Source organism: Mobula hypostoma, chromosome 4 (genome assembly GCF_963921235.1).
Source record: "Mobula hypostoma chromosome 4, sMobHyp1.1, whole genome shotgun sequence".
NCBI lineage: Eukaryota > Metazoa > Chordata > Chondrichthyes > Myliobatiformes > Myliobatidae > Mobula > Mobula hypostoma.
Genome location: NC_086100.1, coordinates 63,738,964 through 64,289,379, shown reverse-complemented (window position 1 = coordinate 64,289,379; position 550,416 = coordinate 63,738,964). Strand labels below are relative to the sequence as shown.

The following is a 550,416-nucleotide window of genomic DNA, read 5'->3' as shown; positions in this document are numbered from 1 at the left end:
ATTCTTTCACACATAGACAGTTCATTCTACTTATTCTGAGGTGGAAGAATTTTGCAAAATATTTGACTTTTAACTACCAGAAATGCTAATAGAGAACTTTCAGTCTGCACAGTTGTTGATGGAATCCATAGCCCTACCATTTTTGTAAGAAAATATGATAGATGATGGTTAGGATATTCCTTTCAGAGTTTTGTGTGTTTCTATAAGATCTCATCTCATTTTTCTGAACTCCAGCAAATATAGTCCCACATGACCCAGTCCCTCCTCATAGGCTAACCCCCTTTTCACCCAGATTCAACCTAATAAACATTTTCTCCACTGCCTCCAAAGCCAGTATATGTTTTCTCAAGCAAGGAGACTAGAATTGCACCAGGTACTCCAGGTTTAGCTTCACCAGTACCCTGTGCAGTTGCAGAATAACCTCCCTGTTCTTAAATTCAATTCTTGGAGCAATCCGTATGCCTTTTTGACAATCTGTTGCACCTGCAAATCAACTTTTTGCAATTTGTGCACAAGCACTCCCAAGTTTCTCGGAACAACAGCATGCTGCAATCTTTCACTATTTAAATAATAATTTGATCTCCTATTTTTCTTCCAAAGTGGATGACTTTGCATTTACCATCATAGTACTCTGTCTGTCAGACCCTTGCCCAATCATTTAACCTATCCATATCTGTCTAAATACTCTCCTGAATCCTCTGCACTATTTGCTTTACCACCTGTGACGGGGTCCTGGATTACCCCTATGAACTGTGCTTTTGAAAAGAGAGAGAGAGAGAGAGTTATTTAACACCGACATGTTGTTTTGAAATGAGAGAGAGAAAGAAAGAGCGAGACGACTAACTGTTGGACTATCACTTTAAGGCAGCGGCCCCCAACCACCGGGCCGCGGACCAGTACCGGGCCACAAAGCATGTGCTACCGGGCCGTGAGGAAACGATATGAGTCAGCTGCACCTTTCCTCATTCCCTGTCACACGCACTGTTGAGCTTGAACGCACGCAAGGTAATTACCCGCGCGTCATCCATGTCAGCGCGAGAAGAAGATCAACTCCTTGAGCTTGCAAATGACGACGGGCTGAAAAGTATTCTGGATCAAAGCCAAGGCTAAATATCCTGAGATAGCCATGAAAGCACTGAAAACGTTGTTTCCATTTCCAACATTTTTCTGTGAAGCGGAGTTTTCTGCAATGAATGTAACGAGAGCTAAATTGCGGAATGGACTGGACATAAGGAACGCCCTTCGAGTATCGCTGTCTCCCATCACTGCTCGATAGGACCGTCTTGTTGCAGGGAAACAAGCTCAGGGCTTCCACTGATTCAGCGATATTGGTGTGTTGCAATGATTTTATATGTTCATACAAGGAAAATATGCACTGTGTATTTAATATCCAAACGTTACTTAAAATGTTGTGATGTTATTGACTTATAAGTGACTTATATAACCATATAACAATTACAGCACGGAAACAGGCCATCTCGCCCCTTCTAGTCCGTGCCAAACGCTACTCTCACCTAGTCCCACTGACCTGCACTCAGCCCACAACCCTCCATTCCTTTCCTGTCCATATACCTATCCAATTTTTCTTTAAATGATAATTTCGAATCTGCTTTTGCCACTTCTACTGGAAGTTCGTTCAACACTTACTTCAAGCTCCCCTGTCCTCCCCTGATAATTGACTTATCACTACATTCATGCGAGGAAAATTTGCGCTGTTGTTTAATATTAAATTCGTTAGATAAACCCTTTTAGAAATGAAATTGAGTGTATTAGCCACTTATCACCTATATTCCGGTCGTGACTAACGCCCACCCCCCCCCCACCCCCGGTATAGAATCGCCAAAAACGATTTGCAGGAAAAAAAAATCGGCAGGTACACGCATGTGCACTGGTGCCCGCGCAAGGCTTCATGGTCATTGTAGTCTTTCTCTGGGTAAACACAACATATTTGACTGCTACTCTTGTCCGTTGGCAACCCTACCCCACCCCCTCCGGTCCGCCAGTCCACAATAATATTGTCAATATTAAACCAGTCCGCAGTGCAAAAAAGGTTGGGGACACCTGCTTTAAGGCACGAGAAAGAACTGGCTAACTTTTGGATTTCGGCTGAGTTGCAGATGGCACCGGCAGCTCGTAAGTTGCTATGGTGACCGAAGGGGTGTTATTTGATGGACAACTGATGTTATGATTTTTCGGCAGCGTGTTGATACTTCCCAAGGACATGTGCCTGCTTGTGCATTTCTTACACAGAGAGAGAAGGAGGAGTTATTTGAATGACAGCTGGTATCCAGTACGGTGAGATAAATAGGAGTCAGATGATATAGACCTCAGGCACATGTTTGTGGACACTGAATGAGCTTTGTTGTGCCCACAGAAAAAAATGGGTTTTTGGAGGATCAATCAGGCAGATCGATCAATTGCTCTTACAGTGTGAAAAGGCAGTGACCAGTGGGGAGTTGTCCATGTGTCCACCCTTGCCTGGGTGATAGCTCCACCACAGAAAACTGGTCCCCTTTGTTGTGGTCACAGTCAGTGACTTTTAAAGGATTTCGGAGGACAATGAGAAGATTGACGGCGTCAGCTCACCCGAAGACTCAAATCTTTCCCCCATCTCTCTCTCTCTCTCTCTCCATCACTACCCAACTCAATACCACAAACTGAACTGAACTTTACTCATCATCGTAAGACTGTATCTTTTTACCCCTAGACTTAAAGAAGCTTGATTTTCATATATATTTCCATCTGATTTACTTAATTATATATAATAATTGTTAACTCGTTTGATTTATCTACATTTATATTACTGTATTGTGTAGTTACTAATAAATACTATTAGTTAATAGCAATACCAGACTCCAAAGTGTTTTCTATTTCTGCTGGTTCTTTATTCCCGTCACAGGGTATGTGACACACCCAATTTAGTGTCATCAGCAAACGTAGATAGGCTACACTTGGTTTCCTCTTCAAAATTATTAATTTATATAATGAACAGTTATGGGCCCAGCACCAAACGCTGTAACAATCCACTCATAACTGACAGCTGACTAGAGAATCAACAATTTATCCCAACTTTCTGCCTTCTATTGGTTAACTAAGCCTCTATCTATGCTAATACTTTACCCCCAAATCCATGCATCCTTACTTCATTGCTAAATCGTTTATGGAGCACCTTATTGGACTCCTTCTGGTAATCCAAGAATTCAACATCCTCCTGTTCCCCTCTATCCACTGTGCTCATTATATCCTCAAAGAACTCCAGCAAGTTAGTCCACTTCTATCCGGATAACTCACTATTTCTTAAATAATGGCAGCTTCAAGCATTTTCCTGACTACTGACATTAAGTTAGCTGGCCAACCTGCCGAATTCCTTTTCAAACAGTGGCTTGATATTCACTGTCTTCCAATCTTCTGGGACCTACCATGGTAAATTATCATAAATACATCTGCTATAACTTCTGCCACTTCTTTCACACCATGGGTTGGATACCACCAGGACCAAGTATCTTGTCTATCTTAAGGCTCACTGGTTTGCTCATCACTAACTCTTTTGTGACAGTGATTGTATCAAGGTCCTCACCTCCCATAATATCTCTCTTTGGCATGTTAGACATGTCCTCCACAGTGAAGACCAACACAAAATAGCCATTTAAGGCCTCGACTATTTCCATATAACCCAATATTAATTCTCCCTTCCTATCTTCCAAAGGACCTACATTAGCCACTCTTTTATAATTATATTTACGATGACTTATACTATTGTTTTTATATTTTGTGTTGTTTTAATTTCATAATTGATTTTCTGTTTTCTTATTGTTTGCTTAATGGTTCTTTGTTGCTTTTTAAAGGTTTCACGATTTTCCAGTTTCCCTCTACTCTTGGCAACTTTCTCTGCATGAACTTTTAGTTTGATGCCTCCTCTTATTGCCTTAATTATCCAAAACTGTCTCTCCCCACCCTTAAGGTCCTTGCTTTTATCTCAGGTGCCATGAAAAATCTCTTTGAAAATCTTTAAAACTCTTATACTGTTAAGCAACAAGACACTCATTTTGCCCCAATTAGTGCATTATTTACCTAAGACTTGTGAAAGAGCAAGTACAGAGTACATATGTCTCTGTACACTTTAACATTCAAAACATATTAGATAACTTATATCTTTTCTCTCTAAATTATTAGTAAACACTGGCCCATCTCAACTAGATCATTGTGTTCTGTTATGAATGATAGATTATTGGCAAGATATGACAGCATTAGAGATGGCTCAGAAAAGTTTTACCCCAATATTACTTTGGTGAGGAGAAGACTGAGGGGAGAGTTGACTGAAGCATACAAAATTATGAAGAGTCTGTACAGAAGAAACAATGAGCAATTGTTCCCTTTGGAAGAAGAAGTCATCAATATAAATAAATGGACATAAAATGAAGGAGATGCAAGGAAAATCTTTTCTGTGCAGCGTGCAGTTGGAATCTGGAATGCACTTTCTGCAGATGTGCTGGAGGTAACTTCCATGTAACCTTCAAAAGGGAATTGGCCAAACACCCGACACAGAAAAAAAGACTGCAAAGAAAGAGCCAGTGGGTGGGACTATAGAATTGCTCTGGTAGCATACTCATACAGATGTGATGACCCAAATAGTCTACTATTATGCTCTAAAAAAATCAGTGATTAGTTGGTATAAGCTGGTTAAGACATTAAAGTGTAAACATTCTATAGTGCCACAAAAATAATGCTGTAACTACCCTGTGTGAATGTGTACCTGGCCACTGAATCACAGAAAGTGCCATCATTCAAATTCCTTCAACATTCCTTGAAGGGACTCAAGCAAAATAAAAAATCTATCACTCAATATCAGTATTATGAGCTGGAAACTGATCCTTTGATTTGAAATTTGAAGGCTTATAAGTGCTCATCTGTATTCCTGCTGTGCAAATTGAATAGACCAACACCCTAGATAATCTGTTGTCAAAAACAGCTTTCACTGACAATAGTAGTTGTTTAAACTTTGTAAGTGAAAATGGCAAATCAGTGTAATTAAAAATTCAAATCAATGAAATGAAATGGTATCCAGTGTAAATGTAACTGACAGAAAGACTTTTTTAGAGCTTAAGGTTGAATTGAATTGAACTGACTTTATTACTTAGATCATTCACATACATCAGGAGTAAAATCTTTATATTACATCTCCATCTAAATGCGCAATGTGCAATTTATAGTAAATTGTATTGCCTACAGGACAGTCAATACAACATAGAAATACAATTGTATCAGCGTGAATTAATCAGTCTGACAGCCTGGTGGAAGAAGCTGTCCTGGAACCTGTTGGTCCTGGCTTTTATGCTGCAGTACCATTTTCCAGATGGTAGTAGCTGGAACAGTTTGTGGTTGGGGTGACTCAGGTCCCCAATGATCCTTCAGGCTTTTTTACACACCTGTCCTTGTAAATATCCTGAATAGTGGGAAATTCACATCTACGAATGTGCTGGGCTGTCCACACCACTCTCTGCAGAGTCCTGCGATTGAGGGAAGTACAGTTCCCATACCAGGCAGTGATACAGTCAGTCAGGATGCTCTCAATTGTGCCCCTGTAGAAAGTTCTTAGGATTTAGGGGCCCATACCAAACTCCTTCATCTGTCTGTGGTGAAAGAGGCACTGATGTGCTTTTTTCACCACACAGTCTGTATGTACAGACCACGTGAGATCCAAGGAACTTAAAGCTGTTCACCCTCTCAACCCCAGATCCATTGATATTAATAGGGGTGAGCCTGTCTCCATTCCTCCTGTAGTCCATAACCAGCTCCTTTGTTTTTGCAACATTGAGGGAGAGGTTGTTTTCTTGACATCACTATGTTAAGGTGATGACTTCTTCTCTGTAGGCTGCCTCATTATTATTTGAGATTAGGCCAATGTAGTATCGTCAGCAAATTTAATTAGCAGATTGGAGCTGTGGGTAGCAACACAGTCATGGGTATACAGAGAGTAAAGGAGCGGGCTTAGGACACAACCCTGAGGGGCACCTGTGTTGAGGGTCAGAGGGGCAGAAGTGAGGGATACCACTCTTACCACCTGCCGGCAATCTGACAGAAAGTCCAGGATCCAGCTGCAGAAGGCCGAGGTCTCTGACCTTCTTGTTGAGCCTGGTGTCCAAGAACAGCATCTGTATATTGAAATGGATACTATGTGTAGAATTACAAGGTAATGCATTTTTGTTCAAGTATCATGAAAATGTATGTCAAAAATTCAATACAAGCAAAATATACTTGAACACTGTGGTATTTGATATTTGATTCTAAAATACTGTATTCTCAACATGATAATATTCAGAAAAGTCCAGGAAATATTTTCAAATGTAAAAACTTAATAAGCAAAATATGAGGGGATACACCAAGAAGAAAGAACTTACTTCATCCAAGGATTTTTTTTAATATATAAAGCAAAACAGTGATTGTCAAGAATTGCCCCATCACAACGTCAATAATGAACATTGTTTAAGACAGGAATTCTGCAGATGCTGGAAATTCAAGCAACACACATCAAAGTTGCTGGTGAACGCAGAAGGCCAGGCAACATCTGTAGGAAGACGTTACAGGCTGAGACCCTTCATCAGGACTAACTGAAGGAAGAGTGAGTAAGGGATTTGAATGTTGGAGGGGGAGGGGGAGATCCAAAATGATAGGAGAAGACAGGAGGGGGAGGGATGGAGCCAAGAGCTGGACAGGTGATAGGCAAAAGAGGATACGAGAGGATCATGGGACAGGAGGTCCGGGAAGAAAGACAAGGGGGAGGGACCCAGAGGATGGGCAAACGGTATATTCAGAGGGACAGAGGGAGAAAAAGGAGAGTGAGAGAAAGAATGTGTGCATAAAAATAAGTAACAGATGGGGTACGAGGGGGAGGTGGGGCCTTAGCGGAAGTTAGAGAAGTCGATGTTCATGCCATCAGGTTGGAGGCTACCCAGACGGAATATAAGGTGTTGTTCCTCCAACCTGAGTGTGGCTTCATCTTTACAGTAGAGGAGGCCGTGGATAGACATGTCAGAATGGGAATGGGATGTGGAATTAAAATGTGTGGCCACTGGGAGATCCTGCTTTCTCTGGCGGACAGAGCGTAGATGTTCAGCAAAGCGATCTCCCAGTCTGCGTCGGGTCTCGCCAATATATAAAAGGCCACATCGGGAGCACCGGACGCAGTATATCACCCCAGTCGACTCACAGGTGAAGTGTTGCCTCACCTGGAAGGACTGTTTGGGGCCCTGAATGGTGGTAAGGGAGGAAGTGTAAGGGCATGTGTAGCACTTGTTCCGCTTACACGGATAAGTGCCAGGAGGGAGATCAGTGGAGAGGGATGGGGGGGACGAATGGACAAGGGAGTTGCGTAGGGAGCGATCCCTGCGGAATGCTGAGGGGGGGGGAGGGAAAGATGTGCTTAGTGGTGGGATCCCGTTGGAGGTGGCGGAAGTTACGGAGAATAATATGTTGGACCCGGAGGCTGGTGGGGTGGTAGGTGAGGACCAGGGGAACCCTATTCCTAGTGGGGTGGCGGGAGGATGGAGTGAGAGCAGATGTACGTGAAATGGGGGAGATGCGTTTAAGAGCAGAGTTGATAGTGGAGGAAGGGAAGCCCCTTTCTTTAAAAAAGGAAGACATCTCCCTCATCCTAGAATGAAAAGCCTCATCCTGAGAGCAGATGCGGTGGAGACGGAGGAATTGCGAGAACATTGTTTAATTTTCCTTTGACATCAGTGCAGACATCTTATTTTATATTCCTTTTCTCAAATATTCAATATATAGGCAGTTTTAGTAAAAAGTTATTGTGCAGCTGAGATCATACTTGGAATGTACTGAATTAGGCTGAAAGGACAATTACCAGTGCAATTTACCTGTGCACTAATATGATCTTCCAAATATATTAATTAAAAGGAAGAAACTTGTAGTGCCAACAGCTTCTGTGACTAGCAAATTATAGAATAACAGAAATGCACAGCACAGAGATATATTCTTGTGGCCCCCCTTGTCCATGCCAATCATCATGCCTATCCTCACCCCATTTGCCCATATATGGTCTAGATCCTTCCATGCCTTGTCTATCCAAATCCCTTTCAGCTAAGTTATGGAATAACAATAGAGCTTAACTGAAAGTTCCTATCGTTTGGTTCACCTAAGTTCTAACCTTTTCAGTTGCGTGGCAGAGCTTCCAAACAGAGTTTGCAAACTGAATAAAATTGACCTCTTTTTTAAAAAAAATCACAAGTTCTTGTTTGAAGGAAACTTTTTCTTAAATGACAAAAATAATTTCTTACTTTATTCTCAGCCATTTAAAAAAGATGTTCTAATATTTTTAATATAATTTATCCACAATTTTGAGCAGAAGAATATTTCTATTAGCTGTACATTTGCATTAGTAAAACTATTTTCAGCAAAAGCCAAAATTCCAGTAAGGTCTTGTAAAATCCAAAGAACAAATTATTTCTTAGAAGTCAACAAAGACTTCATACAAATTTGCAATCACAACCAGCCTGTTTCTGAAACATATCATTACAGCTTTGCTTGTTCTGACTTGCCTTTGTCCCTTTTTGGAAGACAGGACAGACAACTTAATTATGAAAAGTTCTTGCTGCAATTAAATAGTAGATTCTAGATGACTTTAAAATAATAATTTGTCAATGTAAGTTCTGGACACAACACAAATCCTTTCTGACATTTGAGCTCTGGACGCATGCATCGATTGTTGAACCAGCTTTTCACAGTGAATAATAGTACTTACAAAATATTTACATTGAATTGTATGCTTTATTTTTATCACTAATTAAAGGAAATGGCAAAAATCAAGCTCACATTTTTTGTGCACAAAATGAATTGTGTATGTTCCTACCACAACTTCTATATCTTCCAAAGTAAGGACAGGATAGGTTTGAGTATGTCAAATATGTTCAGGAAAGTTTCCTTAATCAATATATAGAGGTCCCAACTAGAGGTCTTCTATGGGAGAATGAGACAGGGCAGGTGATAGAAGTGTGTATAGGGGAATAGTGATCAAAATTCCATTAGTTTCAAAATAATTGTGGAGAAGGGTAGGACTGTTCCTCAGGTTGAGATTCCAAGTTGGAGTAAGGTCAGTTTTGATGGCATTAGAAAGGACCTTGCAGGTGTGCATCAGGATAGGTTGTTTTCTTGTAAGTGGGGACCTTCAAAAGTGAAATATTGAGAGTACAGAGTTTGTATGCTCCTTTGAGAATAAGAGGCAAGACTTTTAGGAAATCATGGTTTTTAGGGGATATTGAGGCACTGCTTAGGAAGAAGAAGGAGGTGAATGGCAAGTATAGGCAGCAAGGAACAAATGACGCTCTTGAGGAGTCAGAAATGAAAGAAGATAGTTAAGAGGAAAATCAGAGCCCTAAAATAAGGCATGAGTTTGCTGGCAAGTAAGGTGAAGGAGAATCCTCAGGATTTCTATTGATATGTTAAGAGCAAAAGGATAGTAAGGGACAGAACTGGTCCTCTTGAAGATCAGCATGGTTAACTACGCATGGAGGCGAAAGAGATGGAGGAGATCTTAAATACATTTTTTGCATATGTAGTTATTCTGGGGATGGACACAGTGTCTATAGACCAAAGCAAAATGGTAAGGAGATCATGAACCATATTTGGTTTACAAAAGAGGAGGTGATTGCTGTCTTGAGGCAAATTAAGGTGGATAAACCCCCAGGGCCTGACAAGGTGTCCTTTGTACCTTATTGGAGGCTAGTACAGAAATTGCAGGGGTACTGGCAGGGGTATGTTGAAAATTCTTAGCCATAGATGAGATGCTGGAAGACTAGAGGATAACTAATCGTGTTCTGCTGTTCAAGAAAGGCTCTTAAAATAAGCCGGAAGATTGTAGACTGATGATCCTGACATAAGTAGTTGTAAATTATTGGAAGGTATTCTAAGGGACATGATATACATTTAAGTATAGTCAGCATGGCTTTGTGCACTGTAGGTTGTGTCTAAGCAATGTTACAAATACTTTAGAGGAGGTTACCAGGAAAGTTGATGAGAAAAGGCAGTGGATGTTCTCTACATGGATTTCAGCATGGATTTTGACAAGGTCCTGCTTCGGAGACTGGTCCAGAAGGTATAGTTGCTAGGCATTCAGGATGAAATAGGAAATTGCATTCAACATTGACAGCGGGGGAAACCAGAGGGTGGTATTAGATGGCTGCCTCTTTGACTGGAGGCATGAGACTAGTGGTGTGCCGTAGGGGATGATCCTAAGTCCATTGTTGTTTGTTGTCTATATTTATGATCTGGATGATAATGTAGTAAACTGGATCAGCAAATTTGTGGATGACACCAAGACTGGGGATACACAGGACAGCAATGAAGGTTATTAAAACTTGCAGCGAGATCTGGACCAGCTGGGAAAAATCAACTGAAAAATGGCAGATGGAATTTTATGCAGACCAGTGTGAGAACATTGTAGGGTAGGACTTACACACTGAATGGTAGAGCATTGAGGGATGCAATAGAACAAAGGGATCTGGAAATGTAAATCCAAAATTTCTTGAAAGTGGCATCACAGGTAGATATATTCATTAAGAGAACTTCTGGCATATTGGCCTTTATAAATCAGAGCATGGAGTACAGGAATTGGGATGTTAGGTTGAAGTATGCAAATCAGTGAGGCCTAATTTGGAGTATTGTGCACAGTTCTGGTGATCTGCCTACAGAAAAGATATCAATAAGATTGAAAGAGTACAGAGAAACTTTACAAGATGTTGCTATTTGAATAGGTTGAGGATGTATTCCCTGGAAAGTAGATATATAGATGAATGGAGGGGTGGGGAAGATTTGATAGAGGTATACAAAATTATGAATGGTATAGATAGGGTAAATGCAAGCAGACTTTTTCCTCTGAGGTTAGGTAAGACTAGAAGTAGAGTCTATGGGTTATGGGTTAAAGGTGAACGATTTACGGGGAACTTCTTCTCTTAGAGGGTGGTGCAAGTGTGGAATGAGTTGCCAGCAGAAGTGATTCGCGTGGGTTCGACTGCAATAATTAAGGGAAGTTTGGATAGGTACATGGATGGGAGGGGTATGGTAGCTGTGGTCAAGGAGAGGGTTGATGGGACCAGGCAGATTAATAGTACGGCATGGACTAGACGAGCCAAAGACCATGTTTTTATTCTTTAGTACTCAGACTCTAAAAACATTGTGAAGTTGGGTAACAAAAGGGAAAACAGTAGCATGGTGCTTTGCATGTCAGTTTACATGTTAAACCTGGACATCTGTTGTTTCTATTGGGACCTTGATGTAACTGTCACACCTTTGTTTTGCTGATCACAAGGACTTTTTAATTTACCAGTTAAAAAGTCATGAAAGGTTATTGGTCTGAAACATTAACTCTCTTTTTCTATTCACTGTGTCTGCTTGACTGGTTGAGTAATCCCAACATTTTATTTACATATCAGCACTTGAAGAAATTTTATCCTGGTAACCACTACACCACAGCCATGGAAGTGAGGGAAAATGCAGGGCAGTGGCTCTCAACAGCCTTCATTGTTTCTAGGTAGATGTCAACAACAATGTGACCTGGCTCCAATGTGCTCATAGTTGATTACTGCACATGGCTCATAATCATTTGTTTTTCGATAGGCTGAGGTGTGTGAAGGGGGCTCCAGTGAATTACCTATCACATTGCTGGCCTTTGAAAAGAAAGAGCAGGGGCTGTGTTCAGAATATCAATATGATAGAGAAGATCCTTTCAATATCATTGCATTCTCAAACTCGGCATGGTCTGCTTGGTAACTCTGTCTTGGGCAGAGGATATCCAGAAGTTTTGGGAAAGTAGCATAAATTATCCTTGAAGAGGACCACCATCTTGTCATGATTTGGAGGCTTGTGTGACTCTTTGACCTGCAGTACTATGTTAGCTGGAGTCAGGGCTTTATGTTTTGGCTCTTGGTAGGGTCACCCAAGCCAAGCAGGTCGAAGGATAAAGGTCAGTCTAAGAGTGGTCCATCAGTCCTTCAGGTTCAGGGATTGAGCTCAGGTAAAACAAAATTGTTACGGAAACAGTAATGAACAATCCTTCTACATATAAGTGCGACTCCTAGGATTTGCATGACTGACAGTACTGAAAACCGAGAGGAAGCTACTGACATGAAGAAGGAAGCCTCAAACACTACCAGAGACAGAGGACCATTTTTGTGCCCTAAAAAGCCAGCAGCACAATGGGCAGTAAGTAAGTAAGCATAAATTTTATTATATTGTTTTTTTCAAGGGTTTGCAATTCTAGTGAAGAAATTAATAATAAGAGCAGCTATTTAAAAACTTAGCTTCTTAAAAATGATAGTTACAAATGGCTTCCTTCCTGAATCTCTGAGTGTGTGCCTTTAGGCTTCTGTACCTCTTACCTGAAAAGGCCATGCCTTGGGTGCTGGAGGTCCTTAATAATGGACGCTGCCTTCCTGTGACACCACTCCTTGAATATGTCCTGGGTACTTTGCAGGGTAGTACCCAAGACAGAGCTGACTAAATTTACAACCCTCCATAGTTTCTTTCGGCCCTCTGCTGTAGCACCGCACCCCCGCCCCCCATACCAGACAGTGAATGCAGCCTGTCAGAATGTTCTGCACAGTACATCTATAGAAGTTTTTGAGTGTATTTGTTGACATGCCAAATCTCTTCAAACTCCTAATGAGGTGCTCATAGATCATTAAAGTATCTAATGGCAGACCGGAAGAACCTGTTCTTAAATCATTGAATGTGGGTCTTCAGGCTTCTGTAGACCCCCAATTCGCTAGTGTTGGAGGACCATACAAGTTTGGAAGTTAAGGCCCAAATGTCAAATCCATGACTGGTAAGACCTGGGGCAAAGTACAATATCAGGACCCAGTGTCTGGGAATCTGACAACCCAGGGCAAGGATTGGAGGCCTGGATGTAGCTGGAGGGTGGGGGTGTGTGTGTGTGTGTGTGTGTGTGTGTGTGTGTGTGTGTGTGTGTGTGTGAGAGAGAGAGTGTGTGAGAGGGAGGAGAGAGAGAGAGGAAAGAGATAGAGAGAAAGGGGAGAGAGAGGGGAGAGAGAGAGGAGAGGGAAAGGAGAGGTTGGAGAGAGAGACAGAGAGAGAGAGAGGAGAGGGAAAGGAGAGGGAGAGAAGAGAGAAGAGAGAGGAGAGAGGGAGAGAGAGAGAGAGAGGAGAGAGAGACAGAGAGAGAGGGGGAAGAGAGAGAGAGAGAGTTCAACGACAGCTTCTTCCCCTCTGCCATCAGATTTCTAAATGGACTCTGAACCCATGAACACTGCCTCATATCCTCCCCTCTCTTTTTGCACTATATACTTCATTAATTTATTAATTTAGTATAAGTTGTAATTTTTAAAAAATAATTATGTATTGCAAAATACTGTGGCTGCAAACCACCAAATTTTATGACACATGCTGCTGATATTAAACCTGATTCTGATTCCTTTACCCTGGAAATTAATTCATGGCTCTGCTAATTATGGTTGGCATTTCTAACTGATGGAAGCCAGGGTAGCATTACAGTTAGTGTGACACTATTACTGCTCAGGGCACTGGAGTTTGGAGTTCAATTCTGGTGTCATCTGTAAGGAGCCTGCACACCCACTCTGTGGAATGCATGGCTTTTAACCACACAAACCTTAAGTCAGTGCTCCCCAGATTCCATCAGAACGTAGACTTTGCAACGAGAAGGGAGAACGCATTGGACCTTGTTTACACAAACATTCCCGGTGCATACCAGGTGGAGCCTCGCCCCCACCTCAGTTACTCAGACCACATCTCTGTTATGCTAATCGTCAGTTCAGAAGCAGGTGAAAACCTGGCCAGCAAGAGCCATCTCTGCTCTTCAAGACTGCTTTGAGGACACTGACTGGCACATATCCAGGGAAGTTGCAACCGATGGCGACTCTACCAACTTAGAGGAGTACACGGCATCAGTGACTAGCTACATCAGCAAGTGCATTGATGATGTCACTGTGGCCAAGACCATCACTACACACGCTAACCAGAAGCCATGGATGACCGCGGAGGTGCGTGCGCTGCTGAGGACCTGTGACTCCGACTTCAGAGCAGGCGACAAGGCAGCCCTAACAACAGCGAGGGCCAAACTGTCCCGAGCCATCAGAGAGGCAAAGCGTGCACACGCCCAGCAAATCCACAGCCACTTCCAGGATAGCGGCGACACACAGCACATGTGGAAGGGCATCCAGGACATCACCAACTACAAGACAACACCACCTGCCTGTGCTGGTGATGCCTCCCTCCCAGATGCGTTGAACAACTTCTACGCTCGTTTTGAGGTGGAAAATGACAGGGTGGCGAGGAAGACCACCCCTCCTCCAAATGACCAAGTGCTGTGTCTTACTGTGGCTGATGTGAGGAGAACCCTGTGCAGGGTCAACCCACGGAAGGCTGCTGGACCAGACAATATTCCTGGCAGAGTGCTTAGAGGATGTTCAGACCAGCTAGCAGAGATTCTCACTGACATCTTCAACATCTCCCTGAGCAATGCCGTCTTTCCTACGTGCTTCAAGGCTGTGCTGAAGAAGTCTTCAGTGTCCTGCCTCAATGACTACCATCCCGTTGCAGTCACATCCATCACCATGAACTGTTTCGAGAGGCTCATCAAGACCCTGCTGCCCCCTCACAGGACCCCCTGCAGTTCGCGTACTGTCCCAACCGTTCAACAGACGATGCAATTGCCATCACAGTCCACCTGGCCCTAATCCACCTGGACAAAAAAGCCACGTACGTTCGAATGCTGTTCATAGACTTCAGTTCAGCATTCAACACAATCATTCCTCAGAAACTGATTGGAAAGCGGAGCCTACTGGGCCTGAACACCTCCCTCTGCACTTCCTGACTGGGAGACCTCAGTCAGGCTGGATTGGAAGCAGCATCTCCAACACCATCACACTAAGCACGGAGGCCCCCCAGGGCGGTGTGCTCAGTCCACCGCTGTTCACTCTGCTGACCCATGACTGCTGCAACACACAGCTCAAACCACATCATCAAGTTCATCGATGACACGACCGTGGAGGGTCTCATAAGCAAGAACGATGAGTCAGCATACAGAGAGGAGGTGCAGCGGCTAACGGACTGGTGCAGAGCCAACAACCTGTCTCTGAATGTGAACAAAACAAAAGAGATGGTTGTTGACTTCAGGAGGACACAGAGCGACCACTCTCCGCTGAAGATCAACGCTTCTCCGTAGAGATCGTTAAGAGCACCAAATTTCTTGGTGTTCACCTGCCGGAGAATCTCACCTGGTCCCTCAACACCAGCTCCATAGCAAAGAAAGCCCAGCAGTGTCTCTACTTTCTGCGAAGGCTGAGAAAAGTCCATCTCCCACCCTTTATCCTCACCACATTCTGCAGAGGTTGTGTTGAGTGAGAGCATCCTGAGCAGCTGCATCACTGCCTGGTTCGGAAATTGCACCATCTCAGATCGCAAGACCCTGCAGCAGATAGTGAGGTCAGCTGAGAAGATCATCGGGGTCTCTCTTCCCGCCATTACAGACATTTACACCACACGCTGCATCTGTAAAGCAAACAACATTACGAAGGACTCCATGCACCCCTCTTACAAACTCTTCTCCCTCCTGCCATCTGGCAAAAGGCACCAAAGCATTTGGGCTCTCATGACCAGACTATGTAATAGTTTCTTCCCCCAAGCCATCAGACTCTTCAATACCCAGAGCCTGGACTGACACCAACCTACTGCCCTCTACTGTGCCTATTGTCTTGTTTATTATCTATTGTAATGCCTGCCCTGTTATGTGCACTTTATGCAGTCCTGGGTAGGTCTGTAGTCTAGTATAGTTTTTGTGTTGTTTTACATAGTACAGTGTAGTTTTTGTATTGTTTCATGTAGCACCATGATCCTGAAAAACATTGCCTCATTTTTACTGTGTACTGTACCAGCAGTTATGGTCGAAATAACAATAAAATGTGACTTGACTTGACTTTTCCCCAGGTGCTCCTGTTTCCTCCCACAGTCCAAAGGCATTCCAGTCAGTGGGTTAATTGGTCATTGTAAATTGTCCCATGATTAGGTTGGGGTTAATCGGGATTGTCAGGGGTTGCTGGGGCAGCGTGGCTCATAGGGCCTGAAGGGCCTACTCCATTTTGTATGGCTAACTAAAGAAAGAAATAAAATGATATGAAGGATGAAACAGCGACCAGAGCAGAGACTTGCTGATTATATTTTTAAAACAGTAGCTCTGTTCTGATCCTTAAAATATACAAAATGTATACAATACAAAATGTATTGCAGAAAGTAGTCAAGCTTCCTCCACAGGATGTCTCAAGCCTCCAGCAACTATCACCTCTGAAGACAAGGACAGATTCAGATTTCACCACAAGCAATAAATGTCCTTGTTTTGTTTCCATGTACTTTTCTGTGTTGAAGTTTTGGATCATATTTTTCTGGCATTGCTAGTATTGAGCATTGTCTGTGGGTTCCTCCCTTGTTTGTTTCCATATCTGACTTAGGGGACCTACTCTTGGCTTCACTAAACCTTTTACATGGGTTTGTGGAAGTTTTTACAGTCCACTTTAATATTCCTTGCACTTTTATCTCATACTCCATTATTGCTGTTTTCATCATCTTTGCTGATATCCATACTATCCCAGCCGTCAGGTTTGCTACTTTGTTAGTCTTGCATCCTCTCTGGATCTAAAACTATCCTCACCTTCTTTCATGGGCCATGTGAGGGTTGCTCTTTCTGTTGTATTATTATGCCAATCATGCCAGGCAGGAATATATTACTGGTTTGTTCTTTAAATAATAGCCATTGCCTATCATTCATTTTATTGAAGTTCCCCAATCTATCAAAATCAACCCAATCTCTATACTTCCATTTTATTTTTGCTTAGATTTAGAACCCTAGTTTCACACTGAAGCGACTTTCCCTTCCATTTTAATGTCATGTTATTTTCATCCAGTTTTATTTGTTGAGCAAAGTTGCTGGTGAATGCAGCAGGCCAGGCAGCATCTCTAGGAAGAGGTATGCTGCCTGGCTTGCTGCGTTCACTAGCAACTTTGATGTGTGTTGCTTGAATTTCCAGCATCTGCAGAATTCCTCGTGTTTTGCTGAGCAAACTTTGCTTTCCACCCTGATACATTCATTACTAAGATCATGTATATATGTGGTGAACAACAGTTTCAGCATTAACTACTGGTGTGTTAATTTTTGTTGACCATTCTTATTTGCTATCAGCTCTCATTCTATCCAATTTGTTATTTCACCACATAAAATAAAGACCTTAGTTTTTCATCTAATTTCTAATGCAGAACTTTAATATCAGAATTAATATGTAGAGTTAATATCAATGACATTACCAGAGTCAAGACAACATTCCATCAAAACATTATGCATTATGTTATTTTTGTCACAAGACAAATTCAACTTAGCAGTTTTGATCTATCCTTATCATGAGTGCTCATTTAGTTTCTAATAATTTCTGATTATTTCCTTACCATTCAGTAGGCTAAGCAATTGATAGTTGCCAGACTGATTCTGTGATCCACTTTAACAGAGATGTTTCTTTCTTAGTTCCTTCATGATACTTTATAATACCACTCAGTGGTAAATTATTTCACCTGCTGCTTTTTCCACTAACCTCTTCTAGTGCTTTTGTGGCACATTGCTCTGTCTTGAACTGATATTATTTTAGTACTTTATCTTCTTAAGAATTGTTTCAGTGGGCTGTCTTTCAACATTCTCTTCCAGAATTCCATCCACTTTTTAAATAATGGAAGTATTCATTAATTAAAAAGAAATTCTTGCATTATATTCCATTATTCAATCTATCAAAACACTCCAATTAAATAATTCTGAAGTGTGCTGGCTGTTGTAAGTACTGTTCCCTCTAAGCTGTGTGAGTGCGTGGTCACGCAGTAACTGGAATGTTCTTGTGCAAATAGCTTTTGTTGCTACGCAGCTGGAATTTTCTTTAATATAATTTTGAAATCTATGTTAATATATTTGTGAAATACCTTGTAATCAATTATGTGTTAATAAATATAATCCATAAATGTTCTAAATAATAAACATACCTCAACCATTCCTTTGAAACATTTTAGAGCTTCAACATATGTACGTACATTCTCAGTGTTTCAAGTTACAACACTGTTACAAATTGTAACAACAAGCACAGAATGGAAATTGGTAGCTTATTGTTAATAAAACGCCAGCCCCCTAAATGCCGACATCATCTAGTCAAAAGATCTTACTTTTGCCATTGTCCCTGTCATTGTTTTGACTGCTTGACATTCTTTACTTGTATTGTGAGTTGTGGTTTGCATTTGTTTGATGTCTGAGAAAAAACATTCAAAGTTGCTCAGTTTTCAGGCCATGCAAAAATTTCCTTCTCAGAGCAATAGTTGATCCGCACACAGCTGTAAAGAAAAATTTAGATGGAACATTGATTGTAAGACAGGAAATAATGTCTAATTTTCACATAGCTTTCTGCTCATTTCCAGCTAATTTTTGTATTAATTATTTTGTCAATATAGTGAATACTTTCAGTATTTAAAACTGGCCAATATAACAGTATAACAAATATAACAGTAGAAAAGAGTCAAAGAAGGTATTTATTATTTATTGTTATATTCTTTAACTTTTTTTCTAAGTAATGGCTTGAATCTTTTATATCACATAATATGAAGGACCTCTATTCAAAATAATATTGGAAACATGGGAAGCTAACAAAATACAAAATAATTTGCAGATGCTGGGGTCAAAGCAACACTCCCAACACACAGGAGGAACTCAGCAGGTCGGGCAGCATCCGTTGAAAAACATGCCCGTCCTGACGAAGGGTTCCGGCCCGAAACGTCGACCGATCTTTTCCACCGATGCTGCCCGACCTGCTGAGTTCCTCCAGCGTGTTGTGAGTGTTGTGGGAAGTTAACAAGTTGCCTCCCAAGTACAAGACATATCTGTACTAAATGAAAAGTACCACAGTTGTTTTTCTGTTGTAGTTGCATCCAAGCATCACAAGGGGGTACCATTGAGCAATTTCATTTCAAAATGCTAAGCATTAATTTTCAGTACAAATTTAAATCTATCAAATCTTGCAGAGGTCATTTTCAAGAGGCTGCAGAGAATACAAACTAGCTTTTTGTCCAGGACCTTTTCAAATGACTTTGTTGAATGTTGCTTGTAAAGTTTTCTTTTAAATATAATTCTTTGTTTTAATTTAAAATTTGCCATATTTCTGTGTCTTGGCCCAAACATTATTTCTTCCTAATTAACTGTTCATTCATTGAACATGGACATCCTCCTTCTTTAGAATGTTGCCCATTTCTTATGGGCATCTAGAATTGTAGTATTAACCACAATGGCTATTCTCCTTTACCAGCAAATATTTTTGGTTGTTTAAATTCATTCCTCCTCAGGCTTTCTCGATTGCACCTTGGAAATGAACGGTTTTTGACTATGTTCTCTTTCAAACCTACTTTATTTCTCTTTGATAACATAGATTTACTTTTCCAACACAGATTCAGAAATCAGATGGTAAAGGATTACATGGATCTCAACCGACAACAACCTTGCATTGATGTTCTTTCCAAGTCTATTTCCAAATGAAAAAAATATATATTATTGTGAGTATTAATATATTTTCATTTACTTATTTTATTTTTTCACTGTATTGTCTTAGTGCTCATACCTATTATTATCCATTCATCTTTCCACCTTCCAATCAATTTTGCCCTCTTGGACACAAAGTATTCCACCGTAGGCCTTCAGTGGCATATCTTATGTTTTGAAGAGTCAAGTATCTGAAAAATATTTAATATCCTGAGACTAATGGAGCCTGTTCCTCTAAGGTTATTAGTCTTTAATTGTTGTTGCCTATACGTGTAGTGACCACATTATTATGTACATCCTGTACCTGATAAAGTGGCCACTGAGCATGTGTATATACATCTCTCTCTCTCTCTCTCTCTCTCTCTGTATATATATTGTTACGTACCCCGTAACTGGGTTGCCAAACCAGCAGAAATGGATCACTCAGTTGGAGTCTGGATTACTAGAACTAAGAAAGTTTTATTAAAGAAACAAGCAACACAGTACTCTAATCAAAAGGATAATAAATGCAACAGTTCAGCAATGATAAACACACATGTACACAGAATTAAGATAACAGGATCAATCAAGCTCTATCGTTGTCTAGGGGTAAATGACCAGTTTCAAAGTGATGCAAAGTTCAGTTCAATTTAGTTCAGTTCAGTTTGCAGTAATCGCTGCCTTGGGGGATGGACAGTGTGGGGGAAGGAGAGAGAGAGCAAAACGAATGAATATTCAAAAACGGCTTCCACACAGACCTTCGCAGTCAGCTTTCGGGCAAGTCCTTTGTGATGTCATCTGAGGTCACCGACCGTGACCCCATCCGTTTCCAGATACGATCGTTTCTCTGCGGTGAACCCGGCACCCAGGCAAGGGTGGACACACACCAGGTTCCTGCCGATCGTGCCTTTCCACCCTGTGCGTCTATGGCCTGGTCCCGCAACCGGCCTTCCAAAACTTCCCACCGACTTGTAAGAGACGCACCGCTTTCAGGGTCTCGTTACCTCGGGCATCGTGTGTGTGCTGCCTTAGCGAACCTGTCCCTTTTTATCCCACTGCTGGGGTATCGCCTGTCCATCACTTCAAACAGTTCAGGGTTCAAAGGGTGAGCCGATCTTGACAGCTCTCCTTCCGTTACTCTCTCCCATCCCCTCATTAACATCTCCAAATGCTGCTCCATTGTTTTCCTTATCTCTCTCTCTCCTGAAGACAGATGGCAGACCAACTGCTGATCCCACTGGTGCCAGCACAGGACAGCTAACATCTTAATCTATGTGTATTTTTGTCACTATATATATATATATATATACACACACAGATATATATATATATAGAAACATAGAAACATAGAAAATAGGTGCAGGAGTAGGCCATTCGGCCCTTCGAGCCTGCATCGCCATTTATTATGATCATGGCTGATCATCCAACTCAGAACCCCGCCCCAGCCTTCCCTCCATACCCCCTGACCCCCGTAGCCACAAGGGCCATATCTAACTCCCTCTTAAATATAGCCAATGAACTGGCCTCAACAGTTTCCTGTGGCAGAGAATTCCACAGATTCACCACTCTCTGTGTGAAGAAGTTTTTCCTAATCTCGGTCCTAAAAGGCTTCCCCTCTATCCTCAAACTGTGACCCCTCGTTCTGGACTTCCCCAACATCGGGAACAATCTTCCTGCATCTAGCCTGTCCAATCCCTTTAGGATCTTATACGTTTCAATCAGATCCCCCCTCAATCTTCTAAATTCCAACGAGTACAAGCCCAATTCATCCAGTCTTTCTTCATATGAAAGTCCTGCCATCCCAGGAATCAATCTGGTGAACCTTCTTTGTACTCCCTCTATGGCAAAGATGTCTTTCCTCAGATTAGGGGACCAAAACTGCACACAATACTCCAGGTGTGGTCTCACCAAGGCCTTGTACAACTGCAGTAGTACGTCCCTGCTCCTGTACTCGAATCCTCTTGCTATAAATGCCAGCATACCATTCGCCTTTTTCACCGCCTGCTGTACCTGCATGCCCACTTTCAATGACTGGTGTATAATGACACCCAGGTCTCGTTGCACCTCCCCTTTTCCTAATCGGCCACCATTCAGATAATAATCTGTTTTCCTATTTTTGCCACCAAAGTGGATAACTTCACATTTATCCACATTAAATTGCATCTGCCATGAATTTGCCCACTCACCCAACCTATCCAAGTCACCCTGCATCCTCTTAGCATCCTCCTCACTGCTAACACTGCCACCCAGCTTTGTGTCATCCGCAAACTTGGAGATGCTGCATTTAATTCCCTCATCCAAGTCATTAATATATATTGTAAACAACTGGGGTCCCAGCACTGAGCCTTGCGGTACCCCACTAGTCACTGCCTGCCATTCTGAAAAGGTCCCGTTTATTCCCAGTCTTTGCTTCCTGTCTGCTAACCAATTCTCCACCCACACCAATACCTTACCCCCAATACCGTGTGCTTTAAGTTTGCACACTAATCTCCTGTGTGGGACCTTGTCACTTCATTAAAATCACTTCATTAATTGACTGTCTCTCGTGCTTATTGATTTTTCAATACACAATTCCCATTGGACAAATATTGTCTAAATATTTTCATGTCACTACAAGCTTAACAATTTCAAATCAGTTCTGTACTACAGGTAAATTTACATGTATTGCAGCTGTTGGACTACTTTTCCGCATTGATACTAGTTTTCTATAATTATATATCCATACAGATGGTTTGTTAATAATTTCCTTGTTCCTAAGTTACCCTATTCAATAAGAGCAGCTCATGTTCAGAACTTGAATCTGCACGATTTCTGTAGACTATTTAGGAATTGTCCCAGGTTTTAATCATACCTTTATCACGCTACTTTCTATTGATTTTATTACTTTCTATTGATTGATGCACAAGTGAGATGAATATTGTAAACTGATAATCTAAAAGAAGCAATTTATTACAATATACATTTGCAAACACTTTTGCCTTTAATTATAACAATTTAGTGACAATTTCGAACATAAACCTCTGTATATATTTAAATCTCCTTACAGTGTCCCTTCTTGTTGAAGTTTTGCTCTAAAGTTGATGTGTTTAACTACTTGCTCTTGCTTCTTTACTTCTTGATATACACTCATCTGGATAACATGGAATATCTGCTTCATGAGTAACCAGAATAATTATACCAGCAACTGATTTACCTTGAGCTGAAAGAGAAACAAAAATCAGTAGGAACTACTCAATGATACTGTGATGCTTAAAGTAGTATCTAACTGGCCAACAAAACCTGTGCACTCATCCATATAATTACTTTTAATCAACAACTATTCTGCCTATCAATAATCTGCCATGTGCTTTGTTAGATTTAAGTCACTTGTAATCATTGTAAACGTCTTAGCAATTGGGTTCCAATCTGGTGAAAGGTGACATATTATAGTATGGTGGATTTTCCATCAAGTTGGTAAATTGGTTTAATATTGTCAGATATGTTAAGTACAGTGAAAAACTTGACTCATACAGATCAATTCATTACAATGGCACATTGAGGTAGCACAAGGTAGGACAATAACAGAGTGCACAATAAAGAGTAACAGTTACAGAGAAAGTCAGACATCCCACCTCTCCTAGAAGTTCCGGGAGTCTCCTGCATATTGATAGCAGCTCCCTGATACCCGCAAATTATATACAATATCCCAGAAATTGATTCTTTTGACAGAGAGAGTGAGAGCAGGAGCAAGAGCGGGAGCGAGAGCTATCATCCTGATTGGTCTCTCTTTGTGCTAAGTAGACCTATCAGTTTTCTCTGTGGGCGGGCTTTACAGGCGACCTCTGTCTCTCCATCAGTTCAGTTTCTTGTCCTGCACTGCCATGGCAGAGTGTTTCAAAAAAATATATAAAACGCACTTCACCCCAGACTACACTGAAATGTACCCCTGCCTAATAGGTATCAAAAATAATGACAGTGTTGCTCACTGCACTGTTTGCAATAGTGACTTTTCTATTGCCCAAGTGACTGTAAAAGACATGTTGAGGTGAGTTTAACAGGTGTCATTCTTTCATTAGCATAGCTAATGTTATTTAAACTAGCTGGCTAGCTGCTAAGGAGCCACTCTATTGCTGTCCTACGTGATGAGGCCAAACTCCCTGTAGATGTGCTTAAAGTTGTAATAGGATAAAAAAAAACTACTCCATGATAAAGATAGCGGAGTGAAGGGCTTTGGGGAGAAGGCAGGAATGGGGTACTGATTGTGGATGATCAGCCAAGATCACAGTGAATGGCGGTGCTGGCTCGAAGGGCTGAATGGCCTACTCCTGCACCTATTGTCTATTGTCTATTGATAATATCATATAATATCAGTACAGAAATAGCACAAAACTATGCCTGCTCATCAACCAAGACAGCAGCTATTGTGAACATGGCACTGGAACCTGAATGTTCAGAGGATCTGTACAAGTTCATCCGGACAGAAAAAAAGGCCATACAGTATTTTGGTTGATGAAAACAACGATATCATGTGTGAGAAGGAATGTGCCATTTTAGCCAGGTACTAGAATGAAACACAAGATAAGGTAACAGTTGGATTTGTAGACATGCCACTGTGCAATGATGCCAAAGCTGAAAACGTGTTGAACTGCATTGCATTATCCATGCATGACAAAGGCCTTGAATGGTCTAATTGTGTAGGATTTAGCAGTAACAACTACAATGTGATGATTGGCAAAAACAACTCTGTCTTACCAAGAGTGAAAGCACAGGCCCAACATATTTACAGGGTTGGCTGTCCAAGTCACCTGGTCAACATTTGTGCCAAAACTGCTGCTAAGGAGCTCTCAACGTCACCTGAAGAACTGCTCATTGACATCTACTACCACTTTGAGAAAAGTTCCAAATGAAGAAAAGACCTAAAACAATTTCAAGAGTTCTGCAGTGTTGCCCAGCAGAGAGTACAAAAGCATTGTCCTACACACTGGCTTTCTTTAGGAAAAGGTTTGGACCATCTGATCCACCAATGGCCAGCCTTTATTTCATATTTTGAGTCAAAGAGTGAGAATCAGAAGTCATCTCATATTCAGAAGAGGCTGAAAGACCTCCAAATGAAAATATGCACATGCTTTCTCCATGATGTCACACAATGTTTTGACAAATTCAATTTGATTTTTGAAAACAAGGCACCTATCCTCTTCAAGTTGGTTCGGAGTGTAGAAGAGCTCCTGTATGACATAGCAAGCAGATTTATTGAGCCAAAGGTATTGAGAAAACAGAACATTCAGGAGATAGATGTGAGCAACCCTGAACTTCACTGCCCAGATGAAAAGCTTTCTACTGGGTACCTGGTAAGGAGGCAGTTGCTAAGCGAGGAATCACAAGAGATCCCTCCTTAAAAGACAAAGCAGTTCTTCAAAGATGCCAGAGCATTCTATGTCAGGTGCTTTCAAAAAATCTTGGAGAAGTTCCCAATGAGAGACCAAATCTTGAAATATCTGTCAGTGGTCAATACAGGGAGCCAAGATGAGGTGAATCCACAGCAGATTTTGACTTTGGCAGAGAGATTTCCAAATGTGATCAAAGCAGATGCAAGAGAACAGCTCCGCTTGGAAGTCCTGGATTATGTCTTAATTAACCTTGAAGGTCTGGTGCCAAACTACAAAAGTTTGCCAGTTGAGGAGTTCTGGGGGATGCTGTCCAAAGTAAAATATGTGAGCAAAGGGCAGTTGAGATTCAAAGAGTTCTCTCTGCCAGTTGATGAAGCTGCTTTTGGTGCTGCCAAATTCTAATTGTGATGTAGAAAGGACATTCAGCATGGTGCGTCACAATAAGACAGAATTCAGAAGTCAGCTGTCTCACAAAACACTTGTGAATCTGACGTCTTGCAAAATTAACAAATTCATTGACACAGACTGCTCTGAGGTTGAGATTCCGTCAAAATGTTCAAATCTGCCAAGTAAGCCACATCACAGTACAGGGAAAGTTTCCAAAAGAAATAGAAAAGCAATTTAGGTATTAGCATTTAGGTATTAGCATTGAGACTGCCTACAAAATACTCAACAAGGATATGTGTGTGTGTGTGTGTGTGTGTGTGTGTGTGTGTGTGTGTGTGTGTAAATAGTTTCAATATGTGATCAAATAAATTGTTGTGTTCTTTCATAATCGAATGTCCTGTATACATGCACCCTTGGAGGTCGACGGGGGAGGGATATGGGGTCACAGGGGGGGTGGGGGGTGGCGGGGGTGCTACCTCCATGAAATGAGTTTTTGCAGGGTGGGATGTCTGCATAGTGCAGTGTAGTTACAGTATATAGTAAGGTCAAATGTCTGTCTTATTGTACTAGGAAAACTTTCTGTAGCCTTATAACAGAAGCAGTCCTTGAGCCCAGTATTACATGCTTTCAAGCTTTCGTATCTTCTGGCTGATGGAAGGGGTAGGAAGAGAGGATGTCCGGGGTGGGTGGGATCTTTGATTATACAGACTGCTTAATGAAGCGGACAGAGTTCATGGAGGGGAGGTTGGTTTCTCTAGTGTACTGAATTGTGTCCATAGCTTCTTGTGGTCCTGGGCAGAGCAATATCTGCAAGATGCAACTGGATAGGATGCTTTCTATGGTGCATTAATACATATTGATGAGGGTCAAAGGGGGCATACTAAATTTGTTTAGCCTCCTGAGGAATCAGAGGTGCTAGTGAGCTTTCTTGGACATGGCATCCATATAGTTGGAGCAGGACACGTTATTGGTGATGTTCATTTCTAGGAGTAGAAAAGTCTCAACTCTCTCACTCACCAGCAGCATCATTGATGTAAACAGCAGCAGGCACAGCGCCCCCTTCTTGACGTCAATAACCAGCTCTTTTGTTTCACTGGCATTGAGGGAAAGGTTGTTGCCGTGACACCATGTCACTAGGATCTATCTCCTTCCCGTACTCTGACTCAGTATTATTTGAGATGTGGCCCACTACGATGGTAATTGCAAACCATAGATGGAGTTACAGCAATGTGTGCGACACTATCATGCATACACGGAGTAGAATAGGGGGCCGAGGACAAAACCTTTGTGGGGTGCCAGTGTTGAGAATAATAGTGGTGGAAGTGTTGCTGCCTGTCTTTACAGATTGCAGTCTGTTGGTCAGAAATTCAAGGATCCAGTTGCAATGGGAGCTGTTCAGTCCCAGGTTTAGGAGTTTGGAGATGAGTTTGCATGGAATTATAGCTTTGAATGTGGAGCTCTGGTCAATAAACAACTGATGTAGGTGTCATTCTGCCTAAATGCTCCAGAAATGAGGGTAGGGCCAGGCAGATGGTGTCAACTGTAAACAGGCCCAGAAACAATTATTAACAGTCAACCATCACACTCTTGAACCAGAGGGCATAACTTCACTCAACTTCACTTGCTCCATTACTGAACTGATCCCACAACCTCTGGACCCACTTTCATTTCAGTTCTCAATAATGATTGTTTATTGATTTTTTTTATTATTATTATTATTATTATATTCACTTTCTTTTTGTATTTACACAGTTTGTTGTCTGTTTTTGCACATTGGTTGTTGTCTGTCCTGTTTTTCATTGAATCTGTTGTGTTTCTTGTATTTACTGTGATTGCCCACAAGAAAATGAATCTCAGCGTGGTATATAGTGATGTATACATATATATGTACTTCAATAATAAATTTGCTTTGAACTTTGACCTGTTTCAGCAGTAGGTGAATTGCAGTGGATAAAGAGCATCTGGAAGACCAGAGTTCATGCTTGCCATAACCAACCACTCGATGGGGGATGTTAGAGACACTGGGAATTAGTCATTAAGGCACGTTACCTTTGTATTTCTTAGTTATAAGGATGATGGTGGTCTTCTTAAAGTAGCTGGGAACCTGAAGCAAAGAGAGGTTAAAAGTTTTGCTCCTTTTGAGCCATTCAGTGTGAATGAGTTAAAAATAAAAATATAATGCCAAACTAGCTGAAGCACATTGATCGTGTAGTACTGAAAGACATGGTGGGATTAGGGGGACTTGAACGATGCAATGCTTATCAGCCCTGTTAAGCAATTTGCAATCACATTTCGGCACCACCTGAAATATGAGTGGGATGCAAGATGACAGCCCAATATTCACCAACACAAAAACAAATAGTTTATAGTTATTTATTGATATTGCCCAAAACAAATACTTAATTGTGAAATTTTGAGCTGGATTTCTCCATCAGTGCCAAATAAAAGGCACCAGTCAATTATGACAATTGTGCCTTTAGTCCTCCTAAGTGATTTCCTGTGGAAAATTAGCAGATTCTGTGACAATTAAAAAATCCCATTGGAAACCTTAACAAGTGAGCTTTTGCTCTCAGGCATCACTGAGAGAAAAATTTGTGTTTTCAATATCAGTCTCAAAATGACAAGTCATCTTCTACAGCACACCCATGGCAACAGTACAAGCAGTTATACACTTAACTAGACAGATTACAATATGAACAGTAAGGAACAGGAGGGCCATATATCAAATACGTAGCAAGCAAATGACCATTTTGCAAAATAAGTAAATCAAGTGCTCAAATATGATACAGACTGAGAATGCTGGAAACATTTAGCATTTTAGGCAGATGTAGGCCATTTCATTTACGTTACACTTTTGATCATGCCCACTTCAATCATTGCCATTGGAAAATAGGTCTGAGTACAACTCATTTCAGCATACAAACATAGAAACATAGAAAATGGGTGCAGGAGTAGGCCATTCGGCTCTTCGAGCCTGCAGGCTGATCATCCAACTCAGAACCCTGTACCTGCCTTCTCTCCGTACCCTCGATCCCTTTAGCCACAAGGGCCATATCTAACTTCCTCTTAAATACAGCCAATGAACTGGCCTCAACTGTTTCCTGTGGCAGAGAATTCCACAGATTCACCACTCTCTGTGTGAAGAAGTTTTTCCTCATCTTGGTCCTAAAAGGCTTCCCCTCTATCCTCAAACTGTGGCCCCTCGTTCTGGACTTCCCCAACATTGGGAACAATCTTCCTGCATCTAGCCTGTCCAATCCCTTTAGAATTTTATACGTTTCAATCAGATCCCCCCTCAATCTTCTGAATTCCAGCGAGTATAAGCATGTCTGACATTTGCCCAGCATTAGACACACATATCACATAGTCGGGCGGCAGCAGCCGCTTCCATCTCTGTTGCCCTTCGAGGTCTGATCTACAATTTGTGGTTTGTAGCTCACTGTAAAACAAGGAGCAAACCCAACAGTAAGCCAGTGAAGAGAAGGGTTTGAACGGGTTCCTCCGGAACTTCTGTCTTTTGCTGACGTTGATGGTGAAGGAGTCTCTTCCAGACTTAATTCCCTGTGCGGCATTTTTGTCCACGTGCATCATTGACAATGGCCACGGAACCTCTGTATTCTGCTGCTCTTGCTGAGTGTATTGCTCGGGGTGGCGTGAAACCATTTATGGTTTGGGGAATGGATTGCACCACAACAACACATGGAACCACACCTGAGAGCACAGAGATGGCCTCTTCTATCATCATTCACACTGCCTCCTTTAGTTGCCCCTCACCACGAAGGCAGCCTGTTATGATACTATATAAGATATGTCCTATGAACTAGTTTACTTCCTGTGCAACAAGTGTCCATTCAAAACACTAGAGCAGGGTGCACTCCAATATTTTGACAAGTGTCTTAAATAGCACAGAATTCACACCCACCATCCAGTTTGCTATCCCTGATGCCTGTCTGCTCACCTGCACTAATCTGTTTCTATGCTGATGTTCCAAAACCAACAGTCCTTTGTTTAAACTGAGCTTTAACCCGCATATGTTGCTGACAGCAACATTTAATAAAACATTCGATGTGCTGACCCTATTAACCTGATTCAAAGCATGATACCAGCACTACAAGCAGATCCTGAAGACCTGACCAAGAAAGACCCTGATCATCTTTAGACAACTATCAGCTCTCAAAGGTGCTTGAAACACATTGAAGGTGAGCTGCAGTGAGCACAGCAGTGCATCTTTAGATACAGTGCAGCACGGAAAATGGAAACGTGCGGGATGTCAGCTGTGGATATATCTGACCTCCCAGCCTGCCATGTATTCAGTACTGAGTGCAAGGCCATTCCATAAGTTGCAGAGTTGGAGGACGGATAAAGTTGGTACCTCCTTCTGCTTCAATCACAGCCATTGCAAACAAATTAATTTGAACACAGTTGTTGACTTCAACAGAGTCACTCAGCTTCACTCACTCCAACACTGAAATGTTCCCACAAGCTATGGGCTCATTTTCAAGGACTCTTCATTTCATGTTCTCTATCTCTATCTTTACTTCTTATTTATTTATTATTATATTGTTTTGTGATTAAATTATATTATTCTGATAATTTTCTACTTTTAATTGTCCTTTTATCTATTTCAAAATAGCTCAGAAAACGGGACTAAAAATAGTGAAGGTGATGTTGAGAGACATCCTAAGATGCACTGGGACATTTCATCAGTGATGTAACCTGGGGTCATTGGGTGTTTTGACATCAGACACACTTGCCCAGACGACCTAGCTAGGGTTAAAGTTATAGAGTGATTGAAAAGTACAGTGCAGAAGCAGGCCCTTCAGCCCATCTAGTCCATACCGAACAATTTAGACTGCCTACTCCCATTGACCTGCACCAGGACCATAGCCCTCCATGTCTCCAAAATCCATGTATCTACCCAAACTTCAAAATGTTGAAACCAATTTGCAATGCACCTCTTCCAGTGGCATCTCCTTCCATACTCTCACGACCCTCTGACTGAAGAAGTTTCCCTTCATGTTCCCCTTAAGCTTTTCACCTTTCACCTTAACCTTTGGCCTTTGGTTGTAGTCCCACCCAACTTCAGTGGAAAAAAGCCTGCTTGCATTTACTCTATCGATACCCCGCATAATTTCTATCAAATCCCCTCTAAATCTTTCACATTCCCAGGAATAAAGTCCTAACCTATTCAACCTTTCCTTATACTTCAGGTCCTCCAGACCTGACACTATCCTTGTGAATTATCTCTGTACTCTTTCAGACTTACTTATATCTTTCCTGTAGGACAGTGACCAAAACTGCACACAATACTCCAAATTAGGTCTTACCAGCACCTTATACAACTTCAACATAACAACCCATCTCCTGTACTCAATACTTGGATTTATGAAGGTCAATGTGCCAAAACCTTTCTTTATGACCCTATCTACCTGTGATGCCATTTTCAACAAAGTTTGGACCTGTATTCCCAGATCCCTTTACTCTTCCACTCTCATCAGTGCCCTACCAGCCACGACAAACCTTGGCCGGTCCTACTGAAGTGCAACACCTCGCAATTGTCTGCATTAATTTCCTTCTGCCATTTTTCAACCCATTTTTTCAGCAGGTCCAGGTTCCACTGCAAACCATAGTAGCCTTCCTCGCTGTTCACTACACCCCCAATCTTGGTGTCATCCACAAATTTGCTGATCCAATTAACCACATTATCGCCCAGATTGTTGATTTAGATGATAAACAACAATGGACCCAGCACCGATCCCTGCAGCACTTCACTAGTCAGAGAGACAACCACTACCACTCCCCGTCCTCTCCTACAAATCCAATGTCTGATCCAATTTGCGACCCCATCTTAAATGCTGAGCAACTGAATCTTCTTGACCAACCACCTATGCAGAAATTTGTCTTGCTAAAGTTCATATAGACAGCATCCACTGCCTTGCTTTCATCAACTTTCCTGGTAACTTAATTGAAAAACTCTATAAGATAGGTTAGACATAATCTGCCATGCACAAAGCCATGCTAACTATCCTTAATCAGTCCGGGTTTATCCAAATGCTTATATATCTGGTCCCTCACAATACCTTCTACTACCTATCCCACTACTGATGTGAGGCTCACTGACCTGTAATTTCCTGGTTTATTTTTTGAACCTTTCTTGAATAGCAGAACAACATTGGCTGTCTTCTAATCCTCTGATACCTCATCTGTCGCTATCTATCTCTGCTAGGGCCGCAGCAATTTCTGCACTTGCCTCTCGCAGTATCCAAGGGAAAACCCTGTCGGACCCTGGGGATTTATCTACTCTAATTTTCCTCAAGACAGCAAACACTTCCTTCTCTGTAATCTGTATAGGGTCCATGAAGTTGTTGCTTTGCCCTACTGTATAGAGACTGTGTCTGTCTCCTAAGTAAATACAAATGCAAAAAATGCATTGAAGATCTCTCCCTCCTCTTTGGCTCCACCCATGTATTACTGTTCTGATCTTCTGGAGGACCAATTTTGTCCCTTGAAATCCTTTTGCTCTTCTATAGAATCCTTTAGGATTCTCCTTCACCTTCTCAGATAGGGCAACCTCATGGCTTCTTTTAACCTTCCTGATTTCTTCTTAGGTGTTCTCTTGCATTTCTTACACTCCGTAAGCACCCCATTTGTTCCTACCTGCCAATACCTGCTATGCACCACTTTTTTTTCTAAACCAGGGCCTCAATATCTCTTAAGAATCTGGGTTATCTTTACCTTTTATTTATTTATTTGTTTATTTATCTGCCTATCTATCTATAAAGATATCTATTTATTTATTGAGATACAGCACAGGAAAGGCCCTTCTGGCCCTCCGAGCTGTGCTGCCCAGCAACCGGCAACTTAACCTTAGCCTAATCATGGAACAACTTACAATGACCAATCAACCTACCAATCTGTATGTTTTTGGACTGTGAGAGAACACTGGGGCACCCGGGAGACACCCATGCGGTCACTGGGAAAAAGTACAAATTCCTGACAGGCAGTGGAGGGAATTGAACCAAGGTCACCTCTACGGTAAACTTTTGTGCTAACCACTACGCTACCATAACAGGCACATACAAGCTTTGTGCTCTCAAAATTTCACTTTCAAAGGCCTTACACTTAGCAAGTACACTTTTGCCAGAAAACAGCCTGTCCCAATCCACACTTGCCAGATCCTTTCTGATACCATCAAAATTGGCCTTTCTTCAATTTAGAATCCCAACCCAGGGACCACACCTATTTTTTTGCATATTTACTTTGAAACTAATGGCATTGTGATCACTGGATACAAAGTGTTCCCCTATACAAAGTGTTCCCCTATACAAACTTCTGTTACCTGTCCTGTCTCACTTCCTAAAAGCAGATCAGGTATCACGCACTCTCTTGTTGGGACTTCTCGGTACTAATAAAGGAAACTTTCTTGAGCATATTTGATCAACTTGATTCCATCTAGTCCTTTTACAGTACGGGAGCCCCAGTCAATACGTGGAAAGTTAAAATCACCTACTAAAACAACCTGTGATCTCTCTGCAAATTTGTTCCTTTAGATCCCTTGGGTGGTCTGTAATGTAGTTCCATTAATGCGCTCAAACCTTTCTTATTTCTCAGTTCCACCCATACAGCCTCAATCAGCAAGTTCTCCAGTCTGTCCTGACTGAGCACTGCCGTGACATTTTCCCTGACTATTAATGCCATCCCTCTTCCTTTATTCCTTCCCGCTCTGTCGTGTCTCAAACTGCTGAATTCTGGAATATGGAACTGCTAGTCCTGACCCTTCTGCAACCAATGGCTGCAGTATCTTAACTCCAGGTGTTGATCCTGAACTCATCTGCCTTTCGTACAATACTACTTGCACTGAAATATGCGCATCTCAGGACATTAGTTGCACCATGTTCAACCTTTTAGTTCCTGACTTTGCCTGAGATCTTACCAACATCTGACTCCACAACCTCTCCACTAACTGTTCTGGTACTCTGGTTCCCTTCCCTTTGAAATGTTCCTTTAAACACCTCTGTGCAGCACTATCAAACTTTTCCACTAGGATATTAATCCCCCTCCAGTTCCGGTGCAAACTGTCCCTTCTGTACAGGTCCCACCTTCCCTGGAAGAGAGCCCAATGATACAAAAATCATATGCCCTCTCTCCTTAGCCGCATGTTAAACTGTATCATCTTCCTGTTTCTGTCCTCACTATCATGTGGCATGGGTAGTGATCCTGAGATCTCAACCCTGGAGGTCCTGCTCTTTAGCTTAGCACCTTACTCCCTGAACTCCCTTTGCAGAACCTTATCACTCGTCCTGCCTATGCCATTGGTACCTACATGGATCATGACCTCTGGCTGTTCACTCTTCCACTTACGAATGTTGAGGACTTGATCCAAGATGTCCCAGACTCTGGCACCTGGGAGGGAACATACCATCCAGGAATCTCATTCTGGTCCACAGAACCTGCTTTCTGTTCCCCAACCGAATGAATCCCCTGAGACCACAGCTTTCCTCTTCTCCCTCCTTCCGTTCTGAGTCATAGAGTCAGACTCAGTACCAGAGACCTGACCGCTGTGACTTTCCTCTGCTGGGTCTTCCCCCTGCCCCAACAATATCCAAAGTGATATACCTGTTGTTGAGGGGGATGGCCACAGGGGCACTCGGGACTGGCTCATTAACCCCTTTCCCCTACCCTACTGTCACCCAGTTTCCTGCGTCCTGCACCCTGGGTGTAATTTCCTCTCTATGTGTCCTATCTATCACCCCCTCAACCTACTAAATGATCCAGAGTTCATCCACTTTCAGCTCAAACTCCTTAACGCAGAGTGTTAGAAGCTGCAGCTGGATGCGCTTCTCGCAGGTGTAGTCATCAGGGACCTTTGAGCTCTCCCTGCCTTCCCACCGGAGTATTCCACTGTCTTGCCTGGCATCTCTACTGTTCCTAACTGAGCAACTATAAAGAAGGAAAAACAATAAACTGTGAGGGAGAAAAAAGTCTCTACCTACAGCTTCTTTGCTTTCCATCACTCAAGCCTCTCCTCACTGAAACCTCAAAGAAATGAAGCCTCAAAAACTAAACTCCAATGATGCCTGCTCCAACAATGGCCACTCTGCTTGCCCCTGCCTTACTTCAATTTGCCAATCTATCCCAAACGCTGATTGGGAACTGTTCAAAGCTCTAAATTGCCACAAGTCTTTGTCTTTTCTACTCGGTGGCTTGAGAGCAGCAGCATTGGTCCACGGGTCACACCTGTTGATCCATAGCCCCCTGGAGGCTCACTCCGCAGCGTCGGTAATGGTCCTGATGGTTCTTCCCTTTGCAAGCCCTGTAATGCCTAAGAGAGAGTAGGTTCTTCTACACAGTGAACAGCCAGCAAAAATATGAAAGGCCAGTAGGGCAGTCTGTGTGTGCGTCGTAGATTCCACATCCTGTGGCCTAGCTGGCTTGCTTAGCCTGCTACTTCTTGCAGAATGCTGCATCATTATTGCTATCAATGTGCTGGGAGCTGGCTGGTTGCAAAGACCTAGAACAACCATAGGACCGTTGTGTGCGGTAAATACGAGGCCAGACTTGGGTTTGTGTGGTCTGACTTAATGTGTTTCATAATCAGAGATACTTAAATAGTTCAAATAATCTTCAATAATTAAAATGCTAAAAAATAATATTAATAACTATAATTAAGAATTTTATAGTTCTAGAAATTAATTAGTACCTTTACAATAAAGTAACATAAAGCTGAGCCCTGTACTTATAATTCCTACTATTCAAAAGAAACAAATCCATTTACCTGCTAGCCATGGCTGATATAAAGTTAAAGGGCTAGGTAAGATGGCTTAGATTTGCTACGCTCAACATGTCAAATTCCTGCCACTTAACTAGGGCTGAAACTGGCAACAGTGTGGATGTTCAAACATGCTGGTACTTGACCTCCAGTTCATCTCTGATTCTGCATTTCCGGAAGCCAGGCTAATGTGATGAGGGCAAAGTTTGGAGCAGTCAGCTAAAGGTAGGTTTTTATATGGACCATTTACTGGACTTTTATGCTGCAATTTAAATTCACTAAGCCAGGTCCCAGAGGACTGGCAAGTGGCTAATGTTGTATCTCTACTTAAGAAGGGCAGAAGAGAAAATCCTGGGAACTATAGACCAGTCAGTCTCACGTCAGTTGTAGGGAAATTGCTGGAGAAAATTCTTAGGGATTGGATATAAGAGCATTTGGAAACACATGGCCTTAGGAAGAGCCTGCATGGCTTTGTGCGGGGCAGCTCATGTCTAACCAACTTGGTTGTGTTTTTTGACAAGATGACGGGAGAGATTGATGAGAGTAGGGCTGTGGATGTTGTCTACATGGATTTTAGTAATGCGTTTGACAAGGTCCATCATAGGAGGCCAATCCTGAAGTTTAAGATGCACGAGTTCCATTGCGAATTGGCTGTTTGGATTCAGAACTGGTTTGTGCATAGAAGACAGAGGGTAATGGTTGAGAGGACTCATTCAACCTGGACGTCTGTTATTAGTAGAGTCCTGCAGGGAGCTGTTATTAGTAGAGTTCCGCAGGGACCTGTTATTAGTAGAGTTCTGCAGGGATCTGTTATTAGTAGAGTTCTGCAGGGACCTGTTATTAGTAGAGTTCCGCAGGGACCTGTTATTAGTAGAGTTCTGCAGGGACCTGTTATTAGTAGAGTTCCGCAGGGACCTGTTATTAGTAGAGTTCCGCAGGGACCTGTTATTAGTAGAGTTCCGCAGGGACCTGTTATTAGTAGAATTCTGCAGGGACCTGTTATTAGTAGAGTTCCGCAGGGACCTGTTATTAGTAGAGTTCCGTAGGGAGCTGTTATTAGTAGAGTTCTGTAGGGAGCTGTTATTAGCAGAGTTCTGCAGGGACCTGTTATTAGTAGAGTTCCGTAGGGAGCTGTTATTAGTAGAGTTCCGTAGGGAGCTGTTATTAGTAGAGTTCTGTAGGGAGCTGTTATTAGCAGAGTTCTGCAGGGATCTGTTATTAGTAGAGTTCTTCAGGGAGCTGTTATTAGTAGAGTTCTGCAGGGATCTGTTATTAGTAGAATTCTGCAGGGACCTGTTATTAGTAGAATTCTGCAGGGACCTGTTATTAGTAGAGTTCCGCAGGGACCTGTTATTAGTAGAGTTCCGCAGGGACCTGTTATTAGTAGAATTCTGCAGGGATCTGTTATTAGTAGAGTTCCGTAGGGAGCTGTTATTAGTAGAGTTCTGTAGGGAGCTGTTATTAGCAGAGTTCTGCAGGGATCTGTTATTAGTAGAGTTCTTCAGGGAGCTGTTATTAGTAGAGTTCTGCAGGGATCTGTTATTAGTAGAGTTCCGCAGGAATCTGTTATTAGTAGAGTTCCGCAGGGACCTGTTATTAGTAGAGTTCCGCAGGGACCTGTTATTAGTAGAGTTCCGCAGGGAGCTGTTATTAGTAGAGTTCCGTAGGGAGCTGTTATTAGTGGTGTTCTGCAGGGATCTGTGCTGGATCCTGTGCTGTTTGTGAGGTATATAAATGACCTGGATGAAAATGTAAATGGATGGGTAAGTAAATTTGCAGATGATACCAAGATTGGTGGAGTTGTGGATCGTGTAGAAGACTGGCAAAGAATACATCATGTTATAGATCTGTTCCATAGAAGGACTGAGAAATGGCGGATGGAATTGAACCCAAATAAATGTGAGGTGTAGCACTTAACAGGGCAAACGCAAGGAGACACTACAGTGTTAAGGGCAAGATCCTTAACAGTGTTGCTGAACAGAGAGATTTTGGGATCCAAGGTTGTAACTTGATGTGGTTGGCTACACAGGTCAATATGGTGGTTAAGAAGGGTTATGGAATGCTTGCTTTTGTTAGTCGAGGCATTGAAATCAAAATTCAAGAGGTTATGTTGTAACTTTATAAAACTCTGGTTAGGTCACATCTGGAGCATTGCATACAGTTCTGATTGCCCCACTATAGGAAGGATGTTGAGGCTTTGAGGGTACAGAAGAGTCTTACCAGGACGCTGCCTAGATTAGAGGGCATGAGCAATCACAAGAGGCTGGACTCACTTGGGTTGTTTTCTCTGGAGCACCGGAGGCTGAGGGGAGGACTGACAGAGGTTTACAAGATTAGGAGAAGCATAGACAGAGTGGACAGAGAATACCTGTTGCCCAAGGCTGAACTCTCTCATGCTAGAGGGCACACATTGAAGGCAAGAAAAGGTAGATTCAAAGGGAATATGAAAGGTAAGTTTTTTGACTCAGAAAGTCGTGAATGCTTAGAATGCACTGCCTGGTATGGTGTGGAGGGAAACACATTTGAGGCATTTAGATAAGCACATGAATATGAGGGAGGTGGAGGGTATGGAAATTGTGTAGGTTTGGGTTTTCTTTTTAATTTTACTTTTTAGCTTGACACAACATTGTGAGCCAAAGGGCCTGTTCCAGTTCTGTGCTTTATGTTCTAATCAGCCACTTCAGCACCACGTTCTCTGCAGGGAATATGGGATCTGTGTGAACAGAAACATCACTGGCATGTTTCTTCAAGCAATCATATTAATAAATCCTTATTGAGGCATGCTGTCCTGCTGAGTATTTGTCCATCAGAATGTTTAATCCATGTTAAATCATGTAAAGAAAATTTAAAATGGAACGGGGAAAAAAACCCTAGATTAACTAATAAGAAAGGCAGGAAGAAAAAAAATGTTTTCTTTCAACAACTGTAACAGTAAAATTATACTCCGAAGGATTGAGACTTCACATTTATGATGGTAGATTTTTAATACCAGAAAGGATGTTTGGAACCATTTAAGTATCATCACAGTGCTAAAAGGATGTTACTTTTCAACAGGCATTTCCTCAAATAATTAGTAGAAGCACCAAAACCTTACACCATTCCTGTATCTAGATGGTGAATCTCTCTGCAATGTGTCAGTGGGGGAACAGGGCAATTCAGAATGGAATTTCAAAAGTTCAAAGTAAACTTGTTATCAAAGTGCATATATGTCACCATTTACAATGCTGAGATTCATTTTCTTGTGAGTACTCAATAAATCCATAGTATAATAACCATAACAGAATCAATGAGAGACCGCACCAACTCCGACATTCAACTGGTGTGTAAATGACAACAAACTGTGCAAATACAAAATGCAATAATAATAATAAAGAAGCAATAAATATTGAGAACATGGGATGAAATGTCCTTGAAAGTGTATCCATTAGTTGTGGGATCACTTCACTGATGGGGCAAGTGAAGTTGAGTGAAATAAACCCTTTTGGTTCAAGAGCCTGATGGTTGAGGAGTACTAACTGTCCTTGAACCTGGTGGTGTTAATCCTGAAGCTCCTTAGCTTCTTCCCAGTGACTGCAGTGAGAAGAGAGCATGTCCTGGCTGGTGGGATCCCAGATGATGAATGTTGCTTTCCTGCAACAATGCTCCACATACTGTAGATTTGCTCAGTGGTGGGGAGGGCTTCACTGGTGATGAACTACTTTTTGTAGAATTTTCCGTTCAAGGGCATTGGTGTTTCCATACCAGGCTGTGATACATCCAGTCAATATGCTCTCCACTAGACATCCATAGAAGTTTGCCAAAGTTTCATATGTGATGTCCAATCTTCGCAAACTCCTTAGGAAGTAGGGATGTTGCTGTGCTTTCTTTGTAACTTCTATTACACTTACACGCCAGGCTCAGGACAGATCCTCCAAAGTAATAACACTGAGGAATTTAAAGTTGCTGACCCTCTCCACCTCTGATCCTCCAATGAGGACTGGCTCATGGACCTCTGATTTCCTCCTCCTGATGCCAATAATCAGTTTCTTGGTCTTGCTGACATTGAGTAAGAGGTTGTTGTAATGACACCACTCAGCCAGATTTTTAATGTACTCCCTATCTGCAGATTCATTATCATCCATGACAGTAGCCTATCAGAAACCCAAAAGAGGAAATTCATAGATTTATACTGTTCAATATAACATTACAAGCCGGTAAGACATGGGAGAATAATTAGGCCTTTTGGCCTATCAAGTCTGCTCCATTGTTCAATCATGGCTGAATTATTATCCTTCTGAACCCTTTCTTCCCTTCTTTTACCTTCTCCCATATCCTTCGATGCCCTTATTAATCAAGAATCAACAACCTCCACTTTAACTATATTCAATGATTTGGCCTCCACAGCTATCTGTGGCAATGAATTGCACAGATTCACCAACCTCTGTCATGGTCCAGTCCATGAAGTCCACCTTCCGGTTCACAGTCCGGTCCATCAATTCGTATTCCAGGTTTTCCAGTTTTCCATTATCCTGTTGTGTGCCTTAATTGAAGCACATGATTCTCATTTTGGGCTGGCTACATAAATAGCTCCTGGGTTCAGCTTCATTTGCTGGACTGTTCCCTTCCCTTCACCTTCCTCTTCCTTCTGAAGCCTTGCCTGCAACCTGGCCTGTATCACTGTCAAGTTCTCCTGCTGGAGCAAGATTGGAGCCTTGCTGTGTCTAGATAAGGAACTGTCATTTGTTGTTTGGAACTGTCTCTGTGTCCATGCTTTTGCTAGGTAGGTCCGGCTGTTTGCCGTTACCTAGTGTTGGGAACCATCTCTGTGTCCATACCTTTGCTAGGTAGGTCTGGCTGTTTACTGCTACCTTGTGTTGGGACCCATCTTGTCGTGTTCAGCATTCTGTGTATGAGTCCCGGCCCTACGTCCTGTTCCCAAGGAGGGGTCCTGGCTCTGTGTTCCATATTCCTGTCTCCCAAGATTGCCAAGGCTCTGTGTTCTGCATCCCTGCCTCCCAAGATTACCAAGGCTCTGTGTTCCAGTCTCCCAAGTCTAAGTCTGAGCTTTGTGTCCTCATCCAGTTCTGGTCCCATGTCCAGTCACGCCACGTCCAGTCCTGTTGCCTTGCCACGTCTTGTCCTCACCCTGATCCGGAGTCCGAGCCTGAGTCAAGACCCAGGTTCCGGGTCTCTCTTCAGTCTCTGGCTCGGAGTCCTTGTCCAGGTTCCAAGTTCCTTGTTCCTCATTCAGGTCCCACTTTTCTAGTCTCATCCTAGCCCAGGCCCTGTATCCTAATCTCATCCAGGGCCTGTGTCTTGTCCAGCATCGTTTCTTCCCCACTTCCCTTGCTTTCTTTACACACCTAGTCCTGTTCCTAGTACTTCAGTGTCTGTGTCTTACATTTGGGTCACCACCAACACTGCCCTTATGACAACCTCTGGCTGTAATAACTCCCAGATGTCCACTGTATGGGATAACTGGCATTAGCGGTGAGGCAATGGGACATATTCCCTCTAATTAATTATTAAAAGCATTTGGAATATTTAAGTTTGCATGTACAGTACATTTCTAATTTGTGTGTATTTAATAGGTTTTTTTCTGGAGTGGTCCTGCAATTACCTTCAATCAGTGGCTTTGAAGGACCAAGGCTCTTGGATAAAGAACTTCGATTTCTTCATTTCTATGGTGACATGTGAGAATTAAAGTTTCCTGTCTTGTTGTCATGGTGAACTCAAACTAAATGTGAATGGGTAATTGTGAAAAGATTATGCAGTCATAATAGAACTAGAAATGCACATCACCATTGAGCACTGAAGTAGTGTATGCGACACAGTTAAACACTGACATTTTGAAACTGCTGTACAAGCTGATCATCTTTGTCAGAAAGCGTGGTACTTGCCAAAAGATTCTGCATGAAATGTGTATGGTTTCTGTGTGTATTTATTAGACTGGGAGTGCATTGAGGTGGGGGGGGGGGGAGGGACAGTGGGTGCATAGCCCAGACAATGACCAGTGAACAAAATAAGTGCCTAAGTTATCCACATGTAAACAGTATTTAAAATTTCAGAAAGTCAAATTTGATTGCTCTGCACACCTAATATCCCTGCAATAATGAACACATCTGTAAACACTAGTCTTTGTACATATCAGTGCAAATATATTTATAGAATTAGTATAAGTTTGTGCCATTTTTTTTTGCAAACTGACACCTCAGCTACCCAGATTTTATCATAGAATCGACAGCATAGAAAGGGGGTAAATTAAATAAGTAGTGCAAGAATAAAAATAAAAAAAACTAGTGAGATAGTGTTCATGGGTTCAATGTGCATTCAGAAATCAGATGGCAGAGGGGAAGAAGCTGTTCCTGAATCGTTGAGTGTGTGTCTTCAGGCGTCTGTACCTCCTTCCTGATGGTAGTAATGAGAGCAAGGCATGCCCTGGGTGAGGGGGGGGGGGTCTTTAATGATGGATTCCGCCTTTTTGAGACATCGTTCCTTGATGATATCCTAGATTCTCCTGAGGTTGGTACTCAACACGGAGCTGATGAAGTTTACAACTCTCTCCAGCTTATTTCGATCCTGTGCAGTAATTCCACCTCCCCCCCTCCCCCATACCAGACTGTGATGCAGCTAGTTAGAATGCTTTCCACGGTACAGCTGGAGAAATTTCCGAGAGTCTTTGGTGGCACACCATATCTTCTCAAAAAAGAGTGAATATATTAATTCACCCCTTTTCTTCCTGCCTCTGTTTTTTTTTTCTCTTTGTCTCGATTTCTTTGCTCTTCCACTCTCACTCAATGCGCTTGGTTTGCAACTGAATTCAGTTTCCTGACACTTGCTTCCCAATCCGGGGCGCCTTTAACGACTACTGGTTCTGATTGATTGAGGATGTAGATGTCGCCTGCCCGGTTCACACATCTCAGATGCTCTGTAGAGGGCGTCGCGAACAACAGCAAAAGCCCAGAGTCTCCAGGGTCAAGTGCAAAGTGAGAAAGGCGATCAGGAAATTCAGTTGTGGACTGTCTCTCGTCGATTGCCGGGTTGTTTGTGGCAGAGGAAGGGGCATTGGATATTGTCGCCAATTGTACCAGAAATTACTGATCCGATGTGAGTTTTAAGCGAAGTAGTTAGCGTGCCGATAACTTAATGCCTCTTTGTCCTATAATTACCAACTGCATGGAGTTAAAGCTCAGTGTCCTGGTTGAAGATGGTAAGTGTTTACACCAAGAGATATGTTGAAAGCTATGTATATCATTGGACCATAAGCGTCCGGACAATGAATTCGCTCATTAATTGCCAAACACTGGGTGAGAGGTTGCTTATTTGTTATTAATTTTAAGAAAGACTTTGCGTTATTGTGAATTGATATTTCCTTGACCTGGCCGGTTGTCATTTCGGAGTATGTAAGTACAGTATGTCACGGCTGCAGACATACAGGTCGCATCACAACATTCTGTGTGCGATGGATTATACTTGTTCTTTATTAGATGCTGGGGTACATTGTAATGGAAATAATTGCACATATCACATCGTAGAGTAGAATATCTTGACAGTAATAAAGAGACATTGTGAATTAACATTCATTGTTCGATTGTGTTCCAGAATAAAATTTAAATAGGGCACGTGCTTGAAAAAGGCAGCCTAAAATGGCGAGCAGAGGAAATGTAAATCGAAAATTAATTTTCCTACGGGCAAGAACTTTCTGATGAAAAATCGCATGGTATTATGAATACCAGTTTGAATATAAATGCAGGCAACATAAATAAACGACATATTGCATTGCAGGTTCCAGTGTAAATCTAAAGATTTTTGACATTTGTACACTTTAAAAAATAGTGACAAGGATGGTTCATATTTGAATATATTTGCTAAAAGCAAATAGGATGTGGACCAAGGTGAATCAGCCGCATGATTAAAGGGGCTTGAAGGGTTGTAGCTTCTTATATAGAAATGGTAAGTTATGAAGTACATGCGATTTTTGCTCTTGAAATGTAGTTATTTTAACCAATATAATGCAAAAAAATTTTTGTTAAAATACCTTAAGCGATAATTAACTTATACATACACACTTTCTTTTTATAGTATGGATTTATTAACAAATGTTTGAAGTCTTTGATCATAGAAACATTTGGAGAAGAAAGCTGGGAGAAATTAAGGTACTGTAATATTTGACACTGTTTCTTTAAAATGAGATATTTATTGTTTTCTTACACTAACCAAAATATAACCACAAACATTGTTGAACTACCATTTTAACATGGGAATGCTGTTCAAAATTAGCAATATTTGTGATTTCCCAGTTTCAGGGCAAATGAGTGTCTCAGACTTCCGTTGATTATTAAAGGCTTACTTGCAATCCATGACTTTATTGGTTAAAAGCAATGTAATCAATGAAATTGAGATCTGTTGAACAGATATCTGTTTATAGTTTGTGCGTATCTACTCAATTTGCTGACGCAGGGAATTCTTTGAGTTCAGATCATGTATAACACTAGAATCTATTAGAAGTACTGCTGTAGCCAATATTTTAACAGTGTAAGTGAAGCTTTGGGTAGTTTTGCTTACACCTTGTGGATACAACTACAGTTTTGTGTTAGCTTAAAACTAGACAAGCATTTCTTTCAAGTGGTCCTCAGACATCTTCAGAGTAAGACAATAGCATGTTTTCAGTTTAACGCAATTTGTATATTTGAATGGACATGATTAATGTAAAGATAAAATTCACTTGTCTATATATTTAGCCCATTACTTACAATTGTGAATATCACCTGCCCAAGATACCTGTTGTGTGATGGGTCCAGTGGGAAAATTTAAATATTTCAGCAGGTGGCACTATTCATGGGCTGTGCAATTGTGTGCAACAGGTGACGGACTGCAGTCTCTTGTCAACTTTTCAATCTACAGCTCTGATATCTTCATCTTTCTCAGGCAGCATTGATAGGAGTGCTAATAAGTAAGACATTTTAATATTGCAGCTTTATTTTCAAATTAACATTATTCTCTCTATAGAATAGCAGCTGGAGTGCCAGACAATTTTATGAATTTTAAAGTTTACTCTGATGACAATACAATGCGGATGGTAGAGGAAGCCTGCAAATTATTAGGTATGTTCTATGTTATTTTTACAGAACTACTACATTATATATTTAACTCTGCAATAAGTTTAAATGCATATTTAAAATAATATATCAGATCCAAATATTGCTCCTAAAAACTAGAAAATGTATATGTTGAGAGTACATAAGAAGGAGAATCCTTACTTCCTGAGATTTAAATTTAGGTGATATTTCTTTGAAAAAGCCAAAGATCCCAATAGACCTCATAAGCACCATGGAAACTTGATTTGTCACATAACTGGATTTTAACTTGTGCATTTTCATAGCATCATAGTGTTAAACAGCACAAAACATGCCCTTTGGCTCAACTCGTTCTTGCTATTCAAGGTGCCTGCCTGAGCCAGTCACATTTCATTGCATTCATCCCATATTCCTCTATACTTATCCATGAATCTGCAAATGCCTTTTAAATGTTGTAGCTGTACCTGCTGCAACCACTTCTACAGGCAGCTTGTTTCATATACCCACCGATATCTGTGTGTAAATCTTGCCCCTCAGGTTTCCTTTAAATCTTACACCTCTCACCTTAAATCTGTGCCCTCTAGTTTTTGGCTCCCTTACCTTGGGGGGGAAAAAAGCTGTGACCATCCAATTCCCTTCACTCCAGGGAAAACAGCCTCAGCTCTCTTTTCTTGTAACTTGAGTCCCCCAGTTCTAGCAACATACTTATGAGCATATTCTGCACTCTCTGTAGGTCAAACAAATACTTGTTACACCATAGTCTAGGAACAATCTCACCAATATCTTGGAAACATAGAAAACCTAAAGCACAATACAGGCCCTTCGGCCCACAAAGCTGTGCTGAACATGTCCCTACCTTAGAACTACCTACGCTTTATCCACAGGCCTCTATTTTTCTAAGCTCCATGTAGCCATCCAGGAGTCTCTTAAAAGACCCTATCATTTCCGCCTCCATCACCGCCACCGGCAGCCCATTCCACGCACTCACCACTCTGTGTTTATGTATTAAAGAACAACTTACCCCTGACATCTCCTCTGTACCTACTTCAAGCACCTTAAAACTATGCCCTCCTGTGCTAGCCATTTCAGCCCTGGGGAAAAGCCTCTGACTATCCACATGATCAGTGCCTTTCATCATCCTGTACACCTCTATCAGGTCACCTGTCATCCTCCGTTGCTCCAAGGAGAAAAGGCCGAGTTCACTCAGCCTGTCTTCATAAGGCATGCTCCCCAATCCAGGCAACATCCTTGTAAATCTCCTCTGCACCCTTTCTATGGTTTCCACATCCTTCCTGTAGTGAGGCGACCAGAATTGAGCACAGTACTCCAAGTGGGGTCTGACCATGGTACTATATAGCTGCAACATTACCTCTTGGCTCTTAAACTCAATCCCACGGTTGATGAAGGCCAATGCACTGTATGTTTTCCTAACCACAGAGTCAACCTGTGCAGCTGCTTTGAGTATCCTATGGACTCAGACCCCAAGACCCCTCTGATCCTCCACGCTGCCAAGAATATTACCATTAATACTATATTCTGCCATCATATTTGACCTACCAAAATGAACCACCTCACGTTTACCTGGGTTGAACTCCATCTGCTACTTCTCAGCCCAGTTTTGCATCCTACCAATGTCCCACTGTAATCTCTGACAGCCCTCCACACTATCCACAACACCCGCAACCTTTGTGTCATCAGCAAATTTACTAACCCATCCCTCCACTTCCTCATCCAGGAAATATCTTGTAGCATAACATCCCAACTTGTGTACTCAATGACCCATCCAATGAATGACATGCACCTTGTCTACCTATGTTGGCACTCTTGTTTCTCTGGATTTCTCTGTTCTATAGCACTCTCCAGGATGCTGTCCTACCCCACTTTAACCTCCCAAAGTGCATCACTTTGCAACTAACTGAGGTAAATATCATTTTCCATTCCTTTGCCCACTTTCCCAGTTAATCTAATCCTGCTGTAACCTTAGGCAACCTTCTTCACTGTCCTCACACCATCAATTTTGATGTCATTTGAAAATTTACTCATCATTCTACCTGCATTCTCGTCTAAATGTTAATATATATGACAGACACTAGGTCAGGATGGAAACTTCAGGTCAGGATATTGCAGAGCTGCCATGTTCATCGACGTTTTGGCTCTGACATAGGTTTTTTTGGTTTTCGGGGTCAGTGCAGGAAGCTAAGAGTCAGGTTAGGGACAAGAATGAGGGAGTGTAAGAGGTGGGTTGGATCTTTCATGATATTGCTGGACTTTTTCTGTCACCTTCTGTATACATGCCCTGATGGCGGGATGGCTACCTGTTGTAGAGACTTGCTGACCACTGCAGTGCAGTTTTCATACCATGCAATGGTGCAGCATGTTAGAATGCTCTCTACTGCGCATCTGCAGAAGGTCATGAGTATTGATGTGCATAATCTAGCTCTCTTCAGCCTCCTCAAAAAGAAGAGGTGTTTGCAAGCTTTACTAATTGTGTGGGATGTGTTCTGGGACCATAATGAATTGTGTGAGATGTGTACCGCCATGAGTTTGAAATTGCTCTCAGTTTTCACTGTTATAGCACCGGTGTAAAGAGGCGTACGAGTTCTGCTGAAGCCGATAGTCATCTCTTCTGTCTTACTGACGTTGAGGAAAAGGTTGTTTGCCTGACACCTGGCCTGGAGCTCTTCCACTTCCTCTCTATAGGTTGTCCCATTGTTTCTGGTGATGAGTCGTATTGTGTGTTCAATATTTCAGTAGTATTTGAGTAATATTGTAAATACATTGTTTAATTAAGCATTCTTGTTTATTTAAATAATTTATTATGGATTATATGTAAAAAAAAATACATGAATTGCATTTGTCATGACACTGCCACGTTATGTGAGTGCGCCTCACTTTAAGTAAAGAACAGAGGTAAACTCCCCTTCCTGGCTCTCTTGTTTTTCTTCTAATTGGTTTAATGATCTGGAGTTACACAACAAATCCCACCACTATCATGTCACTGGCAAACTTTACAATGTGATTACTCTGGTGTTTGGCTGTGTAGTTGTATGTGAGCGGTATGTACAGCAGTGGGTTCGGCACACAGCTTGTGAGGCACCCGTGTTGAGGATGGTGGGGAGGGAGGAGCAGTTGTGCACCCTGACTATCTGAGGTCTGTTCGTTAGCAAGTCCAACACCCAGTTGCTCAGTGGTATTTTTAGACTGAGGAGCAGCAGTTTGTTCACCAAGGTCTGTGCAACCATCGTGTTGAATGCTAAACTGAAATCCAGAAACTGCGTTCTGACATACTGCAAGTGTCCTTATTTTCTAAGTGTGTCAGGGTCAGGTGCTTGATAGATGCCATGGTGTGTCTGTTACCGAGCAGTTCTGTCGGTAAGCGTATTTGTGCCAGGAAAGGAGTTTCTGATATTTGCCATTACCAGCCATTCAAAACACTTCTGATGATTGGCATCAATGTCACTGGGTGGTTGTCACTTAGTTCTGACTGTGTAGAGTTCTTTGGTACAAGGGTGATGGTGGCTGATTTGAAGCATGTGGGGACAGTAGCCCGTTTGAAGAAGTCCATAAGACGTCAGTGAGCTACTGTGCACAATCCTGAGTACTTGGCCTCCTCCAAACAAAATCCATTTTGTTTACACAATTGGGTGGGGGGGGTGTGGTTGTGGATGTGCAAAGTATTTTAAAGACATGGATTGTTAGTTTTTTTTAGATGTTAAGAGAATCAGTGGACATAGGATTAGGGAAGGAAAATGCTGTCAAAGTAAGAAATCACCTTGATCTTATTGAATAGTGGAGCCACCTGAAAGCTTAAATTGGCCTATTTCTGCCTCCACTAATAGTCATCTGCAAGCTTTCACTCTCTAAATTCTCTCCCCTTGACTCAGGATTTTCTCATTTTTTATATATTCCCTTCCTTCTTTAAGTACCTTGGGATATTTATTTTCTGCATTAGGATTATGATAAACAGTAGAAATTGTTGCTGAAAGCCTTTTGATGTTTTATCTTGTTGTGAACTCCAGATATGAAGCCAGATGTGTTGCTGAACAAATTTGGGGAACACTTTTTTGTATTTTGCAAAAGATCTGGATATGATCGTATGCTCCGTACCCTGGGAAGTAATCTCATGGAGTTCATCGAGAATCTTGATTTTTTACACCGTTACCTGTCATTGTCATATCAGGCAAGTTTAATGAAGCTTTCTGAGGTTTTCTGGGATCAACATGAAGAAATTTGTATACTGAAGAAGGAGGTTTGCAACAAGATTAAACTTATTGCTGCAGAATAAACTTTTAGTTTTGGGACTGCATGATTAAATTAACTTGCAAGCACTATTAACCCCTTGGTAATTTGTTAGTATTCCAAATATGATGCCTATCCTATTTACAATCAATAATTGCTCTACATGAAAGGATGTCATATAAAAAGATTAAATATCGTGTTTCATTAATAGTCTTTTTGCTCTTTTCATCAGCAGTGTTAAGGGAGGAGGTTTGGTTACATCCTGTAAGGGTAAATAGGTTCCAAGATAACGATCTAGCCACTGGAAAACTAACCCTAAACCTAACTTTAAGTAGTCAGAAAATGTTGCACACTATTTTCCCTTTGCTGATGATTAATCAAACTGTGCAGACAAAAAAAAAATAATGTGACCACGCAGAATGCTGGAGGAACTCAGCAGGCCAGGCAGCATGTATGGAAACGAGTAAACAATCGACATTTTGGGCTGAGACCCTTCATCAGTTCTAGCCTACTGAGTTCCTCCAGCTTTGTTTGCTTTGGGTTGTCAGCGTCTGCAGATTTTTTTCATATTTGTGAAAAAATAATGTGATTTAGGGAGAAAGTTCTGCTAAAGAAAGGCCAGATGCTTCACATTTAAGTCTAAATATTGTAAAACCTTTTGGATGAAAGCGGTTAAACAATGTGTAGGAACCTGGATTCAATCCTGTTCTCAGATGGATGAATTATAGATTCTCCCTGTAACAACATGGCTTTCCACTGGCTGCTCCAACCATGTGCTGGTAAGTACTGAAATCTGGAGCAACAAACAATCTGCTGTTGGATTGTCAGGGGGTTGAGCAGCATCTGTGGTGGAAGGAGCAGGAGGAGAGGAATTGTTAACATTTCGGGTTGAAGGTCTGCATCAGGGCTAGATGTAGGGTTTCAGCCCAAGGCAGTAACGATTTATTTTCCTTTACAGATGCTGCTCAATCTACTGAGCTCATCCAGTAATGTTGTATATCTGAGCAACTTGTGAAGCATATGTAATCTCGTAATATTCCTTGTCAATTGTTAGATTTGACATTTAATTTATATGTAATGGGAGTGCACTTGATATTCTTAAATCAGAAATGTTTCTTTCGGTAACTAGGAGCAATGTATTAGATTTTAATCCTGACAGTCTTTTGGGATTAAGTATGACTTTATTACTGAGAGAAATGCTGGAATTAATCTAATTAATAAATGCAATCTGACAAATATTCAGTTTTAATACTTTGTTCATATTATTAGCAGATGAATGCACCATCCTTCAGGGTGGAAAAAAATGAAGACAATTCCATGCTATTGCACTATTACTCTGACAGGAGAGGACTATATCACATTGTCCCTGGTAAGAATGTCAGATATTACTTTTTATCACAGTGCACAACTTAATGAAGATTGTATCAGTTAATACGAAAATAAAGATGTAAAAATTTTTGTCCATGCCAATTCACATTAGCATTCTGTTGAGCGTGTACTATATGACATTATTATGCAGCATTACATTTCAAATGCAAAAGAAGTGTTGCACTACTTTAAAAAATATATAGGTTGTACTTATGCTGAAGCATGCAATCTTTTCTCAGCTCTTTAAAAATGGAAACCATGGGCACTAAGATTAGACTACCACATGATTTTTCACCACAACCCACTTCTGATCTAAAGGTTTCCTTTATGTCATGATGATTGGAACTAGCCATGTAAAGAGGTGGGGTTAGAATTTGTCTCTGCATTTAATGAAAGATTAGGTCATTTTTACTATTCAAGACTCTATAGTAAGTACAACTAGTTTATCATTCAGTATGATAAATAGTTGAAAATATTGTTCTACCACCCACGTTAACTTGGTGACTGCTTTACAAGAATAGCACCAACCTTCATGCACTTCTAGTGCGTGTGTCACAAAAAGCTGGTAGGCAGAACCAGAAAGTGGTCAAGAACGCAATTGGTATTTTCCCTTCATTGTGAAGGAGCAGGAGTTGAAAAATAGGGAGGTTTTACTGCAGTTGCACATGGTTTTGGTGAGGCCTCGCATGGAATCTCTGAATAGTTTTAGTTTTCTTACCAGAAAAGAGAAATTAATATCAGAGGCAGTATAATGGAGACTTGTTACCGCAAAACAACAAATTTCATGACATACATAGATCAGTGATAATAAACCTGATTCTGATTGTGATTCTAATTCCTGGGATGAGAGGGTTGTCTGACCAAGAGAGATTAATAGTTCATTCATGTATTCCTTGGACCTTAGAAGAATAAGCTGTGACCTTTTTCCAAGCACTTCTGATCTTAAGGGGCTTTACATGGTAGATGTCGGGATGTTTTCACTTATGGGAGGATCTCAAACAAGGGAACATAACTACAATATCGAGGGCCAATCACTTAAAGCTGATGTACTGAGAAATGTCTTGCAGAGGTTAGTGAATCTGTGGAATTCTCTACCTTGGCAGTGGTGAAACCTGGATCATTAGGAGCAGTTAAAAGTATTTATAATGGAGCTATTTGGTAGATCAAGGAATGGAGGGATATGGAGAACTGCTGCATGTATATTCTCAACTCTTAAAAGTCACAACTGGATTTATTTTCTTTGCAATAGGTGAGCAGAGGTCTGCTGGAACTTCAGTAAGTTTAGGAATGTAACAGATATGCTGAATAGACATTTATTATCTGTGTGCTCTGATCAGCTTTGCTGCAGCAAGGAGTGTTACACTAGCAAAGAAAACAATGTGCAGTTTCCAGCTCACACTACTGAACAGCACAAGTTGATATTAAGTCAGTAACTGCTGTTCCTGTAGGACTGCATTCCATTACAGTAGTTCTTTCTTAAAAAACCCTGTGAGAACATTTTGGGACAACATTTTCTTTGGTATCAATGCAGGCTTGACTGCTGTTCTTGCTTCTTCTGACAAATGCTACAGTGTTACTCCTTTACAGCTTGGAGCTTCAATGAAAAAATAACTTAGTTGAACTCTGGTTAATGCTCTTTATCAGCATAAGATCTACCGCCAGCTTCTTTGGTTTCCAATTTGCTGGAAAGTGTTAAAATCAAGATTGGGAAAATATCCTTTCAACTTATTTAGGTACTTGACCTCTGTCTGTTGCAAGTGCAGGTATGTTCCAATGTCTCCAGGTCATGTGTAAGGTTTCTGAAGAGCGTGGGAGAAAATTGTGATCTAATTTGCCAACTGGAAACCTATGGCATCAGATGGAATGCTTGCTTTTCTATCCATCCCAATTTTACTTTCCAGTGTCTACTTGGATTAAACTAGTCTTGGGAACAAAATCCAGGAAAGTAAATCCATTTTTTTGGAGGGAAGTTGGGTGGGGGGGGGGGTGGTGGGGGTTAGTGACTAGTGATATTGCATATTTGTAGAGTGAATCTTGTTGGATCCCATATTATAGGGGCATTAACATGCACAGTGAAGAGTAGACAGCTCATCAGTCCACCTCGTATACAGTAAGCACACGAGATGCTGGAAATCTTAAGCAACATGTGCAAAATGATGGAAGATATCTGCAAGTCAAACAGCATCTATGGAGGGGAATGAACCATCGAGGTTTCGGGCAGAGACCCTTCATCAGCCCTTCAACTAGTTAATTTCTGTATAAGAATGGCATTTCTTTGTTCAGCCTTCAGAACAGTTTGGTGATACGAGCCATGCTGTTCTTGCACACAAGTAAATGATGTGTGGTTAAGGAACAAGTGCAAGTGGTCAGAGTCCAGTTGACTGGCGAATACATCACCAACCCTCCTAAAAGCAAGCAGCTGAGGAAAAGGAACATGAGATTAAATAGGAGTGAGGAGGCAACCCAGAAGGTGAGAGAGTCATAAAGATATGCAGCATAGACATAGGCCCTTCAGCCTGCCAAAACTGTGCTGACCGGGAACCACCTATTTACACTGATGCTTTGTTAATCCCAGTTTTTATTTTCCCCACATTCTCAACAACTACTCCCAGATTATACATTTACCTACAGATTAAGAGCAATTTGCTGTGACCAATTAACCTAACAGCTCATATCTCCTGGGGATGTGTGAAGAAACCAGGGTAAGATGAGGAAATCAACATGGCCACAGGGAGGACATGCAAACACCACACGGGGTTGTTTACTCTGGAGCAGTGGAGGCTGAGGGGAAACCCGATAGAAGTTTATAAGATTGTGAAAGACATAGATGGAGTATCTTTTTCCCTGGCTTGAAAGGCCTAATATTAGAGGGCATGCTTTGAAGGTGAGTGGGGTTAAATTCAAAGGAGAAGTGTGGGATATGTTTATTACACACACCATAATGGGTGCCTGGATTGTGCTGCCAGAAGTGATAGTGGATGCAAATACAATAGGGCATTTAAGAGGCTTTTAGATGGGTACATGAATGTGCAATCAATGGAGGGATGTGGACATTGTGTAGGCAGAAGAGATTAGTTTAGTTAGGCATCTAATTACTAGTTTAATTAGCCTGGTACAACATTGTGTGCCAAAGAGCGTGTTCCTGTGCTGTACTATTTTATGTTGTATAACAACACCCACAAACACACATTCACCTGCCCGTCTTGTTTCATTCTCTCCTTTGTTCACTTCTCCCAAGACTCTTTCCCTCTCCGCTGGGCTCCATCCACTCATCATCCCTTCCCCATCTGGTTTCAGATATCATCTACCATCCTCTTATACTGTTCACCTTTCCTCTTCCCTTTCAGTCCTGAATTGTTAACTCATATCTTATGCCTCCATAGACACTACTTGACCCACTAAGCTTTCCCAGTGTTTTTTTGTTCTAGAATGACTGTTTATGCTCCAACCACAATGTCTCTTGTTCTCAAATAATACAAGCTGGCTTTCACTGGTTCTCGTTGCTCACTACATTGACCTTGCAGATGCATTCTGCGGACCAACGATGCATTTGAAGCTCTCTCAATGCAGGAATCATTAAAATGAGTGTAAAGTAGAAGATAACATATTATCTTCATAGCAACCAACCACTATACGTGAATTTCATGGTATAGATGTTCAATCTTTTGCACAACTCAAGATTTCTACATATTGCAAGCATTGGTAATTAGTTTCAACTTGCCACTGAACAGGCTGAAATCCTGGCTAATTTGTACTGGACTTTGACATTTTTCTATGTCAAGTGACATTACGTTAGGGTTCCCACTGGAAGGTTAAAATCCTAACATGATGTCAACTGCTTTTGTGGTTCTGCTGAATGCACTCAGATATAGATTCCTTGAGGAGTCCAATATGAAATTGCTTCATTTCCATCCCACAAAGACTGGGGTGTTTCCCACTTAAACTTGTGTACGGGAACAGCAAGACTTTTAATGTGAGTGGAGGAAAAAAGCTGACGGGCAAGGGCAAATGTTAGTTAGCTTTTAATCAATTAATTTAGTTAATTTTATATCTTTTGGTCTTATGATCTTAATTTTTAATATAATCTTGTTATAAATTTTGAATAGCTTTTGAATGTTTCTGAAAACCAAGGGCCATGAGGAGCACATATTTAAAACCTGTTACAGTCATAGACAGCATTGAAACAGGCTTTATGGCCCAATTGGTCCATGCTGTCCACAGCTTTCCCCCTGCTAGTACTATTTTCTGTGTTGAGCACATAACCATCCATGTACCTATTCAAATGTATCTTAAATGTTGCAACAGTACCCACCTCGACCACTTCTTCTGGCAGCTCACTCCGGGCACTCATTACCTTCGGTGTAAAGAAGTTGCCTCTCGAGTCTCTTTTAAATCTCTCCTGTCTTACCTTGCAGCTGTGCTGTCTTATTTCAGACTACCCAACACGGGGTAAAGACTATGGTCAGCCACCTTATGCATACCCCTCATGACCTTCTAAACTTCTGAGAGCTCACACCTCATTCTGTGTGAGTAACAGAGTAAGAAATAGTCACAGCACAGTAACCAGCCCCTCAGTCCATCTAGTTCTTTCCGACCTGATCACTTCTGCCTCATCCCTTCTACCCGCACCAACACCATGTCCATCCAAACCATGTATCTATCTCTTAAAGGAAGGGTTAATTTTACAATGATACCAAAGCGGGTGGGGGGGGGGGTAGTGGTGGAAGAGTGGAGATATCGAAGAGGTACCTAACATTGAAGAAGAATTCATTGGAAACTGAAGGTGTTTGGAAATGTAAACAGTCCTGGACAAAATTGACAGACAGTTAAGCCTTGAACTGTGGCTTAGCCAGCTGACTGAAGTTGATTTTGTACAGGTGATAGCCTACCACCTTACATTGTTTCCATTCAAAGCACAAGAAGCAGCATGTTGAGGCATATCATTTAGGATGAGAAAGGCATTTACCAGATAGTTCATAATGATGTACCTACAAGAATTATATAATTACCTTACCAAAAAGTGCTGTAGTTCCAGGTGGCTGCTCACCCTCACCTTCTGAAGGGTAATTAATGATGGGTAATAAATTTTGACTTTGCCAACAATGCCCAGATCTTTTTTAAAAAAAGTGATTTTTAAAATGCAATTGATTTAAAAAAAAAGATTTATTTGATGAGCATGTTACGTACCCTGTAGCGGGTTAAAGAACTAGTAGAAAAGGAATACACCTGGAGTCTGGTTTTGCTGTTTACTAACACTATTTTTATTAGTAACTATGCAATACAGTAATATAAAACTCTAAGTCGAATAGGTTCGCAGAGTTTATGCATATATAGGTGTGGAAATATAAAACCCAAACTTCTTCAAGCTCAGGTGGTAAGTGATACAGTCTTATGATGATAGGTAAACGAAGTCAGTTCAGTTCGTGATATTGAGTTGAGTAGAATTGAGGAGAGAGAGAGAGAGAGAGGTTTGTTGTCCACGTAAACCGATGCCGTTGATTTTTCCCATTGTCCTTCTGAATCCTTTAAAGTCACCGAATGTGACCACACCAAGGCTACCATCTTCCGTAGTAAAGCTATCAACCCAGGCAAAGGGTTAAACACACTGATGGCTTTCCACCAGTCACCCCTTTTCACACTGCGATAGCCACTGATTGATTCTCCCAATCGATCCTCAAAAACCTACCTTTCTGTGGGCACTCAAAGCTCATCCAGAATCTGTTTTTTCTGTGTGTCCGTGTGTCCTTGTATATTCAAAACAAGCTGCAGAGAAACCATAACATCAATCGTCCATCAAATCACTGTCTCTGTCTCTGTCTCTCTCATCCAAAAGTCAGTCTCATTCTCCCGGCATTTTAAAGTGACCGTCCACAGAAAATATGAACCCTAGGGGTACATAACACCTCCCCCCAAGAAAGCAAAATTTTGATCAGAGCAAATTTTTTTCAAACTGTACATTACACAATATAAAGCAATACATATGTGATTATCATGTAGCACATTACAGAAGTGTATACAAATACTAGTTTCTATTTCACTTTTAAACTTAACATTCAGACAATCAGTCTTCCATCATATTGTCTTTATCTTTCACATGCTTTGTTACAACATCAAATTCCTGCAAAACAAGATCCTGTTGTATTAAAAATGGCGTTTGATCACCCATTGTCCCTTTTCCACTTCGAAACAAACCACTTAACCATTATGTGATCAGCTTGCTTATCAGCTTGCATAAGGCCTTCACAGACTCCCTGAACTTTACTCTGCACAGGTGCCAACTCATCACTCATGTTTTCTAAACTAAGCCCATTCGCTGAACTTCCGAACAAGTCCTTTGTTCCGAACAAGTCATTAGTTTTATCTCGAGGATCTTTAGTTCCATATGTTTCCATATTGACACCTACAGATGGTCCCTCTTGGTCAAAACAACACTTTAAGTTTTGTCTCTCCACACCACAGACGTGGTTAACAACCCCACGTTGTTTATTCTGAAATTCCAAAACATATTGTAACAAATTAACATGTACTGTCTCAGCATCTGAGAGAGCTGTGTCTCTCAGCAAGGTCAAAGGTCTTGAAACCAATCCAGACTTTAAATTTACCTGATTCAAAAGTTCAGAAACAACACCCTTCTCAATATCTTCAATAACATTTATATCACTAATTTTCATCTCATCACCAACTAGCACAAGTGACCGAGAATCCTCAATTTCCACTGGTACCAAGGTTAACCCCTTATTCACTGAACCGTCCATCTGACACAAAAGGACTGCATTCCTTTTCAACCAAGTCAGACACCTCAGACCTCAACTGAGTTTCAACACAAGGTTCAATACCCTGTGAATCCACAGGTACTTCAACAACGTGAACACAGGCAATTGGGACAGCTGCCTCTTCTGGGCCTTCATCACTAGTCCCAGTTTCAAATTCCAGGTTACCCTGATCCTCCCAGCTACTCTCTGGGGAAAATCTCATCCGGAGTAAACTCAACCTTGTGGGTTAAAACAACCTCGCCTGCTAATCTAGCAGACTCCCGCAAGATAGCTGCATCCTTTTCATCTGGGTATGCCCTTAAATCATCTGGAACACACTTCTTAAAGTCTTCAATCACAACCAGCTCTTTCAAGCTGTTAAGAACCTCAGTTACCCCTTCTGAGGTACACCCACGATTGAAGTACATAAATTTCTCCCTCTCAAACTCTCTCTGTTTTTCTGTCTCCTCAGCCTTGAGCCGTTTTAGTTGCACCTCATGCTGTCTTTGCCTATCCTCAGCCTCCATCACTAATTTAAGTCTATCTATCTTTATTTGTTCCAGTCGTACCTGGATCTCCTCTTTACCTAGAGGAAACCCCTTTAACACCTCCTCACCAAATTTCTTCACAGAGATACAGTGTTCAACTATTTTCCTTTGAATTTCTGTTTTTGTCATACCCTTCTTTACCTCCATAAGTTTCAATACCTCAGCAATTTCTTGCAACTCATCCTTTCTAGCTTTCTTGAAAGCCACAGGGTCTGGTGATGCCAGAAATTTCTGAACATCCGTTTCTGCTGTTTTTCCACATAAATAAATCAAAAGGGATTTTCCCCAATCAAATCGATCAAGCCTCCAAACAATTTGTTCGTATACCGGATGCAGGTCTCAATTTTTTTAGGGACCCAGGATGGGTTAAAAGGACCAGCAGAAATGGAATACACCTGGAGTCTGGTTTTGCTGTTTACTAACACTTTTTATTAGTAACTACACAATACAGTAATATAAAACTAGATAAGTCGAATAGGTTAGCAGAGTTTATGCATATATAGAAAATATAAAACCCAAACTTCTTCAAGCTTAGCTGGTAAGTGATACAGTCTTACAACAATAAGTAAACAAAGTCAGTTCAGTGATGCTGAGTTGAGTAGAATTGAGGAGAGAGAGAGGTTTGTTGTCCACGTAAACCGATGCCGTCGATTCTTCCTGTTGTCCTCCTGAATCCTTTAAAGTCACCGAATGTGACCACACCAAGGCTACCATCTTCCGTAGTAAAGCTATCAACCCAGGCAAAGGGTTAAACACACTGATGGCTTTCCACCAGTCACCCCTTTTCACACTGCGATAGCCACTGATCGATTCTCCCAATCGATCCTCAAAAACCCACCTTTCTGTGGGCACTCAAAGCTCATCCAATGTCTGTTTTTTCTGTGTGTCCGTGTGTCCATGTATATTCAAAACAAGCTGCAGAGAAACCATAACATCGATTGTCCAACAAATAACTCCACCTCTGTCTCTCTGTCTCTCTCGAGCAGCTCAAACAGTGTCCAAAAATCAGTCTCATTCTCCCGGCATTTTGAACTGACAGTCCACAGAAAATATGAACCCTAGGGGTACATAACAAGCAAAACAAATTGGAACCAAGTGAGAATCTTATAGAATTTTAACTGGGCTACTCTTCTTGTCTCCTAGCAACTTTACTGAAATTGGAGAAGTAAATTCTCCATGATTGTCTAGAAATTTATTTAAACGATAAAACAAAACAGTCATGCGAGTTTCAAATAACACTTTTAGGTAGTTGTTCTCCACATCAAAATCAAATTCAGAAGTTATTGTGCAATAATTGAATAAAATTAGAAAATGTCTGTGATGCACTTTGATTTGTTAGAAGGTCATGATTTTATTAATGTCAAATTCAGTTGCACCTAATAATTATTTATTAATGGAAAATAGTTAAAAATAGATAAAAGCTTCAGTTTTTGACATACAGTAACAGCAGCAAGCATGATACAAATAAATGCAGGTAAAATCTCTTTTCTATGACAATGTTCCTTGACACCAATTTTAGAAGGGCAACAGAAAAGTAATTTTCATTTCATCCTTTTGTGATTGACATTGCAAATTTAGAAAATCTATTAGAACAGGGACACCGTACTGTATTCAACCAATATCAGTTTTCATTAAAGACAAACATAGAGCCTCTTGTGTTCTTCCAGAATGTCCATGTCCATCTGTATCCTCAAAAATCATGTGTCCCAATTTACTTTGGGTCTACACCTTTATTCAACATGGCCACAGCTGATTGCCCAATTTAGTACTGCTTCCACCTTCCTATGTCTCTTGATAACTTTGGCATTAAGAAACTTTTTCACCTCCTTAAATATGCATCTTGATAGTGTACCCTGCTATCTGTTCTCTGGTGTGAAAAAAAATTCTCCTGTTCTGGTGTAAACTGAATCCTGAGAATGTGACCTTTGATTCTGGACACTGCAGTTATTGGGAACATCTTCCCACTATCTTGTTTATAAGGCCAATTGTATGGTTTTCTATGAAATTCCCACATATTCTTCTGAAAAATGAATATAGGCCTCACTGATCCAACTCTCCTTGAATGTCAGCATTCGGATTATAGAGTTGAACATGTTAGAAACGGACACTTTGGCTCATCATGTCTATTCCAACCATTTTGCCTGCCTATATTCATCCCATTTTCCTGCATTAATCCTATTTTTCTCTATGACATGTTTATTCAAGTAATTGTCAGGATGCCTCTTAAATGTTGTTACTGTAATTGGCTCCATCACTCCCTGTATTTCCTCTTGCAACTCATACTAACTAATCTTTGTGTGAACAATTTATCCCTTAAATTCCCTTTAAACATCCCTTCAACTCACCTTAAACCTGTAATCTCTAGTCTTAGCTACCTCTACCAGGGAATTCAGGCACTGGATATCTATTCCATCTATTTCTCTCATAGTTTTATACATCTCTGTGTTTTGACCTCCTAGCTCCTTCACTCTAAGGCAAATAGACCAGCCTCTTGTACCTTTCCTTTTTCCAATCTATCACCATTCAGATAGTAATTTGCCTTTCTATTTTTAGAATCTGAGTGGATAATCCCACATTTCCACCGTACAGTTGTTCATCCACTTGTCCATATCACTTTGGAACCTCCTTGCGTCCTCCTCACAGCTCACGCTCCAGTTTTGCGTCATCTGTAAACTGGAATTCAGTTTGTATTATTTAGTTTCCTTACTAATCTATTTGTGTGTATTGGATGAAAAGTTAGAGCCCAGGCACTGAAGAAAGAATCAATGGTTTTGAAATTTCTTTATTCATAATAGTAATGTCCCACCTTTCTGATGGTAGAGAGTTGCATTGAAAAAGTGTGGCTCCCAACACTTGGAAACATGGGATATTTTTCTATTCACCTAGTTAGAGATGCCTTCAGAGACTTTTTAAATCCTCTGCACGTCTCTTCTCATTCTCCATCTTTCCCCTCTTATTGTGTTTTTTATCTCTCCTGTGTTGAATTCTAAACTTCTCCTAATCCTTAAACCAGTTGTTTTTTCTGGAAATTCTATAGTTGAGCCCTCTTTTCTGGGACTATTTTATGCCAGATAAGAATGAATCATTGCTGTAATTTACACATGCTGTCTTTAAATATTACCCACTGCCTACTCATGTTCAACTCATTTAGTGAAGTTTCAGAGCCTGTCATTACCAGGTTATGCCTTATATTCTATATTTTCATTTCTTCTGATACAAGAATCCAATATTTGATTTTAGTACTGCACTCCACTGTAGTGAAAAATTCTATTAACTTATAGTTGTTCCTGAAGGGCCACACCCAACAAGAGAGACCGTAAGAACATAAGACATACTAGCAGAATTAGGCCACAATACTCCAAGTGAGGCCTCACCAGTGCCTTACAAAGCCTCAGCATTGCATTCTTGCTTGTATATTCTAGTTCTCTCAAAATGAATGCTAATGTTGTATTTGCCTTCCTCACCACTAACTCAGCCTTCAAATTAGCCTTTAGGGAATTCTGCATGAAGATTCCAAAGTCCTTTTGCCTCATATTTTTGAATTTTCTCCCCATTTAGAAAATGGTCTATTTTCCTTATACTAAAGTGCATTTCCATACACTTACCAACACTGTGTTCCATCTGCCACCCCTTTTCCCATTCTCCTAACCTGTCTGACTCCTGCAGCCTATCTGCTTTCTCAACACTACATGCTACTCCACCTATCTTTGTATTGTCTGCAAACGTGGCCATAAAGCCATCAAGTATGTCATCCAAATCATTGGCATACAACGTAAAAAGGAGTCCCAACACCAAGCCCTGGGGAATAACACTAGTCACTGACAGCCAATCAGAAAAGACTCCTTTTATTCACACACTTTGTCCCCTGCCTTTCAGCCAATGCTCTATCCATGGTAGTATCTTTCCTGCAATACCATGGGCTTTTATCTTATTAAGCAGCCTCATGTGTAGCACATCGACAAAGGCCTTCTGAAAATCCAAGTACACAACATCCACTGATTCTCCTCAGTCATTTCTACTTGCTATTCCCTCAAATAATTCCAACAGATTTGTCAGGCAAGACTTTTCCTTAAGGAAATCATGCTGACTTTGACCTACTTTATCCTGTGCCTCCAAGTACCCAGAAACCACATCTTTAACAATTGACTCCCACATCTTCCTACCTACTGAGGCCAGATAAACTGACCTATAATTTCCTTTCTTCTGACTTGACCCCTTCTTGAAGTGTGAAGTGACATTTGCAATTTTTCAGTCCTCTGCAACCATGTCAGAGTCTAGTGATTTTTGAATGATCATTACTAATACCTCCACACTCTTTTCAGCTATCTCTTTCAGTTCATTTGGTCCAGATTTACCTTCAGACCTTTCAGTTTCCTAAGCACTTTCTCCCTAGTATTAGGAACTGCATTCACTTCTGCCCCCTGACACTCTTGAATATCCAACTTACCGCTAGTGTCTTCCACTGAAGAATGATGCAACATCTTATTCAGTTCATCCACCATTTTCTTGTCTACCATCACCACCTCTCCAGTGTTTTTTTTCCAGCAGACTAATATCTTCTCTTGCCTTTCTTTTATTCTTAATATATCTGAAAAAAACTTTTTGGTATCCTCTTTGACATTATTGACGAGCTTACCATCATATTTCATCTTTTCTTTCCTGACAGCTTTTTAGTTGCCTCCTGTTGATTTTTAAAAGTTCCCCAATCCTCTAACTTTCCAGTAATTTTTGCTCGGCTATATGCCTTCTCTTTTGTTTTTATGTTGCTTTGACTTTCCTTGTCAGGAACAGTTGTGTTACCCTGCCTTTAGAATTCTTCTTCCTCTTTGGGATGTATATATCCTGTGTCTTCCGAATTGCTGCTAGAAATTCCAGCCATCGCTGCTCAGCAGACGTTCCTGCTGGTGTCCCCTTCCAATCAACTTTGGCTAGCTCTTCTCTCATGAATCTCTCATGCCTCTTGCGCTTCACTCTACTGTAATACTGATACATCTAACTTTAGCTTCTCCCTCTCAAAATGCAAGATGAATTCTGTGATTTATTTCAGTGAAGAATGAGGCGAGAATGATTACATTTGGATTATTTTGGGTGAGACTTAGAGCAGGGCAAAGCACACCACAAATTTAAATACTAAGAGTCATACCTCGGGTGTGCCTGTAGAAAGAAAGTCAGATTTAACTTTAAGAATCTATTGAAAGGTCTTTAACCTGGAATATTAACTCTTACCTCTTTCTACAAGTGCAGCTGGTGTGCTGAATGATCCAACATTTTTTATAATTAACATGCAAGTTTACTGATAACACTCCAGCCAAGCTCAGTGGTAGTGTGAATTTTGAGGAGAATCCCAGAGATGAGAAAGGGAAGGAGGCAGGCTAAATAGATGGTAGAATATAATGTGGTAAAACTTGTTTTGATAGAACAAGACAGAAAAACAGAATTGTTTTTAATTGGTGAGAGATTGAACAATGAAGATATTCAGAAGAACTTGAGAGTCCTTTTCCATAAAACACTGAATGTGATCACGCAAGCAGGCAAATACTTAAGCGTAAGACTGATCTATGCAGATGCACCTGCATGCAAAAGTGGAAAGAAAAGTTTTTTCAAAACTCTGAGGTTATTGTCACATACCCAAATACACAAATGCAGAACTGCAATGAAAAGCTTACTTGTATATGGCATCATATAAGCGCATTCACATGCAAAACAGAATAATGCATAAACTATACACTATGTCTACAAAGAAACACAATTAGAACAAAAAATGCCAAGTCTATATTAGTGCAATCTGCTCCAAATGGTCATAGTTTTATTAAACTGTGGTGATGAGGGTTTGATGGTTGGTTCAAGAATTAATGGTTGAGGGGAAGCAGCTGTTTTTGAACTTGGTGCTGTGTGGCTTCAGGTTTCTGTAACTTCTGCCTGATGGCATAGGCTGGATGGTGAGGATTTTTGATGATAAATGTCGCTTTTGGATGCAGTGCCTCCTCTAGATATTACCAATGGAGGGGCATGGTTGTACTCAAAATATATTGGGCAGAGTTCCCACTCCCTACATTACATTTCATGCATTTGAATTGCCATACCAGATCATGATGCAACCAGTGAGGATACTTTCAACAGCACCTCTTCAATGACAAACCAAACCTCCTTATCCTCTTTAAGAAAGTAAAGATGCTGGTGAGGTTTCTTTATGATTGCATCAATGTGCTGGGCCGAGGACAGGTTACCCAATATGTTAATATCCAGACAATTAAACTTGTTGAATCTCACCACAACTGATCACCCCAATGTAAACTGGTGCATGACCGCACCCCTCCCCCCTGCTGAAGTCAACGATCAGCTTCTGAGTTTTGCTGACAATGAGTGAGCAATTATTTTTGTGGCACCACTCAACCACATGACCTACCACGTTCCGGTAAGCAGATTCATCACGTTATGTATTTAGTATTGCGAACCTGAGGTACTTTCACAGTCTCAAGTCTCATCTGCCAAGCAGAGTGAATCCCCCTTGTCAGGAAAGGAGTTATCTATTGAGACTAAGAAATCCTCCACAGCAATTAAATCTTTAGGCCTGAATGGGACAACTTAAACTTTACTATGCTGTGGATGTCTGTATAGTAGTAGTATTATATGGTATACTGTGTATATTTTTGAGATGTATTCTCTGTTGGGTTGGAGTTTATAGCTAAGCAGGGAGGAATGTTGTGTATTTAAAATTTAAGTAATATTTGAGTAATTTTGTATATATTTTGGTCAATTAAGCATCCTTGTTCAATTAAATAACTGATTACAAGTTATAGTTATAAATACGTGGATTGCATATGTCATCACGCTACCACATGATATGTGTGCACCTCCCTTAAAGTAAACACAAAGTTAGATTGGCACTTCATACTCCCATGTCTTCCTTTGAATTACTTTAATGTTCTGAGGTTACAAAACATTACAGTCACCACCTGTGAATCATCCAACAACATCAGTGTCATCAGTGAACTTGAAGACGGCTTCAGAGCCGTGCTTAGCAACACAGTTGTGTGGGTGTAGGGAGTGCTTTTGAAGTGTTCCTTCCAATTGGCAAGACTGCTTCACCATCCGTGATGATTCTACTCCGTTCCTGACAAGACAAAAATAGGGACGTGACTTTAAATGTACTGCCTGACAATTTCCTGCTGCTTATTTATTGCTGATATTTATGACAGCTGTTCTGGCTTATCTTAGAATAGTCTTTTGATCTGTGCAAAACTTCTTAGAAGACAGTTTAAATGTTTTGTACACTGTAAGTATTCTTGAACCTGGATAATGTAATGTTTGCTGGAAACCCTTGTATCACTTTTATTGTATTTTTCCTTTGTATCCCCAATTTCTTGTTTATTTATGTTTTAAAGTGATTTTTTAAATATAGAAACATAGAAAACCTACAGCAGAAGACAGGCCCTTTGGCCCACAAAGTTGTGCCGAACATGTCCCTACCTTAGAAATTACTAGGGTTACCCAAAGCCCTTTATTTTTCTAAGCTCCGTGTACCTATCCAAAAGTCTCTTAAAAGACCCTATCATATCCGACTCCACCACCGTTGCCGGCAGCCCATTCCACGCACTCACCATTCTCTGCGTAAAAAGCTTACCCGATATCTCCTCTGTACCTACGATGTATGTACCTATGATTCACAATTTATGTTGTGAAATTTTCAGTTTTTTCCAAGAGAACTTGTAGCCTCCATAACATTGCACAAAAATCTGCTTATCTTCGACAGGGATAATCAGAGCAGCAGCAATGGACTTCTTTAACAGTGAAGTCACAATGGAAATTGTGAGATATGTGGAAGAGGAAGAGCTAACGGGTAAAAAGGAGCATGTTGTTTTTTTGGTTACTCAGAAGCCAATATATTCAAAGAAACTTGGCAAATTGTCTACAATCCCACAGCACTTGGCTGAGACTCACAACCAGAGTGAAAAACAGTTAAATAAAATGGTAGGTTCGAAGTTCTATTGATATTGCAATAACAGCCAATTTAAACTTTGAGTCTGTGAAAGATCCATCTTATGTGTCCACCACATAAGAAAGACCAAAGGCATTAAGTTAAACTCTGCTGGAGACTTCACACTTTCCCCCATCAAACTCACTACACCCCAATCCTTTGCTTTAAGCACAGCCAACTCTTGAGATGAATGGTCAACTCCATAATCCTCTTTAATATAAAAAAGGACAATTTTGACACTTGTAACATTGGGAATGTACAGTCAGTGGCCAGTTTATTAGCTACAGGAGGTACCCAATAAAGTGTCCCCTGAACCTCTTGATCATGTCTGCATGCTTTTATGCATTGAGTGCCTGATTAGATATTTGCATTATCATGCAAGTGTAAAGGCATACCCACTAAAATGGCCATGAGTGTTGTGTTTAATTGTATAAATATTGCATGGTTGTTTTTACTATAGACTCAAGACAGGTAGTGCTTTCCTCTCCACTGTCAGTAAATATCATTTTACATATATTTTTGTGTTTATATTCTACCTTGCTACGGGAAACCTCTAGAGAGATAAATATGGCATGAATCCCATCTACAATATTTCAAATTAAAGATGAACATTTTTAGATTTATGTTCACCAGTGATATCATCCTTATAACCTCCTCCAGCCTTGATCTTACTATTCCTCTAATTTGGCTTGCATTTACTCCTCCATTGGTATTCATACTCTCTATCTCTAATTTTCTTTTACCTATTTTAAGACAACATCTACCTATTTAACGATGGATTTAATACATGTTTGTATAACCCAGGCTGCCATTTTCTTCCTTTTTCTTTTCTCTTATTATTCATTCACATATTGTCAATGTTGTCACAGGGCCAGCATTTTATGCTGGATCTATTCAAATACTTGGATTTCAATTCCTCAGAGCATGATTCAAATTTATTCTACGTTATCAGAAGTCTGGATCTTTGGATGCTTGCCTAATAATGAGGCCATTATGCTCCCATACTCTTGTGTTTTTATGATGTACATTGCAATTTTTGACAGAAAATATGCTCTAAGTTTACAAAGTTTCTTACAGAGGACAGAGAAATAAATCTATTTGTATCAGGCAATTTGATTAACTATTTTTTTTTGTACCATATATTTAAACAATCAAAATCTAAAAAATGTATGAAGTGATACTCAAGAAGTCCATGTGTTTCAGGAAATAGAAAGAACAATGAACAGAGGCGCAAACAAAACTTGTAACTCTAGAAGCCCTGCCAAGAAAAACCACTGGGGTACAATTCGTGGGATCATCAGATCAGGAGAAGGTAATACTTGTACTGTTGCCCCCGGTAGAAGACTACAAGTGGTGTTAAATCTAACCTGTATACAAACAATTACTTTTCATGTGTTGTAAAGCTTTGTTACAGAAATTGAGGGTATAATGCTGTAGTAATGTCTATCAGTTTCATTCATTTATGTTTTGAGTGATTTCTAATTAGCGTCAGCAATTTTTAATCATGTATTTGTAACTTCAAATGGTTTTACAGTAAATTATACGGTAGTCTCTTGAATATTGAAGTGTGGAATCAGATGTATTTTTTTCTTCGTAGGAAGACTGTTAAGAGATTTTGAACCAGTTTATCCTGACAAACTATGGATAGAGACAACAACATTTTGTAATTCTTTTCCTTTTCACATTGTCTTCAACCAGGAGGTGGGTTTTCATTCTATTTGTTCTTCTAATCGTTTCTGAGCATGCCTTTCCATGACTATTAAAACATATTTTCCTCTGAGTTGTCACATTTCTTTTCTGAAGACATTGTTGCCTAGAAATTAATTACATCATACAGTTGTTGGGCAGTAGGCCAAGAATGTTTCATTTGAAAGCCCAGTACTTGAAATTTCAGTTGTGCACAGGTCCAGAGCTATTGACAAAATCTTGCACCAAGGAAAATGCTCCTCACCATTGCTGAATATGGAAAGATCTAGCAGGAAGAATGGAGATCATGGTTGAGAGACGTCAGCGGTTGAGGTAGTCAGGATTCAAGATAGGCATTAGTCCATGATGTTAAGGTTGATGAGAAGGGTAAGGGTTGGGAGATAAATTGCTAGAGGAATTGGGGAAGATGTCAGTTGCCAGGGGTGGGAGGGGTTGCTGCTGGATGGGCCACCGTGTATGTGTTTTCACCCTGTGCATTTGGCATCAGGTGTCTGAAAGAGCTAAAATAAAACTGTGGACTTCATTCATTTCACATAAATTGCTACTTACTTTATCTGAACTACATTTAGTTATTTTTTAAAAATGGAATTGCATAATAAGCAATAACAAAGCATTACATGATCCAAGTTTAAAGATGACCTCTTTCCATGTGTAAATGCCATGCAATAATTCACCCGGAATTCTATAATTCTTATGCAAGTTCATGTAGGATCACTTCCTAGCAGCAGCAAAATTAGAAAACCAATTCAAACCTCTATTTAATCAATAAAGATACTCTTTATTGATTAAAGCTCAGCACTCATTGCTATCATCCTCTCAAAACTAATCAATAAGCTTCAAGACCTTGGCTTCCGTACCTCCTTGTGCAATTGGATCCTCAATTTCCTCACTTGCAGACTCCAATCAGTTTGGCTTGGCAACAACGTCCCCTCCACAACGTCCATCAGCACAGGCACAAGTCTATGTGCTTTATACTTGACTGTGAGGCTAAGCACGGCTCGACTGTGATATTTAAGTTTGCTAATGACACCACTGCCATTGGCTGAGTCAAAGGTGGCGACAAATCAGCATAAGGGATACAGGAGGGAGATTGAAAATCTGGCTGAGTAGTGCCACAACAACCTCTCACAATGTCAGCAAGACCAAGGAGCTGATTATTGAGTTCAGGAGGAGGAAACCAGATGTGCATGAGCCAGTCCTCATTGGGGATCAGAAGTGGAGAGGGTCAGCAACTTTAGATTCCTCGGTGTTATCATTTCAGAAGATTTGACCAGAGCCCAGCAAATAAATGCAATTACCAAGAAAGTACAGCAGTGCCTCTACTTCCTTAGAAGTTTGCCAAGATTTGGCAGGACATCTAAAACTCTGACAAACTTCTACAAATGTGTGCTGGGGAATATATTGGCTGGTTGCATCATGGCCTGGTATGGTAACACCAATGCCCTTGAATGGAGAATCCTACAAAAAGTAGTGGATATGATCCAGTCTATCACAGGTAAAGTCTTCTGTGATGGGGGCACACTCCTTACACACATGCATTTCACACACACTCAAACATTGCCTTGTTGTTCTGCTGTATGCATTTCAATGTCTTAGCTGATCTAGTCTCTTAATGGTTCCTAGAGCAAGCCGATGCACTCGGGTTGGCTTTGTGGTACCTTTCCCACCACACACAGTGGAATGTGCAATTTCACTGTAATGGGGATATATAAATGTGTATATTTTGTATATTTTAGTAATGGGGATATGTAAATGTGTATATTTTGTTTGAATACTATATTTAACATAGACACTTCTGTTTATTTTGTAATATAATTGTAGCTACATTGTGGGCGCATCATATTGTAATTCATTTCTTAAGTCAACTTTGTTGGTAATTAAAGGTGGTATGTTCTAGTGTTAAAACAAAAGGAAGCTGATTACCCTCATCAGGGGAGAGAGATGGCAGCTGCCAAGTGTTCAAACTGGACAAGAATAAGAATGGAGCTATTATTATGTTTTTTGGTAGATATCTTTTTGGTAAATATTAGCAGTTTTCACAATTTTCACTAATTTTTGTAACTTTGATTTTTGACGCATCTGATAAATATCCTTGCACTAAAGTGCTAAGCAACTCCCACCATTTTTCCTTTGGCCATAACCCATGTATCTAACATATGATGGCAGTGGTGGGATGGCCAGTCGCAAAAGGGTGCGTTAACTTGGGGGAGAGTGGAACTGCGGTCCCAAGTCAGGCAAACCCCTGAGGCTAAAAATGAAGCAGATGCCCAGGAGACAGCAGAGATCTCAAAGGAGGAAGAACTTCAGCCCAGGGCCAAGGTCAGGCCAGAAGCAAAAGGGCCTTCCAGTGGCACCAGCTCCACTGGAAGACCCTCCCTGGAAAATCTGTTCTGAGACTTCCTGTCTGCCCAGCAGAGGAGAGATGATATTATGAGAAAGGAACTTCAAAGCCTGTGGAAGGGTCCCCAGGTGCCTTCTTATCAAACAGGGTGATGATTTTGGGAACTTTTCCTCAGGTCGTGAGGGTGTGGCCCAGATATGGGAATGGCCAGAGGAGGAGTGGGTCTGCCAGCTAGTGCCACTATGGATGGGTAGAGCTTTCAAAGCCTACGCTGCAATGGATGAAGAGAGGTCCACGACTATCCTGACCTGAAGGAGGTGCTGCTGGCTAAATTTGATACCTCGGCAGAAACCTATCACCAATGCTTCTGTTCCAGTACTCTACCACCGGGGAGTCACCCACTGAGTTGTACCTTCACCTGGGGTGTCTCTACCGTCGATAGATTCAGCCAGAGCAGAAGTCCAAGGAGGAGATTAAAGAGACCATTATTCTGGAGCAACTGCTGTTGGTTCTTCCTCCAGCCAGCAGGACATGGTTTCGAGAGCATGAGCCAGCGGAAGGACTCACTGTGACTTGCCCTGCAGCACCTCAATGCCCACAAGAGGGCGCCATCTTAACCATCATTCTGAAGCACCAGAAACCCTAGCCCTCCAAAGACTCTCAGGATAACTCTGCAGAAGTGAGGAGTGGGAGAAAAGAGGGCAGAGAACCTTTGGTAGTTCCTCCTAAGATTTTCATTTGCTACCATTGTCAGCAGCCAGGTCATAAATCCTCTGTGTGTCCTCTCATGAAGCCCAAATTTTCAGCTATGTGCAATGTACCAAGAGAAGAAGAACATGATGATGGTGATAATGACTGTAATGATTGTGAGCATGTTAATGGGAAACAAGCAGAATGTGAGGAGAAAGAGCCTATGTTTATAATAGTCAAAGTTAATGGGAAACCGGTCAAAGCTCTTTTAGACTCTGGTAACTCACTGTAATTAAGTAAGAAAAGTTATTAACCCTGCCTTTGGTGTTGACTACAACCACCAATGGATAGAAGAGCACAGGTGGATGTTGCATACTTGGATTTCTGCAAGGCATTCAATAAGATGCCGCATAAAAGACTTATGCATAAGATAAAGATGCATAGAGTTGGGTGTAATGTGTTAGCATGGATAGAGGATAGGTTAACCAATAGAAGGAAGAGTTGGATTAAATATGTGTTTCTTTGTTTGGCAGTCAGTGGTGAGTGGAGTATCACAGGGGTCAGTGCTGGGCCCACAGTTCTTCACAATGTACATTAACGATTTGGAAGAGAGGACCAAGTGTAGTGTATCTAAGTTTGTTGAAGACACTAAATTGAATAGAAAAGTAAATTGTGCAGAGGATGGGGAGATTCTGCACAGACATATAGATAGATTAAGTCATAGTCATACTTTATTGATCCCGGGGGAAACTGGTTTTCGTTACAGTTGCACCATAAATAATAGTAATAGAACCATAAATAGTTAAATAGTAATATGTAAATTATGCCAGTAAATTATGAAATAAGTCCAGGACCAGCCTATTGGCTCAAGGTGTCTGACCCTCCAAGGGAGGAGTTGTAAAGTTTGATAGCCACAGGCAGGAATGACTTCCTATGACGCTCTGTGTTGCATCTCGGTGGAATGGGTCTCTGGCTGAATGTACTCCTGTGCCCACCCAGTACATTATGTAGTGGATGGGAGACATTGACCAAGATGGCATGCAACTTAGACAGCATCCTCTTTTCAGACACCACCGTGAGAGAGTCCAGTTCCATCCCCACAACATCACTGACCTTACGAATGAGTTTGTTGATTCTGTTGGTGTCTGCTACCCTCAGCCTGCTGCCCCAGCACACAACAGCAAACATGATAGCACTGGCCACCACAGACTCGTAGAACATCCTCAGCATCGTCCGGCAGATGTTAAAGGACCTCAGTCTCCTCAGGAAATAGAGACGGCTCAGACCCTTCTTGTAGACAGCCTCAATGTTCTTAGACCAGTCCAGTTTATTGTCAATTCGTATCACCAGGTATTTGTAATCCTCCACCATGTCCACACTGACTCCCTGGATGGAATCAGAGGTCACTGGTACCTTAGCTCTCCTCAAGTCTACCACCAGCTCCTTAGTCTTTTTCACATTAAGCTGCAGATAATTCTGCTCACACCATGTGACAAAGTTTCCTACCGTAGCCCTGTACTCAGCCTCATCTCCCTTGCTGATGCATCCAACTATGGCAGAGTCATCCGAAAACTTTTGAAGATAACAAGCAGTAGTTGAAGTCCGAGGTGTAAATGGTGAAGAGAAAGGGAGACAAGACAGTCCCCTGTGGAGCCCCAGGGCTGCTGATCACTCTGTTGGACACACAGTGGATGGGCAAAGGTCTGGCAGATGGAGTACAATATTGGTAAATGCAAGGTCATGCACTTTGGAAGGAAAAATAAAAGATACGATTATTATTTAAATAGTGAAAGATTGCAGCATGCTCTTGTGCAGAGGAACTTGGGAATGCATGAATCACAAAAGGTTGGTTTGCAGGTGCAGCAGGTTATCAAGTAGTAGTAGAGCTACTAGGACTTGATGTTTCAATCCCTATGATAAGTTGGCACTCTCGATGTTGGCAATAGGCTTGGAGTGGTGACAAGGAGGGAGGGTAGGTACGTCATTGGGGTCATCAGGTGAGCACCCTCCTTCTTTGACATTTCGTTGATAAGCCCACGATGTCTCCAGCGGGCTCAACGGTGCTACCTGGCGTCCCAGATACACCCCCCTCAGTTCCATACCCTCCTGTCTTCATCTTGCAGCCCAGTTGTTGTCTTTTCTTTTAATCCAAATCCAATTGCTGCTTTCTTCTGCTGCGTTTGACAAGGACTTGATTGCTTGTTGGAGGGAGTGACCTCTCACCCCCATCTTCTTCAGTAGACTGGATGTAGATGTAGCAATGAATCCCCTGCATCCCACTTCTACAGGGAAAATCTTGGTCTTCCAGCCATTCTGGGCAGCTTCAGTTGCCAGTACAGAGTACTTGGTCTTTTTCCTCCCATAAGCTTCTTTGACACCATCTTCCCATGGTACTGTCAATTCCACAACATATGCCAGCTTGGCTTACCTCTTTTGATGTTGTATGGTGCTCTGGAGGTTGGGCTGCTGGTAGAAATCATGTGATGTGGACATTTCTTGCCGATGTTTGTGGGAGTGCATTTGCGGTGATTCGCCTCTGTTCCAAGATTGATGCCAGCTGTCTGAGAACTTGGTTATGCCGCCAAGTGTACCGCCCCTGGGTGAGGCTCATGGTGCATCCTGTTAAAATGTCTCTTAGTGATCCAGGTGCTTGACGAAGAGAGCAAGCGGGGTCTTCTCCCCACCACTGGTTCAGGTTCTGGGGTGTGGGTAGGAGGTCATAAGTGGCTCTGATGACAAAACTTAGCCGAGATCCCTCCATCTCCCAGGTGTCATGCCAGCTAAGTTTCCTCTTTTCCAGGCTCTCCCAATTAGTCCATTGGCCCTGCTTGGCCATTGAGACGGCCCTGGCGTGTCGCTCTGCCTCTTCCTGTCTTCTCAACTCCTCCAGCACGCATCGTTTCTTCTGCACTGATGTTGCCTTGTGCCATTGAGGAGCCTTTGGGATGAGCCTGAGCCCGGCTCTCCCATGTCGGACTTGGCCAGCCACGTCCCTGAAGCGAAGAGCAGACTTAGCACTCTGAACGGCTTCAGATGGGGTCCACTTCCTTGCTGTTGCCACACCGTGGGGCGGGGAACCACTGTTCGAATAACAGTACCTTCAGATTCAGTGAGGGTCATGACCATCCTTGCTTTGGTGCATTTGAATATTTGAATTCTTCCACAGGACTTGCAATTGGTAATTCCAATTTGCCATTCCCGTACAGTCCAACAGGACTTAAGCATCATGGAAGTCCAAGCCACTGTTTCACATGTATGCTGATCACTCTTTCGAGCTTTTCCACCTTGTTGATGGCGATTTCATCCACAGTTAAAGGCCACATGAGTCTTGGGGGTACGCCGAACTGGAAGCACCACAGCTTGAGTTTTCCTGGCAGCCAGGTCTTGTTGATGTGAGCTATGTACATGATGGTATCCTTTTTCAGTTGTTTAAACTGCTCGGTATCCTTGAGCTTAGCATCATACCATCGGCCCAAGCTCTTCACTGGCATTTCTGAAACAGTTGGGACAGATGTTCCGTCAATATGAGATCTTTTATCTGTGACTTGACCTTTGACAATGGAGATGCTTCTGCACTTGCTGGGCTTGATCTTCAACCTCGCCCATGTGATGTTTTGATGAAGCTTTTCCAGAAGTCTCTTGGTGCAGGGGACAGTTGTCGTCAGTATCGTTATATTGTCCATATAGGCTCATATCAGTGGTAACTGTTGACCAAACTGTAGCCATTTTCCTCTCGCAACCCATTTTGAGGCTCTGATAATGAGCTCCATTGCCGTAGTGAAGGCCAATGGGGAGATGGTGCACCCCGCCATGATGCCTACTTCCAGTGGTTGCCACGCTGTGGTGAAGTCTGATATTGTGAGACAAACTTGCAGGTCCTGGAAGTAGTGTTTTACCAGATTTGTTATTGTTGCAGGTGCCTGAAAGAATTCAAAAGCAGTCCACAGTAGGGAATGTGGAACTGATCCATAGGCGTTGGCCAGGTCGAGGAACAAGACATGCAGATCCTTTCCTTCTTCCTTAGCCATCTGGGCTTGATGCCATATGACGCTGGTATGTTCAAGGCATCCCAAGAAGCCTGCTATGCCAGCCCTTTGGATTGACTTATCAATGAAATGGTTTTGTTTCAGATACTTTGTAAGTCTTTGCTCCAACACGCTGAAAAAGATCTTGCCCTCTATGTTCAGAAGGTTTATTTGTGAAACTGTTAAATGGTGGATGAATTATTTTCTTTTGGGATCAGAACTCACCCCGCTCTTCTCCTGGCTTTGGAGATAACTTGCTTTTCCCACGCCACCCTCCTGTTTCTTCATAGTCATAAGTCATACTTTATTGATCCCAGGGGAAACTGGTTTTTGTTACAGTTGCACCATAAATAATTAAATAGTAATAAAACCATAAATAGTTAAATAGTAATATGTAAATTATGCCAGGAAATAAGTCCAGGACCAGCCTATTGGCTCATGGTGTCTGACCCTCCAAGGGAGGAGTTGTAAAGTTTGATGGCTGCAGGCAGGAATGACTTCCTATGACGCTCTGTGTTGCATCTCGGTGGAGTGAGTCTCTGGCTGGATGTACTCCTGTGCCCAACCAATACATTTATGTAGTGGATGGGAGACATTGTCCAAGATGGCATGCAACTTGGACAGCATCCTCTTTTCAGACACCACCGTGAGAGAGTCCAGTTCCATCCCCACAACATCACTGGCCTTACGAATGAGTTTGTTGATTCTGTTGGTGTCTGTTACCCTCCGCTTTCTGCCCCAGCACACAACAGCAAACATGGTCGCATTGGCCACCACAGACCCGTAGAACATCCTTAGCATCGTCCAGCGGATGTTAAAGGACCTCAGTCTCCTCAGGAAATAGAGACGGCTCTGACCCTTCTTGTAGACAGCCTCAGTGTTCTTTGACCAGTCCAGTTTATTGTCAATTCGTATCCCCAGGTATTTGTAATCCTCCACCGTGTCCACACTGACTCCCTGGATAGAAACAGGGGTCACCGGTACCTTAGCTCTCCTCTGGTCTACCACCAGCTCCTTAGTCTTTTTCACATTAAGCTGCAGATAATTCTGCTCACACCATGTGACAAAGTTTCCTACCGTAGCCCTGTACTCAGCCTCATCTCCCGTGCTGATGCATCCAACTATGGCAGAGTCATCTGAAAACTTCTGAAGATGACAAGTCTCTGTGCAGTGGTTGAAGTCAGAGGTGTAAATGGTGAAGAGAAAGGGAGACAAGACAGTCCCCTGTGGAGCCCCAGTGCTGCTGATCACTCTGTCGGACACACAGTGTTGCAAGCACACGTACTGTGGTCTGCCAGTCAGGTAATCAAGAATCCATGACAGCAGGAAACCATCCACCTGCATCGCTGTCAGCTTCTCCCCCAGCAGAGCAGGGTGGATGGTGTTGAACGCACTGGAGAAGTCAAAAAACATGACCCTCAGAGTGCTCGCTGGCTTGTCCAGGTGGGCGTATACACCTGTCAGCAGGTAGACGATGGCATCCTCAACTCCTAGTCGGGGCTGGTAGGTGAACTGGAGGGGATCTAAGTGTGGCCTGACCATAGGCCGGAGCAGCTCCAGAACAAGTCTCTCCAGGGTCTTCATGATGTGGGAGGTCAATGCCACCGGTCCGTAGTCATTGAGGCCGCAGGGACGCGGTGTCTTCGGCACAGGGACGAGGCAGGACATCTTCCACAGCACAGGAACCCTCCGGAGCCTCAGGCTCGGGTTGAAGACATGGCAGAGAAATTTCAGAACATCTGGGTGTTCCTGTAGACACAATATGGAACGCCGTTAGGGCCTGGCGCTGATGCCGATCTTGCCTTCTTCACTGCCTCTTTCACCTCACTCAGCCTGGGAGGGCTGATGTTAAACTGATGTTGTGAGGGTGAGATTGGTGAAATATCAGCTGGGACAAGTATTGGTTCATCTTTTCGCTTATCAGTGTGGATGATTCTGAGATGTCTTTCAACCTCCTCTTTTGATACTTTCAAGGATCGGCTTTTCTCTTTTGTGAAAATGCCTTCCACATATTTAAAGGGATCTTTGTAGAAATCTGTTCTTCCCTGATTACTACAGAGAGTAAATTTAAGACAGGGAAGTTTTGCTCAACTGTACAGGGCACTCGCGAGGCCATGCCTGGAATACTGCATGCAATGCTCTCCTCCTTGCTTGAGGAAAGATATACTGGCCCTGGAGGTAGTGCAGAGGAGGTTTATGAGGTTGATTCCGGAGATGAGGGGGTTAGCTTATGAAGAGAGATTGACTCGGCTGGGACTATACTTGCTGAAATTCAGAAGAATGAGAGGGGGTCTTGTAGAAACATAAAAAATTTTAAAGCAATACATAAGGTAGAGGCAGGAAAATTGTTTCCACTGGTAGGTGAGACTAGAACTTGGGGACATAGATCAAGATTCGCAGGAATCAAATTAGGATGGTGATGAGTACAAACAGCTTTTCCCAGAAAACCATGAAACTTTGAAATTTGCTGTCCAGGAAAGAAGTAGAGACTACCTCATTAAACACACGTAAGACAAAATTGGATAGATTTTTGCACAGCAGGAAAATTGAGGGTTAAAGGGAAAAGGCAAGCAGGTGGAGCTGGGTTCACAGCCAGTTCAGCCACGATCTGATTGCATGGCAGAACAGGTCTGACGACCTAGAGGGCCGACTTCAGCTCCTGTATCTTACATGAGGAGAATAATTGCCACACAAATTGTGGTTAATATCTGAGATACTGTAACTGCCTGATAGTGGTGGAATCATATTCCAGGAAACTTCCAAAGCACAACTGGACACATGTTGAAAAAGGACTCATTTGTAGGGTTGAGGGAGAAATTTGGTTATGTTCAACAAATTCAACAGTTCTTTCAATGGGCCAGCACAGGTTTTCTACCAAGTATTTTCTTTACAAGATCAAATGTTTTATCATATTCCACTTCTGGCAAAGTGAGTTGAGAATTTTCATTTTCTGTTAACCAAAATGTATTAAATTTAACTGATTTATCAGTGCTATTAACTTGCATTATCAGTGCATACTTATTATGCAAATTGTATGTGGACTTTTGTAATATATTCTGGTTAATACTTTACTTGTCTTTTAAGCTTAGAGTAAAACAAGCAGGGACAAAAATACAGAAGATTGTCCCAGGTCTTGCAACAATGGACATCCAACTTGATGCATACTTCACCATCGTTCACCCAGAAGTAACATTCAAAATTTCAACTATACGGAAATTTATTAATAGCCCATTCCTGTTACGAACGAAACAGGCAATGATGCTGGAATCATGGAAGCATCGTCCAATGCTGGAACTAAGAGGTGTGTGAGAAAAACAAGGAGTAGAAGATATAAATCTAAAGTTAAATATAGGTTGCAATGTAAGTTTAATGAGAAAAAATATCACCGAATTTACAAGTCACAACTTTTCCCAATATAATTTATTTCTGCTTTCCTATACCTGATCACATGTCTGCACCTCACCTGCTTTCCTATTTTGACATCCTCATATAATCTCTTCCTGCGTGATGGCTTTTCCTGAATATTGTAATGGAAATTCATCACTATCAATAGGATGAAGTGGAATTTCATTATCCAGAGGGTGGTGAATATGTGGACTTCATTGCCATGGATGACTGTGGAGGCCATGTCATTGGGTATATTTAAAGTGTAGGTTGATAGGTTCTTGATAAGTAAGGGTATTAGAAGTTATGGGGAGAGGCAGGAGAATGGAGTTGAGGGGGATAATAACATAGCTGTTATGGAATGGTGGAGCAGACTCAATGGGCTGAATAGCCTAATTCTACTCCCACGTCTTATGGTCATGTGGGGTTTGGGTATCAACCACCTAACCACCTACCTCCTCTTGATTTTAGTTCCATTCAAGTCAGTGAAAGGGAAACTTTGGGGTGGATATTTTGGGTGGTTGATTAAAAAAAGTCCTTATTTGATAGTGACCAAAAATAGTTTCCTACTGCTATGTGTGGCTTCCCTACATTTTGAACCACACTTTGTGTCAAATCTTTGCATTACCTGTGTCCTAATCTCTGCAACCTTATGCCTCAGAGCACCTGTCTCTCTTTTTACCTTACACATCCATCTCCTACTTTTCCTCTCCAGCCTTGTCATATGCTTTCTTTGCCTGAATTTGTGAGAATTTTGAGACATCTCCACTTGTTGCTACTGTGATATAAATACAAGTTGTTAATATAAGCAAATCAAAAATCTTAAAACATTTTAAGTGGCAACCAAAGCAATAAATTCTACAAAGTTCATTGCCAATGCCCAGTTTCAGAATTCTAATTTGATAAGAAATTAGAAGGCTGGGGGATTGCTTTGTTGACAATCTTCACTCTATATATCATAAAGCCAGGATCTCCCAGACACCATCCATTTTAATTCCACTTCTTACTCCCACATTGACATGTCAATCTATAACCCCCTCCTCTGCTGCCATGTTGAGCCTAGATGTAGACTGGAGGAGCAACACCATATTCTGTCTTAGTGGTCTCCACCTAACGGTTTCACCTAATTGTTTTCTCTAACTTCTGGTAGCTACTCCCTTCTGTTCCCACCCCCACATTTCTTTTCACTTATACCTCTGGCCCCTTAATGCTTTTTTCCCCCCTTTCTCTCCCTCATCAGTTGCCCATCACCTGCACCTTCCTCCTTCTCGTTTCCCACCCCTTCTTTTTATTCTGTGACCAACTGTTCTCATTTACCAGATTCCTTCTTCTTCAACCCTTTGCCTCTTCCATCAACACTCATCCAGTTTTCTACATCATTCCCTCTCACCCATCCATCCCCAGCTTTATACTCCCTCCTCTACCTCACGTGGATTCACCTATCACCTGCCAGCTTGTGCTGCTCCCTATTCCCCACCTGCCCTTTTATTCTGGCTTCTGCCCCCCTTCTTTACATCCTGATGTAGGACCTCAGCTCGAACTGTTAACTGTTCATTTCCCTCCACAGATACTGCCGGCCCATTGAGTTAATCTCATGTAATTTTTCAATTTATGATGATAAGCATTCTAATAAGAACAGATATTTTACTGATACAGAGACATCAGATTGACTGCCCAGTGCCATTGTGACATAGTTAAGAACAGGGAGTTCACCAGGCTGATTTTGGAGATGAGAAAGGTTAACCTCCGTGGAAAGATTGATTGCCAATAGTTCTGCAATTTTTTGCCTGATTTTATTCTCAAATGCTACTATTCTGGCATTAACACGTTGTGTAAGCAAGCACTAAAAATACCATGCACAGAATGCTAACGTGTCACAATCCTGGATAGATCAAGGTACTGATGTATCTTGTTTTTCATTTGTTTCACGGTATTTGCAGCAAAGGGTGTGTGATGAAAATGTGACCACAGTCCACCACAAGCAGCATTTCATATTGGGAACCTCAAAAGACCAAATGTTAACCAGATTAAGAGCTAGAACATGGGACTAACTCACAGTCAAGTGAACGTGATTTGGACCATGTTAGTCACATAGTTATGCTTGTACGCCGTAACTTGATCTAATGTGTTCCAGGCTTTGATTATTTTGTTCTGAGCAGCCTTTGAGTCTGCAAATCAACATTTAGCATACTCCACCATTCCTTACAATGCATGAAATAGTTACATATGACTCTTGTCGTATTGAAAGGCTTCCACTTCCAACAAAACCGAATGGGAGCATATATTTTACAGTCATCTTAATTATTACATCTATACTTTTTCTCACAAAAGATGTCTTGTAATAGAACATAGAACATAGAATAGTACAGCACAGTAATGGGAGATGCTAACAGAAAATGTTGGAATGGATTTTGCTTTATTCCAACATTTAAGTCGGAGAACAACCTTGTGAGATTATTTACAACGATTGAATTGAAATGAATTTATTTCTTACATCCTTCATATACATGAGGAGTAAAAATCTTTACGTTACATCTCCATCTGAATATGCAATGTGCAAATTATAGTAATTTGTAATAGTATGTACAGTAAGATATACAACAGATAACTAATGTCACATTTCAGAATGAGACAACATCAGTAATGTGGAAATGCAGAGTTATTTCTTTACTTTGAGGTTTGTGATTCTTAAGCATTCATTACTCCACTTTCACATGGGCAAGCATTGAACTAGTCATTTTCCTTAAAGTCATTTTATGTTGCCATGTTTGTACAGTTCTGTTATTTTGTCTGTTTTCTCAAAACGCTTTTAGACTTTCATCATTTGTTCATTTCTGAGACATCTTTGACTTTTACAGGGTAATTATGATTTCAGCTCTGCTTTAATGCAGTGAGAGACCCATTTGGACTTCCTTCCCCAGGTCACAATCCCTGCATATCAAATGTGAGATTGTACAGTCTGATGCAACATATGTTACCTCACCAATGACACCAGTAATTAAAACTTCCCCACTTTCATTCATTCTGCTGCAGCCCAAGAAACTTGCTGGGCAACCAGAAACATTCCCAATTATACTTAAGCAGGTCTACTTTCGTCAACATTCACTTATCAAATGAGAAAGTATTATCTTACAGAGCTCATGTACTGTGTTAATGCAAAAAGTGTTAGCTGTTATTAAATAGGTATTCAAACTCAACCCTAATGATTCTAAGCTTTCAGCTTTTAGATTTATATATACCATCTAAGTATAGTACCTCTTTATTTTATGTCTTATATAGAAGTTAAACATCATTTAAATCTGAAATACATCTCCATCAGATTCTTGTTTGAAATTTGCAAAGCTTTTCCTCTCAATTTGACCATGGCCAATTCTAAAAGAATCTGTGTTTGGCATTGTACGTAGCCCACAGAATGTCGCTGGCGTCATCTTGATTTGAACTCAAGAAGTTCTAGAAGTTGCACCATTAAATAGAGAGATTTCTGGAGTTTTTTACACATACCACTTTAAAGCACATGTAGAGGAATATACTGGCAATTCTTAAGGAAGTCAGACTGGTTGCAATACATTTCAAAAGACAAATAAATCTTAGAGAAATGTACTTAAACCTGGTAAAGCCAAAGATTATTGTGACAGTTACTAAAGTTTAATTATCATGAGGTAATTGAATAAGTGCTTCTTACACCGGTTTTAATCTTTTTTTTTCAGGTCAAATGGTGTGGATGGAACATTGTCAATGCATGTTGTATCTATGCTCTCCTCTTCTGCGCAATTTACAGGAGCTCGAAGAAAGACATATGCACGTTGCGGATATTGCCTCCCATGATGTGACCAGGGACCTTATTCTCCTGAATCAGCAGAGACTTGCTGAGATGGAATTATCCAACCAACTTGAAAGAAAGAAAGAAGAACTGCGAATCCTCTCCAAGCACCTAGCGGAAGAAAAAATGAAAACGGAAGCATTGCTCTATGCAATGCTTCCGAAACATGTGGCTAACCAACTCAAAGAAGGCAAAAAAGTCGAGGCAGGTGAATAGATTTAAAGCAGTTAAAATGAATATTAAAGTAATCTATCGACTCTGGAGAACTCACACACTGTCAAAGTTCAAAAATGGTAATTAGAACATCAGGTAATGAGAATAAAACTCGCCCTTCCCCCCCCCCCCCACACCTTCTTATTCTGGCATCTTCACCCTTCCTTTTCAGTCCTGAGCAAGGGTCTTGGCCCAAAATGTCAATTGTTTATTCATTTCCGTAGTTACTGCCTAACCTACTGAGTTCATCCAGCATTTTGTGTGTGTTGCTTTAGACTTCCAGCATCTGCAGACTTTCTCTTGTTTATGATAATAAATGCAGTAGGCTCCAAATACAAGATTAAAAATGGACTCAGGTTTTATTAATAAAACTACTGCATATGAGCTACCTAACCTCTAATGATTATTGACTGGGACTAAAAATGGAAAGCATTATAAAGACAGTTGCCTCATTAAATATATTCTGTAAATTGAGTAACTACATGTTTGTCAACAGTATTCCTTGTCCATTCTGGTGTAGTTTAAAATGTAAATATGAGAAATTCTGCAGATGCTGGAAATCCAAAGCAACGCACACAAGATGCTGGAGGAACTCAGCAGGTCATTTAGCATCTATGGAAATAAATAGATAGTTGATGTTTTTGGGGTCTTGCCCTGAAAAGTCAACAATCTATTCATTTCCATAGATGCTGCCTGACGTGCTGAGTTCCTCCAGCATTTTGTGTGTGTTGCATTGTTTAAAATGGGCTGTATGTTCCCAATCATGCATTATAAGTTAAAATTATCCATTTCAAGTAGTGGGAACTCTTCAATCAAATTTTTTAAAAAGCTGTGAAATCAAAACAGAGAATTCTGGAAGTATTTGCCATGATTGGCATCATCAGGGGAGAATAATTGTGTGCAGTTTTGGTCCCCTAATCTGAGGAAAGACATCTTTGCCATAGAGGGAGTACAAAGAAGGTTCACCAGATTGGTTCCTGGGATGGCAGGTCTTTCATATGAAGAAAGACTGGATGAACTGGCCTTGTACTCGTTGGAATTTAGAAGATTGAGGGGGGATCTGATTGAAACGTATAAGATCCTAAAGGGATTGGACAGGCTAGATGCAGGAAGATTGTTCCCGATGTTGGGGAGGTCCAGAACGAGGGGTCACAGTTTGAGGATAGAGGGGAAGCCTTTTAGGACCGAGATTAGGAAAAAATTCTTCACACAGAGAGTGGTGAATCTGTGGAATTCTCTGCCACAGCAAACTGTTGAGGCCAGTTCATTGGTTATGTTTAAGAGGGAGTTAGATATGGCCCTTGTGGCTACAGGGGTCAGGGGGTATGGAGGGAAGGCTGGGTTCTGAGTTGGATGATCAGCCATGATCATAATAAATGGCGGTGCAGGCTCGAAGGGCCGAATGGCCTACTCCTGCACCTATTTTCTATGTTTCTATAATAGAATCAAAGATTCAACTCAATGACCTTCTGGATATTTCCAGCATTTTCTGATTCTACTAAAACAGGTTGACAACTTCCACAATTATTACGTTATTTATTCAACAATAGGGTTAAATAAATAAGTTATTTATATTGTATGAAATTTCAAATTTCATTAACATGTAAGTTGCTACAGAAGAAGTGTCATTAATTCACACTGACAAGATAGCTATAATTGAGAAGATCTATAAATTTGCAAGTACAGTGGATTCTGCTTAATTGGGATACATGAGGACCAGTATATTTTGACGCAACCAAGTGGCTGCCGAATTAGCTAAAGTTTTAGCTAAAAACTTATAAAGAAGACAAACTACCATTTAACTGAGTAACGAATTATGAATTTTAATGAAATACAGAACAAGTTAGAACACTAACAATAATATTACAGTTCTATAAAACTAGTTCTTAACAGCTATCTATGGAGGAATTCATCCATAGTGTTCACTGCTGTGTTCTTTTGATTGACCTGTTAACATATCAGTGCAGACACCTGGTGCAGATAATGGACTGCCTTCATATAATGCATTCAAAGTTTGACTCCTCCGTTTTCATTGTAATATTCAAGATGATTGTCAAAACCTTCAAATTCTTTGTAGGTGCTAACTTGTTGAAGTAGTGAAATCATTTCATTTTCATTGCCGGCCGTTTCTGACATCTCCAAGCCTGAATGTTTGAAACCACAGCGAGCAAAACAGTTCCAAAATGTTTTACTGCTTATTTGTTGCCAGCAGTGACAAAACTCACTATATTTGAACATAAACCCACACAACTGTTGCTACTTAGCTAGCGTCTGACACTATTTAACTGACACACGACAGATGTTATTTGGCGTTTGTCGTGTGCACTTATGTGGCACTACACACCACACTGTGCTCTAAGCACACGTGCATGTGACTAATGCGAGTTAGGAACTTCAGTAACTTGTGTGGCCACGAAACACCATGTTCTAAGCACATGTGCATGCAACTGATGCTACCTGGAAACTCGGCAACTAGTTAGAGACATCTGGCCCAATTAAGTGGCAGAGTGTCCCAAATAAATGAAGCATATACCAGCTATTTTTTTGATTAGATTTTGTTCTTTTAATATTTGTCCCAAATAAGCAGCTGCCTCAATTAACCTGAATGACCTGAAAAATTGATAAAAATTGGTGTAAGAAGCACTTATTCAATTACCTCATGAAATTAAACTTTAGTAACTGTCACAGTATTCTTTGGTTTTACCAAGTTGAAGTACATTTCTTTCAGATATACAGTATTTGTCCATTAAAATATATTGCAACTAAGTCTGTCTCTCAATTAACTGTTATAAAGACACATGAGAAAAATATTAAGCAAATGTCTTTTCTTAAGGAATAAATTAAGTAATCTAAGTAAAAAAAAATAGTTTAAGGAATAATTTCCAAGGGGGCTTAGTTGAAGCAGACAATGTCCCAGGGCAAGTTTCATCCATGGTGCATTTAGAGGGCAGTGTGGTCTCTTGACCTGTCCAATGCCATCAGCGAGAAACCGAACCGTCTGAACTTTAACCACCTTGATTAATGCAAATCAATGATAATCACCTTGATCAATGCAACTTAGTACCTGCTAAATAAAAAAAGTACAAGATGGCTGCACCTTAATTGATCTTATTATATGAGTACAATGGCCTCCATCCCCTACTTTATAAAGGTAAGAGTTGGATTGTAAATTGTGAGCAGGATATAAAGTGGCTTCAAGCTGATTTAGAAAGGTAGACTGCAAAAGTAAATATATGACATATGCTGTATGTGTTGGAAAAAATATGAAATGTTGTTGAAAAGGCCATTCCTAGCTAAAGTAGGTAGGGGAAAAATATCTTGATAATGCCTTTGCGGAGAAACAGTCAAACTTCAAGTTTCATGAATGAATAACATAAACATTATTTTCAGGAACTTGGTGAAATTATTACTGATGTTAAGTTTTTTTATTCTACTGTAGGTGAATTCAAAGAGTGCACTATACTGTTCAGTGACGTTGTGGCATTTACTAGTATTTGCGCTCAATGTGAACCAATTCAAATAGTGGTTATGCTCAACACCATGTACCTAAAGTTTGACAGATTAACCACAGTTCATGATGTTTACAAGGTATCACTATTCTTCATTCAACAATTGCAAAGGGAGGCAGTAATATATGTTATTTCTTTAACATTAGGGTTAATGCTGCGCTGTACAAAGTTAAAATTTCATTAACGTCTAAATTGCCACATAAGAAAAGATGTCACTAATTCGCAATGACAATAATGGTTTAGTCTCATTAACATATTGCAAGTGCCCTGATGAGTGCTTTTGCCGGTGCAAGTAGGGGGAGGAGGAGGGTCAATGATTTTGCTACTGCTTGTGCGTGGATACCGGGGCGGGGGGGGGGTAGTTTTGGGGTTCTGTCCTTTCTGTCAGTCATTCTTTGTGTTTTTTTCCATTTTCTGGATGTCTGTGAAGAGTAAGAATTTCAGGTTGTATACTGTATACATTCTCTGATATTAAATTGAAACATTGAATATAGTATTAATGAAATATCTTTATTCCAATTTGTAAAGGTAGAGACAGTAGGAGATGCTTACATGGTAGTCGGAGGAGTTCCTGTTCCAGTTTCTTCTCACGCTGAAAGGGTAGCAAATTTTAGCTTGGCAATGATCATAGCAGCTAAAGGTGTAACAAATCCTGTGACTGGAAAACCTATCCAGGTATCTTATTTTAAATATGAATTTTATTAAAAATAAAATGCTTATTGATCAATACACTTCTGCTAAATATTAGATTATACGATAGGGGATACTTTCAATTGATCTTATTAGTTATATGAATACAAATGCCTCTTTTTTTATAAAGATAAGAGTTGGAGTAACAACAGGCCCAGTCTTGGCTGGAGTTGTTGGGGAAAAGATGCCTCGCTATTGCCTTTTTGGAGACACCGTCAACACAGCTTCCAGAATGGAAAGCCATGGAGTGCCAAACAAAATTCACCTCAGTCCCAGTGCTTTCAAGTAAGATATGCAATTCAATATATTTGTAGCATAAATGTAATGATCTGTATAAGAAGTCCTACAGTGTTTTAAAAAAAAAACAAAAGGATAGCTAGCCTTAAAGCAAATTTCCATTGAAGCGATAAGGATCCTAACTTCAATGAAAAATTGAGATTTAATTTTATTTGGTTTCTGTTTCAGTGCACTCAAAGATAAAAGCTTTGAAATACATGAAAGAGGTGAGATTGATGTTAAAGGGAAAGGGAAGATGTGCACTTATTTCCTCATTAGAAATTTGATGGCATCAGAAAATGAAATCCTGGGAAGGCCGCAAAGGGAATCAGATTCTGGCCAAGACTCTGTCTTGTCCCTGTTTGAATCAAACACAGAAGGTGCCAGTTATAAAGGTATATATTAATTCATAAGTCAAAAACTATAAAATATAATATTAACATCCTAAATTAGGGAGGATTGAGGCTTCAGACTTTCAGTTCTCAAGCAAATTAAATATAATCCTGGAAATTTGTAGTTCTGACTGCAAAAATGTCTGTGTTTTCTGTTGATATACTTTGCAATTGACATCAAATGGGCTGTTAAATATATCTGGATGTTGCTGTCAGTACTGTCTCAGTCTTCACTAAGACATTAATTGCAGAATTTGTACAACAGCATAAATTTAGTCCTTTTTCACTCTTCATTGTAAAAAAACAACAATGTTATGTCTTGTTAAATAATGATATACAACTTCATAATTATGGTGATCAGACCCTTAAGCTTAGAAAAGGTATTTTCACACTTTTGAGCTGTTTCTAAGAACTCTTCCAGGAGAAGTACTTTTTAGTTGCCCAATTTCTAGGATATATGTTTGAATATAAAGTATTGCCTTTTTCAGAAGTGTTTTTCTTTTGGTTAGATGCTAAATGCAGCGAATCCCAGGATCGGCAATCCACAATTATAATGAAATACAACAGTACACCCGAGGATATCCCTGAACACTATTATCCAGCACCAAAACACTTCACAGGTACACTGCAGTTTTTTCAATAAACTATCAGCTTGATGGAAAGGCATGACATTTTGAGATTTCTTTGTCATTCACAGGAAGGACACATGACTCAGAAAGTTACGGGAGCTTCCACAGTGTCCATATCACTCAGCAGTCAGGTGATGTGAATCAGATTCGAAAAGATCACAATGAACAAGCAACAGGGAAACGCAATCAGAAGAAAGTGAAGTCAAACTTATGCATTTTACAATAAATGCTCCAAATAGGAACAAAATATTATGACTTTTTAGTTTTCACAAAGCTAGGTGTTGTGCGAAATAATCTAAATTTTCCAAATGTCAAACAAAAAATGGATCATGATACACAAATTCACAGCTAGAGTTTTAACATATTGTGTAATAATGTTAGTTAAATTGCAATTTTTAATGAACGGCACATTCTGACACCGTGTAAATTTTTAAAATGTAATACACAATATTTATGTTTCAAGAATCCAGAGACTGCCATGTATATACAGCCAGATGACAATGCAATTTTAATATTTTCAGAAACTTTAAACAATTTTAACTGAAGACATTATGTAAAATGAACATTCATATTTATGCATCATTAAATTGTTCCAAATTTTAAAGACCGTGTTTTCCCAATTCAACATGACTCCCAGATAGACTGTAATTTCCTCCTCGTTCTACAGCAAGGGTTGATGATCCTGAGCCTGAGGTGGTTTTTATCACTTCTTTGAAAGAGTAATCTAATTATTCTCTTACCACTACTCTTTCCACTGAACTCTCAGAGGTTTTGTTTGCTTTTTAAGTATACAATCTACCTTTGAAAATTTAGTCACATCTGCTTTACGACCCTGTTAGGCAGTGTGTTAAAGATCATTATTATCTCAGCTTAAAAAATAACATTTCCCTTGTTGACCCATTAATGCGTAGTGTGTTTGACTCACCAGTATTCTGAAAATACATTCATTATTTCAGTTTTGGAAGCAGAAAGTAAGCCTGGCTGAGCAAGTGCCACATGTCATAAAAATGTTGCATATGTTTTTCTAATGCCATTTTCCCAACATACATTTATTAGGACATAATTTTGAATGGTAAATAAAAGGCAAATATATAGTGTAATCACAGAAATGCTCTTCAACTGAATTGAATAATTATATTAGCAACACACATCAAAGTTGCTGGTGAACGCAGCAGGCCAGGCAGCATCTATAGGAAGAGGCGCAGTCGACGTTTCAGGCCGAGACCCTTCGTCCTGACTCGGCCTGAAACGTCGACTGCGCCTCTTCCTATAGATGCTGCCTGGCCTGCTGCGTTCACCAGCAACTTTGATGTGTGTTGATTGAATTTCCAGCATCTGCAGAATTCCTGTTGTTTGTGAATAATTATATTTTGGGCTTCTTATTCACACTTTACCACAGCTTTAGTAAATTTGAAATTTATAGCAGTGACATCACACATAAAGAATTTCCTTAGTACATTGTATACTGAAGATGTACATTTGAACCATGTTAAATCAGTCATGGAAATGCAAGTATCACAGACCCGATAACGATATCTTGACTTTTATGAAAACCATTAGTAAAATAACAGAACAATTTTTTGCAAACATGTTTGTAAAACAGTTCAAATGGAAAGTAAATCACTTAGAAGTCGACCTCCTGAATAGGAGGCAGCTGATCACAACTCTGATACCCTGAACACTGGGAAGAGCCTTGATTTTCAGAATGAGATACAACATCAACTGGCAAAAGGAATGTTACCGATTTCATTTTATACCTGTTGGAAAAAATACCAATACATCTGATTAGGACTCAGAATAGAATAGAATGCTTGTCTTTACTTTGCGATGATAATCTATTTGTGGTTGTCACTGAACAGATGTCAGCGTATATCTAACAGGATATGCAAGTCAAAGTTGGATCATAAAATTTAAATAACAAATTTGAAATCAGAAAATTCTAGGTTGGAAATATGAAATAAAAACAGAAAAAGTGGGGAACTTTGTTGAAGGGTCTTCAATCTAAAACTTTGCTTCTTTCCAGAGATACTGCCTGTTTGCTGAGTGTTTTTTTAATTAATGGCTGAACATAAGTACAGACTTACAGTAGGATTGTGTAAATCCAAGGCAATGGTTGTATTTTTGTATATTTCAAATGGTTGAATTTGCTCCGTATCTTTTCTAACCACTACTGTACACAGTTCATTTAACAATTATACTTTTGCATGTTTATCTATGTTATCATCTGATAAGTGGCAGGTGTTTAAAAGTGCAATAGCGAGAGTACAGAGTCAGAATTTCACTGCAAGGGTTAGAAGCAAAGATGTTAAGTTTAGGGAACCTTGGTTAACAAAGAATATTAATGGTTTAAAGTCTATAGGGGATTTACGAAAGAACTGACTGCAGTTCTATATCCTATATTCCTTCTTAAGAAATTAGGGGGGCAAAAAAGGACCATAAATTGACCCTGATAAATTGGATTAAGGAGAATCTGAAAACCTTTCATAAGTGTATTAGAAGCAAGATGTTAGCTGAGGAAGAAATGGGTCTCATCAGGAGTCAAAGGGTAGTGTATGAGTGGAGTCTGGGGATATAAGCAAGGTGCTAAATGAATTGCATTAGTATTCACCAGTGAGAAGGTTGTGGAGGATGTAGCAAGGGTAATGCTGATATTCTGCAACAGTCTATCTAAGGAAGAGGGAAGTATTAGAAATACTGGAGCACTTTAGGGCAGACAATTCTGCAATGCCTTATAGGATCTGTCCCAGGATGCTAAGGGAAGCAAGGGAGAGGAGTGCTGTTGACAGAGGTTTTTTCATCTTCTTTAGCCTGGGATGAGGTATCAGAAGACTGGAGAATAGTTAATACCATATTCAGCAAGGATATGTAAACCACAGGCTGGAGAGCTTTACATCAGTGGTAGGAATGTTGTTGGAGAAGATACTGAGAGACAGGATGTATGATCACTTGGAAAGACAGAAACTAAATAGAAGATGACAGCATGATTTTGTGCACGGGGATCTAACTGGAAGTCTTAATAGGTGACATACATCTAGGATGATTTTATTGTAGTATATATATAAATTATATAGATTGAATACAGGTGATTCGACAAAGTTGGCAGATGGTACAAAAAATGGTGGAATCGCAGATAACAAAGGTGTTTGTCCAAGGATATAGTGGGGCAGATCAGTGGGACAGAGTGGGAGCAGATGGAATGTAATCCGTACAGGTGTGACGCATTACTAGTTGGCAAGTCAAATCCTGGTAGGCACATAGAGAAAATGGCAGGAACCTTAAGAACACTGATGTGCAGAGGGATCTTGGGGTGAAATCCATTGCTCAATGAAACTAGTGACACAGGTAGATTAGGTAGTGAAAAAAAAAGCATTTTGTATGCTCGGTTTCATAGGTTGATTCAGCCAGGAGTTGGCACGTCATGTTGATTCTCATTTGGAGTACTGTGTACAGTTCTGCTTGCCGGACCACAGCAAGAAAGTGACATCCATGGAGAGAGTGCAGAAGCCTCACCTGGATGCTGCCTGGAATGAAGGGCCGCAGTTATAAGGAGAGACTGGATAAACAGGGTTTATCCAGTGGAGTGTAGGAGGCTAAATGGTGACCAGACGAGAGCTTTAACAAATTATGAAGGGCAGAGATAGAATAAATAGCCCTTTTCTCTAGGGTAGGAGAATCTAGAACTAGACAACACAGATTTAAGGTGAAAGGAGAGAAACTTAAAGGAGATCCGATGGGTCAAATTTCATGCAGGTGGTGGTGGTTACCTGAAATGAGCCACCTGAAGAGAAGTTACAGGCAGAAGCAATTAAAGCCTTTAAAGTACACTTGCACAGGAGAAGTCTTGGGGCAAAGAGGCATAATATGGGCAAATGGCAATAGTGTGCGTAGGTATCACCAAAAGGGCCTGTTTCCGTGCTGTATATTTCTGTGGTTGTATGTTTGTTGGCTTGCTGCAGAAATTTTGAATAAAAATTTGATTTAAAAGAGGAAACATTTGCAAAATGTGAATGAAATGTCACCTACTTTTGCTGCTCCACAGCTACTGACCGAGTTGGTGTGCGTCTGGAGCATTTTCTGCTAGATTTCCAGTTTCAACACACCCACTACAAGACACAACTAACTTCTGCTCTACACCATTATTTGAATGCAAATCTAATTGAAATATTTTATGAAATCATTACATTCTTCTGAACTTTATACACAAAAATTGGTCTAATATGAAGTTATTTTTGCAACATTGTTCACATTTTTGATCTAAGGAGCATAGTCTTTTACTGCTTACTTGCACTTATGTTCGTATTCTTGGAATGGTGCATCTTGAGGATGTTTCTCTTCGGAGCTTCCAGCCGCTGGCAGTTCAGCAAGAATCCCCTGGCCCTTCATGACTTTCATTATTGCACAAGAGTGAGTAGTTGCAGCCGATTCTGGTCCCTCTTGTTCACTCCTTTGATGACTTTGATTTTGATCTGGAGCTTTATGATATTTATTACCAATTGTGAAGGCACGTAAGGAAGATATGGAGTAGCGTCGCACCGTCATCCTGTTATCTGTAAACGAATATCAGTTATATCCAATGCGTTTCAGGTTGAGAAAACTTCATCAGAACTGGGGAAAGGGAAAAAAGAGTTTATAGTTGATAAAGAAGGTGGAGAGTAAGGAATTGAGCAGAGGAAATAGATCTGATAAGATGCGACCGAAAGGGGTAATCCAGTAGTTAGTGGAACATAATTTTTCTTTGCCAGATTATTTGATGCTGGGACTTGTCCAGCAGACCAGGCTACAGTAGTGCAGAGAGAAAAAAAAGAACCAAAATCACAGACTGACATAAGTGGCCATCTATTGCAGGGGTAAAAGGAAAGAGTTACTTGACTTGATAAATTGAACAGTACCAGCTGGAAATTTTTAACATGGAATCTACATATCTCCAAACTGAGGAATAGCGTAAGTATGAAAAGTTAAGGAGTAGCCGAACATTGAAAATGATAGCGATCACGAGTAAATGCAGAATACAATATTTCGCATTTCCCTTGTTTTGTGTACCTCGGGGTTCTTCTTCCAGTACGGGGACAGAGATATTCCTGCGCAGGTTAGCGTGCGTTAACGCCTCCTCGGATTTTAGCTGCTGGTGCAGAGCTGAAATTGTTGCTTCATCCAACGTTTCTGTTCGTTTACCGTTCTGACTTAACTTCACTCGGAGGGCCTTGTTTTCTGACTCCAGTTTTTTCAAGTCGGAGCGCATCTCTTTGATGACCTGCCTGAGGCGCTTGTTACTTTCCATGGTGCTGAAACCAGACAGTGCAGCAGGCGGCTACACATTGAAACTCGCGTCCCTACGGCTGTGTTCGTACACACAGAGCAATTTTCAGTATTCACTCCTCGCCCAACCTATCAATGAATCCAGCTTTACACGCCAGAAGGTCACTTTTATCAGCTGGTGATCAATTGGTTCGAGTAAAGAGACACAAAACCTTTTCAATAATTTATTTGCGAATTCAGATGGTTTCAGTTTTCAGTCTGACACTGGTTTGTAAGTTTAACCAAATGACAAGTGTAACGTGACACGCAGCATTGTTGGTCTTGTCTCGTTATTTACAAATTTGATGCATTTCCCTGATAACTTGGCTGCTCTGTAAAAACCTACCGTGTCAGAAAGCAGACACATAATACACATTAGGCTTCCATTTTTGTTTTCCACGTGGTAACTTCCATTTTAGTTCTCCATTACTCAAATACCTTTATAAATCTTGACAGGAAAATGGACCATTCCGTATGTCAAAGTGTTTCTTTTCTCCAACTCAAGACTCTCAATTATTCATACTTTCCAAGGATCCAGTGCAAACCCATGTATTTATATTATGCAACAATACCTTGCTATAAACTGAATTAGGACGTATTAAGTACCTACTCTTTAAGCTATTCACCGTGCTACTTCACGATCAATGCTACCTTCCATATATTCAGTAAGGCATGAGAATAGAAACGTGGTCGGTAAATTTGAGATGCCACATTCCGGCGTTTAATATTGCATGCCTCTGTTTGTTTGCAGTGCAGACGTCAGTGACTATGATCTGTGTTTCATGCCATGTACAGACATGGTGCTTAACTTTTCTTGCAGAATATATTGCCCGTGCACCAAAGTAGATGTCAAGTTCACTTTCGAATTTGGAAAGAAACTGAAGTAGTTGATAAAGGATCAAAGCAAATAAATGAATCATTCTGCTCATTATTTTCAAACTGATTTGGTTATATCAAACGAAAGAGACGAGGTATTACATTGCTTTCCTGTGGAATATGAGATCTTCCGATTTTTACAACCACAGAGAAAGAAATAGCTATTGCATGCTACCGGGATTATGTAGAAACTAAAGAGATTGAAGTAAACTCAAAAATATTATACCCCATTGGAACAACATGTTTGGTGGCATATCAGGGTATTTGCATTTAAAGCAAACATTCTGCTCTCCAATCCTCTAAAGTTTAGGTACCAATATAAACTAATGAGAATGATTTAGCCTTAAGCAACATGAAAAAGAACAAGCAACACACACAAAAAATGCTGGTGAATGCAGCAGGCCAGGCAGCATCTACAGGAAGAGGTACAGTCGATGTTTCTGGCCAGGGCTGGCCAGAAACATCGACTGTACCTCTTCCTGTAGATGCTGCCTGGCCTGCTGCGTTCACCAGCATTTTTTTGTGTGTGTTGCTTGAATTTCCAGCATTTGCAGATTTCCTCGTGTCTGCGATGAAAAAGAACAACTTTGATTTTACCAATTAAGCTATATTAGTTTTTCCACCTCTAAAATGAACACACCTGCTTAGTAATGTTGCCAAATATTACACTGAATTGAAACATGATTCCTTTTCTCTTTGCATAAATGCTGCCAGTCCTTTTTGATTTTGGTTCTGATTTCTAGCATCTACAGTTTTTGATTTCTATTGCTAGATATTAAACCTGAATTAAATGGATTACTTCAACATCATCATAGAACAATCGTATACATCTCTAATACTGCAATTACATTCAGCCTCTTCAGTCATCAGTCAATATAACAAGAACAATTTCAACATGATTTGGATTAACACAGTCTGGTACATCATTTAATACAATGCAGGGGAAAACAATTTCTTATGTTAATAAAATTTCAATCTTTAAAACAAAGGTGTTTTAACCATAATTATCTAGCAATTGTTTCATGTATGTAAGCATCCGTTCAATGGGAGTTAAAAAAAAATCAGTCAAAACAGGAGGTGTCACTGTTATGACCGTCATTAGTTTTTCACCTGTAATTGGCCTTAAATCAACTACCTTCTTTGGGAGAACGGGGTGTTAATCTGATTGGAGACTGGAAATGCAAGGGCGAAGAGTGAAGAAAGTTGCCTGTTGAGCAATTCTTCAGATGATACAAAAATTGGTGGAGTTGTGAATAGTGAGGAAGGTTGTCAAAAGATAAAACAGAACATGAGTCATTTAGAAATTTGGGCAGAAAATGGCAGGTGGAGATTAATCCAGATGAGTGGGAAGTATTGCATTTCATATTGACGTAACTTGCAACATTTAAGAGGAATGTAGATGGAAACATGAATAGAGAGGGGGCAGAAGAATGTTGTCCATGTGAGGGTAGATGGGATTAGATAGAGTGGAAGTCTTGTAGTACAAGAAATTCATACCTTCCTGCTGCTTCAGGCAAGCATGAAGTGTTCTCTGCAGTGCAACCTCTTTCCATAAGTAGATCAACGAAGTTATAATGTCAGATAGACATAAATAGAGGAGCACCAGCTGCTGGAAGAACAAGAAAGTAGAGAGCGTAGAAATTTTGAATGATAGAAACATAGAAACATAGAAAATAGGTGCAGGAGTAGGCCATTCGGCCCTTCGAGCCTGCACCGCCATTTATTATGATCATGGCTGATCATCCAACTCAGAACCCAGCCTTCCCTCCATACCCCGTGACCCCTGTAGCCACAAGGGCCATATCTAACTTCCTTTTAAACATAGCTAATGAACTGGCCTCAACAGTTTGCTGTGGCAGAGAATTCCACAGATTCACCACTCTCTGTGTGAAGAAGTTTTTCCTAACCTCGGTCCTAAAAGGCTTCCCCTCTATCCTCAAACTGTGACCCCTCGTTCTAGACCTCCCCAACATCGGGAACAATCTTCCCGCATCTAGCCTGTCCAATCCCTTTAGGATCTTATACGTTTCAATCAGATCCCCCCTCAATCTTCTAAATTCCAACGAGTACAAGCCCAGTTCATCCAGTCTTTCTTCATATGAAAGACCTGCCATCCCAGGAATCAATCTGGTGAACCTTCTTTGTACTCCCTCTATGGCAAGGATGTCTTTCCTCAGATTAGGGGACCAAAACTGCACACAATACTCCAGGTGTGGTCTCACCAAGGCCTTGTACAACTGCAGTAGTACCTCCCTGCTCCTGTACTCGAATCCTCTCGCTATAAATGCCAGCATACCGTTCGCCTTTTTCACCGCCTGCTGTACCTGCATGCCCACTTTCAATGACTGGTGTATAATGACACCCAGGTCTCGTTGCACCTCCCCTTTTCCTAATCGGCCACCATTCAGATAATAATCTGTTTTCCTATTTTTGCCACCAAAGTGGATAACTTCACATTTATCCACATTAAATTGCATCTGCCATGAGTTTGCCCACTCACCCAACCTATCCAATTTAATGAAATATAAAATAGCTGACAGCTTAGCAAGAAGAAAATATCAAGTTAGTTTTCATATATTTTATTTACTTTAGCTTGATGGAGCTCAATAAGGAAGAAAACATCCAATAGTTGAAAGGATGAGGTTAGCGGATATGTGGGGCTGTTAACAAATCGATGGAATGCTTCACTTAAATGGACTTTTTCTCCATAATATTTTAGCCTTAGAGTTCTGGAAGTTTACAGTTCTGACTAAACCTCAAAGTTATAATAAAAAGGATTGATTGTATATGATCAAACATATTCTCTTCTTTTCTCTTCTCAACTTGCAGGGCAAATTCACTTTATCTTCATCCCATTTTCACCAAGGTTTTAATGAAACAACAACTTAGAACATGTTAGAATAATGAGTAGCTTTCATACCCAGTAGGAACTAATCTGAGATTGCATCAACTCATTTCATTTAAGACCTTTTGTGCTGAAAAAGAATTCATAATTTCCATTCCATCAATATAGATGAAATGCATGCAGAGGTGAAAAAAATGCTCCAAATCATATTATTAGCCATTTCCTCACTAACACCTTATTTTATTTCCCCCTTAATCCTGCTGTAGCGATATAATTTATATTAATGACATTCATGATTGTATACTAAAGATTGTAGTAATTCTTGCAGAGAACTCACTTCATCTCAGTAGCAGAAGATTAATGATTCTTCATGCATTATTTCTCTTTGTCAAAGAAAATTGGGATACATTTCAGAAATACATCATGATAAGAAGTTTGAAATTCAGCATTCCTCATTTAGAGGACTGTGGCAGCAATTAAGAATGGTGCTTTAATTCCCATGATATAAAACTTGGTGATAAAAGAGATTAATCTTTTATTGCACTGACAGAATTCAGTACCAGAGTGGGCTGAGAGTCAAATGAACTCTTGATTGGAAATATTATGAGTGTGGGGCCAAGGTGTACCCTGCTTACATACTCATTAGGAAATAAGATCATGATTGTAAAACTAAGGCATAATACATAATATTTTGAAATCACATTGATGAACAAAATAGTTGCTATGTTTTAAAAGCATGCACATTTATTTCAGATGCATCAAGCATCACTGTAGATAACATGTTTTTTTAAGCCGTTAACTCTGAGTGGAGTCATCGGGACGCCGTCGTGGCGGCCTGTTTTTTAGCAGGCTTTCTTATTTTCCTAGGCTGAGTTGCTAGCTCGATGCTCAACCCAGCATGGATGGAAAGCCTGCAAGGGAGCTGGCTGGATTCGAACTCGGGAGCCTTCACTCTGAAGTCCGGTGCTGATGCCATTATGCCACCAGCCGGATAACATTTAGGAAAATCTAAATGAGGCAAAGAAAGTGCTCGTCGATACCTAGTTTCACTGAAGAAATATCATAAATGATTAGGAAGTTAGGTAGGGTCTGAGGAGAAAGAAACAGGGTTAATAGTTCAGATGAATGACTCTTTACCAGACTAAGAATAGTGAAAGTGGACATTTTTAAAAGTTACATAGATGTAGAGCTGTAGAGAGAACAAATATATGTCTATGATGGAATGAAGAGCAAAATTGTACAGGTAACCCAGTGCTTTTGGTATGTTCGAGATAACAGAGGAATAACCTGTCCTCACTCATACTTCAAAAAGGGTGTAGAAAGTATTTACCAAAATCAATCCAGAGATGATGGACTTCAGCTATGTGGATCCATTGGAATAGATAGGATTCTTTTCTGTGGGTTAGAGGAGATTGCAGGGAGTCATTTAAGCTCATGAAGAGTGCAGGCAAAGCAGATGGAGGGAAATTGCTCCCCATTGCAGAAGAATCAAGAACTAGGGAACTTGGAAGGAGAATGATGAAGAACAAAAGATAAAGCGTTAAAAAGATAAAATTTCTGAATGAGAGGTTAAGTTCTGGAATGAAGGCAAGGTCAGTAGTGGAGGCAGATTCATCTATAGCTTCAGGAATCTGATTGGCAGCAATTTACAGGCTATGAGGAGAGGGCAGGAGTACAGAATCAGATGGAATGTTATTGCAAATAGCTGGTGTGGAATTGATTAGTCAAATGGCCTCCTTTGTTGCTGTAACTATTCTGAATCAGGTTTAATATCACAGGCATATGTCCTCATTGGAGCATCAGAGATGGAGAAGGTCAGCAACTTTACCTTGGTGCTATCATTTTGGAGAATCTGTCCTGGGCCCAGCATGTAAATACAATTATGAAGAAAGCACAGCAGCACTTCTGCTTCCTCAGGAGTTTGCGAAGATCCAGTATGACATCTAAAACTTTGACAACTTCTAAAGTTGTGTGGTGGAGACTTACAACACGCTGGAGGAACTCAGCAGGTCGGGCAGCATCTGTGGAAAAGATCGGTCGATGTTTCGGGCCGGAATCCTTCATCAGGACTGAAGAGGGAAGGGGCAGAGGCCCTATAAAGAAGGCGAGGTGAGGGTAGGAAGGAGAAGGCTGGTAGGTTCCAGGTGAAAAACCAGTAAGGGGAAAGATAAAGGGGTGGGGGAGGGGAAGCAGGGAGGTGATGGGCAGGAAAGGTGAAGAAGGAATAGGGGAAAACACAATGGGTAGTGGAAGGAGGTGGAACCATGAGGGAGGAGATAGGCAGCTGGGGGAGGGGACAGAGTGACATAGGGGTGGAGGAAGGGAGGGGGAGGGAATTACCAGAAGTTGGAGAATTCTATGTTCATACCAAGGGGCTGGAGACTACCTGGACGGTATACGAGGTGTTGCTCCTCCAAACTGAGTTTAGCCTCATCATGGCAGTAGAGGAGGCAATGTATGGACATATCTGAATGGGAGTGGGAAGCAGAGTTGAAGTGGATGGCTACTGGGAGTATTGTATGTACATTACACCTGTCTAAATCAATTTGATAGAAATATTATTGAACTGCTGATCACTGGAAAGAAATTTACTCTCCAGTGATGAACTCCAGTGTTACTGCACAAGTGGGTACTTGCCAATGAAAATCTGTTAGGATATTCTGGTTTTTCATGATTATGAACAACCCCTGAGCTTGCAGGTATTTAGAAGGGGAATTCCATAATTTCATGCCGAATTATTGCCATGTTTCTGAAAAAATCTTCCAGAAATTGAATTACAATCCATTTTATGCACTCATTCTTAACAATGGTTTAAAAAAAACCCATCTGTTTAATGATCAAGTTTCCAAACCTGCATGTTTTCCTTTTACTTTGACTTACTGTAATTCACCTTTTACTGCATTGATAACTTAATATATTCAAAAAGAATGAATCATCTAATATAAAAATTACTTCTTCTGATCATTTATCCATTAAATCAAAACACTATTAAACAGAATGGAATATTCTTCACCACCATTTTCTTTTATATTCATCTGAGCTGCTTTAGTAGGAAGAGTGAACCAATTTACCTGGTTATGGCTCTCACACGGCCACACAAGGAACAGACATTACAGAATTCGAGGTACTGAGATTACTGTGTCTGAGAAACGCTTACGACAAATATTTACCTTGGGAAACTTATTCATCAGTAGGAAGATATAGGTACACAATTCAAAATGAGACCTGCTATTAGTTTCTTGGTAACAGCCTCTTACCAGTCAGTAAGAAAGGTATCCATGAAAGACCAAAAATACATCTTGAAATTAATTAACTGAGTATCCCAACAAGTCAATTTGAGACAAACAAGATTCGGGAAATTGCTAATCTTGCTCCTGGTCTGCTCTGGTTACCCTCAGTGGGCTTATTCCCCCACAAGGACAAAGGCTTGAAGTTAGTTGTGCTTCTTGAAGAAGAGTCTGACTCTGGAGCATAGTGCACAAAACCCCAGCAAGTGAACATTTCCTAATAGTTTTAAAAAGGACAAATGACTAAAGTTGCAAGTGTAACAATTACATTTCTCAAGAAGATCCAAGCATTTGTAATACAGATTATCAGTGTAAGTTCACCACAAGAATATTTGTAACACTTTCTCAGACCACTATATTGGTTTATCATGGAAGAATCAAAAGGTATGCTCACAACCAGCCTATAGTCACTCAGAATTAATCTATGTCTAGCATTTATTTGCCCAATATTAAGCAAATCTTTAAGAAGATTTTTTATTCCTTTAGCTCTCACTCCGAAGAAGTACAAATAAGAAAATCCATTCTGAAGCTACAATTAAGATAACCGAAGAAAATGTGCAAACAGCAATGTTATTTTACCACCTAGATATAAGTTCCAGAATTAATAAATTTAAATTTTAGTACCTTCTGATGCAGAAATAGGAATTATTTCTAATTGTCTGGTTGCATTTAGATTAACATGAAAAGTAGGAAAATGTCAATTTAAAGGCTGAGTTATTTACATGTATATTGTTCAAGTTAATATGGGTATCAGTGATATAATTGTTTCTGAGAAATAGAGAAGTATTTAGAGTATACAGCGTTCAGAAATTGAAAAGGCAATAGGTTCAAAAAGTACATTCCTTTCTGACGGAGAAAGTTCTGGCTTTTATTCCCATATTCCTAAGTATCAATTTGTATCAAAATCTTTCAAAAATTTCTTTTATATAACATCAAACTCCAACAGTTAAGTCTAGCTGATTGGGTAAGAATGGACTCTCCATTGCATTTCGATGTATTGCTTTATAGTTTGATTTCTATTTCGACAAGCACAGAGCGGGCTGGAGGAATTCGGCAGGTCAGGCAGCATCTATGGAAATAAATGAACAGTCAAGACCCTTCATCAAGACTGAAAAGGAAGATGCTAGAATAAAGGGGTGGGGGGAGAGGAAGGAGAATAGGCAGAAAGTGATCAGTGAAGCCAGGTGGGTATGAAAGGTAAAGGGCTGGAGATGAAGGAATCTTATAAGAGAGAAGAGTGGACCATAGGAGAAAAGGAAGGAGGAGGGGACCTGGGGGGAGATGAAAGGCGGGGGAGAAGAGATAAGAGGCCAGGATGTTTAGGATTCATTCCTATTTGCTCAGTTTCAGTCAGTAATTGTCACATTGTCTTATTTTTGTTTATGTTTAATCCGTCAAAACAGTCACAGACAATAAACATCGTCTGTTTCTGTTGTCCTTGAAAAATGGCGGTAATCCATGAGATTATGGTGGGCCTACCATGCTGTTTGAGGGAGTTTAGGAGTTTAGCAAAATATTGCTAAAGTAATGGAGATACATTTTCAAGTCAGATTGGTGTGTAACTTGGGAAAGGATATAAAGGGGATAAATTTCCTATTGCATTTGCCTTGCTCAAGCTAGGGAGCTGGTTTCTGAAGAAACCTTAGTGAATTAATCCATTAATACAAATGGCAAGAACTACAGCCATTGTGTGTCATTTGTAAAGGGAATGAAGGATTGAGTTAATCAAGTAAACCATTTTGTCTTAGATAGATTCAGGGCTTGTTAGTATTATTGGAACTCTAATCATCCAGACAATTGGAGAACATTCCATCAGAATGCTGTCTTGTGCCTGAAAGTTATCTTGAAAACTAGACTGTATGATGACCTTTGATCACATTGGTCTTGATAAAATAAATAGTCTTTTTTACATCTTTCTTTCCTAGTTCAGACCAAGTATCTCCAACCTGAAATGTGGACCATGTTTTCTTTTGGCAAGTGCTACCTGACCTGCTGGGTGTTTTCATCAATATTTCAGTTTTATTGCAATAGCTTTTTAATGCCAGATTTTCATAATGTATTGAATGTTGGTAAGTAAGGGAAGATGATGATGAAAAGCCAGCCAGCAGTGGGTAGATACTGATGCCACCCAGTGTTGTATATGAATGAAGTATTGGTATGTGTATTCTTCTGAAACATATGCAGAGCTTGAGAGATTAGGACAACAAAGAGGCAGTTGTAGGAGGGAGACGAGCAGTTACGGGATTGCCTTGCGTCAATGGACTGGGTAGTGTTCAAGCACTCATCTGTGGATCTGAATGAATTCACCATGGTTGTAACAAACCTCATTACAATGGATGTAGATGTCATTCAGAGTCTTCCATTATCAGGAGCCCTGGATGAACCATGAGATCCAAAATCTGCTGAGGACCAGATCAGAGGCATTGAAGTGTAGAGACCAAGAAAGTTAATAGAGGTCTAGGTATGATCTCTGGAAAGTTATCTTATGGACAAAGTGGAAATTCCGTACCAAATTTGAATTAACAAGGGATGCTCGGCTGTTGTGGCCCGGCTTGAATGCTATTGTAAACACAAAATAATCTGCAGATGCTGGGGTCAGTGTTGCTTTGCAGATGCGTGTTGTGAGTGTTGCTTTGACCAGCGTGTTTTGAATGCTATCATCTTCTATAAAGTTAATTCAAGCAACATGGAGACAGTAGGGCTTTACTCCCAGCTGAGCTCAATGCCTTCTATACTCGGGTTGGCCACCAGAATATCGAGGAACCATCACAAACTCCTAGGTTTCTAAGATTTCAGACTCTGAAGTCAAAGACTCTGAAGTTTCAGGAGGGTGGAACTAAGGAAAGCATCTGGAATGAAGGGGTACCAGGCCACATACTAAAGACCTGTGCTAATCAGCTGACTGGTGTGTACGCTGAGATCTTTAACCTCTTGTTTTGGCGGTGTGTGGTACTCACCTGCTTCAAGCAGGCCTTAAATATATCTCGGTGCCCAAGAAGAGCGTGGTAGCCTGCCTCAATGACTATCATCCTATTGCACTTACATCCACAGAGATGAATTGTTTTCAGAGGTTGAAGATAAAATATATCAACTCCTGTCTGAGAAGCAACTTGGATCTGCTCAAATTTGTCTACTGGAGCAACAGGTCTACAGTACATGACTTCCCATTGGTTCTTCACTCAACTCTGGAACATCTGGACAACAAAGATGCATACATCAGGATGCTCCTTATCGATTACAGCACAGCATTCAATATATCATTCCCTCAAAACTAATCAATGAGTTCCAAGATGTTGGCCTTAGTATTTCCTTGCACAATTGGATCTGTGATTTCCTCACTTGAAGTCCCCACTCAGTTTGAATTGGCAACAACATCTCTTCCAGGGTATCTATCAACAGAGATATACCACAAGGCTGTGTGCTTAGCCCCCTGCTCTGCTCTCTTTACACTTATGAACGTGTGGCTAAGCACAGCTCCAATGCCATATTCAATTTTGCTGGAGACACCACTGTCCTAGGCTGAATCAAAGATGGTGATGAATCAGTACATAGGAGGGAAACTGACAATCTGGCTAAGTGATGTCATAACAACAACCTCTCACTTAATGTCAGCAAGACCAAGGAACTGATTACAAACTTCAAAAGATGGAAAGCAGAGATCCACGAGCCAGTCCTCATCGGAAGATCAGAGGTGTGAGGGTTTACAACTTTAAATCTCTAGGTTTCACTATTGCAGAGGACCTATCCTGGGCCCAAAACCTAAGTGCAATTATGAATAAAGTACGGCAGCACCTCTACTTCCTTAGGAGTTTGTGGAGATTCGACATGACATCTAAAACTTTGATAAACATTTATATATGTGTAGTGGAGAGCTTAGTGACTGGCTGCATCAGAGCCAGGTATGGAAACACCAATACACTCGATTGGAAAATCCTGCAAAAAATAGTAGATTCAGCCCTGACTCTCACAGGAAAAGCCTTCCCAATCATTGAGTACATCTATATGAAACACCGTCGTAGGAAAGCAGCATCCATCATCAGGGGTCCCCAACACCCAGGACATGATCTCTTCTCGCTGCTGTTTTCAGGAAGAAGGTACCAGTGCCTCAGGACTCACACCACCATGTTCAGGAACTGTTACTACCCCTCAACCATTAGGCTCTTGAACCAAAGGGGATAACTTCACTCATCTTCACTTGCCTCATCATTGAAATGTTCCCACAACCAATGGACACACTTTCAAGGACTCTTCATTGTATTTTCATTTGCACTTTGTTTTCTTCTGCACTCTGGTCAAGCACTCTAGTTGGCCAGTCTTTCATTCTGTTAGAGCTACTATTCTATAGATTTGTTGTGTATGGCCACAAGAAAATGAATCTTCAAGTCATATATGGTGACAGATGACAGACTAATGACAACAATAAAGTACAAACTATAGACAAATCTCTAAATTGCAATTTCCTTTTCCCACATTCGTTGTTTTGATACTTCCTTTTAAAGACACTTCTCAACAAAAAAACAGCCAACTTAAAATTTGTTATAGATAATGTACAAAGGTGTAAAGTGATAAAAGGAGATTTTCACACACAAATAAACTTTGTGAATTCAGTCTGCAATGGAAAAGGTGAGAAGACAGCTGAAACGTCTCAACCCGAGCAAGGCTGCAGGACCAGATGGTGTCAGTACCAGGGTGCTCAAAGCCTGTGCCCCTCAGCTATGTGGAGTACTTCGCCATGTATTCAACATGAGCCTGAGGCTCCGGAGGGTTCCTGTACTGTGGAAGACATCCTGCTTCATCCCTGTGCCGAAGACGCCGCGTCCCAGCGGCCTCAATGACTACAGACCGGTGGCATTGACCTCCCACATCATGAAGACCCTGGAGAGACTTGTTCTGGAGCTGCTCCGGCCTATGTTCAGGCCACACTTAGATCCCCTCCAGTTCGCCTACCAGCCCCGACTAGAAGTTGAGGATGCCATCGTCTACCTGCTGAACCGTGTCTACGCTCACCTGGACAAGCCAGCAAGCACTCTGAGGGTCATGTTTTTTGACTTCTCCAGTGTGTTCAACACCATCTGCCCTGCTCTGCTGGGGGAGAAGCTGACAGCGATGCAGGTGGATGCTTTCCTGGTATCATGGATTCTTGATTACCTGACTGGCAGACCACAGCACGTGTGCTTGCAACACTGTGTGTCCAACAGAGTGATCAGCAGCACTGGGGCTCCACAGGGGACTGTCTTGTCTCCCTTTCTCTTCACCATTTACACCTCGGACTTCAACTACTGCACAGAGTCTTGTCATCTTCAGAAGTTTTCGGATGACTCTGCCATAGTTGGATGCATCAGCAGGGGAGATGAGGTTGAGTACAGGACTACAGTAGGAAACTTTGTCACATGGTGTGAGCAGAATTATCTGCAGCTTAATGTGAAAAAGACTAAGGAGCTGGTGGTAGACTTGAGGAGAGCTAAGGTACCAGTGACCTCTGTTTCCATCGAGGGGGTCAGCGTGGACATGGTGGAGGATTACAGATACCTGGGGATACGAATTGACAATAAACTGGACTGGTCTAAGAACATTGAGGCTGTCTACAAGAAGGGTCAGAGCCGTCTCCATTTTCCGAGGAGACTGAGGTCCTTTAACATCTGCCGGACGATGCTGAGGGTGTTCTACGAGTCTGTGGTGGCCAGTGCTATCATGCTTGCTGTTGTGTGCTGGGGCAGCAGGCTGAGGGTAGCAGACACCAACAGAATCAACAAACTCATTCGTAAGGCCAGTGATGTTGTGGGGATTGAACTGGACTCTCTCACGGTGGTGTCTGAAAAGAGGATGCTGTCTAAGTTGCATGCCATCTTGGTCAATGTCTCCCATCCACTACATAATGTACTGGGTGGGCACAGGAGTACATTCAGCCAGAGACTCATTCCTCCGAGATGCAGCCCAGAGCGTCATAGGAAGTCATTCCTGCCTGTGGCCATCAAACTTTGCAACTCCTCCCTTGGAGGGTCAGACACCCTGAGCCGATAGGCTGGTCCTGGACTTATTTCATAATTTACTGGCATAATTTACATATTACTTTTTAACTATTTATGATTCTATTACTATTTATTATTTATGGTGCAACTGTAACAAAAATCAATTTCCCCCGGGATCAATAAAGTATGACTATGACTATGACTATGACTAAAATATGCAATTTACCATTTGGGAATAAATTTATTGCTACATATAAATACTCTTCAAACCTACTGAAAATATGTAACAAGATATATCAAAAGCAAAGTCGAGTTTATTTTCATATGCACAAGTGTAATGAAAAATATACTTGCAACAGCATCGCAGGCAGATGAGGAGCATTTACATGAAAATCATAAGCTGAATATAAATTATACAAGAAAATACAATCGGAACAAAAAAAGTCCATCTTTGTGTTCAAAGTAGCTATAGTGTTACTAAACTATAGTGATTAGGGTTTTGCCCATTGGTTCAAGTGAAGTGCCTTCAGGCCTCTGTACATCCTGTTCGATGGTAACTGAGAAAAGATGGCATGTCCTGGATGGAGGGCATCTTCGATGATAGACATTGCCTTCTAGATTGCGCTTCTCCCATAGATACCGCCTGCTAGGTGAGGAATGTGCCTTCGATGTACTGGGCATTTAACTAAGCAAATCCTCTTCAGAAGAAAATATACTTGGAATTTTGGTGACATAATGAATGAAATATTCTTTAGGATTAAGCTTTGAAATCTGTTTAAGCTCATGAGCTTTAAATAGGTCATATTGTCTCTGTGATATGCAGCATGAACTACTTTTTGAGTGTATCAGAGAAGGGAATTATATAACCAACAAAAGAAGAAAGTAATATTTGAAATAAATAAAATAACTAATGATAAATCTGATAATTTTGTTACTGTGCTTTAAACCCAGAGAATATTTGAACATTCTATTTTTGATTATGTTGAAACAAGTTAAAATGGGACACCGAATGTACTGCGGGTCTAACTTATAATGATAGTGCAGGGATGTACTTAGAAACATAGACACATAGAAAATAGGTGCATTTGGCCCTTTGAGCCTGCACCGCCATTCAGTATGATCATGGCTGATCCTCCAACTCAGAACCCTGTACCTACCTTCTCTCCATACCCCCAGATCCCTTTAGCCACAAGGGCCGTATCTAACTCCCTCTTAAATATAGCCAATGAACTGGGCTCAACTGTTTCCTGTGGCAGAGAATTCCACAGATTCACCACTCTCTGTGTGAAGAAGTTTATCCTCATCTCGGTCCTAAAAGGCTTCCCCTTTATCCTTAATCTGTGGCCCCTCATTCTGGACTTACCCAACATCGGGAACAATCTTCCTGCATCTAGCCTGTCCAATCCCTTTAGAATTTTATACGTTTCAATAAGATCCCCCCTCAATCTTCTAAATTCCAACGAGTACAAGCCTAGTTCATCCAGTCTTTCATCATATGAAAGTCCTGCCGTCCCAGGAATCAATCTGGTGAACCTTCTTTGTACTCCCTCTATGGCAAGAATGTCTTTCCTCAGATTAGGGGACAAAACTGCACACAATACTCCAGGTGTGGTCTCATCAAGGCCTTGTACAACTGCAGTAGTACCTCCCTGCTCCTGTACTCGAATCCTCTTGCTATGAATGCCAGCATACCATTCGCCTTTTTCACCGCCTGCTGTACCTGCATGCCCACTTTCAATGACTGGTGTATAATGACACCCAGGTCTCGTTGCACCTCCCCTTTTCCTAATCAGCCACCATTCAGATAATAACCTGTTTTCCTGTTTTTGCCAGCAAAGTGGATATCCTCACATTTATCCACATTAACTTGCATCTGCCATGAATTTGCCCACTCACCTAATCTATCGAAGTCATCCTGCATCCTCTTAGCATCCTCCTCACAGCTAACACTGCTGCCCAGCTCCATGTCATCCGCAAACTTGAAGATGCTGCATTTAATTCCCTCATCTAAGTCATTAATATATATTGTAAACAACTGATTTCCCAGCACTGAACCTTGTGGTACCCCACTAGAAAAAGTCTCGTTTATTCCCACTCTTTGCTTCCTGTCTGCCAACCAATTCTCTATCCACATCAATACCATACCCCCAATACCGTGTGCTTTAAGTTTGCACGTTAATCTCCTGTGTGGGACCTTGTCAAAAGCGTTTTGAAAATCCAACTATACCACATTCACTGGTTCTCTCCTATCCACTCTACTAGTTACATCCTCAAAAAATTCTATGAGATTCATCAGACATGATTTTCCTTTCACAAATCCATGCTGACTTTGTCCGATGATTTCACCACTTTCCAAATGTGCTGTTATCACATCTTTGATAATTGACTCTAGCATTTTCCCATCTCCGATGTCAGGCTAACCGGTCTATAATTCCCTTGTTTCTCTCTCCCTCATTTTTTAAAAAGTGGGGTTACATTAGCCACCTTCCAATCCTCAGGAACTAGTCCAGAATCTAAAGAGTTTTGAAAAATTATCACTCATGCATCCACTATTTCTTGAGCTACTTCCTTAAGCACTCTGGGATGCAGGCCATCTGGCCCTGGGGATTTATCTGCCTTTAAACCCTTTAATTTACCTACCACTTCCCTACTAACATGTATTTCCCTCAGTTCCTCCATTTCACTAGACCCTCTGTCCCCTACTATTTCCGGAAGATTATTTATGTCTTCCTTAGTGAAGACAGAACCAAGTAGTTATTCAATTGGTCTGCCATGTCCTTGTTCCCCATGATCAATTCACCTGTTTTTGACTGTAAGAGACCTACATTTGTCTTACCCAATCTTTTTCTTTTCACATATCTATAAAAGCTTTTACAGTCAGTTTTTATGTTCCCTGTCAGCTTTCTCTCATAATCCTTTTTCCCTTTCCTAATTAAGCCCTTTGTCCTCCTCTGCTGAACTCTGAATTTCTCCCAGTCCTCAGGTGTGCCGCTTTTTCTGGCTAATTTGTAAGTTTCTTCTTTGGAATTGATACTATCCCTAATTTCCCTTGTCAGCCACGGTTGCACTACCTTCCTTGGTTTATTCTTTTGCTAGACTGGGATGAACAATTGTTGTAGTTCATCCATGTGATCTTTAAATGCTTGCCCTTGCATATCCACCGTCAACCCTATAAGTATCATTTGCCAATCTATCTTACCTAATTCACATCTCATACCTTCAAAGTTACCCTTCTTTAAGTTCAGAACTTTTGTTTCTGAACTAACTATGTCACTCTCCATCTTAATGAAGAATTCCACCATATTATGGTCACTCTTACCCAAGGGGCCTTTCACAACAAGATTGCTAATTAATCCTTCCTCATTGCTCAATACCCAGTCTAGTATGCCCTGCTCTCTAGTTGGTTCCTCCTACTTCACAAGTTATTTGGTCAGTCAATTACATAGATTTAAGAATATTGTGATAAAAGTTAACTCCACTTTTATATAGGAGTTGCATTCCTGGGCATTTGTCCATAAAACAATTTTCTATAGCATGAATCCCCTTTTCTAATTGAATCCCTTGTTATAAATGCAGATGCTTTCCTCTGAGATGTTCTTCTCTCACATTAAACTATTTTATTGGCGATGACAAAGTGACTCACACCATTAAGCTGAGGCGTATATTGGGCCTGGGAGATGAACAAGGCACATGAATTAGGAAAGGGTTTAGGGAGTGGGGATATGAAGGAAAGGGATAAATTCACACATCAGTATTCATGAAAGAAAGCAGATGTAGAAGGAGATGGAGAGACGGAGGATGAGAGGTGACCTGATAGAGGTGTACAAGATAATGAGAAGCATTGATCATGTGGATAGTCAGAGGGTGTTTCCCAGGGCTGAAATGGCTAGAATGAGAGGGCATAGTTTTAAGGTGCTTGGAAGTAGATACAGAGGAGATGTCAGGGGTAAGTTTTTTACGCAGAAAGTGGTGAGTGCTTGGAATGGGCTTCCGGCAACCGGTTGTGGAGGCGGATATGATAGGGTCTTTTAAGAGACTCCTGGACAGGTACATGGAGCTCAGAAAAATACAGGGCTATGGGTAACCCTAGGTAACTTCTCAGGTAAGGACATGTTTGGCACAGCTTTGTAGGTTTTCTATGTTTCTATGAGATCAGGGGATAATTGGTTAAATTGCTCGTGGCAAGTGAGGGACTACCTTACGGAGCATGTAAGAGCTGGCCATGGCTACCTTGGCTCCCCACGTGGGGGTGTAACACTGTATCAGAGAAAATGCCTTGCAGCACTGCAACACTCAGGAATATCTGTTTTTCAATATATGTTGTTTTCATTCGTTTCCATCTATGATGACTATTGAACTACTAAAATGCCATAAAATTAACCGATTGTCTGGAGAATGAAATCTGATATGTGACTCCAGACCCACAGCAGTGTGGTTTACTGTTAACAGATCCCTGATAATGGCTTAGTATGACACTTTGTTTAAGGTCACTCTGGGATGAACACAAATATTATTTTTACCCACAATACTTTCTTTCCATAGATAAATAAATGACATTTCAAGGATCGTATGGCAGATAAAGTATAAAGTATAAAGATATTAAATCTCTTAAATTTTCATTTTGAACAATCAGACTGAATGCAATATTTGTGAGAAATATAACTGAGAGCAATGAAGCAGTAAAGGATATATTTTGTCTCAGTACTGCTTATCATACGGCTACTACATAAATCTATTTCAGGAAACTGCCTCTTTAAAAGCTTTTGATTTTTTTGAATGACATTTCAAAAGCAGAACCTTATACTTCTCAAGTGGCTGTCAACCTCATCCTAGTTCATCCTCTTCATTTATTTAAGTCAGCCTTTATAGGCAAACATTATTGAAGCCGAATTAGTTGCTTTGCAGCAGTGCACGTGCCTGGTGTCTTCTGTCAATATCCATTATCAAAGATACCATTCCACCCAGATAATATGCACAGCTCGTCAATCTTAATAGCAGCAAAGAGATGAGCTTTTGTTTTCACTTGAACATTAAATTACAGTTTGTCTTTCATCCATTTCGGCAGTTTATTTTAAAATTAAAGCAGCTGCACTTCCTAAATTGGATTCATAAAAATAGAAAAAAAGATTGAGAGTCAAATGGGCTGCAAACATGTAGAATCTGAGGTCAGCTCTTATACATATTTCATGCTATTTCACCGAGAAATTAGTGAGTTACTGGAACTCATCAAATTGATCATAGTATGTGCTGGTGCTTATATCAGAATCACATAATCATTTTTTGCTATATTTATTTAAATAAATGGGTGCATATGCAAATGAGTACACACACCTGTATATTTAAAAGGAAAGAGCAAACCTGAATAGGTAATTATGATACTTATCATTATTACAACTGTATTGAAATAAGATAACATGATGATGGAACCTTGAACTTTCACTTTTTTTTATATAGCAGTGATATTCATCCATGGATTCATTGACTTTTTCTTCCAGGGTTTACTAGTTAGTTTTTTCATATATTTATCAGCAGAGTGTTTTGCTAATATCAGGATTTCTACATTTCACTGGGTGCCAGTTGGGAAGGGAAAGAGTTTAAACAGCCAGTGCAGAGTACCTTTGAGGGTATCTGCCTCAACAACAGGTATACTACTTTGGGGAGAGATGAGCTGGCAGGGGAAAGTCACAGTGGGCTGGTCTCTACCACTGAGTCTGGCTCTGTGACTCGGAAGGGAAGGGGGAAGAAGAGGTGAGCTGTGGTGATAGCTGTTAGGGGAACAGGAAAGTGGTTCTGTGGACGAGAATGAGATTCTCGGATAGTACGTTGCCTCCTGGGTGCTAGGGTCCAAGACATCTTGGATCGAGTCCTCAGTATTCATAAGTGGGAGGGTGAACAGCCAGAGGTTGTGGTCCATGTAGGTACCAGTGGCATGGGTAGGACGAGATTCTGCAAAGTGAGTTCAGCAAGTTAGATGTTAAGTTAAAGGGCAGCACCTCCAGGACTGTGATCTCAGGATTGCTACCCATGCTACGAGCTAGTGAGATCAGAAATAGGAAGATTATCCAGCTTAATACATGGCTAAGGAGTTGGAATAGGAGGGAGGATTTCAGATTTTTTGGATCATTGGTTTCTCTTGCAGGGAAGGTGGGACCTCTACAGAAGAGACAGTTTGCACCTGAACTAGAGGGGAACTAATATCCTGGCAGGGATGTTTACTCGTGCTGCACCTGGGTTTTAAACTAGAGATGCAGGGGATGGGAACCAGAATGCCAGAAAAGTTGTGGAGCTAGATGTTAAAGACCCCAGACAAAATCAGGAAATCAAAAGATGCAACTAATGTCCTGAGTTGCATATATTTCAATGCTAGAAGTATCATAGGAAAGACAAATCCACTTTGACCATGGATCAATACATGGAATTCTGATAATGTAGTCATTAGGGAGACTTGGTTGCAGGATGGGCAGGACTATCAGATCAATATTCTGGGGTTCCATTGTTTTAGACATGACAAAGCAGAAAGGATTAAAGGAGGAGAGATGGCTTTATTAGTCAGGGAAAATGTCACAGCAGTGCTCAGTCAGGAGAGACTGGAGAACTTGTGACGAGTTATGGGTGGAACCGTTAAATAAGAAAGGCATGAGCAGCCAAGTTAATGGGGCTATATTACAGACCACCAAAGGTCAGAACATTTGAGAGGAACAAATTTGTAGAGAGATCACAGACAGTTGCAAGAAATGTTGTTATAGTAGTGATATTAACTTTCCACGTATTGACTGGGACTCCTATACTGTAAAAGGACTAGATGGGATCCAGTTTGGTAAATGTGTTCGGGAAAGTTTCCTTAATCAGCACATAGAAGCCCGAATGAGAGAGTGTGCAATATTTGATCTGTTACTCGGAATGAGACAAAGCATGTGACAGCAGTTTGTGTAGGGGAATATTTTGCATCTAATAATCACAACGCCATTAAAAGTAAATATGGAAAAAATAGGTCTGGTACGTGGGTTGAGAATCTAAGTTGGAGAAAGGCCAATTTTGATGATATCTAAAAGGATCTGTCAAGTGTGGATTGGGACAGGCTGTTTCCAGGCAAAGGTGTATTTAGTAAGTGGGAGGCCTTCAAAAGTGACATTTTGAGTGTACAAAGCTTGTATGTGCCGGTCAGAATTAAAGGTAAAGATAATAGGTTCAGGGAACTTTGGTTTTCAGGAGATATTGAGGAGGTGTATAGCAGGCACTGACAGGTAGGCACAAATGAGGTACTTAGGGAGTATAAGAAATGCAAGAAGACACTTAGGGGAGAAATCAGGAGGGCTAAAAGAAGGCAGGAGGTTGCCCTAGCAGAGAAGGTGTAGGAGAACCTTAAGGTCTCCTACAGATATGTTCAGAGCAAAAGGATTGCAAGGGACAAAACTGGTCCTTCTGGATGATCAGAATGGTAATCCATGCGTGATGCCAAAAGATATGGGGGAGATCTTAAATGGATTATTTGCGTCTGTATTTATTCAGGAAATGGACACAGAGTCCATACAAGTTAGGCGAAGCAGCATCAAATTCATAGACCCTATTCAGATCATAGGGGAGGAAGTGTTTGCAATCCTGAATCAAGTTAGGGTGGATGAACCCCAGGCCTGACGAGATGTTCCCTCAGACACTGTAGGAGGTGTGCAGAAATTGCAGGGGCCTGATCAGAGATATTTAAATCATTCTTAGTGACAGGTGAGGTACCAGAGGATTGAAGGATAGCAAATGTTGTTCCACTGTTTAAGCAAGCCTCTAAAAAAAAAACAGGAAATTAGAGGCCAGAGGCTGAAGGTCTGTGACTAGTGGAGGGCCGCAGGGATCAGTGCTGGGTTCATTGTTGTTTGTCATTTATATCAATGATCTGGATGATAAGATGGTTAACTAGATCAGCAAATTTGCAGATAACACCAGAATTGTGGGTTGTAATGGACAGTAAGGAAGACTATCAGATCTGGACCAGCTTGAAAAATGGGCTACAAAATGGCAGATGGAATTCAATGCAGACTAACCAGGGTAGGTCTTTCACAGTGAAGGGTAGGGCATTGAGGAGTGCTATAGAACAAAGGGATCTGGAAATACAGGTCTATAATTCATTGAAAGTGGTGTCACAGCTAGATAGGGTTGTAAAGAAAGCTTTCGGCTCATTGGCCTTCATAAATCAAAGTACTGAGTACTGGAGATCAGATGCTATGTTGAAGTTGTATAAGAAGTTGATGAGGTCTATTTTGGAGTGCTGTGTGCAGTTTTGGTCACCTACCTACAGGAAAGATGTAAATAAGGTTGAAAGAGTAAATAAGGTTACAAAGATGTTGCCAGGTTTGGAGGACGTGAGTTATGAGGAAAGACTGAATAAGTTAGCACTTTATTCCTTGGAAAATAGAAGACTGAGGCGGAATTTGATAGAGGTTTACAAAATTATGAGGGGTATAGACAGGGTGGATGCAAGGCTTTTTCCACTGAAGCTAAGGACTATAACTAGAGGTCATGGATTAAAGGTGAAAGGTGAAAAGTTTAAGGAGAACTTGAGGGAAACTTCTTTACTCTGAGGGTCGTGAGAGTGTGGAAGGAGCTGTCAGTGTAAGTGGTGCATGCAAACTCAATTTCAATGTTAAAGACAAATTTGGACAGGTACAAGGATGACAGGGGTATGGAGGGCTATGGTCTCAGTGCAGCTTGATGGGAGTAGGCAGTTTAAATTGTTTGACACAGACTACATGGGCCAAAGGGCCTGTTTCTGGCTGTACTTTTCTATGATTCCATGCCTCTATTAGAATCCTATCTTAGCTCAATTGTACCCAGCTCTTATTTTGATAGTGTCTGTCAGCAGTCTCATTATATTGTTCCATAGCTCTCAACATCAGTGAATGCCATTGTTTTGTTCAGCTGAGCAATGTATTATAAAGTGAAGCTCTTGTAACAGTTAGAACTGGCAAGGAGCCTAACCTCTATTGTGCAGTAAGCGGATGCAAAAATTCTCAAGGTATATAATTAAAAATGTACACTGAATAATGAGTTAAAGCATACTTTATAGAAGTTCAAGGCATCTGTTAATTTCTAATCCTTCAATGATTAACCACAAATTTTATACTATTTTTCATTTGCAACTTCTGTAAAAATGAAATCAAATGTTATCAGAATAATCACAAGCGCAACAGGACTTCACACTAAATATAAATGTTTTAGGAGTAACATTAGCTCAAAGATCAGTAAAGACCCAGCTGTAGTTTTCTTATATTCTTCAATTCTGACCTTTTCTGAACAGGCAGGAAGGGGGTCTGTTGGAATCTTCTTTATGTACACAAAGGGTTGTGATGACAACCCTTGAACCAGTCTCCTACTTTTACCAATGGTTAGTCTGGGAAGACTTTTTTTGGTTTTCTACCAGATAAAACTAATGGGAAGAGCTGTCAGAAGAGGGGTATGTTGAAGCACTCCACCATTTTTCTCCTTCCCTTTCCCAGTTGAAAGACCTTCCTAAAATACCCTCACAGATACAAACCTGCTCCTTGACATTTCTATCTTAGTGACTCTCGCATCCTGCCACTTACCAGGGGACACCTGGCAATTACCAGGTACTTGGGGCAGAGGAGTTAAAGTTATGTAGATCTCATGCTGTCACCATGAGGAGGTGTTTGGTTTTATCTTCAGCTAACACCTCCATTACTTATCTAGGCTTTTGTCTCAATTTTTGGATGAATCACAAACCATCCCAATCATCAATATCTTATCATATATGCTTTACTTGGTAATTAGCCTATGGTAAGCCATGCAAAGTAAAATATTTCATGCAACACAGAGTGGACTGAACAGGCTCCTTCTGCAAAATGTTACCTTTGCCGGCAAAGCAAAAAATATTCTGGGTATTCACACAGCTTTGGTCAAAAGAGTTAATGGCTTGGATTTAGTTATATTTGATCATGAAGAATTCCAAAGAATATCAACAGTATTAAAAAAATCTTGAGAACCTTGAATGGTGTCGATGCTGGAGTTTGTCTTTGTTGTCTATGAAAAGGCGGAGTTTTCTGCATGAGGTTTATTCTGACAAAGCCAAGTTACATGTTTAAGCCATTAATAACCCAGCTGAGCCAACAAGATTGACCTTCTTGGTTGAAGAAGACAAGTTTTGAGGACAAATACATGCCATATTCTGTTTTACTGGCCTCTGGGACCATAAGACCATAAGATATAGGAGCAGAAGTAGGCTATTCAGCCCATGGAGTCTGCTCTGCCATTTAATTCTTCCAGTCATCCCCACTCCCCTGTTTTCACTGCATACCCTTTGATGCCCTGGCCTTAAATACACCCAATGAATTGGCCTCCACAGCCGCTTGTGGCAACAAATTCCACAGATTTACCACCCTCTGACTAAAGTAATTTCTCTGCATCTCATCTCTAAAAGGATGTCCTTCAATCCTGAACCCATGCCCTCTTGTCCTAGAATCCCCTACCATGGGAAATAACTTTGCCACATCTAATCAGTTCAGGCCTTTTAACATTTGAAATGTTTCTATGAGATCCCTCCCTCATTCTCCTGAACTCCAGGGAATACAGCCCAAGAGCTGCCAGATGTTCCTCATACGGTAACCCTTTCATTCCTGGAATTATTCTCGTGAATCTTCTCTGAACCCCCTCCAATGTCAGTATATCCTTTCTAAAATAAGGAGCCCAAAACTGCACACATTTATTCCAAGTGTGGTCTCACAAGTGCCTTTTAGAGCCTGAACAGCACATCCTTGTGATTATATTCTATACCTCTAGAAATGAATGCCAACATTGTATTTGCCTTCTTCACAACTGACCTCAACCTGGAGGTTAGCCTTTAGGATATCTTGCACAAGGACTCCCAAGTCCTTTTGCATCTATGCATTTTGAAATCTCTCTCCATCTAAATAATAGTCTGCCCATTTATTTCTTCCACCAAAGTGCATGACCGTATACTTTCCAACATTTGTATTTCATTTGCCACTTCTTTGCCCATTCCCCTAAACTATCATCTACTACATCTCCTTTATCTACCCTGCTTGCAATTTCTTTAAAGAATTGCAGTAGGTTTGTCAGGCAGGATTTTCCTTTCAGGAAACCTTGCTGGCTTTGGCCTATCTTGTCATGTGTCTCCAGGTACTTCGTAATCTCATCCCTAACAATCGATTCCAACAACTTCCCAGCCACTGATTTCAGGCTAACAGGTCTATTATTTCCTTTCTGCTGCCTCCCACCCTTCTTAAATAGTGGAGTAATTTTCCAGTCATCCAGTACAATGCCAGAATCCATCGATTCTTGAAATATCATTGTTAACGCCTCCGCAATCTCTCCATCTGCCTCCTTCAGAACCCAAGGGTCAATTCCATCAGGTCCATGAGATTTATCCACCCTCAGACCATTAAGCTTCCTGAGCACCTTCTCAATTGTAAATTTCACTGCACAGACTTCACTTCCCTGACATTCTTGAATGTCCGGTATACTGCAGACCTCTTCCACTGTGAAGACTGATGCAAAATACACATTCAACTCCTCTGCCATGTCTGCATCTCTCATTGCAATATCTCCAGGGTCATTTTGTATTGGTCCTATATCTACCCTTGATTCTCTTTTACCCTTTATATAGCTAAAAAGAAATTTAGTTTCTTCTTTGATATTAGTCACCAGCTTCCTCTCATAATTCATCTTTTCCTTCTGAATGTCCTTCTTAGTTTCCTTCTGCAAGTTTTAAAAATCTTCCCAATCCTCTATCTTCCCACTAGCTCTGGCTTCCTTGTATGCCCTCTCTGTTGCTTTTACTTTGGCTCTGACTTCACTAGTCAGCCATGGTAGTGTCCTTCTTCCTATTGAAAATTTCTTCTTATTTGGAATATATCTGTCTCGCACTTTCCCCATTTTTTGCAGAAACTCTGGCCATTGCTGCTCTGCTGTCTTTCCTGCAAATGTCCCTTTCCAGTCAACTTCAGTCAGTTCCCCTCTCATGCCATTGTAATTTCCTTTATTCCTCTGAAATACTGACACATTGGATTTTATTTTTTCCCTCTCAACTTTCAATGTGAACTTGATCATATTGTAATCACTGTTCCCTAAGGGTCCCTTAACCTTAAGCTCTCTTATCACCTCCGGATCATTGCACAATTGTTTCATATGGCTCTGGGACATTGTTTCACATGGCTGACCTTTCAGTAGCTTTGGAAAAAGCAAGAAAAGAACAAGATTGAAGATGCAAGGAAGTGTAGAGAGTAGGAGTCAAAGAACAAAATGGAAGACCTATGATCAATGCATCATGTGTCATCAGCAATCATTTTAATCATAGAGTCATAGAGAAGTAGAACACAGAAACAGACCCTTCAGCCATCTAGTTCAAGCTGAAAGTAGTTAAACTGCCTACTCCAATCGACCAGCACTGGGACCATAACACGAAGCACCCTGACCATCCACGTACCCATCCAAGCTTCCCTTAAACATCGAAATTGAGCTTGCATGCACCATATGCACTGGCAGTTCACTCCACACGCTCACAACCTTCTGAATGAATAGGTTTCCCCTCATGTTCCCTTTAAACTTTTCACCTTTCATCTTTAACCCATGACCCCTAGTTGTAGTCCCACCTAACCTTGGTGGAGTAGCTTGCTTGCATTTACCCCTTCTATTCCTCCTCATACTTTTGTATACCTCTATCAAATCTCCACTCAATCCTCTACGACGTTCCCTAGAATAAAGCCCTAATCTATTCAATCTTTCCTTGTAGCCCAGGTCCTCCTTTCCCAGCAACATTCTTGTAAATTTTCCCTGTACTCGTTCAACTTTATCTTCATCTTTCCTGTAGGTAGGTGACCAAAACCACACACAATATTCCAGATTAGGCCTGACCAGCATCTTATACAAGTTCAACATAACATCCACCTCCTATACTCAATACTTGATTTATGAAGGCAAAGGTGCTAAACACCTTTTTTACAGCCCTATCTACTTGAGACACCACTTGTAATAAATTACAGACCCGTACTCCCAGATCCTTTTGCTCTAGAGCACTCCGCAGTTCCCTACCATTAACTGTGTAAGACCTACTCTGGTTGATCCTAAAGAAGTACAACACCTCACACTTGTCTGCATGAAGTTCCTTCTGCCATTTTTCAGTCCATTTTCTCAGCTGCTGGTAATCCGTCTGTTAACATGATAGCCTTCCTTACTGCCTGCTACATCCCCAATATTGGTGTCAACTGCAAATTTGCTGATCTAGTTAACCAGATCATTGATAAAGATAACAAACAACAAGCACCAATCATTGCAGCACACCACTAGTCACAGGCCTCCGGTCAGAGAGGCAACCCTCTACTGCCGCTCTCTGGCTTCTCCCACAAAGCCGATGTCTAATCCAATTTACTACCTCATCTTAAATCATGAGCGACTGAACCTTCTTGATCAACTTCCCATGTGGGACCTTGTCAAATACCCTGCTAAATTCCATTTAGGCAATATCCACTGCCTTGCCTTCATTAACATTCCTAGTATCTTCCTCAAAAAACTCTAAAAGTTTGGTTAAACACGACCTACCTGTACAGAGTCATGCTGACTATCCTTAATCAGTCCATGTCTATCCAAGTACTTATATATCGGTCCCTTAGAATACTTTCCAATAACTTTCCCACCACTGATGTCAGACTCACTGGCCTATAGTTTCCTGATTTATGTTTTAAGCCTTTCTTAAAAAGTGGAACAACATTGACTATCCTCCAGTCCTCTGATATCTCTCCTGTCACAATGGATGACTTAAATATCTCTGATAGGGCCCAATTAACATAGTCATACTTTTCTTACTTCTCAGTCCCACCCATACCACCTCACTAGACGAGTTCGTCGGTTTGTCCTGGCGGAGGACTGCTGACGGGTAGCAGCACCCCTCCTCCTTTAATCCCTCATGTCTGAAACAACGGAACCCTGGAATATTGAGCTACCAGTCAGAATCACTAATGACCACAATATCATTCAGCCAGGTCTTGATCCATGCCCTGAGGTCACCTGCCATTCCTACCACACTTCTTGCATTGAAATATCTGTAGCTCAGAACTTTAGTTGCACCCTGCTCAAAGTTTTGTTGTTAGGGATAGTGAAGGTCTCCCTGCATTCCCACATCCTGCAAGAGGAGCATTCCACTATCTTGCCTGGCTTTCTACTGTCCTAACTGAGCAAATGTAAAGAAGGGGAGAAAAAAAAAACCTCGACCACAGCTTTTTGTTTTTGCCTTCTCTGACTGAAGCCTCTCTTCGCAGAAGTCTCGAAGAGCTAAAGCCTCAAAATCTCCACTCTGTCCACTCCAATTATGGCTGCTCTACTTGCCCTGCCTTGCTTTAATCTGTACCTGCTAATCAATCCCAAATGCTGATGGCCTGTTACTCAAAAGCTCCAAAACTCTGCTGCCAGTCACTGCCTTCAATAGTTGATTAGTGAACTTAAGTGAATTACGTCCTCTCCAGTTTCTGATCTCCAATTGGCCACTCGTCAAAGCTCCTGTCACCTGTAGGTCTGAACCATTGACATAAACTGTTGGAGAAATTATGTCCCTCTAAGGCAAAAGCTATAGATATTAAAGATGTTAAAGATTGTGTTCAACCAAAGAAAAGGTTAGAGGTTTCCAAAAAAGTGCAGTGAGCCCGAGAAATGGGAACATTTCAGAATTCAATAAAAGAAGCTGCAAGATATTGATAAGGAAAGAGAAAATAAAATGTAAGAATAAAACTTGTGAAACGATGGCACAGTGCCATAACTCATGGAATGATTGCTTCACACCACCAGATCCAGATTCAAACCTCAACTTGGATATCACGTTTATAGAGTTTGCACATTATCCTTGTGATCATATGGGTTTTTGCAATCCGCCGCAAAATGCCCCTTGCCTGAGTAATAGAATTGAAGGGCGGGGTGTTTATAAGAATGTAGGAAAAATGAAATATTTAAGATAAATGGAAATGTGTGTTTGAAGGTTGGTATGGATTCAATGGGCCGATTGAATAGTTTTCATGTCACATAACACATAGTCTATAAAAATAGACTGTAAAAGTTACTTTAAACATATGAAAAGGAAAAGATTAGTAGATGTTATTATGGGTTCATTTTTGTCTGAAGCTGGAGAACTAATCAAAAAGGAATTAAGAAAGGACAGAGAAAATTCACAAAATTTGGTGGCTGCCTTCACGGAAAAGGGAGGGGAGGGAGGGAACGTTGACTCAGATCATGAGAGGCCTGCGTCGGGCATTTTCATACCTTACAAGGCGCAGATTGGAAGTCTGTGTGGGGCGCCACTCCTCACACAGACACTAGACCAATGTGTGGTTAAGTGCCTTGCTCAAGGACACAAAAACGCTGCCACAGCTGAGGCTAGAACTAGCAATCTTCAGATCACTAGACAAAGGTCTTAACCACTTGGCCACGTTTTCCATGACTTTTTCATGGAAAAAAATATGGAAAACTTCAGAGAAGTAGAGGAACATAGTTGTCGCATGTGAATGAGGAGTTTCAAGAACTTTGCATCAGTAAAATGATAGTATTGGAGGAGGTATTGGACCAATAAGTGATAAATCCCCAGGACCTGATGACCTGCGGCCAAGAATTTTGAAGAATGGCTATGCAGTAGGCCAATATAATTCCTCAGTTCTATAGATTCCAGAATGATTCTCTTGGATTAGGAGGCAGCAACTACAAATGTGTTCTTTAAGAATGGAGGGAGAGGGTAAGTACTGTATTGCAGACTATCTAGTCCGAAATCAATACTAGGGAAATGCTGGAACCTATTATTAAGCAAATTAGAAAAATAATAATATTGGATCGAGCAGATCCAACACAGACAAAGCTGTTAGAATATCTTGAGTTTGTCTCTGACAGACTAGACGAGGGCAACCTCATGGGTACGGCATATTTAGAGTTTCATAAGGTATCACAAATGAGATTATCCAACAAAATTCAGAGCACAGTATTGAGTGTAATATACTGCCTTCAACTAAAGACTTGTTAACAGATGGAAAACAGAGAGAGGGAATAAACAAGCCCTGTCTGGATGAGAGATCATCACCAGCGGGGTGCCTCAGGGATTGGTTGTAGGACACCAGCTGTTGACAAATTAACTCAGTGACCTGGATAAGTGAATCAAATGCAATATACCCAAGTTTGTTGAAGATATAAAGATAGGGGACTATTTAAAAAGTGCAGAGGCTTCAGAGAGAAATAGACAGATTAAGTGAATGATAAACACAAGAGATTCTGCAGATGCTTGAAATCCAGAGCAACTCACACAAATTGCTGGAGGAATCAGCAGGTTATGCAGCATCTATGGAAATGAATAAGCCGTCAACATTTCAGGCTGAGACCCTTCATCAGGGCTGGAAAGGAAGAGGGAAGAAGCCAGAATAAGAAGATGTGGGAGGGGAAGGAAGACAAGCTAGCAAGTGATAGGTGAAGCTAGGTGGGTGGGGGGGCAGGTGAAGTAAGAAGCTGAGAGGAGATGGGTAGAAAAGTAATGGGCTGGTGAAGAAGGAATCTGATAGGTGAGAAGAGAAAACCGTGGGAAGAAGGGAAGTAGGAGGGGTACTGGGGGAGGTGACAGGTAGGTGAGGGGAAAAAGGAAGTATGAGAGGAACTAGAATGGGGAATTGAAGAAAGGGGAGAGGGAAAAATTGCAAGAAGTTATAGAAATAGATGTTCATGCCATCAGTCTGGTGGCTACCATGATAGAATATGAGGCGTTGCTCGTCCAACCTGACAGTGGCTTCATCATGACAGTAGGGGAGGACCAACATGTCAGAATGGGACTGGGGATTGGAACTGAAATAGTTGAGAACCGGGAAATCTTTTAGCAGATGGAATGAAGGTGCTTGACAAAGTCATGCCTCAATCAATGTCAGGTCTCATCAGTGTAGAGGAGACCACAACGGGAGCACCGGTGACTGTTGACAGCCACAACAGATTCACAGGTGAAGTGTTGCCTCACCTGGAAAGACTGTTTGGGGTCCTGAATGGAGGTCATGGAGAAAGGTGACCTGATTAAGTGAATGGATGTGACACCTGAAGAACAATATGGATAAATGTGAATAGTCCACTTTGGTAGAGAAAATAAAAGTATGGATTATTTTTAAATCAAGAGACATTTGAAAGATGATAATGTCCAAAGATACTTAATGTTTGCCACGAATCTCTTCAAGGTAAGGATACGGCTTCTACACGCATTTAAAAAGGGGAGTGGTATATTGGCCTTCATTGCAAGAAGAATTGAGTGCAGTAGTGGATAAATCTTGCTAAGTATGGGAAGTTGTTGAAACTGCTTTGAGAATATTGTACAAAGAACAGGTCTGTTTACCTAAGGAAAGATACATATTTCCTATATTAATATTTCCTAAGTCCCTTACTATCTCTTGATTAATAATAAGTTCCAAACGTTTTCCCTTGTATTGATTTTAGGCTAGCTAGTCTGCTACTCACCATTTTCTCTCTCTCTTTTTTTTGAATAATAAGCTTGAGATTGTGAGGAAGTACTAGATTGATTCCATAGATGGCAGGTCGGTTGTATGAGGAGAAGTGAAATAAATTGGCTCTGTGCTGTCTGGTGTTTAATGAGATATAACCTCATTAAAATTTATAAAGATTCTTGTGGGACTCTAAAGCGTATATGCAGATGATGTTTATCTTGGTTAGGGATTCTGAAACAGGCAGCCACAATGTCAAAGTTTGAAGTAAATTAATGATCAAAGAATGTATGTTTCCATAAACTACCTTGAGGTTTATTTTCTTGCAGTCATTCACAGTAAAACAAAGAACTACAAGTAGATTGGGTGAACCAAATTGGTAAAGGTGCTGAGGAAGAGGATTTCTTGGAATGTATGCGGGATGGTTTTTTGAACCAACATGTCGAGGAACCAACTAGAGAGCAGGCTATTCTAGACTGGGTTTTGAGCAATGAGGAAGGGTTAATTAGCAATCTTGTCGTGAGAGGCCCCTTGGGTAAGAATGGCCATAATATGGTGGAATTCTTCATTAAGATGGAGAGTGACATAGTTAATTCAGAAACAAAGGTTCTGAACTTAAAGAGGGGTAACTTTGAAGGTATGAGATGTGAATTAGCTAAGATAGACTGGCAAATGACACTTAAAGGATTGACGGTGGATATGCAATGGCAAGCATTTAAAGATTGCATGGATGAACTACAACAATTGTTCATCCCAATTTGGCAAAAGAATAAATCAAGGAAGGTAGTGCACCCGTGGCTGACAAGAGAAATTAGGGATAGTATCAATTCCAAAGAAGAAGCATACAAATTAGCCAGAAAAAGTGGCTCACCTGAGGACTGGGAGAAATTCAGAGTTCAGCAGAGGAGGACAAAGGGCTTAATTAGGAAGGGGAAAAAAGATTATGAGAGAAAACTGGCAGGGAACATAAAAACTGACTGTAGAAGCTTCTATAGATATGTAAAAAGGAAAAGACTGGTAAAGACAAATGTAGGTCCCCTACAGACAGAAACAGGTGAATTGATTATGGGGAGCAAGGACATGGCAGACCAATTGAATAATTACTTTGGTTCTGTCTTCACTAAGGAGGACATAAATAATCTTCCAGAAATAGTAGGGGACAGAGGGTCCAGTGACATGGAGGAACTGAGCAAAATACATGTTAGTAAGGAAGTGGTGTTAGGTAAATTGAAGGGATTGAAGGCAGATAAATCCCCAGGGCCAGATGGTCTGCATCCCAGAGTGCTTAAGGAAGTAGCCCAAGAAATAGTGGATGCATTAGTGATAATTTTTCAAAACTCTTTAGATTCTGGACTAGTTCCTGAGGGTTGGAGGGTGGCTAATGTAACCCCACTTTTTAAAAAAGGAGGGAGAGAGAAACCAGGGAATTATAGACCGGTTAGCCTAACGTCGGTGGTGGGGAAACTGCTGGAGTCAATCATCAAAGATGTGATAACAGCACATTTGGAAAGCGGTGAAATCATCGGACAAAGTCAGCATGGATTTGTGAAAGGAAAATCATGTCTGACGAATCTCATAGAATTTTTTGAGGATGTAACTAGTAGAGTGGATAGGGGAGAACCAGTGGATGTGGTATATTTGGATTTTCAAAAGGCTTTTGACAAGGTCCCACACAGGAGATTAGTGTGCAAACTTATAGCACACGGTATTGGGGGTAAGGTATTGATGTGGGTAGAGAATTGGTTAGCAGACAGGAAGCAAAGAGTGGGAATAAACGGGAACTTTTCAGAATGGCAGGCAGTGACTAGTGGGGTACCGCAAGGTTCAGTGCTGGGACCCCAGTTGTTTACAATATATATTAATGACTTGGATGAGGGAATTAAATGCAGCATCTCCAAGTTTGCGGATGACACGAAGCTGGGCGGCAGTGTTAGCTGTGAGGAGGATGCTAAGAGGATGCAGGGTGACTTGGATAGGTTGGGTGAGTGGGCAAATTCATGGCAGATGCAAATTAATGTGGATAAATGTGAAGTTATCCACTTTGGTGGCAAAAATAGGAAAACAGATTATTATCTGAATGGTGGCCGATTAGGAAAAGGGGAGGTGCAACGAGACCTGGGTGTTATTATACACTAGTCATTGAAAGTGGGTATGCAGGTACAGCAGGCGGTGAAAAAGGCGAATAGTATGCTGGCATTTATAGCGAGAGGATTCGAGTACAGGAGCAGGGAGGTACTACTGCAGTTGTACAAGGCCTTGGTGAGACCACACCTGGAGTATTGTGTGCAGTTTTGGTCCCCTAATCTGAGGAAAGACATCCTTGCCATAGAGGGAGTACAAAGAAGGTTCACCAGATTGATTCCTGGGATGGCAGGACTTTCATATGAAGAAAGACTGGATGAACTAGGCTTGTACTCGTTGGAATTTAGAAGATTGAGGGGGGATCTGATTGAAACGTATAAAATCCTAAAGGGGTTGGACAGGCTAGATGCAGGAAGATTGTTCCCAATGTTGGGGAAGTCCAGAACGAGGGGTCACAGTTTGAGGATAAAGGGGAAGCCTTTTAGGACTGAGATTAGGAAAAACTTCTTCACACAGAGAGTGGTGAATCTGTGGAATTCTCTGCCACAGGAAACAGTTGAGGCCAGCTCATTGGCCATATTTAAGAGGGAGTTAGATATGGGCCTTGTGGCTACAGGGGTCAGGGGGTATGGAGGGAAGGCTGGGGCGGGGTTCTGAGTTGGATGATCAGCCATGATCATAATAAATGGTCATGCAGGGTCGAAGGGCTGAATGGCCTACTCCTGCACCTATTTTCTATGTTTCTATGTTAATAGAATCAATGAAAAATGACATACAAACAAAAACTGAAAAGCAACCAATGACAAAAAGAAGAGAAACTGTGCAAATAAAATAACACTGAAAACATGAGTTGTAAAGAGTCCTCAAAAATGAGTCTGTAAGTTAATAAATGTTTCTGAACCTGGTGGACTAGGACCTAAGACTTTTGTATCTCCTACCTAGAACCATAGAACCATAGAACCATAGAACATTACAGCACAGAAACAGGTCTTTTGGCCCTTCTTGGCTGTGCTGAACTATTTTTCTGCCTAGTGCCACTGACCTGCACCTGGACCATATCCCTCCATACACCTCCCATCCATGCACCTGTCCAAGTTTTTCTTAGATGTTAAAAAGTCAGCCCGCATTTACCACTTCATCTGGCAGCTCATTCCACACTCCCACCACTCTCTGTGTGAAGAAGCACCCCCCCAATGTTCCCTTTAAACATTTCCCCCTTCACCCTTAACCCATGTCCTCTGGTTTTTTTCTCTCCTAGCCTCAGTGCAAAAGCCTGCTTGCATCCACTCTATCTATACCCACCATAATTTTATAAACCTGTATCAAATCTCCCCTCATTCTTCTATGCTCCAGGGAAATTTACTGGTTTATAATTTCCTGGATTACTTTTCGATCCTTTTTTAAACAACAGAACAACATGAGCTATCCTCCAATCCTCCGGCACCTCACCCGTAGATACCGACATTTTAAATATATCTGCCAGGGCCCTTGCAATTTCAACACTAGTCTCCTTCAAGGTTCGAGGGAATATCCTGTCAGGTCCTGGGGATTTATCTACTCGGATTTGCCTCAAGATAGCAAGCACCTTCTCTTCCTCAATCTGTGTAGGCTCCATGACCTCACTACTTGTTTGCCTTATTTCCATAGACTCCATGCCAGTTTCCATAAGACCATAAGACAAAGGAGCAGAAGTCGGCCATTCAGCCCATCGAATCTGCTCCGCCATTTTATCATGACCTGATCCATTCTCCCATTTAGTCCCACTCCCCCGCCTTCTCACTATAACCTTTGATGCCCTGGCTACTCAAATACCTATCAATCTCTGCTTTAAATACATCCAATGACTTGGCCTCCACTGCTGCCCGTGGCAACAAATTCCATAGATTCACCACCCTCTGACTAAAAAAATTTCTTCACGTTTCTGTTCTGAATGGGCACCCTTCAATCCTTAAGTCATGCCCTCTCATACTAGACTCCCCCATCATGGGAAACAACTTTGCCACATCCACTCTGTCCATGCCTTTCAACATTCGAAATGTTTCTATGAGGTGGCCCCTCATTCTTCTAAACTCCAACGAATACAGTCCAAGAGCGGACAAACGTTCCTCATATGTTAACCCTCTCATTCCCGGAATCATTCTAGTGAATCTTCTCTGTACCCTTTCCAACGTCAGCACATCCTTTCTTAAATAAGGAGACCAAAACTGCCTGCAGTACTCCAAGTGAGGTCTCACCAGCGCCTTATAGAGCCTCAACATCACATCCCTGCTCCTATGCTCTATTCCTCTAGAAATGAATGCCAACATTGCATTCGCCTTCTTCACCACCGACTCAACCTGGAGGTTAACCTTAAGGGTATCCTGTACGAGGACTCCCAAGTCCCGTTGCATCTCAGAACTTTGAATTCTTTCCCCATTTAAATAATAGTCTGCCCGTTTATTTCTTCCGCCAAAGTGCATAACCATACACTTTCCAACATTGTATTTCATTTGCCACTTCTTCGCCCATTCTTCCAATCTATCCAAGTCTTTCTGTTTCCTCGGCACTTCTGGCCCCTCCACCTATTTTCGTATCACCAGCAAACTTAGCCACAAAGCCATCTATTCCATAATCCAAATCGTTGATGTACAATGCAAAAAGAAGCAGCCCCAACACGGACCCCTGTGGAACACCACTGGTAACCGGCAGCCAACCAGAATAGGATCCCTTTATTCCCACTCTCTGTTTCCTGCCAATCAGCCAACGCTCTATCCACGTATGTAACTTTCCCGTAATTCCATGGGCTCTTATCTTGTTAAGCAGCCTCATGTGTGGCACCTTGTCAAAGGCCTTCTGAAAATCCAAATATACAACATCCACTGCATCTCCGTTGTCTAGCCTACTGGTAATTTCCTCAAAAAATTGTAATAGGTTTGTCAGGCAGGATTTTCCTTTAAGGAATCCATGCTGAGTTCTGCCTATCTTGTCATATGCCTCCAGGTACTCTGTAACCTCATCCTTGACAATCGACTCCAACAACTTCCCAACCACCGATGTCAAGCTAACAGGTCTATAATTTCCTTTTTGCTTCCTTGCCCCCTTCTTATATAGCCGAGTGACATTTGCACTCTTCCAGTCCTCCGGAACCATGCCAGAATCTATCGACTTTTGAAAGATCATCGCTAATGCCTCTGCAATCTCCACAGCTACTTCCTTCAGAACACGCGGGTGCATTCCATCTGGTCCGGGAGATTTATCTACCTTTAGACTATTCAGCTTCCTGAGTACTTTCTCTGTCGTAATTGTGACTGCGCACACTTCTCTTCCCTGCCATCCTTGAGTGTCCGGTATACTGCTGATGTCTTCCTCAGTGAAGACCGATGCAAAATACTCGTTCAGTTCCTCTGCCATCTCCTTATCTCCCATTACAATTTCTCCAGCATCATTTTCTATTGGTCCTATATCTACTCTCACCTGTCTTTTACTCTTTATATACTTGAAAAATCTTTTAGTGTCCTCTTTGATATTATTTGCTAGCTTCCTTTCATAGTTAATCTTTTCCCTCTTAATGACCTTCTTGGTTTCCTTTTGTAAGGTTTTAAAAACTTCCCAATCCTCTGTCTTCCCACTAATTTTTGCTTCCTTGTATACCCTCTCCTTTGCTTTAACTTTGGCTTTGACTTCTCTTGTCAACCACGGTTGCATCCTTTTTCCACTCGAAAATTTCTTCTTTTTTTGGAATATACCTGTCTTGCACCTTCCTCACTTCTCGCATAAACTCCAGCCACTGCTGCTCTGCTGTCTTTCCCGCCAGTGTCCCTTTCCAGTCAACTTTGGCCAGTTCCTCTCTCATGCCACTGTAATTTCCTTTACTCCACTGAAATACCGACACATCAGATTTCGGCTTCTCTTTTTCAAATTTCACAGTGAACTCAATCATGTTATGATCACTGTCTCCTAAGGGTTCCTTCACCTCAATCTCTCTAATCACCTCCGGTTCATTACACAATACCCAATCCCGTACAGCTGATCCCCTAGTGGGCTCAACAACAAGCTGTTCTAAAAAGCCATCTCGCAGACATTCTACAAATTCTCTCTTTTGAGATCCAGTGCCGACCTAATTTTCCCAATCCACTCGCATGTTAAAATCCCCCACAATTATCATAACACTGCTCTTCTGATAACCCTTTTCTATTTCCAGTTGTAATTTGTAGTCCACATCCCTGCAGCTGTTTGGAGCCCTATAAATAACTGCCATCAGGGTCCTTTTACCCCTGCTATTTCTTAGCTTAACCCATAAAGATTCTGCACCTTCTGATCCTATATCACCTCTTTCTAATGATTTAATATCATTTCTTACCAATAGAGCCACGCCTCCCCCTCTGCCTACCTTCCTATCCTTCCGATACACCGTGTGTCCTTGGACATTCAGCTCCCAGAGACATGCATCCTTTATCGAGGTCTCAGTGATGGCCACAATATCATACCTGCCAATCTGTAGCTGTACGACAAGATCATCCACCTTATTCCTTATGCTGCGTGCATTTAAGTATAACACCTTAAGACCAGAATTTGATACTTTTCGCTTTGATTTCACTGCAACTTTATTGCACTGCAATTCATTCCAATGGCTACAAATTTGCCCCATCACCTGCCTGTCTTTCCTGACATCTTTACTGCTCACTATCTTAGATTCCTTGGTAAATACAGACTCAAGAAACCCATTTAAGGTCTCCCCCATTTCTTTTGGTTCCATACATAGCCGATCAGTCTGATCTTTTGACAAGGTCCCACACAGGAGATTAGTGTGCAAACTTAAAGCACACGGTATTGGGGGTAAGGTTTTGGTGTGGGTGGAGAATTGGTTAGCAGACAGGAAGCAAAGAGTGGGAATAAACGGGACCTTTTCAGAATGGCAGGCGGTGACTAGTGGGGTACCGCAAGGCTCAGTGCTGGGACCCCAGTTGTTTACAATATATATTAATGACTTGGATGAGGGAATTAAATGCAGCATCTCCAAGTTTGCGGATGACACGAAGCTGGGTGGCAGTGTTAGCAGTGAGGAGGATGCTAAGAGGATGCAGGGTGACTTGGATAGGTTGGGTGAGTGGGCAAACTCATGGCAGATGCAATTTAATGTGGATAAATGTGAAGTTATCCACTTTGGTGGCAAAAATAGGAAAACAGATTATTATCTGAATGGTGGCCGATTAGGAAAAGGGGAGGTGCAACGAGACCTGGGTGTCATTATACACCAGTCATTGAAAGTGGGCATGCAGGTACAGCAGGCGGTGAAAAAGGCGAACGGTATGCTGGCATTTATAGCGAGAGGATTCGAGTACAGGAGCAGGGAGGTACCACTGCAGTTGTACAAGGCCTTGGTGAGACCACACCTGGAGTATTGTATGCAGTTTTGGTCCCCTAATCTGAGGAAAGACATCTTTGCCATAGAGGGAGTACAAAGAAGGTTCACCAGATTGATTCCTGGGATGGCAGGTCTTTCATATGAAGAAAGACTGGATGAACTGGGCTTGTACTCGTTGGAATTTAGAAGATTGAGGGGGGATCTGATTGAAACGTATAAGATCCTAAAGGGATTGGACAGGCTAGATGCGGGAAGATTGTTCCCGATGTTGGGGAGGTCCAGAACGAGGGGTCACAGTTTGAGGATAGAGGGGAAGCCTTTTAGGACCGAGATTAGGAAAAACTTCTTCACACAGAGAGTGGTGAATCTGTGGAATTCTCTGCCACAGCAAACTGTTGAGGCTGGTTCATTGGCTGTGTTTAAGAGGAAGTTAGATATGGCCCTTGTGGCTACAGGGGTCAGGGGGTATGGAGGGAAGGCTGGGTTCTGAGTTGGATGATCAGCCATGATCATAATAAATGGCGGTGCAGGCTCGAAGGGCCGAATGGCCTACTCCTGCACCTATTTTCTATGTTTCTATGTTTCAATGTTTCTATCTTCAAGAGGACCAATTTTATTCCTTACTATCCTTTTGCTCTTAATATACCTGCAGAAGCTTTTTGGATTATCCTTCACCTTGGCTACCAAAGCAACCTCATGTCTTCTTTTAGCCCTCCTGATCTCCTTCTTAAGTATTTTTTTGCACTTTTTATACTCCTCAAGCACTTTATTTTCTCCCTGTTTCCTATACATGTCATACATCCTTCTCTTCTTCTATATCAGAGTTCCAATATCCCTTGAGAACCAAGGTTCCTTATTCTTATTCACTTTGCCTTTAATCCTGACAGGAACATACAAACTCTGCACTCTCAAAATTTCTCCATTGAAGGCCTCCCAGTTACCAATCACATCCTTGCCAGAGAACAACCTGTCCCAATCCACACTTTTTAGATCCTTTCTCATTTCTTCAAATGTGGCCTTTTTTCCAGTTTAGAACCTCAACCCAAGGACCAGATCTATTTTTATCCATGATCAAATTGAAACTAGTGGTGTTATGATCACAGGAACCATAGTGTTCCCCTACACACACTTCCGTCACCTGTCCTAACTCGTTTCCTAATAGGAGATTTAATATTGCATGCTATTTAGTTGGTACCTCTATATATTAATTTAGAAAACTTTCCTGAACACATTTTACAAACTCTAACCCGTCTAGACCTTTAACAGTATGGGAGTCCCAATCAATATGTGGAAAATTAAAATCTCCTACTATCACAACTTTATGTTTCCTGCAGTTGTCTGCTATCACTCTGCAGATTTGCTCCTCCAATTCTCGCTGGCTATTGGGTGGTCTATAATACAATTCCATTAATGTGGCCATACCTTTCCTGTTTCTCAGCTCCACCCATAAGGACTCGGTAGACAAGCCCTCTAATCTGGCCTGCCTGAGCACTGCTGTAACATTCTCCCTGACTAGCAATGCCACCCCCCACCCTTCATTCCTTTGCTTCTATCACGTCTGAAACATCAGAACCCTGGAACATTAAACTGCCAGTCCTGCATCTCCTGTAGCCAAATTTCACTAATGGCTATAATGTCGTAATTCCATGTGTCAATCTGATGGTAATAGTGAAAAGAGTGCATGGCCTGGATGGAGGGCTCTTTGATGGTGGATGCTACTTTCTTCTCTTAGTGCTCCATGTAAGTATACTCATTATCCAAACAAGGGCTTGGCAATCCTGGGCAAGGATGAGAAGAGATTTCTTCACCCAGCCAGAACTGTATCTTTGGAATTCTCTGCTCAAGAGGTTTAGTTGTTGAGTACATTTAAAACAGGAGATTGACAGAATACTAGAAATCAGGGACATGGGTTTAATGCAGTAAAATTGGTATTGACATAATAGATCTGCCATGATCTTATTGGATGATGGGGCAGGCATGAGGGGCCAAATGCCTAATTTCCTTTATATCCTCTTGTTCTTAAGAAAAGGGACCAATCACTAAATCCCGTGGAACTATCCTGCAAAAGGCCACCCAATTGCTAAAATGACCCATCAACACTATCCTTTGCTTATAGACACTGAGTCAGTATTGGAATTAACTTGTCTCTTCATGTTGATTCCCAGGAGATTTGTATATTTTCTGATCAGATTCCCAATCTAGAACCTTTTTTAATTCAGATAATATTGAATATACTGCCTTCAATTGTTTTGAAAAGGTAGCAAAGATGGTGCATCACTAAGATGGTTGCTCAACAGATTCATGATGAGTATCCTTAATTAATCTGAGCCTTTCTAAACAGTGACATGTTCTTATCTCTGATCTCTATTATTCAGTAATTAGCCCACCAGTAATAAGGTGACCTGTCTCGATACATTTGGTTTATTTCTTTTTAAATGACAATACTCCAACAGCACTTTTCTGTCCTCCAGAATTTTACGTCTGTAGCCAGGATTAGGGAAAGTTGTCCAGAGCCTGATAATTCACAGTGTATGACATGTCATATGTCACTGAAAGTCATTTGATTGGACGTTAAACTGTGTATTGTACAGTAGTGAATTTATTACAAGCACAATGGGCCAAATGGTCTCCTCTTTCTTCTGACATGCAATACATCTTTTGTCCATGTATGTTTGCAGTAATGGACACAATTCTATTTTTATTACTATATACTACAGAACGCAAATCGCTCATGCACTCACCCCTGAGACTGTTGGACTCAGACTCCTTAAAATGAGAGATTAACTGCAATCAATGTCAGATTTGCATTGATCTCTGATTTTCACACAAATGAAGAATTTTGTGGATTGGGGTATTTCCACCATATATTATATTCCACGGTTTATTATAAAGTCTTGTAAAGACTTTGTCAAGAACTTTTTCACCTAGCTTCAGCAAGAAGTGGTTGCTGAACTGAAGTCAGTTGCAATGCAGCTGTAAATCTTAGAAAGGTGTTGTAAGGGCACACTTCTGATCATATTTCTGTCAATCTCATTCAAATCAGCATTCGTTGTTAATGTTAGGATATTGTGAGAGAGAACATCTGTTTTGGACCACGTGAGATAAAATGCATGTAAGAAAAACTCAACTTGTTACCGATTGCTCCTCCTGATGTGGTCCGTCTCCTGGATTTGGCTCATTTAGGAGTTAGATTGAGGTGCATATGAACTTTTAAATAATCCTTTGTTCCCATTCAGTCAAATTAAATTATGAACTCCTATATTATACTTATGGTCATATATATAAAATGTACATACAATCCATTGGGAATGAAATTTTATTTTAACCTCAGACAAGTATCAACATAAATCAGAGACTAATTTGCCTTGTTTGTAGTTGATAAATAGATGTTGAAGTACAAATTGCACAAACTGACTGCGTACAATTCTAAGTCAACTTACATGGAAAGAGATGAATCAGAAATCCAAAGATTGGTTTAATATATTAGATATATGTATATATGACTAATATTTTTACCAAATCACTTATTGCTAATAGATGAATATTGTTCAATATAGTTCTAATACACAAGAGATTGTGCAGATGCTGGAAATCTTGAACAACACAAACAAAATGCTCGAGGAACCCAGCAAATCAAGCTGCATCTATGGAGAGGAATAAACCGTCGATATTTCTGGCCAAGATCCTTCATCAGGGCTGAGGAAGAAGGGTCACAGCCAGAAACATCAGCTGTTTATTACCCTCTATAGATGCTGCCTGACTTGCTGAGTTGCTCCAGCACTTTGCGTTGCTCAGTGTAACTCTACCCTTATTACTTGCCTTATTAAACAGCTAAACTGTGACCCCTACAAATCAGGCTATCAAGTAGTACAAGGCTTTATAGAGAAAACAAATTTTGATTATTTGGTCAAAGTCAAGGAGTCAAAAGTTGAGTTTATCATAATAAAAGCAATCAAAACTTATACAAAATTATATGAGAAAGAATACAGTTAGATATAAAGACAAGGTTCATTGTAGTGGAAAGTAATCAAAGTGGTCACTATGTGCAGTTGTGTGTACCAGAGGTTTCTAGCAGAACCTTTAAGTTTGAGCAAAACTGTGGTGGAATTGCCACATACAGCACAGTGAAAAAGTCTCTGGCACATATAGTATAGAGCTCGGGTATCTAAAACTTCTGCACAGTACTGTAGCAATTTTATGTATTGAACTGAACTGCTGCTGCTGCATAAAAATACATTTCATGATGCATGTGAGTGATGATAAACCAGATTCTATTGTGGACAAGTGGGAAGGGGCTGGGGAGGGTGGGAATCATGGTAGGGAAAAGGAGAGAGAAAGGGGAGGGAGCAGGAAGCACCAGAGGGATCTTCTGTAATGATCAAATGACCCTGCCTGCTGTCTCTGGCTTGTGTGTGCCTACACCTGCACCACTCCCTACGCCTGGCACTCTTTCACTACCACCTGCCCACAACCCTCCCACGGAGCTCCAACCCTACCATTCCCAACATCCTTTGTTCTCACCAGTTTGGCTCTTCACTCCATGTTTGCAAATTTTCAGTATTGTGCAAACATCTTAGGCTCTATAGCTATATATGCATGTGCCTAAGCCTTTTGCAGAGTACTGTAGTACATTGAAAGGTGATGGTCCAAGGTATTAAGTTGCAGCGCATCAATGAAAAGAAATTTTTCTCTGTCATTTAAAGTGTTGTAAACCAGAGGTTTGCAGTGTTGATTGTTCAAGATTCTACCATAAGAGCTGCAGAGATGTTCTTTTCACTTTGTGAAACAAATACAATGACAGTGCGATAAGAAAGCCGTTCAAGGAAGAAACAACTACAGAGACTAATTTGAAGTAGAAAGGAAATATTACAGAGCACATCAACCTAAAGAGTCAGAAATGCCAATTAATATGTGATGTCCTGGAAAGACAAACAATCCTTAATTTTAAAAAAATTAATGTAGATTATGAGGGAGATTATCATTCTCTGAATTAAATTACATTATTACCTTGATAATGGCCAGCTCAGATGCTGACTCTGAAGATTTGTTTCGATAGTGTAAGATAGGCAGTTCTCTGGAGCAATACGTATAACAATGGCCCTAACATTACTGGGATCCATTGTGAAGGCAAGAAGAAAAACACAATGTGAGCTTAAGAAGTGAGGCCATTTAATCAGATCAAACAACAGTGCTCTAGTGAAGGAGTCCGTGCTTGCAAGGAGGCAGCTATTCACTAAGCTCCCAAATGGCCTAGCCTGCTTCAGTTAGAGCTAGATGCTGTTGTGTATTTAATATTTCAATAATATTTGAATAATCTTGTGAATATGTATCATATATATATATATGATTGCATACATCACCGTGCTATTACATAATATGTGCACACCTCATTTAAAGTAGACAGGAAGCTAACAGATGTCTTGTGAGAAGATTGTGTCCCCCTGTGGAGCTGATATCCAGAATGTTATTTAAGGATTGGTTATGTTGATTTCACCCCCATTCACCTGTTGATTTTTTCAAAGCTGTGATGTCATCATCCTGACATTCATTCTTTGGATGATTTTAGTGAACACAACTTATTTATCACGACCTCTTTTGCTGGCTACTGTTTATGGAGCTGATTTTGACGACTAAATGACTCCTGCATCTTTTGACCACAAAATTATAATTTTATAGGCTGTTGGATCTGTATATGACTTGCTCCTTTTTAAGACCACTGGTTTAGCTGCTGCAGCCCACATTCAATGAGATAGAGTTCTGTCTTCATTGTATTGAGGTTCTCCCACTGACATCTGACACCAATTGTATGGCCGCAGAGCAGCTTAATGCTTGCTTCATTTTGCAGGCACATTGCAATTTGATTTAGAGACATGTCTGAATGCAATATGAAGTTCTCCATAATTTTTAGATTTAGACTAACAAAATAATACTCCTATAATCTATTGGATGTTTTGGAAGGGTTCATAAAAGGATATACTGTAAAATATGTGATCACATAATATATTAAAAATGTATGTCATGCATAATAAATTGTGTATTTCTAATATTTGTCATACTAAGAATAAATGTGATTTGTTGAGCAGCGCAGCACCACATATATTTAATTTTTAAAACAAGTTAGAACTGTGATTAACTGTTTTAATTTCCTTCCACAATAATAGAAGATCACACACATATACTTTGGTGATAGAAAAGCAGTTGTTTCTGAAACCAGTATCACTAAAGGGCAAGAAATAAGATTGATGTTTGTAATCATCTTTATGCAGCACACATACATGAGTTATAATGCACACTATTCCAGCAATAATTATGAACATTGTTTCCCAGAATTTTCAAAAACAATATTAGAATAAAAGTTAATTTGAATATTTAAGGCCTTGGGCTTGATTCTTTGGTATTGCTTAGTTACACATAATACATACAATCTTACTACACTATATTGAATGTGGCATGGAGCATTTCAGAGGTTGAACAGTAGCCAGTTGGAGCTTGGAGGAGGAAAGTAACAATGTCTTCACACAGGTCGAGGAGAGAGGCTCATAACAGTTTTTTTGGAGCTTGACTAGTGGTCAATTGGAATTTGGGATTAATTAACAAGGTTAAATAAAAATAACGCAGGGGCAAGCAGAGCAGCCAATGTTGGAGTGGGCAGTATTAGAGGGGAGACATTCGGCTTTGGCTCAACAGGCTTGGGTAACAGTATCTGGTAAGCTTTTTTGTGCTCATTCTTCATCTGTATGTGCATAGATAGGGCAATAAGGATAGCTCCAGGGGCTGTCTTTTGTTCTTTTGTGAGATGTGGGAATTTTGGGAGACCTCTAGTGTCACAGAGAACCACATCTGCAGCAGGTACTCCAAGGTGCAGCTCCTCAGAGAATGTGTTGAAGAACTGGAACTGAAACTCAATGACCTTTGGTTCATAAAAGAAACTGAGGAAGTGATAGATTGGAGCTAAGTAGCCAGCCCTAGGTTGCAGGAGGCAGGTGAATGGGTGTCTGTCAGGAGAGGGAAGGAAAATAGGCAGGAGGTACAAAGTACCCCTGTGGCCGTTCCCCTCAATAGCAAGTATGCCATTTTGGACCCTGTGAGAGGGAATGGCCTACCAGGGGGGAGCTACAGTGACTGGGTCTCTGGCACTGTGTCTGGTGCTGTTGTATAGAAGGGAAAGGGACAGAGGAACAATGCAGTGGTAATAGGAGATTCTATAGCTATAGGAGTAGATAGGACACGCTAGAGATACCCAGACCGTATGATGCTTTTCAGGGGCCTGGGACAGGGATATTTCAGATCGTGTCCATGACATTCTAAAGGGGAGGGTGAGCAGCCAGGAGACACCTTGATGTGTATTGGTACCAATGATAGTTAGGAAAAGAGAAGATGTCTTAATAAGAGAATTTAGAGAACTAGGTAGAAAGCTGAAAAGTAGGACTTCCAGGGTAATAACCTTTGAATTCCTGCCTGTGCCTTGTGCCAGTGAGGGCAAGAGTGAGATGGATTGGAAGATAAATGTGTGGCTGAGGAACTGGGTATCAGATTTATGGATCTTTGGGTTCTCTTCTGGGGGTGGTACAACCTGTACAGAAGGGATGGGTTTTACCTGAACTTGAGGGGGACAAATGTTCTCATGTGCAGGTTTGCTAGAAATGTTGAAAAGCTTTAAACTAACTTGGTAGGGGGATGGGAAGTGGAGTGGAGTGATAGCATTAAGGATAGAGATGCTGGTATACAAACAGAGATAGCGTATAGTGAGACTATCAGGAGGACAGGCAGATGATAGGGCAAAATTACAGTCAATGCGATAGACTGCAGTGTAAAAGGGGTGTCAAATTTGGAAAGAGTGACAAATACAGCTCTGAAGGTGTTATTCTGAATGCATGCAGTATAGATGATCTTGTAGTGCAGTTAGAGATAGGCAGGCATAACATTGGGGGTATCATAAAGTCGTGGCTGAAGGACAATTGTAGTTGGGAGCTTAATCTTCAAGGATACAAAATTTATTGAAAGGTCAGGCAGATGGGCAGAGGAGGAGGAATGGCTCTGCTGGTAAAAAATGAAGACAAATCTTTAGAAAGAGGTGAAATAGGATCAGAAGAGTCCTTGTGAGTAGTGTTGAGAAACTGTAAGTATAAGAAGACCCTGATGGGAGATATTTACAGGCCTGCGAACAGTAGCCAGGATGTGATCTATAAATTACAGCAGGAGATAGAAAAACCATGTCAAAAAGACAATGTTAGTCATGGAGTTTTTAATATGCAGATAGATTGGGAAAATCAAGTTGATGCTGTATCCCAAGAGAGAGAATTTGTGGAATGCCTCCAAATTGATTTTTGGAGCAGTTTGTGGCTGAGCTCACTGTTGGAACAACAATCTGGATTGGGTGTTGTGTAATGAACACCACTCGTCATCGGCAGCCAACCAGACAAGGATCCTTTTACTCCCACTTGCTGCCTTCTCCCAATCAGCCAATGCTCTAAACATCTTAGTAACTTTCCTGTAATACCATGGGCTCTTAACTTGGTAAGCAGCCTCATGTGTGGCACCTTGCAAAGGCCTTCTGAAAGTCCAAATATACAACATCCATTGTATCCCCTTTATCTATACTACTTGTAATCTCCTCAAAGAATTCCAACAGGTTCACCAGGAAGGATTTTCCCAGAAAGAAACCATGCTGAATTTGTCCTGTCTTGTCCTGTGTCACCAAGTACTCCATCACCTCGTCCTTAACAATTGATTCTAACATCTTCCCAACCACTGAGGTGAGGCTAACTGGTCTATAATTTCCTTTCTGCTGCCTTCCTCCTGTCTTAAAGAGTAGAGCAAAATTTGCAATTTTCCAGTCCTCTGGCACCATGCCTGAGTCCAATCACTTTTGAAAGGTCATTTCTAATGATGCCACAGTCTCTAACGCTACCTGTTTCAGAGCCCTAGGATGCAGTCATCTGGTCCGAGTGACTTATGTACCTTCTGGGTCTTTCAGCTTTTTGAGCACCTTCTCCCTTGTAATAGTAACTGCCCCCACTTCTCTTCCTTCACACACTACAACATCTGGCACACTACTAGTATCTTACACGGTGAAGACTGTTGCAAAATAATCATTTAGTTCATCATCCATCTCCTTATCCCCTGTTATTATTTCTCCTGTCTCATTTTCTAGCAGTCCTATATCCACTCTCATCGCTCTTTTATTTTTTACATACTTGAAAAAGCTTTTACTATCCACTTTGATATTATTTGCTAGCTTGCTTTCATATTTCATCTTTTCCCTTCTAATGATTCTTTTAGTTCCTCTCTGTAGGTTTTTAAAAACTTCTCAATCCTCTATCTTCCCTCTAATTTTTGCCTTGTTGGATGCCCTCTCTTTTGTTTTTACATTAACTTTGACTTCCCTCATCAGCCATGGTTGTACTATCTGCCATTTGAGTACTTCTCCAGTTTTGGAATACATGTGTCCTGCACCTACCTCATTTTTCCCAGAAACACACGCCATTGCTGCTCTGCTGACATCCCGGCCAGCAGCTCCTTCCAATTTACTTTGGTCAACTCCTCTCTCACACCACTGTAATTTTCCTTACTCCACTGAAATATTACTATGTTAGACTTGACTTCCTCCTTATCAAATTTCAAGTTGAACTCAATCATATTGTGATTGCTTGTTTCTAAGGGTTCTTATGAAGAGCATTTGATGGCCTGTATTCACTGGAGTTCCAAAGAATGAGGGGTGACCTCATTGAAACCTGTTGAATGGTGAAAGGCCTGGATAGAGTGGATATGAAGGGGATGTTCATGGATATAGCATTTGCTGATTGGTAGGAGGCAAAGAGTGGGAATAAAGGGATCCTTTTCGGACTGGCTGCTGGTGACTGGAGCTGCTCCACAGGGGTCTGCTTTGAGACAGCTTCTTCATACGTTGTATGTCAATGATTTGGATGATGGAATTGATGGCTTTGTGGCCAAGTTTGTGAATGATACAGATAAGTGGAGGGGCAGGTAGTGTTGGGGAAGCAGAGAGGCTGTGGAAGGATTTAGACAGATTAGGAGAATGGGCAAAGTGGTGGCAGATGGAGTACAGTATTGGGAAGTGTATAGTCGTGTATTTCAGTAGAAGGAATAAAAATGTAGACTATTTTCTGAACAGGGAGAAAATTCAAAAATCCAATGTGCAAAGGAATTTGGGAGTCATCGTGCAGGATTCACAAAAGGTTAACTTGCAGGTTGAATTGATGGTGAGGAAGGTGAATGTAATGTTAGCTTTCCTTTCAAGAGGACTAGAATGTAAAAGCGAGGATGCAATGATGAGGCTGGATAAGGCACTCGTGAAGCCTCACTTGGAGAATTGTGAGCAGTTTTTGACCCCTTGTTTCGGAAGGGATGTGTGCAGAGTCTCGTCATCTTCTGAAGTTTTCTGATGACTCTGCCATGGTTGGATGCATCAGCAAGGGAGATGAGGCTGAGTACAGGGCTACGGTAGGAAACTTTGTCACATGGTGTGAGCAGAATTATCTGCAGCTTAATGTGAAAAAGACTAAGGAGCTGGTGGTAGACCTGAGGAAAGCTAAGGTACCGGTGACCCCTGTTTCCATCCAGGGGGTCAGTCTGGACATGGTGGAGGATTACAAATACCTGGGGATACGAATTGACAATAAACTGGACTGGTCAAAGAACACTGAGGCTGTCTACAAGAAGGGTCAGAGCCGTCTCTATTTCCTGAGGAGACTGAGGTCCTTTAACATCTGCCGGACGATGCTGAAGATGTTCTACGAGTCTGTGGTGGCCAGTGCTATCATGTTTGCTGTTGTGTGCTGGGGCAGCAGGCTGAGGGTAGCAGACACCAACAGAATCAACAAACTCATTCGTAAGGCCAGTGATGTTGTGGGGATGGAACTGGACTCTCTCATGGTGGTGTCTGAAAAGAGGATGCTGTCTAAGTTGCATGCCATCTTGGTCAATGTCTCCCATCCACTACATAATGTACTGGGTGGGCACAGGAGTACATTCAGCCAGAGACTCATTCCTCCGAGATGCAGCCCAGAGCGTCATAGGAAGTCATTCCTGCCTGTGGCCATCAAACTTTACAACTCCTCCCTTGGAGTGTCAGACACCCTGAGCCGATAGGTTGGTCCTGGACTTATTTCCTGGCATAATTTACATATTACTATTTAATTATTTATGGTCTTTTTACTATTTAATTATTTATGGTGCAACTGTAATGAAAACCAATTTCCTCCGGGATGAGTAAAGTATGACTATGACTATGACTATGACACTGGAGAATCATGAGAATGATTATGAGTATGAAAAGGTTATCATATGAGCAGTAATAGATGGCTCAGGGCCAGTACTCACTGGAATTTAGAAGAATGAAGGGGGATCTCATTGAAACCTATCAAATGTTGAAAGGCCGAGATAGATTGGATGTGAAGAGGATATTTCTTTTGGTGAGATGTCTAGGACCAGAGGGCACAGCCTCAAAGTAGAGGAATTTAGAACAGAGATGAGGAGGAATTTCTTTAACCATAAGGTGGTGATTCTGGGGTACTTGTTGCCACAGGTGGCTGTGAAAGCTAGGTCTCTGGGTGCATTTAAGGCAGTGGTTGATAGGTTCGTGATTAGTGAAAGGTTATGGGAAGAAAGCAAGAGAATGGAGTTGAGAGTGAAGTGCGTCAGCCATGATGAAATGGCGGAACAGACTTGACAGGCTGAATCTCCTAATTCTGCTCCTGTGTCACATGGTCTTATAGAATTAAAGAACCCAGGTTCCACTTTCAGACATTATGTATAATTCTGCTCCTGTGTCACATGGTCTTATAGAATTAAAAAACCCAGGTTCCACTTTCAGACATTATGTATAATTCTGTTCAATAAATCCTAATGTCAACAGTAGACATTGTTTAAATCAATTTTGTTGCACATAATATGAAAGCAAAATTAATTGTCAACTATTCAGATATATTACTTTGCATTAGTTTCTTCTTTCTGTAAACACACTGAACGGCTGAATGGCTAAAAGACTACATATGACTGGAGTTTCTCAAATCTATTCTCACTTCTGGCGCAACTGGAAGTGTATTGAAAGCCTGAGGTAATTCTGAGCTGAAGTCCATCTGCTTTTCATTACTGTGAAGTAACAGACACTCTAATTAACTGCAACATTTATGTCACTTTTGGTTGCTTGCAATTCTTCAAAAATCTACCAACAAAGCCTAGTACTGCTTTGCTTAATTTTACATGACAAAAATTGACTATGTAACCAACAATAATTAAAAACAAGAATAAACTATTTAGACATAGTGATATTGCCCTGCAATTATGACATTATAATCAAGGAATATATAAACAAATTAAATGCCAAAGACCATATTTTCAGTAATGGCTTAAAATATCACCTTGTCATTGTTTGAATATCAAGTTAATGAAAAGGTATAATAATTCAGGTTCAATTTTTTTGTCTTAGGCATATACATCCAGAGTAAAAATGCCATGAAAATCTGTTTCTTGCATCAGTGGCAATTCACATTGAAAGTATGACAAATATAAATGACATAAGTTAACATAACTTAAACAACAAAATAAACAAAAATAAACATAACCGTATAAGTGCAAGTTGAGGAATATTTTTCTATATCTAGACCTTTACAGAATTTCTTTCCAAAGTATTTGAATAAAGGAATGATAGGAAATCTCCAAATATCCATTTCATAGATAAACTTAATCTTTAGATTTGTATTTAAAGTCACTCAAAACTGAGAATTTTCTGGCATTTATTATTTTAGAAATAGATCAACATTGGTGAGAATTCAATAGTTTTTCAATATAATTTGTGCAAATTTCTCTCTCTCTCCTTTGTCGCTTATCTATGTTACATTGGCTGTACTATTTATTATAAATTATCATTAATTACTATGATTACATATTGTATGTTTAAACAGAGACGTAAAATAAAGATTTTTACTCCTTATGTATGTGAAGGATATAAGAAATAAAATCAATTCAATTACTTAATAAACATGTTGTGTAGTTCATCATCTAATGTCACAAAAATAGATTATCTGAGGCTATTTATGGGAGCTGGTTGTGCATAGGTTTGCTGCCATATTTCTTACAATAAAACGATGATGATACTTCAAAGTCCACCATATGCTGTAAAGTGCTTTGGGATGTAAAGATCTCTTCTTTCATTGCAGAAATAGGATTTATCAAAAGTTTGTTTGCTACCTGTTGAAAAGATTAATGTTCATGAAGCATATCATGCTGTTTGCTTGTTATCAGTTTAAAAGCAATATGCTGTTCTTCCAGGAAAGTGCAGAAGGTCTTTCTACTTCATGCAGAAAGGCTCCAAGAAAGGAAAGGATGATCTTTTCTGGGGAGAAATAGCAAACCAGAGACAAAAATATCACAAATGCTGGAATCTGGATTAAAAAGCAAATTTGGAAGAACTTAGGGGAATCAAACAGTATATGAGGAGGCAAAGGAATGGTCATCATTTTCTTTGCTTCCAGCATCTCACTGGTCTTGACCAGATTGTTTTGAACCTGGAATATTACCAGCAGCATCTGTCAGTCCTACTGGGAGTGCTGGGAAGTTGGTAAAAAATTTTCGGATAAGTCGATCAGGGGTGCCTACAGATCATTGAAGCTGAGGGAGCTATACCAATTCCTTCTGGCTCCAACTGAGGTAAGTTTAAAAATAATAAAAATACTTTAGCAACAATCTCTTGGTTGGATGACAACTAATCCTGGAAACCCTATATTTATTTGTGATGCACGTCTATTCAATTTTGACTTATTTCTGACTGATTTATAGATAGATAGATAGATACTTTATTGATCCCAAAGGAAATAACAGTGTCACAGTAGCATTACAAGTGCACAGATATACAAATATACAAATATTAGAAGAGAAGTAAGAAAAAATAAAAATATAAGTTACCTCAAACAGTCTAACTTCCCTTACTATAGGTTGACTCATTACAAGAACCTAATGGCCGAGGGTAAGAATGACCTCATATAGCACTCTTTGGAGCAGTACAGTTGTCTTAGAGAGATCCTCTGTTCATCTAAGGCATCATGCAGAGGGTGAGAAACATTGTCCAGAATTGCCAGGATTTTCCATAAGGTTCTTTGTTCCACCACAGCCTTCAGTGCGTCCATTTTGACTCTAGTAACAGAGCCAACCTTTCTAACCGGTTTATTGAGCCTGTGGCATCACCCGTGTGATGCACTTGCCCCAGCACACCACCACATAGAAGACCGTATTGGTGATAACGGACTAGTAGAACGTGTGAAGGAGAGGCCTGCATACTCCAAAGGACCTCAGCCTCTTTAAGAAGTAAAGGTGACTCTGGTCCTTTTTGTTCACAGTCTCTGTGTTGGCACTCCACTCATATCTGTCATCCAGGTGCACCCCCAGGTAGTTGCAGGTCCTCACCACATCCGTGTCCTCACCATCAGTAGTAACAGGGAGCAGTGCAGGCTTAGTCTTCCTAAAGTCCATCACCATCTCCTTTGTCTTACTGATGTTGAGCTGCAGATGATTCAGCTTGAACCACTTAACAAAGTCCTCCACCAGGGCCCTGTATTCATCCTCCTGTCCCCCCTTTATACACCCAACTATTGCTGAGTCATCAGAAAATGTCTGCAGATGATATGACTCAAAGTGTTGCATCTAAAATCTGAGGTATACAGGGTAAACAGGAAGGGAGCCAGTACAGTCCCCTGTGAGGCCTCAGTGCTGCTTATAACCATGTCTGACACGCAGCTCTGAAGCCGCACAAACTGTGGTCTGCCATTCAGGTAGTCCATTATCCAGGATACAATAGAAGTGCCAATCTGCAATGAACAGACCTTTTCCTCTAGCAACGAGGGCTGTATAGTATTGAAGGCACTTGAGAAATCAAACAACATGATCCTCACAGTGCTGCCCTGCTTATCCATATGAGAGTAGGCTCTGTTCAGCAGGTAGATGACAAACTGCTCCTGGTAGGCATACTGCTGGGGATCGAGGGCTGATCTGACCAGGTGCTGGAGGTGAGCCAGAACCAGCCTCCCTCAGGTCTTCATGCTGTGTGAGGTCAGGGCCACTGGGCAGTAGTCATTCAAGACTTTCAGTTGGTCCTTCTTGGGTACTGGGACCACACACTATTTTCCACACGGTTGGGACCCTTTCCGGGCTGAGACTCAGATTAAAAATGCACTGGAGAACTTCACACAGATGCTCAGCCTACTCCTTCTGGGCAAGGTTCACACCATCCAGTCCCAATAAAATGTACTTTGAAGCTACGGCAACTCTTTAAACCTCCGCTTCATTAATCTGGCTGCTGTGCCAAAACTAGCAAGTTAAAATTATATTTCACGCCATCCAGTCCTTCATGGAAGGACCAACATAAAAGTTCAGAGACACGATATCTCAACAGTAAAAGAAAATGTAGTTCTGAGCTTAAAATTATGCAACAATACTTAAGTTCAATAATGGCAGTTGCAAAATAAGCAGTTTTGGAAAACTAATAACCATTTTTTAGTAGAGTGTCTCAAATAATGGCTATGATCTGCAACTTGGTAACCTTGAAAATCTTGTCACTTTTCACGGTTTATAATAATCCCAGCAGTAGATGACCCTAGCTCTATACACAGGTATATAAGTTGTCTGTGTCAACAAATCTGTTTAGATCAGGTAAATGGACTTGGATGGATCCTATCCTCACAAGTTGAATACTCAAACCCAGAGTCCAATGACCATACTCCAGTTCCCTTATTCCATTTATTCTGGAAAATGGCTATAACTTTCAAACAGCAGTTGTCAGATATAAAAGTGGTAGCTTCAGATTCATATTATATAAAACAATAGAAATAGTTGAAAAATTCATTCCCTCCAAACAATGTACAGAATTTTTATTTATGGACCCATAATTATATATGCTTTTCTTAGAAGTAACCCATCTTTAAGACTTGTGTATATCTCTGTTCTTATTTGCAAACTAAAGATGAACTGTATATTCTTATTTTAAACTAAACCCTGCTTCTATTTGCTAATCGTCATTTTTTTCATATTTGTCATGAGTAGTTCAGTGAAGTGGAATCATCTGGTAAGCCAACTAGCTCTTTTTCCCCCAGGTAAGTTCCCACATAAGCATGGGCATGGGGTAAAGGTTAGTGCAGTGGAGCTCATGAAACTGATGGTGTATCTCAAGGAGACCAGTTCTGAGTAAAATTTAATAATCAATTATGGTACTGTACATACAGTGTAGAAAATATCAGAAACTCACATTGTCACTTCTTGCAAAGCATTCCTTTGTTATCAGGGTTGCTAAATCGCCAGCTGAGGCTCATTCTCATTTTTGTACCAAAAGAGATTTATTCCACAAAACTATTATTCAAACGATTCTTCCTCGCCACATCTCTGTGAAAATAAGAACCTGCAGTCATAATCACATTATTTGTGCTACATGCTTCTCTGATATCTATATTTATGGATTTTCCACCTTCTGGACAGCTCCTGACACGCTGCTTGATTTATTTTCCCACCATCACAAAATATTTCATATTTAAATTATGGAACTGTTGCCTCACCTGTGTATGAGTTATGGTTTACTGGAAGGTATTTTTACTTTAAAGTTAGAAGATTGTGGTTTTAAGTCCCACAGGAGGGATTTAAGCAGAGAGTTCTTACTGATGCTCCAGTGCTTAGTTGAGTTTCACTCCAAGATATGTTGACTTTCAGATGTAATGTTAAATTAAGTCCTCAAAGGTAGACGTGGTAGATTACACGGCACTCTAATCACCGAAGAGCAGAAGAACTTCACCCCGTCTCCATTTGCTGCCAAATATGTACTACCTCAATCATCATCTCAGAAAATTAGAATACTTTATCATTGTCACATAACTGCTATGGGAGCTCACAACATCTCTGTAACAATGTCAAATTGATATATTTATTTTTTGTGATGTTGACTGAGGTAGTTACATTGTTTTCTCTCTTACTATAGTGCCTGCTCTTCAAAACTATATGTTTTCTAAGCCTTTTGCAGGCTCATGAGATGTGATGCATGCGCAGAGACTTTTTCTTACTGTACTTTCCTCTGATATCAGTTCTTTGGTTCTGAAGTTACACCACAGCTTTAGAGCATAGGGAAACGATTGTGAGAATGTAGCCTTCGGAAAGCATTAGCAGCTTTCATTCAAGTTCTTCAGAAGTGCAGAGGAAGCTGTATGATTACATCTTCAGTGAACTGAAAAAGACAATGTTAAGTTTTGTAACTACAAAACTTAAAACTAGAAAAGAAATAGAAATTACCTTTAAACTCAAGAGAGAGTGTAGGCCTGTCACAATGGGGGCATTGGGAATGCACCCAAATGCAAGACACAGACACTGAAGTACAAGGAACAGGACTTGACTAGAGTAGGGACGTGACAGGATACCGACAAGGAGCAGGGACAAGAATGCAGACTTGTGCTAGGACATGGACAAGACAAGGAACCCGGACAAGGAACTATACACTAGGAGTCTGGGCTTGGGCTCCGAGCCAGAGAATGGATAAGGACCCAGAACCTGGGTATTACCTCAGACTCAGGCCCCAGAACTAGGCAAGGACATGACATGACTACAGGACAGGACGTGGCTGGGGTCTAGAGGCTTGGGGCTGCAGGCTGGGGTCTTGGTCTTAGGTCTTGAGGCTGGGGTCTTGGAGACAGGCTGCGGTCTTGAGGCTTGGAATGTGGAGGCTGATAACTCGGAGGCTGGAGCTTGGAGACAGACTGGAAACTGCACATCAACATAGAGCTGGGACTTATCCATCGAAAAGCCAGGACTCATCTTTAACACGACACTAACATGAGACTGGACAGTTCATAGACATAGAACTGGAACTTATCCTTAGACAAGCCAGGACTCAACTTTATCTCCACACCAAGGTGGGACAGGTCCATCTGTCAGGTAACGGCAGAACGGCCAGACTTACCCAACAAAGGCAAAGACAAGACAAGACAAGACAGGACCACCCCGCCCCTCCCCCAGCAGGACAACGGCAGAATGGCCTGACTTACCCCACGGAGGCAAGGACAAGAAGAGACGAACACCGAAGAACGACAGACAGTTCCATCTCTGCATCAGGGTTGCTCCGAGTTGCAGTTCGGACAGCAACCGCAGCAACCCTACCTTACTCAGAGTAGCAGGCAGCCACTCAGCTTGCCCGAGAAACAGCCAAATCCATATGGCAAAATCAGCTCCGACTACCAACAGCAAGGCTCCATGAAGCGATTGTTCTCCAACATGGCCTAAAGATGGCAAGTGGCCACTCTAGCCTTCTCCCGGCAGGTTGCTCCCTGGAAATCTTGACAAGATAAACCAGCAGCCCACAGTCATCCCCAAGGCGACTTATATTCCAAGCCCCAAGATGGGAATCAGGTGCCTATGATTAACTCAACCAAAACAAGGGACAGCTGGAAGACTCGGAGTCCTAAGTCCACGGACCTGACCCTGAACTGGAATGCGGACTAAACAGACTGGACCATGACAAGGCCATCAACTTTTTGCTGTTGATGTTTCTGTGGCAGGCAATTTCTATTTTACGAGTCCGAGGCTCAACCCAGCAAGGATGGAAAGCATGCACGGGAGCCGGCTAGACCCTTAGTGACCTTCTGCCCAAAGTCCAGCTCTGATGCCACTACGCCAGCAGCCTGCAAAACATAAAACTAATTGAAAGCAAAACATGGAGCTGGGAATAACATGTGTACTCTTGTTTCAATTTTATTTTAGCAAGGTGCGCATTTACGACATTTGGCGTACTGACCTATAAGAATATAAGAAACAGGAGCAGGAGTAGGCCATCTGTACCTATCAAGCCCACTGCGCCATCCAATAAGATCATGGCTGATCTGGCCATGGACTCATCTCCACCTACCTGCCTTTTCCCCATAATCCTTAATTCCCCTGCTATGCAAAAATATATCTAACCTTTCTGAAATATTTCTTCATATTGCTTCATTGGGCAGAAAATTCCACAGGTTCACCACTCTCCGGGAAAAGCAGTTCCTCCTCATCTCTGTCCTAAACCTACTCCCCTGAATCTTGAGGCTATGTCTCCAGGTTCTAGTCTCACGTACCAGTGGAAACAACTTTCCTGCCTCTATCTTATCTATCCCTTTCATAATTTTATATGTTTCTGTAAGACCTACTCTCATCCTTCTGAATTCCAGCCAGGACAATCCCAGGTGACTCAATCTCTCCTCATAGTCTATGTGTACTCTAATTTCATTTTTAGATAATCGAGGCACACACATATAACATGGTGGCATAATGATGTATGCCATTCACAATCTTTTACATGCGTCCCCTTCAGCAAGCTTGTAGGCATACTTAGCTCATTAGCGAGCTCTGCTAATAGACACATGACTTAGTGGTGAGAAGGCCAGCTTTCATAAACAATGTATATCTAGGTTAGGTATGATTCAGGGTTCAACTAAACAGGAATGTTGTGGTTTTCCGAATAAAGAAACCTCAATTGGAGTGAATGCTGTGTCAATACTGCCCATACACAATTATCATTTGGCAAGTCATAACAGACTCACAATGTGAGAATTTATAAAGAAAATGTATTTTCTAATTTCAGCTCTATCAAATAGTTATTAAGAGAAAGAAAAGATGGGGAAAAAAGGGCTCCTTACAAATAAACCAGTCTAAATGTGCCCACAATGTTGGATTCATATCTTCCAAACTGGTATTCGGGGGTGTATCTCCTACTCACGGTCTGCATGAAAACACCCGCTACCTTTTTGAACTCCTTGAAAACCATCTCGAGTAAGCACCTCTTAGGAGTATTGCCCTTCGTCCTTGGAGTCATTCATCTGCACAAAGCACTTCTTGCAACGGGGCCTCTCCTTCCCATGGCATTCTGAGCCATTTTCCCTCCTGTCCTCTCCACCAAAAAGACCCTGAACCAGACTGCTGTCTGTCACAAATCTCTCTTTGTCCCGCTCTCTCTGGAACTTTCTCCAAATTCCACCATCCTAACTGGGTGACACAACATTCCTACGTTGAACAGCAGGGCTTCTTATCTTTAGCTGAAACCAAAACCTTCCTGCAGCAGGACACACTGCTTTTCCAGGAACGGCTAAAATGAAATAGCTACAGTGTAGCTGTAGAAACCTTAGCCAGGGTATTACATTCATATAACCCACAATGCATCATGTAAACAGCAAAGAATGCTTAAACAAACAATACATTTAAATATTACTCAAATATTACTGAAATATTAAATACACAGCAAATAGACTGTTATTATAAAAACTTCCTAGGCCTTTTATCATGTTGCTGATTATCAAAATGTTACTGATTATCAAAACTTTTACAGCAAAGTAAAAAACCATTAGGATACAGAGGAAAACAGTAAAATGGATCCAAAAGTAGCTCAGTCAGTGAAAACAGAGTGTAATAGTATGTAATGTTTCTGTGATTTGAATGGAGATCTGCAGAGCTCAGTAAAATTTCTGTACATTGATGATTTAGATTTCAGTGTTGGAGTTTTTATATCAATTTACAGATGATTGAGAAAATGACCAGACTGTTGATATCAATGTTTCAAAAGTGGACAGTCAGAATAAGCAAAAAAAAACAACAAATGGAATTCAATCAGGAAAAGAAATAGAGCAAACAAGTAATGAAAATACAAAATATATTACTGGCTACTGAGAAGTGTAGTACAATAGAGCAAGCATGGAATGCATGTTTACAAATAAATAAATAAAGGCATCCGTTAGTCTTGTGAGACCATGGATCTGCGCCTGGAAAGTCTTCACTCTCCAGGGCGCAGGCCTGGGCAAAGTTGTATGGAAGACCAGCAGTTGACCATGCTGCAAGTCTCCCCTCTTCATGACACCAATGTTGACCAAGGGAAGGGCATTAGGACCCGTACAGCTTGGCACCAGTGTTGTCGCAGAGCAATGTGTGATTAAGTGCCTTGCTCAAGGACACAACACGTTGCCTCGGCTGGGCTCGAACTCACGACCTTCAGGTCGCTAGTCCAATGCATTAACCGCTTGGCCACATGCCCACACATGTTTACAAATATGGTCATTAAAAAGGCACAAAAGAAATTTTCTTTTAAAGACCAAGGCATTGGAAAGCAAAGCAGGCAAATTACATCAAATCCACATAAAATGTCAAACTAGCTCACAGCTGGGGTACCATGCACAGTTCTATACTTTTTAAAAGTACAAAAGAAAAATAGCTTAGAACCAGGATCACTTTAAAAGTGATTTCCTGAACTTGGATGGCTTTGAACAGAAGCCTGGTACTTTGGTGAACTACTGTATAAGCTTATCCCACAATTCTGCCTCTATTCTGCACTATCTTGTGATAAACATTTACAGATTTAAATTAAAAATGGGCTTACAAAATACTAATAATTCTTGCACTAGGTATTGATTTTCACAAATCGTAAGTCCAAAATTGCACTTCTTGTTGCTATTGGGAAATAAGTACAGGGAGATACAAAAAGGTAGAATAATGAAATAAAATCAAATGCATTGTAAAGGCTTTGCATTTTTGACAGGCATTATCATTGGGCATACTTATGTGATTTCTTGCTCTATCAATGCTATGTTTCAAGGTATGTTTTAGTAGTTTTATTCAAACATTTATCAATATGTTTGAAGCATTATAATCAAAAATCATACATTTTGGAGGGCAACAGTATATGCAACAGTGAACTGGGTCTAGTTGCATAGGAGGGATTAAGGGTTTTGGAAACAGGTAGCCTGAGAGAAGGAGAACGAATCAACCTGGTCTAGCTGAGAAGAGTGCAAAAGAACTTTACAAGGAATTAACTGAAGGGCTTGAGCTATAAGTAGAGACTGCATAGGCTAGGGTGTAAAAGGATGAAGGGTGATGTTATAAAGACATATAAACAGGGGTATACAAAAGGTGAGTGGTGGCAGTCTTTTTTTTTCCAGGACAGGGTCACCTAAAGCTGGAGGGCTTAGTTTTAAGGTGAGATAGGACACGCAGATACGGGTAAGTATGAGGAACAAGCTGCCAGAGGATGTGGTACAGGTGGATACAATTATAATGTTTAAAAGACTTTTGAGCAGGTATGTGGATAGGAAAGATTTAGAGGGATATGAAACAAATGCAAGCAAATAGGACTATTTTAGGTTGGCAACTTGGATATGTTGGTTTGAAGGGTTTATTGTGGTACTGTCTAACATTATGATACTATAAGAACATGAATTCATCAATAGTAATCAATAAATTAATTTTAATCTGAAGCATTTTTTATTTCTGTGAATGTAGGTTTGTTTTCCTCTGCTTAACAAGTCATGTGCTGCAACTAAAATTTTGATATCAAATTTCTCCACATAGTTACTTGGTTAAGTATTTAAGACTTGATATACTTCTATCTTCCTCTTTACTTTTTGGATATATTAGCATAAAATGGAAAATCATTTGAAGGGAACAAAACAAGTTTGCTGAAAAATTTAAATTGCATTCAACTGCTTGTGTCCATTGATATGATTTTATTTTTGGTCTGATTTCTTCATAGGTTATCCAATGCTTCTTGTGCTCCTTTTCTAAGGCAAAGAATTTAAGTACAAAGTTTTGCTAATTAATAAACTGTTTTGCTATCTGAAGACTAACTTAAGTGGATCAGCTGCAATATGAATCCAATCTGAATGAAAAAGGATCATGATTAGCGTATCTCCAATTGCAGTCAGCGTACTATTAGAAGGCAAATTTGAATCTCTTTATCCAAATGCATAGAGACAGATGAATAATTTTGTTGAATCTAATAGAAATCAAAGAGGCACAACTGCAAATGTATTAAGTTGAGCAAGTCTGCCAACTATACGAGGGGTGATTGATAAGTTCGTGGCCTGATGTAGAAGGAGTCTATTTTAGAAAACCTAGCACATTTATTTTTCAACGTAGTCCCCTCCTACATTTACACACTTAGTCCAGCAGTCGTGGAGCATACAGGTCCCTTCTTTGTAGAAGTCGGCGTCTTGGACCTCCAGAAAGTGGTCCACAGCAGGGGTGATTGATAAGTTCATGGCCTAAGGTAGAAGAAGATGAATTATTAACTCAAACTTTCTGCATAATCACTCAAAGAGTTCAACTGCATGTCCATGTGCTGAGAACTGTATAATTCATCTCCTCTTGTATATTCTACTCCAGGTTAGGTTTAAGTAATTTATTGTTTCAAGGGTCGTAAGTTAGTGTCAGATTTTTTTCCTTAGCCCTGATAGCTTAACTGACTTATATATAAATATTTTTCACATTAAAGAAGCTGACACACAGAGTTACACACGTAATAATAATAATTGTAGGATGAGAAATTTATTTCTACATGTATACAATACTAGTTACAAATGATTGATAGATAAGCAAAAATGTTAGATGTAGTAGTGTGCTCCATCTGATATTGTGACCATTACAGGCCTTCAGTTTCATAGTATAAACGTAGAAATAAGTGGGGATAATGTGGGAAGTAAACATCAAACTTCATGAAAATTCATAAACTGCTAAGAAAAATTAAAGACATTTTACAGCAAAGATATTCTTTTGAACTTCAAACAATTTACAATGACTATTAATTTTTTTATTGTAAGGTTGTTCCATGCTTCATTTTGGGTTTTGAAATGTTAAAAAGAACGTAGTGCAAACCAACTACGTGCTTTAAATGAAAAAGAGGATTACTTGAAATGCTAAGTTTGTAAAGTGTACTCTTAATTAATCTTAATTGAACAAGCAAGTTATAATGATTTGTATGGGCTACTATGGTACAGGAAAAAGATAACTCTTAGACACACAGTATTTCAATAATCTGTTCTCAATGTTATCAGATTGCTATTCTTTTACCTTCTATTGACTGGATTTTGAAGGATAATGATGTTAAGACTGAACATTCACAATTGTTGCTCCATAAGTGCGATAGAGACATTGTAGCTCCACGCACAAGTATGCAGGCATTGCAAAACTCCTGCCGATGAATTGTTGCTGGGCAGCAGTTTGCACTTTTACACTGGACTTTAAAATGAGGGATCAGAATGGACAGGGAACTTGCTTTTCAATGCTGATGCTCATGTTTCATACTCTCTGAAAAGCACTGTGAGATCTAAAGTAGTTCAAGGGATTTTCTACCCATTTCCACACGTTAGGCCCACAGTCTTCTATGTCTTGGCAATTTGGGTGCCTGTCCAGATGCTTCTTTAATACTGTAAAAGTATCTAACTCCACGACCTACTCAGTGAAAGCATTCCAAATTCCACCCCCTCCCTGTGTAAAAAAAACCCTTCAGATCCCTTGTCTCTTTCCTACATCATCCTAAATCTATGCCTTCTTGTCTCAGGTATCCTGACCTTGGGAATACGACTTTTACTATCTACCCTACCATCTCCCTCAAAATGTTATACACCTCTATTAGGTCACTCTTCAACCTCAGGGAAAACAAACCCAGCCTATTCAGTTTGTCCTTATAATTGAGGTACTCTGATTCTGGCAGCATTGAGGCTCAGCTCTAACTCCATCTATCGGCTTGTAGATGACACCACTGTAGTGGGCCAAATCTCAAATAACAATGAGTTGAAGTATAGCAAGGAGACAAGAGCCTAGTGGGATGACACACATTCAATGTCGGAAAACAAAAGAGCTGGTAACTAGCAGACGAAGTTGCTTTTGCTACGGAAATTGTTTCAATTGGCTCAGACATCACAAAGCTTAATGCCTCAGAAAATTTTAGATTAAGAAGTTTTGTGAGCGATGGTTCAAATTTAAATATCGCCAAATGGCCTTTACCCCTTGGTCAGATGTGAACTAATACACTAGAACCTTTAATCTGTACTTCTGGCAAAGTGATTGCCCCTGTCCACCTAAACATCCACTCTGGCCGCATTGCAAATGAAATAAACACAGGTACATGGGAAGGCAAAGAATCACTTGTGAAAATGGTTAATGACACCTTAACAAAACTGAATGATCCCAGCCCAGATATTGAAGGTAGACTAATTGAAGAATCCCTTGATATGGATCCCTCTTCACTTGAAGAAATGTACAGATACTGTTATGTCAATGAATGGCCCACTTATGACAACATGACATTGAAATATTTAGACTAGAACATCATGAAAAACCATATTTTTTAAATGAAAACTTCTGCATTAGATGGATATCTCATTGCATGTCCCCTTCATGAAAGCAAGTATACCAGCATACTTACTACAAAAATGTTAGACACTCCAGCTATGGTCACTATTCACTCCAAGTTTCCTTTGCTGATGCATGCTGAACCCCTGACTGGCTTAACACTCTAGCTGAAACAATAGCTAAGATCTTTCTAGCCATTGCAAATTTATCTTCTGCACCAGGAAATACAGCCTCTGGTTGGGACTACTTTAAACAGGATTAAAGATTTTTTTTCTGCAGATTTCCAATGGACAATTCCCCTAGCCATTTGAATTATTCTTTGTATAGTGCTCCTTCTGTTGAAACGTTGAAGCCTACAAGGATGAAAGTTTGATGATTTCTGCTTTGGTATGATGGTTCCACTCCTCCAACACCAATACCTGACTGGCTCTTCCATGGCTTATCTCTAGTATATCTACTTTGCCATACCCTGCCTCTTTGACCTATTCCTCTAGTTCATCCTCAACCCCGGAGGAGTGAAGAGCTGGATCCACCTAATAACAATTGCTTTTCCATTGTTATTTTTTCTTTCACATCATTCTTACTCCTCTCTTTTCCTAGTCCTGATTACTAACATTACATACAAATATGCATATTTCACATCCCATCTTGGGGGGCGTTGGGATGCATCTGTCATGAATAATCAATTTAATAACACAATTCCATGAAAAAAATGAGTCAACGAACTCTTTTTTCATTTACCTATTAGAATATAACATTTACATGGATAATTTCGATATAATATAGTTCTTAAGATTTTATATCATGCACTTTGTAATTATGTTGGTCATTGCTGATGATGTTATTATGCTATCTTCTTTATTCAAGCCATTTGTCTAATTATATTTTGTGTGTTCTGTTATACAATTGTAAAAGGTCTGCCTGGAGAGGAAAGATAGCTACCACTGGAATGCTATTCTTCTGATAAATTTTTTACCTAATCTGTTGCGATTTCTTTGGAAATAACATTGTAATCCTTGGCCTCCGAGGTCGACAAAGCATTGTATTGTCATGAGGTAGAGCTATTTGAATGTACTCCACTTATAATTTGGGTATAAACATATATTGTGTATGTAGTACACCTTAGATGCAACAAGTAGGACAACTAGGCCTATCAATACTGCTACTGAATGTTATACTTAATTGGCCAGTGATCAATCTGGACATTAGAAGTTTGGAGAAGAGGGGCTTCAATCAGGTCCACCACCCGAGGGTAAAAAGGGAGGAGCAGTTTGCAGCAGCGTAATAGAGCTTTGATCAGAGGCCAACAGGTACTTGAGATCAATTAGTAAGAATAAATTAAAGGAAATTAAACCAGGGACAAACACAATGGCTATCACTGCAGCAGCCATCATTTGAGTGGACGTAATCAGAAAGGTGATCTTAAGGCTTTAGCTCTTCGAGGCTTCCATAAAGAAAGGCTTCACTCAGAGAAAGCAAAGGAAAGTAAAGCTCATTTTTTTCATTCTCTTCTTTCTATCTGCTCAGCTAGGACAGGCAGGGTAGTGAAATGCTCCCCTTGCGGGATGTAGGAAGGCAGAGAAACCTCCAGTGTTCCTGACAACTACAACAGTGGGAAGTGCAACCAGCTACTACTTCTAACAAGCTGTATTAGGGAGTTGGAGCTGTATCTCGATAAATGCTGGATTATTCCGGAGGCTGAGGGGGTGATAGATAAGACATATAGAGAGGAAGTTACGCTTAGGATGCAGGGAACAGGAAACTGTGTGCCAGTCAGGAAGGGGAAAGGGGTTAAACACCAGTGTAGAGTACCCCTGCCACCACCCCCTCAACAACAGGTACATTACTTTGGATACTGTTGAGGGGAGGATGGCCTAGCAGAGGAAAGTCACAGTGGTCAAGTCTGTAGCATTGTGTCTGAATCTGTGACTCAGAAGGGAAGGGGGAAAAGAAGAAATCTGTAATCATAGGGGATTCATTAGTTAAGGGAACAGAAGGGAAGTTCTTCAGATGAGAATAAGTTTCCTGGATGTTATGTGCCTCCCAGGTACCAGGGTCCAGGGCGTCTCAGATCGAGTCCTCAGCATTCTAAAGTGGGAGGGTGAACAGCCAGAGGTTGTGGTCCATGTAGGTACCAGTGACGTAGGCAGGAAGAGAGATGAGGTTCTGCAAAGGAAATTCAGGGAGTGAGGTACTAAATTGAGGGGCAGTACCTCCAAGGTTGAGATCTCAGGATTGCTACCCATGTCATGTGCTAGTGAGACTAGAAGTAGGAAGATTATACAGTTTAACATGTGGATAAGAAGTTAATGTAAGAGGGAGGGCAGAGGATTTTTGGACGACTGGGCTCCCTTCCAGGGAATGAAGGTCCTGTACAGAAGGGACAGTTTGCACCTGAACTGAAAGGGACTAATATCCTAGCGGGAATGTTTGTTAATGCTGCATGGTGGGGTTTAAATCAGAGTTGCAGGGGGATGGGAACCAGAGTGCCAGAATAGTTAGTGGGGAGGTTGTGGAGGCAGATATTGGTAAGACCTCAGAGTAAGTTAGGAATCAAATGGTTGAGCATGGTGTGACAAAATCAAAAAGTGTGCATAGAGGACTGAAGGTGTTGTATCTGAATGCGCGAAGTATATGGAATAAGGTGGATGAACTTGCAGCACAATTGCAGATTGGCAGGTATGATGTTGTAGGCACTACAGAATCATGGCTGAAAGAATTAGCTGAGGGGTTAATGTCCGAGGATGCACGTTGTATCAAAAGGATAGGCAGGAAGGCAGAAGGGGTGGCATTGTTCGGATGGTAAAAAATGAAATCAAATCATTACAAAGAAGTGACATAGGGTCGGAAGATGTAGAATCCTTGTGGGTAGTGTTGAGAAGTGGTAACTGTAAGAAAACAGTGGAAAACAATGCTGGAGAGGTAGTAATGGGGTACAATGAAATAGCAGACAAACGGAATGAGTATTTTTCAACAGCCCTCACTATGGAAGACACTAGCAGTATGGTGTAAGCTCCAGGTGGCGAGGGCATGAAGAGTGTGAATTTACCATAACCAGAGAGAAGGTTTTTGGGAAACTGAAAGGTCTGAGAGTAGATTAGTCACCTGGATCAGATGTTGAAGTTCTGAAGGAGGTGACTGAAGAGTTTGTGGAGGCATTAGCAATGATCTTTCAAGAATCACTAGATTCTGTAATGATTCCAGAAGACTGGAATGCAAATGTCACTCCACTCTTCAAGAAGGAAGCAAGGCAGAAGAAAGGAAACTATAGGCTGGTTAGTCTGACCTAGTGATTGGGAAAATGTTGGAGTCCATTAGTAAGGATGAGGTCTCAGGGCATTTGGAGACACATAATAAAATAGGCCGTAGTCAGCACTGTTTCATCAAGGGAAAATCTTGCCTGACAAATGTGTTGGAATTCTTTAAGGAGATAACAAGCAGGATAGACAAAGGAGAATCGGTTGATGTTGAGTTCTTGGATTTTCAGAAGGTGCCACACATGAGGTTGCTTAACAAGCTACAATCCCATGGTATTACATTAAAGATTCTACCATGTCTAAAGCAGTAGCTGATAGGCAGGAGGCAAAGTGTGGGGAATAAAGGGTGCCTTGTCTGACTGGTTGCCTGTAACTAGTGATGTTCCACAGGGGTCTGTGTCAGAACCAATTCTTTTTATATGTCAATGATTTGGATGATGGAATTGATAGATTTGTTGCAAAGTTTGCAAACGATGTGGAGGTAGGTGGATGGGCAGGTAGTTTTGAGGAAGTAGAGAGGCCACAGAAGGGCTTAGACCGATTCGGAGAATGGGAAAAGAAATGGTAGATGGAATTCAGTGCCATGGTCCTGCACTTTGGTAGGAGAAATGAAAGGGTTGACTATTTTCTAAATGGAGAGAAAATCCAAAAAAACTGAGATGCAAAGGAACTTGGATCCTAGTCTGACTCCGAGTCCAGGCTCAAGGTCCAGATCTGGGCCAAGACCAAGTCCGAGTCTGGCCTCGGGGTTTGGATCCTAGTCCGAGTCTGTGCTCGGGGTCCGGGTCCTAGTCCGAGTCCGGGCTTAGGGTCTGAGTCCGAGTCTAGGCTCGAGGTCCAGGTCCGGGTCTGGGTCCAAGTCCTGGACAAGGACCTGGACCCAGACCCCAAGCCTGGACTCGTACTTGGACCTGGACCCCAAGCCTGGACTCGGACTTGGACCCGGCCCGAGAGCCCGGACTCAGTCTCAGATCCGGACCCCGATCCAGGACTTGGACTCGGACCCGGACTTGGAATTGGACCCAAACCCCGAGACCAGACTCAGACTCAGATCCAGACCACGAGCCTGGACTCAGATTCGGACTCAGAGTCAGACCCAGGCACAGACCCCGGACTCAGACTATGATCTGGACCCAGAGCCTGAACTCGGAGTTGGACCTGGACCCTGAGCCTGGACTTGGACTCGGACCGGACCCCGACACCGGAATTAGACTCGGACTCGGACCATGAGCCCGGACTCAGATTCGGACTCTAGACTCGGAGTCAGATCCCAAGCCCGGTGTCGGACTTGGACCCGGACCCCAATCCGGGACTCAGAATCACAGTCGGACCCGGACCCTGAGCCCAGACTCAGACTCGGACCTGGACCCCGATCTTGGACTCGGACACGGACAGGAACACAAGCCTGGACTCGGACTTAGACATAGATCAAAAGCCTGGACTTGGACTTGGACCTGGACCCTGAGACCGGACTTGGTTTCGGACTCAGACGAGGATCCCGACCCCGATCCCGGACTCGGAGTCGCGGTTGGACCGGAACCCAGAGCCTGGACTCAGATTTGGACTCAGAGTCGGACCCAGGCCCCGAGCCCGGACTCAGACTACAATCTGGACCCAGAGCCTGGACTCGGAGTTAGACTCGGACTCCGAGCCCGGACTCGGACGCGGACGTGGACCACGAGCCCAGACTTGGACCTGGACCCGGACAACGAGCCTGGACTTGGATTTGGACTCAGACTTGGAGTCAGACCCCGAGCCCGGTGTCAGACTCGGACCCAGACCCAGAATCTGCATTCAGTCTCAGACTCAGACCCCAAGTCCAGACTCGGAGTTGAACTCGGACCCGGACCCAGACCCCGAGCCTGGACTCGGATTATGATTCGGACCCAGAGCCAGGACTTGTACTCGGAGTTGGACGTCGAGCCCGGTGTCGGACTCGGACCCGCACCCAAAATCTGGATTCGGACTCAAAGTCGGACTCAGACCCCAACCCCGGACTCGGACTACGATCTGGACCCAGAACCTGGACTCGGAGTTGGACTCGGACCTGGACCATGATCCCGGACTCGGACACGGACCTGAACCCTGACACCGGAATCGGACTCGGACCCGGACTTGGAGTTCGACCCGTACCCCGAGCCCGGACACTGACTCAGAGTTGGACCTGGACACTGAACCCGGACTCAGAGTTGGTCCCAGACCCGGAACCCTGACTCAGATTTGGACTCAGACTCAGACAGGGACCCGGAACCCGAGTCCGGACTCGGACTCGGAATCGGACTCAGACTTGGACATGGACCCCAACCTCGGACTCGGACTTGGACCCGGACCATGAGCACGGATTCGGATTTGGACTCAGACTCGGAGTAGGACACCGAGCCCGGTGTCAGACTCGGACCCGGACCCCAACCCTGGACGGTAAAATGGAGTCAGACCCAGACTCCAAGCACGGACTCAGAGTTCGACCCGGACCCAGAGCCCAGACTCGGTGTTGGACTCGGACCCTGAGGCCGGAGTTGGACTCGGATCCAGACCACGAGCCCGGGCTTGGATTCGGACTCAGAGTTGGACCCGGACCCCAAGCACAGACTCGGACTCGGACCCAAACCTGGAGCCCGGACTCGGACTTGGACCCTGAGCCCGGACTGGGACCCAGACCCTGAGACCGGACTCGGATTCGGACCAGGACCACAAGCCCGGACTTGGAGTTGGACTCGGACCCAGACCTGGACCCCGATCCCAGCGTCAGACTCGGACTCGGACCCGGACGCGGATCTTGACGCTGGACTTGGACTCGAACTTGGACCCCGAGCCCGGTGTCTGACTTGGACCCACACCCAAAGTCCAGATTCGGACTCAGACCTGGACCCCGAACCTGGAACTGAACTTGGACTCGTACCCCGAGCCCAGACTGGGACCCGGACCCCGAGACCGGACTCAGATTCGGACCAGGACCACAAGCCTGGACTTGGAGTTGGACTCGGACCCGGACCTGGACCCCGAGCCTGGACTATGACTTGAACCAGGACCTAGATCCCGGAGTCAGACTCAGACTCGGACCCGGACCTGGAGCTTGAGCCCGGACTCGGACTCGGACTCGGACCCCGAGCCCGGGATCCAACTCGGACCCACACCCAAAGTCCGGATTTGGACTTGAACTCGTACCCTGAGCCCAGACTCGGAGTTGGATCTGGACCTCGAGCCTGGACTTGGACTCGGACCCGGACCCCGACCCCTAGCCCGGAATCAGACTCAGACTCGTACCCCAAGCCCGGACTGGGACCCGGACCCTGAGTCCGTATTCGGACTCGGATCCAGACCCGGACCACGAGCCCGGACTCGGATTCGGACTCAGACTTGGAGGTGGACCCCGAGTCTGGTGTCAACCTGGGACCTGGACTTGGACTCGGACACGGACCCCCGATCCCGGACTCGTGTTCGCAGTTGGACCCGGACCCTGAGCCCGGACTCGGACTTGGTCCTAGAACCCGAGCCCGGACTTGGACTCGGACCCGGACCCCGAGCCTGGACTCAGACTCAGATCCGGACCCCGACCCTGGACGCTAAATCGGAGTTAGACCCAGACCCCGAGCCAGAGTTGGACCTGAACCATGAGCCCGGACTCGGAGACTCGGAGTCGGACCCCGACCCCAGATGCTAAATTGGAGACAGACCCAGACTCCGAGCCCAGACTCAGACCCAGACCTGGACCCCAATCCTGGACTCCGATCCTGGACTCAGACTCGGACTCAGACCTGGACCCCGACCCCAGACTCTAACTTGGAGTTGGACCCGGACCTCTATTCCAGACTCGGAGTTGGACCTGGACCCAGAGCCCGGACTTGGACTTGGACCCGGACCATGAACCAGGACTCTGATTTGGACTCAGACTCGGAGTCGGACCCCGAGCCCCGACTCGGAGTTGGACTCGGACCCGGACCCGGACCCGGACCCCGAGCCTGGACTTGGATCCGGACCTGGACCCCGAGCCTGGACTCAGACTCAGAGTCAGACCCCAAGCCTGGTGTCGGACTAGGACCCAGACCCCGAGTCTGGAATCAGACTCGGACTTGGACCCTGCCCCCGGACTTGGACTCGGACTCAGACCCGGATCCAGAGTTCGGATTCAGACTCGGACTCGGTTGGATCTGGACCCCAAGCCCGGACTCGGACCTGGACCCCGATCCTGGAATCGGTCTACGATCCGGACCCCGAGCCCAGACTCAGACTTGGACCTGGACACTGAACCCAGACTTGGACTCGGACTCAGACACGGACCCGAACCTGGACCCTGAGGCCGGACTTGGACTTGGACCCAGACCCTGGACCCTATGGTGGGGGAGTCTAAGACCAGAGGATACAGCCTCAGAATAGAGGGGTGTCTTTTTAGGATGGTGATGAGGAAGAATTTCTTTCGAAAGAGAGTGCTGAATCTGTGGATTTCTTTGCCAGAGGCAGCTGTAGAGGCCAAGTCATTATATATATTTAAGGCAGAGGTTGACAGATTCCTGATTGGTCAGTGCATGAAGGGATACAGGGAGAAGGCAGGAGACTGGTGCTGAGAGGAAAATTTGATCAGCCATGATGAAATGGCAGAACTGATTCTGTGGGCAAAATGGATTAATTCTGTTCCTATATCTTATGGTCTTATGGTTTTATGGTCTTACTTGACTAGTTGGTATATTTGGTTCATAAAATTCCATGGTCTGACAGAATTGACTCAGTAGCCCTTGCTCAGTTAAAGTTTTCTTGGAAAAATTAAAAACTGGGAAGATAGGTCAATTCTTCTCAGTCAGGCCCAATCCTTATCAAAATAAAGTGGAAAGAGCTGGAAAATTTTACCCAGAATCACCATAATGGAGAAGAAATGAATGCTGATGGTACAGATGGTTTCAGAATGCTCACTCCCATGGGAAGGACATAACCAACCCCAGTGCTCTGGCATCTTTTTCTGATTGTTCAGAATTAAAAGTACAGGCAGGATCTTCAACAGGAGAACTTTACTCTTCCTTACCTCACTATACAGTACATATAGAGGTAGGTTACTTTATGTATGTTTCTCTTTCTGTGTATATTATTTCATTGTGAAATTATGTAATTGGTGAATGTAATTTCCTGTAATAAAATATAAGATTACTAATCCTTGGGCAAGAGAAGACAGCAAAACACAATCAGTAACTTGTTTACAAGGCTCAATTTTAGAAAACCTGAGTAAAGTCATGTACCACATCAGCCAGTGAGTCAGACTTGCATCAAGGAAATGACAAAACTATTTGTGCAAAAGAAAGTGGTAAAGATGCCGCAAGTGGGCAACTTCTCCCAGCTCATCAGTGAAATTGTTAATGTTCTTTCTAGTCTAATGACTCTATTTTCCTTTTCAGGGTTTCTGGGTCCTATCGGGATCGTTGATCTACAGCAGCACTCAAAGTCTGTGGTTCTGCAGCATGGGATGTTGTCATTCTTGGAGCTCATCAATCAGCCACATTTCAGCATGTCAGGATTCAGCCTAAAGTTGAGTGCCTTTGGGGCCTGCTTGGTTCTGTGAGCACAAACTCTCACCAGTGTCATGTACTGAAGCACAGCGGGAGCCAGAACATCGAAGACACTGAGAGTGGCTGTCAAAAGGCTCTGCAGTCAATAATCGATTTGCTGATTCTTGAGTCGAGGAACTTGAAATAAAGGAGCAACTCTTTAGGCTGACTGTAACATCGAAATAACGACTGTTGTCTCCCCTGTCGCTGTGGAAGGAGCAATATCTGTCTCACTTCTTAGTTTGAGAGAGAGAGAGAGAGAGAGCCTGTGGGAGGTCGAAATATTGGAATGCACAGTTAGCTTTTGATGGGTTGTAGACCATGGCCTCACTTTGGGGGCTTTAGTTTTGCTTGCATGGTGGGTGGTGGGAATGCTGATGATTTATGCTAGAATTAGTGAGGGGAGAGGAAGGGAGAAGGGTTGATGCTGCTTGTGCATGGGAGGGGGGCAGGGGGCTCTGGGGTTCTTATGTTTTTTCTGTCATTCGTTCTTTGGGGTTTTGAATTGAATTGAATTGACTTTATTTCTTACGTCCTTCACATACATGAGGAGTAAAAATCTTTACCGTTACGTCTCCATCTAAATGCGCAATGTGCAATCATAGTAATTAATAATAATTTATAATAAATAGAACAGTAAATGTAATACAGAGTACACAAAAATCAGCATGAGTTCATCAGTCTGATGGCCTGGTGGAAGAAGCTGTCCTGGAGCCTGTTGGTCCTGGCTTTTACGCTGTGGTACCTCTTCCCGGATGGTAGCAGCTGGAATAGATTGTGGTTGGGATGGCTTGGGTCCCCAGTGATCCTATGGGACCTTTTTACACACCTGTCCTTGTAAATGTCCCTGAATCATGGGAAGTTCACAACTACAGATGCGCTGGGCTGCCCGAACCACTCTCTGCAGAGTCCTACAATTAAGGGAGGCGCAGTTCCCATACCAGGCAGTGATGCAGCCAGTCAGGATGCTTTCAATTGTGCCCCTGTAGAAAGTTCTTAGGATTTGGGGGCCTATACCAAACTTCCTCAACCATCTGAGGTGAAAGAGGTGCTGTTGTGCCTTTTGTGCTCTAGTGTTTTGAGGTCGTCTGTAGAGAGTAAGAGTTGATAACCTTTCCTTTGTCTTGTTGACATTAAGAAAGAGGTTATTTACCTGGCACCAGACCTCGAGCTCTTCCATCTCCTCTCTGCTGGGCGTCTTACCGCTGTTGGTGATGAGCCCCAGCACTGTTATGTCATCAGTGAGCTTGATGATGTGATTGCTCAGGTATTTAGCCCTGTAGTCATGTATGAGTAGAGCGCATAGCCATGGGGGGGGGGGGGGAAGCTGTGTTGAGGATTATGGGGAGGGAGGAGCGGTTATGCATCCTGTCTATCTGAGGTTTGTTAATTAGGAAGTCCAATACCTAGTTGCAGTGATATATTTAGACTGAGGAGTAAGAGTTGTTCACCAAGGTCAGTGGAACATAGTGTTGATTGCCAAAATGAAATCCGGAAATGGCATTCTGACGTGTGTCCTTCCTTTCTAGATGTGTCAGGGCCAGGTGCATGACAAATGCTATGGCATCTATCGTAGAGCGGTTACGTGGGTAGGCATATTGATGAGTGTCCAGTGTGGCTGGAATGCAGTTTTTAACATGTGACATTACCAGCCTTTCAAAACACTCCCTGATGATTGGCAGCAGTGCCACTGGGCAGCTCATGTTTAGTTCTGAATGTGTGGAGTTTTTGGTACAGGGGTGATAGTGGCTGATTTGAAACATGTGGAGTCTGCAGCCCGGATGTGTGAAGTGTTGAAGATAGCCATGAAGGTGGCAGTGAGCCGGTGTGCACACTCCCTGAGCACTCAGCATGGAACGTCGCCTGGCCTGATGGCCTTACGGGGTTGGCTCTCTGCAGAGTCCTTCTCATGTCTGGGGCTGTTACAGACAGTGGCCACTCACATGGAAGGGGAGGGGGTAGCTTTTGAGCCTGGTCCGTGTTGTATGCCTCAAACCATGTAAAAAAGCCGTTTAGAGCGTCAGGGACAGAGACCACCCAAATGGCAGAAGGAACTTGTATTAAATGAAGCCAGAAGTTCAGGTTTTTAGAAATGATCCCGTAACACCAAGACGCATGAGAGAAATGCGGGGTGAACTAGAATGCATTCCTCTGCCTTCGACTTCTGCAGTAAGTGACTGGTTCATCTGCAGCTTGTTGGTATGTCTCTTTAGCTTTTAGGAATTGTACCTGTATTGGAAGTCATTTGTGTTCTAGAAATGATTTGTAATTTGGAAGTCTTTTGTAAGACAGAAATTCTCTATGATATTTAATTGTGTTTTAAGGATGTTGTTTGAATTTATAGATACAACATTGAAAATAAATAAGCTGTATTTGAATTACTTTATTAGCCTGAAGTATTTTCTCTTTGATAGTGAGGTAGTGAGGGGATCTCACTGCTCAAAAAGTGGGTATTGGACACTATGGAGGATAAGCAGGGAAGTGAACTAGTCTTTGAAGGTTAGGGAGCTATAGTATAACCTAACTTTGGTGAGGGTACCTGTGGCTATTTATTTCAGATAGAGCTGAGGTCTTCTTTTGAGTTTCATGGCCAGCAAACCCAGTACTGTCACGCCACATAGATATCATGGCCAACAAATTGCACAACTACCTCTACCTCCTCAGGAGACTTAGGAAATACAGCATGTCCCATTTGAACCTCGCCGATGAGGGATTTCTGACATGTTCTGCTATGGAAGACATCTTATCTGATGCACCACAGCTTGTTGTGGCAACTCCTTTGCCAATGACCGCAAGAAACTGCAGAGAGTTGTGGACACAGCTTAACGCTTCATAGTCAATGTGCGCACTGGTGAATCACAAGGCTGTGTGCTCAGCTCCCTGCTCAATTCAGTTTACACATATGACTGCATGGTTAAGTGCAACTCCAATGCCATATTCAAGTTGGCTGATTCAAAGGTGGTAAGGAATCAGCATATAGAAGGGAGATTAAAAATTTAGTTGAATGGAGCCACAACAGGTTTCCTGGACCATATAAGCACTTTCTTCATTGAGTCTAGTGAAGTACCTACTTTCTTTGCCAGTTTTGTAGCACACATCTAGGGATGGCTGTGACTTCTGCCCCAGTGCTCATTTTGGACATCACTGCCTCATTTTGCAACTGGACTGTAGTACACCAGCTTTGTCTGTCTGAACCTAGAACTCCAAGGAAAGCTCTCTATTCATTTAAGTCATGGTCTTCATTGACCTCTTGAAGGACTGTTTCTGAGTGACACTGGCTTTTATAATGGCCAATTCTACTGCATTGGAGGCATTTCACTTCCTTTGCTGGAAACAGCTGAGCTCTTTGATGTGGAATGGAGACTTGCCCAATTTCCTGCAGTTGGATATTCTACCTGCTCTTTGTTTCACTTGTCTGTTTTGGTTGAGTTGAGCTCTACTGCCACCTCTTTCTGTAGCCTTTCTGACTGCTCCTTATTTGTACCCTTCTTCTTGTATAGATTCTAGCATCACCTCAGCATCATTTTCGCGCCTGAATTCTGCCTGTTGCTGATGAACATTCTCACTCTGCCTGACCATTGTCATAGCTTTCTCTAGTGTGAGATTTGCCTGCAACTGAAGTCTCTCTAACAATTTGGTGTCTAGTATCCTGACAACAATACTGTCTTTAATGAGCTCGTCTCTCAGATTTTCATTGTCTGACAGGACATACAATGCTGTGATGAAGCAATTTACACTTTCATCTGGCTCCTGTTTTCTAGAGTTGAACTTTGCCCTCTCATATATCACATTTTGCTTTCCTGTGAAATATTCTTAGAATTTGTCCTGTTTTGTACTCCTTTATCTGAGCATCTGTTGGTCCTAATCTACCTATGATGTCTTCTGCTTTGTCACCCTTGCAGTATATCAGTGTGCTTACTTGATGCTCTTCTGAAGCCTGAGTGAGACAGCTTGCAACCCTAAATCTCTCAAAATGTCTGTGCCCTCTCTCAAAGTCCCTTGGTTCAGAGAAATCATATGTGTCAGGGGCTTTGTTAGGTAATTAGATGTAGAACTGCAGGTATTTGCTCCATTTTCCTGTTTGTTTCTAATTTGGACTGCAAGAGTCTTCTTTTCCCTCCCTGAGAATTTGACAGACTTCTGACATCTCTGTCTTCACACTTGCCCAGGCTAGTGACCCACAGATTATTACAACCTATCCATTTCTGGGTGTTGTCCAAATTGTTGCCTTGCGACCCTGGCCCTTTCTCAGCTCAGCTTCATGGTGCATACATTTAGCAAACGAGCAAAGAAAGTTTAGGTTGATAAGTCTCCGGATATTTTTTCATAGATATATGTGAACAACAACAGTCTTACTGTAATTTTTTTTTTTACTGTTGGGGATCTCACTTGGTCTGTAGCACCAATTCATTGATGATCACCTACTTCTGACACCATGTTGTGTTTGATTTTGAGGGAGAGTGCAGAGCACATCAAGTGGCCAGCATGCAGAATACTCAACTGGACTTTATTGATAATCTAGTTTGTACAATGTGTGAGCTCCTCCCATGTGGGAGTGGTTAATTGACTGGTATAGGAATAACACTATTATCTACCAATACAATACGTACCTCATTCAGAAGGATGCTACAAAGAACAAGCTTGTCCATCCAGTCAATACCAAGGACATTTGGATCTGGCTATCTGTTGGGTAACATGTATCATTGACTTGGTTACCATTCAGCCTTACCATGCAGTGCAGTTCATCATTTAACAGGAGGATTCCACTCAATGCTCTGCAGGCAGAATGATTAGTTGATTTGACTGGTTTAAGCTTACGGGAAAGTGACAGTAACACAAAAAGCCAGGTGTTGCAAGAGTGGTGTGTAGAAGAGCATCACTGAATGCACAAAATGTCAAACCTTGAAGTGGCAAACACGAGGAATTCTGCAGATGCTGGAAATTCAAGCAACACACATCAAAGTTGCTGGTGAATGCAGCAGGCCAGGCAGCATCTCTAGGAAGAGGTACAGTTGACGTTTCAGGCCAAAACCCTTCGTCAGGACATGACGAAGGGTCTCGGCCTGAAACGTCGACTGCACCTCTTCCTAGAGATGTTGCCAAACCTTGAAGTGGACTGGTTACAGCAGCAGAAGACCATGAACATACATTAAGTGGCCACTGAGTGTATGTCCAATTCAGGATGATGTGTGACTCAATGGAGAACCTGTAGATGGCGGCCAGCCAATGCACTCCCTTTTTCATTCTTGGTGGTAGAGTGCATGTATTTACAGGTGCAATTGGACCAGTCTAAGCAAGTAACTGCAGTGAATTTTTCATATTGCAGTTATCATAGGGTAATGAATATTTAGGGAGGTGGAACGTCCTGAGAGGTGTGGAGCTTTCTGAGAGTTATTGGAGTTGCAATCATCCATGTAAGTCAGGAATATTCCTTCACACCCCTTTCCCTTTGTCTTAGCTCTGGAAAGATTTGTGAGGTTAGGGGAGTCACAGAATTCCTAGCCTCTGACTTGGTTCTGTTATCAGGATATTGACGTGGCTGGGCTAGTTCAGTTTCAGCTCATCAGGGACTTCTGGAAGTGGATGGTGGCAAACTCCAATGTGGTACTGCCGTTGAATGAGAAGGTGAAGAATTAGATGCTGAAAGTGATCATTGCTTGACACTTTTAGACATGAATGTTACTTGTCACCTGTCAACCCATGTATCAATGTTGTGTACGTCTTGCTCATGCTAGAGTGGACTAATTCATATTCTGACAAGTCATGAATCAGGCAGAGCATTTTGCTGTACTGTTCTATGTTCTATGTAAATCATCCTTGAATATCCCCACTTTCGTAGAAGGAAGGTAATTGATAAATAACTTGACGATGTCTTGGTCTTCGATACTGCTCTGAGGAACTCTTACAATGAATCCTGAGACTGGGATAATGAAGCACGATAACCACAACCTTTGTGCTTCGTTTACATAATGAAATGGGTAATTATAGGGAAAAGAGCGGTAATAGGCATGATGGCAAGGTGTAGGGGATCAGAGGCCGGTTCATAATTATAGCAGTAAATAGAGGACAAACTTTAGAGGAGAATGATGGGAGCAGCTCTGGGAAAGGCTAGCAGAAAATAAAGAATCTCTAACTGGAAATGGGCAATGACCTATAGCAAAATTATTTTGGATGCGGAAGATTGGCTAGTGAAGCGATAAGGAGTTTAACCATATTTAGTTTTTTTGTGAACAACCATGGCTAAAATATGAACTATTTCTGAAAAAGTAATATTATCTGGAAGCAATTATATTTAATTTAAGGAAACACTTTTATAAGCATTTATTATTAGTTGCAGAGAGCATAGACGTACTTCTGGCTACATAGAGATATTTTTCAGACAAAATACAATATCCTGAAATGAGGTATTGTCCAACTTCCAATTAGTGTTTATTCAGCTAAAGCTACCGAGCTGAATCGGTTGTTTGAATAGCATTCATTTATTTGTCTTTGCTCAGTGCTTTCTTTTATTTTAACTTTAATCAACATTTGCTCCAAAGTTATGAATAATTTTATGCTTCAATGATGTGCTGATTTACGACAAAAATAAATGCTAATAATAATCACTTTAGTGAATTATCATATTAAAGATCTGAAGTATGAATCTGAATGCAAAATGTTTTGCAAAATATAAAGGATAGCTGATCATTCTGGCACTCATGTATGAATAACCCAGGCCTATTTGACCTGGTATAGTAGGCAATTATTTTTTCCCAACCTCAATTTTGGAGTGTTTATCCACTCCCAAATGTGCTACTTACTACACTTAACAAAATAATACATTTGTAAGTTTAGGAATGAAAGGCATAATTCTGTTTTATAATCTAATGGATTTTTCCAGGTCTTGAGGGACTGTGTATTAGAGAGTGGTTGGGTAGGTTAGGACATTGTTTCTTGAAGTGTAGGAGACTGAGAGGAAATCTTACAGAGACGTGTAAGAAAGAATGAAAGCACATCGTCTTTACCCAGGGTTAGAGACTGAAGAAATAGAAATTTGAGGGGCAACACTTTTACACAAACGATGGTATTAATATGGAATGAGCTGCTAGAGGAAGTTGGCGAGGAAACAGGAAGATCCACAGTTACATGGATTGGAAATGTTTTGAAGGTTATGAGCCAAATGCTGGCAATGGCACTAGCCTGGTTGAGGCATCTTGGTTGGCATGGTTATCAACGTTGGATGGTTACTAAGAAATCCAAGTGTTACCCAAAGATGGTGAGAAAGTAGAAAACAGTATTTACTATAATGGGAAGTAGTTCAGGTGAATAACACAGATGTACAGTATTTAATATGGTAACCAGATGACGGTTGAATATCATTTTTTATTGTTAAAGTACACTTACGTATTTACCTTGGTAATGCTAAAGTAGCTGCCTGTGCCTTTAAGAGAAAACGGTGATGTTGTTATGCACGTGTGGAGTAGAAAGAAGAGTTGTAACGTTCTAGAAAGGATGTCGAATGCTAGTTGTATGGTGAGGAAAGGTGAATAATATCTGATAATATCCATGTAAATCTAGAATATCAGTAATTTGACATGTTTTACATGTGGATCTTTTAGATTTTCATGAGTAAGGTATCAGTGCTGGATAGCATGGCTGTGCGAAATTCGTTATCGACCTAGTAGGTCAGTTCTTTCTAATATAAACTCCAAGGCAATATATTGTAAAAGTTTATTTTTCTTTATTTATTGTTTCATTGCTGAATGTGAATGTAACAGAGTAACATGAATGTGTTCATCTCTGTTCAAGTCACGTGAGTGAGGAGAACTCGTTTTAGGGCCTAGCCTATACGTGTTTGAAAGTTAAGCACATGTATGCCAAAGAAGATGAGATGTATTTACTCATAATTTTGATGTTGTGTATAAGGTACAGGGTAAGTGTGATTCTAATGTTGCTTCTATTGTTCTTTTTAGAATTGCCACTACCGCAATGTTTTTGTATATTTTCTTTTAGTTATTTTCATACTGCATATGTAACAGGATGTGGTCCAAAATTAAGCTGAGATTGTAACAGCAGGAACTGTTTTTTTTAGTTTATTTTGTTGTTTTTATTTTGATACCCTCTTTCTGCATTAAAACATCTAAAACAGATAAAAGAATTCAAGACCCAAAAAAGTATTTGTCGTCCTGCCTTCTATATATTGGCGAGACCCGATGCAGATCGGGAGACCGCTTTGCTGAACACCTACGCTCTGTCCACCGGAGGAAGCAGGATCTCCCAGTGGCCACACATTTTAATTCCATGTCCCATTCCCATTCCGATATATCAATCCATGGCCTCCTCTACTGTAAAGATGAAGCCACACTCAGGTTGGAGGAACAACACCTTATATTCCATCTGGGTAGCCTCCAACCTGATGGCATGAACATTGACTTCTCTAACTTCCGTTAATGCCCCTCCTCCCCTTCGTACCCCATCCCTAATTTTTATTTTTATTTATATTTATTTATTTATTTATCTCTCTCTCTCTCTCTCTCTCTCTCTCTCTCTCTCTCTCTCCCCCCCCTCTCGCAATCACTCCTTGCCTGCTCTCCATCTTCCTCTGGTGCTCCCCTCCCCCTTTCTTTCTCCCTAGGCCCCCCGTCCTATGATACTTACCCTTCTCCAGCCCTGTATCTCTTTTGCCAATCAACTTCCCAGCTCTTGGCTTCATCCCTCTCCCTCCTGTGTTCTCCTATCATTTTGGATCTCCCCCTCCCCCTCCCACTTTCAAACCTCTTACTATCTCTTTTTTCCGTTAGTCCTGACGAAGGGTCTCGACCTGAAACTTCGACTGTACTTCTTCCTATAGATGCTGCCTAGCCTGCTGCGTTCCACCAGCAATTTGTGTGTGTTGCTTGAATTTCCAGCATCTGCAGATTTTCTCGTGATTGTGTTGTCCTGCATGTGTATTTTTCCCCAGGCTGCAAAAATATAATGGGAAGCTGTTCAGGTGAATAGTACAGATGTACAGTATTTAATACAATGGGAAGTCGTTCAGGTGAATAGTATGGATGTGCAGTATTTAATACAATGGGAAGTCGTTCAGGTGAATAGTACAGAAACTTGGCTGGCACCAGGGCAGGAATGGATTCTCAATATTCCTGGATTTCAGTGCTTTAAAAGGGATAGAGGGGGTGAGAAAAGGGAGAAGGGGTGGCATTACTGGTCAGGGATACTATTACAGCTACAGAACGGGTGGGTAATGTAGCAGGATCCTATTTTGAGTCGTATGGGTGGAAGTCAGGAACAGGAAGGGAGCAGTAACTCTATTGGGAGTATTCTATAGGCCCCCTGGTAGCAGCAGAGATACTGAGGAGCAGATTGGGAGGCAGATTTTGGAAAGGTGCAAAAATAACAGGGTAGTTATCATGGGTGACTTTAACTTCCCTAATATTGATTGGCACCTGATTAGTTCCAAGGGTTTAGATGGTTTGCTAAGTGTGTCCGGGGTGGATTCCTGTCACAGTATGTGGACAGACCGACTAGGGGGAATGCCATACTAGATCTAGTACTAGGTAATGAACTGGGTCAGGTCACAGATCTCTCAGTGGGTGAGCATCTGGGGGCAGTGATCACCGCTCCCTGGCCTTTAGCATTATTATGAAAAAAGATAGAATCAGAGAGGACAGGAAAATTTTTAATTGGGGAAGGGCAAATTATGAGGCTATAAGGCTAGAACTTGCAGGTGTGAATTGGGATGATGGTTTTGCAGGGAAATGTACTATGGACATGTGGTCGATGTTTAGAGATCTCTTGCAGGATGTTAGGGATAAATTTGTCCCGGTGAGGAAGATAAAGAATGGTAGGGTGAAGGAACCATGGGTGAGAAGTGAGGTGAAAAATCTAGTCAGGTGGAAGAAGGCAGCATACATGAGGTTTAGGAAGCAAGGCTCAGATGGGTCTATTGAGGAATATAGGGTAGCAAGAAAGGAGCTTAAGAAGGGGCTGAGGAGAACAAGAAGGGGGCATGAGAAGGCCTTGGCGAGTAGGGTAAAGGAAAAACCCCAAGGCATTCTTCAATTATGTGAAGAACAAAAGGATAACAGGAGTGAAGGTAGGACTGATTAGAGATAAAAATGGGAAGATGTGCCTGGAGGCTGTGGAAGTGAGCGAGGTCCTCAATGAATACTGCTCTTCGGTATTCACCAATGAGAAGGAACATGATGACGGTGAGGACAATATGAGTGAGGTTGATGTTCTGGAGAATGTTGCTGTTAAGGCAGAGGAGGTGTTGGAGTTATTAAAATACATTAGGATGGATAAGTCCCCGGGGCCTGATGGAATATTCCCCAGGCTGCTCCACGAGGTGAGGGAAGAGATTGCTGAGACTCTGGCTGGGATCTTTACGTCCTCGTTGTCTATGGGAATGGTACCGGAGGATTGGAGGGAGGCAAATGTTGTCCCCTTGTTCAAAAAAGGCAGTACGGATAGTCCGGGTAATTATAGAGCAGTGAGCCTTACGTCTGTGGTGGGGAAACTGTTGGAAAAGATTCTGAGAGAAAGGATCTATGGGTATTTAGAGAATCATGGTCTGATCAGGGACAGTCAGCATGGCTTTGTGAAGGACAGGTTGTGTCTAACAAGCCAGATAGAGTCCTTTGAGGAGGTGACCAGGCATATAGATGAGGGTAGTGCAGTGGATGTAATCTATATGGATTTTAGTAAGACATTTGACAAGGTTCCACACGGTGGGCTTATTCAGAAAGTCAGAAGACATGGGATCCAGGGAAGTTTGGCCAGGTAGATTCAGAATTGGCTTGCCTGTAGAAGGCAGAGGGTCATGGTGGAGGGAGTACATTCACATTGGAGGGTTGTGACTAGTGGTGTCCCACAAGGATCAATTCTGGAACCTCTACTTTTCAGGATTTTTATTAACGACCTGGATGTAGGGGTAGAAGGGTGGGTTGGCAGGTTTGCAGATGACTCAAAAGTTGGTGGTGTTGTAGATAGTGTAGAGGATTGTGGAACATTGCAGAGAGACATTGATAGGATGCAGAAGTGGGCTGTGAAGTGGCAGATGGAGTTCAACCCGGAGAAGTGTGAGATGGTCCACTTTGGAAGGACAAACTCCAAGGCAGAGTACAAAGTAAATGGCAGGATACTTGGTAGTGTGGAGGGGCAGAGGGATCTCGGGGTACATGTCCACAGATCCCTGAAAGTTGCCTCACAGGTAGATAGGGTAGTTAAGAAAGCTTATGGGGTGTTAGCTTTCATAAGTCGAGGGATAGAGTTTAAGAGTCGCGAGGTAATGATGCAGCTCTATAAAAATCTGGTTAGGCCACACCTGGAGTACTGTGTCCAGTTCTGGTCGCCTCACTATAGGAAGGACGTGGAAGCATTGGAAAGGGTACAGAGGAGATTTACCAGGATGCTGCCTGGTTTAGAGAGTATGGATTATGATCATAGATTAAGGGAGCTAGGGCTTTACTCTTTGGAGAGAAGGAGGATGAGAGGAGATGTGATAGAGGTATATAAGATATTAAGAGGAATAGATAGAGTGGATAGCCAGTGCCTCTTCCCCAGGGCACCACTGCTCAATACAAGGGGAAATGGCTTTAAGGTAAGGGGTGGGAAGTTCAAGGGGGATATTAGAGGAAGGTTTTTTACTCAGAGAGTGGTTGGTGCGTGGAATACACTGCCTGAGTCAGTGGTGGAGGCAGGTACACACGTGAAATTTAAGAGACTACTAGACAGGTATATGGAGGAATTTAAGGTGGTTGTTATATGGCAGGCAGGGTTTGAGAGTCGGTACAACAATGTGGACCGAAGGACCTGTACTGTGTTGTAATATTCTATGTTCTATGTTCTACAGTATTTAATATAATGGGAAGTCATTCAGGAGAATAGTACAGATGTACAATATTTATTTCAATAGGAAGTCGTTCAGGTGAATAGTACAGATGTACAGTATTTAAGGGCAAACTAAACAATGGCCTAAAACATTACGCTGTGAGGTTTAGGTGAGTAAGATAAAGTGCTATTTAAGCCTGATACATCAAGGCAAGCATGAACTGGTGGGCTGAATGGCCTGTTTCTACATTATATATCCTAACATCAAACCAGCAATTCTTGAGGATTAGCATCACCAACTATTTAGCATACACACCTACAGCATTTGCATGAAATGCATTGCTTGCTGTTCTAAATAATTTTCCAAATAGCATGCACTTTTTGAATGTACATTTAGGAACTGTGATTGAAATTAGAACAAAGTCAACACCAGCAGAAAGTGGAATTCTTGCTTCAGTTTAGGAATAACAAATAGAATCACTTAAAATAATGATAAAATTAATCAGAAGATTTACATTTTGCCTTGAGAACATATGATCATTGTAAAGATTTCATGACTGTATTTTGTATCTCCTTGCCATGTTAATCTCTAAATATAAAACTTTATAAAAAAAATTTGGACTAACAAATAAAATAAATGCATTCAATGGATCAAAGTTATTAGATGTTTTAAAATCAACATATATGTTAATCCACATTTCTTTTCATCATATTTACAGCAGACACCTAAGAATGTTTTGTTTTAGTACTTTAACCAGTATTTCTACAAAGGAGGCTCTGACTTAGCTTCAAAGAGTACGTAATTTGAATAAAAAAAGCAGCTACTTTCTTATAATTTCAAAGAGAAGAACTCAGCTATTTCTTCATTGTATATAATGGTTGAATTAAGGCACAACTTTATTGTGTAAAACATTTCTCACTATTTCTTTTAGCACTGATGTGAAGGGTTAAGCAATTATCACAATTATTCTAATGTGAAAAAGGTTCCCAGCATATATGATGAATAAATACTTCTCAGGCTTCAAGCTGGGTACAAGTATCGATTATAACCAATATTTTATTGACAAACTCTGCCATCTTCTTCAGGGATGATACCTGGGCAAGTCTAGTCTGGTGGTATTTATACACCTGTACTCTGTCCCTCCTGATTGGTTAGTCCTCATCTGATCAGGTTTCTGCTCTCACACCTTGCTTACAATCGAATTCCAATTCTTACGTAGAGTGAGAACTTTGTCTTTGTTAAAATTCTTTTCTTCTAGTTGTAGCACTCAGCTCTATCAGCTCGTGTTTATCTAGGGGAAACCCTGTCCGTCCGCCAAACCGTGTCTCATGGTTTGCATCGTTGCTGTGTAATGCCACCTGGTACAACCTCACACACCAATTAGCTGACAGCATGCAATGTACACTTTACAGATTACACTTTATAAATCTTACTGGGACTATGAGATTAATAGAGATACAATATAAACGAGAAAGAAAAAGGCACCAGACTTATTAAAGTTCAACTTCTTCGTGCACACAAGTTGGAGCTCAAATGACAGGGTCTTCTCTTCACCCTGCGATCCCCTCCGACCCCCTCGACTCGCCGCTCAGGACTAACCACGGTGGTTGACCAGATCACTTCCAGTACATCCTTCTTCTCCGGGTCTCCTCCTGAAAAGCCTGTCAAACCACATGGTTCCCAGCCATATGAGACAGAATATTACCCACAAAAAGAATAACATGGACACCCATTGGTTCATTCTCTCCCTTATCGATAATATAACCCAAACAAGCTGCTAAAAAAAGAACCACTGTCTCAGCAGTTAGCATTACAGAGAAGCCATTTTAATTATAACATAACAAAGAAGCCATTTTGATTAGCCTACGCAGTAACATAAAAGAAGAAACCCCTTACATAATTTTATTTCAATGACTTCCTTTACCAGGCGATCCCAAAAACCATTGATGTGGCACAATAGTTTTGTGCCACAGAAGTCAATCCAATTGTGAATGCAGTGTTCTGCTACTGCCGATTTCTCTGAGTAACCCAAATGGATACACCTTCTGTGCTTCTTGATGCAGTTCTTCCTACTTTGATTAACCATGTGAAAACTATTTCAGACCCAGAGAGTCTCCACGAGGAAATAAGACGATTACGAATGATGTTCCTGCAGAATGGCTACAAGGTGAAGGAAATCAATTGGGCCTTTAAAAGGGTCAACAGAAAAGTCAAGAAACATAACAACAAGGAGCAACCCATCGCTACGGCCTGTCTTCCCTATATTTCCATGGTTTCTGGAAGGATAACCAGATCCTGAAGAAATACTAGATTAATACCATCCACAAACCATAAGGAAGCTCAAGTTTCAGCTAATGCAGGTCAAAGATGACCTGAGATTCAGGTTGGCTGCTGATTACACAATTCCCTGTGAATGTGGAGTGATGTATATCAGCCAGATGGGACGTGCGGTGTAAACCCACATCAAAGAGCACAGGAAGTGTATCCATTTAAGTTACCCGGAGAAATCGGTGGTGGCAGATCACTGCATTCACAATGGTCTTAGCACTGATTTGGCAGCACAAAACTACTGTGCCATGCCAGTGGCTTTTGGGACTGTCTGGTAAAGACAGCCATTGAAATAAAACTAGAGGATAAGAATTTTAGCAAAGATGAAGGTCTTGCTATGTGTAAGAACTGAAATTTGATAGTAAACAATGTGGAAGAGCAAAAACCTGATTGGAAGAGGCCTAACCAATTGGAAGTGATGGAATATAGGTATATAAATGCCAACAGACTAGACTTGCCCAGGCATCATCCCGGAGAAGATAGCAGAGTTTGTCATCAAAACATTAGTTATAATTGATACCTGTACCCAGCTTGAAGCCCCAGAAAAGTTTATTCATATAAACTAAATGTGCTTATGCTTTCACTGGACTAAATGGAGAGGACACCAATAAACTCTTCTTGGGTACAGGTATCGATTATAACTAAATTGCGTGATATCATAATATCAAACTTTGCTTTAACATAGCCTGTTGAAGTTGCACCAAGTTACAATGAATATGAGCAGAAGTACTTACGCAATATGCACAGGATTAAAATGTTGTCGAAAAAGGAATTACTGCCTTCCTTATTAATGCCATATTTAGTAAATTACACCATCTGTGCTTTAAAATATAAAAAATTAATTTTTAGTTCAATATACCAATAACTGTAAGTGACACCATTTTGACTACAATCAATAATACAGAAAGCTGACAAAGGAATGGCAAGCAATATTAAATGGAGCCAGTTCTGACGTAGGCAACAGGAACAAATACGTGTGCTGCTTGCAGCTGTACACATCATGCTGTTCAGTGCCGTTCAAACTTAGCAGGACACTCATAGCTGAGAACCTACCAACCATTTAAAGCTAGCTTTCTCTCTCTCTCCCGCTGAAAGGGGAAGTATATTGAACACTTACCACACCATTCCATGCCCACCCTTTGATCACCTGGCTGCATTTCTACTCCCAGCATATAGGCAGAGACTAAAGACCATAACATTAGTGGGGAAGCTGTGGTCAAGAGTAATGGAGGAGTGCTTACAGAACTGTTTTGAGCCGGTGGACTGGACAACATTCAGTGATTCATCTTTGAGTCTGAATGAATATGCCACAGTTGTCACTGACTTCACCAACATAAGAAAGTAGCTGCTTTTTTATTCAAATTCTATGCTCTTTGAAGCTAATTCAGAGCCTCCTTTGTAGAAATATTGTTAAAGGACTAAAACAAAACATTTTAGGTATCTACTTGAAAAAAATGAGGATTAACATACATGTTGATTTTAAAACATCTAATAACTTTGATCCTCTGAATGCATTTTATTTGTTAATCAAATTTGTTTTGTAAAGTTTTATATTTGTCAGCTGTATGCATGAATGTGGGCCCTCGAGAACATACTAGACATACCCAAACCAAAATCAATGGATGAACTAGGAGGTTGGTGGTCTGCTGAAGCCTGGATCTGTGGCATTCATTCTGGTGATCCAGAAATACAGAAAGTCCAGGTACAGTCTACAAAAGGCTATTTTAAGGGCAAAACAATAATGCCAATTGAGGTTAGAGACAGAATCAGATGCACATTATGTCTGGCAGGGTTTGAAAGCCATTACTTCCTACAAAGTGAAACCTAACAGCAACTCCTTTGTTTGCATCTTTGGAAACCGCTCTATTTCTATCTTTATCTCTGTTTCCCCTTTTCAAAGTTCTTTTGAAAGCCCTGACCTGGAGTTACACGCTGACTTCAGTTCTTTGCGGAAATAGGACCCATTCTCGGGGCCTCATGACTGGCTGCTTTTCGATATGCCAAGGATGTGGCCTCGGAGACTAGCGTGCCTTCAGGCTGCTGGATTTATGTGGCTCCGGAGGTGGGCAGCTTCAAGGCCGGTGCCGCCGCCTGATGTGTCGTGGGAGTATACAGAGTACACAGATGCTTGAGTGCTTGGTGGAGGGCACTGATGCTTTTTTGCTGGTTGGGAGGTCGTTGCTTTGCTGCTTATGCATGGGAGGGAGGGGGAGCTGGGGGGGGGGCTTTGGGGTTCTAATATTTAACTGTCATTCATTCTTTAGGGCACTCCTCTGATTTCGTGGATGTTTGCAAAGAAAATGAATTTCAGGATGTATATTGTATGCATTTCTCTGACATTAAATGTACCTGTTGAACAGCATGAATGGCTGTGATGCTTCACTCCAAGATGAGCTCAATGCCTTTTATGCATGCTTTGATATGGAGAATAAAACAACATCTTCTGTGAATCCTACAGTATCTAATGACCTTGTGATCTCTGTCTCAGAGGCCAATGCCAGAACATTTTTCAAGCGGGTGAACCCCTGCATGGCATCAGGACCTAGTCATACACCTGGTGGGCTCTGAAAACCTGTGCCAACCAACTGGCAGGAGTGTGCAAGGACATCTTCACTCTCTCACTGCTGCAGTCGGAGGTTCCCACCTGCTTCAAAAGAGCAACAAGAAGCGCAGGGTAAGCCACCTCAAGAACCATTGTCTGGTGACACTCAATGTTTTGAGAAGTTGCTAGAATCAATTCCTGCCTAAGCAAGGACCTGGACCCACTACAGTTTGCCTATCACTACAATAGGACAACAGCGGATGCAATCTCACTGGCTCTGCACTCGGCCTTGGGTCACCTGGGCAATAGTAATAACGATATCAAACTGTTGTTTATTGACTACAGTTCAGCATTCAACAAAATCATACCCTCAGTTCTAATCAACAAGCTAAAAAACCTAAACCTCTATATCTCCTTCTACAACTGGATCCTTGACTTCCTCACCAGGAGACCACGGTCTCCACAGATCAGAAATAACATCTCCTTCGCGCTGACAGTCATTACCGATGCACCTCAAGGCTGCGTGTTTAGCCCACAGCTCTGCTTTCTCTGCATCCATGACTGTGTGACTCGGCACAGCTCAAATGCCATCAGTAAGTTTGTTGGTGATGCAACTATCATTGCCAACATTTCAGATGGTGATGAGGAGGCGTACGGGAGTGAGATAGATCAGCTGGTTGAGTGGTGTCTCAGCAATAACCGTGCACTCAACATCAGTAAGACCAAGTAGTTGATTGTGGAATTCAGGAAGGGGGATCAGCACTGGAAAGGGGGAGCAGTTTCCAGTTGCTGGGTGTCAACATCTCTGAGGATCTATCCTAGGCCCAACATAATGATGCAATTACAAAGAAGGCATGACAGCAGCTACATTTTAATAGGAGTTTGAGGAGAATTGATATGTTGCCAAAGACAGTCATAACTATCTACAGATCTTCTGACGAGAGCATTCTGACTGGCTGCATCACCTTCTGGTATAGAGGCATCACTGCACAGGATTAGAAAAAGTTGCAGAAATTTGTAAACTCAGCCAGCTCTATCTTGGGCGCTAGCAAAGGTTATGCCTCCAAAATGTGGCATCCATCATTAAGAGCTGCCAAAACACAGGATATGCCCTCTTGTCATTGCTACTATCAAGGAGAAGGTACAGGAGCTTGAAGACGCTCACTCAACAATTCAGGAACAGTTTCTTCCCATAGAAAACCTCAGAGATAGTGGGAATGTATAATTATAGAGGTCAATGCAAGAAATCAAGCCCCAGAGATCAGATATAGTGTCCCAAAAAAACAATGAATTCATGTTGTCAGCACTGAGCAATGCAACTTAAATTTGATGGGCTACCATTGTCCAAATAACCACATCAATAGCTCAATCATTCCCCCCAGCTGTTTACCAACAATCATGTATATGACAAACAATGTTTGTCATATACATTAATGATCTGGATGATGGGGTGGTAAATTGGATTAGTAAGTATGCAGATGATACTAAGATAGGTGGAGTTGTGGATAATGAAGTAGGTTTTCAAAGCTTGCAGAGAGATTTAGCCAGTTAGAAGAGTGGGCTGAAAGATGGCAGATGGAGTTTAATGCTGATAAATGTGAGGTGCTACATTTTGGTAGGACTAATCAAAATAGGACATACATGGTAAATGGTAGGGCATTGAAGAATGCAGTAGAACAGAGGGATCTAGGAATAATGGTGCATAGTTCCCTGAAGGTGGAATCTCATGTGGATATGGTGGTGAAGAAAGCTTTTGGTATGCTGGCTTTTATAAATCAGAGCATTGAGTATAGGAGTTGGGATGTAATGTCGAAATTGTACAAGGCATTGGTAAGGCCAAATTTGGAGTATTGTGTACAGTTCTGGCCACCGAATTATAGGAAAGATGTCAACAAATGGAGAGAGTACAGAGAAGATTTACTAGAATGTTACCTGGGTTTCATCACCTAAGTTACAGAAAAAGGTTGAACAAATTGAGTCTTTATTCTTTGGAGCGTAGAAGGTTGAGGGGAGACTTGATAGAGGTATTTAAAATTATGAGGGAGATAGATAGAGTTGATGTGGATAGGGTTTTTCCATTGAGCATAGGGGAGATTCGAACAAGAGGACATGAGTTGTGAGTTAAAGGGCAAAATTTTAGGGGTAACATGAGGGAGAACTTCTTTACTCAGAGAGTGGTAGCTGTGTGGAACGAGCTTCCAGCCGAAGTGGTTGAGGCAGGTACGATGTTGTCACTTAAAGTAAAATTGGATAGCTATATGGACAGGAAAGGAATGAAGGGTTATGGGCTGAGTGCAGGTCGGTGGGACTAGGTGAGAGCCTGTTTTCATGCTGTAATTGTTATATGGTTATATGATTAACAATCTCAATCGAGCAGTATTCACACCTAGCGTTCACATGCTTTATATGCCTGCAGAGCTTGCACTTGGCTAGTAGTCAATACAAGCCAGTATATTCAACCTTGACAAGCATATTGCCTGAACACATATGACATTACCACTTTCAACAGGACTTCACAGAACCAGATAAACAGTTGGTAGATGGGCACACATGCCTCCTTTTATTACCAGAGGCAAGATGATGCTCCCTATTGGAAAGGATGGGAATAGATCCACTCTTACATTTATTTCTCTTTCTGAAATCATACCTCCCCCTCATCTCTTGATCTCACCTGATTTAAAAGCTGCAACTTATGAGAGATGTCACCTTTAATATTCCCTTGCCATCACTATTCTCCTATACCTTTAACCATGGGTTTTATTCTTTTCAGGTACCTAAGAACTACAGGCTGTCTGAAGAATGATGGAAGGAAAGTGAGAAGTTGGTGGTAATGAAGAGCAATCATTATTCAATTTTGCGCCAAAATTGAATATTATTAATTGGATAGTATCAGTAACTAAGAGGATAGTTTGGATGTTGGTCTTGATGAGACATAGTATGGTAACCACAGTTGTACAAATGACATTTCTTGGGATGGCAAGATTGCATAGCAAGGATGAATCTGACCACACTCTCCAGAGTGCTACAGGTCTCTTCCAGCATGAGCTGTAACATACTGCATTTGTTCAGCATTTTAATTCTGTACTTCATGTGCTGAAAATAACTAATGGATCACTCCTTTTCATTTGTCATGGTGATTCAAATAGATACAATCTGTACAATTAGATTTGCTTCTAGTTTGGAAATGAGAAACATAGAAACATAGAAAATAGGTGCAAGCATTTAAAGGTTGCATGGATGAACTACAACAATTGTTCATCCCAGTTTGGCAAAAGAATAAATCAAGGAAGGTAGTGCACCCGTGGCTGACAAGAGAAATTAGGGATAGTATCAATTCCAAAGAAGTAGCATACAAATTAGCCAGAGAAAGTGGCTCACCTGAGGACTGGGAGAAATTCAGAGTTCAGCAGAGGAGGACAAAGGGCTTAATTAGGAAGGGGAAAAAAATTATGAGAGAAAACTGGCAGAGAACATAAAAACGGACTGTAAAAGCTTTTATAGATATGTAAAAAGGAAAAGACTGATAAAGACAAATGTAGGTCCCCTGCAGACAGAAACAGGTGAATTGATTATGGGGAGCAAGGACATGGCAGACCAATTGAATAATTACTTTGGTTCTGTCTTCACTAAGGAGGACATAAATAATCTTCCAGAAATAGTAAGGGACAGAGGGTCCAGTGAGATGGAGGAACTGAGTGAAATACATGTTAGTAGGGAAGTGGTGTTAGGTAAATTGAAGGAATTGAAGGCAGATAAATCCCCAGGGCCAGATGGTCTGCATCCCAGAGTGGTTAAGGAAGTAGCCCAAGAAATAGTGGATGCATTAGTGATAATTTTTCAAAACTCGTTAGATTCTGGACTAGTTCCTGAGGATTGGAGGGTGGCTAATGTAACCCCACTTTTTAAAAAAGGAGGGAGAGAGAAACCGGGGAATTATAGGCCGGTTAGCCTAACGTCGGTGGTGGGGAAACTGCTGGAGTCAGTTATCAAGGATGTGATAACAGCACATTTGGAAAGCGGTGAAATGATCGGACAAAGTCAGCATGGATTTGTGAAAGGAAAATCATGTCTGACGAATCTCATAGAATTTTTTGAGGATGTAACTAGTAGAGTGGATATGGGAGAACCAGTGGATGTGGTATATTTGGATTTTCAAAAGGCTTTTGACAAGGTCCCACACAGGAGATTAGTGTGCAAACTTAAAGCACATGGTATTGGGGGTAAGGTATTGGTGTGGATGGAGAATTGGTTAGCAGACAGGAAGCAAAGAGTGGGAATAAACGGGACCTTTTCAGAATGGCAGGCGGTGATTAGTGGGGTACCACAAGGCTCAGTGCTGGGACCCCAGTTGTTTACAATATATATTAATGACTTGGATGAGGGAATTAAATGCAGCATCTCCAAGTTTGCGGATGACACGAAGCTGGGTGGCAGTGTTAGCAGTGAGGAGGATGCTAAGAGGATGCAGGGTGACTTGGATAGGTTGGGTGAGTGGGCAAACTCATGGCAGATGCAATTTAATGTGGATAAATGTGAAGTTATCCACTTTGGTGGCAAAAATAGGAAAACAGATTATTATCTGAATGGTGGCCGATTAGGAAAAGGGGAGGTGCAACGAGACTTGGGTGTCATTATACACCAGTCATTGAAAGTGGGCATGCAGGTACAGCAGGCGGTGAAAAAGGCGAATGGTATGCTGGCATTTATAGCGAGAGGATTCGAGTACAGGAGCAGGGAGGTACTACTGCAGTTGTACAAGGCCTTGGTGAGACCACACCTGGAGTATTGTGTGCAGTTTTGGTCCCCTAATCTGAGGAAAGACATCTTTGCCATAGAGGGAGTACAAAGAAGGTTCACCAGATTGATTCCTGGGATGGCAGGTCTTTCATATGAAGAAAGACTGGATGAACTGGGCTTGTACTCGTTGGAATTTAGAAGATTGAGGGGGGATCTGATTGAAATGTATAAGATCCTAAAGGGATTGGACAGGCTAGATGCGGGAAGATTGTTCCCGATGTTGGGGAGGTCCAGAACGAGGGGTCACAGTTTGAGGATAGAGGGGAAGCCTTTTAGGACCGAGGTTAGGAAAAACTTCTTCACACAGAGAGTGGTGAATCTGTGGAATTCTCTGCCACAGCAAACTGTTGAGGCCAGTTCATTGGCTATGTTTAAGAGGGAGTTAGATATGGCCCTTGTGGCTACAGGGGTCAGGGGGTATGGAGGGAAGGCTGGGTTCTGAGTTGGATGATCAGCCATGATCATAATAAATGGCGGTGCAGGCTCGAAGAACAATAAAAGAGGATATATTAGGACCCTTCTAGGATTATTAATTTCACCGATGGATATGAATTAATTTTTGAATTTTGAGTTAGGAATTAATTTAAGAATGGCTGATATTTATTATCCCTTGGAGAAGCTAGTGCTCTCAGCTATGAAAGCCACAGGACGGTTTGCATTGACAAGTACAGATAATGTACACATGGTATTAGGATGGTGCACTGGGATGTGAACACTTGATTAATTGTGAGGCAGGCAAGTAGTTCTGGAAATGCATGGCGAACTTGTACTGAGGATTACAGTTACTGAACAGCACACTGTGAACTGGTTACATGACAGAGTGAGAGAGCAATAGACACAGAGAAATAGTATATACATGTAAGCGAGAGCTGCTAAAAGTTAAGTAAGTGGCAATGTCTTTTTAAAAAGCTGTGTAAATACAGGAACTGTGTGAGACCCTGTCTACTCTCTCTCTTTCATACTTTCTTTGGCAAGCATGTTAAAGTTTTATTTCACTGTGAAAATAGACCTTACTTTAAGGTTACGATTACTTGAAGTTTCTTATAAAGAGAAAATACAAGTCTGGATGTGCTTGTCTCCTTGCTTTAAGTTCAATTTCTTTTAAAATCTCCTTTCTGTTCCCTTTCGTCTCTTTTACAAATGTTGATTTGAACAAATATTGGATGGACTCAGACTGGAATTCAACAATAGTCATCTGTAATTACAGCCAGCTTTGGGGATTATGCAGGAACTTGAGTTTGTGATATGATATTCATATTCACATATTTTAATAGAAATTGTGAAGATTAAATTGATAGGAAGTAGTTTGAGCTTACTGGGATAGAATCTCAATGTTTATTGCCTCAATCATTTTTAGGGTGCTAGCCCTGATGATGACTCTTCTCCCTTGAATATAGCTGAGAAGATAGATAAACTTAAAGAAAGGTCACATGGTTGCCATGTTGGATGAGATGTCACGATAAGCAATATCTCCCTTGACTGGTATTGGTGAGATTTAGGTAGAAATGTTGTGTGACTTTACCAACAGTATAATTTGTACACCCGAGATGACCCCAGGAAGGGTTTAACAGTATGTACAGTATGTCTCCCAAGCACAGCACAGGGTGCCTGATCAGTAGTTACAGATCAATTTCACTGGACCATTGCCAAAGTCAACAGAGAAATGATATTGTGCAGCAATTATTGATCCGTTCACTACCACGTACATACACTGAAGTAACGAACCAAGAGGGTTGGAGTGGTTATAATATGGTCAGGAATCCAGACTCTGACCAAGGTGTGAATTTCACAGGCCAGCATGTTCAGGTAGTTAAGGTGGGCATTAGACAATGTTCCACATCCTGTATCGTCTGGAGATGTGGTATGAGAAAAAGAATGAACAGGAGATTAAAGATCTCATGGGCTAAGGCCGTCCAGGAGACTGAGCAAGTTGGTCCCGGTAGTTGTGATGAAACTCAGGAAACTGAGCAAGTAAAGAGAATGAAGCAAGCAGCACACCAGAGGCGTGGGTTACTTCAAAAAAATGAGATAAAGTCTCAACTTGGATTCGGCGTCACAGTCGGTTTGGAGAGAGTGGGCTGACGGGTTTGCTTCATGCTGTATGATTCTATGATCTGACTGCGTGACTTTACACACACACAGCTCTCTGTGATAATTGATGCAGAACTAAATTGATACAGATATTTCATTGAGAATCTCATGAATTACCTGGCAGACTCACACGAATAACAGATTATATCTGTAAGCTCAAAGAACAAAAACTTGAACACCTGACATAAGGAATCATTCTGGATTATTTTGTCATTGTTATTACTGGTGAGAAGATAAGATTAACCAGTAGCATTAGAAACATAGCACTTGTTTAAATAAATTTAAATGCTGCCAAGTACAAGGATTAAACAACACCTTATCATGCTCTGTTTCCAGATAGGTCTCTAGGTCAGAATGGTTTTAAAATATATGCAGTAAAGTATAACTAAGTTAGACCTGTTAGATAATCTGGGATATGTTTTTAAAAAAATTAAGAAGTTTAAGTACATGAGACTGAAAATCATCTTACATCCTCCAATGGTATTAAAACATCCTTCCGGATTACCGACAAAAGCTGCATAAATATCAGGATGCCTAATCGCGAGGTGTGCAGAACAGTGTTGGAGGATTCTTACACTGGAAATGACAGTGTAGGCATCGGTGTGGTATTTCATTTCTAGGTTCAAGGCTGGCCTTTATTCTTGCTGGCATGGTCTCCGCAGCCAGCTTCTATGGAGATATTCAGCCAGCTACAGGGTGGTGCTGCTGCTAATTAAATTGATGTTGCAATTGAGGAAGCTGGTTGTGGAGTTGCCCCAGGGATTAAAGGGAACTGCACATGCAAGTGAAGAACGATACCCCAAGGAAGCGTATTCGTTTTGCAACATGCAAGTACCCTTGACAAGAGTTTGCCTGGGAGGTCTCTGAAAGGACATGAGTCAGGTCTCATTAATTCCAGCAATTTCAGGAGGTTTAAAATGCAGGAGAATGTCCTTCAGCTCTGACTGTTCTTGTGGCTTGGGAAAAAAAAGCAGAAGTCTTCGCTCTTAGATAAAGTAGTTTGGGTGTGGTAATGAGCAGTAATCTGAGAGCAGCATCAGTTTGAAATGATTCTGAGGGTAGAGAAATGACCTGGATAATCATCTTGACTTGCACAGTCAAAGCATTTCATATCTGTGCACAAAGCAAAGTTCAGCACCACCAGTTACCAGCTGCAGAGAAGATGAATCATTTACAGGCAAGCAAAGCAAAGTTGTCTATGAGTCCAGTAAGAACTTCTCTTTTCAATTCTGGTGAGCTTGAAATATCAGATAGGCAGATTTTTCACAATGCTCTTCTATTCACATCCTTCAGAGTTAGCTTTTTTTTGTTGAATAAAATTGGTAGATCAGATGGAAACCCCACAAAAATGGCAGGCACAAAGAAACTCAGAAATATATATAAATTTGTGTTCTCTTTTTGACAGCATGCAGCATTTTATTAGGAGCAGTGTGACTGAATTTCAGATCCAAGCTGTGTAAACACTTGAAGTATTTAGTACCTCAGTACCTCCAGTTGAACTCTGTCTTTTTTTTTGTGTTTCCCCCTAGCTGTCAGTCTGTGGTTTTGTACTGCCATGTGCTCCTGGCCCCATTCCTGCTCTACTCCGGCCCCTGTGTTACTGAGTACTCCGTCTCTCTTTTTCCCATTATTACCTGTATTGCTCCACCTGTGTCTCACTGTGCTCCACATATCACCTGCCTTTGTTTATTTCTCAGTGTATTTCAGTCCTGTGTTTTCACCTGTTTGTTGTCAGATTGTGCCAGTGAGTTTTCCTGAGCCCTTCCAGCATTCATATCTGTACTCTGTCTGTCTGAATATCAGCTCTGCTTGTTTCCTGATTCTGGTTTTTGGATTTCTCTGGATGATTTTACCCCTGCCTGAACTTTGATGCCAACTTTGTTTGCACCTTGGGATTGTCTCTGTCCGTCTGAGTATTGACTTTGCCTGTTTCCCGATTCTGGTTTTTGAATTTCTCCGGATGTTTTGATCTCTGCTTGAACTTTGACGCCGACTTTGTTTGCACCTCGGGATTTGTTACTCAATTAATATCACTGTGTGCACGGTATTGGGTCTGCGATTGGATACCTGCTCCAGTGTCCTGACAGTTTTACCGTATCTGTGACCTAGGTTCAATTCCCGCTGCTGCCTGTTAGGAGTTTATACGTTCACCCTATGATGACATGGGTTTCTTCCCACAGTCCAAAGACATACTAATTGGTGGTTAATTGGTCATTGTAAATTTCCTTTGGTGAGGCTAGGATTAAATCGGGGGCAGCTCAAAGGGCCAGAAGGACCTATTCCCTGATGTATGTTAATACATAATTTTCAGCTCGTAAATCCATGCTCATTATTTATTACTCCTTTATATATTCACTTGGGAGCCTGGTGATTGTAGTGCCTCATCACTATCAAGACTAATGATATATGGTTCTGCTATTTTTTTGACAGCATCCCTATTGTTTCCAACAATAAGAATTTATAAAACATGTTTCTAAAAATTTCCAATATATTTACTCAAAATTTTACATATTTTATTAAAAACATTGTTACTTTACTGTTAAATTCATTTCACCAGTATGTTCATTTAATTTCGCTGCAAAAGATCTATCTTACACATGAATGTCAATATTTACAATTAAAATAGCCAATAAAGGTTATAAAATACCAATATTTCCATTTAAAACAGTACTAACAAACAAAATGTTAGATATGAAATAGTTTACTGAAAGCACTGTACATTTATACTGTATCTATTATACATATCCAATGGTGTAATAAAAGTACAGAACAATAAAAAATACGTAAATAGTGCATATATTGCAGGAAAGATGCAAAGACAAATTAAAAGTTGAATTTGTAACACTAGTTTGCAATCGCAACTTCAGGAAAATAAAACAATCTTTGTACATTATACATTTAATTTGATACTTCTAACTTTTCCCATACTGTAAACCTGACATCAATTTCATAAGAGTTTACTAAAGAGAAAATGGTGTTACTCTGAATTTGTTGTCACTGTTACTCCTTGTAAATGGTTGGAGGTGGTAGTTCTACTGATTGCTCTGAGCATGTGCTGTCGTTCCATTCCTTGTTGTTTTGTCGTATCCTCCCCGTATACAACCTGTTTAACAAATAAGAATGAAAGCAACTTTTTACCTCAAGTGATAATACCATATATTTGTAGAAATTTGGAGACAAGAAATGGCACATTGCTTTTCATGGAACTCAAATCATAATATGTATAAACTTCCTAGAACCAACATCTTAGTTGTAAAATTGATACTTCTATTTCAAGCTTGACATTTTGTGTCAAGCTATCCATACCACATGATGTTATGGTTGAACATATAACTAGATATCCATACAGATATAATTGTATACTTATCAAGGCAAAAGCTGCTTCATACCCCTGGCTATGCAAATATCAACTCATAATTGACTGAACATACACTTGTTCAGTGGCAAGTAACTTCATTAAAGTTATGCATTTGATGATAACACTGATGAATCTTTACTCTCAAACCCCCTCAAGCTGCTTTGTTGACAGCTGAACTTTTAAATGTGAACAGCACACTAGCTAAAAACTTAACTCAAGGAAACATTACTTTCAATACTGTACCTTGAGCTGTTGTTTGAAAGTGAACAATGTCAAAAGATCCATTCAATTCTGCCATGTGATTTTTGTTTTTGAGTCATCATTAAATAAAGAACTGAAAAGAGAATTTCAAGTACAAATCCAGAAATCACAGACAGTAAGAAATGACCCAGAAAGAGGAAAGAGACATACCAGTATTGGGAGCAGTAGTGAAGGAGATAATAGACTGAGAAGAGTAGAAGCTTGAGAAAGTGAAATCAGAATTCAGCTGCCAGAGAGAAATAAACATACATTGAGTAAGTATGTTCTATTGTTGTTCAAATATCATATTACAAATAGGTTGATGTTTAAATTATTTTTAAAAATGCAGACTTGCTCCTTGCAAAGTACTACCAGTTATCCCATAAAAGTAAGAATCGCAAGTACTCAACTAAATATCTCTGCCTCCTTTTAAAACATTTATTTATGCCTGCAATTTTTGATTTCACTAACAAAACCACATTCCCCCTATCATTTTCTGAGGCACAATTCCTGCAAGTAATGAACAGCCATTTCAGTTCTTGGGGTCAGACTGCAAACTGAAGTAATTATTGCCTTTCCTAGAATTCAGATCTGCCAGTCACAAAGAAATAAAATACATTGTGCCTAGTATAGTCAGCAATTTTTCTTCTTCCTATCCCTTGCCTTGACAAGTGCAAGAGTACAGTAAGAACTTCTACAGATGAAGTAAATGGTCTGCACATAATTGCCATTTTTTTACACTTTTCTAAAATGTATTACTTTAACTTTGCAAAAGAGAAGGTAAGCAATGCTTGCTCATTTAATAAAGAATTTCTCTTTTAATTTTAAAGTTAGAAATATTCTTACATTTATCATCAGTGCAGAGTGTTATGTTTTGTACTCCAGAGATTAATCAATAGAAAAACACAGGAGCTTGGGAAAATATGTCTCGTCATTGTTACGTTAGTGAAGTGTATAAATATGATGTGGTGGTGTAGTGACATTTGCTATTCACGTACTTTTACATAGAATCCATAATGAATTATGTAAATAAAGAACACTTAAACAATATATTTACAATATTACTGAAATATTAAATACACAACTTTCCTCCCTGCTTAGCTATAAACTCCAACTCAATATAGAATGCATCTTAACTATATACACAGTATACTATAAAATATAACTACTACATAGACATCAATAACATAGTAAATTTTAAATTGTCCCATTCAGGGCTAAAGATTTAATCACTGTTGAGGATTTCTCCCTTTTGTGGGCTAATGTCTTTCATGAGTGGGTGGTCACTCCACTTGGCAGGTGAGACTTGAGACTGTGAAACAACCTGGTTGTGGGAGTTGACTCTGGGACTGCAGGAAGTGGTCCTGACAGCTCTGGATGCCTTTTTTTCTGGACGTGGAGCTGGAGTTTCTGCTGCATGTTCCAGCCAATTTGGGCTGCCATGGAGACCTGAGAGAGAATGGGGTCTTTTCTGGGTTTCCCTTGTATCATCTATGCTATAATATGGAGATTTTTGATTTGCATTATGGAGAATTTGTCAAAAGGAGTGTTCTTTGTAAACGTTTCCAAGTATTTCCTTTTCAGAGTTATGACTAAATAGCTTGACTCTCTTCATTATACTTTAGTAGTTTTCATCTGACTTTGAATAAATACTACAGCTAAATTAACCAAAGCATTAAATAAAGAAGCAGATTGCAAGATTTAAATAACAGTTTGAACAGAAGAGTAGATGCATAGTATTTAGATACGTAAACACTAGGAATTCTGCAGATGCTGGAAATTCAAGCAACACACAAAGTTGCTGGTGAACGCAGCAGGCTAGGCAGCATCTCTAGGAAGAGGTACAGTTGACGTTTCGGGCCGAGACCCTCTGACGAAGGGTCTCGGCCCGAAACGTCGACTGTACCTCTTCCTAGAGATGCTGCCTGCCCTCCTGCGTTCACCAGCAACTTTAATGTGTGTTGCTAGTATTTAGAGCCATGGATATACATAGCTATTTAAAGAAGTGAAGTTGAAATTGATGGAAGAGATTGATGACTGCAGAACATAATATTTGTCTCCTTGGTAAAATTGTCATTAGTTGAATAAATAATTAGAAATGTGATAGTTGAAAACAGAAATGCTTGAATTAATAGACCTTTGTATATTTTATGCTGCATTCTGATTATTCACTTAAGGTTGATGGGCGTAAAATCTAAAGGAGCTGGTGGTATTTTTTGCGTCCATTCAGTTTGCTAGACATGCCAAATAGTAAAATATAAAAGAAATGATCGCATACTATGGATTTCTATCCTACTGTGGATAATTATTTAGAAAGACATTGCTCTACTCTAGACCAAGAGTTGTCACGAAAGAAAGTTGGGACAGAATTCTACTTTCAGGTCAAAATATGCAGTAATGATTTTAAACACACTACCTGATGAAAGTCAGTTTCCTTTCCTTTGCCGATGAACCATGGAATTTAAGCTTCCAACTTTGCCTTTGGTGTTTGAAGGTTCTGTAGAAAACTATCTGCTACTTTTATGTCTGTTTTCTGATTCTTACCATCAACCTGCTGCAAGCTTCACTTTATTTATACTTCCCAATTTCCCACCTCCAGAACTAGCTGCTTATAATAACAAAATATTAATTTTAAGCAATATTTTCAAAATCCCAAACTTCCTTCTGTAGGTACCATCCTGGTATGAAGTTCATGCTTATATGGAACAGGATAAACAGAGCAGCTTACAAGATGGCATGAGTTACAGCAGTAATACTAACCTGCTCATTCATGACTGTAGACAACTCACTGAGCAGATCTCTATAGTGAGATTTCATCTCTTCCTGGTACTCTAATTGGTCTTCTTTAATTAGCCGTTCATTAACCTCTAGAGCATGTCCACATGCAGCTGCAAATTGTCTGTGTGGACAAGATCAAAAGCAAAATTACTGAGCTAATTACTAATATTCTTCTCAATTTTCAGTGATCTAATTACATTGCAAACAAATAACCAATTGTTGCGAGGAACTGGGATTATAGCTCCATCAGCAAGTTAATGAGATCTTATAAAATTTTATGAACAAAAAATATTTAATAACTTCATAGAGAAAAAGAAATTGGTTGCTTATCAAAGATGTTGTTATATTAATGTCGATTATACAATATGAAAAATAAAAGAAGTTTGATCAGAGGCTGATCTAAGAGATGCAACAAACATTGTTCATTGTAGGTGTCATTTCCGTTGCTGACAACCATATTGTTGCAGGTGCAATGCTGTGAACATTGTATAACAGTTTTGTGTGTAAACTTGACATGAAGGATATAAATCTAGCATCGTGCTTGTCAACATGAGTCCACTATAGCCATTGGCTCTTCAGTACACTACACCCAATTTTTAAGTTTTCAGGATAGATGGCTAAAACATGAAATAATCTCTTTGAATCAGAAGAGTTGAGTTATAACAAATGCTGAAGGCTCTCCTTCTGCGGCAGACACAAAGAATAGGATTTTGCGCGGCCAAGAGAAAACAAAGTACTCCAAATTCTTTTAAGAATTTTTATTGATTCACTTTTCAGCCCTGCTCTCTGGAGCTTCACACGAGACACACTGGTATGATGACTCGTACCCCAGAACTGACTTGTTTCTCTAAAATCTTAGTTCATTTTTGATATAACATCAAATCTGCATATTCTCTATTGCTTCATAGTTGCTAAAGTAATCAAGTCTTATGCTAATTTTGGGATGTGATACAAAATCTGATATAAAAATAGATTACTGGAAATACTTAGCAGTTTAGATAGTATCAGTGGAGCAATGTTGGTGATCCAAAAGATTAATTTGTTTTCTCTATCTATAGATGCTGCCTGATCTGCTGAGTATTTCCCAACACTTCTGGTCTTTATCTTCCAGATTTCCATCACCTGCAGTTTTTGTCTGGTTATCAATATGTTGCCGAGTCATCTTGGTTGTTTTCCTTCCTCTTCCAGACTAATTATTCCTACTTTCTGATAATGTTAAAATATTTAGTTAGTTACTGCTGAGACAAAAATGGAATTTCCCAGGCAGGCTTACATCCTTATACTACAAACATATATCAAGACATCTTTCTTTTCAAGTCAACAGAACCAGAGGAAAAAATAATATATATGTATAAACAATAGATCCTGCAAATCATAAATAAAAGAACAGGAAAGAACTAGAATCACACGACTAGTAAGGCAGCATCTGTGCAAAGAAAAACAGTTAATATTTCAGTTTGGGGACTTTCATCAAAACTAGGATAAAAGAAAAACATGCTTGCTTTTGGTAGTAAAGGTGGTGGGGGAGATATGAATAGAGTAAAGGAAATATCTCTGATTGGGTGAGTCCAATGAAATAATGGGTGTTTTCCTTTCCTCAGGTGCTGCCTACTTACTGTGAGATTCTGGAATGTTCTGTTCATGGGGGAATCTGTTTGCTTCATTTCTAATCAGGAGAATGTGTGAGAATAATCAAGAAAATTAATCTTCAGTAGTCCAATATTAAACTTGCCAAAATGCTTACCTGAAAATTTCTTTCAGGAGCTTTACTTGGTTGTCAGGATATTTTTTTGCATTTGTTTCCTCAAGAAAAGCCCAAGCATAAGCCATAGGTCCTGCATTTACCTGAACAAGCAAGGATATGACTTGATAAGAACTACAGCAAATTAGTAAAATACGCAGAAAGTCAAAATAAATTGGTGCGGTGCTGTAAGCACGTTATAAATTTAGAATCGTTGTATAGAGAGATTAACACAAACAAAAAGACTGCATAAAACTTCAAGCTCAGCCCTTCCTGAAATAACTCACTGTTTTCATGAAATCCCATTTATTTGACTAACCAAGGGTAAGCAATAAAAATCTTATCTTTAAGGTAAAGAAATTCTATTATGTGTCTGTACCATGTTGTCCTTTAATCTATTTGAACTAGTTTCTGTCTACAAGTCTTGTTCACATTATCCAAACAACTGAAGGACATTGTAAATACAATGAGTATTTGATCACCCATTTCTGCATTTAAGTCATACTGTAAATATTTAACACCCAATGTTTTATGCAATAATTATAAATTTTTTTTATGCTCCATAGAGCCAGTGGTTTTTTTGAGTTTTAACCTGACAGCTCCACTTGAAGTTGAGGACTATGATTCTTGTCCTCTTAAACTTTGCACTCATGTTCAAAGAAAGTAACTTGAAGATAAAAATGCTTTCTTTTTCCTAAGTTACAATGTAATGACATGGTTATATATGTCTCTTGCCACGTCTCACAACATTCTGGTCCAAACTAGCCTAGTTCTTGATTTGGAACACTTAAAAAATGAATTTGGAACAGAAATAAATAATCTCAGCTTATTTTCATTATCCAGTCTATGAAAAGCTGTTGTTGAAATGGGAGTTGGTGTATCATCACAAAGTATAAAAAAACTGATTGAGGAAACTAAGTACAGTGGTATCATTATCATAGGTACCTGAAATGGAATATCAAATGGTATCTAATAGTATGTTAGAAGCCAAATTCTATTTACTTGGATTATATTCATTGTGGCTATTGCACTTACTTAATGTAAAAAGTTAATCTATAATGCCCCCTCTTAAATAATTTGTGGAGAAGATCATTTCCCTATAGTATATTTGGATTTACTTAGGGTTTATTTTGTTGACCAATCTCTACCTGGCATTCTGCCATAGAAGTACGGCACCATGTATTGTATGTAATGAAACTCAGTGTAATCATTTTATGCCCAATTTTGCCTGAGGAGGTATTTATTTATGTCTTACAGTGGCAAGAATGTACATCCACAGCCAGGTGATGGAAGGATTGAATGGAATGTAAAATAATATCAGGGGATAGTTTATTAATAAATAAATTATTACTGATCGATGGTACTCACTTGCACCTACTTGAAAAGCCAGGAGTTTTAGATCTGCTCTAGAGGCATGCACAGATAATCTACACAGCTACTTTAATATTATACTGAGAGACTGCTGTATGTTGTTGGTAATTATCTTCATAAATTTAGCATGAATCTGTCTGCAAGGCTAAAACTAATCAAAGCTCACAGCAGTGTGGTCAAGAACACTTGTAAATTTTATTAAAACTGAGCAGGCCACACAAATAAACAATAAGCACTGCAACTTTAATGTAACAGAAGATGTTACAGAAAACTATGTGGTAAAATGTTACATTGTCCTGTGGTTCCTCAAAGCATATTGGGATAGAAATTTTGGTCAATTCTTAGACCAGTTCTTGAAGGTTGGCTATACTGGACATGATAGCATCTACTTCTAATGCATTGTTTATACACTGAGAAGTGAAAAAGAGGCAATGTCTTCAGAGGATCAGCAATTAAAGCTCCACTCCAGGACATTCATCATAGCAACTGGATTTTCATTGAGCAGCATTATGGGATTCCTTTTTTAATTTCACGATGGGAAGACCATTGCCATAAGAATTGCTATAGCTTAGTGAGATCTGTCGCTTGATCAGCTATAAATATATATCCTTGCAAGTAAAACCCATAGTTCCCCAAGGACCTGTTGGGCATCATCTATAATCCCAAGTATATTCTCTATTCTGATATGTTATGCGATTCTCTCCTAGTCAAGAGGTTGTAACTACAGATTGGGAAGGTGTTTTTCATCATAAAGTAAAATTATCTACCCAAAATTTAATTGTGTAAAATATGTTTTACACAACTGACTCAAAGTTATCAGAAAATTCTAGACTGAGAGGACACAGTGTACACTTCCATTGGGCCTAAATATGAGAGATTGCTAGCAGGAAACGGATTTTGGCATCCCTGTTTAAACATTAGACTTTGGATATGAGATATGGAAACTGACAGAATCTTATCTAAGAAGGCATGCCAAAGAGGAAGGAAAAGGTCGCTTCAAATGCTCTTTGAAGTGTAGGCCTTACCTCCATCATGCTTTGGGAGACTCTTGCAGAAGACAACAACTGATGTTATGTTCTAAGTATTTTTCCTGGTAAGGCTTTCTTTTTTGTGGTGAGTGTTCTGATGTTTTGACCCTCTTCTTGGGCATTCACTACCTCATCCAATCTTGCAGCAGGGAAGCAGGATGCCCAAGGAGGTTGCATCGGATCATCCCAAGCCACTTAACTAATTTGAACAGCTCTTCCAGATGAAATTTGTTACTTCAAGAGCATCTGTATTTATTCGTACATGTGACTCCCCAAATTATGGCAATTAGTGCTCACAGTTACACAGATGAACCACAAACTGGTCTCCTTGTGTCAATCACTGCTTGCAAACCTCATGCATTTTTTAAAATAATTCCCCAGCTACCTCAGACAAAACTGACACAGGTTCATTCTCAGCTGCATTTTGATGCCTTCTTGGTAATATATAATTTGTAGACCTTTCTCTTGCATTGAAATCAATACAACTTCTCAACCTACATGTTCGGCGAACTCATTGCAGATGTGGTACTCTCACAGCTGAAAAAAAGAAAGCATACTTCCTTTGACTGAGATGACATTACCTTGGCGCTGACACTTCCTTGTAATTTAAGCTGCAGGCGAATCATGTCCACCTCACTCATTGAGCACAAGTGATTGAGTTCTGAAACCTTCCTCGACATTTCATCAATTGCCACCTCAATGGGGTTCAGCTCTGTACTCTGCTGGTTAATAACTTGAATCCTCTTCTTAACGTATGGAAATGTCTGGCTAGCTGCAGCGACAAACCAAAAACACTTCTGAGATGAAGAAGCTGCATTTCCGTTTATTTGCGCAAAATATGAAAAAGAAAAGTCTTATCATTATATGAGCATTACTGTAAGGTAAAAAAGAACTTTTTAGTTTCAATGGAAACCAGAAACCTATTGGTGCTGCCTGACTTCCTGAGAGTCTCCAGCGTTTTCTATTCAATTCCTGACCCATGGAATATAACTGCGACAGCAGTGGGCAATTCAGTTCATTCTAGTGTTTCATGTTAGAAAGAGAAACCGCAATCCCAGCCCCATTTCCATTACGTAGTGACTTTTCCTGGCAGAGAACCTAGTTTAGACATCATACACCCCGATCATGGAAAAGAATAAAAGCAGGTCAAGTACTTTCAGTAAGGCATCAGAGTTACAAATATACATGAAAAATCATTGCTAATTATAACCCAAACACAAGATTTAAGGGGAATCTCAGGGGCAACCTTTCCACACAGAGGGTGGCACATAAATGGAATGAATGGAAGTGGTTGGGGCAGCACATCTAAAAGACATTTGGACTGGTACATGGATTGGAAAGATTTAGACGAAAGGGGGTCAACAACTTAGGCACTTTGGTCGGCCTGGACAAGTAGAGCCAGGGGGCCCATTTCTATGCTGTATTACTTAATGATTCTACTGACAAGTGAAGACAATCATTCATTGAAGTTCCCTGGACAATTTAGAGGTACTCTTCAACATGAGGCTGAGTAAAAGCATGATGCAAAGCTAGTCCACTTAATACAAATATTACCCTTGAAAACTGAATATTTACCCTCGTTTTATAGGTTTTCATTCATTAATGTTAAAATATTGTGTTTAGTCAATACACCAACAATTTCATATGGTATAAAAGATCTGTGCAAACTAAATATATTTCAGTCATTTCAACTAATCAAATATTTTCAACTTAGATCTAATTAATTTCTGTCACTGAAGCAGCTTTCCACTGTCAGAAATTTCTATATATTTGTGTAATTTTCTATTGCGGCTTTGGCAGCATCAGAGATGTCATAAAAGCAGTTGAGCAGGGCCAGAGTTGGAAAATGGGATACATTTGCAGAAATATAACTAGTGAACGGATCAAAACAGATTGAGGTCTACAAACAGATCCTATAATCAATAAATAATTTATTGATTTAATTTGGTCATCAAATTGAAAATTCTACTATTGATTAAAAAAACTAGAAGTTGCTGCAAATTCTCAGCAGACCAGGTGTGGGGAAAGAAGAAGTTATTGTTGTTGGACTTTGTTTTCAAATCAGGGAAAGTTAGATATAAAGTAATTATTAATTTGACATCAGTAGTTCCATATTTTAGAAGCACATGATGCAAATATTTCTATATAGGTGGTTGAGACCAACCAAATGCTAATGATTTTCCAAGCATTTTTATTTTAGATTGTTTGTTTATTTTGAAAATATTTTAATTACCAAATGCAATAAATTTGAGGAGTTTGTTTTACTACTTCGAAACCCATACTCACTTGTTAAGATTGTCCTTCTCTTGCACTGTTCTTCTACTCCCCCATGCTTTTTTCCAGACAGGGTGAAAGGTGTCTCAAATACAAAACGTTTAATGTTGTGATGTTTCTCAAAATCTGTTCTTCTTTCAGCCAGTTCCTTTTCATCAAAATATGGCGTAACAAAGGTAACCTGGATATAGGCAAACTTTGGATCCAAATCTTTGGGATTGACCTGAGTGAAAAGATAAACAATTACTGCTTGCTTTTTCTACTTGTGTAGAAATAGTTTCAGAATTAGTGATATTTTCATCAAAATATTTGCATAAATTTAAACTGAAGGTAGGTAGAATTCGTAAATAACTACATATTTAATATATAACTATAATTTTTAAAATAGTAAACAGATTTTATTTATGTAAAAGATCTAATTTATTAAAAAGTTGGCCAGATTGTGTTTGCCAGCTTTACCTTGTTAGAATCTTGTATCATTTTCACATTCTCTGCACCATATTTATCAGAATATAGCTTCAACAACCTCTGAGAAATTTCTGAAAGTCCTGTCAGCTTGGGCTCTTTATAAATATATTCTTTGCTGTCATCTTCCTCAAAGAATGTCTGACCAATAAAACAAATACAAAAATTAAAACAGTTCTACAATAATTTGGTTAGTGGCAATGCTGCCATAAAAATGCAGCATGTTGGAGGTTTAATCCCTCTTTCCAGTTGGACTGCAATAAAAGTATCTAATATTTCAGCATTCCTGGGTTAGGAAGTTGTAGGAAATTTATCCATGGTTGTTGTTCCTGGCTTCTGTATCTAAATGTTTCCTGTTGAAAATTAATGCATATTTTATTCACCTTTCAAATCAGAATTGGTAACGTATTTGTTTCAATCCCACTCTTCAGAATTGTTAACACAATTGATCTTGGACAGTGAAAGAGGTGATTGCCTGAACACATGTGAGTTAACAATACATCTGATACATCAAATAACCACAACCTTCGAGGAGCTTCCAGCCTTAGAACACTCCTTTGTAGGCAATTGTCCTTTGAAGGACTGAGAATATGAGAAGTATTTCAATGTCCCAAAGGAAGAGCTTTGTTATTCATAAGTCCATCATCTTCCATTACACTTCGTAAGACTCACCTTCCCATCTCTTGTGTTTCAGTGGCCAACTGGCATTCTTGAGGGCACATGACTCGAATAAGACAGTTGTCTTTTCACCCCTTCACGATGATATGTAAGTGAGCATTGCGAGTTAAAATAACCAGGCTCCAAGAAAGGAGCAATCTTCGCTTCACCCAAAACGTACTCCTATAAAAAGCTCCTTGCAGTTCCTGCACTTTCCATATTCTCCCACATTAAAATCAAGGGCACACTGAGCAATGTTCAAAGGCAAAGCAGGAGTAGAACTAATCACATAATGGAGATAATGGTGCTATAAAGTTTATGCAAGGATACAAGTGGTTTAAAATGCCTTCTGACAAATGTTATAAACTGGAAGTTATTTATATAATGTATGTTCAAGCTTTAAATTCAAACTTGATGTTAATTGGGGATACGTGACTGACCCAACACGGCAATTTAGATCTTGTTGAAATATCTCTGTGTCTCTCCATGTAGTAAAAGCTAACATATTCATTATTTTAACAGTATTTTTACTGATTTACTCACACTTTATTTCCCCCCGGATCAATAAAGTATGACTAAATCAGTAAAAATACTGTTAAAATAATGTATATGTTAGCTTTTACTACATGGAGAGACACAGAGATACTTCATCAAGATCCAAATTACCGTGTTGGTTCAGTCACTTATCCTCAAATAACACCAAGTTTCTCCAGTGTGTCTTGAATGAGGCACAACACTCCAAAAGATGGTCAGGGTTAGGAAGAGGGACTTCATAAGACTGAAAGGTGAATTCCACGATAAACTTGTACAGCAGCGAAAGTAGTAATCTGGCAGATGGGATTTAAGGTGTCTGCTGTGAGAATAGAACAAAGGAAAACCTGTCACTGGAGAGTAGTGTGGAAACTAGAATCAGAAAACCCAAGGAGAGGGGCTTTTCAGCACCGGGCTAGAGGAGTAGGCTGAGATAAAGACTAAGGTAAAGAACTTGAGGCATTGAACAAATTGAGGAGATCAGGAGGAGGTAAGCAAGGACATGAGGAATTATGAATAAAAACAAAACACTGAAAAGATGTCATTTAACAGCTGTGGAGAGAGTAACTGAGTGAATAATTTAGATCAATGATCCTTCATCAGTTCAAACAACGGGTCTTTGACTTGTAACATCAGCTCTTTCTTTTTCCACAGATGGTCTGACCTGCTGAGTAGTTCCAACATTTTCTGTTTCTGTTTCAGATTTCCTGCATTTTAGTTCTATTTTCACTAAGTAAAAGATGATAGTGTTGCTGAGAAGAAACTAAGTAATGGTGTCGACTGATAGGATGTGATGTTTTGAACTCTTTGAAGGTCAGATTCACGATTGTTGTAAATCTCTTAATTCACTTCCAGCAGGAAGCCAGTGACTCCATCATAATCCAAACAGGTTACAATTTTTCAACAGGAAACCTAGTAGAATGACTTAAATGTTACTAATGTCCATCTTGACGTAGTTTGACTTAATTGATCAGAATTTTACTTAATTTTACCAGCTACTATTATTATGCATTCGTCGATATAAATTTTATGCTGCTACATTAGATCGAAGGTGAAAGCTCAGAACTGTCACAGAAATGAAGTGTGGATCCAACTCCTTTTCTACAGAAAACTAAAAGTGATCTGAAAACTCTTCAGACTCTGTGGGCATGAGATAAAGGCTAGGAACTAACTTAAAAAAATTATTATCCACCACAAACCTCAGCAGCTCTGTTTGTGACATTAAACTAGGAAGGCCTGAAATGGCAGGAGGACACCACCACAGCTACACCATTATTACCATAGGCACCAGTTCTCTTGAATAAAAGTCATAGAAGCTTTCGGTCAGTTTCTTACACAGGATGACTCCTTGTGATAAAGAGTTTGATGTAATTTTCCCTGACTGCACCAAAATAGAATGATTTAATTTTGATTTCAGCCATTACATATCTTTATGACTTATGAAAATCACCATTATCTAAATAATTTCTCCATAATCAACTCAAGTTCCAATCACCAACAAACCTGCAAATAATTAGGGTGCCCGCACCCACAGCACCCAAGCAATAAACCACAGCATCCCATTTCACACTGGTGCCTGATACTAAGACTAGCCTGAAATCGACAGACATCCCTCCCCACCCATTGCGACTATGACCTTGACCAGCAAAATTCACTCTTTGGATATCCTTCCTTAAATGTCTCCTATATACACTTCTGCTCCAATATCTTCCTTGAAACAGACTTCATTTTGAAGACTTTGGCCACTGCTCATAATCACTTCTTTTATGACTCATTCCCTTCATTACAACTTTGTGAAGCTCTCTTTGACAATCCTCAACATTGAAGGCATTATTCAAATACTGATTGACCTTGTTATTTATTAAATATGAAAGGCATGTCAAGAGTACACTGTATTTTGATTTTTATTTAAAGGACAAAGCCAATAAAATGTCTCGAGTAACTAACCTATATTTTTAATTGTTGATTAAGTTATTTGGTTATTTGTGTATTCATCCTGACATCTCATTAATGACGCACCAGGAAAGTGGCAAATTATAAAATCCATTTATTGCAGAAATCAGCAATCAGTCCATTTCCTATTTATGTAATGGAGGTAACAGTTCTGTTCACACGACACATTTGCTCCAAATTCACTTATTCAGAAATTTTTTTGTTGCAAATCGATTTTCAAAAAGGAGACCCAAGTTTATACTTAACTCACATTAAATTTCTTTTACATCTTATAGGAAAGTTATGATTTGAGTCTCACTTCCAAAGTATACATACTAATTAGAATTAATGGCCTGGGCATCTTTGCATGGTTGTAAACATATGTGATAAAAGTATTCCTTGACGGACCGGTATGAATTTTGGACTAAACCAGAGGAGGGAGGGAGGGAAGCAATTTAATTACATGACGTACAGTGCCTTGAGCAAATATAATGGATTCCATGCCATTTCCATAACTTCATACAAAAAAAATTGAAAAATGCTTGAAAATAAAACTAGTTGCAAGAGAAGTTTAAAATTTAAAATATAATCTCCCAAGGTGTGGATTCTTCAGTTAAAAGTTCAAAAGTGGGAGCCAATTTGGCAGCATTACTTTTGAACAATAGATGGCAGAGGACACCTGGGCTAAAATTAGTGTAATCATTACCCTCTTCTTACAGAAAGGACAAGTGAGAAAATTCAGAGGTTGTTTCACTTGCTTCACTGAAATAATCACAGGACAGTTCATCCCTGGTTAGGCTTTCCCTGACCCTGTTTGCTTCATCATCACGTATCAGTATACAGTGTTTGGGCAACAAAATTAGTAGACATTGCACAGGGGTATCACTGCTGCTGGCATGTAGTCACGGAGAGAAAGAGCAGTTTCCACTGCTAACTTTACTCACCAGCCAGTAACCTGTGACTAACTATAGACATTAGTGACAGAATTTACAAAATGGAGTAGAAGAGACTGCAATTCTTGAGTTATTATTTATGCAAATTATAGATCATCAATATATTTTCCTCAAAAGAAAGTTTGCACAAAATGGTCAGAAATGTCTGGAAGTTAGGTAAGTTAAGAAATTTTATTGCGACTTTAATTTTTCATACATTTTTGTTTTAGAACTGGCACTGTCTTTTATGTTGAGTTTAGGTCAGACATTAGTCACGTAAAACCAGTGAAATACAATTCACTTAAAAAATATGCATATGTCATGGTAATGTTACCTTAGAACAGCATTTCAAATAGAATGTTGTCTTGACACACATTCATGATAAATACTGACACCATGTGGTCTATTCTGGATATTACATGAAAAAGTCTACTGGGGGGAAAAATGAACACAGGAATCCTAAATTCACACAGGGCCTAAGGGCCCTAAATTCACACAGGCCCTAAGGGCCCTAAATTCACACAGGCCCTAAGGGCTCTTTGAAACAGGCCCTTAGGCCCATGTGTCCATTCTGGTCATCAATTACCTGTCAATACTAATCTGTTTCCTAGCACTCAGTCCATGACCTGTATGTGATGGCGTTCAAGTGCTCATCTACTTGCCATTAGCAAAGCTGAAACAAAATGGACCATCTTCGAAGTCCCAGCCACCTTAGAGGTGTTAGCTGGCAATTCAGCAACAACCATGCAACAATGGATGGTGTACACTAGCAATTTCCATTCACTTACAAGAACAGAACATCCTATCAGGGTAAGGCATGTTCATACTGATGCCAAGGTATATCATCTGTTGATGTTAATGATGATTAATGGATAAGGTGAATGAGGTACAGGTTGACCTTCACTAATCCGACTTCCTGTAATCCGGTTTCTTCGATAATCCGGCACTGATTATGCTTAATGTGATCCTTCTGTAATTCGGCATTTTCACTAATCCAGCACTCCTCAGGTCCCAATGGTACCGGATTAGTGAAGGTCGACCTGTATTAGTTTTCATAGATTTTTAAAAATAATTTATTTGAAATGTATGATCTTTGAAATAGTTTGTAGGACTAATATAAAATATTGAAAATTAGGATTATGCATGAAGATAGGTTTTCTAAGTGAAGTAGTATGAGAAATAAATAATATCAGAATATTTCCATTATTCACCAAGATAACAAGAGAACACACAGACATTTTAAAAAAGACTACAGAATAGCTTTATAATTATCATATGGATTGTCTTCCTCAAACTACTGTTGATCATTTAAAGTGAAAATTTACTTAAGCTTAAAAGGTTGAAATGCTATAAATTTGTAGTTTACCTTCTGTGAAATCAACCAATCCACAGTTTGAATGAAGTGGGATTAGAAAAGAGAAATTATTTGGATAAGGATACAGATACATAATCCTTATTATGCAAGGATTAAATGTCATGGATTTGGCCCTCACATTCGTACCATGCTTTGTTATTTGTAATGAAACAGTTAGAAACTTGTGAGACAGGCAATTAATTGGGGATGTAAGGTTACTCATTGAGATAATAAGGCCATACTCAGGTTGGTGGAACAACACCTTATATTCCTTCTGGGTAGCCCCCAACCTGATGGCAAAAACATCAAACTGCTGGTAAAGTCCCCCTCTTCACCATTCCTGATCCCCTTTTCCCTCTCTCACCTTATCTGCTTGCCTGCCCATCACCTCCCTCTGGTGTTCCTCCTCCCATTTCTTTCTTCCATGGCCTTCTGTCCTCTCCTATCAGACTCCCCCTTTTCCAGCCATGTATCATTTTCCCCAATCAACTTCCCAGCTCTTTACTTCATCTCTCCCCCTCCCATTTTACCTATTACTTTGTGTTTCTCACTCCCGTCCCCCATTTTTAAATCTACTCCTCATCTTTTTTTTCCCCCAGTCATGCCAAAGGGTCTTGGCTCAAAACATCGACTGTACTTTTTTCCATAGATGCTGCCTGGCCTGTTGAGTTCCTCCAGCGTTTTGTGTGTGTTGCTTGGATTTCCAGCGTCTGCAGATTTTCTCTTTTTTGTTATTCATTAAGATGCTTGAGCTGTAAATGTAGCTGGTGGAAGCAGCATGTCATGTTCATCATTGCATATAGGAAATACTAATGGGAAATTATGGGCAAAGTGTGATGGCAAAATGCATATATGAAATTTCCTATATGTTGTATGAAATATTTTTGGTGCTTCACTTGGAGAAAAGCTCTGCTAAAACTTTGAAAAGGCACACTGGAAATTTTGATTCTTAAAAGATGACAATTACATGGTTATGTATTTGCCAATCATTTTAAGATTGTTTCCTACTTTACCCAAGTTGCATTGAGAGGAGAGACGTTAAACTGCAAGCTTAACATGGAAAAAGCAAGGTGTACACGCGCAAAATCATAGCTAAAATTATTCAGAAGTAAAAGTTAACGTGGAAAATTCTGCTCTTCAAGCATCATTCAACCCATAATTCTTGCAAGTGAGCAGAATTTGAATATTATTTGATTGTTAATGAATGTAACAAAATATTAGCACTACATTGCTCTTCACTTGTGTGACAGCAAGACACGTCTGGATGAAATGCTAGAATCACCAACCACAGCTTTTTAATATCATCTTAATCTAGTTCAAAAAACTTAGCTGTTAGTCTGATTGTATTAAATAACGAGCACTGATGATCTTTGTAAAGAATAACACACAGTACATATACAAATGAATATAAAAGCGATGGACAGCATATGCTTCAAGTAGATGAGAGTGGATAAATCCTCAGGGCCCGACAAAGTGTTCCCTTGGAACCTCTGGGAGACTAGTGCAGAAATTGCAGAGGTCTGAGCAGAGATATTTAAAATACCCTTAGCCATGGGTGAGGGGTATCTTCTTCACTCAGAGGGTGGTGGGAGTGCAGAATGAGCTGCCAGTGCAAGTAGTGGATATGTGGTTGATTTCTACATTTAAGAGAAATTTGGATGGGTACATGGATAAGAGGAAAATGGAGGGCTATGGCCCAGGTGCAGTTCAATGGGACAAGGCAGATCAATGGTTTAGCACAGACTAGATGGGCTGAAGGACCTGTTTCTGTACTGTATTGTTCAATGACTCTAAACACTGGATGTGTGATATTAACTACGGGTATGTACATTGAGTAGTGGCATCATGTTATGGATGAGCTGGACACTCCTAGCCTTATTAAGTATGATTTTGTTTCAATACTGATTAAAGTATATAATTAAAAGTATAAAAGCTATTAGAAATGGTCAACGCATATATATTTTAATAAAGAAATACAACATTGAAATCTAAGATGAATAGTATTTTCATATCTCAAAATGATGATCATCATAATATTCAACAACATAAATTATTAGCCAATGATAGGTTATTTACAGATGATGTTAAGGGGAAGCTTGATGTCAATGGGTTTTGAAAGAAAGAGCAACAGAGAGGGAAAAAAACTTACCACAGCCTTGAGGAATTTGGAAAAAAAGGGAAAAATAACGTATTAAACAAAATATATACATCGTTGCATAGGCAAACCAAACAAGTATGCAGTACTCTGAGATTTACTGGTGAGAGAAAGGAGTGATGATTTGACAGTATTTTCCATGGTAATATTTTACAAAGTCCAAAAAGCTAGATTGGAAAGTTCGACAAAGAGAGACTTAGAAGCTCTATTGGAGCAAGTTTCATTTAGTTAACTATTCATTTTAATCAATATTCGATATTCAGTTATAGATATTTAATAAAATTAAATTATTATTTACCATAGGATATATGACTATTATTTTCCAATAAATCTCTTTTCAGTGCTGTTACACTTATTACCCTTTTCAGACTCACTTTTACTTCATTATACCAACTTTATGATAGTATTTAAGAAATTCTGCCATAATTCTTAAAATTGTACTCTATAAATGATAATATGAATATCCAAAATGCTCATGGAAAGCAATAATAGGTTCTACAGGATCATAGAGAATCTAATGTGAGATGCTCAACATGATCCAGTACTGCAATATCATATATTGGGAAATGCAATGACTACAGTTTGTCTCAGATCACAACTTCTGTGCCATTTCAGGACAGTTATAGTTATCAGTGGAGAAAATGGCCCATTTAGAGAAAATGCAAATTATGAAGAAATAAATCTCAACTTTTTTGAAATAGCATTAAGTAGGGAATGTTAAGATAAGTTCAACATAGAATCAAAACTTTTACAAAAGTATTTGTGCAAATTTTAGACTTCAGAATGAAGGTAAAATAAAATTGCTGACATGTTGAAATTGCATTTGAAATGAAGCCTGCTACAGAACCAACTGAATGTGAGTGATGTCTTGAACCAGGATCTGGTCTGTCACATGACCAGGTTGCACTCACCTGTCCATAAAAAGCAACTCGGTAGTATCTTCCAAACAACCGTTTTTCTGAATGTGCAACCTCTGTTATTTTAAGATAGGATCGATGGATGTTGTAGTACAATTCTGCCAATCTCTGTAAAGAATGGAATGATTATATGACAATTGTACCTACCTAAAAAGCTACATTGACAGAACAGCACAAACAGTTCACAAAATCATTTGAGTGTTACAACACAGAAGGATTATGATAGGAATTAGGGAAATTCTGATGGATTAGCATTCATTTCGAAAGGACTAGAATATAAAAGCAACGATGTAATGCTGAGGCTTTATAAAGCATTGGTTAGAAAGCACTTGAAAATGCTTTGCTGTATCATCAATGCCTCCTACCCTCCCAGAGATGCCGGGAGAGCTAAGATGAGTAGGAGAGAGGGAGATAAAGCAGAGCAAAACAAAATTAGCAGTGGAAAATGAGGGAAAATGTTTTTCATCAAAATGGCAGCACTTTGTACAATTTACTTTTAAATCTAAGTTAAAGTCAATGTTGAAGTAAATTTATTATCACGGTACATGTATGTCACCATATACTACCTTGAGATTGATTTCCTTTTAGGCATTTATAGGAAAATACAGAAATAGAATAGAATATATGGAAAACCATACAGACACTAAGACTGACAAACAATGTGCAAAAGAAGACAAATTGTCCAAATAAAAATAATAAATAAATAATACTGAGAAAATGAATAGCAGAATCCTTGAAAGTGAAGCTGTAGGTTCTGGAATTAGTTCAGAGAGAAGATTTCCACGCTGGTTCAGGAGCCTGATAGTTGTAGGGTAATAGCTGTTCCTGAACCTGGTGGTTTGGGACCTAAGGCTACTGTACTTCCTTCATAATGGCAGCAGTAAGAAGAGAGCATGGCCTGGATGGCTGGGGTCCTAGATAAAAGATGCTTCTTTCTTGTGACAGCACTCCTTAAAATTGTGCTGAATGGTGGGAAGGGCTTTGCCGGAGATGGACTGAGATGCATCCACCACCTTTTGTAAGCTTTCCCATTCCTGAGCATTAGCATTTCCACACCAGGCTGTGATGCAACCAGTCAATATACTCTACACAATATGAACTGTGCATCTATAGATGTTTGTCAATGACATGCTAAATCTACGTAGAGGGCTGTCATGTCTTCTTAGTGATTCCCCTTACATTCTGGTCCAAGAACAGATCCTCTAATATGATAATACCAAGGAATTTAAAGTTACCAACTCTCTCCACCTCCGATCCCCTAATGAGGACTGGCTCATGTAACTTCAGCTTCTTTCTCCTGTAGTCGATAATCAGCTCTTTAGTTCTGATGCCGAGTGAGATGTTGTTGTGGCATGATTCAACCAGATTTTCAGGTCCCCCCCCCCGACATGCCGATTCGTCACCACCTTAGATTTGGCCAACAACAGTGGTGTTGTCAGCAAACTTGAGTTGCCATTGGAGCTACACTTAATCCTGCAATCATAGGTGTAAAGTGAGCAGAGAGGTGGCAAACCCACAGCCTTGTGGTGCACCTGTGCTGATGGTGATTCTAGAGGAGATGGTGTTGCCAATCTATACTGACTGGGGTCTGCAAGTGAGGAAATCGAGGATCCAGATACACAGAGATATTGAGGCCTCGGTCTTGGAGCGCAGTGATTAGTAAAGAGGATGATAGTACTTCAGTTTCCCCAGAAGGGTTTATTCAGATGTAACATGACATTTCGTCAACTCTATCTATCTTACAGTTTAACATGGCAAGGAATATTTTAGTCTAAATTGTTCAATAACAGAACTTCCTCAGGCAAGAATCATCAATAACTTGAAATTTTACTTATCTTACGTTTTGCAACATAGTAGCTCTTTTCATATTAAAATAATACTGATAAACATTGCTCATCAAAAATATGATTTTGAAATGCCTTAGTTAAAAACCACCTTGTTTTCAAGTGCAGATTAACCAAGTCTGTACAATACCTTGAAGTCTCTTTTTTTCTCATAAACCAGGATAACAGGTTTGTAGACATCCGCAATGAGTTCATGCCGTTCAGATTTCCACAGGTAATCAACACATGCTTCCAGCTGCTCCACAAGAGTATCCTATTAACAAATAAAACAGTCATAATCTCTTGAAAACCAAACCAGGATGTGCAGCTCCTCTACCCCTTTCCATCCTACACCAGCGGTCTCAGGGCTCTTCACTTCTTTCTGGAATATAATCTAACCAATTTCCTTCCATCAACACATTAATTCTTCTGGCTTAACTCGCCTTCACATTGAACAACTTCTTCAGTTCTATAGATCCAAGATATGCATTAGGCAGAACAGTCCCTTTTCTCAGGGACCCTCCTTCAGGTAGACCGTATACACTATTGGTGATAAAGATTAGCTTTATTCCCATATGTACAGCAAAGTGCATAGTGAAATGCATTATTTGTGTCAATGCCACAGTCGAATGTGAACTAGAGGCGGCCTGCAAGTGTCACCATACTTGCAGCAGCAAAACAGCATGCACACAACTTACTAACCCCAACTCACTCCGTCCTTGGATATGGGGGGAAACCAGAGCATCTGGAGGAAATCCATGCAGTCAAGGGGAGAATATACAAATATACGGGTAATGACTGACAGGAGTAGAACTCCGATTACTGATTGTTGGCACTGTAATAACACTGCTCTACCACTACACTACCATTTTGTTTCTGCACACTTAAAAAACTTGGAAATGCCATGGCATTTATTGCCATTTTACAGCCTGTTCACAATTTCACACACTCTATCCTTCATTCCTCCCTTTCCTTTCCCTGTCTCAGGGGACAGCCTAATGACAGAAAATCTATTACATGACTACAGACTGTCACAGCTATCTCAGACTATACTCATATACAGCTGAGATAGCTGAGGCAGGCTGTAGACTTGTAATTTTTCTAACTGATGTTTGTCACTGGGCTATCCTCCAAAATGGAGATAGAGAGATGGCAAGATCTGATTCTCCAATATTCATAAATTCAACTTTACACTAATCAGCTTCCACATAAAGTAAAATGCATTTTGCTCTCTCAACTAAGTGGTGACAGTCATGAATGTTGATGCCAACCAATGTATCATCAAATCATGGGAGAACAATCCTAATGCCTAAAAGCGGCAATGATTTCTAATTTTGCTTCTATTTATTGCAGTGATGACAACACCATATGCATTAGTCCAATTTGACTTTGCACATCAAAAATGGATGGAAACTTTTCAGTTTCCACTCATAGTATCTGACATTTTGGAATGGGAAGTAAAAATTCTGCAACATTATCAATCCAAGCAATTTGTGTTGATGTTACCAACCTCACTATATGGGGTGTCCTGCATTCCACAGTCTTCCTTCATTGCTCCCTCTTCTTTTACATTGGGGGTAATTGTTTGAAAGGCTGACCACCCCATTGAAAACAAACCTAAGACAAAAGATACTGGCAAATTCATTCATATATTTACATTAAACAAAATACTGGAAACAAGCACATTTTAGCAAGTGTAATTGAAGACAATTACAGAAAAATTATTAGAAGTTTTACAGTATAATTGTACTAACTTCACAAGAAACACAGCTTATAGTTAATACCTAGTCATTTTATTTACATTAACCATTGAATTACAGTTATGGCTCAAAAGATTTCAAACGTTTCTCGTATATTCCAGAATCAGTGCATTCATAACAGCAGCACGTGACAGGGCAGTGATTCTTCAGTATAAGAGGCTGCAAAAGAATTACAATTTGATACATTGACTTTCACTACAGTCAACAATGACGTGACCAATAACTGTGGCAGAAAAGATAACTTCCTTCATTATTTAATGAATTGCAAACCCCCTTTAGGTATGCTTTTTCAAAAGATACCATATCTTAAGATTTCCTGCTTTTGGTCTGGCTTACGTTATTTATTTATTTAAAGATACAGCACAGAACAGGCCGTTCTGGCCCAACGAGGCGCATTACCCAGCAACCCATCTATTTAATGCTGGCCTAATCACAGGACACTTTACAGTGACCAATTAACCTATTAACAGGTAGATCACTGGAGTATGGGAGGAAACCAGAGCACCCAGAGGAAACCCGTGCTTCATGGGGAGGACATACAAAACCCTTGCAGAGGACGCCAGAATTGAACTCTGAACTCTGATGCCTCAAGCTGTAATAGCGTTGCGCTAATCACGAAACTACCACAGTGCCCCAGATAACCTCTGAAATATTATCTCTGTATAGACTACTGACATATTGTTTGCCAGGCATCTTAAGTGCTTTAAGTACAAATGAAGAGTAGTAATTTAGAAAAGCACAACAGCCAATGCACACACAGCAAGCTCTAACACAGTGAATTGATTATGATCGTATGATCCGTTTTACTACAAGAGATTACCATTGACCAGGGATCATGGGATATTTACCCTACTCTTCCTCAAAATAAAGTATGAGATCGTTATGTCCATGAGAAAATAGATCAGAATCAGGTTTAATATCACTGGCATATGTGTTGTGAAATTTGTTAATGGGGTTTTGATATGCCTTATTGAATGATTATATGTCCAATGGCACTGCACTTTAGTGGTAGACTTCGGTGCTCAAAATTCTAGATTGACTCTTCAATCCCAAACTAAGTGCGCTATCAATTAGTTAAGATACAATTGATGTTTGCTATTTTGGGCAGTTGACAACATCTGTCTGCTTCTTACAAGTGCGAACAAAGAAGAAAATAAACTAGAAAGATGATTGACGGAGGCAAACTGAAGTTTTTAAAAATCTGTTAATGAAGCACAAATAACAAAAATGCAAACTAGACAAAGGTTTGGTGCACACATGTTAAAATTGTAATACTTAAAGAGATTATGAAGCAATATACAAAGACAGACAAATGCTAGTATTAATGAAACATCCATAGATTTGCTCTTGCATTCAACACAAAGTGTTGTTAGATCACTCACTTCTTCCTTGGTGTGATATTAGTAATTGGTTACTGTCAGGGTTATCTGATTCCTCAGACAAGGTTGTTGATAAACGGGTCCATTCTGTTTTCCAATAACCTACAGCAAGGCATCATTATCATATGACTATTGTTTACAAAACACACACACACACTCTCTCTCAAGGATGCAAATACATTATATTAATTCATGTCAAAGAATTCAAGTTCATGCATGCATAGAAAATTTTTTTAAAAATCAGACCAAAATCTCCCAGATTTGGTCCCCTCTGATCATGACAATTACCAAACATCACCTGTTGTGGGCAGCTGTCCAAAGGAGCAGCGTCTATTGAGAATGAGGCCTCGAGTCTGCTTCAGCACCTTTCTGAATCATTGATAGGTGACAGTGACTGACATTCATTCATTTGCTGGCTCAGCAAATCATGGAGATCAGGCTGTGCACTCTCACTTCAAAGGGCTTTTCATTTCCATTAAGGTAAATCTCAGGTTCAGTTTTCTATCTTGGCAGCTTGATTTTACTCATTCTCTGGTCATTTCATCTGCAGTTACAATTTGAATCAGATTGGAGTTCAGAAAGGTGCTATATGTTTTATAATGGCTGCCTTTAAAACAATTTTAGCTGATGTGGCTTGATCTGCACTGGAAGATGAAGAGGAGGGGTAGCCACAGCCATGAAGGAGTTAGAGTATGGAATATAGTGAAAGAAGGAAAAACCCCTCAACACTACACTGCACTACACTACAAAGCCACATTGGACTACTGCTGTCTCAAAAACAATAAAACAACAAATTTCATCCTATTTAAGTCACTATTACCAAATCTGATTCTGAACTACATTGATGACATTATATGTGGCAGAGGGTCTGTGTGTCCAGCTGAATCATGGTGGAAATGAGTGAACTATAATCAGCAGTTGTAGCACCAGCTGAAACAATACGTAGGCACAACATTGCCTTGTTTGTGAAGATCAATGCACTGTCTTGCTTTATGCCTCTGGGCTTCTTCAACACGAGAAAAGGGACATAAATTGAATGGAACAGTTTTGTGTGAACAACTCCATCAGGCTAAAAGCTCAGGCTCTTTCCTAGGTGTTATTTCAGCACTTCCCCATGGAAAAGGGGCTGTTAAAGCAGAGAGCTCACATATTTGATTTTCCACAGGTTTAGTTGATCATAAACCAAAATGCCAAAGGGACAGCATCCATTTTATGAATGGGCAAATTGAGTAAGGGCACTGATAAAAGAATGCCCAGTTTCCTTGACTCTGGACATAACTCCTTCATTCATCCCCCAACAGCCCTCAATTCCTCAAATCCTGTAATGTTGGGTGCAGGCTTACACTAAACATTGCTTTGCTCATGAACTGTATCGGAAATCGAGGCACAGATGATAAAGGAAACTTCAGCTGGAATCACACTGTTAATAGAAGTCAGATGGAGACTTTAAAACAAGAGTTGCATTGTTTGAACATCTGTAAAATTGTTCTGTAATACTGCACAAGATGAACTTAGGGATTTGTCCTCATAGAATATACCAGGGTATGAGAGCAAACCCTGAAATTATCTGAGGAGGAAAATTGGAGGAAGACTAACAGAGAAACTATGTCCTGTTTATCAAGAAGAAAATAAAAGCCTAGCAAGTGTCTTAACTCTAAGTTAGAAAATAGCTGATGACTTTCTTCTTCCTTTATACAACATTTCTCATGTAATCTATTCATGCTGTTGCCCTCTAATTGTTCACTGTCATTGATCTTGCAACTGTGTCAGTAATTCTGCATTTGGAAATTGTTTGTATTGAACACAGAACCTTAATCAACACACATATAAGTTGCTGGTGAACGCAGCAGGCCAGGCAACATCTCTAGGAAGAGGTACAGTCGATGTTTCAGGCTGAGACCCTTCGTCAGGACTAACTGAAGGAAGAGCTAGTAAGAGATTTAAAAGTGGGAGGGGGAGGGAGAGATCCAAAATGATAGGAGAAGACAGGAGGGGGAGAGATGGAGCCAAGAGCTGGACAGTTGATTGGCAAAAGGGATATGAGAGGATCATGGAACGGGAGGCCCAGGGAGAAGGAAAAGGGGGAGGGGGGAAAAAAACTAGAGGATGGGCAAGGGGTATAGTGAGAGAGACAGAGGGAGAAAAAGGAGAGAGAGAAAAAGAATGTGTGTATATAAATAAATAATGGATGGGGTATGAGGGGGAGGTGGGGCATTAGCGGAAGTTTGAGAAGTCAATGTTCATGCCATCAGGTTGGAGTCTACCCAGACGGAATATAAGGTGTTGTTCCTCCAACCTGAGTGTGGCTTCATCTTTACAGTAGAGGAGGCTGTGGATAGACATGTCAGAATGGGAATGGGACGTGGAATTAAACTGTGTGGCCACTCTGTCCGCCAGAGAAAGCAGGATCTCCCAGCGGCCACACATTTTAATTCCACGTCCCATTCCCATTCTGATATGTCTATCCACAGCCTCCTCTACTGTAAAGATGAAGCCACACTTAGATTGGAGGAACAACACCTTACATTCCGTCTGGGTAGACTCCAACCTGATGGCATGAACATTGACTTCTCAAACTTCCGCTAATGCCCCACCTCCCCCTCATACCCCATCTGTTATTTATTTATATACACACATTCTTTTTCTCTCTCTCTTTTTTCTCCCTCTGTCCCTCTCACTATACCCCTTACCAATCCTCTTGGCTTCCCCCCTCCCCCTGTCCTTCTCCCTGGGCCTCTTGTCCCATGATCCTGTCATATCCCTTTTGCCAGTCAACTGTCCAGCTCTTGGCTTCATCCCTCCCCCTCCGGTCTTCTCCTATCATTTCAGATCTCCCCCACCTCCTCCCACTTTCAAATCTCTTACTAGCTCTTCTTTCAGTTAGTCCTGACGAAAGGTCTCAGCCCGAAACGTCGACTGTACATCTTCCTAGAGATGCTGCCTGGCCTGCTGCGTTCACCAGCAACTTTGATGTGTGTTGCTTGAAATTCCAGCATCTGCAGATTTCCTCGTGTTTATAGAATCTTAATCCCAAGTTTTGTCTCTTCTGATATTTCTGCAAGGTCTGAAGGAAATGGAAGCCCAAGGACATCTGTAGGAGATGAACAAACCATTGTCTATAGGCTGAACCTGCAATGTCTGTACCACTGCAGCAGTACTAGATTGTTACCTCATCTCAGTGGCTAAAACTAAACCAATGCTTGCAAAGCAAGCTCAGTTAATGCTTCATATTCTGCAGGGGATTTCTATAAAATTAACTTTTACACCTTGAACTTTCTGAGGAAATAAAAATCCGATATTAGTTATGTTACATTACCTGAACTTTTTATTGTTGGGCATGAATTAGTTATTTTACTTTTTAAATATTTTCCCACTTATTATCAAAATATGGTCACCTCTTCCACCTTTCCCAGAGGAGCTCGTTCTTACTCATTACCATTGGAATAGTGGCTCATGTGACACACTAATGAATATATCTGCCCTGCCTTATCTCTGGGAACAGCTTTTCTTCCACTCAACCAATCCATCCACTATCTGTACTTAACTTCATATCCCTTGATTCTCTTTGTATCCAAAAATGTTTCAAACACCGTCTTGAATATATTCAATAGCTGAATATAAATTGCCCTCTGGATGAAGAATTCCAAGTATGCACAACAATCAGAGAGAAGAAATTTTTCTTCATTTTGATATTAAATAGCTTACATTTATAAACAGTTGTGATATTATTTTATGGTGTATTGGCAATTTGAATTATTACAGTCATTGATTGACAAGTTCAAGATTTACTTTTGATGTATTCACCTACCTCTTCTTTTCAGATACTCTGATATAAGAGCAGCGATATGAATGTAACACATTGCAGCCTGTAATGTCAAAAAATATATATCAGAACGGCAAACCTGACGGAAAAACACTTCAAAGTAGTATATTTACTATTGCAAACATAGTGTTGGTCAGCCAGCCAAGTCTTCCTCCTGGGTTTGGAAGGAGCTAACAGGAGCCAAGCTGCAGCTATCTCGATAATCCCATCCTACACAGTCCTGCTTGCAGGACATAACCAACGGTTAAATTATGGAATGAACATTTGCTGGGACATCTTTCAGTTGAATCCGGACCATCCATGCATTTTCAAATACTAATATGGAACAAACATCACTGCATGAAAACTGATACCTGCATAGATAGAAGTTATGCTGCTATGGTTGTGGGTTCTGCTTTCTGATTTTTCACAGGTGGATATAAGCAACAGGAACTAATCTAATAAATATTTTAATTTATGCCTCAATATATTTTACAGAATTCTTTAATGCAATTATTTTGTGATTGATGGAGCACTTGTTGGTTATATTGTAGCTCCATGTATTTCTACATAATTCTTTTTCTATTTAGAACAACAGCTATTATCAGTATGATTATTCCTTTGATCATTAATATTTTTCTCATCATAAGTGCTTTCTGCGGCAGAATTCTTTAAGCTGTACAAAGTTAAATTAATTTGTTACTGCAAGTATTTTAAATTTTTAAATGAGCCTGAAGATGTAAATATTCACAATGATTTAGGAAATTCAATCACATTTTTTTAGGCTAGAGTGCACCAAATACTGTAAATCAAATTCAATTTCCAAAAAGAAGATGCTTCCAATACTGCTTTGCTCAGAATGCTTCTGGCGTAGTTATTAACCAAGTTTGAATCTAACCTTGATCTCCAAAAGGAAAAAACTAGTCGAATAGGGCAGCAAAAAAATTAATGCACATTTTTGGTTTACATGTGTGCATTCTTTCATTACCCTTCTTCACCAGAATCTTGAATAAGAGAATATAATGTGGTAAGTTAAATTTTCAGTAGAAAGATGAAAAAATGCCTCCAAAAATAAAAACTGTGTCAATCACCTCAGATACATCTCCATTTCGGATATGAATCTTTGCCATGCTCTCAAGCCAAGTCATTCGCAGCTCAGGAGTGCTGGCATACGAGTTTGCTAAGCTGTATTGGAGGTCAATCAGCATTTCTGGATCCTTCTCATGCTCTTTCATCTGTGCTGTGGCCATTAACACTGTTCTTATTCGCTTCGTCAAATCTTTCACTTCCACAGGAAACAACGTGTTCTACAGGATTTGAAGCAAAGGAAAAGTAACTTAAACTTGTATTTAACCATGAGTGACTTATATGGAACAGGCTAAATGACACCTCATATTGTATATAGAACTGATCAAATGCTAATGTATCGCATCATTCACAATGTTCAAACATTTGTTCTGACATCTTCAGATTATGTAGGCCTAAGAAACTTGGAGGAAAAGAGTTAAATATACTATAAATGACCCTAAATTTCCTGCCTCTGACTTACTTTATACTTTATTGTCGCCAAACAATTGATACTAGAATGTACAATCATCACAGCAATATTTGATTCTGCGCTTCCCGCTCCCTGGATTACAAATCAATGTTGCCCAATCCAAGATAACTGCTTATCTGTTAAAGTACAAATTTAACATCAATGTTCCCAATTGGCCATTGTAAACTTGTACTTGCAAACGTCTCCTGTCACCAGTGTTGATGTCCTCCATCGATTTTGAGGCTTACTATCAGTACACGTGGAGAGAGAACAGCACAAAAAACTCTGCATACAAAATAACGGTAAGAGTGAAAACTGACTGAGCCACAGTCATCATCTTGTGTGGCTGTCTAAAATGTTAAATGCTTGCATAACTAAATCTCTAGCATCTAAAAGCACTCAAAAATTAAACTGAATGTTAAAAATGAGCAAAAAGACAAGAATACATTTTTAAACAATGTAAGTGTTAAGTAAACATAATGCGCTTGTTTCTTCATGACCATTTCACTCCATTGAAACAGATGTAGTCGCTGTTCCTGCACATATCTTAGCTGGTGCAAATTCAGCAGGCAGATTCCCCAGCATCAGGTGCTGGAGAACCACCACACATTTGTAGTCAGCCACTGGGCTCCATGAGGCCAGCAAGTTCAGGCCTTCCACTTATGGGTGGGAATTCCAAACCTGATGCCACTTACATGGAGAATTGTTGACTATTGTGTGTGGAGATAAACACCAGTGATTTGGTAATAAGGCCTATGGTAATTTAATTCCAAAGCCTGTTAAGTTTATAATAATATTTCATCTATGTTTACGGAGTGCAAAGATGTTACATGAAATAGTAAGAATGCCTTCTACCTATTATTGTCCCTGATTTTGGTTCCACATACCTGGACAGAATAAACATTAAAAGTCACGTTTACAATAGAGCTTAAAATAACTTCACCAACACATCCTTACTTTCATCGGCTTATCTCCATTTGCAAAATTGTTAATTATTGCTAGTGAATGCTGGAATCGAGTGCCTCCCATTCCCACGTCTGCTATCAGTTGACTAACGGCTTTGATAAGCTGCAAAGGAGATAAGATGTATTAATTAAACATGGATATATATTTCAATATAAAACAGTGATTATGATATGTTAATTATTTTAATAATTAAACCATTAAAATCTTGATATCTTTTTAAATATCCTGAACATTGGGCTGCATTCCAACTCAACCTTATGGATTTAGTAACTGTTTAAAAGCAGAAATAAAAGAATAACAGCTGATTAGATGGGCTCTCAGCAGTAATGTACATTTTTACAAAACATGTAGACGTAATTTGTTTTTATTTGTTTTAGTAAATAATCATGAATATGATTTTTCATTACCAAATGTCAGTGTAATGAATTTAAGTAATGTAATACTGAATTGGTGACATAACTAAAACTGTTTCAATTAAAAGACATTATGGAAAAAGTTTTATGCAGGCAAAATGTGAATGACATGCTAATGATGACCAGGCAATGGCTTGGGATGAGAGGATCCAATTGGCAAAGTGAATCCCAGACTGGCTTAACAATAGGAGGCAAAGGGTGAAGGTCAAGGGTTGACTTTGTGATTGGAAGTGTATGTCCAATGATGTACTACTAGGGTCAGTGATGGAATCCTTATTGTTTTATGTTATATACAGTACATTAATGACTTTGATGTGGATTACTTGTTATCATTAGTAAGTCTGCAGATGACATGAAAATTGGTGTTATTAATAATGAGTGATGTTTTAAGCTATAGCATGACATTGATCATCTGGTAACTTGGGCAGAGCAATGACAGATGGACGTTAAAACCAATAAGTGTGCAGGGATGCATTTTGAGAGGTCCATCAAAGAAAACAGATACCATAGGTGGTAGGGCTCTAAGGAGTTCTGAGGAACCAAAGATACTCTGGTCCATAAATTCCCATATCCCTAAAGATGGTAGAACTGGTAGGGGGTGAAGAAGGCATATGGAATGCTTGACCTCATTAACTGGGCCATAGAGTCTAAGTATAGTGATCATGGTACAGCTTTATCAAACCTTGGTCATACTACAGCTGGAATATTGTGTGCAGTCCTGATTGCCACACCATGGTGAGGAGAGTGTGCAATGTTGACTGGATGGAATGCTTCTGATTTAAGAAGAAGATACAAGATATGAGTTTGAATTACTTGGAGTGGAGGAGGCTGAGGGGGTTCTGATAGAGGTATATAAAGTAATGAGAAGTAACAGGAGGTTGGAATAGTAAAGATCTTTCTCCATAATAAAGAGGCCTAAAAATTAGAGAGCATAGGTTTAAAATAAGGGATCATAAGGTGGTGGAAATCTGAAGCACATCTGAAGCACGTTGCCTGAGAAGTTGGTGGAGGCAGGTACTGTCACAATATTTAATCAGCACCTGGATGAGCACCTGAATTACCAGTCCACAGAAGGCAGCCACTCAAGGTCTCGTACATCCATTTGATCGGTGTAGATCGATACACAGTGAGCAGTGTAAGGGCCAAAAGATCTGCTTCTGTGGTTGATGATAATATGAACAGACCTATTTACTAACTTAGGCTAAAAATATTTTAAGGTACATTTTAGTGGTTGTTCTGAGTATTTCAGTGCATACAAATTTATTGGAAAAATCAAAACCTGTGTTTTTGTTGTAATTATAGTATTGACAGGTTTCTATCTTCAAGCTCAAGAAATATTGGTCAAGTCAAAATAAAAAAAGAAAAATAATACTCAAAAATTAATCAAATCAAGAAATATCAAGGAACATTTCCTTGGTGGAATAATGTAAAAGAACTTTAGTGATTCACCTGCCCGACATCAAGAGACATTGGTGAAATAATTCCTCTTTGCCAAATGCAACATCTACCCAATAATGAGCACTAAGCCTAATTTGCATCAGGCCAAGAAAGCAAGAGGTTCCAGCTGGATCAAATTTCAGGCATTTCCTGGTTGTGGTGGTGAGTGATTAAAAGAGTGAAAAGCAATGATCACAGGCTGAGTGGAGAGGTAGGTGTAGTTAATATAGAGAGGAATAGAAATGTCTTTATCAATCACAAGCGCAGGATCCTTCCACAGTGTTAGCCACTTTCTCACCTGTTTAATGCCTGAAAAAGGCTAAGCTGAATAACATAATAATTAATATTTACACAGCAGAGTGGGTCTAAAATGTTGTTCCTTTTTGATAACAGTTATAACAATGTTGCATGTTTCACTATGTAGAAACACACAGTTGTGCTTTATGTTAACAATGTTAATCATCTGCTTTCATTCCAAGTTCCAAATATAATATAATTAGGTTCCAGAAATTATACATTAACTTTGTTTGATGCACAATTTGCTGTTGATAAGAACTGTTAGTAATAACTGTTTTTCAGTACCCCTCATACAAACTCTTCTCCCTCCTGCCATCTGGCAAAAGGCACCGAAGCATTCGGGCTTTCACAAACAAACGATGTAACAGTTTCTTCCCCCAAGCCATCAGACTCCTCTATACCCAGAGCCTGGATGGACACCAATTTACTGCCCTCTACTGTGCCTATTGTCTTGTTTATTATCTACTGTAATGCCTGCACTGTTTTGTGCACTTTACGCAGTCCTGGGTATGTCTGTAGTCTAGTGTAGTTTTTTGCGTTGTTTTACGTAGTTCAGTGTAGTTTTTGTGTTGTTTCATGTAGCACCATGGTCCTGAAAAACGTTGTCTCATTTTTACTGTGTACTGTATCAGCAGTTACAGTCGAAATTACAATAAAAAGTGACTTGACTTGACTTAATTCATGCAGAAGTCTAAAAGATTTCTACTTCATTTTGTAAAATAATAGCAAAAACACTAACCTGAAGGTGTGATCTGACGATTGATTTTCCTTTTGTGAATTCAAAATTTTTCCTCATAAAAAGATAAAGCAAGGCACAAGCCTCATTTTGGGTTGAACTTGATCTGTGGTTACAACACTTTAAGATTTCATAGCAGAGTGTGCCGCAAAGTTCTGCTCGCCCTTGGAAAAAGGCTGAAGGGAACTGATGAGAAGCATAAGAAACGAAGCCATTTAGTACTCCAACATTCCATAATATCACCTATCTTCAACATACACAGCTGGCAATATAACCCATTTCAACTATATTTTAGGAACCAAAACCAATGTGAAGTTCTATGACGTTTGAATTGTCCTTGCGAAAACAATTGATTCACGAAAGAGCTAATTGATCATCTACTGGAGAATCAGCCTTGAAATGAAAGAGCCGGGGCCCAAAATTGTAAGTTTCAATGAGGGTAGATGGAAGAAATACATTTCTTTTTCTAGCTGCTGAGTCAGAAACAAAGGGGCAATTTTCAGGTTAAAAGTTTAACTACTTTGAATTGAGAAAATAAATTCCATTGTATACTGCATTGTAACACTCAACTTTAGAGGACTGCAGTCACTGAATGAATTAAAAGTTGAATATGATTGAGTTTTGGATATTCAGGGAATCAGAAGCTTTTGACAAAAATGGGCAAGAGAGAGGACTTAAGATAAAGAATCAGCCATGTCCTTATGGTAGCAGCATCCTGTGAATCCGCCTGCCTTTAAGAGTTCCTTTTTATAGCTTTAGTCATTTCAGTATTCCTTGTGTTTTGACCATATACCAGGATCCATCCTTAAGTCTCCGTGTGAAGAAGAACAAAGACATGATTATGGACTTCAGAATAGTGCAGGCTGACCACTCCTCACCACACATACACACCTCCAGGTGAGATCGTGCACAAAATGGACCATCTCACTTGGTTCCTTAACATCAGCACTTTCGTCAAGGTAAGCACAGCAGCATCTCCACTTCCTGAGGAGATTAAGGGAAGTGAGGACCCTCTCCACCCCAATTTTAACCATTTTTTTTACAAGAACGTTATTAAAAGTGCCCTGACCACCTGCCTCACTGTCTGGTGCAGGAACCGCATGGCATCTGACCGCAAGTCCCTGCTGCTGAGAGGATCACTGGGTCTCTCTTCCACCCATTAGAGATACTTATCAGGAGCGCTGTGTGAACAAGCTCCTTGGGTCCTTAACATTGTCAATGATCCCTCCCATCAATCCAACAATCTCTTTGCCCTCTACCATCAGGCAAGAGGTACTGCAGAATCAGGACAAGAACTGTTAGGATGGAAGCAACACACACAAAATGGCAGAGGAATTCAGCAGGCCAGGCAGCATTGATGGAAAAGACCCCCTGATGAAGGGTCTCGGCCCAAAACGTCAACTTTTTACTCTTTTGCATAAATGCTGCCTGGCTTGAAGTTCATCCAGCATTTTGTGTGTGTTTCTTGGATTTCCAGCATCTGCAGACTTTCTCTTGCTAGGATCGGAAAAAGCTTCTTCCCCCAGGATGTGAGACTACTGAACTCCCTGCCTCCATGTACGATATGAATCTCGGCATACTGTCTCATCACATATGGAGTGTCAGTAGCATTGTACTGTTTACTTTTTAACTTGCAACAGATATGCACCTTAATATATGTTACCTTATTTGTGGCAATATTACATTGTGCATTATGTGTGTGAGTTACATGTACTGAGTTGTGCACCTTGGTCTGGAGGAACGTTGTTTCATTTGGTAGTACATATGTGTACAGTTCAATGACAATAGGCTGAACTTGAACTTGATGTAAAATCTGAATGTGAGATGCAGTAATGTCCATGGAGTCAGTGGAACCCAATTTCAGAAGAGTTCAAAAATCATACAAGATGTAAAGAAGATGATGAAATTCTACCCATATGCAGTGGTTGACATTTCAGCTGGAACAGTAATTCAAAGTATAAGCATATCTAAAGATATGATAAAGTAGTGAGACTTAGGTTGGTGGCATTCTGCATTCTCATATACATAGATGTTTTTTGTATAAAAAGTCCAGAATTTACTACCAGCAGTAAATTAGTTTTTTTGCTGATTACTCATGTGGTAATACATGCTTACTTTTCACAGATCTGCTGATAAATGCTGCCCTGATTGACGATGTCAAGGCCCTACTCAGCAGCAGAGACTTTTGCAACACAATGCCATTGGGTGGACTACAACATGGCTGCATGCAAAACATCTGGAAAACTTTAACATCTGGATAAACCATAAAAGCTTATCCAGCTGTCAAGAAATCCTGAATATTTCTGCAGGTTCTAGAATTCAGCAACTTTCAAAATTAACACAAATACAGTTTTAAGGAAAACACAACCTCAACACAAATAATGTTTAATAACTTTTAAAATTACCTAGCTCCCTTGCAGTTGTTTCTCCTTATTCAAATGTGTGGCCTTGTTTCAGAGTCATGGCCAACCTGGCACAGATTCAGCAGGCAGTATCTCAGGGGAAGTACTAGGAAATTGCAGCAATTTTTTCCCTGCTGCTGGGCTTCATGAATTGACCAATGTCAGAGTGCTCTCCAGTCATGGAATCACCTGGAAGGAGCTACCAGCAAGTTCTGGACTTCCACTGCACATGGGAATCCTAAATCCTTACATGCAGTGAGTTACTGTTTCTTGGAATGGAACTGCTGTAATTTTTGACCATTATTACAAGTTTATTCCGTATTACTTTTATCAGAAATTGTAAAAAAAAAGAATAATATTCTTCAGATTTGTAAATTACTGTGAAAAAACCTTGCCATCGAAATAGTATATCTGCACCTTGGTAACAAACAACCGGAGAGCTCCAAATACATGCTTCAAAGCAAATGTTGACTGATTGACTTGCAGGAAGAGCAAGTAGGTGTCGAAGACTTTCTTCATCATGGAATTCTGTCCTTCATCCTGCTGCAGTTGCCGCTATTAAACCAGATAAAAGATTAATTGTTGTGCGCTAATGGAAAATGTATAGATTTGCAGACTACAAATTACAATGATTACTAATACGAGGAATGCTTGCAAATTGGACAGACTAGGCACTCCTGAGTGAAATCCCGGCAATTAATTAATTATATATAATGCGATGTTTAAATTTTGTATCACATGCATCCAAATACAAGTCACATAATTTCACTTTGAGTCACAAATCAGCTTCTATATAAGTTTTTCCTTGCTTAGTTACATAGAACAGATAACTTAGAGTTTAAAGGGAACTGGTAAAAGTGGAAAACAGAAAATTGCAAAATTAATACTTGGGATTATTTGAAACATATGGTTTTCCATAGCTCCAGCTTAAAAATGGTTACATAGTAGCAAAGCATTTCTCATATGCTACATAAAATTAAGGCTGTAGTGCTAAAAAATATATACATATATAAAACAACATCTGTTAGTGCAATATAATTGGAATTCATTCATCAAACAAATATAGATTTCATTATCATTACTTGATGGTTCTGAGTGAAAAGACAGATGATTTCCAACACTGTAATGCTGACTTCTGTCGCAATATTTGCTTCCACATCTATGAGATGCGTGGTATCTGTCTCAGTAGGACCACCATCTAAATAATTGGAAGATCAAAAGCAGTTATTATATCAATACAAAGTTGGTATTAATTTCTCATAAGTTTCAATTAATACCGAGGAATTCTGTGACAATAAATTTGACCATAATTCAACTAAAGTCCGAATAAGACTGGGCTAATTCTGCAAACTTGCCTTCCCCTGGCAATGCTCTAGACTAGTGCTGTGAGCTCACAACCTTATCTGCATGATACATTACATGCACATGAACAACAGAGTTCACTGCTGGCTTTGCAGTATAAAGGTGGTGGTCCTAACAATTCTGTTATCATCTTAATTATATATTCTGGTGCATTGAACTGAATCAGGACAAAACTGAGTGTTTCAATCTATTTGCCTTCTAGGGTCTGTAGACAGTAAAATATAATAAATTCACCAACAGTTGATAGTTTTATGCTTCAGCCAATGTTCTTTAAAAAATTTACTATTGACTTTTAATCATGGACATAGCAGAAAACAGAAAACAAGAGGCCAACCGAATGTGAACTAATTTTGCTCAGTTACTTAGCTGAAAGACACATTGCTGAGAAGTCTATTTTGAGCGGTCACAATGCTCTGCATAAATGACATTGCAATTTCATTCTTCTAAGTCTTAGGCCATTTTAATTTTGAAGTGGCTAAAGATTTAATTTATCATTCCTTCAGTCTCACATACAATTCCCAACATTTCCAGTGCACCATTAGATTTTTTAAAACTTGACTCTGTTTTGCATTTTCAACCATCTTTCTCCATTTTGCCCATACACTGGAATTCTAAACTTACTGACTTTTAAATCCTCGGAAATAATCTATAAAAACTATTTATTTAGGTATGCCTATACAGGTCTGCCAACATCTAATTAAGGCAGAAATCTTATCCCAATTGGTCATGGTCAAACAATACAGAAACTGGCTATTATGCTCACTATCAAGTACCAATCTCTACTAAACTCATGTACCAGTGCAATCCTACAATGCCTTGACAATTCAAATACTCATTCAGATGCATTTGTAAATTTTAGAATAAAGTTATTTGTGAAGTAGATTGTCGTATTTTGGTGCTTTATAGAAAATCAATGGATAGAAAGTAGCATTAAATTTCAGATGCTAGAAATCTGTGATTAAAACAGAAAATCTTGCGAATAATCAACAGGTCAGAATGTACCAAAACAGAAACACAATAAACTTTCAGGTCTATGATTTTGCATAAAAATTGTAGGATTACTAAATCTGAAATACTAAATCCATTTATTCCTCTGCAGATGTTGCCTCACCTGTTGAGTATTTTCAGCATTTTCTGTTTTCATTATAAATGCACATTTTACATTAATTGTAAAGGTGTTAAAAATGAAAGAGTTTTCCACTTGTGTAAAAGAGGAAAATTTAACACAGGTGTGTCTGATTACTTACTGATCAATATATTGGAGGCATCCATCAGTTGTAATAGTTTTGGGTGTGATAATGCATTTTTTCCACGTATTATTGGCATGGTCTGTGACCTTCCATGCCTATGGCCATCATGGCCTGACTGCATCCTGGCCAATGAGAAGAGATAATAAAATTTGAATACAAAATGCTTTGTCCTTTTTTTTACATCTGCATTTATCCAACATGGCTACTTATTTTATTATAAATTAATACATATTTATTCTACTAAAATTTAAATCTCCATAAAACATAGTAATAGAATTGTATAGCACAGAAACAATTCTTTCAGCCCACCTTATCCATGTCAACTACTTCACTCTTCTACACTAATTTAATTTGCCTCCATTAACGTCCATATCCTTCTGTGCCTTGCTTACTATAAATGTCTGTCTAAGTGGCTCTTAGATGCAGTAATTGCATCTGATTTCACAACCTCCTCTGGCTACACATTCCAGTTATCAATCGCTCTGTGCTTGAAGTCTCACCCCTAAGATCCCTGTTAAATCTCCTTAAGACTATACCTTTTGTTTTTGATACCCTTAACACAGATAAAAGATTTTGAGATCTACTGTATGGATGTCTCTCATAATCTTATGAACTTCTGAGGTTACGCTTTATCTTGATTTGCTCTAGCGGAAACAAACCCAGCCCATTCAATCTCTTTCCAGAACTAAAGTGCTTCCATCCTGGCAATACCATAGAACCATAGAACACTGCAGCACAGAAACAGGCCTTTTGGCCCTTCTTGGCTGTGCCGAACCATTTTCTGCCTAGTCCCACCGACCTGCACACGGATCATATCCCGCCATACACCTCCCATCCATGTACCTGTCCAATTTATTCTTAAATGTTAAAAAAGAACCTGCATTTACCACAGCAACACACATCAAAGTTGCTGGTGAACGCTGCAGGCCAGACAGCATCTCTAGGAAGAGGTGCAGTCGACGTTTCAGGCCGAGACCCTTCGTCAGGACTAACTGAAGGAAGAGTGAGTAAGAGATTTGAAAGTTGCAGGGGGAGGGGGAGATCCAAAATGATAGGAGAAGACAGGAGGCGGAGGGATGGAGCCAAGATCTGGACAGGTGATTGACAAAAGGGATACGAGAGGATCATGGGACAGGAGGTCCGGGAAGAAAGACGGGGGGGGGGGGAACACTCTTCTTTTTCTCCCTCTGTCCATACCCCTTGCCCATCCTCTGGGTTCCGCCCACCCCCTCCTTGTCTTTCTTCCTGGACCTCCTGTCCCATGATCCTCTCGTATCCCTTTTGCCAATCACCTGTCCAGCTCTTGGCTCCATCCCTCCCCCTCCTGTCTTCTCCTATCATTTTGGATCTTCCCCTCCAACTTTCAAATCTCTTACTCACTCTTCCTTCAGTTAGTCCTGACGAAGGGTCTCGGTCTGAAACGTTGACTGCACCTCTTCCTAGAAATGCTGCCTGGCCTGCTGTGTTCACCAGCAACTTTGATGTGTGTTGCTTGAATTTCCAGCATCTGCAGAATTCCTTTTGTCTGCATTTACCACCTCATCTGGCAGCTCATTCCATACTCCCACCACTCTCTGTGTGAAGAAGCCCCCCACAATGTTCCCTTTAAACTTTTCCCCCCTCACCCTTAACCCATGTCCTCTGGTTTTTTTCTCCCCTTGCCTCAGTGGAAAAAGCCTGCTTGCATTCACTCTATCTATACCCATCATAATTTTATATATCTCTATCAAATCTCCCCTCATTCTTCTACGCTCCAGGGAATAAAGTCCTAACCTATTCAACCTTTCTCTGTAACTGAGTTTCTGAAGTCCTGGCAACATCCTTGTAAAGCTTCTCTGCACTCTTTCAACCTTATTTATATCCTTCCTGTAATTTGGTGACCAAAACTGAACACAGTACTCCAGATTCAGCCTCACCAATGCCTTATACAACCTCATCATAACATTCCAGCTCTTATACTCAATACTTTGATTAATAAAGGCCAATGTACCAAAAGCTCTCTTTATGACCCTATCTACCTGTGATGCCACTTTTAGGGAATTTTGTATCTGTATTCCCAGATCCCTCTGTTCTACTGCACTCCTCAGTGCTTTACCATTAACCCTGTATGTTCTACCTTGGTTTGTCCTTCCAACGTGCAATACCTCACATTTCTCTGTATTAAACTCCATCTGCCATTTTTCAGCCCATTTTTCCAGCTGGTCCAAGTCCCTCTGCAGGCTCTGAAAACCTTCCTCACTGTCTACTACACCTTCAATCTTTGTAACATCAGCACCCTGGTGAATGTCCTCTGTGCAAAGACATCCTTCCTGTAGTGGGGCAACCAAATCAGCACCACGATACTCTAATGTTTTAGGAAAATATGTATTTTCTTCCAATTAATCTTCTTAATTATACTAAACATTTTGTCAAATGCATGCAAAATATGAAATTGAAATGTAATGATTAAGTAAAGCATAGTAGGTGTAAGCAGGTCAGGAACATCTTCCAAAAATATTTGCTCTTGGCATCAACATTTTACAATCAGTTGTGGAATATGTATTTAACCCATCCTCATGTGGCTTCTTTAACAAATCATTAATTATCTCATAAGACATTACAACAATAGAGTTATGAAAGCTGTTACCATTGAGAGAGAAGGCCAGAACTTTGAGTCGGGTTAGATCCTTTAAGTGTTCCATTACTTTGGCTGGCTTGAGCAAGTTTGGCTGCAGCAGCTAACTTCCTGATTCAATTAAAAATAATAAAATTAAAGTTGTGTATAAGAACAAGAACAAGTAAAGGGAAAGATTTGGGAAAGGGATAAAAAAAATGAAAAAATTAAGTAAATAAGTACATAGGGATTGGATAATTATGTCTGCGGGCAGGAACAAGCACGAACAAATTGGGGTATAAACACCTACAATGGTTGGTATATAGGCTTGTATGCAACATTTTGGACCAGTGGAAATGGTCCAGAAGGGTTGTATGGAAACTATTATTACCATTTTTCTTAACAACTAATTTCATTACTTAGCCTAATAGGTTAGATTTACCACAGTACATAATTATCTATTTAAATGTTTATTTTGCTTTTATATCATCTCAATGTGTACTTAAGAATGTATAAATAATTGTAGATTTATACATATAAAAAAATGGAAAAGGTTATATGTGTGAAAAAAGTACATGATAATTGTGAACTCCTTATCCAAATAAAAATAAAATTTAAAAAAAAGAACAAGAACAAAAGAGAATATAACGACAAATTAGTCAAAAAAGTAGTTACATAAAGCAGTACTATGTTTTCAATTTTTAACAAAGCAAATAAATTGATGTTGCTACATTTACTGTACTTCACCATCTGAAGTGAAAAGCTATTTGAAAATACAGTACAATGTTTTTTCCCTCCACCTCAGGGTCCATAGTTGACACACTTGTTATGTACAGTAACTGGTTTAGCCACCCATTGCAAATCCCAGCTAAACACCTGTGCCATAAAGCCTTGTTCTGTCATGCCACAGCAGTCTAAAATTTCAGGATCATTCTGGATAGTTCTGGCTTTTGTTCTTTTCAATTAGCTATCTCCAAAACCTCACAGACTCATAGGGTCATGTAGTCATATAGCACTGAAACTATAGCTCTTTGTCTCACTGTGTCAATGCTACCAAGTACCTCAAAGTTCAAAGTTCAAAATAAATTTATAATCTAAGTACTTATACCGTATGTCACCATAAGTAACCCTGAGATTCATTTTCTTGAGGGAATAGTCAATAAATCCATAACAAAATAATAACCATAATATAAACAATGAAAGGCCACACCAATTTGGGTGATCAGCTAGTGTGCAAAAGTCAACAGACTGTGCAATTACAAAAAGAAATAAATAATATTAATTAATAAGTAAGCAATAAATATCGAGAACGTGAGATGACGAGTCCATGAAAGTGAGCCAGCAGGTTTTGGGACCATTTCAGTGATGGGGCAAGTGAAGTTGAGTGAAGTTATCCCCTTTGGTTCAGGAGCCTGATGGCTAAGGAATCTGTACCATCTATATTAATTCTAATTTCCAGCTCTCTGACCATATATACTGTATGTCACAAGATTCCTAATGCTCATCTAAATACTGGGTAAATGTTGTGAGAATATTTGCTTCCACCATTCCCTCAGTAAGAGTTCCAAATTTTAAACATCTCTGCATGGAAACATTCTTCTTCAAATCCCATCTAAATCTCCAAATTTTACCTTAAGTCAATGTCCTCTAATTATCAATACATGTGCATGGGAATAATTTTCCCATCCATCTACCCTATTAATGATACCCTATTAACTAAGTCTCCTCTTAGTCTTCTCTGCTCCAAGAAAAGGAAACTTGGCCTTTCTCAACTCTTCATAGCTAAAACATTCACTCCCAGTAAATACCCGAGTGAATCTCTTCCAGAGCACTCATATCCTTCTTATGGTGTGGCAACCAGAAACACACTGAGTGCTCCAGTTTAGCTAAACAAGTTTTTATACTCTTGCACAAACCCCATCCCTCCCAGCTCATGAAGGCAAGCATTCCATTTGCCTTCTTAACCATAAGGTTTACCAATGCTGCTGCTTTCAGTGATCTGGCCCTTGATACCTTATTTCCTGATCTCCAATAACAAACATAAGGGAGCTATAGAGGTTTCTTTCATTAATATTAGCCGTTCTCACTATTCTTTCCAATTATAGTTAATATTGTTGACATGATTGTAATTTAATTCCTACATCCTGAGTCCTGACGAAGGGTCTCGGCCTGAAACGTCGACTGTACCTCTTCCTAGAGATGCTGCCTGGCCTGCTGCGTTCACCAGCAACTTTGATGTGTGTTGCTTGAATTTCCAGCATCTGCAGAATTCCTGTTATCTACATCCTTCTGCCCATTTTATCATTATATCACATCAACAGCTGAAAGGCATGTAACTGGAGACAATTTACAAATTCAAATAGTAGGCTGCCTTTGGGTGAGTATACTAAAGTTATATTTATAAATTTACTCAATAGCAGAAACATAACAGTACTACTAAAACGTACTGTAAAGCAACTTGGAAGAACTTCACAGGCAGTAAAGTCTCAAAGTCATAAATGAAGACATTCCTTTCTCTATACTGCATCTGATCAAGGGCAGTCCAAATTCAAAGTTCTGCATTTTCTCCATATATCCACCTCTACTTCCTTCTTTAATCTGCACTCAAAAACAAGATTCCAACTGAAATTTAGTCATCTGTCCCGATATCACTTTATTTGACAGTATCAATTTTTGTTTGAAAGTTCCCTTGTGAGGCAGCATGGGGAATTTCTCATTAAGGCTACATTACAAATGCAATTCTTAGTCTGCAAACTCACAACGTTGCACGTTACCTTGCCACTTGTCTCTTTCCCAGGAATTTGAAATGTTGAATACAAACTCTGAAAGAAAACAAAGGAGAGGACTTGAAACAGTAATGATCAGTCAGTGTAATTTACCTGAAAATAAAAGATGCCTTTGCTTTCAGTTTTGTATTTGTTTAACCTTTATTGAAAGATATAAATGCAATGCAATTTTATTTTCTTATCCACTGATATTTAGATCTTATTGAATTCCTTCTATTTCATATCTACATCTCTTCCCAGACTTCAGTTGTAACCATTTGTTTTAAACCTACATCTGTCTCCATTCCATTCCAAGCTAGCCAAGACAAAGGTATGAAGCAGTAGGTATTGTCATTTTATAAGTGGCCACTAGGAGATTCTCTCCACCTTGTGAACAAGATCCAAACCTTTCTTTAACATCACTATGTACTAACACAGTGATCACTGAGTTGCTGTGCAAGGAACTGCAACTAACCTATACAGGCAAATGTGCAGTAGGTTAATACAATGAAGCAGTGTGCAAACATTCTGTTTCAAGTCCAAATATTTCATGGAGCTACAGCATAACAGATATTTGAAACAACCCTTTGCGCATTTCTCTCAAATCCCTGTTTACAATTTCTAATTGAATCTATTCTTTAGTGCTAATCAGGTAACCTTAACTAACTGAGAATTTAATGTTTTTCACTTACTCTAAAATGTTGAAGAAATCTGTCAGTTCTGAAAATGGTGATTTGGACCAGTAGGCTTTGAGAGTATCTGAAATAAACAGACCCAGTATTTTACCGTGACATGAACATATTATAAATGTTCATTATTCTAAGGCTGAAATTCACAGTTGATTGAAAAATTTTTCTTTTTGACTACAACAACAGCAACTTACTTATTCGTCTTACGTTGTAACCTATTCAATAAAAAAAAGGATGATTGCAACCAAAGTGGCTACAGTAAAGGGAGAAATTACATCTTCTCCCCTTTGGTTAAATATTACAAAACACTGCTTACATGCACAATTAAATTAGAGTACTAAATAAATTGATCTATGAGTAACAGAAAGGAGTCAGTTGTCTGAGACTCGGCCACATTATGTCAGGAAATTGACTCTTACCCTCAGAAATAGTTTTCATGATGTGAAGGAAACATGTGAGCAGACTTTTCAATTCAGCTTGATCTAATTTGTCAAATCGAGTAGCAGATCCAATTAAAGATAATGGTCTTGAATAAGCCTGGAGAGTTAGAAATGTTATTACTAAAGTAATGTGTGTTTGAGCTGTATTTATTTGGCCATTGGCCTTTAATTGACATTCTTATCTTTTACAACAGGAAAAAACACTGGCTTCCAACCGTACAAACAAGTCGAACTAAATGCCACTTTTACGCGTTCACTTTTTCTATCACCTTTAATTCAATGCACTTTGTTATTCCTGAATACAAGTTCCAATAATATTGTGGAGGTATGGAATAAAACTCAGTCAAATGGATAGAATTGTTTGTAAGCCACAAACTATTATCTGTCACTGGAATGTCAATTGTGTCCTATGTTAACCTGGGTCTAAGGCATACCAAGTATACTTGCAGACTTAATGAACTTGTGTCATGTTTCATGGCAGAGTTTCACTACCAATTAGTCATCTGTGAGCACTGCACTAAAGAGAACCCACAGGCTCCATCTTATCTCCAGAGTGATGGGGTAAGGAGTGTTGTGTTATGAATGGGCTTATGGAGCTCCCAAATATCCCATACTTTCTATTATCTTTAAATTTATTTCCAACGCATTCCCAATCAAAGCCAATCTGATGGACAGCTTGACTGTCCACAAGGAAGGAAAACAGAGCATTGCAAATTTGAGAACAGGCAGATATGAAAGGAAAGATTAATTGTCCTCTGTGGGAGGAAGAAACAGTGTCTGGTAGAAGAGTAAGTAGTCAACTCTCCATCTCATTTCAGTTCTGCTAAGGCTATGAGGGCAGACGGGATTCAGACTTCTTGCATTTTAACTGCCTAGTTGAAGCAATCTCATCTGGTTTGGCAGATTAATATTATATCCTTACTTATGAGTGGCCTGGGCAACTGATGGAAACCAACAAATATCCCTTGAAAAGAGCTTAATATTTTCTAGTAATGTGCACCATTTACAAAGGCATTGAAGGATAAAGCAACTGGCCAAACTTGATTGGCCTCTGGGACAGGAAAACAATATCAATGATGTATCTAGGAACCGACGATTTAAACTATTAGCAAATCCCAATAAGTCAAACATTTCAGAAATACAGCTCTACTTGACTCTATCTGAAATAACATAAACAGATGAAATACTTTAGCTTATTTGTCCCTGCATGTTGGCTCTGAGCTAAGGAGACAGCTCATGATCAAACATAGTGATGGGTCTGGATTTTACAAAGGAAAGGTGGAATGGATGCTAGATTCCTTTCCCTGTTAGGATAGGATTGAATAAAATGGGCCTTCACACTTCATAAAAACTTCAATACACTTTTTCAAAATGATACCTTTTCAGAGGAGTCGGGTCTGTCACTTATTCTCTCACAGGTACCAGAGGTAGAATCCAAACTACCATGTGAACCTCTGGAGTCTTCGTGGGACACCGTTGAGATAGCCACAGATGAAAAAACTAAAAATAGCACCATTAATGTTATTTGCATTCAAACTAACAATGTGATACTTATTTTAAAAAAAATACATTTTTATAATTACATGCTGATACTGTAAAATGGTCCGAGTTTCAAAACTGTCATCTACAACATTAAAGGCAAATTACACCAATACTTAGGATGGAACTTGGGAGTTAAAGAAAATAACAGTTTAGAAGGATTTACCTGCTATTGAATTCAAAACATCTTTTGAGACTGAACTTTCTAATGAATTTGTATTCCTTGTTGGTGTTGCTGACTGGTGCTGCAAACCACCAGCAGTACTCAAGTCATCCCTGGAACCCTATAATTTAGAGTACACATTTTTAACATAGCTTCCAGTTATTATCACAATTGGATATATGTAGAGTTAATGAGGCATAGAGTCTAGATCTAATAACTGCATAAGTTTCTACAAAATACAATTTATCAAACCAATAAAATAATATTTCCAGCATGATATACCGAGAGGGCAGCACGGTAGCACAGCAGTTAGCCTGACACTAATACAATTCGGGCATCTGAATCTGGAGTTCACTTCTGCTGCCCTCTGTAAGGAGTTTGTACATCCTCCCCAGGGAATGCATGAGATTCCGCTGAGTGCTCTGGTTTCCTCCCACAGTCCAAAGTCATCGCAAATTGTCCCATAATTAGGCTAGGGTTAAATCAGGGTTGCTACTCACAGGGCTTATTCCATGCTGTTTCACTAACTAACTAACTAGTTAGGAAGGTAGATGAATGAATGAATGAATGAATAAATAAATAACAGATTATATATGAGGGCAAATACAGTGTGACAATTTCTTTAAATTTGTTATGGTAAGTCACCAAAGTGTTAATCATCATTGCTCCGGTAATGGTTAGTCCTGATGTAACACCTACCGGATTAGAGGAACTGAGATTGAATGGGAACATGTCCTTCATAAAAATTCGCGAAAGGTTGTCAAGAATTATTCCATACAATGGCAGGTACAAAGTGGCTAGGAGTTCCTGTTGACTCTGCATGGAAAAATAGTTATTAATCATACTGACATATTTCAATGAAGTAGTATATAAGTGTCTATCATATTATGTAATATCTGGTCCTTGCTCTTTTAAGAGCAACTTAGGCATTAGCTTATAAGTGACAAGTGACGTTAGTGCCTCAGGACTGCATGGCAATGGAGTTACACAGAAAGTTTGAACGAATTTCAAGCACAGACCAAAGCACTTTGTTCACTAAGACTTCCTTCCCTCTTCTAAGAACTAAATCTCTAACTGATACCAAATCCAAACAGACAGTGGCAACACAGTGTGAATTATCACACACCAGCTTGACTTTAGGGAAAATAATCATTTCCATTTGTGACATATCCGGCATTGACATGTAACAGTATCAGAGTGGTGGTGGGTGAGTATGAGTGCTCTTCTGCTACATATGGAAGGCTTCAACGTGCTCCTGATGTATGAGTCTTGACCTTCGCAATGCCATTCCAAATGTTCCTTTGCAACTTTGGTCGAGAGATAACATGGAGTCTGTGAGGATACCGAGTCATTCTTCCCATCTACCTTACGAAGTCAGCTTATTCTGAACTGTTTTTGTGAATAGCCTCAGAATAAGTTGGCTGCTTCAGGAACATGACAGTAGACATGGCAAACAATGAAGCTTTCTCAGCCTAGCTGTCTGAGAGCAACTGGTGCCTCACTGGTGGGAATGGATGCTGACATTTCAGACTAGCAGAGACAATGTTGGTGATATTATTCAAGTAATTGCCAAATTTGGTGCAGGTAGCTCAGACTCAGAAGTAGATTGGAGTGCTGCCTAGTGTACCACGAGTTCTATGCTAGGTCTGAAGTCTCCATCTTCAAATACTTTTTCTATCAATCAACCAAATGTTCTGTTGGCACATTGAAGATGGTGGTGAATTTTATCATTGGTATCTGCCTTTGTTAAAACATAGATGATATGGGAAATGGTCTATGTTTTCTAGGACCTGGCTATGAACGTTTATTGTCAGAGGCAATGTGGTTTAGTGGAGATGGGAGAGGGGTCGGGAGATGTTGGAGAAGCTTAGTAGAGGTATTCAGCCTATTGGTAATTTGTCTCTCAGTGCCTATACAACAAATGATTTCCAACTAAATTATGAGGCTGGAAGTTTTAAAGAATGTCACAAAGCAGCAGAGTCCATACTTTCAATGTACCATAGATAGATACAGTACGTAACTTACTTTTCCTGAATATCTGTCATCAAGTGAATGCTTGGCCAGTAGATTCTTAAGGACAGCAATTGCAAGATGTCTAACATCTTGGTCTTCCTGAAGTGCAAATGCAACTTCACGAAGCAACAAGCCAACAAGAAAATGGTTACGACAAAATTCATTTGTCAGAGTATGTTCTGGCAGTGTGTCTACAAAAAAAAAGTACAGTTTGAACAACAAAATGCATACAAGTCAAATTTATACATATCTAAATTAAATTTCCCAGAGATTGTTTGTATATCCTAAGCACTTGAAGAATACCACAAACATTGTCTCTGATTTTCAAGTGGAGACTTCCATTTCTCTGGGTGTGTCCCCATTAATGTGAAAGCTTATTTATCTACTTTATAGCTTTCTCTGGGATTTTATTGGCCTCAGTATTATCATTTCCCCATCTTTTTTATTAAAAAAACCTATGTAAAATAATGATTTCATTTCAACTAACGAATGGTAAATGCAGGTGAAAAAAATTCATCAAATGACATTCACCTTGCAACTAGTTGAGACCGAATTCTAAATCCAGATCAATAACACAGTTGAATGAGTTTGTTGCACTACTGTACAATCCAACCCATCATGTGATTTCACTATTAAACAAACCAAACATTCAACTACTTCTGGATTTACTGGTTGTAATAGGTCCATGTTTAGCTTGCAAAAAACTAAGAACACATTCAATATTTCCCTCGCACATACATTCGTGAGATCATAGAAAATTAAGTAAAGGCTTTTCAGTTAATCATACCATTCATTGCTTGACCTATAGTCCTGTAGTTTATGTCCCTTCATGACCTTGCCCTTTTCTACATTTTTTTCTGTCTTAACCACCAGGCAAGAGTTCCATACCCCATTACCTATTTGGTGAAAAATCTTTTCCTTAATTACTCCATAATGCTTTAACCAATTAACTTTAATCTACGTGCTCTAGCTTCTCGTATCCTTGCTAAGAGAAATCGGTTCTTCCTGTTCTTTCTAACTTGGTGTCTCAAATTTTATATATCTTAATTAAGTCTCCACGCAGTCCCCTTTATTCCAAAAAAAAAACAGTCTTGCCAGTCTTTACTCATAACTAAAACTTTCCATTTGGGGCAAAGTCCTTATAAACCTGCCCTGTTTCCTCTCCAAGGCCAGGCGTGATATGAACTGGCAAATCACATAATTCAAGGGAAATTAGAAATAATGACCCAAGACATGAGACTTTCCCCAATGAACACAAAATGGAAATCTTAGGAAATGAAACAAAATTATGGGATACCGACAACCTGTTACAGAAGCTCTGCAGGCTAAGCCGCATCTGTTTTGGAGCGAGGAGGAGGAATCACAGACATTTGGCCGCATTCTGATGCAGTGTTTCAACCCAAAATGTCAACCATTATTTTTCCCCAGAGAGCTGCTTGACCTGCTGAATTCCTCCAGCAGAATGCTTGCTGCTCCAGATTCCAGAATCTGTAGTCTATTATGTCTCAAAATTATGAGTTGTATAGATTGTCAATATGCCAATAATGTTTTCTTATGAACAATTGCTGTATATAGTCAAATATCTCTGTGTCCAGGTACATAACTAATATATAAATTGGCATACCTGGAGTTATTTTTCTGGAATAAAGGAGACTGGGTGGATATTTAGTTCAGGTGAATAGAATTTGAGACATTGAGACAGAATGAACAGGAAGAATTTATTTCCCTAAGTAGGGAGACCAGAAGTTAGAGAGGTTCAAATTACTGGGCAAAAAACAGAAGGGAAGTGAAGAAAAACTTCTTCATGTACAGGACAGTTATAAACTCTCCCTCCAGTGATGATAGAAATAAAGTTAATCAGATTTTCAAAAGTGAGATAGGCAAACATAAAAGGGAATAAGTGACAAAAATGTGGTGAAAGAGTAGAAGAATAGAACTGATTTGATTAGTTGACAAAGAGCTGGCACAAATTCAATGGGCAGAATAGCCTTAAGCGTTGTATCGATTCAGTGATTTGAGATGGAGAGGTAATTCTTTCATTCATTTGGCAATGATGTGAAACTTTACCCAACAGAGCTGTAGGGTCTGATGTTTAATCCACCTCTCCTTGTCATGCACTGCTATGAGACCCTTTCCAAAAACATTAACCACTGATTACTTGTGTCAACAAAAGAAAAACTTCACCCTAAAAAAAATCACAGGCCTTCCCTACACTCCATTGGCAAGCCTAATCCAGAAGAGAAAAGCTAACTTACCTTTATTTCCTGATTTATTCTTTAAAAATAATACTGGCAAGTTGAGGGGAATGAAATGTTCATGGTTGCAAATTTCATGCAGGAAGTCAAACTTGTATTCAAAGAGAGTCTGCAATTAAAATATATTAAAATAACATATTTTCATAATACATCATGATCGAATAGGCTTTAGTGGGTAATGAGTACCAAACCACAACTCTTCTCATAGATTTATAAATACATAACTCTCAGAACTAATAACCCACCTTCAAATCTAGCACTTCTTATGCAAATTTCTCCCGAGACACATCAAGAGAAATTTGCAGCGTCAGATCTACTGCTCATTTTACATTCAGCCAAATTTTACTTTCCTTGTATTTATTTCACGTCACTAACTGCCCTGAGACAGTAATGTGGGCCATAAAGCAGAGAAGAAGTTCTCAGATAATGCATGAATGCTTTCTGCATAATGCAACATGTCTAACTCCATTGTTTTATACATTATTTTGTACCAACATGAAAAACTAATACCAGAGGAAAGATTTTCAACTTGTCACCTTTGTACGTACAGCAATATAAATTGGCTGCTGCCGCTAATCTTGTCTTTTCTTTCGTCTTGCTTTTTTTCCAATTTACCCCATTCTAACCATCTCAAATACTTGAATTCCAACTACCCATGATCAGCTTTGCACTTCAAATGGTTATGACAACGTTTCACTCAGATAGAAGATGCAGGTTTCAAACTGATATTCCCAATAGCTACTGGAGCTTAAGATGTGAATGCAAGAGATAGGTCAAGAGCGTTTGCTGTAATATACAGCAAAACAGGACAGACTGATCATCCTAGACAATCTCTTTCTCTGATTTCCATCATTAGTGGCTATTTAGTCTTGAAGCTATTCAGTTCATTCTTTGTGATATTAAGGTGGCACTCGACCCAAGATGGATACACATAATTCTTACTTTCTTGACTACTCGGTGAAAAATCTGAAATACATCCCCTGGCACTATGGTTAAGGCATCAGTAGCACAAGTATTGTAGCATATCAAGAAGTAACATCTCAGAAAATTAGTGGCATAAAATAAATGTGTGAGAAATAAAAATAGGGGAATTTCAAAAGGAATGGTGGACCTAATCACACCAGTTTCCTTTAAGCAGTTAAGTGCCAAATTTGATTGCAGATTAAATTTAGCAAACAGTTATTGTTCTGAAATCCATGGGAGTCCTCAACTAGATTACTTAAGACTCTGGTTCATGTTACTGGATTACAGCAATAACAGACATTTTTATTTGGACAGATTAGCAAGATGAAACATATGCAAAGTAAGTAACCAATTTATTAACAAATTATGTTAGAGTTTTTCAATTTTTTTTGACAACTGTACCATTTACCTTATGATCTCCAGCATTGAAAATGTTCATATAGCTGCCAATCAGCTTCATTACGAATCCTCTGTCCATGAAGGTAAAACATCGCTGTAAAAATCATTGTGTTAAGATTTATATATGTAATTGATTTACTTCTTTATTATTATGTTTTATTTTAGCTATTATTATTTTTTTCTCTCTGCTAGATTATGTATTGCATTGAACTGCTGCTGCTAAGTTAACAAATTTTACGTCACATGCCAGTGATAGTAAACCTGATTCTGATTCTGATTCCAATTAACCAATGGGATGCAGCACTGATGGAACTCAAAATGTTTGGACATGGCACAGAAAAACGTACATTGAAGTTGCATGGGAAAACCCATGCCAATATTGTGCAAGGCTGTGCAGAAAATATATTCTAGTTTACTTAACATTCAATCTTTTTTGTCCTTTTAATTCACAAATTCTGCACCATCTGTGCATTTTTCAATGTCAAGTGAGAGATATGAACTTTAATGCAGAATCTTTTCCAGTGACAGTGTCTCTTAAAATATCAGTCCCCAGTGGTAAGCTTGAAGGACCACTTTGGTGCTCAGAGGAGAGATCATTGACTCTTTCAAGGAAGTGACATGACTTATGATTAGCTCCTGTATTCAAGGCCCACACCCTTCAAAGAGCACTGGAATGTCACAATGATATGCCGATTAAAGTAACTGAACCCTGCAGCCATTCTGTGAATACGCTCTTCACACAGAAAACCTTTTAACTGTTTTATGAAGTACACTAATCAAAGTTAATTAGAAACATCCTGGCAGCATCTGATATATCTGACCCTACTGGTCAAGTTTAATTGAATGAGGAATAGGAGAATTGAACTAAAAAATGTAATCCATTACATGTACATAGATTTTCAAACTGTGTTTGATAGCATGCTGCAGCACGTTTGTTGATCACATGCTATGAAATGAGATGCGCCAAAATGGAGTAAAAGTTCTCTAAAACAAAGAAAAATAACCTTCAGCAGCAGCTAATCAGCTTACAGGAAAGGATATCCAATGCCTAACACTAAGTCCATCTCAAACATTAACAGTTGGACACAGAATCTGTTTCGATTGCATTCTACTGAATCCTTACATTCCCAAAAATATACATACTTCAATTTTAAGACATCCTACTGGAATGAGCAAAAAATATAACCGTTTTATAAAAAGATGTAACTGGGTGACCATCGAATCTTATTCATTATCGTTAAAAGTGAACTTAGGCATCCATTCGGGTAATGCTAGAATCGTTGTCTGTGCCTTTAAGTGGAGACAGTGATGTCATTACGCACACGTGGGATAGTGTGGAGACCATTTTTGTTTTCTGCAGAAGAAGTTGGTGGGGCTTTGGGATTCAGTTCCTCCCAGAGATACTGAGCATGGTGAGGAACGGTGAGTATTGATTGACAATATCCATGTGAATTCGTTTATGCTTGTTGGGCGAATAGAGAATATCAGTAATTTGACATTTTTTACATGTGGATGCTTTAGATTTTCACGAGTGAAGGCATCGGCGCTGGACAGTGTGGCTTGTGCAAAGTTCCTTACCGGCCAAGTAGTCAGTCTTCCTGTAATTTAACTACCAGGCAATATCTTGTAAAAGTTGTGCCAAAGTGAACCTTTTGTCTAATTTTATTGTATCATGACTGATTGTGAATGTAACAGCGTAACGTGAATGTTTAATTTCTGTTTGGAAGTTCAGCATGTGTACTAAAAAGTAGTAGACGTCTTAGATGCGATGTATTCGCTCACACTTTCACTGCTATGTATAAGGTACAGGGTTGGGGGGATTCTAATGTTGTTTGTATTGTGTTCTTTCAGAATTGCCACTACCGTATTTGTTCTGTATTAGTTTTGTGTGGTTTGCTTTATGTATTTTTATGCTGCATACGCAATTCGTCGATACCCAAGGGTGTGGATCAAAAGTTAAGCTGAGATTGTAATGGCAGGAACTGGTTGTAAATTCATTCGTTTTGTTTTAAGACCCTCTTCCGGCACTAAAACATCTAAAACAGATAAAGGAATTAAAACCCGAAAATTATTTGTTGTCCTGAGTGTGTACTTTTTCCCAGGCTACAAAGAACCAGGTAATTATTTGAAGTGAAAGTGTAAACATGGTATGAAGGAGGTCTAGGATCATATTCCTAAAACTGTAATTATTTCGTCTTCCCCTCTCTCACCACGTTCTTGTATGGTGATCAGGTTTTGGTTTTGTGTTACGTATTTTCAGCATGACAAAATGTTACCTTTACAAACATGGCAAGATAGTGGTTTGCCTCCTTGGTTTCTTCTTCAAATTCTTTGAAGGATTTGAAAATGAGATCTCCCAAGACTGTCACCAGCTTTTCCATCGCACTGTGATAGGATGATGGAAACCTCTCAGTACGCTTCAGCTATGCAGTTTAGAGAAAAATAATGAATATGAATACAATGATTTCTCAAAGTCTGTAATTCTGCTCGTCAGAATAGTAAAATTTGTCAACATCAAATTGATCAAGCTTTAGACTATTTTCTTAAATCTCAGAGGGTCATTAAATTGATCTTATTCATGGTGAAACAAGTTATTTTAGCAGTTGCAATAAAATTTATTCTTAAATTGAGATGAACAGATGTAATTTTAAGAGAAACTTCAGTATAACATGCAGTTTTTTTCTTTATTTTTGTTCTTTACGTGTTTACTCATTTTGACATATGTGCCACAGTACTTTTTAAATATTACTTTGTTGTTTTTATGCATTCTCCCCACATCTCCCTACCTGCAGTCGCTTGTCATCGCCAACCAGATACTGCACCAGTGACTTTATAGCAATTTCAAAGAAGAACCATAGATGCTGAAAAACAGTGGTTAAATCATCAGAATTCTGAAAACTACACAAACTATAAAACAAAAACAGTAAGGTTTCAGAATAAGCTTGATAAATAATTTCTTAATTTCTATTAAGGTTGGAGCATTACACCAACTATTAAACTGATTACACAATTCAGCAAATAAATAATGGAACAGCCATCATTGAAAGAAAACATTTCTTTACTTATTTTCCCACCTAGGAAACAAGGGAACAGGAAGGGAGCATCTTCATTCAGAGGGTTGTGAGAGTGTGGAACGAGTTCTCAACCCAAGTGGTACATGCGAGCTTGATTTCGATGTTTAAGAGAAGTCTGGATAGGTACGTGGATAGTAGGGGTATGGATGACTATGGTCTGGGTTCAGGTCGATGGGACTAGGCGGCTTAAATGGTTCAGCATGGACTAGATGGGCTGAAGGGTCTGTTTCTGTGCTGTACTCTATCAACAACACTCATAATCTTATCATCATTCCGTAACGATTTTAGTTTGGTTGATGATGAATAATAAACCACCGAATAGAACTGTGCAGTATTATGAAAACAGTTGACACAATGGAGACATAATAATGCAACAGAAATAAGACTAAGTTGATCACTACTATCCTGCCAGTCAAATCTGTTCTCCTTTATACATAGAAGATAAGACTTTTCGTGCCCTAATAATATCATGGTATTTGTTTCAAATGGAAGACCAAAATTATAGAAACATCAAAGATACCACAAAAGATTGCATTAAATAACAAAAGTGGAATCTCATTAAATTACCATTAACATTAATACAAAAGCAAATTACAATGGATTTGAAAGCCTGGAAAACAAAAAATGATAGATATACTCAGGAGATCAAGCTGCCAGTGTAGAGAAATAATCATTGAATTAACATTAGTCCTAGCCTTTGATAACTTGTGATAAGAGCAAATTTCACTTTTTCTAGATTTGCCAGCGTTGAACTTCAGGAAGACATGGTCCTAAATGACAAGGCCCTGTGTAGTGGCAGGGTCTCAAGTTACATTGCTGAAAGAGGTGGAAAAGTCTATGACAACCAGATAAATCATGCTGCAGACGTGGCCAGCCATGGAGATATCAAGGGCTTTCAGTGCATTAAAGTGAATGGACCTGCTGCTCCTCTAACCTTGCACAGTTTTAGCAGGCCAATTCCCCACAGGTAGATCAAAGTCAGAGCACAGTCGGTGAAACCCATACAAAGGGTGGGCAACATTTTGGGGACTCCTTTGTTCATACTGAAGTCCCAGATATGGGCAACTTAACCTGAGAACTGCCATCAGTTTGGTTTAGAACTGTTGCTTTTTTTATCTTCAAATTCTAGTTCACTCTTTCAAGTTGGTGACCTTTCTAAAAAAAAACTGGAATATTAATACTGTTTCTCCTTCTATAGATGCTCTTCAATCTGCTGAAAATTTCCTTCAATTTCTGTTTTCACTATGAATGTCACTATCCAAGTTATTCAGGTTACATTGGCATGAAATATGATTGGTCATAATTCAGGATGTACCTTCATCATCCGTTTAACATCAATGCCATCTGTCAAGACTTCAGTGATGCCTTTCAAAAGCTCTTCATGAATTGTTTTCTGGTTCAATTCAGAGTATTCAGCCTTGAAAACAAACTGCATAAAATAAAGATTGAGAGAGAAATTCAGTCAGCTTCAAACACCTAATAAAGGCAACAGCACACAATGGTAGTGAATAAATATATTCAATATTAGTGTTTGCAGTTTTTGAAAGGCTATTTTACTTGAAGAAATCACTATTCCAGGTCTTCACCACGATTACACCTTAAAGGCTAAAACTATCACAATGGGGGGGCGTTGATGGCGGACCCAAATGCAAGACACAAAAACACTATGTAAGGTAAACTAAATTGAGTTTAATGCTCGTTACAAGCAGAGCAAAGCAGAAGGAGGAATAGCATAATGGACAAGGACTCAGGCCTTGGACTAGGCTGGGACTAAGGGTCTGGGCTAGGACTCGGAATCTGGAGCCTCTGGAGCCTCTGGAGCCTCTGGAGCCAGGACTTGATACTTGAAGCCTCCGGAGCCAGGACTTGATACTTGAAGCCTCCGGAGCCAGGAACTCTTCTTATTCACGGTACAGACTCAGACACAGGACATAAAACACTGAGCTGGGAATCCTACTTAGATACAGGACGGAGTCAGGACTCTTCTTGACACAGGGTCAGGACCCTTCCAGGGTACAAGGCCAGGACCCCTTTAAGACACATGACATGGTTCCGGAGACCACACAACAATGGACAAAACTATAACTGGGCTCAAGTATGCTCCAAGTCGTGGCAAGCTCTTGACTCACCCCAGCGGGTTAACTTTGAGTGACCCGCTCTGGCAAGGGAAGGCGGCTTGCTGGCACTCGATCCGGGAGGGGACTAGGCTTGCTTCAGCCAGATGACATTGGCTCACAGTACCTTCGGTGACTGTGTTAACGCTCTCGTGCCAAACTGCTGAAAGCCAAAGACTATAAACTGCCGGTTCAGCCGAGAGTAAATTGCCTCCAATAACCAAGCCCGAGGGTCACAGGAAAACAGGGAACCAAAGGGAAACAGGGAGTCAACGGTCCGGATCGTAACCTAAACAAAGTAAATTTAAAGGGACCCCAATCCGGACCATGACAAAAACACTGCTGCAAGTATCACTCCATTCCCTCCGCTCTGTTTTCTGCCAGTCAACTGAAAGATGAAAAATATTCAGTGGTGAGGTAGAAGAGAATATTAACAAATCATGAACACACAAAGAATGCAAACTAACTTAGAAAAGTAAGTTCTAGAAATGAAAACAAATCAGTTCCTCTCATTTATTCTAATTTTCCTTGTTAGTCTTTGTCCAAAGGGATAATTTAATGGCTTCCAAGGAATTGCCAAGTTCAAGAAAATTGGGGAGACATTGAAGCACCTTCAGTAACTCCAAAAGACTGAAGTTGGGTAAAATACTGAAAGGCTTTTATTCGCTGTACAATACGACCTCCATGGTGAGTGTCTGCCCCCGGACTGAGGGGGAGGGGCAAGGCGACACACCTTTATACAGGACTCTGTGGGAGGAGCCACAGGGGCAGTCAGCAGAGGGCCGTGTCCAGACAGTTAACCCAGTTACAACATATATATATGGTTTACCACAGACATACAAAGAACATATCAAAATCACACAATCATTTTATTCAGGTCACCAAAAGGAAATATTGTTACAACATCAGCTTATGCTTCCATAAAAGTAAGCAAAAGGGAGGATAATACTGGGGTTCAGTACTGAATACAATAATTTCAGTTTGCTTGCTATCTCTGTTAGAACCAGAGAGACATGAGGGACTACTCCAAACAAGCACTCCAGCCTAAGGGTGGCTTCAGGCAAAGTCCGAAGTGGTGATGTGTGCTTCATGACTAACTCATTGTGGTGCACCAACATGGCATTTCTCTCAGTCTTGCTCCCCTGACCTGGAACACCTGGGAATCAAGTGTCATCCATTTTATCTGCCGAGGGACTTTTCTGCTAAAATCCTGGTTGTATAGCAAACTGATCGTGAAGGAGCTGAGAACTGTGATCAACAGGCTCACGAGATACCACACCTCAATGCCTTCCTTATTCTGGCAGGGAACTTCAACCAGGCCAGCTTGAAGGGATCTCTGATGAACTACCACAAACATGTCACTTGAGGAACCAGAGGAGCCAACACACTTGACTACTGTGACACCACCATCAAGAATGCTTACCATGCATACCTGCACTTTGGCAAGTCCAATCACCCAGCTGGACTTCTACTTCTGGCATATACGCAGAGACTGAAGATCATAGCACCAGTGGTGAGGCCCATGAAGGTATCATCAAAGGAGGTTGAGGAACACTTACAGGACTATTTCGAATTGGTAGACTGAACCATAATCAGGGATTCACCGTCAAGTCTAAATGAATATGCCACGGTTGTCATCGACTTCATCAAGACCTGTGTGCCTTTAAAAACATACTGGACATACCCAAATCAGAAATCCTGGATAAACCAAAAGATTCACAGTCTACTTAGGGCTAGGTCTGTGGTGTTCAGGACTGGTGATCCAGAATTCTACAAGAAGTCCAGGCACGCCCTATGGAAGGCCATTCTAAGAGCAAAAAGGAAATTCCCTGTGAAGGCCGAGGCACAATCCGATGCATGACAGCAGTGGCAGGGTTTGCCTGCCATTACTTCCTATAAGGTGAAGCCTAACAAATAAATGCTTCGATGCCCAATGAGCTCAACACTTTTTATGTGCGTTTTGAAAGCAAGAGTAAAACTACATCTGTGCGTATCCCCAGAGCATATAGGACATTGTGATCTCTGTCTCGGAGGCTGATATCAGAACATCGTTCAGGAGAGTGAACCCTTGGTTCTGATGGCCCTGACGGTGTACCTGGCAGGGGAATGAAAACTAGTGCCAATCAACAGCCTGGAGAGTTCAAGGGCATCTTCAACCTCACTGCTGCAGTCAGAGATTCCTATCTGCTTTAAAAGGGTATCAATCTTTCCTGTGTCCATGAAGAGCAGGATGCATTGCCTCAACATCTATTGCCCTGTAAGTACTTACATCTATTGTCATGAAGTGCTTTGAGGGAATGGTCATGGCAAGAATTAACTCGTGCTTGAGCAAGGACCTGGACCTACTGCCACACCAGGTCTACAACAGATACAGTCTCATTGGCTCTTCACTTGGCCTTGGACTACCTGGACAACAGTAATACCTACGTCAGATTTCTTATATATTGATTGCAGCTCACCATTCAATACCATCAGTACTAATTAACACATTTCAAAACAAGGCCTCTTTTCCTCCCTCTGCAACTGGAACCCTGACTTCCTAATCAGGAGACTACAATCAGTGCAGATCGGGAAAAACACCTCCTTGCTGACAATCAACACTGGCACACCTCAAGGAAGTGTGCACAGCCCTTTGCTCTGCTCTCCCTACACTCATGAATGTGTGGCTAGGTACAGTTCAAACACTATCTGTCTGATGGTGACTCCACTATTGTTGGCAGAATTTCACATGGTGACAAGGAGGTGTACAGGAGTGACAGAATGGTTGTTGAGTGGTATCACAACAACGATCTTGCATGCAATATCAGCGAGACCAAAGAACTGATTGTGGATTTCAGGAAGGGGAAGTCGAGAAAACACACACTAGTCCTCATCAAGGTGTCAAGGTGAGCAGCTTCAGGTTCCAGGGTGTCAATATCTCAGAGGATCTATCCTGAACACAACATACTGATGCAATCACAAAGAAGGCACATCAGTGGCTATCCTTCATTAGGAGTTTGAGGAGATTTGGAAGTCATCAAAGCCTCTCGAAATTGTTTACAAATGTACCATGGAGAACATTCTGACTGATTACATTACCACCAGGCTCTAATGCACAAATTCAAAAGAGGCTGTAAAAGGCTGTGGACTCAGCTAGCTCCATCATGGGCACAAGCGTCCCCACCATCAAAGACATCTTCAAAAGGCAACCATCATTAAGGATCTTCACCATCTAGGACATGCTTTCTTTTCATAGCTACCATCAGTGAGGAGGTACAGGAGCCTGAGAACATTTTAGGAACAGTTTCTTTCCCACAGATTTCTGAGAGTTCCATGAACCCATGAACACTACCTCACTGTTCCTCTTTTGCACTGTTTATCTATTTACTTTATCCCGACTGTAACAGTAATTTTTGATGCATTGCACTCCACTGCTACCACAAAACAAAGTATTTCATAAAGTACGTCGGTGATAATAAACCTGATTCTGATTCTGTTTGAGAATTGGTCATATCTGCTTTAGGTTTCATATCTGTAACATGTATTTTCTCTTCATTGCCACTGCTTGACCGGCTGACTATCTCCTACAGCTCTAACCTGCCTCACACAGCTTTGACATGCCCTAGAATTCTTTTTTCTATAACTTCACTTGTTTATGTCTCAATCAGGTGGCTTCTTGCCATGATAATCTGTCTACCTTATCAGAAATATTTATTTTCTCCTATTCATCCCTTTCCTGCTCGCTCAAAAACTGAAAACCAACTTGTTTTTTCTCTTTTACAGTTCTGATGAAGGGTGTTCTACTTGAAATATTTACTTGAATTCTCTTTTCTCAGGTCCTGAGCTCAGTATTCCATTGTTATACCAATAAAACTAAGAAGTTCAGACCCTTTCCAGATGCATCTGCCAGCACTGGTCTCACTGAGGCCTAAATGACAAATTTGTAATGTAAAGACTGAAAGTGCATTGCAAATACTTACAGCTTTTTAAAGCCTCAAAGAGCTTTTACTCCCAGACGCAATCATTTATTTTTAAATAGCCGCAGTCAAGTTTGACAGCTGCTAATGTGATTTCCAACTCCCCTTCCAGAGAGCTGCTAATATGAAGTCCCAAGCAAGGCCCAGGGAATCAGTTTTGCTTTCAAAATAAATTTAGTGACTATATATATATGTATATTTCTGCATACATTTTGAGTAGCGAAATAAATAATCAGCATTATAACTGGCATTACTTTGTCAATTTTTTCTACCTTAATGTATGAGCGGAGATAATTGTCTAGCTGTTCTTCATTGCACTTGGCAACAATGTCAACAATAGCCCTTGAAAAAGAAAATGAATGTTTTAGTGCACAGCAAGGTGTTGTACATCAGACTTTGAGGCCTTTGTTTCCAGATCCCAACAAACACTGCTTTAATAAGACATTGGATAGTTTCTTGGGATGGCATGCCAAACATTTAAAAATCCCCCAACCTTGGCTTTCATTCCAGCCATGACTGTGAAGGCCTAGAGCCAAATTCTAAAGTGATTGTCTGTATTTCACAGGCAAAAATGCAGACAATTAACAATCACATGTTTTCAAATTTAACAACAAAAATGCCTTTGAAGTTTAAGCATGAGCACAAGTGTTTTCGTTTGAGAGGAGAACTGTTCACAAGGTGTGAATGGGTCTTCCAAGTAATGAGAAATTGATTCCCAACCCTCACTAAAGGTGCAGAGGGGTGCTGGGCAGAGAGCAATGGCATTACTGTTACTTGTAATCAACCACATTCAGAAGAAACTACACTGGATTGGACTACAACCATGGGTTTTAAAAGATTGTAGTAAAGGTCCATCTTAACCTGAATCAATATCTATTTCTGCCATTGAAGCCATGGCTATGGATTAAATGTCTCCACTTCCAGTGAAAAACATTTTTTCTTTGACCAGGGTGTGGTATTGAGTACTCCAAAACATTTTGTATATCTATGATGCCCTATCTTTTGTTGAACATGTGCTGTGCCCACACCTAATCTAGGCATTGCAATCTGTCCACTACTGTATATCTGGAACAGCAGCTCAGAAACAGCATGTTTGAGCTTCTGACACGGTGGGAGATTATGTATCTCTGGTGGCACTTCTCAAGTGACACTTGGTTATAAGATTTCACTCTTCCAAAGGCACGGGATTCAGAACTATGTGTACTTCCGGAATTCCTAATCGGCAGCAGTTCATGACATGGACTAGCACTACCCAGAGAGACTGTGGTACACATATTCTATCATTGTTCTCAAAATGAAGCCGCAGTCATTTAAAAGATTATTGCTTAATGTGTTGCATAGCTGCATGGTTGAAATTAGACTTATTTTGATAAATCAGCAGCTTTAATACACTTACCTGATGGTGGCAGTAGAAACTAGATTTTCTTCAGTCTGTACTAAGTTATTGAGCAGCTGATTCAGAAGAACAGGAAGGAAATGCACAATCACGTGGATCTTTTCTATGCCAAGAAGACCCTGAAATGATCAAAAATAGCTTAAAAATTAAAATCTTTCATACACATGGTTAGCAATAAGCCTAGGTAAGTTAAGAATCAGTCCCACATTATAATATTATTGGTATTACATTTAACTGGATGCTAACTTTACAGGGCTGCAGTCTATTTCAAAGCAGATCACTTATAGGCAAAAATGTCTCTGCTTGTTAACATGATTTCATACAACTCTTTCAGCTTTATTTACATCTTTCATGTAGGTAGGTGACCAAAACTGCACAGAATACTCCAAATTAGGCCTCACCAATGTCTTATACAATTTCAGCACGACGTCCCATCTCCTGTACACAATTCTGATTTATGAAGGTCAATGCGCCAAAAGCTTTCTTTATGATCCTACCTGCCAGTGATGCCACTTTAAGTGAACGATGGACTTAAATATATTGATGTTATTTATGAACAATATTATTATTTCCAAATTTAGGGGATTAATAGTTATTTTCTTTACATTCTGAAACAACAATTGAAGTATTAAAAATACATATAACTTTTAATTGTCCTTAATTATGCAATTATTTCAATTTTACATCTAGTTGAAATTTGAATAATCAAACCTCTGTGCTCCTGATAAATTCTGAAGATGAAGTCTTTGATTCTCCACTTTCTATTTTTTGGCACTCCTGGAAGTAGTTATTTAGTCTTTCCTCCTAATAAAAGGAAACAGAATGCAGACATTCTTAATCTTACCACATGGAAAGGGCTGGTTTTCCATCAAATATCTCTAGACAGCAATAATGCCTCACAGAGGCACCGAGTGGGACATTTATGGGTCCACAGATCTTGATTTTTTTTATTTACCACATAAGTGAATTTAAGGGAGTTTGTTACTATCAGTTCTTCCTTACTGGGAACATTTGATTAGGGAAAGGTAAACTGAAGGATGAAAAGTACATTCACGGTGAAGTGTCACGTTGGTTCATACCTGCGTATAGATTGTAGATACAACATGCACAAAGACTTTGAAGAGTGGCTTCCCTCCATCAACCCACTTAACATCAGGTCCATTTGTCTGTGTAAAAATCAAACATAGATTAGTGACCACACTTGTTTCCTTCCTCTTTCGGTCATATCTCCCCATCTCTAGTGTATTCCTCCTCTCTGTTAGGAACTAATAGGAAGAAATAGCCTTAAGTAATCGAAGTGGCTCAAAAGTCATATCATCGTTATTAGCAAGCTGTCTAAGAATGACCAACTGGGTGTCTAAAGCTCACGTTCTAATATGAGTGAGACTCAAGGCCCAAAATTTTATGAACCTGACACTTCCGTTCCAATGCAGAGATCATATCTTACTGCCAGTTAATGCAAACTAGTTTCTGGAGCCTGAGTGTCAGAATGCACACATTTGTACCTTCCCTTATCCACCCTTGTCAATAATTCTTGTTTCCCATAAGGAAAGTGTTATAGATATTCACCATTCTTAATCCTTTGGGTTGAATGATAACTTTCCTTTGTTCTTACCTTCCCTGGTGTCATGTTTTGATAACTGAGATAGCCAGCTGGAAGACTGGCTGCTACAAGTATGGAATGCTCTAGTGATGCAAGTCTGCCATCTTTCAAGAGAGGGAGCCAGGCATATCCAACTGCAAAGTAGAGGGAAAAGAAGTAAAAACGTTGATCTTCATATTGCCAGATGATGTAAGGTAATGTTCATACATGTTCTATATTAAGCAAAGTACTTCAGCAAACTATTTTAATAGTCACATTTTGCTTGACTCAAAATTATTCAATATTCTTTCCATTCACAGGTCCGTTATAAAGATATAAATCTGTAAAATATATGTTCTTTCAAGCTAGCTCCATTTGATTTTTACTAAACACTATTTTCCCTCTCTAATCTAATCTGATACCATTTTCACAGACTAATTATCGGCTGCTTCCAAGCATCTACAAAATTTAATAAGAATCTAATACTTCTACAAAAGAAATCTGACCTTTAAGTTGTAGAGTTTTAGAAGAAAGAGCTTATTAAAGGAAGACATGACAAATCAGATACTTCACCCTGTGTTTCTAATGCTTCTTTCTTTTTGGAGCCACCTTTTGTAGCAAGGTCACAACTGATGTGATAAAATGAAAAAAGAATGTGATGTTTCTCATTCAGTTGAGTTGGAAGTTCAATTTTCACCTGCAAATTAGAAGTACAAAAATAGTTTTCAATGTTCACCTCATCCTTACTCAACAGGTCTCAGGATTGTATTGCTTCTGAACAAACTGGAATCAACCCATCTCCAGAAATGGCGGCCTACACTTGGTCAGGGGAAGTGAAGCTTCGGAGCTGGATAGGCCTCTGTTTGTAGCCCATTGCAGACAACAACCTCAGAACACCCTATCAGCCTTGGACAGGACAGGAGCTAAAGTTAGGGGCATACCTTTACTTCGTAGGCTGTGTGCCTACTTAAAAACAATTAATATTTGTATTAAAACCATATTTAAAATGTAAGTGTAATAAATGGCATTAGATAATTTAAAAAAAACATATTTTCTTCCTATATTCAACCTGGGATTTCCATCTAAATTACAGGGGATCTCCTATTCCACAACAAAACTTGCTGGTGTAAAATCAGAGGGGACTCTCTAGCAAGATGGCGCAAATTCCCACCGACAAACACCACATTGCAGGTCATAGAATGAGCAGAACAAAATATGTACCAACGTCTGTCTCACAGCAGATCCTGGACTTACAGATCATCTACATTGGCTGGAACTTGTTTGGAGGGACCTGCTGAAGGCTAGTGGTGCTCTTGAGAACATCAACCAGCACAACTGGCCCCAAAGTAGCTCACTCAAAGAGAAAACAATCTAAAACTATCCTTATAATGCAGCTGGAACTTACACCTTAAAATGTTCTTGCTTGATTTCTTAATTCAGAAATCTGTTTTACTTTTATTGATTACTCTGAAGAAGGTCACTGTAATCCTCACTGAAGTCAATCTCAAATTCTCTTTTCCTTAGCTTAATATTAAACGTCATTCCAGATTTATACTTAACATACCTTTTGTTATCTTTTAATATCTGTGATCCCTCCTTAGTTACCTCATCTCACAATTGTTAGTTGTACCTATGAATGACAAACTCTCACCCCTGATCTCTCTAACTGACCACAATCTCCGAGTCTGGCCCATTCGCCTTCCTATCACCTTGGATCATATTTCAATCTTATTTTCATCCAGTACTGGCCCTGTTCTTACATTCTCTTCTTTCTTTCCTCCACTAAACATCACCATACTACATCACAAATCATCCAGTTGTTCTGCAATGACATAGAAAATGTTTTTCCCTGAAATTTAATCAGTTTGTTGGCATTCCCCATACAAAATTCAAGCATTTCTGTAACTGAAGCACAATAATGATAGTTTATAGATTAGAGTGTCATTCAAAAAAATATCATCATGCTCTTCTCATCTGGTATCTCTAGAATATGTTTTCTTTCATCAAAACATGCATAATGATGACCTTCCCAGTTGCCAGGAGAAATTGATCCACATTAAAGCCATAGACTTTAGTATTGGCCTTCACATATCCAGCAATGACACTAGGCACTGAAGAAGTCCCTCACCCAGTCAGGCCAAACCTGGTATGTTGACCTTTGAGCACAACTGGGCTCAGTGCCAGAGTACTTGCTGATACACTGCATAGTGACAGATGAGCACACCACCAGAGAGAAGTGCACATGGCCATTCCATTTTATGTGTAACTTTGGGCCTTGCAAATTGTCACTGAATCATAGGAAAGTACAATACAAAAACAGGCTCACCCAGTCATGACCACCTGTTTAAACTGCCTACTCCCTTCAACCTGTACTGGGACCATAGCCGTCCGTACTACTCCCATCCACGTACCTATCCAAACTTCTCTTACACATTGAGATCGAGCTCACATGTACCACTTGCACTGGCAAGTCATTCCACACTCTTACAGCCCTCTGAGTGAAGAAGCTTCCCCTCATGTTCCCCTTAAACCTTTCACCTTTCATCATTAACCCATGACCTCTAGTTGTAGTCCCAGCAAACCCCAGTGGAAAATGCCACCTTGCATTTACTCTGTACACCTCATAATTTTGTATACCTTTATCAACTCATCCCGCAATATTGTACGTTCCAAGGAATTAAATCCTGAACTATTCAATCTTTCCTTATAACTCAGGTTCTCCAGTCCTGGCAACATCTTTGTAAATTTTCTCTGTATTATTTCAAACTTATTTACATCTTTCCTGTAGGCAAGTGACCAAACTTGCAAACAATACTCCACCAACATCTCACCAACATCTTTTACAACTTCAACATAACATCCCATCTCCTGTGATTATTAATCGCAGGCTTTCACACAGACGTCACATGCAAGGCACAAAGTTTTACATATAATGGAATAGCCATGTGCATTTTTCTCTCAGAGCCTTGCTTAAAGTTGGTAAAAGCTCTCCCATCTGCATTGCTTTAGTGTATCTTTACTGGTAGATTATGATTTTAACTTGTAATTATATGTGAGGAACCATTTAGAGAGATTTGTCAATGTGACGCACTGTTGCCTGAATATTAATTGCAGACTTTCACACAGCACTTAGTAAATTACCTCATCATAAAAATCAGGGTTCTGGACATGATATAGGACTGTAGTCTGTGCTGCTGCCGTGAACGCTGAGCCTCCTGCTTTTCCATAAATGCACTGTTAAAAAAGGAAAGTAATAAAGCTTTATTGCAAATAAAGAGAAATATCTCTCAGTAACATCATCCACCCAAGTGGCCCATTAGAGTTTTATCCTCTGTAGTTGTTAACATTATGGTTTTCTTCACTTCACAAGTAACCTTTCAAACTTGAAGTGGCTCAATAAATAAAAATAACCAAGAAACATTTGAACCACAGATCACAAATATTGTCATCTTTCTGCACTTGTGAAACTATGCAATAAAGAAACCGGGCGCAACTTCCAGCCATTGCCCAATCATTTCTCAGCTGAACTCTGGCTGGTCAGTAATTGAAAACCATTGAAAGAGGGATTCAGCAACTGCAAATCAATGCCCATGGCATATCCATTGTAATTCTCAACCATCTCTATAAATGTCTGAACCTGGTGTAGTTATGCTCTCATTGTGTCAGGCATTGGGAAGAATAAGCAGATGTTCTTAAAGAGAAAACTGGTTATTGGAAAAATGGACCGGAAACAGACAGACCCCACAGCAACACATGTTCTTACAATGCATTTAAAAGTGATTAAAAACATACATTGGCTGTTAGCACACTTGTGGTCACTTGTACACTTATTCTTAACTCAACGTCCTGCCCAGCTCAACAAAAATAAAGATTTTAAAATTCTGAGACCAAAGCAGGAATGTGTCATATGAACACTGGCAAGCTGGGTACTTATTACTTGCATTGGATTCAAATCCATGTTAATCAATGGTTGACCCCATCAACATCTGTAAATAAACAGAATGGCTCTTAGCTATGTTATTAGTAGGCCTCTCAGTCTGTGCACCATCTGTAACTGTGATAGATAGTAGCTCCCAAGTCTGGGGTCAACTTACAGCATTCTTTTCTCCCATCTGATATGAAGACACTAGCCTTCCATGCATTGGCTGGCATTCACTGAAGATGTACAATGTCAGTAAGCAAATTTGTGGTTCAATATTATGGACCCAGAGTTGCTACATTGTCACAGAATAGTTCACAAATAGTGAAAAACATTTACCTTCAATGGTTGGGCATTTTCTTCATCTGAACTCCTAAACTCAATCCTCACAGCTAAATTTCTTGCCTGCAAAAACACAAATTATATTAATATGTCATAACCCTTTGGGATTTCTCACATAAAATGAGAATGAGCCTGCCCCAAGATTCAGCATGTACTACAGGTACATATTTCTTCATTGACCACCCATGATTCACATCCATCATCTCTAAAATCGTCAAGCGTAACATCTGGATCTGAAAAAAGCAAACATTCCATCATATAATAAATAAAGTTCATGGAATCGTGATAACTCGATAAATAAGTATAATCTGAAAAATAACAATGCTGATTCAACTAAGTAGAAATTAATTCAATGTAGAGAAAATAGAGATATCAAAAATGTCAGGATATTTACACCTAAAAGAAGTAATTTCTTCCAACAGCTGTACAGTCTTGTATGAAAGTAATGTATTTCACAATGATAAAATTCTCTGAGGCAGTTCACATTTGTTAGTCTATTTCTTTTTAAGCTGCCACTTACGAAGTTGATATAGGTCTGAGGATTTCTATCACTGATGAACACGCGATAAGGCAGAGATATAATGACGAGAGTTGTGCTATGTTCCTCAGAAGGTGTTGCAGATTTAACAGGCAATGCTGACATTTAGGGGCAGTGCGTGCATCAATGTGTTCTGGACCCCATGACGGTGTACTTCAGCACAGAAGTACTGCACCACTGCTGAGCTCTTAACTTCTTCCCTGGACTCATCATTGAATCGATGGATGCATTGTAACTTACTGAGCTGAGAGTCCATCATGACTTTTACCTGGCCAACTCATTCACACTAGCTACAGTTGGCTCATCTAGTTCATTCCTATCCAGCTGAATGAGGTTGCAAAGCTTCATTAAAATAATAAATTTGATGAAGTTTTATTTTGTTTATTTTTTATATTTCACTGTCCATTTGGGTTGTTAATTAACTAATAATAGCCCAATGTATTTTCAAATACATAATTTTATAAAAGCATTTTAATTTTTTAAAATGATTTAATCAGTTTCTGCTGTCCCTGCAGCAGAACCTTAGGATGATGTGTTTGGAGATCTAGTCACTCTGTTCCTGGCGTAACTGCGGAACCAATGTCCCATGGTCCTTGAGAGCCTTCCTGCCATAACAGGGTAATGTGGCCATAATAGCACAATATAACTAGACTAGTGTATGTGATCCAATCCAATCCCTTTACTTATTAAGCAAGTGCTGTCCCAAACGCTTCTCTTTAAACATTAATATTCCATTGCATTGGGAGTCAAAGCACTGAGATCATCATTAAGCTGAATATATTCTTATTTTTCTAAATAATAACAGCAGCCTTACAATTGTGTTAGTAGAAATTTGTGTCAGATCTACTTTAAGTGCTGGTAATAAGAAGTCAATCAGCAAAAAAAAAGGTGAAACTGAAGCTCAGGCTATCAACCCTGATACTGATATTTTTCCATTGAAATCTAGTCAGTTCTATAAGAACCTGTCACACATTTATTGCTTCCAGACTGAACTCGCAAAACAAGATTTTTTATTTCCTGTGCTCTATTGTAAGTCTTAATAGAGGTAACAATCCAAGTCTGAAAGCTGAATTCTAACAGTTTTCCCAAGTAACGAATATTCATGCTCTGAGGCTTGGTGACAACTTAAGCAATACTAGACTTCCGAAAAATATTAACTGTTAAAGATATCAGCATATCCTTGATTTTAGAATCAATCCCAGGGGCTTTGTGATTTGTAGCGTAAGTGCAGCTGGATCAGAGTACTTAAATTACGCTCCCTTTATTTGAGACATTCACAGTGTCCAAAGAAGATCCAGATGTGAAACAAAACAGCATCTGCTTGTGTACCTTACCTTGGAAAAGCACTTTTGACCATCATATTTCAAATGTTTAGGGTAAACATAAACATGATTTTTATATATCATATAAGGCTGGGAATATTTTGCAGATTCTTGCACAAACTCTTCAACCTCTATGGTAGGTTCATTCTTATTTGGGTCCTCGAATGGTTTAATAGGTACATAGGATGAGGTAACACAATCTGAAACAGATAAATTACATATTAATTTCAGTTTCTTTACTTTTACTTCAAAGCTCAATTTAAACTTATCTAACTGTAGCTCGCATTGCCTTGAATGAAGCATGATCCCTAAAGTTATTTTTACCCAACAGCTGTAGCAGCTAAAAGTAGAAATCTTCCTACATTTTATATAACACCTAAATTCCAATAAATGAATTTGTACTGTCAATTTCACAGTCCTATGGAATCTTCACCACACCACATCTTTGATATTGATTATTTGATACTGACGGCTGCTCATGTGTTGAGGATTCCACATAGTGCACAGGGCAAAGCAAATATTTTACAAATGAAATATAGAATCAGAATCAGGTTTATTGTGTTGTGAAATTTGTTAACTTAGCAGTAGCAGTACAATGCGATGCATGATAATATGGAAAGAAAAAATCAATTACAGTAACTATTTTTATGATTATTAAATAGTTAGATTAAAAATAGAGCAAAACAGAAAAAGTAGTAAAAAAACGTTCCGTAGTGCTCATGGGTTCAATGTCCATTTAGGAATTGTATGGCAGTGGGGAGGAAGCTGTTCCTGAATCACTGAATGTGCGCCTTCAAGCTTCTGTACCTCCTTTCTGATGGTAACATTGAGAAGAGGGCATGTCCTGGGTGTTGGGGACCCTTAATAATGGACCTTTCTGAGGCACCGATCCTTAAAGATGTCTTGGATACCATGGAGGCTCGTACCCAAGATGGAGCTGACTAGATTTATATTCTGTAGCCTCTTTCTGTCCAGTGCAGTAGACCCCCATACCAGACCGTGATGTAGCCTGCCAGTATGCTCTCCATGGTACATCTGTAGAAGTTTGAGTGCTTTTGATAACAAACCAAAGCTCCTCAAACTCCTAATGAAATATAGCTGCTGTCTTACCTTCTTTATAGCTGTATCGGTATGTTGGAACCAGGTTAGATCCTCAGAGACCTTGAAACCCTGGAACTTGAAACTGCTCACTCTCTCCACTTCTGATCCCTCTATGAAAATTGGTATGCGTACCCTCATCTTACCCTTCCTGAAGTTCACAATCAGCTCTTTTGTCTTACTGACGTTGAGTGTAAGTGTGTTGCTGCGACAGCACTCAACTAGCTGGTATATCTCACTCCTGTACGCCCTCTCATCTCCATCTGAGATTCTACTAATAATGGTTGGTAGACAATATAAAGATAAATATAATGCAAATAATAATTATTATATGACTATCTTGAGCTATAAAACTGGTTCAAATTATCTGCTGAGGAACTCAGATCTTTTGGATCTAATTATTACTGGACTATGTCTGAATGGAGATTAAAGTGCTGCCGTGAGGCCTTGTGCAGCTCTGATGGAACTCAGTACCAGCTCCCCATAGATTCCTGCAGCAGATTAAAGCTCGCACAAGCTCAAAGGCCCATTTAAAATAAACGGGAGAGATAAGGTGCAGGAAAAGAGTGAATCATTTAATTTAATTGCTCTTGATTGCCAGAGACATTCATAACAATTTAAATAAAAGAAGTATTGGACCACCATTGGTCAAGTTCAGTGGGCGAATCATAGGTGGTGGAATCTCACTGGCTAAAGACCCTCTGTCCGAGTGTTGCTGAGAGAACCCCGTCCTCACAGATGTGCCGGGAGTCAGGATTGCAGTAGACATCTGCAACCTGGGCCACACTGGGGAAAAGTGCATAGTCCAGTGACCCAAGGGTAGTGGTCAAGGGATCAGAGTTTGGGAATACCTGAAGCAAAGGTTTGAGAGGTAGAAAATGTAAAACAAGGTAGCCTCTTGCCTGAAGATTAATCCAACACATACTCTGATGGATAATTGGAACACAAGACTGGAAGAGTTATCCTGTAGACATTTCCAATGCACAGTGTAAGAGAAATATTTCCCCATAGATATCAAATTCTAAAAAATGTGGCATCGAGAATTACATACCATAACAGAGCATTTCCTACTTCAAAATTTACTCTCAGCAGATACGGTTTCCTAACCTCTGATTATTGTTTTATATAGGCATTATATTGACTGCCAGCTTTTACCTGGACAGAAGATGGGGCCTCATGTGTGAGAGGGGAAATACCAAACTTCTGCTGGTCTGATCACTGTCCCGGGACAACTACACCCTGCTGTGAGGCCAATCACGGTGCCAAGCAAGAGGCGCTAATTTCCGCAGATTTCCCTGCACTCAAACTATGCCCTCTATGCTAGGTTCACCTAGAGACCCAAGGTAAGTACAAAGCAATTTTCTTTACTTAAGTTTTTATTCAAATTTTTAATTAGCTCCTGTTATTTTTGCATTTTAAAATAAGAATGTGAAGATGTCTAATGGTGCTTTTCCATTGTTAATTGTTTTTTTTTTGGATGTTTCTGAATGCAGAAACATTCAAAGCATACTATCCTGCTGAAAGCTGTTAAGTCTAGAAACGGGGTTTTCAAAGCTCCCAAAGCATCTTAGAGGTAAAGCTTGCAAATTTCCATTAGAAAGTCCTGGTAATGCATGAGGGCTACCTTCCTTCACCCCAGTTGAGAGGGATTTTTAAAGGCACGCATATTGCAAGCTTGGGTGACTCATCATTTTACAGGAAATCCAGCACTGTATATGTACAGAATTCTTTTCTGTTTCTTTTTGATTCGATACCGTCTGTGGTGGCCAGTGCTATCATGTTTGCTGTTGTGTGCTGGGGCAGCAGGCTGAGGGTAGCAGACACCAACAGAATCAACAAACTCATTCGTAAGGCCAGTGATGTTGAGCGGATGGAACTGGACTCTCTGACGGTGGTGTCTGAAAAGAGGATGCTGTCCAAGTTGCATGCCATCTTGGTCATTGACTCCCATCCACTACATAATGTACTGGTTGGGCACAGGAGTACATTCAGCCAGAGACTCATTCCACCGAGATGCAGCACTGAGCGTCATAGGAAGTCATTCCTGCCCATGGCCATCAAACTTAACAACTCCTTCCTTGGAGGGTCAGACACCCTGAGCCAATAGGCTGGTCCTGGACTTATTTCCTGGCATAATTTACATATTACTATTTAATTATTTATGGTTTTATATTGCTATATTTATACTCCATTCTTGGTTGGTGCAACTGTAATGAAAACCAATTTCCCTCGGGATCAATAAAGTATGACTATGACTATAATTATGACTACAGGATGGAAATTCCTCCATTAATTGGAACTGCAATATAGTTATAGAAGTAAATGCAGAATCAAATGTGGTTATGAAAATAGAACAAAGAAAATAAATCTCATACTTGGATGTTCCATGGGGACAGACTGCACGGATATATCAAGATTTCCAGGTATGACCTGCATTTTGTTACTTTTGTCTGCTCTGTATACAAAAGAAAATAAAGGATCTGATTAGATTAGGAAAACAATTCATCAATAATCACAATATTCTAAGTTTCTGAAACTACAGGAAGTGAAGACTGCCCGTACCTTTTGAATTCCATGACAAATTTCAGCAAGTCATCTGTAGAAATTTTACTGTTTTCTTGCCTGAAGAGAGGAGAGAAGCGGGAGTCTCGATCTATTGTTCCATGATTGTCTTTGAACACTGATCTGAAAGACGAAGGGCATTGAAGAGCACTGTCAAAAGTGAACAACTTGGATAATGCTGCTGAGTTATGAGCGACTACAACAGAATAGTGTCAATTATTAAATAAGCACACCCCTATATCCTCAGAAATACTCCCCCAGAAAACTGATGGAAGTGAATTGGTCATGCTGCAGAGAAGAAGCAGACCCATTTTACAAGAACAACCAAAAAGCATTATCTCTCAAACCAATGAAATCGAAGGAAAGAATGAGAATGAGAGTAAATTAAGTGTGAAATCAGGAAAAGAAAATGACAGGAAGAATCAGTAAGAAAACAAATGTAACATTTGCCATTTCAAATGTGCAAGGCTTTCCTTAAGGAGTCAAAGTCTGAAAGGAAAATGGTTAGTGTGAGAAAGGTCAATTGCCAATTATTAACTCTTAACAGATTTACACGATATATACCACTAAAAAAAGCATATTCTTGCCCATAAAGCGTCACTTAGAAGATACTGTGAAAATATGGAAGGTCTTGTGGTCGGATGAGACTAAAGTGAAAATTCTTGGCCTCAACAGTAAGTGGTACGTGTGGCATAAATCTAATACTGTGCATCAGCTAGGTAACATCATCCCTACTATAAAGTATGGTAGAGATAGCATCATGTTATGGCAATGCTTTTCAGTAGCAGGGACTGGAAATCTGATCAGGATTGATGGGAAGATGAATGCTGCTAAATACAGAGAGATCCTGGATAAAAAACCTGTTAGCCTCTGCCAGAAAGCTTAAACTCGGGAGGAGGCTTGTCTCATTCAGGGTAATGCCCCGAAGCATACTGCCAGAGCAACCATGGAGTGGCTTCAAATGAAGAAAATTGATGTCCTTGAGCGGCCCTGTCAGAGTCCTGACCTTAACCCAATTGAATATCTCTAGCAACACCTCAAGATTACTGTCCACTGCCACTCCATGGTTGCTCTGACAATTTTGCAAGGAGAAACAGGCAATTTTTGCTCCATCATGTTGTGCAAAGCTAATAGAGACTTATCCGAAGAGACTATTGGCTGTAATATCTGTGAGAGCTGGTTCAACTAAGTACTGAGTAAAGGAGGATGAATATTTTTGAACTACTGACATTTCAGTTTTGAAATTTTAGTTTTTTGTGCTTTACAATTTTCCCTGTTTTTTTTACCTTTACTGTGAAAAAAGGAGCATGTGATTCACAAATAAAAATTCTCAGTTATATTGATCAGAATCCCTGGTTGTAATACTCATATATGTGAATAAAGGGCTGGGGGCTGAATATTTTTTCAAGGCACTGTACAAGGAGTGCTGCTAATTCATAATTGCTAATACATTTTACTGTGAATTGCAAACAACCTCATCCTAGATTTATTAGTGAAGAATAAAATAAGGAAGTCTGGGTTTTGTTCTTTTAGTTGAATTAGACTAGATTTGTAACTGTAGTTAGAAGACAACTGTTGAATTAGAGTTAAAAACAATTACTTGAGTTACTAATTTCTTTGTTTTTCCTAGTTAAGAGTTAAATTCAGTTACTTAATCAACTACTTAACCAATGCTGACTCGATCACTTGAGAGGAATCAGAAGAGACCTGAGCTCTGTTGTGAGACAGCCACATTGTGTTTCTAAGAGAAGAGCAGCATAAATCCACCAAGAATTTTTGGATATTTATATTTGCTGTTCCTTACCTGAAGTTGCTGTATTACTTTCCCGGAGATTCTGGTGTCTTCCTATTATTTTCACAACATAAAGCTATCTATTCATTTTATCATTCAGTATTGTTCTATAGTATCAGCTATATCCAATTATATATGAATCATGTAGCATAAACTTATGTCAAAACTATTCATCAGCTTTAAATAATTCAATGAGAATTATGACTGCACTTTCTGATGGACATTTCATTTCCAGCAAAGCACTGAAACTTATGATCCTAAATTGCGTAGGAAAGATAATACCATTGTTTCTAAGGGAATAATAGTCAAATATATATGAAAGCTAATGTACATTCAAGCACTACCTAGAATCTTTTTGAAGAATCTCTTTAGCAATTTCCTTGTAGTAGATATAATTCCTGTCCTCAGACAGATCAACCCCTCTATCATGTGTGACATTGTAAATGTGTAAAAAATAGGGCAGATAGGGCAGCTGTGAGCCATCAGCGGAATCAGAAATGTACACTACTATTAGCTGCAACCTCGTGCCTTGCCAAGGTTCCTCCCTGCTATTTCTATCATGCAAGAGGACTCACTCCAGTTGAGTGAGGTGGGTCTATATTTTGAAACACACTACCCAACATGTGGGGTGTGGGATCAGCAGCAGATCTGCAACTGCTCAAGAAAGCAGGTCACCACATCCTGCTTCAGTACAATTATAGACAGGCAACAAATGCTGGCTTCGCCAGTGACACCCAGACCCCCTAAACATGGATAAGTAAAACAAAAAATAATATTATACATGGCATTGGATTCCAATCAGTGGAGCCTTCAGCAATGCACTCTAAACATCTTTCACTACAGTTGTCAATACAAATAGGAAACTATGTCTGTTTCATAACCAAAGTTGTATACTGCTTTAAGTATAAATGAATTCTACTATTAATGTTGAAGAATCCTCTAGCAACTTAAAAAAATTGGTTTGGATTTTGCAATTCAGAATTAGCAGGATTATTGAAAGATGTTTATAGATATGTTTGTGTCCTTGAGCAAGGCACTTAATCACACATTGCTCTAGTGTCTGTGCAAGGAGTAGCGCCCCACACAGACTTCTAATCTGCGCCTGGTAAGGCATGAAAATGCCTGATGCAGGCCTCTCATGATCTGAGTCGACGTTCCCTCCTTTATTTACTTATTCTTTCTTTTTTTTTGGCGTGTGCGTGCATGCCTGTGCATCTGCATGTGTGCGTCCGTGCATGTGCAATGTTGGTGGGATGATGTCTTTTTCATGCCTTTACAAGGCACGGAGCAAGAGAGAGAGACTGTGTGGCGCGCCACTCTTCATACGGACATTTTGCAGTATTTTTCTCTTTATCTTACGAGGTTGAGTTGCGATCTCAACACTCAATCCGGCACGGATGGAAAGTGTACTCGAGAGCGGACCTGACTGGGTTCAAACCTGGGAACCTCCGTTCCAGAGTCTGGTGCTGATGTCATTGCGCCACCAGCTGGCTCCGTTCCCTCCTTTATAGACACAATTATAGAAAATACATAATCCATGCGCACCTTTTCATCTTAGTATCAATTAGATAATAGTTAACATGTACATACCTTACAGCCCAAGCAAATGGCATCCGGTATTTTGCCAACTTATTACAAAATGGCTTGTTGGATTTCAAAACTTTCTGTGCAGTCTTGAAAAGAAAGCAGGGAAATATGACTAATTATAAACAATTGCGTATCTTTGTTTTAATTTTCAGCTTTGAAATAAATATTTTTCTTTTGCATTTTAGCGTTGTTGCAGAACTACTTATTAAGAAGCAGCTCTCGTGGGGTTATATTCAGTACAAAAGCAGTTCATTAGTTTATTGCTGCATTTATGAGGGAATTATTATTCAGGACAATGTAAAAATATGTACCATTAATGATAAGCATTGAATAGATATAAATACATACCTTGCTGGTGTCTGAGTTCTTAATGTAGGGCTCAGCACAGCTTTGAATGCTCCCCATTAGTATTTTCTCTATTCTCGCCACCAGCATGATGTCTGTGTGGGGGTTTGATACAGAGAAAATGCCCTGCATATAAAATTATAATTCAGAAATTTAGTTCACATTTTCCAGGGATAAACATTGTGTAACAAAGGAGAATTATTGCACACCATTTTAAATATTACATATAAAATTTCTAAAAAGGTGAAGATTGCAGCTGTTACATTCTTAAGATGTGTGAGGAATTGTAATGACGATCAGGCATAAATAAATAAATTCAAGTTCAGTTGTCAAAGAGTTATTTTTATAAGTGTATTCTAATGCTACAGGGATCCATTCTTTGCAGATAGCAAAAGAACGTCATTTAAAATTGCCCTTGAGCAGCAGGAAACCAATTAGCCGAATTACTTTCTAAAGAGTCCCACATAAGTGCTTTCAGAGTCAACACCCATGGACAAACAAGGTACCACAGTTGATAGAGTTCCCAGGATTCCCTGAAAAATTGCAGTTGGGATATCTTGTTGCTCCCTCTGAGGGCGACAATGGCTTTCTGCTACACACTCAAAATGCTGGACGAACTCAGCAAGTCAGGCTTTTAGTCAACATTTTGGGCCAAGACCCTTTGACAAGACTGGCTTTTTCAATCACTGATGTACTTGAAGTAGCTGGCAGTTTCTCAGTGATATGAATTACTGAATATTTCTGCAATATAATCAGTAGTATTATCAGTAATTAGTGTTGGCGTGTGGCCAAGTGGTTAAGGCGTTCATCTAGTGATCTGAAGGTCGTTAGTTCCAGCCTTGGCTGAGGCAGCGAGTTGTGTCCTTGAGCAAGGCACTTAACCACACATTGCTCTGTGACAACACTGGTGCCAACATGTATGGGTCCTAATACCCTTCCCTTGGACAACATCGGTGGCGTGGAGAGGGGAGACTTGCAGCATGGGCAACTGCCGGTCTTCCATACAACTTTGCCCAGGCCTGCGCCCTGGAAACCTTCCAAGGCGCAAATCCATCATCTCACGAGACTAACGGATGACTATTATTATTATCAGTAATTATCAAACCCACAGACAAAGGGGGTGTTATTGTCTCATGGTGGACTGACCTCTACCTTGCAGAGGTGAAGTGGCAACTCTCAGACACCTCCTCTTATCTACCCCTTGAAGAGAACCCCACTCTGGACCATCAGAAAATTGTCTCCAACACCATCACAGACTTCTTCAACTCTGGATAATTCCTATCCACTGCCACCAAACTCATAGCTCCCTTACCCCACACTGCTCGCTTCTACCTTCTACCCAAGAACCACAAACATGACTGTCCGGGTAGGCCTATTATCTCTGCTTGCTCCTACTCCACTGAACTTGTGTCCTCATACCTCAAATCCATTCTAGTTCAGTCCCTTCCCACCTGCATCCGCAACACTTCTCATGCTTGTGATCTTCTCAATAATTTTCAATTCTCTGGCCCCGACCACCTCAATTTCACCATGGTTGTCCAGTCCCTAAACACTTCTATCCCACATCAAGAAGGCCTAAAAGCTCTCCTCTTCTTTCTCAACAAAAGGCCAAGCAGTTCCCCTCCAATAGTACACTCCTTTGTCTGGCAGGACTGGTCCTCATCCTCAAAAATTCCTCTTCTGGCTCCTCCCACTTTCTCCTAGTTCAAGGGGTAGCCATGGGCATCTGCATGGGCCTCAGCTATGCCTGTCTTTTCACTGGCTATGTAGAACAGTTCACGTTCCAAGCCTTCCCTGGTACCACTCTCCAACTTTTTCTCCGCTACATTGACGACTGCATTGGTACTGCTTCATGCACCCATGCTGAGCTCATCACTTTCATCAACTTTGCCTCTAACTTTCACCCTGCCCTTAAATTCACTTGGTCAATTTCTGACACCTCCCTTCACTTTCTCGATCTCTGGAGATAAACTGTCCACCTATATCTTTAATTAAATTAGTGCTTCCCATGACTTTATACCTCTTCCCACCCTACCTCATGTAAAAATGCTATTTCCTTTTCTCTGTTCCCGGAATGAAGCTTTCCTTTCCAGGGCATCAGAGATGTCATCCTTCTTCAAGAATGGGTTTCCATTCCTCCACCATTGACACTGCCCTCACCCACATCTCCTCCTTTTCTGGGATATATCCACCGTCTTCAAGGGATAGAGTTCCCCTTGTCCTAACCTATTACCCCATGAGCCTCCACTTCAACACGTTATTCTCCACAACTTCTGCCACCTGTGAATCTGTTATATCCGACGCTCCCAATGCAGCCTCCCCTGCACTGGTGAGACCTGTCGTAAATTGAGGGACCACTTTGTCGAGCACATCCGCTCATCTGCCAAAAGCGGAATTTCCCAGTGGCCAACGGTTTTAATTCCGATTCCCATTCTTGTTCAGGCACGTCAGTTCATAGCCTCCTCTTGTGCCATGACGAGGCCACTCTCAGTGTGGAGGATTAACACCTCATATTCCATCTGGGTAGCCTCCAACCTGGTGACATGAACATCGATTTCGCCTTCCGATAAAAAAAATTCCCTCCCCCTCCCTTTGTATTCTATTCCCCACTCTGGCCTCTTACCTCTTCTCACCTGCCTATCACCTCTCCCTGGTGCCCCTCCTCCTTCCCATTCTCCTATGGTCCACTCTCCTCTCCTATCAGATTCTTTTCTCTCCAGCCCCTTACTTTTCCCACCCACTTGGCTTCACCTATCACCTTCTAGCTACCGTCCTTCCCCTTCCCCCATCTTTTTATTCTGGAATCTCTCCCCTCCCTTTCCAGTCCTGAAGAAGGGCCTCAGTGCAAAGCGTTCATTTCTAAGGAAATTCATTTCCTTAGATGTTGCCTGACCTGCTGAGTTCCTCCAGTATCTTGTGTGTGTTGCTTTGGATCTCTAGTATTTGCAGAATTTCGTGCATTTGCACATTACTGAAGCAGATCAGTTCCTGTGAGCAATAGTCTTAAACATAATAGGAGATCCTCCAATTTACTTGTAGTAGGTTTATTGTGAGTCCATTCTTAATGCCCATGATCAACACATAGTCATTAAATTGATCATCAATAACCACGGATAAATGGAACAATGGTTAACATTAAAAAGGGAGAAAAATTGGATGTTGCTGAAAACCCCTTTGGGACTGCGGTACATAATCAATCCATTTAATCCAGTGGAGACTACATGCTTCATTGTAAAATGAAAACAGGGAATGATGGAAATATTGAGAAGGTCATGCTGCATCTGGGCAGAGAAAAGCAAAATTAATGTTTCATGTCAGTGACCTTACATCTGATCATGTAAAGTTTCTGAGCTTGAAACATTAACTTCATGTTTCTCTCCAAGAATGCTGAGCATTTCTGCATTTTCTCCTTCAGTCTTATTCTCATTATCTGTAGCTTCTTGTTTGTTTTTGATTCTGGCATCTGAACTGTTGACTCAACTGTGACAATCTCAGCATTGGTCATCTGCCAATGTGGCTGTTATATTTGGCGATTGTGCTAGGTTATTGTTAGGTCTCAACACCTCCCACTGTAACTGGATCTTGGACTTTTTGATGAAGAAACCACAGACAATGTGTATTGGCAGCAACATCTCTGGCTCCATCATGCTGAGCACCGATATCCCACTAGTGCTGGGCGCTCATCCCAGCTGCTGTTCACACTGCTAACACATGACTGTACTGTCAAATTCAGTTCTACCACATCGTTAAATTCGCTTACAATATAATAGTGGCTGGCATCATCAGCGACTATGATGAAACAGCATATAGAGAGGAGGTAGAGAAGATTGCACACTGGTGTAAACACAACAACCTGAGTCTCAGCATACACAAGAATAAAGAGATGATTGTGGATTTCTGGAAGGTGCATGCTAACTATTCCTCTTGCATTTCAATGGCTTCTCCATGAAGAGTGTCAGGAGCACCAAGTTTCTTGGCGGGCATATTACTGATGATCTCACCGGGTCCCTCGACACCAGCTCTTTAGCCAAGAGAGCGTAGCAGTGCCTCCACTGCTTGAAGAGACTGAGTCAAGCAAGAATTCCACACACCCCTCTCCCCACCCACCATTCTCACCACTACCAGAGTAATACTGCAAATGTCCTGACCAGCTGCATCACTGTCTGATATGGGAACCTGCAAAGGATTGTGAGGCTAGAAGGCTGAAAATATCATTGAGGTCTTCTGTGCACACCCCCCCCGCCCCCGCATTCGGACAGTATTTCAGAAGTACTGCATTTGTAGTGCCTCCAGCATTGTCAAAGACCCCTCTCACCCGTTCCACAATCTCTATGACATCCTGACATCAGGCAGAAGGTACCACAGCATAAGCAGCAGAATTGTCAGGCTGGGTCACAGCATATTTCCCCAGGCTGGTCGAATTCCTAGCACTCCAGTGCCACACAGGTACACCCTGCCTGAATGATGTGCCACCAACCCCACCCCTGCACTCCCCACACTCCCCAGTTCACAGACACCCTCTCCTCCTGCATTGTTCACAGTTTACCTTTTATTGCTGCTGTTTCACACATTTATATGACTGATTTTATTATAATAGTGAGTCTTAAATAAACATGCACTTCGCAGTTTATGTCACTCTGTCAATCTACACGCCACGTTACTCAGGGACTTGTGCTAACAATATTTAGTGGCTGTCTGTGCTGGATTGTAACTATATGTGCTCTGTATGACTATTAATTTCATTTAGCTGTATACAAGAATGACAATAAACTTGAATTCAAGTGGTGAGGACAACAGCCTGACAATGACAGGACAACTTTTGACTCTTCATTACCACTTTCTTAGCTTGCATGGTGTCCTAAAGATGGAAGGTATGGCAAATACCTCATGTATCCATAGTTAAGTTTGCTGACAACACCACTGTTGATGGCTGAATCAAAGGTGGTGACAAATCGGTTAATTGGAGGGATATTGAAAATCTGGTTGAATGGCGCCACAACGACATGTTCTCACTCAACGCCAGCTAAAACCAAGAGCTTATTATTTACTACAGGAGAAAGAAATAAGAGGTCCACGAGCCCGTCTTCATTGGGGGTCTGAGGTGAGAAAGGGTCAGGAACTACAAATTCTATGGCATTATCACATCGAGGATCTGCCCTGGGTCCAGCACATAAGTGCCATCACAAAGAAGGCACAACAGCACCAGTACTTTCTTAGAAGTTTGTGCAGACTTGGCATGTCCTCCAAAACTTTGACACACTTCTAGAGAGAGTATCCTGTCTGGTTGTATCACGGCCTGATATAGAAACACCAATGGCCAATATCAGAAGTTCCTACCAAAAGTGGTGGATACAGCCCATTCCATCAAGGCAAAGCCCTTTACACCATTGAGCACATCTACAAGTCACATCGCCACGAGAAAGCAGCATTCACCACCAGGTTCAGGAGCAGCCTCTGAGGGAAGAAGTTCTCCCCTTAAACTGTTCACTTTTCACCCTTAACCCATGATCTCTCATTCTAGTCTCATAAAAGCTCAGTGAAAAAAACCTGCTTACATTTATCCTATCTATACTCCTCATAATTTTGTTTAGCTCTATTAAATCTCCCATCATTCGTCTACACTCTAGGGAACAAAAGTCCTAACCTATTCAAATTTTCCCTAGAACTTTCAAGGGCAACTCAAGTTCCTGGTATTATTTATTTATTTATTATTAGGTTTATTTGAACCTAATAACAATAAAGGCCAGCATTCCACTTTCCTTCCTGTTTGCTGCATTTATGTATATGCTATCTATGCTTCACATGTGTAAGGACATCCAAATAGCTCTTTATGGCTGTATTTTGTCACCTTTCTCCATTTTTGCAAGCCCCTGCTTTTCTGTCCTTCCCATCAGATTTTCTAAGTGCACAAAAAACACATTTTATTCCATCTGCTATGCCTATGCCCATCTGCTTAACCCATCCAAATCCCTCTGAAGACTGTCAAGACAACCTTGCCACTGCGTATCTACACTCTGTAGAAGGTACAAGTGCCTCAGGACTTGCACCACCAAGTTCAAGGACAGGTTCTACCCCTCAACTATCAGGCTTTTGATCAAAGGGAGATAACTACACTCATTTAAAGACTCTTTTATCTTCTTATTTCATGCTTGTTACTTATTGCATTTATTAATATTATTTATTTATTATTTATTTATTATATCTCTATTTGCACAACTTGTTGTCCATTGGTTCTGTTAACAGTTACTGTTCTATAGATTTGCGAAGTATGCCCGCAGGAAAAAAAATCTCAGGGTTGTATGTGGTGACAAGGAGGCATGGGATCCAAGGGGACATTGCTTTGTGGATCCAGAGCTGGCTTGCCCACAGAAGGCAAAGAGTGGTTGTAGACAGGTCCTATTCTGCATGGAGGCCAGTGACCAGTGGTGTGCCTCAGGGATCTGTTCTGGGACCCCTACTCTTCGTGATTTTTATAAATGATCTGGATGAGGAAGTAGAGAGATGGGTTAGTAAGTTTGCTGATGACACAAAGTTTGGGGGTGTTGTAGATATTGTTGAGGGCTGTCAGAGCTTACAGCGGGACATTGATAGGATGCAAAACTGGGCTGAGAAGTGGCAGATGGAGTTCAACACAGATAAGCGTGAAGTGGTTCATTTTGAAAGTCAAATATGATGGCAGAATATAATATTAATGGTTAAACTCTTGGCAGTGTGGAGAATCAGAGGGATCTTAGGGTCCAAGTCCGTAGGACGCTCAAAGCAGCTGCCCAGGTTAACTCTGTGGTTAAGAAGGCGTACAGTGTATTGGCCTTCATCAATTGTGGAATTGAATTTAGGATCCGCGAGGTAATGTTGCAGCTATATAGGACTCTGGTCAGACCCCACTTGGAGTACTGTGCTTAGTTCTGGTCGCCTCACTACAGGAAGGATGTGGAAACCATAGAAAGGGTGCAGAGGAGATTTACAAGGATGTTGCTTGGATTGGGGAGCATGCCTTATGAAAACAGGTTGAGTGAACTCAGCCTTTTCACCTTGGATGAGAGGTGACCTGATAGAGATGCATAAGATGATAAGAGGCATTGATCATGTGGATAGTCAGATGCTTTTTCCCAGGGCTGAAATGGCTGCCACAGGAGGACACAGGTTTAAGGTGCTTGGGAGTAGGTACAGAGGAGATGTCAGGGATAAGTTTTTTTTTACGCAGAGAGTGGTGAGTGCGTGGAATGGGCTGCCGGCAATGGTGTGGAGGTGGATACGATAGGGTCTTTTAAGAGACTTTTGGATAGGTACATGGAGCTTAGAAAAATAGAGGGCTATGGGTAACCCTAGTAATTTCTAAGGTAGGGACATGTTCTGCACAACTTTGTGGATTGAAGGGCCTGTATTGTGCTGTAGGTTTTCTATGTTTCTATGACATATATGTATTCTGATAATAAATTGTACTTCAACTTTGACTTTTACCTCAGACATTGTGTATGTTTATACTGTTCTTATAAGGTAGTCAAAGTGAACCTCACTCTTAATATTCCAACTGGAAAAAGGCACATATTAAACCCAAACATGTATACTTCTATTCCTCAAGCGTTCAGATATTATTACTAACATGACTAAGGCAAGTGTTAATTAATTATAGTACATCAAAAGTTTGTTTTCAGTTAACTGGTACTGTTCTGCAGAATGATCAAATAAATTTATAGTAAAATATATTATATTCTCCTTTTGCTGCTTTTGCAGTAATCTGCTCTAGATATTAGTCATCAGTTTTGAAACCTGCTCAGTTAACTATAAGTTACTTGGAATTAGTTGCATCAAAATAGATTTAAAAAAATCCCAAGCTGCTTCACAGAAGTATTACCAAATAAAAATGACAGGGTTAAAGGAGAAGATATCAGAAGTGAGAATTTCCCACCCGTCCTCTTCCCCATCTACTCTGCTGACTAAACATTTACATTTCTCTTTCCCCGTTCTGACAAAGATCCAAGACCCAAAATTCTAACTCCATTCCTTTTTCTGCAAATGTTGCCTTTCGAGTGGTTCCAGCATTTTCTCTTTTTATGACCATGTTCAAAAGTTCAAGGTTCAAAGGTCAAATTTAATGTCAGAGAAATGTATACAATATACAGCCTGAAATGCTTTATAATCACAAACATCCACGAAAAAAAAGTGCCCCAAAGAATGAATGACAGTTAAACGTGAGAACCGCCACCCGCCAGCTCCCCACTCCCGGGCGTAAGCAGCAGCGAGCAACAATCCCCCTCCCCCCACCAGCAAAAAAAACGCCATCACCGAGCCCAAGCGTGTGCCAAGCAATAGCAAAGACACAGATCAAAGTTACCCCAAAAGCTTCACATTTCATTGAATGCGTTATTCAAAGACAGTCGTGTAGAATTTAGTGCAGCACTATCACAGCTCAGTGCATCAGAGTTTGGAGTTCAGTTCCGATGTCAACTGTGAAGAGTTTGTACGTCCTCCCCATGACGTGCAGGTTTCTCCTCCAGGTGCTCTGGCTTGCTCCCACATTCCAATGGTTATTAGGTTAATTGGTCATTGTAAACTGTCCTGTGGTTTGGCTAGGGTTAAACAGGTGGGTTGCTGCCCGTGCGGCTCATTGGGCTGGAAGTACCTGTACCACACTGTATCTCTAAATAAATGAAAGGGCTTGTTTGAACGTGGTTCTTAGAGGTGGAGGGGGAAAGCCAGGTATAAACCACAACTGGAAGATTGTGCGCAGTTATAGATGCCAGTCTTAAATGTGATATTGATCTTTAAAGGAATGCAGGTAAGACAGATTTACCAGAATGATTCTTGGAGTACACAAACTTTCCATATGTTAAGAAGGTTAAAGGATAGTTGGGTGATTGAAGTAAAGTTTTGGAGATACGGTAATTTGGGGAATTTATTGGCACATAGAGGGATACGTCCTTTCTGCTCATTTGGCAGACTAGACCGAGCAGCTTAAAGATTAGACCAGGCTTTTCAAAAGTCATTTTGGATGCACCAGTCACTATTGATGGTGAAAGCTTGGAATTCTTTTCTTCAGACAATTTTTATGCTAGCTTTTAATTAATCAAAGTACTAAGGAAGAACTTGAGGGATGAAATGAAAAATTTCTGTATTCCAAGGTCAAATTAAGCCCTGAAATGAGATAATAACAAACAAAGGAGCCAGACCACCACATACTTAAAAGGAATTCATTGCTAATTTTACATTCAATTATCAAAACACTATGCTTTCTGATAGTTTGTGTTTTTCTCCATGTATTTACTGATAAAAGAGCCAGATACAAGTACTGCACTTGAACTCATGGCAAGTCTGAGAGACAGGCCAATTAACAATTACAGCTCCAGATTTTCAGCTGTTTCCATGAGCAACCAAACTAGGGGAATTATTCTGGGATATGCAAAGAAGGTAGTCCAATCTGCCAAAATTTGTTGAATGATTTCACATACGTTAGGAACCTCAGTTAAAAATGTGTCTCATACAGCTCCCTGTATCATCCAATATTCCCAATACAATTTCCAATAACATTAAGGAGTGTTTTTTATAAACTCAAGAATCCTGCTTCGACTGGTTAAGCGATGTTTATGCTCACTATATTTCACCAGTTTTCAAATTTGACCCATGAACTTATTCCTTGATTTACACATTACTCTAATAATTAGTCTGTGAAGAAAGGTAGTCAAATATTTCCATACAATTTAATAATTGTTACCACCAGGGGATATACATCACTTTGTCAAAACTGCCAAATACTGTAAACATCAATTCTAATGAATAAACAGTGACCAAAAAATAAAGAAAATTTCATCACTAACATGGACACTAAACTGACCACAGCTTTCTATAACTATTATAATTGGGAAAAAAAAAGATTCAAGTCAACAACTCAGTTTATTAGTGATTCAAATGTCTGTATATTTTCTGTCCGAGGTTATCTATCATTGTCTAATTTTGCACATTACCATAAAGAATATGTGGGAGAATATTTATAGCCCATTATATTTTCACATCAAAATAATAAATCAATTTAATTGTTTTAGATTATACTTGTTGATGCACACCAGTAATAATAAAACAATTATAGATGGCTTTGAACATAATCATGTAAATACAGCAATGAAGCAATCAAGAGTCAATTTAACGTTGTCAAAATCAGCAGCAACTAGCTGATGAAAGCTTCAGAAATGTGCATGGTGAACTTACTGATGAACAACATTTTAGCTACTATTGAGTGGTCAAGGTATTGCACCGTTTTAGCTAGGAGGCCCCCTAATGCACAATTTGGATTCTGTGATGTGCACAGGATTCCAAGAACCATACTAGAACAGAAATGGTCTGTTTCTGCTCTAGAGTTCAGAGTACCAAGTCTGATACTGTCATAGGGCGGTGGCTGGGAAAGGGCCCAAGTGCAAGACACAGACACTGAGGTACAAGGGACAGGACTAGGATACAGGGCGAGAACAAGGACATGGACAGGAAAATTAGGAACCTGGAACAGGACTGGACAAGAGAGCTAGGAGCCTGGGCTTGGACTCCGGGCAGGAGACTGAACAAGGACCCAGTACCTGGGTCTTGCCTCTGGCTCAGACCCCAGAACTAGGCAAGGATGAGGCTTGGCTGGCAGGCAGGATGAGGCTGGAGTCTTCAGGCCTGAGGCTGGAGGCGAGGCTTGACAGGAGGCTGGAGTCTTCAGGCTTGAGGCTAGAGGCGAGGCTTGGCAGGAGGCAGGGGGCTGGAGTCTTCAGGCTTGAGGCTAGAGACGACGCTTGGCAGGAGGCAGGGGGCTGGAGTCTTCAGGCTTGAGGCTAGAGACGAGGATTGGCAGGAGGCAGGAGGCTGGGGTCTTCAGGCTTGAGGCTAGAGGCTAGAGACTTGAGGCAAGACGTGGCAGGAGGCAGGAGGCTGGAGTCTTCAGGCTTGAGGCTAGAGACTAGAGATGAGGCTTGGCAGGAGGCAGGAGGCTGGAGTCTTCGGGCTTGAGGCTAGGCAGGAGGCTGGAGACTTGAGACTTGAGGCGAAGCTTGGCAGGAGGCTGGAGACGAGACTTGAGGCGAGGCAAGGCTGGAGGCGGGAGGCAGAAGACTGGAAGCTCCTCTTGGGCAGGGTGCGGTACTCCACCCAACGAAGGCAAGGGACGGAACCAAACATAGGTAACAGCAATACGGCCTGTCTTACCCGACGGAGGCAAGGGACAGGAAGGGACAGAACCAACCGTAGGTAACGGCAATACAGCCTGGCTTACCCGACGGAGGCTAGGGACAGGAAGGGAGCTAGGTACAGGGTGGCTCCAGGACAAGACAGCAAGACAAGGCAAGGCTTCTGGCAATGCAAGGCGAGATGAGAACTTCAGGCGAGGCAAGAGTTACCGGCAAGACAAGGCAGGGCTTCAGGCGAGGAAACAGAAGGCAGAGGAAGGGATACAAGGAGTAAGGACAAGAACAATGCAGCAGCCACACCCTGGTCTCTGGAGGTATTTATGCAGCCAGCCCCAACGAGCATCAGCTGCCTTAATTAGAGCTCAACAAGAACAGAAACAGGGTAGACAGGAAAACCTGGAGCAAGGGTTGATGGACCGGACCGTGAACCGGAATACGGTCTTCACGGACCGGACCATGACAGATACTGCAAACAGGACAGATACCAGTCACAGAAAGTCTATAAGGTGCACTGGTTAGCACCTAATTTGATTTGTAAAAATATAGCTAACTTGTAAAGTGGAGTCAAGCAATAATTTTTGTGTGAAATAACATGCTTTGAGAAACAGAATGTGAAACTTCCATGCACTGTTCACATCAGCTTGTGTGACATTCCTTTCAGCAAGAGCCAAGCACCCACTTAAATCATTGTTCATACAACATTTATTTCCATCCTTAGCAAAATAATGTGGAGCTTTAGGATACAACTGTCAACCACCAGTGAACAGCCCTGCAAGCTAGAATATATCGTGGTACTCTGTTGCATTCATTAATACCTAAAGGGTCACTTTGCTGATGATGGGAGACCTGAATGACAGCTTCCAAGCTACTCAAACATCTGAAATATATCCAGCACGTTTAAAATAAGAAGGCACAAGAGATTCTGCAGATGCTGAAAGTCTTGAGCAACACACGCAAAATGCTGAAGGAACTCAGCAAGTCAGGCAGCACCTATGGAGGAGAATAGCCAACGTTTCTGGCCAAGGCCTTTCATCGGGTGTGCTTTTTGCAGCATTTCACAACGGACATTCTCATCTCTTGAGTTCCTCAGTGGTGATATGGTAAAAGGTGGTCCTGGGACATTGAGGCATGAGCCAAGGATACTCGCTTAATTCCAGAGATTCATCAGATACTGGCTCCTACCTGAACCGCTTGGATAACACATTCACAGGTTCAGCCTTTCCCTGGTTGTTATCTCAGGCGTACATGCTGCATAAAAACCTTCAGCCTTACTTTTGTGCCTCTACCTACATTTCCTTTGTGAACAAGGCAACAGTGACTCTTAATTTCAATGCCACAAAATCTTACAGCAGGTACCTGTAGTATTTCCCAGTCTGGTGCTGACCACAGCATCAGATGGGTCACCCAGACACTGTAATTCATAGAGAGATCATTTCACCTACTTTGATTTCATTGAATAGATGCCATCTTGTGTATTGGGATTTGCAATAGCACTGAGCTTCTATCCATGCAAACATGCTTTGTCAGGTGGGGACAGTGTCAGAAGAGGAGGCTTCTAACAATATATTATGACCTCTTCTCCTATCTGGGTGGGGGGGGGGCAGAAAGCATTGACTAGTTAAGCTTTAAAGGGCTGCATGAAATAGAGATGATTTTCATGAGGAACCTGCCAAAATAAGAATCCCCCTCTCCACACCACAATCCTTAACAACAGCATAGCCCACCACTAATCAGCAGAGACAAGCTAGTTGATACGTAAAAATCCCTCATGCCTTTCCCTACCAGTCCATGTGTGCTGATTGTTGTACGTCATTGAATGAATGCTGTTCCACTTATTGAAATGGTTAGGTAAACTGGCGTCCAAGGATGAGCAAGCAGCTCTGAACAGAATTTTATCTCTGCATTGCTCAAATGAGTGGGTCACTCCATCACACCTGGAGAATCCACCTCCTGCTGTGCTCATACTATGGAGGCCTTGAATAAACATTTCCACACCTACCCCCTTTTTAAATTAAGGACAGCAATCGTATTGATAAGAATGTGACACCACTAGATCCGTCAGCCTGTCTGCCATAAAGCCAAGGGGCCTGGCATAAAGAATGTCTGGGGTTCCTGGTCTTTAAATCAGTAAATTATGAAATATCACTGGATTCAATGGCAAGTGAAAGGCCAGGGACTGTACATTCAGAACTGTGCCTTATTGTCATTGTGCACTTCCATTTTTGAGTGCATACACCCAAAATCGGGAATGCATTGACAGCTATACTGTAAGTAACCAATGGCTCTCTACAGGACTGCCAGCTAGCTGTCAGCACAACCCTGCCTGTTATATATTTCACATATTTCCACCTTCTAGTATGATTGCAATGCATCAACCAAATGTGCTGCACTACCAATGACAATAAATGTGCCAATCATACAACTTTCATTGCTTCTATCTTGAACACCCAGGAGTTAGGAAGGTAAATATACCTTAAATACAATCCATTTTATTTTTGCTACAGCTATGCAATGAACGGCAAGCCTTAATCCACTTTTGTCGTCTATATGAGAAAATAGGCCTGCAACATATTTTTATGGAGCGCTTGAACAGTTCCCAAAGGTGAATGAACATTGCTTCACAATGTTATTTGAAGTGAGTTATAGCGTTCAATTCATAATTGTGCAAGAGCTTAGAGTCATTGATTTAAAAGCAACATATCAAACTTGTACAAAGAATTTATGATGTTTACTTTCTCATTTCCAATTTAGTCTATCAGTAAGAATTATGAGCAGTGAAAAGTCTCATTTTATGAAGCAATAATTATTTTCACTATATAATTTGTCAACTTGACAATTACCAGAGATCAGGGACTGAACATTGATTAACCTTATCAATTGTTCATTTCACAGCGATTTCAACTTCTGACAAACTGGAATTGGAAGCTTGCAATATCATTAAAAACCACTTCAAGACTGTGAAAGCCAAATGGCAACAAGACATCTTTCATGTAAACCAACAATAAGCTTTGAAACACAAGTAATATTCTGCAGCAACTTTTGAAATCTGCATATCAGGGAGTATGTATTCAGCATGACGAGCAATAAGTGGCCCTTCATAAATTGCAATCTCGATGAACATTGATATTCAGCTACATAAGCAGGGTTTCTGGGTATTTTCCTGGGAAACCACCAGTCTTTCCAATGCATTGGTCAGGAAAGAACAGTGTTGAAATTTCAAAGGTCTAGCCACCATTACTAAAATGGATCTCCAGTGCTGAATGATTCATGGAGTTCTGTGAAAAAATGTTAGCTTCATATAGCGTCGCATAATCTTAGCATGAAAATCTGGCCGCAGAATAAACTCAGGATTTGTTCCGTAATAATTCATTAAACTGTAGAGAAACTCCTATGAGTGAGAGCGGAAAGTTTCAGGTGGCTTACGTTTTCTCAATGGGATTAATTTGCATGCACTTCAATTTTTAAAAGTTACTTAAAAACGCTCCACATTTTTTAAACTGTATACTTTATTTTTAATCATTTTTTAATGTTTCTGAATGTACATTTATTCAAGCTGTTTGACAGCTATTTGTTCATCAAGGTCACGTGGCTTAAAAGATTTATAATATGAAAGCTCTGTGTAGTTCAGAGGCCACAGGTCAAGTCAGAGCTGCCTTCACACAGGAAGTTCTCATCAGGGGATCCACTCAAGTTAAGAGCAAGTTTAGCCTGTGGCTGGTAGTAACTATATGGGTCTCACCCGCCCCAGGCCACTCCAGACCATCAACTTATATTTGATCTGTTGGAATCCAGCAATCAAAGAAAGGTGAACAGGGGTGCACAATTTGTTACCTGTTTTGGGTATTTTAACCATTCTTCAGGAAAGCCCTCTAACTGTGGCTCTCCAGATTTCACTCCTCCAGCAACATATTTCTCTCCATTTTCTGCCACGGCCAGTGAACCCATGATCAGTTGTCTCACACTCTCGTGGTTTAAATCCACATGCAGATCTGCAGATATTTTTCTGTTTTCTCGGATATCAAACAAGGAAAGACTGATGAAGAATGGTTCAATCTACACAAAAAGAATAGAAAATTAAAGGTTGTTAATTATAAATGAAGCAATATCACAAAATTTAGAATAATCAAGAAGTTTCCAAGCAACACACTCAAAATGCTGGAAGAATTTAGCAGGCCAGGCCGCATCTATGGAAACGAGAACAGTCAGCATTTCAGGCCGAGACCCTTCAGCAGGACTGGAGAAAAAAAGATGAGGAGTCGGAGATAGAAGGTGGGGAAAGGAGAGAAAGAAACACAAGGTGATAAGTGAAACTGGGAGGGGTGAAGTGAAGAACTGGGAGGTTGATTGGTGAAAGAGGTACAGGGCTAGAGATGGGGGAATCTAATAGGAGAGGACAGGAGGCCATGGAAGAAAGTAAAAGGGGGAGGAGCACCAGATGGAGGCGATAGGCAGGCAAGGAGATAAGGTGAGAGAGGAAAAAGGGGATGGGGAATAGAGAAGGGGGGCCATTACCAAACGTTTGAGAGTTTCCAGACATTTTTGTCCTCTGCCTTTTTTGACTATTCTTTAAGGTATTTGCTCTCTGCTCCACCATCACCTTTGCTATGTGGCCTCGTTGTATGTGACAGGCTGTGAACATGAGCAAACTACTTTATGAAGAAAAATACCACTGTGGAAAAGAATACTACTCTAATATAAGGTCCATAAAGGTGATTTTAGCAAAGGTTACATGTCAAAATCTGTGGCCAAAATGTTGCTATCTATATAACTAAAACAACTGAGCATAAGTGGCAATGGTCAGTCACTCTCGGATGAGCTCAATGTCTTTTATACACATATTGATAGGGACAACTAGTCAAATCCCCACACTTCCAGACAGCCCTGTAATTTCATTCTCTGAAGCAATGTCCAATCAGCCTGTTCCAGACAGTGTATCTAGCTGAGTACTAAAGATCTGTATGAACCAACTAACTGGAGTATTTTTTGAACATATTCAACTTCTTGCTTCTGTAGCGTGAGTTTTCCAATTGCTTCAAAAAAGTATCTATTATCCTGGTGCCCAGGAAGAGTGTGGCAACCTGACTCAGTGACTACCCTCCAGCAGCACTAACATCAAATGTGATAAAGTGCTTCAATATGGGACAAATGAATTCCTGCCTCAGAGATTACCTGTATCTATTCAAGTTTCCTTGTCACCAGAATACGTCAATAACAGATGCAATTTCTCTACTCTTCACTGTGCTCTGGAAAATCTGGATGACAAAAACTCATACATCAGGCTGCTGTTCATTGACTACAGCTCAGCGTTCAACACCAGCATGCTATCCACTTATTATCAAGCTTTAGGACCTGGGCCTATGTACTTCCCTTTGCAACTGGATACTCGACTTCCTCATCAGCAGATCTCAGTTAGTGAGGACTGGTAACAACACCTTCTCCTCGCTAATCATCAACACCAGTGCATCTTAAGACTGCACATATAGCCCCTGCTCTCTAGACTCTCTGTACATATATGACTGTGTGGCTAAGCAGATGAAATACTATTTTTGATTTTGCTGATGGCACTACTATTGCTGGAAGCATCCCAATGAATCTGCTCCACCATTTGATCATTGCTAATCCATTTCCGTCTCAACCCAATTCTCCTGCCTTTACCTTGTAACGTTTCACGTCCTGAGATATCAGGAATCTATCAACCTCCACCTTAAATACGCAAGTGGCCTCCACAGCCATTTGTGACAATGAATTCCATAGATTCACCACCATCTGGCTAAAGAAATCCCCCTTATCTTCGTTCTAAGTGAATGTCCCTCTTTTCTGAGGTTGTGCCCTTTGGTCTGGGATTCCCCCACTATAGGAAACATCCTCTCCACATCCAGTCTATCTCGGCCTTTCAACATTCCATAGGTTTCAATGAGAACCCCCACATTCTTCTAAATTGCAGCGACTACAGGCCCAGAGCCATCAAACACACCTCATATTATAAGTCTTTCATTTCTGGAATCATTTTCATGAACATACTCTGAATCCTTTCCAATGCCAAAATATCCTTTCCTAGATAAGGGGCCAAAAAACTGCTCATAGTACTCCAAGAGAGGCCTGACTAGTGCCTTATAAAGCCTCAGCATTACATTCTTGTTTTTCTATTCTTGTCCTCTTGAAATGAATGCTAACTTTGCATTTGCCTTCCACATCACAGATTCAAACTGTAAATTAACCGTTAGGGAATTGTGCACCATGATCTCCCAAGTCCTTTGCACCTCAGATTTTTGTTTAATTTTCTACCTGTTTAGTAAATAGTATGTGCTTTTATTCCTTCTATCAAAGTGCATGACCATACACTTCCTGACACAGTATTCCATCTGCCACTTCTTTGCCCCTTCTCCTAATCTGTCTTTCTGCAACACCACCCCCCCCCCCCCCCGGTTTCAACACCATCGGCCCCTCCACCTATCTTCGTATCATCTACAAACTTGGCCACAAAGCCATCAATTCTGTCATCCAAATCACTGACATACAACATAAAAAGCAGTCCACATACCATGTTCTGTGGAACACTGCTAACCTTCAGCAGCAAATCAGAAAAGAATTCCTTTATTCTATGTTTCTATGTTATTTTCATTCTTTGCCTCCTTTCAATCAGCCAATGCTCTATCCATGCTAGTATCTTTCCTGCAATACAATGGGCTCTTATCTTGCTAAGCAACCTCATCTGCAGCACCTTGTCAAAGGCCTTCTGAAAATCCACCATCTATCAATTCTCCTTTATCCATCCTGTTTGTTATTTCCTCAAAGAATTCCAACAAATTTGTCAGCCAAAGTTTTCCCTTAAGGAAACCATGTTGACTTTGGTCTATTTTGCCATGTACTTCCAAGTACCCCAAAACCTCATCCTTAACAATGATTCCAACATCTTCTTAACCATTAAGGTCAAACTGACTGGCCTATAATTTCCTTTCTTTGCATCCTTCCCTTCTTGAAGAGAGAAATGATAGTTTCAATTTCCTAGTCCTCTGGAACCATGCCAGAATCTACTGATTCTTGAAAGATCATTACTAATACCGCCATAACCTTTTCAGGTCGCTCTTTCAGAACACTGGGGTCCAGGTAACTTATCAATATTCAGAACTTTCAAGCTTCCCAAGCACCTTTCTCCCTAGTAATAGCAACTGCACTCACTTCAGCTCCCTGATACTCTCGAACTTCCGGCATATGGCTAGTGCTTTCTACAGTGAAGACAGATGCAAAATACTTATTCAGTTCATCTGTCATTTCCTTGTCCTCCATTACTACCTCTGCAGCGTCATTTTCCAGTCATCTGATATGCACTCTCACCTCCTTATAACTCTATATATCTGAAAAAAACTTTTGGTATCCTATTTGATATTATTGACTAGTTTACTTTCATTTTTCATCTTTTTCCTCCTAATGACTTTTTTAGTTACCTTCTATTAGTTTTTAAATGCATCCCAATCCTGTAATTCCCACTCATTTTTGCTCTAATATATGCCCTTTCTTTTTCATTTATGATGGCTTTGACTTCCCTTGTCAGCTATGGTTGTGTCTTCTTGCCTTTAGACTACTTTGTTTATTCGATGTATCTATCCTGCACCTTCTAAATTGCTCCCAGAAACTCCAGCCATTGCTGATCTGCTGTCATCCTTGCTTGTGCCCCCTTCTAATCAACTTTGGCCAGCTCCTCTCTCATACCTCTGTAATTCCCTTCACTCCACTGTAATACGGACACATTCAATTTTAGCTTCTCCATCTCAATCTGCAAGGTGAATTCTATCACATTATGATCACTGCCTCCTAAGAGTTCCTTTACCTTAAACCACTTAATCAAATCTGGTTATACAACATCCAATCCAGAACAGCTGATCTCTTAGTGGGCTCAACCACAAGCTGCTCTAAAAAGCCATCTGATAGGCATTCTACAAATTCTCCCTCTTGGGATCCAAAATTTGTACTAACCTGATTTTCCCAATCTACCTATATATTGAAATACCACATGACTACCATAACGTGCCCTTTTGACAGGTATTTTCTATTTCCCGCTGTAATATGTCATCCACATCCTGGCTACTGTTCAAAGGCCTGTATATAACTCCTATCAGACTTTTTACCCTTGCAGTTCCTTATCTCTACCCACAATGATTCTACATCTTCCAATCTTATGTCACCTCTTTCTAAGGAATTGATTTCATTTTTACCAACAGAGCTATGCCATCCCCTAGCTGTCTGTCCTTTCAAAACAATGTATATCCTTGGATGTTGAGCTCCCAACTATAATCTTCTTTCGATCATGACTCAGTGATGCCCTCAATGTCACACCTGTCAATCTCTAACTCTGTTACAAGATCACCTACTTTATGAATGAAAGGTGGTGATGAATCTGCTTATGATAGAATGGATGGTTGAATGAATGGTGTTGCAATAACCTTTCACTCAACTGCAGGAAAACAAAAGAGCTAATTGTTGACTTTGGAAGGGGAAGGAGGTCAAACATGCACCAGTCTATATTGGGGAATCAGTAGTGGAGAGAGTCAGCAGCCTTAAATTCTTGGTTGTTAACTTACTGGATGACCTGTTCTGGGCCCAGAACATAGATGCAATCATAAGGAAAGAGTAGAGCATTTTTACTTTTTAGAAGGTTAAGGAGACTTAGCTTGTCATTGACTACTCTGAAAATAATCTTCAATAGATATACTGTGAACAATATTCTGCTAATACAGACACACAGGAATTTAGGAAGCTACAGAATGTTGTAGACTCTGTCCAATATATCACAGGCACATCCCTCCCACCACTGTTCATATCTACCAAGATGCTGCCTCAAGAAGACAATGTCAATCATCAAAGATCCTCATCACCTGGGCCGTGATATCTTCTTGCAGCTACCTCCTTTCCGCCATTTAGTTCTTGAACCACGCATTCAGCGAAGCTGGACACCGTGATCATTTTGCAGTAAAATGGATGGTTTATTTTGTTTTAATTGTATTTTTTCTTGTAAAAATTGTGTATAATTGTGGTCAGGGCATGAAGGGATACAGGGAGAAGGCAAGAGATTGGGGCTGATAGGAAAATTGGATCCGTCATGATGAAATGGCGGAACAGACTCAGTGGGCTAAATGGCCGAATTCTGCTTCTATATCTTATGGTCTTATAATTTATATTTTTCTTGTGAATGTTGCTTATACAGTATGATGCTTTGTACTGTGATGCTGCTGCAAGTAAGTTTTTCATTGCACCTGTACGTGCATGTACTTGTGCATTTGACAATAACTCAGTTTTGAGTTTGAGCTAGTTCATTTCGAACAGGTCAAGTTGTATTCAATAAGAATAGGCTGCCGGAAGAGCCTGAGTGAATAAGGTATTCAGTGATAAGCTCTTAGAAGCCTGCCTGTAGATTCTCCCGTGGATACTTCTATTATAACATTCAGTCATCCATCAAGAGAAGTCCCAGAGGAAGACTGTGGTCTCAGATAATACCCAAGGTGATAATCAAACCTGGGTCTTTGGATTTGTGAGGCAACAGAACCAACTGATGCACCACTGTGCTACTGTTTCAGTATGATCAGCCTTTTAACTAGCATTTTTCCAAGCAACCTGCATTAGCAAAATCTGATTGCTCTATGAATGAACGAAGACTCCCATTTTCTAGAATAGCAAGATTGGACCACAAAATTGGCCAAATGAGTTGTGCAAAGAATGGATCTTCTAGTTGTATTTTCTCCTCCCAGCTTGGAGATACAGAACAAGATTTGAGAGGATATCATATTATCCATCCATTTACCTGTTCAAAATAGTGAAAATCAGCAACTTTTGAAAATATTTTCTAAGAATTTTGAAGTTGAATGAATCAGTAAACAAGTGGAAATTCAACAAAATATAATTTGAGAAAATGTAATTACTTAATACAGCAGAAATTAAAAATCAACAAAATCCAAGGTAAAATTACTACTTCATTAGAACTAAATTTTTTAAAAGAAATTACACATGACGATTCGCTTGAATTCATGAAGTGGAAGGTTTGCTTACGTTAGTTGGCGCTCCACCTTCAGCATCACTGATACAAGCCTGAAGATTTAAGACAAGTGATTTGCATACAACCATGATGCGTTTGCCCAGCTTCAGCTCGTACGGCTTCACTAAAGGCTCGTTCACAGCGATGTCCAGCCGCTGTGCTTTGTGAATCTAAAAGGTTTCAGTAGAAATGAATGAAATGCTTTAAGATCAAGTTTTTATTGTGGCGCAAGTTACATTGTTATTGTGTTGGATTAAAGGAGACAAAAAAACTGAAAAAGATCCAATTTTGTTTTCTTTAACAATTTCCGTTAATTCTATATTGATTGTATTTCCATTTAAGGCATAATAAAATTGCAGCAGGTTATGGGGTTGGGAAATTTGTTACAATGGTGTCCTTCCATTTCAATGTACCAAATTCAAACACACTCCAGAGTGTTGATAAGCAAAACTACATAATTCTGGTTGGAGCAAATCATAACTTTTCATGTACTTTTAGTAACCAAAATATATGCATGTAATTGTGGAAATAATGATTATTTACAGAGTGACAAACAAGAGAAAATCTGCACATCAAAGTAATACACACAAAATGCTGGAGGAACTCAGCAGGCTAGCTAGCATCTACAGAAAAGAGTAACAGTGCCATTTTGGTATGAGATCCTTCATCAGGAAAAAAAGAGATGAGAAATTAGAGTAAGGAGCTGGGCATACAGAGTGAGCATAGCAATGAAAGAAGGATTTTGATGAGAGAAAGATAACTAAAATAGAAAGGAAGAGATAACTGATAAACAAACCAAGTTCGTACAGCGTAAAACGTCTTGTTCTAAAGGATTGTATCATTGATTTTAAAATGAATTAAGAGATTATATAAATAGAAAAAGGACTTTACACAAAGGAAGGATAACAGAATAGTTAATTCAATAATGTAATTGAAAGGTATCTAAAAAACCAAAATCTAACAGATTGCATTCAGAATAGATTTTAAGAGCAAAGCTTTATCAACCATATTGAATACACTAAGATAAGAGCATATAAAATAGATGGAGGTAATGCAATGTATTTATTGCATTTGGATCTTCCTGAGTCTTCAGAAGGCACTTGAGGTAGTCCTGTGACCGAGATCAAAGGAGACGGAGTCAGCAGACAAGAAAAGGAACAAAATTAAGATCACTGCTCAGCCTGTAAAATGTGTGAATGGTGCTCTGCGGAATCTGTGCTGGGAAAATAATTGATCATAATGTACAGTATAATTTCAAAATTAAATATCAAATTGTGGGTATCAAAAATAATTTTATAAACTGCAACAAGTTCAGGAAGACATTAACAATGCTGCTGAAAAAAGCATGTAATTGGCAAATAAATTTCAACATAGATTAATTAAAGTATTACATGTTTGTAAAAAGAAAAATTATACTACATTTGCTTGGGTATTTGCTAATTGGGGTGAAAGCGCAAAAGGAACACTGAATATAGATAGGCTAATTGGTAGAAGTAGTAATGTAGATTAAAATGAATAAATCAAGTAAAACAAAACTATAAGACCTATACCCAATCCATCAAGGCACTTTAGTTCCTATAGTTAGACAGTCAGCTTCAAAAATTTGTGTGAAGTGCTCCGTGCACTTGATGTTGGGGATGGGGGGGTGGGTATCAGATATGTGCAATTTTATCAAAGGGCCTGCATTGAATCAGAATCAAGTTTAATATCACCAACATATGTCATGAAATTTGTCATTGCACATTTTTACATCAAGTACAAAATTAATTTACACATCTGAGACTTGTGAATGGCACAGAGAGCTCATGATGAAGTGGCTCTTCCACATTACTTAAAGGTAATAGCTTTACATGCTTCAAAGCAAGAGTCCAAAGGATTGATTTTATATCTCTTGCAATTCAGTCTGTTCCTCAATGTAAAGTTGTTTGGGCTCCAAATGCACCTTCAACATTGCCCCCTAACACTGGACCTGGGCCTAATTTTGTGCCAAAACACCTCCCAGCATTACTCAGTGTTTGACGTTTGATATCCCTCATCCAATCTGAACCATTTACTTGACGTGCCTGATTCCATACAACTTCAACTTCATCGATCCCTAAAATCCCCTATCCTTTGCAACTTCCGCAGACCAGGAGCTTTGTCTTTATCTTGTGTTTCAGAATGATAGAAAATTGCTGCTTTGGGCATCTTATAGACTGATTAATACTGCACAATCCATGCTCTGTATTTTTAGATCTTTGTGGTTCTATAATATTCCACAATTTTAAAATCTCATGCAGTAACACTGAAGAAATTATTGTTGAAAATATGAAAACAAATCATTCTAAGATCTAAATGGCACTTCCCTGAGGTTAATGCCATTGATGAAGCAGAGTGGAAGAAGACTCTGCAATGTTTAAAATTAATGTTTGCTCACAGGGTGATAGGAACTAATTTCACAAAAATTCATTCTCTTCAAATGAATTCAGAGCTACAAACAATCTGCAGAGGGAGCTAGAGCAATAGATTTCATTCTATAAATGGTTGTAACAATCTAGTAATAAAACAGTTTCTATTTTTGCCTTCAGTAATTTTCAAGCTAAAATGACTGTCAATATAATTCAGCTTAAGAAAATAAATCAAATTGGAAGAGAAGGTTAAAACAGGCTAATTGTGCAATTTTAGAGAAGTTCTTCCAATAACTTTCCAGGCACATCTTCATTTTCATTGTGCATTTTGTTTCATCTTAAATAGAACAACCTAGATGAGGAATGAAGGTCAAAGTGAACAACTGACGACATTGAAGCTGTCATGCAAACACACTAAGCATCCGGCCTTGGTTTCCTGTTGATGGCCTGTGGAAAAGCTTGACAGGAAGTCAAAGAGACGTGATCACTGAAGCAATTAGGCCAGTCCTTCTGAAGGAAAAAGATCATGCAAACATTGGTCATTGAGATAGGGAAATCATAGGTGGGATAATGAGAAAAAAAATCAACTTTGGTTAGATTATCAAATGGTTAATTTGAATGGAGATGATTGAAGGTGACGGTGTCCAGTAAATTATAATAAAAGATGTAGATTCTCAAACCCTAACATAAAAACAGAAGATGCCGAAAATACTCAGCAGGTTAGGCCATATCTGTGGGAATAAAACACAGTTACCATTTCCAGTTAAGGCCCTTCATTAGAACAGAAGGGAGAGCAAATAAACTCATCATGCCATGGGAAAAAGCAAGGAAGAGGATGCCTTTGATAAGGTAAAACAGAGGTGACCATGTGGATAAACTGTAAACAAGGTGATCTGGTCATTGAGTGGGAACACAGACAAAAGAACCTGGACAAAAGAATGTAGGGGTTGTGACCTGTAGAGCTGGTCAGACTAAGCATGTCCAGAGAATGGAAGAGAGACAATGGGACGTGTGAGGTGTTGCATTTTGGGAGGTCAGATATATGAGAAAGGTATTCAGTGAATGGCCAGAACCTGAGATATATTGATTTACAAGGAGATCTTGGAGCGGATAGATATAGACCAAATGCAGCGTGAACTAATTTAATTTGCCATCATGGTCAGTACAGACATTGTGGGTGAAAGAGCCTGCTTCTGTCCTGTACTATTCTATGCTCTATAACACAACCACAAGCACCAGAAATAACGTGGAGAGAGAGGGACTAAAGGCAAGGCCTTTAACTGGAGTACAAGAGGACAAAACACATGGAGAAAAGTTGATCTTCATTTCAAAGTGAAAACGTGTTGATATATCAAAAAACTGCAAATATCTTCATCACCCTTTTTTTCCATTATACGTTGACTTGTATTGGGTTACAGTTGCATTCAAGTTGTCATACTTCATAAGCCTGCCCCGAAGCAAAATGGTCCATCATGGAAAGCACCAAACCACAACAACCATATTCTCACTCAATGCATGCCATAATGTAGCAAACTAGGAACTACGTGCTCCACTTAAAATCATTTATCTAAAACTCTACGCTTTCAATGCTAATTGCACCATTATTACTCCTCGTAATCTTTTGTACTTAAACCACATGAATTTTCCACAAAATATTAATACATGTTCGTAAAGTTTCTGTTATGACTTTGCAATTATGCTTTTTCACGTTGAACTTTACTGTATATCAATCTAGTTTAGTACATCATGCTATTAGTCATCTGCAATGCTGAAATGAAACGAGCCCAAATAATTCAGAAATTGAGAAGTAAAAAATAACTGCAGAAGTTGTATATATGCAACAGGTTAGGTTACAACTGTTGTGAGAGATTTAAAGTTAACATTTCAGATCAATGGCCCTGTTCTGGTCAATTAATCTGAAACATTAACTCCGTGTCCCATCCATCGATGCCTTTTGACCTGCTGAGTGTTTCCGGCATTTTGTTTTTCTTCCAAAATCTCTGTCATTGCCATTCTTAAATTTTAAAAAAAGGATCCTCAAGATTGACTCAGTTTGTCCGGATTGATAAATGTTTTCCATTTGGTAAATAAAGTCAAAAGAAACAAAACAAGTTGTGAATTATGATACAAGAGTTTGTGGTGCACACAAGTTTGACTATGATATTAATGAATTCTTCTAATTTGATAGGTGTGTTACTTAACGGCTAGTTCCATAGCAGCATTGGTAGAGACCTGGGAAATATTGCCTGGCTGCTCAATTACTCGGAAATCAGTTTTGGTACTAACACATTTGAAATATTAATTTCAGTAGTTAATACAGAAAAATATTGTTAATTGGCATAAAATTTCAATGCTAAAAATTTCTCTTACAGGTATATCAGGGTCAAGTGAAAATAGGTTCATGCGGTTTTCATTTCTGGACAGCTTAATGGTCTCCTCAGTTTCTGCAATATACTGTAAATAATAGAAGAGAAAGAAAAATAGTCTGTATTAGCTTTACATCGAAGATCGATATTTCTAGTTTTTAACCTTTTTTTCAAGTCCCAGTTGTAATAATTGCTTCTGTCATTGTCTCTATGTGACACAAATTTATTTCTGGCTGTCTTTTCCTTTTCAGTCTGTAGAAGAAATTACTTTCTTCTGCCCAACATTCCTCAATACATTTAAGCATGGTAGTTTGATGAACACAACTGAAGTTATCTACAGTATATTATTCATTATTAGTTACTTCAGTAATTAGGAGTCAGTTTCTTAATAAATTGATAAAAACACAGTATTTGAATGCTTTGAAAATATGCTTAACTTTAAAAGCATCCTTAAATGACCTCTTGGCTTTTAAGTCCTCTTTATTTTAATGCAATTTTATTCACAAAAGGTAATCATATTTTTGGAGTTTAAATAAAAGTCATTTCTTATTTTTCAATCCTCACTTTGTAATTCAATGAGGATAATCAACCAAGAAAATAAATGGGGTCAGAATAGATGCATTTAAGAGCAGCGATGGCAGTTACCTTTGCTAATTCTGGATGGAGAGTGTCCTCCGAGGAATCTATTTCATCATTCAAGCTGGTATCTGTAATTTCACTCTCTGTAAAACAAAGAAGTCAAACATTGGTCAGGATTATGCCAACTTAATTATTTTAGCAAGCTTCAATTTATTCCTGACTAACGTCACCACAATATGAGCAGAATTCTGATTGAATTTTGAAGAAACTCCAAAAGATGGACAAATCACAAGTTTAGATTTTTTTTTCCAAAGGTATGAATAACTGAAGCATGATTATGTGAGGAAATTCAAGATTAAACTTTTTTCTTTCAAATTACCCTTCTCAAACATTAGTGTAATATTTTAGATTATCATGAAAAGATTTTGTATTTTGTTGTCTTTTATATTGTACTATATTTATAACTGCAAGCACTCTACAAAGTATATTTGGATGGCAGAATCTGTTTAAATGAGATGTGAAAACAATTATTAATTTTTCAGCTCATTCAAACAATACCTTACCTACCGTATTGCATGGACATAATGAATCAACTTACCTAGAGTTTCATCCTGTTTGACATCTGTAAGATCTACACTTTTTCTTTCCTGACTAGATCCTTCTGGATTAATCTGCAGGATACGGTTCAAAGTGGAAATCCAATCCTCCATATCCTGCTCATTATCAGCTGCCAGTACAAAGTACGTGACATTATTCATTTGCAACTCAAATGCGTAACGACGAAGTTTGCTGTTCTGGATGATTCAAAAAATACGGCAGAAAGGAAGAAGTCAATATTTCTGTAATTTTCATCAAATAGTTTGGAATAATGTCATGAGTATAAGCAAGCAGAATGAATATATGAATCAATATGCAGTGCTCTGTCTGGTTAGAATCCTGCTGCAATTCCAACAGATCAGTAATTTTTTTTTTAATTTTATTTTTATTTGGATAAGGAGTTCACAATTATCATGTACTTTTTTCACACATATAACCTTTTCCATTTTTTTATATGTATAAAACTACAATTATTTATACATTCTTAAGTACACATTGAGATGATATAAAAGCAAAATAAACATTTAAATAGATAATTATGTACTGTGGTAAATCTAACCTATTAGGCTAAGTAATGAAATTAGTTGTTAAGAAAAATGGTAATAATAGTTTCCATACAACCCTTCTGGACCATTTCCACTGGTCCAAAATGTTGCATACAAGCCTATATACCAACCATTGTAGGTGTTTATATCCCAATTTGTTCATGCTTGTTCCTGCCCGCAGACATAATTATCCAATCCCTATGTACTTATTTACTTAATTTTTTCATTTTTTTTATCCCATTCCCAAATCTTTCCCTTTACTTGTGTTAATTCTCTATTTTCCAAAAAAAAAAAACAAACATTTAGACTAGGGGTGCTTACGTTAGCAATATTACTGTGTTGATGAGAAGAGCAATATAAATCATCAGGAGAGTCATCTAAAGTCTGCTCGCATTGGGGTTATATATTCAATCCATTTATTCCAGATTTGATAAAATGTTTCTTTTTGAGTTCTCAGGGAGTAGGTCAACTTTTCCATTTTAAATATTTCCAAGATAATTTCGTACCAATCTTCTAATGTAGGTGGTATTGGATTTAGCCATTTTCTAGTGATTGATTTCTTACTTGCCGCTAAGAGGGCCTGCAGCAACTTTATATCTTCCTTCTGTTCAAGGAACAATACATGCCCCAAATAGAGCGTCTCAAAGTTCAGAGGTATCTGGGACCTAAGTACCTTAACTAATGTTCTATGAATACCTTCCCAAAATAGACTTAATTTAGGGCAATCCCAGAAAATATGAAAATGATTTGCCTCCTTGGAGCCGCACCTTCTCCAACACATCACATTTGTATCTTTATATTTCTCCTGATATGGGGTCTTGAAGTATCTTATAATGCTTTTCCAACAATGTTCTCTCCAAGTCAAAGAATTAGTCGAGGACCATTGAGAGCTGCAGATTTTCCCCCAAGCCTCCTCTGAAAGTACCAACCCCGCTTCTTTCTCCCACTTCTCTTTAATATACAGTGTATTTACATTTTTAGCATGGGAGAGTGCATTATATAGGCGAGAAACTGATTTACTAGGTATTGAACTGCAAGCCGAATTCAGAATCTTGAAAAATTCTAATTCTACTGTTGATAGGTCTGTATATCTACAACTCTGGTTAACATAGTTTCGTATTTGAAGGTACCTAAAAAAGTCATTATGTTCTAGGCCATGCTTGTCCTGCAGGATTTGGAAACTTTGTAATACTCTTTTATCTATAAATGAGAGGTAGGTTGTAAGACCTTTCTTTATCCATAGCTCAAATCTTTTATCTCCTCTGTTGGGAAGGAATTCGGTATCATATGCACACCATCTAAAGAGTTTTAGCATGTTATTAATTCCACATGAATTAACCACCTTCTGCCATACTTTTAATGTAAGATTTATCCAAGCATTATTAAATTTTTCCAACTGGGCCATCAATCCTTTGTCAGCTATTGAGGCCTGAAGAGGAAAACTGTCAACTAATCCAAATTCTATTTCCTTCCATCTAGCCTTATATTCCCTATTACACCAATATAACAGAGGGGTTATCTGTGAGGCATAAAAATAATTTCTCAGGCAAGGAAGAACCATACCTCCTCTTTCCTTCCCTAACTGTAAGGTGTTATATCGAATTCTAGGTTTCCTTCCTTGCCAAATGAAGCGGGAAATCCATTTGTCCCATTCCCTGAATTGATTATCATCCACCTCCACTGGTAAAGTACGGAAAAGATATAATAACCGAGGACGAATATTCATTTTTATAGTATTTATCCTTGAATTTAAACTTAAAAAGGGGATAAGATTCCATCTATGCATATCTGCTTTTATCTCTGAGATTAATGGCCCATAATTTACCTGTGACAGTGTTGAAAGATCCTTCAGCAGTAATATTTTTAAATAATTTGTGAGTTATTGGCATCCCTGGGAGCATTGATATTTATTTCTTGCTGCTAGTTGCCCTTGAACGAATGACAGTGGGCTTCCTTTTTGCTGCCCTTGAGCTAAAATCATTATAGAAGGTGAATTTGGATGTAGCTTTCTCAAACGCTAACCGTCATAGATAAGCTGCAGTGCATCTCCTTACTTGGATGTGCTTCTGACAGGATTCCCACCTGTGCAGGTGAGCCAGCTCTAGTCTTGGAAAGTGCTGTTGGCTGAAACCTTAAGTAATTTCAGTACCCAATAAAATTACATGATTTATTGCTTCACCTTGGAGAGTTTCCTTCCAACATGTTCAGAATTTATCACAATGCATAAAACATCAATTTTCCCATTATTCTTCACAAAGCCATGTGACCAAGTATATACGTTTGAAACAGAATAACCTAATAAAGGCCAACAAGGTAGAAAAATACCCAGCCTGGATTAATATTTCTACCCACTGGAGTTAGTTCTTAAATACTCAAAATTGAATAGCTGTGATGCTATAAGTAATCTCTATAAGCAGGCTGAGATTCAAATAGAGTTGATTAGGATTTTGTATCAAAATTCTAAAATCTTTATTGTTTAGTTACATACTTCTGATTATTTAATTAACATTCTTAAACACATTGTTTCTGAAGTGACGAAACGACGAAACAATATTTGGATCATAATCAATTGAGACTTAACAGTTTGGGCAAGTGAAGAAATCTCTGTACAGGTGATTCACACCTGCTATACATGTTGATGATGAAAGGAAATATTTATATTCAGGTTCCTCAAGAAATTGATGACTAGCAGGACTCTATTAATTGGATTTGATTATCGGGTCTGGAATGTTTTCGTGAAAAAAAACTCTGGTTACATATGTAGAGTGAACAAAGCTTTCTTTGCTTTATGCTGTGAGATTTAACAGTAAAGATAAATGAAGAGTAAACTTTGTCCTTAAATGGCAGTGGCCAAAACCACCAGTGAAATTACTGAGGGAAAAAAGTTTTTGGATAAGCAAAATAAAGTTTCTGTAGTTCTCAGCAAGAAAGAACAACTCCACTGTAGATTTCTTTCAAGTTCAAAATCAGATGGAGTTTGCTTAATGGCTCCCATAGTAGCCTCAAAACCTATTTTCAGATAACTGCTTATTTCAATGAACTGTTTTAACTAAAAATTAGACTGATTTAAAACATTATTTGTTAAACTTTGACCACATTTTAAACATCCTTTCTTATAAGCCGGGGAATATCATTTTCTAATTCTGATGCATGAATTCTTGGTTCTTTTTCACCCCAAAGCTACATATAAAAATGGTACTGTGTGACATTAGTAATTACCTCTTGCTTACTTCTACTTACGTTGATTTATTTACAACATTATGTGGCAGTTTAAAGAGAGTTATCATACTCTGTACAGGTGACTCACATGTTAATGATGAAAGGAAATGCATATATTCAGGTCCCTCAGGAATTGTTTAGATCACTTTGCTATAATGACTTAAAGTCATGCTTGAAATATCTAGTAGCGTGCCAGCTACAAGACAGAGCAAGAACCATACTCAAGCATGCTGAGAAATACAATCACATGGTTGAGAGAAGCACAATGGTACAGCAGTTCATGCTGTCATCTCACAGCTCCAGTGGTTTGAGTGTGAACCTGACCACAATAGCTATCTGTGTAGATTTTGGGTCTTTCCCTCCATTATCATCGGGTTAACTGTTAGATTCTGTGCTTTCCTCCCACATCTCAAAGACATGCTGCGAGGGTAACCACCTCCTTGTTATAGGCGAGTGGCGGAAGAAGCAAAAGGGAGTTCATGCCCTCTGGGTAAGGGAGAATAGTTGCAGGGATACAGGGAATGAGAGAGAAATGGAAGAAGTGAGTTTGCTCTGCTGGTGTCAATGTGTACCCTATGAGCTGAATAGTCTCCTCCTATAAGTTGGAACATGTGGCATAGAACAGAGTTAAAGCATGGATGTAATGTTGGCTAAGTAATAGACAACTGATGACCCTGAGGCTAATTGAGACCTGACTTCAGTAGTTGACAAGACATTAAAGTCTGTTATCAATTATGACGTTTCGCAGAACTTGGAGGCACATGATAAAATAGGCCGAAGGCAATATGGTTTCCCGAAGGAAAAATATTGCCTGACAAATCTGTTGGAATTCCTTGAGGAAATAACAGGAAGGATAGACAAAGGAGAGTCGGTGTTTATTTGGATTTTCAGAAAGCCTTTGACAAGGTGCTGCACATGAGGCTGCTTAACAAAATAAGAGCCCATGGTATTACAGGAAAAATACCAGCATGGATAGAAAATTGGCTGACTAGCAGAAGGCAAAGAGTGTAAATAAAATGGGGGCAATTCCTGGTCAGCTACTGCTGACTCAAGGTGCTCTGCAGAGGTCAGTGTTGGTTCTGCTACTTTTTACATTATATGTTAATGACCTGAATAACAAAATTGATGGCTTTGTGGCAAGTTTCAGATGATACAAAGGTAGGTAGAGAGGCAGGTGGCATTGTGGAAGCAGGAAATCTGCAGAGGGATGTAGACTGATTGGGAGAATGGGCAAAGAAATGACAGATGGAATACCGTGCAGGGAAGCATATAGGCATGCACTTTGGTAGAAGGAATAAAGGTGTAAACTATTTTCTAAACAGGGAGCTAATTCAGAGACAATTTTTAATTTTGAGTCAATAGTAAGGAAGGCAAATGCAATGTTAACATTCATTTTGAGATGACTAGAATATAAAAGCAAAAATACTGTATAATACTTTGGTCTGACCACACTTGAAGTATTGTGATCAGTTTTGGGCCTCATATCGAAGAAAGGATGTGCTGGCATTGGAAAGGATACAGAGGAGGTTTACAAGAATGATCCCAGGAATGAAAGGGTTAATGTATGAGAACCATTTGATGGCTCTGGGCCTTTACTCACTGGAGTTTAGAAGAATGAGGGGGAATTAAATGAAACCTACCAAATATTGAAAGGCCTAGACAGAGTCGATGTGAAGAGGATGTTTCCAAGACTGGAAGGGTCTAGGACCAGATGACACAGCCTTAGAATACAAGTATGTCCCTTTAGAACAGAGATGAGGTGGAATTTTTCAGCCAGAGGATGGTGAATCTACAGAAATCATTGCCGCAGACAGCTATGGAGGCCAACTCATTGTGTATATTTAAAGTGGAGTTTGATAGGTTCTTAATTAGTAGGGGTATCAAAGGTTATGAGGAGAAGGCAGGAAAATAAATCAGCCATAATTGAATGGACTCGGTGAGTGGAGTGGCCTAACTCTGCTCTTACTTTTTATGATTGTGGTGACCCATGATCTTTTGGACCGAAGGAAGGTGAATATAGTGGCATTTGACAGGGACTGCTGTTGATGCTATTGTTTCTTTTTCTATATTAATAAACTAAATGCGAACTGCAATTTCTATGTTTGTAGTTGACACAAAACAGCAGGAATATGAACTGGGTAGTGAAACTGATATAATGCAGCAGGATATCATGGGAAGATACAGCCTACAGAGAGGAGGTGCAAGAGCATGAGGTCTGGTACCAGGCAAATAATCTCTTCCTTAATGTCAACAAGACAAAAGAGGAACTTGCACCCACTCACACATCAGAGGCACAGCAGTGGGAACTACAAGCAGTTTCAAACTCCTGGGAGTGCACACGATACACAACCTCTCATGGTCCCAGAACACATGCTACACTGACAGGAAAGTGCACCAATGCATCTCCTTTGAGAAGACTGAAGAGAGCTGGACTATGCATATCCATAATCATATCATTCTATAAATGCGCAGTACACAGCATCTTAACATGCTGCATTACTGCTTGCTATACGGAAATTGCACTGCGGCAGACACCCAACAAGGACATATGCACAGAAAGGTACCAGAAAGGGCCAGCATCATCATGAAGGATCCCACCCACCCTGCTCATGGTTTGTTTGTCCCACTCCCATCAGGGAGGAGTCTATGTAACATCCATGCCAGGATCACCAGACTCAGAAACCGTTACTTACCCCAAGCAGTTAGGCTGATCAAAACCTTCACTTACTAACCTATCCCTCCATGCCCCCAGCCACCTCTACTTTATTATTTCCCGGCAGTCACCTTATATATAGACACTCTTGTGCCTGGCATCACTTTATGGACATACAATCAATCTACGTATACAAGCTATCTTACGTATTTATATTTATTGTGTTTTTTATTATTATTGTGCTTTTTGTGCTGCAGTGGATCTGGAGGGACAATTACTTCATTTTCCTTCACACTTGTGCACAGGAAATCACATTAAACGATTTTGAATTTTGATCCTTGAACGTGTGAGATGAAATTAAGATGAAACTTAACACAATAAAATGTGGTTAATTCCCATTGCAGGCAAGCAAGGTATGAAAGTGAACACGTGTTAAGAAAAATTTTGTAAGATGTGGATGTACAGGGAGATCTATGGTCCAAGTATATTATTCTTATTTGATTTAAACTTGCAGCACGGTAACAGGCCCAACCAGCTCACACGCCAAATTAAACCCATGTGACTAATTACCCTACCAGCCTGTACGTCTTTGGAATGTGGGAGGAAACAGAAAGCAGAAGAAACCCATGTGGTCATGGGGAGAATGTACAAACGCCTTACAGACAGTGGTGTGAATTGAACCCCGGTATGATCCTCCGTCGGCCCAAGCACAGGTTGCCAGAGTCATAATGAAAAAAATAGTAGAGGCAAATTGTCTTGCTATTGTATGATCACTATGTATGACATAGAAAGTCATGTTACAGCAGAACTAGCTGCAGATACCTTCAGAGCACAGATCTAAACAGATTTTTCCGATCGCAGTTGCACAAAACCAATGCGGCCTGCATAACGCAAATCATAAGCCATAGTTCATCAGCTGCATCATAACCAATTCATGTTATGCAAACTCATATCATAGCAGAATAACCTCTCATTTGGTATTTTATTAATTGGAATACAGGGTTCAAGATTAAAAGCAGGAAAAGCTGGAAATCACATGCCAGGTAACTTCAATAGAGGGAAAAAATGTGTGAACCTTTTAAGATTTCATGTTAGCGATCTAAGTGAAAAACACAGTACAGGCTCCAGTTGGCTCATGTTATTCAATTTGAAACACTGCAGCGTAAAAAAAAATATTATTCTGTAGAGAGCATTCCATTACATCAATAAGAATGATTTCAGTACTGGTGAAGCCATAGTTTGGAGTTCAGCTATTGGGTCCATTCCTAGTGGAGGAAAGGAAACCAAGGATATTTAATACAGGTGAAGGGGAAAAGTCTGAAATTAGTTTTGCTCAGCTCCAACAAAAGTGTGGTATCGATGTTATGTGCCAATGAATTCTCTCTTTGATTTGAAGACCTCTAGTTTTGTTGTTCTACTTTAAATCAAAAGGAATGTTTGGTAAGTTATCTTAAACCCCAATCCACTGCATCTTCCAAAAATAAACTTAGAGCTGATTTTGAACTCTCACCACATTGTGAGTTAATGGGTCAGCTTTTGCTGATTTGCCAGTTGGCATAAATGTGTGCTTTTTGAATGTTAATCTAACCCAACAATTCTCACAATTGAAACTGTTCCTGCAGCTGTAAATAATACATAGGCATGGCATGTCTTAGGAAACAAGAGTATGAAGCTGAAAATGTTTGAATTATGCCTCATCATTGAAGCAATACAAACTGATTGAACTTCTGCACTGAGCAAACAAGCTTTGACTAAAGGACATCAAGGAGAAGTTATAGCAGAATATTGACTCCACAGGACACAGGAGCAGAATTAGGCCATTTGGCCCATCAAGTTTGCTCCTCCATTCAATCGTGGCCCTCAGCCCCACTCCCTGGCCTTCTCCCTGTAACCTTTGTTGCCGTGTCCAATCAAGAACCAATCAAACTCTGCCTAAAATACACCCAACAACTTGGCCTCCACAGCTGTTTGTGGTAATAATTTCCACAAATTCACCACCCTCTCGCTAAAGAAATTTCTCCACATCTCTGTTTTAAATGGAGGCCCCTCTATCCTGAGGCTGTGCACTCTTGTTCTAGACTCTCCCACCATGGGAAACATCTGCTCTGTCTAGGCCTTTCAACATTCAAAACGTTTCAATAAGATCCCCCCTTATCCTACTAAATTCCAGCGAGTACAGACCCAGAGCTATCAAACGTTTCTTGTATTATAACCCTTTCATTCCCAGAATCATCCTTGTGAACGTCCTCCGAACCCTCCCCAATGCCAGCACATCTTTTCTTAGATGAGGGGTCCAGAATTGTTCACAATACTCAAGGTGAGGCCTCACCAGTGCCTTATAATATCCCTGCTCTTGTATTCTAGAGCACTTGAAATGAATGCTAATATTGCATTTGCCTTCCTCACCACCAACTCTACCTGCAAGTTAACCTTCAGGGTGTTCTGCACAAGGGCTCCCAAGTTCCTTGGCATCTCAGATTTTTGGATTTTTTCTCCATTTAGAAAATAGTCTGCACATTTATTGCTTCTACCAAAGTGCATGACTATGCATTTTCCAACACTATATTTCATTTGCCACTTTCCTGCCCATTCTCCTAATCTGTCTAAGTCCTTCTGCAGCCTCCAGTTACCTCAACACTACCTGCCCCTCCACCAAGCTTCATATCATCTCCAAAACTGGCAACAAAGCTATCTATTCCATCATCTAAATCACTGATATACAGCAAAAGCAACGGTCCCTACACCGACCCCTACAGAACACTACTAGTCACTGGGAGTCAACCAGAAAAGAAAATTTATATTTCCATTCACTGCCTCCTACCAATCAGCCAATGCTCTAACCATGCCAGTAACTTCCCTGTAATACCATAGGCTCTTAACTTGGTAAGCAGTTTCATGTGTGGCTCCTTGTCAAAGGCCTCCTGAAAGTCCAAGTATGCAACATCCAGTACGTTCCCTTTATCTATCCTACTTGTAATCTTCTCGAAGAATTCCAAGTTCGTCAGGCAAGATTTTCCCTTAAGGAAGCCATGCTGACTTTGTCCTTTCTAGTCCTGTGTCCCTAAGTACCTCATCCTTAACAACTGACTCCAACATCTTTCCAACCACTAAGGTCAGGCTAACTGGTCTATAATTTCCTTTCTGCTGCCTTCCTCTTTTCTTAAAGAATGGAGTGACATTTGCAATTTTCCAGTCCTCTGGCACCATGCTAGAGTCCAATGAGTTTTGAAAGATCATTACCAATGCCTCCACAATCTCTACCACTACCTCTTTCAAAACTCTAGGGTGCAGTTCATCTAGTCTAGGCGACTTATGTACCCTTAGGTCTTTCAGCTTTTTGAGCAACTTCTCCCTTGTAATAGTAACTTCTCTTCCCTTGCACCCTTCAACATCTGGCACATTGCTAGTGTCTTCAACAGTGAAGACTGATGTAAAATACTTATTTAGTTCATCTGCCATCTCCTTGTTCTCCATTATTATTTCTCTGGCCTCAGTTTCTCACAGTCCCATATCGACCATCATCTCTCTTATTTTTTAAATACTTGAAAAAACTTTTACTATTCACATTGATATTGTTTACTAGCTTGCTTTCATATTTCATCTTTTCCCTTCTAATGACTCTTTTAGTTGCTCCCTGTAGGTTTTTAAAAGCTTCCCAGTCCTCAGTCTTACCACTAATTTTTGCATTGTTCTATGCCCTCTCATTTGCTTTTACATTAGCTTTGACTTCCCTTGTCAGCCATAGTGTTACTATTTTGCCATCTGAGTATTTCTTAATTTTTTTGGATACGTCTATCCTGCAGCTTCCTCATTTTTCTCAGAAACTCACACCATTGCTGTTCTGCTGGTATCCCTGCCAGAAGCTCCTTCCAGTTTACTTTGGCCAGCTCCTCTCTCATACCACTGTAATTTCCTTTACTCCACTGAAATACTGCTACATCAAACTTTACTTTCTTCCTATCAAACTTCAAGTTGAACTCAATCATATTGTGATCACTCAACACACATTAAAGTTGCTGGTGTACGCAGCAGGCCAGGCAGCATCTGTAGGAAGAGGTACAGTCGACATCTTCCTAGAGATGCTGCCTGGCCTGCTGCATTCACCAGCAACTTTGATGTGTGTTGCTTGCATTTCCAGCATCTGCAGAATTTCTCGTGTTTGCATATTGTGATCACTACCTCCTTAAGCTCCGTAATCACCTCAGGTTCATTACATAGCACCCAAACCAATATAGCTGATCCTCTAATAGGCTCAATGACAAACTGCTCTAAAAAGCCAGCTTGTAAGCCTTCAACAAACTCGCTGTCTTGAGATCCTTTACCAACCTGGTTTTCCCAATTGACCTGCGTGTTCAAATCTCCCCGACAATAATAACATTGCACCTTTGACACGCCTTTTCTATTTCCTATTGCATTCTGTGCTCCACATCCCAGCTACTGTTGGGAGGCCTGTATATAACTGCCATTGGGTGTCGGCCAAGTATATTTGCCCACATTACTCACTTAAACCACAATGCAGAGGTGAAAGCAAAGCTACATTAAGTACAACTTTCCATTTCCTAATGGAAATTTATTATGCTTTTACACTTTGATGACATCATTCTATGCCCAGATTAATCTGCAAAATAGAATCATCCCACAAATAGCATTCAAATAGCTTTAGGGTGAGGACAAATTTTTACTTTGTACAATTCTAAAGCTGAAATGACAAGTCAAAAATGTCAACTATTACCCTCTAGTTGGAACTAGTAGATGTAACCATACAAATCCATTTTTTCCTCAGTATAACCTCATAACTTTTAACCTCTATCAGTCTTTGTTGAGCTTTTTTGGAGTATCGAATGGACTTTGAGCTAGAATGGAAGGGATTTTATGCCTAATCTACACATTTCTTTTGCAGCATTACCTATGATGTTACTGAAATATTGATAGATAGCCATCAGAAAGAACAAATTAAGTAATGGGACTGAGGGTTTCTCACAGAAGCATCAGATCATACCAGTTGATGGAATCATGAGTGCACCTCAAACTAATGCACTTTTTCTCCGGTTTAACTAGCTGATTTTCTTATTGCATGAAGAGTGTTGGTCAATGTAAAATAGAAAACTTGTCGTTGCTTGGCCAAACTCCTTCTCATATTCCTTCACTTTTTCTTTAACTTTATACCTTTCTTCCAAATCCGAGGTGCTGCTTTGGGAACCTATATAGGACTAAACTACAAAGATCATTCTGTGGGATTTCAGGAACAATCTTTATTTCAGGTACCCTCCCACATCTCATTTTCTGAATGATTGATTACTGCATTGATAATGCTTCTTACTCTCTTGCACACTTGAAAGTTTCATCATTTAAGCTGCTAACTTGCACATTGCTTTCACCATTTCATATCTATAATTCTTCCTTTCTCCTTGTATTGAACTTCTTTATGTTCTTCTAAACCAGGTGTTCCCAAACTTTTTATGCCATGGACCTCTACTATTAACCAAGGGGTCTGTAGACCCAGTTTGAGAACTCCTATTCTAAACCAATGGTTTAATAACCAGTATCCATTTAAGAGACTCTCACAGCTATGTTGATACACCTCCTTCTAGCTGGCTGCTTATAAGGACTCCACTCCAATCTCTTTGTTTCTGTTTCTGAGATATCTGTTCTGACAATGGTGGGGGAATTTAACCAGCACATAGATTAAGTGAATCAAGTTGGTTGAGGCAGACTTGAGCAGGACTTCACAGAATGCATCTCTGATGGTTTTCTTAAACAGCATGTTACTGAACCTACAAGGAATGCGCTATCTTAGATCTGGTCCTGTGAATAAGGCAGGTAAAATTAGTGATCTTGTCATTAGGGATCTGCTTGGAAAAAGTAATCACAGTATGATTGAATTTCTCATACAAATGTAGGGAGCAATAGTCCAAAATAAAACCAGTGTATGATGCCTAAACAATGAAGTCTACAATGGGATGAGGGAGGATTTGGCTAGTGTAGACTGGGGAACACAGGCTATATGGTGGGACAGTTGAGGACAAGTGGAAGACTTCCAAAGAGATTTTTCACAGTGCTCGACAAAAGTTAAAAGCAAGGACAGTAAGGATGGGGAGAGCCAGCCTTGGATAACTAAGGAAATAAAAGAAGGTGTCAAACTAAAAACTTGTGCATACAAAGTCGCTAAGAGTAGTGAGAAACTGGAAAATTGGGAAAACTTTAAAAAGCAACAAAGGACGATGAAGTGAGTAATATAGAAAGGGAAGCTAGATTATGAAAATAAACTAGCATGATATATAAAAATGGATAGTAAAAATTTTTATAATTATATAAAGCAGAAAAGGGTGGCTAAAGTGAATGTATGTTTCCTGGAGGACGAGAAGAGGGAATTGATATTGGGTGATGAGGAAATAGCCGAGGCTTTGAATGGCTATTTTGTGTCGGTCTTTACGGTGGAGGACACATCTAGCACGCCAAAGAGAGATGTTATGGATGTGATGGGAAGTGAGGAACTTGATACAGTAGTATAATAGTATAATACAATAGTAGTGCTAAGAGGTAGGGCCTGAAGATAGATAAGTCCCCTGGTCCTGATGGAATGCATCCAGGGTACTTAAAAAATGGCAGAAGTTATAGCAGAGGCTTTGATGATCATTTACCAAAATTCTCTGGACTCTGGGCAGGTCCTGGTGAATTGGAAGACAGTAGAAGTCACACCACTGTTCAAACAGGGTGTAGGCAAAAGGCAGGTAACTATAGGCCAGTTAGTTTAACATCTGTAGTTGGGAAAATGCTTGAAGCTATCATTAAAGAAGAAATAGCAAAGCATCTGAAAAGAAATAGATCCATCAGGCAGATGCAGCATCGATTCAGCAAAGGCAGGTCCTGTTCGACAAACTTACTGGAGTTCTTTGAGGATATAACGAGTGCAGTGGATAGAGAGGAACAGATGGACATTATTTATTTGGATTTCCAAAAGGTGTTTGATAAGGTGCCACAAAAAAGACTCATCCATAAGATAAGGATGCATAGATTTGGGGGTGATGTATTAGCATGGATAGAGGACTGGTTAACCAATAGAAAGCAGAGTTGGGGTATATGGGTGTTACTCTGGTTGACAATCAGTGGTGAGTGGTGTGCCGCGGGGTCAGTGCTGGACCCGCAACTGTTCACGACATACATCAGCGGTTTGGAAGAGGGGACGGAATGTAGTGTATCTAAGTTTGCCGATGACACTAAATTGAGTGGAGAAGCAAATTGTGCAGAAGATATGGTGAGTCTGCAGAGAAGGTGAGTGGGCAAGGGTCTGGCAGATGGAGGTAAATGTGAGGTCATCCACTTTGGAAGGAAAATTGAAAGAGCAGATTATTATTTAAATGGTAAAAAAATTGCAGCATGCTGCTGTGCAGAGGGACTTGGGAGTACTTGTGCAGGAATCACAAAAGTTTAGATTGTAGGTGCAGCAGGCTATCAAGAAGGCAAATGGAATGTTGGCCTTCATTGCTAGAGGGATTGAACTAAGAGCGGGGAGGTTATGCTGCAGCTGTACGGGGTACTGGTGAGGCTGCATGCAGTTCTGATCTCCTTACTTGAAGAAGGATATACTGGCTTTGGAGGCAGTGCAGAGGATGTTCAGCAGGTTGATTCCAGAGATTAGGGGGTTACACTATGAGGAGAGATTGAGTTGTCTGGTTTTGATCTCGCCGGAATTTATAAGAACGAGAGGAGAACTTATAGAAACATATAAAATTGTAAAAGGGATAGATAAGATAGAGGCAGGAAAGTTGTTTCCACTGGTAAGTGAGACTAGAACAAGGGGACATAGCCTCAAGATTCGGGGGAGTAGATTTAAGATGGAGATGGGGAGGAACTGCTTTTCCCAGAGAGTGGTGAATCTGTGGAATTTTCTGCCCAACGAAACCGTGGACGCTACCTCAGTAAATATACTTAAGACAATGTCGGATAGATTTTTGCATAGTAAAGGAATTAAGGGTTATGAGGAAAAGGCAGGCAGGAGGAGATGAGTCCATGGCCAGATCAGCCATGATCTTATTGAATGGCAGAGCAGGATCAACAGGTTAGATGGCCGACTCCTACTCCTATTCCTTATGTTCTTATGTTCCTCATCACTGTTTCCTAGGTGTCTTTCATCTTTCTTAACCATGCCTTCCTCCACACCACAGTTAATAGAATTCTCATTTCCATTTCCTACATTCCTCCCACCCAAAGGAAGGATAGGATTCCCTTCATTCTCGTCTTCTATCATTTCCATATTCTCTGCTCTATCTGCCACTTTCAGAGTAAAGGCACTACCAAAGCATTTCCTCTACTTCACTCCTTTCAGCACCCTCTTCATGATTCCAAGGTTCACGTTTCCACCTTCCCTTTTCTCAAAATTCAAAGTAAATTTATTATCAAAATATGATTATGCTACCTTGAGATTAATTTTCTTGCAGAAATTTACAGGATAAAAAAGAGATACAATAGAATTTATGAAAAACTTTACGTAAACAAAAACTGACAAAAAGCCAAAGTGCAAAAGAAGACAAACTGCGCAAACAATAATAAAAAATACTGAGAACATGAGCTGCAAAGAGTCCTTGAAAGTTACATAAGTTTGTAGGTCAAAGAATCAGTTCGGAATAGTGATGGTTCTCTCTTAATTTCCTGTCATCTAAACATCCATACGCTCTGTCCAGAGGAAGCAGTAATTCACATGTACCTCTTCCAGCTCAGTACACTTCACATGATGCTCATGATGTGGTCTACCCTACACTGGAGAAGCTGAACAGTTTGGGTGGCTGCTTAGCAAAAACACACCTCCATTTAGTCAAAGAGTGGCCCTGAGTTTCCACCTGTCTGTGACTTTCAATCTTTATCTCACTAAAGCTCTAAACTCTTTGCCCTTAACACGTTATCTTTTTCTGATAAAGCCCGGTGAATGCCAAGGGATATAATCTCATCTACACAGGAATATTACAGCCTCCCAGGAATTAAAATAGAATTCAATGATTTTAATCACAGTCTGTCGCATCAGAATTTGTCAGCTCTGTGAAAAGATCATCAACCAGTTACATTAATTCTGTAAACAACAGGAATTCTGCAGATGCTGGAAATTCAAGCAACGCACATCAAAGTTGCTGGTGAACGCAGCAGGCCAGGCAGCATCTCTAGGAAGAGGTGCAGTCGACGTTTCAGGCCGAGACCCTTCGTCAGGACTAACTGAAGGAAGAGTGAGTAAGAGATTTGAAAGTTGGCGGGAGAGGGGGAGATCCAAAATGATAGAAGAAGACAGGAGGGGGAGGGATGGAGCCAAGAGCTGGGCAGGTGATTGGCAAAAGGGATACGAGAGGATCATGGGACAGGAGGTCCAGGAAGAAAGGCAAGAGGGGAGGGGAACCCAGAGGATGGGCAAGAGGTATATTCGGAGGGACAGAGGGAGAAAAAGGAGAGTGAGAGAAAGAATGTGTGTATAAAAATAAGTAACAGATGGGGTACGAGGGGGAGGTGGGGCATTAGCGGAAGTTAGAGAAGTCGATGTTCATGCCATCAGGTTGGAGGCTACACAGACGGAATATAAGGTGTTGTTCCTCCAACCTGAGTGTGGCTTCATCTTTACAGTAGAGGAGGTCGTGGATAGACATGTCAGAATGGGAATGGGATGTGGAATTAATATGTGTGGCCACTGGGAGATCCTGCTTTCTCTGGCGGACAGAGCGTAGGTGTTCAGCAAAGCGGTCTCCCAGTCTGCGTCGGGTCTCGCCAATATATAAAAGGCCACATCGGGAGCACCGGACGCAGTATATCACCCCAGTCGACTCACAGGTGAAGTGTCGCCTCACCTGGAAGGACTGTTTGGGGCCCTGAATGGTGGTAAGGGAGGAAGTGTAAGGGCATGTGTAGCACTTGTTCCACTTACACGGTTAAGTGCCAGGAGGGAGATCAGTGGGGAGGGATGGGGGGGACGAATGGACAAGGGAGTCGCGTAGGGAGCGATCCCTGCAGAAAGCAGGGTGGGGGGAGGGAAAGATGTGCTTAGTGGTGAGATCCCGTTGGAGGTGGCGGAAGTTACGGAGAATAATATGTTGGACCCGGAGGCTGGTGGGGTGGTAGGTGAGGACCAAGGGAACCCTATTCCTAGTGGGGTGGCGGGAGGATGGAGTGAGAGCAGATGTACGTGAAATGGGGGAGATGCGTTTAAGAGCAGAGTTGATAGTGGAGGAAGGGAAGCCCCTTTCTTTAAAAAAGGAGGACATCTCCCTCGTCCTAGAATGAAAAGCCTCATCCTGAGAGCAGATGCGGCAGAGACGGAGGAATTGCGAGAAGGGGATGGCGTTTTTGCAAGAGACAGGGTGAGACGAGAAATAGTCCAGATAGCTGTGAGAGTCAGTAGGCTTATAGTAGACATCAGTGGATAAGCTGTCTCCAGAGACAGAGACAGAAAGATCTAGAAAGGGGAGGGAGGTGTCAGAAATGGACCAAGTAAACTTGAGGGCAGGGTGAAAGTTGGAGGCAAAGTTAATAAAGTCAACGAGTTCTGCATGCGTGCAGGAAGCAGCGCCAATGCAGTCGTCGATGTAGAGAAGGAAAAGTGGGGGACAGATACCAGAATAGGCACGGAACATAGATTGTTCCACAAAGCCAACAAAAAGGCAGGCATAGCTAGGACCCATACGGGTGCCCATAGCTACACCTTTAGTTTGGAGGAAGTTCGAGGAGCCAAAGGAGAAATTATTAAGAGTAAGGACTAATTCCGCTAGACAGAGCAGAGTGGTGGTAGAGGGGAACTGATTAGGTCTGGAATCCAAAAAGAAGCGTAGAGCTTTGAGACCTTCCTGATGGGGGATGGAAGTATATAGGGACTGGACATCCATGGTGAAAATAAAGCGGTGGGGGCCAGGGAACTTAAAATCATCGAAAAGTTTAAGAGCGTGAGAAGTGTCACGAACATAGGTAGGAAGGGATTGAACAAGGGGGGATAAAACCGTGTCGAGGTATGCAGAAACCAGTTTGGTGGGGCAGGAGCAAGCTGAGACAATAGGTCGGCCAGGACAGTCAGGTTTGTGGATCTTGGGTAGGAGGTAGAAACGGGAAATGCGAGGTGTGGAACTATAAGGTTGGTAGCAGTGGATGGGAGATCCCCTGAGCAGATAAAGTCAGTGATGGTGTGGGAGACAATGGCCTGGTGCTCCTTAGCGGGGTCACAATCGAGGGGTAAAAAAGAGGAGGTATCCGCGAGTTGTCGCTGTGCCTCGGCAAGGTAGAGGTCAGTACGCCAGACTACAACAGCACCCCCATTGTCGGCGGGTTTAATAATAAGGTTAGGATTAGTGCGGAGGGAGTGGAGAGCAGAGCGTTCCGAAGGAGTGAGGTTGGAATGGGGACAAGGTGCGGTGAAGTCGAAACGGTTGATGTTCCGTCGGCAGTTAGCGATAAAGAGATCCAGAGCAGGCAGAAGACCAGAAGACATCCTGGTCATCCACTGCGCCTAGTCCCATCTCCAGCCATCTCGACTCTGTCTTGCCACTGGATCCAGATGGGAATTGGGAAGAGAGAGTGAGGCTGACGCTGTGCAACTCTCCCTCACTTAAATCCAAATTATGCGCTAGTCTCAACACTACCAATGGTGTCAAGGTCTTCATCGACGACGACGATGGGCAAACAATATATATCAATATATAATTGTTGAATGATGTTTTTTGGTGCATGTTGCGTCAACACATCATAGCAAATTCACGATACAGAGAAATGTAAATGGCAAGTAAATTGGATCCTTCACCTTAATGATAACCAATACCTGGTATGTCATATGCAAAAGAAAATCTGCAGATTTCAAAATCTGAACATTACTGTTATTAAATGTTTCCAAAACTTAAAGAGTCACATCCCACTTTCATCTTAAACTCCTCCATGTGACATTGAACTGAAATCAGCTTCAGCAAGCAATTTTGAAATGACATTATGATTTAATATTTGTACAATAACAACTGATCCAATCATTTTCTTTGTTAGGAAAATTCTATACCTTTGCAGAATTTAAGCATTTGTAAAGAATATGAATAATTGTGTCTATGTGAGTATCTGAACTAAAACAGCAAAAGTGTGTTCAAATATTCACATTTTCTAACATTCTTTACTCATGTCCTTCATTTCTACTTCCTCAGACGTCTTGCTGCCTGATGTTCTAAATATCTTTCCATTCTATGGTTAGATATTTTGTGAATACACTTATCCAATTTTGTTTTCCTGGTATTCAAAATCAACTACTCAAACAGAAGGGGCAAAACTTGGAGAACATCAGAGATTAACTAAGAATAAGAATTCTGAAAAGTCATTGAAATATAAAAATGGAGAGCGTATAATGTGTATCTTAAGAAAACAGATGAGAGAGAGCATGGGAAGAAAGATGGAAGACAAGGCAAATTAGTGGCTTCAATCATTTCCATAAATAGTGAGAACACTTCATAGATTCCTATAGATCTGCATTTCCTCGAAAAAGGCAGGTTCTGTGTACTGAATATCCATGTCAGTCATGGGTGTGTTTTTTTAATCTCTCCAAAGGTGAGCCAAGGAAACAGTGTATCAATAGGGTTGACAGGCACCACTGGATTGCAGATTTCTTGCCAAATCTAACAGCAGCAACTTATTTTTATTACCTAGCTGTGGTTCGTGGATGGTTGAGTTAGTAGCACATGTTAGTAGGGAAGTGGTGTTAGGTAAATTGAAGGGATTAAAGGCAGATAAATCCCCAGGGCCAGATGGTCTGCATCCTAGAGTGCTTAAGGAAGTAGCCCAAGAAATAGTGGATGCATTAGTGATAATTTTTCAAAACTCTTTAGATTCTGGATTACTTCCTGAGGATTGGAGGGTGGCTAATGTAACCCCACTTTTTAAAAAAGGAGTGAGAGAGAAACCGAGGAATTATAGACCGGTTAGCCTGACATCGCTGGCAGGGGAAATGCTAGAGTCAGTTATCAAAGATGTGGTAACAGCACATTTGGAAAGCGGTGAAATCATTGGACAAAGTCAGCATGGATTTGTGAAAGGAAAATCATGTCTGACGAATCTCATAGAATTTTTTGAGGATGTAACTGGTAGAGTGGATAGGGGAGAACCAGTGGGTGTGGTATATTTGGATTTTCAAAAGGCTTTTGACAAGGTCCCACACAGGAGATTAGTGTGCAAACTTAAAGCACACGGTATTGGGGGTAAGGTATTGATGTGGATAGAGAATTGGTTGGCAGACAGGAAGCAAAGAGTGGGAATAAACAGGACCTTTTCAGAATGGCAGGCAGTGACTAGTGGGGTACCGCAAGGCTCAGTGCTGGGACCCCAGTTGTTTACAATATATGTTAATGACTTGGATGAGGGAATTAAATGCAGCATCTCCAAGTTTGCGGATGACACGAAGCTAGGCAGCAGTGTTAGCTGTGAGGAGGATGCTAAGAGGATGCAGGGTGACTTGGATAGGTTAGGTGAGTGGGCAAATTCATGGCAGATGCAATTTAATGTGGATAAATGTGAGGTTATCCACTTTGGTGGCAAGAACAGAAAAACAGATTATTATCTGAACGGTGGCCAATTAGGAAAAGGGGCGGTGCAACGAGACCTGGGTGTCATTATACACTAGTCACTGAAAGTGGACATGCAGGTACAACAGGCAGTGAAAAAGGCGAATGGTATGCTGGCATTCATAGCAAGAGGATTTGAGTGCAGGGGCAGGGAGGTACTACTGCAGTTGTACAAGGCCTTGGTGAGATCACACCTGGAGTATTTGGTCCCCTAATCTGAGGAAAGACATTCTTGCCATAGAGGGAGTACAAAGAAGGTTCACCAGATTGATTCCTGGGATGGCAGGACTTTCATATGATGAAAGACTGGATCAACTAGGCTTATACTCGCTGGAATTTAGAAGATTGAGAGGGGATCTTATTGAAATGTATAAAATTCTATAGGGATTGGACAGGCCAGATGCAGGAAGATTGTTCCCGATGTTGGGGAAGTCCAGAACGAGGGGCCACATTTTAAGGATAAAGGGAAAGCCTTTTAGGACCGAGATGAGGAAAAACTTCTTCACACAGAGAGTGGTGAATCTGTGGAATTCTCTGCCACAGGAAACAATTGAGGCCAGTTTATTGGCTATACTTAAGAGGGAGTTAGATATGGCCCTTGTGGCTAAAGGGATCAGTGGGTATGGAGGGACGGCTGGTACAGGGTTCTGAGTTGGATGATCAGCCATGATCATACTGAATGGCGGTGCAGGCTCGAAGGGCCAAATGGCCTACTCCTGTACCTATTTTCTATGTTTCTATGTTTCTATGGACAGAGTCAGGGATGATTATAGCTGGCACTCTACAATCAGGAATCACGACAAGACTGAAGGGACTGGGATATCAGGATCAGCAGTGGGAACACTAAGAGGGGTCATATGTTGGTGTTTCTTGTGGTTTCTGAACGTGAGTTTGATTTTCATCGGTTCAATTGGGATGGTTTGGTGTTGATAAGGTACCCCACGTAAGGCATATTGAGAAAGTAAGGAGGCATGGGATCCAAGGGGACATTGCTTTGTGAATTCAGAATTGGCTTGCCTACAGAAGCAAAGAGTGGTTGTAGACGGGTCATATTCTGCATAGAGGTCGGTGACCAGTGGTGTGTCTCAGGGATTTGTTCTGGGACCCCTTCTCTTCGTGATTTTTATAAGGGACCTGGATTAGGAAGTGGGGGGATGGGTTAGTAAATTATACATAGATTGGGGGTGTTGTCAATAGTATGGAGGGCTGTCAGAGGTTACAACAGGGCATCGATAGGATGTAAAACTGGGCTGAGAAGTGGCAGATGAAGTTCAACCCAGATAAGTGTGAGGAGGTTCATTTTGGTAGGTCAAATATGATGGCAGAACATAGTATTAAAGGTAAGACTCTTGTTATTGTGGAGGATCAGAGGAATCTTGGAATCCAAGTCCATTTGCACAGGTTGATTCTGTGGTTAAGAAGGCATATGGTGCATTGGCCTTCATCTTAGGGATAAATTTGTCCTGGTGAGGAAGATAAAGAATGGTAGGGTGAAGGAACCATGGGTGACAAGTGAGGTGGAAAATCTTGTCAGGTGGAAGAAGGCAGCATACATGAGATTGAGGAAGCAAGGATCAGATGGGTCTATTGAGGAATATAGGGTAGCAAGAAAAGAGCTTAAGAAGGGGCTGAGGAGAGCAAGAAGGGGGCATGAGAAGGCCTTGGCAAGTAGGGTAAAGGAAAACCCCAAGGCATTCTTCAATTATGTGAAGAACAAAAGGATGACAGGAGTGAAGGTAAGACTGATTAGAGATAAAGCTGGGAAGATGTGCCTGGAGGCTGTGGAAGTGAGCGAGGTCCTCAATGAGTACTTCTCTTTGGTATTCACAAATGAGAGGGAACTTAATGACGGTGAGGACAATATGAGTGAGGTTGATGTTCTGGAGCATGTTGATATTAAGGGAAAGGAGGTGTTGGAGTTATTAAAATAGATTAGGACGGTTAAGTCCCTGGGGCCTGACGGAATATTCCCCAGGCTGCTCCACAAGGCGAGGGAAGAGATTGCTGAGCCTCTGGCTAGAATCTTTATGTCCTTGTTGTCTACGGGAATGGTACCGGAGGATTGGAGGGAGGCGAATGCTGTCCCCTTGTTCAAAACAGGTAGTCGGGATAGTCTGGGTAATTATAGACCAGTGAGCCTTATGTCTGTGGTGGGAAAGCTGTTGGAAAAGATTATTAGGGATAGGATCTATGGGCATTTAGAGAATCATGGTCTGATCAGGGACAGTCAGCATGGCTTTGTGAAGGGCAACAAGCCTGATAGAGTGTCTAACAAGCCTGATAGAGTTCTTTGAGGAGGTGACCAGGCATATAGATGAGGGTAGTGTAGTGGATGTAATCTATATGGATTTTAGTAAGACATTTGACAAGGTTCCACATGGTAGGCTTATTCAGAAAGTCAGAAGGCATGGGATCCAGGGAAGTTTGGACAGGTGGATTCAGAATTGGCTTGCCTGCAGAAGGCAGAGGGTCATGGTGGAGGGAGTACATTCAGATTGGAGGATTGTGACTAGTAGTGTCCCACAAGGATCTGTTCTGGGACCTTTACTTTTTGTGATTTTTATTAATGACCTGGATGTAGGGGTTGAAGGGTGGGTTGGCAAGTTTGCAGATGACACAAAGGTTGATGGTGTTGTAGATAGTGTAGAGGATTGTCGAAGATTGCAGAGAGACATTAATGGGTTGCAGAAATGGGCTGAGAAGTGGCAGATGGAGTTCAACCTGGAGAAGTGTGAGGTGGTACACTTTGGAAGGACAAACTCCAAGGCAGCGTACAAAGTAAATGGCAGGATACTTGGTAGTGTGGAGGAGCAGAGAGATCTAGGGGTACATGTCCACAGATCCCTGAAAGTTGCCTCACAGGTATATAGGGTAGTTAAGAAAGCTTATGGGGTATTAGCTTTCAAAAGTCAAGGGATAGAGTTTAAGAGTCGTGAGGTAATGATACAGCTCTATAAAACTCTGGTTAGGCCACACTTGGAATACTGTGTCCAGTTCTGGTTGCCTCACTATAGGAAGGATGTGGAAGCATTGGAAAGGGTACAGAGGAGATTTACCAAGATGCTACCTTGTTTAAGAGAGTATGGATTATGATCAGACATTAAGGGAGCTTGGGCTTTACTCTTTGGAGAGAAGGAGGATGAGAGGAGACATGATAGAGGTATACAAGATATTAAGAGGAATAGATAGAGTGGATAGCCAGTGCCTCTTCCCCAGGGCACCACCGCTCAATACAAGAGGACATGGCTTTAAGGTAAAGGGTGGGAAGTTCAAGGGGGATATTAGAGAAAGATTTTTCACTCAGAGTGTGGTTGGTGCATGGAATACACTGCCTGAGTCAGTGGTGGAGGCAATAAGTAACAGATGGGGTACAAGGGGGAGGTGGGGCATTAGCAGAAGTTAGAGAAGTCGATGTTCATGCCATGAGGTTGGAGGCTACCCAGACGGAATATAAGGTGTTGTTCCTCCAACCTGAGTGTGGCTCATCTTTACAGTAGAGGAGGCCGTGGATAGACATGTCAGAATGGGAATGGGATGTGGAATTAAAATGTGTGGCCACTGGGAGATCCTGCTTTCTCTGGCGGACAGAGCGTAGGTGTTCAGCAAAGCGGTCTCCCAGTCTGCGTCGGGTCTCGCCAATACACACATTCTTTCTCTCACTCTCCTTTTTCTCCCTCTGTCCCTCTGAATATACCCCTTGCCCATCCTCTGGGTCCCCCCGCGTCTTTCTTCCCGGACCTCCTGTCCCATGATCCTCTCGTATCCCTTTTGCCTATCACCTGTCCAGCTCTTGGCTCCATCCCTCCCCCTCCTGTCTTCTCCTATCATTTTGGATCTCCCCCTCCGCCTCCAACTTTCAAATCCCTTACTCACTCTTCCTTCAGTTAGTCCTGACGAAGGGTCTCGGCCTGAAACGTCGACTGCACCTCTTCCTAGTGATGCTGCCTGGCCTGCTGCGTTCACCAGCAACTTTGATGTGTGTTACATTAATTCTGTATCTCTCTCTCTCCCCACAGATTTTGCTTGACCTGTTGTGTATTTGCTGCATTGACATTATCTCAGATTTCTAGAGAGGGAAGTTAGTTAATCTCCAGCATTGCTTATGTTTCCTTCCCTTCTCTATTCTTATTAATTACCTTCCAGTTACACCTCCTCCAGATACATCCACTGCACCACCTCTCTCACCCAATCATCTTTCAAACTCTGACCTTTACTCTCTACACCTCTTCTACCGGTCTATAATTTAAAGCATGTTTCCTGGTTCTGCTGAACAACCATCAACCTGAAACATTAATTCTGTTTTTCCCTCCAGAACTGCTGAGCGATACCTGGGGTAGTGAAAGTACAACAATTGAAGCAAGAGGTAATAGTATGACAGCAGAGTGGAGAAAACTGAGAAAATGTTGAGAAAAAGCTGTGAAATGCGAAAGAGGAAATGGTGGGCAGGCTGAGGACAGGAAGTTCAGATGAGGTAAACAGGAAGTAGAAGATATTGAACAGACAGTGGCTTTGTGATGTTTAATGAACGGGGGAGAGATTTGTGACGTAATAAGGAATAGATAACATAGAGGTAGTCTATGATGTTTGATATAACCAGTAGGTGGTAGAGCAAGTAAAAAAAGAACAACATTTTACCAGTAGGTAAGCTATGATTTTTTTGTGGGGGTCAATTGGAGTTAAGAGACACATTTTGCCTCATGGAATAATCACCACCTGTCTCAATGAGTGATACAGTCTTCATAGCAAGTGATGGAAGGGAGGTCAAGGTAGTTAAGAGGTTGTAAATTTTGCAGAAAAATGGCATGACACATAAAAGTCTTTCTATGGTTTATGTTGCTCTAGTTAACCTTGTCACAAAATATTACACCATGTGACATAAATAAACAATGTTTATACATTGCCTTTAAATTTGTGAAATATCCCAAGACATTTCTTAGGATTATAATCAAACAAAAATTGGCACCAGGCCACTTAAGAGATTAATGCAGCTTTGTGTTTACAAACTACCAGCCATAGAGCATTATCAGCATCACATAGTTCTTTTCAGCTACAACTGGTTTATTTGAATGGGTAATAATTATGTAAAACATTTGTGAAGATTTTAATAAACAGTTAAAGAATTCAAAAGCACTAGCTCAAGATTTTAACCTCTGCAATATTGCTATGCTTCCTAGATCTTTGATTTTTGCAAACATTAAAACAGGTTTATCATCTCTTCTTACCTGCAACACACCAGTACAAGAGTCCAGAAAAATACAACCCTTTGGCTCTTTGGAAATTTTCTCATCTTTGTAAAAATTCATTATGTAAGAGTTGTCTGATAACTGTGTTAGTTGGAAGTAACGCCTCTTAAAGGACTGCAAAAGGAGATGGAACATTAATAGAGAAATTAAATACATGTCATGATTGTTACCTGAGCAAATGTATAGCTGTCAAATGAACTTGTTCTAGTTTTAGAGTTTCAGCAATTCTGTCTCAAAGGGAAACACAGTGATAGAATATCGATAATTAAAATACTATTGCAGTATTTCTTAAGCTTCTCAATGAGGCAATGTTTGCAAACTAATGATGCTGAACACAATGTTTTGCTCAGTTCTCTTGTGTTCTTAATACTTGAAACAGTTCCACATTGTGAAATCTAAAACAAATCCTGCTGTGTGAATAAAATCAGTTAAGGAAAGTACAACTTACTCGGACAGTAATGCTGTTGTTCACAGTACTATTAAAGTTTCCTTTGTGAAGCCAGCCAGACTTGTAAACTCCCATTCCTCCTCCTCCACCACCTCCTCCTTTCGAGGAAGATAGAGATGTAGTATCCTATAAAACATGAAAGTAGTAATGTATTAATAGTGCACTTAAATTGTATATTCATACTTGATCTTCTTTCTGAACAAAGCCTCTTGCATATGTTAGGCAGTTACCTCCTGACTCAATACAGTTTGAAGGAAGTCAACTGAAAAGTGGATTTCTGTAACTTAAACATCAGAAAGCCTTAGTATTCAGAGTCTGAAAAGTGGGGCAGTGGGGCAAAGAAGTGGAGAGGGTGGAATCTGGTAAACAGCACAACTTAAAAAAAATTAGACAAAAAGCTTTATGTAAGCAGTCCTGTTCTCCAATGGATCAGAACCACTGCTGGTGTTTTATTATCGATCAAGAATTACATTCGGATATATTGCCTTTAGAAATAGGTTGGTAGGATTTGAATTCAACTCAGTTGAAATGAGGACAGCAGAAATGAGTACAATAATTTCTCATTCCTCTTGTCCTTCCCAAAGCTTTGTCAGTTTATCTGTTTTAATTGCAGGTAATTATGTGCTGAAGTCTAACTTGTTTACCAGTTCAGTCTCTTTGGTGAGGAATGCAACACAAATGACAGATTTGATTGAATCTACAATCACAGAAGTGGAAGGAAAACAACACTACGGTGGTATTACAACCTCAGATGAGACTATTTTAACACTTGTTAAAATAAGTATAAAGTATAAAGTATAAAATAATTATAAAGGAGGAGAATATATTAACATACATAGATAACACAACACAAAACAATTTCACAAGTGTCTTCATAAACACCTACCTCATCTTTTTCAACGTCATCATGATCAATCTCAAACGAATGTGAAGGCAGTTTCTCTGGCCTAACCTGTTTTCTTGAAAAAAGAACATTTCTGATTATCTTGCTGATTTGTTTAAAAGGGCATTAAAAACATTTTTACATTTCATAAATTGCAAACTTTATGATTATATTCTTCTTGTGTGTCCTTATTCACATAATTGATTTCTTATTTCCCATATTCCTTTTAGAACTATTGACATTTAAATAATAGCACAATTACTTAACTGACATGAATCAATCAATAATTAGAAGTGGACTGTAACTCCAATTTTCCCCCAACTGCAATTAGGGCCTGACTCCATGTCCTACTCAAAAGAACACCATTTCAGGCTGGTGTTTCAGTGCAGTACTGAGGTAGTGATATACCAACAGAAATACTCTTTCATTATCTTTAAGTCCCATCAGGGTTCTCCTTTGGATGGAAAAGATCCAGTAACATTAATGTGGAACTTCACAATGGGAATTTCCTTATGGGTTAAGATTTTCAGGACTCTAATGTAAATGAACATAAATGTGGAATTCCTAAATGTAGAGTCCAGTGATAGACTGACAAATTTCTGCAATGATCCTGCAGCTATGCTGTGGGTCTACCTGATGAATCAGTCTTTGAGTAGATCTGGCCAAGGACCATGAACCCAATCACTCCTATAGAGGGGACTGGTTATGGCAGAAGAGAAGTTACATATTAGATCATTTTCATTTTTGAATAAATTAAGATAACTTAAATTCACTTAGTTTCATGTATGCATTTGTTTATATTTTGCAAATATTAATTATGTGATTCTATTTTAATAATTTCAGAATATTTTTGACAATAAGAGCTGTCAAATCATTCCGAAGATAACCTTCACTTACTCCCAAGAAGTTCTGTGCTCTTACTGTCAAAAATTACACAGATTCAAAGATTTTTTTGACTGATATACTGTATGTCTCTCAATTAATATTGCTATCATGGATTATCTTTTTTTAATACATATTCTGTATCTACAGGCTGGGTATGCACAGATTGGCTGTCAGATTTGTCACTTCAACGGCAGGAAAACACTTATGGACATTCTGCAAAGAATGTGGAAGAATTTTTATTTTCACTCATGCCACACAATCACTGCAAGTTTCTTGATGAATTACTTTCAATGACAGGGTTATCAAAATAAATAGTAGAAGCACAAATAAGTACTGTAGGGACATGTTCACCTTCTAAAGGAAACAAGATTGAGATCTGTTGTTGTCATCTTTGTAATCTATCAGCTTTTTCTGGCATTACTATAGCAACAATGCAACTTAATCTTCAAACATTTATTTGCATCCATATTAGGATAAAAATAAGGCACCCAATATACTTCAACAGTAACCAATAGAATTAAAATGCATTCATCAAAGTGCAATCACTTACCGAGGTAACTGTTTAAGGTCCCCTGAATATTCTTCGTATTTGTAGCTCACAATATTCCAGTTGGAATTGTAGTATTTGCAGGCCTGAGGAAATGAGATAAAAGTAGCCAAAGTTATTTCCACATTACTTCCATTCCTTGAAGGATTTGCCAAAGTCAGTTTGATTTCTCCTGTTATTATTAATTTGTAAATCAGGGAGAAGAGATTGCTCTTTGTCAAAAGCCTCAGCTGGGACTGGGAGGTAGGGTACTGGAGATCAGAGTTTGGAATATTGGAGAGTGAGACAATTACAAACATCAGAATGGGGAGAAGGTCCACACTGCACAATGAAAGCATGTTGTCCTGATGCCCTGGAAGTGACAATTGATCATCTCTTTCAGCACAGTATGAACTAATATCCATAGCTAGGCTCCAATCAAAAGGGAATTTGTATAAGAAATATCATGGAAGTGCAATGAATCTGGGAAGTTCCCAATCAAATTTTCCAAGTGATAGAAAATGACCCAGAAATGATTGTTGATATGTTTCAATTTATTTTCTTCCTTTTAATAAAATGTGTTTGGATGAAAAACAATATTTTAACTCTTACTGAACAGACGAGAAAGAAGCTAACTCCACCGTACATCAGGAATATTTCCTAAATGACAAGAAGCCTACTCCAACCACACATAATAATGGTAACACACAAACCATACACAAACATCAGAATGCTCGTCTTGAGGCTCAAAGATACAAGAGTCCACATGGAGAGACCAAATGTAATAGACCAAATCCAACATAGAGACTGCTCCAAACACTATGCAGGACAGACAAGGAGAAAACTATCCACGAGATGACATGAACGTCAGCTAGCTGTAGGAAGATACTGTAAGATCCTCCGTCACTCATCTCAGTATATGAAGATAGAGAAGGGCACAAGTTCGTCTGAGAAACTATGAAAATCCAGGCAGAATCACAAAACAAGAAATTAAGGGAATTCTTAGAAGCTTGGTTCTCAGCGAAGACTCTGTTAACAAGCATATTGATCTGAACACATTCTACAAACCTATGAATCTGTGTGATCAGGGCCAAGGGGTGAGCCGTGGTCACCCAAGGAACCAAAGCTCACAATGACTGATGCAGGGTAGCGGAGATTACTCAGCTATCTGGTTGGCTGAGACCCAGCGGAGACTAGTGCCCAGCGCCTCAGCCAACAATCAGAACAACAAGTCCGACCAATATAAACGCAAGCACTTGGCAGAAACAACACTCAATTTTGCAATGACGATGTCACCTCAACTGGAGATAAAACATTTGCAACCTAACCTCCAGGCAACCCTACAAACCAGCAGCCAATCCGAGCTCTCAATCTTCTCTTTCATTTCAAATCCTTTACTATATCATGCTAATGCTTGACTACAATTATTGTATGAGATAACAAGGTATTTTATAATAAAACTGCATTGCAAGCCCTCATTCTTGTTGGTTGGTCTATTGGCAACAAACCATGGAACCAAGTGTGATGGCTGCTTCAATCGCTTGCTTACTCATGACAATATAACTAGTTTTCCACTAACACATTCTGACTGAAAAGGCATTGCAACATCTAATTTCAATTACTTATATTCCATAATTGTAAACTAGAAAATTTGTTTGCATGCTCTTTTCAAACGTAGTCAATACACATGATAAAATCCACATGAATTACTTAAAACAGTGGAAGGCCCACGAGTGTGAGATAAGACAAGAGAGGTTAAAACATAACCAAGAATCCTTTCCTAGCAGCAGCAACAGCTATTTATGGACTCTTCTGTCTTTGACTCTTTGTGATGCCAATCCCTAAGTGTTATTAGGCCCCTGAAGCTCTTTTTACAGTCGTCTGCCAGATTATTCTTGGCCTTCCTTGCTTTGCTTTTCCATTCAGCTGCCTTTTCAGCACTTGGCACAGTAGCCAAGACATTTTCATCCTGCTTCATGTTGACTTACTCCAACAGCAATTCTTTTCAAAAAAGAGTCTCAAGTGCTATAGTGACTCCGGAATCTGTTAGTGTTGATCTATCCCACTGTCAAAATCATTGACTTTTCCAATTTAGATTAGATTATGAGGACGCTCAGCCCTCATTTATTGTCATTTAGAAATGCATGGATTAAAACTGATACAATGTTCCTCCAGAATGATATCACAAGAAACAAAGGACAAACCAAGACTAAAACTGACAAAACCACATAATTATAACATATAGTTACAACAGTGCAAAGCAATACCATAATTTGATAAACAGCAGACCATGGGCACGGTAAAAAAAAGTCTCAAAGTCCCGATAGCTTCATCATCTCGCGCAGGCGGCAGAAGGGAGAAACTCTCCCTGCCATGAACCTCCAAGCGCCGCAAACTTGCTGATGCAGCACCATCGGAAGCACCCGACCGCAGCGGACAGGTAGAGGTTTGTTGTTTTTGAATATCATATACCTTTGGCAAAGTCTAGAGCTTCAAGATCTGAGTACTTCAAGATCCACTCACTTCAAATGGTTGTATGTCTAAGTAAATTTTGCTCTTGGTTTTGCAGGTGGACATTGGAATCAAACTAAAATGTACACAAAAATGGGCCCACGGAATTGGACAATCATGGTGATAAATTCTGCCACCCAGACACAGATTAAGTTTAGATCTCATAGAGTTATATAATATGTGAGGAGAGTTTAATTGTATATGAGGACATTATTTTATCCATTGTATCTGTGTTGTCTTGTTGCAGTGAAATGTTTTGGGAAATATGAAAAACATTAATATTATAATTCTGCCAGAAATCAGCATTGGACATAAGAGTTGAAATTCTAGGACCAGGGTGACAAAATAGGTGTTCCATTTAAGCAACAGTCCTTTTATAAGTTTTCTTCTGAAGCAAAAATAGATGGTAAAATTATATACACTCAACAGAAACTTGGTGTGTTTCTTGTGAATACCAACGCCAATGACAATCATTTATTAAGTCACAATCATGTGCAACAATGCAGTATTATTTTAATGTATAAGGTTCTGGTTTATACACACAACACATTATTTAAATCTTTTTAATGTTCAAAATTTATACGAATATTACATTATGGACATTTGATAAAACTGGTTTCAAGATCCAAACTTGTTTGTATAGTGAGAAAGACTTCCAGCTGTTCTTATGGAATCACAAAGTAATATAATGCAGATGCAGGCCCTTCAGTTCCAAGAGTCTATGTGGAGCATGGTGCCCACCCAGCTGGTTCCTATTTCCTTTTTTCAAACATTATCCCTCTAAGCTCCGCCCCTCCATGTACCCATCCAAGTGCTTCTTAAATGATACCATTGTACTATTTCCTCTATCAAGTCATTCTATATTCTCACCACTCTCTGCATGAAAAAGTTGCTCCTTAGGCCTCTTTTAAATCTTTCACCTGTCAACTTAGATTTATGCCTACTAGCTTTGGGCACTCCTACCCTGAGGAAAAGACTGTTACCATCTACCTTATCTACGCCATTCATAATTTTAAACATTTCTATAACTTCCCCTTATTCCCCTGTGTGCCAAGAAATGAAAACCTAGCCTGGCCAACCTCTTCCTATAACTCTGATCCTCTAGTCCTGCCAACATCACCATAACTTTTTCCCGCACTCCTTCCATGTTAGCAATTTCTTTCCTATAATTGGGTTACAAAAGCAATACACAGTACTCTAACTGCAGCCTCACCAATGACTTAGACAACTGCAGAATAATGTCTAAACTCCAGTATTCAGCTCCATGACTGTTGAAGGCCAGCAGGCTAAATGCTTTTCTTAGTCACCCTGTCTACATCCTTGAAGAGGACCACAACCTTGTCCTGGTTTGGAGGCTTGCATACAAGCCTCTTCCCTCACCCCAGCATTACTTTGTGCAAGGTCATACTACTATTGTGCAGAATCTTTTCATTTAGAAGCAAGGCAGTAATTACCATCAGGTAATGCAACAAAGGTATATCTGCAAAACATAAAACACAAACTTACGATATTGATCAACATCAAGCAGGGAGGACTTCACCCTGACAGCAAGTTCTGCTCATTATTTTATGAACACTACAAGTACATTAGTTGTAAACACTTCAGTAAAATGTTTGAAGTATTTTGATCATTTATTTGATTTCTGGTTTATACTTTAATTTCAGGAATTATTTTCTTTTCAAAAGCTACATAACTTGATGAGTATTACTTTGAGACAAGGTTTCTCTGTTTCAAATGTAGTGTCAAATCATACTCCTCTCCAGCCTTTATACAATTTCAAAAATGCACAAATTCACCTCCAAAATAACTTATGAAAATAAAGTCCTACTGAAGGGTTTTGGCCTGAAACATCGACTGTACTCCTTTCTTAGATGTTGCCTGGCCTGCTGAGTTCCTTTGGCATTTTGTGCGTGTTGCTTGGATTTCCAGCATCTGCAGATGTTCTCTTGTTTGTTATGAAAATAAATGTGTACTTAAAATGCATATTGAAGTTTCATATTTTTATTGCTGTGGCTTAAAGCAGTCATGGAGATAATTATTTCAAAAGGTTTGATATCTCTACTTGAATAGCAAAAAGAAAAAAGTAAGTCCTGAAATATGCAGCTTTTGCCTCCTAATTCCTTTGAGGATATTTTAGTTAAAGGGAAAATGAAACAAAGTACTCTCCTATCATAAGATAACCTTCAGAATTACTTAACATTCAGTCTCCTTCATTACAGTGTTCAGTTTACAGCAATTAGAGGATTTAGGAACTACTGCAGCATACTGAGTGATGCTTCCAAGAACCAAAAACCAGAAAGAAACCTTACAGGTTAAACGCTAAAAGCAACATCAAAGAAGAAAATTCTAAGAAACAGTAGTGAAACATTGGCCACTCAGTCCCTCAAGCTTCCCTGCTATCCATTATGATCAAGCTTCATCTCCCCATCTCTACACAAATCTCTCAAATCTGCCGTACTTCAAAACTTCATCAACCTCCTCTTTAAATACCTTTAATTTTGCAGCCTCAAATTGTTCAGGGTAGAGAATTCTACAGAGTCACCAAAGTTGATGAAAAAGTTCCTCCTCATCTCAGTTCTGAATGACTGTGTCCTTATCTTGTAAAAATGTTCACACATTAGAGTGACATCCACCAGTGGAAATAGCTCAAAATATTCCCTGTAATTGTTCCTAAAAGATATATGTTTCATAATTTCACCTCTCATTCTTCAAAACTCCAAAGAGTACATTTATTTTAGCCATTCATCATTGGGCAATCCTCTCATCCCCAGGAATTAACCTGGTGAACCTATTCGGTATTACCTCCCGTCCAAGTGTATCCTTTCTAAAGTAACAGACCCAAAAATGTACAAGGTGCTTCAGATGCAACCTCACCAACATCCTGTACAATGTAACATTCATTTGAATCTTATCAACTCTAATCCGCAAACAATAAAGACCAATATGCTATTTGCCTTCTTGGTTACATGCATGCTTGAGTACACCCAGATTCTTCTAACCCCACTCACTTTCAGCCTCTCTTCATTTAGATAAGTCTGCCTTTTCGTTGCCACATTAAACTCCATTTGCCAATATTTTGCCAACTATCTCAATTATACCCTGCTGCACAGTCACAATATTTTCATTCTACCATGGTTCCTACCTATTTTTTGTCAGTAGCAAATATAGATACCTTACACTTTGCCTCCTCCTCTAAGTCATTAATTAAGGCAGTAAATAATTGACGGTCAACGACTGATCAAAGGGGCATTTCGCCATTTGCTACTACATATGTTCTTCTACTAAGACTACATAATCTTTTGCATTATTTCTGGTGTTCAGTCTTTTATAAATGTAAGCAATGGTTACTAACTAACCATCAATTCACAAAAATAAACAAGTCTATGAACAGTGCATTACCAAATTGCTGTGTTTGACTTAAAACGGCAACTGTAATGAATAACTTCTCTGGTGTAGGCTAAAAGAAGAATTAAGGAAAGAAAAACAGTTTTAATGATGCATTCAGCTTTTATTTCTGACCTCTTTATGTAAACAAAACAGATAACATTAGGCATGCTTCCTTCCACAAGAGTTTTTCCTGAGGAATTTTGCATTAATTTAGGATTACCATGGGTTCCTGGTACTCCTAAGGGAGCACAATATTGAATTAGTAGAGGAAAATCAGAAGTAGGTGCTTTCAGTTAAGAAGGATTTATATACCAAATTGATAAAAGTGAGATTGAAATAATTAATTATAGGAAAAAGGAGTTAAGTCAAATGAGGATGAGGCACTGGAATTGGCTGAGTTACAGTAAAGGGCCATGAGAGAAGTGAGGAAAGAAATAATAGAAAAAATAAATAAATTGGGAAGGGAGGAGTGGACAAAGGCCATCTTAACAATACAATAGTCATATTCAAATAGAGAAATAAGCCAAAATCAAAGATTAATAATTAAGTTCTAAGAACATATCTCAACAGGAAAACTCTGAGATGTTTAAAATTAGTAGCATTAAATATCTAAGTGAAGGAAGAATAATTAAGAGCCAACACAGAAAGGAAAATCATGGCAGGCAAAGCTAACAAGCAGGTGACGTCAAGCTGGATGATGGAACTGTAATGCACATATTGTATTTTTAATTTTGCAAAATTTTGGTCAAGATATCAAAAGGGAACTTTTGGAGAAAGTAAAAATATCAAATTAAATATATACTAGTAAATTGGATTAAAACTGGGTATAAAGATAAACAGAGTATTCCTAAACGGACATTGAATATTTGGACACTACCTCACTTTTTTATATATATAGTATATCTGTTTTTGCATGTTTTTTTTAAAATCTATTCAATATATGTAATTGATTTACTTGTTTATTATTTATTTTATTTTATTTTTTTCTCTGCTAGGTTATGTATTACATTGAACTGCTGCTGTTCAGTTAACAAATTTCAAGTCACATGCCGGCGATAATAAACCTGATTCTGATTCTGATTCTAATTCTAATTGGTAGATGCCATTCCAAATCTTAGGCCCATGACTGAAAGCTCATTTCAGAATGGACATACTTAGTTTGGGTGCCACCATTTGATTATCTTTAAAACCTTTCTTTCACTCCTGCTTTCACTAATGGCTGAAATGAATATGTTACTTGTAAACTTTATGACATTCCAACATTTTAATCATATAAATTATTTTGCTGAAGTCAGTCAACACAGGAAATGTGTTCTTCATTTTCTTTCAACATTTGAAGTGCCAACAATTTTATTTCAATTATATCTACAAAGGCCTATTGTACTCAACTTGCATGGCATTTTATAAAATTAATATTACTATAGAATAATATTTGAGATATTAGGCAATATTAAAATGACAGAACAAATGCAAATATAAATTTGTACTTAAACAGCTGAACAGTTAACAGTAAGGAGCAAGTATTGATTATGAACTCTGTCAACATAAAGGATTGAGTATCAAGTATCACCTTTATTCACCATATACATTTACATGTATGACGAATTTGCTGTTGTCTGTTGGTCAGGGTGCAACGTGCAAGAAAAACAACAACATTCAATGATTATAAAGAATTACTATATAAAAATAAAGTTACAGGATAAAGTACAAATAAAGTCAAATGTGCATGTATTTACAGTACAAGATGTACTTACAGTGTAAACAGTATTGTAAAATGTGGTTTAAAGTGTTTGCAGTGCATGCCGTGACAGGCATAATAGATAGAGGGGATGGGGAAACCAACTATAATGGCTGATCAGATTAACTGCCTGAAGGAAGAAACTTTTAAGATGGTGTGAAGTTTTTGTTTTAATAGCCCTATAGTGCTTTCAAGAAGGGAGCTTTTGGAAAACACAGTTTGCAGGGTGGCTAGTGTCCACAATGATTTGTCCTGGACACGTACAAGTCCTTGAGTGATGGCAGACTGCAGACAACGACGTTTTCCGCTGAATTCTCCAGTAATGTACGTATGTAAACTAGTCATCTGTCAAAATGTCGCCAATTTCCAATATTCTTCAAATGACACACTTTGCTTCTGGAGTAGTAATTGTGAATCTTTCTCCATTTGTAATCCATCCATTGGATTATAAAATAAATTGCTTCCATGAGTATTTGCATGCTAGTCAAATTATTATGGTGTACTTTGCTAACCAACAGTTCTATTGATTAATCACAGAGGTTTAATTGCTTTCTACAACTTTAAAAACAATTATTTAACTGTAATTGTAAGCACTGGTATTTGTTGACAGATTTTAGCTCATGATAATGAAATAAATACCCAGAATATATTAGAATGACTTAAAAATGCAAGTGGTACAACTTTTAATAAAATAACACCTCAGTAATAAAAAGAAAATATTGTCTAATTATGATATTTCTAGTTGCTGCTATTGCTGATGTTCATTCTCATTTTGCGTGCTCTCATCTTTACAACATGTTGTTATCAGTTTGATTGAAAATTATTTTAAAAAACTGTGTAATAGTGGACCGGATTCAGCTATCACAAAATACAGAATACACGTGGAACAAAGACAGGCAATCTATAAGGTTGCTTAAGGTTATATACTTGAGAATTTTTCCTGAGAAAGAAATATGTCTGAAATGCTCTAGCCATGGTTTGTCCATTGAACTGTACATTTAGATAAATCAATACGATATTAATGAACCAACAGAAATACCATATTGATCTATTTGCAAAGCAACACAGGAATGAGAATCAACTGCTCAGCCCTCAAGCCTGTACTACCATCTAGTTAGGTCATGCATGATCAGTACTTTGGCTCAACTTCTTTTGATCATTGCTCCAAGTCCCTTGGTAGTCTTGTCCACTGAAAATCTATCAATCTCAAATGACTGTACTATAAAAATCAGAGCACAGCACTGTGCAGAAATTCCATTGCTAAAATTACTCTTGGAGCAAGTGATACACAGACTCCTCATGAAGCTAGTGACCATATCTATTTTTATTTATTTGGAGATAAAGCGTGGAACAGGCCTTTCTTGCCCAATGAGCTGTGGCACCCAGCAACTCACCGACTAGTCCTATCCTAATTACAGGACAACTTACTAATTAACCGACTAATCTACAACTTTGTACCGTAGGAGGAAACCCATGCAGTCACAGGGAGAACGTATAATCTCCTCACAGACAGCACCGAAGTTGAACTCCAAACTCTGAGCATCACGCTAACTGCTACACTACCACGGCAACCCGAATTCCTGCTGTAAACTAAGCGTTTGTCAACAACAAAAGGCCGGATGAACAATAACTAAAGAATGCTGACCAAATATTCAAATGAAAGATTTAATTATCACTTTTGAAAGTGACTATGATAGATAGATACTTGAGGGAAAAAAGGACTGCAGGCCGACAAAAAAGAGTCAGGGATGGGACAAGCAGGATTGCTTCTTGCCAAGAGCTACCTCAGGCTGGAGGGACATTATTTTATGTAGCCCATTCATAGAAAGCTAGGAACACAGAAACCTACAGCACATTACAGTCCTTTCGGCCCACAATGTTGTGCCAACCATGTTACCTACTCTGGAATCTGCCCAGAATTTCCATACTGCATAGCCCTCTAGTTCTCTAAGCTCCATCGAAGAGGCTCTTAAAAGACCCTATTGTATCCGCCTCTACCACCTTCGCTGGCAGTGCATTCCACGCACTCAACATTCTCTGTGTGGAAAAGCTTATCTCTGACATCCCCCTTGTACCTACTTGCAAGCACTTTAAATCTATGCCCCTTCATTTTAGCCATTTCAGCCCTGGGAAAAAGCCTCTGGCTATCGACACGATCAATTCCTCTCATCATCTTATACACCTCTATCACGTCACCTCTCATCCTCTGTCACTCCAAGAAGAAAAGTCCAAGTTCACTCAATCTGTTCTCATAAGGTATGCTCTCAAATCCAGGCAACATCTTTGTAAATCTCCTCTGCACTCTCTGCACAGTATCCACATCCTTCCTGTATGAGGTGACCAGAACTGAGCACAGTACTCCAAGTGGGGTCTAACTAAGGTCTTATATAGCTGTTACATTACCTCACGGCTCTTGATCTCCAAGATCTCACTGATCCTCCACACTGCAAAGAGTCTTACCACTAATGTTATATTCCATGAATGTCAACTCATTCTTAAAGGTGTTAATTGTTAACTGGAACACATCTTTTGCACTCTGCCTTATTGAATCGTGGGACACCATGTCTATGCTCTCAAATGGCTCTACTCTCATTTTAAATGTGATTGAATCAGGACAACTTCTGTAAGAGCTAATTCAGATATTTCCACTTACCCCTTCACTTTACTTCCACCTGTGTACATACATCTATTGATGCTTCTGGACACATCTTCAGTGATGTTCCTGGAATCATCGGGTGTTTCGGGTCTTTCAACATCATACAACCTCCTCCAGGTGACCCAGCCGGGGCTGATCAGACCCCAGCTTGTGTCCAGATGGCTAGCTACTTATGACTCCATGGCTCCCCTCTTTTGAGCCACAGCCATCTTGAGGCCCTCTCTGCCACATTGGTGGTACTGCAGATGGCTCTCCTCTTCCTCTCTCCCTCGATGCCCAAAATGCTGAAGGCGCTAACTAAAGAACGGGCTATGAATCCCCTATGAATCTTTCAAAGGCCTCCTCCAAGCTATCTTCTCATGGGACTGTCAGCTCCAGCAGCACCACTTGCTTAGTAGACTCAGACACCAGGACAATGTCTGGTCGCCTAAACTTAGGGAAATGGACACTATTTTCCCAGTTGCACATACCTGAAGCTTATTTTTAAATTATGTGCCAAATCTTCCCAATTCATGCCATATAAGAAAATAAGAATTGGACAGCACAATCAAAGACTCCACCCACCTGGGCACTTTCTCTTCTCCACTCTCCCATTGAGCCGAACATAGAAAAGCCTGAAAACACATACCACCTGGTTCAAGGACAGCTTTTATCCCCCTGAATCAAGTTCCTGAATGGACCTCTTGGATAACAGGATGAACTCTTGACCACACAATTTACCTCACTATATTATCTTGCACAATATTATTTACCTGCAGTGCACTTCCTCTGTAGCTTTGATACTTTATTCTGCATTGTTATTGCTTTACTTTGTTCTAGCTTGATGCATTATGCAATGATTTGATCTGCGAACAATTTACAATATTCATTGTTTCATGGTACAAGTGACAATAGTCCCAATTGCAAATGACTCAAATCTTTTCAGAGTGAGTACATGATGAAATATTTGTACTTGTTAGTCTCATTGTTCCTTTTATATTTTAACATCTTTTTGTGAATAAACTGCAGATAACAGTGAAAGAGTTTGAAGGGTGAAGTAAGGAGTCAAGCCCAAAGACAATTTTGTTCAGTGAAAATACTAAAGAAAAACTAATCATGAATCAAAAAGAAACACATTTTTGCAGTTGTGAATCTTAAATGAAATTAAAATTAGTTAGTTCTCCTTCCACTTTCAGTTCCACTGAAAAAAAATTAGGGATATGACTTATTTTTGTTTTATTAATTAAGAGCAAACTAGTTTAAAATCCTTCTCATTAATTAGTTTAGTGAGTTAATCTGTTATTCACGGAATCTGAAAGAATGTATAAACAATCTGTAAGTGCAGTCTATTGGACTGGAATGATGATTGGGAAAGTATCTAGAGTAAACAATGAAATGAGGTGTTGGCCACACCCATGAATGTTAGATATTGCAGCTTTAAGACACCTCTGATAAAATCAGTACATATTTGATAGACTGCATGTTCTGTAAACTCTATTCAGTTTATCTAAGTTTTGTCCTGCCTAATCATTGACTACTTGAACAAGCTACTGAAGATAAGTGATAGATAAGTAACCTAAAGTTTTGTTTACTACAGCAACATTGTGGAAGAACTATTCCTGGTTCTATGGCTATACATTGAGCCTTTGCCACTAGGTTCCCTTTTCCTCCAACCTTGCTATCATTGCAATCCACCACAAGTGCTAACACAAAATAATCTGCAGATGCTGGGGTCAAAGCAACACTCACAACACTCACAACACGCTGGAGGAACTCAGCAGGTCAGGCAGCATCTGTGGAAACAATTGGTCCACAGATGCTACAAGTGCTTCAGTTTGAGCAAAATGATGCTTTCATTAAAGAAAGTAGGAGCACTTTGCCTCTTTATGCAGAGCTAAATAAAGTAGAGAAAGCCAAAGTGGGAATTAGGCATGTACAAATGGAAGGGGAACAATTACTGTAACAAAACCACCAAAGTTTTTATAAATTTCAATGAAATAGGAAGTTAACATAATATTGAGGAAGGTTAATGATGCAAAGAGCACATCTATACATCACCAATGGTGATAAAAATCAATGGCTTAAATTTAAAAGATAGTATTTGAGACATTTGGATGAATATTGGCACAACTACTCTTAGCTCCATGGGAATGCCTTGTTCAAGAAATATATTAAAGTGCCTATTGAGACCCTGATAACAAAACGTAAAGAGGAATGTAATGGAATTAGAAACATAGTGGCTGATTATGTGACAAAAAACAACACTGTTAAGGAATATTCAGTGACAGTGTTGAGACTGGATTGGAAAACATATTTTGCATGAATGCATTGTATCTATGTTAAGGAAGATTCTGATCAAAATCAAGCTAAAGTTTAAGGATTCATACAAAGGCATTGATGGGTGCCAAGTTTAGCTACATACATCTCAAGGCGAATTCCAAACACTTTTTCCTTGTAAATGTAGAGCATTACAATATGCATTGGCAGGAGAAGAGCTAAACATATTGTATCACCACACAGTTTCAGTGGAAGTGTCTAAGAGTGACTGGGTGACACAGACTGTGGTGATTGCTAAGATAGTTAAGGAGTGTAGCAATTACAAATTAACCAAAAGAATGGTAAATAGTCTCTGCCAATATCTTAATATCTCAACATCAAACTAGTAGAGATACGATCATCATTAAGTTACATTTGTCGCATGCCTGGGCCCAGTTTGAAGCAAATGAAGAAAGCCAATACTGCCTAATAATTAACATCCACAAGGGGTGTGTACAAATATACCAATCTCATATACTTAAGAAAGTCAACAAAAGATAAACAATGATAAACAATTAATGATACAACCATTGTTGGTAGAATCTCAGAGGGAGACGCGAGGGCATACAGGAGTGAGATATACCAACTAGTGGAGTGATGTTGCAGCAACAACCATGCACTCAACATCAGTAAGACAAAAGAGCTGATTGTGGACTTCAGGAAGGGTAAAGTAAAGGAACACACACCAATCCTCATAGAGGGAACAGAAGTGGAGACAGTGAGCAGTTTCAAGTTCCTGGGTGTCAAGATCTCTGAGGATATAACCTGGTCCCAACATATCGATGCATTATAAAGAAGGCAAGGCAGCGACTATACTTCATTAGTAGTTTTTTAGAGATTTGGTATGTGAATAAAAACACTCAAAAACTTCTATAGAGCATTCTGACAGGCTACATCACAGTCTGGTATGGGGGGGTGGGGTTCTACCGCACAGAACCGAAAGAAGCTTCAGGGGGTCATAAATTTAGTCGGCTCCATCTTGAGTACTAGCCTACAAAGTACCCAGGACATCTTTAAGGAGCGGAGTCTCTGAAAGGCAGTGTCTATTATTAAGGACCCCCAGCACCCAGGCGTGCCCTTTTCTCATTGGCACCCGTCAGGTGGGAGGTACAGAAGTCTGCAGGAACACACTCAGCAATTCAGGAACAGCTTCTTCCCCTCTGCCATCCAATACCTAAATGGACATTGAACCCATGAACACAACCTCACTTTTTAGTATATATTCCTTCTGTTTTTGCATGATTTTTAATCTATTCAATATGCATATACTCTAATTGATTGATTGATTGATTGATTATTTTCCTTCTTCTATATTATGCATAGCATTGAACTGCTGCTGCTAAGTTAATAAATTTCACAATTCATGCTGAGAGTGATAAATCTGATTTTGATTCTAACAGTCTGGATCAAAAGCTTTGGGTGCACAACAAGTTTGCTTGTGATGTTTCTAACAGTGATTAAACTCATCATAGATATTTCCAATGATAATAAAATTATTTACCTTTTACACATTCTGACCAAAAACGGAAAAAATGTATTCTTGAATAGACAAGGCATCAGTAACACTCTGAGTCACTCGATTTTATCATTCTTGATGAGAAGACCAACCACGCACTTACTGACAGAAAGCTCATGCTGGTCATTCAGGAGCTGAGGCCTGGTTTCTTCAAGGATGAAAATTGGAAGAAAGGGAGGATATTGCAATGGTAGACAACAATGATATCAATTGCAAAATATCCAGGCATTACACTACTAAATATGTCTTGTAAAGATTACTTTTTGAGAAAGTCAGCTAAACAAACTAAGCAAAATTTATGCCCAATATATAATACTAGATAGCTTTACTATCACAGTAATGGAAACTATTTGACCAATGCAAAAATATGTGAATGTAAAATATGTGCACCAGCGTGGATGGACTAATTCAGACACAAGTCTGCAGGAGGCTAGGAAGTCATCTCATCATATCTTTTTGCAGCTACAGTTGGGTAGGAGGTACAGAAGCCTGAAGTCCTATACCACCAGATTGAAAAAAGAAAGAAAGCTTCTTCCTTTCATTTATTCCATTCTTGTATTAACTATGCAAGACTCTCGTCACTACCCTCTAGCAACACTATGATCAATTTGTACAAAAATGGACTTTGTTTTTCTTGTTCTAATTGTGCTTTCTTGAAAAAAAATTGAGTATAATTTATATTTATCTTAGGATTTTCTTGTACATACTGCATGAATGGTGCTATGTGCTGTGATGATGCAGCATGTTTTTCATTATACCGGTACGTAAATGTACTTGTGCATAGGACAATAAAATCAACTTTGACTATGACAGATGCTATGAAAGCCCACCAACCATACTTGGATAAAATGGAAAACAGAATAGTAAGGCTAGAGGTAAAGGAAATCATGATGATGGAAGAACTCTGTACTGAATATTTGGCTATAATGAAAATGAAGGCAGTGACTAGCATACTTGTTTATTTACCTTGTATAGATAAGCACCTGCATAGAAGAACTAGAAGACAATAACAGTCTGTCAGAATTGTAGAGTACAACCTCACAAAGCACTGCTTCAGGAGCGGAAGTGGCCTACAGAACAATTCCGGCAAGTCAATACGAATAACTGTGAAAAGTTTGTTCGTGTTTTTGTTTGGTAGTCCTTCAAACTGGTTTGAAGGAAAGTAATTCAAGCATCAGCACAAAACAGTCAAAAGAAAAATTAAGATCCATGTTTTCGACACACATTCTTCCAGAAGTTGTTTCAGTTAATGGCCCACAGTTTAGATGATTTCAGTTTGAACAATTTACGAAAAGTAATGAAGTACACAACAGTTTCGCTTCTCCTTTCCACCCGACATTAAACGGGAAGCAAATGGTCCGTTCGCACAGTAAAGGAAGTATTGAAGGAACAACACATTCCTAGGTTGATTGAATGTTACCATAAAATATTGAATTGCTCTGTTTCTTCTAAGCCACACATCACAACAAGATAGAGTCCCATAGAAATGCTCATGCATGGGAGACTCAGGAAGTGACTGAATATTGTTCAGCTCAATTTGGAACAGAAATTGAAGGAAAGATGGTTCAAACAGAATAAGCACGTTACATGCAGTGCAAACAGGAAATTTGCTCATATTCTGAGAACTCCTGTCAGGGTGGAGGTGAAGATATTGAAGAACTAAAAGAGGAGCATGCTTCAAAGGTATATCCCATGAAGATTGGTCAAAGATTCAGAAAATTCCATATGGGTGACCTGATCCAAATGCAAGCGCTCTCTGTGTCTTAGGGGGTTTTGATTGAAATACTGCATTTAATTTTTAATAATTATTAAAACAGTCATTTAGAACAATCACTTATTTAATTCATTTACCCCACAGGATTACATATTCAAATCATAGGCAGCCCCTTTACGAAAAGGCAAATAGAATTTCACACAATTCCAAGTTAAATAAAAGTAGTGGCCTTGGGAAAATAGTTTTACTTCCATCAGTACTACACTGCATTGCCTATGTAAAGCAGGCATTGACCTCAAGTACAAAATAATCCTGTCATTTTTCAAAATACATAGATAGCATTAACTCTAAATGTAAATCAACAAAATTAATTATGGAATTTATCTACTTATTATTTCACTCATAGTAACTCATATCTTGCACCTTCTAGAAAATAATCCAAATCATGACAAGCTCACAAAAGGATTGTTCATGGTAGGGGAATAGACCTTTCAATTGACAGTTCAACAGCACAAATTCATTAGCATCATGTGCTCTTTTCCCATTTTACTTCACAACAGTTCAGCGTATGAAGGAAAATACAGTACATCAAGGTGATTCCAGAGGGGGAGAGCACGCAACAGGACCTGGTGCAAGTGGTGGCCAGAGATCAAATTGTCAGTAGGCCAAGGGAGTGGACTAATTCTAGAACAAGGACGCCTGAAAACTGCACAGTGTAATGTGAAAACAGGACCCTGGTTTATAGGGGCTTGAGCTGCCCCTGGGGCGGTTTGGAGCCATAGAGTGACCAAGAGGGTGAAAGAGGAGAATGGCTCCATCCTCATGCTCAACAGTAAAACTAATGTTCACAGGCTGAAATTTCTGGTAACATTTTGGGGGTGGTGGAATTGAGTTGGACGTTGCTGCAACCATTTTTTTACACAGAAAAACAAATCAAATTCCAGATGTTGCGTTGTATTCAATTTTGTAAAATATTGGATGAATGCCTGTAAACAATAAACACTATAGGGCTGTTAATGTCCAATGTTTGCTGAGAGCAGGTGGATTCTTTCTTTGTCTCAGGCACCATTACCATGAGATGTCCGTTAATGAATAAATGTGGGTCACTTTGAGAGCAAGGTTAATGGATTCTTTCTTAGTGTCTATTAAATTGGTTGGATAGATTACCCTGTTGCGTTCACCAGCAACTTTGATGTGTGTTGCATTCATTTTTGGATTTGGGCTTATCACTTATATATATTGATGTTCTTTTGTAATTAAAGGAATGTTATGTCTAAAACATTGGTGAACTGATGGATAAGAAGTGATCATTAAAGTGTCTAATTGATTTATAAGGGTACGTTGAACATTGTGTTAAAGAACACATGAGTTGTTTGATTGAAAGAAACCAGGCTGAGTAAATGGCATGAAAATAAATGATCAAGGAGTTTGTCGGTCTCTGTGTGTCTTTCTATGCTTGTGGAACTTATATTTATTGGGGTTATTTTCCCTCATGAGGTTCTTTGGACTTCACCTAGACCAGGAATTGCTATCGGTGCCCAGGACACAGAGGTAATTTCACAAATGAGTCAGAATTTGGAGTTTCCCTGACAACATCAACAATCAAGTGGTGACTAAGCCTTGTGATTCCCTAAGATCTTTGCGGAAATCTTTGTGACTTGCTATGTAGTATTTAGGTGGTTGATTGGTGCTTTCTATTTTATGACAATAAATTAGGTTTAAGTTACTTTGTTGTGCTTGTGTGCTTATCACTGTATTTCCTGGACACTCAAATGGCTTGGGTCTGAGCAACCCAGCCCATTACTGATGTGCACTCCTGAAAAGAAAGTAGTCCTAGGGCCTAGAAATGGGTTCATGGCCACGATGACACTTGTGATCTCAAAAACTAGATTAAAAGCAATACTGTGGGTTTACATGCAAAACTGTGCACTTACGTAGGACCTGTTATGTTTCATTGGCTTACAGATATTGACATAAACCTTTTAGACCAAATAGATTACTTCTGTACCATGGAAAAAAATTGTGTAGAACTGGACTATGAAATGTCATGATTCTATACACTGTGCAATTCAATTTTTATGAGATTATATGTTATCAGAAGTTAGGCTATTTCTGAGTAGAATGTAAAATCCACGATTTTTCTTCTGAGCTTCTATGCATTGCAATATAAACCCCTTCCACTGAAATTGCTTCCATAATTTTCATCCCACATACATGCACCTGTGAAAATTGTTTCATTGTTATTTAAAGGAAACCTGCCTAATAAGACCATGTCTATGTTGGGAATCAGATTGTTTTCTCTCTTAATAGTTTACCTAAATACATTAGATGCACCCCTGGGATATCTAATGTAGATCTACGTAAGTCAATTACTAAGAGAGAAACACAATCCTTCAAAATCTTCCAATCTTTGCCTAACCTTCTGTCAGTCTCCAATCCATTGATTCCATTCAAAACAACTACCACCACTCTCCAGTGACCTCCTTCATCAAAACCACCAACATCTTGGGACTACTGAATTTCCTAGAGACATAAGCTCAAACAAGTTATTTATTAGCCCATCACAAATCAACTGTCCAAAAACCTTTTACAGGGGCCAAACAAATTTTGAGGGAAAAGTAATCTTATGTCAGCAAAAAACACTGCTTGTCAATACTGCCACCACATGCTATTTAGTCTAAAACAACCACTGAACAAGGAAGAAAATGATTTGATTCATTGACATAATTCTTACTTTAATGGTAACCTAAGAACAAGACTCAAGAGCAAATCTCGACCAACTACAACAATGAATAATATATTACAGGCATTGCAGCTCAACCATGTCATCTTGCATCCATTCATTCACTTAAAGCAATTCTAAATTAGATTACTAAATGAACAAAAGAGCAAAAATCTACTTCTAGAATTCATCAGATATCATTGAAGTTAATCTGCTGTCCTTAAGACCAGTTTTAAATCTGCACAGTGGTAAATTTCATTACATTCTTTACCTGCTTGACAAGTAGACTTTCTGCTTCATTTTCGGCCCCCTCAGGCACAGTGGAATTTAGGGTCCGTCTTTCTCTTAAGCTTGATGATGCCTGGGCACAAATAGAGTAATGGTCCATTAGAAATTGTTTAATGGGAATTTATTGGCCTTTGCACTTTAAATAGCTGCTCATCAAAAACCACATAAATCAGAATCAGAATCAAGTTTACTATCACTGGCATGTGTCATGAAATTTATTTTATGGAATAATTTGAGTTTAATTACACTGAATTCCTGATTTTCAGATGCAATGTTTATGTTCCAATATTAGTTTTCAAAAATAAACAAAAAACAGTGGATCCTGAAATCTGAAATAAAAACAGTTGCATCTGTAAATTAGAAAAAAAAATTAACAGTTTAAGTAATTAACATAGGAGTGAAGGAAATAAGAGCAGGATTACAACATCTAGTCCTTCAAGTTTGTACTATTCATGAAGATGGTGGCCTTCCTACTCAATCCCCACATCCAGTAATTCCATTAATGTCTTGAAATCTATTGATCTCTGTTTTGAATTCAACTCAGTGACATAAGATCCGTGGCCTCCTGGCAAAGAGAATTCCACAGATTCATCACCCTCTGAATAATGAAATGTCATATTACTTCAGTCCTACATGGCCTACTCCTTACTCTGAAACTGTGACTCCTGGGTTTTTATTCTGGCTTCTTCCCCCCTTCCTTTCCAGTCCTGATAGAGGGTCTTGGCCTGAAAGTTTGACTCGTTAATGCTCTCCATAGATGCTGCCTAACCTGCTGTGTTCCTGCAGTATTTTGTGTGTGTTACCCTTGGTTCTAGACTCCTTTCTGCTGAACCCAGTAAGAGGTTTGCAAGTTTCAATGATCTCACCCCTCAATCTTATAAACCTTAGAAAATATAGGCTCAATTTACTTAATTTCTCCACATACAACTAACCTACCTCAATCTGCTAAATCTTCATAGTACCCTCTCAGTGGCAGGATTTCCTTTTGTTAGTTAAGGAATCCAGACCAAGTGCAGACTCATTAAGGCCTTATAAACTCAAGTTATTCCATGATGAAGGCCAAAAAGCCTTCATAATTGCTTGCTGAATGTGTAAGTTTTCCCTAGTGTACAACACTATGTACATTTCCTGTGCATGATGTGCATATTTTCACGACTTGTCTATGGTCTCAGTCACCAAAGTGGATAATTTACATTTTCCCACATCATATTCTGTCATATTTTTATTCAATGTTGTCTGTATGCCTTTGAAATCTCTTTATATCCTCTACTCTACTCATAATACCACCTAGTTTGCACCAGCAGCAAATGTAAGCATGGTCCCCTCGGACAAATCATTAATTTTGATCAAGTACCCTGTGGAACCCTGTGGTATCCCACGAGTCACAATCTGACCATTTGAAAGAGGTTTGTTTTTTTCCCACTGTTTGCTTTTTGCCTGTTAACCATTTCTGAAGTCATGCCAGTATATTACTCCCAATGTCATGCACTCCAGTTCTGTTCGCCATCTGAATGGTATATTATTGAAAAGATGTCTGAAAATGTAAACCTCATGTCAATTCTCAAAGAACGCCAGTATATTGGACTATTGTGATTTCTCTTTCATAAGTTTATGCTAACTTTGTTCAGTCCCATTACTCCTTGCAGGTTCTAGCACTTTCTCTGCTAATGATGTTTGACTAACAGATCAGTAATACCCAAATTTTCCCCTTCTTCCATTCTTAAATTAGAATGAAAGATACAATAGTTTATCACTCTGAAACATTCACTCTGTTTCCCTCATCGCATATATGCCGGATTTGTTGGATAATCATTTTCTGTTTTTATTCTTCTCTTGGATTTTCTGACCATTCTGAAAAGTTTTCATTGCATGAGCTATAAAAGTATCAAGAGGAATTGCTCAACACACTGGAGGAACTCAGCAAGTTGGGCAACATCCGTGGAAACAAACAGTCAACATTTTGGGCTGAGACCCTTCATCAGGACTCGGCCTGAAACATTGACCGTTCGTTTCCACGGATGCTGCCCGACCTACTGAGTTTCTCCAGCATGTTGTGCCTGTTTGCTTTGACCGCAGCTTCTGCAGAGTATTTTGTGTTTAAGAGGAATTGCTTCTTTGTGTATGTATGCTGTCTTTATCTCTGTACATATAGATTGTTTTAGTACTTCATTTTCATATCTTTAAATATAACTCTAAAAGTTTCCATGAGGAAAAAAGACCAACCAACAATTAAAAACCTATCAAGGCAGAGAGTGAATTAAGTGTGAATGCATAATACGGTCTATATTGATGGAACACATTAAAGGTCAGCAAAAGATAACTGACAATATTTTCAGAGATCAGATTTCTGTTTAAAGCAAGCATTATGCAATTTGCATACACAAATCACAAGTCAAAAGCTCCAGCAGAATATCCCCATATTATAGTATTAAATCAAAAATTTGTATTTCCATAAATAATGATTTCAAATATAAATTCCTTATGCTGCAGTCTAAGTACTTTGGAATCATTACAGTCATTTATTTCAATCCCTTCTATGCCAAGCCATGAGGATAATTTTATTATTTTAACAAAAATTTTGAGGAAAATGATAAAGCAACTTGCATTTTCAGCCTAACACAAATTTCATATGGATGAAAACAAATAGACAATGTGCACTTACACCAAAAGGCTTGTGTGAGTATTGGGCGGGGGGAGGAGATATCATGGCTGAGAACTGTGATGACGATGTTAATGTCTGTTCAGCATTCAACATTATCATCCCCTTGAAATTCATCATTAAATTCTAAGAACTGTCATCAATAGCTCCACGTGCCAACCAGATACAGTACTTGATTTTCTCGCTTGCAGTAGCCAGTCAGTACAGATTGGCAACAACATCTCCACTAGAATCGCCATCAACACAGGTGCACTATAAGGCTGCGTGCTGAGCTGCCTGCTTTATAATTGTGTGGCTAGGTACAGCCCCAGTGCCATATTTAAGTTTGCAGGCGACACTACTGTTGTTGGCTGAATCAAATGTATGTTGAATTGGCAGGGAGAATGATAATCTAATTAAACGGTGCTACAGTAACAACCTCTCACTCAATGTTAAGAAATCCAAAGAGCTGATCATCGACTACAAGCAGAAGCTGGAGTCTGACCACACTGACCCTTGCTTCTCCCTCTGACCCCACCTCTCTGTACCTGAACATAACAGTTTGGAACATAACTGAGCATTCATTTCTAATAGCTACTTCACTTCCCCCATGCTCCAGAAAGGTGTGGCTCAGAGTAGAGTTAACAGCATTTAGTGAGATCCACATACTCTGCAAAACCCAGCTCTGTAGTTCCACATCCTCCTCACGTTGGTCAAACCTACTCTGCAAACATCACTTCTCATTGCCCATTGACAGCATTAATTCTCCTCATTTATTGTCCCCATTAGGGGATCAGAGGTGAACAAGGACAGTAACTTTAAATTCCTTGGTGTTATTACATCAAAAGATCTGTCCTGGGACCAGCGTGGAAGTACCATCACAAAGAAGGCACAATAGTGCCTTTACTTTCTTAGAAATTTGCATTGATCTGCTACGTATATCACCTAAATCTTTGATATTCGTCTATAGAAGTACAAGGTAAAGTATGCTTTGGGAAGTATCCAGTGGAAAGTGTAGCAGTTAGCATAACGCTTCTTAGCACTAGCGATCAGGGTTGAATTCCTGCTGCTATCTGTTAGGGGTTTGTATGTTCTCCCTGTCACCTCATGAGCTTCCTCCGGTGCTTCAGTTTTCTCCCACATTCAAGAGACATAAAGGTTATTATGTTGTATGTTCTATGTTCTTATTAGGTTATGTAGCCCCCTGGTAAGCCTCCGGCTCGCTCAACTCGCTGTCGTCTAGGGGAAGCAGCCTTCAGCCCCGCCAAACTGGGTAATTAAGTTTGTGTGGATGCTGTGTGATGTACCCCACCCCATCAAATAACAGACAATACACCATATACAATTAAATGAATTGTAATTTATAGTTATTACTGGAACTATATAAATAATAGATAAAATATAAAAGGAAAGTAAAAGGCACCAAACTTATCAAAGTTCAATCTCTTCATGCACAAACAGTTGGAGCTCTAGTAACGATCCTCCTTTCACCATTCGATCCCCTCTGACCTCCTCGACCCACCGCCTGGGACCAACCACTGTGGTCGGCCAGACACTCCACACGAGTCTGTCTTCGTCTCCTCTCCTTGCCGAAGACCCTGGACCTCGGACTCCGGCTCGGGGTCCACCCCCCACCGCCCCCCCCATCGGCCAGCTCACAGCATCACGTCCACTCTCTCTCTCCCCATCACGCCTTCTGGCCCAAAACCCCTGCATCATAATAGCTTACAGACACACAAGAAAGAATAACATCTATCCCAATTGGTTAACAACTGAATACACTCTCTCTATAACCCAAACAAGCTGCTAGTGAGAGAACTTTCTCAGCAGTTAATATAACAAAGAAGCCATTTTAATTAGACTATGCAGTAACATAAAAGAAGAAACCCCTTAACACTTTATTGTCCACAAGGGTGTTATTAGGCAGTGTGGATTCGTTACACCAGAAGTATCTGTTACCCTGCTGTATCTCTAAGTAAAACAAAAACAATAGATAAAGCCCTAACTACCATTGAACACATTTACTTGAAGCACTGCTACAAGAAAGCAGCGTCCATCATCAAGGACACACCATCCAGGCCTTGCTCTCTTCTCATTACTACTATTGGGCAGGAAGTATAGGAGCCTTAGGTCAGGAACAGGTATTACCTCCTGCAAATAACTTCACTCATCACAACTCTGAACTGATTCCACAACCTACAGACTTGCTTTCAAGGATTTTGCAACATGCAATCTCAGTATTATTTATTTTTTATTTGCACAGTTTGTCTTATTTGGCACATTAGTTGTTTGTCAGTCTTTGTTTATGTATAGTTTTTCATAAGTTCTATTGTATTTCTTCATTTTCCTATAAATGCCAGCAAGAAAATGAATCCCAATGTAGAATATAAAACATGGCTGTATCTATGGGTATTCATGAATGGTTGAGTGATCACGAAACTTGAACTTGACTGATATGGTAACATATACATAATTTGATAATAAATTTGACTTTGAAGTAGTTTAGTAAATTGTGACGACGAAAATGGCATGAATACCCAATGCAGAGAGAAATCTAAGAAATCAAGATAAAGTGGGAGAATTATCTTATGGTCCCACCTATTATTTGTCCTCTGTATTATTAAAGCAGAGGATTTGTTCATTACCATTTTGATTCTTTTATGAGCAACACAGTAAGTCAAACTCCATCTATAGATAAAAATAAACTGTCAACATTTGGTTTGAAATATTGACTGTTTATTCCTTTCCAGGCTACTTCAATTGAATTGATTCCACAAGCAACTGAAGGTTCACATTGTATCAAAAGCAATGGAACCCGAGAGCATCCTAGCAATCATAATGAAAACTTGTTCTCTGAAACCAGCCATAACTCTAGGCAATCTGTTTTCTCTACGATTACAACAGTCATGTACCCAGAATTGTGGAAAACTGCACAAGTATGGCCTGTCCACAAAAAAAAACAGGATTAATCCAAACCAACCAGTTATTTTCATATCATCCTCTGTGTAAGCAACTGCAAGGTGGTGGAATCAGAGACAATGCTGTCATAATACAAAGGATATATTCACTGGTGATCTATCTAAGTTCTAACAATCAATGCCAGATTTCATCACAGTCTGGGCCCAAGCATAGTTAAATCACGAATCATGAATTTTATTATCATTATTAAATTTTAGTCTCCTTAACTAATACAGGTGTTTGCAAATAATGTAGGCACTTTTCATACTGAGCCATTTCTTTTAATAGTAGTGAATAGCTCAGTAGATAATACTTCGATATTGGTCAATGTAATTTTTAAAACATAAGCCATATTTTCACAATTATTTTTAACTCCAGCTTTCCTTTTGTCTTCTAGACAAGGAAATAAGTGTGTCAATCATTATTGTAAGTTCTAGACAAAGCCATTCCTCTGAGGATTCCAGTAGCTTGTATTCCAGATATTTACTGACATCTTAGTCACAAAATTATGGGCTTTGAAGACATTGGGTTTGTTGACCACAAAGTCTTAAACTTGAAAGAAGATCTTAAGCCCTGTCTGATACAGATAGCTTCTACTGACCATGCATCTCCCCTCTCTACCAAGGAGGAGTTACTTCCTGCTAACAATTTAAACATAGTTTGTTTACTTTCAGTGATACACATTAAAATCCAGACAAATTTGTTAATACACATTTAAAACTCACACAGGTTTTCTATCTTATAAAAGGTTTCCAAATTACAGATGATTTATAAAACACAAAGCAGTTCCAAAACTGAGACAGAATTTCTATAAGCTAAAAAGACATACCAACAAGTTGCAGATTAATGAATCACCTATCACAGAAAAAAGAAGACCGAAAGAAGCTGCAGAGGGTTGTAAATCTAGTCAGCTCCATCCTGGGTACTAGCCTACAAAGTACCCAGGACATCTTTAGGGAGCGATGTCTCAGAAAGGCAGCGCCAATTTTAAGGACCTCCAGCACCCAGGGCATGCCCTTTTCTCACTGTTACCATCAGGTAGGAGATACAGAAACCTGAAGGCACGCACTCAGCGATTCAGGAACAGCTTCTTCCCCTCTGCCATCCAATTCCTAAATGGACATTGAATCTTTGGACACTACCTCACCTTTTTTTAACATACAGTATTTCTGTTTTTTGCATGTTTTTTTTTAATCTATTCAATATACGTTATTGATTTACTTGTTTGTTTATTTTTTTACTTATCATTTTTTTTCTCTGCTAGATTATGTATTGCATTGAACTGCTGCTGCTAAGTTAACAAATTTCACATCAAATGCTGGTGATAATAAACCTGATTCTGATTCTGATTCTGAAAATCAAAGTCAGAGGAATACATTTGAGTCACTTCTTCTTTCTGTCATTTTTCTTACTGTTCTTTGACCATCCCGAGCAAGCCTACAGCTCTTTACAACAAAAACATGTATACTGTTTTTGCTAGGTGATTTCACACACGTGAATTTTTTAGATACCTTTTCATATAGGTAGGTGGCCTAAAAGCTTCTTTTGACAGAGTTCCCCAATACCCACAAGTAATGCTGTGAACCTTCCAACTGTTAATAGATTAGCTATTTGACGTGCTAAGTGATAGTATCAATCTAATCTGCAAGCTTCCTTGAACTACGTACTTAGCCAGCAGTGTCTGGTTCAGACTGACTATTCCTTGTAATTTACATTAGGAACTGAAGAGTGGCTCCCATTTACGACAAGCTGAACATTGAATATTGGTTGGAAGTTTAACTTACTCCAAAACAACTCTTTGATCTCTACAAGTGTCAGCTGCTATGTTAGAATGCCGAGCTTGGAAAAAAGAGCCCTGTGGCCCAGGATAGTGAACATCCGTGGCAGGGCACCTTTGCAGAATAGGAACAAACGCAAATTCAGTTTGAATTTCTAACCGTACTGAGTGTTCCAGTTCATATCTTGATTGAAATGACAGCTAATTCAAGGATCAGCGCTTGTGAGCACATCACAGTTAAAAACCATCATTCATTGAATTTTAATGAATCTGTAGAATGCGGCATTCATTTCTCGTTGCGATTCAACATCATTGAAAAGGAAAATTCCTCTTTTACGCTTAAAGCATTCAATGCCCTGCACTTGAAAATAGGCTTAAGTTAGAGTCGAGCAAAATTCAATTAACCTCTGGGCCTCTTTACACCAAGGGGGAATGTTACTCTGGCATTCAGCAATATTAATAGTTATTTTCACAAATGTAGAAATAGAAGAAAATCAGCAGCTCTATGCTAGTCACTCCTTCAAGCTTATTCTGCTAATCATAGCAGATCCTCTGCCTCAATATCACACTTCTACCCTCTCCTGAAACTTCTTGAGATCTTTCATGCCTATAAATCTATTATCTTGTCTTAGATATATTAAATGACTTGGCCAGTACAGCTTCTGTGGTAGAGAATTCCACAGGTTCACCATGCTTCCAGAGAAGAAACCCCCTCTCACCCCTGTGTCTTGCTCAATATCTTGAAAGTGTGAATTCAGTTCTAGACAGCACCAGCTAACCCAGCCAAAGGAAATATCTTTTCTGCATGCACGATGTCAAGGCCTGCCAGAAGCTTATATATTTCAATAAAATTTCCTTGACCTCAAAACTATAGTGGATGCAAAGCCAAGGGATAGTTGACCTAATCTCTCCTCATGTATGTGCAGAGACAAAAGGATTGGGTAAGAGACCAAGGCTGTCCAGCTGATGCAATTATTTTAATACTATTGAAGAGAAAGAAATGAAACCAATTAATCATAGCTGATTAGCCTGAAAGAGTTTCAATACAAAAAGATGAATGAGAACAGCTTGAGAGAGGAAAAAAAAATCAGTTTACTGGAATTATGAGGTGCAGAGCACAATGTTTGCTGGAAAACATAAATAAAAGTGGATGCTGCAAACACTCAACTAATCAGCTAGCATCTGAGGGGAGAAAGGATACTGAGTCAATGTTACAGGTGGATGACTTCATGTCAAAAGCAGCCAGTTCTGCTACAAAACAGGGAAAGGGCTTGTTACCGAATTCAGTACTCCGTCTCAAGAACTCAACAGAAGTTCAGGTGCTATTAGAACAGTGGAGAAAGTTACTGATAGGGAAGTTGTACAGGAATTGGGAAGGAGAATTAGACAACTGGAAGTTCAGGGCACCATGGCAGCCTGAAAAATAGTTCTGCATTTGGTTCCACCAGTGCAAATATGACACACTGTAAAGACAGAATGCTGAACATTAAGTTAGAAAGGGAGCAAGTGTATTGCTGCTTCAGTGGTAAGGACTATTTTGCCCCTGCTAATGGAAAGGGGGAGTAAATTACACTTACTGTGGCAAAAGGAGAAAGTGCTGTGAGAAGCAAGAATGAACCAAGGAGTTGTGGAGGAAAACATCCCTTCAGAAAATGTTGAAAGCATTCAGCAGCTGAAACTGTATCATCCACATCAACAGCATATCACTAGGACAACCTTGATCTTGCACCATCACTGAGATTCCACTCGCTTATCCACTCCTTTACCCTCTATCTCAGTTCTTACAAAAGTTATTTCACCTGAAATATTAACTTGTTCCTCTTTCTCCCGATGCTGCAAGATCTGCAGCATGTTTCCAACATTTTCTGGCAGTATTTCAGACAACTGCAGTTTTAATTTGATTCTCATTTATAAATGGGAAGATGTATCTGGTTGAAGAACCTCTTTGAAGGTGGTGAAAATTAAAGGGGATGGCCTATTGACTATGAAGATACAAGAAGCTGAAATTTGGAGTAGCAAACAATCATAGAATCAAAGAGATATGCAGCATGGTAGCAGGCCCCTGAGCTCAACTTGTCCATGCTGACCAAGATGTTTATCCAAGTTGGTCCTATTTGCCTAAAGAATTTGGCCTATATCCTTTCAAACCTTTTCTATACAAGTGTGTTTAAACATTGTAATTGTACTTGTAAGTAATTGTACTGCTTCCTCTAGCAGCTCATTGCTTATACACCTCCCCTCCACTTTCTGTGAGAAAATGATACCTCTAATGTCCCTTTTAAATCTTTCACCTCATACCTTAAATCTAGGTCCTCTACTCTGGGAAAAACTCCGTGGCCGTTCAGATATCAATGACCCTCATGATTTTATATACTTCTGAAAGGTCACCACTTAGCCTCCAATGCTCCAGCGAAAAAAGTTCTAGCCTGTCCAGCCTTTCCTTATGCCTCAAACCTTCCCGTCCTAGTAGCATCTTTTTAACTCTTTTCTACACTCTTTACAGTAAAATCTTTTCTACTAGAACTGTACACAATACTTCATGTATGGTCTCACCAACAAGTTGAAGAATTGCAGCATGATGTCCCAACTCCTGTACTCAGTTTATTGACTGATGAAGACAATGATGGTAAACACCTTCTTTAACATGCTATCTACCTGTTTCACCACTCTCAGGGAACTACAGTACGTACCTGTACTCCTATGAATCTCTGTTCTACAACACCCTTCAGGGACTTAACCATTCACTGTGGAAGTTTAACTACCAAAATGCAAAACTTCACACAAGTCTGAGTTGAATTCCATCAGTTATTCCTTGGCACAATTCCCCGGTTCATCAATTTTGCTGTTATCCATGAAGTTACTAACCACACTAACAGTGTTTTCATCCATATCATTAATATCAATGGCAGATAACAATGGTCCCAGCACCTATTTCTCTGAGGCTACGTCCACACTTCGCCGGATAATTTTGAAAACGCCGGTTTCAAGTAAAAACGATAGGCGTCCACACTAAGTGTTTTTCAAAACATCTCTGTCAACATTAGACGGATATTTGGGCGAATCTCCTCCTACTGAGCATGCACAGGACACACAGAAAACAAGCAAGGAGTAATCGGTATACTTGGTGCGCGTTTGTCCAGTTACAGAGTAGAAAAACTTTAAAGGAATTGCTCTTGGCTCTCGCGCAGGAGGACTTAAAACTAAAAAAAACAAATACCGGAGCGTATGGAGGCAACCGACAGGGAGTTCATGGACAGTATGACCCGGCTGACGACGAACATTGAAAAACTGACTAACTCTGTTGCATTAATAAAGCACCTTGTTAAATGTATAAAACATGTCTGCATCAGTGTTATCTTATATTTCCACACAATGTTACATTAGGCTGTTACACATCTATTGTCAGAGAAGTACTTGCGTAAATAGGTAAACCACCTTCAGACAAGCAAGGACAGAAAACAGGACAAAGTGAGTATACTTATTTATTCAGTAAGCTATGGGTCAAAGTATTTGGTGAGTACATTTCTAACCCTTCTGGCTTCAGTCTCGTTGCCGTCTGTTCTGAAATTGTTAGGTTCTGTGAAGTGCAAAATTAAATATCGCTGTGATGATTGTATGCTCTAGTATCAATTGTTTGGCGACAATAAAGTAGTAATAATAAGAAGAAAACAATGAAATGCCATGCTGTCGCCATCTGTTCCGGCACATCATGACAGCGGTTTTTAAAAAGCTCCGGTTACCCCATATACACTGCAACGGATATTAGGTGTTTTCAGATTTATTCACTCTGGAGACCATTTCTGAAAATCTCCTTTTTCAGGGGATGAAAACGTCATTTTAGTGTGGACAGCGGGTCAAAACGAAGAGAAAAAGCTTTGTTTTCAAAGTTATCTGGCGTAGTGTGGACGTAGCCTGACACACCACTGGTCACAGGTGTCCATTATGAATAACAGCTCTCCACTATCATCACCTCTTCCCACCAAGTGATTTTTGTATTCAGTTAGCTAGCTCACCCTGAATCCCATAAAATCTACTCTTTCAGATTAATGTACCACATGGAACCATGTCAAAGGCTTTGCTGAAGTCCATGTAGACAATATCCATCACCCTGCCCTGGTCAATCCTCATCAATACCTCTGGAAAAAAGCTCAATAAGCCTGAGGGACAAGATTTCCCACTCACAATCCTTGTAGCTCCAAATGTTGGTAGATCCTTCCCTCAGAATCCCCTCCAGTAACTTTAAATAGGTAGCCAGTGGATATCCTTCCCCATATGTTTAAAGTTACACCTAGTACCCACACATTTTACCCACTGGATTCCCATCTTATCTGGTTCCAACACCTCTCCCCCTATGTTTGCCATATACAGCCCCCTTACTTATCAGATTCCAGCTTCGGCAGCCTTTGTTTTCCTGTTTCCTCCTAACTTTCTTCACCATTATTCTCCCCTTCCCCCACATGGCACTATCTGCTATATCTACTTACTCTCACCTAGTCCCACCTACCGGCACTCAGCCCAAAACCCTCCATTCCTTTCCTGTCTATATAGCTGTCCAATTTAACTTTGAACAACAACATCGAACCTGCCTCAACCACTTCTGCTGGAAGCTCGTTCCACACAGCTACCACTCTCTGAGTAAAGAAGCTCCCCCTCATGTTACCCCTAAACTTTTGCCCCTTAACTCTCAACTCATGTCCTCTTGTTTGAATCTCCCCCACTCTCAATGGAAAAAGCCTATCCACGTCAACTCTATCTATCCCCCCCATAATTTTAAATAACTCTATCAAGTACGCCCTCAACCTTCTACGCTCCAAAGAATAAAGACCCAACTTGTTCAACCTTTCTCTGTAACTTAGGAGATGAAACCCAGGCAACATTTTAGTAAACCTCCTCTGTACCCTCTCAATTTTATTGACATCTTTCCTATAATTCGGTGACCAGAACTGTACACAATACTCCAAATTTGGCCTTACCAATGCCCTATACAATTTCAACATTACATCCCAACTCCTATACTCAATGCTTTGATTAATAAAGGCCAGCATACCAAAAGCTTTCTTCACCACCCTATCCACATGAGATTCCACCTTCAGGGAACTATGCACCATTATTTCTAGATCCTGAAGTAAAACAGTGTCACGTGTGCATGACAGGATTTGTACGAGTATCATACTCAGAATAAATATTCACTTCAGCCCACCACAACCAATCATCACAGCAGAACAATTAGTTATCCTTATAAGTTGGTAGTGTGGTCAAGAAAGAAAAGAAACAGATGGGTTAATGTATTATCAGTAAGAACATGTCTAAAGACAAAAGCTGATATTCTAAAACTTTAAAAAAATTGACACAAGAGTTTTTCATGAATGGCGTAGTGAAACTATCTTTACAGGAAATGAGTTTGGTCTTACTTTGCATGTACTGTGAATCCCAACACTATTTTTTTACACTCAATGAACAGCTGGGCTTGAACAAAAACTTTTCGGATATAAAAGACTTCCTTACCGAGAAATCATTTTCTGGAAAAAGCAACATATCTTTGAGGGGGTGATCTTGAAATTGGCTCTCAAGTTCTTCAATCACTGTCTCATATTCCAGTGGTTCAACGATTTTTGGCTTTTCTTGCTTCAAGAAAAGAATTTTAAAATGTATTAGTCCATCAGCTTTTAGATACTGTAAAGTCCACACAAAACTAAGATACAGTAAACAGCCATCAGTGCATCGAATATCAATGTACTCACTCATCTCTATCTCAATTATTTTTGTTTCAATTATTCCAGCATATTTTTACATTTTTTTATGATCACATTTTGTGGACACCATCTCATAAGTTATCATCACCAGCTAACACATCTCATTTCTTCTCACTCTCAGAACAATACCAAGTTTCTGAAGACAACAGTTCTTGCATTTGAATGAATATTCACACAATCTGCCTCAGCACAACCATACATGCAAACACAGTGCTAATATATCGACAACTGGCATCAGCACCACATCAATACATGTAAAACTCATTAAAACTGTCAATCTGGATTGCTAGCAAAGGCTGGATGTATACCTGGAGGTCTCATCATGTTACTTGCCACCGCCAACTACCCTACTTTGTTGTTCACAGATTATCTGCTACTAAGATCTTGCCATTTAACATCTTCCCATTCGAAATGGAACCATTGATTTGGAGGTGAGCTTAAGTGCTCAGTTTTCATGATGTGAACTTCATTAGCAAGGATAGCATTTATTGCTCATCCAATTAATTCTACTGTCTTTCTATTGTTCTCTCTATAATTATTTCAAGGATTATTATGGATGGAAGCCAGAAGCCTCTGAACCTAAGAGTACATTCAATTGCAGGCAAACCACCACTACCAACAGCATCTGTGCTTAAGTCACACATAGTATGATGCGATTCCCTCACACATGGCTCAATGATATGATTTCCAATCGTAATCCACAGGAATTAGACATTATACTTCCTGATTCTACACTAATAACACTAATAACAAAGGCTTCATAACACTGGTCAAAGAAAATAGCAAGACTTTTTTTCCCCTGTGGCCCTGAGATATTCATGCCAAGGTATTTACAGAACTGGACAAGAGAATTATCTTTGTTTGGCAAGCTATATGAATAACTTGATTTCAGTTCGGTGCTCAGCCTGAAGATTATTTTCCACTGGGGCATTATAGCATAGACTGTAACAGAATTGGAAATCTTCCTAAGGCTGCATTTGTCTTTAAAGCATTGTAAAACGGAAACAGAGATCCAACTCTTAAAGCTTTGTGTCTACTCTACATGCTCCAGTGATCAGTGGGTTATTAGAACTAATGAAAGAATAGTGCTGCCAGCTATACTTCCTGTGAAATCAAGAACATTGGCTGACTAACTACAGTAACCATAACAACAATGCTGTGCATCTATGAACACATCATCTTCGGAATATTCTATCTTGTATCCAGGGTTCTGCCCGCGGATCAAATAACTGACATAAGTGTTAAAATAAGAATTCTTCCAAAAATGCCTGTTATTTACTGATGAAAAGAAGCTTTTCAACATTTTCACATAAAACTATTTGGTTTAGCAACATGCCATCTTTTATAGTTTTACATGCTTTTGCATACAGTATTTTAATGCTGTTGGAAGATAAACCATATTATCATCTGTCTGCTGCAGGTTGAAATTTTGCCTGTCCACAAACCTTCAGTTCTGAAAAATGATTTTCAATAATCCAGAGATTAAAAATCTAACACTTGTAGATGAAGCTTTATGAATTTAAATAGGGCATAGCAATAGATACACAATATTTCAACAGTGAAAAGGCAATGTTCGCTTGAGGAATGATGTAGGCAATTAAATAACTGAATGTAACTACTTAAGTAAAACCGAAAAGAAAATCTGTAAACACAAAACATGAATAATTCTCTAAAGATCACAAATGTTTACCTTCATCAATAAAAGAATGTGGCGACCCAAAGAATTGGGATTATAATGAAACTAGCACAAATGTTGGTACACAATGCTCACATGAATAAAACTGTTTAAATTGAAAGCCGGACATTGTAAGACACAGACCTCAAAAGAGTTTTACTTATTCATTTATTTATTGAGATACAGCACGGAGAAGGCCCTTCTGGCCCTTTCAGCCACACCGCCTAGCCTCATCACAGGACAATTTACAATGACCAATTAACCTACCAACCAGTTCATCTTTGGACTGTGGGAGAAAGCACACATGGTAACAGATAGAACATGCAAAGCTGGGTTATTGGTACTGTAAAGCTTTGTGCTAACCACTACACAACTGAACTATCCCAATTTTGCATTAGAACACTTTTTCCTGGTTGATAGTATATTATAAAGGAGAACACATTTTGTGTTTTTGGAGTTCTACTTACTTCCGGTATCTGTAACTACAGTACTATATTGCTGTGATGATAAAAAAAAAGTAACACATTTGGCAATGCTTTTGGGTCCTCAAATATTAATTAGTAATAAAGTGAACTTCTATTCATTTGTTCTCACAGAACTAGCAAAGTCAATCACCTCTCCAAATAGCCACTTTGTAAGAGACAATCCATGTATGCGGTGTTCAAAGGCATTGCTTTGGCTGAATTCCCCCTACAATTTGGGGATCTCATTTGACGGTAAAATTAACTGGACCATCCAAGGGCCAGCAGGTTGGAAGTTAAGCTTTCTGTGACAAATCATTTATCATTCAATTCCCCAAAGCATTTCCATTACCTATTAAGCAGATGATGATGGACTTTTCTCCATTTCCTAGATGAGTGTAGCCTCAGCTCTCAAAAAGCTGACAACATCTAGAACAATGCAGTCCACATAGGTTGGTAGACATTCATCTGCCAGAACTTTTACTATTTCTACCATTGAAACACCGCAGCTACAGGGCATAATATACCTTGCCAAGCACTTTTTTCGTATCAAATAAGCACTCAAAGCAACAAGAGCAAGATCTGCAATTCCAACCTCCACACTATCTTGCCAGGACATGAGGGACTAGGTTGGACAGACTATTACTTTTTTCCCTGGAGTGTAGACTGAGAGGTGATCTTGCAGAGGTGTATAAAATAATGAGGTCTCAGTCTTTTCCCAGAGTTGAGGAATCAACAATGAGAGACCATAGGTTTAGGAAAAGAGGGAAAAGATTCAGTCAGAACTTAAAAGGTAATGCCTTCATACAGTATGATGTGTATATGGAACAGACTTCCAAATGAAGTGTCGGGGCAGATAAAATTAAAACTTTTAAAAGACAGGTGGACAAGTACATGGATAGGAAATGTTTAGAAGTTTATGGGCTAAATACAGGCAAGTGGCTGACAAGGTTGGATGTGCAGTTTAGCTAGTACAGACCTGTAGGGCTGAAGGACCTGCTTTCATGTGGTATGACTCAATTATTCCATAATACTGCATAAACCTTGCATTCTTATTAAAATATTTCACAGACCGCCTGTTATCATTTTTAAAAAAAAAATATCTTCTAGTCATACTTGACAATACTCAGCACTGAACTTCATCTGACATGAATTCAGTATTGCACCAGTCTGTGGTTTTTGGAAGTCTAGTGACATAAGACCATAAGATATAGGAGCAGAATTAGGCCAGTTGACACATCCAGTCTACTCTGCCATTTCATCATGGCTGATCCATTTTTCCTCTCAGCCCCATCTCTTGCCTTCCCTCCGTATCTCCTCACACCTTGACAAATTAAGCTTCTATCAACCTGTACCTTAAATATACATAAAGACTTGGCCTCCACAGCTGCCTGTGGCAATGAATTTCACGGATTCACTACTCTATGGTTAAAGAAATTCCTCCTCATCTCCATTCTAAAAGGATACCCCTCTATCTTGGGGCAGTGTCCTCTGGTCTGAGACACTCCCACCACAGGAAACATCCTTTCCACATCCATTCTTTCAAGGTCTTTCACCATATAATAGGTTTTAACTAAGTCACCCCTCATTCTTCTAAATTCCACTGAATACAGGCCCGGAGCCATCAAACGCTCTTCATATAACAAGCCGTTTAATCTAAGAATCATATTCATAAACCTCCTTTAAACCTTCTCCAGTTTCAGCACATCCTTTTTTTAAGATAATGGGCCAAAACTGCTCACAATACTCCCCCCTTCAGCACACCCGCTTTATTGTTTTGAACCTTTAAACTTTGTTGAATTTGTATCGAAATAGCTACTGTTCCATTTAGTCACCAGGCTTCAGTTTTGCAAAACCAAAGCCTAGTATATGCTCTTTTATGAAATGCCTTTGCAAAGTACCACTTGCGGTGTGTTTTAATTAAATGCATACACTCATTCACCCTTTCAATTACTTCATTAGACGTCATCTGACATTAATATATGCTTTCTGATTCACCAGCCAGTCTGTTTAAGCAAATAATTGCTAACCTTCTCCCAAAATCATGTTTCTAAGAGTTTTATTTCACAACTAACATTAAGATATCTGATCCATAATTGTTAATTTAATCTTTTCTTGAATAAGTACGCAACACTTAAAACAATACTTGTCCTCCTGAGATATTTTACTGTGGGTGATACACTGAAATAAATTTAGGGATAAAACAACCAATAGAATTTGGCAGGTTTGAATATCAAATTCAGTCTAGCATATTTATACTGTGCAAATTCAGCTAGGTATTAGCATAACCCAATTGCACCACAAATGCTGATGGTATATGTTGATATCCTTAGGTATGTCCAATGCTCATGTAAACACAACTTCTACCTATGCTGAAATGGTTCAGAACATATATATATATATCTACCTTTGGAAGTTAACAACATGCACGTTTGAAGATAAAATCCTGTAAATGAAATTCATTCATCAACAACATTTCATATTTACTTGAAAACTAAAGCATGCAAAATAATTGTCAAAGGTAAGCAAGCAAGCAAGTAAAGCTTGCTCGGGTCAGAATGTGGAAGCATACTTTTAACAACCAATAAGAATAGAAAAAACAACCAAACAGAAAGCTGTGATCGAGACAGGATGTGGAATGAGTGGTTTTATTCAGAATTCATAAAATACTAGTCTACTTTACCAATGATTTGAGCATGACTTAATAGGTAATTTGTGGGGGAACATTAATTAAGGAGAAGCACAGTTTCATCACTTAACATGCATAGAATAATTTCATTCCATTATCATTTTAGTTCAGACATATTCTCGTCTGTCTCGACTAATTCATGCCTGCCAGATATGCAGGTCCGAAAGGCAACTTAAACATGAACAGAACTTTCCTGTTACTGACAAATTGCAATGCACAATGTGATGATTATAAACCTCAAGTCAATTTCTGTCTATTTATGTGGTTGTGGTCTCAAGTAATGCAATACAGAAACACAGGTCGGAAAATGGCAGGGCTGGGTAGGAAACATGTGATGACTTACAGCACACAGATATTCAGCATATAATCGTGGTTCACACAGCTCAGTTCTTGGAGTCCACTTCGCCCCCTAAAACATTTTGCTACTAATTGCAGATCTCCAGTAAATCATATCAGCTGAATCAGAGGACATGCTATTTCATAAGTTAATGCAACAGGCCAGGTTTGTGTCAGGTTTTATAAATATATAAGCAAAATAGTGAAGATGTTGGAAATCCAGAATAAAAGCAAAACATAGCAACACACAAAAAATGTTGGAGGAACTCAGCAGGTCTGGTAGCATCTATGGAAATAAATGAACAGTCAACCTTTCTGGCTGAGACCCTTCTTTAGGACTGGAGAGGAAGGGGGAAGGTGCCAGAGTAAGAAGGAGAAAAACATAAATTAGCTGAGTGCCACGAAAATATATCAAAAATTAAAGAATAATGGAATAAAATACCTCTGCACATGTTAAATGATAGAACAGTGCATCACTCTCAGATCACTGATAATGTAGACTAGCATTTTAAGAATTCTGCTTAAAACCACTCATTTCATAACCTGTGTCTATACAAGCTGGAAATGGTCTTCAGGTGAGGTAATATCTGTTGAGGAAAAGAGTTAGTGTTTCAGCCCAGTGACCTTTCTTCAGAGCATACAAAACAGAAATGGATTAATATAATTTCCCTCTCTGTTGGTGGGAAATAAGGAAAGGATGAAAAAGCGTGCTGTGATATCATCAGTCACGTGACACCAAGTGATATCACATGAAACCAGAAGCAGATGCACAGCAACACAATTCATTGCTATAACAGAAAGCATTCAGAGAATTAGAGAAAGCAACGACCCCAACTTCTGGGTGAAATGCCAGCATCCCTGTGTTGATCTGTCTTCCTTGTACACATACCACCATTCTTCATGCTTCTTTCCTTGATGGTGCTCTGACATTCCCCAATACTTACACTGGAGAATCCTTATGAGGAACCTATGCCTTCGGAGATACACATCCATTAACCCGAATGCTGGCAAGGTGAAACCTCAGTACAGAGTGTCCTCATATCTGGAATCCAGAGTGGATGTTGTAGTAGAGTAGTACAGGTGTAAATTACTCTAGAGTAATCTCATATTTGACAATTAAGTTGTTCATTTGTTTTTCAGTGTTATGCAATGTTTAAAACAAATGAAAAAGGTTAAATTAAATAGCCTTGGAAAATATGCTGGAATAATATTGTACAACCACTCCAGCCCACCTGACCAGGTGATACCTGCATCCAAAATTGATATTACTTCCTCATTGAGATTTCGGCACTAAAAACAATTGTATTGCCTTGCATCCCAACATTCTTGGGCTTCATAAGGATTTGCCTAGAGCATGGAGCTTATGTTTTCCAACACAGAAGTGATATCCAGATGGACTTCAAATACCATGCACTTTCGAGGGATCAATGTCACCGCTCCTATTGCAAAACCAATGGAAGCCATCCAATGCCCAGTTGGAGTAATGCAACACCATTTTCTTGGTATGGACATGTGTTATCAATATTTAAGGGATATGTCTGCAATTGCTTCTCTGACAGATTGTGAGTTGCTTGTGCAATAGCCAACAGAGTGGGAGTGACACTGAAGAACACATATCAAATGTCCTCATAAAATATTACACATTGGCATCTCACAGCTGCCATTTTGCTGATGATTTTGCAGTTGTTGTCAGACATCTGGCCCAAAATGTTTTCAACCAAGTTAAGAAGATTAATCCAAAGCCAGACCTTTTAGTGCCAGTGATGCTTGATTTTGCCTATGAAGGCCACCTGCAGCAGTTTTGCCCCTCTGTGCTGCAGTTATTGACAGGACAGTGCATCGGATCACGGGGACAAAGAAAAGTACCCAATAATCAGTCACTAATCAACGATTTAGATGACGGAATAAATGGCTTTGTTGGCAAGTTTGCAGGTGATACAACGACTGGTGGATGGGCAGGTAATGTTGAGGAAACGGGTAGGCTGCAAAAGGACTAGGAGAATGGGCAAGAGAGTGGCAAATGAAATACAGTGTTGGAAAATCATGGCCATGCACTTTGGTAGTAGAAATAAAAGTTCAGACTATTTTTTAAACAGGGAGAAAATCCAAAACTCTGAGATGCAAAGGGACTTGGGAGTCCTTGTGCAGACCATCCTAAAGGTTAACTTGTAGGTTGAGTCGGTGGTGAGAAAGCCAAATACAATGTTAGCATTCATTTCAAGAGGTCATGAATACAAGAGCAGGGATATGATGCTGAGGCTTTATAAGGCACTGGTGAGGCTGCACCTTGAGTATTGTGAACAGTTTGGGGCTCCTCAGCTAAGAAAAGGTGCAGTGGCATTGGAGAGGGTCCAGAGGCAGTTCACAAGGATGATTCTGGGGATGAAAGGGTTATCATACGAGGAACGTTTGATGGCTCTGGGTCTGTTCTTGCTGGAATTTAGAAGGATGAAGGGCGGATCTCATTGAAACCTTTCGAATGTTAAAAGGCCTAGGCAGAGTAGATATGAAAAGGATATCTCCCATGATGGGGGAGTCTAGGACATAAGAGAGCACAGCCTCAGGATACAGGGGTGTCTATTTAAAACAGAGATGTGGAGAAATCACTTTAGCCAGAGGGTGGTGAATTTGTGGAATTTGTTACCACAGGCAGCTGTGGAGGCCAGGTCATTGGGTGTATTTAAGGCAGAGATTGAGAGGTTCTTGATTGGACACGGCATCAAAGGTTATGGAGAGAAGGCCGGGGAATGGTGTTGTGGAGGAGAAAGAAGGATCAGCCATGTTTGAATGATGGAGCAGACTCGAATGGCCCAAATGGCCTAATTCTGCTCCCGTGTCTTATGGTTATGGTCTTTAATCATGATATGGTGTTGGCTTCTTTACCAGTAGATGCTGCCGTGATAAGTAACAAGGTCAAGTAAAGAGAGGAGTCACAGAGTTTCTGAGCACTACAGCACCGAAGCAGTCCCTTTGGCCTATCTAGTCCATGGTGAACTATTATCCTGCTTAGTCCTATCGACCTGCACCCAGACCATAGCTCAACTGCTGATTTCCTCCTCCAGATTGTTTTTGCTTCATCTGAGTTATAATAGAAATATGGCACATGGAGCATGCAAGATACTTGTGTATTTGATATGGGATCTTCTTTCCTTTGCTGAGAGAAAGATCTGAATGGTCGTTGGTTTGTTTGGGGGATATACGCGATAAGGAAGTAGTGTAGGTTCCAGACTCAGACACAGCAGCCTATTTAAAAGTGAAATTAATGACGTGCACAGATTTCCTGCACATTACCCTGTCATTTTGTCGCATGTTGATCTACTTATTCCCCTTTTTCCCAATATCTGATGGAAAATGAAATAACGATAGAGAGGGGCTTTAGGTGATTGGAGATTCTGAGAACAGTGATACTGGGAAGGCTCTCTTAAATCACCTTGCAAAAATAAAAGAGCACTTATTAGCTATTTAGTATTGATGCAAGAAGAGCTGGCTAAGCCCTACTATGGTCCTTCATCTTGAACACAAAGGGGCTCCTAAATAAGTATGAGATACTGGTGGATATCAGGACTGGTTGCAGTATTCATTGCTGCTTCTGCAAGATGGACATATGGGAGAAAAGGAAATCATTCATATCTACCCATGTGCACTACTGATTTACCACAAGCACTTCCAAAGTAGACCTCAGTGGTGTAGTAGACACTATAGATCACCCTCCCCTTTAGGATAGTTGCACATGGATTGACCACACCATGGGTTTCATGATGGTGCAAATCTATTTCTATGGTATTAAGTATGGTACAATGGTCTAAACAGCCATTGAATGTTAACAACTTCTGACACTTTAAGTGCATTTAATTTATAGTTAGCTTGCAAGCATATACAGACAGATGATGGTCGTTCATGGGGCAATCTTTGCACATTTCATGAAAACAATCCACTGTATGTATCTTTGGCCATATGGTGGCTGGCGTGCAAGAAGGACCTTCACCACTTCTCTTATGATTGCATGCAAGCTTTAAAGCTATGCAGCCAACAGGAACCTCCCTTAGCCAGTTGTTAGGATGCACAAGTAGTTTCTTTATTATTGCTGGCAGCTTCAACCATACTAACTTAAAAATAGTCTCACCACCCTACTAGGGCATCAATGCTGCCCTCAACGGCATCTCTTCCATTTCGTGCACGTCTGCTCTTACCCCATCCTCCCACCACCATACCAGAGATAGGATTCCTTTTGTCCTCACCTACCACTCCACCAGCCTCCACGCCCAGCACATAATACTCCACAACTTCTGCCATCTCCAATGGGATTCTAACACCAAGCACATCTTTCAATCCCCCCACCCCATTTTCTGTTTTCTGCACGGATTGCTCCCTATGCGACTCCCCTATCCATTCGTCCCACTAATCTCCCTCCTGGCACTTCCTGGCAAGCAGGGCAAGTGCTACACCTGCTCCTACAGCTTCTCCCTCACTACCAATTAGGACCCCAAACAATCCTTCCAGGTGAGGTGACTTTTCAGCTGTGAGTCTGTTGGAGGTGTACACTGTGTCTGGTGCTGCTGCTGTGGCCTCCTTTATACGTGATGAGACCCGGCGTAGATCGATGAGACCATTTCACCAAGCAGGAGCAACCTCAGTGTTACAGGACTGTTCAGAAAACATGGACTGTAGCATGTTCAGGACCTTATGACCATTACATTAACATCGAGGAATTTGCGAGATCTGTGACTGGCTACATAGAGAAGTACACTGAGGTCATCACTGTTATTAAACACATCTATGTGAGGGCAAATCAGAAGCCACGGTTGACAGCCGACGTCTGAGCACAGCTGACAGATCGGGTGCTGCCTTCGGATTGGGGGATAAGACAGGTCACAGGTCAGCGTGAGCTGCACTTTCCCGCATCATCAGGAAGGTAAAATAGAATCGTCCATTACACAAGGGACACAATACAATTTCGGCAGTTCATTCAGATCGTAATAAATTACATTCACCTGACACATCAACAACAATGACCCTTCTCTTCCTGATAAGCTGAATGTCTTTTACACTCGGTGTTTGCTGCATGGAATTCTGTGCCAGCGAAGAAGGCATTCCCTCCCCCCACCCCCACCGAGGAGTAGGCACTTGGTCTGGCTACAGCTGATTTGAGGAAGCTAGCTAGGGTCAACCCATGTAAAAGCTGTGGGGCCTGATAACATACCTGGTTGGGTACTGAGGGATTGAGCAGCCCAGTTAAATGAGGTTCTAACAGACATCTTAAACATCTGTCTGGAACAGTCCACAGTCCCCTCAGGTTTTAAGGCAGCCATCTTCATCTTGGTGCCCAAGAGGGTGACAGTAACCTGCCTTAACGTTTACATCCAGTGGGACTGACCTCAGCCATAAACAAGTGCTTTAAGTGGCTGGTGATGGATTGTATTAAATCCCTTCTTCACGCTACTTTGGACCCTTTCCAGTTGGTTTGTCGCTCAAATCAGTCCACTGATAATGTCATAGCCTCTGCACTCCACTCTGTCCTGTCCCACCTGGAAAACGGTGCCTCATATGCCAGGATGCTGTTTATTGACTTCAGCTCAGTGCTCAATACAATTGTACCTCAGAAGTTGGTTGGTAAACTATCCTCATTGGGTCCCAACACCGCTCTCTGTGCAGGATTCTGGGGTTCTCGACAGAAAGGCCACAGTCAGTCTATGCTGGCAGAGACATCTGTACTCCATCACACTGAGCATTGGCACTCCCCAGGGCTGCATGCTCCACCCATTGCTGATGTAGAACTGCACTGCTAGATCCAGTTCAAACTGAACCATTCAGTTCGCTGATGACACAACAGTGGTGGGCCTCATCAACGATGATGATGAGGTGGCCTACAGAGAAGAGGTAGAGCCAGCTGGAACAACGATGCAAGCACTGCAACTTGTGTCTCAACATGGACAAGACCAAAGAGATTATTGTGGACCTTAGGAAGGTGCAGGCTGACCACTCCCCACTGCACAGAAGCGGCTCCTCCATGGACAGAGCTAGGAGCACCAAGCTTCTGGGAGTGCACATAATGGACAATCTCACCTGGTCCCTCAACAACATCTGTTTAGGTCAAGAAAACAGAGCAGCATCTCCACTTGGAGACATTAGTGATCATCTTTCAAGAATCAATAGATTATGGCATGGTTCCGGAGGAATGTGAAATTGCAAATATCACTTCACTCTTCAAGAAGGCAGAAGAATGAAAGTTATGGGCCAGTTAGTCTGACCACAGTCGGGAAAATGTTGCAGTTGATTGTTAAGGATGTGGTTTCATGATACTTGCAGGCGCATGACAAAATAGGTTTAAGTCAGCATAGTTTCCTTAAGGGAAATTCTTGACTGACAAATCTGATAGAATTCTTTAAAGAACTTACAAGCAAGGTAGAAAAAGGAGAATTTGTGGATGTTGTGTACTTGGATTTTCAGAAGGCCTTTTACAAGGTGCCATACATGAGGCTGCTTCATCTCTTTGGTCTTGTCCATGATATTACAGGAAAGATACTAGCATAGATAAAAAAAATTGCTGATTGGCAGGAGGCAAAGAGTGGGAATAAAGAGAGCCTTTTCTGGTTGGCTGTCAGTGACTGGTGGGCCTGCGTTGAGCTGCTCTTCTTACATTATATATCAATAATTTGGATGACAGAATTGATGGCTTCGGCCGTGTTTGCAGATGATACGAAGATAGGTGGAGGAACAAGTCGTGTTGAGGAAGCAGAGATACTTCAGAAGGACTTAGATTAAGAAAATGAGAACATAAGTGGAAGGTGGAATACAGTTTTGGGAAGTGTATGCTCATGCACTTTGGTAGAAGGAATAAAGGTATTGACTATTTTCTAAATGGGGAGAAAATTCAAAAATCTGGGGTGCAAAGGGAGTCCTTGTGCAGGATTTCCTAAAGGTTAATTTTCAGATTCAGTCAGTGGTAAGGAAGGCAACTACAATGTTAGTATTCATTTCAAGAGAATTAGAATTTCAAAGCAAGGCTGTAACGTCGAGGCTTTATAAGGCCTCACGAAGTATTGCAAGCAGTTTTGGGACCCTTATCTGAGAAAGAACGTGCTGGCATTGGAGAGGGTTCAAAGGAGGCTCACAAAAATGATTCCTATGAAAGGCTAATCATATGAGGAGCATTTGATGGCTCTGGGCCTGTACTCACTGGAATTCAGAAGAATGGGGGGCGGGGTGGTCTCATTAACACCTATCTAATGTTGAAAGGTCTCAATGGAGTGGGTGCGGAGTGGATGTTTTGTATGGTAGGGGAATCACAGACCAGTGGACTCAGCCTCAGAATAGAGGGTCATCCATTTAGAATGCAGAAGTGGAAGAATTTCTTTAGCCAAAGTGGTAAATGTATATAATTCGTTGCCACATTGGCTCTGGAGGCCAAGTCATTGGGGATATTTGAGGCAGAGGTTGACAGGTTCTTGATTAGTCAGGGCATGAAGGGAAACAGGGAGAAGGCAGGAGATTGTGGCTCAGAGGGAAATGGATTAGCCATGATGAAATGGCGAAGCAGACTACTTGTGCCAAATAGCCTAATTCTGCTCCTGTATCTTATATCTTATCTGTTGTCATATTATTTCCCCTTTCTTAAAATGTGATGAAAATTATTTTATTTGATTAATTAGATGTTAAGTCTCATCCACCCAACAGCCATCTGTTGCAGTTAGTCATTGAAACACAGAGAAGAAATCCAGAGATACTTAACTTCTTCATCACCAGGCTGTAAAAATAGGGGACAAGCTTTCCTCTACAATCACTCTGAGCACCGGTGCCCCACAAGGCTGTGTACTCAGCCCCCTGCTGTACTCACTGTACACCCATGATTGTGTAGCCAAGTTTCTACCAAACTCAATATATAAGTTTGCTGATGACACAACAATTGTAGGTCGTATCTTGGGTAATGATGAGTTTGAGTACAGAGAGGAAATTAAGAAACTGGTGGCATGGTGCGAAGACAATAACCTATCACTCAACGTCAGCAAGACGAAGGAATTGGTTGTTGACTTCAGAAGGAGTAGCGGACCGCATGACCCAATTTACATCGGTGGTGCGCAAGTGGAACAGGTCAAAAGCTTTAAGTTCCTCGGGGTCAATATCACAAATGACTTGGTCCAACCAAGCAGAGTCCACTGCCAAGAAGGCCCACCAGCACCTTTACTTCCTGAGAAAACTAAAGAAATTTGGCCTGTCCCCTAAAACTCTCACTAATTTTTATAGATGCACCGTAGAAAGCATTCTTCTAGGGTGCATCACAACCTGGTATGGAAGTTGTCCTGTCCAAGACAGGAAGAAGCTGCAGAAGATCGTGAACATGGCGCCAAACCAATCTTCCGTCCTTGGACTCACTTTACACCACACGCTGTTGGAGCAGTGCTGCCAAGATAATCAAGTACACGACCCACCCAGTCAACACACTTTTCGTCCCTCTTCCCTCCGGGAGAAGGCTCAGGAGCTTGAAGACTCATACGGCCAGATTTGGGAACAGCTTCTTTCCAACTGTGATAAGACTGCTGAACGGATCCTGACCCGGATCTGGGCTGTACCCTCCAAATATACGGACCTTCCTCTCGGTTTTTTTGCACTACCTTACTTTCCATTTTTCTACTTTCTATTTATGATTTATAATTTAAATTTTTAATATTTACTATCGATTTGTAATCCAGGGAGTGGGAAGCACAGAATCAAATATCGCTGTGATGATTGTACATTCTAGTATTAATTGTTTGGCGACAATAAAGTATAAAGTAAAGTATATTAGAGATCTGCTCAGATATAAAATTAGAAACTAACCCACCCAGGCAAATTTATACCCACTCAAGCCTGCTCCAAAATGAAAATGAAAAAAAAAACTACAGATGCTGGAAATCAAAATGCAGTAGAAAATTCTGTGAATAATAGGTCAGATAGCTATGCTAGAAGGAGAAATATAGTTGGAGACCCTTTCTCAAACGTCAAGAACAAGCACGAAGATGGAGGAGCTCAGCAGGTCAGTTAGCACCTGTGGAGGGAAGTAGACAAGCAACAGTCTTGACCCAAAACACGACTTTCCACTTCCCTCAATAGATGCTACCTGACTTGTTGAACTCCTCGTTCTTTTGCTGCAGATTCCAATGTCTGCAGTCTCTTGTGTCTTCATCAAACATTGCCTGTTAATATTCCTCTAGGTGCTGCCTGACCTGCTAAGTGCTTCCATCATTTTCCATTTTTATTTTAAGCTGGACACATAGTTAGGTCTGGATGGTCTGGTTCCCATGGAGAAATCTTAATTATAATAAATAGATAAAATACAGCTCTACAACAGGTAATAGGCAACAGATTTGCATCACCTATGCAATCATCTTTTCTTGAATATTTTCCCCTAATTTATTTTCAAATTTATTCGGCGGGGTTAAAAACTGCAAATTATTAGATGAAAAGAATCAGATTACACACCTTAAAAATAATTTCACTGTCAACTACAGAGAAGTACAATTAGAAATAAAGACTTAGAAAGGAATCAATGTTTTTTATGAGAATTAAGGTGTGCTGAAATTGACAGCACTTTAGTGATGTTGCAAATCACAGGATCAAAATTGAATGAAGGCTCAGAAAAATATTGTAGAGTTCCAAAATTTGTAGCTATGTCGATGTCAGATATCTTCAGGTTATATATACCTTAGTGCATTGTATCTAATTCAGTGTGCTATCAATGCAGAACTCTCACTTGTGGGTGGGCAGGAATAGTCACATAAAACAGTGCAAGGGGGTTTCAGCAGTCGTGCCTTGAAACTACACGAGCAATCAAACAAATACATGCCACAATGCTTGGTGTAAAGTTGCCGGAAACTGGCTACGTGCAACTTTACCAAAAATAAAATGGCTATGCTGTATGCTATTCACACACTTTCACTATACTGACATGTCACAGACTACAATCTCGGTAGATTTGCCATGAGATTCCTAACCTCAATAAAGTGAACAACTGAGTCTTCAACATTTTCATTTAAGTATCAGCAAACACGTTCAACAGAAACAAAAATGCAGTTCTTCAAAAGCAAAGACAAATCAGTCAGACAAGGTAATTCTGGGAGTTTCCTTTATGTGTCATTGATATTAGATCTTGCAATCAATTTTCATTGGTGCACATTTAAATCATCATGTATGTTTCATTAATGTAATGATAATAAATGAGTCCAGTTGGCTGTACTAAGTGAGGCAATGAAGATAAGCAAGTTTGAATGGATGGGTTTCTGAACTATGGGCAAGCCCATACAAGCTGATCTGTGGTATAGTTCTCCAAAGCACACTTAGAATTGCTAATTGTGTTTGTTTATTATCACAGCTAAATACATTAGATGATTGAATGTAAGATTATTTTTCATTCTAGTGCAGTTGACAACTGATGTGATGAAAATAAAAGAATGCCATGACAGGGTTAAGTAACACGTGTACATATTTAGTTTGGAAACTGAACATACCTAATTATGAGACATACTTTTAAAATAATTATCTAAAGCTGCTTGCTATCTTTAATGTTCCCTCTAGAAAAAATACCTGTAGTTTGTCTAAATGTCAAGAACTCCAACAAACAAGTGGTAATTGCATGAGGTAGGTTTTCATTTAATAGAATATTTCTTGGAAATTCCTCACTGGACTCATCAAAAAAATCCTCTATTTGATCACGACCAGGGCTTTATTGTGGATATTAAGTAACATACAATGCTGATGATGCATCTGGTAATTTTCAGGTACTCCCACAGAATTAACTAAAATATTGCTTCAAAACTAAAATAATAAAATTGTCTTTAGGAAACAAGACCATGTAAACATACAATAAAAGCAATATTTGTCTAAACATGAAGTATAAATTGAACAGGACAACACAAATGGCATGATTTTGCAATTTTGCTTCAACCTGTTGTCAATTCCACCTATCACCTCCCAGCTTTTCACATCTTCCCATTCTTCTCCTTCCTCATCTGTCGACTGTCCCCTTCATGAGTCCACCTATCACCCACTAGCTCTTGTTCCACCCCTTCCCCCTACTTTTTATGCTGGCCATCTTCCCTCTTTTTGTCGTTTCATGTTAATTTTTCTTCTTCCAACTTGCTGATATCCTCCAGTATTTTGTGCATTGCTAAGGATAAGACTTATACACAAGCCCCTTTTATTTAAAGGAGATGTATTCAATGGGTAATTCTGATATCCTTGTGACATTTTCAAGCTGAAGTGGTAAGGGTGATTTACAAGCATAATTCCTGAAGCCACCAGTCTGAGAAGGCTGAAATGGCATTAAGTGTGGTAGGAAGCTAGATGAAGTCTAGGTTTGCTGGACCATCAATGCAAAATGATTTTGAATTAGAAAATATGCCATGAAATCTTCCATGTTTTCTAACAACATTTGTATTATACCAAAGAATGAGCCTTCAATCACACATTTAATTGGACAATAAACAAATTTCCCCTTCTTCTTTTTGGAGAAAAACAGATAAGGTAGATTTTTCTGGACTTCCCATTTTTTTTTCCTGCTGAGCAACCACCAAAACACCCTTCTTTCCAGTCAGAGGCTACTAAGTTATTCACTTACTCTCTGAATAATTCTGGATTGTATGCAGGTTTGAATAAACTATCGTGACATGTTTTCCAAAAGCCTAATAAGAATTTTCTCAAACAAAACTAAACAGGAGGCTTGGAATGTAGCCCTTCCTCAATTAGCAAGACAAAATGCCTGTCAACACACTCTGAAGACTCTAAAGTTTCTTGATGCTTCAATTTTAGGTATATTACTTCTAAAAGTTGGCAAAGTTGGAAGAATTCTTCAACCCCAACCCATAATTATGTTATAATTAAATGTTAATTATAACATTTTAATATAATTCAACAACCTGTATATCTGTGCATAGTCCCTCAAATGCACATTGACTATATGAGGTGAAAATTTAGTCAATACAATAAACATGTAACCTACAATAATTCTTAATATGACTTTGACAGATAATGAGATTGATCTATTTTAGCTTGATTCTAACTGAATACAAATAATATGCCAAATCACAAAAAAGTTTTCAAGAAGTGTTCCTTTTCTCAATATGTTTCATAAGCTAGACCATAAGACACAGAGCAGAATTAGGCCAGTTGGCCCATGCAGTCTGCTCCGTCATTCTATCATGGTTGGTTTATAATCCCTCTCGAACTCATTCTCCTGCCTTTGCCTCATAACCTTTCATGCCCTGACTAACCAAGAACCTATCAACCTCTGCTTTAAATATACTCAATGGCTTGGCCTCCACGGCCATCTGTGGCAAAAAGGTCCACAGATTTACCACCCTCTGGTAAAAGAAATTCCTTGTCATCTCTGTTCAAAATGAACGTCCCTCTGTTCTGATACTGTGTCTTCTGCTCCTAGACTCACCCCTATAGGAAACATCCTCTCGACATCCACTCTGTCTAGGTCTTTCAATATTCAATAAGTTTCATTGAGATGCCCCCTTATTATTTTGAACTCCAGTGAGTACAAGCCCTGAGCCATTAAATGTTCCCCATGTGTTAACCCTTTCATTCTTGTGAATCTCTTCTGAACCCTCTCCAACGTCAGCACATCTTTTCTTAGATAAGGGGCCCAAAGCTGCTCACAATACTCCAAGTGCAGTCTGACCAATGCCTTATAAGGCCTTAGCATCATATCCTTGCTCTCATATCCTAGTCCTCTCGAATTGAATATCACCATTGAATTCTTCCTTAATTTGCAAGTTAACCTTTAGATAATCCTGCACAAGGACTCTCAAGTCATTTTGCACTTCAGGTTTTTGACATTTCTCCCCATTTAAAAAAAAACAATCTACACTTTTATTCCTTCTACCGAAGACATTGGAGAGGGTTCACAGCATGACCATACACTTCCCTATACTAAATTCCATCTGCCACTTCTTTGCCCATTCTCCCAATCTGTCAAGTTCTTCTGCACCTATCTTTGGACTCTGCAAACTTGCCACAAAGCCATGAATTCTATCATCCAAATCGTTGACATGTAAAGACATGTAACGTGAAAAGAATCAGTCCAAAAACCAACCCCCATGGAACACCACTTGTCACCGGTAGTGAACCAGAATAGGCCCCTTTTATTGCAACTCTTTGCCTCCTGCCAATCAGCAGATCTTCTATTCATGCTCGTTTCTTTCCTGTAATACCATGGGATTTTACTTTGGTAAGCAGCCTCATGTATGGCACCTTTTCAAAATCCTTTCTGAAAATCCAATTAAACAACATCCACTGACTCTCCTTTGTCTATCCTCCTGTGTTATTTCCTCAAAGAATTCCAACAGATTAGTTAGGCAAGATTTCCCCTTAAGGAAACCATGCTGACTATGGAGTATTTTATCATGTGCTTCCAAGTACCCAGAAACATCTTCCTTAAAAATGGACTCCAACGTCTTCTAACCACTGAAGTCAGGTTAACTAGCCCATAATTTCTTTCTTCTGCCTCCATCCCTGTCTTGTGGAGTGACATTTGGAATTTTCCAGTCCTCTGGAACCATTCCTGAACCTAGTGATTCTTGAAAGATCATTAATAATGCCTCCACTATCTCTTTCGGAACACTGGGGTCTAGTCCATATGGTTCAGGTGACTTACCTACCTTTATACCTTTCAGCTTCTCAAGCACCTTCTCCTTAGTAATAGCAACAGCACTCACTATTGCCCAATGTCACACTCTTGAATTTCTGCAAGTGTCTTCCACAGTAAAAACGGATGCAAAATACATATTAAGTTCGTCCATCATTTCTTTGTTCCCCATTATTACCTCTCCAGCACCATTTTCCAGGAGTTCAATATCCACTCTTTCCTCTCTTTTACTCTTTATATATCTGAAAACTCTTCTGGCATCTTGATACTTCTAGTTGGCTTACTTCATATTTCATCTTTTCTCTCCTTATGGTTTTTTTAGTTGCCTTCTGCTGGATTTTTAAAGATTCTCAATCCTCCAACTCCCACAAATTTTTGCTATATTATGTGTCTTCTCTTGCTTTCATGCTATCTTCTTGAGATAAAATTTACAAGAATGTTCTTAGGTCTGGGGGACTTGAGTTGTAAAGAAAGATTGAATAGGTTAGAACTTCATTCCCTAGAACATACTAGATTGGGGAAATTTGAAAAAGGTATACAAAATTATGAGGAGTATAGACAGGCTAAATGCAATTAGGCTTTTCCCACTGAGGTTGGATGAGACAATAACCAGAGGTCATGGGTTAAGAGTAAAAGGTGAAATGTTTAAAGGGAACATGAGGGGAAACTTCTTCATTCAGGGGGTGGTGAGTGTGTGGAAAGAGCAGCCTGCACAAGTGGTGAATTTGATTTCTACTTAAATGTTTAAGATAAATTTGCCCAGGGAAGCAGTTGAGGTTTCTTCACTAAATATATTTAAGATACAGTTAGATAGGTTTTTACATAGTAAGGGAATTAAGGGTTATAGGAAAAGGCAGGTAGATGGAGCTGAGTTTACAGACGGATCAGCCATGATCTTATTGAATGACAGGTCAGGCTCGATGGGCCGGATAGCCTACTCCTGCTCCTATTTCTTATGTTCTTACGTTCTTAAATTTGGATAGGTACATGAATAGGAAGGTTATGGAGCGATATGGTTCAGGTGCAGGCCAGTGGGAGTAAGCAATGGTTTGGCATGGACTAGATGGGCCGAAGGACTTGTTTTTGTGCTTTAGTTTTCTATGACTCTCTAACTCTATGACTTCCCTTGTCAGCTACAGTTGCCTCATCCTTCCTTGAGAATATTTCGTCATCTTAGGGCTGTATCTATCTTGTGACTTCCAAATTGCCCCCAGAACTCCAGCCATTTAATTCCCTTTACTCAACTGTAATACTGATATATCTGACTTGATCATCTCCCTCTCAAATGGCAGGGTGAAATCTATCATTTTATGATCACTGCCTCCCAAGGTTTCCTTTACTGTAAACTTCCTAATCAAATCTGATTCATTTCACGACACCCAATCAACAATTGCCTTTCCCCTCAACCACAAGCTGCTGTAAAAAGCTATCTTGTAGGCATTCTACAAATTTCCTCTCTTGCCATCTAGCACTCACGTGATATTTCCATTCTACCTACATATTGAAATCCCATGATTATTGTCACACTGCCATTATTACATGTTTTTGTATTTCCCATTTAAATTTTTATCCCACATCCTGGTTATGGTTCAGGGGGCTGTATATGACTCCCATCAGTGTATTTTTACCCTCCCAGTTTCTCAACTCTACCCACAAGGATTTTACATCTTCTGATCCTATGTCACCTCTATCTAAGTATTTGATTTTATTTTTTTACCAACAGAGCCACCCCACCCCCCATCCTACATGCCTGACCTTTCAAAACCAGGTGTATCCTTGAACACCCTTTTCGACTTCCTCACAAGCAACTGAATCCATGTTTATTTGCATCCTATCCATCCTTTATTAGAAATTGTAAAAGGGTATCGATCTTTTATGATTAATGTCAAAATTGAAAGAGTCACTATTTGCAAAATGGTAAGAAATTTTTAAACTAATCTGTTACAGAATCGCTGGGGAATATAAGAGGAGGAGTCAAATAGATGCATAATAAGTAAATCTGCCATTAATCAGGCCGATCTAAAACACATCACATGGCTTACACCAGTGAATAAGTTTAGGATAAATACATGCACATGGGATATTCCAAATGTGAAAATCCTCTTATCACAGCACTACAGCTTGCTTGTTTTTATAAATCACCTCTTCAAGATAAATGAAAAGAAGTTTGAATAACATTACCACCTGAACTAATTAAATTTAATAGTGGAAACTGTGCAATTTACTCCACTAAGCGAAGTACATACTTTAAGATGCCAGAACAAAGGTCCTTATGAAAACTAACTACATTCTTCTGAGTATCTGTGTTTACCAGACTCAGCAACACCTATACAAATTTTGGTGGAGTTTTCATTCTGAGCACAGGTGGATACAGGGCCACGACACAGCTCTGGAAAAAGCTGCTGGAGGTTGTAAACTCAGCCAGCTCCACACTGAGCACGAACCTCCCCAGCATCAAAAATACCTTCAAAAGCCAATGCCTCAAAAAGGCAGCATCCATCATTAAGGAGCCCCTCACCCAGGACATGTCCTCGTCTCATTGTTACCATCAAGGTGGTACAGGAGTCTGAAGACAGCCACTCAACATTTCAGGAACAGCTTCTTCCCCTCCACCATCAGATTTCTGAATGGATAATGAACCTATGAACACTTCCTCATTTTTCCCTCTCTTTCTGCACTTATGCATATGTTAAAAGTAAATTAACTATTATGGTCATTTATAGTTTCCATTACTATGTATTGCAATGTACTGCTGTTGCAAAACAATAAATTTCACAACATATGCCAGTGAGAATAAACCCGATTTTAATTCCGATTCTGATCAACCATTTTTTATGCCATTAGTAAACTTGGTGTTTTGTATGCTTGATCGTGCTTAGAACTAGTATCATATCAAAGTTCAAAGTAAATTTATTATCGAAGTACTTAAATGTCACCATATACAACCCCGAGATTCATTTTCTTGCAGGCATTCACAGTAAGTACATGAAACATGATAGAATCAATGAAAGACCACCCCAACCAGACAGACAAACAACCAATGTGCTAAAGGCAACAAATTGTGCAAATACATACAAAATGAGAAAAAGAAACAAAATAATAACAATAAATAAATAAGCAATAGATATTAAGAAAATAAACTGTAGTGTCCTTGAAAGTGAGTCCATAGGTTGTAGGAACAGATCAGTATTGGAGTGAGTGAAGGTATCCCCTTTGTTCAACAGCCTGATGGTTGAAGGGTAATAATTGCTCCTGAACCTGGTGGTGTGGGTCCCGAGGCTCCTGTATTTCCTTCTTGTTGACAGCAGTGAGAAGAGAGCATGACCTTGATGGTGGGAGTCTCTGATTATAGATGCTCATTTCCTGCAACAGCATTCCCTGTAGATGCGCTCACTGATGAGGAGGACTTTACCCATGATGAACTGGGCAGTATCCATTATGTTTTCTTGGCCTTCCTGTTCAAGGGCATTGATGTTTTCATACCAGGTCATGATACAACCAGTCAATATAATCTCCACCACACATCTATAGAAGTTTGTCAAAGTTTTAGACGACAGGCTAAATCTTTGCAAGCTTCTGAGAAAGATGAGGCACTGCCGTGCTTTTGGACTTCCAGTTTCCTTCTCCTGAAGTCAATAATCAGTTCCTTGGTCTTGCTGACATTAAGTGAATGGTTGTTGTTGTAGCAACATTCAGATTTTCAATCTCTTTGCGATATGCTGATTTGTCACCACCTCTGATTCAGCCAATGACAGAGGTGCTATTGGTGTTAAGATTTGTAACTCCAAAACGTAAAACTATGACATGGTGGTGTGATGACATATGCCATTCACATGCTTTGTTCGTATCACCATAATGAGTAACTAAACAACAAAGAATGCTTAAACAAACAACATATTTACAATATTATTCAAATTGTACCGATATATTAAACACCCAACACTCTTCTCTGCTTAGCTATAACAACACTATATAGAATGCATCTCAACTTATATACAATATATACAGTATACTACATAATACAACTACTTTATAGACATCCACAACATACTCAGTTTTAAATTTTCCCGTTCAGACCTAAAGGTTTAATCGCTGTGGAGGATTTCCTACTCTTGTGGGATAATGCCTTTCCTGACAAGGGAGGTCACTCTGCTTGGCTGGTGGGACATAAATGGCTGTGAAAACAATCTCAGGTTCTGGAGCCTCCTCCCTGGTGGTAGTAGGAGTTGACTCTGAGACTGCAGGAAGTGGTTCTGACAGCTCTGGATGCCTTTCTTCTCCTCTTCTCAGCTTTCCTCTCTGGATCTATTTCAATCTTTGCATCTCTCCCAGTCCTAGCTTCTTTCTCGCTTTCTTTCTCTCCATCTCAACTTTGTCTTTTTCTCAACCTCCTTTTTTCTTTTTCTGGTTTCATGCGAGTATCTCTGAATTTGTTAACTACTCGAGAAATTAGGTCTCATTTATCCTCATCCATTTCCATAACACTTACAGTATATCATCTTCCTCTTTTCTATTTCCTTCTTTCTAGTTTCTGCATTTTGATCTTGGGAAGGTGCATTTAGTTCAATGTAGTATCTTATTATTAATCCTTCTATTGCTCCCTTTACAATCATACACAACATTATCTGACAAATCCTCTGTTTTTGAATTTCTATTGACTCCTTTCTTTTTTGGCCTTCCATTCATGCAGCTGGGCTTTGGTCTTTGCATCTACTTTTACAATCAGCTTTTTATCTCCTACGTGAAGTTCATGCAATAACCTTAATGCAAGCAGACTAGAGTTTGATGCTATATGTACTGAATGCTTGCAAATTTCCTGAAGCTTCTTGAACTCTCTTACAGCTTAAAACCAAGCCACATTTTGCAAGCAACTGCCAGATTAACATATCAGAATCTTTCTCATATATGTTGCCTACAAAGCTATTGTAGTCAGACCACTGCTTTCATCACTTTTATGATCCATCTGAGCAGCACTGTCCTTCCTTAGTCCAATATGCTTTTCAACCAGAGACACAGAGGTTGGCATCAACACCTGCTTGTCTTCTGTTGAGCAACGGGTCATGGTGTACAGAATGGAGGCAATTGTGGCATCATCCACTACCTTTCCTAATTTACTTTCAGTTGACTCTATTACAGGGAATGTGGCATGCAAATGATGGATGGATCTGCAATTGCCTGTAGTTGTTCCAGGCAATCATGCCCCCACAATGCTGGTCATTCTGTTTATACCATGTACAATCCCAATGTGACTTCTTGGTTGTCGTATTTCACTGTTATGAGTGTCATTCCCACAGGAGTTAACTTTTCTCTAGTATAAGTTGCCGGTGACGGTGGTAGAGGCGGATACCATAGGGTCTTTTAAGAGACCCCTGAACAGGTATATGGAGCTCAGAAAAACAGAGGGCTATGGGTAACCCTAGGTAATTTCTCAGGTAAGGACATATTCAGCACAGCTTTGTGGGCTGAAGGGCCTGTATTGTGCTGTAGGTTTTCTATGTTTCTATAAGATCTGAGATGAATATCTGCAGGCTTCAATTCAGTAACTTTGAAATGCCGTTCAAACTCATTTTGTAGAATGACTGAAACAGACAACCCAGTATCCAATTCCATTTTAATTAATTTGCCTTTCACTTCTGATGTATGCCACATTGCTTGTCATTGCTAGTTTTCACATATTAAATCTCGAGGCTACTCTAGTCCCGTCCACTCTCATCAGTATCAGATATTTCATCAAAAGCATGCAGATTGGTGCCCTTTTTGAAACTAACTTGACTTCTTATCTTCCCTGTGCAGTCCATTTATTTTTTTGTCTGCCTGACATGCTCTTTGTATGTGTCCTACTTTGTAGCACATTCTGCAAGTTTCCCCTTTCAATCTGCATTGTTCTGGTCTATGTGAGCCGCTGCCACAATAGTAACACAATTTGTTTGGCCAGGCAGGTTTCTGTTTAGACATTGTAATTTTGTTCACAGTCACTTTCATTCCAGACTACAACTTAATTCTCTCTCTGTCTGATGTTTCTATTGATATAGCTATTTCAATTGCTCCTTTACATGTGAATTGTGCTTCAGTTAGGAGCCATGTCTGAATGCTTTCTTGTAAAATTCCACAAACTAAGCTATTTCTCAGTGCATCATTAAGCTCATTACTGAAATGACAATGCTCAGACAATCTCTTCAATTCAGTCATGGACATTGAAATGGACTCCACTTCCTTTAGATTGTGCTTTTGAAACCTAAATCATTGTGTAATCAACTATTAGTTTGGTTCTAAATATTCCTGCATTACTTTCACAATATCAGCAAAGCTAATTTTGGCTGGTTTGGTTGGAGCAGTTCAACTTCTAAGCAAAGTGCATACCTTTAAATCAAATACTCTCAGCAAAATTGGTACTGCTTTCTCACTGGCTACTCTATTTTCTTTTTAGATACTGCTCAATCCATCAGGTATACAAAATCCAGTTAGCTCTTGTGCAATCAAACACACCTATCTTTCCAATGTAACCAGCCAATTCTTATTTGTGATATTTGTTATTTATGATTATTATCACCCAGTACTCATTGTTTATGAACCTATGAGTTTAGGTCATTTTCTGCCTTTTTTTAGGCTCAAAAATCTTCTCCTCCCAAAGAAGCATGTGCTGCATGTTTTTTTAACCTTGACCCTTCTCTCGCTGTGCTGTTGTTTACTTGACCATTTCTTGCTGCTTTTTTTTTTAGCTCGAGCATCTCACTGAGCTTCAACAGGTAGGTTGTGGTCTCAGGTTCATTTAAAACTTACTCATCACCACTGTTACATTTTGTAACTCCAAAACATAAAACTGATTAAAAGATTTCCCTTTTAAATTTAGAACAATGAACTGAAGGGGCAGAATCTGATTCCTGCTGCTCTATGAATCAACACATTCATTTAACTCAGTGGTTTGGGAGATGGGAAGTGAAAAAACCATATCCCATTTCTGTCATGTGTCAGCTAAGGCCTGAAAGGGTGTAACCACATGTAGCTAAAACTGAATCTTGACGGATAAAAGACAGAACACTAATATTTCAAATAGACTTCAAATGGAGTCTTTTAACAGAGAGCCTCTGTAGTTAGCACAATGGCCACATCGCCAAATCTTGACTCTGAGCTGTTCCGAAATTGAGTTTTTCAACCAGCCCATAAAGATTCCAAGACAGTAAGAACTCTCTTCTAACTTATGCAAGTACTTGTAGTTAAAGGCAGAAGGTCCTCTCTGTGGTCATGTTTCAATCACATTTCCCCATCATGAATTAAGGTAATGTTAGATCATGTGATAAGCTTAGGATTTCCGACTTCATCTGAAACACTGCCAGTCAGTCCAAGCCTCCTCCCTCCTTTCAAGCAGATTCTGCTTCAGGAACTTTCCTAATCATTGCTACCCAGCAACCTTCTCCATTTCCATTATCAAAGCTATCTTTAGCCTATCTCTGCAGCATCTCATCTGATGACCCATTCACCCTAATGCTCTCTACAACTCTCTTCCAATTAACCCACATCAATCTCTTATTCATTAGCCAGCTTGACTACTCTTTCAACCCTAATTTCTCCGCAACAATGTCCACCCAGTCTCCCAATCCTTGTTATCTTCCTGACCATGTCTCTGACTGATCACCACAACACTGTGCACCCCACCTCCATTAACTCCCCAAGCTCCCGAACGTCATTCCTCATAATCCCATCCCAATCATCTTTACACCTCCTTCCCCATGATGATCATCTCACCAGTGCTCCACTCTAATCCATCACTTCCCTCTCGTACCAGAATGCAATATGCTTCTGAACTCATTTCCTTTCTGTTCTCTACTCTCCATGATGGAAGACCCTTGTGAAGGAATTGGCATTATGCAAGATTAACTCTGAAAAGACTGCACTTTAACAACTGTTATCTTGGAAGAGATTATCACAAACAAGAGGCAATGTACCGAACAAACAGTATATTTTTAACCCTTCAGAATGTCACGTTTTAAAATTGTGGATATTATCAAGCCAGATTACTGTCAGGCAGTGATCCAATCCTGCACTTAGCTTACAATATTTAAAGAGACTTTTTCCCTGACACCTTCTCCACAAGCTCATTCTGCTGATTAATATTAGAGGGAACACCACAACGAAAAGGTGTTTTGATATCACTAGCATAAAGCATGGTTGAATTAAAGCAGATGTTCTCAATCTGGAGTCCACAGACCCATTGGTTAATGGTAAGGCTCCATGGCATAAAAAGGTTGGGAATCCCTGAATGAAAGGCAGGGTTATCATTTAATAATCACATCAGCAAATCAACATGCATACTGAGAAACAACATAGGCACTGCATAAGAGTAGTGTGGAGAGCGGTGGAAAAGGATTAGAAGGAAGTTTTGTAATTTATATGGGCTACTATGAATAATATTGTCACTTAATTAAAAACACCTTTAAATGCATGCTCCATTTTTTCACCTTCCAGCCCCATTGTGGCCTTTTCTGGCTTTCATGGATAAAGGATATTATGCTGCAGTTGGTGAGGCTTCACTTGGAGTACAATGAATAACCTTGATTGTCCTGTTATAGGAAAGATGTCCTTAAGTTGGGTAGAGTGCAAAGAAGAATTATGAGAATATTGCCAAGACTTGAGGACCTGAGTTATAGGAAGATGCTGGGCAGGCTTGGGCTTTATTCCTTATATGTAGGTGACAGAGAGTTGTCTATAATTGATAGAGTGAATACTCCCAGTCTTTCACTCAGGAAAAGAAAAGCAAAAACTAGCTGGCATAAGTTTAAAGTTAGCTGGCTAGTAGCGTAATGGCATCAGCACTGGACTTCAGAGCAAAGGCTTCCGAGTTCAAATCCAGCCGGCTCCCTTGCATGTTTTCCATCCGTGCTGGGTTGAGCATCGAGCTAGCAACTCGACCTCGTAAAAAATAAGAAAGCCTGCTAAAAAAACGCCATCACGATGGCGTCCCGATGACTCCACTCGGAGTTCAGGCCTTTCTTCTTATAGGTCTAAAGTGAGAGAGGAAAAATAAAGAGAATCCGAGGGGTAACTTCTTCACACAGACAATAGTATTTACACAGAATTAACTGCCAGGGAAAATAGTTGAGATGGTACAATAACAACATTTAAAAATATTTAGTAGGTACAAGCATTAGAAAGTTATAGAAGGATAAGGGCAAATGGAACTAGCTTGAGTTAACGTGATCAAGTTGGGCAGAAGAGTTTTTCCATGCTGTGTAACACTATGACTTTCTGATTCTAAGTGGGAACCTGGGTCCTAAAATGTAAAAAGGATTCTGATGTATGTCTAACCATTGACTGTATCGCAAATGGAGAAGTATCCACACAAATGCAAAGGTGGTAAAAACAACAAAATAAACGCAACATACATCAAAGTTGCTGGTGAACGCAGCAGGCCAAGCAGCATCTATAGGAAGAGGCGCAGTCGACGTTTCAGGCCGAGACCTTTCGTCAGGACTAACGTTAGTCCTGACGAAAGGTCTCGGCCTGAAACGTCGACTGCGCCTCTTCCTATAGATGCTGCTTGGCCTGCTGCGTTCACCAGCAACTTTGATGTATGTTGCTTGAATTTCCAGCATCTGCAGAATTCCTGTTGTTTGCGTTTAAAAAAAATAAACGCAAGACATTCTGCAGATGCTGGAAATCTCAAGCAACACACACAAAATGCTGAGAAACTCAGCAGATCAGACAGAATCAATGTAAAGGAATAAACAGTCGATGTTTCGGATCGAGACTCTTCATCAGGACTGATAAAGTGTCTCGCCCTGAAACATCGACCATTTATTCCTTTTCATAGATGCTGCCTGACCTGCTAAGTTCCTCCAGCATTTTGTATGTATTACTGAGGTCAATACCAAGCAGCCCTTACCAACACTGCTTTCCCAAACATTGTATTCTTCCCCGAATTTATATAATTTTTGCCTGATGCCCACTGGTGTTAGCTCTTCAGATTCAGATTCTCATCAAAATGAGATCACAGCATTTGGCATTCATCCTCAACCCCTATCCAGCTAAAATCCACTCTGTAAATACTCTCTCTTCTCACCAATATGGTTCACATCTCTTTGAGCTTTGTCTGTTTTACCATTGAATGAGTATTGATTATTCATTTCCATCTGATGGAATTTAATGGGGTCATTCTCCACGTGGATCATCTCTAAAGCATAAAAAGGTTTCTATGATAATGCTAATGACTCGAAAGATCACTTTTTGTTTACTTACATTCAAGAAAAAATTAAGGTGCAGCTCTTTGATACAACAGCATACAGTAAAACTCACCAAGCACAACAGCAGAATGATTGAACAGCAAATGACAAAACAACTACAGAAAATATTTCCTTCAGAACAAAAGTTCAACTTATTTCATGTTGGTCAAGGATTACCATCTTTTAAAGGTTCACTCAGAAGTCTACACAACTTTACATTCTTTACAACCTATACTGTAGTTTCAACTCATGGAATAAAAAGAAACAACTGATAAAACACTAAAATTAGAGTTAGCCCCACAGGAAGTCATGTTGAAAATAAATACTCTTGCATGGTTACATTCACAAGATCAAAGAGGCCTTATTTTATCTATGATCAATTGTGTTCCTTCCAGCAATTAACATATAAGGGCAGTAAATAATTCTATATCAAATTAACTATAAATGTTAAAATGGGTAAAAAAGCAAAAAAAACCCACTAGTGTATGGATATAACATTGTTTCTTTTACTACAAAATGAGCAACTCTGATGTTTTACACTTTTAACTATTTAAGTCTTTCCTTCTGCTTCACTAAATAAAAACTAACGTTATGCCAAATACTTTTTTTTCATTTATGTATAGGTATTCCATTATTTTTCAACATTATATACAATGCAGGCCATTTAAATATTGCCATTTATTGCATCTAACATATTACATTTGCTTGCAAGGTTTACATTATGTCAAAAGGAATCAGTCCCAATTTTCAGTCAGTGACACGTCTGAGAGGTTATTATATATGTCAGTGTCCAATGGTGGAACAAGCCAAAAATGTGGTAATTCCCACAGAGTCATTGTGGCAGCTGAACCAAACCTTTCTGTGTCTCTCAGCACGTAGCCGAGCAACATTTGGTTTTGCACATCTATTTGCAACTAAATGGCAATATTTTCATATTCTTCTCCCTGCTGCATGCAGACACAGGCATGTGTCACATACTGTTATTACCTCACATATTGTTCTTAACTGATGCTGCCTGTGCCATCTTGAGACAAAACCAGGCTGGTCAGGGGATCTCTCTTCCCCTCAATCATTTTCTTATCAGTTATCCCCTAACACTCCCTCACCATAACTCTTGGAGTTTTCCATTGTTTATACAGTATTACAATATGCTTCCTTATTTATTTCAGGTTTTGTGTCTTCTCTCCCAACTGCAGTCCTCTCCAGGAACCAAACAGCTCTAGGAGTCATTGCTTCAAATTGTTTTTGAGAGATAGTTTTGTTTGGGGTTGCTAGGCTGTTGGTCGATATCAGAGTAATCTTCATGTTCTGATATAGAATTGGCTAATATTTCTCAAAGTTATAAATCCGTTGGGAAATGAGTTCATTTGTGTGTATTTTCTCCTACCCTTATTTGTACAATGTGTCAAATATGGTGGATTGTTTATGCTTTGGACTAAGTCATTGCCTCAACATGAGATACCTGGCCATATTAATGTGGATAAATGTGAAGTTATCCATTTTGGTGGCAAAAATAGGAAAACAGATTATTATCTGAATGGTGGCCGATTAGGAAAAGGGGAGGTGCAACGAGACCTGGGTGTCATTATACACCAGTCATTGAAAGTGGGCATGCAGGTACAGCAGGCGGTGAAAAAGGCGAATGGTATGCTGGCATTTATAGTGAGAGGATTCGAGTACAGGAGCAGGGAGGAACTACTGCAGTTGTGCAAGGCCTTGGTGAGACCACACCTGGAGAATTGTATGCAGTTTTGGTCCCCTAATCTGAGGAAAGACATCCTTGCCATAGAGGGAGTACAAAGAAGGTTCACCAGATTGATTCCTGGGATGGCAGGACTTTCATATGAAGAAAGACTGGATGAACTAGGCTTGTACTCGTTGGAATTTAGAAGATTGAGGGGGGATCTGATTGAAACGTATAAAATCCTAAAGGGATTGGACAGGCTAGATGCAGGAAGATTGTTCCCGATGTTGGGGAAGTCCAGAACGAGGGGTCACAGTTTGAGGATAAGGGGGAAGCCTTTTAGGACTGAGATTAGGAAAAACTTCTTCACACAGAGAGTGGTGAATCTGTGGAATTCTCTGCCACAGGAAACAGTTGAGGCCAGTTCATTGGCTATATTTAAGAGGGAGTTAGATATGGCCCTTGTGGCTACGGGGATCAGGGGGTATGGAGGGAAGGCTGGGGCGGGGTTCTGAGTTGGATGATCAACCATGATCATAATAAATGGCGGTGCAGGCTCGAAGGGCCGAATGGCCTACTCCTGCACCTATTTTCTATGTTTCTATATAATAAGTAGTAGATCTGCCATGACAAAGTAGGAAAGTAGTAGGGGATTTATACGTTCATTATCACTGGTGAAGAAGGCAACATATAATTGCACAATGCCATTTGAAATTACAAGCAGAAGCAATTAATCTGACCACAGACACAGCTGCGCAAGGAAATAAACCTTAGATGTAGAATTTTGTAATTTATGTAAATTAGTATCTGAGATCACCCTAAACTGAAGTCTACAATAAGGATTTGCTGACCCCCTGTCATACAAGTGGGCCAAACAGACACGTTAAGGTACAGTGATTAATAGCTTGGATTGTCAGACTGTGGTTAAAGGAACTGCCTTGGATTATCCCTACACAGGCAGAGAGGAAAATCTATCAAGATCCTCAGTAGATTATTGGTCCCTAGCTTCTGCAAAGTGGCTCTGATGCAAAGAGGAAAGATTTCCCCCCAGTGTGATGTTGGATGGGACACAGTGTGACTTTAGTTACAAATATGTACTCATACCCATCGTCATTCTGCTGTTTTTTGGTAGCTATATGACCATTTGGTATTTTTGTTCCTACTGTTTAACTACTGTGTTATAATTGAGTGTGAGCAGCAGTGCAGTTAATTTCAAATATTTGAAGTATCTAGTTACATAGTACAGATTTAATAGTCCAAGTAATTTCACAAACTTCTCAATTTTAATATATTTATAGATTTTTAAATATGCAGTTGATCTAATTACATCAAAAAAGTTTGTGCACACTCCCAGTGTAGAGCATGAAGGAGCTAAACTTGGAACTACAACCTAGAACTTCACTCAAGTTCTTTAAAAGACAACATTTAGAAATGGCACAGTTGTGAGGCTTCAAAATGGTTAACAAGCAAATGGAAAATTTCTATCAAAAGAACAATCCAGATCTACATCAATCCAAACTATATGCATGAGGTTAGTTTTCAGAATGCCTTACACCATTTATCAAAGCCTGAACATCTTATAATTTTTTAAATGTCATTTGATTTATGTTCATCTTTCAAAATGCCTGGAAATGATAATCTACAAGCACTATGTTTATTATTGCTTCATGGTATTAAGCTTACTTCTACCACGTAAGCTATCTCCTTAAGTTTTAAGTTATGGCTGGCAAGCATAAGGAAATAGCAAGGCTATTTTCTGTAATAAAACATAGTTACAATTTTAAATCATTACCAAAAAGATGGAAGGTATCACAACTTCAAAATATTATGGTCTCAGCCTGACCAATACCAGGTAAAGCTCAAATGACAAAACACTAATTCAATGTAAAATGAACACCTCAATAGAAATTTAAGCTGCCATACATACTGTACTGAATCTGTGTTCCTCAACTTGACCTATCCTCTTTCGAGTTCGTCGTTTTCTCCGAAAATCAATGCTGTGGTCCCTTTTGAAAACTTTAACTCTGAAACTCATGTTTGTGTTAATATCCCAGGGAAAGCAAAATGGCAATTCAACTGAAAAACGACTGATGAATCCTAGCTTGAAGAGTACAGAATCCGCTTTCACTTGGTCTTTTGGTGTAGGAGGGGAAGTACGTATACGCACTGCTGGAAGGCATGTCACAATACCACGACAGCAAAGGAAACAAAAACCAAAACTTCATACGTACACTAGAATGTCTTGACACCTGTTTGTCAAGATTAGAGAAATATAGACTGCCTCTTGGCTTATCGGTCTGAACAATGTAAATAATAGGAATGGAAAGAAAACGAAACACGAGGAAAACCATTTGGCCCATCTTTACCATACTCCATTTACAAATATTAACTACCTTGACAAATGTCCCTAAAATTTATATTGACATTTTCCTCCTACAGTCTGTGTAAACATCAGATTAAATCATATCAAATCCAATTATACCATATCCAGTTCTCCATCAAGAGCATCAACATACCTCAGGCTACTAAAGTCCAAGAATCAATGTGTTCTATGAAATGCTTGATTCTACAGTTAAGTAAAATTACAAAAATTTCCAGCTCTATTCTGAATAGAATGGTTCTTCCTTAAACAAAAGTTATGTTAGCATAGCATAAGGTTTGATCAGGATTGTTCCATACATTCTAAATATTTAAGACAACATTAAAGGGCAAAACATCTTCGTCTGATAAGTTTACTTTAGTAAATTAAGGATTTAGAATATAGACTTAACTAATGGAAACAGCCAAAAATATTTAAATTAGACAACAATACAAAGCATGAAACTTAGCAATCTTCTGTACTACTCCAATACAAGTCATTATTATACTTGAAATTAGTTGAAACAACTACAGATGTTCATCCTTTCTCTTACAGTACATGAGTGAACCTGCATGTATCAATGTCAAAGCATTATGGAGAAATATCACCGTGAAATCCCAAATTACATTTTGCTCAGTTTTGTACAAGTACCACAGCAAATATCCATTTTTGTGTTAATGAGATAGTGAGAACTAATGAGGGTGTGTATTTTGAATCTTCAGAAAGCTTTCAATAATATTCAACACAGGAGGTTGGTCATAAGGTTAGAGTGTGTAAATTGAGACTGCAGATGCTAGAATGGAGCAGAAACAAACTAATGGAAGAATTAAGTGGGTCAATCAACATTTGTGTCCGAAAAGGGATGATCAATGTTTTTGGGTGAGACCCTGCATCAGGACAAAGAGTCCTGTTACATGCCTCCTTGGCTGAACAGAGGAGAACTTTCAGTAATAGACTAAGACAACTGCACAGCTCCAAAGAGCGCTATATGAGGTCATTCTTACCCTTGGCCATTAGACTCTAAAATGAGTCAACCTATAGCTGGGGAAGTGATGACACCCTCCTGTTAGACTGTTTGTGGTAAGTTATTTTTTTTATTCTTTCTACTTCTGTTCTAATATTTATATCTGTGCACTTGTAATGCTACTGTGACACTAATTTCCTTTGGGATCAATGAAGTATCTATCTATCTATCTATCTAGAGGGACGATATTCAGTATATAGAAGTGAGAAGGAGGAGTGTGAGAGAGAGGTTGGTAGGCGATAGATGAAATCAGATAAAGCAGAGACTAGAGGCAGATGGAAACAGATAAAGGAGAAGAAAGGTGAACCAAGGGAAAAGAGAAAGAATCCTAGGTGGGTATATATGTTTGTGGGGACAGATGGAATCATGTGGGGCAGGATATGACATTTAAGAGACCACAGATCTGTAGCAAAAAAAAAGCTGCTGGAGGAACTCAGTGGGTCAGGGCTAGAGATAAAGTGATAAGTGAGTGTGATGAGTTTAGGTAACAAAGCGGGAGGGATGGAAAAGATATGGGACACCCTGGTGGGCATAGGAAAGAAACACAGCAGTACTGTTTACCTGAAATTGGAAAATTCAAGGTTCACACCATTGGTTTGTATGCTACCAAGCAAAATATGAAGCGTTGTTCTTCCAGTTTGCAACTGACGACCTCACCGCACAAGCAGAGAAAGCTGAGGCAGACAGATGTAGGAATGGCATGTACAAAAAAACTGAAGATGACCTTTGTGGGCAGTGTGCAGGCATACTGTGAAATGGTTGCTTCATCTACGATTGCTCTTGCCAATACAAAAGCCACATCACAGGCATTGAATGTGATCGAACAGGTCGGAGGAGGTACACATGAACCTCTGCCTTACTTGGAGGGGCTGCTTAGATGCTGTACAGTGGTGAGGGATAATGGCAAGGATCAAGTGTTGCATCTCCTGGAGCTACAAGGGAAAGTGCCAAGGGATGGGAAGGGGTTGGTGAGAGGGGATAAGTGTATCAGGAACTCATGGAAGAGAGGTCCCTGTGGAAAACAGAAAGTGGGAGGGAGAAGAAAATGCCATTGCTGGTGGATTCCAATGGCTGCTGGACATGGTGAAGGATGATGTGCTAGATGGATGCAAAAGCTAATGGGACGAAAGATGACGACCAGGAAAGCTCCGTTTCTGTTGACTGCGGAGACAGACACTGAGAACAGATGTGCAGAAAATTAATGAAATGCATTTGAGAAATCCATCAACTACGGAGAAGGGAAGCCACATTTCCTGAAGAAGGCAGACATTTCAGAAGTTTCAAAGCATAAAGTTTCATCTTGAGAACAGATTGAGAGAAAAAGATGGCACAGTTACAGAAGACAGTATGGAAGAAGGTGTAGCTGAGGTAGCTGTGGGAGTCTGTGAGTTTGTAGTAGGTATTGGTGCATAATTTGTCTCCTAAGATGGAGACAAAGAACTCAAGAAAAAAAATAAAGTGTTAGAATTAGTCTGAGTAAATTTGAGGTTTGTGTGGAAGTTGGTAACAAAGATTATTAAACTCTGCATGAGTGCAAGAAGAGGCACTGAGGCAGTCATCAATGTAGTGGAGAAGTGTTTGGATGGGTGCCTGAGCAGGTTTTATACGAGACAGTTTCACGTAGTCAACATAAAGAAAGGCATAACTGGGGCTTATGTGAGAGCCCATGGCGACATGTTTGATTTGTAGAAAATATGAGGGACCAAAAGAAAAGAAATTGAGGGCAAGAACAAGTTCCGTCGGGTAGATTCGAATTTTGGTAGAGGGGAACTGTTTGGGTGTATGTTCCAGAAAAGAGTGGAAAGCCCTGAGACATTCCTGATGGGAGATAGAGATGCATAAAGACTAAATGTCTGTGGTAAAGATGTAATAATTTGGACCAGCGAATTGGGAGTTGCCAGAATGGTAGATGGCATGAGACATGTCGCAGGTAGGAAGGAATGAACAAGGGGAGATGGGAAGAAGTTAAAAGTATGGAGAAATAAGTTTGGTGAAGAAACAATGTGTCAAACAGGACAATTTTGTTTGTGAATCATAGGAAAGTGATAGAAGCAGGCAGAGTGTGATTGGAGGCTGTTGGAGACTGTGGAGGGAAGAGCTCCTGGTGCGATGAGATCTGCAATAGCCTGAGACAGTGGTCTGGTGTTTGTTCATGGGGACTTGGCCCAGGGGAAGATATAAGAAGTCATCCAAGAGCTGAGGCCTACGCTGCAAAACAGAATTCAGTATTCCAGACCACAATGGTGTCACTCTTGTCTGTAGGTTTGATGTTGAGGTCAGGATGGGAGCAGAGTAAATGGACTGCTTTGGGGTGAAGTTAAAATGGTTGAGGAGAGTGGAAAAGTCAAAGCCTATTGGCAAAGGGAAATTAAAAGATCAAGGGAGTATAAAAGACTGGAAAGAGGTGTCCAAGTGGAACGAGGATACCTTGAATATCTTAGAAAAGACTGTCAGAGGAGGATGAGGATTCCTTAACAAAGAAGTAGGCATAGAGGAGGAGATGGCAGAGGAAGAGACTAAGGTCATATCGAACTCATGAAGTAATGGCGCAGGGGTACAAAGGTGAGACCTTTACTCAGTACTGACTGCTCAGCATTAAAGAAAGGGAGGTCATTTGTTCATGGGGTCATAGTCCCGTGAATGATAAGGGAATGTGTCCAAAGCAGACACCTTCCTGCCTCTGCAAATTTGTTTGTGGAGTCACTGTCCAGGGGCAATAAACATATCATATAATACAAAATTGGTGTAATGTATGGATTGAGAACTGGTTGCAAAAAAATTGAGCAGCTGGAGAGACTCAGTAGATCAGGCAGCATCTATGGAAGGAAACAGACAGCCAATATTTTAGATTGACCCTTCATCTGGGTGAATAGATGAAAGCACTCAAATAGATTGGAGATGAGGGGGAAGGGTGAGACTAAAGCTGGCAAGCTATTGGTGGATCCAGATGAGGAGGTTTTTATATTAAGATAAATACTGTTCACTGTTATGTAACCGTTCTCTAATGATATTATTTTTTAATACGTGCTGTTTCCATCCATCATTTTTATCTAAACAACAATCATCCTTCATAAAGTTAAATCAATAATTGAGACTGAAACAGATATTATGCTAATTCACATGCCTTAAGAAAGTGATGTACAATTTTCGCTTTATAAAATACTAATCATGATTTTTTTAAAACTATCATCAATATGTTTTTCAACTAGATACTCATAATCTTAGCATGATAACCTAAAACTTATAAGAACATAAGAAATAGGAGCAGGAGTAGGCCATCTGGCCCGTCGAGCCTGCTCCACCATTCAATAAGATCGTAGCCGATCTAGCCATGGACTCATCTCCACCTACCTGCCTTTTCTCCATAACCCTTAATTCCCCTACTATGCAAAGATTGATCCAACAGTTATCACTGTCATAAGAAACACACTGAACAAGCAATGACAATGGGTCAATACACAGTACACACAAGGGCTTCTACATACCAATACAACAGACTTTGCACACTTGACGCCTTTCCTCTGCTATTGCCTGAAAACAGCTAGGTCATGTGTCAATCATTGTTCAGAAGATGGTGTTGGGGAAGATTTGGGCAGGCAACTTGGTCTTTATATCAGGGGAGGGGTGTGAGAAATCAAGAACTCAAAGAGACGAGATGTAGCAGGAGGATTAGTTTCATGACTGGCTGCCAGCGTGTGATGGGGCAGGTAGGAATTACGGTTATTGTCGGGTGGGGGTGGGGCTGAATTCATTTATGGTGGAGGCAGTAGTAACAGAGTGGATCGCAACAATGGGAGTATTAGGAACCTCAGAGAAAACCACAGCATGGACTGTAATCTGCTCTAAAAGTTTCCCCTTTAATTTTCATTATTGCAGGCCTCAGGTTTATTGTGAAGGCCTATTTATGTATGAGAAGCAGACATCCCACCTCTCCCGGAACTTCTGGGAGTCTCCCGCTTATTAATAGTGGCTCCCTGATGCCCGCAAATTATATACAATATCACAGAAATCAATTTTTTTGACAGCGAGCGAAAGAAAAGCAAGAGAGAGAGAGCGACCACGAGAGAGAGAGAGAGCGCGCGCGAAAGAGAGCGAGAGCGAGCGAGCGAGAAGGCAAGCGAGAGCACACAAGCGAGAGCACACGAGCGAGAGTGAAAGCAAGCAAGAGGGAGAGACAGCGAGCGAGAGAGAGCGAGAGCAAGCGAGTGAGAAAGCGAAAGAGCGAGCGAGCGAGAAAGCAAGCGAGAGCACTTGAGAGCGCGCAAGCGACCACGAGAGAGAGAGACAGAGAGAGAGTGAGAGAGCGCGCGAGCGACCACGTGAGAGAGAGACAGAGAGAGAGTGCGAGAGCGCACCATTGCAGAGTGTTCCAAAAAAAATAAAACGTATGTCACCCCAGACTACACTAAAGTGTACCCCTGCCTAATAGGGGTCAAAATAATGACAGTGTTGCTCGCTGCGCTGTTTGCAACAGTGACTTTTCTACTGTCCATGGTGGGTTAAGACTGTAAAAGACATGTTGAGGTGAGTTTAACAGGTGTCATTCATTCATTAGCATAGCTAACGTTATTTAAACTAGCTGGCTAGCTGCTAAGGAGCTACTCTATTGCAGACATCCCACCTCTCCCAGAAGTCTCCCGCAAATTGATGACGCTACCTCCCTGAAATGAGTTTTTGCAGGGTGGGATGTCTGGAGAAGCTTACATGAAAAAGCAGCATCAATGTGCGTGATGAATACAGTCAGATACAATTGACCAAGTCCAATTACAATGAAAAGGTCACCTCCAAAACGCTGAATGCATTTCTGTCATCTCTGGGGTTTAGGTCAGCTTGCAATGTCAAAGGTTGTGCAGATGTGACTCAGCAGAGGCATACTCACTCCTTACCACCACTGACAATTATTAACACATCAACTATACATATGTATGTGCATAATATAAAGTGCTCTCTAAAATGATCTAATTTAAATACTGATTTATTTTTAATTGTAGAGATGCTGAAAATCTGAAACAAAGGCAGAAATGCCAGAAACATTCTGCAGGACAAGTGACATCTGTACAGAGTGAGAAACGGAATTAACATTTCAGGTCGTAGATCATTCATCAAAACAGGGTAAAGGAGATAAAAGAGAGGCAGAGAAATAAATTCTTATACATACCCCCTGGCTTGGCACTGAATTTACCCAATTGGGAAAATTAAGAGTTAATTTTAATGTTCAAGATCACCACCCACACAGCAATGACAAACCGAGGCTTTCACCACCAGTTGCAGGAACCAAAATCAAAACTGGCAAAGTTTGCAACAAAGTTTTCCAGGTGTTCAACAGTTCAACCAACTTCTCAAAAAAGGCACCCAGAAGTGGTGAATACTTTTCTTTTACTGTTTCTGTGGAGCCAAGAACAACAACATTGAGCCTAAGCAATTTTATTAAAAGATTTGTAATATCCCAAAACCTTCCTGGTTTCGCCTGAAGCCATTCTTAAATTTTCCCTCATATTATACTTTACAACTTTGTTATCCATGGGTGACAAAACTTTATTTGATTCAAAAGTTATTTTAAGGTCCTGATTCCTAAAATTATGCACTCTTTAGTAAAGCAGCTGAACAAATCCAGCACACATCTGAATCTATAATGCTTAAACCTTTAACTGGGACAATATTTTAAAATCATTTCTCCACCTGGTGCAATATGGCACCATTGAGCATTATGTTCTGCAATATGGCACCATTGAAAGGATGCAGCATTACCCTTCAAGAAATTATTGAACAGGTGCAATGCAAACTACACATTAAAATAGGTATTTACTAGAAATTTCTACAGACTCCAGCAAATCACTGGAGACCAATGACTGAATCAGAATCAAATTTATTATCAGTCTTAGATGATGTGAAATTTGGTGTTTTGCAGCAGCAGTAAAGAGCAAGACATACAATGTCTATAAAGAACAATAAATAAATAAATAAATAAATAGTTCAAGACAATGAATAATGAGGTAGTGGTCATGAGCCTTTGAAAATCTGAAGCCGGAGGGGAAGAAGTTGTTTCTGAATCAATGTCACCTGCCACACATTCAGAAAAGTGGTAGCAGTTATTTTCCATCCTAAGAACAGAGAAAGCAATTGCAATAACTCGACAAAATTGCAAAATGAATAACATTGTGGGTGAAATTTAGAATTAAACAGAAAATAACAGTAAAATGTACGAATATTTAGAAAACAGGCCTTATAAATAAGATTGGAATCATGGAAAGTTTTGCCACCCAAACCAAATTTCAATTTATCCATTGAGGTTAATTTCTGTTTTGGAAGAGCCCACCTCTTTTCTCTGACAGTCTTTGAATCCTTCATCATGCCAGAGAATTTATTTGCAGACATTTTGAAGATTCTTTCTTCAATGTCATAAAATTCATTTAGGTCGCCTGAAATTATCTGCCCTGTACAGAAGTGAGCACAGAGTCAGAACTGCTCACAGCCCCAGACAAGAACTTAACAACACTTTAACCACAGGTTGCTTTGACATGTGTCTCATGTTTTCGATTCCTCAAGTGAATTTTACATCCATCAAATTAAGTTATTGGGAAAGACAGCACATGTAATTCCGCCAAATACTACCATATTTAAATATTTTCATCTTACATAATAATGACCAGTGTAGTTAATCTTCTTTAGCAGTATCTCAACAATACTCTGTGGTTCATGTTCTGTGTGCTATTTGTTTACATTTTTATTGCTTGCACAATTTGTTCTTTTATTTTGCACATTGGGTGTTTGATAGTGTTTATTGTGCAGGGGTATTAATTGATTTCTATTGTGTTTCTTTGTTTTGTGTTTGCCTGCAAGACAAATGTCAAGGTTGTATATAGTATACATACTTTGATAATAAATGTGCTTTGAACTTTGAACTTTAAATCACAGCCAATACACAATCCCCTGTTGTACCTTCTCAGGTATTAATCCTCTCAGGAGAATGATAATTTGTGTTAGAGCATTTAGAAAACACAATCAAACATAATTTATATTGTTGGAATCAGAAACTGGAAATAAACTGGCCAACATTATTTTGGAAGTGCATACTTTATATTACAAGTACATTGAAAGTGGTGTCACCGGTAGATAGGATGGTGATAAAGGTGTTTGACACACTGGCCTTCTTTAGTCAGAACATTTAATATAATTGGGACATTACATTGCAGTTGTCTATGTTATTGGTGAGGTCACACTTGGAGTAATGTGTACAGTTTTGGTCACCCAGTTTTAGGATAAATGTGGTTAAATTGGAAGAAATGGAGAAAAGATTGAAGAGGATTTGAGCAGGACTAGAGGGCCTGAGTTATAGGGAGAGTTGGCCAGGCTGTCTTTATTCATTGGAGCCTAGGAGAATGAGAGATGTCCTTATGGATTTTCATAAAATCATAAGGAACCTAGATAAGGTGAATGGTAACAGTCTTTTTCCCCAGGGCATAGGAGTCCAAAGCTGGGGCCGCATAGATTTGGGGTGAAAGGGGCAAGATTTAAAAGGAACTTAAGGGGCAACTATTTCAGGGAAGAAGCTACCAGAAGAAGTGTTTAAGTATGATTTTAAAAGCACTTGGTTAGGTACAGTAAATGCAGGGGTGGGGTTTAAAGGGATATGGGCCAAAGGAAATTGGGACAAGCTGGGGCAAGCATAGCCAACTTCTATTCATTGAGCCAAAGGGTCTGTGTCCATACTGTTTTGCTTTCTATGAAAGTTTGTTAAGGCTAATATAGTTTTATCTTGCCAGTCCATACCGCACAAACCTATAATCAAAATATCATTTGAAAATCTCTAAACTGGATTTCACCTCTAGTTAATATATTAGCTTATCACCAGCTTTATACAAATACTTGAAACATGATGAAATGGGCAAAAGGATCATTGAAACAGCACCTGCAAATCCAGTTCAGTACAAACCTTGACATTTTGCTATGTATAAATAGCAGGACACTCCCTATCGCAGCTGGACAGTAGCAAGGCACACAATGGAGAGAATGGATATTAACAGGATGGGAAGCTAATCCATTCATATGAGTGGTTTCTGATGTTTCCCAATATAATGCAGTTTTTCTATCACAGGATCATAACGCAACGAATATGTAGCATCAAGCAAGTGGAATGTGGTACAGTGTTTGCTAGAGCTCTGGGACAAAGTCCACACTGACTTTGAGAACTCACATGAAGCCCATGATTTGGATGCTTTCACAATAAGATTGATGCGAATGCACAGCAAGGTGATTAGTGATCTAACAGTCCTGTCTAACTGAATGCAGGAAATGACAAGATTAATGATGGAATTTATCATTAACCTCTACCATATGGATATCATATTCACTTCTTTGCTAGACATTGGCAGCAACTCCAATGCACTATGCCTCCTGACTGACTCAGGTGATGGCTAGCATGGAGCACGGGCAGAGATCCGGGCTCCCATCAGGGCTCATAGATTGGACACCGTTTCTTCCTGGGGTCTGTCTCTGTCATAGGGGAAAACCTTGAATCTCTAAACTTCAGAATCTAAATGAACAACAGTATGTTGGGTCTGGAGTTTGAAACAATTGTAAAGTTGTCAGAATGCCAATAGATTATTGCACCTTTGTTTACTAAGTCCTTGGAAGGTATTTCAGTGTTTAGGCTGAGGACATTGACACTTCTCACTCAAAAGGGCACCAGCATCTCCCACCACAGCTTCAGGCAGCACATTCACCCTGGTCACCAAGCTATTTATTCACTTGACCAGGATCAGCAATCTGAGGCAAGAATCTATGGATTATCAAGGATGTCTGTACAGACTTAAAGAAGAGAGCATCCTTCCAGTAGCCAGACTGCAGACATTAAACAGGTACTGCAACGTTATACCAGAAGCTTTAAAATGGCAAGGCATGGGGTTGTTAAAGTTCAGACCCAAATGTTCATACTCTTGTTATTAACAGATCTAATCAATTTAACACTTTTCAAAAGTAGGCCAAAATTACACCTTGCATTGCCTGGAGCTTAATGACACTGGTGTGGCATCTGTTGGCACTGTTGCCATGCCTCACCTAGAGATGTTGCTAATGGAGTGCTGTCAGCTACATCAGCACTGAGTGTCCCATTACATGAATATAACAAAAGCTACATGTTAAAGAAAGCCTTCCTGGATAGTTTCAGCATAAAAGTGTCTGAGCAGCCTGTTGAGTTATCTAGTTATTCACTTTTAGGAGCGAATAAAAAGTACTGGTGAATAAAAACTTCCTGTTAAGACACTCTTCAATATTGAACACTTTTATTTCCATTTCATAATTGCAAGCAAGTAATACCTAAACAGGTACTTGACATCCCCCACGTATCCTCAGCAAACTCCCTTCACATAACAAGGATCACAGTGTGTAAGATGATGAGAGGCATTGATCGTGTTGATAGTCAGAGGCTTTTTCCCAGGGCTGAAATGGCTAGCATGAGAGGGCACAGCTTTAATTGGAAGTGGGTACAGAGGAGATGTCAGGGGTAAGGTTTTTTTTACGCAGAGAGTGGTGAGTGTGTGGAATGGGCTGCTGGCGACAGTGGTGGAGGCAGATACGAAAGGGTTTTTTTAAGAGACTCATGGAGCTCAGAAAAAGAGGGGGCTATGGATAACCCTAGGTAATTTCTCAGGTAAGGTCATGTTCGGCACAGCTTTGTGGGCCAATGGGCCTGTATTCTGCTGTAGGTTTTCTATGTTTCCATGTTTCTAACTGAACAAGATGACAGAGGGCCAAAAATAGTATCTAGTTGGTTGGAGTTAAGAAACAGTGACATGGATTTTTTTGTAAGTTATACCTAATAAGATCATCCCAAAAACAAAGCTCTGAGGTGATCAACAACGCCCTACAGATCACATAGAGATCACAGAGCCATATTGTCATACATCCAGGTTTTGGCACTTGGTAAAGCCAAGCCCCCAGTTTATCTGGAAAATTCAGCTTTTTCCAATAGAACTGCTGGAAAACTGCAAGAAAGGAGCAAGTGATACCAAATACCCAAAAGCATGTACCATGAGGTTCAAGGGCAGCTTCTACCCCACTGTTAGAAGGCTATTAAATCGTTCTCTCCTATGATCATTTGGACTCTTGCCCTCACAATCTATCTCATTATGACATTGCATTTTATTGTTTTCCTGGTTTTGCCCCAGTGAACTGTGTAATGATCTGATCTGTATGCAGTAAGGCACGTTTTTCACTGTATCTTGGTAAATGTGATAATAATAAACCAATTCCAATTCATTTCATCAAGTAATTACCCCTGTGCACCTCTCAGGAAGTTCAGAACCTCTGCTCATTCAAGGATCACAGAAAAAGTCACATGGGCAAATACTATCATTGACATTTGGAACTGCTGGCATTCCAAGAGAATCTGGGCTCTCACAGTTCCACTTGACATTGAATTATGAGAATAGAGACAGAATTACTATTCTGTAGTTATAATGGAAGTTGTGAACATAAATACTGAATGAAGCTAAAATTGTATTAACTGCACAGAAAGGAAGGGATGTTTGAATTCCTTCCTACTAATTTTGAATGTGTAGGTGTCCTACAGAATGGTCATTGCTAGAATTGAGTGAGGGGAATGAAGTAGGTGAGGTGAAGATTAACAGAGACTTGGTTATCCACTGTAAGACTTAGAATGGTAATGGAAAAAAGACAAGTGGCACCAAAATTAACAAACTTATGAGGCATCTGGCCTGAGTAAATTAGAGTCAAAAGCTCACAAGCAGAAAATAAATGGAGTAATGGCTTTTAAAATGGAAATGGTTGAAACTATATGAATACTGTATATCCTAACAAGGAACTAAAGGAGGACAGCCAAAGCCAGGGCTCCTCAGAAGAGGAAGGAGTTAAAGCAGAATAGGATAAAGCAGAAAAATGTGGCAAAAGGCAGATGGTAGATTGGTATTGCACAAGAAAATTTGGCTAAATACAAACTGTAGAGAGGAAGTATAGTAGCAGGCAGAAAGAGAGTATGACCACAAACTAGGTGCTAACATAAAAGGTCATCTAAAGACATTTTAAACATACATTTACAAAATAAAGCCTTCAAAAGGACTGGTAGTACTAATGAGGATCCAAATGGAGATTTTGAAGGCAAAAGCCAAAGTAAGTTACTATATAAGTACCTGGCATCAGTGTATACCAAGCAAATAGACATCCTCAATGCTTTGGTAAACAAAGACATTAATGGAACGGAAACAAAGAAATGAAAAGGAAATATTAGTAAGGCTGTCATGATTTACTTGACATAAGTGGGATAAAATTCAGGTTGCAAATATAATGGAAGGCAAGAAGTATGGAGACGCTTTTTACTATCTGCCAATTCTTCAACATAGGAAGTTTCCAGAGGACTTGAAGACTGGAAATGTTACACATTAGTTCAAGAAAGGGGAGGAAGATAAATAATCAAATGTCAGGCAGTCAGTTTACTATTACTGTGGGAAAACATTTAAAATGGGCAGATTGTGTGTGTTGCTTGAATTTCCAGCATCTGCAGATTTCCTCGTGTTTGCTTTTTTAAAATGGGCAGAACTGATCCTCACCCTCAATAATTTCTCCTTCAACTCCTTCAACTTTTCCAAACTCAAAGGACAGCTAGGGGCCCCAACTATACCCGCCTCTTCATTGGCTAAGTGAAACAGTCCATGTTCCTAGCCTTCCCCAGTCATGCTCCCAAACTCTTTATACACTACATTGACAACTGCATCAGTGCTGCTTCACGTGCCCATTCTGAGGTTATCAATTTCCTCAACTTTGCCTCTAATTTCCACCCTGCCCTAAAATTCATGGTCCAAATCTGATACTTCTCTCCCTTTCTTGATCTCGCCATTTCCATTTCTTGCAGACAAACTGTCGACTGACATCTTTTATAAGCCTACCGATTCCCACACCTGGGAGGCTGTTAAGGTTGTTTATGCAATCCGGTCCTCCTGATGTGACCTCCTTTACATTGGTGAAACCCAATGTCAATTGCATTGTTGAGCACCTCCGCTCCATCCGCCTAAAGTAGAACATCCCAATAGCCAACCATTTTAATTCCTATTCCCATTCCCATTTTGACATGTCATCCATAGTCTCCTCTTCTGCCATGATGAGGCCACTCTCAGGGTGGAGGAGCAACACCTCATATTCCATCTAGGTAGCCTCCACCTAATGGCATGAACATTAATTTCTCCTTCCATTGTTTTCACATTTTTTCTTTTTCCTTCCTTCTTCCCTCTTCTTTCATTCCTTACTTGGCCTTTTACCTCTTCTTCTCACCTGCCTATCACCTACCCTGGTGCCCCTCTTTCCTCCCTTTCTCCCATGGTCCACTCTCTTCTCCTATCAGATTCCTTCTTCTCCAGCCCTTTATCTTTCCCACCCACCTGGTTTCACCTATCACCTTCTAACTTGTCCTTTTTCCCCCTCACACTATCCTTTTATTCTGGCATCTTCCCCCTTCCTTTCCAGTCCTGATGAAGGGTCTCGGGTCCGAAATGTCGACTGTTTATTCATTTTCATAGATGCTGCTTGACCTGCTGAGTGCTTTCTGTGTGTGTTGCTCTGGATTTCCAGAATCTGCAGAATCTCTTGCATTATTTTAAATTGTTAGTTCTACTTGGAAAAATATTATTCATTATTAATTCTTAGACAAGGGTGTGACAAATTATGTCTGTATAAATGACATACTGTATGGAAATTAACCTTCAGCTACAGTGAACTTTTGCTTTTATCTCAGAACTCGTCAAAAAATATGATTTGTAGTGGAAGTGCCTTGTTTCATTTGCTAAATTCACATGATTGAACCATCACCTAAATAATGCAGATTGCTGTTTTGGGTTTGGCCCTGTACTAAATCCATGCACATAAAACAAAAGTGAACAGTCTATTCCAGCAGCACTGTGGTTTATTACTCAGTTCCTCTATCAGCACTTTATCTTAAGTGAGGTCACTTTTTTTAAAAATTGCTCCAAGAGTTTGCAAAAAATGAAAGCTCAAAACAGAAAAAAATACACCAGTGACTCATGTCTCTTTCAGGACCATAGTTAATATCAATTTATGTCACAATGTTAAACTAATTCAGCTACTTTACAGAATATCTAAAGTAGATTTGAATTCTGTTCATTGCTTCATTATTTTCTTAAGTAATTCTCAATGGAAGATAACATACATAAGACATGAGACCTGATATAAAGACATAGCAAAAATTAAAGCTTGATTTACAACTAGTTTGTTAATAAATCTAAAATCTATAATATAATTCCAATAAGATCACAGATTTTGCTTTCCATCCTTTGCTTTCCTTCTTACAATTGTATCATAGTTACCCATATCAAGAATTATTTATTGTTCCAATCCAGTAAATTATTTTCAAGATTAGTATAACACCAGAGTTATACTAGAGTGCAGGTAATGGTAAGTGGGCTTACACAATGTAGAAAAAAAAGTTGAATAACATGTATGTTTCAAACCAAATTTGATAGTTAAAAGAAAGTTTGTTTAACTATCACCAACCTGTAAAAAGTAAACACATTTCTCCCAAGACACAAATATAGCTTTCTAATAAAATTCCCTTCAACCTGTTCTTTCATTATTTTAAAAATTTAAGGGTACTTCACTGTTTCAAGTTATTGTTTACGAAAGCATTAAACAATCACTGAAATTTTGAGAATAAGGAAATAAGGTATTTTTTAAAAGGGGGATTAAGTTGGGGATTGATTTTTGGAGCAGCTATTATCTGTAGCACAGAGTAAACTTCAGTAGTAACAAAGCAGTATGCCACGTATCGGTATAGGTCAGGCAAGAAAGATAAATGTTGCAGGAGAAGTTTGGTTAATAAGACTATAAGACATTGAGTTACTGTGCAAAAGTCTTAGGTACATGTAAAAAAAATTATCTAAAGTGAAGGTGCTTCCAAAATTAATAAAATAAAAAGTTCCTAAATATTAAAAAAATACTATAAAGAACAGTAAACAGTAAAAAACTAAATCAAATCAATAATTGGTGTGACCAGCCTTTACCTTTAAAACTGATCGATTCTCATAGGTACACTGCCTGTAGTTTTATAAGAAAATCAACTGGTCAGTTATTCCAAGCATCTTGGAGAACTTGCCATTGTGCTTCTGCCAACTTTGGTTGTGTCACTTACTTCTGTCTCTCCAGCTAATCGCAGACAGCCTTGGTGATATTGAAATCAAGACTCTGTGGAGGCCATGCCATCTGAAACCATCTCAAATTCTAGGATACCTAAGACTTTTGCACAGTAGTGTAGGAGCAGAATTAAGCTATTCAGTCCATTGAGTCTGTTCTGCCATTCAATCATAGTTGATTTATTATCCCTCTCAACCTCATTCTCCTCCCTTCTCCCCATAACCTCTGACACCCTTACTAATCAAGAGCCTATCAACCTCCGCTTGAAGTATATCCAAGTACAGCCTTCTGTGGCAATGAATTCTACAGATTCACCACTTTCTGGCTAAAGAAAATCCTCCTCATCTCTGTTCTAAAGGGATCTCCTATTCTAAGGCTGTGCCCTCTGGTCCTAGGCTACCCCACTATAGAAAACATCCTCTCTCGGTCCACTCTACCTAGGCCTTTCATTATTCGATAGGTTTCAATGATATCCCCCTCATTCTCTAAGCTCCAGCGAGTACAGGCCCCAAGCCATCAAATGCTCATCAATTTAACATGCATAATTATGTGAAGTATAAATTTAAATAAATGTTGACAATTGTTGCTTGAAGAATTAAATGGGGGGGGGGGGGAACTGTGCAATAAATTGCCACATTTCACAGTTAAATTCAATCCCAGAGATTTAAATATTTTAATCTGATGTCAAATGCAAAAGGTTCCTTACAAAAGTTAAGTGCAGTTTGCAGACCAATTTTGACTATTTTGACAAAAACATTTAATAGATAGCTTTGATCCTTCAGTCATGTGAAGACTAATTAAATGCGATTCAGGAAGGCTTGAAGTGAGAATAGGTTCAAGAATGCGGTCAACAACTCTGTAAACAAGATGGAAATAAAATGGCAGTGTAGAGCTAGTCGAAGGTAAGACAGGAGGAATGAACACACGCTGAACCCAATAGAAAAGAGCACAATTAAGGAAAAAGCATCAAAACTCTAGACAGAAGTTTCAGTCTAAAGCATGCCTTTTACAAGAGATGTCTTTCTGATGTAATGCTATTTTTGTTCTAATTGTTTTCTTTGAGAAACAACAGTGCCGAGTATGGTGCCATTTCCATTCAATACTCTGAACATTATTATCAAGCACAGCCATAACAAAAAATAAAGTTCTCTTTATTTTGCCAGAAATATTTTGTCAGCTGATGACAGTGTAGTGGTTATTGCAATGCTATTACAGTTTGGGTCTTCGCAGTTCAGAGTTCAATCTCAGTGTCCTTCGCAAAGAGTCTCTGTACGTCATCCCTGTGGAATGTGAAGGTTTTCTCCAGCTCCTCTGGTTTCCTCCTACAGTCCAATAATGTACCAGGTAGGTTAATTAGTCATTGTAAATTGTCCCCTGATTGGTTTAAAAGTCATTGTAAATTGTCCCCTGGTTGGATTAGTCACTGTAAATTGTCCCGTGATTGGATTAGTCATTGTAAATTGTGCCTTGATTGGTTGAATTAGTCATTGTAAATTATCCCCTGGTTGGATTAATTAGTCATTGTAAATTGTCCCCAGTTGGATTAATTAATCACTGTAAATTGTCCCCTGATTCAATTAATTAGTCATTGTAAATTGTCCCCTGGTTGGATAAATTAGTCATTGTAAATTGTCCCCTGATTGAATTAGTCATTGTAAATTGTCCCCTGGTTGGATAAATTAGTCATTGTAAATTGTCCCCTGATTGGATTAGTCATTGTAAATTGTCCCCTGATTGGTTTAATTAGTCATTGTAAATTGTCCCCTGGTTGGATTAATTAGTCACTGTAAATTGTCCCCTGATTGGATTAATTAGTCATTGTAAATTGTCCCCTGATTGGATTAGGGTTAAATCAGGGTTGTCAGGGGTTGCTGGGCAATGTGGCTCAAAGGTCAGAAGGGCCTGTTCTGTATCTCTAAATTAAAAATAAAAACCCTCAATAGCAATGCAACTGCATTAAATCAGATAAGCTAGAGGAGGCTTCTTGCAGATATTTCCTCTTTATTTTCAATGAAAGCAGTGGAGAAATTGAAATCTCTCTTTCCCTGAAGTACACACGGAAGATCATAGATCATTGAGAAAATTTCATTTGTCCACACTATACTGGGCCTTAATCTGTCAACCTCAACAACACAAAGAAATTACTAGTTCTGCAAAAGCATCACTCGGGATGGAAGACGACTTGTTACCACTCTGGTTTTGTGTGTTCTGATACAACCAATAAGACCAATATGAAAACTGTAGATTCTGACAATGGAACAGAAATAGCTGATGGGCTGGATGGATCAACAGTTAATGAGATGCTGTGGTTTTACTGATCCCAATGCATAGCCCCAACATTCTCCATAACATCTGATTATTTCTTCACCGCTTTCAGTAGTCGTGGAACAGAGTTCCCAAGAATCTGTGAGCTGCTGTAATTTGTCAAGGAACTTTAAAAAAAAATGTGAATCTTTTTTTCTCTGCTTGATAATCTCTTCCCATGACTGACCTCAGTAACTAGTGTCTGGTTGAGGTGTGTGAGTGATATGGTCTGCCCTATGTAACTATCTAAGAGTACTAGGACCTCAGTCCTGAGGATATTAGCCGGGGAGAGGGTACTGATATTGATTCATTTACCTATCCAATAAATGTGAATGTTTTTGTCTATATAGGGTGAATTATACTTTTCCTTTGCTTTAAGATGAGTTGGTCCAAGTCTGAGAAGCATTTAGAGGGAAGGCTTCATGACAGCCTGATAGAATATGAGTTTTATGCCCAGGTCTGAGATCTTGATACTTAAATACAGTTTTTCTCAGAGGCGATACTAATGTATTGAAAGTCAAGGTGAATTTCATTGTCAACACTGCTTTCTTTGAGAGCTAATTCTCCAAATGTAAGAATTGGTTCATATTTTCCAAGGGTTGGCTATGAATGCTTACTCTGGAGATGGCAGTGTATTGCATTGGGAGCAGGTTGACAGAAGAGACTTGTGGTGTTGAGTGGAAGACCTATCCTTGCACGTGAGTTACTTGCCTCACTGGCCTCACAAAAGCTGGGCCAGCAGGGGGAGTATGTACAGGTCACACCACCACAAAGATGCCCCAACCCCGAACTCCAAATTTAAGATTAGAAAGTATCTCAAAATTGCCCAAAGTTGAATATATTATCAGATCTCAAGCCTAACAGTGACAGCGTAGAATGAAGTTCACATCTATCCCCACTGCCAGGAGGAGAAGTTTGCTCTGCTACTGTTGCACACCTAGCTGCTTATAGGTTGCTTCTGGAATATATCTGACAACAACAATCAGGCTCCATTTGGATCACATCAGAGCACAGACATAAAGTCAGGCACTCTGGCGCATCTATCTAAAGCCAAATTTGGAACTGGTTTCTGGTAACATCTGCAGGGTAGGCATCATTTATCTAGGGTTTCTGCCAAGTACTATCCAAGGTTACAGGAGGTGAACTCTTTGCAGAGATTACTGGCACACATTTATCTTATTGTTTATTGTGGACTTAAATTGGCCACTGTACTGATTCCACTGTACAGGAAACAACTGGCACTCTTATCAAAATCATCAGCAGAATACAGATACATAGAAATTCTGCAGGGTTTTCTGAGGCAATTTACAGACAGACTGCAGGAATTTTGATTGCATTTGGCATGGAAACAAAGTGAAGGGAGCTGGCGAATTAGCAATATAAATAACATCAAAATAATAACTTAAAGCAGTTAATGCACTGCCATTACATTAATGGGGCTAAAAATATTCATCCTTTCACTTTTCAAATTTGAGCAGACTCTTGTACTTTAAGTCATTTTAAATATGTTAAATACTGAAATGTTCCTCCAATGAAAATCAGTTCAGGGAAAAGTGTCTCTTTAAGCAGAAAAGGGAGAAATGAAAGTAAAGGATATTAGCTTTGATAGGCTGTCTACCTACTTCTGTTATATATAAATCACATTGAACAATACATTTAAAAAGTTATGTCTCACACAACTTACCTGGATAAAATTGTTGCTTGATCATCATGCTCACATTTTAATATGCTGCATAAAATTTATAGGGTCATAGAGTTATGTATCACAGAAAAGGCACCTTGATTTAACTAGTCCATGGCTAGATCTATTTCCCCACATTTAGCCCATATCCCTTGAAACCTATCTGTCAATTTCTGCTTCACTCATGCATAGGTTTGCAGCAGTAGATCAAACTGTGTCATGGAGAATCAAATGTTAGATAGTCTCAGAACATTTATCTCTAAGAGTGGGTCTGACCCAGCATTGTAGACCTGATCATAGCAGATCATCTACATTTTTTAACCAACGATTCCCCTCAGCCCACCAAACACTCCTCCCACTTTATCTGCCAACTCTCATGCCCCCTGTCTTCCCAGTGATCTCACATCCCCATGACACCAAGCCTTAGCACTAAGGTACAGATCTTCAGGCATTCTTCCTAAATCATCATCGACTTCCCAGCCTTTCTCGCCCTCCCCACAGCGCATCATTCTCCAGGGATGTGCAACCAGTCCCCATACTTCCATAAGCCACTGACCACCAGACAGTTCCACTTCCAAACCTCAGTCTCCAGACGTCCTTTCCGCAAGCTCTGAGCTCCTGGAACCAGGCCACACCTCTAAACACCTGCCTTTCCTAAGCAATCCCCTTCCCTGGGATTCTTGCTACGTTCTCCATCCCAGACTAACTGTATTTTCATTTGCACATTCCATTCATGCAAAGGATGGTGTGCAAATAACAGTGCCTAATAGTTGGGATTACATTCAAAAGCTGCAACAAGCCCATGGCCAAAATGATGCAATGATCTAATCCTACATTATTTATGACATCACTGAATTCTGGTCTACTACTACAGAACATGGAAACTGTAAACAAGCTCAAAAGGTACCTATCTAAAGAAAGCCAAACGTAGAATGGGAATAGTTATGTCAGTAAAGGAGGAAACAAAATAAATAAATCACAATTTAGCAGCACAAGGAATCAAAATGTCAAAAAAGGAAAATTGTATTAATGCATGAGAATAAAATAAACAAGAAATAAAAATGACAAATGTCAAATGAACTTTATTAATAATAATTGGCAGTTGTAGTAAGTTAGACTGCAGATGCTAAAAATTTGAAATAAAAACAAAACACTATGGAAGTACTCAGCAAGCCATGTAGCATCTGTGAAAAGCAAAACAGTTTGGTTAACACTTCAGGTTAAAGACCCTTCATCATTGGGCGTTTGAATGAAGGGTCTCTGACGTGAGATATTAGCTTGGTTTTTATTTCCATAATGCTGCCTGAACTATTGAGTGCTTCCAGCGTTTTCTGTCTTTATTTGATTACTAATAATTGCAGTTCAGCTATCTGGTTTCCAAAAGGTCAGTAAAAAATATAATTAGGTGCATTGATTTGATTAACTTCACAGTGAAGTGAATGGATTAGAAATGTACTCTGAAGCATCTATCACCTCGTTGGTAAAAACAATTCTTAAATGGTCATCAAAGCTGATGAAATCTGAAGCTTTTTAAATGACAAAGAAAGCATTGTAGGTTTGGGATCTCAATTGCAATCCGTGTTGGACTGATGGGATAATTCTCGTCTTTCTAAATGTTATCAGGAATTTAGAGCTGTAGGTTGATGCAGCACAGCCCTTTGGCCCTTTGAGTCCCCACCAACCATAAAGCATCGATTTTTACACAAAATCCTGCTGTAACTTATTCTCTTCACCTTCCCATCCACTTCTGCAGGCTCTTACACTCACCTGCTCACTCAGAATAGCAGACATCCCACCCTGCAAAAACTCATTTCAGGGAGGTAGCGCCATTAACTTGCAGGAGACTTCCGGGGGAGAGGTGGTTGGGGTTGTCTGCAATAGAGTGGCTCCTTAGCAGCTGGCCAGCTAGTTTAAATAACGTTAGCTATGCTAATGAATGAATGACACCTGTTAAACTCACCTCAACATGTCTTTTACCATCTTAACCCACCATGGGCAATAGAAAAATCACTGTTGCAAACAGTGCAGCGAGCAACACTGTCATTATTTTTGACCCCTATTAGGCAGGGGTACACTTTAGTGTAGTCTGGGGTGATGTACGTTCTATATTTTCTTTTTTTTTGGAACACTCTGCCAGTCTGACTTCTTTTGGAACTCTCTCGCTCTTGCTCTCTCTCTATCGCACGCGAGCACTCTCTCGCTCGTGGTCGCTCTCACTCGCGCTTGCTTTCTCGCTCTTGCGCTCGCTCTAAAAAAAAAATCACTTTCCGGGCCATTGTATATAATTTGCGGGCACCAGGGAGCCACTATTAATTTGTGGGAGACTCCCGGATCTTCCGGGAGAGGTGGGATGTCTGAAATAATTTATAATGGTTAATTAGCCTACAACCCATAAGAGAAGAGACCAGAGCACTGGAGAAAACACACACAGTCACAGGGAGAATGTACAAACACCAGAGAGACAGCAGGTATTAAACCCAGGTCATTGGAGCTGCGAGAGAACAACTCGCCAGCTCTCCCAACATGCACCTCCAACTTAAGTAAGTAGTTTAAAAAATGGTTTTTAATGTTTTGAAACAAGTACAATAAAAAGTTGTTATATTACCATCTGATTTTAACCATGGGGAAAATAAGAAAAAAACACACAATTATTGTGGAGAATTGCTTTCTTTTAAACCAGGAAACATGTTTGACATAGAAAATATTTAACTTCCGTCAGTAGTATCCTTAACTTAATAAACACAGAAAAAAAAGAGATTGAGCAGGTACTTTATTGGAGGTCATTTGGTTTAACTGATCAAATCTTGTATTTGATATCTATTTAAGCCTCTTCCAGTGGCAATTAGCCCTTGTACTCTCACCTCGACAACCATTATTGCCTTCACATTTGTAATCATATCACATACAGAACCTCTTCCATTATTATCTGCTTCGACTGCCATATACAGGAGCAATTACCATAATTTCTTAACTTCTATATTTAATCTCCCACTGACTAGCTTACTATGCCCATTAGTTTAGACTCTTGGATAAACAGGGATAGTTTCATCACATCCATATAAATCAAATCCTATCTGAATTTATTATTCTCAGTTCACCTGTTTTTAAATGAGCTTTTTACTGAGGTGATCACATCCAGAGTACAGGTTTGAGCTAGTAGATGGGTGATCACCAGGAGAAGTAAGGGAAGTTTACAGTCCGTGCAGTGTCTCCCTGTGGCCATACCCCTCAGCAGCAAATACAGTATACCCTTTTGGATACGGTGGCATTGTGGCCAGCTTTGAGGCTCAGCAGGGAAGGGTAAAGTCAGGCAGAGCAATAGTGTTTGGAAACTTGAAATTAGGGATATAGATGGTAGATTCTGTGACTGCAAAAGAAAAGCCTGGATGGTGAGTTGCCTCCCAGGTACTAGGGTCCAGAAAGTTTCAGAGCAGCTGCAGAAGCTTCTCGAGGAAGTGGGTGAGCAGCCAGAGATTCTGGTGCCCATTGACGTCAATGACATATGCAGAGGGAGCCAGAGATCCTGCAAAGGGAGTTAGGAAAGAGGCTGAAGATCAGGACCTCCAAGGTAGTAAAAGATGATGGTACAATTGAACGAGTCGCTGAGAATCTGGTGCAGGGGCAGGGTGTCAGATTTCTGGATCTTTGCGATCTCTTCGGAAGAAGGTATGACGATAGAAGAAGGGTGGGTTACACCCGAACCGGAGGGGGACCAATATCTTTGTGGATAGGTTTTCTAGAGCTGTTGGGAATGGTCTAAACTAATTTGGCAGTGGGATAGGAACCGGAGTGATAGGACTGATGATGAAGCAATTGGTATATAAGTCGACACATTGTGTATTGAGATTGTGAGGAAGAACAGCCATATGATAGGGAAAAGTTGCAGTCGGTGGGATGCGTTGAAGTGTAACATGAGGGCAAAATCTAAAAGGGTGATGCATACAGGACTGAAAGTTTTATAATTGAATACACGCAGTATGCAAAATAAGGTAGATGATCTATTAGTGCAGTTAAGAGGTTGCCAGGTATGACATTGTGGGCATCACTGAATCGTGGCTGAAGGAAGATCCAAGGATACATCTTGGATCAAACGAACATGCAGGTAGGTGGACAAGGTGACATGGCTCTGTTGGTAAAAAATGAAATCAAATCCTTAGCAAGGTGATATAGGATCAGAACATGTAGAGTTAAGAAACTACAAGGGTAAAAAGATGCTGATGGAAGTTATATGCAGCCCTCCAAACAGTAGGCAAGACAGCATAAAAGCAGAAGAAAGGGCATATAATATAGGAAAAATTAGAGTGAAGTTAGAGCATTGGAAAGCCTTTAAAAAACAACAGAAGGCAACTAAAAACAATAAGGAGTGAAAAAATGAAGTATGAAGGTAAGCTAGCCAATAATATCAAAGCGGATTCCAAAAGTATTTTCAGAAATATGAAGAGCAAATGAGAGACGGGTGTGGATATTGGACCACTGGAAAATGATTAAGAATTTTGCAACAGTCTTCAGTGTGGAAGACCCTAGAAGTATGCCAGAAATTTGAGAATGTTGGGGCAGAAGTGAGTATAGTTGCTATTACTAAGGATAAGATGCTTGGGAAGCTATAAGGACTGAAGGTAGATACATCACCTGGACAAGATGGAATACGCACCTGAAAGAGGTAGCTGAAGAGATTGTGGAGGCTTTTGTAACGATGTTTCAAGAATCATAAAATTATGGAATGGTTCCAGAGGGCTCGAAAATTGCAAATGTCATTCCTTTCTTTAAGAAGAAAGGAAATTATAGACCAGTGAGCCTGTGGGTGCTCTGGTGCTCCTCCCCCTCCCTTTTCTTCTATGGCCTTCTATCCTCTCCTATCAGATTCCCCCTCCTCCTTCTGCCCTTGATCTCTTTCACAAATCAACTTCCCAGCTCTTTACTTCATGCCCTGCCCCTCACTCAGTTTCACCTATCACCTGCCACCTTGTATTCTTCCACATGTCCCCCCGCCTTCTAACTCTGACATTCCTCCTTCCTTTCCAGTCCTGATGAAGAGTCTCGGCCCAAAAGATGCTGCCTGGCCTTCTGAGTTCCTCCAGCATTTTGTGTGTGTTTCCAGCTTTGGATTTCCAGCATTTACAGATTTCCTCGTGTTTGCAAACATTAATTACGCTAATGAAGCATTTTGAGCTTAAGTCAGATTAGAAATGCACTAGGATATTCCTGGTAGTACATTAACACTGTGATTTAATTCCTGAGGGCGCACACGAGAAGTTAGCAGATTAGACTCATGTTCATTTTAAACTAAACTTTTTTGTAAATGTTAACAATATATCATGTATTTTGTTTGGATGTTAAGTAACTGATTTCAATTAATATTTCATATCAACTTTGTAAATAACTAACATATATATTTCTCCTGATGTATAAATAATAACATTGTTATTTCTCATTTTATGTTTATTTTTCAATGGAGGAGAATCTCATGAGTATAATAAATGTTGCCAATTTAAAAGAGAGGAGTGAACTTTTTAATATAAAATAATTAGAATCAGAGGAAGAATTTAACTTTACACATTCAACAGTGACCGTGAAAGGATATACAGATACAGATACATAATAATTTAACCCAGAAAATAAAAATAGGAAGATTTCTCATTTTTGGCAAACAATGCTCTATTGTTTGCCAAAATTTTTTTTAAAAAAGTTAGTGTCCAGGTGCAATCACAACTTGTAGCTGAATGCTCTCAAAATCATGGAGATCCATATCCACTTCAGGAGAAGTGTGTTTCCTCTCCACTCACTTATAATCAACAGCTCTACAGTTAGCACCACTTCGACATTCAGGTTCCTCGACATTATTATTTCCCAGGACGACAGGTGGGAGAACCATATCTTCTTTACTAAAAAAAAGGTTCGGCAGCAGATGTACGTCTTGCTGCAGTTGGTAAAATTCCATCTTCCCGAGAACATACTGGTACAACTCTACACGGTCATCACAGACAGCATCATCATGTCAGACATTACTGCTTGGTTTGGCACATCATCCTCTCACATATGAAAATGACAGTAAGGTGTCAGGACAGCAGAGAAGGCCATTTGGCTGCAGTTTACCATCAATGCCGGAATTGTATGTGCCCAGGACAAAAAGCAGACAGGAAAAATCATTGCAGATAGAGCCCACCCAGCAAACCCCTAACTTTTCCAAAAGTTTCCTTCTAAAAAGCGCGATAGGCTATAAAAGAAAACTTTGCATCATTTCTAAAGCTTCTTCCCCCAAGCAATTAATCTGATCAACCTTTCTAATTAGCTTCCCTCCCCGCCACCTCAATCAATTACCTCAGTAACTGCACCATAAATACCTAAACTACTTCTTATAATGCTGTTTACATTGTAACTACGTGCTGGTATATATGTACTTATGCACTTTTTATTCCATATCCATGCTTCCAACTTTATTTTATAGAACTATTCTTTATTGTTGTTGAATGGAGTGTATGGGGTGTCAGGGAGGGGTAGCATCTCTGGTGGGGGAACACGTTGCGTCCATCTCAAGGCAGTTTGTCCACCTTTGGTCCCCACCTGGCACTCAGTTCTCACCTGTGGCTCCCTGTAGCTGTTTGCATGCGACAGCGGCCACACACCAGGCAACGGCTTCAACGAGCCAGCTAAACCAGGTGAGGGTAGCCGACGGGTCTCAAACCCTCGGTGAGATAGGGAGTTGTCTATCCCAGCATGCGAAGATGGACTCCAGCTGACTGAACGGACGAGACCAATGGAAGGTCCAACGGTCAAGAAGGCAGTCTCTGCAAGCGTCGTGGAACGTATAGAGCACAACAAGACACAGAAGACATCCTCAAACAGGAATTCTGAAGATGCTGGAAATTCAAGCAACACACATCAAAGTTGCTGGTGAACGCAGCAGGCCAGGCAGCATCTCTAGGAAGAGGTGCAGTCGAAGTTTCAGGCCGAGACCCTTCGTCAGGACTAACTGAAGGAAGAGTGAGTAAGAGATTTGAAAGTTGGAGGGAGAGGGGGAGATCCAAAATGATAGGAGAAGACAGGAGGGGGAGGGATGGAGCCAAGAGCTGGGCAGGTGATTGGCAAAAGGGATACGAGAGGATCATGGGACAGGAGGTCCGGGAAGAAAGGCAAGGGGGGAGGGGAACCCAGAGGATGGGCAAGGGGTATATTCAGAGGGACAGAAGGAGAAAAAGGAGAGTGAGAGAAAGAATGTGTGTATAAAAATAAGTAACAGATGGGGTACGAGGGGGAGGTGGGGCATTAGCGGAAGTTAGAGAAGTCGATGTTCATGCCATCAGGTTGGAGGCTACACAGACGGAATATAAGGTGTTGTTCCTCCAACCTGAGTGTGGCTTCATCTTTACAGTAGAGGAGGTCGTGGATAGACATGTCAGAATGGGAATGGGATGTGGAATTAATATGTGTGGCCACTGGGAGATCCTGCTTTCTCTGGCGGACAGAGCGTAGGTGTTCAGCAAAGCGGTCTCCCAGTCTGCGTCGGGTCTCGCCAATATATAAAAGGCCACATCGGGAGCACCGGACGCAGTATATCACCCCAGTCGACTCACAGGTGAAGTGTCGCCTCACCTGGAAGGACTGTTTGGGGCCCTGAATGGTGGTAAGGGAGGAAGTGTAAGGGCATGTGTAGCACTTGTTCCACTTACACGGTTAAGTGCCAGGAGGGAGATCAGTGGGGAGGGATGGGGGGGACGAATGGACAAGGGAGTCGCGTAGGGAGCGATCCCTGCGGAAAGCAGGGTGGGGGGAGGGAAAGATGTGCTTAGTGGTGAGATCCCGTTGGAGGTGGCGGAAGTTACGGAGAATAATATGTTGGACCCGGAGGCTGGTGGGGTGGTAGGTGAGGACCAAGGGAACCCTATTCCTAGTGGGGTGGCGGGAGGATGGAGTGAGAGCAGATGTACGTGAAATGGGGGAGATGCGTTTAAGAGCAGAGTTGATAGTGGAGGAAGGGAAGCCCCTTTCTTTAAAAAAGGAGGACATCTCCCTCGTCCTAGAATGAAAAGCCTCATCCTGAGAGCAGATGCGGCAGAGACGGAGGAATTGCGAGAAGGGGATGGTGTTTTTGCAAGAGACTGGGTGAGAAGAGAAATAGTCCAGATAGCTGTGAGAGTCAGTAGGCTTATAGTAGACATCAGTGGATAAGCTGTCTCCAGAGACAGAGACAGAAAGATCTAGAAAGGGGAGGGAGGTGTCAGAAATGGACCAAGTAAACTTGAGGGCAGGGTGAAAGTTAGAGGCAAAGTCAATAAAGTCAACGAGTTCTGCATGCGTGCAGGAAGCAGCGCCAATGCAGTCGTCGATGTAGAGAAGGAAAAGTGGGGGACAGATACCAGAATAGGCACGGAACATAGATTGTTCCACAAAGCCAACAAAAAGGCAGGCATAGCTAGGACCCATACGGGTGCCCATAGCTACACCTTTAGTTTGGAGGTAGTTCGAGGAGCCAAAGGAGAAATTATTAAGAGTAAGGACTAATTCCGCTAGACAGAGCAGAGTGGTGGTAGAGGGGAACTGATTAGGTCTGGAATCCAAAAAGAAGCGTAGAGCTTTGAGACCTTCCTGATGGGGGATGGAAGTATATAGGGACTGGACATCCATGGTGAAAATAAAGCGGTGGGGGCCAGGGAACTTAAAATCATCGAAAAGTTTAAGAGCGTGAGAAGTGTCACGAACATAGGTAGGAAGGGATTGAACAAGGGGGGATAAAACCGTGTCGAGGTATGCAGAAACCAGTTCGGTGGGGCAGGAGCAAGCTGAGACAATAGGTCGGCCAGGACAGTCAGGTTTGTGGATCTTGGGTAGGAGGTAGAAACGGGAAAGGCGAGGTGTGGGAACTATAAGGTTGGTAGCAGTGGATGGGAGATCCCCTGAGCAGATAAAGTCAGTGATGGTGTGGGAGACAATGGCCTGGTGCTCCTTAGCGGGGTCACGATCGAGGGGTAAAAAAGAGGAGGTATCCGCGAGTTGTCGCTGTGCCTCGGCAAGGTAGAGGTCAGTACGCCAGACTACAACAGCACCCCCATTGTCGGCGGGTTTAATAATAAGGTTAGGATTAGTGCGGAGGGAGTGGAGAGCAGAGCGTTCCGAAGGAGTGAAGTTGGAATGGGGACAAGGTGCGGTGAAGTCGAGACGGTTGATGTTCCGTCGGCAGTTAGCGATAAAGAGATCCAGAGCAGGCAGAAGACCAGAAGACATCCTGGTCATCCACTGCGCCTAGTCCCATCTCCAGCCATCTCGACTCTGTCTTGCCACTGGATCCAGATGGGAATTGGGAAGAGAGAGTGAGGCTGACGCTGTGCAACTCTCCCTCACTTAAATCCAAATTATGCGCTAGTCTCAACACTACCAATGGTGTCAAGGTCTTCATCGACGACGACGATGGGCAAACAATATATATCAATATATAATTGTTGAATGATGTTTTTTGGTGCATGTTGCGTCAACACATCATAGCAAATTCACGATACAGAGAAATGTAAATGGCAAGTAAATTGGATCCTTCACCTTAATGATAACCAATACCTGGTATGTCATATGCAAAAGAAAATCTGAACATTACTGTTATTAAATGTTTCCAAAACTTGAAGAGTCACATCCCACTTTCATCTTAAACTCCTCCATGTGACATTGAACTGAAATCAGCTTCAGCAAGCAATTTTGAAATGACATTATGATTTAATATTTGTACAATAACAACTGATCCAATCATTTTCTTTGTTAGGAAAATTCTATACCTTTGCAGAATTTAAGCATTTGTAAAGAATATGAATAATTGTGTCTATGTGAGTATCTGAACTAAAACAGCAAAAGTGTGTTCAAATATTCACATTTTCTAACATTCTTTACTCATGTCCTTCATTTCTACTTCCTCAGACGTCTTGCTGCCTGATGTTCTAAATATCTTTCCATTCTATGGTTAGATATTTTGTGAATACACTTATCCAATTTTGTTTTCCTGGTATTCAAAATCAACTACTCAAACAGAAGGGGCAAAACTTGGAGAACATCAGAGATTAACTAAGAATAAGAATTCTGAAAAGTCATTGAAATATAAAAATGGAGAGCGTATAATGTGTATCTTAAGAAAACAGATGAGCGAGAGCATGGGAAGAAAGATGGAAGACAAGGCAAATTAGTGGCTTCAATCATTTCCATAAATAGTGAGAACACTTCATAGATTCCTATAGATCTGCATTTCCTCGAAAAAGGCAGGTTCTGTGTACTGAATATCCATGTCAGTCATGGGTGTGTTTTTTTAATCTCTCCAAAGGTGAGCCAAGGAAACAGTGTATCAATAGGGTTGACAGGCACCACTGGATTGCAGATTTCTTGCCAAATCTAACAGCAGCAACTTATTTTTATTACCTAGCTGTGGTTCGTGGATGGTTGAGTTAGTAGCACATGTTAGTAGGGAAGTGGTGTTAGGTAAATTGAAGGGATTAAAGGCAGATAAATCCCCAGGGCCAGATGGTCTGCATCCTAGAGTGCTTAAGGAAGTAGCCCAAGAAATAGTGGATGCATTAGTGATAATTTTTCAAAACTCTTTAGATTCTGGATTACTTCCTGAGGATTGGAGGGTGGCTAATGTAACCCCACTTTTTAAAAAAGGAGTGAGAGAGAAACCGAGGAATTATAGACCGGTTAGCCTGACATCGCTGGCGGGGGAAATGCTAGAGTCAGTTATCAAAGATGTGGTAACAGCACATTTGGAAAGCGGTGAAATCATTGGACAAAGTCAGCATGGATTTGTGAAAGGAAAATCATGTCTGACGAATCTCATAGAATTTTTTGAGGATGTAACTGGTAGAGTGGATAGGGGAGAACCAGTGGGTGTGGTATATTTGGATTTTCAAAAGGCTTTTGACAAGGTCCCACACAGGAGATTAGTGTGCAAACTTAAAGCACACGGTATTGGGGGTAAGGTATTGATGTGGATAGAGAATTGGTTGGCAGACAGGAAGCAAAGAGTGGGAATAAACGGGACCTTTTCAGAATGGCAGGCAGTGACTAGTGGGGTACTGCAAGGCTCAGTGCTGGGACCCCAGTTGTTTACAATATATATTAATGACGTGGATGAGGGAATTAAATGCAGCATCTCCAAGTTTGCGGATGACACGAAGCTAGGCGGCAGTGTTAGCTGTGAGGAGGATGCTAAGAGGATGCAGGGTGACTTGGATAGGTTAGGTGAGTGGGCAAATTCATGGCAGATGCAATTTAATGTGGATAAATGTGAGGTTATCCACTTTGGTGACAAGAACAGAAAAACAGATTATTATCTGAACGGTGGCCAATTAGGAAAAGGGGCGGTGCAACGAGACCTGGGTGTCATTATACACCAGTCATTGAAAGTGGACATGCAGGTACAACAGGCAGTGAAAAAGGCGAATGGTATGCTGGCATTCATAGCAAGAGGATTTGAGTGCAGGAGCAGGGAGGTACTACTGCAGTTGTACAAGGCCTTGGTGAGATCACACCTGGAGTATTTGGTCCCTTAATCTGAGGAAAGACATTCTTGCCATAGAGGGAGTACAAAGAAGGTTCACCAGATTGATTCCTGGGATGGCAGGACTTTCATATGATGAAAGACTGGATCAACTAGGCTTATACTCGCTGGAATTTAGAAGATTGAGAGGGGATCTTATTGAAATGTATAAAATTCTATAGGGATTGGACAGGCCAGATGCAGGAAGATTGTTCCCGATGTTGGGGAAGTCCAGAACGAGGGGCCACATTTTAAGGATAAAGGGAAAGCCTTTTAGGACCGAGATGAGGAAAAACTTCTTCACACAGAGAGTGGTGAATCTGTGGAATTCTCTGCCACAGGAAACAATTGAGGCCAGTTTATTGGCTATATTTAAGAGGGAGTTAGATATGGCCCTTGTGGCTAAAGGGATCAGTGGGTATGGAGGGACGGCTGGTACAGGGTTCTGAGTTGGATGATCAGCCATGATCATACTGAATGGCGGTGCAGGCTCGAAGGGCCAAATGGCCTACTCCTGTACCTATTTTCTATGTTTCTATGTTTCTATGGACAGAGTCAGGGATGATTATAGCTGGCACTCTACAATCAGGAATCACGACAAGACTGAAGGGACTGGGATATCAGGATCAGCAGTGGGAACACTAAGAGGGGTCATATGTTGGTGTTTCTTGTGGTTTCTGAACCTGAGTTTGATTTTCATCGGTTCAATTGGGATGGTTTGGTGTTGATAAGGTACCCCACGTAAGGCATATTGAGAAAGTAAGGAGGCATGGGATCCAAGGGGACATTGCTTTGTGAATTCAGAATTGGCTTGCCTACAGAAGCAAAGAGTGGTTGTAGACGGGTCATATTCTGCATAGAGGTCGGTGACCAGTGGTGTGTCTCAGGGATTTGTTCTGGGACCCCTTCTCTTCGTGATTTTTATAAGGGACCTGGATTAGGAAGTGGGGGGATGGGTTAGTAAATTATACATAGATTGGGGGTGTTGTCAATAGTATGGAGGGCTGTCAGAGGTTACAACAGGGCATCGATAGGATGTAAAACTGGGCTGAGAAGTGGCAGATGAAGTTCAACCCAGGTAAGTGTGAGGAGGTTCATTTTGGTAGGTCAAATATGATGGCAGAACATAGTATTAAAGGTAAGACTCTTGTTATTGTGGAGGATCAGAGGAATCTTGGGATCCAAGTCCATTTGCACAGGTTGATTCTGTGGTTAAGAAGGCATATGGTGCATTGGCCTTCATCTTAGGGATAAATTTGTCCTGGTGAGGAAGATAAAGAATGGTAGGGTGAAGGAACCATGGGTGACAAGTGAGGTGGAAAATCTTGTCAGGTGGAAGAAGGCAGCATACATGAGATTGAGGAAGCAAGGATCAGATGGGTCTATTGAGGAATATAGGGTAGCAAGAAAAGAGCTTAAGAAGGGGCTGAGGAGAGCAAGAAGGGGGCATGAGAAGGCCTTGGCAAGTAGGGTAAAGGAAAACCCCAAGGCATTCTTCAATTATGTGAAGAACAAAAGGATGACAGGAGTGAAGGTAGGACTGATTAGAGATAAAGCTGGGAAGATGTGCCTGGAGGCTGTGGAAGTGAGCGAGGTCCTCAATGAGTACTTCTCTTTGGTATTCACAAATGAGAGGGAACTTAATGACGGTGAGGACAATATGAGTGAGGTTGATGTTCTGGAGCATGTTGATATTAAGGGAAAGGAGGTGTTGGAGTTATTAAAATAGATTAGGACGGTTAAGTCCCTGGGGCCTGACGGAATATTCCCCAGGCTGCTCCACAAGGCGAGGGAAGAGATTGCTGAGCCTCTGGCTAGAATCTTTATGTCCTTGTTGTCTACGGGAATGGTACCGGAGGATTGGAGGGAGGCGAATGCTGTCCCCTTGTTCAAAACAGGTAGTCGGGATAGTCTGGGTAATTATAGACCAGTGAGCCTTATGTCTGTGGTGGGAAAGCTGTTGGAAAAGATTATTAGGGATAGGATCTATGGGCATTTAGAGAATCATGGTCTGATCAGGGACAGTCAGCATGGCTTTGTGAAGGGCAACAAGCCTGATAGAGTGTCTAACAAGCCTGATAGAGTTCTTTGAGGAGGTGACCAGGCATATAGATGAGGGTAGTGTAGTGGATGTAATCTATATGGATTTTAGTAAGACATTTGACAAGGTTCCACATGGTAGGCTTATTCAGAAAGTCAGAAGGCATGGGATCCAGGGAAGTTTGGACAGGTGGATTCAGAATTGGCTTGCCTGCAGAAGGCAGAGGGTCATGGTGGAGGGAGTACGTTCAGATTGGAGGATTGTGACTAGTAGTGTCCCACAAGGATCTGTTCTGGGACCTCTACTTTTCGTGATTTTTATTAACGACCTGGATGTAGGGGTTGAAGGGTGGGTTGGCAAGTTTGCAGATGACACAAAGGTTGGTGGTGTTGTAGATAGTGTAGAGGATTGTCGAAGATTGCAGAGAGACATTAATGGGTTGCAGAAGTGGGCTGAGAAGTGGCAGATGGAGTTCAACCTGGAGAAGTGTGAGGTGGTACACTTTGGAAGGACAAACTCCAAGGCAGCGTACAAAGTAAATGGCAGGATACTTGGTAGTGTGGAGGAGCAGAGAGATCTAGGGGTACATGTCCACAGATCCCTGAAAGTTGCCTCACAGGTAGATAGGGTAGTTAAGAAAGCTTATGGGGTATTAGCTTTCAAAAGTCAAGGGATAGAGTTTAAGAGTCGCGAGGTAATGATACAGCTCTATAAAACTCTGGTTAGGCCACACTTGGAATACTGTGTCCAGTTCTGGTTGCCTCACTATAGGAAGGATGTGGAAGCATTGGAAAGGGTACAGAGGAGATTTACCAAGATGCTACCTGGTTTAAGAGAGTATGGATTATGATCAGACATTAAGGGAGCTTGGGCTTTACTCTTTGGAGAGAAGGAGGATGAGAGGAGACATGATAGAGGTATACAAGATATTAAGAGGAATAGATAGAGTGGATAGCCAGTGCCTCTTCCCCAGGGCACCACCGCTCAATACAAGAGGACATGGCTTTAAGGTAAAGGGTGGGAAGTTCAAGGGGGATATTAGAGAAAGATTTTTCACTCAGAGTGTGGTTGGTGCATGGAATACACTGCCTGAGTCAGTGGTGGAGGCAGATACACTAGTGAAATTTAAGTGATTACTAGACAGGTATATGGAGGAATTTAAGGTGGGGGATTATGTGGGAGGCAGGGTTTGAGGGTCGGCACAACAATGTGGGCTGAAGGGCCTGTACTGTGCTGTACTATCCTATGTTCTATGTTCAACAGTGGGATTGAGTTTAAGAGCCAAGAGGTAACGTTACAGTTATACAGGACCCTGGTCAGATCCCACTTGGAGTACTGTGCTCCGTTCTGGTCGCCTCACTACAGGAAGGACGTGGAAACCATAGAAAGGGTGCAGATGAGATTTACAAGGATGTTGCCTGGATTGGGGAGCATGCCTTATGAGAATAGGTTGAGTGAACTCGGCCTTTTCTCCTTGGAGCAACGGAGGATGAGAGGTGACCTGACAGAGGTGTATAAGATGATGTGAGGCATTGATCGTGTGGATAGTCCCAGGGCTGAAATGGCTAACACGAGAGGGCACAGTTTTGAGGTGCTTGGAAGTAAGTATAGAGGAGATATCAGGGTTATGTTTTTTTTTACACTGAGTGGTGAGTGTGTGGAATGGGCTGCTGGTGACGGTGGTGGAGGCGGATACAATAGTATCTTTTAAGACATTTCTGGATAGGTACACAGAGATCAGAAAAATAGAGGGCTATGGGTAACCCTAGATAATTTCTAAAATAAGTACATGTTCGGCTGAAGGGCCTGAATTGCGCTGTAGGTTTTCTATGTTTTTCTAAGTCCAAGTTTCCCAGATCTTAAATGCGCTAAAGCTTCCCAGCATTTACAATGGGGACACAGCTTTCAGATCCAGCACCAACACCAATGCACAATGACTTCAGTGAGGATTGTAGTGCTGCAGAGAAGAATGCAAATGGATCTCAATTTAATATTTATGATTCTCGTTTTGCTTAATATTAATTATTTATAGGTATTTTATTTAAAATAACTTATGACATTTTGATTGCATTTCAATAGTATTTTTTAAAATCTTTCTGAATATTAAAGCCCTTCAATGACAACTAAAATCCTTAGCTTTGACAGCTAGCAAAGCGGGGAAAAAGGCTTTGCTGTCTGTCAAAGTTTTCAGGAACATTTTGGGGACAAGGTTTCTTCAGTGCACTCTTTGACATCCTGGTATCACTCAACCTATGCAGTTGCGTATGCAATACTTCAACTAAAACAAATAAGCCTTCCACATCGGTTCCGGTAATGTATGGATGGCAATCAAGAATAGGGTCTGGCTTCCCTGAATGTTGGGCACTGTAGTAGATGGCATTAAGTTCTAACTGTTTCTAAGATTGCCAAAGATGGGTGCTCTGTTGCTCAATACAATTATGGAGCTGCCTCTACATGTCAGCATTAATCAAACAGGTGTATTCCTGGTAATTTGCTATTAAATTTCACACACTGGATATCTTAATACTTCCATTCCACCAATTCAAACCACCAACCCATCATCATAGAATGGCTGAGTTGCTCCCCAGTCTACCCCTGATACATTGCCACAATCTCTGATCCCAAATGAAAACTAGATCCAAAAATAATATGACAGTTAATGACTTAAACTTGATTATATTTTAACTTATATAAACACATTAATATTTAAAACACAACATAATTGTTAGTGGTAACTCACAACTCCAAAATATCACCAGGGAAAAACATGACCAAAATGTCCTGAAGTAAGGTAAGAATTTTAAACACAAGAAAGGCAAAAAGGGTTGTTACAGAGACAGAAGGAATGGACATTTTAGAAAGGCCTCTTTCTGTAATCCTGCCTCATAGCAGATCGTAAAGGTTACAATGCAAACCTTTTTTTTTGATTGGAGCTGTAAGAGCTCTTAAGAAGGATGCCAAAGATTAGATTCAATCTTGCTGTACATGATCTAGGCTGCCACTTCAGGGAAATACTGATTTGTAATTCTGCTGATGGGATGCTCACAAGAGTGCATTGCCTGCTTGAATGTAAGAATTAAACTTCACCGCTTGTAATAAAGCGGAATAATTTTCTAATTCCCGACCATCATTTGTTCAAGACCACTGAAACCAGATCTCCTTACCTGCCCATCGCCTCCCTTTGGTGCTGCTCCCCTTCCCTTTCTGTCCTCTCCTATCAGATTCCCCCTTCTCTAGCCCTTTATCTCTCTCACCAATCGACTTCCCAGCTCTTTACTTCACTCCTCCCCCTTCCCTGTTTCACCTATCACCTACTACCCCCCTTCCCCATTCTCTTACTCTGACTTCTCATCTTTTTTTCAGTCCTGATGAAGCATCTCACTCAGAAAAGTCAACTGTTTACTCTTTTCCATAGGTACTTCCTGGCCTGTGGAGTTTCCCTAGCATTTTGTGTGCATTACTTTGATTTCCAGTATCTGTAGATTTTCTCTTCTTTGCAACTGATGGTTTATCAGGCTTATTAGGATTTTGATATGTACAGGTTTGCTTAACAACAATGATGGAACATCAGCAATTAACTCACCAACAGATTTATCTATAATTACTATAATTAAATACATTATTTGGCTATAAAACTGGAGAACATAACTGATCACAAAAGAAATTTTTTAAACATACAGATTTCACTTGGGATCACATATGAAATTAACTCTGGACAGTGCCAACATAATTGGTGGCCCTCCTATTATCAAATCCAATCCAAAATAGAATGGATTTTAACATATACCAAGGAAAATGTGGGTCAGTGTATCTGCTGCCAGACTATGATCTCCAGAAAGCCTAGCTAATCCCTACGAGCTGATTTTTGGAATGAAATTGGATGCAGTGGGTTCATTCCAAGAATGATAGACACTTCAAAAATAATTGCTTGGCTGTAGTCCATTTTGAAATATCACGAGGATGTGAAAAGTGCAATGGAATATTTTTTTGTTTCAATGCTACAACTATCAAAAGGGATTAACGTGTTACAATAATTTGCTTTGTTCCCTATTAAATGCCTCTTTTAGCAGGAAACATATTTTCTTTAAGGTTGTGCTGGATATTCACTCCTTGGTTGTGTGTTAATCCCAGCTTTCTAAACATGGCAGCTGCCATTTGTAAGATTCCAAACAGTTGTAAATAAACTTGCAACTTTACTTTGTTTGACTTATGGCTGTAAATGGAAGTCAGTCTTCAGTTCTTAAAATGTAAATAGCAAGCAATAATCAGTCTGTAGTTAAAACAAAGTACTGTATATCAAAAAGCTTCACAACCGATCTCTGTTAATAGCACAGATGCCCTGTCTGTAAGAGGCAAGATGCTGGCTCACTGCACCGACTCATTACTGATCAAGAGGTCAGTGTAAGATAATGGGTTGTTTAATTTGGTTTGTTTTAAAACAGACAGCAGTTCAAGGAAGCTTGCTGATCAGATGGATAATATCATTTAGCAGATCAACAACTGAAGTGTTTATAGTTGGAAGTTTTTCTGTACTCAAGGAAGTTAGCTTTACAACATTTACAACTTTTGCTGAGATTTGTGTGTTCAAGATGCTTTTAGATCATTAAAAGGATATCTGAGGAAAAATCATACACGTGTGAAGTCACCCAAGTGAAAGAAAATGGTACAAATGTAGACAGCAATTCAGGTTTATTAGGAATAGTTTAGGAGCATCAAGAAACCTGGAAGAAACTTGGGGGGAATTAGAATCCACGTCTCCAGCTTCAGTTTCTGCGAGGGATGACTTGTTTATCTGCCACTTGGGCACATCTCTTTAGTTTATAGGAACTGCACCTATGTTTTGGAAATCCTTAATCCTTTGTGATTTGGAAATGGTTTGTAATTTTGAAATATTTAAGATAGAAATTTTCTGTCAGTTTTAAATATGTTTTAAAAGTGTTGTTTGGATTTGAACATGTATCTCTGAAAATAAATGATCTGCATTTTAAACTACTATGCTAGCTGGAAGTATACTCTCCTAGGTAAGGACAGGGGACCCACTGGCCAAATAGTGGGTATTGGCAGCTAAACTCATCATGCAGAATAAACAGGGAAGTAAACTAGCTTTTGAAGACTCTCCCTTTAGTGATAGTACGCGTGGCTATTTATCTCCGATAGGCCTTAAGGTCTTCACTTGAGTTTAGAACTTTGTGATCAGCAAACCCAGTATCATCACAATGTTTCTAGCACAAATAAGATAAATGCAGTGAATATGATTTGTTTTTTTATGATTGCTTTCACTAAATATGACTTGTTCAAAGACAACTTTTCCTATGAAACCTAACTCAGTTTCAGTTGAGTACTTGTTTATTCAAATAAATAAATCAAAAATGGAAACTCTTTTCCACATGGATTATTAGTAAGGAGGTAGGATTTTGGATATGGTCATTATCCAAAGTAAATAAGAGCCGCAACTTTAACTCTAACTGAATGTCAAATCAGACAGGTAGCAAAAATCATCTGTGAGTTTCCAAACTTTCCTGCGTTTATTTCAGATATCCAGCATTTGCAGATTTTATTTTCTATTTCAATTCATCTTAAGTAACATTCTGGCTGAATGTGTGGAAAATAAGAAATTAACAAATGGTTATCTGCCAAATGCTTTGGATTTATAATATTAGGATTGCATGTAAAAGCATCACCGATATCAGAAGTTAGTAGAAAACAAAACAAAATGCAATATTTTATGTCTCTCATTTTTGGCTAACTGCACAATCTATCAGTTACTTAACAGCATAAGACATAGAAACAGAATAAGGCTATTTGTCCCATTGAATCTGCTCCACCATTCATTAAGGCTGATTTATTATCCCCGTCAACCCTCACCTCCTACCTTCTCCCCACAACCGTTGATGCCCTTACTAATCAAGAGCAGATCAACCTCTCCTTTGAATATACCCAATGACTTGGCCTCCACAGCCATCTGTAGCAATGAATTCCACAGATTCACTACCCTCTGCTTAAAGAAATTCCTCCTCATCTCCTTCTGAAGAGGCATCCTTGTATTCTGAGGTTGTGCCCTCTGGTCCTAGACTCACCCATTACAGGAAACATCTTCTCCATGTCCACTCTGTCATGGCCTTTTGATATTGGATAGGTTTCAATGAGGTCCCCTCCTCATTCTTCTAAACTCCAGCGAGTACAGGCCCAGAGCCACCAAATGCTCCTCACACCTCAACCAGTTTATTCACGGAATAATTCTCATGTGACTCCTCTAGATCCTCTCCAATGCCAGTACATCCATTCTTTGAATGTCATTCACAGCAGCACACCATATTCCAAGTGCAGTCTGACCAATTATCACATCCTTGCTTTTTTACTCCATTCCTCTTAAAATGAATGTTATCACCATCCTCATTCCCCAGTTAGTTGAGATAATGCATCAAGTTCTACCCATGAATTTCAGATTTAGCTTGCATATTAATTTAAGGGATGGAATTAAGACTACTTGACTCCACAATCTGCCTCCACAATTTCAGTAAAAGGAGTGGAATTTCTATACTGACCTACACTAGTTTGTCTGGGTGCTTCCTATACACCTAGCTAAGGCTTATATTTTATATTTATGCACATTGTGAAAGTTGACAAGAAGAATTGATGCATGGCATTGAATACCTGCACTTAATCCAAGAGTCTTCAAAGTTGGCAGCAGTAGGAGAAAGGAGGAGTCATCTACTTTTGACCGACACTAGCAGATTAAAAGGCCACTTAATATCCATCCATATCTAAATAAGTTTGATCAAAACTCACAAGGGTGCATGTTAGACCCTTAATTATCTTGGTGCTCTCACGTACATTGGAAGAAGCTGTGATGTTTAATAGTTGATTGGCTATGTTGCATAATTGGTTAAATATTAAAACCACAGCAGTTTGCTTCTCTTTGGCTTTTGCTGTGCTCTACTCATTATACTTTGTAACTCTAACAATTTTGGAAAAAAGCTTTCTATAAGTCCATTATCACAAAGTTGAAGACTGTTGATCCAAATCAAATTATTAATATAACTGCGATCATATCCAGTGAAAATCTTGCTACCTTAATTAAACATATTATGTAATTGCCCAGTAGAGAAATTAGAAGCAGTCCATTATTGAAGAGGATCCAACAATTATATATAATTACTGTTTTGTTAAAATGCTCTAAAATTTATAAACTGGCAATCACAAACAGTAGAGTCCTTAACACCTCATGTTAAAGAACAATTTATTTTACAGTGATATTTCTTGGCTTTTAGAATTTTTAATCAAAAACTTCTAGAATTTACAGTTTTAAAGTTTTAAAAATAATACCTGGATGATTTTGTTTACTGCAAAAATCATTGTTAAAATGAGTGAGTGACTTCAGGTTTCTATTTGCTTCAACTTAATAGCGTTATTTGCATTGGAACTCGACTTATCTGCCCTAAATAAAACACTATTTAATTCTCAATCCCTCACCAACATGTTGTATAAAGATCAGGGCATATTTCATTACTATTATGAATGCCAAAGAGTCAACTAATCTTTAGATATTTGTAAATTATTCATACAGAAAAAAAATACTGTACCATTATTAGGAGAGTTCTGGGTCTGCTCATTTCATCAGATTCATCCAGTGGCAAAAATTCAAGTGACAACTGTTTCTGGTGCCGAGTGCAGATATTTGCACAGTTCCTCTGAACCATGGAATGAATGACTTCAAGTAGAACAATGCTGGCAGTGCAACCCATATCTGCATCCTGAAGCCTACAGAATAACTTCTTCTGTGCTTATGCTATATTTGAGAGACAGTAGAACCTTGTCCCTGAAATCAGCCTACATTGCAGCTGCAAGCACACAGCTTTCCAATCCGGATCTGCTTTCAGGTCAGCTGATGACAAGTAATTGCACTGCTCTGATGCAGTATAATGTAATGCCAGGCCACAGCTGGAATAGGCGCAGTAATTGAAGTGCACTCCATTCCTGTAACTGCCAAGGTTTAAACAGAAGTTGTGAAAAGCACCTTGGTTTGAGAAATTGTTCATGAAGTATAAATAAATTGTTCAGCTGAAATTGGAATAATGGCAACAGATTTGTAACCATATTTGCTTAAGATAATAACCATAAATTCAGGGTATATTTTCTATTTTTTTTCTGTATTTTAATGTTAATGTTATTGTTAGCATGTGCTTCAGGCACTGAATATTTTATTTCTCTCATTTCAGATTTCTTCCACCATGCCAAAAAACTATATTCCTTAAACAAACAGCTCTGGTGTTGCATGTGCAGATTTCTTTTCAATGCCTTAGTTGTTTTGGGCCCACACATGCAGATGATTTGCAGACTAATCAATTTTAAATAAACGCAGAAGGCTTTCTTCCAGAGAGTACAGGCCAATTAAATTTCACAGCAAATGTCCACTGTGCTCTCCCTTTCACAAACAAGCAGAAATGGAATACTTTGATAAGCTGGTGTCTAGAGCTGCATGGTAATGGAAAGCATTACACTTGACAATTTATGAGTAGAAAGCAGTTGAGAACAAAAGACATTAATTAGCTGCTAGAAGATGCGAAAGAGTGATAAGCTTACTGAGCCTTTGTCAAAGACAGCAACACATATAAAAGTTGCTGGTGAACACAGCAGGCCAAGCAGCATCTCTAGAAAGAGGTACAGTCGACGTTTCAGGCCAAGACCCTTCGTCAGGACTAACTGAAAGAAGAGCTAGTAAGAGATTTGAAAGTGGGAGGGGGAGGGGGAGATCCAAAATGATAGGAGAAGACAGGAGGGGGAGGGATGAAGCCGAGAGCTGGACAGTTGATTGGCAAAAGGGATATGAGAGAATCATGGAACGGGAGGCCCAGGGAGAAAGAAAAGGGGGAGGGGGGAAAAACCCAGAGGATGGGCAAGGGGTATAGTGAGAGGGGCAGAGAGAGAAAAAGAATGTGTGTATATAAATAAATAACAGATGGGGTATGAGGGGGAGGTGGGGCATTAGCGGAAGTTTGAGAAGTCGATGTTCATGCCATCAGGTTGGAGGCTACCCAGATGGAATATAAGGTGTTGTTCCTCCAACCTGAGTGTAGCTTCATCTTTACAGTAGGGGAGGCCGTGGATAGACATATCAGAATGGGAATGGGACGTGGAATTAAAATGTGTGGCCACTGGGAGATCCTGCTTTCTCTGGTGGATGGAGTGTCAAAGACACACTAGTTGGTGTACAATAACATTTCTTTACCTAATCGTTTACACAATACAGGCATCAATGTGCCTGTATGTTTGTCTATCCTGAATTTGCCTCAGTTAAGGAGGCCTCTAAGTAAAAAATACATTGATGAGTCTGGAGTCACATGTAAACCAGACTGATATAGGATGGCAGATTTCCTTCCTGAGTACATTACTAAAGTCAGTGAACCAACAGATTTGTTCCATGGTGCTTGACTCTGAGTTAACTAGATGTTTTTTCCCCACAAGAATTGTTTAGTTTCATGATTGCACTTATTGGGACTACCTTCTCAATTCAGATTTGTATTTTAACTACTTGAATTTAGCTTTCTCAGTTGCCATGATTGGTTATAAGCTTATGTCTCTGTATCTGTTGTCCAAAACTCTGCCGGATGCTAGTACAGTGACCTTAGCACTTTGCTGCCATGTTCTCTTAATTCCATGATGAATGAATTTTTGAGACTTGGACTTGCACACCACCTTAAATGTAGAACTTCTCAAATTCACTAAACGACAAACAGACTAAAGTAAATAACTTATTAGGGCAATGTTCATGTTTGCGCAGTGGAAAGTTTTAAGAACTCAATTATTATGACTTCTGTACCAGCCACAAAGTTACACTGCTTCAGCTGATGGGTTGAAAGTAAGGGTTAAAGAATTAGGGAGGGACAAAGTTGTTGAGGAATCTTGAGCAGTAGGTTGAATACCTAAAGTCCAAGGCAATGCTGGACTTGCGACCAATATGAATGCACAAGTGCAAGTTTCAGAGATGGAATTGGAAAAACATAGGGTATGCGTTTTGGACCATAAAGGATGGAAAGTGAATGACTGGCCATGAGAACAGTGATGCCAGCAAATTTAAAAGTAACATCATGGAAATGGTTTTCAGCAGCAAACAGACTGAAGCTGAAGCAGTAATTGGTGATACTGCACAAAAGGAAGTAGGAAGTCCTAATGAAATGAATATGGTCACAAATCCTATGGACTGTCAAATAAGTCATGGGGGTTTCAGAATATTCTCCACTTTCCTGGAGAAGTGTGGCTCCAGCAGCTCAACAAGATCTAGGATATTCACTTCCTCCACCAGCAGCACACTCTGACTCAATGTGTCCCATCTATAAAATGCACAGCCGTGATTCACTTGGGCTATTCCAATGGCATCAGGTCATTGTGAACTTCTCAGGGGCAAACAGAGATCAGCAGCAGATATTCCCTTTGCCAGCAACCCAAGTCAGAATCAGGTTTATTATAAATGTCTTATATTGTTTTGAAGTAGTAGTACCATGCAAAGACATAAGTTACTATAAATTAGAAAATAAATAAATAGTACAAAATCAATAATGAGTTATGTGTCATTGGATTCACTGGCTGATGGAGAAGGGAAAGAAGGCATTCGTAAAGCATTGAATATGTGTGTTCAGGTTCCTGTACCTCCTCCCTGCTGGTAGTAACAAGAAAAGGCATGTCTCAGATGGTGACAGTCTTTAATGATGGATACTACCTTGTTGAAACAACAAATCCTGAAGATGTCCTCAATGACCTGGAGACCTGTGCTTGTGACACTTCATGATTGTATCAATGTGTTTGATCCTCCAAGATGTTAACACCCAGGAATTTAAAGCTGCTTTGCTGACCCTTTAATGAGGACTGGTGGATGTTCTGACTTCCCCTTCCTGAAGCTCACAATGAACATCGAGGATAAATTTGAAAAAAAAATCAACCTTAATATTGAGTATATGAATTGAGCTGAATTTGATGAAATGTAATCTCAGGTTCCATCGTACTCATTCTGTTTATAAAGCATAACAGGAAATTAGAAAGGTTTTTTTGAAGCTTGAAATATGTTATGAAACCTTACACTATACATTAACACATCCATCACCTTTGAAGCTACCTAATTTCCTGCACCAATGCTTTGAAGGGTTTTTTTGAATTTATCTACAAGTTTAACAGATTTCTCAGGAGATGGCATAAAAATGGAACTGCAAAATTAGGAAGTAGATTAATATCTTAAATTCCTAAACTCAGAGGATATAACATCCAGTATAAAGAGGAAATGAGGTGAAATTATAGGACAGGAATTAAAAGAGCAAATGTAGAAACCATCAATTTTCTCTCGACATTTAAAAGAAATAACCACATATCAGTATGAAGATAAAATTGCCATGTTTAGCTACAGTTAATCTACTAAATTAGAAGAACTCATACCTAGAAATGGCTCTGTGATAGAAAGTTCTGTTAAACCTAAGGCATAAAGGACAAGTGCAAAAGTTAGTGGAATTTTCACTCAGACAGAATCACCAAGTCATGAAGCACAGAAAGAAAACTTTTGGCCCACCTGGTAAACACCTATTTAGCTTAACCTTATATTAATCCCGTTTTATTCTCCCCACATTCCTGTCAACTCCCTTCAGATTCTACACTCGGTTTTGCAATAGGGAAACGTGTGGCCAACCTCCCACGTGTCTTTGTGGCCTGGAGGAAACCAGAGTACCCAGGGCAGTGGGATACCCAAGTGTTCAGAAGGAGAATGTGAAAACTGCACACAGACCACACTCAAGGTCAGAACTGAACCTGGATCATTCGAGTTATGAAGTAACAACTCTACACAGAGCTGCACTGCCCTTTGAAACAGAGAAGTCCCAAGGTACTGTGTGAAATAGAATTGATTGAACTAATGGACATAGGAATGGGACAGGAAAGGAAACTTCAATTAGGAGGAGTATGAAATCAAAACCTTAAATGCTGGATCATGTCATAGGTAAAAGAGGGTCACAATTGACTCATTGGAGATGGGCCAGGCATGGTCCAATTTAATGCTGAAAAGAGTGAAAGCAAGCTATAGAACCTAAAAGCAGAGATTGAATGAAAATCATAATAAACTTAAGGGGGAAAGGTTTCTTGTTACATAACCTATTCATGGCTCTTATTTTAATGTTATCTCCATTAGATCATCCTTCAAGAAACAAACGCAGACTATCCACTCTCATCTAACTCAATGCTCCTCCAAGGTAAATCTCCTCTGCATGCTCTTCGGTGTTCTTCCTGTGGTGTTGCAATCAGCAATGTGCACAATACAGTATTCAAGCTGCAGCCACACCAATGTTTTTGATAAACTATACCAAACTGCGCCCCCCCCCCCGCAACTCTTAGGTGTCACTGACTATCTCCACGTGAGAACGCATTAGCTCCACGGAGGGCCCATTCAGAATATTAAAAACTTTATAAAAATTAGAATCCTCTATTTTCCTTCACAACAGAGGTTTACAAATATAAAATGAATCACATAGTGCAAAATTCTTTTCACAATATTTCTTTATAATTACCTCAGTATCATGCACTGTACTATGAAAGCCCAAAGAAAATCATATGTACGTCTGAGAAATCTTATCAATCTCCATTTTCGTATGTAATGGACAAAGGCTTCTCATTTAGTTTCCTATATTAAAAAAAAATCTAACACCATCCTGTCTGAGATTTTTGCTTCAATTTTATCCTCCCTTTCAGTTGGTGGCTTTGGCAAAGTGACCCTGTGCACAACATCAGTTACCTGCCTTGCTCTAAGCTAAGTTACAAACAATAGTATATCCTCTTGCAGCACCATAAACAGTCGAAAACGAGTGTGAGCCATTCAACCCATTGATACTATTCCATTATTCAACAGAATATTGGCTGATCTGATGTTTTTTGTTCAAGTTTGCTTTCCTGCCCTTTCCCCATAATCCTCCATTCCCTTTCTGTTTAGACACCCAGTTATCCAAGTCTTAAATATAGTTAATGACTTCACCCTAACAACTCTCTGCAGCAAGGACAGTAAAAGCCACACAATCCTCAGAGAAAATTTCTTCCATTACTCTCTCGTAATTGGGATCCCATGCTTATTCTGAAACAATGCCTTCTGGTTCTGGATTCTCCCCTGAGAAGGAGCAGCCGTCAACAAGCTGTTCTCTGTTCTTCCTCCCAAAATAAGCAACTTCACATTTTTCCAGATTAGATATGCTTCCTGTCTCTGCAAAGCTAACTACTTTCCTTCCCCAAAGCCCTTATCAGACCTACAGCACTGATACAACTCTGATCTTGGTTTTTGTTATCTATCCTTCAACTACTCCAATTTCTTTATCATGAGCTCCCCAACATGTTTTTCCAATTTATATTAAAAATACTATGGGCAATCTTTCTCCTGCACAATTTTCAATTGACTTTAAATTGTTTTTCCATTAACCTTCATTAAACTTCTGATCTCCAACACATTAAATGAAAAATGGTGGTAAAATTCATCCAATCCCATATGCCAAATTGCTGCCATTGGTAAACCTGTTACAGTAACAGTTGCACTAATATGGGCAGGAATCCACAAATAGGGAAGAATACAAAATCAAGCCATGGATCCAATAGTATCTTCACAAGGATCTTAAAGAGAGGAACAGTTCTGCATGTGATTCCTTGGTAACATGTTTATCAATTAACTGGGATTATGATTCCTCTCATGGATTGGACGATCTAGAACATTACAGGTCATTAGCCTGACATTTATTCAAAGAAGCTGTCATTAGGATATGAATTGGGAAATGAACTGAGAAGCCCACTAACACTAGACCACCATCAAATGGGAAGTGGGCTCTAGAGGTGATGTCATGAATTGTGGTTGGATGCGTCAAGTTAGTGGATAGAAAAGGCATAAGTAAATTAATGTTGTTCTTGTGAAGCCTAGTGGGTTAAATGAATGCAGAGCATCTCAGAGTTAAAGTGCCACTGTCATTGGACAATATACATAAAGAAAAGTGTGCAGGACACACGCTGTATCTGGTTCAGTCTCAAAATGGCATACGTTTCCTGTGCATGATCTAGAAGCTAATTTCCATTTTAAACAAGCCTAGACTCCTCTATCCAAATATCTCCACAGTTCAAGCACAATACATTTACAGAAAGCTTCTGTTTGCATATTTCAAGTTCCAAACTCCCTTGCAGACTGGAATGTGAAAGTAGTTTCATAAAAGTAAAGCAATTGAAAACAAGAAATTAAATCAGAGCTTTTTCTGGAACTGTAACAATGAAAGCATCATGTTTAGTAATGCACTGCACATCAATTAATGGGCATCTTTTCAATGAGAGCATTCATTTAAAAAGAACACTCAACAGCATCAATTAACTCGCTTTAGAAACCTGTGTCTGATCAACCAAAACAACTGGATAAATTAATCTTTTTGCTTTTTGTTTCTTCAGTACAATTGTAATGGAGCACTTAATTGCAATTTATTCCTTTTATCTCTCAAAACTTCAAATTCTGATAACTTCAAATTCTAGTGATTTTGCACAAAAATATACTTAATATACTTCTTACTCTTGTGCTTGCACTAAATCATATTTGGCTTTCACCTTCTTAAAAGTTCTAGGAATTTTAACATTGCAACTGAACAGAAGAGTTGGAAGAAGAAAACATAGATATTGTGCAAACCACCAGACTGACACCCAAAATATAAATATTTCAGATAATACATAAACCTCCAACATAAATTGTGAGTAATTATCATAGAGTTAGATATGGCCCTTGTGGCTAAGGGGATCAGGGGGTATGGAGGGAAGGCTGGTACAGGGTTCTGAGTTGGATGTGATCAGCCATGATCATACTGAATGGCGGTGCAGGCTCAAAGGGCCGAATGGCCTACTCCTGCACCTATTTTCTATGTTTCTATATGCATTGCGGACAGCAGTGTTCAAGATTCAGTGGCTATCCAATGGAGATACCATTTGTTGTTGATGGATTTTAACTTGGCTGCATATTTATTTTGTCGACATGGCTCAAGAAAGCTGTGTGGACAATTTGAATCCCCAGAGTAATTTAAACACATCACCTTAAGAATTTATCTTCAAAGTTGTCTCCAAATGGGAACAAACAGGAAAATACAGGATGTTTTTCACCCAGTCTATCTAAGTACTTAATTTGTCTTTGGCATCCAAGCACCACTCAGAAAATTGTAGACATAAACTCACATCATTTGTATGTAATTAAACCCTTTACTCTGAACTAATGCAAAAATTGTAACCTGCAACAAAACGTTCAGAGTAAGCTTATGATAATTAAGAAAAGAAAACATCTTTGGCTTTAGTTATGAAAAATACGAGAAATACTCAGCAAGTCATATAATATTTCTGTAGAGTAGCAGTGTTTTAGGTTGAGGTCCCTTTATTGGAACTGAGAACTTTTTATTTGAGGAGATTTAACTTTTCTACAGTTCTCTACAATCCCCTAAAAATATATTTGTTCATTGCATTATAGTCAAATCTTCATAGAATTTTAGTGCCATAAAAATTTTCATATTATGGTAATCTAAATGACAGTTATTTAGTTAGTATCTCCACAGCTGTCATCCCAAACTGTCTGTGCTCCCTTTGCTAAATAACAGATAAAATTGCTTTTTTCAGTAATGTTAAAGAAACAGTCAAAATATTTTGATCTAGATTCTGATTTCTCAGAAGCACTTCATTTGTAGAATCCAAGTAACTTGACAAACATCTAAACAAGCATAATATGAGAAAGGCCCTTACAAGAAACCCACACCTGCTAAAAATTGATGTAAATCTTGAACTGACTTTACTAAAATTGAAAAAGTCACTTATCAACTTATCACTTGAACTGTATGTTAGAAATTACACAGTGCAAAATTTTGCAGGAGTATAAAAAGTTCAGTAGCAACCTTTACAAGGCTCATAAAACTTAGTAAGTGTCATCTATGCCACTCCATCTCAGAAGCAGCTGCTTGCTGCCATTCATACTTTGTCTCCACTGCAAGTTGGTCCCAGAGCAAAAAGTGTCACCTGTCACATCTCAACAAGAAATCGCTCACAGTGAAACAGAATTTCTTTTGCTTGTTCTGTTCCATTACCTGAACCACATGAGAATAAACCAAATATTCAGACAGTGTTTCAATGGACTGTATTTCTCCATGAACTTTGAAAGATCTCTTCTCCTTGATTTTGGCTCACATTAATTGGTGATTGAAGAACACTGTGAACCAAATGGATCAAGTCATACTTGCTGAAGTGGGTTAGCTGGACTTACATCCAATACACCCTCCAAACTCAGACTAAACGAGAGCAGATGCATGGGTTCAATCAAACTCCAAATCCCATAACTGAGAGATGAGGTTTAACAAAGCTTTAGTGGCCACTAAGTATCAGAAAACAAACCTCCGAGACCCCGCCTTCAAAATCTCATTATGGCCTAAAACTGCTCAACAATTTCAAAAGCTTTTGAACATTTTTTAAATGTTTCTGATCGGTAAGGACACCAAATTACTATTAAAATTGTAAATACAGTTAAATACCAAATAAAAACAACTCAAAACATTAAAATAACAAAAGCAGTTCTCTCCACTTATCTTTTTCCACAGATGTAACAGTCCCCTTCAGATCAAATGGCATCAACTTTTGTAATCTGTTTCAAAGGTCAGGTCAGGCCACTGATTGCTCCTTTGAACAACTTAGTGATTCAGCAACTAGAGTCAATGACGAGAAAGGGTGAAAATTCAAACACACCAGTGATGGTTTAAAAAGTCAAATACACTGGTATCTGATCTCTAGCTTATCTCCATAACTGCATTACACATGCATGCATAGAAATCCAATACATACTTAATTCACCAACAGCAAAAAAGCGTAGTTCAAGCATATGATTTGTTTCATAGAACTCTTGCAGTAACCAATTCCAGAGAAGACAGCAATTTCAACTAATGATATATGTAAAGCTTTGCTTGCTCCTGGATACAAGGAAATGTTTCCCAACCTGACACAGTCATGTATCACAATGACTGATGCTGTGGCTGTACGTACTGCATGTTATTTCTCAGTAGAGAAAATAAGTTTTATGAGAGAAGGAACAAAGTTCTACTTTTAAGTAAATGAAGAAAAAGATGTAGATGGTCTTCAGAATTAAGCAATTTAACCCAGAATTTTATTAGTTATATCTGCACATGTAATCATTTGATTTTTTTTTTAAATAATCCAATGCATATTTAAGCCCCTTACAACATCTAATGTTGCCAGGTAATAATCAAAAGGAAATAATTTAGTGTGATAAATTGTGACATAACATTGCTTTTGAGTCAAAGGGATGAGGAAAGTAATGTGTGGGGAAGGATGGGCACCACTTGTGTTAAATTATCTAATTCAGAACTTCTGCCAATGAACTATGCATTATTTACAACATACAAAGCCTTTCTAAGCAGATTCATTATTAGTCATGATTATTTGCTAGAAGGACAGAGGAAAGAAACAGAAAAGTAAAGGATGTACTACAGATCAACACTTGCAGAAACTAAGTCCATTACAATTTTAATGGGATTAAAGCATAGTATTAATGAAATATTATTATAAAATAGGTACTAAACTAATAAATACATATTTTACATTTCCATTAAGAGATTTTTCACTCTTGCCAGCTCATTTATCTCCTTTTAATGCTGATGTGTGGAGGTGTCAGGTACGGCATCCAGCACACAGCTTTGGCATTCTCAGTAACAGGAAATATTTGTTACAGAGGAAATACAACAAAGAGTCACTGACTGGTTCCTGGGATGGCAGGTATGCCACATGAGTAGAGACTGTGGAGACTAAATAAGTATTCTCTCATCGTTAGAAGAATGAAAAATTATCTCTTTAAACTCGGAGAAAATATTCTTATGAAGCAGGCTGGATGCATGAAGAATGTTCTCTCTGACTAAGCAATCTAAAATAGAGGTTACAGCCTCTGAATAAGGATTATGCCTTTTCAAAATGAGATGATGAGAATGTCTTGTATATTGATAGATAGACAATTAATACTGAGAACATAAGTTGTAGAGTCCTAGAAACTGAGTCCATAGGTTGTGTTATTAGTTCAGTAATTGTGTTCTTTCTTGTATCATTCTGTATAATTTATATATAATTTGTTTTTTTCTTGTAAATATTGTATATCTGATGCTATTTACATGTGATTTTGCTGCTTACATGTGATGTTGCTGCAAGTAGGTTTTTCCTTGCACCTGTGCATATATAAACTCAGCGTTCAAGAATTTTTGATAACTGCTCATGTGATAATGCATCAAAACTGGAGCCAGAATGGAAGGACAGTCATGAACTCGATAAAGCTTGAAGAAACGATTCCTGGTCCAAGTTCTCCTGTTCTAATGATCATTTACTGTAAATTTTGCAGTGAAACAGTCCCAGTAAATCAGCTGATTGTTATAATCTCTTCTGACTGCCTAATACAGGTACATAGCATCAGATATACAATACTTACAAGAAAAAACATAAATTATGTATAAATTATACAGAATGATACAAGAAAGAACTGCGCTGTGAGAAGGACGTGAGGGACCACTCACAGAATCCTTCCTCCAAGATAACCACTTGAAAAAGTGGTCACCGAGGCTCCAGCAGAGTATGACACACAAAATAAAAAACAGATTACAAGTTTTAAATGTATATCCCTGTACAGTTTACATGTGCTGCATGTTTTTGCATCTGCAGTTCTTTCAAGCCATGAGTTTCAGACACACTCACCCTGCAGTAAAAACTTTTTACATCTCCCATAATCCTTTACCAATAACTATGTCCAGTGGGTTCTCACCCTATCTTCTTTGAGAAATAAACTCTTGGTCCCTCCTGTACCTAATAAAGCAGTCAATGAGTACACATCCTTACTATTTACTTCTCTGACTTTATCTTGGTCCCTAAATGAACAAAGGAGATAATGGCCTGGGAGAGGGCATAATGTTTATTTGCTTAATAAACTCAGTTCTCTCCACCAGGCAGGCCAAATCATTCACATGCCTGACATCAGACTCTCCAAGCAAGCAATCTCTTCTGAGCTCCATCACTGAAAGAAATTGCCATGTAGAGAGATAGAAACATTTATTGCTGTTCTTAAAACCTCCAGAAGTGAATGCAACAGGCTAACTAGCTCCTGGAGCATTCAGAATTTACTGAGCCTATTTGTTATGAGCAGCCAGAAGCCCTGCACAGTGGCTGAACCACTTTACAAACTATCACCTGTCTGCCCTTTCATACATCTTCTGACACAGCAGCAGGAGCTGCAGATCCTAAACTGGCCTCTTCAGCTACTTCAGAAACCACAAGACTGGAGTGGAGGCAAGTAATCCTTGATTTCCATGGAATGCCTGAAAGGTTCAAGGCCGCAAACAACACTTTATGCCATCAGCCTTCTCAGTTCCAAAGAAAGTATTCCAAGCTCATCGAATCTTTTCATGAAGCTTTGTATTTCCAGTCCAGGCAATTGCCATAAGCATTCTCAGCATCCACTCCAGTGCAGTCACCTCGTTCCAGCTGTCAGGGGCAAGCAGCTGCTATAATGAGTTAGTTGTGTAATACAAATGAGAAATGGTATTGATCGTTTTATACACATAACCTACAAACAGAAAATGGCCTTGAAATTACAAAGTCAACTACATAAACAAACACCGCATCTGTGAAGAAAGCAGACCATGAGCTTACAACAGGACTCTACATAATAAGTTTGTTTTGGAAGCTGACCAGACAATTTCTCTAGTGAAGGAGCTGCATTACTAATTAGGGAGAATGTCACAGCTGGATTCAGGACAAACTGGGAGGCTCATCTACTGAGACAATATGGGTAGAACTCTAAAATAAGAAAGTTACAATCACTCTGAGGTGATTATATTATAGGACCCTCAGTCAGGAGATAAGAGGAAAGACCATATAAAGATTAGCTTTATTTGTCACATGTATATTGAAACGTGCAGTGAAATGCATCACTTGCGGCTCACAAGTATCTCCATGCTTCTAGCGGCAACATAGCATGCCCACAACTCACCAACCGTAACTGTACATCTTTGGAATATGGGAGGAAACTCACATGGTCATAGGAGAACATACAAACCCCTTACCGAGAGCAGTAGGAATTGAACCCTATCTTACAGTTGGCACTATAAAATGGTTGAGCTAACTGCTATACTACTATTCAAGATGTAAAAGAAACAAGGTTATCATAGTGGGTGATTTTAACTCCCCCTAAATTGACTAGGATTCCCTTAGTGCAAAAGCATAGGATGTGGTACAGTCTCGTAGGAGCATCCAGGAGAGTTTCTTAAAACAGTACATGGACAGTCCAGCTAGATCAGGGCCCGTACTGGATCTCATTTGAGGAAAAGAACAAGGCTAGATAATTGACATTTCAGTGTGCGAGTATTCTGGGAACATTGAGCACAAATCCTGAAGTTTTTAGACAGTTGTAAACAGGGTTATTGTTATGCCTTGTAACCCTAAAACACAAAAACTATTTCAAAGAAAACATGGACTGAGAATGTGAGTCTGACTTTGTTTTTACTTTAAGCAAAGTGCGCCCATATGAAGTGTGGCAAGGTGATATATGCCATTTACGTGCTTTCATATATAACCCACAATGCCTTATGTAAACAACAAAAATGCTTAATCAAACAATATATTTACAATATTACTCAAATATTACTGAAATATTCATCATTCCTCCCTGCTTAGCTATAAACTCCAACTCCATATAGAATGCATCTCAATTTACTCTGTATATAGTATACGTATGTATGTATGCCATAAAATACAACTACTATATAGACATCCACAGAGCAGTATATTTTAAATTATCCTATTCAGGCATGAAGATCTATTGCTATGAAAGATTTTTTACTCTTGTGGGGGGGTCACCCTGCTTGGCAGGAGAGACATGTGGCTGTGAAAACAATCTTAGGTCCTGGGGCCTCCCCTATGGTGGTTGCAGGCATGGACTCTGAGACTGCAGGGAGTGGCTCTGATAGCTCTGCAAACCATCCTTCTCCTTTTCTTGACTTCTCTCTATGGATCTACTTCTATCCTTGCTTCTCTCCTGATCCCATTTATTTCTCTCTCTCTTTATCCTGCTCCTTTTCTTTCTCACATTCCTTTTCTCTTTCACATTTCTCTTTCTCATTCACGTTCTCTCTTCTCCCTTTTTCAAATGCTTGATTTTCTTTTTCTCACCTTCCTTTTCCTTCTTCAAGTTTCTTCTGAGTATCTCTGCATTTGCTCATTTCCCAACAAATTATGTCTCATTTATTCTCTTCCATTTCCATACCATTTATGTTATCCTCCACTTTTTTCTCCTTTTCTTCTTTCTAGGATGTGCATCTTAATCTTGAGAAGGTGCATTTAGTTCAACGGAGTATTCGAAAATTAATTCTTCTATTGCTCCCTTTATGATCTGATCTCCACTCTTGGTTTCCAGATCCACAACATCATCTGAGGAATCCTGTTTTCATATCTCCACTGACTCCTTTCTTTTTGTCCTTCCATTCATCCAGCTGGGCTGATTATTGACTTCAGGAGGAAGCAGAGGTACATGAACCTGTCCTCGGTGGGGGATCAGAGAGCCAGCAACTTGAAATTCCTGAGAGTTATCATTTCAGATGGTCTATCCTGGATGCAGCATGTAACTGTCATTATGAGGAAAGCACAGCAACGCCACTACTTTCTAAGAAGTTTGCAGAGTTTCGGCATGGCATCTGAAACTTTGACAAACTTCGATAGATGTGTGGTGGAGAGTATATTGACTGGCTGCATCACGGCTGGTATGGAAACACCAATGGCCTTGAATGGAAAATCCTTCAAAAAGTAGTGGAAGGATCAATTCATCACAGGCAAAGCCCTCCTGAGCACATCTACACAGAGCACTGTCACAGGAAAGTAGCATTCATCATCAAAGACCCCCATCGTCCAGACTATGCTCTCTTCTTGCTATCAGGCAGGTACAGGAGCCTCAGGGCTCACACCACCTAGTTCAGGAACAGTTATTACCCCTCAACTATCAGACTCTTGAACCTGAGGGAATAACTTCACTCAACATCACTGAAATGTTCCCACGACCTATGGACTCACTTTCAAGGACTCTTCATCTCAAGTTACAAGAAAGTGAATCTCAGAGTTGCAAATGGTGATATATATGTACTTTAATAATAAATTTACTTTGAACTTTGAACTTTGATTCTTAACAGTCCAGGTACCAACATGGTCAATGTATAAATATCTTCCATTAAACAAATGTTATGTAGAAGCAATGCATATTACTGTAGGATTTAAAATAATTATATAATTCTGAAAATATAACAAAGAATACAGCACCAATTTTCTCATATATTACGAAATAAAAATAATCAACCGTATTCACTAAATTTGTGTGTATGGTGCCACCTAGTGCTCATGCTGAGCTCAAACTTTGACATCTGATTGAATCAGATACACAAATCACAAAAACATTCAGAATATTAATTTTACATACATCAGTGTTCAACTAAATCTCAGTACCAGCAAAAAAATTATGTCTTCTCTCATTTAACATCATCTTATACATGCATCAGTCAGCACAAAAGGATACACACTCAATTGGATTAAGAGCTTTATTTTGTACATCTCTGACAATTTGAGGGCTGATGTAGTGGCACTAGCTAATGAATGAGATTTTCTCCTTCCTATAATTTTGTTTGCAGTTGCACCAGATGTAGTGAAAAGAGCTTTGGTAGTCCATTCTGTAAATACTAAATATTAAATCTGGTATAAATTTGTGATAATCTCCATAAAATAAAAGAGCTGGTCATTGACTTCAAGAAATGGGGTAGAGCCCACACTCCTCCAGCGCTGAGGCGAATATGGCCAAGATCTTCAAATTCCTAGGTGTAAATATCATCAACAATTTGTCCTAGTCCAGCTACATAGACCTCATGGTCCAGGAAGCACTCTGGGTACCTCTATTTCCTCAGAAGGCTATGGAAATTCAACATGTCCCCAACGACCTTCACGTGTATTTCCAGATGCACCATAGAAAGTATTCTGGCTGGATGCCTCATACAGCTTGGTCTGATAACTGCTCTACCCTAGACCACAAGAAATTGCAGAGGTGTGAGCATAACCCAGTCAATCGCAAAAACAATCCTCCATTCAATTGACTCTGTCTATAATTCCCAATGCCTTTGGAAATGCATCCACATTATCAAAGACTCATCCCACCCTGACCATTCTTTCTTCGTTCAGCCCACCTCCAAAGCTTCAGAACATAGACAATCAGGCTCAAGGATAGTTTCTATTTCATGATTATAAGACTCCTGAATAGTTCTCTTATAAGATAAAGATGAACTCTTTATCTCCTAGTTTAGCTTACTTAGCCCTTATACTTTATGAGTCCATCTGCACTCCATGTTCTCTGTGGCTGCAACACTAAATTCAGCGTTGTCTTGCTTTCCCTTTTGTACTTTCCCAATGTTCTTATGAATGGAATAATCTACCTTGATGGCATACCATAAATCCATAAGACATAGGAACAGATTTCGGCCATTCAGCTCAAGTTTGCACCACTATTTTATCATGGCTGATTTATAATCCCTCTTAACCCCATTCTCCAGCCTTCTCTTCATAACCTTTGAGGAACTGACGAATAAAGAACCTGTCAGGCTCCACTTTGAATATACCTTAATGACTTGTCCTCCACAGCTGTTTGTAGCAATGAACTCCACAGCTTCACTACCCTCTGGCTATTGAAATTCCTCCTCACCTCTATTCTAAATGAACACCTCTCTCTTTTCTGAATAAACAGTCTTATCTCTGTATCTTGGTGAATGTGACAATAATCAACCAATTGTCATTTAATTACCATCATCAATTCCATCCCCTACCTGAGTCCTGCCTAAATTGCATTTGAATATAAAGTCCCACTGAACTCTGATGCCATCTTAAGTCTTATGTTCTCATTGATAGAGGCTTCCTCCTGCTACCTCATTGATATCAGCACCCTCAGACCATTTAACACTGAAATATTCAATCATGATATTAGTGCCAAATTTCCATGTCGGTCATCCACCTTCCTTCTAAGACATCTTCTCCAAATTTCTGCTGCAGAGATACATTCTAATTCTTAGGAAGGAAATTCATCCTTCATCCAAAGGATACCTGATTCCACTTAGGCAGAAATGCATAAACATAGTCACATAGCACCCTTAATTTGAATGGATCTTTGCGACAAGTAAATGTATTTCTGATTCCATTTTGCGCTGCTGGAGAGTTTGCAAGACCAGGAGTTTTGCTATTTACTAAACTTCTTCAGTGTAAAGACAAATTCTGACCATCTTTTCTGCACTCTTTAATGTAAATGATAAGACCACCCAGATTTATTGGGTTTTACATACCTTCTCTGTGGCAACTTCACAGATCCCATTAAAGCAATTGGATTTATGAGGGGTGATTGATAAATTCGTGGCCTAAGGTAGAAAGAGTCAATTTTAGAAAACCTAGCACATTTATTTTTCAACACCGTCCCCTCCTACATTTACACACTTAGTCCAGCAGTTGTGGAGCATACGGATCCTTCTTTGTAGAAGTTGACGTCTTGGACCTCCAGAAAGTGGTCCACAGCAAACGTGATTGATAAGTTTGTGGCCTAAGGTGGAAAGAGATGAGTTATTAACTTCAAACTTTCTGCATAATCACTCAAACAGTTGACCTGCACATGCATGTAATGAGAGCTGTATAGCTCATCTCCTGCTACCTTAGGCCACGAACTTATCAATCACCCCTGCTGTGGACCACTTTCTAGAGGTCCATGACACCGACTTCTACAAAGAAGGGATCCGCATGCCCCATGACCACTGGACTAAGTGTGTAAATGTAGGAGGGGACTATGTTGAAAAATAAATGTGCTAGGTTTTCTAAAATTGACTCCTTCTACCTTGGGCCACAAACTCATCGATCACCCCTCGTATACACAATTAAATAAAGTTTGGCAGCAGAACCAGGGTTTGGCATTTAATTAAATGTGTAAAGAATGAACATAATATGGAGATCACATTCCTTAAACTGAGGCAAGTGAGTAGTATATAATAGCTCTATTATCTTCTAGAAGGACTTTCATAGACAAGTGAGTCTCCCTGAACAAACTGCATTCCATAGTTTAAACACTTCCACCCATCAAAGCTCTAGTTATATTTTAGATCACAAAATGTTTCTATGAGTGCTAGATCAAAAGAATTCAGTTTCAGTGGACTGAACATGGTGAGTTCAGTTGTCTGAATCACTAACCGTAAAGCAGAAGCTTGATCTTAACAATTAAATATAGATCTTAAAAATTTAAATAAATTTTAAAAATTAAATTTATTAATTATAAAGGTGGGAGTGGTTGTCTAAGTTCTTCTATAGCCTCCCTATTTCCTCAAAATTACCTTCACCTCCACCTATCTTCATATCGTCTGCAAACTTTGTAACAAATCTATCAATTCTATCATCCAAATCATTGACATATAACGTAAAAAGAATCGGTCCCAACACAGACCCCTGTGGAATACCACTGGTCACCGGCAGCCAACCAGAAAAGGCTCCCTTTTAGAATGAAATTAAAGTGAAAAATATTCAGAGTGCTATCTTTTTTTTCCTATCTTAACATTACTTACATTGTTAAACAGTTTTAAAAGTGCACAATAAATATCAGCACATACCTATGGGATGAAAGTTGAAATTTGGAATACTAAACATATTTTAAATTTAAATAGACTATCCTGAGGTAATGTTGATCAACACAAATAAAATTATTTTTACTAAACCAGGGAAGTGGTCAGTGGTAATTGTGTCTTCATATACAATTCACAAGACCAAATATTTCCAGTGGATTTCTCTAGTCAGAAAAAAATCCGAAAGACATTGAAGTTATTGTGACAAAAAAACCAAGTTATCAGAAGATTGATGCTGATGAGAGAGATAAGAGAGACAAATGGAGAAACGCTCAAAATGTTAATGAGAGAGGAGAGAGATTAACGAAAAGAGACACAGTTCCAAGTATTGTCAGACCAGTTGCTTTGAACCTGAACTGTTTGAGGTTTGATGGACAGGCAATACCTCAGCAGGGGGATAAAAAGAACAGGTTCACTAAGGCAAGACAGACACCACAAGATCACGAGATAACGAGACCCTGGAAAGGCGGTGTGCCCCCACAAGTTGGTGGGAGTTTGGAAGTCTGGTCGCGGGACCGACTGTAGACACACAGGGTGAAAAGGTACGATCAGCGGGAACCTGGTGTGTGTGTCCGCCCTTGCCTGGGTGCCGGGTTCACTACGGAAGAACGATCGTATCCGGAACGGAGGGGTCACAGTCGGTGACCTCAGAAGACGTTAAAAGGGCTCGCCCGAAAGCTAACTGCAAGGAATATCAAAGGTCTGTTTGAATCGAAATTTGCATTCGCTCTCTCTCTCTCCAACGGCACAACAGTGATTACTGCGAACTGTACTAAGCTGAACTGAACTCTGCGTCACTTGAGACTGATCATTTTACCCCTAGACTGCGACAGAGCTTGATTGATTCCTATTATCCTAGTTCTGTGTACATGTGTGTTTTATCATTGCTAACCTGTTGCATTTATATCCTTACGATTAGAGTACTGTGTTACTTATTTCTTTAATAAAACTTTCTTAGTTCCAGTAATCCAGACTCCAACTAAGTGGTCCATTTCTGCTGGTTTGGCAACCCAGTTACGGGGTACATAACATTATATAAAATGCTGACTCCCAATTGGAAGATTCCAATAGCAATCCATATGGAGGAGGAAGCAATCCATGATAATAATATCTGGGCGGCCAAGCTGTTACAAAGCAAATTTAGGTGCCAAGGGTATTCTCTGATCTTAATGGGTATTAAGGAGAAGTTGCAGAAGAATCACTTTCCGGCATTAACCCTATTTCTCCCTTCTTGCATATCTCATAGAATGTGGATTAATTGACCCCTGAAAATTACCACTTGTGTAGCCGACTGATAGGAGAATCAGAGTGCAGTTTAATGGTACAATGAGTGATTGGCAACATGGAAGTAAATCGGAGAATGGTTGAAGGGATTGTTCTCAGAGCTGATATAGAGTCAGTAGGGTGAATAGTCACCTTCTGTGTCATATAACAATGAAGGAAAATAGCTCTTCTGAGCAGGAAATTCTAGACTAACTTCCTTGGGATGAAGAAATTTCTTCAGATCTTTGCCCTGTATGGCCAGAACATATTTTGATTCTGTGACATCCAAACCAGGAGAAACCTGATCCCTATATATATGTCTTAAGACCAAGAAGAATCTTGTATGTTGCCACGAGATTACCTATCATTCTTCCAAACTCAACAAGTTAGGCACAGCATAATCTCCCTTCATACAGTAACATGCCATGTCTAGAATCAATCTAACTTGCTGTATTTCCACCATCGTAAATAGATTGTAACATTAGACTTGGATATTTTAGATACACTCCCTGTATAACTGAAGTAAGATGTTTCCAATGCTGAATCATACAATAAAGACCTTCCTCTTTTTTCACTTTAACTTTAAGTATATTGTCAATAATTCCTCTGTATACCATCACTTTTCAATTCCTAACCATTTAAGGTGAGTGGAGGAAAGTTTAGGGGTGAAGTCAGAGGTACAGCAGGTGTTTTTTTTTTCACAGAGAGTGGTAGGTGCCAGGAATGCACTACCTGGGATGGTGGTCGAGGCTGATAAGACTCTAAGATGGGCACAAAGTGAAAGAAAAATGAAGTGCTATGGATTATATAAAGGGAAGGGTGATTGATCATTGAGTGCATTAAAAGGTCAGCATCACATTGTGGGTCAAAGGGCTTGTACTGAACTGTATTGTTCTATGTTCTATTTAAAGGAATATATCACTTTCCAATATTTGAGAACCAGAATCACTGCCCTATATGATTTGAAGTTTGTTGTTTTGGAGCAGCAATACAAAGACACAAATTCCTATAAATTACAAGATAAATAAATACTGCAAAAAAAAAAGGAATAATGAGGTGGTGTTCATTCAGAAATCTGTTGAAGGAGGGGAAGAAGCTATTCCAGAATTGCTGAGTATGGGTCTTCAAGCTCCTATACTTCCTCCGTGACTGTAGTAACAAGAGGGCGTGTCCACAATCAACAAAGGATGTACATTTAGCCCACTGCTCTACATTCTCTACAATTATGACTGTCAGGCTAAGCACAGCTAAAATGCAGTTACAAATTTGCACATGACACCATGACCATTGGTAAAATCTCAGAGGGCAATGAAGAGGCATAGAGGAATAAGACAATCACTGGTTCAGGACAACAACCTCACACTCAGTGTTACCAAGACCAGGAAACTGATTGTGCACTGCAGAAAGGGAAGTCAGAACATACACCAGTTTCACTGAGGGGTCAGTGGTGGAAAGGGTGAGCAACTTTAGGGTGTTATCATCTCTAAGGGCTTTTCCTGGGCCCTACACAATGATGCAAGATCAATGAAGAGCCATTCATTGCAAGCCGCTCTACTTCATCGGAAGTTTGAGGAGACTTGGAACATCATCAATGACACTTGCAGATTTCTGTAAGTGTGCAGTGGAGAACATTCTGACTGGTTGACTTGACATGCAGGCTCTGACGCACAGGAACACTGAAGACTACAGAGGGTTGTATCCTTAGTCAGCTCCACCACAGGCACAACCCTTCCTGTCATTGAGGAGCTCTTCAACAGGCAGCGTCTCAGGAAGGTGGCATCCTCCAGTTTTCCATCTGCCATGCCCTCTCCCATTCATATGGCCTAAACCCTTTCTGCATCCATGTCATATCTCACCACTCAGTTTTGTATTCTCAGCAAACTTGTAAATAATACGCTTGATGCCCTTATCCATATTAGCACTTTACACTATGAACGGTTGGGATTGTGGCAACCACTAATGAACAACGACCACAACTCCGATTTGAATGTATCAAAGTTAGGATTCTGAAGAGAGCAAGCAGCACATTGGCACAGCTGGTACCATCTACTGCTTCACAGTTCCAGTGATCCAGATTCAATCCTTGCCTCCAGTGCTGGCTGTGTGGGCTCTGAATATTCTCTCTGTCAAGTTTTCCGCAAGTACTCCAGCTTTCTTCCACATCCTAGATGGTTCGCCCCCCCACCGTAAAGTGCCCCTGTTGTGCACACGAGTGGTACTTTGAACTTTGGTAGAACCTGGTGCGGCCAGTGTTAGGAGGGAAGAGGGTGTCGATAGGCATGTTTTCATGCTGTATAATTCTATAAACATGAAAATATTGAACAAGAATAAACGACCTGCCTAAATTTTCTGCTGGAACTTGCAGCACAGTGGCATGACAGTTGAAACCATTATACAAAGCTCTGTTGAATCGAGATCATTTATGACCTCTGGTGCTGCTTAGATGCACATTCGGCCTGTAGCTGTGTGGGTTTCCCCCAGCTCCAGTGGTTGTATCCAACATCCCAAAAACCTCCTGCAAATGACACCCGATGGACGTGGGTGGCCTGAAAATCAGAGGGAGTTGAGTGTATATACGAGAGAATTTATTACAGGATAAGAAAGTGGAGGATTGGGATTGACGGACAAGCTCCAAGAGATGGGACAGACAAGATGGGCTGTATGCTGCAAAAATATGAAGATGGAGACATATGAAATTAATTCTTGTGCAATTTAACAAGAAGGTTTGGAAGAATTGTATTTACTATGGGAAAACTCAACCAAAATGATACTTGAGTGGTGGAAAATTAAATTGGGCTCTCATGGTGAAATGCTTTTAGTCACTTTGTTACACAATCAGCAGTAATTTTACCAAAAGGAAAGCTCACATTTTTAAATAGGTTTTTGAAATTGAAAGGCAATACACACAATGTTAATTGATCCACAGGAAAGCAGATTCTTGTTGAAAGGCATCATGTATTCTAAAGATGTTGTTGTACCATTTGATTTAGAAAGAATGTGGCACTAGAGAAGAGTTAAAGCTGATGTTATTCAATCAGTCAGATCCAATTTACAAACTTGTCCCTGAATATTTTGATGACTTTCTGAACAGAGTCATGGTGCTTCTCAAGGAAATTCCAGCGAAGTCTAAACACATGATTAGGTAAAAGACTGCACCAATGGGAATTTCCATGGATTCACCAGAGAGCAACAACTCTTGATTTCTGAAAATAGAATTGAACTCATTCAATTCCAGCAAAGCAGGTTGTACAATCTTATTTCAGTAATATATCTTGGACTTTAATAGTAAGACAGCATGATTTATGTGTGTTTATTTGGCAGATGAATCACTGTAACATTATTCAATTATCATTTTCATTGTGTTTAAAAGCTAAAACGTTAATTCTATACTTGATTGTTTTTTTCAGTGAAGACACTTGTGCGTTGTGAATAAGCTGATTTGGAGAGACGGAGGAGAATGACATCGGAATGGCAGCATGCCTGGACATTGGATGCCTGTTTGATATGAATGGAAAACCTTCCTTTGGTGAATGTTGTGATGCCAATTTCTATGCTGGAAAGTCATCTGTTGAAGTGGGCAATGACATCTTGTAAATTGGAAGTTTTCACAGCCAAGTAACTCCCAAGACCTGAAGAGATTTCCACTCTGTTCAAAAATGTTACAATATAAAATGTTTCTATGTCCATCCTCTCTGCTGAACTCTGCAAACAGTTAAAAAAAAGCACACACTGTTGGCATGGACTAATAACGTGCTTGCTTTCCATGCACTGACAGCCAATACATTGTCTATTGAGAATTCAACTGCACTCAACAGTGTAGCATAGTTCACTGAAATAAACCTCACCTAATTATAATCCTCAAATTAACAGCACATGCCTCATCTCTTTACCAACAGCATCTGCAACATCTAAAAATTAGGCAACGTAGATTTTGTTGTAAGTAAATATCCATGGCATTTATACAATAAATCACAGATTTTTATTTCCATAGTAATTTCAATAAAGATGTACAGTTTAAGGTGACATCTACTGGCCAACATATCACAACCAAGTATATCAGCTGCAAAATGCACCTGCATTGGGACTGTTGTTTCAACATTATGCTTACAGATTTGCTTCTGATTTTCTATATGCATGCTCTTTCAGGGGGCTGCAATGTACAGCATTGTCACAAAGAGCACAATACACATTCATGACAGAACTGTACTTGTGCAATGTAATTTTTCAACACTAGTCTCAAACCAAATTTCTACAGTGCTAATTACTGCAACACATTGAACCTTGAGCTGCTCAGAATTCAGCTGACAAAGAACCCCATCGTGCATTCCACTTCCGCCTATTTTCTTCAAATAACCCCCGTCTCAATATATTTAATCAATTACGTACAGGATTATTTTTTCATAGCACTGGTTTTCCAGAAGTACGGGTGCATGTTTTAAATCCTTGTTGCTATTTCTGAGTGTCACAGAGAGGGGTGAAAGAGAAGTACAGCTTTTCCCTATTTTAATGATTTCAGTCAACTTTTTTTATTAACAGAAGGGGGTGGGGGTTGGTTCTCTGGTGACGTTCATCAGAGCAGTCAGTATAACAGGGCTTAAGTTGGATAGCATGGGAAGGCGGGAGGCAAGCAGCAGAGTAGCCAGCATAACGTTTTATAGCGCCAGTGATCAGGGTTGATCACTGTCTGTAAGGAGTTTGTTTGTTCTCCCAGGAACGCATTGCTTTCCTCTGGGTTCTCTGGTTTCCTCACATGTTCTAAAGAGAGGATAATAAAGGTTGGTGAGTTTTAGGTGTGCGACGTTAGTGCCAGAAGCACGGAGACACTTGCAGACTGCCCCCAACACATCCTTGGACTATGTTGGCTGTTGACACAGAACGCTGCTTTTCACTGTATGTGACAAATAAAAATGTTTGATATTTAATCTTTTCGTCTCATTTAGTGAGCAGGCCTGTACAACAAACCAGTCCAGGGCCCAATTTCCTCCAAGTATTCCTCAGTAAGAAGCATCAGCAAGGTCATTCTACTTTAGAAAGTTGGAGGCAAGTAAATGTCAAAGCCACAGAGCAAGCCACAATGTTATTGCCAATTTTCATCAGTTTCTCGGCTCCTGTGTCTTTCCAGGCTGGCACAGGGAATCGCTGATGCATTTCACAGCATGCAACATAGCACAGCAATCAAGTATTCAGAATAGAGGTCAGCAATCTCTATTCCAGGATGAATTTACAAATCTGAGGATTTCCTGGAAGTTTTTTGGATACCTTGGTGCTGTAGTTAGGGAAAGAAGAGGGCTGCTTATTTGCAGGGCCTCAGGAATTCCTTCAGGCCTGCACTGAATCAGCAGTGAAGTAAGTACAAGATGCCACTGACACTACTCACATCCTCTTCCGAGTGCCTCACTGAACAATGAGATGAAGTTCAAGTGATTTCATTTTTGACTGGGCAGCTGCTTCCATCCTCATAAGGTAAAGATGGTCACTGCAGACAATCCAGATAGTACCAATGACACACTCATTATAACTTCCATCTTTGCACTATCATGCTAGACCTTGGACAACAGAAAATCGACAGATGCTGGAAATCAAAGCAACACACAGTGCTAGAGGAACTCAGCAAGCCAGGTAGCATCTATGGAAAAGAGTCGACATCTCAGGGCCTGATGAAGGGTCTCGGCCAAAACATCAGCTGTTTACTCTTTTCCATAGATGCTGCCTGGCCTGCTGAGTTCCTCCAGCATTTTGTGTGTGACACTAGACCTTGGGCTGTTTCATCATTACTTTGGTCTTAGCTCCACATCCAAAGCCCATATGCAAAATATTATACTGCACCCCCCTCGCTAAATCTCATCAAGTTAACCATCAGTATTAATAAGCAATGCCTCTGCTGCCTATACAAGACCACAAAGCCCAGCTTAGTCACTGATTAAAATCAGGCCCCATTAAAGGGGAAGTGCTCAGTGTCTGAGACAATAGTCAAAATCATTGCATGAAGAGGTTTGACAGCAATCAAGCATTGGCAAAGTCTACTTTGCTGAAGCCAAGCTTCCCAACCATTTTTCACAATTTTATTACAGATTTTAACCATGTCAAGGCACCCACTGCAAGAGAAGATGGCACATCAAAGCAGTAAGGGGCAAACCATTAAAGCATGACATTTGGCTGATATTTTGCCCTATATTCATATCCTGCTCATTATACAATCTCTTCTGGTTTACGAGCTGTAGATTGTGTAGACATGCATCTTTTACCAAGTCTCTGATATTTCCAGTCCTCTTGCCATGTCTCTTTCAGAAGCCAAGATCCACAAACTAAAGTGCAAAGATAGGCTGGCAGCTCATAAAAAGGACACTTCACCTGACACTCACAGTCACATCTCAAAAGATGCACAAAGTCCTAGTATTTAAATTAATCCTACAGATTCCTTGTGTATGCAATCTACACAATGCGAGTCACCAGGTATTACCATACATCCAGGACAGTAGCATCTCTGACTTTTTGCACAGCAAAAACTTTCCAACAGCTTTCATGGTACTATTCGGTAAGAAGTTAACCCAACAAAAGAGAGGCATAAATACATTTCCAAGGCAGGAAGATGCAGTTAATGTCCTTCTGATCAGTCAAAGTCATGGGTTTGACAAGTTTGTGCACTTAAAAGAGAGTACACCCTCCACGCATCAGTGGTGGGGAGAGTAAATGTTTATCATGTTGGATGGGATGTCTATCTCTCGGTCTATTTTATCCTGGTTGGTGTAAAGCTGTTTAAATGCTGTCTGTGCTGTGCTCATCCATGCAAGTGGACAGGGTTCCATCACATTCCTTATTGTGCTTTATGGATAGTGTAAAGGGTTTAGTGGGAGAGAGTCAGAAATTGAGTCTCAGTCACACGCAATATACACTTGGAGACTTGCCACTAATTATCCTAAATAAGAATGTTGTTGAGGCAGGCACTGACACCCCATTGTGTGAGCCTTGACAATTTGTTAAAGAGCCTTCTCTGCAAAACATTGCCCCTCACAAAATTGCTGGGGAAAGTCACTGATTGACATCTCTCTCCCCATCTGCTCTTCCTCCTTCTGTGCAGCTGCAAGAAAGGACTGCACCTTCATGATGGTGATGTTTTAGAGAAAGTGGCAAGCCACACTAAATCAAAGGGACCGCTTTATACTGCACTGAAATCAACTTGCAGAGAGGTCTTGGCAGTGAATTCATAATAACGTTGTGCACAATGATACTGTATGTGTGCAATATGAGAATGTTCTGCTTCTGTGTGGATTTCTGAATGATATTAGGAGCCAGGTGTACAAACACCATAGGATAGGCTACATGGGTCACAGCCATCTGACACCAAGTAAGTGAAGAATTTAAGCTTGCCAGGTGTCCGGTATGAGGGTCTATTGGCTGCTGCAAAAGATAGTTTGTACATTTAAGGAGTGAAATCCCTTCCAGCTCTGATACAATCTTGTTTTGCCCTGGAGCTCATAAGGTGAAGTAAGTGAGACCATTCATCCCTTGAAAGATCAGGAAGTTTGCTGTCACTTAAACTGAAAATTAATTACCACAGACCAGTAAGCTGTTGAAGATTTCTTTAAACACCATAGATCTGATTCTTTGGGGAGGGTGCAGGGTGAGGGGGTAATTCTTTATATAGCTAGCACCAAGGATCCATCCATGATTTTGAAAAAATGAAGTTGGCTGATCATAGTGCCAAATTAAGCGACTTGGCATCTCATCAGAGTTGTTCAGATGAACAGTGTTGCACAAAGTGACATCACCAATTGGAAACAAAAGAAAATCTGCACATGCTGGAAATCCAAGCAACACACACACAATGCTGGGAGAACTCAGAGGGCCAGGCAGCATCTATGGAAAAGAATAGATATTATCTGTGGGCAATAGATACTAGATAGGTGATTGGCGAAGCGGTCTCCCAATCTTCATTGGGTCTCACCAATATACAGGAGGCCACACGGGACCACTGCATACGGGAGCACTGGATACAGTAGATGACCCGAACAGGCCCACAGGTGAAGCGTCGCCTCACCTGGAAGGAGAGTTTGGGGCCCTGCACGGTAGTGAGGGAGATGGTGAATGAGCAGAAGTAGCACTTGTTCCGCTTGTAAGGATAAGCACCAGGAGGGAGGTCAGTGGAGAGGGATGAATGGACAAGGGAGTCGTGTAGGAGGCGTTCCCTGCAGAAAGTAGATTAAGCTCCAAACCTGAATATGTAAATATTCGAAATACACTTCCAAGCTATTCAACTCATCCAAAAGGGTGAGACAGACTGAAATGTGTGTTCTTCATTGGGATAGCCAATAGCCAATTAGAAACAAATTTCTGTTGAGAACATAAAGGATGCAATGTAACAGAATGTTACTGTACAAAAACATACTATTTGATTCAACAAGTTCCTTTCATTCTAATGCATGTATTTAGTTTCCATTTCAATGTAACAAGCAAGGCGGCTACAGTAAATCTAACACAGCACACAGATTCAGTAATCCCTTCTGAACATAAATTAATAAACAGACCATAAGACCAAGGAGCAGAATTAGACCATTCGGCCCATTGAGCCTGTGCTATTAATCAGTCATGGCTGATTTATTATCCCTTTCAATCCCACTCTCCTGCTTTATCCCCGTAACTTTTGATGTCTTGTACCTATCAAACTCTGTTTCAAACCTACCCAATCATTTGCCTGAACAATTATCTGTGACAATGAATTCCACAGATTCACCACCCTTTGACTAAAGAAATTCCTCCTCATCTCTATTCTAAAGGTATTCTGAAGCTGTACCTTCTGGTCCTAGACTCTATTTCACTATTCAGTAGGTTTCAATGAGGTCTACCCCTCCCCTATCCTTCAGCTGAACTCTAGTAAGTACAGGCCCAGAGCCATCAGGTTAAATGATCTGAATACACAGACAGAAGGCAGCCACATGTTCTAGAAAGGGCTTCAGTCAACACATGCCAAAGTAATAAAGGAATAGCACTGTCACACACATGACAACTATCACATCTCATGTTGAAGTTTGACCTAGTAGGATTCGTTGTCAAACACAGATGCTCTGTAATTTCTAATCCTTCTACAGGAGTAATGTTTTGGTTGCAATAAACATCTTGTATGGCCTTACTGAATTCACAGATCCCAAAAACTGCAGTTTATAATTTGTGAATGTTGAGATTCTGCAGGGGCTGCCAGTACTTTGCTGAATAACACCCAAGTAAGACGTTGTGACTTGGAGTGACAGTGCAAAGCAAGGGATACACTTTTTAGTATATGGTCACCCAATTTAAGTTTCTATAACTTTAATAGGGAGAAAATTTGAAATGGAATACTAAAGGACATCAATCTGTTTGTTTTTCACTATTGACAGAAGTTGCCCGTACTAAGTTTGCATTGTAACAAGCAAACTAAATGTGATAATTTCATTTATAATCTATATGAAACTTCAACCAATATAATTTTATGTTGATACTGCAACTTGTCCCACGAACCCATCACTAATCTTTTAAGGGAATTATTTACGATTTTAATTGCAACAATATGCAGCAATTATTTTCTGTTCCTAAAGTGTACCAGATCAAAGTGCATAATGAGGGGCAATGAGTAACAGCTCCAAAAGAAAATAAGGGAAATACGAAAATGTAGACTATGGTTCACTTTGTAAGGAGAATGTAAAAAGACGACAGAAGGCAGCAAATCAAATAGTTATTAGAAAGTTCTAAACAGAAGAATGAAGAGTGGATGAATAATTGTCCTCAAATGACAGAGTTCGGGAAGTATGAAAATCACAACAGTAGATGATATAGGCTCAGACATGGGTAGAAAGCCGAAAAGTAGGATCTCCAGGGTAGCAATCTCTGGATTGCTGCCTGTGCCACATGCTAGTGAGGGTAAAAATACAATGATTTGGCAGATGAATGTGTGGCTGACAAACTGATGCAGGGAACAGGGTTTCATTTTTCCAGATCATTGCGATCCCATCTAAAGAAGGTATGATCTGTAAAAAGGGAACGGGTTACACCTGAACCTGAGAGGGACCAATATCCTTGTGGGCAAGTTTGCTAGAGCTATTGGGGATGGATGGGAACCGGAGTGATATGGCTGAGGATAGGACAGAGCCAGTGTGTAGTGAGACTGTCAGAAAGGACAGGTGAATGATAGGGCAAAATTGCAGTCAGAGGGTTGAGTTGCAGTGTAAAAGGGTGTCAAAAATCAAAAATGGTGATGGATACAGGAATGAAGATGTTAAAAGTGAATTCATGCAGTGTACAGAATAAGGCAGCACAGTTAGAGATTGACACGTATGACATTGTGGGCATCACAGAGTCGTGGCTGAAAAAAGATCATAGTTGGGAGCTTAACATCCAAGAATACACATTGTATCAAAAAGACAGGTAGGCAGAGGGGATGGGATGGCTCTGCTGTTAGATACTGAAATCGTACCCCTAGAAAGGTGTGACATAGAATAAGAAGATGTAGAATTCTTTTGGGCAGAGTTAAGAAATTGCAAAGATAAAAAGACACTAATGGGAGTTATATACAGACCCGCAGACAGTAGAAGGGATGTGGGATATATATTTCAATGGGAAATAGAAATGTAAATAATAAAGGCAATGTAATCATAGTCATGGTGGATTTTAATATGCGGATAGATTGTGAAAAAACATGCTGGTGCTGGATCCCAAGAGAGATGATTTTGTAGAATTCCTATGAGATAGCTTGTTGTTGAGCCCATGAGGGGAAAGGCAATTCTGGATTAGCTGTTGTGTAATAAACCAGATTTTATTAGGGAGCTTAAGGTAAAGGAACCCTCAGGAGTCAATGATCATAATATAATAGAATTCACCCTGCAATTTGAGAGGGAGAAGCTAAAGTCAAGTGTATCAGTATTACAGTGGAGTAAAGGGACTTACAGAAGTAGGAGAGAGGTGCTGGCTAAAGTTGATTGGAAGGGGACACTAGCAGGGATGATGGCAAAGCAGCAATGGATGGAATTTCTGGGAGCAATTCAGAAGGTGCAGGATAGATACATACCAAAGAAGAAGAAAAGGCAGAATGATGCAACAATGGCTAACAAGGGAAATCAAAGCCAACATAAAAGCAAAAGGGAGGGCATATAATAGAGCAAAAATTACTGTGATGATAGAGGATTTAGAAGTTATAAGATTGGGAGACTTTTGAAAAACCAACAGAAGGCAACAAAAAAGCCTTAAGTGAGAAAAAGATGAAATATGAAGGTAAGCTAGCCAACAATATCAAAGGAGGATACCAAATGTATTTTTCAGATATATAAAGAGTAAAAGTGAGGCAAGAGTAGATATTGGACAGTTGGAAAATTATGCTGGAGAGGTAGTGATGAGGGGCAAGAAAATGGCGGATGAACTGAATTAGTATTTTGTATCAGTCTCCACTGTGGAAGGCACTAGTAGGATGCCAGTAGTTTGAGAGTGTCAGGGGGCAGAAGTGAGTGCAGTTGTTATGAATAGGGAGAAGCCGCTTGGGAAACTGTAAAGTCTGAAGGTTGATATGTCACCTGGACCAGATGGACTACTCCCAAGGGTTCTGAAAGAAGTCGCTGAAGAGATTGTGGAGACATTAGTAATGATCTTTGCAAATGTCACTCCACTCTTCAAGAAGGCACTAAGGCAGAAGAAAATAAATTATAAGCCAGTTAGCCTGACTTCAGTGATTGGGAAGATGTTGCATTCGATTGTTATGGATGCGGTTTCAGGGTACTTTGAGGCACGTACTAAAATAGGCCCTGATGAAGGGTCTCAGCAAGTCCTGATGAATGGTTTTCACCTGAAATGTCGACTGTTAACTTTTTTCCACAGATGCTACTGACGTACTGAGTTCCTCCAGCATTTTGTATGTGCTGCCTGACAACACCAATCTCATTTTCTTTATCAAAAGTCAAAATACCAAAATGTTACAGACCTATAGTGTCAAACCTTTCCTGAAATTTGCTGACTGAGTAACAAAGCAATGATATAAAAGCTTTGTTGTTCAAATATTACCAAAGGAAATGACACTACATTGGTAGGGGCGGTGTAAAGCATTTCAAAAGTGTGTGAATAAAAAGCACACAACACTGCAAACACAGCTCAAATATTCACTTTTAACTTCTTAAACTGAATTTGCATAATCAACATGAAAAAAGTGGAAAAGATTATTCTGTTTGTCTCAAACAAATAATACCCACATGTTAATGGGTAATCAATACAAAAACACTTCACAGAAATTATTTAGTGTTTATTAACTCACAGTGTAGCAACAACACCATCTGATATATTACACCTCGAAAACTGTTGTAAGATTACTTTTATTCAGCTACTCATCAGGCTTGACAGCATTGAGACTTTCATCTAAACATTTAACTCACGTAACACTGACAACCATGGGAAACCAAAAGTACCTTCAGTATATTTATTATCGTGAATTGCTGGATGCCCCTTCCAGTTCAGTGAGAGAAAGCACATGCACCCTCATGCTCTCACCCATATGAATAGAGGAAACAAGGCAGCTTCAGGAAGCTAGAGCTCGTGCCAAGTAGCCCAGATTCAGGCAGCTTTCAATTTCATTAAATCAGAAATAGAAAACATGGAAAGAAGCACTACAGTTTGAAAGCCTACAATCATATCTTCTTAATCATGTTATACAATGCTACTTGATGAACATATTGTTTTAGTCATAAATGGCTTATGGTTATAATTTTTAGACATTTTTGAAAAATACATATCCACCTACAGGCACAACAATAGAGAGCACACTAATTACATTCTACCTATCTGTCACTTTAGTTCTTTGGAGGGGTGGAAACGAAAAGCAAGTCCTTTCATTAATCCAGTCAGGGAAAGACCGGGTGCAAGCAGTTATTTGCATCCTTAAATTCTAATAGTCTGTCAGCAGCAGATCTTTTATAGCCAGTATCTAGAAAGTTCAACAAGAGATGAAGAGTGATAGGAGGCTTGCAGTCCAGATGGAATTACAATATAATAATAAATGATGTAAATATAAACAATGTATTAGCAGGAATTGAGAAAGAAATGAGCAAAAATTGCAAAGGGAGTGGTGTGGTGTTCAGGTGAGTGTGAGTGTGAGTGTCAGACTGGACTCTGGGTATTAAGGAATCTGATGGCTTGGGGGAAGAAACTGTTATACTCTGGTCGTGAGAGTCTGAATGCTTCGGTACCTTTTGCCAGATGGCAGGAGGGAGAAAAGTTCGTATGAGGGCTGCGTGGGGTCCTTCACAATACTGTTAGCATTGCGGATTTGAGAATTAAGGGGCAAAAGTATAGGGGTAACACGAGGGGGAACTTCTTTACTCAGAGAGTGGTGGCTGCATGAAACGAGCTTCCAGTAGAAGTGGTAGAGGCAGGTTCAGTTTTGTAATTTTAAAAAAAAATTGGATGGGTATATGGACAGGAATGGAATGGAGGGTTATGGGCTGAGTGCAGGTAGATGGGACTAGGTGAGAGTAAGCGTTCGGCACGGACTAGAAGAGCTGAGATGGCCTGTTTCTGTGCTGTAATTGTTATATGGTTATATGGAATGGGGAAGAAGTGACAGAATTCTGGATTTACAATAGTTTTTAGGAAATGAAGCTGGACGGTTAGAAGTAACAGTGGGAGGGTATCTTTGTGATAAAAATCATGATTTTCCTTGATTGGGCAGATTCATGGAAAATATAAAGTACACAAAGAGGCCCTAAACTCAGGTAATGCCTGACTGAAGATTTAGTAAAAGTGTACTGGAAAAAAATGCCTGAATCTCAAGCTGTTTCATAGTAATAGGTGACATTTAAGGAGAATACTCAGGGGTTCAGAATGAAGCGTGAGCCTGCCTAATTTAGAACTCTGAATGACAAAGTAACCAGGGGTAAAATAACATTAAAAGGGGAAGCCCAGATGAAAGCAGAGAGCCAAGGAATGGATGTTGAAAAAATACCACATTAGCATAGTGGTTAGCATGATACTATTACAGCTCGGGGAGTTAGAGTTCAGAGTTCCATCCCAGAATACTCTGTAAGCAGTTTGTACTTTCTTCCTGCAGATTTTGGGTGCTCTAGTTACCTCCTACAGTCCAGAGATATACCAGTTAGTAGGTTAATTGGTCATTGTAAATTTTTCCATCATTATTTCTTCAGCAGTTTGATCAAAGGACAACTGTGCAAGCGTGTGGTCGTCAGCCAGTGAGAACAGTGAGAAGAGTTTAAAATAAGACACGTTATAGGGCGGGCGCCAGAGTAGAGGGAGAAAGAGTAGAAAGGCTTTGGCTCAACAGGGCTTCGGCGATAACAAGTCGAGGCGAGGTAGATTAACTGTGTAGAATACAGACAGGAAGAATGTGTGTGAGGCTGGTGTTCTGTGCTCGGTGTCCGATGTGGGAAGTCTGGGAGAATCCCGGTCTCCTGGACAGCCACATCTGCGCCAGGTGCGTCGAGCTGCAGCTCCTTAGGGACTGTGTTAGGGAACTGGAGATGAAGCTCGATGACCTTTGTCTGGTCAGGGAAAGTGAGGAGGTCAGAGAGGAGCTATAGGCAGGTGGTCATACTGGGGCTAGGGGAGTCAGATAAGTGGATAACAGTCAGGAGAGGGAAGGGCAGGAGTCAGAGGCTAGAGAGCACCCCTGTGGCTGTACCTCTTGACAATAAGTACTCCTGGTTGAGTACTACTGGGGGGGGACGACCGACCTGGGGGAAGCAACAGTGGCTGCATCTCTGGCACGGAGTCTGGCCCTGTGGCTCAGATGGGTAGGGAAAGGAAGAGGATGGCAGCAGTGATAGGAGACTCTATAGTTAGGGGGTCAGACAGGCAATTCTGTGGAGGAAAGAAATATGAATGGTAGTTTGCCTCCCAGGTGCCAGGGTCCGGGGTGTTTCTGCTCCCGTCCAAGATACCCTGAAGTGGGAAGGAGAACAGCCAGAGGTTGTGGTACATATTGGCACCAACGACACGGGCAGGAAAAAGGAGGAGGTCCTGAAAGCAGACTGCACCGAGTTAGGAAGGAAGTTGAGAAGCAGGACCACAAAAGTAGTAATCTCTGGATTACTGCCTGTGCCACGTGACAGTGAGTATGGGAATAGAGTGAAGTGGAGGATAAATGTGTGGCTGAGGGATTGCAGCAGGGGGAAGAGATTCAGATTTCTGGATCATTGGGACCTCTTTTGGGGCAGGAGTGACCTGTATAAAAAGGACAGGTTTCACTTGAATCCCAGGGGGACCAATATCTTGGCGGGGAGGTTTGCAAAGGCTGTTGGGGAGAGTTTAAACTAGGATTACTGGGGGGTGGGAACCAAGCTAAAGAGACGGAGGAAGAGGCGGTTGGCTCACAAATAGAGAAAGCTTGGAGACAGTGCGAGAGGGAGGATAGACAGGTGATCGAGAAGGGATGAGCTCAGACCGATGGTTTGAGATGTGTCTATTTTAATGCAAGGAGTATTATGAACGAAGCGATTGAGCTTAGAGCGTGGATCAGTACTCATTCATTGATGCAAGATTTAAATTTGATTGATATATGGAGAAGAATTAACCCAAGAGAAAGAGACTACTCGTTCTGTTCTAACAGACATAAAACTTACTCAAGGATAGATTTTTTCTTACTATCAATGAATATTCAGGACAGAGTGAAAAATATGGAATATAAAATGAGAATACTGTCAGATCATTCTTCTTTAATAATGACAGATAAGGAGGAATTGGCTTATAGATGGAGATTTAATTCAATATTATTAAAACGACAGGAAGGTTTCTTGTAACAATATGTAGTTAAGATTACAAGAGAAGAGGCTGTACTTGATCTGGCATTGGGAAATGAACCTGGTCAGGTGTCAGATCTCTCAGTGGCAGAGCAATTTAGAGATAGTGGTCACAATTCTGTCTCCTTTACCATGTCATTGGAGAGTGATAGAAACAGACAAGTTAGGAAAGCGTTTAATTGGAGTAAGGGGAAAATATGAGGCTATCAGGCAGGAACTTGGAAGCATAAATTGAAAACAGATGTCATCAGGGAAATGTACAGAAGAAATGTGGCAAAAGTTCAGGGGTATTTGCGTGGAGTTCTGCACAGGTACGTTCCAAAGAGACAGGGAAAGGATGGTAGGGTACAGGAACCGTGGTGTACAAAGGCTGTTGTAAATCTAGTCAAGAAGAAAAGAAGAGCTTATGAAAGGTTCAAAAACTAGGTAATGATAGAAATCTAGAAGATTATAAGGTTAGCAGGAAAGAGCTTAAGAAAGAAATTAGGAGAGCCAGAAGGGGCCATGAGAAGGCCTTGGTGGACAGGATTAAGGAAAACCCCAAGGCATTCTACAAGTATGTGAAGAGCAAGAGGATAAGATATGACAGAATAGGACCAACCAAGTGTGACAGTGGAAAAGTATGTATGGAACTGGAGGAGATAGCAGAAGTACTTAATGAGTACTTTGCTTCAGTATTCACTACAGAAAAGGATCTTGGCAATTGTAGGGATGACTTACAGCAGAGTGAAAAGCTTGAGCACAAGGAAGCAGGATGTGCTGGGGCTTTTGGAATGCATCAGGTTGGATACACAAAATAATCTGCAGATGCTGTTGTCAAAGGAACACTCATAATGCGCTGGAGGAACTCAGCAGGTCAGTCAGCATCAGTTGAAAAGATTAGTCGACGTTTCAAGCCGAAATCCTTCGTCAGGACTGAAGGAAGAACTTTGGAGAGGGTTTGAAGAATGCTGGTAGTTGAAAAAAACAGTAATTTGAAAGAAAAAGGGGTGGGGGAGGAGAATCAGGGAGGTGATTGGCAGGAGAACAATGTGAAGTAGTAGAAGGAGGCGGAACTATGAGGGAGGTGATGTGAAATAGAGATAGAGGAAGGGAGGGGGAGGGAATTACTGGAAATTGGAGAATTCTATGTTCATGCCAAGGGGTTGGAGACTACCTAGACGGTATATGAGGTGTTGCTCCTCCAACCTGAGTTTAGCCTCATCATGGCAGTAAAGGAGGCCATGTATGGACATATCTGAATGGGAATGGGAAGCAGAGTTGAAGTGGGTGGCTACCGGGAGATCCTGTCTGTTGTGGTGGACAGAGTGGAGGTGCTCGACGAAGCGGTCCCCCAATCTGCGTCGGGTTTCACAGATGTAGAGGAGGCCACAGCGGGAGCACCGGATGCAATAGATGACCCCAACAGATTCGCAAGTAAAGTGTTGCCTCACCTGGAAGGACTGTTTGGGGCCCTGAATGGTGGCAAGAGAGGAGGTGTAGGGACAGGTGTAGCACTTAGACTTACAGGGATAAGTGCCGGGTGGGAGGTCTGTGGGGATGGATGTGCAGATAAATGAGACACGGAGGGATCAATCCCTGTGGAAAGCGGAGAGGGGTGGAGAGGGAAAGATGTGCTTAGTGGTGGGCTCCTGTTGAAGGTGGTGGAAGTTGCGGAGGATGATGTGCTGGATCCGGAGGCTGTTGGGGTGGATGTTATCAAGTTGGATAAGTCACCAGGACCGGACAAGATGTACCCCAGGCTACTATGGGAAGCAAGGGAGGAGATTGCTGAGTTTTTGGCAATGATCTTTGCATCACCAGTGGGGACAGGAGAGATTCTGGAGGATTGGAGGGTTGAGGATGTTGTTCCCTTATTCAAGAAAGGGAGTAGAGCTAGCCCAGGAAATTATAGACCAGTGAGACTTACTTCAGTGGTTGGTAAGTTGATGAAGAAGATCCTGAGAGGCAGGATTTATGAACATTTGGAGAGGCATAATATGATTAGGAATGGCTTTGTCAAAGGCAGGTCGTGCCTTACGAGCCTGATTGAATTTTTTGAGAATGTGACTAAACACATTGATGAAAGTAGAGCAGTAGATGTAGTGTATATGGATTTCAGCAAGGCATTTGATAAGGTACCCCATGCAAAGCTTATTGAGAAAGTAAGGAGGCATGGGATCCAAGGGGACATTCCTTTGTGGATCCAGAACTGGCTTGCCCACAGAAAGCAGAGAGTGGTTGTAGACAGGTCATATTCTGCATGGAGTTCGGTCACCAGTGATGTGCCTCGGTGATCTGTTCTGGGACCCCCTACTCTCCGTGATTTTTATAAATGACCTGGATGAGGAACTGAAGGGATGGATTAGTAAATTTGCTGATGACACAAAGGTTTGGGGTGGTGTGGATAGTGTGGAGGGCTGTCAGTGTCATATGGGGCGGCGTTGGTGCGGACCCAAAAGCAAGACAGAGACACTGAAGTACTAGGAACAGGACTAGGTGTGTAAAGAAAGCAAGGGAAGTGGGGAAGAAATGACGCTGGACAAGACACAGGCCCTGGACGAGACTAGGATACAGGGCCTGGGCTAGGACTAGACTAGGAAAGCAGGACCTGGACAAGGAACAAGGAACTTGGAACCTGGACAAGGACTCTGAGCCAGAGACTGAACAGGGACCCGGAATCTGGGTCTTGACTCAGGCTCGGACTCCGGATCTAGGCGAGGACAAGACATGGCTACAGGACTAGGCAAGGAATTCCTGCACAGGACGAGAACACAAAGCCTTGGCTTGGACCAGACGAGGTACTTGGACGTGGCTTGGACCAGATGAGGTACTCCTGGGCTGGGCAAGGCACAAGGACAGGACGAGACCCCGAAGCCTTGACTTGGTCTTGGGAGACAGGAACGCAGAACACAGAGCCATGACCCCTCCTTGGGAAAAGGATGTAGGGCCAGGACTCATACACAGAACATAGAGATGGTTCCCAACACAAGGTAGCAGCAAACAGCCAGACCTACCTATCGAAGGCATGAACACAGCCAGTTCCCAACACTAGGTAGCGGCAAATGGTCAGACATACCTAGCGAAGGCGTGGACACAGAGACAGTTCCAACCAACAAAAGACAGTTCCTGATCTAGACACAGCAAGGCTCCTGTCTTGCTCCGGCGGTAGAACTTGACAGCGATACAGGTGAGGATGCAGGCAGAAGGTGAAGGGAAGAGAAGGGAACAGTCCAGCAAATGAAGCTGAGCCCAAGAGCTATTTATGTAGCCAGCCCAAAATCAGAATCATGTGCTTCAGTTAAGGCACACAACAGGACAAGGGAAAACCGGAAAACCTGGAATAAGGATCAATGGACTGGTCCGTGAACTGGAATGCAGACTTCACGGACTGGACCATGACAGTCATAAGTTACAACGGGGCATTGATAGGATGCAAAACCAGGCTGAGAAGTGGCAGATGGAGTTCAACCCTGATAAGTGTGAGGTGGTTCATTTTGATAGGTCAAATATGATGGCAGTATAAAGTATTAATGGTAAGACTCTTGGCAGTGTGGAGGATCAGAGGGATCTTGGGGTCCGAGTCCTTAGGACACTCAAAGCACAGGTTGACTCTATGGTTAAGAAAGCACACTGCACAGGTTGACTCTGTGGTTAAGAAAGCGTACTGTGCATTGGCCTTCATCAATCGTGGGACTAAGTTTAAGAGCCAAGAGATAACATTGCAGCTATATAGGACCTGGTCAGACCCCACTTGGAGTACTGTGCTCAGTTCTGGTCGCCCCACTACAGGAAGGATGTGGAAACCATAGAAAGGGTGCAGAGGAGATTTACAAGGATGTTGCCTGGATTGGGGAGCGTGCCTTATGAGAATAGGTTGAGTGAACTCGGCCTTTTCTCCTTGGAGTGATGGAGGATGAGAGGTGACCTGATAGAGGCGTATAAGATGATGAGAGGCATTGATCGTGGGGATAGACAGAGGCTTCTTCCCAGGGCTGAAATGGCTAACACAAGAGGGCACAGGTTTAAGGTTCTGGGGAGTAGGTACAGAGGAGATATCAGGGGTAAGTTTTTTTACACAGAGAGTGGTGAGTGCGTGGAATGGGCTGCCGGTGACAATGGTGGAGGCGGATACGATACAGTCTTTTAAGAGACTCCTGGACAGGTATATGGAGCTCAGAAAAATAGAAGACTATGGGTAACCCTCGGTAATTTCTCAGGTAAGGACATGTTCGGCATATGTTTGTGGGCCAAAGAGCCTATATTGTGCTGTAGGTTTTCTATGTTTTATGTTTCGAGACTAGGGTTAAATTAGGGGTTGCTGGTGGTGTGGCTCGGAAGGCCTGAGGGCCTATTCCATGCTTTATTTCTAATTAAATAAATAAACTGGGTAAAAAAAGGGGTATGAAAATGTACCAGCTAATACTGATAAAATCAACTATGGACACTTGACGGATGATTTCTAAGTACATAAAAACTCTCGCCAAGGAATAGACCAAAATCACAAGCTTTGTGTGAGGTCTAGAATGATGATAAGATCCTTTTCAGCTTTCTGCTCAAAAAAAGTGGATGATCCTGATGCTGCAGTAATGGTTGGGAAGTGTGGAATATTGGGTGTGATAAGTCAAGTAAAAGAGAATTCACCAATCATAGCTAAGATTTGTCTCAATCTGTTATTAAAGTATCAAGCGAGAAAGTTGCAGAGGCGCAGGCAACGAATTTTCAATCCTTCCAGGCTGGAGCAGCAATGCCAGTGGACTGAGGAACTGTTGATGTGGCATCTTTGTTTAATTGTCAGTTAATAAAACTTGTATGATACGATAATTATTGGGATCAATTCCAAAAGACAATATAATTTTTTATTGGAAATGGTACAAATTAATCAAGCAGACCCACTGAGGATTTGAAAAGAGAACGTATTGTCCTATTAATTTCTCTGAATTGAATAAAGTGACTTGGATTGAATGAGGTTATTATACTTGACACAGACTACATGAATTTTGGTACGGATTCTCCCAAAAAGGCAGGACATTTAAAACCAAAAAAACCCCCTGAGATCCAAAGAAGAATATGAAATTAGATCTAAATTCTTACAAAGTGCTGAAAATCTGAAATGACAACCGTTCCTTCTTTCCACACTTGCTGCCATAACTGCTGAGTTTTTCCAGTGTTTCCTGTTTAAATTGTATCCAAAGTTGCCCCAGTGATCAAAAGTAAAGAGTAATGGCTGTCTGGACGGCTGTTAGCAGCTGCATTCCAAAGGGCTCAATATTTAGTACCTTATAATGAGCTTAAGTCTGAACACAGTGAGAAGAAAGCCTAAAGTTAAGGAAAATCAAAGTAGTCTCATCAAAAACATGGCAAATGGAGTTCAATCCAATGAAATGCGAGGTTGAACATTTGGGGAAGATAAATGATATTGTGTAGCAGAAGAACGGAGTGGACATCCATATATCCTTAAAAGTAGCAAATCAGTAGCAATTAATAACAAGTTTAAAAACTGGTTTTTGGCTTTTAGACATAAAAAATAAGACCAGAGATGTTATTCTACAAACTCTGTCCAATTCTATTTAGAACACAACTGGAGTACTGCTTAGACTTTTGGTCACAAAATCACAAGGAAGATAAAATTGCATCATTGAGGATACAGGCATGGTTTAGAATAGGGGTCGCCAACCCGTCAATCGCGATCGACCGGTCGGTCTTAGAGACTTTCCCAGTAGATCCCAAAGAAAAATCAAAAATAAATGCACAAATACTGTTGTAATGTGAGCATTATAAAAGTATGTAATACTAATTAGGATAATGGTAATATAGCAATATTTTCACAAAAAAGCTGCTTGTAAAGAGAGATTGTTTCCGGGTTGTGGGGATTTAGTTCCGTTCTTTCTGCCCAGTGCGCATGTGTTAGTTCCCCCGTCATGCACCGCATTTTCAGCGTAGCCTGTGCTGCATCAAAGTGACCAATCAGATTAGGTAAGAGTACAGGCTGTCGCAAACATCAATATACGGCAGTGGTCCCCAACCTCCGGGCCGCGAAGCATGCAGGGGTACAGCAGTAGTCGGGAGGCACCCAGCAAATCTTTAAGAAAAAAAGCCGAAATAAACAAGCTAATTAATTAGGTGCCGCCCAGCATGTAAATGTCGGCCCAGATCAGAGGCGACACAATCGGCAATCGCTCGTGATATCCTGATAGCATGGCGGAGGCTCCACGAAAGAAGGCGAAAACATACAAATTCCACCCAGAATGGGAAGAGGAATTTCTATTTACATTGATGAAAGACAAGTGTGTATATATGTTGTGCCACCAAACACAAGCACTGATTAAACGAGGGAATCTGGAGCGGCACCACAACACCAACCACCAGAAATTTAAAGACACCTACTCCCCAAAGAGCGCAATTCGTGCCTGGAATGTTGAGCTGAAATCGGGGTTGAAGGCCCAGCAATCGTATTCCACAAACCATGCTGCTCAAAATAAGGCTGCTATTGAAGCATCATTTCGTGTAAGTCACCTTTTGGCTAAACACAAGAAGCTTTTTACAGATGGCGATTTATGAAATGAAGCAATGGTCATTACCGCACAGACTGTTTTTAATTACTTTAAAAACAAAAATGGCATCATAACCACAATACATAATATACTGCTTGGCCCGGCAAGAGCGACAAGGAGGGTAGCGTCACGGTCAGAGGACGTGAATATCTTTCACTACAGTTCGATGAATCCCAGGATGTAATGCAAACAGCTCAGCTTGTTGTATTTGTCAGAATGGCTTTCCAGGATTTTACAACAAAGGAGGACTTCCTCACTCTTTTGCAATTAAAGGAAAGAACGAGAGGTGAGGATATTTACAATGGGTTTAAAAAAATATGTCCGTGAAAATGACATCCCCATTTATAAACTGGTGGCAATTACTATTGATGGGGCCGAGCAATGTGCGGTGTGTGCCTTAGTTTTATAGCACTAAAAGTCGTCAACTTATTTATATGAAACTGCATTTTCACAGATGAAAATTTTTAAATCTAAGAACAGGAGCTGTCTTACTGACAGACACCTCACTAGGGTTGCCAACTTTCTCACTCCCAAATAAGGGACAAAAGTAGCAGTCAAATCCCGGGACATTTGTGTTTACCCCGAGAAAGACTACCATGACCATGAAGCCTTGCGCGGGCACCTGTGTGCACATGCATGATGTGCTGATTTTTTTTACCCCACGAATCAGTTTTGGCTTAATCTTCATTGTTTCTACTTTATATAGGCTGTGTATTTATCATATCATTCCTGCTTTTACTATATGTTAGTGTTATTTTAGGTTTTATGTGTTATTTGGTAGGTTTTTTTTTGGGTCTGGGAATGCTCAAAATTTTTTTCCATATAAATTAATGGTAATTGCTTCTTCCGCGCAAAGCATTTCCACACGAAAGGTTTCATAGGAACGCTCTACCTTAGCGGGGGAAATACGGGACAGCTGGCGACCCTACACCTCACAGACTGTCTCAGACTGGCCGTCTGTAGTTATGAGCCAAATTTCAAGGAACTAGCAGCAAGTATTCAGCCCCAGTCATCACACTGAGTGCAACAGTCAATTTTTATTCATTTATTTTTCGTGTTGGAATAAAACTAAATAATGAAACTTAGAATTAAAGGTGTGAAGTATGCAATATTCTTAAAGAAAGACAGCTATGGCCTGTTTGATATGCTAGTTACAGTGTTTTCTTGTTTGAATTAATTTGAAAGTTTGACAAAAGTATTTTGTGTAATTCAAATACAATTCGCCCAAATAAAAGGCCTCAAATTGGAAGTACAATCTGAGCTGTTTTTTTCTCTAAATGATTTAGTAGGTAGATCTTGCCTTTCACTGAGGTCGAGGTAGGGGATCTTGGGCTTTAAAAGGTTGGTGACCACTGTTTTAAAATGATGTTATCAGAATAGTAGCTGTGAAGAAAGATTGGTTAAACTAAGAAACAGAGGAGGCTGAGGGGAAACTTTATCAAAGTGCAGTAGGGGAAGGTTGATAGAGGACATTAGCCTTGTAAATGTTGCAGCCCTTCCTTTCAAAGGATTTGAGTAATGAGTCAATCATTCCCAGAGTTTGAATGCAAACTGCGTCAGTTTTGCTTCAGCAGTTTCCCCATCAGTTTTCTGACTAGCTTCATTTCCCTGGGATGTTTTCTAGAAGTGAGGTGCATCAATTGGGCAAAAAGACTGAGACTCACATTGATGTGACAGTGCAGCCATTTTTGACACTGATGTTAATTGATGTCGGCTGTGGTTCTTTGATTTGTCTATTTCTCGATATTGTGGTTTAAATGCCATATTAGAGTTAGAAATAAGTTTCTGTGAGCAGCACAATTTGAGGAGCATATTCCACAATCTGCCCACTTACCCTCATCTATTTGATTGAGTCAAAAACTTAAGTTAGATTAAAAAAACATCAATTAGGGCTGGTACTGCTTCCTGCAATTTTCTTGACATTGTCACCTGATGACAGTCTTTGCTATTACATAGTAGGGATCCACATTATAATTGGGGGAGCAGCTCTTCGGCCACTGGGAGGAGGCGGTTGAGGACTCTGACAATAGCTTTCTCTGTCTTAGATAGCAGGAAGGCCACTCCATCATTATCACAGCCAGACATGTAACCTTTCTTGAAGAAGGTCATGATTATGACACTTCTGGGGTTCTCTGTTATCTCCCTATTCTCAGATAAAACACTATGTTACTTACATCAATAGTAACTCTTCAAAATCTTAGCCTTCATTTTATCAGCTCCAAACCAGAATTGGGAAACAAATTCAATGCAAAGTGATATACTACTTTCCTTACTGACAATTCTTCGAGGTAAAGATTTATGTATTGCCTTCAGCAAGACTCTCAAACAAAAAAGCCATGTTTTGTTTTCCTTTTTTGCTCATTACCCCAGGGCCATTGCTGAATGCGAACAACTCTCCAGACAGCATAAATCATAGCTGAACACTCCACAAACACTTTCTAATAGATTTTCAGTGTGTTCAGCTGTCTTATATTTCACAAGTTACTAGAGAAAATAGAGACCTTCAAGTTTGGTTCTTAAGATATTTGCATTCTTACCCCAAGCTAAAATACTTGGCCTCATTGAAAGGCTTTATGGAATAGCTGTGCAGAGAGATGAAAAATAAATATGCAAGCCAACAAGAAAAACTGACCAGCAGTCTTGAAATGCATGTTATATTTGGCATCACAATTCACATTCAGAACAGTTACACCAACAAATTTAAAATTTTAATGAATTATTGATCTTTGAGCAAAGGAATTCAGCAACAGATTTTTACAAAAAACTTCTGAATTTCTATTATTCTAATTGATTTTTTTTTTGGTTAAGTAACTTCCCTTCCTAAATAATAAGAAATAGTACTTCATCAATTATTCAAAATGATCTTTTCATTTGGCATTCAAGCATGCCTTGAATATTGATCTATGACACAATAAACAACTGATCATCAGCCCATCCTGCATTGCCATTTAAAACTATATCATTGACATCAATAATCTCAAGAGAAGATAATATAAATGGAACTTTGATGAAGCATTTAATAATCTATAATATCTCGGTAACATATTTTACCACTTATTCTTCTTGAACAGGAAAGAATAGGGAAAGTTTACACATTAACGAGGCAGGGATCTTGTAATAGTGACTGAGTCGGTGAACATGGAGATAAATTGTGTAGTCCTTAAACAGGCAATGATTATGATATGAGAGCAACCAATATATACCAATTACCAATTGCTACCTTCGTATTTAAATTAATGCAACATACAATGTTAAATGGCTGGGGGTGGGGTGGAGGGTTATATTATCGCACAAGTAACAGTTCCATTGTTTGCGACGACATTCATAATTGCATCATATAATCAGTTGCAACAATGCTTAGTGTAAAACTTGCCTGGAAGTTTGGCCATCTCTATGGAAAAAGGCACAGTAAGAAAATGTAGTCCTTGACATTCATATCATCTCCAGTTGTTAGTTTCAATTACAAATTATTCTCCAGTATCTTAGAGAGGTTTGCTGAAAGATGCTCTACTTAAAGCTACCTGGCATCACTGAAAAGACAGCTGCACTGTTCTGAAACAGGTAATTATGTGCCATGAGATATTCAACCATTTACATTATTAACCACAGCCTCAGCCTAATTCATGACATCCATATCACATATCACTTATCAGAAATCCTGTCAATCTGGACTCATATTTAACATAGGTACCATATCCTTGACCTCATTCTTACACAGCAGGCATTGGTACAAGAATCATAACCTGACAGCATTTCAGCCACATGAATCTAACAGTCTGGCACATTGCACTCTATACAATGTCACAATTCAGACTTCCTTACTGGAGAAGATATCTCACTTAATGGTTCTCATTAATATTCAGAGGAGAGAACAGTTCTCTGAATCCCCTGAGCTGATAGGGCCTTATTCTAGGACACACTCTCTTCCCTGCTTAGCAACTTCTGCCTGCATGTGCAGTATTTTGGCTAATTTTCATGATTACACTTTACTCAAGGAACAATCTATCACTCCACTCATACTTTGAGATTTATCTAAAAGCTTTTAAGTCATGACAGAACCCTTCAATATCTGCCACATCACTTCTTTCAGTCTTTTCCAGATCTGAAGAAGCAGAGCAATCATTAAACAATTGTACAACAGCAGTAGCTACCATAGGAATTCACCAGCAACAGTAGCTGATTACCTCCTGAATGATGCTGGTAGCATTATGGCTGTGAGGTGTGCCTCCCTGTAGCTGAATGCACGTCCAGCTGTGTGGAGTTTAGAGCGTCAGATGCAGCACTGAGCTCAGAAATAGCATTGTTTATTGCACAGGCACCATTTTGGAGCAGAGAGTCCTTCCACAGTACCAAAACAAAGGTCATACTTAGGAACAAATTTTCACAAATAACAAAAAATGCAGGGAGAAAATTCAGATTTGTGAAACGTGTTTTAAATTTGTAACTAACTTTGTCTCAAGCAGCGCCCAAAATAGTCTAAATGTTATTGGACATCATCTAAAGATATATAATAAAGCAGAATAGAATAGAAAATAGCATATTAATTGAACAATTTAGAAACCTTAAATTTTCCATGTGAATTAGTTTTAACATTAGGATAGGCGCTTTAGCTTTTAGAAAACTTCAAAAGCCCCATAAAGGGCCTACCATTGCCCAAAGGTAACTTAAGTTTATTTTTTGCCTTTCATAAGTTTATGTTTATTTTTCAGGTCTTCTTTGAGGTACTAAATATTTTGGTGGACCTGACCTAACAACTTTTGATCTATCTGAACTACTAAGAGAAACTGAAAATTTATGCTTTGAGGTTCTGCAGGAAACAAGAAAGAATTTAAATTAGTTAATTGGTTTAATAGAGGCAGCATAGGTAGCATCCTATCCAGTAGCCTCAAAGATTGGTATGGTGACTGCTCTACCCCAAACCACAAATTACAGAGATCTGTGAATGCAACCCAGTCCATCATGCAAATCAGCCATCGCTCCATCGATTCTGTCTTCACACCCTGCTATCTTGAGAATGCAGCCAATAGAATCAAAAGCCCCTCCTACCCCAGTTATTCTCTCTTCTTCACCCTTCCTTCAGGTAGAAGATAAAATGCTTGAGAATAAATGGTGCCGGGCTCGACAACAGCTTCTTGATTTTCCTGAGCATTTTTATAAGGCTCTTCAAGAGATCTCTTATATGCTAAAGATGAATCTTTTCAAACTCTCAGTTAACCTGCTAATAGTCCTTGCACTTTATTTATCTAATTTACTTTACAGAAAGGAATGGCTAACACTTTATTCTGCATTCTGTACTTTTCCTTTGTACTATCTTGATGTACTTCTGATCTGTCTGAAAGGCATGTAATCAAAAGCTCTTCCCTGTATCTCTGTACTGTGACAATAATAAACCAATTACTACCTACTAAATACTAATTCTAAGAAAAAAACACAATTTATTGATACGTCAAACAAATGCCTTGGGCACCATTATAGACGTTGTTTACAATCACTGAAGAATCATTCTTTTTGGTTGCTTCTCATGGAAGGAGAAAAAAAACCTTCCCTATTAATCTACTCCAGGTAAAATTCAAAAATGTTAAAAGGTTTTAACAAAAAAGTTAAACAACTACACTTGAAAAACAACACATGAGTGCACTTGGCAGGTGATCCATTTGTGAGAGAGTATGTTTCAATGTACTCAAATTAAGAAATAAGAATATTAAACACAAAAAATTTGGGTGAATTATTACATCACTTCATGATCTAATACAAGCTGTTTTCCCAAATATAATTCAACACTATTTGTATTACCAATGGTTACTTGAAAGAACCAGTATTAACACCAAACACCAGTGCAAGCTGTGAATGATAACTTTATTTGAAACAGGCAGCCTATGCAGTATAAATCTGCTGATGTTGTAACATACATTGATGTGTTTGTACATTTTCCTGTTTAAACATCTCTCTGTCACCTGCTGGTGTGTCATCACAAAACCTTCAACTAAAAGGAGCTCAAAACATGCTACCCAGCAACTTGGATCCATCAGTGCTACGTAACAGCACAAGATTATCCATGTATACAGTAATTAATGCTAAAATAATGACTTGTACTGCTGCTGGGGAAATGTCTTCATCCATTAGCTACCAATGATTGCATCTGATTTACCTTTAGAATTCCAGTGACTTCAGTTGCCTTTTCAGTCCTGATGCAGGGTTCAACCCAAAACCTCAGCAACTTCTTTCCTTTCACAGAGGCTGCTTGAACTGCTGCCTTCCTCCAACAGATTGTTTATTGCTCCAGACTCCAACATCTGCAATCTCTGGTCTCCTGCCTATTCAACTTAGTTTTGCTACGAAGTTTAACAAGATGTAAGGGTGATCATAAATAATTGGTGGCCTTAACCTCAACACCAAATGCTTTCCAATCAACAGGAATTCTGCGATGCTGGAAATTCAAGCAACACACATCAAAGTTGCTGGTGAATGCAGCAGGCCAGGCAGCATCTCTTGTACCTCTTCCTAGAGATGCTGCCTGGCCTGCTGCGTTCACCGGCAACTTTGATGTGTGATGCTTTCTAATGATCATTTAGTTAATTTGGAGTTAGAGATAAAAATAATCTATATCTACTTACACCAGATTTAAAAGAAATGTACTCTGTAGCACTTCAACATTGATATCAAGTACATTTATACGTACATTGTTCCTACTGAAAGGGAAGCTTTAAAGATTAAAGATAAAGATTAGCTTTTTTGTCACATGTACATCAAAACAAAGTGAAATGTGCTGTTTGTAACAAGGCTCAGTAGACCCCAAGATTACCTCGGGGTTGCCTGCAAGGGTTTTTTATGCTTCTGGCACCAACATAACATGCCCACAACTTACTAATCCTAACCTGTATGTCTTTTTGGAATATTGGAGGAAATTGGAGAACCCGGAAGAAGCCTACATAGTTGTGGGAAGAAAGTACTAATTTCTAATAGATAGTGGTGGGAACTGAACCCAATCACTGGTGCTACGCTAACTAGCCTGCTACTGTAGAACCCTCATTAAATGAAATGCAATTAACTAAATTAAATGTATTATTTTGTTTACATATTCATTTTAGTGTGTATGGTTTATTGGTAACTTTAATTAAACCATATAATTTTATACCCCTAATTATATTGTTCATGGAGTAATTATATATTTAATCGGAGGGTTATAAAACCAATTGCTTGGAAGGAATGCAAACATCGTGATTGCCTGCTTAATAACTCAAGCAATGCTGGATATTGGTGCAAGTTTTCGGTAAGATTCCACATAAAAGACTATCTGCTAAATTAAAATTCATTAAAATTTGTGGACAAATTTTAGAAAACAGTAGTAGGAGATAGAAAGAAGAGCTAAAGGGTATCGAATTTAAATGGAAGGAAGCCATTTGTGGTGTCCCACATAGAACTGTGCTTGGGGCTGAATGCCCTCTATTAATAACTGGGAAAAAAAAACAACAGAGGACCACATATCTACGTTTGCCGATGACACTGAATGCTGACATGTTCACTACTAAAGATACGGGCATAGCATTTTATAAAGAAATTCTCAAAGATTAAGTGGGCTGGAAATATTGCAACAGATGAATTGTAAATTATTTATTGTGAGATTATCCTGGTTAAGCCAAAGAATGAATACATCATTGACATTGATGGCATTTCTTTACTGAAAGACTGGGGTAGATCTGAAACTCTTTCCCCGTAATTGGTCTTGTTAGGTTTTATGACTATAAAGACTAAAGAAAAAGTTGAAAAATGACCAAATTGAACTGTGAAACAGACCTGAAGGGTTCAAGGCCTTTTCACATTTTCTACAATACCTTCAGAATTAAAACTATTTCATTATGCTGAGTACCTTAACAAATGTAAAGTTAGAATGAATATTCTGAAAACAGAAGGACCATACCAGGAAATCCAGTTACAATGGATTCCAGTTAATTGGGACACATCGGGACTAGTACATTTTGACCCAATTAAGCAGCTGCCCTGATTAGCTGAAGCTTCATGGAAATAGTTAAGAAGAGTAAGAAATACAAGTTACCATTTAACTGAGTAACAAATTGTGTATTTAAATGAAATACAGAACAAGTTAGAACACTATCAATACTACTACAGTACTATAAAACTGTGTACTACAGTTATCAATGGAGGAATTCATCCAGTGTACAGGTACTTTTGATTGACTATAAATGAACAAAATCAGTGCCAACATGTAGTGCAAATAATAGACTCCCTCATGAAATACTATCGATGATTAATTCCTCCAAACCTTCATTTTCAATGTTGATACCTTCAAATTCTTCGTAGCTCTTAACCTGAAGTAGTGAAACCATTTCATTTTCATTCCTGACTATTTCTGGCATCTCCAAGCCTGAACGCTTGAAATCGCAGTGAGCAAAGCAGTTCCAAATTGTCCTTCTCCTTATTTCTTGGCAACTATCAGTGACAACAATGACTGCTTTTTAAACACAAGCATATGACGCTATTTCAAAAACTGTTCACTCTGAGCATGGTGTAGTGTCTAATGGATATAAATACACTCATCTGACGTAGTTAGAAACTGTTCAGCAACAGTCTCCTGTCCCAATTAAGCAGTGCAGTGTCCAAAATAAATGACAGAATTCCACTGTTTTCACCATTAAATTTTGTTCAGTGGCTGCCCCCAATTAACTGATAGACCAATTAACAGATAGCCCAATTAACCAGAATCCGCTGTATTTTGGAACTCTGGCCCTGGCCATGAGATCAGCTCGAAGATAAATGGTCATTTCAATTATTTTTCACAAGTAGCAGTTGACCTATTGGCTTGGCTGAAGTTGCTTTACTAGTTCTTTGGAAGTGTAGTGCTGTCAGACAAGAGGACTTATGCTCTAAACTGTTAACAAATAGCACCAGCTTCTAGCATCAGGAATTCCGAATCAAACTGTTGGAGTATTGATTTGAAAATATTCACTGGAGTTTAAAAAATAAATGGTAATTTAACTTACAAATTTAAAATGACTAGAAACCAGTTGCAGAATAAATATAAACAAAGGTATATGCAAAAAAATCTTGCCTGGATTATATTTATTTCACACCATAATACATATCATTATATTGCCCTATGCATTTTCAAATTGGCAGACAGTATGTCAGTCAACCAATCAAAAAGCCACAGTTATAGTAATTGTTAAACAATTTTCATGTAGTTTGAACAAATGAAGACCAGCAAGCAACTTGTGCACAGTTGAAAAGGAAACAATGATTAAGTACTGAGAAATTTGTAATTGTCTTAAAAGTTAACATTCGGCTCCAGGTATATCCCCAGCTAAGCAATCCTTTTCACTACAAGGTGAGAGTTTAGATTTATTATACAGCATTTAGAAATTTTGCTATTTGAATATTTGCAGCTCAACTAATTTTACATTTTTCTTTTTTTCTTGCAATTTGGTATACTGTATAAATGTACCATTTCAATATGTTAATTCTATCTAATGTTCATCATTTATCCTCCAGTTACAATATTTGTGCAAGTGTGCAAGAATCTTAGTAGAAGTCAACAGATAGAATGTGTGATATAGGCCGGCCACTTCCTGTCAGAACTGACACGCAATACCAACATAATAAGCATTAGGTGTAATACATAAGCTCTTAAATTGGAGACTTTCCATATTATTTGCATTCACGTCTCAATGCAATCCAGATTCTCATAAATTTCTCTCCATAATTTCCTGTCCCTGTGCTTATGTCCTCACCAAAATTTAATTCAGTTGGATCCTGATCTGGCACAATGGTGGCTTTTTAACATAGTAAGTTTAGAGGTTTAGAGCCTCAGCAGAAACCATATTGATGGTTAGCACCCTGCAGCAGGAACCTTTTGCATTTGTGCAAGATGTCAAGCCTGTAGTGAACTGCTGAGCTGAGCACCCCCACAGTTCCTTATTCCAAATACCCAGGGCACGTTTTCATTCAAAGTGAAATGCAGAAGAAATGCTAGCAGAATGGGTATACTACCCAACTGCTAACCTACAGATCCGGAAAATTCTAAATTCTAATTTAAATTCCACGTCATCAGTCTGAGACTTTGAAAACAAACTCAGCAGTCTCCAGCTACAGAATCTGAATGTGAATTTAATATGTGAATTTTATTTTAAGTGGAAACAGTAAAATCAATCAATATTTGTTCAAATTCAATTGATTCAATACTGTATTTATGTAGGCGAGCTGCCATCCAAACCTTGAGCAACACACATAAAAGTTGCTGGTGAACGCAGCAGGCCAGGTAAAGCTTGACTTGTTCATGTATTTCTCTGATAACATACCTTTGTGATTCTCTCAAACATTATTTGTAGAAGGCAACAACCATCAGCTATGAATGGGGATAGAATGCTGATCTGAGTGACCAGCCCCACAATTAAGGATGGATAAAAAGCTATAAGAACCCATACAGTTACATCCATCCATTGATTATTAGACATGGCTGTACAAAGCAATGGGGCGCATATTCAAACCATAACCTAGAACCATGTCTCACAACATATCAGCATCATATAAAAAACTGCTCTTTATTTTCATACAGACAATTGGAGATGATTAACAGGAGTCAACCCACAATCCCAGTGATGTTGTAGAAGAAGCACTTCACAAAATCTTACATCATTCATATCACGTTATACATAATACATTTTCTACACCTGACAGAGCACGAGCTGCAAGAGACAACACTGGGGTCGCAATTCACATATTGGTGTGGAAAAGTGAAGAAGAAGGATTGAGTTTAGCTGCTTATTGCATATTTACATATTTACATATTTCATCCAACCTACAATTATGCCTCTTACTTTTAATACTGATACCTTTCCTCCTTGGAATGCAGATGCTTCTGCAAAGATGTGCTCTGACTCACGGTCTGTATGTTGATCCGGTTTTCGTTACTACAGTAATCTTTCCATATCCAAATCCCATTCAAGATAAACCATCTTGAATTTCAAACTGAAGCGGCAGCTAAAAGTATTCTATTTTTGAAATGTCCAAGAAGATGTTCAATAAAGATTTAGATGGATGGGGTGCTCTGTTTTTAAACAACAAGTGGCTGCCCTAACAATGAAAGAAGTATGGCTTTAGCCAGGAGTGAGGAGAAAATTCTGAATCCAAGAATCATTGTACAAGTCCAGAATGCAGGACTCTTAAAAAAAATGCCATTCTGACAGTGTTATAAAACAGACAATTTATTCAGCAATGCCCAATTCTTCAGTGAAATGACACAAAAGAAGAACAGCTTGAAGGCAGTGCATTTTCTAACTTTCAGAACTCAACTGTGAAAGGCCAGAAAATGTATATAGAACATAAGAAATAGGAGCAGGAGTAGGCCACCTGGCCCATCGAGCCTGCTCCACCATTCAATAAGATCATGGCTGATCTGGCCATGGACTCATCTCTACCTACCTTTTCCCCATAACCCTTAATTCCCCCTACTATGTAAAAACCTACCCAACCTTGTCTTAAATATATTTACTGAGGTAGCCTCAACTACTTCATTAGGCAAAGAATTCCACAGATTCACCACCCTCTGGGAAAGGCAGTTTCTCCTCATCTCCATCCTAAATCTACTCCCCCAAATCTTGAGTCTGTGTCCCCTAATTCTATCTCAGATATCAGCGGAAACAACTTCCCTGCCTCTATCTTATCTATCTCTTTCAAAATTTTATATACTTCTATAAGATCTCCTCTCATTCTTCTGAATTCCAGTGAGTACAGTCCCAGGCGACTCAATCTTTCCTCACAGTCTATCTCTGGAATCAACTTCGTGAACCTCCTCCAGTAAGTAGACCAGACCTGCACACAGTATTCCAGGTGCGGCCTCACCAGTACCTTGTACAGCTGCAGCATAATCTCTCTGCTCTTAAATTCAATCCCTCTAGCAATAAAGGCCAACATTCCATTTTCCTTCTTGATAGCCTGCTGCACCTGCAAACCAACATTTTGTGATTCATGCACAAGCACCTCCAAGTCCCTCTGCACAGTAATAAGCTGTAATTTTTTTACCATTTAATTAATAATCTGCTCTTCCATTTTTCCTTCCAAAGGGAACGACTTTCCATTTACCAACATCGTACTCCATCTGCCAGATCCTTGCCCACTCACTTCACCTATCTATATCTCTCTGCAGACTCTCCATATCTTCTGCACAATGTGTTCTTCCATTCAATTTAGTGTCATCAGCAAGTTTAGATACACTACATTCGGTCCCCTCTTCCAGATCGTTAATGTATATTGTGAACAGTTGCAGGCCCAGCCCCAGCCCCTGTGGCACACGGATCACCATTCATTGCCAACCAGAGTAACACCCATGTACCCCAACTCTCTGCTTTCTATTAGTTATCCAATCCTCTATCCATGCTAAAGTCTTTTATGTGGCACCTTATCAAACGCCTTCTGGAAATCCAAGTAAATAACGTCCATCTGTTCCCCTCCATCCATTGTGTTTGTTATATGCTCAAAGAACTCCAGTAAGTTTGTCAAACAGGACCTGCCTACCTGCCTTTGCTGAATCCATGCTGAGTCTGCCTGATGGATCCATTTCTTTCCAGAACTTTATAGAAACTATAGAACTCCTGGTTGTTTTTTCTTTATTGCTGCAACATTCAGGCCATATATATTTCATGTAATTCAAATTTGAAAGGCATAATCATGTAAAGGTCATCCAGTAAATCTCATTCCCATCCCCACTCACTCCTTATAATTTGCATTAATTAAATGTCAAAACAATCATCCTAGCTCCTTTATCTTAATAATTTCAAAGTATATTATTGAACTCATGGTGGTTTAGTTTAATTGCAATCAAACACTTAATTTGCAAGCAACACACGTCAAAGTTGCTGGTGAACGCAGCAGGCCAGGCAGCATCTCTAGGAAGAGGTACAGTCGACGTTTCAGGCCGAGACCCTTCGTCAGGACTTAATTTGCAAAGTAAGAATCTTTACAGAACTGCATGTAATGCATTTTTTCTGCACAATACCCTGCACATTCTTACATGATATGACTTATTTAACAGGAATAACAAAAATGATTGGCCCCAATCGCACAGATGTGTTCACCATATAATTAATTTTCTGCCAGAAGTTCCACTACTCTGCACATTGTTTCTCACCCTTGAGCATGCCCAGACTGAAGTCCTATAGTTAATACCCTGGGAGGAAGACATCTGGGCTATTTGACACCTTGCATCATTCATAGGCCAAGATATTACTGATAAATGCCAGAAGTTTTGGGTAGCAGCATCATAACTTGCTTGTTTAACTGAAAGTAAGTCTGGAAATTCCACACGTGCATCTTCAGATGCAGAAGTCCCAGATTACTCCCTTGATTCAAAACATCAGTCCACATCACTTCCGGGTTCCATAGAGACAACCAGCAGAATGATTCAGAGGCATTCAGAAACTTACAATGCCCTCCAGCTTTGACAGCCTACAAAGCAGAATTTGAGACTTTGCTTGTTGTCATAGTTTATCATTACCATTTTGGGGACATGGTTTCCTCAATACTATGTTAACTACTCTGCCACGGTTCTGTTAACTAGAGTCCAGGATGTTTCAGGCCAGCACTATAGACCCGTCACATCCAGACCAGGTAAGTATAAGCAAGTGGTCACTGCAGGTGGTCCGTGAGGTAGTGGATCCATGCAAACTTGGAGAGGGAGGGATGAAGCAAAGAAGTTTGAGAAATTGATGTTCATACTTCAAACTTTTCATTTCTCAAACTTCCAGTAATGCCTCTCTCCCCCACTTCACCATTTTCCATCTCTCATGTTATCTCCTTGCCCACCCATCATCGCCCCCCCCCCCTCTGGTGCTCATGCCACCCCCCCCCCCATTTTGTCTTTCTTCCATGGCCTTCTGTCTTTTTCACCAATCAACTTCCCAGCTCTTTGCTTCATCCCTCCCCATCTAAGTTTCACCTATTGCCTGGTGTTTCTCTCTCCCCTCCCCGCAACTTTCAAATCTACTCCTCAGTTTGTTTTCTCCAGTCCTGCCGAAGGGTTTCAGCCCGAAACGTTGACTGTGTTTTTTCCCAAGATGCTACCTGGCCTACTGAGTTCCTCCAGCATTTTGTGTGTGTTGCTCAGATTTCCAGCATCTGCAGATTTTCTCTTGTTTGTAATTTACTTCTTTATCCAGACTTTTCCAGAAGTGGCAGGAATTCAACTTCTTAGAAATTGTTGGCTCCATTGCTATATGTGTACTCCACTTCTTTCAACACGTTATTCTTGCCTCCCTTTGTTGGTGCAAGGTACCATACTCGGAAATATTTTATCCAAACATTCCTTCTCCTGCAAGCTACTTGTGAATGCTGCTTATATGAACAATATTACAACATATCCTCCTTTCCTTCCCTACTGTGCTGAAGGAAGTAGATCAGGCCACAGTAACTGCTGGTATTTCACAAGTAATATCATCACACTCTTGCTAAGAGCCAGAACTAACATACTTCCATAGATGATTTGAATAGGACTGTGGAAGTGAGTCCACTGAGTAAGATGCAGAATGACATACATGCAGATAAATTTCATAAAATAAAATGAAAAGCAAAGTTTTCAACTCTTGCAGAGTTTGAGATATATTAGTGTCTTGATTGGCACTGGCATTCACATGGTAATACTGCTGCTATTCTACATTTACAGATGGAGTAAACAATAACTGAGGCTGAATTTCTATCTCTGCTTAGACAGAATGGATAAGAAAACATTGGCTTTGAATTCCACACACAAAGTACTGGAGGAACTTGGCAGGCCAGGCACCATCTATGGAGCAAGTTTAACAGTCGGCATCTTGGGCTGAGACACTCCATTAAGAGGGTCTCAATCTGAAATATTGATTGCTTATTTCTCTCCACAGATGCTGCCTGACCTGTTGGGTTCCCCCAGCATTTTGTGTGCGTTGCTCAAGATTTCCAGCAACTGCAAAATCTCATGTTCACCCAACCTACGTCGATTCTCCATTTAGATGTTAGTCTTACACTTCATTCCTTCCTCTTGCTCTGATTTGAAAACTGACAACCCTCTACTCTTCCTCTGTTATGAGGATCTCTGACACAAACGTCAATAGACATTTGCTTCCACAGATGCTGCTTAGCTGGCTGAGTTCTTCCAGCATTTCTGTTTTTGGTGCAACTTGTACTTCTTGTAGAGTGAATCCAGCTACTCATTACAAACCATGGCCATCCCTGAGCAGCTGCACAACTAACTCTGCCTGCAGTGAGAATAGTTTCTAGACCATATAGACAGAAAATGGCAAACTTAGAGGAGTGAAAAGGCTTTGTAGTGAACTTCTAAAGAAGAAACTTTGAAAAGAATGAGATACTAGAGGAGCTAAAGTATATTTGCTGAAATGCAACCATCCATTTCTCCTTCCTTATTTTAGCTATCCACAACTCAAATATTTATTAATATAGCAAAGGAACTCCTGATATTTATAAGCATTATTACTTAGATCATTACTCAGATACATTAATTAGTTCTTGAAAATTGCAAAAGAAAATAATCCAGAATGATTACTATAAAAAAAAACCTGAGCTATCTATATGGATCCAGTTGACAAACAGAAAGACTTAATATCTTCGGTTAACTCAGAGAATTATAGCAAGCAACTGGATTAAAGGTTGTGCCATCAATGGATGAAGGTGGAGGAAATGAGTGAAGTTGTATTTTCCCACCTGAAAAGCAACTCACTTGCAGATGCATAATATATTGTGTAATGTATCAAAGGCATATGTAAAGATGACACAAGATACTACAGACAATCTGGTATCCTGTGTCATCTTTACATATACCTTTGCTATATTAACTTGAGCTGAATCCCTGCATATTCAAGCCCGATAGAGGGGACAGCACAAGTCTTAGGTGTGGGCTGTATGGAATCCTGTTAAGATAGCCAGGGGAATTTGGCTTTAAGATACAGTCATCATGTGGCAATAATGGGTTGACAATTGCAAATGATAAAGTATAATTATGTACAAGTACAGGGATGCATTAATTTCAACCCGTAAACCCAGAGATCAGAGAATCGTGGGGCGGGTCGTGCACTGGTGTCCCTAGTTCCATTGTTAGTTCTATACTTCCAATTGTTGGTCATTCCAAGGCAACCAGAAATGAATCTGCAGTGGAAATGAACACAATATCATTGCTCATCTGGCGTTTCCAATTGTCGCTCATCAGGAAAAAGCATAGCTCCTGGGCACTCGTACAGCCACAGCAAAACTGGTTTCCAGTTCCGGACTTGTTGCCAAATAATTGTGGCTGTTGCAATTCGCAGGAGTTACGTAGTCTTCTGATGAAATTACAAATAAAAGGCAATGAGACATTTCATATGCACAAGTTGTATGCACAGACTACCAGTGCAAAGCTTTTCAGACACAGTTCAAGAGATGGTAATAAGAGTTAAGAATGGATGAAGAGCACTTTAAATAGAAGGACATTGCAAATCAGACAGATTTCTATCCAGTTTTTATAGCATTCCTTAGCCTTCTTAAGGGTGGGGGGGAGCAACAGAGGTCATGATCCATGTCCACTCCAGGTTGACAGGGTCATAAAAAGAGAGTTCAGGGAATTAAGTGCTAAGTTAAAGGGCAGGACCTCCATGGTGGAGATCACAAGACTGCTACTGTGCTGCATGCTAGTGAGGCTTGAAATAGAAAGACAACACAGTTTAACATGTGGCTAAGGAGATAGTACAGGAAGGAGGGCTCAGACTTTTGGATCATCGGGCTCTCTTCCAGAGAAGGTGGGACCTGTACTGACTGAACAGCTTGCACCTGAAAAGGAGGAGCCAATATCCTTACAGGAAGGAGTGCCAGTGCTCCTCAAGGCAATTTAAATGAGACTAGCAGGGCATGGGAACCAGAGTGCCAGGGCAGCTACTAGAGTAACTGCGGAGAAAGAAGATGCTAAACTTACCTCCAAAGACAGGAACCAAAAGGTTGAATCACAAAAAAAGGAGAAAATCTGCAGGTGCTGGAAATCTAAGCAACACACGAGTCCTGATAAAGGGTCTTAGCCTGAAATGTCAACTGTTTACTCTTTTCCATAGTTGCTGCCTGAGCTGCTGAGTTCCTCCAGCATTTTGTGTGTGTAACCCAAAGTTTGAGCATGGTTGGACTAATATTCTGAGTTGGGTTTACTGCAATATAATGAACATTGTAAGCCAGGCAAATGAGCTGGGAACATGGATCAGCATGTGGAATTACGATGTTGTAGCCATTAGTGAGACTTGTTCTCTGTACTGAGTACAGAGAAAATTTGCAAGGACGTTGCAAGAAATTGTGGACCTGAGTTAATACAGATCCATTTAACAGGCCCTAGGCCTGAGTCGACATAGTAGTAGTACTGAACAGGTTAAGTCATTATTCCCAGAGTCACAAGAACATGATCCCAGAGTCACAAGAACATGAAGGGAGACCTGGTAGAAATACACAAAATTATGAGGGGTAGAGATAGGGTAAATGCGAGCAGCCTTTTTTCACTAAGGTTGAGTGAAATGAGAACTAGAAGCTATGGGCTAAGGATGAAAAGTGAAATATTTAAGGGGAACCTGAGGGGAGACATCTTCATTCAGAGGGTGGTGGGAGCGTGGAAAGAGCCTTCAGCACAAATAGTGGACACAGGATCAATTGCAACATTTAGGAGAAGTTTGGTCAAGTACGTGGATAGTGGGGGTAAGAAAGGCTATGGTCTAAGTACCAGTTGATAGCAGAAAAACAGTTTGGCATGGACTAGATGGGTCAAAAGGCCTGTTTCTGTGTTGTAGTGTTGTATGACTCTAAGTGTTAAAAGGGGTCTGGATGTACTCAAAAGTGTTTAAAGCAGCTTCAATGTGCTTGTACAGAGTTATTGAAGGCCAACATTTAGATGCAGTAGGTAATTTGGAGGGCAGAGTGTTTACTAGCTGTTCTAATGATAGGAGTGAGATAGGTGGAGATGCTAGCGGGAAATAAAAACTCAGCCAGCATAGCATACTAGTGGAAATAGCATGCACAAGATTTTATAACGCAAGTTATTGGAAATACTATGCAGTTTGCAAAGTTGAAACATTTTCTTTTCCATGGTATTCCCTGACTAAGGAAGCATACTTATTATGTTTTCCAAAATAATGTATTTTGTAAATTACCAGAAATTTCCCAACGATATTGCCCTCAAACAGCTCTGCGATGATGTTTAGTTCCTTGCCTGCTTTTTGTGGCTTGCAGGTTGAGCACCAATATCACTGGCTTCATGAATGGCAAGTGGCATGACAGATTGTTGCCACAAACAAGAGTAATAAAGAGATAACACAACCATTTAACAGACAGGCTGTGATATCATAGGACATACATGAAATTGCCAGTGCTGGTCTCCTCTGATATCCACTGGCAGATCACTGTGGTCCTTCTACTGAGGAATCTTACAATTCCAGAATCAAGAATTCATTGTAATGAGCTGGTATGAGACAGGAAGAGCAGCAAGCGTGGCTGTTCTCATTCTTTTCCAATGTGTGCATATTATTTGAAGATTATTACTGGAGCCATTACTGCAAGTGTGATAACACCAATAACCGAAGGACTGCCAATGTCATCACAATAGGTTTACTCCATGGGTCCCACTGAATGAACAGGTCATTTCCTATTACTGTATTTGAACAATCACTTTAATTTTATTTGAAAGGTCAATAACTTGAGTACAGTCTCTGCAAAGTATGCCCATTTCGTTTTCTTTTGCTCCAGATTCCAGCGCCGTGTATCTACATTTTCAAAACTGTCTGAAATCAACATCCTAACAACAATCAAGTCGCAAATTACGATAAATGGTCCAGTATTCCTCATAAATTCATGTTTTTGCTTTGGCTAAAATGTTCAGCATAATTGTATTTCTCAACATAAATTTCGGGGAAAAATATTAACACTTCGCTTCGTCTTTCGTGATAATTTAAATATTGTACATACTCAGCCTATTATATTAAAATGTTCAACAAAACAAAATAAAAATCAGGCCTCTAAATGGTTCCGAGAAAATGTCAGACTTATGATAAAACAAAACTGAGGTATTGTTTCGGGCGTTGCCACAGTGTTGCCAACTGTAAGTTTACTTTTTACCCAGGAGTTCCCCGTGAAAATCACTCACCGTCATTTAGAAAGAGCGATAAGTCATGGGGAATAAACACTCCGGCGTTCCTGCAAATCCACGCACACGATTGCATAGGCGGAGTGTTTTTTTTCAGAGATTATTTTATCAACCTAAAGTTAATTTTATAGAAATCATCTCTCGTCCTTGTTTTACGTTTGTTTTTTGAAGGCAACCCGTTAAGTTCAGATTTCCATGATGATATTGTCAGACGATTGCTAGCTACCAGCTCCCTGTCCACGCTGCTCTACTCTGTCACTGCGTGTTCAAACTTATATAGAAAGTATTGCGCTCACCATTATCAGAGAGGGTCTTTTGAAGGCCACCGAAGCGCTCTGCCTCATTTCTGCGGCCGTCCCGGGTTTGAATAGACGATTGGTGAAGCGGCGATTTGTCTCTGCCATGGTCGATGCAGGCTCGATACTGTCCCACTCTGGTAGATGAAAACCATGCGAAGTACACTGTGTGTCACACACAGTCTAGAACTGGGAAGTCTCTCACTTTTCAGTTCTCATCAACCAGGAAGCGGAACTCATCCACGAGTGACAGGGCTTCTGTGTTCTGTTCAATCACCATTCATCAATAAGAAATATCTTTAAATACATGAATGCCTTGCCCATCTGTGACAGTGAAATGATTTCAAGATTACAAGACGTCTCTTAATCTTCATCCACTTTTATTCAGTACAGTTTCCCCAGCAGTTGTTTGAAGTAAATAACTTTTACAAGATACCTAATTTTTCAGTTTTGTTTCTTTTTCAAAGGTTCTACCAAAATTTAATTCAGTGAAGTGTGGTTTCTGTCCTGTTGGACACAGATACCCAATGTGGAAGTGTACAACTGATCCGAAGCAGAGACGATCTTTTACTCTGAATGAAGTCCAACTTTTTGATTAGTTTGCGCCACCTGGCGATAGTTCCCATAATTCAAAAATCACCTGTTAACAGCGGTAAGTATTAAACTGGAAAGTGTACCACAAAGTTTACTCGTGGAATTATTTTTAAAGAAGCAATCTGAAATACACTGCTTACTTAAGTTTCCAAAGAATAAGACAGAATTGTTAAAAACCGTAATCTGTAAAGAATACCAAAGAAATGGAAAAAAGATAGATGCTGGAAGCGCCCAACATTCGTGGGAATATACCATCAACTCTTCGGGTATTATCAAAACGAATTTGTTATTCGTTCTATTTTTGCTTCCTGGTCAAAATAAGCGACTGGGTAATCGAAGAGCTGCGATCTGTACCTGACCGCATTCTAAAGCGAGTGCCTTAAGTTTCCTATATCTCCCTCCATTCTCGTTCATCTTTAGCAGGGTGCATGCAAATCCGCAGCAACTGTTACCAACGTGCATTTCAGAGAAATGTTCCACTCTCTTGGCTCATAAGCTCAGCCAAGAGACAAACAGTTCATTTTCATTTTAATTGTGCCTAAAAATAGCCCAGCTCCTACTTCTTAGTTATAAAATATTGTTTATATAATCTAATAATATAAATTGATAAGGACAGTCATTGAAATAATTGTGCCTTTTCCATACAGTTGGCATTCAAAGTGCGTGCACACACACGCACACATAGTTTTTTTTCTCTAACTTAAAGTAAGTGCGATGAACCAGGTTAAAATCTATTTGCTTCAACAGTAAAATTTTGTACTAAAAACTCACAATTCTGCTTCCAGCTCATCGGAAGTTGTTTCTTACCTGAGAGAACATTATGCCTTCTGATTCAAATAGGTGATTGTAGCCTGCAGGGTGAATGATGGAGGGAAATACAGTGCTGATCTTGATATGTGCTTTCTTTGTATTCTCCTATATTTTCTATCTACAGCATGCAATATGGTCTTTCAAATGTACTTGGCCAACTCATCAGGACTGGTGAAGTATCTCACCCAAAATGTTGACTGTTTATTCAGTTCCATAGATGCCGCCTCAACTGCTGAGTTTCTCCAGCATTTTCTCTGTGTGTGTTGCTCCAGTTTTGTAGTAATTCCAAATGAAGGATGGCTGTTTCCTTTTAAATAATCCATTGAATATTTTACTCCTACCTAAGAAACTCAGTGAAGCCTCACTATACTCTACCCTCTGAAAGATAGGATGTACTTTCAAATCACAGCATTCTGTGCTACTTTGGAAAGTTAGGCTCATTATTCTATCCAATGTTCTGGAAAGGAACTCAACCCCTTTTTTTTTGTCTCAGACAAGAGTATTAACAATGAAGCTTCAGTTACAGGTTCAAGTCAGCAATTAAACTAGATCTGTAAAGCTCAGTTCTACAAATCAGAAAGAATTTGTGCCTATGTATCAACAGAGTTAGAAAGCTTCACCTTTTAGGTGAAAGACCTATCAGAACTTCCAATAAACATCTTCTTAACCATGTTTCTTTTACTACAGATGTTGTGTATCCTGTGTAATTTTCAACATTTTAAAAATTTACTTAGCAGATACTTTTTGTGGAAAGAGTACCTAATTATTTCTAATATTAATATCAAGTGAAAACTACTAGGATTGCCATCTGATAATGTTATAGTGTTGCAATATATGTAGGTTATTGAAACTTGGTATAGTAGGAAAATAGTATTTTCCATTTCAGAATATGTTTAGCAGACAATATTTAGATGGCACTCAGTAAATCCAAGTCCACCACATATCATGAGAGAATAGTTTACATTTTGAATGGATAGAAACTGGATATTTAATTTTGGTCACACTAAATTGCCAATAAATGCACGTTTACAAAATAAAACATGGAAAATAATAATAATCTGAGTCAGTCAATATCTGCCCAATAGCCCCTGACAATTTCAGTCTATTATTTAATTGACCAAGTAATTTGAATGGCAATAAATAAAACTGCTAAAACTACAACATTGCTTTTTAAGCCTAGAGGCAATTGAGTAGTAATATCAGACAATCAGTCGAATGTTACAATGCATATTCATTGGTTATGATTTGTATTCCACGATAAGTATCTTCATGTCTTGACTTAGAAAATTCAGTTATTTTCCACACTCATAATACTTCCTATATCTTCAATCAACTCTAAAAGATTAAATCCATGGCAAGCTGATTTTTTTTTAAACCTTGACAACAGCATTCATTTTACTGTTTCCATGGCATTATACAAATTGTTTTTCATTACATGGGTGTGAAATTGGCATCAACCTGTTAGCATTTTACTGTAATATGAAGAGAAAGCTTAAATTTAACAATTCTGAAAACAAGCTCACAACAATAATATCTCACGCCTCCAGCTACTCCAAAACATTTCAACACTAAGGCGCCTTTAAACCCATATACATACCTACCCAATAAATTATTAACATGCAATGTTGTGAAAAAATTCTGTGAACTGTGCTTGTCTATGTATGACATGTTTTGCTTTGAATAATCAAAACCTTTCAATGGATTGAATACAAATCCTATGGGATTTCATATTCCAGTTGTTAGATTGGATGCATATGCTTTTTTTTGCAAATGTATTTGCATCTAATATTTTATCCATATGAACAGAGGAAGAGAAAACAAAAAAAATTATGAAGATTCAGTATAAAGATATTGATCAGGTTCTCTGAAACATCATTCAAGATTTCTAAGATTTCTTTTTGGCTGAGCTTATCCTCAGTTTCATTCAGTTTGCCATCCCTTGGATCTTTCTGATTGGCTGTCCTGCTCACTTCAAGAAAGGAAACAATTCTGATGGTGGCAACTCAAAAGAGGCCCTCTCATGTCTACCACAGTGAAAGTCATCTCTGGCCTCCATTGTAACCACTTCCAGCCAGACTATACCTCCTAGTGGTGGGAAAATCACTTCCCAAATCACAGTGTGGATTTCATTAGTCTAGAGCAGGGGTTCCAAGCTGGGGTCCACAGACTCCTTGCTTAATGGTATTGTTCCATGGTATAAAAAAGGTTGGGAACCTCTGGTCTAGAGATAGGGTGGGCATTATCTTCACCATACAACATCTCCAAGAAAATTGCAGGGACAATACAAGCCATTTTTAAACTTACTTAACCTTTTAACCCCATTAATGAGGAGAGATCGTGGAGCACCCTCTGCAAATCCAGTCATCCATAAAATCTTTTTTACTTCTTTATTTTCTCCATCTAACCAAGAGTCTACTACTGGGCCAATCTCAATGAAGACTCATGTGAAACAAGGCTACATCATTGCTTCAACCTTTCTCGCTGCAGTGCTGCGATCTTTATCAGGCTTTCCACAGGTTTGGAGATGATTTGTGAAACTAATAAGAAACATCAACCAGCGGTGATTATACTCCAGAATCAAGTTCACTCAGACCTTAGTGGAGCTGCTGGTTGCAGATGAAGCTGGTTCTTGTGCACACTTGGAGTTCAAACTCTCATTATATGAGGCATGTAAGAGAATGGCCCTTACATCTTCAAGACAAAGCTTCTCTGCCAACCTATCCTCGCAGTTCAATACTGTGTTTCAATAATAAAAGCTCACAGTAAGACAATGAAAAATGTGTTCCATTTCCCATTTCTCGGTAGCCAGCATTGGTGAAGGGAAGGTAGACACTTTCAATGCACCAGCAGAGTCATTGGTCAATGATGACGGAATATTTGATTATTAAGACCTCAGAAACTTATGGTCTACTGGCAACTGTTACCCCTGCTTGGTGTTAAGTACATTCAGAAGACAAAACTTTATCAGAATCAGGTTTATTATCACTGGTATGTGACGAGAAATTTGTTAACTTAGCAGCAACAGTTCAATGTAATACATAATTCAGCAGAGAGAAAAAATAATAAATAAAACATAATAATAATAAATCAATTACATATACTGTATTGAATAGATTTTTAAAAATGTGAAAAAAACAGAAATACTACAAACATTTGTATATATTTAAAAAAGTGAGGTAGTGTCCAAAGCTTCAATGTCCATTTAGGAATCGGATGGCAGAGGGGAAGAATCTGTTCCTGAATTGCTGAGTGTGTGTCTTCAGGCTTCTGTATCTCCTGATGGTAACAGTGAGAAAAGGACATGCCCTGGGTGCTGGAGGTCCTTAATAATGGACGCTGCCTTTCTGAGACGCCGCTCCCTAAAGATGTCCTGGGTACTTTGTAGGCCAGTGCCCAAGATGGAGCTGACTAGATTTACAACCTCCTGCAGCTTCTTTCGGTCCTGTGCAGTAGCCCCTCCATACCAGATAGTGATACAGCCTGTCAGAATGCTCTCCATGACCAAGAACAATGAAATGTAAGAATTTTTTCTTAAATAACCAACTTTTTATTTATTCAATGGATAATTGTGTTAGGAAATCTTTGAATGCAATGTGAAACGATCTTCCAATTGATTTTCATGTCATTGGACAGGAATCAAACCTTCAATTAAGCAACTGTGTCAGCTCAAAGAAACAGCAAATCTGTGCACTATAATACCACTTGAGTTTAACCTGCAAAGCAGAAGACATTTCATTTAGAATTACACGCTCTGTAGATTGTTAAAAGAGCATGTATTTACAGTGACTGGAATACAAATGAAAGTTATAACTATAATCATGCACTGCTTGAAAGTGATAGCTTATTTAGCATTCTGTTAAGCAGTACAATTGACAAAGATGAGAGAGATATGAGCTAGTTCATCAGCAAGTAATTTGTGAACAAGTAAACGCCCATATTTATAAGGAATTATTATCAATATGCTTGTAGTAATGAACTGTATTTTCAATGAGCTATTTGCAATTCAGAATCTTATTTGCTTACCTTCTAACCAAAAGCTGCAATCTCAGAGAAACAGTGGGATAAATTGCAATATTCCTGAAGGGTGGATTTGCCACTTGTAAAGATTCTGTATGGAGGTAGCCAACTTTAAAGACTGATTACTAGAGTAGCATAAAAACCTTTCAGAAACTGCCAAGAAATATGAACATATCCCTTGTTATAAATATATTTCCAAGAATTTTCTATGTTAGCATGCAATTGGCTGAATAAGACAAAATACTGAGTCATCAATAAAGAATTCAAATGGCCTTGAATAAATCACCAAACTGCTGGAGAGATCACCCCTGAACAGTAAGCAGTTTCACAGCCACAAAATGCCCCATGACTTGTCTCTGTGGATTTGATCAAGAAAAATGCAAAGGAGGCAATTTGTAACTAAAATAATGGATCAAAACAGACAATAATGGATGCAAATATCAAATATCAAAAGATATTAGAATAATGTTTGCAAATATGTCAATGCATTTAATGTACACATCTAACTCAATTGGAAGATATCCTGCTAATCTAATTTCTTATAATTGTTATCTGCTAATTAATACTAACATGAAATCTACAATACCAATTACCCTCCACAAACATGGAAGTCAAATGCTCAAGTAAGTGCCGAGTGAATCGTAACCCCTAGAGCACGAAATCTATCAGTGAACAGATATTGCTTGATTCACTATGGCAATATGAGAAGGTTTAAAGTTCTTAGTAACAGGGATGGAAGCAATGAAACAGTAAGTCTTACTCTATTCAACCATTGTCTCCAGGCAAGATGGATTGCAAGAGATTTGTCCCTTTCATCTCAACAGATAGAATTGTAGATATCCACTTATTGTACAGCTTGTTGAAGTTATCACATAACCTCCAGAAATTTTAATCTTTAATATCTGCCAAAATTCTGACTTGTCTATAGATGGTGAAATGTGGGATTGCAGTAAAAATGTAAAACAAACATGTAACATGTTTGCTGTGCCACGTTTGTTTGAATTCTTAAAGGTTTTATTTGTATGAATAACATTTTCTAAGAAAGAACATTGGTAACAGCCAAAAAAAAACACATCTGGCTGCATTGTTTACAATTCCCCTAATCCCTTCCATGTATTCACAATTCCTGTCCATTTATTTTCACATTTATGTCCACTACAAAATATATATAGCCAGTTGTTTTTTTCTCATACCCTGGATGCCTAAAGTTGACACTTGTATTCCTGTCGAACACCCAGCCTATGTTATACCACCTCCTCTCCCAATGGGCTATGCAGAGTAGTGGGAAATATCTCTTGCATGTAAGAAAGGTGTGTACTTGAGTCATGTTTCGGGAACTTGTCTATCATGCTAGATGTCAATGCAAGCAACTGAAAGTTGTAATTTATTAAGTGTGTGAATAAGAGACAATAAAGTGGTAGTCATGTGTGCTACAGTGATTATAGGAAAGTAGGAAGAAAAGGATGTATTGTGAAATATAACTGTTGCTTCTGGAAGCAAGCGCAGGAGCTTGTGCTGGCAATCTTTGTCAGGCCACTAATCTTCTCTGATCATTGCAACCATGTTCTGGAAGTTGAGCTACTGACATTGACTTCTCTACAACTTCTTCTCAATGATGGAGTAGATTATGTATTAGGCTATATGTTTCCACGCATGAGCCAAACTAAATACAAAGATCAAATTTTGAGCATGACTTGATATGAACTAAATCTTTCAGCTACTAGCAGTAAGCCATACCAATAGTTTTGATGCACTGTTGATAGAGATCAATTTAAAAGTAGAAACAATATGTGCTTTCAGTGATAGGTTAGAACTTGTTGGCAAGAAAAATTATACATAGACATTGTCTTCGTTCTGTAACATGGAATATCTCTGGAGGAACTGCAATTGTTATCTGATGATGTTTTAGGATGCAAATAATTCACAATGAGTTATTGCATGATAAAAGAACTTTACCAGCTGACAAAATACTTTCAAACCATTGCACGGTGGATATTATGCTATAGCATCATATATCATATATATATATTGATTCCAAACTACTTCATTTGTAGTTTGACATAGACATTTATAATAAAGTAAGGACACACAGGATTATTCAAAAGGCACTAATCTCCAATGGTGCAATATGTAGGCAATTTGTTGCCTAAAAGAGATTTACATTTTTGCCTTCAGTCCAGCACACCTGACCTTCTGCAGCACAGCTGTACCCAGAGCAAATAATAATAGATAGATAGATATTTTATTGAACCCGAAGGAATTTACAGTGCCATAGTAGCATTACAATTGCACAGATATATAAATATACAACTATTAGAAGAGAAGTAAGAAAGAATTAAAAAGTATGTTCCTCAAACAGTCTAACAGGTAGGGGCCATCACTTCCCTGTCTAACGATTGACTCATTATAGAGCCTCATGGCCAAGGATAAGAATGCCTTATATAGCGTTCTTTAGAGCAGTGCAGTTGTCTTAGTTGTCAGAGTACGAATGTACGAGCCCAAAGGCGCTTTATCTCTTCCTCTCAGTTTTACACCTAAAATAGCAGACATTCCCAGCATGAGCCCATTCGTTTGAAAGGACATACTGAGCAGGGGTGGAAAGGTAAGTTCTAGTAAGTGTATTTTTTTATTGCAAACACAAGAAAATCTGCAGATGCTGTTTAAAATAAAGACAGAGAGTATGGTGTGAGGCCGGTGTTCTGTGCACGGTATCAGATGTGGGAGGTCCTAGAGACTCCCGGCCTCCCGGACGACCACATCTGTACCAGGTGCGTCGAGCTGCAGCTCCTCAGAGACCGCGTTAGGGAACTGGAGCTGCAGCTCGATGACCTTCGTCTGGTCAGGGAGAGTGAGGAGGTGATAGAGAGGAGCTATAGGCAGGTAGTCACCCTGGGACCACAGGAGACAGAGAAGTGGGTAACAGTCAGGAGAGGGAAGGGCAAGAAGCAGGTACTAGAGAGTACCCCAGTGGCTGTCCCCCTTAACAATAAGTACTCCTGTTTGAGTACTGTTGGGGGGGGCAGCCTACCTGAGGGAAGCAACAGTGGCCGTGCCTCTGGCACAGATTCTAGCCCTGTTGCTCAGAAGGGTAGGGAAAGGAAGAAGATGGCAGCAGTGATAGGGGACTCTATAGCCAGGGGGTCAGATAGGCGATTCTGTGGACGCAGGAAAGAAAAGCGAATGATAGTTTGCCTCCCAGGTGCCAGGGTCCGGGATGTTTCTGATCGCACCCATGATATCTTGAAGTGGAAAGGAGAACAGCCAGAGGTTGTGATACATATTGGTACCAACGACTTAGGTAGGAAAAGGGAGGAGGTTCTGAAAAAGACTACAGGGAGTTAGGAAAGAAGGTGAGAAACAGGACTGCAAAGGTAGTAATCTCGGGATTGCTGCCTGTGCCACGTGACAGTGAGTATAGGAATAGAATGAGGTGGAGGATAAATGCGTGGCTGAGGGATTGGAGCAGGGGGCAGGGATTCAGATTTCCGGATCATTGGGACCTCTTCTGGGGCAGGTGTGACCTGTACAAAAAGGACGGTTTGCACTTGAATCCGAGGGGGACCAATATCCTGGCAAGAAGGTTTGCTAATGCTTTTGGGGAGAGTTTAAACTAGAATTGTTGGGGGGGGGGTGGAAGCCAAACTTAAGTGACAAAGGAATGAGGGGTTGGCTCACAAATAGAGAAAGTTTGGAGACAATGCGAAAGGAAGGATAGGCAGGTGATAGAGAAGGGGCGTGCTCAGTCCGATGGTTTGAGATGTGTCTATGTTAATGCGAGAAGTATCATGAATAAAGCAGATGAGCTTAGAGCGTGGATCAGCACTTGGAGCTATGATGTTGTGGCCATTACAGAGACTTGGATGGTGCAGGGGCAGGAATGGCTACTTCAAATGCTGGGCTTTAGATGTTTCAGAAAGGATAGGGAGGGTGGAAAAAGAGGTGGGAGCGTGGCCCTATTGATCAGAGATAGTGTCACGGCTGCAGAAAAGGAGGAAGTCATGGAGGGGTTGTCTACGGAGTCTCTGTGGGTGGAAGTTAAGAATAGGAAGGGGTCAATAACTCTACTGGGTGTTTTTTTATAGACCACCCAATAGTAACAGGGACATCAAGAAGCAGATAGGGAGACAGATTCTGGAAAGGAGTAATAATAACAGGGTTGTTGTAGTGGGAGATTTTAATTTCCCAAATATTAACCATATAACAATTACAGCATGGAAACAGGCCATCTCGGCCCTTCTAGTCTGTGCCGAACTCTGACTCTCACCTAGTCCCACCGACCTGCACTCAGCTCATAACCCTCCATTCCTTTCCTGTCCATATAGCTGTACAATTTAACTTTAAATGACAACATCAAACCTGCCTCAACCACTTCTGCTGGAGGCTCGTTCCACACAGCTACCACTCTCTGAGTAAAGAAGTTCCCCCTCATGTTACCCCTAAACTTTTTCCCTTTAACTCTCAACTCATGTCCTCTTCTTTGAATCTCCCCCACTCTCAATGGAAAAAGCCTATCCGCATCAACTCTATCTATCCCACTCATAATTTTAAATACCTCTATCAAGTCCACCCCTCAACCTTCTACGCTCCAAAGAATAAAGACCCAACTTGTTCAACCTTTCTCTGTAACTTAGGAGATGAAACCCAGGCAACATTTTAGTAAATCTTCTCTGTACTCTATTTTGTTGACAACTTTCCTATAATTCGGTGACCGGAACTGCACACAATACTCCAAATTTGGCCTCACCAATGCCTTGTACAATTTCAACATTACATCTCAACTCCTATACTCAATGCTCTGATTAATAAAGGTCAGCATACCAAAAGTTTTCTTCACCACCCTATCCACATGAGATTCCACCTTCAGGGAACCATGCACAGTTATTCCTAGATCCCTCTGTTCTACTGCATTCTTCAATGCCCTACCATTTACCATGCATGTCCTATTTTGATTAGTCCTACTAAAATATAACACCTCACATTTTTCAGTATTAAACTCCATCTGCCATCTTTCAGCCCAATCTTCTAACTGGCCTAAATCTTTCTGCAAGCTTTGAAAACCTACTTCATTATCCACAACGCTGCCTATCTTAGTTTGGCATCTCCCTAGATTGAGGGGTTTAGATGGGGTGGAGTTTATTAGGTGTGTTAAGGAAGGTTTCTTGACACAATATGCAGATAAGTCTGCAAGAGGAGAGGCTGTATTTGATCTGGTATTGGGAAAGGAACCTGGTCAGGTGTCACGTTTCTTAGTGGGAGAACATGTTGGAGATAGTGATCACAATTCTATCTCCTTTACCATAGCATTGGAGAGGGTTAGGAACAGACAAGTTTGGGAAACGTTTAATTGGAGTAAGGGGAACTATGAGGCTATCAAGCAGGAACTTGGAAGCATAAATTAGAAACAGATGTTTTCAGGGAAATGTACAGAAGAAATGTGGTAAATGTTCAGGGGATATTTGCGTGGGGTTTGAGTAGGTACGTTCCAATGAGACATGGAAAGGATGGTAGGGTACAAGAACCGTGGTGCACAAAGATTGTTGTAAATCTAGTCAAGAAGAAAAGAAGAGCGTACAAAAGGTTCAAAAAACTAGGTAATGATAGAGATCTAGAAGATTATAAGGCTAGCAGGAAGGAGCTTAAGAATGAAATTAGGAGAACCAGAAGGGGCCATAAGAAGGCCTTGGCAGACAGGATTAAGGAAAACCCCACGGCACTCTACAGGTATGTGAAGAGCAAGAGGATAAGACGTGAGAGAATAGGACCAATCAAGTATAACAATGGAAAAGTGTGTATGGAACTGGAGGAAATAATGGAGGTACTTAATGAATACTTTGCTTCAGTATTCAGTACAGGAAAGGATCTTGGTAATTGTAGTGATGACTTGCAGTGGACTGAAAAGCTTGAGAATGTAGATATTAAGAAAGAAGATGTACTGGAGCTTTTGGAAAGCATCAAGTTAGATAAGTCATGGGACCGGACAAGATGTACCCCAGGCTACTGTGAGCAGTGAGGAGGAGATTGCTGAGCCTCTGGCAATGATCTTTGCATCATCAATGAGGATGGGAGAGGTTCCAGAGGATTGGAGGGTTGCGGATGTTGTTCCCTTATTCAAGAAAGGGAGTAGGGATAGCACAGGAAATTATAGACCAGTGAGTCTTAATTCAGTAGTTGGTAAGTTGATGGAGAAGATCCTGAGAGGCAGGATTTATGAACATTTGGAGAGGCATAATATGATTAGGAATAGTCAGCATGGCTTTTTCAAAGGCAGGTCGTGCCTTACAAGCCTGATGGAATTTATTGAGGATGTGACTAAGCACATTGATGAAGGTAGAGCAATAGATGTAGTGTATATGAATTTCAGCAAGGCATTTGATAAGGTACCCCATGCAAGGCTTATTGAGAAAGTAAGGAGGCATGGGATCCAAGGGGACATTGCTCTGTGGATCCAGAACTGGCTTGCCCACCGAAGGCAAAGAGTGGTTGTGGACGGGTCATATTCTGCATGGAGGTTGGTGACCAGTGGTGTGCCTCAGGGATCTGTTCTGGGACCCCTAATCTTTGTGATTTTTATAAATGACCTGATGAGGAAATGGAGAGATGGGTTAGTAAATTTGCTGATGACACAATGGTTGGGGGTGTTGTGGATAGTGTAGAGGGCTGTCAGATGTTACAACGGGACATTGAGAGGATGCAAAACTGGGCTGAGAAGTGGCAAATGGAGTTAATCCAGATAAACGTGAAATGGTTCATTTGGTAAGTCAAATATGATGGCAGAATACAGTATTAATTGTAAGTTTCTTGGCAGTGTGGAGGATCAGAGGGATCTTGGGGTCTGAGTCCATAGGACACTCAAATCTGCTACGCAGGTTGACACTGTGATTAAGAAGGCATACGGTGCACTGGCCTTCATCAATTGTGGGATTGAGTTTAAGAGCCCAGTGTCATGGTCCAGGTCAGGTTCCCTTTAAATTTACTTTGTTTGTATTATGATCCGGACCGTTGGCTCCCTGTTTCCCTTTGGTTCCCTGTTTTCCCGTGTCCCTCGGGCTCGGTGATTGGAGGCAATTTACTCTCGGCTGAACCGACAGTTTATAGTCTCCAGCTTTCAACTGTTCAGCGTGAGAGCATTAACAAAATCACCGAAGGTATTTGCGAGCCAATGTCATCTGGCCGGAGCCAACTAAGTTATTGCCGGATCAAGCCTGGTCTCCTCCCAAAGCAAGTGCCAGTAAGCCGCCTTCCCTTGCCAGAGCAGGTCAGTCAAAGTTAACCCCCCGTGGTGAGTCAAGAGCTCGCCGCTGCTTGGAGCGTACTTGGGGCCCAGTTATAGTCTGTCCATCATTGTGCGGTCCCCGTATCCATGTCCTGCCCTGTGTCAAGTACAGTCCTGACTCTGTCCTGTGTCTAAGGAGGATTCCCGGCTCAATGTTTTATGTCATGTGTCTGAGTCTGTCCCGTGGATAAGAGGAGTCCCTGGCTGGCTCAGGAGGCTCCAAGTATCAAGTCCTGGCTCTGGAGGTTCCATGTATCAAGTCCTGGCCCTGGTGGTTCCAAGTATCAAGTATCAAGTCCTGGCCCTGTAGGTTCCAAGTATCAACCCCATGTCTGGGTCCTGAGTTCCATGTCCCATCCCTAGCCCAAGTCTGTGTTCCTGTCCCTGCTCCTAGTCTGTGTCCTGTCCATGTGCCTTGTTCTGTAGCCTAGCCACGTCTCGTCTTCGGCTGGATCTGGGGTCCGAGCACGAGTCAAGACCCAGGTTCCGGGCCCCTGTCCAGTCTCCAGCTCGGACACCTTGTCCGGGTTCCTAGTTCCTAGACCTGGTCCCACTTTCCTAGTCTTAGCCTTAGCACAGTCCCTGTGTCCCAGCCTCAGACCAGGGCCTGTTCCTTGTCCATTATGCTATTTCCCACTTCTGCTTTGCTCTCCTTGCAACGAACATAGTATTTTTGTGTCTTGCATTTGGGTCCGCTACCAGCGCCCCCTTTGTGACACCAAGAGGTAATGTTGCAGTTATATAGGACCCTGGTCAGATACCACTTGGAGTACTGCACTCAATTCTGGTCGCCTCACTATAGGAAGGACGTGGAAACCATAGAAAGGGTGCAGAGTAGATTTACAAGGATGTTGCCTGGACTGGGGAGTATGCCTTATGAGAATAGGTTGCGTGAACTCGGCCTTTTCTCCTTGGAGCGACTGAGGATGAGAGGTGACCTGTTAGAGGTGTACAAGTTAATGAGAGGCATTGATTGTGTGGATAGTCAGAGGCTTTTCCCCAGGGCTGAAATGGTTAGCACGATAGGGCATAGTTTTAAGGTGCTTGGAAGTAGGTACAGAGGAGATGTCAGGGTTAAGTTTTCTACGCAGTGAGTGGTAAGTGTGTAGAATGGGCTGCCAGCAGCTGTGGTGGAGGCGGAAACAATAGGGTCTTTTAAGAGATTCCTGGATGGCTACATGGAGCTTAGAAGAATAGAAGGCTATGGGTAAAGCCTAGGTAGTTCTAAGGTAGGGACATGTTCGGCACAGCTTTGTGGGCCGAAGGGCCTGTATTGTGCTCTATGTTTCTATCCAAAGCAACACACACACAACATCCTGGAGGAACTCAGCAGGTCAGGCAACATCCATGGAAAAGAGTCGACATTTCAGGCTAAGACCCTTTTTCAGGACTGAGAGGGAAGAGGGGAGATGCCCGAATTAAAAAGTTGGGGGGGCGGGGAAACTAAACTGTTTGGCATGGGGAAGTCCCACTTGTGGCAGATGTTGCAGAGGTACTTGAAGAAGTGGTGCCCCAGTTTATGATGGGTTTCACGAATATAGACGAGGCTACATCGGGAGCAGCACCGGACACAATAGACAACCCCTGCAGATTCGCAGGAAAAGTGTTGCCTCACCTGGAAGAACTGTTTGGGGCCCTGAATGGAGGTGAAGGAAGAGGTGTATAGTCAGGTGTGGTACGCAGGCCACTTGCAAGGCTAAGTGCCTGGAGGGAGATTAAAGGGGAGGGGCGAATGGAAAAGGAAATCGTGGAGGGAGCTATCACAGTGGAAAGTGGAGGGGGTTGAGGTAAAGATATGGTTAGTCGTATGGCCCCTTTGGAGATGGCAGAAGTTGTGGAGGATAATACATTGCATGTGGAGGCTGATGGGGTGGTAGGTAAGGACAAGAAGGGATCCATCACTATTTTGATGGTGGGAAGATGGGGAGAGCACAGGTGTATGGGAAATAGAGGCAATGCAGGAGAGGACAACATCAATAGTAGAGGGAGGAAAGGCTCATTCTTTAAGGAAGGAGGATCTTTCACTTCTGACCTTTGACCTCTTCTCACCTGAAGTCCCTTCCTCCTTACCTTTCTCCTTCTGTCCACTCTCCTCTCCTATCAGATTCTTTCTTCTCCAGCCCTTGACCTTTCCCACCCACCTGGTTTCACCAATTGTCTTCTTGCTACCCTCTTTCTCCTCACACCTTTTAATTCAGACATCTCCCTCTTTCCCTCTCAGTCCTGCAGATGGGTCTTGGTCCAAAACATCGACTGTTTACTCTTTTTCGTTGATGCTGCCTGACCTGCTGAGTTCTTCCAGCACTTTTGTTTTTACTTTTTTTTTAATTTTAAAGACTGAAGACAATTCAAGCCTTCATGATCCAAACTGATTATTGGTTATAACTTGCAGGTTAAATCAGTAGTAAGGAAGTCAATGTAATGTTAGCATTCATTTCCAGAGGGCTAGATTATAAAAAAACAAAGATGTAATGCTGAGGCTTTATATGACATTGGTCAGACCACATTTGGAGTATTCTGAGCAGTTTCAAGCCCCATACCTGAATCTGGTGGTGTTGGAGAGGGCCCTGAGGAGGTTTATGAGAATGATCCCAGGTTAACGTATGAGGAGCTCAGGGGCCTACTGAACGTTAAAAGGCCTGGATAGAGTGGACATGGAGAGGATGATTTCAATAGTAAGAGACTGTAGGGCCAGAGGACTCAGTTGCAGAATAAAAGGATATCCATTTAGAACAGAGAAGAGGAGAAATGTCTTTAGTCAGACGGTGGTGAATCTGTGGAATTCACTGCCACAGGGAGCTGTGGAAGTCACGTCATTCAGCATACTTAAGGTGGAGGTTAATAGGTTCTTGATTAGTCAGGGTGTCAAAGGTTAAGGAGAGAAGGCAGGAGAATGGGGCTGAGAGGGATAATAAATCAGCCAATGTTGAATGGTAGAACAGCTTCAACGGGCCAAATGGCCCACTTCTACTCCTATATCTTATGATCTTATCATTAAGTCACACAACATTTTTTATCGTGTTTTCATGTGTTTTGTTCAGAGGCAAGTAATCATGATTAATAATGGTGTCCATACTGTAATCTTTTTCAATCATCATTCATTATTCTGTCATAATTACTGATAATTAAACCATCATTATTTCAGCCGATTATTCTGAACCCCCATCAGGGTATACTCTGATTAATTTATCAAAGGAAAAGTAATTAAATTAAATCTTGTGAGAGCAGTGAAAGGGATTATAAAATCAACATTTGCCATATTATGGTACCAGATAATGAATACTTCACATCACATCAGGAAACAATGTGCTCAGACCACAATATGAATTCTAGTTTTGTATAAAGATCAGTTCAGTTACTGGGAGGCATTAACTCCTGTAGTTTTAAAGCCAGGAAGAAATTACTTAAGTTCTTTCACATCAACATTTACTGTACTAATTAACTTCTCTTTTACATTTATGTTTGGTTTCATGTAAAATATTTTTTCTATTGTTAAAAAGGGAAAGGTGATAAATGTATCAACGAATATTATTCATTAATTCCCGGGGATAAAATGTTAAGGGTGTAATATCTGCACTGCTGCAAAATGTCTCTTCAAAACTTCAGCCCTGTTTAGAAATAGAATAATTTTACTTGGAAGTGATTAATTGACACTATAAAAAATTTGGAAACTTACATGCAACTCTAAGTTGTTTAAACGTAGAGTAGCATTATCTTTGCATTTACAATAGGTGTTACTTTTGCAGAAGAATAAAAACGAACTTCAAAAATCACAGTCTTCTGTCAATTCTCACATAGCTATGCTGGATTTTGTTCTCTTCAGCGTACAATGTATGCAAGAGAATTGCTGCACAAAAGCAACAGACAGATCATGGCTCTTCTTAAAATAGTCAGAACAACATCAACATTTTGTGTTTATTTCACACTCTTATCAAAGCAAATACCTCAAAGTACTGCTCAGGATAGTAATCAAATGAAATTGGCCAAAAGGCACTTAATGGACTTGAATGAGCTTGGCAAAAAAAAGAATGTTTTAAGAAGCATACTAGAGAAAGAAAGATAAAGAGGCAAAGATATTTAAGATAGGTATTACTTGAGTTACTGGTTGGTTGTCTTAATTTATGGTCAACAATGATGGAGTAATTAAGATGAGAGTGCCATTGTAGTGTAGAGGTTAGCACAACATTATTACAACATTGGGTATTGAAGTTCAGAGTTCAATTCAGATGCCAACTGTAAGAAGTTTGTACATTCTTCGTATGAGCGCATGGGTTTCCTCTAGGTGCTACGGTTTCTTCCCACATTCCAAAGGTGTATCAGTTAGTTAGTTAATTGGTCTTGTAAAATTATCCTGTGTTTAGGCTAGAGTTAAATCGGTAGGTTGCCGAGCAGTGCGGCTCATTAGGCCGGAAGGATCTGTTCTGCACTGTATTTCTAAAAAATAAAAAAAGCTGCCCTTGAGGACCAAATTGGAGGAGGGCAAATAACTCAGTAGGCAAGGTTATGGAGCTATGTAGAGGCTAGACCATGAAGAGATTTGAATACAAAGATTAACAATAACAAAGGAAAACAGCAATTTATGTGTTGGTGCAAGAACAGGAGCAAGGGATTTTCAGGAGGTGAATATAGTGAGTCTATAAATATCTGGACAAAAGCATATCACCAAGGCCACACAATCCAGAAAGAGGTATTGAGGGTTAGCCTCAAAACAAAAATAATAGAAGAAATTAAGTCCTGTATTTCCCTGCTAAATATTATCCATTGTTCAGAATATTACAATTGTGAAGGAAGTCAGAAGTTACTAACTGCAGATTTAGGAAACCTCTGAAAGACGCAAAACAACATTTTAGATAGTATCACAGCTATTGTCGTTTTATTGACAATGCCATCTACCATTTGAAATATCACACCTTCCAGCACCAGCACACAATGAACTTCCAGTTTTTACTTCAGATTTCCAGTATTTCATTATTGCCTTACTTTCTAAAACAAGTCTTATTGAAGGAGATTACTGATATTGGCTTGCCACTTAATATTTTTATAAACGTGTTTTGAGAAAAATGAGCTCCTTAATGGCCACAGTTTATGTCCACAGATAACATTGAATTTATTAAGAAAAATGTCCATGAATTATTTATGAGTTCAAGATGCCCTAACTTAAATTCAAAAGTTTATCTCTTCTGTGTGACTCAGGAGAAAAGAAGAAAGTACGATGTTTGTACTTCAGGCAAACAGCATGATTTGGGAAAAAGAAATTTGAACAAATCAGAATACTCTTGTAATATTGATTACTCAAGATGTTTTTTCAGCTACTTGAACTTTACCTACAGCACAAAAAATTGTAAATCAATTTCCCTGCCCGTATCATGTTAACATTGTACCAAGACCACAAAAATACCAAAAGTTGTTTTAAAAGAAGCACAAAAATTAAAGATTCCACAAAAAGATTTCAAAATATGAATGGATGAAAATATATACGAAAGTGCCCTGAGCAAATATTCGGAATTACAAACATCTATGATAATCACATTTTAAGTTAATTCCAGTCACTTATAGATGAATAAAGTAAATATTAGTTTGTTTTCTACAGTGTGATATTTGATGGTACCCAAAGAGCAAACAGATTCATTCATTCAAAACCATAATTCTGCAGATGTTGAAAATCATATAATTAAAACAAAATGGTGGAAATAGTTTGCCAGTTGGACGGCAACAGTGGTGAAATCATCATAGGCCAAAATCCTTGGAAAGCAATTGATGTTCTGGTTGTCAAATGCTCTTCACATCATGCAGTCCAATGATGAAAACAGGACCATCTCATTTATATGCAAATTAACTATGAAACAAAGATATACCCGCTCACCTCCCCTACCTGGAACTACTTGCCTGTTACTTCATACTCCTTCTCAATCCAGCAATCACCTTGGAATCCTTTCTTGCCATTGTCCTTCTTTCTTTATGCTGGCTGTCTTGCCTCTCCACAGTCCTGATGCAGGGTTTTGACCTGAAACATCAACAGCTTCTTTCCTCCTACAGATGTTGCATAACTTGCTGAGTTCCTCCAGCACATTGTTTGTTTCCAGATTCCCGCATCTGCAGTCTTAAAGATTCACCATTCTTCAGAGGAGACAGGTATCAGCCCAAATGATATTCTCTGAAACATTTCACTTTTTCTTTCCCTTTGTTACACTGTGATGATAGTGATCCACATTTGTGTTGCAATTAGCTGAGCTTACACCACAGATGTTTCAGCTTTCAATTCTACACAGAGATAACGGTTGGAGTCCACCAGTGCCACAATGGGACTTGGGACTGTCTTGTCTCTTTCTCTTCACCATTTACACCTCTGACTTCAACTACAGCACAGAGTCTTGTCATCTTCAGAAGTTTTCGGATGACTCTGCCATAGTTGGATACATCAGCAAGGGAGATGAGGTTGAGTACAGGGCTATGGTAGGAAACTTTGTCACATGGTGTGAGCAGAATTATCTGCAGCTTAATGTGAAAAAGACCAAGGAGCTGATGGTAGACCTGAGGAGAGTTTCCATCCAGGGGGTCAGGGTGGACATGGTGGAGGATTACAAATACCTGGGGATACGAATTGACAATAAACTGGACTGGTCAAAGAACACTGAGGCTGTCTACAAGAAGGGTCAGAGCCATCTCTATATCCTGAGGAGACTGAGATCCTTTAACATCTGCCGGACGATGCTGAGGATGTTCTACAAGTCTGTGGTGGCCAGTACGATCATGTTTGCTGTTGTGTGCTGGGGCAGCAGGCTGAGGGTAGCAGACACCAACAGAGTCAACAAACTCATTTGTAAGGCCAGTGATGTGGTGGGGATGGAACTGGACTCTCCGACAGTGGTGTCTGAAAAGAGGATGCTGTCCAAGTTGCATGCCATCTTGGACAATGTCTCCCATCCACTACATAATGTACTGGTTGGGCACAGGAGTACATTCAGCCAGAGACTCATTCCACCGAGATGCAGCACAGAGCGTCATAGGAAGTTATTCCTGCCTGTGGCCATTAAACTTTACAACTCCTCCCTTGGAGAGTCAGACACCCTGAGCCAATAGGCTGGTCCTGGACTTATTTCCTGGCATTAATTACATATTACTATTTAACTATTTATGGTTTTATTACTATTTATTACTTATGGTGCAACTGTAACGAAAACCAATTTCTCCCGGGATCAATAAAGTATAACTATGACTATGAGACTCAGTCATCAGAGTCTGCAACAAGATTCAGTCCGGAAGTGAAGGCAAGGAGCTGGACATGCTGCAAAGAATGCATTCTAAGACCCAAAGACAATCCTATGAGTTTAGAGCTGGAACCTTTAATTCTCCAAGACATTTCATGTAGGCTTTCAGTTTAGCCAACCAAAGCACTGAGGAACTGATAAATTGGAAGTATTCATGTGTGGAATGGGGAAAACCAGACTAATATTAGAATACAGCCATCTTCAGTGATATATGTGCCATTGCTACCCATGTTTAGCTGGTATAAGCCCACATGATAGCCATTCTCTCCTCTCCTGTTCTCCAAAGGAGAACACATAGCAACAATCATCTGTCCTGCTGGGGGCTCTAATTGTGTTTAAACTTATTCATTTTTTTGGAAGAATCTGGGTGTTATGAGCAAGGCCAGTATTTTCTTTAATTGTATTTGGTAAGGTGGTAGTGAGCCACCCTCTTGAAACTCTGCTGTAGGAGGAGGTTCCAGGGTGGAGGTTCTGTGGCAATGCATTATACAGTATGTTTAAGCCAAGCTGGTGGGTGATTTAGGGCATTGTGTTTCCATACCTCTTAAGCCCTTGTTCTTCTTGATTGTTGAGTTTATAGGTTTTGGGAGGTGTTGTTGGAGCAGTCTTGATTACCAACTTTGTAAATGATATGGTGCAGGAAGTGAATGTTTAGCATGGTGAATGGAGTTCCAGTCAAATGAATTATTTATTGCTTATCCTTAATGGTGTTTGAGAAGGAGCCACCTGAATGGGTCAACCCTCTTGCGTGTGCTCTCCTGCAAAGGAATGGAGAAGGAAGTGCAGTTGCAAGTCAGTTACAATACTCTCCCTGACATGCATGAACACTGGAATAGTGGTTAATGCTTGAGATGATGGTTAGTAAGTGCAATGTTGTTAGATGATTGCTGGTTGCTTATAGTGTGTAAGTATGATGTCTGAGCGTTGTGATGGATTTGTTGATGGAAGAGTTGCACTGATGTGATTTTATGCATGTGTGGCTATTAAATGCCTGCATCATGGTCCTTTCTGCATTGTTTTTGTATTGGCATCTCATTACCAATTTACTGCTCATCTAAAGGCTTTCTGGCTTCCGAAGCTTGGAGGAAAACTTTTCTTCCACTTCACTCCTACAAATCAAGTGTCAAAGTATCAAAGGAGCCTGCTCCTGTTTGATTTGTTATTGCTTTGTTTGGCTTTGGAAAACTTCAAATGACCTCCAACAGCAATTATATACACAGGGAACCTCCCCTTTAAGAGGGGCAGACTTGACTTCAATCAGCTGTTGGTAGATTTAGCTACAGCTAATGTCTTCTTAGATTACTTCCCACCAATGCACACTAATGTGCAAATTCCATCAATTGACACTGTTTGGACCTTGCAAACATTATTCAGAGGTCAGTGAATAAATTTCTGGAACAAATGCTACTGAGGCAATTTCAGACAATTTCCTTGTCCATTGCCAGTTCAGTGCATTTTCCACTGCTACTAAGTTTCAAGTTCTGCAGTTTTATTTTGAGGGATAATAATGACAACTTTTTCAATATTAGTTTTACATGGAACATGAACAGTGCAGCACAGTATAGGCCTTTGAAATTGCTCGGTAACAATCAAAAGATCTCAGGATTTAGTTTCTAATTGTTTGAAATATCTCATCTGGTTTTAGTACTCCAGTATCAGCCTGACACCCTTTCCCATTGAGACTGCCTTTCAAAGTCTACATTAGGTGGTAGAAAGCATTGTCTAATGGGCAACACCCATTTGGTATTGTTATTAATTTGATCTGATTAACCCAGACAAGGTCAATCTCACTTATTACTGGCAAACCATCTGGTTTGAAAACTGCCTTAAATGAAGTTGACACCAAGAAGAAATTCCCAGCTGTATTTCTTCATGCACTTGTAATGATGAACCTGCTCTACACTTTGAAGGTGTGTAACACCACAGGATCTCCTAAAAAGCCCCTGGATTCTATTATAGACCTGTTTTTGATCATGTTTGCACAATTTGGTCTCGGCAGAAATGCAATAGTGTATTATTAGTGACCACAAAATATTCCAATCCAATGTCAACTGTGATAGAAAAGAGGGAAAAATAATCAAATGATCTTGTTCTAGCCTACTGTGTAATAACCATCAGATTTTTTTTTTATTTTTTAAAAATAAGTGGAATCGTGAACAATAGCCAGATCAGAAATGCTGATCAAGTCAACTAGTTCCCAAAGTGAACTCTGATGGGCCAATCAGATGGTTCACTGCTGCTCAGCGATAGCAGGCACAAGGGTTGCTAGCCCCTGTACTCCAGAAACACACCTGAGCAGTGCGGTGCGATGCATCACCTGATCTGAAAGCATCATGTTGACTCATAACAGATCGTGTTCACAATGGAACAGCTTAGTCAAGGATGGGGTGATCAGCACAGGTGGACAAATTATACCTCCACTACCCCCAAGATTGACTTGGCTTTGTTGTTGCTTGCTATTACCAATTCCACCTTCACTACACGTGCTCATTCTCTTATCTGGTCATACAATATCCTTAAAAAGAGGCATGCAGTAAAAGGACCATGCAACTTGAATGGACAGTGTAGGAGTCTGAGGTCTGAGGCTTTGGCAAGGGGGTGTAGCTGAGTAATAGGTCAGAAAAGGCAAGGGATTTTTTAAAACTATAGTTACCTAAAAAAGATATCAACTTACAGCTAATTAAATAAAGTAGTGAGGTAGATTTGGTGATGTATTGTAATTGGGAATAATATAGTCAGAGGAACACACACAATTCTCTGTTACAAGGATCAAGAGCTCCGAAGGTTCTTTTGGTGTCTGGGTTTTTTCAGGACATCTCATCTGACCTGCAGAGGAACTTGGAGAGGAAAGAACTAGTTGTCATGGTCTAGGTGGGTACCAAAGATGTAAGAACAAGAAAAGAGGCTCTGCTGAGGGAACTTGAGCAGCTAGAGACTAAATCAAAATGCCAAACCAAAAAAGTACCAATCTCGGAATTGTTACCTGAGCCATATGCAAATTGGCACTGGGTTATGAAAATCAGAGAGCTAACTGTGTGGCTCAAAATTTGATATAGAGAAATGGATTTGAATTTGTGGGGCTTTGGCATCAGTACTGGGGAAGAAGGGAATAGTTCTGATGAAACAGACTTCTCCTGAACCACACAGGGGCTATGTTCCTGGCAAATTTCATAATTAGAGCAGTGGATTGGGCTTTAAACTAAATAATAGGGAGTAGGTTTGGGGGGAGGTGGGTTAACAGCTTGAAAAGTGTGGATAAATTAAAAGGGAAGGAGAGTGTAGGAGAGGTTACTGAAATCTCCAGGATCAAGTATAAAACAAAATATTTAGAAAAGAATAAGAATTTAACTTCAGGCAACATGGAGACAAAATTGAAAAGGGTGACAAAGACAGGACTGAAGATGTTTAGTTGATTAGTTTGATTGAGATTAGGGTTTTTTTCTCTTTCTTATTGAGGTATATATTTTTTTCTCTTTTTTCTTTTTCCTTTCCCCATGATATTTTTGTATTTTTTTCTATATATTATTATATTTGTACTCTAAGATTTTGGGTGGTTAATATATGTGTATTAACTTTGTTAATAATTAGTATATATCAATATAAACAATGTAATCCCAATAGCTTTGTATCAATTCTTTGCAATGTTTAAGAATTTGATATTAATAAAAAGATTGAAAAAGAAAGGACTGAAGATGTTATGTTTGAATGCATACCATATCTGAAGTAAGGCAGATAATCTTGTAATGCAGTTAGAAATTTACAAGTATGATGTTGTGGGCATCAGAGTTGTAGCTGAACGAAGTTCACGGCTGGAAGCTTAACATCCAATGATACGTATCATATCAAAAGGACAGGTAACACACAAAATGCTGGAGGAACTCAGCAGGTCAGGCAGCATCAATGGAAATAATTAAATAGTCAATGTTTTGGGCCAAGACCCTTCTTCAGGACTGGAAAGGAAGGGCAATAAAGCCAGAATAAGAAATGGGCAGAGAAAGTGTCACTTTGTTGGTAAATATTGAAATCAAATCCTTAAAGAAGTGACAGAGGCTCAGAAAATGTGGAATCTTTCTGGGTAGATTCAAGTAATTGCAAAGGTAAAAATACCTTGATGGGAATTACATACAAACCCCCAAACAGTAGCCAGGATTTGAGGGTACAAATTACAATAGGAAATAGAAAAAGTATGTAAAAAGGGAAGCGCTATGATAATCATGAGGGATTTCAATATGCATGTAGCTTGGGAAAATTGGTGCTAGATTCCAAGTGAAGGAATTTGTACATAGAATGCCTATGATATGGCTTTTTAGGGCAGCTTGAGCCCACTAGGTGAAAGATAATTCTGGATTGGGTGTTGTGTCACAATGGGGGTGCTGGGAACGGACTCAAATGCTTGACACAGACACTGAAGTACAAGGAACAGGACTTGACTAGAGTAGGGACATGACAGGATTCAGACCAGGAGCAGGGACAAGAATGCAGACTTGGGCTAGGGAAAGCAGAACCAGGACTAGGAATCATGGACTAGGAGACAAGGCTTGGACTCAGAGCCCGAGACTGGAAAAGGACCCAGAACCTGGGTCTTGCCTCAGGCTCAGACCCCAGAACCAGGCAAGGATATGACATGGCTTGAGGCTGGGGTCTTGGGCCTTGAGGCTTGGCTTGAGGCTGGGGTCTTGGGCCTTGAGGCTTGGCTGCGGGACCTCCGAGGCTTGAAATGCGGAGGCTGATAACTCAGAGGCTGGAGCTGAGACAGACTGGGAACTGAACATCTACATAGAGCCGGGACTTATCCTACGACAAGCCAGGACTCAACTTCATCTCCACACCAAGGTTGGACAGGTCCACCTGTTGGGTAATGGCAGGACAGCCAGACTTACCCAACAGAGGCAAAGACAAGACATGTCATTTCCCCCCCCCCCCAGGCAATGGCAAGACAGGCTGACTTACCCCACAGAGGCAAGGGCAAGACAAGACCTGACCCCCCCCCCCCCACAGGGCAACAGCAAAACAGCCTGACTTACCCCACAGAGGCAAGGACAAGACAAGACATGACCCCCCACAGGGCAACAGCAAAACAGCCTGACTTACTCCAGAGGCAAGGACAAGACAAGTTATGACCCCCCCCCCCCCCAGGGCAACAGCAAGACAGCCTAGCTTACCCCATGGAGGCAAGGCCAAGACAAGACCCCCTCACAGGGCAACAGTGAGACAGCCTGACTTACCCCATGGAGGCAAGGACAAGACAAGACCCCCTCACAGGGCAACAGTAAGACAGCCTGACTTACCCCATGGAGGCAAGGACAAGACATGACCCCCCCTGCAGGGCAACAGCAAGACAGCCTGACTTACCCCATGGAGGCAAGGACAAGAAGAGACAAACACCAAAGAACAACAGACAGTTCCATCTCTGCTCTGGGGTAGCTCCAAGTCTCAGTTCGGCCAGCAACCTCAGCGGCTACAGAAACAGCCAGATTCCTACCTAGCTCAGAGTGGCTAACAGCCACTCAGTTGGCCCAGGAAACAGCCAAATCCATACTGCAAAGACTACTCTTCCAAGTGGCAACAAGGCTCCATGAAGCAGTGGCCCTCCAACCATTCAATGGTTTCATCAGCAGGTGGCTCCAAGAGGGACTGACCAGACAAACCAGCAGCAGCACACTCAATCCCAAGGCTACTTATATTGCAAGCCCAAAGGTGGGAATCAGGTGCCTATGATCAACTCAAACAAGGGACAGCTGGAAGACCCAGAGTCCTGAGTCCACGGACCGGACTGTGAACCAAAATGCAGACTTCACGGACCAGACCATGACAGTTGTAATGAATCAGGTTTGATTAGGGAATGAGTGGTAAAAGAACCCTAAGGAGGTCATGACCCATAATATGATACAAATCACTCTGCCGTTTGAGAGGGAGAAGCTAAAATGCAATTATTGTTTTTACAGTGGAATAAAGGGAACTACAGAAGCATGAGAGAGGAGTGGCCAAAGTTGATTAGATGGGGACACTAGCAAGGATGACAGTACGGCAGCAATGGCTAAAGTTTCTGCGAGTAATGCGGAAGGCACAGGATCAGTTCATCTCAAAGAAGGAGAAGCATTTTAAAGGGTGGATGGGGCAACCATGGCTGACAAAGGGTGACAAAGACAGCATAAAAGGAAAAGAGAGGGCAGATAATATTGCAAAAATTACTGGGAAGTTAGAGGATTGGGGAGCTTTAAATAAAAACAACAGGAGAGAAAAGGTGTGAGGGTAAGCTAGCCAATAAAAGACAAGACAAAACAATTTTTCACAAAGAATCGATGCAGTGTGTAGTGAGACCAAGGAAGAACAGGCAGATAATAGGGCAAAGTTGCAGTCAGTAGGTTGGATTGAAGAGTAACATGGGGGCAAAATTGAAATGAATACAGGACTGAAGGTGTTATATTTGAATGCATACAATATACAGAATAAGTTAGATGATCCTGATGCACAGTTAGAGATTGGCAGGTATGACATTGTGGGCATCACATGGCTGAGAAAAGATCATAGTTGGGAGCTTGACATCCAAGGACATGTATTGTATCAAAAGGACAGACAGGTAGGCAAAGGGGGTAGGGTGGCTCTGTTGGTAGAAAGTGAAATCAAATCCTGAGAAAGAGGTGACATAGGACTGGAGGATGTAGAATCCTTGTGGGTTTTCTTAAGAACCTGCAAGGGTAAAAAGACACTGATGTGAGTAATATACAGATCCCCAAACAGTAGCCACAATGTGGCATATAGATTTCAACGGGAAATAGAAAAGGCATGTTATGGTAGTCATGAGATATTTCAGTATGTGGGTAGATAGGGAAAATCAGATTGGTGCTGGATCCCTAGCCAGGGAATTTGTAAAATGCCTAGGAGATGGCTTTTAGAGCAGCTTCTGGTTGGGCCCACTAGGGGAAAGTCAACCCTAAACTGGGTGATGTGTAATGAAACAGATTTACTTATGGAACTTAGGACAAAGGAGCCCTGATAGAATTCACCCTGCTATTTGAGAGGGAGAAGATAAAGTCAGATGTATCAGTATTACAGTGAAGCAAAGGGAATTATAGAGGCACAAAAGAGGTGCTGGCCAAAGTTGATAAAAAGGGAACGCCAACGGGGATGATGCCAAAACAACAATGGCTGGAGTTTCACGGGGCAATTTGGAAAGTGCAGAATAGATGCATTGCAAAGATAAAGAAGTATTTTAAAGTAAGGATGAGGCATCCATGGCTGAGAAGAGAAGTTAAAGACAGCATAAAAGCAAAAGGGAGTCACATAAAATGCTGGAGGAACTCAGCAGGCCAGGCAGCATCTATGGAAAAAGTACAGTTGACATTTCAGGCTGAAACCCTTTGGCAGGACTAAAGAAAAAAAGCTGAGGAATAGATTTAAAAGGTGGGGTGAAGGGAGAGAGAACCACCAGGTGATAGGTGAAACCTGGAGGGGGAGGGATGAAGTAAAGAGCTGGGATGTTGATTGGTGAGAAAAGGAAAAGGGAATGTGAAATGGAGAGGGGAAGCAGGGATTCATTACCAGAAGTCTGAGAAATCATCGTTCATGCCATCAGGTTAGAGACTACCCAAATGGAATACAAGATGCTGTTCCTCCCGTCTAGGCATGGCTTCATCACAACAGTGGAGGAGGCCATGGATGGACATACCGGAATGGGAATGGGAAGTGGAATTAAAATGGGTGGCCACTGGGAGATCCCACTCGTTCTGGCGGATGAAGCGTAGATGCTTGACGAAGCAGTCCCCCAATCGGGAATCACCGATGTACAGGAGGCCACACCAGGAGCACCGAGCACAGTAAATGACCCCAACAGTCTCACAGGAGGTGGTGTAGGGGCAGATGTAGCAATTGTTCCGCTTGCAAGGATGAGTGCCGGGAGGGAGATCAGTGGGGAAGGATGAATGGACAAGGGGGTTGCAGAAAGCTGAAAGTGAGGTGGGGGAGGGAAACATGTGCTTAGTGGTGGGCCCCCTTTGGAGGTGGCAGAAGTTTCAGTGAATTATGCACTGGACGCGAATGCTGGTAGAGTGGTGGGAAGATGGGATAAGACCTGATGTGCGTGAAATGCATTTTTGGGCAGCATTGATGGTGGAGGAAGGGAAGACCCTTTCTTTGAAAAAGGAGGACATTTCCTTCATTCTAGAATGAAAAGCCCCATCCTGAGAGCAGATGCAGCAGAAACAGAGGAATTGAGAAAAAGAGATGGCGTTTTTACAAGTAGTAGGGTGGGATGAGGTATAGTCTAGGTAGCTGTGAGAGTCCATGGGTTTGTAATAGACATTGGTGGATAAGCTGTCTCTAGAAATAGAGACAGTGAGATTGAGAAGGGGAAGGGAAGCATCAGAAATGGATCAAGATCCACAGACTTTCAGTCCCTACACCTGCCCCTACACCTCCTCCCTCACTACCATTCAGGGCCCTAAACAGTCCTTCCAGGTGAGGCGACACTTCACCTGTGAGTCTGTTGGGGTTATTTACTGTGTTTGGTGCTCCTGTGTGGACTCCTGTACATTGGTGAGACCCAACGTAGACAGGGAGACCGCTTCACTGATCACGTACGCTCCATCCACCAGAACAAGTGGGATCTCCCAGTGGCCACACATTTTAATTCCACTTCCTATTCCTACTCCGATATGTCCATCTATGGCCTCCTCTGTCATGATGAGACCACACTTAGGTTTTTAGGAACAACACCTTATATTCCACTTGGGCAGCCTCCAACCTGATGGCATGAATATTGATTTTTCAAACTTCCAGTAATAATCCTCCAACCACCCTCCACTCCACTTCTCATCCCCATCCCCTTTTCCCTCTCACCTCATCTCACCAATCAACTTCCCAGGTCTTTACTTCATCCCACCCGCTCCAGGTTACACCTATCATCTGGTGGTTCTCTCTCCCTTTGCCCCACCTTTTAAATCTTCTCCTCAGCTTTCTTTCCCCAGTCCTGCTGAAGGATCTCGGCCCGATATACCGACTGTACTCTTTTCCATAGATGCTGCCTGGACTGCTGAGTTTCTCCAGCATTTTGTGTGTGTTGATTGGATTTCCAGCATCTGCAGCTTTTCTCTTGAGAGGGGTCATGTAATATAGCAAAATTTAGTGTGAAGTTGGTGGATATGGAAGCTTCTTAAAAGGAACAAAAGGCAACTGAAAAAAACAGTAAGGAGAGAAAAAATGAAATATGAATGTAAGCTAGCCAATGATATCAAAGAGGACAGCAGAAGTTCTTCAGATCTACAAGGAGTAAAAGAGAGATGAGATTGGATATTGGACCACTGCAAAATGTCACTGCAGAGGTAGTAATGGGGAACAAAGAAACTCCGGTCATATCTAATAAGTATTTTGTGTCAGTCTTCACTGTGGAAGACAACAGCAGTAAGCCAGAAATTCAAAAGTGTCTGTAGGCAGAAGTGACTAAGGAAAAGATGCTTGGGAAGCTGAAACGTTTGAAGATAGGTAGATCACCTAGATCAGATAGACTACACCCCAGTGTTCTGAAAGAGGTAGCTGAAGAGATTGCGGAGGCATTGGTAACGATTGCTGCAGAATCACAAGATTCAGGAATAGTTCTGGAGGGCTAGAAAATTGCAAATGTCAATCCACTCTAAGAAGGGAGGGAGGCTGAAGAAAGGGAATTGTAGGCCGGCTAGCCTGACTTCAGTGGTTGGGAACGTGCTGGAGTCCATTATTAAGGATGGGGTTTTGGGATATTTGGAGGTGCATGATACAAAAAGACCAAAGTCAACATGGTTTCTTTAAGGGAAATTCTTGCTTAACAAATCTGTTGGATTCTATGAGAAGTAACAGGCAGGACCGACAAAGGAGTCAGTGAATGTTGTTTACTTGGATTTTCTCTTTGTGGCCAAGTCTGTGGATGATACAAAAATAGGTGGAGTAGTAGGTGGTGTTGAGAAAGCAGGGAGTCTGCAGAAGGACTTGGACAGACTGGGAGAATGGGCAAAGTAGCGGCAGATTGAATCTAGTGTAGGGAAGTGTATAGTCTTGCCCTTTGGTAGAGGGGATAAAAGCATAGACTATTTTCTAAATGGGGAGGAAGTCAACAATGCAGAGGTGCAAAGGGACTTGCAATTCTTTGTGCAGGATTACCTAAAGGTTAACTTGCAGATTGAGTTGGTCGTAATGAAAGCAAATGCAATGTTAGCATTCATTTCGAGATGTCTAGAATATAAGAGCAAGGATGTGCTTACAAATCTGAGGCTTTATAAGACATTGGTCACATTGCACTTGGTGTATTGTAAGCAGTTTTGAGCCCCTCATCTAAGAAAAGGTGTGCTGGCATTGGAGAGGGTCCAGAGGAGGTTTATGAAAATGATTCAGGGAATGAAAGAGTTAACATATGAGGAGCATTTTATGACTCCAGGCCTTTACTTGCTGGAATATCAAAGAATGAATGGAGGTCTCAATGAAACTTATCGAATATTGAAAGGCCTTTATAGATTTGATGTGGAGAGGATGTTTCCAATAGTGAGTAGGTATAGGACCAATGGATACAGCCTCAAAATAGAGGGAAGTTCATTTAGAACAGATGAGAAGGAGTTTCTTTAGCCAGAGGGTAGTGACTCTATGGAATTCATTGTAATGGATGGCTATGGAGGCAAAGTTATTGAGTATATTTAAAGCAGAGGTTGATAGGTTCTTGGTTAGTCAGTGTGTCGATGGTTCCAGGAAGGCAGGAGAATGGGGTTGACAGAGATAATAAATCAGTCATGATGGAATGGCTGAGCAGACTTGATGTGCCGATAGGCCTAACCCTTCTGTTATGTCCCCTATAATAAAGAGGCCAGAGTGGATATTGTAACACTGTAAAATGATGCTAGATAGGCAGTAATGGGGAGCAAAGAAATGGACGGACTGAACAAGTGTCAGTGTTCAATGTGGAAGACACCAGCAGCATGCCAGTTTTGAAAGTGTCAAGGGCAGGAGTGAGTGTGGTCATTATTAGTGAGGAGAAGCAGCTTGGGAAGCTGATTGGTCTGAAGATAGTCAAGTCACCTGGCTCAAATGGACTGCATCCTAGGGTTCTAAAAGAGGAAGCTTAGGAGATTGTGGAGGCATTGGTAATCATCTTTCAAGAGTCAACAGACTCTGAAATGGTTCCAGAAGAATGGAAAACTGCAAATGTCACTCCACTTTTTAAACAAGGAGGGAGGCAAAAGAGAGGAAATTATAGGCCAGTAAGCCTAACTTCAGTAGTTGTGAAATCTTGCCGGACAAATCTGTTGGAATTCTATGAGGAAATAAGAGGCAGGATAGGAAAATGTCAGTGGATGTTGTTTACTTGCATTTTCAGAAAGCCTTTGACCAGGTGGCACAGATGAGACTACTAAACAAGATAAAAGCCATGGTATTGCAGGAAAGAGACTATTATTGATGGAAGATTGGCTGACTGGCTAAAGGCAAAGAATAGGAATAAAAGGGGCCTTTTCTTGTTAGTGACCAGAAGTTTTCCTCATGGATACTGTTTGGTCCACTACTTTTCATCTTGTATGTTAATGGTCTGGATGATAGAATTGATGGGTTTCTGGCCATGTTTGCAGATGATACAGAGATAGGTGAAGGGCCAGGTAGTGTTAAGGAAGCAGGGAGTCTGCAGAAGTACTTGGACAGATTAGGAGAATGAGCAAAGAACTGGCAGATGGAATAGAGAGCACAGCCTCAGAGTAGAAGGATATCCCATTAAAAAGAGATAAGGAGGAATTTCATTAGCCAGAAGGTGTTGAATCTGTGGAAATTATTACCATAGATGGCTGTGGAGCCCAAGTCTTTGAGTACATTTAAAGAGAAGGTTGACAGATTCTTGATTAGTAAAGTCAACGGTTACAGGGAGAATGCAGAGAGATGTTTTGCCCGCTATCCGAAGGTAGAGCGTTCCTATGAAACTGTTCGTAAGCCGAAATGGTGTAAAGCAAAGAAGCAATTATCATTAATTTATATGGGAAAAATTTTTGAGCATTCCCAGACCCAAAAAATAACCTACCAAATCATACCAATTAGCACATAAATCCTAAAATAACATTAATATATAGTAAAAGCAGGATATGATAAATACACAGCCTATATAAAGTGGCAATAATGTACAGTGTAGTTTCACTTACTAGAATCGGGAAGATTTAGCCAAAACCGATTTGTTGAAAAAAAATCAGCACGTACACGCATGCACACACACCTGCCTATGCGAGGCTTCACAGTCATGGTAGTCTTTCTCAGGGTAAACACAAGTTTAAAGCAGGTGTCTATTTTTGTAAAAGCGAAAATCATCTTTCGGTTAGCGAAAACAGGTACTAATGTAGGTCTTTCATAAAAGCCAAGTGGCATAAAGCAAATGTTCATAAAGCAGGAGACACCTGTATTTGAGATGGAAAATAAATCAGCTATGATCAAATGGTGAGCAAACTCCAAGAGGCGGATAGCAATTCTGCTTCTATGTTTTATGGTCACATGGTCTAACTTTAAGATAGCTGACAACTGTGGAAAAGTGCAGCAAGTCAGGCAGCATTTAGCAATTCCTCAAACGCTCAGACGTGAAATGTTAACTGTTTCCTTTTTCTAAAATGCTGTCTGACCTACTGATTACTCCAGTTTTTATTTCCGATGTTCAGTTTTTTCAGCATTTCAGTTGTTTTGATTATCAGCCTTAAGGAAAGCCATGTGAAGCTTCTCTCCGATCCCCAAGGGTCATCAAGCACGGTGTATAAAATCGAACTGACATGATGACTCCGTTCCCAATTCAACAACTACCTTTCTTTTATTTGTCACCATCAGGAATTGAACTGAGTGAATATTTAAATACTCATTCATTCGCTGTTCAAGCCGGCAGATTGTACCCAAAGATGATGGCACCTTCCTTATAATATTCTTCGATTCCTCCATCACAAATACATGCCCTTGATTTTTTCTTCATCCATCCAAATCAAATAGACCACCAAGCTGAAGCAGCAAACAATCAGCTGGAGCAATTCAGCAGGCTGAACATCATCTGTGGGAGGAAAAGGATTGCTGACGTTCTGGTCAAAACCCTGTAGTCCTGATGTGGAGATCTGACCCGAAATGTTAACCATTCCTTTCCTCCTGCAGCTGATGTCCGACCTGCTGGGCTTGTCCAGCAGGCTGTTGCTCCAAACTCCGGCACCCGCAATCTTTTGTGTCTCCAATTGACTTGACGTGACAAGTTCATATTGCCTAAATATTTATGATTTTAATTGCGTAATTCAATCTCTTTGAAATTAAAAAAATTCCAGGCTTTGACATTGTGAACTTCTTAAAAATCTTCTGTGAGCTTTTACCTTCTTCCATCATGTGGGAGAACTAGGCTAAACACAGCAGTCCAGGACATTTTTAGACACTTTAGAAAAGATGTCAAATCCTGAAGATGACATACAAAAAGTGTAAAGATGATTGAAATACCGGTGCAAAAAGAAGGCTGAAAGAAGTGTTCTTAACTTCGTGGTTTGAGAAATTGTTTCTATTGGCCATAACGTTAATAACTGGAGTCCATGGATTTAAGGTAACTGATAAAAAAAACAGGGGAAAGACAAGAAAAAATATGTTTGTTCAGTAGGTTGTTATGATTTTAAATGCAAAAGGTAAATTATTGTAGTTTAAGGTAACTTAATTTTAACTTAAAATAGAACTGCAATACTAAAACAGGATATCTAGCTAGAATTATAGGGATAAGAGGGGGAAACAGGACATTAGACCATAAGATATAGGAGCAGAATTAGGCCATTTGGCCCATCGAGTCTGTTCCAACATTTCACCATGGCTGACCAACTTCCCTCTCTTGCATTCTCCCCTTATCCTTTCATGCCCTGACTAATCAAGACTCTACCAACCTCTCCCTTAAATATACATAAAGGCTTGGCTTCTGGCAATGAATTCCACAGATTCGCCAATTTCTGGCTAAAGAAATTCATCCTCATATCCATTCTAAAATGATGCTCCTCTGTTCTGAGGCTATGTCCTCTGGTCCTAGATTCTCCTGCCATGGGAAACATCCTCTCCACATCCACTCTATGGAGGCCTTTCAATAGGTTTCAATTAGGTCACCCTTCATTCCTCTGAATCCCAGTGAGTACAAGCCCAGAGCCAACAAACACTCTTCATATGACAAGCCGATCAATCCTGGAGTCAATTTCATGAACCTCCTTTGAACCCTCTACAATGACAGCACATGCTTTCTATGATAAGGGGCCTAAAACTGTTCACAATACTCCAAAGTGAGGCCCACTAGTACTTTATAAAGCCTCAAAATTACATCCTTGCTTTTATATTCTAGTCCTCTTGAAATAAATGCCAATATCGCATTTGCCTTCCTCACCACCAACTCAACCTGCAAAGTAACCTTTAGGGAATCCTGCACGAGGACTCCCAAGTCCTATTGTGCTTCAGATTTTTCGTATTTTCTCTCCACTTAAAAAATAGTCTACCCTTTCATTTCTTCTAGTAAAGTACATGATTATACATTTCCCGACACTGTATTCCATCTGCCACTTCTTTGCCCATTCTCCCAATCTCTTAGTCCTTCCATAGCCTCTTTACTTCCTCAAAACTACATGCCCCTCTACCTATCTTTGTATCATCTGCAAGCTTTGCAAGGAAGCCATCACTCCCATTATCCAATTTATATGAAGCAATTCCTATGTAGAACTAACTAAAGAATGTGAAAAATAAAAATTATAAATATCAGATCAAGATAATTGATTTCGATTCAGGTGCATATCATTTGATGTGAAACAAAATGATAAATATGGCAGTGTGAGAAATATTTTCAGTCCAAATTAATTAAAACATGCAAATTCTGGATATACTTTATCCTTGACTACATATAATTTTAAAGATTTGATAAATATTTCTATGTATCTGAGGTAATTTTTGAACAAGACTTCAATTACCCCAAGTCAATTATATTTATTGTGTATTACTCATATTATTAATTTAAAACTGAATGTTAAGTAATAAACAGATTTTTGATATTACTTTTTTTGGTACCATGGAGCACAGTTTCATAATTTTATAGTGTTGTGGGATTCAATACAACTTATAAAAAGGACTATAGATTCCACATATTGATAGACATTGAATTAATGTCAGGCAAATCATAACTGATGCGCAAGCTACCTGCTGACATTAAGCATCCTAAAGGCAGTGAAAGTGAAAATACAAGTCTCTCTGGAGTGGCCTAGCATAGCTGCTTAATGGTACATCAATACTGAATGAGTTCATGTCTACATTTCTCCACATGGTGATTCTTCTTGTTCTCCAGGCTATCCGAGGAAGATGATAAGCAGAGATGATGCACTCGCTCAGAAGGGGGAATGAAAATTGCTTATGCTTTCCCATACCCAACATCTTTGTGGCTGGAGAGTTAAAAGTGATTTTAAAAGAGGAATATATAACAAATAAGGAGAACATTAAGAATTCAGAATCAAATATGAATAAAAGTATTCACCTACACAGTGCAACATTCTGATATGCCACTAAAATCTTTCCCTTCGAAGTCAGATTTATCCTTTGCAATCCCAACTAAAATAATAAAAAGAAGAAATTTTTTTTTTCATTGTGCTCTCAATTTCCACTGGAATAACTGTGCTAATTGCTTGCTTGCCCACTGAAAACAAAGACGAGAGAACAGTACAGGTGTGGGAATTGTGTAAGGCGAGGGTTAAAGACAACATCCATGTGAGGTCGACTGTGGTGTAATGTAGTCAAACCCAGACGAGGGAGACCTTTGAAGTGAGACTGGTGGAGACACCTCTGCTTACTACAGATGAAATAAGCAGGGGTGGCCATGGCAGCGTGGAGTAGTCAGGCAAGTGGGGCCTCTGTAGGGAGACTTTTCTAGAAAAGTCTTCCAAAAACGTAACATCCTTTACGCAATAGAGGGTGCCTGAGACAGACAAGATAGGACCAACAGAAGGATGTGAAACACACCTAACAATTAAGGGACAAACAAGAGAAAATCTGCAGATGCTGGAATTATGAGCAACATACACAAAATGCTAGAGGAACTCAGCAGGCCAAGCAGCATCTATGCAAAAAAGTACAGTCGACCTTTCGGGCTAAAACCCTTTGGCAGGACTCACCCAAAATGTTGCCTGTACTTTTTTTTTCCCCCCCATAGATGCTGCCTGGCCTGCTGAGTTCCTCCAGAATTTTGTGTGTGTTACAACAATGAAGGGACAATTGTCTTTACTAACTTCAAAATATCATCAGCTGTCTGCTTTCGATTGACTTTTAACACCTCTATTGTAAATAGCGATTGATCTTGCAAGTAAGGAATTCAAACAGAGTGGCATGCAAAAGTTTGGGCAAAATTTCTGTCACTGTGAATAGCTAAGCGAGTAAAAGATGACCTGATTTCCAAAAGGCATAAAGTTAAAGATGACACATTTCTTTAATATTTTAAGCAAGATTACTTTATTTCCATCTTTTACAGTTTCAAAATAACAAAAAAGGATAAGGGCCCGAAGCAAAAGTTTGGGCACCCTGCATGGTCAGTACTTAGTTAACACCCCCTTTGGCAAATATCACAGCTTGTTAACACTTTCCGTAGCCAGCTAAGAGGCTTTCAATTCTTGTTTGGGGGATTTTCGCCCATTCTTTCTTGCAAAAGGCTTCTAGTTCTATGAGATCCTTGGACCATCTTGCATGCACTACTCTTTTGAGGTCTATCCACAGATTTTCAGCAGACTGAGGGCCATGGCAAAACCTTCAGTTTGCACCACTTGAGGTAGTCCATTGTGGATTTTGAGGTGTTTAGGTTCATTATCCTGTTGTAGAAGCCATCCTCTTTTCATCTTCGACTTTTTTACAGATGATGTGATGTTTGCTTCCAGAGTTTGCTGGTCTTTAATTGAATTCGTTCTTCTCTACCTATGAAATATTCCCCATGCCACTGGCTGCAACAGAAGCCCAAAGCATAATCAATCCACCTCGTGCTTAACAGTTGGAGAAGTGTTCTTTTCATGAAATTCTGCATCCTTTTTTCTCCAAACATACCTTTGCTCGTTGGGGCCAAAAAGTTCTATTTTAACTTCATCAGTCCACAGGACTTGTTTGCAAAATGCAGGCGGCTTGTTTAGATGTTCCTTTGTAAACTTCTGACGCTGTATTTTGTGGTGAGGACGCAGGAAAGGTTTTCTTCTGATGACTCTTCCATGAAGGTCATATTTGTGCAGGTGTCACTGCGCAGTAGAACAGTGTACCACCACTCCAGAGACTGCTAAATCTTCCTGAAGGTCTTTTGCAGTCAAATAGGGGTTTTGATATGCCTTTCTAGCAATCTTACAAGTAGTTCTGTCGGAAAGTTTTCTTGATCTTCCAGACCTCAGCTTGACCTCAACCGTTCCTGTTAACTACCATTTCTTAATTATATTACGAACTGAGGAAACGGCTACCTGAAAACGCTTTGCTATCTTCTCATAGCCTTCTCCGGCTTTGTGAGCATCATTTATTTTCATTTTCAGAGTGCTAGGCAGCTGCTTAGAGGAGCCCATGGCTGCTGATTGTTGGGACAAGGTTTGAGGAGTCAGGTTATTTATAAAGCTTTGAAATTTGCATCACCTGGCCTTTCCTAACAATGATTGTGAACAAACCATAGCCCTAACAAGCTAGTTAAGGTCTGAGACCTTGGTAAAAGTTATCTGAGAGCTCAAATCTCTTGGGGTGACCAAACTTTTGCATGGTGCTCCTTTCCTTTTTTTCCCCCACTCTAAAATTGTACAAAACAAAAATAATACACTTATCTTGCTTAAAATGTGGAAAAGAATGTTTCATCTTTAACTTTATGACTTTTGGAGATCTGTTCGTCATCTACTCACTTAACTATTTACAGCAACAGATGTTTTGACCGGGGTGCCCAAACTTTTGCATGCCACTGTATACAATTTACCAAATGGTTAATATCCATAACTGATTAGCCAATTCTGTATAGAAACAGCAAGTTTTCTGTTCTGGCTTCAGAACAGTGTGGGTAACAGGGACCATACTGTCTTCCTTGTGCACAAATACAAATAAAATATGTTTCAGTCATAAGAATGTGTGTTCTGGGTCCAGTTATTTTAGTTTATTCATTACCCGTGACAACAGTTACTTGGAGTCTCCCACTGAGATGGCTACCCTTCGACTTTGTCACACAGGATAAAGGAATTCACCCCCAGTAGCTGATCTGTCCTAAATCCTATTCTGCTCAGAATGGAGCAAGGGACTGGGCCTATGACTGCAGTACAAATTTCCTCCTGTGTGGAGTAGTCAAGGAATGCCAACATCAACATAGGAAACCTGCAGCATTAAAAAAAAGGTTGCCGTGGTCCGGGTTGTGTCCCGTAGGAGATTACTGTGGTCTGGGTCAGGTCCCACACAAAGCACAGGAAAATTCATATAGTGTGTTAAAATAAAAGGAGAGCTAAAGTGTGTGTGTGTGTGTGTGTGTGTGTGTGTGTGTGTGTGTGTGTGTGTGTGTGTGTGTGTGTGGAGGTCCCCACTTTGGATCTTCTAAAGAACTCCAGTAGCATGCATGTTTGTACATAATGGACTAGAAAATATTAAATAGGTTTATGTATGGGTGGAACAAGCTCGTGAGTGTCAGCAGACTTTGTTAGAGAAAGGAAAATATGAGAAGACTAAGGTGGCCTGTGATTGTTTAATGTAGATGTGAAATGCAAAAATGGTTGAATGAATCCAGTTTAAAGAAAAGCAGAGAAAGTCAGCAAAAATTAAAGAAGGCAAGGCATGGAAAGAACAGGCAAAGGATAATAATGTTGACTTCAGTGTTTCAAAAGAAACAATTAACAGCTGTGTCTGAGTATGAAGTAGATGCTCTATGCCTGCCTTCCCCAGGCATGGTTTCAACAAGGCCCACACCAAGTGACACCTCTTGAGTGCTCGGTGAGGCTGGCATCAGCCACTGTAATGCCACAGGCAGATTTTCCAAAATGGGATTACAGGAGACAGCAGGTGGAGGGGTGCAGGGAGATGAACGAAATGGTGATTTAAATGTACCCTGAACTAATCTGTTAGGAGCCCAGAGAAAATGTTTCCCTTGCACTGTAGACTGGCATTAAAAAAGTGTCAGACAGAAGACAATGATGTTGATGAATACTTAGAGCGTGTGCGTAAATGTTTTCAAAAGTATTCCGGATTAACTCTAGAAGTGTGGAATATCCATTTCAATAAATGTTATTGTAAATAAACTGCAGCCAAGGTTGAAGTAATAGATACACTGTTACTGTCACATTGGGTGGGGGGGGGGGCATTGATGGCATACCCAAATGCAAGGCACTGACACTGAAGTACTAGGAACAAGACTTGACTAGAGTTGGGACATGACAGGATACAGACAAGGAGCAGGGGCAAGAACTCAGACTTGGGCTAGGACATGGACAAGACAGGGAACCCAGACAAGGAACTATGCACTAGGAGCCTGGGCTTGGGCTCCAAGCCAGAGACTGGACAAGGACCCAGAACCTGGGTCTTGCCTCAGGCTCGGGCCCCAGAACCAGGCAAGGATATGACATGACTACAGGACAGAACGTGGCTGGGGTCTTGAGGCTAGAGGCTGGGGTCTTGAGTCTTGAGGCTGGAGGGTGGAGGGTGGAGGCTGGAGCTTGGAGAGAGATTGGGAACTGTAAATCAACATAGAGCCAGGACTTACCCTTTGAAGAGCCAGGACTTACCCTTTGAAGAGCCAGGACTTACCCTTTGAAGAGCCAGGACTTACCCTTTGAAGAGCCAGGACTTAACTTTATCTCCACATCAAGGTGGGACAGGTCCATCCATCAGGTAACAGCAGAACAGCCAGACTTACCCAACAGAGGCAAAGGCAAGACAAGACAGGTCTCCCCCCCCCCCCAACAGGCAACAGTAGAACAGCCTGACATACCCCAGAGGCAAGGACAAGACAAGACAGATCTCCCCCCACCCACAGGGCAACAGCAGAATGGCCTGACTTTACCCCACAGAGGCAAGGACAAGAGACAAACACCAAAGAATGACAGACAGTTCCATCCCTGCATTAGGGTTGCTCCAAGTCACAGTTACAGCCAGCAACCTCAGCTGGCTAAGGAAACCTACCAGATCCCTACTCAGCTGGTCCAGGAAACAGGCAAATCCATACCACAAAGACAGCTTCAACTACCAACAGCAAGGCTCCATGAAGTAATGGATCTCCAATGCAGCCTAAAGATGGCAAGTGGCCACTCAAGCCTCCCACCAGCAGGTTGCTCCCAGGAAATCTTGACAAGACAAACCAGCAGCCCACAGCCATCCCCAAGGCTATTTATATTCCAAGCCCCAAGATGGGAATCAGGTGCCTTTGATTAACTCAACCAAAACAAGGGACAGCTGGAAGACCCGGAGTCCTGAGTCCGTGGACCAGACCGTGAACCGGAATGCAGACTTCACGGACCAGACCATGACAGTTACTTGTGTGAGACGAGAGAGTTAAGTAAAATTGTGAGTATTTTACAATATTGCCAAAAGCCATTACAACCTCAAAAGATTAAAGCTGTTAAAAGGAATGAGGACAATACTTGCGGAGACTTCCCAGGGTGCTCCACTAAAGCCTCCGACAATATTGTACATTGCTTTACAAGTATTGTGATAGATAGTATTCTCACTTATAGCTGTGTTTTGTATTTAACCTAATTGACAGTGACCAAATTTCCAAGCAACACACACAAAATGCTGGAGGAACTCAGCAGGCCAGGAAGCATCTATGGAAAAGGGTATAGTTGACGTTTCAGGCCAAGACCCATCGACAGGACTGATGTGACCCACTTGTGACAAGTAACTTTTATTTGAACAGCGTAGTTGTTTAGATAATACTATTCTAAATGTTTGGGGTTTACAGTTCTTTGACCCAGCAAACATGGAAATGTGATGGTGGACAGAAGCATGAGGATGTCTGTGAGGGCTATGTTTTGCTTGTGGATAGTTTAGTCACTGGGCTCGAAGATGCTGTCAGGCCAAGGCAATTTTGATAACAGTTTCCTCCATCACCACCAGCACCAGAGACAATGCAGTTTAAGTAATCTGCTTCTGAAGCTGGGAACTTGAACGATTTTGATTCTTCCCATTGTAAGATGTCACCTTATGTAAGCATGCAATGCATGTAATTTTTCTTTGATGGCTTTTCCTCCCAATCTGATACGGAGAAAAATTTTAGTAGAAAATCCAGTGGAAATGCGGTGTCTGCCCCACATTTAGCGGGAGAGACGGCATAGCTACCATCCCTCCTGTTCTGTTCAAGCAGTGAACCTTTTTACCTTAAGAAAAGCCTACATCCTTGCAGTTGGTGCTGTTGTAAATAATCACACTGAATGTCGGTATGCCTTAGGAGTAGCACATGACGATGGACAATGGACAATTAAGGAAACTACATGGGGTTATCTCTTCTTCGGAACCCCGATAAAGCAAGATGAACTAACTGAAACTTTTCCTGCTTATAAATTATTTCCCACAATTGTTGTTATAAACTATGTGGCTCATACTAATGGGAAGGATGAAGTAGCTAGAGGGAACAAACGAGCTAACTCCTTTGTTATGGCAGCAACAGCAGATCATTATGGCCCCAATGTGTTCAGGCGCCAATTCTTTTTCAAATTCTGTTGATGAACTTATACAATTTCCTTGTGGCTGAAAATATTTCGTGGACTACAGCACACTTTACACAGGACTCTCAGGGCCTCTGGCAGCACCCCGATGGTTGTTCGGTAGCACCCTCCACTCTCTATCCCTCGGCTTGATCGGTGGTGCATGATCTGACATATGAGGGGAAAGGGGGAATGATGGATATGAATGAAAGTGGGTGGAAGGACCCAGCATTTCCAGCCTTGGCGAGAAAAGTAGCAACGAACTGTACGATTTGTCAGAGACATAATCCTAGGAAAACACCCCCAGTGCCAGCTGCTGTTGGACCCTCCCCTGTGGACCATTCTTGCATCTCCAAATGGACTTCATGCAATCATCCAAATGTATGGATATAATTATGTGCTTGTCATTCATTGTCTGTTTGTTTTCTCGCTGGGTAGGAGCGTATCCAGCTAATAGAAATGATGCTATAATTGTCATTAAACTCTTACTGCAAAAATTTATTCCTAGGTTTGGAATGCGCAAAAGGACCTTGAGTGATTATAGCCCACACTCCACAGGCAAGGTGATACAGGAGCTAATGAAAATCTTATAGTGTAAGCACCATTTCACCTGCTCTTACCATCCTCAACCTGTTGGGACAGTTGAAAGGCAAACTCGGGCACCGAGAAGCAAGCTAGCTAAACTGTGTGAGGAAACTGGACTAAGATGGCAAGAGACACCTCCACTGGCCCTCGCGATGATGCGCTGTGTAACAGGACATCCTCCGCATGAGGTAGTATTGGGCCCTCCCATGTGCTTGCCAATCACCTTCTCCCTTTTGGGTAAAACAGATGGACATCCATACTGTAAGTGAAAACACATTACAGTATTGAGTGCCATTCGTGCACATTATTTAAGGTTTCCATCACCAGGTATCAGAAGCCCAAAAAATTTGTGAAAACTGCAGAGTGCCATACCTACCAGCAAGGAGATTGCAGACTGGTGAAAGCCGACAGACAAAAAGGACTGCCTGGAGCTCTGTTGGGAATGTCTATTCCAAGTGTTTCTGACCATATATACAGCCTGAAAGGTCCAAGGAAAGCCAATATGGATACATGCCTCACATCGTAAGCCAGCAGTGCCACCAGACCAGGGAACGGGTGGCTAGAAAAACCTTGCTGATAAGGAACGATGAACTGAACTCTTGATCTTTGCTATTTGACATCTTAAGTAACCAATATGCGATATACATTTTGAGTAACTTGGACATCTATTTTCAACCTAAATGCAGAAGTAACTGACAACACTAATACCCCTAACACATTTCTTCACCTTAGCTAAGAACAAGAGCTATGTACTAATCAGTCAAGTTGTTGGGGTGATCTAGAGGCCCTGTACATTTGGAAAGTGGTGGCCATGCATTTATACCGCTGAATTGTAGTGAGTTTGATTATGTGTTTTACTTTGATAACAAATGTAAAGCTGTAAAGGGCCTGCCCATAGGAATGACTCTAGTCAATGCACCTGTTTCAATGGTTGGGCATAGCCTGCCTACAATGGAGTGCATACCCCACCCCCCGCCCCACGCTGACTCTCCTTCACGAAGATAGGGCTGAAGGATGTAACTGTAACCAAAAGAGACGGGGCTAGACTTAGATAACAGTACATGCAATATCTGTACCACTGGTGACCCTCTGAACCATAAGTTAATAGTATGTACTTGGCGTGTGGCTACCAGGCCTATCACTGGCTGCCAGGTATACCCGAAACAAATGAGACCTTTGGTCTGAACCAAAGCCATGGTGTAGTTATTGTTACTTGGCCTATGTCGTACCATAAATGCCTGCCTACTCTCTCTCTCTCTCTACATCCCACTGTGTGAGGCTTCCATAAGGACTATGGAGACTCAGTGTTTCTGGATGGAGAAAGCATTAACATGGTCTCAGCAGTACTGGAGAAATTGGCTAATGATACAACCTTAGTGCCATATGAAACAAGCCAGGCCATAAATGATGTTACTGCCGAAATGCTGACAATCCACACTGTGGCCCTTCAAAATCAACTAGCACTTAACTTTACGTGGTTTAAGAGAGGTGGTACTTGTGTTACATATACGCATATATCCCTGATATCAACAGCCAACTACCCCCGATGAAACTGTCACGGAATTTCAGAGACTCTGCATTATTGAAGGACAAAGAGGAGGGATAGTGGAAGCTCTGGTAAGGCAAGGGTTAAAGACAACTTCCAGGTGAAGGTGACTGCAGCGGTATGTAGTCAAACCTAGACAAGGAAGACCGCTGACGTGAGACTGCTGAAGAGACGTCTGCTTACTACAGATGAGATAAGCAGGGGTGGCTGTGGCAGCGTGCACTGAAGCCAGACAAGTGAGGCCTCTGTGGTGAGACTTTTCTGGAACGGTCTTCCAAAAACATAGCGTCCCTTTACACAATAGGGGGTGCCAGAGACAGATGAGATAAGAATAATGGAAGCATGCCCAGCATTTACAGGGCAATTGTCTTTACTAACTTCAAAATAGCATCATCTGTCCGCTTTCAATTGACTTCTAATACATCTATTGTGAATGACGATTGATCATTCAAGTAAGGAATTCAAACATATACAATTTACCAAATGGTTAATACCCAAAAATAATTACCAATTCTGTATAAAAATAGCAAGTTTTCTGTCCTGGCTTCAGAACAGGCTGGGTGACAGGGGCCATGCTGTCTCCCTTCTGCACAAGTAAAAATAAATATGTTTGAGTCATAAGAGTGTGTGTGTTCTGGGCCTAGGTATTTAAGTCATTATAGTTTATTTATTATCAGTGGCGGATAAATATTGGTGACAATAGTTCAGATTGCTGCTATATTCCAGGCACTAACAGACCCTAGGAAGGAAAACTGAAAGTCTTCCAGTCTCGTGATTTTAAGAAAATGATTGTGCTGAGTAAGAACTGTATTTTTACGACATTTATTTAACTCGTCATTTTAAAAATTTGTTTCTGCAAAGAACTTTATCGAAAATATGTAATTTTAAATATTTAGTATTCACAAAAACATCTCAAATCAGTAAAGATAAACATTTAAAATTGTTGATTAATAAATCTATTAAGAAACTGGCATTGATTTAATTAGCTACAGTAGCCAAGCAAAATATTAGTCCCAAAACAATGGTATTCTGAGTAGAAGGAAAAGTGCTCTTTTTTCCATGTCCATATTTCCAATAGGTACTATCAACAATTTTCATTCAGTCATGTGATGTAGCTGAGTCCAACAAATGCTTTCCTTCATTAATTACTCCTGAGCTGAGTGATTTCTGAGGTCATTTCAGTTTGCAGTTAAAAATCATATATAGCCCAGCCCAGGTAAGGGCAGCAGATTTCATTCCCTGAAGGATATTAGTGGAGTGGTGAGGATTTACAGCAATCCAGTAATTTTCATTACTGATGCTATTTATTCTTAATCTAATTGGAATACTTGAAGTTAAATTTTCCAGCTGCTCTGGTGGGATTTTAATTTATTTCAGCAGGTCAGTATCCAAGCCTCCTGACGCTGGTTCAGCTGCTGTGCAACTATTCCTAAAACTCACTCCTATTTACCGGAAACTTTATCTGAGACACCAAATAAATTGAACATAAAACACCAAAACGTCTATTGGAACGACGTTGGTTTCTTCAAGGATAATTGAAAACCTAAAGAAACCAAGCCCTGACATATCTTTTTTTTCATTTCACCTTTTCATTTCTTGGGATCCAGGCATAACTCACAAAGATAGCATTTATAGCATATTCCTAATTGCCTGAGAGAAGACACTGGTGATACACCTTCTTGAACTGTAGCAGTCCTTGTGAAGAAGTTATTTCCATTATGTTGGGGAATTTCAGGATTTGCACTCAGCAACAATGGAGAAATATTGGTTTATTTGCAAATCAGGACAGGATACTATTTGGAGGAGATATATAGTGTTGTTCCCATGGACCTCTTTTTTTTCATGTTGTTATAGGTCACAGATTGGGGATTATTGACATGTTAAGGACAGCATGCTTCATGGCAACTGTGCACCAGTGAGGGTTGAGGTAGCCTGTAGTCAGTTATGTGCAACTACATAACTCACGTTCCTGACAGCTCACTTCTTTGGATAGGTCATTACATCAACATCACTTGCAAGATGTCATAGGTGCAGAATATCATTGTGCATGGTGCAATCACAGTGACCCCTGATCACTCCGATTTTCAGCTAGAAGGTTGACAAGCACCACCCCATCAAAGCAATGCTGAACTACAACCCACAAGATATTTCTGTAAGCCTGCGCTGTTGCCATGGTGGTATACCCCTACTTAACTCACTTTTCTTGAACACATTTGCATCTAGACATTCATTGGTTGATCAGAGACAAGGTATATCACTAAAGCATTGCTGATAACCCCCAAACACTGAGATCATTCAGCAGTCCAACCAAAGCCATGGGACAACCATTCACCTTGCTGTGCAAACCTTAAATGTGTTGGACACAGGGGCATGAAGTGCATAGTGATGGCTACACTTCCATGATGAATTGATTGAGGATTGCTTTATTGGGGTAGACACAGATTCATGAATTGGAGTAATGCATGCAATACAGGTGAATGTGCTCTATCTCCACTTTTCTTGAACCAATGATATCATTAAATATCCTATAATACTGAATTTACAAGCCACATTCTTGGTGTCCGCTTTTATTAATACCAGTTGCACTCTCTGAGTGATGTTTCTTCCACCCTCCCACAATAATATGTACATATGATCCCTTGCAGTCTCCACAGCAATGTGCCTTTAAGCAGTGAAGCTGAAATTCATTCATGTGCGTCAACAATAAAATCTATTTAGTCTAATTGGTTTGTAAATCTAAAAATAATATTTAAGTATGACCATGACTAAGGTGCTACTGAAATCTTCATGTCTTTCCATTATGTACAAAAATACTGAGCTGCACAGTTGAATGTCTGGGTTAGTATGCTTAAGTTAACAGGAAGAGATTCTATTTAACAAGTATGCTGACACAGTTGTTCAGCTGAGAGCACAATTTGATTGTCACTACCTGTGGGCTATTAGGCACACATTGCTCATTTACATGGTGCACTGTAAGTCCAATGCGAAGCTGGAGGCTGAATTGCACAAGTGTGCTGGTCACGAGAACATCATGGTAACATCTTATCGACCCTTGGACCATCATAGGTTTGTAAAAGATTTTAATGATGCCAGATATAGTCATTCAATCCATAATTCAACATAATTTTGCCCTACTGTTAATGCACTTTAGACATTTCCATCAGCTTGCGATTCTTTACAGTTTCTTTCCAGTGCAACCAATTTTGTGTTGGGTAGCTTTGTTGAACATTTGTTGGTAAATTTGCCAATATAATTTATCGATGGTTAATACAGTGAAGAAATCTAGCACAGCAAAAACAAATGAGAAGCTATTGAAATCCGAATGTCTCAACGATCGAACAGAAATGTGAGGAAATATTTTAAGCATACCTGATGTAATTTGCTGTTAGGGATGACAATGCAAAAAAAAAGTTCTGCTGCACAGCAGGTCTAATTCCATGAAGCAAGGCAACATTCCACATATATTTATTCATGGACTTTTTAAAAATTAGGAACACCAATTGTAGAAAAAAAGAGAGCAGTTTATAACTGGTTTTCACTTAAAAATAAATCACTACTTACTGATTACTTGCTATATTTAAAATTTATGAATGCATTTCATTCTAGTTTCTTCATCCAATTAACCCAACTACGTTTGTGGGAATAATAGCTTTAAAATGCTCCCCAGTTCAGTACTTCAAAATCTCTTTATTTGATTCCATTCCACAAATTTATATAAATAAAGATTTTAAGGCCCATTTTTCAAAGTACATTTTGAAGGGGAGCTCAATGTTTATCATATTGATACAGTTTATTATTTTGTAAATGACTGCAGGTTCTCTTAGTGCATCAAATTATGGCTAAAGAGCCATTGTGCCTCCAATCTACGGTGTAGCGTAGTTCTTTGATGCTGTTTTACCACTGGTCAATGTGAGGGCTACACTCAAAACCTGAAATTCTTCCTAAGCTTGTAAATCTACCATTTTCTAAAAAAATTATATTATATGTTACAAAAAATGACTAGAGTCAGTATATGCCTTGTGTAATATATGCAACACCACACTAGGGATTTTCAGATTTGCTGCATTTCCTGCTTTCCGCCTAAAGTTTTGATACCAAAGTGGAAGGTGACAATGTCAGAAAATAGTGGACAAGAAAAGTATTCAAAGATACTCACAACCACAATTCTACTAAGGAAATTTCATTTTGAGAAACTTGCCAATGTAAATAATGGGCTTCTGGTATAAATGCTATTGATGTATTAGTAGAGAGTATTCTGACTGGCTGAATCACAGCCTGGAATGCAGGGTCCAGTGCACAAGGTTGCAAGAAGCTGTAGAAGGTGGTAGACTTATCCAGTTTCTACACAAGTACAAACCCCTCCCCACCCCCCACCCCCGCCATCAAGGACTTCTTCAAGAAGCAGTGTCCCAAGAAGGCAACATCGATCTGTAAGGACCTTCACCATTCAGAACATATGCTCTTCTTGTTACTACCATCATGGAGGAGGTACAGGATCATGAAGACCTGCGCACAACAATTTAGGAATAGCTTCTTCCCTTCCATCAAATCAGATTTCTGAACAGTCCATGCACCCATGAACGTCACCTCACCATTCATTTATTTTGCACTATTTATTTATCTTTGCAATGTACTGCTGCCATAAAACAATTAATTTCACACCATATAAGACAGTGATGATAAACTTGATTCTCATTTATCAATCACAAGATGCAATCTCCAGGTGACGGAATTTTTACCCCCTGGTACCAGTAGGTGGAGACACAACACTGTAATAAAAATCTAGAATTAAAATCTCACTATTGAAAGACAGTTTATAAAAAAACACAGATCAGAAGTTGGCTTTTGCTCAGCAGGTTGTAAAATTAAATAATGTTTTAGCTTGTGTTCTTTTAATTACTTATTGGACTGCTTTATGATTCATTTCTTCTGCAGTAAAGGGGGTACAATCAATTGGTATCAAACACAGAGATAAATATTGTGAACAAAATGTCAAGACCAGCTACATGCACTTAAAAAAAATAAAGTTAAATTTATACCCGGCTAATACAACAAACCATCAAGGCAAATTCTATATGTAGGAGTTGACTTTAAGCAACATTACCAGAGTGGCAATCACCTCAGGATCGGGTTGGTAGCCTTAGTCCAGGCAAACTCAGCAGTCATCTGCTGACGTTCATGCAGGAGACTTTCTCTTGTTGGCAAATGAACAGAACAACTAATTTCAGGATCCTATTCTACAAATGAGGCTCTTATGATTCTGACAGCTTGCTCTGTGTATGCTCTGACTAGTTTCACTGGTGATAAACCTAGAGAGATCCTGGATGGACATAAGAACAGTTCCACATGCAGCACTGGAACTGCCATCCTCCTAATCCCCATAAATCCCCTCAGGCATGCCACCTTGCCTTGGACTGGAATCCACCAGCGCCCATCCCTTTCCTCGTTCCGCTTCCCACTAAACATGGCTGCCCCATTGCTGCTGGCGGTTCTCACTCCTGTGTGAAAAACCAGTAAGGTATCCAAGAGCATCCATTTCTCATTATAGTTCAAATCATTTCTGGTTCTTCAATCAGCTGGCCAAAAGTCTATCCTGTAAGTATGAAACACTATAAAGCAAAATGTTTGAAGATAATGTATGATTTTATTTACATGAGAAATAGGAAGTCTTTAATTTATAAGACACAGCTATCTCCATCTTTGTTGTGGGAACTAGTATGATTAATTCATGCATAAACATTAAAAATCAAAACAAATTCTTGAGATTAGATTCCTTTGGGTAAAAATTAAATTATGCCAGAATTTTCATGTGATTTGTGTCTAATAAAGGATTTAAACAATTTTCATAGTCTATTTAATCCTCCTGTCATCACCAATAATGTTATTCATCTAACTAAATATTCTTGAATATGTTATTTCTGCAGAATACATATTTATATAATCTATTGGTTAATAACAAAATATGATGGCTTGTAGTAAATGAAGGTGTTTGCTTTCTGGTACATCTTCACTGAATTTAAACCTTTTCAAACGTTCTTTTGATAGTCTACCATCAAAAGCATCCTCCTCTGCTGCATAACCATCATCATTTGCTGATAAGTTAATAGGATTCTTCCCAGCACACAACAGGCCCTCTGTCCAAACTTAATCACATATTTCAGTAGTAATGTGGACATCTGCTTGAAGAAGGAATGACTGTAGGTGCTGGGTAGGTGACAAAAGGTTTCAAGGATGTTACCAACAAGGTGGCTGTGCTGTTCAGATCTCGCTTATCAGAGTTTGATATGGGAGAAGAATCCTTTCTTCTACGTTTTATTTTGTTTGGAAGCACATCCACGAGTGAAATCTTTCTGAATGTTTGGTTAGGAGATGCAGCTGATATTTTTGGAGCACTCACAAGGTTCAGCAGTGAAGATCTTTACAAGTTTCTTGTCATTTTCTGCATTCCTTTCCTCATTATAGCCATCTGAATCATTTTTTTTAAAAAACAATTAATACTCCTGGCAGCATAAAATGAAATTGCAATTCTAAATTATAACAAAAACTGATGGCAATAAACAATGGAAATATGCGTCAAACTTAAGGAAGATCTGATCATATCATATGGTATTCATACAATCATACCCAATCATTCTGTCTGTAATTACCATTTATCACACTTGAACTCAGATGATGGAAACAAGCAAGGAGGAAAAGTGGAAGCATAAGGCTACTTGCTAAAGGAGCAGAACACTTCCTTGCTTCTTATTAGTGGAGTGAAACAAAAACAGAAATAAGCAGAAAAATATAATGGTTATGGAAAATAAACAGATTAGGCAGGACATGCCAAAGACTGCTCCTCCCAGCTGACTGCAACAATGCTTGACAATCCCTCATCACAAGATCTTACCCAAATTTTGCAGTTCTGTCAAAGCTCTGATTCAACCTCCCCATTATCAAACCTTTCTTCATTACAATTCCCATCCCTCAACCCTGCAGTGGCTGAAGGCATAAACTCAAAATCTGGAAGGAATATGTTTTTGCATGTGAATCCTTGAGCCTCAAGCAAAATAGAAAATTGCGGCGGGAACATGCTTTCACCCATACATATCACTGGTTAAATTTGCCTTTTGAGGAGCAGAGCAACTTATGTTCAAATGTTGGTCAGAGAGGAAGGCATAAATTTACATTTATCTCACACCTTTTCTGATCTCTGGAATCCCAAAATGTCTGCAGTTAATTATTTTCCTTCAAAGTACATTCGTAAATGAAAGGCAAGAAATATGACAACTAATTTGTACATTGCAGGTTTCAAATAAATTAATGGGTTGAAATATACAGTCAAGACAAAGCCATGGTGTTCTCCACTGACTGTCTGAAAATTGCTCAAAACAAAGAATTTCAGTCCTCTTCCCAGCAGAGCTGTTGGAGCCTTTAAATCCACCTGTGAAGCAGACAGCACCCTGATTAAGCATTTCACGAGACAAACAAAACTAAGATTAGGACTAGTATAGAATTAAGGTTAGGGTTAGCACCTGCTAATACTACCTTGCATCATTCTAGGCTCAGAATTTAAACCATAACATTCTAACTGGAGTTGAGACCCTTCACAGTGCAAACATCAATAAAACTAAAATTTTGCCTTGCTAGGCCATTCCATCAATTGAGCCTTTGATTCAGGAATACTGGTGCAACAGTAGCCAAATAGTCTCCTTAAAGTAAGTCATGTCTAATCCAACATACTTTCATCTGAGATTTCATTACTACAAACCTCCTTACCAACAAAAATCTATAGTTTAGACGGACTATCTTACATACAGTCACAATAAACATCACTTTTTGTATAATGGTAACAGAACAGACAACTATTTGAATATGAAATATGAAATTACTAGAAGAAAATCCCACAGGATTCACCTGTTTGATGTCTTTTATTATCCTGGAATATGACAACTTGCCCAGACAGTAGTCACAGTCCTTGGCAGATTCTTGCACTCTGAAGTGATGTGAGAATCTCCTACATGAAAATGGTTATGCATGTCTCAAAGTCTATCAGATATCTGAAATGCTCCACTGTGGGTTTAATATTGCTACCTCCTGATGCTCGTGCCCCAGCTTAGTGGCAATAGTGGATTTTTTTTCTTCTCCCTGGCAGGATACTGACATTACTTCACCTTCCAACCTCCTGTCCCGGTTTGCTATTGTTACTTGTCATGTCAAGTTGTCAGACTAATGCCAGATAACTGTCTGCAAATCAATCCTCAGAATCAATGCTGAACTCCATGGCCGGATATAGCTGGCTGTAATGTCCCAGCCACAGAAGCAACAAAGCAAAGGATCTCACAAATAGATAATGATTCTATTCAAGGAGTCCATTTTTATACATGTATGTGTTTGTTCAGATAAATTACAGATGAATTGGGGAAAATAATTTGTCAATCAGTTCAGCAATGGTAACTCAATTACTGAAACCTAATTTGTAAATAACCCAACAATTAAATTAGCACAAAAAGCATTTTTTTAAATCCTGTTTGATGTGATTAGTTCAAAGTGATATCAATATATGAACACATATTTGCCATCTTTAATTGAAAATGATGCAACTATTTTTGGTAATGAAGGTTGAGTTACTTGCTTTCAGGCAATATGGCAATAATAAGATTTTGTGAAATTTAAGTTCATATGTCATGAAGATTAGCATTGAGAAATTGAGGGAGAAAATGTCTGTGCAGCAATATTAACAACACCTCTGCCAATTAATGAGCTCTTCAGCTTTAGCGATGTTGGATCTGTCTAACCACGGAGCAAAGGTGGGAAGTTTGGCATAAACTAAACCATGACAGACATGTAATTTGTGTAATAGAAGAAGGAGAAAACAAGAGAAAATCCTGGTGCGTGCTTCAGTACAATAGCATAATGAATTATACGCCAGTGGCATTATTAAAAGGATTCTTCAAGATGTCGCTATTTTAGTAACAAGCGCAAAATTTGAGGAATGATTTGAAATTCAATACTGTAAAAAGAAAACTAAAGGCAATTAGAATTACTAAAACATTTCATGATTTAAGAGAGAGAGAAAATACTAAACTGAAGAGCACAAAGAAACCATTTGGGCGATCTTGTAAAATAGTTTAAAGTCTAGATCAGAAGCAAATACTTAAAAGATAGGAAAAAATACAAAGCTGTGACCTAACATTCTAGTTTTAACTTCAGTACCTCATTTGACATATGGATTTCATCATTTCCCTTTTTGGTTGAGATTCCCCAAGGTATCTTGACTTTGTTATTTAATCGGTCAATCTCAGGAGCTGGAGGAATGCCGTTTTCACTTACATAGTTTGTTGAATTGGTTTGTTTAAAACACACAATATGTTCTTCCAACAATGAGGATACTGTGGAAAATTTCACACAATAAACAACATAAAATTATTTATGCACCCAACAAATATTAAAATATGGTTGCCGTTCATGTGATAAACAAAACATGGAGGTGAAACTATATATACAAAAATTTAAGCCTTTACTTTATTGAACTGACTGATTCGATCACATAATCAACTTTAAGGAAATTCCAAATGTTTAAGCACTTAAAAGATCTATGATTATTTCAGAAGGCAGTGTCATTAATTGTTTTCTTTCTTCAATTTTCAAGACAGGAATGATAAAATTTAAATCCTGAATCATCAGTGATAGTTCACCTTGAAAACTGGACACTGTTAGTTTTCCATGTTATGTTCAGGCTACTGGGGAAACTACATCTATCACAGAACAAGCATTAGGGAAACTATTTTACTTGTTGATTTAAAAATTGTAATAGCAATTGGGATTCTCAATCTAACAGTCCAGTTGCAACAGTAGGGTCACTCTCGGGTTGTAATGCTAATATAACAGTTTTAAACTGTGACACGTCTAACATGTGACAGAGAATGACAGCTATTTGTGAAATTGAAACTCATTTAATTATAGTGACAATGGCAACATGGATATATAATTAACTGTGGAAACAGAAGCAAAGGACGTTTGATTTCCAAGCTGGAGTATCTACACGGTCATGTCCCCAGGGGTCAGTATTAGGACCATTTCTCCACTCAAGCTATATTAATGGCAAGGATTTGAGTATAAAGTGCACAACATTCTGGCCCTACATTCCTCCTTAGAACACCTGGAGAATAAAGACGCATACATAAGGCTCCTTTTCATTGACTACAGCTCTGCCTTTAATACCATCATTCCAAATAAACTGAGTCCTAAGCTCCGGAACCTGGGCCTTAGCACTCAGATCTGCAGCTGGATCTTCAACTTCCTCATAGACAGGACCCAGGGTGTAAAAATAGGGGACAAGCTCTCCTCTACAATCACTCTGAGCACCGGTGCCCCACAAGACTATGTACTCAGCCGCCTGTTGTACTCACTGTACACCCATGATTGTGTAGCCAAGTTTCCAACAAACTCAATATATAAGTTTGCTGATGACACAACAATTGTAGGCCGTATCTCGGGTAATAATGAGTTTGAGAACTGAGAGGAAATTAAGAACCTGGTGGCATGGTGCGAAGACAATAACCTATCCCTCAACGTCAGCAAGACGAAGGAATTGGTTGTTGACTTCAGAAGGAGTAGCGGACCGCTCCACCCAATTTACATCGGTGGTGCGCAAGTGGAACAGGTCAAAAGCTTTAAGTTCCACAGGGTCAATATCACAAATGACCTGCCTTGGTCCAACCAAGCAGAGTCCACTGCCAAGAAGGCCCACCAGCACCTTTACTTCCTGAGAAAACTAAAGAAGTTTGGCCTGTCCCCTAAAACCCTTACTAATTTTTACAGATGCACCGTAGAAAGCATTTTTCTAGGGTGCATCACAACCTGGTATGGAAGTTGTCCTGTCCAAGACCGGAAGAAGCTGCAGAAGATCGTGAACATGAAGCAGCACATCACACAAACCAATCTTCCGTCCTTGGACTTACTTTACACCGCACGCTGTCGAAACAGTGCTGCCAGGATAATCAAGGACACGACCCACCTAGCCAACACACTTTTCGTCCCTCTTCCCACCGGGAGAAGGTTCAGGAGCTTGAAGACTCGTACAGCCAGATTTGGGAACAGCTTCTTTCCAACTGTGATAAGACTGCTGAACGGATCCTGACCCGGATCTGGGCCGTACCCTCCAAATATCCGGACCTACATCTCGGTTTTTTTGCACTACCTTACTTTCCATTTTTCTATTTTCTATTTATGATTTATAATTTAAATTTTTAATACTTACTATCGACTTGTAATCCAGGGAGCGGGAAGCGCAGAATCAAATATCGCTATGATGATTGTACGTTCTAGTATCAATTGCTTGGCGACAATAAAGTATAAAGTATAAGCATAAATCTGAAGGCTCCAAATGACATACAATTGTGAAATGTTGTGAATTGTTACAATAGCTTCACAGCAGCAACACCGGTCTGGTGAAATAGGCAGTGTGGAGGATTGTGAAATTATGCATGTTAGAAGGAAGCAGTAATACAGTGGATTCTGCTTAATCAGGGCAGACACTTAACTGGGACAACACTTAAAGAACAAAAACTAATCAAGAAAATAGCCAGGATTCCCTTCATTTAATTGGGACACTCTGCGCTTAATTGGGACGGGGGACTGTTGCCAGACAGTTTCTAACTAGTGTCGGTCAGGAGCACTTGAGTGGCAGTTAGATACCATGGAGTGAATAGTTCTTAAATCACGCCAGTTACGTATGCTTGTGTTATGTTGTCCATTTGGGCCGGCAGATGCCAATTCAAAAAGCAGTGACTTTTGATCATTTTGTTTTTATTTTGACTTTATGCAGGAAGGCAATGAGGTGGTCCATCATCTGCACTAGGTGTCTCTGCTGATTTTTGATCATTTTGTTTTTATTTTGACTTTATGCAGGAAGGTACTGAAGGTGGTCCATCATCTGCACTAGGTGTCTATGCTGGTCTTGTTCATTTACAGTCAATCAAAAGAACAGCATACATTGGATGAATATCTCTGTCTATAACTATTAGGAACTAATACACAGTTTTACAGTACTATAGTGGTATTGGTATTGTTCGAATCTGTTCTGTATTTCATTTAAATGCATAATTAGTTACTCAGTTAAGTGGTAGTTTGCCTTTTTTTATACCTTTTAACTATTTCCATACAACTTCTGCTAATTAGTTCAGCTGCTTAATTGGGCCAAAATGTACTGTTCCCGATGTGTCACAATTAACCAGCCTCCACTATATCTGAAACTATTTTAAAGCAGGGAATGAACCTACATACAAAGCACTTGATGGCAGGCCAAGTTGAAATGGTTGTTTAGAACTGTAAGTAGCTTGGTTCTGTAAAAAGAAGCCATAGAGAACAAATATAACAATTTTACTAAAAGTTAGTGGAAAAATAACTACTGTAAATATCTGAAATCTAAAATAAAACCAGAAAATTCTTGAAATACTGTACTTGCGTGTTTAGCATCATCCGTGGAGAGGTGAAGAAAAGGGGGATGGTCTTTACTTAGGATTTTGACGTTCAGATACAATGTTATCAACTTGAAAATTTGCAACACTCTACGAGAAGCCGAACCTGCTGAAAAGTATTGATCTTTTCTGAATATGCTACAACCTTTATAAAACTGAGGCACCATACTCAATTCTGGGTACCTCACTTTAGAAAGGTTGTCAAGGCTTTGCAATTAATTTTATTAGAATAGTATCAGATATCAGGGAGTTCCAGCTTGTGAAGAAACTAAAGAAGCTGGATTGTTATCCCTTGAGAATTGAAGACTGGGGGGATATTTACAATTATTAAGTGTTTTGAAGATGTCACAGATTTGACCTGAGAAAACTGAAGACCTGAAGACCTGATTTTTTGTCTCTGATACAAGAGAATCGGGATCTATCCAAAAGGATAATGGAAGCAAATTGGGAAAAAACATCCAGGAGGGAACTACGAGGTCAGTGGAAACAGGCAAACTGGATAACTCCTTCAAAGAACCACCACAGACTTATTCAGTATTATGTTCTCTATTCTATGATTCTGTGATGTTAGTATGGTTGAAAATATTATTTAATGAAAATTAATATAATGTGAAGTATTAATCTGAAGAGACTGCTTTGTTGAAAAGGGCAAACCCTAAACAAAATATCAAGTTATTGAAGTATATTGTTTTCCTGAATAGCCAGAATAAGAAAGCAATAATGAAGATGGATGAGGAGAAGATGGCGGCGCAATGGCTGCGTGCGCAGCCACTTCGGTGGTGACGTCTGTTATCTGTCAAGTAGGGGACCGTGCACAATTCTGATTTGGTGGAGACAGATTTGAGAGTACGGAGGAACATCTGGAAAACTTCTGAAATGCCCGCTTCGCAGCTGCTGCTACTGTGTGGTAGCCGGATTCTCCAGAGCAGAGGGCCCCGAAAACCTCCGCTTTGCGTGTTTCAGCAGCCGGGGCGAGGTCGAGGCGCTCGGCAGAGGATGGCGCTCGGGAGACTGTATTGGAGAGGCTGGTCAGAAGCTCGAAGTTTTCGGACAGATGGACTCAGTGTCGGCAGTGGTCGGCTGCTTCTAAGGCATCAGCAAATTGACTGTGACTGGAGGTTTATGGCAGGGAGTTTCTCCCTTTTGCTGCCGCTATCGGGGACTCGGGAGTCAATCAACTCCGGGACTTTTGAGACTTTATTTATCGTGCCCATGGTTTGTTCTTCATCAAATTATGGTATTGCTTTGTGCTGCTGTAACTATATGTTATAATTATGTGGTTCTGTCAGTGTTAGTCTTTGGTTTGTCCTGTTTTCTGTGATATCACTCCGGAGAAACATTGTATTATTTCTTAATGCATGTATGCATTTCTAAATGACAATAAAAGAGGACTGAGTGTTCTCATAATCTAAAAAAGATTTCGTGCCTCATAAGTTTAGATACTGTCAGAATTGAGCTACCCTTCCAATCAAAATTTACTGATGAAAAACTTGATTATCAGTATAGCTTAGACAATCTATGTTTTCTTAACAGCAGTGAAAATTTGACATATCAAGAGCAAAATTTAAAGATTAGCCCCAGATATTAAATCAGGTGAAAATTTTCACCCGGGCATTGTAGAACTGCAAAGTGAGTTACTATGGAAAGCAATTCGAACATCCAACATGAGTTAAATTCACAAATGGATAAAATTCTGGAGGGAATGAACGTAGAGATTCTGATAAAAAGACAGATTGATGTTGTTCTTTGAAATGCAGACAAGCTTGTTCAGAACTAATGAGTTTTCCTTGGTCATAAAACTGCCGATAAATCAGATATTTGCAAAGCAAAAGTGATGTACCTCCAGCTTAATACCCTGAAGTACTATCTACCTTTTTCTGCATGGATCTTCTTAGTTTGTTCTCTTTCCACCATGAAGTGAACATGTGACTTGTTATGGCAGATGAATAGATCATATCTTTCCACAGCTTTAGAATCCAGATAATTTGTTCTGATTATGAGTTGAAGGACAAATAATTGCAGTAAAGAACTTCAAGAACTTTATGTAAAATATACATTTTGATATGCATCAGAATAATGGCACAGCCGTCTGTGCATGGACGAAGGTCAAGAACTGAATGAAGAACTTTCAGTTCAAGCAACCTTTTATAAACTAAGATATTGAATATGTTGTCTTAAGCTATGAAATAAATCTTTGTTTTAAATTGGTATTAGCCTCATATAAGATTTAACCATTTAGGTCTTCTGAAAATTAAAAATTCAATAGTAGCCCAATTATCTATTTTTGTAAATAAGGATTGGTTCCAAATGTAACATTCTTATTGCATTTCTCCTAATTTTGATTGATATCTCCGCAAATGCTATATATTTCCCACATTAATATGCCCTCATTCAATTAGTCAAATAGCACAGCCATACTATTAACCAGAATAAAAATGCTCCAAGCCAATCTCCTGAATTAATTAAGCATTCCATTAAATTCATTCTTGGGACATCAGGGTCCCTTAAAAAGCTCAAATTTACTGCACATCAGAAGGCTTGAGATTGGTAATGATGAAAATATTCCATATGCAAGGCAAAGCAGGACTTCTGAAATATTAACCCAGTCATGAAGAAAGAATAGAAACAAGCATTTTTTTTTAAATCTGCAGATACTGGAAATACAAAATGAAAACTGAAAGCGCTGGAACATTCAGTGGGTCAGATAATGACTGTGGAAAAAGTTTAAAGTTTCAGGTCAAAACTGGAGACGAGAGAAAATCTACAGAAGGGGAGAGTTAGATTGAACAAAGGGATCTCTAAAAGGTCAGGCCAAAGGGCTTAATGCAACAGAAGCACAATCTGCTTATTTGTCTGAGTAATGGCAAGGTTGTGGGATATGTCCAGCTTGTATTTTCATGTTCGGATATACAGTACTGTGTGACCTAGAGAGAAACTTCGAATTGTTGCTATTCCTTTGTACTTGCTACATTTGACCTTTCTGATAATAGAGATCATTGTTTTGAAAGGTGCCACTAAATAAGTCTTGGTAACTTATAATATTGCTGTCTGTCAATAAAGAACGCCACCCGCCACAGTATGCTGTCGGTAAAGGAAGTGGATGTTTAAGGAAGTGGATGCTTAAGGTGGCAAATGGAAGCTGATTAAATGGGCTTCTTTGTACTGAATGGTGGCAAACTTCCTGAATGTCAAAGGGGCCACGTTTTCGATCATGCTCCTGACTTGAGCACATGGAGTAAGCAGGTTTTATGCAGAGTATAAATGCAGCAAGACCCTTTCTTAGCTTAAAATAGAAGACAACCAAAATCAAAAAAGATCAGCAAAACAGGATACTGTGGCCATTTATCAGATCTGTTTCAATTTTCATGATCCAATAAATTATCAACATTAGTTTATTGATAGACAAAAAAATCAGGTATCAGAAAACAGTTGGCAATAATTTGGAAAGGTTCTTTAGTGAAAGCAGTTTCTTCACTTGTTAATACCTTTAAATTCTAGTGATTATTGAGTCCACTGCGAGAGATGTTTGACTTGTTACCCTTATACTGTTCAGGTTGCCTGCTTGTGAAAGGTGTTTTTTTTTATATATGTGAATCTGAGCAACAAGAACTTGATTGTATCACAGTTACAGTTACAACATTTATTGAGATAATATCTCCTCAGTCTGGATTGTTTATTGCTGTGAATCAGATATGCTGTATCTGTGACTGAGAACTTTTACAAGCTAACCGGCTGCTGCAAATGTTGTTCTTTAATAACTCCCACAGGGTATGAAAAAGTGGAACTGAATAACTCACCCACCCACAATCCTATGAAGTAAGAGTCTCATCTCTCACTTGGAGAAATTGTCAATGAGTGTTTAGCTTTCTTGTGGTTCAGGGAACTAATGACTGTAAATACATTAAAGCATAAGTTCTGTTCAAATCCAATTCTGTAATTGAAAAACTATTATTTTGTGAACTTGCAAATAGTCTGTTATGCCAATATCATTTTCCAGTGTCTACCATGACGCCTAATTATCTATCTTAAGGGATTTCATGATAAATAACAGTGGATAGCCCTGGCTAGTTGATATATTGCTTTGTTTCATTTCATCTGTCTAAGTACGTTTGTATATTCAATCTACTTACTTTTCTATGTAGTTTGCAACCTCATCAAGATTATTGAAGGAACAGGGTGGGGGAAACGTCAAAGCTAAAGGAAGTATTTTACTTGGGAGAAAGAAATTTGTTGATTCTTTGACTTTGAAATCTTCAAAATTGTACAGGGAAAGGTCTGAAGGAGCTAGCTAATAGTGACATCATAAAATTGCCACAGTGGAGATGTTGGGAGAAAGGTCAAGCATGATGTATATTTATAATTAAGAAGGGATGGTGGTAAATGCTGTAAGAAATACTAACGCCTATAAGAAAAAGAGAATTAATAACTTTAGCGGTAGTTGAGGGCAGAGATGAAAGGGTCTTTGCCGACTGGATGAGGTTTGTTTCACTAAGTATTCTGCTGAAGATTTAAAGGAATTTCCTCAGGAAAGAAACAAGAAGTGCTTGAATAAAAGCACTTTGGCATGAAAAGAGAAACACAACTGTTGTTAGTCTCTTCAGAAATGGAGATATGAGAATCTCTGTGACATCAGAGCTAACATATGAGGAGCGTTTGTCGGCTCTTAGCCTGTATTCATTAGAGTATAGAAGAATGAGAGGGGATCTCATAGAAACATTTCGACTGTTGAAAGGGTTGGACAGAGTAGATGTGGAAAGGTTGTTTCCCTTGGTGGGTGAGTCCAGGACAAGGGGCCATAGTCTTAGAATTAGAAGGGTACCCAGTTAAAACAGAGATGAGGAGAAATTTTTTTAGCCAGAGGGTCGTGGATTTGTGGAATTCGTTGCCACGTACAGCTGTGGAGGCCCGATCATTGAGGGTGTTTAAGGAGGAGATTGACAGGTATCTAATTAGTCAGGGTATCAAGGGATATGGGGAAAAAGCCGGAAATTGGAACTAGATGGGTGAATAGTTTAGTTCATGGGGGAGCT

At 40.2% G+C, this 550,416-nt stretch overlaps 3 protein-coding genes across 8 annotated transcripts; 1 reads left to right on the top strand and 2 right to left on the bottom strand.

Annotated features, from left to right (window-relative positions):
- Nucleotides 1-42,068: 42,068 nt before the first annotated feature.
- On the top strand, nt 42,069-87,358 carry LOC134344804 (guanylate cyclase soluble subunit beta-2-like). 2 transcript variants are annotated; one of them, XM_063044905.1, is made up of 16 exons: nt 42,069-42,284; nt 43,157-43,230; nt 44,084-44,178; nt 48,171-48,331; nt 49,660-49,759; nt 64,812-65,029; nt 66,240-66,348; nt 66,634-66,737; nt 76,884-77,100; nt 80,891-81,211; nt 84,656-84,804; nt 85,254-85,400; nt 85,546-85,700; nt 85,881-86,086; nt 86,593-86,703; nt 86,781-87,358. In XM_063044905.1, the coding sequence occupies exons 1-16, from the start codon at nt 42,282-42,284 to the stop codon at nt 86,936-86,938; spliced, it is 2,328 nt and encodes a 775-aa protein (XP_062900975.1). In that variant the 5' UTR covers nt 42,069-42,281; the 3' UTR covers nt 86,939-87,358. The 2 variants fall into 2 exon arrangements, with proteins under 2 accessions (XP_062900975.1, XP_062900976.1); XM_063044906.1 differs by having other exon boundaries at nt 42,078-42,181.
- Nucleotides 87,359-88,336: 978 nt separating this feature from the next.
- On the bottom strand, nt 88,337-91,990 carry LOC134345949 (putative coiled-coil domain-containing protein 195). Its single transcript, XM_063047296.1, has 3 exons — nt 91,753-91,990; nt 90,995-91,259; nt 88,337-88,469 (listed from the first exon to the last, which is right to left on the bottom strand). The coding sequence occupies exons 1-3, from the start codon at nt 91,988-91,990 to the stop codon at nt 88,337-88,339; spliced, it is 636 nt and encodes a 211-aa protein (XP_062903366.1).
- A 97,713-nt stretch (nt 91,991-189,703) lies between these two features.
- On the bottom strand, nt 189,704-489,403 carry dock10 (dedicator of cytokinesis 10). 5 transcript variants are annotated; one of them, XM_063045867.1, is made up of 56 exons: nt 489,198-489,402; nt 444,893-444,964; nt 354,474-354,593; nt 341,579-341,668; nt 322,793-322,875; nt 321,361-321,433; nt 320,475-320,600; nt 320,006-320,140; nt 294,815-295,010; nt 294,283-294,359; nt 293,642-293,725; nt 288,899-289,054; nt 282,689-282,910; nt 267,705-267,827; nt 267,360-267,442; nt 263,978-264,100; nt 263,791-263,870; nt 260,330-260,517; nt 258,455-258,520; nt 257,338-257,430; nt 254,770-254,893; nt 254,230-254,351; nt 253,694-253,780; nt 253,326-253,418; nt 252,615-252,733; nt 251,491-251,560; nt 246,464-246,577; nt 244,861-244,935; nt 244,351-244,497; nt 242,085-242,168; nt 240,713-240,821; nt 238,470-238,648; nt 237,144-237,260; nt 236,448-236,565; nt 236,121-236,242; nt 234,722-234,839; nt 234,306-234,372; nt 233,623-233,670; nt 230,882-230,980; nt 228,253-228,377; nt 226,726-226,841; nt 226,061-226,198; nt 223,245-223,427; nt 220,350-220,460; nt 218,947-219,162; nt 217,862-217,919; nt 214,057-214,155; nt 212,425-212,531; nt 211,066-211,188; nt 209,086-209,199; nt 200,608-200,754; nt 200,161-200,371; nt 198,456-198,646; nt 195,479-195,579; nt 193,717-193,855; nt 189,704-190,461 (listed from the first exon to the last, which is right to left on the bottom strand). In XM_063045867.1, exons 1-56 carry the CDS (start codon nt 489,303-489,305, stop codon nt 190,336-190,338), a joined length of 6,615 nt encoding a protein of 2,204 aa, XP_062901937.1. In that variant the 5' UTR covers nt 489,306-489,402; the 3' UTR covers nt 189,704-190,335. The 5 variants fall into 5 exon arrangements, with proteins under 5 accessions (XP_062901937.1, XP_062901941.1, XP_062901939.1 ...); XM_063045871.1 differs by lacking the exon at nt 214,057-214,155 and having other exon boundaries at nt 489,198-489,403; XM_063045869.1 differs by lacking the exon at nt 444,893-444,964.
- Between the last annotated feature and the right edge of the window lie 61,013 nt (nt 489,404-550,416).

Coding starts and splice junctions, on each gene's coding strand:
- LOC134344804 (XM_063044905.1), top strand. Junction 65,030..66,239: donor AAAAACAGTTAAATAAAATG/GTAGGTTCGAAG, acceptor CATGTGTTTCAG/GAAATAGAAAGAACAATGAA. Junction 66,349..66,633: donor GATCATCAGATCAGGAGAAG/GTAATACTTGTA, acceptor TTTTCTTCGTAG/GAAGACTGTTAAGAGATTTT.
- LOC134345949 (XM_063047296.1), bottom strand. CDS start 91,990: ATGGAAAGTAACAAGCGCCTCAGGCAGGTCATCAAAGAGATGCGCTCC. Junction 91,260..91,752: donor ACTGGAAGAAGAACCCCGAG/GTACACAAAACA, acceptor ATTCGTTTACAG/ATAACAGGATGACGGTGCGA. Junction 88,470..90,994: donor GAATACGAACATAAGTGCAA/GTAAGCAGTAAA, acceptor TTTTTCCAACAG/GTATAAAATGAAATCGGTAA.
- dock10 (XM_063045867.1), bottom strand. CDS start 489,305: ATGGCAGAGACAAATCGCCGCTTCACCAATCGTCTATTCAAACCCGGG. Junction 289,055..293,641: donor CACTTGACCCTGATATACCT/GTAAGAGAAATT, acceptor GAAACCTTTTAG/ATTCACAAAGCACAGCGGCT. Junction 234,373..234,721: donor CATGAAAACTATTTCTGAGG/GTAAGAGTCAAT, acceptor TGTTTATTTCAG/ATACTCTCAAAGCCTACTGG.